General features: G+C 40.3%; 2 protein-coding genes and 1 non-coding gene across 3 annotated transcripts; 1 reads left to right on the plus strand and 2 right to left on the minus strand.

Moving 5' to 3' along the window:
• Positions 1 to 19277: 19277 nt before the first annotated feature.
• Positions 19278 to 19409, minus strand: LOC138074730 (small nucleolar RNA SNORA72). The gene has a single exon (XR_011144543.1). It is a non-coding gene; the product is annotated as a small nucleolar RNA SNORA72 (small nucleolar RNA).
• A 3322-nt stretch (positions 19410 to 22731) lies between these two features.
• On the plus strand, positions 22732 to 34368 carry DUT (deoxyuridine triphosphatase). The gene is made up of 7 exons (XM_068965784.1): positions 22732 to 22764; positions 23774 to 23910; positions 25966 to 26057; positions 27660 to 27704; positions 33074 to 33148; positions 33321 to 33391; positions 34295 to 34368. Exons 1-7 carry the CDS (start codon positions 22732 to 22734, stop codon positions 34349 to 34351), a joined length of 510 nt encoding a protein of 169 aa, XP_068821885.1. The 3' UTR covers positions 34352 to 34368.
• A 143060-nt stretch (positions 34369 to 177428) lies between these two features.
• On the minus strand, positions 177429 to 451349 carry FBN1 (fibrillin 1). Its single transcript, XM_068963729.1, has 65 exons — positions 451171 to 451349; positions 416983 to 417065; positions 414157 to 414255; positions 401988 to 402083; positions 398575 to 398670; positions 326032 to 326229; positions 322602 to 322727; positions 314894 to 315019; positions 309079 to 309237; positions 300432 to 300611; positions 299686 to 299826; positions 297546 to 297665; positions 294022 to 294147; positions 292131 to 292253; positions 288880 to 289002; positions 287669 to 287821; positions 284041 to 284094; positions 282359 to 282484; positions 279517 to 279642; positions 278834 to 278953; positions 278503 to 278640; positions 277625 to 277675; positions 275616 to 275741; positions 273641 to 273868; positions 271746 to 271871; positions 271497 to 271625; positions 270581 to 270706; positions 270353 to 270478; positions 267917 to 268039; positions 266657 to 266782; positions 264347 to 264472; positions 255786 to 255908; positions 255509 to 255631; positions 253959 to 254084; positions 251907 to 252029; positions 250065 to 250187; positions 249602 to 249766; positions 247236 to 247304; positions 247014 to 247139; positions 245432 to 245554; positions 244551 to 244709; positions 241226 to 241297; positions 237598 to 237723; positions 233984 to 234106; positions 229215 to 229340; positions 227149 to 227265; positions 226175 to 226303; positions 225479 to 225598; positions 222954 to 223079; positions 218357 to 218506; positions 217961 to 218026; positions 217575 to 217691; positions 215716 to 215835; positions 214103 to 214225; positions 212682 to 212813; positions 207878 to 208003; positions 207098 to 207304; positions 205730 to 205855; positions 205364 to 205486; positions 192742 to 192858; positions 192357 to 192485; positions 191292 to 191411; positions 182773 to 183004; positions 179900 to 180074; positions 177429 to 178722 (listed from the first exon to the last, which is right to left on the minus strand). Exons 1-65 carry the CDS (start codon positions 451332 to 451334, stop codon positions 178333 to 178335), a joined length of 8616 nt encoding a protein of 2871 aa, XP_068819830.1. The 5' UTR covers positions 451335 to 451349; the 3' UTR covers positions 177429 to 178332.
• Positions 451350 to 576716: the final 125367 nt, after the last annotated feature.

The raw sequence follows: 576716 nt of genomic DNA on the forward strand, positions 1-576716 counted from the left end.
ATAAGTATTGATTTTTTTTCATTTGTTAGTATTCATACAATACTTAATCACATTAAAAACTACCAAAATTTTTTTCTGATGGATGTGTTGATTATTTTTTCCTGACATATTGTTGCTGTTTATTGTAACTGATAAAAAATACGAGGGAGAAAAAGTCAACCTGAAATAAAAGCACTCAAATTTGTTTGCTCTGGTCTTGTTTTTTTCCTTTCAGTCACTAAAATCACACTGCAATGGTGTTATCAGATGTGAGCCTGAAAATTTCAATCAGTTGCCTCACTCATTTGCAGGTTGTTTAAAGCTAGGGTTCAAGATTAGGATTTCAAGTCAGACTCTGGCCTCAGAAGGATGACTAGGGAGGGAAAAGGGAAACGGCAAAGCGTAAGAAGCAGGATATCTGTATTCCGAAACTGACACCATTGGACTTAACTCAGGCCTGGGTTAACCCTCTCTCTTGAGTCCTCTGTACCTGAAATTCAAATGGTTAGATGCTATCCTGGTGACCAGGACAAGGAGCTTTTCATCTGGGGCCTGACACTTCTCAGAAACACTTGAGAGGGTCTCTGGAAACAGTGAGAAGTCATGTGACTCCTATAACAGGAAATTCTGGCTCTAGTTTCTTGGAGAAGCTGTTGCATGTTAGGTCCCCTAAGAAACAGAAAGTTTAGCATGGAGCGTGTTTATTAAGGAGTCCCGTTGGAAGGAGAAGGAGAAAGCAAGAAGGGTTAGGGAAAGGTGAGCTGAAATGCAGTCCCAAGGACAGCCTCAGTGACCCCACAGGGAGCTCTGGAGACAGAAGGTTCATTCATAGTAGTCCCAAGGAGGTCTGAGAGGGCCAGACCTTTATACTCCCACATACATCAGTCGCATACATCAGTCACTGAAGGTGGGTGGCCTAGGAAGGGGTAGGAACCTGGACGTGACAAGTCTCTGCAGCTGAGCCATTCCAAAGGGCTGAACAGCTGAAGTCTGTCTGCTGACAGTACTCCCAGATGCTGAGGCAATAAGGCCTTTATTAAACAGGGTCTGGGTGGGGCATCACCATGCCGACTGCAGGGGTCAAATAAAGTAGTGATTAAAAAAAAAACACTCAGATTGGCCTAAGTTCAAATCTCAGTCTAACCATTTATTAGTTTTATTACCTTAAATTAAATTAGTTATTTAATTTTTTGAAGGTTGTTGATAAGATGGTGATTGAAGGGATAACGAAGGAGAAATTAACCAAGGAGGAGTACATGGACTGAGAGAAAAAGGGATGGGTGATTCTGAAGTCAAGAGCAGGGAAACAGGTTAGGGCAGCAGAAAATTGAAAAGATGGGAGTATGGTCAGCTGCCAGCGGGTTTCTGTAGCCCTCAGTGTCCTGTCCTTGACCTTTGATTTATCCAGCTCTATCTGCCCAACCTCCTACCATCTCTAAGTTCACAACCGGGCTTCTGAGCAAGGAGAAGGTACACATTCATGTTCATTGATGTCCAACTTCCTCTGTCCCCTCATTTTGTGCATGCATCTCATCAGCTTCCCTGCACTTTCCTCACAACGCCTTTTCAAAATCTTCACCACTTTTTCAGTTGATGACCCTGCCGCTATCCTACAACACAGCCAGGTACCCATAGATATTAAACTTTCTTATTAAGGAGGAACATACTAGGAGCATTGTCTTACAATGTCTTCCCTTAATACTCAATTTTAGAACTCTTTCAATGGAAGGATTTTAAAAAGATTATAGATTCCTGAGGGCAATCATAAGCCCACTAAATTAGAATCTATAGGACAGGGACCAAGGAATCTGTATATTTTGATGATCCACGAGATTTTGGAACTACTGCTTTAGGCAGACTGCCTTATTACTGTGACGTGACTCCTACTATGGGCTGATGCCTCCAAATTTATATTTCTTTCTTTTCTAAAAAAGATTTTTTATATGGACCACTTTTAAAGTCTTTATTGAATTTGTTACAATATTGCTTCTGTTTCATGTTTTGGGTTTTTTGGCTATGAGGTGGGGATATTAGCTCCCTGACCAGGGATAGAATCCACACCTCCTGCATTGGAAGACGAACTCTACTGAACCACCAAGGAAGACCTCTAAATGTATATCTCTAACTCAGAGCTTCCCTAAGTCTCAGCTCCAAATATTCAATCACTAATTTGCATGGTATTTCTCTTTGTATTTGGGTGGGGCAAAAAGTTTGTTTGGGTTTTTCCATAATATGGAAAACCTCAAATGATCTTTTTGGCCATCCCAGTATATCCTGCACTCTAAATGCAAAATGACCAGATTTCTGTTAAACCCAACAAAACAAAACACACAACTAGAGCAAAAGGTGTCTATTTCTCTTTCTCCATCGGCTAGCAGATCCTCTCTGAAATGACCAAAGATACACACACATAGGAAAGTTCTGCATCATAGCAGGAAACCAAGAAAGGAAGCCATGTACATTATACATTTTTAGAAACACAATCAAGCTTGAGTTTATATGAGATGAGATCGATGGAAGCCTGAAAAGGTCAGTGTGCAACCAATGCTCCTGAGAAAAACTCAGGGTCACAGGAAATAATTGCAAGAGACCCTGGGAGGATTCCACTAACCCCTCCCTGCAGTTTGCATGTGAAGAGGTAAGAAGCTGAAGGTAGGAGACAGAAAGTGCAGCACTGGGATGGATACCAAGAAGGACTATTGGGAGAAGCCACAAGGTATATCCAGTGTGCACTCACAGCAGACATGGGTGTTGCCGGAGAGAATCTCATAGGTGTCCTTGAAAGGCACCAGACTGATATGTGCCAGCCATAGAGGCTGAGCCAGAGACAAAATCAGGCCTCAGTACACAACTTCTCGTAACACAGAGAAGAAAACTCAGATGGGTAATCCTGTCCTTGGGTCTCGCTGTTGTTAGGATGCTGGGCTGCTAAACTGGCACTGCAAGCTGCTAGCAATGAGACCCTTAGCTGAAGTTAAATAGGAGGAGTGTAACAATAACCAGGTGGTGAGGTGGAGGTCACTGTGTCCATCACAGTAGATCGGCACATCTGCTTATTGTCAGACTGAGCATCTACAGGTTCCTTGCTGCCTCCCACAGTTCACCTGGAGCCAGTCCACCGAGATATTTCCATTTTCTTCTGCAGAGATGCTAGGGACACACTGACATAAGGATGAAATCTGTCTGGATTCCCAAGTGGAGAACAGGAGAAATTCCTCTTTGGGTGTGACTCAGATGTCCCAGCTCCTGACAGATCAGGGCATCTCCATGAGTTGCAGTAAGAGCCAAGAGGTCAAACCAAGAGGGCTCAGGCCCATGCAACTGACCCAGGCATTCCCCTGGGGCCAGCAGCTGCCCCAGAGTGTGCTAGCTCTGATCTACAGGTAAAATCTCTCCAGGGAAGGTGTGGGCATCCCTGGTGGCTCAGACGATATAGAATCTGCCTGCAATGCAGGAGATCTGGGTTCAGTCCCTGGGTTGGAAAGATCCCCTGGAGAAGGGCATGGCAAATCACTCCAGTATTATTGCCTGGAGAATCCCATGGACAGAGGAGACTGGAGGGCTACAGTCTATGGTTTCACAAAGAGCTGGACACAACTGAGTGACTTTCACTCACTCAGGGAAGGTGTGCTGGTCATTCTTACCTCGTTAGGATTTCTGATGGTGCAAACCACCACCTTGGTCTCCCTTTTTTAATGCAGAAAAAAAATGTTTTCAAAAAGAACGTACAATATGTTACTTCATCTTATCTACCACACCATTCTAAACACACTATTTTAGGGCCCTGCTGCTGCTAAGTAGCTTCAGTCGTGTCCGACTCTGTGTGACCCCATAGACGGCAGCCCACCAGGTTCAGCCGTCCCTGGGATTCTCCAGGCAAGAACACTGGAGTAGGTTGCCATTTCCTTCTCCAATGCATGAAAGTAAAAAGTGAAAGGGAAGTCGCTCAGTTGTGTCTGACTCTTAGCGACCCCATGGACTGCAGCCCACCAGACTCCTCTGTCCATGGGATTTTCCAGGCAAGAGTACGGGAGTGGGTTGCCATCACCTTCTCTGATTTTAGGGCCCATTAAGGAATAAAATTCTCTGCTGTTTAAACTATGATATAATATTCTATCACTTAGCATTTTGTTATATTAATTGAGATATAATTTTTAGGCTTATGCAGGTATAGAATTTTAAGCCATATATTGTTCCTATGCATATTACAAAAAAGGGAAAGATAAGTGAAATAAATTTAGTTCCACTTCAGAGTCCCACTCTTCTCTTCACCTGTCCACTCAGTTTATGTCTGTTTCTCAGAACAGACAGGAGGAGCACTAATGACTCAGCATTTCTCACAGGGGAAGATCGATGGACACTATTTTCTCATTGGCATTAATAATTTTGATAATTCTGGGTTCTAGTACAGTTTTTTAACAGCTTAAATTTGTCTCCTAACAGAATTTAAAACATTGTGTGTAAATCCTGATGCATTAAAGAGCACAAAAAGAGGGAAAAAAATAATCCCAAAATGTCAGAAAAAAATTATCATTAAAAAAAGCGAAATCATATTATAGAAGACAAACATACAAGAAATAAACAAAACACAAATGTGTGCATCTTTTTAAACAGACTCTCAGAATTAAACACTATTCTATCTGCTAGCATAATCTAAACTATATATCGAAAAAGGTTAAAAACAAAAGAATAAATAAAGATATATAGACACATTCAAACAAAAAGAATAGAGTTGGTAATCTTAATTTCAAAGTTTAAGATTAAAAGAATTAGGGAGGATAAGAGAGCATCATTTTTTATTTTTAAAAAGATATACAGTCACAACATAGCTATGATAATAATGGAACTTTATGAAATAAATAATGTAGTATATTGACATAAACAATATAAGAATTGCTGAAAATGAGAGTCACTACAAAAGCCAATTTTCTTAGGAAACACCTCACCTATATCACTACCTTTGACAGATCAAGTATAGAAGAATTCAAACTACATTTTTTAAAAATGGATTTAATAGGCACATAATGCTCACCCACAAAGACTATACTGTCTTTTAGAAATCTATAGAATGTTTATAAAAACAAATTACATATTAGATAACTCAGTAAATTCTAAAATGTGGAAATAGGAAATATTGTACTTTTACCACAATAAGTAAAACTAATCATATCTACAAATATATAAACAACATCAAAAATCTTACTGCAAAAATAAAATTCTAATTATTCCAGGTCAAAAAAGAAAGAAATAGGGCTTTCCTCGCGGCTCAGTGGTAACGAATCCACTTGCCAATGCAGGAGACACAGGTTCAGTGTCTGGGAAAATCCCACATGCTGTGGAGCAGCTAAGCTTGTGCATCACAGCCACTGGGCCTGTGCTCTAGAGCCAGGAGCCACGGCGACTGAAGCCTGCGCGCCTAGAGCCTGGGCTTCACAAGAGAAGCCACGACAGGTAGAAGCCCAAGCACCACAGCTAGAAATTAGCCCCCACTTGCTGCAGCTGGAGAAAGCCCAAGCAGCAATGAAAACCCAGCAGAGCCAGAAATAAATAAATAAACAACATTTTAAAAAAGAAAGAAAGAACACATTTGACTATTTAGCAAAAATGACATTGAGAATTCCACATAACAAAATGTATTTTATGCTGATAAAGCAGGCTTGGAGGTAGATTTATATCCATAAATGGATTTGTCAATAAATAAGGAAAATGAAAATTAATGATCCACTCAAGAATTTAGGGACTGTATGAAGTAATTAAAGGAAAGCATGAAGAAGACATTAAGGAAGAAAAGCAGGGAAGTAACATTAAAAGCTGAGGTTCTGGAGTCAGAAAGAGAGGAGCTGAGTCTCAGTCTTCCCTCTTATAGTGGAAGGCTTATTACCTGACCTCCTGAAGAACCATTTTCTCCTATGTAACATGAGCATTATTAAAAGATCTTCCTTTGAGGGTTGTTACAAGAAAATGAGATCTTGTGTATTAAAAGCTGAGTACTTTGTGGTAAATACTTAACTGTTCGACATTATTTTTTTAGAACAGACAAAAACAACATTCGATAAACTCAAGTGCTGTTTGTTGCTATTGCTGAAAGAAAAAAAGAAGGAAAGTCAAAGGATAAAATTTAAATACACAAATTTTACAAATGAGCAAGGAACTATGGGTACAACTTGGAAGAATGTCCTTTAAAATTCTATCCTGGTAAATTATTAAATTCCAACAAAATATATCAATAGTTAGTAAAATACAAATTCCCAAAAGTAATGTATCATGTTTGAATATCTATTTGTAACTGCATAGAATACCTCTAGAAAAATGCACGAGAAACCAGTTAAGGGTTGAATCTGGAGAGGAAAACAAGATTAATGAAGGACAGCTGCAAAAGAGATTTGCTTTTTTACTATATATCAATAATAATTATGCAAAAACTATATTTTAAAAATCAAATATGTAAAAAAAATATTACTAGCTTGCTAGGCTGTGTTTGGTTATTAATTCATGTTTGAAGAGACATATTGTAAAGGTCATATGAAATAAACTTTTAAAAGTTTTATAAAGTACTCAAAAATATGAGATATCATACCATTATATTTTGTTGCACTTATTTATAACATAAGTAGCTAAAATATCACTGTAGAAAAAGTTGATCCCACCACACAGCCACTGATAAGTTTAATTGTGTTCCATTTGGACTTTTTTTTTAGATTTTGTTTTTCTAGCTTATGACTCTCCTGGGTAGAGAAAGTAGTAGAGAAGAGAAATGTTGAATTGAATTTACCACTACTGCCTTGCATATTTTATTTGCTGAGGCTCAGGAATGGACAAATATAATTTTAATAGGTTCTGGAGTTTTATTTCCTGAGCGGAATAAAACTCAAAATTGATATTATGCATAGTAGGATGGGGTAATTATAATAATGTGATTAAGTTTGTATGAACCCATGCATTGCAAGTGCAGTATGCTTTTACCCTTTCAAATACAAAATCCAAATAGGGCGCTGTATTAGTTTCTGTTGCTGCATAATAAATTATCCCAAATGTATCAGCATAAAACAATACCCATTTATTATCTCACAGTTTCTATGGTTGAGAGTACAGGCACAGCTTAACTGGGTTTTCTGCTCAGGGTTTCACAACTCTGCAGTCAAGGTGTTGGTCAGGGCTGTGGTTGTTTTTTTTTTTTTAATTAATTTCTGGTTGAGATGGGTCTTTGTTGCTGCATGCAGGCTTTCTCTAGTTATGCTGAGCGGGGGCAACGCTTCACTGCGGTGTGCAGGCTTCTTGCCACGGCTTTCCTTGTTGCAAAGCATAGGTTCTAGGCACTTGGGCTTCAGCAGTTGTGGCATATGGGCTCAGTAGTTTTGACTTGTGGGCTCTAAAGCAAGGGCTCAGTAGTTGTGGTGCACAGACTTTGTTGCTCCATGACATGGGGGATCTTCCTAGACCAAGGATTGAACCCACGTCTCCTGCATTGGCAGGTGGATTCTCATCCACTGTACCACCAGGCAATGGCACCCCACTCCAGTACTCTTGCCTGGAAATTCCCATGGACGGAGAAGCCTGGTAGGCTGCAATCCATGGGGTCGCTAAGAGTTGGACACAACTGAGCGACTTCCCTTTCACTTTTCACTTTCATGCATTGGAGAAGGAAATGGCAACCCACTCCAGTGTTCTTGCCTGGAGAATCCCAGGGACGGTGGAGCCTGGTGGGCTGCTGTCTATGGGGTCGCACAAAGTCGGACAAGACTGAAGCGACTTAGCAGTACCACCAGGCAAGTCCAGGGCTTTGTTCTTATCTGAGGCTCGGGGTCCTTTTCCAAGCTTATGCGTTTGCTGGTCAAATTCATTTTCTTGTTGCTATAGAACTCATGGTCATTTGCTTCTTGAAGGCCAACAGGAGAGGAAACCTCTTACCTCTAGGTCATCTTTCAAAGGGCTTGCCTCCTTAAGTCAGCCCTACCTGGGTCAATCTTCCTTCTAACTTGAAGTTAACTGATCACGAGACTCTTAATGACATAATCAAAGTCCCTTCACTTTGTCAAACACATAGGTAACCTAGTCATTGGAGTGGCAATCCCATCAAACTCATAAGTTGAGCTCAGATTCAAGGGGAGGAGATTTCATAGGATATGAGCATGGAAGGGGCCACCTTACAATTCTGATGACTGCAAATACTATCTCACATTTCTAAAGAACATATATCAGTTACTAAGACCCAAGCTTGGAGTCAGATAAGTTAAAAATGGTCTGTGAAGTATCCAAATAAACAAGCAGTAACTAGCAAAAAATGACAGCAAGGATGGTGCAGCAAAACATCAAAAATGTTTTTAAAAAGGAAATACAAGCCTCAAAAACACAGCGGCTTGAGGCTGTAAGTGTAGGAGGCACAGACTCCAGATACTTCACTAGAGCCTGAGGACATCATCACTTTGTGGGAAGATAGCCTAATGCCTGACAAGTTCAGTTTTGTTTTATGCACTCTGGTTAAGAAAGCAGGAATGTTTATAGTTCAGCCTTAGAAAAAATTCTCTTCAAGTAATTGACATTGAAGGATGGCTAAGCTTCAGATACCTGGAAAATTAATTTACATGGAACGACTCTGCAGTGAAGCAGGTGTACGGAGCTCTTGGGTGAGACTTAAAGAGTGTCTTTTCAAGTTGGGCAGTTCAAGATAAGGAGTGCGGAAGAACTCAGAAGCTGAGGCCAGGGTCCAGGTTATGAGTGCCATCACTTCAGAGAAAGTGACAAGCAGTGAAGCCTGGAGAAAAGAGCCGAGGCTATCCATCTCAGCCTAGAAGATCTCTCGGCATAGGGTTGCAGAGTCAAAGCTAGGCAGTTAACTTTTTAGAGAAAGACACAGTAACTGCCAAGCTGTGGACTTGGCTGCAGAGCCCTGGGGGCCAAAGCCAGGGTTCTGCTCTTAAGCAGCCATCTCCCCAAAGCTGGTGGCTTTCCTCAGCTTCCGAGTTCAGTTCAGCTGCTCTTTTGGAGGACCAAGAGATGATGAAAAGGAGAGATTTCACCTGCAGACTTTCCTGTTGTTATTTCCAAAGCAGTTACACACTTAAATTTTCTAATTTTCCTGTTGCACTTCTCCCAACAAAGAAGTGGTAGAAATTTCTCAGGGAAGGTGAGGAGCTCAGGGAAGTAAGCAATCACATGTCTTGAATGATATTAAACTAATGCATCCAGCACATTGGAGAGATATGATTACCAGTTCTATAATTTCCTAATATTCACAGGAACATTTTCAAAATGAGTTCTATTTTTTAAAGTATTACTTGTGCACCTTGGAGGTGATGTATTCCAAGCTGATCTTCCTTCCCAAAGATGCTCTTTTAATGCTTTTCCAAATATCAGTAAATGGCAACCCTATCCTTGCCATAAATCTTGTAGTCATCCTTGACTTCTCTCCCTTACTTCACATCTGACCCACCAGCAAATTCTACTGGCTTCAGAGTACATCCAGAATCAAACCATTTCTCATCATTCCCACTGCCACCACCTGCTCTGTGCTACTACCATCATCTCTTACCTGGGTCACGGAGTAGGGTGAAGGGTCTTCCTGGACCACGGAGTAGCCTCCTGTACAGTCTTCCTGCCTCAGGCCTTGATCCTCTTCTGTCTCATATCAAAATAGCAGCCCAGGCAATCCTGTTCAATGAAATAGGGCATGCCACTCCTCTTACGAAAATATTCCAGTGGTTTCCCATTTCACTCACTGGAAAAGCCACTGTCCTTACAAAAGTTTCTAAGGCCCTACAACTGCAACCCTCAGTCCCTGCCTCTGTAACCTCATTTTCTACAATGTCTAGCTTCCCATCACTCTATTTAGATCACACCAGCCTTTTTACAGATGAGTTTGTACCTCAGGACCTGAGTGCTTGCTGTGATCTCTGTCTAGAATGCCTTTCTCCCAAATGCCACTTCCTTCAAGGTTGGTTAAATGGCCTCCACCCTCAGTCCCACACCTGTGTGCGTGCTCAGTCGTGTCCGACTCTTTGCAACGCCATGTGCTGTAACCTACCAGGCTCCTCTGTCCATGGGATTATCCCAGGAAGAATACTGGAATGGGTTGCCATTTCCTCTTCCAGGGGATCTTCCCAACCCAGGGACTGAACCCACGTCTCCTGTGTCTCCGGCATTGGCAGGCGGGTTCTTTACCACTGAGCCACTGGGGAATCCTATATCTGGCAGATAGCATATTCTCACTGAGGCCTTCTTTGGGCACTTTCTCTAAACTGCAAGCCTACATTCCACATCTCCCTCTCGTGCTGTGCTATTCTCTTTAACATTCAGCACAGTTTATTTTAATTGCTTCTTCTATTTACTGTCAGACTAGTTTTTGTCTGGTCTGTTCTATGCTTTGTCCCCAAAGGCTAGACCAGTGCCTAACAAACTGAATACATTCAGAAAGATTTGTTGGAAGGGTGAATGGATGCAGGCACTGAGAGGAATAGGAAGTATTCCCCCGCCACTCCCTTGGAGGTCTGATTTTTGACTCACGGTGGAGCTAAGCCCAGCAGCCTCAGCCCTAACCCATGCCAGCCATGTACCACATTCCACACCCTCCACTGAGTGTCTCTGAATATGTGGGTCCTGCTGCCTAGAATGTCTCTCCTTGTTTATCTCACCATTATTTTTATCCTCATTTATTTCACTACCAATGAGTTTGCTGGCCATCTGGTGTTGTCTCTTTGGTCAATTCAACCAAAATGTGCCAGGCTCTAAAGATATGCAGACACACTGTTCTAAGCTCTTAAAATAACCATCTTCTCTGGTCTCAAAAAGTTTATGGTATAGAAAGACAAGCAAACAAGCATATAAAATAATTATGGATTATGAAAAATACTGTGAAGGAAATAAAGAGAAAAGCATGGCAGAGAATAACAGAAAGGGCAGTACTTACACAGAGTATTTGGAAGGGAGGGCATCTATAGATTTAAGGATGAGAAGATGATGACAGTGCTGAACTTTTATGTGACCCCCTTGGATCCTAGAAAACAATGATGATTAAGAAATCTCAATATTTTCTTCTCCAAATTCCCCATCCTTTTGTGTTCTAGAAAATTACTAACTGTAATGAGCCATCACTCCCCACAAAGCTTAGATAAGGCTTGCTGTCCACTCTTTCTCATGACTCCCATAAGATTTGTAAATGGCTCCCATTTTTGGTGATAAGACCAAACCCAGACCGTTCCCCTTTTGTCGACACAGTCAGAGATCTCTAACTTTCTTGTCTTATGAATAATTAGCCAAGATTAGAATTGTTTGTTCCCCTGAAACCAGCTGAACATTTTCTGTTTCACTGAAGCTTCTTTGATTGAAAAAAAATCCCAACTATAAATGACTCCACCTGTAACTTGTCTGCTCCTCCCTATAAAATCTAGTACAATCCCCCTGCTGAGACATGGTGCAGTAGGCTCAATAAGGGCCCTACAAGGTATTCATGTCCTAATCCCTGAAATCTATGTATATCTTACCTTTCATGGAGAAAGGGTTTTCACAGATGTTGTTAATGAGCTTGAGTGAGACAGTGATCCAGATTATCTGGTTGGACCCTAAGTAGAATCACATGTATCCTTGTAGGAGGGTTGCGGAAGCAGAAAATTGTGGATAAAAGAGAAGGCAGCCATATGATAGAAGCAGAGTCAGAGAAAAAATACTACATCACTGGCTTTGAAAGCAGAGGAAGAGACCATGAGACAAGGAAGTCAGCTCTAGATGTGGGAAAAAGGAAGGGATCAGTCTCGCATGGACCTTCCATAGGCAGCACAGTCCTGCCAACATCTTGATTTTAGCCACACTAAGATTCAATTCAGATTTCTGGCCTGCAGAACTATAATAGAATAGCTCTCTATTCTTTAAAGCCACCAGTTTTGCAATGGTCTGTTACAGCAACGACGGCAAACTTAATGCATACTCCAATCTTCAGATCTGAGGGTTTCCCCTATTGCCACAGCCTGAATAAAATCCATCTCCTCAGTGATTCATCATTTTGTCTTTGACAGCGCTAACCATAAGAAGAGCAGGAAGCAGAAGACTCCTGGCAGAGTGACCAACATGGACAAAGGTCCTTAGACAAAAGAGAATGAAGCGACTTAGCAGCAGCAGCAGCAGAGCCTAGGTGACGAATGTGACTCAAGTTGAAGCTGAATGTTAAGAGTCTGATTAGGGCTTCCCTGGTGCCTCAGTGGTAACGAATCTGCCTGCCCATGCAGGAGACACACGTTTGATCCCTGGTTCAGGAAGATCCCACATACTATGGAGCAACAAAGTTCATGCCCCACAGCTACTGAGCCTGTACTCTAGAGCCCAGCAGCCACAGCTACTGAAGACCACGTGCCCTAGAGCCCATGCTCTGCAAAACAGAAATCACCCAATGAGAAACCTGTCTACCACAACTAGAGACTAGCCCCCGATCTCTGTACCTAGAGAAAAGTCTGCACAGCAATGAAGACCCAGCACAGTCAAAAGTAAATAAATACATAATTTTTTTTTAAAGAGTCTGAATATAAAGGGCCCTGGGTCATGGTGGGGAATTTGGATTTTATTATATTTGTGATGAGAAGCTTTTAGATTTTGAGCATTAAAAAGTAGAGGCAGCAATATTACTTAGCAGTTCTGGTATGAGATGTTGGTGGCCCCCAGGATGTGAGAAGAATTTAGATACAGCGTTAGGTGGATCAGATTCTGTCTCTGTAAGGGTTGAAATATGAAACAGAGTTCAGTCAAGTTGGAAAAATTTGAGGAATGTTTACCAAAAGGGTATTTATAAAGGTTTCACAAGATATGGGAAACCAAAACCACACCGGGTAGTACAGCACCTTGAAGCTTGTAACAGCACTAGGCCTGAAGGGAAAGGGAGAGAAAACAGTTTCCAGAGCCTGGAGAAAGGGCGGCCACGACAAGAGCAGCTGTCTTTAGTAGAATGATACCGCTACCCAGAGGGATTCTGCCTTTCCCCTCCCCTCTACCTCTGACCTCCTGCTGGGGTTCTCTATTGCCAAACCCAAATGCAAGCCGCCGGAGAGCGAGAGAGCTCATTGACGAAGTCCCTACAGGTCAGCCTCCCCAGGCAGAAAGCAGGACAGGGAGGGATAAGACTGGATACAGAGGGAATAAAGAAAGATATGTAGTAGAGACCTGAAAATTTACCCAATTCATTAAAATAAAGGGCTCCCTGGTGGCTCAGTGGTAAAGAACCCACCTGCCAATGCAGGAGACATGGGCTCAATCCCTGGGTCAGGAAGATCCCCTGGAGGAGGAAATGGCAACCCACTCCAGTATTTTTGCCTGGAAAATTCCTTGGATAGACGAGCCTGGCAGGCGACAGTCTATGGAGTCTCAAAAAGAGTCGGATCTGACTCAGTGATTAAACATTAAAAGAAAATGTGGAGACCTGAATTTTCTACATTATTTCCTTAATACTCAGTTTCACCTACCCAATGCCAATAGGCACAAAAACAGTGAACTTTCACCCTTCTGTCTTCTCTTTGAACATGTACAACTGCTCTTTTGTCCTAAAGGCAATCAGGAAAGACAGCGATTAGAACACTTGTGTGTACTAACAGTCTTCAGTGAAAAACCTCTTTTGATAAAAGTGTAGAATTTGAGGAAATATTGCCACATCAAAACTAGGTAATATTCACTTCATATTGAAGAGAACTGAGTTTCTGCAGCCAGGTTAGAACAGGTTTCAGAGGGATAGAATATTAAATTACAATCAGCCAAACCACAGCAAGCCTAGTTCATACATCTCTCTGCATGGATGCCCATATTTTACCATTGTCTTGGTTTCTTTTTTTATTATTACTCTGGAAGATAATTCAATTTGCATCGCACATTTCCTCACAGAAATTTTGAATCTTATGAATATAAAAATCATGGACTTGGCCCAGTTTTATTTTAATCAGTTTTTCTGTTTCCTAATTCAGGATTAACTTCCCAGGATATATGCAGAGATTTAATAGCAAGAGCAACCGTGTGCACATTAAAACATGGAGAGTTTCAGCAGCAATTTGAGTTATGGTAATTACTGGGTTTGTTTACACAGACACAGATAAAAAGCATAACCTTTTTGTTCCTGTCTTTTTTTTTTAATTTGGAAAAATTGTGTGCTACCAACAGAAAAATCATACAGCAGTTGTTTAATGTCATGGAGGAAATCAGGTGCAACCAAGGAGACTGAGAAATAAAGAGATCAGAACTGTCTGAGGTAGTGTCTTAACTAGGCATCCTTTTTCCTGGAGCCACCCTCAGTGTTATAGAAAGACTGCAGCGCTCACATTCTACTCAGAATGATGGCCACACCATTCACCTCCACCCAAATCAAGTATCCCGTGGGTCTTCCACTCGCAGACCAATTCCAGTGTGGCCCCAGCATCGATTTCTGCATCTGCAGTCATTCTCCATACCCTGTGCCCTTCCGTTTGCTCCATCCAGGGAGTAAGCCTGACCAAGACCAGGCCCATGTGAGGGAAGAGGAGAAAAAAGAGGCAGATGCTTTCTGGCAACTGGGTGCCAATGGGAGAGGCATCAGTGCTTTCAGAGAAGGTGAGATATTAATCCTATTCCTGGGAACATTTGGGGGGAAAAAAGGTCTGCTTTCGTAAGGCTTATTGATCTCAGATCTGGAAGCTTCCACAAGACACCCATGCTTTCACAACAACCAGGTGCTTCCCTTAAAGGCAGCAGGCAGACAGACTTTCATATGTCTTAGACTGGTTGGACAGGGGTGTAGTTACCTGAACAACTAATACTTGATCTTCTCCTACCTCTTCTACCCTATTTCCATAACAAATTGACTCTGCTGCTACTATGCTCATTCATATTCCAGCTGTTTGTGACCCCATGGACACAAGGCTCCTCTATCCATGGAGTTTTCCAGGCAAGAATACATGGAGTGGGTTGCCCATTTTATGCTCCAAGAGATCTTCCTGACCCAGGGATTGAACCCACATCTCTTGTGTCTCTTGGATTGGCAGGTGGATTCTTTTACCACGATGCCACCTGGGAAGCCTACCAAATCGACTCTTTGGTCCATCAATCCAGCTGAACGGGAAGTCCTATTGATTGTCTAAAATATCCATTCTAGGTGTTTATGATAAACATAGTAATGGCCCCCAATGACATCTACGCTTTGACCCCTGGAAAATGCGTGTATTACCTTATATGGTAAAAGGGACTTGACAGAAGTCATTAAGATTACTAACTCTGAGATAAAGGAATTATCCCGGATTATCTGGGTGGGTCCAGTCTAACCACTTTCTCCTTGAAAGTGGAGAAACTTTCCCAACTACAATCAGAGAACTAGAGATACAGCAGCATGAGGAGTAAACCGCTGCTGCTGTTTTTAAAGATGGAGGGTGGAGGTCATAAGGCAGGGAATGTGCTCAGCTTCTGGACGCTGGGAAAGGCAAGGAAATGGGTTCCCTCTTCGACAAAGGATTGCATGCCAACACCTTGATTTTAGCCTTGTAAGACCCATGCAAGACTTCCAAAGTAAAGAACCGAAGATAATAAATTTGTATTGTTTAAGCCACTGAGGTAATTTGCTGTGGTTATTTTGTTACAGCAGCAATGTGAAAACATACACAGTCTTCATCACCTCAAGCTTGGATTAACACAATAGAAAATTTTCAATTTCTCCAGCTTCTCAAATATCTAGGTCATCACAGTAATTCTTACTCCCCAAACTCTTGTCAACTATCACTCTATTGTTCAAGGGTCTACAAATGGCAATGTTTTCAAACTCAGTTCAGTTCAGTCGCTCAGTCGTGTCCGAATCTTTGTGACCCCATGGACTGCAGCACACCAGGCCTCCCTGTCCATCACCAACTCCTGGAGTTTACTCAAACTCGTGTCCATTGAGTCCGTGATACCATCCAACCATCTTACCCTCTGTTGTCCCCTTCTCTTCCTGCCTTCAGGGTCTTTTCAAATGAGTCAGTTCTTTGCATCAGGTGGCCAAAGTATTGGAGTTTCAGCTTCAACATCAGTCCTTCCAATGAACATTCAGGACTGATTTCCTTTAGAATGGATTGGTTGGATCTCCTTGTGGTCCAAGGGACTCTGAAGAGTCTTCTCCAACACCACAGTTCAAAAGCATCAATTCTTCGGTGCTCAGCTTTCTTTATAGTCTAACTCTCACATCCATACGTGACTACTGGAAAAACCATAGCCTTGACTTGATGGACCTTTGCTGGCTAAGTAATTTCTCTGCTTTTTAATATGCTGTCTAGGTTGGTCATAACTTTTCTTCCAAGGAGTAAGCTTAGTTTTCAAACTAAGCTCCTATAAATATCAGAATGTCTAAAGTGCCTCTTCTGGACCTGCCAGAGTTCAAAGTGGAAGGTTAGTGAATACTGCTGAAAATGACCCAGAAAGATTCCTTGGAGAGACTGGTCAGCAGAATTTTCCTGGGGCTTCATCACCAAACATGTTGAACAACAGCAATATACTGGTTGGTTTATAAAGTCTTGCAATGTTGACCACTTACACTGCCCTGCTGATAAAACCAGTCGGTTTGCTGGGATGAAACTGGTTTTGTGCTCCAGCCAGAATGGACAATATAACTAATTTCTGAACCAGGGGTTAGTGAGCAGGGACAGTTACATGACAATATATTATATAGCTAATTTCCGAGAGCAATCAGGTGCTCTTCAAAGATGAAAGAGGGAGACATGATTTGAAAGAGATCACGTGAGTCAAGAGAGACAGACTTAGTTCTCTCTTAGAGCTGACTTAGTTCTCAGACAACTGTCCAGTTTAGTCCATATAATCCACCCTCCTCTAACCCTTTCCTCTTTGAGTAATCTTGCAATCAAAATTGTCAAATATATCAAGTTTCTTGTTGGTTAAACTTTCATTTTACACTCTACAGTAAGTTTCAGCCTTTTAGTCCTATCTAACTGTTGGTGGGGCACCTTTTGTGACCAGTTTTAATGGCCTCTATATGGCTTAACCAAGAAACAAGCAGATATTCTGAAAGATGCCTGGTCTGCAAATTTTCTTAGTAAAATTATACTACACATATATCATTAAGAACAAAGACCTAGGACCTGCTTCTATATGTAAGGTAATGGAATCTCGATTAAAATGATCTAGAGTACAGTGGGTTTGGTAAAATTTGTAATATTGGTTAAATGTGAAGATATTCTTTCCGGCAAGTCTTGACTACAACAGATTTTCTAGAAATAGATTCCCTAAAGCAGTGGTCCTAAGTGTGGGCAACGAGAATCACCCTGGAGATTCTTGGTCAGTGTGCAGTGGGATTTGGATGTGTGCGTTTGAGCAAGCTTTTTAACTGATTCTCATGTGTACCCTGCTCTTAAGCCATCTGTTTTATTTGCTTCCTGAAAAGTTGATGATGCTTTAAAATGAAGTAACAATAGTCCTTCTGTGTGACTACAATCACAGAAATTTCACCTTCTGGTACTCCTACACACAATGGCATAATTCAGAGTCAGCTTTTCATGATTATGTTAATTAACAGATCGTGTACTCAGTATATAGTGAGAACCCAGTGCATAGTTCTGAGTTTGTACGTTAACTATTCTGATTCCCTTGAACTTTTGTGGCAGTAATTTGTTAGTCCAAAGTAGTTTTGTAGCAATAAATGCTTTTGTTGACTATTGGCTAGTTTCTCATTGTTTCTTAACAGTCACTCAATTTAGTGTCAATCTTCTGAGCTACTTACGTACTTAAGATCCATGTGCTGATTTTATGAAATTGAAAGGCTACATATATTTTTCTGATCTTTGCATTCGTCCCAAGAGCCTTGAAGGAACAGTCTTGTGGGTTTCACAAGATATATGGTAGTTTAGTGTTTTCAAATAGATACTCTCAGAGGAACAAAAGACATTCCAGGAGTCCTCTTGATGGCATTAGGGACCAAACAATTTTAAAAGAATGAATTTCTAGATAGTTATACATATGTTGTCATTTAGTTGTTAAGTCATGTCCAATTTTTTTGCAACCCCATGTACTATAGCCTCCCAGGCTCCTCTGTCCATGGAATTTTTCAGGCAAAAATACTGGAGTAGATTGCCATTTCCTTCTCCAGTGGGTCTTCCTGAACTACGGATCAAACTGGTGTCTACTGCATTGCAGGCAGATTCTTTACCACTGAGCCACATATACTTTTTACTGAAACCGATCTGCCTGTATACTGGTTCTTTTCCATCTCTTTTATTCCAATTTCCCTTTTACAAAAGATAGGCTACAACTCACCATCTTCAGGCTAACTGGTTCTTGTCCTAAATGAAAAAAACTCTGGGCTTGAAATTAAGGGGAAGTTGTAAATTTTGGTACCATAACCCAAAGTATGGCTTCTGTTATTTTTTGGCTTGCACATATTTCTAGCCAAGGTTAAGTGTGGCATGATAAATGAGCTATTTTGGTCCACAATCAGATGTTCTAAATTCAGCTATAGAATTGTGCAGTTATGGGGCATTATGATACTTTCACATTAATATTCTCACCTCTTCCATGAAGAAGAGTTCAAGAGTTTCGTTTAAATTAACCCAAACTGAGAAAGTTCACCTACATGGAAAGTTTGAGCAAAAGGATGGTAATCTGAGAGATTTGAGAGGATGTTTGAGATGCAGAAAGAAAAGCAAAGAAAGTGATGAAAGTATGGACAAACATTTTAATGACTGTAAAAAGTAGTAATAATAATGCTTATTAGATTTCAAGAAAAGATGCATTTAAAATACTAGACAATAACAGTATGTATGCCAAAAAAAAATTAATGAAGTTAAAGCATTCTAAGTTCCCTATGTTATCCAGGAAAAAGATAATAATTTTGTTTTAGATCTTAAAAAATGATGGATTAAGCATGCATGTTTTAACTTATCTAAAACAACAGAATCAGAGAGTAAAACTGAAATAATTAATTAATTTAAACAAAATTAATAATAAAATTTAAAAGAAGACAAGAAGAGGTAAAAAGAAAACAGTATTTTAAAGGAACCCAAATTAAGATAAATTTAAACCCATTATGGAACTTACATGCTAGTACAAGAAACATACATGTGAAATAAGTATGTAAATAATTTCATATAATATTGTGCTCTGAAGAAAAATCAAATAGGGTAAAACATTAGGTAGTGCTTAGAAGACTATTTTTATTTATTTTTAAAAATTTTACAATTCACTTAATGGCAACTGGCAATCATCAAACTAGCAATGGTTATCTTCAAACATTGTCACACTAGCCGTGCTATCATTTCTCAAGATTGATCAGATACCTAGAGTCACAGACATTTCACACACAAGATGCATCATATAAATCAGACTTGGTTTATCACCAGCATTTATAAAACCAGACTTAGGAAAAGAAGTAGATCTGGGGACACATGCATGGTCTTAATATAGCAAATGTTTAGCCTGCCTTGACTATTAGGAAATCAGAACAGCGAGAATATTCGCAGACTATTTTTAGATAAGGAAAGATCTGAAAGAGGGAGGAAGAAAGACTCTACAAGGCTTTTTATCTTGAGCAAGAGAAAAGGTTGAAAAGAGAAGAGGCTACAAAAAAGAGATTGAAAAGACAGTAGGTGAGGTGGGAAGAAAACCAGAGTGTGGCTTGGTGAAGACATGTTTCAATAAGGTGGGCACAATCAACTGTGACACTAAGGACGCCTGGTTAATTTTTCACACACATCTTTCCCTGACCTGGAGAACACAGCCAGGCTCAGTATTAAGAAGAGTTTCATAGTCTCATTAGGCATACATAAACCCAGAGAGTGGCTAAGTGTAAGGTCTCTGAAGTCAAATTCAACCTGAAGTTGAATCCTAGCTCTGTCTCTGGTTGTGAGCTATGTGGTCTTAGGCAAATTATTTGACCTCTGTGTGCTTTGATTTCCCCATCCATAAAATGTGGATAGTAACAGCACTTGTTTTCTCTGGCTGTTGCGATTAAACAAGTTAATATTTATAAAACACTTAGAATATACGTGAAATATAAAGTAATCATCATGTATGTCCTTGTTAAAAAGTGAAAAATCTCTAAGATAGCAAAGACAGAAAGGACAACTTTGCTTATACAGTAGACTTGCATTCTCAGTAGGTTCACATTGGCACAAGACTGAAGTAAATTATCACCATGACTGATAAGATAATTATATTCTGATAAACATATGGCATGAAATAAACTATGGCTAGAATATATTTAGTTCTTCTTTACTGTAGTATCCTGAATTTAAGGTGTATGTAATTTTATATAAAATTATTTTTCAGTTGTCATAAGGAATATTCTTCAAATGTTTGGTGGTTCAGATCCCTAACCTGTTACTCTTTTTCAGTTGGATTATGCCCTTTTCTCTTTTCAATATAAAATAAACTCAGATGGAAAGTGATATTAATAAAACTTTCAGTCTCCACATTAACAGAAGAAATAGCTGAATACTTCCTTGGTGCTAGGTATTATAAGGAGCCAAACAAATCATTTTTGTGTAAAACACTGAGGTAGGTGCTTTGAAGGATTCATAAAAATTTATGACTCTAACTAATGTGAAAGATAAAATGCATGTACTTGAGATAATTGCACAATGGGAGTATATGGCTAATGAATGATACGGTAAGTGTTATAAAAGATAAGGCAGGGTTTATTACTGGCTCTAAGGAAGTTTCATGAATGAAGTGAGATTTTTGTGTGGGCCTGGGTAAAGGGAAACATTACAGTTACTATATTTTAGAATATGCGAAGACTCAAACTACCTTTAATGCAAACTTTCTTAGAAAATTCCTAGAGAAAGTATTTCAGCAAAATGAGGAAGTAAACTAAGAAAATACTAGATCCATAAGACCAGGACTCCAATATAAGACAGGCACAAAGTGAAGTCCCAGGATGTCAGCTATTCAGCAGGACTAGATCATCTGTGCAGATGAGAGCAAGAGAATAGGGTGAGGGAAGGAAAATTGGAACTGATTGGAGATTTACATCTCAGTGTTTCATCTGAAGTGATAGATGTTTGAGGTATAGAATCCTCTGAACATTTGGAATAAACAAGCAGTGGGTGAAGCAAAAACACCATCACCAATAAAAAGACAGAAAAACAAGGCAATTATTAACTTGAAGGTGACAGGTGTAAAAAAAAAGAAATAATCATATATTGTCCCCAGTCAATATTTACTAGTCACGATAATGTAAATACTAACTGCTGACTTATACAGAAGATCATTACAAAACTATGAACAGAAAGCAGTGGAGAGGAGGTTAAAAGACTTAATTCTCAACTACTCTAATCCACAAGGTAATTTCTAGGCCATTTAAATAGCAACGTATAATTTGGGCACAGGTGGGGAGGTAAATACCAATAGAAAAAGTCAAAAAAATAGTTGAAAGTATTGCCCCTGAGTGAGAGCTGAGAGACTGTATTCATGGAGGGACTGGAAAGGGATTGATGTTGTTCATTGTAGGTATGAAAAAGCATTATATGGAGAAAGAAACCTTTTGATTAAAAATTAAAAGAATGGAAAAAATAGAAAAATCGTAAGACTTTGATAAGTGATCATATACAGGGTCTGGATGGAACCTGAGATCTATCATTTATTCATATAATGAAGGAGCTCTCATCACTCATTCATTCATGCATATAATGAATGAGATCACTCATCACTCATTCATTCATTTATATATCAAATAGTTCTCAAGCAACACTTTGAGCCAGGCACTAAACCAGGCCCCAGGAATACAATGGTGAATGAAGACACATTTGGTCCCTGTCCTTATGCAGCTTATGTCCACTACAGCAAATAAACAATGAATGAGAAAATAAATACAAAGAAGAGACACAGCCTGTGGCAAGAAGTTGTGTGACTAGGGAAAAAAAAAGGTGTGCTAGAATGGTGGTGAAGGGAAAAAAGGGTAACTATTTTAGTTGTTTATCAGGGTGGGTCTTTCTCAGATGAGTGAGACTTGAAAAGGCATAAACCAAGGAAAGATGTGTACAGACTTGCAGGCAGGAAAGACTGGTGGGTCTAGAAACTGTGGCCCTGAGCAACAGAAGTGAGTCATAGGATGGCTCTAGAGGCGGTTGAAGAAGTCCTAGATCACGTTGCTATAGATATAAACTTGGTAAGTCCTCAGAGTATAGATATTTGAAGCCATGGGAGAAAACTATATAGAGCATAACCCATAATCTCTTCCAGAGGAATTCCAACATTTAAGAGGAAGAGCCAGTAAGAGACTGAAAAGGTGGGGGTTGTAAAGAAAGGCAAAGCAATGAAGTCCGAAAACTTCCCCAACAATACCCTAACATTTCTGTCATTTTCCTAACTGCCCTACAGGTTTGTATTTCTTTTGACAAAATGCATTACAATTTGAGACTTTACCGTCAGTTCCAGACATAAGTGAAGATACCTGAACCCTAGAAAAATCAATTTTAAATTACCTGAAAAGTTATTTACTCATCCCCACTGTAAATTACACCAGCGTGGCCCAGGACCTTTGTTCGAATACAGCCACAGCGTTTCTCCTCTGTGCTCCTGTGGGGTCATCCAAGAGTGCTAAGATTTCAACTGAGATGTCCCCGTGGTATCCTCAAGACTCTGGTATCCCCAGCCCCTCTGAGAATAAACAACAATCCCATCCTGCACTCTGTGTTGGAAGGAAACTGAACTCGCTGCCTTGCCCATCGCCTAGGGCGCAGCACTGAGCGCTGTGCCCGTCATGGGCATCGTGATGCGGTTCCGTTCCTTTTGCAGAGGGTGGGGGGAGTGGAGTGCCTCGAGACTGGAACCTGGCGAATCATGGCCGCGGGCGGCGCCGCCCCAGATAAACCGGCAGAGCGCAGGGCCGGGACCTCGGAAAACCGGCGCCAGATGAAAGGTGCGAGTCGAGAGAGGGAGAGGGCGAGGCAAAGGCGGCCGCGAGATTCGAGACGCCGAGAGCGCAGCTTCCCGGGAGGGCCTGCCGCCAGCCCGAGGGCTGTCAGGCGCCGCCTCCGTGCGCCCCTCGTCAGACGGCGGCAGTTACTGCTTCCGAGGTCATTGGGCTGGCGCGCGCCCGCACGAGCTGCGCCCAAACTCGGGCAGATGACTTCCCTCTGCCCTCGCCCAGTGCTCGGCCACCACTTCATTCCGTCTTTGCTCCGCTCGGTGTTTAACAGCGCGCGCCGCGCACGGCCCGGGGCGGAGGCCGCGGGGCTCTCCCGGCCAGGCCCGCCCCCGGACCCCACCCCGCGGGGATCCGTGCTGCTCCCGGCGCTCCGGCTGCTCTCCAGCGGCCGCAAGCTGAGCCGAGGTGGCCGCGGCTCCAGTAATGTCGGGACCCAGGCTGGAAGCACACGCTTTCCAAGGCGGGGGGAGGCAGGGAGCCCGGCTGGCGGCCCCCGCGCCCGGCACCGAGCGGGAATCTGCTGGCCCAGAGGAAGTTGTCGGGCTTCAGGCGGAGGGGCAAATGGGAGGGCGCGCGGCCTTAGCGGCGCGGGAGCCAGTCCATTCGAATTCCCTCACAGGGAAGGAGGGTGGTTTTCTATTTGGGGATGAGGGGAAGGCCACAGAAGCTGCCACTGGTTTTGGATCTAGGCACTGAGTATACAAAGTTTGGAGAGGCTCCGTATTTTCCGTTCCCAAATCTGTCTTCTGAGAAAGATTTCCAGCCCCAAATTTGAGTCCTATCTCCCTTCTCAGCACTGACTGTGGGTTGGTCCGGGGGGGATAGGGGACGGGGGCGGGGCGAGGTTGGCGGGAAGTTTAGAATTCATCCGCGCGCTCTCTTTCTCTCTCTCTCTTGTTCCCCCTGCTCCCGCTTGTGCCCACGTTCTACGCTGCCATGCCCTGCTCTCAAGAGGCACAAGTCGTCTCCCCCAGCAAGCGGGCCCGGGCCACGGAGGCGGGAGATATGCGTCTCCGCTTTGCCCGGCTCTCAGAGCACGCCACAGCCCCCACCAAGGGGTCCGCACGCGCCGCGGGCTACGACCTATACAGGTGAGTGGGCACCCTGTCCGCCCGCGCCCCGGAGGAAGGCCGGCCCGGGCCCGGAGGCTCGCCTTCTATCCCATGGTCCGGACTTCGCGCAGAGAAGTCCCAATTTCCGAGTGATAGAGCTCTCAGGTTAGCTTACATGCCGGCTTGCTGCTGCAATTTGAAATAGTCATTGAAAAGTGCAGAAACAAACGCATTTTGCATTATATAGGGTTTTTGCCTTTTGGGGAAGTGGGGGCCCACGGCGTGGCACGTGAGATCCTGTTTCACTAGCCCGGGATGGCACCTGCACCCCCCTGCAGTGGAAGACTGGAGTCTTAACCACTGGACCACCACGGAAGTCCTGCTTTTTTTTTAATGTTGAAAATTTTAGCTTTCCTCTTTAGCATAAATTCAGTACGGATTTGGGCAGATGTGTGGAATGGTAAATAGCAATAAACGACCGCCCCGGTGTTATTTTATTTTGCAACATTTTTTGCGTCCTTTCCAAGTGGAAGGTAGAGATGAAGAAGGCCTACTTTGGCCTTCAAGTAGTGGCCTGAGAGTGGTACTGTGGTCAGTAGAAAGAAAAGCTATGCTGGGAGCCGAGGTTCTTAGGTAATAAAATACCCAGGAAAGATGAGTGGAAGTTGCTTCTGCTTTAAGGGTTAGTAAGTTAAGTTCCCCCCAAGGACTTGCCCAAAGTCTGAATATGAAAAGTAGGAATGTTAGTTAATACTACCACCTCTTTTGTACAGCATTTTTTACCTGTCCTAAAAGCTGTCCCATGTGCTATTTTATTTAATACAGCAATCCTGAAGTAGATGAGTGTTACTCTTCACAGATGTGGGAGTTTGTGAAGAGATGAATTGATTGCCCAAGGGCTTGAACAGAATAGAGTTTTTGACCCAGAATTCAATGTTTGTTTGTTTGTATTTTAACCCCTTGAGTACTGTCCCCACTTCTTCAAACCATTAAGGTAGGGGAAAAGTGATACTGGAGGGGAGACAGTGTTTATTACATGACTAACTCCCAAGCCTAGGATTTATTTTAAAGCATCCCAGGTAATTCTAATGTGAGAACCACTGGTATAAGTTGTAAGTACAGGAAAAGAGGAGAGAGGCGTATGTGATGATAGTGGGAGGAAAGAAGGAAAAAGTGAGGTAAGACTGATGCAGCTGAATGGGATACAATTCAGTCCCTTATTTCATGAATAAAAATAGTGATGTAGATTAACTGCTCCACAGCTGGGCACTGTTGTGAGTCTACGAAGAGACCTTAATTTAGGGTACTTTATAAACATCCTATTAAACATAAGACTTTGTATGTTGACGTGGACATAATTCATCTCTTCAATAAATTAGCGTTTTCACTGTTTCAAGAGAGGAAATTCCAGTGAAAGAAGTAAAGACACAGCAGCATTTTACCAGTCTTACTCAAGGGCTCCAAAGTAACTTCCAGTTCTGCTTATTGTAAAATCTCTTAAATTTTAGCAAAGAGGGCGCTACAGTGATAGCAAAGTAGCAGCGTTTGGTGGGTGGACCTTAGAGGATCAGTTCCTGGGCAGTGCCCATCTCTAGGACCTGTTCACGGTGGTCACCTCTCTGCCTCAGCCAGTGAAGTTCACAGCCACCGCTTGGTGAGCCTGGTCAACTACAAGTGCAGAACAGATGCAGCGCAGCTGGACACACCCCTCCCCCCATTCATGCTGCTCCCCACCCCTTTTTCTCCCTTCTTCTGTACATTTTCCCTAATGCCTAGAGGATTGTTGTGAGAATAAAATGAGTTGTACAATGGACTTAGAACTGTACCTGGGACAGAGTAATGGCCTAATAAATATTAGCTATTATTTGCTATTATCTGCCTTTCTTCGTTCTTTATCTTTTTTTGTACCATGTTAGTGAATCATATACAATCTAAAGTCTGCCTTTCAGCCCCCTCCTGCTAAAAAATTATCTCATTTTGCCAACACAATTTTGTTCAAAGGAAATTACGTTTACAGGTGGTCACCTCTTTTACCAAAGAATGCTCAGAGAATTACTATATCTAAATACCTGTTATCTTTCACTATTTTCCTAGTGCCTATGATTACACAGTACCACCGATGGAGAAAGTGCTTGTGAAAACTGACATTCAGATAGCCCTTCCTTCTGGGTGCTATGGAAGAGTGGGTAAGTGACTTGAGACACATAACCATTTGTCATGCTCTTCCTTTGTGATCGGTTCTTTCTTCTTACGTTCATTCGGGGTGTATAAATGAGGGAAGGGATATTGCTTGGCCTGTGTCCTAAAATAAAGACATGCCACCTGCAATGGCAGTTGCAGTCACTTGAAAACTTTCCTTTTTGTAGCTACATTAGCCTCTCTTTGCTTTTTTTTCTCCCCCGGATTCCTTACTTAAGGTTTTAGGACACTCACATTAGCCTAGGAGGTTGTTCTCACAACTGTTCACTGAGAAAAACTGAAAATATAGGTGATGTTTCCAGTCTTACCACCGATCCTCCCTTCAGGCATTAGATGGCGTATGGAGTCAGATTTCTTTGTGAAGATGTTTATTTGTTTTATAAGAATAAAGATGCAGGGTTAAGATAATGGCACATGGCCTCTTATATCACTGATATAAGTAAAGTTTCTAACCCCTGAGGATATCGGGCCCTTAGCCTTTCCCCCTTGGGTTTCCTCCCATGAGGTGTGCTAGGAAAGGGATGCTCTTCAGTGCACTAGAGGACAAGGCCTCATCATGGGAGGAGAGAGGATAAAATGCAGGGCAAGCCAACAGGTTTGATTTTTTTCTGCAGCAAGTCAGTTGTCACTGTAGAAAGAGTTTAAAACTTCTTTTCAAGAGTCTAATTACTTGCTGACTGACTTCAGGGTGAACATAAAGGAGAAAATGGAACTGTGATCCCAGGGGGATCTTGTTAGCTGGAGTCTGAGAACTGCTGATACTTGAGCCTTTAAAAGAAAACTGAAATGAGCTCTCTCTCCATCTTTTTGGCTGCACTGACGACATTTTTAGTGTACTGGGGGGTGGGGGGGGGAGGGTGGTGGATTAGGAGATGGGGTGAAATAACAGTGAAGGCGGGAAGGGGTAGCATTTACCGACAAAGTGCCTGATTTAAGTTATTCTGGAATAAAATACTAGAAGTTAGGATAATTAATGGTAGGCCTGTTGCTCAAGTCAGCAAGAGTAAGGTATAAACTTACCTTCTTACTCTGGTTCATTTGTTTCATTCAGATTTGTCTTTTGGCATCTGAATTCTGCGTAGGAGTCCCAAGTTCAAGGTTAACCTCTGCTACTCTGGTTGGGTTTATGCCCCTCCCCTTCTTATCCATACTGCAACATGCTCGGATCTCCTATCTTTTTGAAGTCCCTTCCTCTGCCCCATGTCCGTGTCAGCTATCGTCCTCCCTTTGTGACCAAACGTCTGGACAGCATCGTCCATGGTTTTTGCTCTGGACAGCATCATCTATGGTTTTTGCCACTTGTTCACTTTCCATTTCTTTCCTGCAGACCACAGCTTCAGCACTTATCCTCAGTTGCCTAAAGACATACTGGAGTGGTTTAAGTTGGTTTTGAATTAAACCTTGTCAACATTTTTCTAAACTTTTCTACTTTGATCATACAGTGTGATAAATACATTTTAAATTCAGAACTGTCTGCTAAGGATAAGATACAGATGTTATAGGGATGAGAGTGACATGCTTAGATTATGTCAATTTTGTTCAGTATTGCCCTTCTTAAGATAGTCGATTTCTTTTTGTTTGTTTTATAGCTCCTCGTTCTGGCTTGGCAGCAAAACACTTCATAGATGTAGGAGGTAATATATTTACATTTTTATTCTGTAAATATTTGCAAGTGTTTACTTTGTTTTTGCAGTAATCAAATGACAGATTTTATTTTTATCAAGAAAAGAAAATGGTTTCTGTTGTATCTTGCCTTTTAGAAATTTCTGTCCCTAAGTAAAAGATGATTCTGATACAGTTTTGAATGCTATTTGAGTATGTCTACTTTTTTAATGATCATTATGTGAAATGTTGTTATTTCACTAACAAGCTAGACACTATCTGACAGATAGGATTTTGCCTTGGTTTGGTGATAATCTGCATTTAGTCCAAAAATGACTGTTCACAGAAGGAAGTTTGTTATTACAAGGAAAGGAAATGCTTTTATATCATTATTTAAGCAATTGTAGTTAGTGCTTCTCTAACAAGGCCTCTTAGCCCTCAGATGCGTGAATATGTTAAATTCTCCACCTTCTGCCGTTTTTATGAAGCTGCTTTTTAATAGAAAAGGAAACTGACTGAGAAATGGGCCCAAGTTGCCTCTTTAGAAACTGAAATCCATCCATATGATTCCAATCCCCTTGTTCTTTCCACTGCAGTTAAAAGCCGTGGATCACCCTGCCCTGTCCGTCTACCAACCTAGCTCTGCGCTGAATTAACTTACTGTTCCCTCTCTGGCTGAGGCCTGCCCCTGGGCCATCTCCCTGTAGTGTCACTAGGTGGTGCTGTGGGGTAAAACAGGAGCCCAAAAATAGCTCTTGAGAGGGAAGAGGAGCTGAATATAACTCAACAGAGATGGATAGCCCTCTGGGGTAGAGAATTCCCTGGGCTAATTTATGCTTGACTTTCAAGAATATTTTTACAAGGTCTAGTATGGTCACTCGGAGAAGGCAGTGGCACCCTACTCCAGTACTCTTGCCTGGAAAATCCCATGGATGGAGGAGCCTGGTGGGCTGCAGTCCATGGGGTCGCTAAGAGTCGGACACGACTGAGCGACTTCACTTTCATGCATTGGAGAAGGAGATGGCAACCCACTCCAGTGTTCTTGCCTGGAGAATCCCAGGGACGGGGGTGCTTGGTGGGCTACCATCTATGGGGTCACACAGATTCGGACACGACTGAAGCAACTTAGCAGCAGCAGCAGCAGCAGTAGTAAGGTCACTTAAAACGATAACTTAAGGATATAAAATATGGTATTTTTAAATAAGTTTCAAAGGGTTATGAAAGGAACATGGGCTTTGGAATAACAACTGGATTTGGGCTCTAACTTTGTCACTAACTTGCTAGTTATTGCTTAACTTTTCTGAGCCTCAGTTTCCTTATCTGTAAAATGAAAATTAGTGTGCTTGCCCTGAAAGATGGGAGGATTGAATTATAATGTATCTAAACCGCTAACACTGCTTGCTACATATTTTCTGTCCTCTATGATTTTTTTTTTTAACATGGAAACTTTTTCTGACTTTGTTACTAACTTTTGCTCTATTTAAAACAATCCTCTGAAAAAAATTCATGTCAAAGCAATGGAAAGTTAGTTTGCCTGGTGGTTCCTGTGGTATTATGCACACAGTCACATTGTGGTGTGTTCTTGGATGCAGAGTATCTTAAAAATGTCTCCTAGGCACACATTTATCATAGTTGGCCACAGTTTTTATTTCAAAGAGGGATATTGTTAGAAATCCCAGGCTGTAAATAAGGGTCAAAGGGAAAAGTTGAGTATGCAGGATTCCGTTCAGAATTCACATCTGGTAGGTGTGGATAGTTTTCAGTAAAGAAGGTTTCCAACAAATGACGTGCCAAAGTCTTGACACAGTAAAACTTTTGCCTGAAGTCAGTTAATCACTCTGCCAGTTCCAATGCATGATTTTTCCAGTGATTACTTCAAAATACTTTCTGCTTTCTCATGAAGAGAAATACCCTTGATGTTTTTGTCCCTTATGTACGAAAGGAATGTCTTGTATTTTTTTTGACGGTCAGTTGCCTTTGATTAACAAGTAATAAATGAACTTGGAACTATTAGATTTTTTAATACTGTTGGCATTCATGCTTTTTTAAAAAGGAGTAATTAAGGACCATTTTTTCTGTCATACATTCTAATTGACTTGAAAGGACTTAATTTCTTTCAGTCTAGGTAGATCACCTGGCTTTGAGGAATTCAAGACATCTAACCATATGTGTGATAGGACTCCTTTAGAAATGTATGGTGTTTTGGTATTGTAGAAGACACCATAAAGTAAACAAACAAATACTTGCAAGTCATATGAAGAAGAGTTAAATATCCAAACAGATAAGGGGGGAAAAAACCGATTATAAAATATAGAAGAGGACATACAAATGTGGAACAAACATATTGAGGTAAAAAAGCCCAGCCTCTCACTAGTCATCAGGGAAGTGTAAATAAATCCATGAAATACCATCTTTTACTCATCATATTGGCCAGAATTAAAAAGATTGCTTCAATTTGGCGTTAAAAGAGAGCTTGGAAATGGGCATTCTTAAATATCATGGATAGAAATTTGAATTGCTATACCTTCTTTGCAAAGTTATCTAGCAATATCCATTAAAATTTTAAATATACACACCTTTCAGCCCAGAAAAGTGCTTTTTTTTGGGGGGGGGGAAACTATTTGGTGAGAATACAATACAGTAATACACAAGGACATATTTAAAGGACTGTTTTGATTATTATAGGAAAAATGTAAAAACGACCGAATGTCTGATGATAGATAAGAAAATAGTTACATAGGAATCATGGTGCTGTATTTCCATATCTTGGATCTAAAAGAATGACTAAGATTCAGATATGTTACTCTCAAAGGATAGCTATGCTATTTTAGGTGAAAAAAAAAGTGTAAAATATGTGGCTGCCTGAGGGGGAGAGTTGGGAAGCATTACTAGCTTTTACTTTATATGTATTTGTACTGTTTGGGTACTCTAAAAATTTTCTAGTAGAGAAGTGAATTCAGAAGTCAGCACACATGGTCTTTATCTAAGGCACCCTAGGTGAATGAGTGCTAGTCTGAGCACTCCCACTTGGAGATGCCAAAGCCTCCTGTGGTCATTTGTTCCAGCATGGGAAGCAGGGAATGACCTGCTGCTGAGGGGTTCCTTCCTTAACTCTGATCTGAGCCATTCCTGCAGCTGAAACTTTCTGCATCTAGATAATATAGAAAACAGCTGGTCCTATCTTTATATCCATTCTTTCAGTAAATACCAAGGACTAAGTTAATGATCAACTGTCAGTGGGGGAAAGAGGCCAGGCTTCAGTATTCTTTGAGTTGGTCAAAGTTTTATTGATGTAGAACCAGAAAAGAATAGACTGTTTCCTTCAGTCTAGACATGATATGAACCACTTTCAGCCACTTTTGTTTTATCTTTAATTCAGACTCTTAAGTCTTATGTCAGGAACCTTGTAAGAAGTATTTTAAGTTCAGTTTCACTTAGCCCTACTAATTCATTCATAAAGCACAGGGGTTCATCTAAACTTCTACAGTAATCCACTGGAAAAATCTAAAATGTTAGTTTTTCTGAGTATATTTCCCTGTGATAGAACTTTTTATTTTTTTTTAATTTTGCCCTTTTTTTCCCTATATGAGAAAATTGAAAGTGAATGCTTACTCTTGTTCTAAAAAAGAAAAAAATAAAACCAACTTTTTTTTCAATTGACCTTCAAATAACTATGAGTCTAGCCAACCAGCATTGGTACCCATTGAACTAAATTCCTGATTCTTTTTTTTTCTTCTTTGATAAGAGTTTTTTGTTGCCCCAGAGAAGGGGGGTATTAAGAAGATGTAAGATATGACATAGAGCTGCATTTAATTAGATTCACATGAATCCTGTCTAGCATTTTACAAACTGAAGGGGAAGAATTAACATGTATAAAAGGAAATAGGCATTGAGGGGAAAGATAGGGATAGGAAAGTGACTGCTAATAGCTAAGGGGTTTCTTTTTGGGGGTAATGAAAATGTTCAAAAATTGATTGTGGTCATGTTTTCACAGCACTGAATACACTAAAAAAATGTTGACTTGTGAATTATGTCTTAATTTTTAAAAAGGAAATGAGAAGACTTGGTGCACCTACATTATCTGTGCTTGTGTTTGTGGGACGGTTTTGGATTCTTGGCCCAAAGATAAATGCTAGCAAGTTGGGTAGATGTACTTCTCTGGGCTGTGGCAGGGCCCTGGCTCAAGATCCTCCTGCAAAAATTTGCTGCCTTTGTGTTTATAATCTCAAACAGGTTCTAATTACACCCAGTTGTGTATAAAATTATACTCATTATTAAGCTTATGTGCTAATGTCTTCTGAGAGATCATGCTCTTAACAAAGGATGGTAGCTCAAATGGAAAGGAGAAGAAGAATGTGAAGTGAACAGTTCAGCTCCATTTTCATTATAAAAATGGAATGTTCTGATATTTGCTAGACTGCTGCTTAACAGTGTCAGCATCGACTTATTCCACCACAGATCTTCTGGCTTTTTGACATTTTTATTTATGACTCAGTCATATTTCAGTCTGGATATTAGTGGGAAGCTGCTACCAGGAAAAGCCTTTAAAACCCAAATCGTAATTTTCTCCTAGTCCTTTTGGCAGGTATGCAGCAGATAGACAGTAGGATTGGAAGAGAGCAATTAAGGATATCTTGGCTGAGACGCTAAGCACCTACTCCCAATTTAGAGTAGGTTAATGGTCACCATTTGTAAGGATGACAGGTTGTAAAATTAGGACCACTTTCAAAATTCTTATTTGAATTTTGGGCTTCCCTGGTGGCTCAGATGGTAAGGAATCTACCTGCAATGCAGGAGACCTGGGTTCAGTCTCTGGGTTGGGAAGATCCCCTGGAAGAGGACATGTCAACCCACTATAGTAGTCTTGCCTGGAGAATCCCCACAGACAGAGGAGCTTGGCAGGCTATAGTCCATGGGGTCGCAGAGTAAGACACGACTGAGCGACTAAGTATATTTGCATTTTAGTAATATTTCTTAGCTTTGAGGCTTTACATAGTAGCAGAGCAAGATTCACATATTCATTGCAAGGATAAAACTTTCAGAGCTACATAGGAATGATTTGGAGGTAATTATATACCCTTAGTCCTCGGAGAAGGCAATGGCACCCCACTCCAGTACTCTTGCCTGGAAAATCCCATGGACGGAGGAGCCTGGTAGGCTGCATTCCATGGGGTCGCTAAGAGTCAGACACAACTGAGCGACTTCAGTTTCACTTTTCACTTTCATGCATTGGAAAAGGAAATGGCAACCCACTCCAGTATTCTTGCCTGGAGAACTCCCAGGGACGGGGGAGCCTGGTGGGCTTCCGTCTATGGGGTCGCAGAGTCGGACACTACTGAAGCGACTTAGCAGCAGTCCTCGGTACCACACACTAAGCTAAGATCATGTTTCTTTTCTCCAGCTGGTGTCATAGATGAAGATTATAGAGGGAATGTTGGTGTTGTCCTGTTTAATTTTGGCAAAGAGAAGTTTGAAGGTATGTTAAATATATCTAATCACATCAATGTAATGAGTTTTCCGGGTTATGTATTAAATATGTCTAAATAGCACATATTAACTCCTCTGATTCTCATTGTATTGTGTAAGGCAGGATACAGAGAATGCATCAATAAAGTATCAGTAATAAATTGTTTTTTTTTCCTTTGAAGTCAAAAAGGGTGATCGAATTGCACAGCTCATTTGTGAACGGATATTTTACCCAGAAATAGAGGAAGTTCAAGTAAGTATTATAAAAGCTGACTAGGGAATACACGATAACATCTTCAGTGAAGGAAAAATAAAAATTTGAGGATCTAATATGCTATCGGTAACTAAATACAGATCTGTCTCAATTTAACAATGGGATTACATCCTGATACAGCCATTGTAAATTGAAAATACCTTAAGTTGAAAATACACTTCATGCACCTAACCTACTGAACATCATAGCTTAGTCTAGCCTGCCTTAAACATGCTCAGAGCACTTATTAACCTAGTTGGACAGAGTCGTCTAATGCAAAGCCTGTTTTATAATGAAGTGTTGAATATCTCATGTAATTTATTGACTACTGTCCTGAAGGTGAAAAATAGAATGGTTGTATGAGCACAGAAACTATCAGCATTTCACCTGTGATGGCATGGCTGACTGGCGGCTGCAGTCGCTGCCATCGCCCAGCATCACGAGAGGATCACATCGCATATCACTAGCCCAGGGAAGGGTCAAAATTCATTATTTGAAGCACGGTTTTTACCAGATGCATATCACTTTCACACCATCAAGTTGAAAAATCGTTGGTCAAACCATTCTAAGTTGGAGACCACCTGTAGTAGAATATTTGACTAGTCCTATTTTAAGCAAAATTAAAATCCTAGTTGTAGAACTTCTTAAAATGTTTGCCATGGCTATTATATCGCATTACTTTGAATAGTAAACCATTTAAATAGACTGAAATTTACTATTCCCTTAGCTTTTTTGGTATTATTCAGTATTTTATGGAACATTTAAAAAAATTTTAATTTTCTGTAATCTCCTTTTCGAAGGAATGATATAGCAAGAATAAAACTTTTACAGACTGAGAGCTGGAGAGACTTGAAAGAGGATCTAAAATTAACTATACGGCTCACTATCTTTATGTCTTTTCAGATTTTAGATGACACTGAAAGGGGTTCAGGAGGCTTTGGTTCCACTGGAAATAATTAAAACTTATGCCGAGAACAGGAAATGAGAATGTACTTTTTTCTTGAAAATAAAGACTTTGCTTCAATGTGTTTTGGTGTTTTGCATTTCTGTAAACTTAACACTTCAGCTTCTAAAAGTATTTGGTTTTCTTATGCTTAAGGAAAGGGTACCTCTGTTGGGATCCTATAGAAACCTACTTCCTTTTGTTTTTCTGCGTTTAGTGAACTGTTTGTGAACTCATGCCGTTTCTTTTTTAAATTAAATGCACATCAATTATCCCCAAATCTGTATTGTTTAATTCATTATATACTACCCTTTCAGTAACTTATTTTTAAAATGCTTTGAATATCATAAGCAATGTATTTCATTCAATAAATTTGAATTCTCACAGATAGAAATTATTGCATAAACTGAATTAAACAGCAATAAAAAGAAGTTTTTGCTAATTCTTCCCTTCTCTTCAGTGATGTAAAAAGTGTTTTTCTAAACTTAAGATTCTTTATGAGGTTGGAAAGAAGAGAATCCTCTTTTTTTTTTCTTAAGTTTTCCCTGTTTTTTTTTTTTTTTTTTAATCTTCCTTTTTGGTAGACCCCAGGTTAACTGGGTACAGGTTATTTCTGAAAGAAAATGTGAGTTGGGAATCTCCATTTGGTTTATTGCTCTGAATTTCATTCTATTGGGGTTTCCCTGGTAGCCCAGATGGTAAAGAATCTGCCTGCAATGCCGGAGACCTGGGTTTGATCCCTGTGTTGGGAAGATCCCCTGGAGTAGGGCATGGCAAGCCCCTCCAGGATTCTTGCCTGGAGAATTCCATGGACAGAGAAGGATGGCAGGCTACAGTCCATGGGGTCACAGGGTCGGACGCGACTAAGCACACAAGTAAATTTTAGTAATGTGAATTTGCCTCACTGAAGTAGCAGTAATAGGCTGTCCAAGAAAATATACAATTTAGTACAGATAAATAGATGTAAGGAGGTATGCCTAGACCACTGGGTTTATCCAAACCAAGTATCTGAGTAAGTATGTCTCAGCCATACAAGTTGGTTTAACATCATCTATTGCGGTTTCTGGTGTGCTTTCCGTTACTGCATTTCCCAAACCCCTCTGCACCAGGACTTTGGGTGTCAGCTAGGCTTTGTCAATCAGATGCCCTAGTGCGAGGCTCAGGAGGCGCCATTTTTTAGGGGGGGTGTCACACAGATAGAATGTCTGGAGCTGGCAACTCTTCGCTGCCCAGTTTTGGAAGCATGGATTAGAGTTTATTTCTTCTGTTCCAGTGGTTCCCTAGGCCATGTTATACCTGCAGTGTATTAATAGTATTTTCCATTACTTTGGAAATATAACTATGGGTTATCGTTCATCAGTGAGTCATGAAATTAACTCAGTGGGTCATAACGTGTTAAAAAATACTGAACAGAAATACAGCAGAGGACAACAGGTCAGATGGGTAAATTCTGTGAAGATTATTTGAATTACATACTTACGTGTGCACGTGTTTACTGGGTCATGGTATAAATTATTTCTGAATTCAGTAAAGTTTAAATACTGCTAAACTAGCTAGAGTCTGGTTCTGTGAACTCTGACCAATATGTAGTAACAGTTGAAGACTGATGTGACTGCTAAGAGATTCCGTCAGCTTAACGTTAAGTCCACGGTTAAGCACTTACAAACTGCTCTTTTCTTTCTCATAATGTGCTTGTGGAGAATAGAACACTTTTTTATAGGTGACACAAACAGGCTCAGAGACATTTCAGCTAACAATGACTACTATTAAAACGGGTCCTGTGGCTTCAAAGCCCATGTTCTCTGCAGTATCTTCAGTCTTACAAGTGGGGGAGAGGGTACACAACGGAAGACATGGTTAATGAGCTTCCTCTAGGTTTTTTGTACTTGGAATATGTTTCCATCTGGGTACCATACTTAAAGGAAGATGCTCACATTTGAAGCTACCCTAGAGACCTGGAATGATATCCATGGGTGCTACGTTTTCACCTGGGAAAGTATATTTGTTGGGATGGGAGAAATGAGGGGCAGTTGCCTAGAGAAAGTCCCTGGAATATAATAGGTGTTTTTAGAATCCAAAGACTCAGATTAGGCTTGTCATATGTGACCTGAGGGACTGAAGTTAGTATCAGTGGGTTTCACCTATAGAAGATGGTGGCTGTGAGATAATAGAATATATATATTAGCCTCTGTCACCCTGGTGGTAAGAACATCTTTTGTTCTGTTATTGGTCTTTGACCTCTGTTCTTGACACACAGCTCCTGAAACCCTTCCTTGTAGTTTTGTGGATGACAGAAGTGTCTTGTTCTAATAGGGTGACTCAGACCCTATGTGGCTCCTGAATGAGGTCTGGTCACCAGAAAGGCCAGGCCATTATTAGAGGTTTAGAACTCTCAATTCCTCCCATTCTCTTGTGAAGGGAGAAGGGCAAAATTGGAATTAATGATGGATCATTCCCATGTGATGAAGGCTTCATAAAATCCCCTAAAGAACAGCCCAGAGAGCTCACAGGTAATGCTAGGATAATATCTGAGCCTATCTCCAAGTACACAGTGTCAGAACTGAGAAATTGTAGGACACCCCAGCTGGTGTCACAGAGAATTGCCTGGTGTAGGGAAAAGCCTGCACACATTGGGTGCCCAGAAGTGAAGTGTTTTCTGTGAGTAGTAGAGGAGACTCACAGGGAAGAAAGACATGGTAGGAGAGAACTAGGCTTTTGTCTACACAGGAAGGGAAAAGTCTGTTTCTCCTTTACAATGGCATAGAGCAGACTTGTGGAACTTCCCCAAAAAAGTGAAAAAAAAGCAAATACTGCATGGGAAAAGCAAAAGCCATATGGGAAAGTACAATACAGTCTGTTCGGTTGAGATTTTTGGAGACATTTTCTATGTAATATATGTAAAGTTCAAATATTTTAGGATAATTTTACTTTGTTTTATTATGAAATACAATGTTTAGGCAAGTGTATGAAACAAATGTGGATGGTATAGTGAGTAACTACAGTATGAAGTGAAGTGAAGTTGCTCAGTCGTGTCTGACTCTTTGCAACCCCATGGACTGTAGCCCACCAGGCTCCTCCATCCATGGGATTCTTCAGGCAAGAATCCTAGAGTGGGTTGCCATTTCCTTCTCCAGGGGATCTTCCCGACCCAGGGATTGAACCCAGGTCTCCTGCATTAGAGGCAGATGCTTTAACCTCTGAGCGTTAGGGAAGCACCTAAATAGTGGTCTCGACTGGTTTGCTAGAAGTGAGAGCCTATGTTAACAAGGCTTGGTTCCTGAGCTCATTTGAGCTTTGCCTTCTTTCAGTATGCTAGATTCAGTTGGTGAAAGTGAAAGATGCTTAGTCGTATCCAACTATTTGCGACCCCATGGACAGTTCTCCAGGCCAAAATCCTAGGGTGGCTAGCTGTTTTCTTCTCCAGGGGATCTTCCCAACCCAGGGATCGAACCCAGGTTTCCTGCATTGCAGCAGATTCTTTACCAGCTGAGCCACAGGGAAGCAGATTCAGTTGGTAGCAAAGGAAAACCAGGGTATGTCATTTTATTTGGGAAAGTCTTCCTTTCCACTAGAAACGGCACCAGTTTTTTACTGATGGCCAAAGAGAAGCATCATTTTCAGAGGCAGGGCTGCACTTTGGTTATCAACTGTATATTGAATAGCAGTCACCGTTCTATCGATTTTTTTCCAGGCAGAAACCAGGCAGTTTTCCTCTCCCTTGACAGTTCTGCCTCACTCACTAATGATGTCCACTCTCCACTCCTGTCCTTGGTGCTGTATATGTCAGGAGAGAAATAGGGAGACTCCTACAAACTAATCTGATGCTCCATCAGTTAACTCCCTTGATGGCTATCCGTAGAAGTCATTTAAACAGCTGGCCTAGGTGGATGGTGAATAGAGGTGGGGGGAGACCCAAGGTTTGGGTCTCAGAGCACCTTCCCCGCACGGCATTTCTTGCCACATGACCATCTCCATCCCACCTGGCTAGAAATATGTAGGTACCTGGAGTTTTCTGTTTGGGGTTAATGGATCTTGGACATATTGACATGATTACATGAGTGCTGAGTCCAAGTTGTCACATAAAGTGTTCTCAGCAGAGTTTCTACCTACCCCAATCCCCTGGCTTTGACCACCCCCAAATCACACTTAATCCTATTTTTCATTTGCTCCTTTCCCCACTGCATCTTCAACTCCAGCATTGGTCCCTGTTAGAAGAGTACCAAACCCCCCACCCAACTTCATTTTCTTACTGCTAGCCTCTACCACATACTCTTAAGGTAATGGGGATAGAGGACCAGTCACAAGAATGCCAATTACAGAGGACAGAAATCATCCAGGCCAAAATTCAATGACAGTTTTAGTAGTGATATTTATAGATTTCAGAGAGCACCCCTGGATACAGAGAAAGCTGTACAATGCAAAATCCACTCTAAGAGGCATGTAATCACTCAAGATAATAGTGTGACCCATATGTAATTAGGCATTTGAAGCCATTTTATTTTCTGCTCCTTAGTGTAAAATATACCATTTTATGTAACTGACCTGATAGTTTTAGCTGAAAAATACTCTTTAGTGTTATATCATCATCCTAAGACGAGAGGTGAGTAGGGAGGAACAACTTAAAAGTGAAAAAAAAAAAATGCCTTTTACTGATAAAACACATCGCCACTGGAGATGGACTGTGGGCACAGTGTTTTGACATTGCTCTTTTTCTTACTGAAAAGAGAATGAGAAAGGGAAAAATACAAGCAAAACTGTTTTCATGAAGGGAATCTTCTCCAGAAATACATGAAGGAAAAAAGGATATTGAAAATGGTCTCCCTTTATTTAGCAACTAATCTCGGTTAAGTTGGGAGACTTTTTAAAGGTCTGTGAAGTTTCCTAAAGAAAATGTCTAATAACTATTTACAAAAGTAAGATTACAGGGATAATTTTAGGTTAACAAATTACTAAATTATGTCTTGGTTTGATCCTAATTTTTTTTTTTTAGTTTTAAAGTCTTTATTGAATTTGTTACAATTTGGTTTTGGTTTTCTGGTGGCCAGGCATGTGGGATCTTAGCTTCCCAACCAGGGATCTAATCTGCATCCCCTGCATTGGAAGGCAAAGTCTTAACCACTGGACTACTAAGGAAGTCCCCTGATCCTAATTTCTAAAAATGGGTTTTGTTTTTGTCGTTCAATTGCTCAGTTGTGTCCGACTCTGCGACCCCATGGACTGCAGCATACCAGGCTTCCCTGTCCTTCACTGTCTTCTGGAATTTGCTCAAACTCATGTTTTACAGATCAGTAAAGCAATGTCTGGGAGAACATATTCCAAAATAATGATTATCTCTGGCTGTTGGAATTGCCGTTATTTTCCCTCTATATTTTAATATTTTTAACATGAAAACTATATTATTTGATACTTGGTTAAGAAAAACACTTAAAACTTTATAATGAAATAACTTTGTTTAATTTTTATTACTTTCAATACTTTACTGAATATTTTAATATTCAGTGGGAAAATTATGACTAAATTGTAAGCTTTGAATAAAAAACATACAAGTTGGTGTAATGGTAAAACACTGGCTTTGGGAATTTTAGACCTAAGTTTAAGTTCCACTCTTTTACTAACTAAAAGATCTTGGGTAACTCTTTTACTAGCTAAAAGATCTTGGGTAAGTAAAATAACTTTCTGGATTCTTAATTTTCTTAGCATAAAATAGGAAAGAGTGCTTGATCATTTCCAGGGTCCCTTTCTTGCTTTGCAATTCCATGTAGTGAATCTTGAGCCTGCACTGTATGGCTGTGGGTAACTACTGCCACCTGGTGGCAATTATCTAAAGTTAGGCTATATTTAAGGTATAAAATCACCACTTATTCACATAATTGCCTCGCATTTATGTGCTGGACAAGTGCTAGCATCATCATTCCTTCAATTTAGTGTTTTTCTAGATGATATAGGTGAAACAACTAGACATAAGCTGTCACAGACTAGCAACATGACCTTGAGGACATCATTTAACCACTCGAGTCTCTATCATCCTATCTGAAAAATACAGTAATATCTGCCTTACAGTATAAGAAATCTAGAGTTGATGATGTGAAGTATCTCACACAGTCCATAGCAAAGAATATTTTGTCAATAAATGATCACAATTATCTTCAGGAAGGTTACTGTCTAGCAGGGGAAGTAAGATAAACACAGAAATCTCCACAACAGGCAATATGCCTTGAAAATACAAAGGAGACCCAAGGCATACTCATAAAATGCCAAAACTGAAATTCAAATAGACTGGAGTGTAAGGGACATGTAGAAAATCGTTGGTAAGTATTCTGGAGTTGTAGGTTGCACATTCACTCTGGAGGGTTCTAAACACCAGGGAAGCAATAGCCAACCATGGAAATATTTGGGGCAAAGAGTAACATCACCAGAGCTGAGCTTCAAGAGATGATGTTAATCTAATATCTGTGACACTGCGGTTAAGAAGCCATTGCTGAAATAGCCAGCTAATAAACACAGAAGTTGGCAAAGGAAAAATGGACGGAAATGACACTGAGAAACCACAAAAACAAAATTGAGGCTGAATCTTTAAAGCTGACCTAAGACATGGTTAGATAACAAATGAACTGCCTGAGCCTAAAGGAGGCTGAAATGTGTTGGGGTTATGAAACCAACCATCCACAGTAGTTACAGGGCTAAGCTCTAGCTTCCTGATTAAAGGTCTCACACCACTTCTCTGGGACTTCCCTTGTGGCTCAGCTAGTAAAGAATCCACCTGCAATGCGGGAGACCTGTGTTCCATCCCTTGGTTGGGAAAATCCCCTGGAGATGGGAAAGGCTACCCACTCCAGTATTCTGGCCAGGAGAATTCCATGGACTGTATAGTCCATGGGATTGCAGAGAATCGGACATGACTAAGTGACTTTCACTCACTCACCCCTTCTCCACTCAGGAATGATGTTGACTTTCTACTCAGGTATAAATACTGAACCAAATACAAGCTTAGCTTTCTCACCACACATTGTATGAGTAGATAAGAAAGAAACACTTTGTGGCTATTTTCTAGTTTGCAAAGGCCTACAGGGGAAATGTTTTGACAAAATACTCTTCGTCAAGTCCAGTCTACTCTTATTAGAAAGGGCATTATACTTGCGGGAAAAAAATTCTAAGTGTGTCCCCATTTAAAAACCTCTGTGGGATTTATAATGACTTTAATTTTAGTGAACATGAAATATTTTTTTCCTGACATCTTAGAGAAGCAGGCAATTTCAGAGATGATATTTTGACAAATAGTAGCATAGATCAGGACAAATAACAGGAAGCTCTCATAAAAGAGACTTGACGAGCAAAGGCAAATAATGATATAATCCCCTGTAGATGTATGTTTGGAATATAAGCATTATATTGTTGAGCATGATAGGGAAAATATTAGAAAGAGGCTAATGCTGTGTGGGAGTCCTGTCAGGTGGGAATTGTAGGATGATTCCTTATTTTGTGCAATAATACCGTTCAGGAAAAAAAAGGGTGCCCATTGACTGAGACTGTGTTTGATTATCATAGGAGAAATGAAACAGGTTTTCATAGTCAGAAAAATCAATGTACCGCCAAAGAGAGGCTGTTTGATGATAAGGCAATACAAAACTTAAAGGGTAACTTACAAATGTTCCCTAATTCATTTCAGCCTAAACTTATCCCCGTGCTGTCTCACGCTGTCCGCCAGTTCTTTCACTGGAATATGTTACCCAGTTGCCTTGGAATCATTACTGGGTCTCCTTGGAATGGAAACTGTGTCAGACTGCAGGGGTGAGTAGGAGGGAAAATGGTGCTGGCAGAAGCAGAGGAAGTGTTTTTTCAATTTAGAGCCAGAAGTGAGTGCTGACATTGTCTCGCATGTGTCTGGGGACAATGGCACATGCCAACGGTAACACGTCCCCTTTTCCATGTCCCTTGCTCAGGGGCCTTTGGCAAGAGGCTGCAGAAGCCACAGCTACTTTCCCCCCCTCCATCTGCCAAATCTCTGGCTCCTCTTCTCCCTTTGGGGATGTTAAAAGAGGACAAAAGGCACAGTTTCCACCTTTGTATTATTAGCATAATCATCCAGAGTGAATTCTCTCATTCTTCCTGCACATGTATTTTGATGTGAATAGTCTTTTTTTTTCTTGCGTGACTTCACTTCGTCTCTTTGTAAGCACACCTTTTAGGGAATTTGAACATTAATTGCAGCTGACTTCAGAGCTGCACTAAGCAAAGCTTTCATTTTCTAGGCCAAAGTAGGCACAGTGAAAGGAGCCATTGCCAGCTGATGCTAAGATAAGAGAGAGACTGGGTTAATCACCATCAGGAGCTGGGGGTGCCCCTCTTTCTCCCCCTCACCAAGTTCATAATTGGGAGGAGGGTTCAGACTCTGGGTCTCGCATGCCCCTCCAATAGGTCTAGCATGATGGTTGTCTAGCTCTTGGATATTGCAATATAGTTGAGTAGCAATCAAAAAATTGTTTTTAAGGATAGTTTTATTTATTTATGACACAATGCCTACATTGAACATCTTTTGTCAAAAGGCAAGAATAATTACTCTTTTGCCATATTTTACCTATTATTTCTCCCCAAGAGTTCTTTGTAAGTATAGAAACTGCTTTGTCCTGATGTACTTATCTGTAATTTTTTTTAATGTCAATGACTTCCCTGGTGGCTCAGACGGTAAAGCATCTGCCTGCAATGTGGGAGACTTGGGTTTGATCCCTGGGTCAGGAAGATCCCCTGGAGAAGGAAATGGCAACCCACTCCAGTATTCTTGCCTGGAAAATTCCATAGACTGAGGAGACTGGTATGCTACAGTCCATGAGGTCGCAAAGAGTTGGACACAACTGAGCGATTTCACTTTCACTTTTGTTTACTTTAAAAAAGTACAGATAAGTTTCGGCTCACCCCACAGCCTGTGAGATCTTAGTCTTCTGACCAGGGATCAAACCCGTGCTCTCAGCATTGAAAGCTCGGAGTCCTAACCACTGGACCACCAGGGAATTCCCTGTACTAACTTTTATTAGAATCTATTGTCAGGACTTCAATTAGAATACAAATTGTAAGTGGAGCAGAATTAACTTTTATTAAAATATTGGAGAAGGAAGTGGCAACCCACTCCAGTATTCTTGCCTAGAGAATCCCAGGGATGGGGGAGCCCAGTAGGCTGCCGTCTATGGGGTTGAACACGACTGAAGCGACTTAGCAGCAGCAGCAGGAAATCTTTCGGAGAAGCCAATGGCACCCCACTCCAGTACTCTTGCCTGGAGAATCCTATGGACGGAGGAGCCTGGTAGGCTGTGGTCCATGGGGTCGCTAAAAGTCGGACACTGAGCAACTTCACTTTCACTTTTCACTTTCATGCATTGGAGAAGGAAATGGCAACCCACTCCACTATGCTTGCCTGGAGAATCCCAGGGACAGAGGAGCCTGTTGGGCTGCCATCTGTGGGGTCGCACAGAGTCGGACACGACTGATGCGACTTAGCAGGAGCAGCAGCAAAATGCTATATACTCCAGGTGTTATGCCAGTTTTATGTGATGATATTTTGTAAACCTGGAACAGAATTCCTTTTAGGAATTTCTTGAATTTTTAGGGAAGCTACACACCATTCTGCTGGGCTCCCCCCAGTATTAAAGTGGGGTCCCAGAGCTCAAGGCTTGCTTGGGCAACCTGAGAAGGAGGAAGAGGCAGTGAGACTCAGAAGTTGTGGGAAGGGATCCCAAAATGTGATAGGAGGTTAATCGGAGAAGGAAGTGGAAGCCAGAGAAATTTCCTGCATCAGAGATGACAAAGGAGCTTGTTCTTTCAAATATTTTTATGCAAATTTCAATCATGAACAAAAGTAGAACATAGAGTATGATGAACCCCACGTATTCGTCACTCAACTTCAACAATTATCAGCTCTTAGCTGATTTTGTTTCTTCAAGATTCCCACCTATTCCCTCATCCCCAACCCCAGTGAATTATTTTGAAACAAAGTCCAGAGATAGTTATCACTGCACAGATTACATTTTAATCTGTTTGATGAGCCATCTGTGCTGTAGCTTCCCTCCTATTGCCCAAACATCAAAGTTTCCAACATGTACAGCTTAAGTGTCGCTGGAGGGAGGTAAAGAGCAAAACAAATGTGCATTTGGGCCAAAGTGGATAAAGAATACGACAGTAGTATTAAACTTGATACAGAGCTGAGATTAAGCAGAGCTCCCAAGAATTCTTGAAATTATTGGGGGGTGACGAGGGGAAGAAAGTGATTCTAGATTTTCTACAGGAGGTCAGAGTTCATGCAGGGCTCTGTGTGTGTGTGTTTTAGTATTAAAATTGGTAACTCTAAAAGATGGGAAGACTTGGGGACAGCCAGACAGCTGGCATTTGGGTTATAGTTAAATATTCCAAGTTTCCTTTCCTTGAAAGGAAAGAAAATACTAAATTTAAACGCCATCTTTCAGTTTCTCAGTCAATAATTTTCCTTTCTGTCTCTTGTACAATTTCTAGACAGCAATGCAAGGGATTTATTCTCCATGAAGCCTTTCGGACACATGAAATATCTGGAGAATTGTTCGGCAACCCTAATCCCAATTCAGTTTTCAACTGCTTTGTATGTATCTCTGATTAAGTCACTGTTTCCAATAACTTGTGGTGAACCAGTGAAAATTACCAATGTAATAAAAAGGGGACCTAAATACTTGCATAATTCTGCCACAGCATTCTCAAGGAAAATAGGGATGATATTTGGACTAAATATAGATTTGCTAGATTAATAGTGCTCTTTAAGTTTATAGGGGACTGGAATGCAAAAGTAGGAAGTCAAGAAACACCTGGAGTGACAGGCAAATTTAGCCTTGGAGTACAGAATCAAGCAGGGAAAAGGCTAATAGAGTTTTGCCAAGAGAATGCACTGGTCATAGCAAACGCCCTCTTCCAACAACATAAGAGAAGACTCTACACATGGACATCACCAGATGTCAGTACCAAATTCAGATTGATTATATTCTTTGCAGCCAAAGATGGAGAAGCTCTATACAGTCAGCAAAAACAAGACTGGGAGCTGACTGTGGCTCAGATCATGAATTCCTTATTGTCAAATTCAGACTTAAATTGAAGAAAGTAGGGAAAAACACTAGACGATTCAGGTATGATCTAAATCAAATCCCTTATGATTATACAGTGGAAGTGAGAAATAGGTTTAAGGGACTAGATCTGATAGAGTGCCTAATGAACTATGGATGGAGGTTCATGACATTGTACAGAAGACAGGGATCAAGACCATCCCCAAGAAAAAGAAACTCAGAAAAGCAAAATGGCTATCTGAGGAGGCCTTACAAATAGCTGTGAAAAGAAGAGAAGCAAAGATAAGGAAAGATATACCCATTTGAATGCAGAGTTCCAAAGACTAGCAAGGAGAGATAAGAAAGCCTTCCTCAGTGATCAGTGCAAAGAAATAGAGGCAAACAATAGAATGGGAAAGACTAGAGATCTCTTCAAGAAGATTAGAGATACCAAGGGGACATTTCATGCAAAGATGGGCTCAATAAAAGACAGAAATGGTATAGACCTAACAGAAGCAGAGATATTAAGAAGAGGTGGCAAGAATACACAGAAGAAATATAAAAAATGATCTTCATGACCTAGATAATCACAATGGTGTGATCACTCACCTAGAGCCAGACATCCTGGAATGTAAAGTCAAGTGGGCCTTAAGAAGCATCACTACGAACAAAGCTAGTGGAGGTGATGGAATTCCAGTTGAGCTATTTCAAATCCTAAAAGATGATCCTGTGAAAGTGCTGCACTCAATATGCCAGCAAATTTGGAAAAATCAGCAATGGCCATGGGACTGGAAAAGGTCAGTTTTCATTCCAATCCCAAAGAAAGGCAATGCCAAAAAATGCTCAAACTACTGCACAATCACACTCATCTCACATGCTAGCAAAGTAATGCTCCAAATTCTCCAAGCCAGGCTTCAACAGTCAGTGAACCATGAACTTCCAGATGTTCAAGCTGGTTTTAGAAAAGGCAGAGGAACCAGAGATCAAAATGCCAATATCTGTTGGATCATCGAAAAAGCAAGAGAGTTCCAGAAAAACATCTATTTCTGCTTCATTGACTATGCCAAAGCCTTTGACTGTGTGGATCACAATAAACTGTAGAAAATTCTTCAGGAAATGGGAATACCAGACCACCTGATCTGCCTCTTGAGAAATCTGTTTGCAGGTCAGGAAGCAACGGTTAGAACTGGACATGGAACAACAGACTGGTTCCAAATAGGAAAAGGAATTCATCAAGGCTGTATAATGTCACCCTGCTTATTTAACTTCTATGCAGAGTACATCATGAGAAACGTGGGGCTGGATGAAGCAGATGCTGGAATCAAGATTGCTAGGAGAAATATCAATAACCTCAGATATGCAGATGACACCACCCTTATGGCAGAAAGTGAAGGAGAACTAAAGAGCCTCTTGAGGAAAGTGAAAAAATTGGCTTAAAACTCAACATTCAGAAAACTAAGATCATGGCATCTGGTCCCATCACTTCATGGCAAACAGATGGGGAAGCAGTGGCAGGCTTTATTTTGTGGGGCTCCAAAATGACTGCAGATAGTGATTGCAGCCATGAAATTAAAAGACGCTTGCTCCTTGGAAGGAAAGTTATGACCATCTTAGCATATTAAAAAGCAGAGTCATTACTTTGCTAATGAAGGTCCATCTAGTCAAGGCTGGTTTTCCAGTAATCATGTATGGATGTGAGAGTTGAAATATAAAGAAATCTGAATGCCAAAGAATTGATGCTTTTGAACTATGGTGTTGGAGAAGACTCTTGAGAGTCCCTTGGACTCAAAGGAGATCCAATCAGTCCATCCTAAAGGAGATCAGTTCTGAGTGTTCATTGGAAGGACTGATGTTGAAGCTGAAACTCCAATACTTTGGCCACCTGATGCAAAGAGCTGACTCATTTGAAAAGACCCTGATGCTGGGAGAGTGAAGGCGGGAGCAGAAGGGGATGACAGAGGATGAGATGGTTGGATGACATCACCAACTCAATGGACATGAGTTTGAGTAGATCCCGGGAGTTGGTGATGGACAGGGAGGCCTGGTGTGCCATGGTTCATGGGGTCGCAAAGAGTTGGACATGACTGAGCAACTGAACTGAAGTGAACTGAAGATTATAGATAATAAAAAGAGGAATTTGAGATTGCAGGTGACATCTTAAGAACCATTACACGGTTGATAATTGCTCAAATATGTCTACTGATGCATATACTGTGACCTTTTTTGCATACTTACAGCATGAGTTATGGGGGCTTCCCAGATGGCTCAGTGGTTAAAGAATCTGCCTGCTAATATGGGAGATGCAGGAGATGCCAATTTAATCCCTGGGTTGGGAAGATCCCCTGGAGGAGGACATGGAAACCCACTCCCATATTCTTGCATGGAGACTGCCATGGACAGAGGAACCTGGTTGGCTACAGTCCACAGGGCTGCAAAGAGTCGGACATGACCAAGCACACACATACACAGCATGAGTGACAAATGAGTTATTTCCAAAGTGCTTTATCCTGAGAATTGCTATCCATATACTAGTAGAAAGAGAAATTTTTCTTTGAGAGAAGAAAATGACAACTTTTCTAACATCTTTCTGTCTTAGGAAAAGACAGAGGCTCTATCTGAAGAAACACAAATTATAAGTAATATTAAGATAAAATATTGTTGAGAATATTACTATTCAGAGGCCTTAGAAAATGATATTCAAACATCCACTAGATGTCACTTGATGTTTGCTTTTTGTAAAGGTAGCATATTTCTTTTTTGGTTTATCTGCAATTATGAATCAATGACTCCCAGTGGGTCCAAGCTGGCAGAAAACAAGATGCAGCAATGTTTGAGTGAACACAGGCAAAAGTCATTAAATGAGAACAATGAAGATAATTTTCAATAAGATTTGGGTGGTTGTGGGGTTTGCATAATCCCTCCTGGCATTTGCAAGGGTGAGGAGAAGCCAGCAGCTTTGCCCTCCTGCTGGGTTTAAACAAAAAATGGAAAATTGTAATGAACAACTAGATTTTTCCTATCTTCCATTTTCTTTTTTCTTTTTCTTCCTTCCTCATTTTTAGAATGCAGTTTTAAAATGATGGCCCTTTAGTGAAGGTATTTCGCAGCATTTTAAGATCAATTTTTCTTTGTTCAAATATCTACTCACCAATTAAAACTCCTTTAAATCCACATTATCTCATTGAAGGGCATGTGACCAAAGTAAATGGAGAAGATGTCTAGAAATTTTGCGAGGGTTCTCTGGGGTTATCCACTTCCTGTATTTGCTAAAAATCTAATAATCAGTTCCAGTAGAGACCATGTATCCTGGGGTTTTGTTTTGTGTAACAGCTATTTGTTTATTTTTTTAAACTGTCATTGTATTTTGGCTTCACGATGGTTAAATAAAACTTGGTATTAAGTAAACTTCTCTGACCCTGCCTATTTCCTGTCTTGTCAAACCTTTCCTTGTAAGAATAACAGTGTTCTTTTATTTGGTAGTGTGCAGCATGATATTTTTGGCATGCTCCACATTTTTGACTTGCAAAAATTTGTGACCTTAAGTGTGAGAGAAGTGAATGCTTGCTTTAGTACCTCATGGGGTCCTAATCTTACAAACAGTCCTGCTGCATACATGTGAGAGTTGCAAAAGGATTATCAGCATATTTATTCCCCAAATATAAAAAATAATAAGGAAGAATAGATTTTTTGGCTATATTACTAAAACTGTCAAACAAGTGAATACTTGGTGAACATTTTGCTACTATTAAACTTACAATATTCCTCCAGTTAACCTAGCTATACAAAGATATTGTGCTTTTATTTACTGTATTCAATTACTGTGTTTAATTCATACTTTTAAAAATATATTTTCAAACCAACATATAGGAGATGGCAGAGGAGGTAGCATTATTCCAAGTAAAGGAAGAGCATGAATATCCTAGTTGCCTAAACTTTACATGGTGAAGGTGAAGGTGAAGTTGCTCAGTCATGTCCGACTCTTTGTGACCCCGTGGACTGTTGCCTACCAGGCTTCTACGTCCATGGGATTCACCAGGCAAGAGTACTGGAGTGGGTTACCATTTCCTTCTCCAGGGGATCTTCCCAACCCAGGGATCGAACCCAGGTCTCCTGCATTGGAGGCAGATGCTTTAACCTCTGAGCCATCAGGGAAACCTTTACATATTCAGATCTAAATGTCTGTCAAATGGATTCTATAACATAAGAACCACCAAAACAAAAGTCTCAACCACCCTGCACTTTTTTAAATGGGTGGCTATTTGATAGCATTTTCTCTCATTTTTCTCTCAATAATGCACATATTATGAGAATCAAAACCATCTCTTACTTTTAAAGATTAACAACTGCTAAATATTTGTCTTGAAATTTTGAGAAGTAATTGGAACATGAAGATGGTAGATTGAGTTGATTTGAAAATGTCATAGAATAAATTTTTATAATCATATGGCAGTAATTCTGGTTATTTTCTGAAAGTCTCAGCTAAAAAAATTTTCCTAAATATCTGAAGTAGATGGAATTTGATAAAAAATACTGTCATTGAGCAATTCTGGTTTTCATCTTTAGAAATATTATTCTAATAAAGAGCCTGAGATAGGCAGTAACAAAGAAAAAATTGAGTACTAAAAAGACACGTATCAAACTGATCTGGAATATTTTTTTTCTCTAAAAGTCTGAAACACAGAGCTATAAATTCAGTTTAAGATCATCTTATACTTGTCCTCAAACTCCCCTCTGTTGCTCATTGTCATTAAGCATTTCTTTTTTTTCCAGAGCTGAATCTAAAGAGATTTATATAGTATTATCAAGATGTATTGCATTTATACCACACACATATGCTTTCCTATACTGTAATCCAAACACTATTTTATTGTCTTCCTTTTATAGAAATAAAAAAGTAGAGTACTAGAAATTGATTTATCATCTTTTCTACTTTTTAATATAAAGTTTTAATATGACATAATAAAATGAAAAGTATTTAAAACAAAAGCCAGCCTGATTTAAGAAACATTCTTCAAGTAAAAAAGATGAAAATCCAGAATGAAACCTGAAAGTTTTGGGCAGTCTTAGCTGTACTATAAAGTAGGTAGTGTAGGTATGGGCTTTGAATTTAGACTGCCTGGATTCAAACCTTAGCTCCATCACTTACTAGTTGTGGATTTGGGCCAGTTAATCTGTACTTAAGTATCCTCTTCTGGTAAAATGGGGGAAATCATATTGTCTATGCTACCTTTTTTGGAAGAGTAAATAATTTGCAGAACATATTTGCAAAATGCTTAGATGAAGCCTAGTCCCTGGTAAGTGTTCAATAGGATTTACTATCATAAGAATTATTATGAAGCCAGACAATTATGTCCTTACAAACTTTGGCCATTTTTATATCATTGGTCATATTTGTCTGATGAGAACTTTGCAAAAAATTGAGTGTTCAGGGTCAAATTTGTTATGCCACTAAAATACCTGAGAATACATCTTGAATTTGGTTTCTGATTAGTTCTATCACCTTAAATACAAGCACAGAAATCAATGAACTTGCTTTCTATAAATTCTTTGTATCTCTAATAGATTAAAAATATATATTTAAAACTTGTTTTAGAACATCTTTTAATTTAAAGGCTATTTTGCAAAACAATTGTGGAATATTTGCTCATTTAAGAGAAAACGCAATGAGATATTCAGTTCATTTCAGTTGCTCAGTCGTGTCCGACTATTTGCGACCCCATGGACTGCAGCACACCAGGCCTTCTGGTCCATCACCAACTCCCAGAGTTTACTAAAACTCATGTCCATTGGGTCAGTGATGCCATCCAATCATCTCATCCTCTGTTGGTCTCTTCTCCTCCCACCTTCAATCTTTCCCAGCATCAGGGTCTTTTCAAATGAGTCAGTTCTGCAGATCAGGTGGCCAAAGTATTAGAGTTTCAGCTTCAACATCAGTCCTTCCAATGAATATTCAGGACTGATTTCCTTTAGGATGGACTGGCTGGATCTCCTTGCAGTCCAAGGGACTCTCAAGAGTCTTCACCAACACCACAGTTCAAAAGCATCAGTTCTTTGGCACTCAACTTTCTTTATAGTCCTAATGAGCTATTAGGGAAAATTAAATACCATTTATTGCCATTTATTGTCATTTTAAAAATTAGTCTAAAATATCCCCAATATTTTGTAAACATTTACTACAGTTAAATATTACCTAATATTAAATACAATCTATACTCATAGACCAGTCTTGTTGTTTGCTACCATGTTGAGATTGTTTAGCAATGTTAATTCTAATAGGTTAAAAGATCACATGATTAATATAAATAATCTTCATAAGAGTGGAGAAAATTAAGTACTATGGTTCTACTGTGGCAGCAGTCCAACCTAAACAATGAGTTCTGGTCAAATATTCAGTTATAGAATTTATAACAAACATACTGACCAAAGTAATACAAACAGTAAAAATGATGAAATTCAGATATCTTAAAATGATCACTCAATCTCTTGAAGACATATGCACACCAGAATTGTGTTTTCTCATGTTTGTTAAAATTATGGAATCTTTCTGTGTTTTTCTTCCATTGTGTGACATTTTCCATCACCTCGTTGATTTGAGATTGCGAAGACAGCATAATACGAGTGATTTTATTCCCTCCTGGGACTAGGTTGCCTCACAAGTGGTAAAAGGAGTCAAAGGTAGTGTAATTTTCCACTCAACTCTATAATTTTCTATTTTAAGTGCCTTACACTTACATCTAAGTGTAACATTTATCAGACTTTCTCTGGCCCGAGCCATGACACTCCAGTCTATTGTACAGCTGCCATCCTTGGACCCGCCATCTGGTTGGGAATTCCCTTCATCTCTTGTTCTCTGGGGGGTTTCCTATTACCTGGATCCCATGCTTTCCTGCTTTTGGCTATGTCCTCATTTGAATGAGTCATAGTTGCCAGTAGTTTCTTTAAAAAAAGTTTTTTTTAGTTAAAGTACAACAAACATATAGTAAAGTGTATTAAACTTAAATGTTCAGGCCTATATATTTTCATACATGTACACGTTCATATAACCACCACCCAGGTCAAAATATTGAATACCTCCATTGCTTTCAGGGTTCTCTCATGCCTCTTCCTGGTGTCTCCACCGTCACTCCATCCCCATCGAGGTAATCTCTATTCTGACTTCTACCACCATCACTTAGTTTTACCTGGTTTTGAACGTCATGTGAAAGGATCAAGTATATACTCTTTTATATCTGGCTTTCTTTGACTCTTCATTATACTTGGGAGAGTTACCCATGTGGTTGCATGTATCAGTAGTTTATTTTGGTTTTTTGTTATGGAATGTAGTATGTATGCACTCATTTCTTTTTTTTCCCCGTTATATTATCTAGGAGTGGAATTGCTGGGTCATAGGGCAGCCATTAACTTCTTGAGAAATGTAGCATTTAGAAATAGAGAAAGATCTTAAATTATGAACTGAGGCTGCTTTTTCAACCTCTTACAGTTGTTTATATCCTCTCCAAACTGCCTCATGCTTATTCCTCACACACACTTAAAACAAATAATATCTGTTTTAATCCTCATGATTAATACATAGGGTGAACACTGTTGTCCCTTTTTTAATATAAATAATTCAACCTATGAATCTCAGGAAAATCCAATCGTATATCTTTTTACCTTTTGGACAAACCCTTTTGATGGTACCCAAACTACTTTTAAGTTACAGCTTGATATGCTATAGTTTTCCCCCATGCTGGAGTCAATTTAGGGACCTTCTTCGGGCTTGCCTATTATTCTGAGATCACTTGATTTAGTCAGAAATCTATAGCCTTTGCTTTACCATAGTGTTATGTTTGCTATCCTAGTCTTTATTCTATCAGGAGAGACATGCTTTTCCCCACATATAACATATAAAAAAGTCTCTATTTGTCCTTCCAAATATCCTATTCTTACTGACTTTCTCAACATTTCAACAGGAATTAAAGAAATAAGTATTTTGAGGTACAATATATTTACTATGTGACAATGTTAAGATAGTCCACTTGCAACTGCCAACACATTCTGAGCTTCAGTCAGTTCAGTTGCTCAGTCGTATCCAACTCTTTGAGATCCCATGGACTGCAGCATGCCAGGCTTCCCTGTCCATCACCAACCCCTGGAACTTACTCAAAGTCATGTGCATCAAGTCAGTGATGCCATCCAGCCATCTTAACCTCTGTTGTCCCCTTCTCCTCCTGCTTTCAATCTTTCCCAGCATCAGGGTCTTTTCAAATGAGTCAGCTCTTCGCATCAGGTGGCCAAAGTATTGGAGTTTCAGCTTCAGCATCAGTCCTTCCAATGAATATTCAGGATTGATTTCCTTTAGGATTGACTGGTTGGACCTCCTTTGAGTCCAAGGGACTCTCAAGAATCTTCTCCAACACCACAGTTCAAAAGCATCAATTCTTTCACACTCTGCTTTCTTTATAGTCCAACTCTCACATCCATACATGACTACTGAAAAAACTATAGCTTTGACTAGACAGAACTTTGTTGGTAAAGTAACATCTCTGCTTTTTAATATGCTGTCTAGGTTTTTCATAGTTTTTCTTCCAAAGAGCAACTGTCTTTTAATTTCATTACTGCAGTCACCATCTGCAGTGATTTTGGAGCTGAAAAAATAAAGTCTATCACTGTATCCACTATTTCCCTATCTGTTTGCCTTGAAGTGATAGACCAGATGCCATGATCTTAGTTTTCTGAATGTTGAGTTTTAAGCCAACTTTTTAACGCTCCTCTTTCACTTTCTTTAAGAGGCTCTTTAGTGCTTTGCTTTCTGCCGTAAGGGTAGTGTCATCTGCATATCTGAGGTTATTGATATTTCTCCTGGCAATCTTGATTCCAGCATCTGCTTCATCCAGCCTGGCATTTTGCATGATGTACTCTGCATATAAGTTAAATATGCAAGGTGACAATATGAAGGCTTGACATACTCCCTTCCCAATTTGGAACCAGTCTGTTGTTCCATGTCCAGTTCTCCTGTTGCTTCTTGACCTGCAGATTGGTCAGGAGGCAGGTCGGGGGGTCTGGTATTCCCATCTCTTGAATTTTCCACAGTTTGTTATGATCCACCCAGTCAAAGACTTTGCCATACTCAATTAAGCAGAAGTAGATGTTTTTCTGGAATTTTCTTGCTTTCTCGATGATCCAGCAGATGTTGGCAACTTGATCTCTGGTTCTGCCTTTACTAATCCAGATAGAACTTCTGGAAGTTCACAGTTCACATACTGTTGAAGTCTGGCTTGGAGAATTTTGAGCATTACTTTGCTAGCGTGTGAGATGAGTGCAATTGTGTGGTAGTTCCAGCATTCTTTGGCATTGCCTTTCTTTGGGATTGGAATGAAAACTGACTTTTTCCAGTCCCATGGCCATTGCTGAGTTTTCCAAATTTGCTGGCATATTGAATGCAGCACTTTCACAGCATCATCTTTTAGGATTTGAAATAGCTCAACTAGAATTCCATCACCTCCACTAGCTTTGTTCGTAGTGATGTTTCCTAAGTCCCACTTGATTTTGCATTCCAGGATGTCTGGCTCTAGATGAGTGATCACACCATCATGGTTATCTGGGTCATGAAGATCTTTTTTTATAGTTCTTCTGTGTTCTTGCCACGTCTTCTTAACATCTTCTGCTTCTGTTAGGTCCATATCATTTCTGTCCTTTATTGAGCCCATCTTTGCATGAATTGTTCCCTTGATATCTCTAATTTTCTTGAAGAGATCTCTAGTCTTTCCCATTCTATTGTTTTCCTCTGTTTTTTTTTTTTTTTTCCACACTGATCCCTGAGGAAGGCTTTCTTATCTCTCCTTGCTATCCTTTGGAACTCTGCATTCAAATGCTTATATCTTTCCTTTTCTCCTTTGCCTTTCACTTCTCTTCTTTTCATAGCTATTTGTAAGGCCTCCTCAGAGAACCATTTTGCTTTTTCGCATTTCTTTTTCTTGGGAATGATCTTGATCACTGCCTCCTGTACAATGTCATTCTGAGCTTCCTTCTTTTTTAAAAATTAATTATTGGTTTATTTTGGCTGTACTGGGTCTTCCTCACTGCACATGGGTTTTCTCCAGTTGTGACTAGCAGGGGCTACTCTTTGTTGCAGTGCATGGGCTTCTCATTGTGGTAGTTTCTCTTGTTGAGAGCAGGGGCCCTAGAGCCCATAGAGTCCAGTAATTGTTTTGCACAGGCTTAGTTGCTCCATGGTATAAGGAATCTTCCCAGACTAGGGATCAAACCCGTGTTCTCTGCATTGGCAAGAGGATTCTTATCTACTGAGCCACCAGGGAAGTCCTGAGCTTCCTTCTTTTAAAGTGCCTTTGGGATATATTTTTTAATTGTTGTTGTATTTATTTTTATTTTTTATCATTTGACCATGCCACATGGCATGTGGGATCATAGTTCCCCAACCAGGGATCCAACCTGCATAATCTGCATTGGCAGTATGGAGCATTAACCACTGGAGCACCAGGGAAGTCTCCCTTTGGGGACATGAGATGGCTGGATGGCATCACTGACTCGGTGGGCATGAGTTTGAGTGAACTCCAGGAGTTGGTGATGGACAGGGAGGCCTGGCATGCTGCAGTTCATGGGGTCACAAAGAGTCGGACACGACTGAGTGACTGAACTGAACTGAACTGATGGTTATTTCTCCATCTGTCTCAACTCCTCCTCTCCCAATAGCTTTTTCCTTTCCATTTAAGCATTAGTGTTGTTAGAGGGAGTCTGTACTCACTCAAAATGCTCCGGTACTTTTCATCTCTTGGCCAACAACTAGTTCAACGGTTGGCATGTGACATAAGCCTGTCCATTGCAAGCAAATTTGAGAATTTTTCTGGGAGTTATCTGTCAAAGATGCCCACACTTCCCAATGTAGTTGAACAAGAAAGCATTAGCCCCAGAAGAGAGTAGCAGCAATCTTAAACCAAGAGAGGTGCCAGCGTTAGGACAGAGCTGACACCATGGTGTGTGAAGCAGAAAGCAATCGCAGGAAACTGGGTATTTCGTGACATCCTTTATGCAGCTCTACACCTGGGCATTTTCAGATAAGTAAATTCCCCCTTTTTAAAAGTTGTTTAAGTCACTTTGAGTTGTTTTTTTTGTTATTTGTTACTCTTAGCATCTTAGCCAACAATGTTCAATTATTTTTGCCCACATTGGTGACTCTAAAGGTCTACGTAAGTTGCAAGACTAGGTCCTTCTAGGTACAAATTACCTTGTTTTAATGGGCCCACACTCCTTTAACACAGAACCTAACTTTTTAAGAGCATATTTAAATTGCACAAGCAGGATTTATAACAGTGACCACAAATGATTACATCTAAAAATTGTAGTATAATATTATCATGCTGTTCGCGATGATAGAGTTGATAACTGATAGAACTTTTTCTCCCTCATGATCCTGTTTTCTTTGAAGTAAACATCTGAAGTTGACAGGGTTTGATATCCCAGCTTTTTGGATCCCTGAAAGGATTACAGCATGATTTTACAATGTCTCCTCCACCAATGAATATTACTAGGTACCATAAATGTGTCTTTAAAAAAAATTAATTGGATCAAAATATACTTTGAAATGAGTTACTTTCTTTTATTTTAGATTTCTTAGAGTTTTGTGAGATGTCTTTTAATTGCTTCAGCATGGTGCTGAGATACTTTATGTATGTAGCTTTAAAAGTCAATGATATAACAAGGTGTGCAATGAAAAATAGCAGTCCTCTGTCTACCCTTCTCCATCTTGAGTTGAAACATTTTCAACTGTTATTTTCTTTGCTTTCATGTTGCTAAATAATATGCATTGGCAGCTATTTCCTTATTTTTTTTTAAATTTAGGCAGTCTCTTCTGGTTTTCCTCTGCAGCTGATGAAAATTCAGCTTTTACACCATACCCTTTCCCTGCACACTCCTCCCACCCTGCTATCCTTCTTCCCATCCTCCCAATGTAATTGTACAACAATATTTTGGCTGAATTTATAGCTCAGCCATAGTTACTGTGACGTGTTTATGCAACTTTTTAATATTAATAATAGCCTTTTTGTGTGTTGTTGCTTCATTTTTCATGTGTTTATCATTAATTCCTCCCCAAATTCTTTGAAAGAACAGTAACATTCCCTTGAATAGAGTTGAACACTAAGATAATCTAGTTTCCTTTTCTTTTTCCTTTTTTCTAGATGCTTCTCTTTGATCCCTCTGCCTCTGGCTCCAGCCATGACTTTCCAGCCTGTTGTACAGCTGCCATCCTCAGACCCACCATCTGCTCAGAAATTCCCTTCATCTCTGTCCTCTGGGGGATTTCTTATTGCCTGGATCCCATACTTTCCTACTTTGGGCTTCTGTCCTCATTTGGGTGAGTCACAGTCTCCAGTAGTTTCTTTTAAAGCATTCTTTTTAGTTGAAGTACAACAAACATATAGTAAAGTATCGTTATTTTTGTTCAGTGGCTCAGTCATGTCTGACTCCTTGCAACCCCATGGACTGCAGCACTCCCCTGGAGGCTTCCTTGTCCTTCATCATCCCCCAGAGTTTGGTCAAACTCATGTCTGTTGAGTCAATGATGCCATCCAATCATTCATCCTCTGTCACCCCCTTCTCCTTCTGCCCTCAGTCTTTCCCAGCATCAGGATCTTTTCCAGTGAGTCAGCTCTTTGCATCAGGTGGCCAAAGTATTGGAGCTTCAGCATCAGTTCTTCCAATGAGTATTCAGGGTTGGTTTTCTTTAGGATTGACTGGTTTGATCTCCTTGCTGTCAATGGGACTCTCAAGAGTCTTTTCCAGTGCCACAGTTTGAAAGCATCAGTTCTTTGGCACTGGGTCTTCTTTATGGCCCAACTCACACATCAGTACTAAACATAAATGTCCTACCCAATAATTTTTGTGTGTATATATATATATATATACACACACACATACACATATATGTATATTCATGTAACCACCACCCAGATCAAGATATTGAATATCTCTAGTACTTTCAGGGCTCCCTCAGGCCTCTTCCCAATGCCTCCACCATTACTCCATCCCCAACAAGGTTACTGCTATTCTGACTTCTATCATTGTCAGTTAGTTTTACCTGCTCTTGAACGTCATCTAAAAGAATCATCAAGTATGTATTCTTTTATATCTGGCTTTTTGAGTCTTCATTATACTTGCAAGGGTCATCTATGTTGTTGCCTGTACCCAGTGGTTTATTCTTTTTTTTTTTTTTTCTGCTGTGGTATATTGTATGTGTGCACTCATTTCTTTTTAGAATATTGCCTAGGAGTGGAATTGCTCGATTACAGCATAGCCATTAGCTTCTTGAAAATGGTGCATTTAGATATAGTTTTGGTTGGTTGTGTATTAGGTTAGGGTAGACTGTGCTATAGTAACAAATAAGACTCGAATCTTAATGGTTTAATGTATTATGTCTCTTCTGGCTCACAAATGTCTGCTGAAGGTCTGGTAACTCTCCAGGGCAGCTGTTTTTCACGTGGTGATTCAATGACCCAAACCACTTCAAACATGTGGCTCCACCATCTCAACATGAGGCTCTCAGAAAACATGGAGCCCATACTCTCTCTTCAGTGCTTTGTCCAGGAAGCAGCACATGTCACTTCTGCTCACAGCCACCTGATCAGAGCACATGACCCAGCCTAAGCTGGAGAGATCTGGGAAGTATAGTCTTCTGTGCACCAGGAAAGAAAGGAGAAACAAATATTGGTGACTGTAAATGTGCCTCACACTTCACATATCTGACAATACCTGTAGTTTAATGTTATACTGTAGTGAAAGTTTAGCGAAGTGTTTAATTCTAGGTAGAAAGTAATTATTTTCCTTGTAATCTTGAAGTCATTTTTCCATTATCTTTTAGCTTCTGGTATTGCTTTTATGAAATCCAATGCCATTGTGATTATGTGGGAACTGTTTTTCTCTTTGGAAGTCTTTAGGGTTTTCTCTTTATCCCTAGTATTCAGACATTTCACAATGATATGCCTTGGTGTGGGTATTTCACTTTCTTATATTTCATCATTATGTTTTTCTATTACTTTCTAGAATATTTTCTAAACTTTACCTTCCAATTCTTTTATTGATTTTAAAAAATAGTTCTACTTTTACATTTTCAAGAGGTTTTTCCTGTTCACTTACCGTTTCCTTTTTATTGCATCGTGTTGTTTTATAGATCCAATAACTATTAATTAATGAAAGTTTTTTCTCTTGCATTGTCTCTCTCTTCTCCATGGTTTATTTTTCCCATTTATTTATACTTTCCTTTGATTTTTAAGTCTATCTTTCATATTAGAGAATTTCCTTGTATATCTTGAGGTCTTTGGCTGCCTGCTTACATTTAGAGGTCAAGGAATAAAAAGCTAACTGAAACCCCTTTGTACTCAGGTATCAGTTACTGACTGGTGAGCTTCCCTGTAGAGTCATGAGGTGAAACGCAGGCATTTTGTTAGGTAACTCCCCTGTCAGTACTGGTAGTGTTTTGGAGGGGAAGACTGGTCACTTTCTCCAAAGAAAGGTGACTCCCCAGTCACCTCAATAGGGAGTATAAGCTTGGATGTCAACATTCTTGGAGCTAAGGGAAAGTTTCCAAGTCTCATCCTTCAAAACGTGGACTTCCACTTCAACCTATTTCTGTCTAGTCCCCTGGTATCATTGAGACCAGAACCCTGCTGGCTCAGCATCTTCAGAGGGCAAATGTCTTGCTTTCTCCCAGGGCAGGGAGACTTGACTACTCACTTGACTTTGGGGCATAGAGAAGGGTCTATAATTTATGCAGATTCTCAATTCATAAATTGTTTGGTTTTGCTCCACACGTTTCCTTCATCTTCACAAGCAACAGGGACCATCAATTCCTGACCTTTCCAAAATTCCTTAGAGCAGCTCCTCTTGCTTCTTCTTGGCTTCCTCTTCTTAGTTTTTATTAGGCTTTTAGCTTTTATTAGCTTTCTCTCCTCTACTCAGTCAGCTACTCCTCTTCTTTTGGCTTACCATCATCCAAAATGTAGTTGACAGTTCTTGTCTGATGTTGCCTCTACAGCTTTTTGGAATTTATACCTTTATTAACGTCTGCTTTATTAATTTATACCTTTATTAATTACTGTCAGGTTGAGAGTTTATATAAATACTTATTTTTATTTTTAATGTTTAATTTGAATTATGGTTATTTTCTAAAGCCAAAATGTAATCATAGCACTCCCCTTTCTAAAATCTGTTTATAGAATTGCAATAGCCACAGCATTAATTCTAATATTATCACACAAAATCTTTCATGATTTGACTCTTGGTAACTTTTCTAATCTTAACCCACCAGTCTAGCATAAAAAGTTATTTGCTATTTTTCAAACAGGCTTGCTCTTTCTTGCTTTCAAAGCCATGAATAGACTGCTTCTGTTACTTGAGGACTGTTTTTCTTCTTCCCATGCAACATCTACTTATTACTTGCCTCTCCTATGAAGAATGACTCCTCCAGACCAAAGTATAATGTATAATAGTTCTCTTCCTAAGTGCTCACATAACACTTAATATACTTGTATAGAATCATTTCTATTTTCCCAATCCTACAATGGAGAATTTAGATATAGTATTTCCTAGCCCCACAATAGAGGGCTGCTATATATATCAGGCCTCAAGGACTAAGATTTTGTCTTCTTTGAATTTTTTAGCTCTCGGCAAAGTTACTTTCATCTCTCTCTCTCTCTCTCTCTCTCTCTCTCTATATATATATATATATATATATATATATGCGTCCTCAGTCATGTCTAACTCTTTACAACCCCATGGACTGTAGCCTGCCAGGCTCCTCTGTCCATGGGATTTTTGCCATTTCTTCCTCCAGGGGATCATCCCGACCCAGGGATCGAACCCACGTCTCTTGCATATCCTGCACTGTGGGTGGATCCTTTACTCCTGAGCCAGCAGGGAAACTCAAATATCATACATCTCTCTATATATATTTATATAATATCATCTCTCTATATATATATATATCAATATATATGTGACCAACGAATAAATAAAGAAGGTATAATGCAAGACCCCTTGGGTGCTGTAAAACAAGTGTACCGAAGTGCAGACCCTACACCTGTGAGTCAGGATTTCTGGGTTCTGCTTTTTGACTGATTTAGCTTGCAGTATATAATCTAGCATAATCCACTCCTGTCTTTCTGCTCTTAAATGTGCTTCCTTATAGAACAGGGAGATCTCACAGAATGTCATATTTTGGAGAGGCTCTGGCAGTTATAATAAAGTCAGGGCACCTCTGTTTCACATGCTGCAGCTGAGTTGTTTTAATTGTTTTAGATAAGGTCTTTCCTTCTAATGCCTGGTAAGCAAGGATACCCTCATTGGTGAATGCCCTACATCTAGACAAGATAAATTGTCCTTCGTTGAGGCTGTGCTGTTCCCACTGGCAGTTTCCTCCTTCCATAAATATCACCAAGGCTTTTTCACAAGATGCACCCTTTTTGCCTAATCTTGTTTGCTCAATGCTGACCTCAGATGAAGCTTCATGCAAGTCCCACCCTACAGCTGTCTCTCCCAGTAATCATGGCTCGGGCCAGGATTTGTTTTGTAAAAGATCCAGCTGTATGGAAATTCCCAACAATTGCAAACACTTGCTAGAACAGACACCTCAATGCTTTGCTGCTGAGACTTTCAGGTGGGAAAACCTACTGAAGTTTAGTCCCTCTCTCAACACTTCATCTCAGCCCCAGCCTTTTCTGACAGCCGCCTGATTAGAGATTCTGGGACAAACATGTTTTTCCTTCAGAATGTTCCTTTAGAGCATCAGCTCTGGAGCCAGCCAGACATGGAATTTTTCTCTTTTCTGCTTTCTAACTTAGGCAGGTTAACTTAACTATTTTGAATTGTTTGTGCTTCTGTAAAATAGGGCTGGTTGTGAAAATCCAACAAGATAATGTACTAAGCTGCTAGCACGTAGTAGGTATCCTGTTTTGGCATTTCTCCTTTCAGAAAGAATGTCAGAGGTCTCTCTAGTTTTCTGTTTTTTTTTTTTTTTTCTTTTACTGTTTGCACTTTTTAAAAGTTTCAGTCTTTTCCTGTTCTACTCAGAGTGTTGTCTTCTTTCTTACTGTTTATCACGGAGGACATTTTTTAGCTTCAGTGTAACTTTAAAAGTTTAAATTGAGGAAAATTTAGTTAAATTTTGGTCGTGTCTCATATCTAGCTTTGATTATTTCCTTTTTTTTTTTTTATACTTCCTTTCTTCTTTGTTGGCACTTTTGTATTTCTCTTGGTTTCATGGCTTTAAGGGAAATCCCAGATAGAGTTTGAGGGAATTTTTTCAGGCAGTCATTGTTATGATTGGAAGGAATAAAGAGCCAGACAAGCCCACTTGTGAAAGTGGTGGTGGTTTGGAAGGGGAAGTAGTGGAGAGTGGTGGTAGGGAGTGTGAAGGTTAGGAAACCGAGGAGAGTCACAGGGATGTGAAAACAAGCGAAGCACCACAAGAGCTCATGGGACCTGGAATGTCACAAGGAACCAAAACCGCTGTTTTCAGAGGCATCCTCTCCTCCTCTCTCCTTTCCCCTTCCCTTTCCTGCCTCTGTTCTCTTCTCTTCTCATTTAGCCTGTCCCATGATGACTATTGTAGCCCTCGGGTCTATATGACCTTTTTACAGCTAAGTCAATATCTCAGTTTCCCAAATCCAAACATTTCAAGAAAGGAATCCAATTGGTTCAGTTCTTTTCTCACCAGACCATAGGTCACTGGCCTTCCAATGGTTGAGCTGTTCCCTCTCAGAGTGCACTCTGGCCAAACTGGACGTTGTCAGAGAGTATAGCAGCTCTTGAAACTTCCGTGACTTCCTGGGCGTCCCCCTTCCTGCTAAAACAAGTCTCTTAGGACACAGTGGGGCCGGGGTTTATGACTCCAAGCATAGCAGTACACTGAATTTGGTTAAAAAAATATATAAATATTCAAATGCTGATTTTAAATGAGAAAAAATTTTAAATCCAATTAGCATGTCATAAAAAGACAACATGCTATGATATAAAGTGTTTGAGGGTATTTCAGATACCCGAGTGATCCTTCTCTTTCCTTTGGAAATTTTCCTATATGTGAAAGCTGTTGGCAAATCATTCTGAAGTGCCATCATCCCAAACTTTAAAATCTTACCTCTGGAAGCTCCTAAGATGTGGCGTCACTTATCACACGTCGAATGGTTGTTTCCCTAGCTCATTTAAGAGGCAGTGCCAAGGGGCACGTGCCACAACTGAGTTAGCTTATCTATCTATAGTTTGATGGGAAACAAGCCCTCAGGTATGTCACCAGCAATTGTCTCCCTCATAGGTGCTATCATGGTTGATGAGGGAGCTCCTAAGGGAAGTAGACCCAAAAGAACCCTGCCTGCTATGCCAGGGATCTGGCACTTAACTCCAGGTCCAAGCCAAACTGTTGACACAAAGTTAAACATATCGTCCAAAATTCTCTTTCCTCAGATTGCCGGTCTCCTATTTCAAATCATGCCTAAAGTTCTTCATATATCAGAGGGGTATGGTAAAATCTCATAAGCTTTTGTGAGTTCTTCTCGTCCTCTCTCCATCCTCTCAGCAACCCTCTCTCTCCATCTCTCTGCCCTCCCTTCCTCCTCTTCCCAGAGCTCCCGCTTCCACCTGGTCATGGTCGATCCATGTTCTCTAGTTCCTCCAACAAGGCTCCAGAAGGGACCTTGAAGGATATCTGACTAGTGAAGCCAAATCCCCACAGATCATCTGAATTCCCCTCTCTGAGACCTGGGAGCACAGCTTGCATGGTTCAAGTTGACTGTGTTGCTGCCCCTGGGATGTGACATCCAACTTCCTGTGTTTCTTCTCTTTCTGAGTATGTAACTCAAGTCCCTCAGCTTGAACAATGAAGATGCTCCTCTCTGCTTCTTTTCCTCTCTTTCTTATTTTCTTGAAGTCAGCTTTTCTAAGGGGTGGATGCCCAGGCACAGGGAGTTTGGTTCTTATCACAATGATTGAGAACTGGGACTTAAATCTTCATTACTGTTCCCCACCCATTTTCATTTATTAAATCTGAAATGTTACATGGACTTACCCAAAAGGACAGTATTTAAACAAGCTTTGTAATAAATGTCAGGTGGAGAAGGCAGTTATTTATTGTTTTTAACAACTTTTTTTCTTTTTGTCAAGAAATCTTATGAAAGAGGTGGATTAACTTCAGGCTGTGATTGAAAAATATCTTAAAGATGGTGTTAGTGTTTTAGTCTGTTTTCTACATAAAGAGTGTTTCATGCAAGACACGCCCAAACAGCACAAGACCCGAGCTTGGGAACCTCAATCTGTTCCAGAAACCAGAGTTCCCGCATAACGACATAATGTGCTGCTATCAGGTTACCAGTTTGCCACAATTGCCTAATGTAACAGTGCTTTGGGGGCACTGCCTTGGGGAGGTGTAATTACCAGGGGGGTATCGTGGGCTGAGCGGTTGCAGTGCACAGGAATTAATATGCACAACTCATGGGCAGGCCAGTGCTCCACCTTGATATTCAACCCCAGGCCAAGGATATCCAGGATTAAACTTTCCAAGGTCTTTTCTTTCTCTCCATAGTAATACTGTATATCAGCTGTTGTTTCTATCATACAAGGGGTCAGGGAAAGGATAGCATCTCATTGCACTGCTAGTCTTGTTTTCATGCCTCTGAAATGTCTCTATTTCAGACTCCCCAAAATGATTTCTGACAAGATCCCTGATTTTTCCTTTGCGGTTAAAAAAAAAAAGTGTTGACTTTCTATAACAGGTTCAGGATTCTGATGCCTTGTGATTAAATTCAGTCATTTCTATATCAAGTTTCATTCAACCTGTATTCATTCTGGCTCCTAATTCTTTGCATGCATGCTAAATCACTTTAGTCATGTCTGACTCTGTGATGCTGTGGACTGTAGCCTGCCAGGCTCCTCTTTCCATGGGATTCTCCAGGCAAGAATATTGAAGTGGGTTGCTATGCCCTCCACCAGGGGATCTTCCCGACCCAGGGATCAAACCCACATCTCTTATATGTCCTGCATTGGCAGGCAGATTCTTGACCACTAGCACCACCTGGGAAGCCCCAGACCCAAATCCTAACCCGAAATGAGCCAGACCTGCTAGTAGAATTTATGGAGTTCAGCAAGTCTAGTCAGATGACAGGGCTGAATAATGATTTCACACATTTATGAAAGTATCAGGTGAAAACAGAAGACAAGATCCAATTCTATTTAATGCGGTTGGCGGTGTTTCTAGTCGAACTTAATATATGGAGGCTCTTAGGAATGAAGCTCAACCTGGATCATTAGAAGTTACTAGACCTCTGGAGAATTCTGGTGTAGGTTTGGAAGAAAACTGGAATGTGATCCCCTACATCCATCTTTCAGTTCCTATTCATACCACACACATTTCTGATGAGGTCCTGCTCAACTCAGAGTTTTCATTATCACAGCCTTGGTGAACCACCTCCTCTGACCCTGGACAACCATGTTCCTGTGACTTCTAAATCCTATGTCTTAATCCTGATCTTTACTCCAGATCCTAGGTCCTTCTGTGTCAGTATAGGTCATAGTTTTACCTCTTTTAATGGCAAATTCCTTGGCTGAAAATTTTCAGGTGTCTGGAGAAACTAAGTAGGCAACAGGTTAAATATTCATGATTATTTTCGAAGAAGCTTTCCTAAGTAGAGGGATGATTTCTCTCCTTAAACTGAATCTTATGCAGATGCCCAGTATCTGAAGGAGATGAAAGTGGCCCTGCAGAGGGGTTCCACCATGCTCTTATGCTAACCCTGAGGAAACTTCACCAACTCCAAAGCTTCTCAGGACATGGATTGGAAACCACTCACATACAGGTTTCTGCGAGGGAAGGGGAAGCCGAGATGTCTGTGGCTCATTTCAACAGCTGTTTCACTTAGTTATTATAGCTTTATTCCCATGACCTGCCTCTGAACCCAAGCTTCCTGGATCCTCTTCAGAGCTAGGGATGGGGTGACCTATAGTGAAGCTAGCTGCCCATCCCCTCGCTTAATTTATTCTTCAAGTTTTTCACCAGCTTCCTGCTCATGTAAATTCTGTGAGCTTCTAGTCAAAGGATCTAGATTCCAATTCAGTTCTGCTTCTCTCCAGCTGCGTATGAGGACTCCCTGAGACTTGATTTCTTTCTGGGTTGGTAGAGATACTTATACATATTTTAACTGTTGTAAAGATTAAAATAAAAATAAACTAATTTTATAAAAGAATTGAGTAAACTATACACTTTATATACTTGCAAAGTTATCATTAATATATACATTAGAGTGCTAGAAACAAGAAGAAATAATCATTCTTAAAACCTTGATGGCCCTGAAGGCACATTAAAAGATTTTAAAAAAAAAATTAGGAGGAAAATGACCTGCCTTTTTTCAGCATCCTCGCAGTGCTATGGATACTGAGTTGACCTATAACCTATGGTCATGAATCTCAGTATGTTCCAGAAGGAACTTTAAGGAAGTAGACATCTCCATCAGTAATGTGCCACAGAGCCAGAGGTTGGTTGCCAAACTTGGGTCTTGGGCAGCACTGGGAAAATAGTGAATTTCTGAATAACCAATACAGTGTGTTTAACTAAGCACCTATATGAGGCCACAGAAAGACTAAGGCAAGTTTCAGCATCTGTGTGGGTCTGCAGTGTGAAAGTTTCCATGGAGCCCGTGATTGCTACAGTGAATTAAAGCAGAAGCTCTTAGGATCCTGGAAAGAAGGGTGATGAGGACAGGCAGTGACAAAAAGTGACACCTGTTAGGACAGTAATCTAAGACAGAGCACTGCTGGAATCAGTCATACAGTATTAGATCATTCGAAGAAAAAAAGAAAGAAAGAATTTAGAGATTATTGAGCGCCCAAGTAGAAAACTCATAGCACTCACCCTGTCTCTTACCTTTTTCAAGATCATGGGACACACTACTGATCAAGATTCTCTAACTTATTCCTATCTGTAAAATGGACAGTGAGTGAGTGAGTGAAGTCACTCAGTCGTGTCCGACTCTTTGCGATCCTGTGGACTGTAGCCCACCAGGCTCCTCTGTCCATGGGATTCTCCAGGCAAGAATACTGGAGTGGGTTGCCATTTCCTTCTCCAGGGGATCTTCCCAACCCAGGGATCGAACCCAGGTCTCCCGCATTGCAGGCAGACGCTTTAACTTCTGAGCCTGCAATGAGATAATTCGTGTAAATCAATCACTTAGAAAAGTGACTTTCACAGAATACTCAAAAAGTGCTATTATTACTGCTGACCCTTATTAGCCCTTTCACACTTAGCCATGATACAGTCTCAGAATCCCTTTACTTCCCAGATGCTAGAGGAAACTTATGAGCCATTTCTGATCTAGTTCTACCCTGACTCCTATCCTTACCCCACCACCAGTCAGTGATTAATGACACTGAAACCGAGAGCGAGGGAGACACTGCCTGTCTGCTGAACTGTGGTGCCTTGTCACAGCTGCAAACAGTGATCACAACATCTCCTTTCCTGAGTGTTGCTGTACAGCATCTCCCCTCCCTCACAGATAGTCCTTTAAAGGCAAAGATACCGTCTTCTAAGATTTTGGTATATTCCTACAGCATGCTAACATCACTGACCACTCAGTCAAATTACTATGAGATGAGGTGAAGGGAGACTCCAGTCCCAGCAAGAGCAACGTTAAGGGAAGGAAACCATGGGGCGTTAAAAGGGAAGAATGGCCTAAGGGACCGTGAGTTGTCAACCACAAGCTGAATTCCACAGGGCTCAAGAGTGACTGTTACAACAATAGCTGGCTCTCCTCTATGTTTTCTGATAACTTCTCAATGTGCTAAGCTTCTTAATGATTACAAGTAATTGTATACCCCAGGGGTTGGGCAGCCCGTCTCCTGCACGAAAACCGTGAGTCACTGCTCTGAGTCCACCCTGTGTGGCTCTCTGGACCTGAGCCATCCTTCCTCCTCTCCTCAACCTCTCTCCTCCCAGCCTCTCCCCAGATGGACTGTTAAGTCCCTTGGCTTGGTCCACTCCCACCCGGCCTGTCTCCACTCCTGTGGTTGCTTCTGCTTCCCTGGGCTGCCATTATCTCTTTGGGCATTCCCCTCCTCCGCACCCACACTTCCCTGCAGGGCCTCTCCACTCTCACTCCCACCTCCCTTTTCCGTAGTAATCCTTTTCTTCCCATTCTCCTCACTCTTTCTTTCCTGAGTTCCACGCCTCCATGTTCATCACAGTTCTCATTCCATTTATTTCTCTAACCACTTTTCTCTTTTTTAAATATCGTAATGCTGAGATTTCAACAAAATAAGTTGTCTTTTTTTTTTTTCCTATATTGTCCCTCAAAACAAATTTTCTCAAGGGGTTGGCATGTCTCATCACGTTCCACATTCTAACACTCAATCTCTCTTGTCCATTGTCATACTTTATTCAAAATCATGTAATATATGGATCTAGAAAGTGCTTCACTGGCCAATCTCTGTCATCCTTATGAGCTCTACATGTCTGGAGCTGCAATTTAATTCATCATTTGAATTCTTGTTTCTTGACATTATTTCTCAGAGTGTACTTACTCCTTTATGCATAGAAAACCTGGTTTGGAGTAGGGATAGAGTGGTTTCCCTGACAAAAATCTTGGGTAAGTTGCTGTTTGTTACATAAGGGGAAGTAAACGGATGGGGTGAAAAGGAAAAGAAAAAGAAATGGCATTCTCTCTCTCTTTCTTTTTCTCTCTCCTTCCCACCCTCCCTTTTCTGCCAGTCTGCAAAATGAGGAGTTGGAAGCTGAAATGTGAAGGTTGAGCCAGCTTAATCTGGTTTTCAAAGACTGAATTGGATTGGGTTTCTTAGTGGCATACAACTTGTTACTGGAGGAGGGCCCTTTAAACACGGTAAACAGGCAGTTTATTTTCTCTGCCTTACCAGCTTGACTACAGATTTATAGCTGTCCCCAAGAAGCCGGTACAGAGTCAAGCTAACAGTCATGGTTTGTATTTCCAGGGTCTGAGTGCCACCCCTGTCCCCACTTCCCATGCAGGAAGCAAGACCTCAGCCTTCCCTAGGTTTTTCCAGGCATCTCCAGGGGGCCCTCACCTGTGCTCACACCTAGTTCTGGTGGTAGCTAACCATTCCAGCCTCCTCACCCACTGAGAGTGGTACCTTGCCACAGCCCTGGCCCCAGTGCAAAACCCTCTGGAAGGTGTCTGTTCCCTTCCCTCTGCGCTATATCCTGGTGCTCCCAAAGCAGGAAGCCTGAGGGCACTCATGTGACAACAGGGTCCTCTGGATCTGCTGCACTGGAGCCTATTCTGTTCCCTGTAGGTAGGCAGAAGGTTTGGTACCTGTTATGTCTGTCATCTCAGCCTGGAAGCTTCTCTGTGCAGCAGAGAGGAAACTGAAGCCCCTCAAGATCTCAATTCCCTTGCCAGCTCCTAAGCACCCTCACTCAGAGGGTGGGGGTGCTCTTTAGAGAATTCCTTTCGTCTCTCACCCATACCCTCCTTCTGAAAATCAGAACTTTTATGGTCCTGATGATGGGTCACAGTTTCATGGGTATATATTTATCCCCAAACACATCCTGTTGTCTACATTAAATATGGATAGCTTTTTACATGTCAATCATATGTCAATAAAGTGATTTTTAAAATATGAGCCCAATCAACTCACAGATAGGCCAAACCCTCTGCTTTTCTTTCTGAATACTGATGTGATTCTTTCTGAAGGGTGATGTCAATGTGTTATTGAAGTCACAAGAGTAGCCAGGGGAAGAGCCAAGAGTAGTAATATAGCTATTAAAGACCTAAGAAAGCATTCCTTCTGAGTTACTGCCCTTCCTCCTCCCCTCACTTCTTCCCCTTCTGCTCTCACACTCCCAATGCTACTGTTTCTCTGACCCTCACTCAGCTGCCTTTCTCTTGCTCTCCCTCGCCTCTCCTGTGTCAGTGAGAATCCTCAATTCCCAAATGCTTACAGGTCCTGCCTATCAAAATGACCTATGCATTCCAAGTCAAGGAGCAGATCAGTCAAGAAGGACGGTCTTCATCACTAGGCAGGTGGAAACTAGCGTGTTCCATGGGGCAGTTACCTGTGATCTCTGAGCCATCTGTTTCCAGGTATGGTCAAGGGCAGAGTCAGAAGCACAAGGAGATTTTTACAAAATTGCTTTTTTTTCCTCTTTCCTTTTTTTGGGCTGTGCTGCATGGCATGTGAGATCCTAGTACCGGACTAGGGATTCAGATCCAGGCCCCCTGCAGTGGAACTGCAGTATCCTAATCACCAGTCACCAGGAAATTCCCTGCATGTTGTCATTTTGATGAAAATTTGGGAAAATATGTTTATGGATGTGTACTCAGCCTATGAAAATTGTTTTGAGGCTGAGTATGAGGCTGAGAGGGCTTCCCATGTGGTGCCAGTGGTAAACGATCTGCCTGATGATGGCGGAAATGCAGGTTCGATCCCCAGGTCGGAAAGATACCGTGGAGAAGGAAATGGCAACCCATTCCAGTATTCTTGCGTGGAGAATTCCAAGGACAGACGAGCTGGGCAGGCTATAGTCGATGGGGTCTCAAAGATTCTGACACAACTTAGCAACTAAATAACAACAACATGAGGCTGAGGATTCTGAATCTCAAATTCAGACAAACTATTCAGTAAGTGTGAGGTCAAAGTGAGGTCAAAATAAAGATCAATTCCAGAGATGCACAGAAAGTGAAATCAACTAGACTTGTTATCAGGGTAGCAGATGGGAAGACAGGGAAATGGGGGTTTTACCATAAATCCTTTCTTAGGAGTACTTTTTTAAATGACAAGTTGTAATAACTATAAGCATTCTATACTTGCTTTTCTTTGAACAGGTTGCCCTTACACATGTATCCCTAAACAATACATAGTTTTAATTTGCCAGCTTCTGAACTTTAAGTGAAATATTCTTGTCTGGCTTGCTCTCTTCTCTCAGGATTTTATGTCTGATATTCATCTGGGTGCTTGTGTTTAACTCTTATGATGATATGATCATATGTTGAATGAGTATACCAATATTAATTGACCATTTTTATTCACTTATGTTAGTTTTAGGAAAAATAGCATAAGTATTTCCTCATGTTATTAAAAATACAAATGAACATAAAAAAATAAAATAAAGATATTTCCAGACAAGCAAGAGCATCCTCACTTGAAGTTACTCGAGGATGCATGTTGGAAAAAAATGAGAAAGAAAACTAAGAAAGCTAAAACATGGGGTTCAGAAAACTGGTGCTTCAACCTCAGGTGCTTTCAGCCTGAGTGCAGGAAAAGAGAGAACTCGGATGTCAGTCACGAATCCACAAAGTACTCTTCCTGCTTGGAGAGGCCACATTGCATGCATGACTGTGGGAAGAAAAAACTTGAGCAAGGTGTAAAAGCACATTATTCTTTTTCTTTTATCAATAAAAAAAGAGGCAAATGCCATTGGAAATTCCAGGGAAGACAAAAACCTAGAGAAGAAGTCTTGTCCAGACACGACAAAAATAATAAAGAGGTATGATTTTAAGCAACAGACAATGTGTAAGAAAGAATTTGGACTAAATACCAAAACTATTTTCCTCTACCCAGCCTAGGAGATCTGTTGGAAATGAAATACAATATTAGTATGCTACTTGGTTCAGCAGTGAGCAATATTTACTCATTCACAAAATAAATGCTGTGTATTCACTCTTATGTTTTTCTTTCCCACTTTTATCTTTGAAAATTAATCAATGGACAGAGCACACATGCCTGGCACTGGGACATAAAGAAACATTAACAGTTTTGGTAACACAAATATTATGTCTATAGTTGTAGTTTTTTCTATGAAAAAAAAAGGGACTGAAACGTTGACTGAGATTGATGGAGGATGAAATAGTGATATAAATGTGTTATTTAAAGGCACAAAGGTAGCCAATGGAAAAACTTAAAGATCAGGAGTTTCAGGGGGAGAAAAAGGTGAAGGATAATATAACACAGCTAAATCACCACTTAAAGGGTAAGTTGGTATCATTTGGAGTTAACAGATCAAGAAATAGATTTATATGATTATTACCCAGGATTATGGATGTCAGAGTGCTTGGGCAGGATAGGGAGGGTAAGATGGGAAAGCTCTTCTCTCTCTTTTTTTTTAAAAAAATTCAAATTTATTCTTATTTAATTAAGTATAAAATTAAAAGTAAGTCAGGCCCCACTTTATGTATTTGTGCCTATTTAAGACAGAAAATACTGAGCAACCAACAGGTATTAATTTTTTCGCTTATGTTGACCACACAGTACATGTTCATTTTCCTTTTCCTTCCCCCCGTTTCCCTCAGAATAAGATGGCTGAGGTGGTGACTTCTGGCACTAGAATGTCATTTCTTAGAAAACAAACATGACCATTTCCAAGCTGGGATTTTATGACTAATTAGAAGAGCAATTTATTTACCAGGTCTAGCACAGCTGGAATTGGACGAGAGGGCCAGGAAGCATTGTCCCAAATGCCCACATGCCTTTGTTTTCTTTTCATGGGTGATGACACTGAGAATATTCTGTTTTTACAGATGGTCTCCTTGCTGAAATGTGGGAGGAAAACTGTAAACAGCAATTTGCATCCCATGTTTTTCTGTACCATATCTCCCTGGCAGCTCTGTCTGTCTGGAGGGGAATACAGGAAGCTGTGGAGATGGGTTCCCTCTTCCTACTTCCAGGGACCGTCTTGGAAAGACATGAGTTAAGGTGTTCACTTTGGCCAGAAATCATTAAGGCCGTTAAGAACCGTATTGCTGGTGTACCACATCTTTCTCCATGGAGCACCGAAAGTGGAAGATCCCAGTGTGGTGACAACCCAATGGCAGCATCAGTGGAATGCAGAAAGGACAGCATTGTACCTTCTCTGTGAATAGACTGAGACCACTGCTGAGTTGCACCGTGGTGACTACCTACAACCCAGTGTCCTGGTTTCTTTGAATGTTAGGGTCCAGGTATAAAAGAGCACGTGAGACAAAGTGGAGTAAGACAGTGAATTCAGAATGGATGAAATATAGTCTTGAATTAGAAAAGTAAAGGTAAAAACCTACCTAAAATAATTCTTATGGTGTCTCATACAAAGTAGGTCCTGACAACATTAAGAGAGTATATCATTTCTACTATTACTACCACTACTACTGCTACTTTCCTCTTCCTATTATGATTCTGTAAAGCAGCCTCAGTTCAGTTCAGCTGCTCAGTCGTGTCCGACTCTTTGCGACCCCATGAATCGCAGCACGCCAGGCCTCCCCATCCATCACCAACTCCCAGAGTTCACTCAGACTCACGTCCATTGAGTCGGTGATGCCATCCAGCCATCTTATCCTTGGTCGTCCCCTTCTCCTCCTGCCCCCAATCCCTCCCAGCATCAGAGTCTTTTTCCAATGAGTCAAGTCTTCGCATGAGGTGGCCAAAGTACTGGAGCTTCAGCTTTAGCATCATTCCTTCCAAAGAACACCCAGGGCTGATCTCCTTTAGAATGGACTGGTTGGATCTCCTTGCAGTCCAAGGGACTCTCAAGAGTCTTCTCCAACACCACAGTTTAAAAGCATCAATTCTTCGGCGCTCAGCTTTCTTCACAGTCCAACTCTCACATCCATACAAAACAGCATAATGATGTTTTAATAAAATACCAATACATCTTAATGATAATATCAATCAGGATGCTTTTGACAGCAAGTAACAAAACAATTACCCACCTCAAAATGGCTTAACTAATAATGATGTATTATCTCACATAAGAGGTCCACTGTGTGAGGCAGTTCTTGAACTGGTTAATTCAACACCTCGGCTATGTAGTAAAGAACCTAGTTCTTTCCACCTTTTCTGATTTGCTTGGCTAACAGTATTAGTTTTTACACTCATGATAATCCTCTAATGATGAGAGATGCCTGAGGCAGCTCTAAGCACCATGTTCTCACACAATTGTATTTAAGGCTGGAAGAGAGAAACCTATTTCCCTGTGTCTGTTTTTAAGGAAAAAAAAAAAATTCTCAAAAACTTCTATGCAGATTTCATCTTCATCCCAGTGGTCAAAATTTTATTATGTGACTATTCCAATCAATAACTTGCAGAAGAAAATATAATTCCTGTAACTGTACTACAGGGAAGGGGCCTATACTTCCTAGATCCTGTGTGCTCCTGATATTTGAACAAAGTCAAAGTTTGGTTAATGTGGAGGAAAGAATTGGGGTGATGGTCTTTGTGTGCAAAACCAGCAGTGTCAACCATAGTGATATTGCAGGAGCTGTTTCTCAGTGTAAGCAATCTGATTTCAGTCTACATTTTTCCCAAGTCAATGCTTTAGACTTCTTGAGAATACTAAGAGTCTTATTTATCATTAGATTCCCTCCAAAATACACAGAATGATTTTGTAGTTAAATAAGGTGAATCTATTATATAAATATATATATTTTTTCCATAGTTATATCTTGTGTTCATTACTGAGATCTTATAAAGTTAACAAAACAAGATTCCAGGAGACTTCCTTGGTGATACAGTGGAAAGAATCTGCCTACCAATGCAGGAAACATGGGTTCTATCCCTGGTCCGGGAAGATTCTGCACGCTGTGGAACAATTAAGTCCATGCTTCACAACTAACGAGCCTGCACACTGCAGCTACTGAAGCCTGTGTGCCTAGACAGAGCCTGTGCTCTGCAACAAGAGAAGCCTCCACAATTAGAGGCCTGTGCACCACAACGAAGAGCAGCCCCCACTGCCGCAACTAGAGAGAGCCCACGTGCAGCAACGAAGACCCAGTACTACCAGACATAATTTATAAAAAAAGAGACTCCAGTGATTACTGGTCCCCTATGGACTTTTGCTTTTTTTTGGTCTCTATGCTGAGTTAAGAAAGCCTGAAACAGGCTTATTAGGGCTGAATATTGTTGAGAATAGAGTGTAGACAGCTAAAATTAAGTCATCATAAATATTCTCTTTCCGGTCCTCAACTATTTATTATCAGAGTTTCAAATAAAAGGGAGGCAGTAGGAAGAGTGAACACTTTTGATGGAATCGAAATACAAAAATAAAATTTTTAATAGAAGTCTATTGGACCAAAGTGATTAAAACTAATTTTCATGAAAAAAAAACAACATATAAGTCCCAGAATCAGATTGTTAATATATTTATATTAAAATATATATTAAATATATAATTTAAAATATAAAAAGGTGGTTTAGGGAGATGTGCAGGGTGGGAAATCTAAATCTACTTGTGAAAATTAAAAAGAAAAATTGTACATTGAGTCAGGGAAAGTTTAGTTTATACTGCAATAACAAATAACCCCCAAACCTTCCACATAATGCAACAAGAGTTTCTTTTTCACTCAAGAAAGTGTACTGCATGTCCAGGCAGTGTGCCAGCGCACCTGTCCTCCATGTGTTGGCTCAACATTCCAGCTTGATTCAATCCATGACACTTCCTAATCAACATATGCGTTGACAATTGCTGTGATGGGAAAAAGTGGGCTGCAAAGTTGAGAGTGAGTATTTAAATACCTCAACACTGAATTGACAGATGAGACCTTTGCTCATTTTTCATTGGCCAAAGCTGGTCACATGACCACAGAGGGTGGGGACACGTGTTCTTCCTATGTGCCTGGAGAAGAGAATGGAATTGGTGGTTAACGATCAGAAGTACTGTTCATTTGCCTATAACATACAGTGGAAGTGAGAAATAATAGACTTACGAGACTAGATCTGATGAACTATGGATGGAGGTTCATGACATTGAACAGAGGACAGGGAGCAAGACCAAACCCAAGAAAAAGAAACTCAAAAAAGCAAAATGGCTGTCTGAGGAGGCCTTACAAATAGCTGTGAAAAGAAGAGAAGTGAAAAGCAAAGACAAAAAGGAAAGATATACCCATTTGAATGCAGAGTTCCAAAGAATAGCAAGGAGAGATAAGAAAGCCTTCTTCAGTGATCAGTGCAAAGAAATAGAGGAAAACAATAGAATGAGAAAGACTAGAGATCTCATCAGAAAATTAGAGATACTAAGGGAACACGTCATGCAAGATGGGCTCAATATAGGACAGAAATGGTATGGACCTAACAGAAGCAGAAGATATTAAGAAGAGGTGGCACGAATACACAGAAGAACTGTACAAAAAAGATCTTCATGACCCAGATAATCACGATAGTGGGATCACTCACCTAGAGTCAAACATCCTGGAATGTGAAGTCAAGTGGGCCTTAGGAAGCATCACTCTGAACAATGCTAGTGGAGGTGATGGAACTGTAGTTGAACTGTTTCAAATCCTAAAAGATGATGCTATGAAATTGCAGCACTCAGTAGGCTAGCAAATTTGGAAAACTCAGCAGTGGCCACAGGACTGGAAAAGTTCAGTTTTCATTCCAGTTCCAAAGAAAAGCAATGCCAAAGAATGCTCAAACTACCGCACAATTGCCCTCATCTCACACACTAGTAAAGTAATGCTTAAAATTCTCTGCACCAGGCTTCAACAGTAGGTGAACCGTGAACTTCCTGATGTTCAGGCTGGTTTTAGAAAAGGCAGAGCAACCAGCAATCAAATTGCCAACATTTGCTGGCTCATCAAAAAAGCATGAGAGTTCCAGAAAAACATCTATTTCTGCTTTATTGACTATGCCAAAGCCTTTGACTGTGTAGATCACAATAGACTGTGGAAAATTCTTCAGGAAATGGGAATACCAGACCACCTGATCTGCCTCTTGAGCAATCTATGCAGGTCGGGAAGCAACAGTTAGAACTGAACAAGGAACAACAGATTGGTTCCAAATAGGAAAAGGAGTACATCAAGGCTGTATAATGTCACCCTGCTTATTCAACTTACATGCAGAGTACATCATGAGAAACGTGGGGCTGGATGAAGCACAAGCTGGAATCAAGACTGCTGGGAGAAATATCAATAACCTCAGATATGCAGATGACACCACCCTTATGGCAGAAAGTGAAGAAGAACTAAAGAGCCTCTTGACGAAAGTGAAAGAGCAGAGTGAAAAAGTTGGCTTAAAACTCAACATTCAGAAAACTAAGATCATGGCATCTAGTCCCATCACTCATGGCAAACAGATGGGGAAAGAGTGGCAGACTTCATTTTTTTGGTTTCCAAAATCACTGCAGATGGTGACTACAGCCATGAAATTAAAAGACACTTGCTCCTTGGAAGGAAAGTTATGATCAACCTAGACAGCATATTACAAAGCAGAGATGTTATTTTGCCAACAAAGTTCCGTCTAGTCGAGGCTATGGTTTTTCCAGTAGTCATGTATGGATGTGAGAGTTGGACTGTAAAGAAAGCTGAGCACCGAAGAATTAATGCTTTTGAACTGTGGTGTTGGAGAAGATTCTTGAGAGTCCCTTGCACTGCAAGGAGATCCAATCAGTCCATCCTAAAGGAAATCAGTCCTGAATATTCATTGGAAGGACTGATGTTGAAGCTGTAACTCCAATACTTTGGGCACCTGATGCGAAGAGTTGACTCATTTGAAAAGACCCTGATGCTGGGAAAGATTGAAGGTGGGAGGAGAAGGGGACAATAGAGGATGAGATGGTTGGATGGCACCACTGACTCAATGGACATGTGTTTGAGTAAACTCCGGGAGTTGGTGATGGACAGGGAGGCCTGACACGCTGCTGTCCATGGGGTCACAAAGAGTCAGACATGACTGAGCAACTGAACTGAAGTGAAAATTCATTTTGCATCCAAAATACCATAAGGCTGTTAGAAACATTTAAATATGAGGGTACATAAATAGAAGTAAATGATAAAGCTCATAATGGTGTTATTTCCTTTTCCTGGACAGACTATTCTTTGAGTACTGTGCTCATTTGAGGAACTATACTTTGGAAGGTCCTCTGGAGGTATTCAGAAGAGCTAAATGCAGAATGATAAAGAACTCTTTCTGGTTAGACTGGAGAAGTCCTCTGAGGAAAAAAAATCCATTCATCCTCAAATGTGTGAATATTTGACTTCCTTTAAGGGACCGTGAGTAGTAATTTACAGGAAGAAAGATTTCTACTAAATTTAAGTCTTCTGTAGTCAAAACTATATGGATTGTCTCAGAGTGAGTAGGTCCTTCTCAAGGCTAGGGCCTGAGCATGGCACAAAGTTTGTGGGAAAAGGAGGATTCAAGCGTCATATGATTCACTGGACTAGATGACCCTTAAAGATGCTTCCAGCCTCAAATTTGATAATTGGATGGTTCCTCAATTGCCCACAACTCCCATCTGGGTGATTGCTCCCAGACCTCCAAAACCACTAGCACTTGCTTGAACTTCCTTCCAGGGTCCTGGAGCAATACATTACTGGCATCTGGCTACACAAATAAGAAACGGATGACATATCCCAAAGGTGAAGAGGATGGGGTGTGGTTCTGAACCCTGGGATGCTGTACTTCACCCACAGTTGTATTTACAAGGCAGCTCCAAGTCATTCCAGAGCTAGTTGTGGAAAAACACGAAAAGCCACATACCCTATTGTCTTCCTGTAGTGAAGCTGGGCTGAACTAATGCAAGCCAAATTTGATTTAAACCAAAAAATTCTTGTTAGGCAGAACGTTTTTATGTCGTTTTATCCTTGAGTGAATTTTTACAGCTGAGTTGGAAAGTCTATCAAATAGGAATTAGAACTTCTCTGCCAACTCCTGATGTCTATCTCAGCCGCTGCATGGCTGCCCTCTTCACCACCAGGGGTTAACTAGTTTCTTCACTCAGTAACCATTTTCTGACATCCTCCCGATGACACACTCTCACACATGCTTGTTTTTTTTTTTTTTCCTTTTTTCTATTCATGAGTTGCACTTTCTTTGTTACTATGGCTGCAAATTGTTGATACTGGATTCCTAGTCAGGTTTTTATTCCTTTTTGTCATTTTTTCCCATGAACTAATAAACCACAGTGGAGTTAACAGAGCGAGTCGATGTGAACTTTACACAAAGAATTTTTATATTCTACGGCCATTCTCTCCTTATGCTTAATCATTTAGAGTTGTTAACATAAGAAAATGAAAATGTTCGGCCTCCTTCCTTCCCCCACTCTTTTTCCCTCTCATTTCCCAAGCTTCAGAGGGGAAGGACTATCAGCCATTTCCCATCAGTACTGTTTGCAAAGTAACACATGTCCTCAATTACTGGGACCAGAAACTGCAGGCACCTTTCGGGTTGGTGATGGATGGATGGCTGGCTGGCCCTGCTCTCTGTTGAATATGAACCATGGTTGCCACAGTGAGAATGGTTTCGTAGAGTAACATTTTCTTTCCTGTGATCCAGGCAGTTTTTGTCCTGGGCAATGGACCCTGTTCTCAATGGGCATGAGCCCAGTCTCAGCTTGTGTGTGAACCAGTCCACAGGAGAATCTGAGCTCAGAGCTCATCTCAGGGAAAAGATCTCAGACTGAAACAAAAGGAGAAATGCGTGCAGAGTAACCTTTTATGTGGCAAACGAGCAGGTTGCAGAGTTGGAGCATCTGGGTTTGAAACTTACATCTACCGCTTACCAACTGCCATGATTTTTTGCCAAAGCACGTGATTTCTCTGTCTCCTTTTATCAACTTGGATAAGAAGATTAGAAATCAGTTCAGTTCAGTCAGTTCAGTCGCTCAGTCTTGTCCGACTCTTTGCGACCCCATGAATTGCAGCGCGTACTCCCTATTTGTCATGGTGATTGTTACATAATGTATTTGATTGTCAGAAAACGATGTTGTTCACTCAAATTCACACTAGTACTCACATAATATTATCTGTCAAATATTCCTCAATAAAATAATAATAACAATAGTTGCTAAAGTTTCATGGAGTTGTCATGAGTGCTCTCCTTGGAAAGGCACTGCATGTCATTGAGAACATAATCAATAAAAGTTAGCAATTGTACTAGTCAAGAAGCTTTTGGTAGCAAAGAACCAAAAAACAGCCCAGAACTTAAGTGTAGAAAGGCATTTATTGATTCGTACAAAGCATGGATGTTCTAGGGGCTCAAGCAGTATCAGTAAAACTCAGTCTCCCCTACCTCTACTGATTCTGTTACTGTGGTAGCTAGTGACTCAGGAGGCCCTCAGTGAGCTCTGCCTTCTGGTACTACCCTTGCATGTCCCCTCTCCATTGCGCCAGAGTTGGTCTGTGTGACCAATATGGCAGAAGAGATAACAGGTTGCTTCCAAATTTATAAAAAGACACTGTGGCTTCCCTCTCAGTGTGTTTGTCCCTCTGTCTGTCTTCCCCTTTCTCCAATTATTCACTGTGGGGGAAGCCAGCTGCCATGCTGTGGACAGCTCTATGGAGAGCCCACCTTGTAACGAACTGAAGTCTCCTGACAACAGCCATATGAGGGTACCTCTTGGAAGTGCATCCTCTAGCCTCAGTCAAGCCTTTGGTGACAATTTAACTGCAATCACATGAGACATCCTGAGTCAGAGTTATCCAGGTAAGTGACTCCTGGATACCTGACCCTCAAAAATTATGCGGGATAATATATGTTGTGTTAAGCTACTAAGTTTTGAGGTAATTTTCATGCAGCAACAGATACCTAATGCAACTGATGTGAGATACCAAATACACTGATACCTTCACTTGTAGGTAGTTCTCTCTAATGCAGCTCTTAGCAATCTGTCTTATACCATCCTCCCAGCTAGCAATTCTAGTAGAGATCATCCTTTCCCCAAAAATTACAACAAACTCACTGGGGTGAATCTTCTTGGATGGACTTAGCTAAGTGTCCTTCCCTTAACTAACATTTCTCACAAAAGAAAAAAAAAAGTTATTACCAGAATAAGGAGGATTTGGGCGGGGGGAGGATAGCAAAAACAACGATGTTTGTGTTTGCTATTATCACCAATCACAATACAACTATTTATCTTCTGTTTGCAAATATGTTTGATAGTAATAATACTAGCTAAACTTTGTTGAGTGTTTGCTATATGTCAGGAACTTTGCGCTCAGTTGCTTTAGTTGTGTCCGACTCTTTGCAACCCTATAGACTGTAGTCCACCAGGCTCCTCTATCCATGGGATTTTCCAGGTGAGAATACTGGAGTGGGTTGCTGTGCCCTCCTCCAGAAGATCTTCCTAAGCCAGGGATAGAACCCAAGTTTCTTACATCTCCTGCATTGACAAACAGGTTCTTTACCACTAGTGCCACTTGGGAAACCCCAATTTTATGTTTCACTTAATTTTTGCTACATGCCTATGAAATGGATACTATTATCTTTATTTTATGAATAAGAGAGGCACAGTTTAAGTAATTATTCCAAAGTCAAACAGCTAGTTAGTAGTCAGGCTTGGATTTGAACCAAGACAGTTTAGTTTTGGGATTCATGCTCGTAAACCATTCTGCTAAAACACCAATACCATGCATGAAGTGTTAAGTTTTGGTTTCAGGTGTTTGTCCTCTGAGGTCTCGGGTTTTCTTGTCTAGAATGTGTTTCCCCTGACACAGAGATGAAGATGACTCAGTCTTAACCCTGAAGTGATAGACACACTTCAATACCTGGTCATATGGTGGTGGAGGGGGCATGTATAAACACTTTTAAGCTATGTGCATTCATTGCTCTGCCTCAAGTACCTCCTACTGATAATACACCATTGACAGAGTGAGTTTGTTTCTTTTTAAGGCTCTTTGAGTGAATATTTAAGTATAGAGGTGACTGTGAAAAATGTCACTAGCACGACTCATTTAACTCGTTTAGGTGCCTATCTGCCCTGTATTAGGAACATTTTTATTTGTTCTAATTAACTGTTGGACACCTTTTCCACCTGCCCATATCAGCAGGAAATTTGTTGTTTCCTCTTCAAGCCTTTGCCCACAACTTGAATTGTACAGAAATTTGAGGGTCTTATTTAGTCTAAATGGTTGGTCTAGATTTTAAGCTCCAGGATGTTTGTGTTGCTAATGCCCTGATGTGGATGGTAGAATCCATTATGTTCTTGTCTATTGATGTGAGACCTGTCCATCCTTGTGAGTCCTGCGCTGGCTCTGAACACACCTCATCACTGGGCTCCAGGATTTAGACTGTATTTGGTTGTATGCCAAGGATCAGCTATTGCTTTTCAAACACAGCAGTCTCACCAGTGCAGCCAGTCTGAGATGAACAAGTGATTGTGGCATCTGCTGTGCTCCTGGAAATAGCTCTTCCCACAAAACAGCAGCCCTGTCCATTGATCCAGGCTTTCCTTTCTGCCTAGGGAGGTCCTCTTTCGGTCTCTTCATGTCCCAGTAAACCTCTGTCTGGGCCATCTTGTTCATTGGAAGGGCTTTTTAATTCTGCTGAACTCCACAAGCATCCCAGTGCTACTGATACTGGAGCGTGTAACACATCTTTCTCCCTGGAGATTATCCAAGTCTACTTAACTGAGACCACTCAAGTATTACAGGCCAACATCGAAGCTAATCTGTCCCAGGGCAGTTTTCTGCATCAACCTAGGCACAAAAGCTGCATGCTAACAAATGCATTAAAATGTATCCAACTTAGATCAGATTTTAAATACACAAAAATGTTTTCAAGTTATGCTTCACTAGACATCCTCCTAGGGAAATATGACAATGTTTCAGGGTATCATAACCTTGGGCAGACTCTTGGGTGGAGACAGCTTTTCAGCCCCAACAAGATCTACCTGATTAGAGAGGCGGTTTCCCAGAGAGAGGGCATTGCTATTCCCAGAAAAAGAGAGGACAGATGAAAGGTGACCAATACATTTAAAAGTGTGTCTGCGGCTGGTTAACCTTGGGTTCGTGAGAGGAGAAAACAATCATCTATTCAACTCCAGCTGGTCCCTTTTCTCACTATAGAAAACTAGGTATCATACCCCATTTATGTCATTTTTACAGGAAAATGTAATATTGAGCTTTGAATGATTCAGAGTTAGGAGGAACATAAGGACCTACTACACAGATTGGTGTCATTGCCTGAGGACAAAGAAACTCTCAAGTATTTAGTCTCATAGGTAAATTTCATTCGGGATAGAAGGCATCAATTTCATCATTTAAGAAGAGATGGGCATTTTTTTGATACATAGGCGGTATCATCTCAGAAGTAAGAAGGTGCCAAATACAGCACCAGGAAATGGCAATATTAATTTGGATGACCAGAGCTGAAAGGAGAGAACTCATGATCCCTTTTCTCTTCCTTTTTGCCTTCTCCACCTCCCTTTGAGTAAACATGTCACTAAGTATTAAGAATTTTTGGCAAAAGCATTTCCCTTTAGAGCAAGGGGGAAATTAATATTTTTTCTGGGGGTGGGATTGGGGAGGTATAAGCATGAAGCCAGGTGCTGATGACTTCTCTGCAAATATGATAATTTCTAATTAAAAGTTGGCAGCCACACCAAATAACTTGCACCCTGTGGGAAAGCAAGGACTGAAAGTTTGGGTGGAATGAAGAGGCCTGATGTAATCACATTCCACTAACTAAAAACCCTTTCCTGTGGGTAAATATTGTCCTGGGGATATCATGCTCTGTTCCTAATAAGTTTCAGCAGGCAAAGACACAGATAGATCACCTAAAAAGGTCTTCAAATGACAATAGTTCCTGCAAATCAGGAAATAGAGTGGATTTCCCACTAAAGTAGGTCTGTCTGTTCAGTAGAGTTGCCAGGTTGCTGTCATGGAGAAGTTATTTGCTGACTCATCTTGATATTGGGGAATTTTCAAGTTTCCATTGTATAGAGTTCTGTCTCTTTCCAGAGGTAATCTCTTTAAAATAATAATTTTATGTAACATATGTGAACTGTGTTTTACTATTTTATATTCTAATAAGAAATGTCAGTTGTCCCTAATTCCAACAAAGGGGGAAAACACAGTCTTTTTAAATCTTCTCAACTCATAGTATAAAAAGTAAAATATGAGCCGTGGACAGTTAGTGGCCTAGTTTTTTGAGACAAATGATTTTAAAAAATGCATCTTTTAAGTGTTGCCAAATTTTAGTAATACTATTGTTTTTGTACCTAAGACATTAAGATTCTACTTTTTGTTATTCCTTTGAAGCTTATTTACTTGTGAAATTAGGTTCAAAACATTACTTTTTTTTTCAGTAAGAAAATGGCTTCCAGTAACTCATCAGTTACTTTTAAACAAAGTCTTTCTGGTCAGATACCAAGCTCTACTCTACATATCTTGAGTCCTGGCTCTGACCAGGTGACGGATCCAGGATTTGGGAAAGGACCTTAGAGACTTCTATTCCTAATCACAAACAGTGAAAGGATTCTGTCCACACTTTTGCCCCTCCCAATTGATCATGTGGTCTCTGCTGGACACCCAGTAGTATCTGTATTTTGTGAGGCTATTATCTGAAGGAAATGGACTCATTTTCAAAGACGGGCAGCTCAGATGGTCTGGATACAAACTAATTTGGTCATTCATGTGTTCACTCATTCTTTTGACCGATGTTTACTGAACCTCTCTGCGTCAGGCAGGTTCTGAGTTGCCTCTAAGGACAGAGGTCAAGAGAGGAGATGTGGTCTCTGCCCTCGTGGAGCTCCCAGTCAGGGAGAGAGACATTAAAGACCAAGTAAACAGGTAACTAATTACACTATTTATAATAATGGAAAATGGCGTGAAGGACAAGTGGAAAGTGTGGTAAGGGCTAATCATAGGGAGACAGACCCAGACTGGGGGTCAGTTGGAGTTTTAATTAAGACACTTTTCTTTTTTCTCCCATCATTTAAATGAAGCCTAGGTATGAAAGTCTGGGTTAGAATTTCTTAAAATAGCTACTCATTAAAAGAGGTAAGGTGTGTCATAAATGAGAGTACTGATACAATGTAGATGCTCTCCATAAATAATGGTTAGGTATTTATAATATATACTGCTGCTAAGTCACATCAGTCGTGTCCGACTCTGTGCGACCCCATAGACGGCAGCCTACCAGGCTCCCCCATCCCTGGGATTCTCCAGGCAAGAACACTGGAGTGGGTTGCCATTTCCTTCTCCAATGGATGAAAGTGAAAAGTGAAAGTGGAGTCGCTCAGTTGTGTCTGACTCTTCACGACCCTGTGGACTGCAGCCTCCCAGGCTCCTCCATCCATGGGATTTTCCAGGCAAGAGTGCTGGAGTGGGGTGCCATTTTGGCAATATCATATAGCCTTAAAATTAACTTGGAAAAGTTTTTATGCATTTCATAAAAACTTTATCGTCTATTTTTATAAATTACATAAAGTTGCAAATGCAGAAACATTAAATATGTTATACATATATATATATATACATGTACATGTATGCATATGCCTAGAAAATATGTGAAAATTGTACCAAAATGTTTTTCTTTGTGTTATTAACTGAATTATAAATATGCATATAAAATATATTTTAGTGAATATATATCAAGCAAACATCTGTGTGACCACAGCCAGATCAAAGACTGGAATTCTGACAGCACCCAAAGGACCTCCTCTCCCTCATACAGCATTCACCATAAATAATCCTCTTTGTTACCTAGAAATAAACACTATCCTGACTTTTATGATCATTACATATATCCTGTTTGTATTTCTAAGTAATGTAAATTACTTTTGTCAGTTTTGAACTTTATATACATGGAATTATGCTTTTCTCATTTATTTGGCTCCACGCCACGTGTGTGGAGTCCAGCACTTCATTGCTGCACTGTTCCTTTGTGTGAATGAACACAGTACTAGTCACTCGTCCCTTCTAGCATGGATGGGCATCCGAGCTGTCTCCACACACAATGGTACAACCACCATTCTTGTACATGCAGGTTGCACACAGTGTATTGAGCTTCTTTACCGTTTAAAGCCTCTAAGTGTGCTTGCTGGTCCCGGGAGGTGTTGGTTATTTTCTTTCAACCCTCCCATCCTGATCCATTTATCCCTGCTCTTTGCCTTTTTAAGAACCTTATCACCAGACTGCCTGGCCTCCAGCTTTTAGTTACCTTTGGCCAAAGGAAGGCAACAGCATGAGCTTGGAGCGTGGGAGGTACAACTCTTGGAGTCTGAATTCCCCTGGCTACCTCTCTGCCTCCCCACAGTTCTGGGAGCAGCTGCACTGCATTTCTTCTTCAGTTCTAGCTCTCATCAGGCTCTGGAAACTCTACCTTCCTCCTGCCACTTGGGGCCCAGCAGCGGTAAAGACCTCCGGTTAAGTCTCCTGTGCACTGCCATCCTTGTGGTTCCTTTAACCCTGCTCACACCTTCGTAAACCATCCTTTATAAAACTCTCTTCACTCAAACCATTCTGAAGATGCCATGTCCTTCCTCCTAGTTAAGGTGTACGATTCAATGGCTTATAATATATTTACTTCACTATGTATCCATTACCACAATCAGTTTTAGAACAATTTCCTAAAAGAAATGCTGTAGCACTTAGCTGTCACTTCCAATTCCCCCATATTCCTCCAGCCCAAGTCAACTACTATGAATATATAATCTACTTTCTATCTCTATAGACTTTTCTATTCTGGATATTTCACGAAAATTTCATGTGTATGTGTATGTATATACATATATGTATAAATTTCTTACATGTATTTATTTTTTCTTTCTATATGTAGCTTAGATTTAGATCTTTAGGCCACCCAGAAATTTTTTGATAATGATGATGATGATGGTGAAAGATAGAGATCTTTCAAAAGAAAAGATTCCATTTCTCTTGCCAAATGGACATCAAATTATCCCATCACCACTTATGGAAACATATCATTTTCTCTGTTAATCTACATTGTCTTCTTTTACTATAAAATTAATTCCCATGGAGATGATTCTCAGAGAAAAGACAACTGTCTTCTTTATACATTTTTTCAAATGTCCCACAGTGAGGATATATCATTTATACAACCGGAAAAAAGTTTTAGAGAATAAAATTAAATTTTTTCAATTAAAAAAATTAGAAGTTGAAGGTCAATAGCAAAGGATGCTTAGAGATTTTCAGACTCCAGAGGAAGACTTCTCTTTTGCCGCTTTTCCTATTTTCCAACATTCTCATTTTCTGTAGCAAATAGCCAAGAAGCTTCTTGTATCTGCAGCACAGAACAGAGACAGAGCTGCCTGCACAGCCTCCAGGAAACCTGAGTTCTCAGCTTAGTTCTCATGCCCAGTTTCTCCTGGTTCAGGCTAAGGGTACCTCCTCTGTACCCCCAACCCTCAGGTGATTACAGGTCCATGGCCCATTAGGAACCCAGCCCCTCACAGGGGGCAGCTGGCAAGCCATTCCCCATCACTCCCCATCCCTCTCATTACCACCTGAGCCATCCCCCAGCCATTGTGGAAAAATTGTCCTCCACAAAACCAGTCTCTGGCACCAAAAAGGTCAGGACCACTACACTAGAGCTTTTCTTTTCTGAACTTTGTTCTGATCCGGGTCCAGAGCCTATGACTCTAAGAGAAAATCGGCCTCTTCGTGAAATAGATTATCCTCTCTCAGTTGTTGTTGATATTTAGTTGCTAAGTCGTTTCCAACTCTTTCACCACCCCATGGACTGTAACCCACCAGGCTTCTCTGTCCATAAGGTTTTCCCAGCAAGAATACTGGAGTGGGTAGCCATTCCCTTCTCCAGGGGATCTTCCAGACCCAGGGTTTGAACCCACGTCTCCTGCATTGGCAGGCAGATTCTTGACCACTGAGCCACCAGGGAAGCCCTCTCTCTCTCAGAACCAAGATTCTATTGACCATTTAATAATCTCTCAGGCTCTCTCATCTATTCCCCACTTCCTCCACCTTCTGCTTCTCACACAGATAGTCTAGGTATTAGTGTAACTCTTCTTCACTCTCTCTTGTGATGTTTGGGCTCCAAATAGGGGATCTAGACAGGCAATAGTGGTAAATGAAGATCTGGCATCAAGCTGTGTGTGTGCTAAGTCACCTGAGTCATGTCCGACTCTTTGCAACCCTTCAGGCTCCTCTGTCCATGGGATTCTCCAGGCAAGAATCCTGGAGTGGGTTGCCATTTATTTCTGCAGTGGATATTCCTGACCTAGGGATCAAAAGGCAGGCCGGTTCTTTACCACTAGTGCCACCTGGGAAGCCCGGGTGTCAAGGTGTCTGGGCTTAAATTCCACTCCAGTTATTTATTAGCTGTGTACCCTTGGAGAAGCTACTTTATCACTCAGTCTCTTAATTGACTGTTTCCTAGCCTCTAAAGTGATGATGGCTGTTAGAATAAAATGAATTGTTACTTAGAAGTTTCTTAATATTGCCTGGAGCATGGTCCATTCTCAATAAATGTAAGTTGCACTTACGGTTATTATCTGATCCTTACACTAAAAAACCTATTCACCCACTGTCATGAAAGAGATATTATATTTTGGTACATGTAAGTAATAAAATGTTCACTCCTTGAAAAGGTCCAAAACAAGCCAGAAACACTGGCATCTATAACAATTGCTTTATATCACCATGATGAATCCACTCCTCCATTTCCCTTCAAAGTCTACTTTGGAAGTGGGGGAGGGGGCAGAAGCGTGTGGAAGTTGGAGGGAGGTCAGGGTGTTTGACATCTGGTTCAGTACAATGAACAACAGACACAACACTCTGGAAAGTAGAGGCTTAAGTGGCAAAGGAGACAGTCATAAGTCAGTCCTCAGGAATTCATAGCAAGAGTGGGAGAGTGTTGAATTTCCACATTTAAAGGAATCCAGTTCATAGGATTCATTCCAATTCATAGGCATTTGAGGGAGAGGGTTGAATTTCCACAAGGTAGAGGTGGGGATAAAATTTAAGTCTCTTACGCCCAGATCTAAGGGACAGAAACACTTGGAGTTACTCAAGAGGTAGAGTCCAGAATGTCTTGCTGCGCCACTTACCCCCAGTTGTTGGCTGCTAAGCAAGGTGCTGATAAATGTTCAACTCTTCTTCTCTCTGCTGTGCTCCTTCTTGGCAACATTCATTATGAATAGGCCTTATGGGCAGCTTTGGATCCTGCATTTGCTCTCACTCGCTGGTTTGCCTCTTACTTCCTTTTAACATTCCTCCACCCTCACCTTGGAATACAGGTCTCTCCCAGAGCCACCTGCTCCTTCTCTTCTCAGTACCCATGCCTTGCTCTCTGATTTCTCCATCAGCCATTTGGCTCTTGTCTGGGCCTCAAATGCAACTTCTGTTCAAATATTTTCCATGTGAACTTCTTGTTTGGAGCACGTTGTGTTTCACTGGTGTGGACCTTTATTGGGATAGAAGAGGGTGATCGGGGCTGATACTTGAAAAGTCAAGTTTATATATCCAAATAAAGAGACCAAATAAAGCCCTTCTTCCCATGGGTTTCTGTCCAAAAAGCCTCAGGCTCCATGCAGAGGCAGTCATGACCAAGGAGGCTAGTGCTGAATTGAGGCCAAAAACCAGCCTAGGAATGGACTGAGGCTCATAGTTGGCACACATGCCTTTAGATTCTCTCACATATACCCTCCTGGGTCTTCTTAACCTAGGTCATTGGCCTAAAGAAAGTGCCAGGCCAGGCCACAGTTCAACATCAACATGTGTACTAAACCACACCACACCCCACATGCAGCATGACAAGCCCTGGCTACTCACAAACCACTGGAGTATCCATCTCCTCCAGCGGAGTTCAGATAAGGGCTTTCAGCCTGGCTGTCTCCTCATGATTTCTGCCAGGTCGAGCATTCCAAAGAGAAACACATTTACCTACTTAAGGAGCCTCTTCTCTTGACTCTGAACTGGATGAATGTCTCAACCAAGGACATGTTAGCGAGATGGAAGAGTGCTGTGTTGTGAATCAAGTGTGAGTTTAAATCCCAGTTTTATAATAGCTGTGTAGCCTTGAACTGATTCCTTCACATCACTCTACCTACTTCCTCATTTGTGAAATGGAGCTAATAAAGCAAATGGGGTGTGAGAATCCATAGAAAGATAACTCACAAATAATAAGGTGGGCGATTGCCTGAGAAATATGCTAGTCCTACTGAGACAGGAAATAAGGTTGATGTTACATATGGAAAGGTGGTCCCTTCTTCAATATTTAAGGGATGAGAGATCCACAGCCTAATAGGAAGTATGATCAGAAGCTGAGTTGGGAAAAATAACTTTGTGAACTCAGAGTGTGGTATGTAAAATTTGGAGCCATGTACTGGCACTTGATGTTTAGTGTCTAAAGGTTCCTGAGTTGAGACGATGATGTAGACAAAGGACAATGGAACATGGCAGGTGCATGTTCTAACATGCACTATGCTTTTGGACTTGTTACCATTGTTCAAAATGTCTGCTTGAAGGGTTCTGGCCACTGAAATGAGCAGTGGCCACCTCAGATGCCAGCTTATTGATTTGAGGAGATTTTGTGGCATTTCACTAGTGACAGCTAGCAGTGGCAACCACAGCCAAAAAAAATGAGGTTACTTGGCAGACTTGGGTTCGGGTTTGATGCCTTAAGGCAATACTAATCTGGACAGAAGTGTCTTCCCAGGGCCTTGGAGCCTGGATATAACACAGATATAACACGGATGTAGAGGCATTCAATGTTTGAGGTTGAGAAAATGTGGTCTCATTTCATGTCCCAAGCTGGCAAACTGGTCCTACGTGTAAAGTGGTTAACATGCTGCCTGGCACATTTTAAGGGCCCCATAAATGATGCTCATTATGATTAAACACGCGTGCCGCAGCAGCCAGAGGGCAAGGCAGTGCTCCTTGGCAGCTGGAGCTCTCTAAGGGGAGGGCGGCAGCTTAGGAGCTGAGAGAAGAGAGTGGAATCATTTAGTGGCTGACACATACCCGGTCACTACAAGGAATCTCCCATCCCAGCACAGAAGTCTGACCCAATTTGCCTGGCCTCCAGAGACTTTCTGGTTCCAGCCACAGACCCGAGCGGGGAGCATCCATCCTGTTAGCTGGCTGTGGTTGGGAGACAGAGGGGGTGAACCAGAACTCACCCGGATTTGGGAGCCTTGAGCAATAGCTCATCTCCTTCAGCACTCTCTGGGGGTTGAAAGGCTGTGGGAAAGGGAGGAGAGAGGGCGTGGTGCACCTCATGTGGTCAGGAAGGCCTCCCTTCCCTTGAAACACATGACAGCCAGATCATGGGTTCATAGGGTTGTTTATCATCCTTAGTCTTGGAGAGACCATGCCTACATGTCAGGGCTTTAAAACTTGGAAAGTACTTTCCAAATGTACAAAATCTCCACCTGGGATTCAGCTGTAGGGCTTTCCAACCCTTGGAGCATAGGATCCTGTGTCAATGTTCTCAAAAGGGGATTCACATCATTTAAGTCTCATTGGGGTGGAGGTACCACATTAGCCACGGCAGTTAGTAAGCCCTGGGACCCATGTTCTTGCCAGGACCCTTTCTGTATCTCTTAAGAAACAAGGCAACTAGACAGTGACTTGGGCTGGGCCATCCCAGGCGTGGCTTCTCATAGCACCTATGAGCTGGAAGCACAGAGCTCTGAGGAGGGAGAGAAGGAGGTAGGTGGACATGGGAGGTCATCAAGGACAGCATTCAGGAAGAGCCATATCATGTCCTTTTATAGATGTGCCAGCTGGAGCATAGGAAGACTCACCTACTTACCCAGATCCATCTCTTGCTGCACTAGGTTGTTGACCTCCTTTGGCCCTGGTAGCCTTCTATAAGCTTTAAGCAGTTTTACTTCTTATATGTAACTGTTTTTTTCCAGCCACCAAAGCAAAGCTATTTAAATTGCTATCCTCAAATACACATGATGAACTTGGATATTTGTTTTCAGATCTCCCTTTGACCACAGGGTTCTCCTCATTCCACAGCTACAAAGGCACCCAACACCTGAGATGTTACTCATTCCCGAAACTTCTGAGACCCTGGTTCATCTTGCTTCACTTTTCTTATGTGAAGCTTTTGAGCCCTTTTACTTCTAGTCATCCATAACCTCTTCTGTAATCCTGCATGCATGCTACATCGCTTCACTCGTGTCCGACTCTTTGCAACCCTATGGACTGTAGCCTGCTAGGCTCCTCTGTCCATGGGATTCTCCAGGCAAGAATACTGGAGTGGGCTGCCATGCCCTCTTCCAGGGGATCTTCCCGACCCAGGGATCGAACCTGCATCTCTTATGTCTCCTGCACTGACAGGTGAGTTCTTTACCAATAGTGCTATCTGGGAAGCCCCTTCTATAATCCTGTCTCCTCCGTATTCACATGTAGGGGACCAGGTAAAGATGAAAAAATGGAGACCAGCATGGATGGACTCTCCCTAGGTCATTCAACGGTACAGCCAAGAGAGACTTCCCTAGCGGTGCAATGGGTAAGACTCATGCTCCCAAAACAGGAGGACCAGCTTTGATCCCTGGGTCGCGGATCTAAGATCTCACATACCGTAACTAAGCCTGAGGGCTGCAATTACTGAGCCCACATGCTCTAGAGCCCCTGTGCCACAGCTAGAGAAGTCAACACACAGGAATGAAGGTCTGCACACCACACTGAAGACCTGCACACCACACCGAAGACCTGCACACCACACTGAAGACCTGCACACCACACCGAAGACCTGCACACCACACTGAAGATCTGCACACCACACTGAAGACCTGCACACCACACCGAAGACCTGCACACCACACTGAAGATCTGCACACCACACTGAAGATCTGCACACCACACTGAAGACCTGCACACCACACTGAAGATCTGCACACTACACTGAAGATCTGCACACCACACTGAAGACCTGCATACCACACCGAAGACCTGCACACCACACCGAAGACCTAGTGCAGTCAAAAGAAACACAAATTTTTTTGAAAAAAGATTTTAAATTCCACCTCAACTTAATTGTCAATACTACTCAAAATTCCCATTAAAAACAAACCAAAAAACAAACAAACAAACAAACAAACAAACAGGACAGCAGAGCAAGGGGAAGGAGCTGTCACCTCACCTCTGCCCTTAAATCTATCCCCTCCCTTCCATTCCCCCAACCATTACCTTGCCAAGGCCTCCTGCCTGGACCCCCATAGAATTTCATTCTTTCAACAAATGATTGAGACAAAAGCCCTTGCCTCATACCTAAGTGACCAGTGATGCGGGGAGGTGTTGTGGGAGGGGGGTATGCAGTGGCATCAAATCATTTACAAACGATTGCAAATGAGCAAAGAAAAAAGGAAAGTCAGAGGCTTCCTGATTTGTTCCACTGCTTTAGCCTTTCAGCTTCTCAGAGAGTCCTATACACTCCTGCTGGAGTGTCATAATACTCCCCCAAACAGTACACTGTATTCCAGATTACTCTAGATGGGCATTCTAGCCCCTCCATGACACACACTGCCCCTGCCATCGGGCACTACTGCCCACTGTCCTTGCCCACTTCAGTGTCTGTATGCAGGGTGTTATTCCTATGCAAAAGCCCAGCTTTGCTGTCACATCGCCAAGAAGCTTTCACCAACACCTCTGATGAAAAAGATTTTTCTCCACCTCTGCTATATACTCCCTAATCAATTTTTAGGACTAATTTTATGGAAAAGATACATGTTACAAGGTTCTAGGACTTCCTAATTTCTTTTAGGTAATGAAAAACCCAGTGGTGGACAATGAAAATGGAAGCCCTTGGATTATCCACTTCTGGGCACATTTTTGAAAGCCAACCCTTGTCCAAGGAACATCCACAATTCACCTTTTCTGAACCACAGCCAAGTTCTAGGCACTGAAGAGCAAAATACAACATGTAAAAAACAACAACAGAAAACCATGGTCCCTGGCCTGAGTTTACATTTTGAGCAGTCCCTGGGAAGGCTGCAGTCTGCATCAGCTGAAAAGCACTTACTAAGCCCTGTTTTTTCAGAGTTTCCCTCCCCTGGTAACTGAGCTTTTGATTACATATCACTGCATGTGACACACATCATAAGTATATTCCATAACATGACTGTGAGCATCATTATCTTTCCTACTTTACATGCTGACTCTGGTTCTTCTCAGCCCACAGTGTCTTTCTCATACCCTCTTTTCAGCACCAGGTTTGGTGCTTTTCAGAACTCAGGTTCCTTTCTTTCTGCTCCAACCCTATGATCTCCCACTGCTTTGAACTTCTTTCAGGAACTTGTAAATTTAGCACACACACATTAGTTCTTCCTGACATGGTTCAGAAGTGTGACACTCAGTGGCTTTGGAGTTTGTAGCAGGGAGAGCTAGCTGACCACCAAAGCTATGTGCTCTTCTTCCATCTGGTTGAGTTGTTGTGGGACGCAGCTCCTCAGTTACTCCATTTCCCAACACTTTTGCCTCTTCTTGGGGCTATGAAACTAACTGTGGTCAATGAACTAAAAGGGGTTTGTACTGGTTTGGGGCAGAGGTTGTTACAGCATCTTCCATGCCATCATCACTCACTCTTCCTCTCCACTGATAAGTTTGGATGCCAGAAGTGGGAAACAGCAGGGCTTTGGGATGGAAAGGACTAGATTTCTGAGTCATCAGTTGAGTTCAGTTCAGTTGCTCAGTCATGTCTGACTCTTTGAGACCCCATGAACCACAGCTTGCCAGGCCTCCCTGTCCATCACCAACTCCTGGAGTCCACCCAAACCAATGTCCATAGAGTTGGTGGTGCCGTCCAACCATCTCATCCTCTGTCGTCCCCTTCTCCTCTTGCCCTCAATCTTCCCCAGCACCAGGGTCTTTTTAAATGAGTCAGCTCTTCACATCAGTGGCCAAAGTATCGCAGTTTCAGCTTCAACATCAGTCCTTCCAATGAACACCCAGGATTGATCTCCTTTAGGATGGACTGGTTGGATCTCTTTGCAGTGCAAGGGACTCTCAAGAGTCTTTTCCAACACCACAGTTCAAAAGCATCAATTCTTTGGTGCTCAGCTTTCTTCACAGTCCAACTCTCACATCCATACATGACTACTGGAAAAACCATAGCCTTGACTAGACGGACCTTTGTTGGCAAAGTAATGGCCCTGCTTTTTTAATATGCTGTCTAGGTTGGTCATAACTTTCCTTCCAAGGAGTACATGTCTTTTAATTTCATGGCTGCAATCACCATCTGCAGTGATTTTGGAGCCCCCCAAAAATAAAGTCTGAGACTGTTTCCACTGTTTCCCCATCTATTTCCCATGAAGTGATGGGACCGGATGCCATGATCTTCATTTTCTGAATGTTGAGTTTTAAGCCAACTTTTTTGCTCTCCTCTTTCACTTTCATCAAGAGGCTCTTTAGTTCTTCACTTTCTGCCATAAGGGTGATGTCATCTGCATATCTGAGGTTATTGATATTTCTCCTGGCAACTTTGATTCCAGCTTGTGCTTCATCCAGCCCAGCGTTTCTCATGATGTACTCTGCATATAAGTTAAATAAGCAGAGTGACAATATACAGCCTTGACATACTCCTTTTCCTATTTGGAACCAGTCTGTTGTTCCATGTCCAGTTCTAACTGTTGCTTCCTGACCTGCATACAGGTTTCTCAAGAGGCAGATCAGGTGGTCTGATATTCCTATCTCTTTCAGAATTTTCCACAGTTTATTGTGATCCACACAGTCAAAAGCTTTGGCATAGTCAATGAAGCAGAAGTAGATGTTTTTCTGGAACTCTTGCTTTTTTGATGATCCAGCAGATGTTGGCAATTTGATCTCTGGTTCCTGTGCCTTTTCTAAAATCAGCTTGAACATCTGGAAGCTCACAGTTCACGCATTGCTGAAGCCTGGCTTGGAGAATTTTGAGCATTACTTTACTAGCGTGTGAGATGAGTGCAATTGTGCGGTAGTTTGAGCATTCTTTGGCATTGCCAAAGAATTGGAATTGGTAATTGGAATGAAAATTGACCTTTTCCAGTCCTGTGGCCACTGCTGAGTTTTCCAAATTTGCTGGCATACTGAATGCAGCACTTTCACAGCATTATCTTTCAGGATTTGAAATAGCTCTACTGGAATTCCATCACCTCCACTAGCTTTGTTTGTAGTGATGCTTCCTAAGGCCCACTTGACTTCACATTCCAAGATGTCTGGCTCTAGGTGAGTGATCACTCCATTGTGATTATTTGGGTCGTGAAGATCTTTTTTGTACAGTTCTACTGTGTGTTCTTGTCACCTCTTCTTAATATTTTCTGCTTCTGTTATGTCCATACCATTTCTGTCCTTTATTGAGCCCATCTTTCCATAAAATGTTCCCTTGATATCTCTAATTTTCTTGAAGAGATCTCTAGTCTTTCCCATTCTATTGTTTTCCTCTATTTCTTTGCATTGATAGCTGAGGAATAACCTTCTAGGAAAGCACAACTGACTACGAATATCTTCAGACTTTGAACAAAAAATAAGCTTTTATTAAGTTAAACCACTGAGACTAAAACAAAGTTAGGTAAATCTAAAACTGAATCCTATCTCTGCCACTTGATAGCTGTGTGATGTTGGGAAGATTATTTACCCTTCCAGACCTCAGATTCTCCATAGAAAAGAGGGGATTTTCAGTACCTAACTTTGCAGAATGGTTATGAGGCATAAATAAGGTATTTAGGAAGTACTCGAGACATTGAAGAAACCGAATATATTCTGTATCTTTGTGTGTGTGCACTGGGCTCTCAATGCAGTTGCCTCATGTGTGTTAAATCTTGCTTGTAGATTGTAAACCCCTGGAGAAGTAGTTCAATGATATAGATTACTTCTGTGTTTGCCATTAAAATCTAGCACAGTGCAAAGCCCATAGAAGATCTCAATAAATAGTTGTTATTGTTGTTAGTCACAAAGTTGTGTCCAACTCTTTTGGGACCCCATGGACTGTAGCCCAGGAAGCGCCTCTATCCATGAGATTTCCCAGGCAAGAATACTGGAGTGGGTTGCCATTTCCTTTTCCAATAAATATTTACTAAGACGCAAAAATCAACCTGGTTAAAAGCTTAGGCAAAGCTATCTTCCTGCGCTACCTTTTAGGTCATCTCCCCTCCTTGGCCACGCACAACCCACTCCATCACATAGCTCCCTTTATTCTCTTCCACCTTTGACCCTCTCCCACTACCAGTTCCTTTGGCTTCCCACCAATCCACAACCTTTAAAGTCTATTTTCGTGTAAACTTGTTTGCTCAGTATGTGAGTTAATGGGTGTATCTATTTGGATAAAATATTTTTGTGGTTTGTTTACAATGCAGCAGAAGCAAGACTGCAAGGGAGGGACCGATTACTGAGCTTTTTGGAAACAGATAGTGAGGAAACCATGTTGGAGGTGACCTTGTTTCATATTTTTATAAATGAGCTGTAGACACGAGTTTCATGATGAAATCTCTTATGATGAAGTTGGAAGATATTGCTAAACACTTCTGCCCAGTATAAAATATCAAGTTGATGAAGAACAACCATCTCATCAGATCGGTATGTTGAGACTTTGGGAATTGTGTCGATGTGTTTTCAAACAGAGGACACATATTTAAAGAGTAAGAGCAATGAAAAAGTGGTGGGTTATCTGAAGTCATTTTAAGCCACTCGAGTTTAGCTTATCTTTAAAAAATTCAGTCTCTGCCCCCTCACTATTGAAGAGACAGTTGAAGCTTCTTTTAAGTCTTATCATGTTTGATATGCTTTTTACATGTGAACATATTTCCTAACCTCTTCCAATGAAAGCGCTATAAGAAAAGCAGGGTAACACCAGAGTATCCCGATAATAGTAGATAGAGAACAAATGCCCAACCAGTGGAGGCAAAGTTTTCTCATGAGGCTTATTTATGAAAAATTTTTAAATGTTTGGACTTCACTTTAAAAAGAGTGCACACACACACATACAGTTGCACATATACCATCAGGAAATGTAACATCTACAACTATAGTAAAGCATTTAAAAAATTATTTCCCTGAAATAGGAATTTCATCTAGTGAAAGGTAAAATTTAAGAAACAATATATATATAAAATTATATATTATATAAATATTATATGCTATTAATTATAAATACATATATATTATTAATTTATATAATACTATATATACAATTTTATATATTATAGAAAATTTGGACTTTTGATCATATTTTATGTGAGATGAGCACTAGTGGTGTGGAGTGGAGGCAGGCTGGGTGGTGTAACTGAGGGATTTGAAAGTGAAGTGCATGGGAATCAGTCTCAGGCAAGGAACAGTAAACAAAGAGGGAGTCCACCAGGGCGTCACTGCCTTAAGCGTGGTCTGCAGGCTGCACCAAGCACAGGACCAGGGCAAGGGAAGTGAGGCACCCTACTTGAGTGCACCAAAAACACTCAGTAACCAAAATAAGTAATATTTTAAAAGTTCAAATTCAAACTGTCACCAGCAAAGCCCATTAACAATTCCTGGGAAATAAAAATAGAATCTGGGTAATAAAATGGTGTGCTATGCTCAGTAACTCAGTCCTGTCTGACTTTTTGCAACCCCTTGGACTGTAGCCCTCCAGGCTCCTCTGTTCGTGGGATTTGCCAAACAAGAATACTGGAGTGGGTTGCCATTTCCTATGTCAGGGCATCTTCCTGTCCCAAGGACAGGTCTCTTGCACTGGCTGGTGGACTCTTCACCACTGAGCCACCTGGGAAGCCCCGGTAAGAAAATGATGGTGTTATAATTTAGAGATTCATTGCTGGATCAGCTTTCTCCATCTGCCAGCCGGTACTGGGGCCAAGATGTATTAAATAGGAAGATTAAATGTTTTTGTACTGGGGCTGATACCCAAAAAACTTCCAGTTCTACAGGATGTACCCTAATGGGCTATCCCCAAACAAGAGGGTTGCAGAAAGCCAGAATACCTCACAGTTCCCAAAGGGGGATGAAAAGATCTTGGCCATTACTTTCAAAGGCACATGGTCCGAAAACATGAAGAATTATGGGGCCTAAAGACAGATGGGGAGAAGCTCCGCTCTTCTACCCATGGTTATGACGGTGACCCAAACCAGCAAGAGATAGTTATAGAAGATGGACCTTTACCCCTAATTGCCCCTCAAGAAGGAAGAGTAAGACACAGGGCCAAGGAAGGATTAAAACTCATTAACAGGTCCTGGGAAATAGAATCTGATAATAAAATAAAATCTAATTTTTTTTCCCTTTGTGCTTAGTTTCGCTTGATCGAAGGGTCCTGCGAGCAGCGGCCTTCTACCCAGCAATTCAGATGAGGGTTCCTAGTGTGAAGCGGCTGCACCTGATACTTGAGCTTGGCGTAGGTCTTGCAGAAGCTCTGCGCGTGACACCAGGGATCAGCAGACCGGGTGCAGAGAGGATGCGCGCCCGGCACGGTGATCTGAGGCTTGAGCAGGGACACAGACGCTCACGCACAGGCACAGGCACACCCACTCAGACGCACAAGAGCTCCGCCCCTTTCCGCTGACAGAAACGTAAAACCTCCTTGCGTTTGGCTATTACCTGTGTTCTTTCCTGAGGAGCCTGGGCCCTCGCACCTCTCCATTCTTTGATGAAGAACGAAACTTTCCTTCGCTTCCGAACCGAACTCGGCCTGGTTCTATGGGCGTAAGTGACTTGGACAGAAGGATTTTTGTTGTGGTCTGATGCAGGAGGCTTGGTAACAAAACTGTGAACTGTGGGGTCGCTGCCTAATTTTGTAAATAAGGTTTTATTGGAGCATTATTGGCGTCCTGTGGGTGTTTGATAGAAGTGCATAATATCAGATCCCACCCCAGAACTTGAATTCATAATCTGCGTTTTAATAAGATTTGTGACTAATATGTGGGTTCATTAAAGTCTGAACTGCTCTAGAGAAGGACTGTGTTAGAGATTCCAAGAAAGGTAAACTGGCATTTGGCTGCCCCAGGCAGGCTAATAATTTAGTGGCTTCAACTAGATATCGTTAAGTATTATTTAAAATTTACTTAGTAGAGGCAGGCAGGAAGCATTTGATTTTTTTTTTTTTCAAGTAAAATGGATCTCTTCATATTCAACTTTGGGAGTTTATTACGTGCATTGAATGTAACATAACATTTAAACCTATTTGGAATGATTTATTTCACATCTTTTCTGTCATCAGTAATTGGATTGTCCTTCACAGTGAAGTACATGGGAATGTAATTGAGCATTCTTATTAAAACGTATTTTAAAACTTTTTATGCCTTTCATACTGGCAACCATGTCCCACTTTTCTGTAGTTCTTTTACCTTTAGTTTTTCCTTTGTGGTTTTCTGAACCAGAACACATCTTGAGAGGCATATTAGAGGCTTTTATTTTAGGTAACAGAATGGATTACCTGTTCCTGATAAGGGGAACAATGTTGTCATTTCAACATTTCTGGGTTCAGTGATGTGAGGCTGGAGGCAGATCAGCGGGCTTGGTGGTAGCTGGTCCCATATCTCACCATGTAGTTTGCATACTCTTAGTAGAAACTGTTTCTCGAAATGAGTTTTCATTTTCACTCCAGATAACTGTCTGCTTCAAAAGAACTAAATTATCTTTTCCAGTTTGGTAAAGATGATATGAGGAAACTTGAGCTAATTGGACTATGTTTCTGATTTAGATATTTTTAGGGAGTTTCACTAACATTTTGTTATGAACACACTTCACATTGAGGATGTTGACTCCTTGACAACTACCCAGGCAACAGCTGCAGTCTTCCCCTTGCTTAGAGTGACAATCGTAGGATAGGTTAATGAGTCCAGGCAAGCACCGGGCTACATCCACACCTCACTGCCACTTGATTGTTCCTTTCTGATGCTGCACCCCAAACTCTAGGGAGAAGATGCAGCTTGCAGAGTCAGGTAATGTTAAAGTGAACATTGTTATGACAACATCTTGTAGACCAGCATTGTTAACAGTGGATTGAATGCATATCAGAATTACCTGGTAAATTTTCCTAAGAAGACAATTACCTGTTGAATTTTCCTGAGCTGCCAGACTTTCCCAATAAGCCTAATGATTTAGAGTACTGGTTTTCAGACTTGGCAGCAAATTGGAATCACATGGAGTCTTAAAATTGATAATGGCTAGGTCTCAGCTGGAGGGACTCTGAATTGATGGACTGGATTCCGAATTGTGGCTAGGACACCAAGTTTTTGAAAAAATTACTAGAGTCATTCTAACGTGTGGCTGATGTTAAAAACCACTGATGTAGATTCTTTGTGATTAAAAAAAGTGGAGATATATATTAATATGGTCTTCCAGGTGGTGCTAGTGGTAAAAAACCCACCTGCCAATGTGGAAGACATAAGAGACACAGATTTGATCCCTAGGTCAGGAAGATTCCCTGGAGGAGGGTACGGCACCCCACTCCAGTACTCTTGCCTGGAAAATCCCATGGACGGAGGAGCCTGGAAGGGTGCAGTCCATGGGGTCGCTAAGAGTCGGATACGACTGAGCGACTTCACTTTCACTTTTCACTTTCATGCATTGGAGAAGGAAATGGCAACCCACTCCAGTGTTCTTGCCTGGAGAATCCCAGGGATGGGGGAGCCTGGTGGGCTGCCATCTATGGGGTCGCAGATAGCCGGACACAACTGAAGTGATTTAGCAGTTAGCAGTAATGCAGTTACATGTATATATACACATATGAGTCTAGACAACCTAGACAAAGATACATATGTACAAATCTAGATATGTTTAGAAATAAACATAACAAATAATCCCCATATATCAGTAGTTCAGTGCAATAAAATTTCTTTTGAGTGTGGGGGACTATGCATGTGTTTTTTTGGCTTGACCTGGAACTGGCATATAGCAGTTCTCCTGACATCTCAGTGGTTAGAAACCATCATCTGACCTCAACCTAACTGCAGAGGAAGTTAGGACAGGCAGTGTTACTGTGGGCCCAGGAGGGAAAATCAGGGTTGGTAAGCCTCTAGTCAGTTTCTGCCATATGTCAATATTATGAAAATGTTTACAGTGCCCTGGGCTCACAGTTTGTGTCAACATTTTAAATAAATTTTTATGAATTATATTTGTCTTACATTGGTAGATCAATAAGACTCTAAAGGACCTTTCAGTTATAATTTTCAGTAAGAATTACCTTGGAGGCAGTGAGTAGAGAGACCCCAGGCTTTCTAGCTCTGCTTTAACCCAAGCAGCTCTGCCTATATTTTATATGTAGATTTTTATATTTAGATTTCAGCATAATATTTATTTAAACTTAAGATTCTAAATGTGAAGTCTTTACTGAAAACCACTACTTGTCAGTATTAGGTGGGGAAGATAATGTTAGAATGGCGTTTCTAATTTCTAATGGTGTTTCTTTATGATTTAGCCAGATCATAAAGATCTTGACAAGGCGCCTCGTGGATGTCAAAGATGAATTTACTGTAGACTCATATTTTGTCCTCTCATTCCTAGGACTGTGAGAAGTGGGGACCCCTACACCATGTTTCTTCCTTCAGGAGTCTACAAATTCTAACCATGTCCTCACTGAAGATACAACTGGGAAAGAGCTGCTCTGTCTAGAAACATATCTTCGTTCATCTTTGTTGGTACTGCTTCATGCAGGTGGCATAAGGTAAGTCCTCACAAAACATTTGCTGATAAACACAAAAGGAAGGAGAAGAGGAGAGACAGAAGAAGTGGGTTAATCTGCATGGGTTTTTCCTGTTCTCATTTGTATTTTTATTTCTTCTACTCTGTCATTGATCCATTGAATACATATTAAGTGCCTACTGAATGCCAGGTCAGGCCACTGAAGATGGTTGCTCTCTTGCCCTCTGAACATCCCCTGCTCCACCTATATCCTACTCACATGGACATGCTTGCTCCTTGCCACAGCTAGTGATTCTTTGAGTCCTTAGCCTGAAATGGCTCTACCTGCTCGTTTATCAAAGGGAAACATCTGCCCTCATGATGGTTGTTAACCTGAGGGGCTATGAGCAATATGCCCCAGTCCTGATTTCCCTAGTAACTGATAAGCCAGCCTGACATCAATTCACCCATAAATGATAGCCTCCTTTTCCCCTGAGCATCTAAGATTGCTGCCATGGCCTGCCTAACAGCCAGCCATCTATCAAGACATCAGCCATACATGGTGGGTAGTCACTCTGGGATATTTTGCTGTGGACCTACCTGTAAGATCCCCTATCCAGTAAATTGTTGATGTTGTTACTGAACACAAGTTCCTATGCCCAGTGTACAGTGAGGCCAAACAGTACCAAAACAATGGAGTTTGCGGCAGAGAAAGGTTCATTGCAGGTCCATGCAAGGGAATGGGTGACTCATGGCCCACAAATCCTGAACTCCCCGAAGGGTTTCAGCAAAGCATTTTTAAAGGACAGGTGAGGGAGTGGGGTGTGGCGGGGTATATGATCAGCTTGTGGACAATTATGATTGGTTGATGTTGAAGTAATAGGGTGGTTAACTGTTAATCCTTAGGCCTGTAGGTCTGGGGGTGCTACATGCTCATGATCATCAAGTGGTTCATTTGTTCCATTAGCTGGTGGATGTTCGAATCTGAGGGGGTTATAAGGGCTTTCCAGGTGGTGCAGTGGTCAAGAATCCATCTGCCAATGCAGGAGACACAAGAGATCCCTGGGTCTGGAAGATCCCCTGATGTTGAAAATGACAACCCACTCCAGTATTCTTGCCTAGAAAATCCCATGGACAGAGGAGCCTGGTGAGCTACAGTCCATAGGGTCACAGAAGAAATCTGACTGAGCACACGTGCATATACTTTAACATCTGAAAAACTCAGGAAATATGGGGTACTATTATCTGGGTACTTCAGAGAGGAGATAAAGCAGAGGATAGGGGGCAGAGTCTTCCTGGACTGTCCCCAGAGGGTTCAGCTCAGTTATAACGTCTCTGTCTCTGGGCTCTTTCTTTAGTCTTGAGACTGGGCAATTGCAAGACTTGCAGGCCTGTGGGTGCAGTCCAAAAATTGACAAGCCAGCTAGGAGGCTGAGGAAACTCCCATGAGTGTTGATGTTGGGAAATGGAAAGCTGAGGGAGTAATCCTGAGGTGGCTGTCCACTAGCATGTGGGGCCCCATGGCAGCTGACTGGTGTGAGAAGTGTCTTTCTCATCCATTATATCGATGCTATTCTGCTAACCTCAGAATCTGTTTCCAGTGTAAAAGTAGCAGTCTCATGCTCATTTGACAGTACAGGGATGGCTGGTAAATACAGACACAATGAAAGAACTCAGATTTGTACAAAATACAAGCATACCCCAACCTAGCACTCCTAAACAATCACAGAAACAGACTTAAGGGATATTTGCTCAGGTACAGGATTGTGAATTGGACATGGCTGGTTACCTGGAAGGTTTTGGTTGGGGCTTGTGGCAGGGGGGCAAAATAATAGGAGTACCCTAGGGCTTCTGGCCTCAGCTATGGAAGAAGGCAGAGTAATGATACACTGTGATGGACCCACATCAATATATAGTCTCTAATGTGTGTTAATGGGCTTCCCTGGTGGTTCAGATGGTAAAGAATGCAGGAGACCTGGGTTCAATCCCTGAGTTGAGAAGATCCCCTGGTTCTGATTCCCTGGTAGTAGAAGGCTACCCACTCCAGTATTCTTGCCTGGAGAATTCCATGGACAGAGAAGCCTGTAGGCTACAGTCCATGAAGTTGAAAAGAGTCGGACACAACTGAGTAACTTTCACTTTCAATGTGTTACAACAGGTGGAAGATATTACAAAAGGTCTACTCGAGTCATTGAGCAATGCAAAAAACCACTATTTAGGGTCTAAAAAAAAATGTATGTGATTTACAGGACCCCCATGGACATCAGTAGTGACCAAGGAATCTACTTTATTGGCCATAAAGTTCAGGCATGAGCTGATAAAAATGATATATGCTAGCACTTCACCTGCCCTATAACCCCACTGCTGCTGAGCTAATGGAAAGGTCGAATGGACTACTTAAACAGCAGTTGAGTCAGAAACCCACTCTCTCCTCTGTGGACCAGAGGCTGACTCAAGCCCTCTGCACTATAACCAGACACCCCGTGAGCAGTCATCCCAATGCCTACACCGTCTTCACCCATGGTCAACATCATCTGATTTCAGCTACTGACCATGGTAGAACCATTGCCAAATATTGGTCAGGACAGTAATTCACTTTTGCCCTTGCCACAGGATCTACAACCAGGAAAACACTTTGTAAAATGACTCTAGGGCTGGCAGGTGAATCCTTGGGGATTTGGGTTTGTGGCCCCATGTGGAACAGAGTCAGAAAGGGGCTTCTCAGGTGGCACAAGTAGTAAAGAATCTGCCTGCCAGTGCAGGAGATGCAAGAGATGTGGGTTTGATCCCTGGGTTGGGAAGATCCCCTGGACTAGAAAATGGCAACCCACCCCCATATTCTTGCCTGGGAAATCCCATGGACAGAGGAGCCTGGTGGGGTGCAGTCCCTGGGGTCACAAAAGACTCAGACATGACTGAGCATGCACATGCAACAGATTTTACCTGTCTCCCACCCAGCCTCACTTAAGACCCCAAGGTCATTAGTCCAGGCTCCCCACTGGAGAAAGGCACCATTACCCTGTGGCCTGTTGTGATACTGCCTCTCCAGATTTCGGCATGGCCAGGTGGACTGAGGCTGGACTGGCAGGATGCAGGCCCCAAAACCACAGGCAAGGGTGGTGGTAACTCAGAGTGCTGTTACTGCTTGTATTTTGCTTAGTGGTCATGATCTCCACTGTATTGTGCCTATTAAACATCTTATGCTTTATCCAGAGTCTTAGTGGTGGGAATTTGTTCTTAGACTGGGCAATAATGGTGGTCTCACTGAAAAATGGGCCTGATGGCTGGGTCTACAGTGAAATGCCATTGTTGTCCTCCATGGGGCTTCCCTGAAAAATTGACCCAGTAAGTACCCGGCTTACTTTTTGTACGCTTGAGCTGTCACTGGGTTTCCTATGTGGCCCTAGTGTAAAGAACCCACCTGCCAATGCAGAAGACATAAGAGATATAGGTTTGATCCCTGGGTCAGAAAGATCTTCTGGAGAAGGTCATGGCAACTGACTCCAGTATTCTTCCTGGGAGAGTCCCATGGACAGAGGAGTCTGGTGGGCTATGGTCCATAGGGTCACAGAGTCGGACACTACTGAAGTGATTTAGCGTGCACACACGCCTGAGTTAGTGTTATCTGTATTGCATTTGTGGTGTCTGGTTGCAGTGTACCTTTACATACTTGAACGCCGGGATATCTTGGAAGAGGGGTGGACCAGAATTGTAAGAATTGTGCAGGGAATGTAGTGGTGGAGTGTATGGTCAGGCCACTCAAGATATTGTTCTCTTGCTCTCTCTATATGCCCTGCTCCACCAGTCCCTGCTTCACCTATACCGTCTCACATGAACGTGCTTGCCCTCTGCCCCAGCTTGTGATTGCTTGAATCCTTTGGGCAGAATGGCTCCATCTGCTAGTTTATTAGAGGGAATTATCAGCCTTTGTGATGGTCATTAATCTGAGGGGCTTTGAGGGTTGTGCCCCAGTCCTGGTTTCCCTGGTAATTGGTAAGCCAACCTGACATCAATTCCCCCTATAACGGTAGCCTCTTTCTTCCCCCATTAGCGAGGATTGCTATGTCCCACTTGCCATCATCCTTACACAGTGGGCTGCTGATCTAGGATCTTTGTTTCAGACTTCTATGGGAAATGTGACAATAAACCATTATTGTCTCTGTTGCTGTTTCTGGGCTCTTTGGTTTTGAGCTGGGCAACCACAAGGCTTGCAGGCCTGTGTGGTGCAGCCCAGTAGGCAAGTACTGAACTGGGGAATGGACCTCCAAAGACAAGGCAGACTCTTTGCCATCAGAGGTCTTATATGACACAGGGGAGGCAGCAGTGGGCTACGAGGTCATGATGAACATTTACTGAGGGTGGAGGGAGGTGGAGATGGGGAAGGGAAAGGAGAAGCAGGAGGCCTGAGCAAGGAGTGGCTCATTCTCTCAGTCTTCAGTGAGTTGCTAGGAGAGCCAAGAGGCTAGATCTTGACTCACAAACATAATTTGTAGCTTTACGCAGTCCTGTTTTGCTTTCATATATTGTATTCCATTTGTTCTTCTTTTGGCACATACAGTGAGTTGAGTACATGCTGTGTTGCCAGAACATCTGGAGTTTTGCTAGATCTGCCTCTCCAAGATGAGAGACATCTGGCAAGACACCTGAAAGTGGAAAGTGAAAGTGACTCAGTTGTGTCTGACTCTTTGCTACCCCATGGACCCCAGGGATACGATCTGGTAGACAGAGTGCATGAAGAACTATGGACGGAGGTTCAGGACATTGTATAGGAGGCAGTGATCGAGACCATCCCCAAGGAAAAGTAATGCAAAAAGGCAAAATGGTTGTCTGAGGAGGCCTTACAAATAGCTATGAAATGAAGTGAAAGGCAAAGGAGAAAAGGAAAGATATACCCATTTGAATGCCAAGTTCCAAAGAATAGCAAGGAGAGAGAAGAAAGACTTCCTCAGTGATCAATGCAAAGAAATAGAGGAAAACAATAGAATGGGAAAGACTAGAGAGCTCTTCAAGAAAATTAAAGATACCAAGGGAAATTTTTATGCAAAGATGGGCACAATAAAGGACAGAAATGGTATGGACCTAACAGAAGCAGAAGATATTAAGAAGAGGTGGCAAGAATACAGAGAAGAACTATACAAGAAAGATCTTCACGACCCAGATAATCATGATGGTGTGATCACTCATCTAGAGCCAGACATCCTGGAATGCAGTCAAGTGGGACTTAGGAAACATCACTAGGAACAAAGCTAGTGGAGGTGATGGAATTCCAGTTGAGCTATTTCAAATCCTGAAAGATGATGCCGTGAAAGTGCTGCACTCAATATGCCAGCAAATTTGGAAAACTCAGCAGTGGCCACAGGACTGGAAAAGGTCAGTTTTCATTCCAATCCCAAAGAAAGGCAATGCCAAAGAATGCTCAAACTACCGCACAATTGCGCTCATCTCGCACGCTAACAAAGTAGTGCTCAAAATTCTCCAAGCCAGGCTTCAGCAGTATGTGAACTGTGAACTTCCTGATGTTCAAGCTGGTTTTAGAAAAGGGAGAGGAACCAGAGATCAAGTTGCCAACATCTGCTGGATCATCAAAAAAGCAAGAGTGCAAGAAAATCATCTATTTCTGCTTTATTGACTATGCCAAAGCCTTTGACTGTGTGGATCACAATAAACTGTGGAAAATTCTGAAAGAGATGGGAATACCAGACCACCTGACCTGCCTCCTGAGAAATCTGTATGCAGGTCAAGAAGCAACATTTAGAACTGGACATTGAACAACAGACTGGTTCCAGATTGGGAAAGGAGTACATCAAGGCTGTATATTGTCACCCTGCTTATTTAACTTCTATGCAGAGTACATCATGAGAAACGCTGGGCTGGATGAAACACAAGCTGGAATCAAGATTGCTGGGAGAAATATCAATAACCTCAGGTATGCAGATGACACCACACTTATGGCAGAAAGCAAAGAAGAACTAAAGAGCCTCTTGATGAAAGTGAAAGGAGAGTGAAAAAATGGCTTAAAGCTCAACTTTGAAAAAACTAAGATCATGACATCTGGTCCCATTACTTCATGGCAAATAGATGGGGAAACAATGGAAACAGTGTCAGACTTTATTTTGGGGGGCTCCAAAATCACTGCAGATGGTGACTGCAGCCATGAAATTAAAAGATGTTTGTTCTTTGGAAGGAAAGTCATGGCCAACCTAGACAGCGTATTAAAAAGCAAAGACATTACTTTGCCAACAATGTCTGTTTAGACAAGGCTATGGTTTTTCCAATAGTCGTGTATGGACATGAGAGTTGGACTACACAGAAAGCTGAGCGCAGAAGAATTGATGCTTTTGAACTGTGGTGTTGGAGAAGACTCTTGAGAGTCCCTTGGACTGCAAGGAGATCCAGCCAGTCCATCCTAAAGGAAATCAGTCCTGAGTATTCATTGGAAAGACTGATGTTGAAGCTGAAACTCCAATACTTTGGCCACCTGATGCAAAAAGCTGACTCATTTGAAAAGACCCTGATGCTGGGAAAGATTGAAGGCAGGAGGAGAAGGGGACGACAGAGGATGAGGTGGTTAGATGGCATCACCGACTCTATGGACGTGAGTTTGAGTAAACTCCGGGAGTTGGTGATGGACAGGGAGGACTGGTGTGCTGCAGTCCATGGAGTTGCAGAGTCGGACATGACTGAGCGAGTCAACTGAACTGAACTGGACTATACAGTCCTTGGAATTCTCCAGCCTTTCCCTTCTCCAGGGGCTCTTCCTAACTCAGGAATCCAACCCAAGTCTCCTGCATTGCAGGCAGATTCTTTAGAAGCTAAGCTCCAGGGAAGCCCCAAAACACTGGAGTTGGTATCCTATCCCTTTTCCAGTGGATCTTCCTGACCCAGCAATCAAACCGGGGTTTCCTGCATTGCAGGTGGATTCCGGCCTACAATGAGGATAATTACTGAGGATTGTGAGTGGTTGAAGTGCACTGTTCAAAAATGCTTCTTCAACTAAGAATGTTAGATTTAAAATATACATATATATTGGGCAATACTGATACTGTGAGGGTATGGAGAAGGTATTGTTTCTAACCCCCAAATGCTGATGAGAATAAACAACAAGAAGTTGCACTGACCAAATAACTTATAAAGGGAACTAAGACTTGAATTCAGTGGTTAAAAAAAATTTTTTTTTCTTGTAACATAGTTGTAAATATTATGTTACAGGTATACAACATACTGATTCACAATTTAAGAGCTGCACATTTATGACTATTATAAGATGTCGGCTACATCCCCTGTGCTGTACAATATATCCTTATTGCTTGCTTATCTTATATGTAATAGCCTGTACCTCTTAATTCTCTACCCTTTTATTGCCCCCTTCCCTCTTCCCACTAGTAATCACTATTTGTTCTCTCTATCTATGGGTAAGTTTCTGTTTCATTATTCTCATTTCATTTTTTACATTCCACATATAAGTGATAACAGACTATTTGTCTTTCCCTAATTATATTTCCCTCAGCATAATTTACTCCAGGTCCATCCATGTTGTTGCAAATGGCAAAATTTCTATTCTTTTCTGTGGCTTAGTAATATTCTGTTATATACATCATCTTTATCCATACATCTGTGGATGGAAAATTAGGTTGCTTCCATACCTTGGCAACTGCACACAGTGCTGCTGTGAGCATTGATGTTCATGTGTCTCTTCAAATTAGTGGAGGTTTTTTTGTGTGTGTGCGTGTGTATATATACACAGGAGTGGAACTGCTAGGTCATATGGTGGTTCTGTTTTTAGTTTATTTTCCACAGGGGATACACCAATTTACATTCCCACTAACAGTGTACCAGGGTTCCCTTTTCTCAACATTCTCATAAACATTTGTTATATATGTTCTTTTTGATGTTTGCCATTCTGACAGGTGTGAGGTGCTGTCTCATTGTGGTTTTAATTTCCTTTTCTCTGATTGGCAGTGTTGAGCAACTTTGCATGTACCTGTTAGCCATATGTATGTCTTCTCTGGGAAACAAGTCTTTTAGTCTTAAGGTCTTCTGCCCATTTAAAAAATCAGGCTGTTGTATTTTTTTAATATTGGTCTCTATGAACTGTTTATATATGTTGCATATTAACCCCTTACTGGTCGTATCATTAGCAAATGTTCTCCCATTCAGTAGGTTGTCTTTTCATTTTTCATTTGTTTCCTTTGCTGTGCAAAAACTTTCAAGTTGAATTAGGTCTCATTTATTTATTTTTTTATTTCCTTTGATTTAGGAGACAAACCTAAAAGAATATTACTACAATTATGTCAACGAATTTGTGCCCACATTTTCATCTAAAAGTTTTATGGTTTATATTTAGGCCTTTAATCCATTTTGGGTTTATTTTTGCATATAGATAATGTTCTAATTTCATTCTTTCACTTGTAGCTGTCTAGTTTCCCCAACATCTCTTACTGAAGAGACTGTCTTTTCTCCATTGTATACTCTTGCCTTCTATGTCAGAGATTCAGTTCAGTTCATTGAACATAAATGTGTGCGCTTGTATCTGGACTCTCTGTTCCATTGATCTGTGTGTCTGATTTTGTGCCAGTACCATATTCTTTAATGACTATAGCTTTATTGTATAGTCTGAAGTTAGGGAGTATGATTCCTACAGCTCTGTTAAGACTGTTTTGGCTGTTTAGGGTCTTTTGTGTCTCTGTATAAACTTGAAAATTGTTCTCTGAAAAATGCCATTGGTATTTTGATAAGAGATTACATTGAATCTATAGATTGCCTTTTGTTGTAGTATGGTCATTTTAACAATATTAAATCTAGCAATCCAAGAACACAGTATATTTTTCCATCCGTGTTGTCTTCAGTTTCTTTCCTCAGTGCCTTAGTTTTCCAAGTATGATATCTTTTACCTCCTTAGGCAGAATTATTCCTATGCATCTTACTCTTTTTGATGCAATGGTGAATGTGATGATTTCCTTAACTTTTCTTTATGAGAGTTGTTGTTAGTGTTTAGAAACGCAACTGATTTCTGTGTATTAGTTTTGTATCCTGAAGTGAAGTGAAAGTTCCTCAGTCATGTCCACCTCTTTGAGATCCCATGGACTATACAGTCCATGGAATTCTCCAGGCCACGATACTGGAGTGGGTAGCTTCTCCCTTCTTCAGGGGATCTTTCTGACCCAGGAATCGAACTGGGGTCTCCTGTATTGCAGGCAGATACTTTACCAACTGATCTCTCAGGGAAGCTTTGCCAAATTCATTAAGCTCTAATAGTTTTCTGTTAAATTGGTCTCTTTATATTTTCTATTGCTTCCTTTTTCAGTTTTGAGAGATAGTGCATTTCTAAGAAGGCTTCTCTGATGGCTCAGTGGCAAAGAATCCAACTACCAATGCAAGAAACTCAGGTTCAATCCCTGGGTCGGAAAGATCCACTGCAGAAGGATATGGCAACTCACTCCAGTATTTGTGCCTGGGAAATCCTATAGACAGAGGAGCCTGGTAGGCTACAGTCCATAGGGTCACAAAGGGCCAGACATGACTGAGCATGCACACATGCCATCCTGCTCCCTTAGGGTTTTTCTTCCGAAAACATACTTAGTTTACTTTGACCTATCCTGTCTTCATGGTCAATATTTCTTCTGACGTGGTACCTGAAAGTTCCCATCCTCTGAGGCCTGGGTTTTCATTTCTGCTTTTACTCATTTGGGCCCTCTTTAGGACTTCCCTCATAGCTCAGTTGGTAAAGAATCCGCCTGAGATGCAGGAGACCCTGGTTCAATTCCTGGGTTGGGAAGATCCTCTAGAAAAGGGATAGGCTACCCACTCCAGTATTCTTGGGCTTCTCTTGTGCTTCAGCTGGTAAAGAATCTGCCTGCAATGTGGGAGACCTGAGTTCAATCCCTGGGCTGAGAAGAACCCCTGGAGAAGGGAAAGGCTACCTACTCTAGTATTCTGGCCTGGAGAATTCCGGGGACTTGTTCATGGGGTGGCAGAGTTAGACACGACTGAGAGACTTTCACTTTCACGTTCTCGTAATGAGTCTGGCTAAAGGTTTATCAATTTTGTTTATCTTTTCAAAGAACAAACCCTTAGAGACCAAAAAAAAAAAAGAGAGAAAAGATCAAGGAAACTTATTTCATTTGCTGTGACCTTTATGGTTTCTTTCCTTTAGGTGTTCCATTACTAGTACCTTTTAGGTGTAAAGTTGGATTGTTTGAGATTTTTCTCGCTTTCCTAAGATAAGCACGTAGCAATAGCTGTAAACTTTCCTCTTAGAACTGCTGTTCCTGAGTCTCCAAGATTTTGGGTCACAGTGTTTTCATTTTCATTTCACTCCAGGTATTTTTTAATTTCCTCTTTGATTTCTACACTGATCCATTGATTGATTTAGTAGCATACTGTTTAGTCTTCATATGTCTGTATTTTTTGAAGTTTTTTCCTTATAGTTGATTTCTAGTATTAAACCACTTGGTCGGAAAAGATGCTTGGTATGATTTCATTTTTCTTAAATTTACTGAGGCTTGGTTTTTGACCTAGAATGTGATCTGTCCTGGAGAATATTCTATGTGCAGTTGGAAAGAATGTGTATTCTGTTACTTTCAGATGGAAAGTTTTATATATATATATACACACACACACACACATATATATATTTGATTAATTGATCAAATGTGAGTCCATTGGTCTAATGTGACATTTAAGGCCATATTTCCTTATTGATTATATCTGGGTGATCAGTCAATTGATGTAAATAGGATTTTAAAATCCCTTACTATCATGTTACTGTCGATTTTTCCTTTTGTGTCCACTAATACTTGCTTTATGTATTTAGATGCTCCTGCACTGGATGCATATGTATTTTAAGTTATTATAGTTTCTTGGATTGATCCATTGATCATCCTTTGTTGTTTAAAGTCTATTTTGTTTAAGTATTGCTACCTTGAATTTCTCATTTGCATGGAATAATTTTTACATCCCCTCACTTTCAGTCTCTGTGTGTTTTTAGATCTGAAGTGGTTCTCTAGTAGGCACTATATATGTAGGTCTTATTTTTGAATCCATTCAGACACTCTGTCTTTTGATTGGCTCATTTAGGCCATTTATATCCATATCTATGGTAGTTACTGATATTTATTCTTATTGCCACTTTGTTAATTGTTTTGGGTTTGTTTTTTCATAGGTATCTTTTGTTCCTTTCTTTGGTTCTCTTGTGATTTCATTGTCTTTGGACTCCTGTTTCTTTCCTTTTTCAAAAATTGTATTTAAATGTAGGATAATTACAATATTGTGAAGGTTTTGCAATGAATCAACATGAAACAGCCATAGGTATACATGTGTCCCCCCTTCCTAAACCCCCTTCCCACCACCCTCCCCACTCTATCCCTCTAGGTTGTTCCAGAGCACCATCTTTGGGTGCCCTGCTTCATGCATCAAACTCACCTGGTTTTCTATTCTACATATGGTATGTATGTGTTTTAATGCTATTCTCTCAAATCATCCTACTCTTGCCTTCTCCCACTGAATCCAAAAGTCAGTTCTTTATGTCCGTGTCTCCTTTGCTTCCCTGCATGTAGGATCATCAGTACTGTCTTTCTAAATTCCATGTAAATGCATTAGTATACAGTATTTGTCTTTCTCTTTCTGACTTACTTCACTCTGTATAATAGGCTCTAGGTTCATCCACCTCGTTAGAACTGAATCAAATGCTTTCCTTTCTAGGGCTGAGTAATACTGCATTGTGTCTGTGTACCTCAAGTTCTTTATCCATTCATCTGCTGACGGACACTGAGGTTGCTTCCATGTCCTAGCTATTGTAAACAGTGCTGCAGTGAACATTGGGATACATGTGTCTCTTTCAATTCTGGTTTCCTCAGGGTGTATGCTCAGTAGTGGGATTGCTGGGTCATATGGAAGTTTTAGGGCTTCCCTGGTAGCCCAGCCGGCAGAGTCTGCCTGCAATGCAGGAGACCCTGGTTCGAGGGGATAGGCTACCCACTCCAGTATTCATGGGCTTCCCTGGTGGCTCAGGTGGTAAAAAATCTGCCTGCATTGAGGGAGACCTGGGTTCAATCCCTGGGTTGGGAAGATCCCCTGGAGGAGGGCATGGCAACCCAGTCCAGTATTCTTGCCTAGAGAATCCCCATGGACAGAGGAGCCTGTCGGGCTACAGTTCATGGGGTCACAAAGAGTTGGACATGACTGAGTGACTAGGAACATGGTAGTTTTATTCTTAGTTTTTAAAGGAGTCTCCATACTGTTCTCCATAGTGGCTGTATCAATTTATGTTCCCACTAACAGTGCAAGAATGTTCTGTTTTCTTCATACCCTTTCCAGAATTTATTGTTTGTAGATTTTTTGATGGTGGCCATTCTGACCCATATAAGGTAAAACCTCATTGTAGTTTTGATTTCCATTTCTCTAATAACGAGTGATATTGATTGGTCTTCTTTTTCTAGTTCCCTTAAGTGTTGGTTAGATTGTTTATCTGAGGTGGTTCTTGTTTTCTGAAGTAGGCTACATTGTTATAAACTTCCCTCTTAGAATGGCTTTTGCTTCATTGCATGGATTTTGGAATGTTGTGTTTTCATTTTCATTCATCTCAAGGTATTTTCTGCTATACTCTTTATTTGTTGACTCATTGGTTTGTTTAGTAGCATGTTTTTAGACTCCACTCCATGTGCTTTTTCCAGGTTTCTTATATTTGATTTCTAGTTGTTTTATACAGTTGTGGTAGGAAAAGTTACTTGAAATAATTTCAGTCTTAAGTTTATTGAAACTTGTGGATTATCATGTGATAATATGCCAGAGAATGTTCTCTCTGCACTTGAGGAGAATGTGTAATCTGCTTCTTTTGGATGGAGAGTCTTTATTTATTAAGTCAGTCCTACCTAAAGTGTCATTTAAAACCAATGCTTTGTTACTGATTTTCCAATCTGGACGATATATCAATTTTTGTAACCGAAGTGTTAAAGTCCCCTACTATTATTGTATTACTGTTAATATCTCCTTTTATATCTATTAGTATTTGCTTTACATATTTGGGTGCTTCTGTGTTGGGTGCATAGATATTTATATGTATTATATCCTCTTGTTGGATTATTGTTATGTAATATCCTTCTTAGTCTGTTGTTAGAGTTTTGTTATAAAGTCAGCTTTGTCTGATATAAGTATTGCTACCCCAGCTTTCTTTTCAGATCTATTTGCATGATATATCTTTTCTTTCCTTACACTGTCTATGTGTATCTTTAGATCTGAAGTGAATCTCTTGTAGGCACTACTTCAAAAAAACAAGAAAAATCTCAAATACACAATCTAACCTTACACTTAAAGGAAGTAGAAAAATGACAATATTTATGAGTCTTTTTTTTTTCATTCATTTGGCTACTTTGTGTTTTTATTGGAGCATTTAGTCTATTTACATTTAAATTGATTATTGATAGGTATGTCCTTATTGCCATTTTGTTAATTGTTTTCTGGTTGTTTTGTAGTTCTTATCTGTTCCTTTCGTCTTTTGTTCTCTCCTTTTGTGCTTTGATGACTTCCTTTAGTGTTATGTTTGTATTCCTTAGTTTTGTGTTGCAGGTTGTGTGTGTGTGTGTGTTAGCATGAAGTTCATTTATAACAACTTATGAATACAGAAGTTTAACTTGATGGTCACGTAAGACTGAGCACATTCTAAAAGTATTACATTTTTATGACCCCCCCCGTGTTATGTTTTTGATGTCATACTTTACATCTTTTATTTTGTGTATCACTAAACTAATTATTTTAGATATTGTTGATTTTATTACCTTTTTTTTAGCCTTTGTATTAGCTTTATCAGTGGTTGATCCACTAACTTTACTATTTGTTTGCCTTTACCAGTGATATTATTTCCCCCATAATTTTTTTGTTTTTGCTGTGTGTTGTGCGCAATCGCTCAGTCATGTCCAACTCTTTGTGACCCCATGGACTGTAGCCTGCCAAGCTCCTCTGTCCATGGAATTTTCCAGGCAAGAATACTGGAGCGGGTTGCCATTTCATACTCCAGGGTATATCCCCTGCCCAGGAATCAAACCCACATCTCTTGTGTCTCCTGCATTGGCAGATGGCTTCTTTACCACTGTGCCACCTAAGAAGCTGTTCTTGTTTCTACTTATGGCCTTTTCTATTTAATGAAGTCCCTTTAAGATTTCTTGTATGACCAGTTTAGTGGTGATGAACTCATTTAGCTTTTGCTTGTCTGGGAAACTCTCTGTCCTTCTATTCTGAGTGATAACGTTGTAGATACAGCACTCTTGGATGTGATTTTTTTTTCCCTTTAATTTCTCTGAACATAAAACTTTAGAATCCCTGTTGGCCTATAAAGTTTTTGCAAAAATATCATCTTACAGTCTTATGAAACTTGCTTTTCGCTAAAAAATCAGCTTAAAGTCTTATAGGAGTTGCTTTGTACGTACCAGTTGTTTTCATTTTGCTGCTTTAAGATGATCTCTTTAATTTTTGACAATGTAATTATAATGTGTCTTGGTGTGGATACCTTTGGGTTCATTTTATTTGGGACTTTCTGTACTTTCTGGACTTGAATGTCTGTTTCCTTCACTAAGGGAAGTTTTCAGCCATTATTTTTTCAAGTACGTTTTCTGTTCCTTTCTCTATCTTGTCTCCTTTGGAACCCCAGTAATGTAAATGTTAATATGATTGATGTTGCCCCACAGTTTCCTTAACTATCATTTTAAAATATTTTAGTTTTTTCTTTGCTGTTTTGATTGGATGATTTCTATTACCTTGTCCTTCTAATTGCTGATCTGTTCTACTGCATCCGTTAATCCATTGTGTTTTCACTTCAGTTATTCTATTGTTAAGTTCTGATTGATTGTTTTTTATATTTTCTGTCTCTCTGTCAAAGTTCTCAGTGAGTTTGTCCATTTTCCTCCTGAGTGTAGTGAGCTTCTTTTTATTACTTGGAACTCTTATCTGGTAAACTGCTTATTTCCATCTCATTTAATTTTTTTTTCCTGAGGTTTTGTCTTGTTCTTTAGTTTAGAAAGTATTCTTTGTCTCCTTATTATGCCTGTCTCTCTGTGTTAGTAATATCAGCTACATCTCCCAGTCTTGAAAGCATTGCCTTATGTAGAATGCGTCCTGTGTGGCCTGGTGGGGCAGTTCCCTAGATCCCCAGAGCTAGGTGCTCCAAGGGTATCCCCTGTGTGGGCTGCATGTGTCTTCCTGTTGCAGTCAGGCCACAGTTGCTGTGGATACACTAGTAGGTGTGGTTGGCCACCAGGCCAGCTAGCTGGGAGTCCTGGCAACAACTGCTGCAGTTGTCTGGGGTTGGCCCCCAGCCTGACTGGCTGAGATGTTTGGCTACAACTGCTATGCGTGTCCTGATGGGCAGGGCTGGCTCCCTGGAGGGGGAGTTGCTTTGGAGGAGTTCTGATACCAGGTAGGGGTGCCCATCAGGTGGGGCAGGGTGGGAACTGCCTTGGAGGAGATCAGTTCTGGCCCAGGTGTGTAGGTTGGGTGAGGCTGGTTCTCAGGGGAAGCCCTGGTGCAGGAAGCATGGTGTGAGCTATTCTGATTCATAGTGACAGAAAATGATACCCTCCAGGACTGGGCCAGCAAGATGGCAGGAGAGTAAAAGGGAAATGGTGCCTGCCAGTGCTTTCATCCCCAAAGAAAGTCCCACCAGATCCCTGCCCTTTTGGCACACACCCTAAAATTAATCGATGAATCTCTCTCTTGTATGACCTAGGTACTTTTCAAGCTCCTGCCTCTGCCTTGAGACTTGATGCAAGTGAGTCTGTGAATGAGCCCTTCAAGGGCAGTCTTGATTTCCCACAGCCCTTCAGCTAGCTCTCCTGGAATTAAGCCCTGTTGGTTTTCAAAGCCAGCGGATGCGAGCATGTGAGCCACTTCTTGGCTGGTAATTGCTGTTTGGGATGATTTCTGTGAATTTTTTCGGTTTTGATGCCCTCTGAGATTCCAAAACTCCCCACTGATCCTCCCTGTGAGAAGGTTTCCTATTGTGTGGAAATTTCTCCTTCATGACTCCCTCCCCAGGATGAGTCTCAGTTCCAAAATCCTTTGTCTTCCTTTCCATTTTTATTTTTTGTCCTACTTCATTCCAGAGAGATTGGTTTGCCTTTCTGGGTATCTGGGGTCATCCACCAGCATTCGGAAGATGTTCTGTGGAAGTTGCTCCACATGCAGACGATCTTCTGATGTATTTGTAGGGGAGAAAGTGATCTCCCCATCCTGTTCCTCTGCCATGTTGGGACTGCCCCTCCTTTTTCTCTTTTGCATATTATCTATTATAGATTTTTTAAATTTAATTTTTATTTAATATTATAGTTGACTTGGGCTTCTCTGGTGGCTCAATGGTAAAGAATTTGCCTGTCAAGCAAGAGACTTGAATTCAATCCCTGGGTCAGGAATATCCCCTGGAGAAGAAAATGGCAACTCACTCCAGTATTCTTGCCTAGAAAATTCCATGGACAGAGGAGTCTGGCAGGCTGTAGTCCATGGGGTCACAAAGAGTCAGACATGACTTAGCAACTGAGCATCCACAAGCATAGTTGACTTACCAGGTTGTTAGTTTCAGGTGTACAGCAAAGTGATTCAGTTATAATATACATATATCCATTATTTTTCAGGTTTTCCCATATAGATTATGACAAAATATTGAATAGAGTTCCCTGTGATATACAGTAGGTCCTTGTTGATTATGTATTTTATATATAGTAGTGTATATACATTAATGCCAAATTCCTAATTTATGCCTCTTCCACCTTTCCTCTTTAATAACCATAGACATGTTTTTGAAATCTGTGAATCTGCTTCTGTTTTGTAAATAAGTTCACTTATATCATTGGTTTTTTAGAATCCACATAAGTGGTATCATATAATATTTGTATTATTTGTCTGGCTTACTTAACTTAGTATGATAATCTCTAGGTCCATCCATGCTTCTGCAGATGGCATTATTTCTACCTTTTTTATGGCTGAGTAATATTCCAGTGTGTGTGTGTGTGTGTGTGTGTGTGTGTGTGTGTGTGTGTGTATCACAGATTCTTGATCTATTCATTTGTCTGTATACATTTAAATTTCTTCAGTGTTTTGCCTATTGTAAATATTGCTGCATTGAACATTGGGGTACATGTGTCTTTTTGAATATGGTTTTCTCCAAACATGATCAAGAGTGGGATTGCTGGATTTTATGATAGTTCTATTACTGGTTTTTTTTAAAGGACATCCATATTGTTCTCCACAATGATTGCACCACTTTTTATTTCTACCAACAGTGTAAAAAGAAGCTTCCCTTTTCTCCACACACTCTCCAGCATTTATTATTTGTAGATGTTTTAATGATGGCCATTCTGACTGCTGTGAGGTGACATCTCATTGTAGTTTTGATTTGCATTTTTCTAATAATTAGTGATCTTGACCATCTTTTCTTATGCCTGTTGGCTATTTGTATGTCTTCTTTGGAGAAATAGCTATTTAGTTCTGCTTACTTTTGTATTGGGTGGATTGTTTGTTTTGACATTGAGCTGTATGAACTGTATACATTTTGGAGATTAATCCCTTGCTGGGTGCATCATTTTCAAGTATCAATATTTTCTCCCATTCTCTAGGTTGTCTTTTTGTTTCCTTGCTATGTGAAAGATTTTCAGTTTAATTGAGTCCCATTTGTTTTGTTTTTTAATTTCCATTATTCTAGGAAACAAATCCAAAAAGATACTGCTGCCATTTATGTCAAAGTGTTTGGAGTATATTTTCCCCCAGAAGTTTTATAGAATCCAGTCTTATATTTTGGAGAAGGCAATGGCAACCCACTCCAGTACTCTTGCCTGGAAAATCCCATGGACGGAGGAGCCTGGTGGGCTCCAGTCCATGGGGTCGCTAAGAGTCAGACACAACTGAGCGACTTCACTTTCACTTTTCACTTTCATGCATTGGAGAGGGAAATGGCAACCCACTCCAGTATTCTTGCCTGGAGAATCCCAGGGACAGGGGAGCCTGTTGGGCTGCCATCCATGGGGTCACACAGAGTTGGACACCACTGAAGCGACAGCAGTGGTAGCAGCAGCAGTCTTATATTTAGGGCTTTAATCTGTTTTGAGTTTAGTTTTGTGTATGGTGTTAGAGAATGTTCTAGTTTCTCTTTCTCTTTTTTTAACATGTACCTGTCCAGTTTTCCCAGCACCATGTATTGAAGAGATTATCTTTTCTCCATTGTACAGTCTTGCCTCCTTTGTCATCAGTTGACCATAGGTGCATGGGTTTATTTCTGGGATTTCTATCCTGTTACTCTGACCTTTTTTGTGTCACTGTCAAACTTGTGATGGCTGTAGCTTTGTATGATAGTCTGAATTCATGGGGCCTGATTCTTCCACCTCCATTTTTCTTTCTCAAGATTACCTTAGCTATTTTGGGTTTTTTATATTTCCACACAAGTTTAAAAAAATTTTATTCTAGTTATGTGAAAAATGCCATTGGTACGTTGGTAGGGATTGCATTGAATCTGTAGATTGCCCTGGGTAGTGTAGTCATTTTGACAGTATTGATTATTTCAGTTCAAGAACATGGTATATTTTTCCATCTGTGTCGTCTTTGATTTCTTTCATCAGCATCTTACAGTTTTCAGAGTACAAGTCTTTTGTCTCCTTAGGTAGGTTTATTTCTAGGTATCTTATTCTTCTTGATGCAGTAGTAAATGCAATGTTTCTTTAATTTCTCCTTCTGATGTTTCATAGTTAGTGTATAAAAGTACAACAGATTTCTGTGTGTTAACTTTGTATCCAGCAACATAAATGAATTTATTGATGTGCTCTAGTAGTTTTCTGGTAGCATTGATAGAATTTTTTTTACGTATAGTATCATATCATCTGGGAACAGTGACCATTTACTACTTCTTTAACAATTTGGATTCCTTTTATTGCTTTTTCTTCCCTGATTGTTGTGGTGAGGACTTCTACAACTATGTTGAATAGCAGTTGCAAGAGTGGCTATTCCTAATCTTAGATGAAATGGTTTCACCTTTTCACCATTGAGTATGATGTTATCTATAGGATTGTCACAGGGGCTTCCCAGATGACACCAGTGGTAAAGAACCAGCCTGAGAATGCATGAGACTTAAGAGATGTGGGTTTGATCCCTGGTCAGGAAAATCCCCTGGAGTTGGAAATAACAATTCAGTCCAATTTTCTTGCCTGGAGAATCCCATGGACAGAGAAGCTTGGTGGGCTGCAGTCCATAGGGTCACAAAGAGTCAGAAACAACTGAAGTACACAGCATGCATGCTGAGGGATGAGTTTGCCTTTCTACCCACTTTCTGGAAAGCTTTTTAGTATAAATGGGTGTTGAATTTTGTCTAAAGCTTTTACTGCATCTATTGAGAGGATCATATGATTTTTATTCAATTTGTTAATGTGATGTGTCACATTGATTTGCAGATATTAAAAACTCCTTATATCCCTGGGATAAATCCCACTTGATCATGGAGTATGATCTTTTAATGGGTTTGGGTTTGCTACTACTTTGTTGAGGATTTTTGCATCTAAGTTCATCAGTGATCAGTTCAGTCGCTCTGTGGTGTCCGACTCTTTGCAGCCCCATGGACTGTGGGATGCCAGGCTTCTCTGTCCATCACCAACTCCTGGAACTTGCTCAGATTCATGTCCATTGAGTTGGTGACGCCATCCAGCCATCTCATTTTCTGTCGTCGCCTTCTCCTCCTGCCCTCAATCTTTCCCAGCATCACAGTCTTTTCCAATGAGTCAGTTCTTCACATCAGGTGGCCAAATTATTGGAGTTTCAGCTTTGGCATCAGTCCTTCTGATGAATATTCAGGACTGATTTCCTTTAGGATAGACTGGTTGGATCTCCTTGCAGTCCAAGGGCTCTCAAGAGTCTTTTCCAACAACACAGTTCAAAAGTGTCAATTCTTCAGTTATGGTCCAACTCTCACATTCATACATGACTACTGGAAAAACCATAGCTTTGACTAGAGGGACCTTTGCTGGCAAAATAATTTTGCTAACAAGTAATGTCTCTGCTTTTTAATATACTGTCTAGGTTGGTCATAGCTTTCCTTCCAAGGAGCAAGCTTCTTTAAATTTCATGGCTGCAATCACCATCTGCAGTGATTTTGGAGCCCCCCCAAAGATAAACTCTGTCACTATTTCCATTTTGTTCCCCTCTATTTACCATGCAGTGATGGGACCAGATGCTATGATCTTAGTTTTTTGAATGTTGCGTTTTAAGCCAACTTTTTCACTCTCCTCTTACACTTTTAAGAGGCTGTTCAGTTTCTCTTCACATTTGGCCATAAGAGTGGTGTCATCTGCGTATCTGAAATTATTGATATTTTTCCTGGAAATCTTGAATCCAGCTTCTGCTTCATCCAGCCTGGCATTTTGCATGATGTACTCTGCATATAAGTTAAATAAGTGGGGTGACAATATACAGCCTTGACATAACTCCTTTCCCTATTTGTAACCAGTCTGTTATTACATGTCCAGTTCTAACTGTTACTTCTTGACCTGCATACAGATTTCTCAGAAGGCAGGTAAGGCTGTCTGGTATTCCCATCTCTTGAAGAATTTTCCACAGTTTAATGTGATCTGCACAGTCAAAGGCTTTGGCATAAACAATGAAGCAGAAATAGATGGTTTTCTGGAACTCTCTTGCTTTTTTGATGATCCAACAGGTGTTGGCAATTTGATCTCTGGTTCCTCTTCCTTTTCTAAATCCGGCTTGAACATCTGGAAGTTCATACTTCATGTATTGCTGAAGCCTGGCTTGGAGAATTTTGAGCATTACTTTGCTAGCGTGTGAGATGAGTGCAACTGTGCAGTAGTTTGAGCATTCTTTGGTATTGCCTTTCTTTGGGATTGGAATGAAAACTGACCTTTTCCAGTCCTGTGGCCATGGCTGAGTTTTCCAAATTTGTTGGCATATTGAGTGCAGCACTTTCACAGCATCATCTTTCAGGATTTGAAATAGCTCAACTGGAATTCCATCACCTCCTGTAGCTTTGTTTGTAGTGATGTTTCCTAAGGCCTGCTTGACTTTGCATTCTAGGATGTCTGTCTCTAGGTGAGTGATCACACCATCATGATTATCTGGATCATGAAGATCTTTCTTGTATAGTTCTTCTGTGTATTCTTGCCACCTCTTCTTAATATCTTCTGCTTCTGTTAGGTCCATACCATTTCTGTCTTTTATTGTGCCCATCTCTGCACAAAAATTTCCCTTGATATTTCCAGTTTTCTTGAAGAGATCTCTAGTCTTTCCCATGCTGTTCTTTTCCTATTTCTTTGCATTGATCACTGAAGAAGTCTTTCTTGTCTCTCCTTGCTCTTCTTTGGAACCCTGCATTCAAATGGGTATTTTTCCTTTTCTCCTTTGCCTTTCACTTCTCTTCTTTTCATAGCTATTTGTAAGGCCTCCTCAGACAAGCATTTTGCCTTTTTGCATTTCTTTTTCTTGGGGATGGTCATGATCACTGTCTCCTGCATAATGTCATGAACCTCTGTCCATAGTTCTTCAGGCACTCTGTCTATCACATTTAATCCCTTGACTGTATTTCTCACTTCTGCTGTATAATTGTAAGGGATTTGATTTAGGCCATATCTGAATGGTCTAGTGGTTTTCCCTACTTTTTCAATTTAAGTCTGGTGTATTGTTCCATGTCTGGTTCTAACTATTGCTTGTTGACTTGCATACAGATTTCTCAGGAGGCAGGACATGGAACTGATGAGCCCTTTCCTTCTGGAAAGCAGAAAATGAGAAAATCAAGATGGTAAAGAATCTGCCTGCAATGTTAAGGATCCAGGTCTGATCCCTGGGTCAGGAATATCCCTTGGAGAAAGGGATGACTACCTACTCCAGTAATCTTGCCTGGAGAATTCCACAGACAGGGGAGCCTGGCTAGCTACAGTCCATGGGGTCGCAAAGAGTTGGGCAGGACTGAGTAACTAACATTTGTTTCTTTTTGTGATGTTGAGACCAACCACAAACAGTAGAACAATTATACCAAAGAAATTCTTGCACTGTTAAGAAAGTTCTAAGATCCACAATGGATTTCCCAACCTGGGGATCTGGCAAAGGGACCTAGAACTCCCAGAGAATTTGACTTTGGAGGCCAGTGGGATTTTATTACAGAATTTACACAGGACTGGGGAAACAGACTCTTGGAGGGCACAAACAAAACCTTGTGTGCACAAGGACCCAGAAGAAAGAAACAGTGATCCTATAAGAGACTGACCCAGAGTTGCTTAAGAGTGTCCAGGAGTCTCTGGCGGAGGCATGGGTGGGCGGTGGCCTGCTGCAGGGTAAGAGGCACTGAGTGTGGCAGTGCATGCATGGGACCTTTTGAAGGAAGTCACTATTATCTTCATTACCTCCACCATAGTTTGGTCTCAGATCAAACAACAAGGAGGGAATACAGCCCCTCCCATCAACAGAAAATTGGATTAAAGGTTTACTGAGAATGGCCCCGCCCATTAGAACAAGACCCAGTCTCTCCCATCAGGAAGCGTCCATAAACCTCTTATCCTTATCTGTTATCAGTGATACTGGCCTAAAATTTCTTTTTATGTGTGGAATTATTGTCTGGTTTTGTTATGAGGGTAATGGTGGCCTCGTAGAATGAGTTTGGGTGTGTTCCATCCTCCACAATTTTTTTTGTAACAGTTTCAAAAGGATAGATATTAACTCTACTCTATATGTTTGATAGAACCTGCCTGTGAAGCTATTTGTTCCTGGACTTTTCCTTGTAGTTGTTCAGTAACTCACTCGCATCTGACTCTGCAACACTTGGACTGAAGCATGCCAGGCTTCTCTGTCTTTCACTGTCTCTTGTGTTTGCTCAAACTCATGTCCAAACATCTCATCCTCTATTGTTCCCTTCTGCTCCTACCTTCAAACTTTCCCAGCATCAGGGCCTTTTCCAGTAAGTCGATGCTTCCCATCAAGTGGCAAGAGTATTGGCGCATTAGCTTCAGCATCAGTCCTTCCAATGAATATTCAGGGTTGATTTCCTTTAGGATTGACTGGTTCGATCTCCTTGCTGTCCAAGAGAATCTCAACAGTCTTCTCCAGCACCCACAGTTGGATAGCATCAGTTCTTTGGCACTCAGCCTTCTTTATGACAGAATGTGGTCTACTGGAGAAGGGAATGGCAAACCACCTCAGTATTCTTGCCTTGAGAACCCCATGAACCATATGAAAAGGCAAAATGATAGGATACTGAAAGAGGAACTCCCCAGGTCAGTAGGTGCCCAACATGCTACTGAAGATCAGTGGAGAAATAACTCCAGAAAGAATGAAGGGATGGAACCAAAGCAAAAACAATACCCAGCTCTGGATATGACTGATGATAGAAGCAAGGTCTGATGCTGTAAAGAGCAATATTACATAGGAACCTGGAATGTCAGGTCCATGAATCAAGGCAAATTGGAAGTGGTCAAACGAGATGGCAAGAGTGAACATCGACATTCTAGGAATCAGTGAACTAAAATGGACTGGAATGGGTGAATTTAATTCAGATGACCATTATATCTACTACTGCAGGCAGGAATCCCTTAGAAGAAATGGAGTAGCCATCATGGTCAACAAGAGAGTCCGAAATGCAGTACTTGGATGCAATCTCAAAAACGACAGAATGATCTCTGTTCATCTCCAAGGCAAACCATTCAATATCACGGTAATCCAAGTCTAGCCCCAACCAGTAATGCTGAAGAAGCTGAAGCTGAACGGTTCTGTGAAGACCTACAAGACCTTTTAGGTCTAACACCCAAAAAAGATGTCCTTTTCATTATTGGGAATGGAATGCAAAAGTAGGAAGTCAAGAAACACCTGGAGTAACAGGCAAATTTGGCCTTGGAATGCAGAATGAAGCAGGGCAAAGACTAATAGAGTTTTGCCAAGAAAATGCACTGGTCATAGCAAACACCCTCTTCCAACAACACAAGAGAAGACTCTACACATGGACATCACCAGATGGTCAACACCGAAATCAGATTGATTATATTCTTTGCAGCTAAAGATGGAGAAGCTGTATACAGTCAATAAAAACAAGACCAGGAGCTGACTGTGGCTCAGATCATGAACTCCTTATAACCAAATTCAGACTCAAATTGAAGAAAGTAGGGAAAACCGCTAGACCATTCAGGTATGACCTAAATCAAATCCCTTATGATTATACAGTGGAAGTGAGAAATAGATTTAAGGGCCTAGATCTGATAGATAGAGTGCCTGATGAACTATGGAATGAGGTTCGTGACATTGTACAGGAGACAGGGATCAAGACCATCCCCATGGAAAAGAAATGCAAAAAAGCAAAATGGCTGTCTGGGGAGGCCTTACAAATAGCTGTGAAAAGAAGAGAAGTGAAAAGCAAAGGAGAAAAGGAAAGATATAAGCAAGCATCTGAATGCAGAGTTCCAAAGAATAGCAAGAAGAGATAAGAAAGCCTTCTTCAGTGATCAATGCAAAGAAATAGAGGAAATGAACAAAATGGGAAAGACTAGAGTTCTCTTCAAGAAAACTAGAGATACCAAGGGAACATTTCATGCAAAGATGGGCTCGATAAAGGACAGAAATAGTATGGACCGAACAGAAGCAGAAGATATTAAGAAGAGGTGGCAAGAATACACAGAAGAACTGTACAGAAAAGATCTTCACGACCCGGATAATCACAATGGTGTGATCACTCATCTAGAGCCAGACATCCTGGAATGTGAAGTCAAGTGGGCCTTAGAAAGCATCACTGCCAACAAAGCTAGTGGAGGTGATGGAATTCCAGTTGAGCTATTTCAAATCCTGAAAGATGATGCTGTGAAAGTGCTGCACTCAAATATGCCAGCCAATCTGGAAAACTCAGCAGTGGCCACAGGACTGGAAAAGGTCAGTTTTCATTCCAATCCCAAAGAAAGACAATACCAAAGAATGCTCAAACTACTGCACAATTGCACTCATCTCACATGCTAGTAAAGTCATGCTCAAAATTCTCCAAGCCAGGCTTCAGCAATACGTGAACCGTGAACTTCCTGATGTTCAAGTTGGTTTTAGAAAAGGCAGAGGAACCAGAGATCAAATTGCCAACATCTGCTGGATCATGGAAAAAGCAAGAGAGTTCCAGATAAACATCTATTTCTGCTTTATTGACTATGCCAAAGCCTTTGACTGTGTGGATCACAATAAACTGTGGAAAATTCTGAGAGAGATGGGAATACCAGACCACCTGACCTGCCTCTTGAGAAATCTGTATGCAGGCCAGGAAGCAACAGTTAGAACTGGACATGGAACAACAGACTTGTTACAAATAGGAAAAGGTGTACGTCAAGGCTATATATTGTCACCCTGCTTATTTAACTTTTATGCAGAGTACATCATGAGAAATGCTGGACTGGAAGAAACACAAGCTGGAATCAAGATTGCCGGGACAAATATCAATAACCTCAGATATGCAGATGACACCACCCTTATGGCAGAAAGTGAAGAGGAATTAAAAAGTCTCTTGATGAAAGTGAAAGAGGAGAGCGAAAAAGTTGTCTTAAAGCTCAACATTCAGAAAACTAAGATCATGGCATCCGGTCCCATCACTGCGTGGGAAATAGATGGGGAAACAGTGTCAGACTTTATTTTGGGGGGCTCCAAAATCACTGTAGATGGTGACTGCAGCCATGAAATTAAAAGATGCTTACTCCTTGGAAGAAAAGTTATGACCAACCTAGATAGCATATTCAAAAGCAGAGACATACTTTGCCGATTAAGGTCCATCTAGTCAAGGCTATGGTTTTTCCAATAGTCATGTATGGATGTGAGAGTTGGACTGTGAAGAGGGCTGAGCACTGAAGAATTGATGCTTTTGAACTGTGGTGTTGGAGAAGACTCTTGAGAGTCCCTTGGACTGCAAGGAGATCCAACCAGTCCATTCTGAAGGAGATCAGTCCTGGGATTTCTTTGGAAGGAATGATGCTAAAGCTGAAACTCCAGTACTTTGGCCACCTCATGAGAAGAGTTGACTCATTGGAAAAGACTTTGATGCTGAGAGGGATTGGGGGCAGGAGAAGAAGGGGACAACAGAGGATGAGATGGCTGGATGACATCACCGACTCTATGGGCTTGAGTCTATGTGAACTCCGGGAGGGAAGGCCTGGCATGCTGCGATTCTTGGGGTCGCAAAGAGTCGGACACGACTGAGCAACTGAACTGAACTTCTTTACGATCCAACTCTCACATCCATACATGACTACTTGAAAAACCATAGCTTGGACTCTATGGACCTTTGTCGGCAAAGCAATGTCTCTGCTTTTTAATACACTGTACACTGTCTAGGTTTGTCATAGTTTTCTTTCAAAGGAACAAACATCTTTTGATTTCATGACTGCCATCACCATTCACAGTGACTTTGGAGCCCAATAAAGTAAAGTCTGTCACTGTTTCCATTGCTTCCCCATCTATTTGTGAAGTGATGGAACCAGATGCCATAATCTTAGTTTTTAGAATGTTGAGTTTTATGCCAGTTTTTTCATTCTCCTCTTTCACCTTCATCAAGAGGCTCTTTAGTTTCTCTTTGCTTTCTGCCATAAGGGTGGTGTCATATGCATATCTGAGGTTGTTGATATTTCTCCTGGCAGTCTTGATTCCAACTTGTGATTTATCCAGTCTCACATTTCACATTATGTACTCTGCATATAGCTTAAATAAACAAGGTGAAAATATAGTCATGATACACTCCTTTCTCAATTTTTAAACCAGTCTGTTCTTCCATGTCCCATTTTAACTGTTGTTTCTTGACCTGAATACAGGTTTCTTAGAGGGCAGGTAAGGTGGTCTGGTATTCCCATCTCTTTAACAATTTCTCATAGTTTGTTCTGATCCATATAGTCAGAGGTTTTAGTGTAGTCAATGAAGCAGAAATGGATGTTTTTCTGGAATTTCCTTGCTTTTCCTGTGATCAAACAGATGTCGTCAGTCTGGTTCCTTTGCCTTTTCTAAATCCGGCTTGAACGTCTGGGAGTTCTCAGTTCATGTACTAGTGAAGCTTAGCTTGAAGGATTTTGAGCATTACCTTGCTAGCATGTGAAATGAGTGCAAGTGTACAGTAGTTAGAACATTTTTTGGCATGCCCTTCTCTGGGATTGTAATGAAAATTGACCTTTTCCAGTCTTGTGGCCACTGCTGAGTTTTCCAAATTTGCTGCCATATTGAGTGAAGCACTTTAACAGCATCACCCTTTAGGATTTTAAATAGCTCAGCTGAAATTCTATGACCTCCTCTAGCTTTGTTTATAGGAATGCTTCCTAAGGAATTCCAGCTGTGCTTTTTGGAAGAAAAGCTATGACAAACCTAGACAGCATATTAAAAATCAGAGATATCACTTTGCCAAGAAAGATCCATATAGTCAAAACTATGGATTTTCCAGTAGTCATATACGGATGTGAGAGTTGGACCATGAAGGCTATGCTGCAGGTGTTACCTTCAAAGAGCTTCATAGTTTCTAGTCTTACATTTAAGTCTTTAATCCATTTTGAATTTTTTCTATTTTGCAGCGGTGTTTTCCACCTTCTGTCTTCCAACTTACACTTTTCAATCTTCTGTCTTCCAATTTATATATTCGTTCTTCTGCCTCATTTATTCTTTTATGGATTCCTTTTTTCATTTCAGTTAGTGTTGTTTTTTTTTTTTTAACATCTTTGAGCTCTTCACTAAACATTTCTTTTATCCTCATAGTCTCCCCATTCTTTTGCCAAGATACTTATTTTTCAGGTAGATTGTCTGTCTCCATTTCACTTAGCTGTTCTGTGTTTCTTTGTTTTTCCTTCATCTGGAACGTATTTCCTTGCTGCCTCATTTTGCCTAACTTTCTCTGCGGTCCTTGTTCCTCTGGCTGCAGGTTTGCAGTTCCTCTTGGTTCTGGTGTCTAACCCCTTGTGGGTGAAGTTGCTCCAGTGACTTGTGCAGGCTCCCTGTTTGGAGGGTTTGGGTGCCTGCCCGCTGGTAGGTCAACCTAAGTCTTGTCCCTTTGGAGGGCAAGGTCAACTCAAGGGGTGTATTTAATAGGTGGCTCTTGTCTCAGGTAGCTTGTCTGCTTATGACTGGGGCCATGTTCCCACTTTGTTGGTTGTTTGGCCTGAGGCATCCTAGCAATGGAGCCTGTAGGCTTTTGGGTGGGGACACATCTCAGTGCAAATATGATGACTCCAAGAGAGCTGATGCCAATGGGTATTTCCTGGGGCACCTGTCACCAGTGTCTTTGCCCCCACAGTGAGCCAAAGTCAACACCACCCCCATCCCAGAAGATTCTCTAAGCACTGCAGTTAGGTCTGCTCCAGGCTCCTATGGAGTCACTGCTTTACCCTAGATCCTAGTGCACATGAAACCTTGTGTGTGCTCTCCAAGAGGAGTCTCTTTTTTTTTCCCAGTCCTGTGGAGTTCCTGCGCTGAAGTCCTGCTGGCCTTCAAAGCCAGATGCTCTGGGGGCTCCTCCTCCTGGCTTTGGAGCCTGATGTGGGGCTCAGAACTCTCATTCCTGTGGGAGAACCTCTGCAACAAATTATTTTTGAGTTTGAGTTGAGGGTCACCCACCCAATGGACATGTGAGTTGATATAACAGAAGCACCTCTCCTACCATCTCATTGTGATATCTTCATTTTGGGTGCAGATTCTTTTTTGGTAGGTTTGAGCCTTGTTTGCTAATGGTTATTCAGAAGTTAGTTGTGATTTTGGTTTTTGTGAAAGAAGGTGGCCTCTGATCCTTCTGTTCCACCATCTTGTCTCTCACTCCTGGTATCCACATTTGAAATGTCTATTATAAATTTTTGGTTTGTGGTTACCATGAGATATATATGCATCTTTGTTGTTATTCAGCTGCTAAGTCATGTGCAACTCTTTGTGACCCTATGGACTGCAGCACACTAGGCTTCCCTGTCCTTTATCATCTCCCAGAGTTTGCTCAAAGTCACATCCATTAGAGCTTCCCTTGTGGCTCAGATGGTGAAGAATTTGCCTGAATTGCAGGAGACTTGGATTTGATACCTGGGTTCTCCCAGGTGGGTATGTCCATTGAGTCAGTGGGTATGTCCCACCATGGATATGTCCATTGAGTGGGTGGGTATGTCCATGGAGTCAGTGATGTTATCCAACCTTCTTATCCTCTGTCATCCCCTTCTCTTCCTGTCTTCAGTCTTTCTCAGCATTAGGGTCTTTTCCAGTGAGTTGGCTGTTTGCATCAGATGGCTAATGTATCAGAGCCTCAGTTCAGCATCAGTCTTTCCAATGAATATTCAGGGTTGGTTTCCTTTAGGATTGACTGGTTTGATCTACTTGCAGTCCAATGAACTCTCAAAAGTCTTCTCCAGCACCATAGTTTGAAAAATGAATTATTCAGTGCTCAGCCGTTTTTATGGTTCAATTCTCACATCTGTACATGACTATGTAAAAAACATAGCTTTGACTATATGGACCCTTGTTGACAAAGTAACATCTCTGCCTTTTAATATGTTATCTAGGCTTGTCATTGCTTTTCTTCTAAAAAGCAACTGTCTTCATCCACAGTGATTTTGGAGCCAAAGAAAATAAAGCCTGTCACTATTTTCATTTTATTCCCCTCTATTTGCCATGAAGTGATAAGATCAGATGCCATGATCTTCATTTTTTGAATGTTGAGTTTTAAGCCATCTTTTTCATTCTTCTCATTCACCTTCATCAAGAAGCTCTTTAGTTCCTCTTGCTTTCTGCCGTTAGGGTTGTATCTGCATATCTGAGGTTGTTGATATTCTTCTGGCAATCTTGATTCCAGCTTGTGCTTCATCCAGCCTAACATTTCAAATTATGTACTCTGCATAGAAGTTAAATAAGCAGGTGACAGCAAACAGCCTTATTGTACTCCTTTCGCAATTCTGAACCAGTCTTTTGTTCCATGTGCAGTTCTAACTGTTGCTTCTTGATCTGCAAATAGGATTCTCAGGAGATAGATAAGGTGGTCTGTTATTTCCATCTCTTTAAAAAATTTCCATAGATTGTTGTGATCTGCACAACCACAGGATTTAGTGCAGTCAATGACGCTGAGATAGATATTTTTCTGGAATTCTTTAGTTTTTTTTGTGATCCAACAGATGTTGGTCATTTGATCTCTGCTTCCTTGCCTTTTCTAAATCCAGCGTGAACATCCAGAAGTTCTCAGTTCATGTACTAGTGAAGCCTTGCTTGATGGATTTTGAACATTACCTTGCTAGCATGTGAAATGAGTGCAATTGTACAGTAGTTGAACATTTTTTGGCATTTCCCTTCTTTGGGACTGGAATGAAAACTGACCTTTTCCAGTTCTGTGGTCACTGCTGAGTATTCCAAATTTGTTGGCATATTGAGTGGAGCACTTTAACAGCATCATCTTTTAGGATTTGAAATAGCTCAGTTGGAATTCCGTCACCTTCACTAGCCTTGCTGCTTTGTTTGTAGTAATGCTTCCTAAGTCTCTCTTGACTTCACAGTCCAGAATGTCTGGCTCTAGGTTAGTGACCACACAGTGGTGGTTATCCAGGTCATTAAGACACTTTTTGTACCATTCTTCTGTGCATTCTTACCACCTCTTATTAACCTCTTCTGCTTCTCTTGGGTCCTTATGGTTTTTGTCTTTTATTGTGTCCATCTTTGCATGAAATGTTCTTGGTATCTCTAATTTTCTTGAAGAGATCTTTAGTCTTTCCCATTCTATTGTTTTCCTCTGTTTCTTTGTATTGTTCACTTAAGAAGGCTGTCTTGTGTCTCCTTGCTATTCTTTGGACCTCTGCATTCAGTTATGTATATCTTTTTATTTCTCCTTTGCCTTTTGCTTCTCTTCTTTTCTCTGCTATTTTTAAGGCCTCCTCAGACAACCATTTTGCCTTCTTGCATTTTTTTTTCTTTTTAGGATGGTTTGTGCACCCCCTCCCATACAGTGTTATGAGCCTCCATCCATAGTTCTTCAGGAACTCTGTCTGTCAGGTCATAAGGGATTTGATTTAGGTCATACCTGAATGGCCTAGTGGCTATCCCTACTTTCTTCAATTTAAGTTTGAATTTTGCAATAAGGAGCTCATGATCTAAGTCACAGTCAGCTCCAGGTCTTGTTTTTGCTGACTATTTAGAGCTTGTCCACCTTTGGCTGCAGAGAATATAACCAGTCTCATTTCATTATTGACTATCTGATGATGTTTATCTGTACAGTCGACTCTTGTTTTGTTGGAAGAGGGTGTTTGCTATGACCAGTGTGTTTAATTTAATTTTCTAATCTTACTGTCAAATGCAATTTAATAATCTTTTGTGCTCTCTTCCTCTCAGGATAACTGTTTTTGATGATAGATTTTTACAGCTAATTGATTTGTGCATCCCTTAACTTCTTATGTGGCTCAGAGGTTAAAGTGTCTGCCTGCAATGCAGGAGACCTGGGTTCGATCCCTGGGTCAGGAAGATCCCCTGGAGAAGGAAATGGCAAACCACTCCAGTATTCTTGCCTGGAGAATCCCATGGACGGAGGAGCCTGATGGGCTACAGTCCACAGGGTCACAAAGAGTCGGACATGACTGAGCGACTTCACTTTCTTTCTTTCACTTTAACTTCTTATGTGGATAGAGATTATTTTACTATTTCTTGTTTTTAATCTTCCTACTAGCTATGTGTGGGCTTCCCAGATGGTCCTAGTGGTAAAGAACCCACCTGCCAATGCAGGAGACATAAGAGTTGTCAGTTTAATCCCTAGGTCGGAAAGATCCCCTGGAGGAGTCCATGGCAACCCATTCCAGTATTCTTGTCTAGAGAAAACCCATGGACATAGGAGCCTGGTGGGCTATATTCTGTGGGATCACAAAGAGTCAAGCACGACTAAAGAGACTGAGCAGCACGCACTAGCTATATGTGTGGATGATTTTTTCCATTTATTGTATCTTTTTCTTACTGATGAGCTTTTTCATTTCATAATTTTCATGCAAAGCTGGTTTAATGGTGCTTAGTTTTGCTTGTCTGTAAAGTTTTTGATCTCTTCATCAAGCATAAGTTATTAACGAGTCAAAGCTGCCTCTACTCGCCTTACAACAAGCCAATGAATTGGACATTGTGCCAAGGAATACGACTTTATTTGGAAAGCCAACAGACTGATAATATGGCAGACTAATGTCTCAAAATAACCATCTTATTGAGGTTTGCATATCAAATTCTTTTATAGAATAAGCAGGGAAGTTGAAGAGGTAAAGTAAAAATGGCTCTGATTCTTACAAACCTCTCCTGGAATGACGGATGTTGGTGGGGGGATGTATTAATTTCCTTCTTCCCGTAGCCATCCACAGGTGAACAGAGTCCTGATCAAAGGCATTTTGGTGTAACATTCAGGCAGAGGGGTAAGTTTTCCTGAGGCAGGCCATATGTATGGACAGTATCCTTTAAGTGAACAAAAGCAATAGGAAGCAAACATTAAAGTAAAAGAGATCCAACATGGAGTCAGTTCTTCTCTATAACAATTTCCCATGTCAATATCCATTCCATAATCTTCTGGAAAAGAGGGCAGTGACCATTTTAATTGCTCCCTGTTGTGTCTTGTTGGATTAATCTCTCTGGGAATGTCCAATACTGGTGGTAGTGTTCCAAATGCTGCTTCTTTTGTTCCTGTATGAAAATTGCCTACTTTATACCTGTAGACTTAAAAAAAATTCATAACCAAAAAGTTAAGAGTTATGTTTTATTAGGTGGGAATTTTGAGGACTTCAAGCCTGGGAGGCAGGACCTCAAGTTAAGGAATTTAGTGCTTTTTTATGTATGGGAAGATGCAAAAATCTGGGCTCACTGAAATTATTATGCACCTCAGCTATCTGTGAGCCTGTATCCTGAGTTTCCTTGGGGCTCACCATAGGGAGTGGCTGTAGTCTGATGGCTGCTAGATGGCAGGTATTTGTCTCCTTCCTGAGTTTCTTAAGGGATCACTGGCTCACATTGGAGGGGTGCTTCAGATCCTTTCTTCTTGAACAGGAATTTGACCAATATTTGGGAGACATTTCATGATCAAATTTGGTCCCATGTTGCTGAGAGGCTCATCCCAGATCAGGTGAAAATCCTTGATACGCCAACTCAGGTGTTAAATTTTGGATTAGACCCATTGATAATTAAAGACTGTCTGGATCTTGTCTGATTGTGATCCAGGAGCTATTTTCCCTTGTTGCATCTTCCCATACCTAGACTCACACTACTACAATTATTTTATGTTATCAATGTGATTTATTTCCTCAAGATGTTTAGTCTTAGAAATTTTGTTGGAGGTCTAGTTACACACTGGGCACTGTAAGAGATAACAATCTTATAAATAAGACAGCATAAAAGTAATACAGCTATTAACATTGACAAAGGCAGAGTGCAGCAGGGAGACAAATCACAAACAATTAAAAAAAATTCAAACAATGATTAATCCAGTTGTAATTCAGTTGCAATAATCAAGTGACCAAAGGAGCCATAGCTAATATAACGAGCTATCCACAGTTTCACTGTGTTGGCCATGCATACCTAGACATACACTGCTCACACTTGGAGGCAAGCATATGTTACTGGCCAGATCAACCAGGTTGAGAGAAGAAGATAAATGTTACAATTCAGCTTATTAAAGTATAATGTACCAAATTACAGTAAGTCACAATTAGTTCAAGGGGAAGGTTTTCTTTATACCTGGAAAACACAAAATTTATAACCAAGTTTACCAGTTCACTTGGCTTCCGAGAGTTGCTCCATAAAGAAGGATGAATGTTGAAGAATAGATGCTTTCAAACTGTGGTGCTGGAGAATACTCTTGAGAGTCCCTTGGACTTCAAGGAGATGAAACCAGTCAATTTTGAAGGAAATGAACCCGAATATTCATTAGAAGGACTAATGCTGAAGCAGAAGCTCCAGTATTTTGGCCACCTGATGCAAAGAGCCGAATCATTGAAAAAGACCCTGGTGCTGGGAAAGATTGAAGGCAGGAAGAGAAGGGGATGACAGAGGATGAGATGGTTGGATAGCATCATTGATTCAATGGACATGATTTTGAGCAAACTCTGGGAATTAATAAAGGACAGAGAAGCCTGGTGTACCCCAGTCCATTGGGTCGCAAAGAGTAGGACATGACTTAGACACTTAACAAGAGCAAAAATAACCTAAGAAGATTTATTACTCATTAGAAAGCTCTTTCCATATAATTCAGCATACCAAGTCAACCTAATTAGTTTAATATCTCCCTTTGGGGTGTTTAAGGGGCCATTTGAAATATCCCAAAGTTACGTAGGTAGAACATTTCATGCAAAGATGGGCACAATAAAGGACAGAAATGGTATGGACCTAAAAAAGGCAGAAGATATTAAGAGGTGGCAAGAATACACAGAAGAACTGTATAAAAAAAGATCTTAATGACCTATAAACCATGTTAGTGTGATCACTCACCTAGAGCCAGTCATCCTGGAGTGTGAAGTCAAATTGGCCTTAAGCTTCACTACAAGCAAAACTATTGGATGTATTCCAGCTGAGGTATTTCAAATCCTAAAAGATGATGCTGGGAAGGTGCCGCACTCAATATGCCAGCAAATTTGGAAAGCTCAGCAGTGGTCACAGGACTGGAAAAGGTCAGTTTTCATTCCAATCCCAAAGAGGGGCAATGCCAACGAATGCTCGAACTACTGCACAATCGCACTCGTGTCACATGCTAGCAAAGTAATGCTCAAAATTCTCTACACTAGGCTTCAACAGTACATGAACTGTGAACTTTCAGATGTTCAAGCTGGACTTAGAAAAGACAGAGGAACCAGAGATCAAATGGCCAACATCCATTGGATCATAGAAAAAGCAAGAGAATTCCAGAAAAACATCTGCTTTATTGACCACGCTAAAGCCTTTGACTGTGTGGATCACAATAAACTGTGTAAAATTCTTCAAGAAATGGGAATACCAGACCACCTTACATGCCTCTTGAGAAACCTGTATTCTGGTCAAGAAGCAACAGTTAGAACCACCCTTACAGCAGAAAGCAAAGAGAAACTGAAGAGCCTCTTGATGAAAGTGAAAGAGGAGAGTGAAAAAGCTGGCTTGAAACTCAACATTCAAAAAACAAAGATTATGGCATATGGTCTCATCACATCATGGCAGATGCGGAGACAGTGGAAACAGTGAAAAGCTTTACCTTCTTGGGCTCAAAAATCACTGCAGATGGTGGCTTCAGCCATGAAATTAGAAGATGCTTGCTCTTTGGAAGAAAAGCTATGACAAACCCAAAGAGCACATTAAAAAGCAAAGACATTATTTTACCAATGAAGGTCTGTATTTTCTATTAGTTTTTCCATTAGTTAAGTATGGATGTGAGCATTGGACTATAAAGAAGGCTGAGCACCAAAGATATGATGCTTTTGAACTGTGGCATTGGAGAAGACTCTTGAGAGTCCCTTGGACCACAAGGAGATCAAACCAGTCAATCCTAAAGGAAATCAATTGTGACTATTCATTGGAAGGACTGATGCTGAAGCCCCAATAGTTTGGCCACCTGATGCAAAGAGCTGACTCATTAGAAAAAAACCTGATGCTAGGAAAGATTGAAGGCAGGAGATGATGATGACAGAGGATAAGATGGGTGGATGGCATCAGTGACTCAATGAACATGAGTTTGAGCAAGCTCCGGGAGATGATGAAGTACAGGGACCCTGGTGTGCTGAAGTCCATGGGGTCACAAAGGGTCGGACATGACTGAGTGACTTAACAGCAACAACAAAAGTTAGGTAGAGGTGAAAGGAACTTTACTATAATTTGATTGGGGATGTTTTGTTGAAAGAATATCATAAAAAGTTTTAAAACACAACAGAATCATAGGTCACTGTGAAATAGTAGTTACTCACTTAGCCAAACTAACAATAAAATATTTTAAAGGCAAATACAGAACAGATCACTTAAGAGGTAAAGAAACAATATCTGTAATCAAAGGCAATGCAGTATCTTAAGAACTTTAATTTGTCATTTTAATAGTAAAGCCAAGTTCAGTTTTGGACCAGCATATTTTAAAAGTTTATTTACTCAAACTTACTTTAAACTTAATCCTGGCTGATTATGTACAAAAGCCTTTTTTTTGAGGCCCACTTTCCACAAACTTTCCATCACTTATTTTAGGACAATTCTAACTTTCAATTATGGAATATCTGAAGGGATTCTAAAATATAATTATTTCTAAAAGTTCACCCAAAGCTGTTATCTCATTTTCTCTCTGGCTGATGAATTTATAATAGATAAAACAAGATTTTATTTAGCTTATATTAAAACTGGCCTTCCTTGGTAGCACTACTGGTAAAGAACCTGCCTGCCAATGCAGGAAAAGACATAAGAGACATGGGTTCAGTCCCTGGGTGAGGAAGGTCCGCTGGAGGAAGACATGGCAACCCACCCCAGTATTCTTGCCTGGAGAATCCCATGGACAGAGGAGCCAGACGTGCTTCAGTCTATAGGGTTTCAAAGAGTTGGACACCATTGAAGTGACTTAGCAGGCACACACAAACCTAGGCACGATAAAATATTATACTTAATGTTGATGATTCCTAAGACATGTCTATGTTAATTAGATCAATGAATAGACATTAATACCAGTGTTAATTTAATATTCCTGGTTCACATGAACCTGAACCTCATTTAGCTTAATTTCTCTTGTACTGAGAATTGTTTGTAAGTGCTTATTTTTCTTTAAGCCAGTTAAGTAGACCTCTTTTACAGATCAACCATGGCAATGTTATCCAAAGATACACACAAACACACAGAGATTCCATTTCTCATTTCAAGATTTCAGCCCTGAGTCTGGTTAAGACCCATCAGATCACAAAAGAGGTTGGATTAAAATTGGGTTTTGGCAGATGGAATAAGTCAAGCTCACTTGGCTAGATGGCTAAATATTTGCAGAAAAGACATTTAGGATTTGTATTTATTCTGGAAAAGCCAAATTCTAAATTACTTTTTCCTCTTTAAAATTAGTACTTTATTTTTTTTTATATTTACCAATTTATTTTATTTTATTAAAAAAATTTTTTTTTATTTAATTTTAAAATCTTTAATTCTTACATGTACTTTAAAAGGATGGCAGAGATAGGTTCCTGAGAAGACCAGGTAGGACATTTTCATCTCAAAGTTACAGGTAACTTCTTCCTAGGATGAGTTTGTTTCCCCCTTAGTTTAATACTTCCATGCTTCTTAAGCTGAATAGGGAAGTTTTGGGGAGTGGTAAAAAAAAAAAAAATTGATGGTTTTTAAATTATTTCTGGACCACACTTGTGTTTATGTAAAGACTACATTTCTAAAACAAGGACAGTTTTGTTTTTCTTTCTTTGAAGTATTGGGTGGCTACATCAATGATATTGAAGGGTTGACATACCCATTTATTTTGTTGAAAGTTTTACATATTCTTAATTAGCTGAGGGGAGGTTGTCTCTTCCCAAATTTTTATCAGGCTCTGAGTATAAGCTATGGTTAGCTTAGTCAGACCCACGGTCTCCCATTTTGGTAGTCTATTTGCAAATACCTTTGAGGAATTCCTTAGGTTTCAATCAGTGGCAGTCTAGAAGCAGTGAGAATGAATGAAACTCTAGTGGCAGGGATAGACTGAGATGTCTTCTGTGCTGCTGTGGTGTTTCCAAGGATATGCGGCACCCATATTAGAAAGTCAGTCAATTTGTTCCCCACTGTCAAAGTTACCCAGGGCTCCTGTGGGGAAATTAGAGTCAGATTCCCCAGGTCTAGTGGAGCCTCCTGGCTTCTCACAGGACATTGGCACAAGGAAAATATTCCTGCTGTGGAAGTGGCTCCTGGTCCAAAGTGGGTGCCCTCTGACTTCTTTTCCTCCTGACGTAATAGCATAAATGCTTCTAAATATGTAATCTTATCTCTTTTCCCAGCTCTTTTGTAAAACACTTTTAACCACAAGTTATTTAACCCAGTTAACCGTGATAATTCAGTGAGGCATTCTGAGCCATCACTCTTCTTAACAGATCTAATACACTCCCCAAAGAGCTTTCTTTGGGCTACATGAAATATTTCCCATTTTTATAAAAAGCACAAACAAATTCCAACATTGATGGACACAAAACCAAAACAAAGCCATGACAAAAATCATCAAACTGGTTCCCAACTTGGGTCGACTTACCACACAAGAACAGTGAATTAAAAAAAAAAGAATGAATTAGTTCTGAACAAGCTGGTTCTAACTCATGTTACACTCCAATGACAACTCCCTTCCCTAGCAAAGTGCCCCAAACAGACTGACTTGTCCCAAAAAGGAAAAACTGAAATTTAGGGGAGAATATGCTCCTAGCTCCACATAAGAGGAGCTACACACAAGAGCGACTTAACCTGCAAAATCAAGTCTGTAACTTGCAACACAAAAGGACATACAAAACCAAGACATAACACCAACAAACTGGTTACCAATCAGATGGACTTACCTACAAACAGATATCTGTTAACTCCTAGAAGTTTGTCGGTTCCTTGCTTCAACTGGGGCAGTTGGTGCTGCGTTAGGGAATTTTGAAGGAAGGATCCTCAGGACAGACAGTCCCGGCAGCTGCTAGGGCCTTGCCCCAATGTTCCCTGACTGGGGCTGGCTAGCCACGAGCAGCAAGGCTCCTGGCTGGCTAAGCCAAATTTGTTACCGAGTCCAACTTTGCTCTGCTCACCACATAGAGGTCAATGAGTCAGAGATGAGGTGTTGAGGCAAGGACTACAATTTTATCAGACAGAAGACAAGACGATGGCAGATGAATGTCTCAAAATAATCATCTAATCAGGGTCTGGATGGTAGGTTCTTTTTTAGAACAGAGAGAGGGGGAGGGAAGGAGGCAAAATGAAAAAGGCAGTTACTCCTACAAATCTCTCCTGGAATAGCTAGCCTCAGGAAAGACATGTGTTAATTTCTTCCTTCCTGTTGCCATCCACAGGTGGACAAGGTCCGGAACGAAGGCATCATTTTGGTTTAACTTTCAGGCAGAGGGGCAAGGTTCCCTGGGGAAGGCCATTATGTATAGACGGTATCCTTTTAGTGAACAAAAGCAATGAGAAGCAAAGGTTAAAATAAAAGAAACAAATCCAACATGGAGTCCATTCTTCCCTGTAAGAAAGTGAGAGTCTTGCTGAGTATTCTCGGTTGTATGTATTTCCCTTTCGTTATATGTCATGCCACTCCCTTCTGGCCTGCAGTTCTTCTAATAAGTCATCAGATAGCCTTTGTATATAACTTATTTGTTTTTCCTGGTGCTTTTAATATTCTCTCTATATTTAATCTTTGACATTTTAATGGTCATGTGTCTTGGTAAGTTCCTCCTTGTGTTGAGACTCTCTGAGCTTCCAGGACTTATATATCTGTTCTCTTTCTAGGTTAGGGAAGTATTTAGCTACTGTGTCTTCACACATGTTCTCAGCCCCTTTCATTCTCTCTCCTTCTTCTGGGACTTCTATAACACAAATGTTAGTATTGTTATGTTCTCCAGAAGTCTCTTAAATGGTCCTTATTTCTTTTCATTCTTTTTCTTGTTCATCATCAATGATTCCCATTACTCTTTCATTTTGCTGATCCATTCTTTTGTATCATTTAGTGTATTTTTCATTTCAGTTATCATTTTCTTCATCAAGTTTGTTTTTATATTTTCTAGCTCTGTTAAAAATGTCTAACTTCTTGTTCTGTGTTTCCATTCTGCTCTCAAGTTCTTTGAACTTTTCCTCAGGTAGATTGCCTATCTCCACTTCACTTAGTTCTTCTGGGGGTTTTGCTTGTTTGTTCATCTGGAATATGTTTCTCTGATGCCTCATTTTTGTATAAGTTGCTGTTTTAATTTTTATGTGTCTGGTAGGTTGTTTAGGTTTCCTGAGCTTAGAGAAATGGTCTTTTGTGGGAGATAACATGTGTCTCAGCAGCAAACATATATGACTTGTTTCTGGTCTATATCCTTAAGAGGCTTTCGCATGAGGGCTGTGTGGTCCTTTTATCATGGTAGGCTATTTGGGATCTCTGGTAGGCTTGACTGGACCTCAGTCTGGTTAGTTGCCAGATCCTGCCTTCTGTAGAGGGTACTCTCTTATTTGGTGCATCTGGCTCATTAGGTGGCTGACTGCAGAATCCCAGGGGCCCCTGGGGCTTATACTAGCTCACAGTTGGGTAGAGTCATGGTTCAGAAGACTCTGGGGCCATTGCCTGCCCACTAGCAGGTGAAGCCAGGGCCTGGGATTAGTGCCGTCCTCCTGGTAGGTATAGGTCTTGGGGATAGCAGTTCAATTCAATCATGGAGTTTTGCCTGACTCTGTGCAACCCCATGGACAGCGTCACATCAGGATTCTCTATCCTACACCATCTCCTGGAATTTGCTCAGACTCATGTCCATTGAGTTGGTGATGCTATCCAGTCATCTCATTCTCTGTTGTCCCTTTCTGCTTTTGCCTTCAGTTTTTCTTGGCAGCAGGGTCTTTTCCAATGAGTCAGCTCTTTGCATCAGGTGGCCAAATTATTGGAACTTCAGCATCAGTCCTTCTAATGACTATTCTAACGTCATTCCCTTTGGGATTGACTGATTTGATCTCCTTGCAGTCCAAGGGACTTTCAAGAGTTTTCTCCAGCACCACAATTTAAAAGCACCAAGCACTCAGCCTTCTTTATGGTCCAACAGTTACCTCTCTTACATGACTACTTGAAAAACCATAGCTTTGACTATATGGACATTTATTGGCAAGCGGTGTTTATTCTTTTTAATACACTGTCCAGGTTTGTCATAATTTTCTTAGAAGGAGCAAGCGTCTTTTAATTTCACGGTGGCAGTCTCAATCTGCAGTGATTTTGGAGGCCAAGAAAATGAAGTTTGTCCTGTTTCCATTTTTGCCCCATCTATTTGCCATAAAGTGGTGGGATCAGATACCATGGTCTTAGCTTTCTGAATATTGAGTTTTAAGCCAGCTTTTCACTCTCCTCTTTCACCCTCATCAACAGGCTCTTTAGTTTCTCTTCTCTTTCTGCCATTAGAGTAGTATCGTCTGTGTATCTGTGGTTGTTGATATTTTTCCTGGCAGTATTGATTCCAGCATTTCCTATGATGTTCTCTGCATTTACGTTAAATAAACAGGGTGATCATGTACACCCTTATTGTTCTCCTGTTTCAATTTTGAACCAGTCTGTTGTTCCATGTCCAGTTCTAACTATTGCATCTCCTGTATGGAGAAACCTCCATATAGGTTGCTCAGGAGATAGGTAAGGTTCATCTCTTTAAGAATTTTCCCTAGTTTGTTATGATCCACACAGTCAAAGGCTTTAGCATAGTCAATGAAGCTGAAACTGATGCTCTTCTCGATTTCTCTTGTTTCTCTTATGATCCTGGGGATGTTGGTAATTTGATTTCTGGTTCCTCCCCTTTTCTAAATCCAGCTTGTACATCTGGAAGTTCTCGGTTTATGTACTATTAAAGCCTTGCTTGAAGGATTTTGAAAATTACCTTTCTAGCATGTGAAATGAGCTCAGTTGTATGGTAATTTGAACATTCTTGGTCTTCCTTGGTGGCTCACTTGGTAAAGAAGCTGCCTGCAATACAGGAGACCTGGGTTCAGTCCTTGGGTTGGGAAGGTCCCCTGGAGAATGGAATGGCTACCCACACAAGTATTCTGGCCTGGAGAATTCCATGGACTTTATAGTCCATGGGGGTCACAAAGAGTTGGACACAACTGAGCGACTTTCACTTTGAACATTCTTTGGCATTGCCCTTTGGGATTGGAATGAAAACTGATCTTTTCTAATCCTGTGGCCACTGCTGCGTTTTCCACATTTGTTGACATATTGAATACAGCACTTTAACAGCATCATCTTTTAGGATTTAAAATAACTCAGCTGCAATTCCAATACCTCCACTAGATTTGATGCTTTGTTTGTAGTAATGCTTCCTAAAATCCCTCTTGACTTCACACTCCAGTATGTGTGGCTCTAGTTTAGTGACCACACCATCATGGTTATCTGGGTCATTAAGGCCTTTTTTATACAGTTCTTCTGTGTATTCTTGCCACTTCTTAATCTCTTATGCTTCTCTTGGGTCTTTAGTGTTTCTATCCTTTATTGTGCCTATCTTTGCATAAAATGTTCCCTTGGTATCTGATTGTCATGAAGAGGTCTTTCATTTTTCCCATTGTATTGTTTTCTTTTATTTCTTTGCATTGTTCATTTAAGAAGACTGTCTTATCTCTCCCAGCTATTCTTTGAAAGTCTGCATTCAGTTGGGTATATCCTTCCCTTTCTGCTTTGAATTTCATTTCTCTTCTTTCTCAGCCTCTTGTAAGGCCTCCTGAGAACTATTTTGCCTTCTCACATTTCTTTTTCCTTGGGGATGGTTTTGGTCACCACCTGCTGTACAATGTTATGAACCTCCAACTGTAGTTCTTCAGGCACTTTGTCTATGAGATCTAATCCCTCGAATCTATTTGTCACTTCCACTGTATAATAATAAGGGAGTCGATTTAGGTCATACCTGAATGGCCTAGTGGTTTTCCCTTCTTTCTTCAATTTAAGTCTGCATTAAGCAGCTCATGATCAGAGACACAGTGAGCTTCAGGTCGGTGTTTTTTGTTTTTTGTTTTTTTTTTTTGCTGACTGTATAGAGCCTCTCTATCTTCAGCTGCAAAGAATATAGTCAATTTGATTTTGCTATGGACCAACTGATGGTGTCAGTGTGTAAGAGTCAACTCTTGTTTTGTTGGAAGAGGGTGTTTGCTATGACCAGTGTGTTTAATTTTCTGATCTTACTCTCAAACGCAATTTAACAATCTGTTGAACTCTCTTTCCCTCATGATAATTGTTTTTGATGACATTTTTTACAGCTCATTGTTTTGTGCATCTTTAACTTCTTGCATGGATATAAATGATGTTGCTATTTCCTGTCTTTCAACCTTCCTACTAGCTCTGTGTGTGGATGGTTTTCTCCATTTACTGTATGTATGTCTTAATGTTGAACTTTTTCATTTTGTAATTTTCATGTTTCTAGTTTTTGGCTTTTCTTTTTTTACCTAGAAAAGTTCCTGTAATATTTCTTGCAAAGCTGATTTCATGGTGCTGAACTCTTAGTTTTTGCTTGTCTGTAAACCTTTTGATCTGTTTATCAAACTTAAGTTATTATTCAGTCAAGCTCCCTCTGATCCCATCACAACAGGCCAGTGAATCAGAGACTGGATGTTGAGGTAAGGAATACAACTTTATTTGGAAAGCCATCAGACTGAGAATATGGCAACTAATGTATCAAAATAACCATCTTGTTGGGGTCTGGATGCCAGGTTTTTTTTTTATAGAATAAGGAAGGGAGGTGAGGAAAGTGAAAGTGAAGTCACTCAGTAGTGTCCAACTCTTTGCAACCCCATGAACTGTAGCCTACCAGGATCCTCAGTCCATGGGATTTTCCAGGCAAGAATACTGGAGTGGGTTGCCATTTCCTTCTCCAAGTGAAAAAGGGCGTGCCCCTTACAAATCTCTCCTGTAATGACTGGCCTTGGTAGGGGCATGTATTTCTTTCTTTCTTCCTGTAGCCATCCACAGGTGGTTAGGCTCCTGATCAAAGGCATTTCTGTTTAACATTCAGGCAGAGAGTTAAGGTTCCCCAAGGCAGGCCATTATGTATGGACAGTATCCATTTAGTGAACAAAAGCAACAGGAAGAAAACGTTAAAGAAAGAGAGACAGATCCAATATGGAGTCAGTTCTTCCCTGTAACAGTTCCCCACTATAAATGTCCATTTGATAATCTTGTGGGAAAAGGGGTAATGACCATTTAATTGCTTCATGTTGTGTCTTGTCAGATGAATCTCTCTGGGAATGTCCACTATTGGTGGTAGTGTTCAAATGCTTCTTCTTTTGTTCCTGTATAGAAAGTGTCTACTTTATACCTGTAGACTTAAAAAATATTTACAAACTATAAGTTAAGAATTATGTTTTATTAGATGGGAATTTTGAGGACCTCAAGCCTGGGAGGCAACATGTCAAGGTAAGGAATTTAGTGATTTTTTTAATGTATGGGAAGATGCAAAAATCTGGGCTCACTGAAATTATTTCCTTGATATACACCTCATATATCTGGGGGCATGTATCTCATATCCTGAGTTTCTTCAGGGCTCACCATAGGGAGTGGCTGTAGTCTGATGGCTGCTAGATGGCAGGTATTTGTCTCCTTCCTGAGTTTCTTAAGGGATCACTGGCTCACACTGGAGGGCTGCCTCAGATGCTTTCCTCTTGGACAGGAATTCGACCAATATTTGGGAGACATTTCATGATCAAATTTGGTCCCATGTTGCTGAGAGGCTCATCCCAGATCAGGTGAAAATCCTTGATATGCCACTACAGGTGTAAAATTTGGGATTAGACCACATTGATAATTAAAGATTGTCTGGATCTTGTCTGATTGTGATCCAGGAGCTATTTTCCCTTGTTGCATCTTCCCAAACCTAGAATCACACTATTGCATTTATTTTATGTTGTAAATGTGATTTATTTCCTCAGGATGTTTAGTCATAGAAGTTTTTTGGAGGTCTGGTTATACACTGGGTACTATAAGAGACAATAATCTTATAAATAAGACAGCATGTAAGTAATGCAGCTAGCAACATTGACAAAAGCACAGTGCCACAGGGAAACACAAAGCACAAACAATTTGAAAACAAAGAACAAATTAAAACAATGGTTAATCCAGTTGTAATTTAGTTGCTGTAATCCAGCAAGGAAAGGAGCCATAATGGATTTAAGTAGCTATCCAGTTTCGCTGTACTGGCTATGGGTGCCTGGACATGCACGGCTTACTCTTGGAGACAAGCATATGTTACTGGCAGGATCAACCGGGTTGAGAGGAGAAGATAAATGCTGTAATTCTGCTTATAATAGTACATTGTACCAAATTACAATAAGTCACAATTAATTTAAGGGGAAGGTTTTATTTATGCCTGGAAATACAGATTTAAACGGGTAATTGTTTTAGATTGAAACCATAAAAATTATAACTAAATGTACCTGTTCACTTTGCCTCTGAGAGTTTGTCCATAAAGACAGCTGAATGTTAATGAATATATGCTTTCAAATTGTGGTGCTGGAGAAGACTCTTGAGAATCCTTTGGACCGCAAGAAAATAAAACCAGTCAATCTTAAAGGGAATGAGCCCTGAATATTCATTAGAAGGACTGATGCTGAAGTCGAAGCTCCAATACTTTGGCCAACTGATGTGAGCAGCCGACTCATTGGAAAAGACTCTGATGCTGAGAAAGATTGAGGAGAGGAAGAGATGAGGGTGACAGGGTGAGATGGTTGGATAGTATCATTGACTCAATGGACATGTTTTTGAGCAAAATCTGGGAGACAATAAAGGACAGATGCATTCCATGGGATTACAAAGAATCAGACATGATTTAGTGACTTAACAAGAACAAAAATAACCTAAGAACATTTATTATTCATTTGACACCTTGTTCAATTAGAATACCCAGTGAATCTAATTAGTTTAATATCTCCCTTTGGGGTATGTGAAGCATCTCAATGTTAAGTAGAGGTCAAAGAAACTTCATTATAATTTGACTTGAGAAGTTTTGTGAAAAGAATATCAAAGTTTTGAAACACAACAGGATCTTAGGTCAGTGTGAAACAGATATTCAATTAGCCAAATATCAATTAGATATTCAATTAGCCAAAGTAACAATAAAATATTTTTAAGACAAATACAGAACAGATCACTTAAGAGGTAAAGAAACTTAAAATCTGTAATCAAAGGCCATGTAATAGCTTAAGAAAAGTTGTCTTTTTAGTAGTGAGAAAAGCCAAATCCAAGTTTTGTACCAGCATATTTTTAAAGTTTATTTACTCAGACTTATTTAAACTTAATCCTCACTGATTATGTACAAAAGTCTTTGTTCGGGGCCTACTTTCCACAAACTTTCCATTGCTTATATTAGCACAATTCTAACTTTCAATTATGGAATATCTGAAGAGATCCTAAAATATAATTACTTCTAAAAGTTCTTATCTCATTTTCTTTCCTTGCTGATGAATTTATAACAGAATGATTTTATTTAGATTATATTAAACCAAGGCACAATCAAAGTATTATATTTAATGTTGATTCCTAACATATGTCTATATGAATTAGATCATTGGAAAAACATTAATACCAGTGTTGAATAAAAATGATGCACAACTTCAGGGTTGTGAGTTAAGCTTTATTTGGGGCAAAATGAGAACTACAGCCCGAGAAGCAGCACCTCAGATAGTTCTGAGAGACTGCTCTAAAGAGGTGGTGGGGTTGCTAATCATACATAGGGAGGAAACCAGAATTGAAAGAGACACATGTATCCCAATGTTAATTGCAGCACTGTTTACAATAGCTAGGACATGAAAGCAACCTAGATGTCCATCAGCAGATGAATGGATAAGGAAGCTGTGGTACATATACACAATGGAATATTACTCAGCTGTAAAAAAGAATGCATTTGAGTCACTTCTAATGAGGTGGACAAAACTGGAGCCTATTATATAGAATGAAGTAAGTCAGAAAGTGAAGCACCAATTCAGTATAATAATGCATATATAAGGAATTTAGAAAAATGGTAAATACAATCCTATATGCAAGGCAGCAAAAGAGACACAGATGTAAAGAACAGACTTTTACACTATGTGGGAGGAGGGGAGGGTGGGATGACTTGAGAGAATAGCATTGAAAGATGTATATTGCCATATGTAAAATAGATAACAAGTGCAAGTTTGATGCATGAAGAAGGGCACACAAAGCCAGTGCTCTGGGACAACTCAGAGGGATGAGGTAGGGAAGGAGTTGGGAAGGGGGTTCAGGATGGGGAGATGCATGTGCACCCATGGGTGATTTACGTCAATGTATGGCAAAAACCACCACAATATTGTACAGAAATTATCCTCCAATTAAATTAATTAAAAAAGAAGAGGTAGTGGGGGAAGGTCAATATATAAGGTTTGGTAAAGGTGGAGTTCAGTACAATCAAGCGCTTAGTTTACAAGATGTTTTCTCCTAGTCACAAAGCTCTGATGTCACCGGGAATGAATTTAGTACTTTTCTAGATATGAAGAGATGCGGGGGTTGGAATCATAAAACCTGTTCCTAAAAATATCCAACTATCTAAAGACCTGTCCTAACAGGTTCCCTGGAGCACAGAGAACCTCAGTTCAGTTCAGTCGCTCAGTAATGTCTGACTCTTTGAGACCCCATCGACTGCAGCAGTTGTCCATCACCAACTTCCAGAGCTTGCTCAAACTCATGTTCATTGAGCTGGTGATATCATCCAACCATCTCATCCTCTGTCGTCCCCTTCTCCTCCTGCCTTCAGTCTTTCTAAGCATCAGGGTCTTTTCCAATGAGTCAGTTCTTCACTTTGGTGGCCAAAGTATTGGAGTTTCAGCTTCAGCATCAGTCCTTCCAATGAATATTCAGGACTGATTTCCTTTAGGATTGACTGGTTTGATCTGCAGTCCAAGGGACTCTGAAGAGTCTTCTCCAACACCACAGTTCAAAAGCATCAGTTCTTCAGTGCTTAGCTTTCTTTATGGTCCAAATCTCACATCCACACATGACTACTGGAAGAACCATAGCTTTGACTAGATGGACCTTTGTCGGCAAAGTAATGTCTCTGCTTTTTATATGCTGTCTATATTGGTCATAGCTTTTCTTCCAAGGAGCAAGTGTCTTAATTTCATGGCTGCAGTCACCATCTGCAGTAATTTTGGAGCCCAAGAAAGTAAAGTCTCTCACTGTTTCCATTGTTTCCCCATCTATTTGCTATGAAGTGATGGGACTGATTGCCATGATCTTCGGTTTTTTGAATGTTGAGATTTAAGCCAGCTTTTTCACTCTCTTTCACTTTCATCAAGTGATTCTTTAGTTACTCTTCACTATCTGCATTACTCAACCCTGAATTCCTTCAGGGAGTGTTGAAGTTCAACAGCTGTTGCAGCATAGGGTTCAATCTCTGCAGATGGCAAATACCATTGTTATTGTTATTTAGTCGTTGGCAAATGCTAATTTGTAGTTGACCCCAGTATTAATTTAATATTAATTCCTGGTTCACATGAACCTGAAACTCATTTATGTCATGGTCTGGGCATGGGTTGGAAAAGAATTTCCAGATATGAGACAGAATGAGAGGGAAATAAAGTTTATTAGAGTGAGAGATGCTGTTAGAACAGTGGGCCAGCTCAAGGGAGAACCAGCAGTGTTGAACAGGGATCCTTAGTCCACTATTATACCCAGGGTACAAGAGTGGGATAGGGGTCTTGCAGGTTATTTGACAATTGGATGAAGTACATATACTGGTGAGGGGTGGTGGGGGAGAGTAAGACAAATATCTTTTCCCTCTGGGATAGGAGGGGAGACAGGTTATACTGCTCAGGAGGATCTGAAATCCATTAATAGTTACAACGTGGGGGAGGAAAGGATGATAAGAGTCTGGTTTTTCCATTCCTGCATTCCAAGACCCTCCTTGGTTTTATCTACTCTTTCGTCCTTGGGTCACCACATTCCTCCCTCTCTTTATTTTTAGGGCCAATTCTTTGGCCCCTTTAGATACCCTATTCATGTCTAACTATCTACCTATTTCCTTTTTCAGGCATTTGGGAACATGGTCTCAAAGGAAAAGGGGCAATGACTGCTCTGGCTTCTTCAGGCTGTACAGGGTGTCATGGGGCTCTGGGTTCCCTTTGCCTGCTCTCTGTCAGGGTGCATTTACAGAGGGAAATGAGAGTTCATGGAATGCTAAGGTTACTTGTTTCAGTATCATCTGGGTGTTGGTCAGGGAATATTCTTGTTGTACTACCACTTGGAGATTTGTTGTATTCAAGAAGAAACAAATTTAACAAGAAAGTTAAAGGTACATGGCCCAAAGATTAATAGAAGTAGAAAAGCTGCTGAGGAGGTAGCCAGGAGAATCAGGACAAGACATTGGTTTGTGATGTTAGTGTTTCTCTAGGTATGAGAAGATGCAAGAATTTGGGTTCATAAAATCTTTACCTGAAGACATCTGACTATCTGAAGGCCAGTTCTTGTGGGTTTTTCCCAGAGCATAGAGTGCCTTATTTCTGATCTCCACCCTGAACTCCTTTCAGGGGATGTTGAAGGTCAGCAGCTTGCAGTGGTCACTATGTAATCCTTGTAGAGGCAGCTGGCAAGCGCCAGCTTCCAGTCTATAGCATCCTTTCATAGCCACATATTTGACCATGCTTTGGGGGCATTTCATGGGCATTGTGTCCTACGGTGCTGGGACGGTGCATTCCCAGGTCTAACGAAGATTCATTGACAGGCCACTCAGTGTGCTGTTACTGGACCCAGGCCTTGCGTGTAGTCAAAGTCTCTGGACCATACCTGTCTTACTAGCCTCTTGGTCCAGGAAAATATTCCTTCTTGGTGCTTCTTATCACAATCATTGATCTCATATGGAACTGCATATCAGCATTTTATCATATGCTCAGTTACACATTTAGTAACATAAGAAACAATCTTCTGAAACAAGCAACATAGAAAATAATACAGCTAGCAGTTATTAGTAAGTAAGGTCACAAGCAAGAATTTAAGTCAAGAACTTTTGTTAGGTATAGCCCAGTATACTGCAGGTCATCTGACTTCATTTGTTAAATGACTGTTCAGTTCAGTTCAGTCGCTCAGTCGTGTCCAACTCTTTGCAATCCCATGAATTGCAGCACGCCAGGCTTCCCTGTCCATCACCAACTCCCGGAGTTTACTCAAACTCACATCCATTGAGTCGGTGATGCCATCCAGCCATCTCATCCTCTGTCATCCCCTTTTCCTCCTGCCTCCAATCCCTCCCAGCATCAGAGTCTTTTTCCAATGAGTCAGCTCTTTGCATGAGGTGGCCAAAGTACTGGAGTTTCAGCTTTAGCATCATTCCTTCCAAAGAAGACCCAGGGCTGATTTCCTTTAGAATGGACTGGTTGGATCTCCTTGCAGTCCAAGGGACTCTCAAGAGTCTTCTCCAACACCACAGTTCAAAAGCATTAATTCTTCGGCCTTCAGCTTTCTTCACAGTCCAACTCTCACATCCATACATGACTCCTGGAAAAACCATAGCCTTGACTAGACGGACCTTTGTTGGCAAAGTAATGTCTCTGCTTTTCAGTATGCTGTCTAGGTTGGTCATAGCTTTTCTTCCAAGGAGTACTGGTGTTAATCTCTTGATTGTACATCATGGAGTATCTGATCTTTATCTGAAGATTGCTAACTGAGATAAACTTTAGAAACAAACTTAGAGTGTCCTTTTTAATAATGTAAATCTTTTAGCAATATAATATAACAACAAGGAACCATCTCAGAAGTGAGTCTTAGTAAACACTAGACCTTAATTAACAAAACTAGAAGTTTAGCTTGACAATTATCAAAACTTAATATTCAGTGAAACATAATTTTTTCATTATGAGGGCATTAACCCTGTAGCTAGGGAAGGTGTTAACCCATCAAAAAAAAAAAAAAAAAAAAGAGGTTTTTCAGGCAGCTGGGAAGTCCAAGCAGCCATCTTGGATTTCCCACAGCCCTGACTCTGATTTACAGCTATTGTTCACCCATTTTTAATTCCCTGATTTAGGAGTAGACTGTTGCCATGTTTAAAGGACATCAGGATAGCGAAAATGTAACCATAAGGGCTTATTTTTTGTAGAAGCAGAATGAGTTTTGTCTATATGTACCATAGTCTTAAATAATGCTTCTTTACTTGACCAAAGTAACAAAAGATTTTAGAAATAAATATATGTCACTTAAAGGGAAAGAAATATATAATCTGTTATCAAAAGCTGCATTCTAAGAAAACTTTGTTCTCTTAACATAGAGAGTAGACTAAATTCCAATCTGTTACCAGTTTACCAAATAACAAACAAACAAAATTTGTTTATTGCTTAATCTTAGAAAAGTCTTCTCCATAAATCTTGAAGTAGCAGTATTCTTGCAAGGGCATCAGAGTGAAACAATAGAAGGCATGTTTAAAATCTGATTAAATTGCAATTGACAAGTAGCCTGGTCATTGTTATGATATATAACACTTTAATATGATAACTCAAATTATAATTGACCACATTTTATCAGAGCATATCAGATCTATGTGAATTCCACATAATTTTAGGATATCTATATTAGTAACATCAACTATACAGTATAACCTGAGAAGATTTATCACTCCTCTAGCAATACTTCCCATGTAATTTAACATGTAATTTAATTTAATTTGACTCAGTAGTTTAATGTCAGTACTCAGTAGTTTAATATCTCTCTTTGGGATGTTTCAAGGGCCCTCTGAAGCATCCCAAAGTTAGCTAGAAGTCAAATTATTTAGGAAGCTTTGTCGATAAATATCAAAAGAGTTTATAACAGTCAGATACAGTCATATAGATCACTATGAAGCAATATATTCACTTAGCCAAAGTAATAAGATTTCAAAGGTAAACATAAATCACTTCAGAGGTAAAGAAACTTAAAATCCATTAGCAAAGGCAGTTCAGCATCTCAATAAAACTTGTATCTATACACAAAACCCCCCTCTTCCTTTGGGGTCCACTTTCCATAAAACCTTCTTATCACTTTCTGTACCCATTACTTTGTTCCCCCATCCTGAAACAGCCAACTGTAAGTCAGACCTACTTCCTTTCTCCTTCATAAAATGTAATTTCATTCCTCATACCTTCTCTACTGAAAACACACATCCTACTTTCCTTAAGCAGCCAAGAACTGACCTTTATATTAGCATTCTATAGATTGGTGAGACTTCCCTGGTGGCTCAGACGGTAAAGCGTCTGTCTACAATGCTGGAGACCCGGGTTTGATCCCTGGGTTGGGAAGATCCCCTGGAGAAGGAAATGGCAATCCACTCCAGGACTATTGCCTGGAAAATCCCATGGACAGAGGAGTCTGGTAGTCTACAGCCCATGGGGTCGAAAAGAGTTGGACACGACTGAGCGACTTCACTTCACTTTTAGATTGGTGAACATAAATAGCGGTGATAATTTCTAAAAAAATTCTAAAATGCCATCTCAGGATGGCATCAAACATTATTCATTAATAGTCCAAAATCTCTAGTTTCTCTGTAAGAGGAAGTTAGCGTTCAGTAATGGATGTTTCAGAATCTTATTTTATTTGGAAATGACCTAGCTATTCAACAAACTTCTGTCATTTAGTTTAGTACCACCCTAGGAATTCAAGTTACCCCAGTCGGGAGAGACTATTTTAGACAGACATTTTTAAAGTATAATCATTCTTAATAGTTTATCTAAAAGCTCTTGTCTCATTTATATTTTTCTTTTTTTTTAAAGTTTCTTCACTTGAATTACGTTCCTTTCTGACAAACTTGTAACAGATATAACAATATAACAATATTTAACTTATAATAAACCTAGGCACAATGAAAAGATTATGCTTAATGTTAATGACTCTTAGACATGTCTATGTTAGATTAGCAAACAAATATTAATACTAGATATTTAATATTGAATATTTCCCAGTCACATGAATCTGAAATTCATTTAGGTTAATGTCTCTTGTATTTAGAATTGTCTGATTTGTAAGCGCTTACTTTTCTTTAGGCCAATTAAATTAGAATTCATTTACAGCTTCAGCAATATTATCAAAAAGACCAAATGACACATACTGAGACATACATAAATCCAACAGACAGACAGACAGAGATCTGATAGTTTGCTGCTCGCGATTTAAAATATCTCTTTGACCCCTTTTTTTTTTTTGCTTGAAGTTCTAATTTGCCCAAGGCTGAGGTCTCAGATAAAGTGGGCTGTGAATTTCAAGGACATGGAAAGGGTTAACTTCAGGCTTTTCCCTAGGCAGGTCTTTAAACAAGCTAGTTGTTTTTAGTTGCATGTGCAAAAAGAACCAGCTTGCAGTTTCCAAGGAAAAAAAATTCACTTTAACCAGTTTTCTCCAGTCTAAAGAATATCATGGCCATCCTGTGTCAAAAAGTCATCTTTCCTTTCTGTAGTCATGGTTTTATAGCTAAAATATAGACCGAATAGTGCCCAAATTGACTTTGATATCAGGGGCAGATCTGTTGATAAAAATCTTGGATTGTCCCTGTGGTAGGAAGTGAGGTCTTCGTCCCATCAGAGGAATCTGAATGGTTAAGGGAATTTGCTCGAGTGAGGAAAACTTGGTCCTTCCCCACCGTGAGAAACAGAAGTAGTTAGAAGGGAATTTTTTAGAATGTTTAGGAACCAAGTGGGAGAAGCTTGGTTCCCTCTCCACCTGAGAGAGAAGTGTAGTTAGAAGGGGATTCTTTAGAATGTTAGTCGAGTTTTTGATCCTTCAGGCTTTTGAATACAGGAGAAAGACCTGGACCAAGGGGAAGCTTAGAATTCTTTCCTAGAGGTCATGTGGATATGAAAGGTCAAGTAGGGGTCATCTAGGAAATCTGAGAGAGACAGGGGGAACAGGAGATAGGGAAGCAACAAAAAGACACATGCGGCAGGGGTCCGTCAATCTGAATTCTGAGAGCCATGAAGAACTGAATGTAAGGAAATGCTGAGTCTTTTCCCTGCTTTTGGCAAAAGCTAGTGTGCCATTCAGAGGCTTTCTTTTTTTAGGGGGGTCCCCCAGTTTATATTGGGGCCAAGCCTTCTGCAGGGTCAAAATTTTTTCCAGTTTCTGAGAATGTATCCAAGGGGTGAGTCTGAGAGAGGCTCCTGAGACGTACCAAAACCCATCCTTAGCCTATATGCCATAGGATGGGGGTACTGAGAGTCACTGACTGGCAAAAAGGTGTCCCTTTTTGTCTCAGTGATGTCTCCGTGCAACTAACAGCATAAAAATGGCCAACCGTCCCAACAGTCACATCCAACAGTGAGAGGTGACCTCTGAGAACCGTGCAGTTAAGGCACCATGTGACCCGGGCAGAGAAAGACAGAGATTCCTGGGAGCAACCAGGTGATTCACTATTTTGGGGATTCCCTGAAATGTGGAAGGCACTCTTGGGATGGCTCAGAGGCAACATCTAGGCTAATTAAATCAATCCAGACTGAAAGGGAAAGAAGTGAAAGCAACAGGGAAGAAGGCTGAGGAATCCACCTTACAATCCAATTGGGGAGGCCACCGCCAGGGGACAATGGTCTCTGCTTTGCTTCAACCACTATGTGCCTGACCTGGTGCATGGAAGTTGTCTTGCTGGAGGCAGATGCCCTTGTGGCCTGATCTGTTCCATGTCCCCCTTATACTGACACAGGAATCTTCAGGTGACAGGCGGCCTAATGGCTTTTAAGTGCCTGACCTGTGCCCACACGATATTGGTTGGCCTAGTCCTCAGTAGGAAAGAAGACAAAGGAGAGACCCTCACCTGTTCAGGCGGCAGCTACTGGGGCGCAGTGAGCAGTGGGGCCTTTGGAACACACCAGAGGGTAACCCTGGCTAGAGTTCCTAGTTGCTTCCACAGCACTTGCCGTGTGCAGAGGGTCCATATGAGAAAGGAGAAGCAAGGAGGTGGGGGAAGAAACCCCAAGGTCCCTGTACGGGCCACCAAAAATGTGGTCCAGGCGTGGGTTGGAAAAGAATTTCCAGACATGAGACAGAATGAGAGGGAAATAAAGTTTATTAGAGTGAGAGATGCTGTTCGAACAGTGCGCCAGCTCAAGGGAGAACTGACATTGAACAGGGGTCCTTAGTCCACTTTATACCCAGGGTACAAGGAGTGGGATACGGGTCTTGAGGGTCATTTGCTGATTGGATTTCCTGATTGGATGAGGCACATATAGTGGTTGGAGGCAGGGGGAGAGTAAGGCAAATATCTTCTCCCTCTGGGCTAGGTGGGGAGACAGCTTACACTGCTCAGGAGGACCTGAAATCCATTAATAATTACAACATGGGGGAGGGAAGGATGATAAGGGTCTGGTTTTTCTGTTCCTGCATTCCAAGACCCTCCTTGGTTTTACCTGCTCTTTCATCCTTGGGTCACCACAATTTAGTTTAATTTCTCTTGTTTTTAGAATTATTTAGTTTGTAATTGCTTACTTTTCTTTAAGTCATTTAAATAGAGCTCCTTTACAGATCAACCACAAGTATGTTATTCAAAGACAAACATACATACAAACACACAGAGACTTTATTTCTCATTTCAAGAATCAGCCCTGAGTCAGATAAGACAATATAAAACCCACCAGTTTACAAAAGAGAATGGATTAAAATTGAGTATCTGATAGATGGAATAAGTCAAATTCACTTGGCTAGATGGCTAAATATTTGCAGAAAAGACGTTAGGATTTGTTTTTGCCTAGGACAAGCCAACTTCTAAATTACACTCAGTACAGTTCAGCCACACAGTTGTGTCTGACTCTTTGTAACTCCATGTAATGCAGCACACCAGGCTTCCCTGTCCATCACCAACTCCCGGAGCTTGCTCAAATTCATGTGCATTGAGTCAGTGAAGCCATCCAACCATCTCATCCTGTGTCATCCCCTTCTCCTCCTGCCTTCAGTCTTTCCCAGCATAACGGTCTTTTCTAAAGAGTCAGTTCTTCACATCAGGTGGCCAATGTATTGGAACTTCAGCTTCAGCATCAGTCCTTCCAATGAATATTCATGGTTGATTTCCTTTAGAATTGACTGGTTTGATCTCCTTGCAGTCCAAAGGGACTCTCAAGAGCCTTCTCCAACATCACAGTTCAAAAGCATCAATTACTTTACTTTCTTTAAAATTAGTTTATCTTCTTTAAAATTTGCACTTTAAAAGGATGGAAGAGATAGGATTCCTGAGAAGACCAGGTAGGACATTTGCAACTCAAAGATACAGGCAACTTTGTCCTAGGTTGACTTTGTTTCCCCCTTAGTTTAATACTTCCATGCTTTTTAAGCTAAATGGGAAGGTTTCAGTTCAGTTCAGTCACTCAGTTGTGTCCAGCTCTTTGAGACCCCATGAACTGCAGCATGCCAGGCCTCCCTGTCCATCACCAACTCCTGGAGCTTACTCAAGCTCATGTCCATCAAGTCAGTGAGGCCATCCAACCATCTCATCCTCTGTCATCCCCTTCTCCTCCTGCCCTCAATCTTTCCCAGCATCAGGGTCTTTTCCAGTGAATCAGTTCTTTGCATCAGGTGGCCAAAGTATTAGAGTTTCAGTTTCAGCATCAGTCCTTTCAATGAATATTCAGGACTGATTTCCTTTAGGATTGACTGGTTTGATCTCCTTGCAGTCCAAGGGGCTCTCAAGAGTCTTCTCCAGCACAACAGTTCAGAAGCATCAATTCTTCAGCACTCAGCTTTCTTTATGGTCCAAGTCTCACATTCATACATGGCTATTGGAAAAACCATAGGCTTGACTAGATGGACCTTTGTCGGCAAAGTAATATCTCTGCTTTTTATATGCTGTCTAGGTTGGTCATAGCTTTTCTTCCAAGGAGCAAGCGTCTTTTAATTTCATGGCTGCAGTCACCATCTGCAGTGATTTTGGAGTCCAAGAAAATAAAGTCTCTCACTGTTTCCATTGTTTCCCCATCTATTTGCCATGAAGTGATGGACCATACTTGTATTTATGCAGACTACATTTCTAAAACAAGGACAGTTTTTGTTTTTCTTTCTTTCTTTTTTGAAGTATTCAGTATCCCTCAATGATATTGAAGGATAGACATACCCATTTACATTTGTTGCAAAGTTTTCATTTTCGTAATTAGCTTAGAAGGAAAGGCCTCTTCCAAAATTTTTTATCAGACTCTGAGTATAAGCTATGGTTAGCTTAGACCCATGGGCCTCCCATTTTGGCACTCTATTTACAAAAACTTATGAGGATCTTCCCTGTGTTTCAATCAGCAGCATTTTAGAGGTTGTAAGGTTAAAAAGCTTTGTGCTTCTCCAGAAACACCAATAACAGGGATAGAGTGAGATATTTTCTATACCACCTTGGTGTTTACCTCAGTATATTTGGCACCCATATTAGAAAGTCAGTCAATTTGTTCCCCACCATCAAATTTACCTGAGCTTCCTGTGGGGAAATTAGTATCAGATGCCAGTAATGGAGCCTCCTGGCTTTTTATAGGACATTGGCACAAGGGAAATATTCCTGCCATGGAAGTGGCTCTGGGTCCAAGCTGGGTGCCCTTCTGACATTTTTCTCCTTATGTAATTGCACAAATGCTTCTAAATATGTAATCTTACCTCTTTTCCTAGCTCTTTTGGAAAACACTTTTAAAATGTGAGATTGTGTAACAGTTGAGTGAGCCATTCAGGGCCCTCACTCTTGTGATCCTAATATATCTAATATACACCCCAGAGAGCTTTCTTTGGGGATAGATGAAATATTTTTTATTTTCATACGTTTGATTATCAGTTCAGTTCAGTCGCTCAGTCGTGTCCGACTCTTTGCGACCCCAAGAATTGCAGCACGCCAGGTCTCCCTGTCCATCCCCCAACTCCCGGAGTTCACTCAGACTCACATCCATCGAGTCAGTGATGCCATCCAGCCATCTCATCCTCGGTCATCCCCTTCTCCTCCTGCCCCCAATCCCTCCCAGCATCAGAGTCTTCTCCAATGAGTCAACTCTTCTCATGAGGTGGCCAAAGTACTGGAGTTTCAGCTTCAGCATCATTCCTTCCAAAGAAATCCCAGGGCTGATCTCCTTCAGAATGGACTGGTTGGATCTCCTTGCAGTCCAAGGCACTCTCAAAGAGTCTTCTCCTACCAAAGCACAAAAAGCACAAATTCCAACATTGATGGATGCAAAACCATGACAAAACCGAGCAAACGGGTTCCCAACTTGGTAGACTTACCATACAAAAAACAATGAATTAGCTCCCAACAAGCTGGTTCTAAATCAGGTAGAGTCCAACCGTTCCCCTCTCTAGTAAGATGCTGCAACCAATTTGACTTGTTCCATAAAGGAAACACCCAAATTAAGAGGAGAATATGTTCCTAGCATGCAAACCAGAGCAACTTACCCTATAAAATCAAGTCTGTAGACTTACATCACAAAAGGACGTACAAAACCATGATATAACACCAACAAAGTGATTATCGAATCAGATGGACTTACCTATGAAATAGTATCCATCAGCTCATAGAAATTTGCCAGGTCCAGGCTTCAGCTGCAAAGCGCTGGGGCAATGGGTGCTGCATCAGGGAATTTGGAAGGGAAAATCCTCAGGACAGATGGTCCTGGCAGCTGCTAGGGCCTTACCACAGTATTCCCTGACTGGGGCTGGCTAGCCACGAGCAGCAAGGCTCCTGGCTGGCCAAACCAAATTTATCACTGAGTTCAACCTTGCTGTGCTCACCACATAGAGGTCAGAGATTCGGAGATGAGATGTTGAGGCAAGGAATACATTTTTACTTAGAAAGTCAGCTGAGAGGATGGCAGATGAATGTCTCAAAATAACCATCTAATCAGGGTCTGGATGCTAGGTTCCTTTTTAGAACAGAGGGATAGGTGAGAAGGTAAAATAAGGAAGCTTATTACTCTTAAAATCCCTCGTGGAATGGCCAGCCTAAGGAAGGGCATGTGTCAGTTTCTTCCTGTTGTCATGCACAGGTGGACAAGGGCCTGAACAAGGCATTATTTTGGTTTAACATTTAGGTAGAGGGGCAAGCTTCTCCCAAGGCAGGCAGTTATGCATAGCCAGTATACTTTTTGAACAGAAGCAATGAGAAGCAAAGGTTAAAGTAAACAGATCTAATACGGAGTCATTCTTCCCTGAAACGAAATGAGAACCTTGCTGAGTATTCTCAGCAGTACGTATTTCCTTTTCATCATTGTAAATATCATGCCACTCCTTTCTGTCCTACAGAGTTTCTGCTGAAAAGTCATCAGATAGCCTTTGTATATAACTTTTTTTTTTCCCCTGGCTGCTTTTAATAGTTTCTCTGTATTTAATCTTTGCCATTTTAATGGTCATATCTTAGTGTCTTCCTCCTTGTGTTTAGCAACTCTCTGTGCTTCCTGGACTTTGATACCTGTCTCCTTTTCAGGTTAGGGAACTGTTCAGCTACCATTTTTTTAAACATGTTCTCAGCCCCTTTCTCTCTCCTCCTTCTAGGACTTCTATAATGCAAGTATTAGTAAGCTTATGTTGTCCTAGAACTCTCTTAAATGGGCCTCATGTTTTTTCATTCTTTTTCCTGTTCATCGTCAGTGATTCGCACTACTCTTTCAGCTTGCTGATCCATTCCTTTGTATCATTTAGTGTATTTTTCATTTCAGTTATTATCTTCTTCATCAAGTTTGTATTGTCTAGCTCTATTAAAAACTTTTAACTTCTTGTTCTATGCATCCATTCTTCTCTCAAGGTCTTTGAACTTTCTCAGGTAGATTGCCTATCTCCACTTCACTTAGTTCTTCTGGGGTTTTTGCTTGTTTGTTCATCTGGAATATGTTCCTTTGTTGCATCATTTTTTATATAAGTTGCTGTTTTTATTTTATGTGACTGGTAGCTTGCTTAGGTTTCCTGACCTTAGAGAAATGTTCTTTTGTAGGAGATACATGTGTCTCAGTACCAAACATACGTGTTTCTAGTCTATATACTTTGTAGGCTCTCCCATGAAGGCTGTGTGGGTCCTTTTAGTGTGGTAAGCTATGTGGGATATCTGGTAGGCTTGGTTGAACCCCAGTCTGGTTGGTTGCTAGGTCCTGCCTTCTGAAGAGGCTGCTGACTTGGTGCTTCTAGTTCATTACGTGGCTGACTGCAGAACTCCAGGCTTATACTAGCTCACTTTTGGGTAGGGTAATGGTCCAGAAAACTTTGGGGCTATTGCCTGCCCCCTGGTGGTTGAAGCCAGGTCCTGGGATTGATGCCAGCCTCCTCGTGATAAAGTTGGTACTTTGAGTTTGATTGTAGGACATGGGGGGGTCACAGTTCAGTTCAGTCTAAAATTTTGTCTGATGCTTTGTGACCCCATGGACTGCACAAGCCAGGCTTCCCTGTCCTTCACCATCTCCTAGAGTTTGCTCAAACTCATGTCCATTAAGTCTGTGATGCCATCCAACCATCTTATCCTCTGTCATCCCCTTCTCCTTTTGCCTTCAATCTTTCCCAGCTTCAGAGTCTTTTCCAATGAGTTATCTCTTCACAACAGGTGGTCAGGGTATTGGAATTTCAGCAGCTGTCCTTTCAATGAATATTTAGGTTGACTTCCTTTAGGAATAACTGGTTTGGTCTCCTTGCAGTCCAAGGGACTCTCAAGAGTCTTCTCTAGCACCACAGTTCAAAAGCATCAATTCTTTGGTGCTTAGCCTTCTTTATGGTCTAACCTTAACATCCATGTGTGACTACTGGAAAAATGATATATTTGATTATATGGATCTTTTTTGGCAAAGTACCATCTCTGCTTTTTAATACACTGTCTAGGTTGGTCATAACTTTTCTTCAAAGGAGTGAGCAAATTTAATTTCATTGCTGTAGTCACCATCTGAAGTGATTTTGGAGTCCAAGAAAATAAAATCTGGCATTGTTTCCACTTTTCCTCATGTATTTGCCATGAAGTTTTGGGTCCTGATGCCATGATCTCTGTTTTCTGAATATTGAGTTTTAAGCCAGCTTTTTCACTCTCCTCTTTCATCCTCATCAAGAGGCTGCTTAGTTGTTGACTGATTTCTGCCATTAGAAGAGTATTATCTGCATATCTGAGGTTGTTGATATTTCTCCCAGAAGGTTTGATTCTAGCTTGTGATTCATCCAGTCCAGCATTTCAAATGATGTGCTCTGCATATAAATTAAGCAGTGACAATATACACCCTTATTGTACTCCTTCTCCAATTTTGAACCAGTCCATTGTCCCATGTCTGGTTCTAACTGTTGCATGTTACCCTGCATATAGGTTTCTCAGGAGACAGGTAATATGGTCTGGTATTTTCATTTCTTTAAGAATTTTCAGCAATTTTCCTTGTAGTGATGCACAGAGTCAAAGGCTTTAGCATAGTCAATGAAGCTGAAAGAGATGTTTTTCTCAAATTCTCTTGTTTCTTCTATGATCCAATGGATGTTGGCAGTTTATTTTCTGGTTCCTCTTTTCTAAATCCAGCTTGTACATCTAGAAGTTCTCAGTTTATGTTCTGGAAGTTCTCAATTTTACTTTTGAAGCCTTGCTTAAAGGATTTTGAGCATTACCTTGCAAGCATATGAAATGAGTGCAGTTGTACAGCAGTTTGAACTTTGTTTGGCATTGCCCTTCTTTGGGATTGGAATGAAAACTGACCTTTTCTAGTCCTGTGGCCACTGCTGAGTTTTCCAAATTTGTTGGCATATTGAGTGCAGCACTTTAACAGCATCATCTTTTAGGATTTGAAATAGGTGACCTGGAGTTCTAACACCTCCACTAGCTTTGTTACTTTGTTTGTAGGAGTGCTTCCTAAATCCCTTTGACCTCATACTCCAGGATTTCTGACTCTATGTTAGTGATCATATCATTGTGGTTATCCAGGTCATTAAGAACTTTTTTGTGCAATTCTTCTGTGTATTCTTGCCACCTCTTCTCAATGTCTTCTGCTTCTCTTGACTGGTTCCTATCTTTGCATGAAATATTCTTGGTATCTCTGATTGTCTTGAAGAGGTCTGTCGTTTTTCCCATTCTAATGTTTTCCTCTATTTTTTGCATTGTTCACTTAAGAAGAATGTCTTATCTCTCCCAGCTATTCTTTGAAACTCTACATTCAGCTGGATATATCCTTCCCTTTCTGCTTTGGAATTCACTTATCTTCTTTCTCAGCCTCTTGTAAGGCCTCCTGAGAACTATTTTGCCGTCTTATATTTCTTTTTCTTAGGGATGGTTTTGGTTACTGCCTCCTGTATAGTGTTATGAACCTGCACTTGTCTATGTGATCTAATCCCTTGAATCTATTTGTCACTTCCACTGTATAATCATAAGGGAGTTGATTTAGGTCATACCTGAATGGCCTAGTGATTTTTCCCTACTTTCTTCATTTTAAGTCTGAATTTTGCATTAAGGAGCTCATCATCTGAGCCACAGTCAGCTCCGGGTCTTGTTTTTGCTGATTGCTTCTCCATCTTCAGCTGCAAAGAATATAGTCAATCTGATTTCGCTGTAGACCAACTGGCGATGTCATGTGTAGAGTCAACTCTTGTTTTGTTGGAAGAGGGTGTTTGCTATGACCAGTGTGTTTAAGTTTCTAATCTTACTCTCAAATGCAATTTAACAATCTTTTGTACTCTCTTCGCCTCAGGATAACTGTTTTTGATGACATATTTTATAGCTTATTGTTTTGTGTATCCCTTAACTTCTTACATGGATATAGGTGATGTTACTATTTCTTGTCTTTTAACCTTCCTACTAGCTATGTGTATGGATGCTTTTTCCATTTACTGGATGTTTGTCTTTCTGTTGAGTGTTTTCATTTTGTAATTTTCATGTTTCCAGTTTTCAGCATTTCTTTTTTCACCTTGAGAAGTTCTTGCAATATTTCTTGCAAAGCTGGTTTCATGGTGCTGAACTGTTTTAGTTTTTGCTTGTCTGTAAAGCTTTTGATCTCTTTATCAAACTTAAATTATTGTCAAGATGAAGCTCTTGTTACTCGCCTCACACCTGGCTGATGAATCGGAGACTGGATGCTGAGGCAAGAAATACGACTTCATTTGGAAAGCCTGCAGACCCAGAATATGGCAGACTAATGTCTCCTAATAACCAACTTATTGGGGTCTGGATGCCAGGTTCTTTTATAGAATAAGGAAGGGAGGTGAGCAGGTGAAGTAAAAAGGCCGTGCCTCTTACAAATCTCTCCTGGAATGACTGATCTTGGTGGGGAGGAATGTGTTAATTTCTTTCTTCCTGTAGCCATCCACAGGTGGATAGAGTCCTCTTCAAAGGCATTTTGGTTTAACATTCAGGCAGGAGTAAGCTTCCTTGAGGCAGGCCATTATATATGGACATTATCCTTTTAGTGAATTAAAGCAATAGGAAGCATAGGTTAAAGAAACAGATTTAACATGGAGTCAGTTCTTCCCTGTAACAAACAGTTCCCCACTATCAGTGTCCGTTCCATAATCTTATGGAAAATGGGGTAATGACCATTTAATTGCTTCATGTTGTGTCTTGTCAGATGGATCTCTCTGGGAATGCCCACTGTTGGTGCCAGTGTTCCAAATGTTCCTTCTTTTGTTCCTATATTGCAAGTGCATACTTTATACCTGTAGACTTAAAAAATATTTACACACTGTAAGTTAAGGGTTATGTTTTAAGAGGTGGGAATTTTGAGGACTTCAAGCCTGGGAGGCAACATGTCAAGTTAAGGAATTTAGTGCTTTTTTATGTATGGGAAGATGCAAAAATCTGGGCTCAGTGAAATTATTTCTTTGATATGCACCTCAGCTGTCTGGGGGCCTGTATCCTGAGTTTCCTCAGGGCTCACCACAGGGGGTAACTATAGTCTAATGGCTGCTGGGTGGCAGGTATTTGTCTCCTTCCTGAGTTTCTTCAGGGATCACTGGCTCACGTTGGAGGGCTACCTCAGATCCTTTCCTACTGGACAGTAATTTGACCATATTTTATGATCAAATTTGGTCCCATGTTTCTGGGAGGTTCATTCCAGCGCAGGTGAAAATTCTTAATATGCCACTTCAGGTGTTAGATTTTGTGTTCAACAACATTGATAATGGGCCTCCCTGGTGGCTTAGATGATAAAGAATCTACCTGCAATGCCGGAGACCTGGGTTCGTACCCTTGGTTGGGTAAGTCCCCAACCGAGAAGAGAGCGGCTACCCACGCCAGTATTCTGGCCTGGAGAATTCCATGGACAGAAGAGGCTGGTAGGCTACAGTCCATGGGGTCACAAAGAGCTGGACACGACTGAGCAACTTTCCCTTTCAGTTTCCATTGATAATTAAAGATTGTCTGGATCTTGTCTGATTGTGAACCAGTAGCTGCTTTCCCTTGTTGCATCTTCCCATACCTAGAATCATACTATTAGAATTATTTTATGTTATACATGTGACTTATTTCCTCAAGATGTTTAGTCATAGAAGTTTTGTTGGAGGTCTGGTTACACACTGGGTACTGTATGAGATAACAGTCTTATTAATAAGACAGCATATAAGTAATGGAGCTAGTAACATTGACAAAGTCATAGCGCAGCAGGGAGACAGAAATCACAAACATTTGAAAACAAAGAACAAGTTAAAACAATGATTAATCCAGTTGTAATTCAGTTGCTATAATCCAGCAATCAAATGAGCCATAACAGATTCAGTTAGCTATCAGAAGCTTCACTGTACCAGCCATGGGTTCCTAGACAGGCACAGCTTACTCTTGGAGACAAGCATGTTTTTGGCAGGATCAATCAGGTCGAGAGAAGAAGATAAATGTTTCAGTTCTGCTTACGAAAGTGTAATGTACCAAATTACAGTAAGTCATAGTTAAAGGGGAAGGTTTTCTGTATACCTGGCACACATAGATTTAAAACAGTAATTTTTTTAGATAGAAATCATAAAAATTATAACCAAATTTACCAGTTCACTTGGCCTCTGAGAGTTTGTCCATAAAGAAGGATGAATGCTGATGAATAGATGCTTTCAAATTGTGATGCTGCAGAAGACTCCTGAGAGTCCTTTGTTCTGCAAGGAAATCAAAGCAGTCAATTTTAAAGGGAATGAGCCCTGAATATTCATTAGAAGGACTGATGCTGAAGTTGTAGCTCCAATACTTTGACCAACTGATGCAATCAGCTCACTCACTGGAAAAGATTCTGATGCTGAGAAATATTGAGGAGAGGAAGAGATGGGGGTGACAGGGTGAGATGGTTGGATAGCATCACTGACTCAATGGCATGAGTTTGAGCAAACTCTGGGAGATAGTAAATGACAGAGAAGCCTTTCGGGCTGCAGTCCATGGGATTACAAAGAATCAGACATGATTTAGCAACTTAACAAGAACAAAAATAACCTAAGAACATTTGTTACTCATTTGACAGCTTTTTCCATTAGCATACCAAGTGAACCTAATTAGTTTAATATCTCCCTTTGGGGTAGTTTAGGGGCCCTTTGAAGCATTTCAAAGTTAGGTAGAGGTCAAAGGAACTTCATTTTATTTTGATTTGGGAAGTTTTGTGAAAAGAATATCAAAGTTTTGAAACACAACAGGATCTTAGGTCAGTGTGAAGCAGTAGATATTCACTTAGCCAAAGTAACAATAAAATATTTTTAAGACAAATACAGAACAGATCACTTAAGAGGTAAAGAAACTTAAAATCTGTAATCAAAGGCAATGCAATATCTTAAGAAAATTTGTCTTTTTAATAGTGAGAAAAGCCAAATTCAAGTTTTGCATCAGTGTATTTTTTAAGGTTTATTTATTCAAACTTATTTAAATGTAATCCTCACTGATTATGTACAAAAGTCTTTTTTGGGGGCCCAATTTCCACAAACTTTCCATCACTTAACGTATTTTAGCACAATTCTAACTTTCAATTATGGAATATCTGAAGAGATCCTAAAATATAATTATTTCTAAAAGTTCACCCAAAGCTCTTATCTCATTTTCATTTTCTTTCCTTGCTGATGAATTTATAACAGAACAAGATTTTATTTCACTTATATTAAACCAAGGCACAATAAAAGTATTATAATTAATGGTGATGATTCCCAACATTGTCTGTATTATATTAATTAGATCAGTGAACAAACATCAATACCAGTATTAATTTAATATTAACTCCCAGTTCACATGAACCTGACACTTATTTAGTTTCTGTTGTATTTAGAATTGTTTGGTTTGTAATTTCTTACTTTTCTTTAGTCAATTAAATAGAGCTCTTTTACAGATCAACCACAGAAATGTTATCCAAAGACAAAGATATATACAGACAGACAGAGACCTCGTTTCTTATTTCAAGATTTCAGCCCTAAATCAGGTACAGAAATGTAAAACCCCATCAGATTACAAAGGAGGTTGGATTAAAAGTGGGTTTTGGCAGATGGAATTAGTCAAACTCACTGGGTTAGATGGCTGAATATTTGCAGAAAAGATACTTAGGATTTGTATTTACCTAGAACAAGCCATGGCATCCTACTCCAGTACCCTTGCCTGCAAAATCCCATGGACAGAGGAGGCTGGTAGGCTGCAGTCCATGGGGTCGCTAAGAGTCGGACATGACTGAGCGACTTCACTTTCACTTTTCACTTTCATGCATTGGAGAAGGAAATGGCAACCCACTCCAGTATTCTTGCCTGGAGAATCCCAGGGACTGGGGAGCCTGGTGGGATGCCATCTATGAGGTTGCACAGAGTCGGACACGACTGAAGCGACTTAGCAGCAGCAGCAGAACAAGCCAACTTCTAAATTACTTTCTCTCCTTTAAAATTTGCACTTTAAAAGAATGGCAGAGATAGGGTTCCTGAGAAGACCAGGTAGGATATTTGCATCTCAAAGACACAGGCAACTTTGTTCTAGGGTGACTTTGTTTCCCCCTTAGTTTAATACTTCCATGCCTCTTAAGCTAAAAAGAAAAGGTTTGGGGAGTGGGAGCAGCAGCTGCTGCTAACTCAGTGAAACTAAGCTATGACGTGTGGGGCCACCCGAGACGGCTGGGTCATGGTGGAGAGGTCTGACAGAATGTGGTCCACAGGAGAAGGGAATGGCAAACCACCTCAGTGTTCTTGCCTTAGACAAGTTAGACAAGGCTGTGGTCCATGTGATCAGATTGGCTAGTTGTCTGTGATTGTGGTTTCAGTCTATCTGCCCTCTGATGCCCTCTCTCAGCGCCTACCATCTTACTTGGGTTTCTCTTACCTTGGATGTGGGGTATTTCTTCATGGCTGCTCCAGCAAAGCGCAGGCACTGCTCCTTACCTTGGACGTAGGGTAGCTCCTCTCTGACCTTGGACGCAGGGTATCTTCTCTCAGTGGCTCCTGCACAGCGCAGCCACTGCTCCCCAAACCTTTCATTTTTAGCTTAAGAGGCATGGAAGTATTAAACTAAGGGGGAAACAAAGTCACCCTAGGACAAAGTTGCCTCTATCTTTGAGATGTAAATATCCTACCAGGTCTTCTCAGGAACCCTATCTCTGGGATTGGAATGCTCAAACTACCACGCAAAAGCACTCATCTCACATGCTGGTAAAGTAATGCTCAAAATTCTCCAAGCCAGGCTTCAACAGTGCGTGAACTACCGGATGTTCAAGCTGGTTTTAGAAAAGGCAGAAGAACCAGAGATCAAATGGCCAGCATCCGCTGGATCATCAAAAAAGTGAGAGAGTTCTAGAAAAACATCTATTTCTGCTTTATTGACTATGCCAAAGCCTTTGACTGTGTGGATCATGGCATGGCTCATAGTTTCATTGAGTTAGATTAGGCTGTGGTCCATGTGATCATTGTGGTCTTCAGTCTGTCTACCCTCTGATGGAGAATGATAAGAGGCTTATGGAAGATTCCTGATGGGAGAAACTGACTGAAGGGAAAACTTGATCTTGTTCTGATGGGCGGGGCCATGCTCAGTTCAGTTCAGTCGCTCAGTCGTGTCCGACTATTGGCAACCCCATGAATCGCAGCACACCAGGGCTCCCTGTCCATCACCATCTCCCGGAGTTCACTCAGACTCACATCCATCGAGTCCGTGATGCCATCCAGCCATCTCATCCTCGGTCATCCCCTTCTCCTCCTGCCCCCAATTCCTCCCAGCATCAGAGTCTTTTCCAATGAGTCAACTCTTCACATGAGGTGGCCAAAGTACTGGAGTTTCAGCTTTAGCATCATTCCTTCCAAAGAAATCCCAGGACTGATCTCCTTCAGAATGGACTTCAGTGCTCAGCCTTCTTCACAGTCCAACTCTCACATCCATACATGACCACAGGAAAAACCATAGCCTTGACTAGGTAGACCTTAGTCGGCAAAGTATGTCTCTGCTTTTGAATATGCTATCTAGGTTGGTCATAACTTTTCTTCCAAGGAGTAAGCATCTTTTAATTTCATGGCTGCAGTCACCATCTGCAGTGATTTTGGAGCCCCCCAAAATAAAGTCTGACACTTTCCACTGTTTCCCCATCTATTTCCCATGGAGTGACGGGACTGGATGCCATGATCTTCGTTTTCTGAATGTTGAGCTTTAAGCCAACTTTTTCGCTCTCCTCTTTCACTTTCATCAAGAGGCTTTTTAGCTCCTCTTCACTTTCTGCCATAAGGGTGGTGTCATCTGCATATCTGAGGTTATTGATATTTCTCCCGGCAATCATGACTCCAGCTTGTGTTTCTTCCAGTCCAGTGTTTCTAATGATGTACTCTGCATAGAAGTTAAATAAGCAGGGTGACAATATACAGCCTTGACATAATCCTTTTCCTATTTGGAACCAGTCTGTTGTTCCATGTCCAGTTCTAATTATTGCTTCCTGACCTGCATACAGATTTCTCAAGAGGCAGATTAGGTGGTCTGGTATTTCCATGTCTTTCAGAATTTTCCACAGTTTATTGTGATCCACACAGTCAAAGGCTTTGGCATAGTCAATAAATCAGAAAGAGATGTTTTTCTGGAACTCTCTTGCTTTTTCCATGATCCAGCGGATGTTGGCAATTTGATCTCTGGTTCCTCTGCCTTTTCTAAAATCAGCTTGAACATCAGGGAGTTCACGGTTCACATATTGCTGAAGCCTGGCTTGGAGAATTTTGAGCATTACTTTACTAGCATGTGAGATGAGTGCAATTGTGTGGTAGTTTGAGCATTCTTTGGCATTGCCTTTCTTTGGAATTGGAATGAAAACTGAAGTCAAGAAACACCTGGAGTAACAGGCAAATTTGGCCTTGGAATGCAGAATGAAGCAGGGCAAAGACTAATAGAGTTTTGCCAAGAAAATGCACTGGTCATAGCAAACACCCTCTTCCAACAACACAAGAGAAGACTACACATGGACATCACCAGATGGTCAACACCAAAATCAGATTTATTATATTCTTTGCAGCTAAAGATGGAGAAGCTCTATACAGTCAACAAAAACAAGACCAGGAGCTGACTGTGGCTCAGCTCATGAACTCCTTATTGCCAAATTCAGACTCAAATTGAAGAAAGTAGTGAAAAGCGCTAGACCATTCAGGTATGAGCTAAATCAAATCCCTTATGATTATACAGTGGAAGTGAGAAATAGATTTAAGGGCCTAGATCTGATAGATCGAGTGCCTGAGGAACTATGGGATTAGGTTCGTGACATTGTATAGGAGACAGGGATCAAGACCATCCCCATGGAAAAGAAATGCAAAAAAGCAAAATGGCTGTCTGGGGAGGCCTTACAAATAGCTGTGAAAAGAAGAGAGGCGAAAAGCAATGGAGAAAAGGAAAGATATAAGCGTCTGAATGCAGAGTTCCAAAGAATAGCAAGAAGAGATAAGAAAGCCTTCTTCAGTGATCAGTGCAAAGAAATAGAGGAAAAGAACAGAATGGGAAAGACTAGAGATCTCTTCAAGAAAATTAGAGATACCAAGGGAACATTTCATGCAAAGATGGGATTGATAAAGGGCAGAAATGGTATGGACCTAACAGAAGCAAAAGATATTAAGAAGAGGTGGCAAGAATACACAGAAGAACTGTACAAAAAAGATCTTCATGACCCAGATAGTCATGATGATGTGATAACTAATCTAGAGCCAGACATCTTGGAATGTGAAGTCAAGTGGGCCTTAGAAAGCATCACTACGAACAAAGCTAGTGGAGGTGATGGAATTCTAGGTGAGCTATTTCAAATCCTGAAAGATGATGCCGTGAAAGTGCTGCACTCAATATGCCAGCAAATTTGGAAAACTCAGCAGTGGCCACAGGACTGGAAATGTCAGTTTTCATTCTAATCCCAAAGAAAGGCAATGCCAAAGAATGCTCAAACTACCGCACAATTCAGATGCTTATATCTTTCCTTCTCTCCTTTGCTTTTTGCTTCTCTTCTTTTCACAGCTATTTGTAAGGCCTCCCCAGACAGCCATTTTGCTTTTTTGCATTTCTTTTTCATGGGGATGGTCTTGATCCCTGTCTCCTGTACAATGTCACGAACCTAATCCCATAGTTCCTCAGGCACTCTATCTATCAGATCTAGGCCCTTAAATCTATTTCTCACTTCCACTGTATAATCATAAGGGATTTGATTTAGGTCCTACCTGAATGGTCTAGTGGTTTTCCCTACTTTCTTCAAATCGAGTCTGAATTTGGCAATAAGGAGTTCATGAGCTGAGCCACAGTCAGCTCCTGGTCTTGTTTTTGTTGACTGTATAGAGCTTCTCCATCTTTGGCCATGCTCAGTAAATCTTTAATCCAATTTTTCTGTTGATATGTGGAGCTATGTTCCCTCCCAGCTATTTACCTGAGGACAAACTATGGTGGAGATAATGGTGACCTCCTTCAAAAGATCCCGTGCATGTACTGCCACACTCAGTGCCCCCAGTCCTGCTGCAGGCCACCAGGGACCCATGCCTCCACTGGAGACTCCCTCCTGGGAAGGGCTGGTGGTGGGAAAAACAGGCCCACTCTCAGTAAATCTTTAATCTAATTATCTGCTCAAGGATGGGGTTTCACTCCCTCCCTGGTAATTTTTTGGCCTGAGGCGACCCCACCCTCCAAGAGGGGACCTTCTAGACTGCAGCTACCAATGCCTCCCTACCTGTGGCAATCCCCTGCTGACCCGCTCCTCCGCAGGAGGCCCTCCAACACTAGCAGTTAGTTTTGCTTCGGTCGCCTATGGAGTCACTGCTCCTTTCCTCTGAGCCTTGGTGTGCGCAGGGTTTTGTTTGTGCCCTCCAAGACTGGAGTCTCTGTTTCCCCCGGTCCTGTGGAAGTTGTAATCAAATCCTGCTGGCCTTCAAAGTCAGATTCCCTGGGAATTCTCAGGCCCTTTATTGAACCCCCAGGCTGGGAAGCCTGATGTGGGCTTCAGAACCTTCACAACAGTGGGAGAACTTCTTTGGTATTATTGGTCTCCAGTTTGTGGGTCACCCACCCAGAGAGTAGCACAAGTCACTCAGTTGTGTCCGACTCTTTGCCACGCCATGGACTGTAGCCCACCAGGGTCCTCTGTCCATGGAATTCTCCAGGCCAGAATACTGGAGTGAGTAGCCATTCTCTTCTCCAGGGGATCTTTCCAACCCAGGGATCAAACCCAGGTCTCCCACATTGCTGGTGGATTCTTTACCATCTGAGCCACCAGGGAAGCCCACCTGGTGGGTATGGGATTTGATTTTATCGTGATTGTGCCCCTCCTACCATCTTGCTGTGGATTCTCCTTTGTCTTTGGATGTAGGGTTACTTTTTTTGGTAGGTTCCAGCTTCCTCCTTTGATGATTATTCAATGGCTAGTTGTGATTTTGGTCAGATTTTATTTTTCTTGAGTCTGGTGTCTGCCTCCTGGTGGGTGAGGCTAGTCCCAAGGCTAGAACAGGCTCGGTGGGGGGCAGGGTTAGGGCCCAGGGCATTCGGGCCTCGTGCCTGCCCAGTGGTGAGTAGAGTTGGCTTCTGGGCCCTCTGGTGGGCAGATCCACATTCTGCTATACGATCAAGGGGGTTTTAGGACAGCCTGTCTGTTGATGATTGGGGCTGTGTCCCCCACAGTTAGTTGCTTAGCTAGAGGCATCTCAGCACTGGCTCCTACAGGCTTTGGGTGATCCCAGGTCTTAGCACTAATGAGCTAGAGGGAGGATTCCACAATGGCACTGGAAGTAGTAATGTCCACATGGTAGAAGCTCCCCAGAATGGCTGCTACCAGTGTCTGTGTTCCTAGGGTGAACTGTGATTACCTCCTGCCTCTCTTGGGCAGTCTCCAATATCAGCAGATATACCTGACCTGGGCTTCTCTCAAATCAGTTTCTGCCCTGAATCCTGGAGCATGTGAGATTTTGTGTACATCATTTAATGGTGAAATCTCTATTTCTGTTAGCCCTCTGTGACTCCCCAAAGTAAGCCCCACCAGCCTTTAAACCATGTTGTGCTCTGGGGTGTGCTTTCCTGGTGCAGATACAACTATACAGGCCTGTGAACTCTTTATGTAAATGACTGGTGGGATTGATGAGATGTGTATTTATCACTGAGATTTTTTCAGGTGTCTCCATTTCCAGCAAAAGCTAAATCATACAGGTTTGATTTAATTATCTACCAGAGAGAATTTTACCTTAGAAAGGTAACAGACCTTTTCTGATTTCTGCAACTCTGAGTACAACTGCAAAGAACACATCAAGGAGGGGGTTGAAAGTTACCCAGAAACTGCTGAATGGAGCAGCTGCTTTCTGCTAAATGTCTCTACCTCAGTGTTGCTTAATTTTGAACTCAAGGATTCTGGAAATATACTTGATGCCTTCTAGCTGACACTATAACCAACCCTTGAGGGGCAAAAGTAACATAGGGTAATGCTGCTTTGATTCATGAAATAGGAATAGTTGTAAAGACCAAAAATGACAGTGAATATTTGTGTAGAACAAAAATGATAGAGTTGAGCTTGTGGAAAATCACAGCCACTTACCTGCTGTGACTTCATTCAGTTAAAAGGGATGCACCTTCTGCTGTCCAATAGTAAAAATGAAACTGACTTCTATTTGTAGAGGTCATAATTCAGGCATCCATCAAGGATGCAAAACAGCCTGTGTCCTGAAAAGATTGTTTATGACTTTGCCAAAAAACCATTTTGGATTCATTAGCAGTTAGTTGGAATAACAGATTCTGTGACATTGCCAGGTCCTGCCAAATGTATGTCAGGTGTCAAGTGTACAAGACCCTTATGTCTACACAGACATTTGTGAGAATGTTAGACCCTTTCATTGAGACCCAATCTTGTATGTGAACCTAGTCTTAGATACATATGGAATCTGCAAAATAAAATTCATAGTTGCCTTGTTTCTCTTTAATCCTAAACTTGTACTACTGAGAATCCTTTCCTAACAATACATAATGTGAGGCTCATATTGGGTTTCAAAATGTTTAAAAAATTAAATTGGTTTGCTTTTTTTTTTTTTAAACAAAGTGTTTAAAATTGGCAAGGGGCAAATAACTCTGTCTTCAGCTATGTATGTGAGAAGTACTCTTTCTCCCAGTAATCTTCTAGCACTTAAAAACAATGTCTTTAAACCATTTTATATTTAGCTTTGTAACCTATCTTTAGCAACTAAAGTTAAAGTCAGAATATAGTACATTCCATGGACAAAGCTGACTGCTTAAAAAAATTTAACAGTTTAGAGATATATAACTTTAAAGTATGCTTATATCAACCTAATTGTCCTTTATTTTGGCTCATCTAATTTACAAACATGATTTCTGAAGTCGAACAGTATTTGTAATGGCAATGTCCAAAGCAGTTTTGGCTGAGTGAAATGCTATTTGTTGAACAAAAATGTAGTTGTTTGTGCAAGTTTAAACATTTCATAAGGCCAGCTGAGTTCCTTTCAACCTACTTACAAAATAATTATTGGCAAGTGAAATGGACTGAGGGGTAGAGACAAGACATTTTCAAGCTTCTGAGATTTATAAAACCAAATTCTTCAGCCATCGAAAGTAAAATCAAAAGGTCACAGACAATTAAAAGGTACAGGTTTAAATCTCAGGATTAAAAAAAGTTCCAACAAGAAGAATATTTACAATGGAACAATGAGGAAAATGTTTCGTTACAGTCAGAAACACGGAAAATATGCTGTTGAAAATTGTTGGCTCTGAAATAAATAAAATCCAGACTGAGACTATTAAAAATATCAAAGTGATCTACTATGTGCCAACTCTATCTTGTTCTGTTGTTATAAAGATAATCCATTATTGAATATAATACTGTTCTGGTTAACTTATCAAAGACATTTTCCACTTGCAAGCTGTTGTTTACCATATGCTATACTTCTCAACAATTTTAGTACACTTCCATCAGAGAACCATAGGCACAGAGAGAGAAGGAAATTGAAACATATTTTAACTTCCTAACCAGGGTACAAATCCCTTCCAACCTAGTCATTCCACTCGCTCATAATTGATGCTCAGTAGAACTGAGATTTTTTTGGATGGCAAAATAATAGATTAAAAAATACTTTGAGATGTTTGTAGCCTGTCAGGTGAAAGAAAGCATTCTTGTACACTGGCTGCCTAGTCTGAAACCCTCTAGTGATGGAGCTCACCACCTTGCAAGGAAACCCATTCTCTCAATGGGTAGCTTGACGATTAGGAAGGTATGTGCTAAACTGAGCTTTATACCAACAGACCCTGGATTTGTCTTTTAGAATATTCCTACTCCATCTTCATTAGCTTAGTTTTCTGAAGCTTACTTTTCTGTGTCCTGTATGGTTTCTTCTCCATGTGGCAATCTCATTTCACCTCTGTTTCCACTATCCTTTAATGCCTTAAGGGGTTTTAAAAATTCATATCGATTGAATGAGCTTAACTATTAAATATTCAATTTTGCCCTTAAAATAAAACAGCATTTTCAAACTATGACATTCAGAAAACAAGAGTTATAGCATTCAGTTGGATTCAATTTGGGATTACCCCTTTGTGATTAGACTAGCATTAACTAACAACAGATATTTAGGGGAGAAAATAGGATAGAACATCTAATCTTGCCAACACTGTGTATATTTGAGGGGAGGGGGCATGATAAATTTTTATAATGAAATGCATGTGCTCTAAGACAATGAATTTGGTGTTTTAAAGCACTGAGGTCTAGTAGTTTAAAAGCCATGGGATTAATTTTAGGTCATGTTTTAGAAATAATGTTACAATCCAAGTATCTTGTCGGTAAGAAATAACTCTGCTGTCCTGAATGAATAAAACAAAGGACTGACTCAAATATGTTAAATTTTTTTCAGGTGGTTATATATTTGGCACCTTTAGGAGGTCTAACTAACACATTGAGGATAATTTAATTTCAGGGGACTTTATGAAATCTCCAGAATGGCGCCTCCACTCCCACATCCATGCAAGAACACAAAGCCGAGGGGTACACTAAAAAAAGAGACTGTTTTATTGTGACATTTATGACATGGACCCCTTGTTGACAGGAATGGCCGAGGGTAGTCTTGGCATATTGCACAGGTGTGATGAAGGATGCACTGGTGATCCTCTGGCTGCTGAGGCTGCTTCCTGGTCCTCCCAGACCTCCATGCATGCGTGGGCCAGTCACAGAAATTTCATTACCACTTGGTGTATACATTTAAGAAGTCTTTGGTCTTAATAAGCACCATTACAAACCCTCACATTAAGGGCATTATTATTCTAGTTTATAAATGTTTCAATGATAAAAAATAGCACGATTACAGTATACACACACTTAATTTACATGTAAGGTATTATACTCATAACTGAGATAAGCTACTGCACTAACTTTGGTTGATTGAAAAAAATTAATGAAGTATTTGAACTGAATACTTGTAATTTGGTTTCTAAGTTGTGTAAATATTACAGTGCATTTATAAATCTAGTTTGAGAATTTACTAGCACCAAATAGATATTATAAATGGCCAACCTAATACTTGCATTTGGAGAAGCAAAGTTTTACAATTTGAAAAAACAGAACAGTCCATCGATTGAAAGCACGTTCCTGTACGTCTGCTAGAAGGATGGCATGTCAGCATGAATGGCCAACCCCCAGTGGAAATACATGTCCCAGTTTTCAAGAATCAACACATATGACAAGGTAGCTTAGCTACATACATGAGAAGCCTGAGAAAGTGGTTGTTTTGAACTAGGGTAGTCACCTGTACCTTGCTTTTGTAATACAAGAATAGTGCTTATTTATAGAAATTTACGTGGTGAAAGACTGTACCTATAATATGAAGATTCTGATTGGGGGAAAAATTCAGTTCTACCTATCTATCTTGGTTTTTTAATTATTTGGTCTCTGGATGGTGAATTAATGAAGCAAAATCTGAATTTTCATCTTCAGATTATCACCCAGTTCACCACTGAGGTAGTCTTTGTCATATTTATCTTCTAGCTGATTAAGTTCTTTCTTTTTATAAAGTGGAGTACTACTGATTTGTAATGAATAGGTTCCAGCCACTGGCTTCTTCTTTGTGAAGTGGAGGTAGCTGATCCCTTCCTTTTGGTTGATTTTAAAGAAGCCGTTTTCATTTCCAGATTCAATCAAGTATCTGTTGTGATTCGTCAGAGTCGTGAGGGCTGGAAGGAGTTCTAGGATTCGGACCTTGTTACTGATGTGGGAAATATTGAAAGCAAACACGGCTGTCTTCTCAACATCCCAACTTGCAAGACTCACATTGGCTTCTATCTCAGGTTGATCCTGGAAAGACATATGGCAACGTGTGAATATAAAAGGTAAATATGCCACTTACTAAAGAAAAAGTGACCCTCACTCAAATACAACTTTCTTCTCATGTTGCATATACTCTATTGAAAATGAATATTCATAAAATACTGTTTAAGCCACAAGTGTTACATTAGCACATATTTATAATACTAAACATGTCAAGAAAGAAGTTGAAACCACTTGTATTTGGTCTTGTATTGCAGTGGGTCTCAAAGTGTCCCTCAACCGACAGCATCAGCATCATCTGGGCATCTGTTAGAGATGGAAGTTCTTGGTGCCACCTGAGACCTACTGAATCTGAAACCCTGGGGACATTTCCCAGAAATCCATTTTAGCAGGCCTTCCAGATGATTCAGATGCATACTCAAGTTTGAGAATGACTGTTTTAATATGTTATTTTCTTTTCAAAGACTTATCTCATTTCCCAAACCACAACAGATGGGTTGCAGCACCGATGCTAAGAAAGAACCAGTTTATTTCCATTTTGTTCACTGACGCAAAACCATCTCACCAAAGGCCACACCTATGAACCTACTTCCTGGCTCTGATGATCTGCTAATATTCAATGCTTTTCACCTGGCTTCTTGCTTGCCTCTCTGGGACCACATGTGCTGGCTCTCCGGGCCCGCAGCCAGAGGTCTGAGTATCTGCATTTCTGAGTTGACTGAAAGGCTGCAGCAGCCGTAGGCAAAGAAAACCAGGCGGCTGGAGCTCCATGTTGTTTTTGTCTGGAATCCAAGTTCCCTCACACTCCACATGGCTCTTTCGGTAGAGAAGTCTCTAGCTTTCAGAACTTGGCATCCCTATGTACGGAGCACTATGTCACTTCACTGCTCTGCCCACTTGCTCTCCTGGATCTTAGACCTTGTCCTTTCATCAGACTTTGGGCGGGTGTTTAACTTTCTTTTTGGCGAGACAGAGGAAATGAGCAAGTATGTGAAAACCTTTGAATGGCCACTCCCTAAAGGCAGCAAGAAACTCCAGAGAGCCCCACAGACTCGTGTAAAATGCAGCCTAGAGCTCAGGGAATGTCTGGATTTTCTCCCCAGGGAGCTTTTTCACACTTTGGAGGATCCTTGGAGGAAACCACAGGAATCTGGAGGGCCTTTCTGCATTAGGAGGCATCAGGAGAAACCACCTTCTCACCCACCTCAATGTTGGAGGCATCTGTTTCATTTGCGCTTCTCCGCTTCCTGCCGCGTTTGGGGTAGCCGTTGATCTTACACTCATAACAAGCCTCTGGGGAGAGTGAGTTGTCATCCATTTCACTGCTGGCAGGTGGCTCTGGGTTTCCCCGGCCCATGCCCATTCCAGAAACACAGTGCCTATGGTGGAAGGGGAGCGTAGGTAGTTTTCATTAGAATTGGGAGATGGAGGAGGAGCAAAAGTTCTGGTGAAGCCCAGATCCTGCCTGGTGACATTCAGCCTTTGATTATGTGTCCACTGGATGATGGGCTGGTGCTAGAACCACACTGAAGCCCTCTGTGTTTGGTCTTGAATTCTCAGTTCCCTGAGTTGATTGATTTCTTTTTACTATCTCTCAAGGCCCTATTTTGCATATTTACTTGCCCCTTTATTTCCCAAACGTAACGTGGCAGGTGTTTTGCTATATTGGTGGAGAGGAGACAGGGAGTGGGAACAAGGGAAGAGTGGAAGATGAGGGGGAGATCATGTGACTCAGGAGGCTGAATAAAAATTGCCTTCTTATAAAATAGGCTCCACAGGAGTGAGAAAGGTATGTGACATCAGTGTTCAGTTCCTTGCCCTCTCCCTGTTTAACGGATACCATTACAGCCACCTCCAGTTCCACCAGCACCACCTTTCACCACTCCAGCTTCTGAGCAATCTCTCCTATTATCAGACCTCTCACTTTGGCTCCTGAAGATAGAAAGAAAGCTCTAGGTAATAACGTAGGTTGATTTAGAAATATATTGTGAAGATATGCAGTGTATTAAATACATGTATCAGAGCTTGCCCAACTGTGGGAAATTGTTTCAAGTCATTCAAAACCACTAGGTCCACTGGCTCTGACTCATGTGAGGCTGGATAAATAAACCCATGCCCAAGAGAGAACTAGTTCAGCTGTTTTTCTTTGCCTTTCAGTTTTTAACACCAAGCTATGGAGAGAGGCTTGCATGTCTCAGAAGTACCTTGTTTTGTTATTCTGCTTACTATTTCATAGGTCACTTGGAATATATTTATCAGGCTCCTCTTTCAAAATGTTTTGAAATATCTGAATGATCTTAAGAGAATCTTTATATTAGGATAGGCTTGTCCACTCTAGTGATTCACACAGGAGCCCAAACTGTTATAAATGGGTGAATTTCTATTAATGGGTCTACTAATAGGTCATAATGTAGACTAAATACCATTTATTTCTCTCTGTATTAGTTGATCTACTTTTTATAACTCATTTTCCTTTATGCCCTTAATATTCAAAATGTAATGCCATTAACATATTTTTTTTTTTTGGTATTTTGCAGCAATTTACAGCTTTCTAGTATTTTCTGTAATCCTGCTGAGCACAACACATTTCCTTTCCTAATCCTTTACTTTTCTACCATGAAATGTATAGAAACAGTAATATGGATGAAATGATAAGTGCTCATTCTTTGTGTGTGTGCATTCACATAATTATGAAATTGTTGGAAGCAAACCCCAAATTCACAGGCTTTGGTTCCTTTCTCAGAACTCCCAGTATTTTTATATGCCTGGAACACCACTTACAAGAAGTGTGACTATAAAGTCCCACTGGCCAGAAGCCAGTTTGGAGTGTCACAATTTTTGCTGGGAAAATGATTCTGGCATTAAATTTATAAAGAATGAGTCTATTGAGAGCCAGACACAAACATCTGGGAATTTGAGTCCTATTGCTGGCATTCTGTACGCTTCCCATGAAGCATTCTTTTACCTTCTACACACCCCAAAATGAATCACTTGATGTTTCTGTGTCAAGAAACCAAAGACCACAAAATTAACAATTTGATATATACACGTATGTGTGTGTTGTGGACTATGTGACTTTTTCTTGGGAGGAGTATATATGTGTGTGCACTGATATATGTGTGTGTGTGTATTTAATGTCTCTGTGTTCCTAACTAAAAAGTTAAACTGTGAGCTCCTTCACAGGATAGCCAAAACTAAGACAGTCAAGTCCAGACTAATTCAACTGGGAAGAAGACCTAAACGCTGAAAATGAAAACAGTAACTTTTATATTACTAAATGGAACAACAATATATCTTCCGTGCCCCAACTCTCACAATACAATGTGGTATGCTACCTGGAAAATATAACAACTGTTTTAACTCTTATATTTAAAGTTCTTTTGCAACTTTTAATGTAAATTTAAATCTAAAATGTAAAATATATTTTGAAACTCTGAATGAGTGAAGTCGCTCAGTCATGTCCGACTCTGCGACCCCGTGGACTGTAGCCCACCAGGCTCCTTCCCCATGGGATTCTCCAAGCAAGAGTACTGGAGTGGGCTGCCATTTCCTTCTCCAGGGGATCTTCCCGACTCAGGGATCGAACTCGGGTCTCCTGCATTCCAGGCAGACGCTTTAACCTCTGAGCCTGACTCCCCAAAAGATATCTTTATGATTTATCCTAACAGGAGCTACATGAAGGCATTTTAAGTCAAGACAGAATCCTGCTTGCCCCAGGAGAAGGTTGCATCAGCAATATGCAGTCTGAGTCCAGCTCTGTCATGGATCACAGTCCCTGTATTCCCTGAGAAACGACTCGCCTTCCAACAAGATGTGAGGATCAAGAGGAGATATAAGCCATATCTTGAGGTATTTACAATGTCATTTCATTATTTTGTTCCATGTTCTATAAATTTCCAGAAATCTAGATGGCCCCCTTCAAATAAAATAACCTAAAACCTTTGCAGAGCTAACTGGATTTAATTCAAGGATTATAAAAAGCATGGTTCAGTGCTACTAGGACAGGTCATTTTGAATTCAATATTCTTAATTACACTATGAATGAGAAAGCCTCCAACCATGACCAGCATTGCTTACCCTTGGCCTATTCGGAAGTAGCCAGGTGGACAGGCACACAGGTAGCCGCCCTCAGTATTGGAACAGCCGTAACTGCAGGGGGCCTGAGCAGAGCCGCATTCGTTGATGTCTTGGCAACCTCCACTGAACTGTTCGTATTGGAAGCCGGCAGGGCACATGCACTTGTAGCTCCCCAGGGTGTTGTGACAGGAGGCTCCTCCGCAGATGTGAGCACTGAGGCATTCATTTTCATCTGCAGGGAAAACCAGAAGATGCCGCATATGTGATACTGGGCAGAGGTTTCTATGGAGGAGTTTGGGTCAGGCCACTCTGACCCAGTGCTGGCCAGCTGGCCCTCACCTTGGCTCTTGGGAAGGGAAGGTAGGTGGAAGTGGCCGAGGTGGGAAAGGGAACAAGAGAGAAAGGTGTGGAGACAGATGTGGCTTCTAGCCATATGGTGAGCAAACGTGGTCTCTGAGGTCAAGTGCATCAGGCAGTGTGTTAGAGGATGGCATTCTGAGGACCAATAGACTCCAGTCCTCATCTGAAGCCAGTGGCAGTGTGTCCTGCTCTACAGGAGCATCTGGTGAAGAATGCAGGGGTGGTTCATGGCCAAGGTTCTGGGATCGGGGTGGGAGGGCAGGGAGCAGTTCTCAGTGCCTTTGCTTTAGAAGTACCCAGCAATGGGATGACTCTCTACAGCCAAGATGAGCCATATTCCTGGAGGCTGTTTCCTACTCCTTTTTCAGCATGAATAGGGTTGACAAGGGCTGACATCCTGCAGGAAGTGTCCTGCTCACCTGGATTTCCTTTTCAAAAGTCTATAAAAGCCCCCAGGTGCTTGCTCAGGGGATGAATGGTGCCTTCTGGTATGTCTGCTCCCATCTCTGAATGGACCTCCTTATCTAAACCATCCTCCTGCCCAGAGCATCTGGGCTGTGTCTAAAGCTAAGTACGGTTGGAAGAGATTCAGTGCAGACTTCGTGGGCACTAATTGGGGAAAACCCACAAGAGACACAGATGCTGTGGAATGGGCTACTCACAGGGACCAGCCAAGTCTGATGGTAATACAAAGGAAAAAGAAATCTAACTTTCACAAATTAATTCAAAGGGAAAAAACCCTCAAGTTTCTTATTATCTCTGATTTATTCTTTTTTGAAACTTCCAATATATTTTTATAGATCTGCCTTTGTAGGACAGCACAGAAGTTTGCTGGTAAGACATTTCTTAACTGCTATAGCCCATTTTCAGGCTTATGCCCACTTGAATGCATGTAGATTGACCTTCTCCTCACTTAGCAAATATCTACTTCCAATGGAAAAGAGGAGGAAGGCAATTTAGTAACACTTAACACTTATTGGATGCCTACTGTGTGACAGATAGGATACTAAGTTGTTCAGGCACTAAATCGTGTCCAGCTCTTTGTGACCCCATGAACTGCAGCATTCCAGGGTTCCCTATCCTTCACTATCTCCTGTAGTTTGCTCAATCTCATGTCTATTAAGTCGGTGATGCCATCCAACCATCTCATCATCTGTCACCCTCTTCTCCTCCTGCCTTCAATCTTTCCCAGTGTCAGAGTCTTTTCCAGCAAGTCGGCTCTTTGCATCAGGTGGCCAAAATATTGGAGCTTCAGCTTCAACCTCAGACCTTCCAATGAATATTCAGGGTTGATTTCCTTTAGGATTGACTGGCTTGATCTCCTTGCAGTCCAAAGGACTCCCAAGAGTCTTCTCCAGCACCATGGTTCAAAAGCATCAATTCTTCAGAGCTCAACCTGCTTTATGGTACAGCTCTCACATCATATACATGACTACTGGAAAAACTGTAGCTTTGACTATGGGGACCTTTGTTGGCAAAGTGATGTCTCTGTTTTTTAATATGCTATCTAAATTTGTCATAGCTTTTCTTCCAAGGAGCAACTGTCTTTTAACTAGGTACTTCATTTGCTTAATGTGCTTCAAAATAATGGAGGTAGGTATTAAAAATCCCTGTTTCCCAGATGAAGAAAGTGAGACTCAGAAAGCCCCTCCAAGATCTCCCAGCAGCAGGGCAGACATGCACACCTAGGTCTGTCTGACTTTAAGTCTCATGGTTTCCTTTATATCAAAGTGTCTCTCAAGAGATTTGACCTCATTTACATTGTTCCTTTCTCTTTTAGTTTTTCCTTATTTGCTAAGGTAGTTTCATTTTTCAAGAAAAAATTGTTTCTAAAAAAAAAAAACTTTTTTTTAATATTAGAAAAACAGGTGGGTAAAATGGTAAGAGTGGGGTACTTGCATACATATACACACTTCATATGCCTTCCACCCTTTCTTTTTCACTTCCTTCTCTTCATCTCCCTTCCTTCCTCGAACTCCCCCTGCTTATCTGTATGTGGTTACAGAGAGGAGGAGTAGATATACAGTAAGAAAGCCATTGGTTGAGATGCCTGTTATGGCACAGTGCCTAGCCATGCATCTGTTTGTGACCCTTTCTATCAAAGGACTCTCAAGTGACCCAATCAAGGTCACTTAGGTTCCAGGGTTCCTAAAACAAAATGATTTAATATGCCATCATCTGTGTTCCCCTCCCTTTCTTTTAAATTAGAGATGAGCTATGTGATAGAAACCAGTGGAGACCATGGGCATCAAAGGATGAACGAAGAACCAAGGGTGGTTCCTTTGGTGAAGGAAGTATCTCTGGGCTGGATGTCTTCTCTGTGCCCTGCATACCCACCTCTAGACTTCTCAGCTGTGCTCAGCTCTACAAGGCTGATCAGAATGGAACACCAATAGGCTCTTCTTCCGTATCCTATGCTTTTTGATCGGGCGCAGCCATCTGTTTACCTGCTGGGACTCTGACTGATAAATCCTCTAAGGTACAGGTATGTGTGGGAAAGACCTGTTAATATAGAGCTTAAGATTTACTCTCTTTTGTTCCAAAGGACAGAAACGGGACCAATGGTTAGGAGTCAGAGGCAGAAAAGGTTCATTCTTTATGAAAAAGAAGGTGAGTACCTTTCTTGGTTGGAGAGGGATTGACATGTTAGGAAACAGATCAGATGAGATCACTGTCAAGGTTCATCTGTTTTGGTCAAGAACTCTCCCTATCCCCTTTTCAAATTCTTTTCTACTTTATTTTACTTTTATTTTTTCCCTCCTTGAAAATCTAATAAGCTTAAACTTGCTTTTCTGGGTTGGAGAAGTGGGGTGGAGTGGACCACGGATTAAGATAAGAAATTGGCAAATGTTCAATGTTTGAAGCTTGAAAACAATCTGTTTGTGCACTCACCCCTTCTATCAATATACAAATACCATGATTGTTTAACATGTTTTGCACTTTTCCTGACCTTTTTCATCCTGTGTGTGTACCCTGGAGCAAATGGCTCCACAAGGAATTTTTCTACACTACAAAATCTTTGTTTTATTCTTTCAGTTGTTACTTAAATTGGTAAGAGCTTTGCTTTTTTTATAAAAAGAGATGATTCTAATTTGAATGAAATAGGATTAGAATCTCTGAAAGACACTCCTTAAAAATCAGATGGAAACCTACCCCCTGTAAACTCAAAGGTTCCAGCATCAGGCTTGCACAGTGTGTCTTAGCTGTGGTGTTAAGAGAGAATTCCAAAATGTAGAATGGGCTTTCCTTTACTAATTTTCTCTAGGTCAAAATGGATCAGCTCCAACTTTAAGCTACAAGTTTGATATTTTCTAGAAAGTAGTGATATCAGTGGCCCCATACCCTAAACCTATCCATCTTCTAAAAGTGAGCTTCTGGCTGCTTAGAAGCAAGGATCCAGAGAGGGCTGGTCCAAGAGATTTGCTCTGCAAGGCTCTGAGGAGGTCATTCTGGTCCAAGGCAATGCTCATTCTGGATAACTACAATCCCAAGAATTATGAGAATAGTTTGAAATCGGTATCTTCTGGGCATCAAAACCCCCAAACCTCTTCCCACTTTTTTAAACTAAAGTTTAGTTGATTTATAATATTGTGTTAGTTTCATATGTACAGCAAAGTGACTCACTTACATAGGTCCATCCTTCTTGTTGCAAATGGCAGTATTTTATTTGTTTTTATGGCTAATATTCCATTGTGTTTGCATATGCACACATCTTTTTAGACCAATTATCTGTTTGTTTGTAAACAGTGCTGCTATGAACATTGAGGTGTATAAATCTTTTCAAATTAGAGTTTTCATCCTTTTAGGATATACCCCCAGGAGTGGGATTGCTGGATCATGTGGTAGCTCTATTTTTAGTTTTTTTAAAAATAGCCTTCATACTGCTCTCCATAATGACTATACTGATTTACATTCCCACCAACAGTGTAGGAGGGTTCCCTTTTCTCCACACCCTCTTCATATATAAACCTTTTGATGATAACAGACATATTTGAAGATAGTAGACTTTTTGATGGTGGTCATTCTGACCATGTGAGGTGATATCTCATTGTGGTTTTGATTTGTATTTATTTAATAATTAGCAATAGTGAGCATCTCTTCATGTGCTGGTTGGCCATGTCAGAGAAGACTATCTAGGTCTTCTGCCCACGTTTTCATTAGATTGTTTATTTCTTTGGTACTGAACTGTAGGAGCTGTTTATATATTTGTATATTAACCCTCTGTCAGTTGCATCATTTGCCAATATTTTCTCCCATTCCATAGACTGTCTTTTGTATTGTTGATGGTTTTCGTTGCTGTAAAAAAGCTTTTAAGTTTTATTTGGTCTCATTTGTTTATTTTTGCTTTTATTTCTTTTGACTTGGGAGACTGATCTAAGAAAATATTGCTACAATTTACGTGCAAGAATGTTCTGCCTATGTTCTCTTCTATGAGTTTTATGGTATCGTGTCTTATATTTAGGTCTTTAAAGCAACTGCAGTTTACTTTTGTATATGGTGTGAGGGAGTATTCTAACTTTACTGATTTACATGCAGCTGTCCAGGTTTCCCAACACTGCTTGCTAAAGAGATTGTCTTTTCTCCATTGTATATTCTTGCCTCCCTTAGATTAATTGACTGTAGGTGCATGGGTTTATTTCTGGGCTCTCTACCTGTTCCATTGATGTATATATCTGTTTTTGTGCCAATACCACACTGTTTTATTATTGCAGCTTTATATCATAGTCTGAATTCTGAAAGGGTTATGCCTGTAGCTTTGTTCTTTTTCCTTGGGATTGCTTTGAAAATTCTGGGTCGTCTGTGGTTCCAAAAATTTTGGAATTATTATTTTTTTAGTTCTGTAAAAAATGTTATGGGTATTTTGATAGGGATTGAATTAAATCTGTAGATCGCTTTGGGTAGTATGGCCCTTTTAGCAATATTAATTCTTCCAGTCCAAAAGCATGGCTATCTTTCCATTTCCTTGATTCATCTTCAGTTTCCTTTATCAATGTTTTATAGTTTTCAGCATATAGGTCTTTCCCTTTCTTGGTAAACTTTGTTTTTAGATATTTTATTTCATCTTTTCATGTGATTTTAAACAGGATTTTTTTTTTTTAATCTTCTCTTTCGGATATTTCATTGTTGGTGTAAAAAAAAGGAACAGATTTCTGTATATTAATCTTGTACCTTGTTACCTTCTGAACTCATTTAACAGTTCCAGTAGTTTTTGTGTGCAGTCTTTAGGGTTCTCTATAAAGATTATCATGACATCTGTACACAGTGACAATTTTACCTCTTCCCTTCCAGTACAATTTGAATAGGAACAGTGAGAGTCGGTATCCTGTCTTGTTCTAGATTTTAGTGGGAAGTCTTTCAGCTTTTCACCATTTAATATTATATTGGCTGTTGGTTCGTTGTAAATGACTTTTATTATGTTGATAAATGCTCCCTTTAAAACCACTTTAGAGAGAGTTTTTAATCATGAATGGATGTTGAATTTTATCAAATAGTTTTTCTGATTCTATTGAGATGATCATGTGTTTTTTTGTCTTTCCTTTTGTTGATGTGGTATAACATACTGATTTTTCATGTGAACTATGTTTGAGACCTGGAAATGAATCCAACTTGGTCATGGTGTCTGACCCATTTTATGTATTGTTGAATTTGGTTTGCTAATATCTTGTTGAGTATTTTGAACCTATGTTCATCAATGATACTGGCCTGTAATTCTTTTTATGTAATGTCTTGTCTGGTTTTCGCATCAGGGTGATGGTGGCTTCATAAAATGACTCTGGGAGCATTACCTCCTCTTTAATTTTTTGAAATAGTTTGGGAAGGATGGGTATAAGCTCTTCTTTGAATGTCTGGTAGAATTCCCCAGTGAAGCCATCTAGTTCTGGACTTTAGCTTACAGGGAATTTTTTTCATTAAGATTATATTTTACTTCTGGTGATGGGCCTATTCAAATGATCTGTTCTTCTTGATTCATTTTTGACAGCCTTTATGTTTCTAAAACTTGTCTACTTCTTCTAGGTTGTCTAAGCTCACTTCTAGGTGAGCTCCACAATTTTTTGGCGTATAACTCTTATATGATTCTCTTAGGATGTTTTTAATTTCTATAGTATCAGTTGTTATTTATCATCTTTCAATTTATTATTTTATTAATTTGGGTTTTCTCTTTTCTTCTTGGTGTGTCTGTCAAGCAGTTTCTCAATTTTGTTTATCTTTTCAAAAAAATGGCTCTTGGTTTTATCAATCTTTTCTATTTTTTAAATCTCTATTCATTCCTGCTCTGATCTTTATTTCCTTCTGTTGTCTTGGGCTTTCTTTGTTTCTTTTTCTAATTCTTTTAGGTGGCAGATTAAATTATTTGAGTTTTTTTTTTTTTCCAAGAAGGCCTATATTATTGTGAACTTCCCTCTTAAAGCTGCTTTTGTTGCACCCTATAGCTTCTGTAAGGTTGTGTTTTCATTGTTGTTTGTCTCAAGGTATTTTCCGATTTCTTCTTTGATTTCACTGTTGACCCGCTGGTTTCTTAATAATATGTTTAGTCTCCACATGTCCATTTTTTCTTTCTGTGATTTCTCATTTCATGGAGATCTTTCTTGCAGATTTGGCTGAATAAGAGGTGTTCTGCCAGTTTCCAGCTGGTTTTCTGTGAGAACTGCTCCCCATGTAGATGTATTTTTGATGTGTTTGTAGGGGTAGGAGAACTCCACATCCTCCTATGCTGCCATCTTGATCCTCCCCCTCTTCCAACTTCTTAATAGACTCTTGGTTCTGCAAGTCCCAAGCAGAACACAGTCTTCATGGGGCCAGCAAAGAATCTTCAGGCAACAAGGGCATGACCTGGCCATCTCTATCATCTCTGAACTAAGCAGAGGAGGAGGAGGATAATGCCCAGCAGTGGTAGATCTCACCTCTTTTATACTCTTCCCCATAGCTTCAGTTTCATCCAAGGGAGATATGTAATAAGGGCAAATAGACTCACATGCTGGGTATTGAATCAACAAAGCTTATGCTGGAAATTTTGTGAACAATGTCAGAAACTGGTGATTAAAATCCAGGACCTCCCTGAGCTGGTAATAAACAAAGGCATTTTTTATTAAAACCAGATCACTAACCAGCAAACTGTGCAGCGTAAGCTCTAGCACTGTGGTTATTTCAGCCAGTCCTACTCACCTCTGCAAAACTGTGTTTTGTAAAGAATCAAACCAGATGAGAAAGACGTATATTTGATAAATGAACACATACCAAATGTGTCTTCATTTGGAGTAAAATCAAGCATTGCAACATGGAGCAGTCATCCAGAGGCAGTCACTCTGTTTTAGAGAAGGAGGGCCCTGTTCCCAAGAGAGTGGCAGCCAAACAGGTCACCAGAGCACCAAGCTTGCAGTGCTACTAGGTGAATTAAAAAAAGAAAAAACAAGTAGAGGTGACACTAGAAAGGCAGCCCTGAAACATTAAGTGAAGAAAGAGCTTTGGATTCTAGCTCTGGTGCTGCCACAAAAGAATGGGTAAGGACAGACTGTCTTTCCTTCCTAGCTTCTAAGCCTTCATTAGTAAAATAATGGCATGGGCTAGATGGATTGGGGTCCTTCTAAACTTGCAATGTTGGGATTCTCTGATGTTCATTAAAAGTTATTTTCCTATGACACTGTGGGACCAAAAAGTGACAATTTCAATTTAACGACAGAGTCTGGGACTCCCTCGATTTTCGAAAGAGTTTAGCAATCCTGAAAAAAACTTGTACCCTGCCCCAAAGGTGTATAGCATTCAATGAACCACTTCTGCATCTTCTGACCAAAAGCTGCTCAAAGTAGCCTTTGGCTGATGGATAGTTTTCAGTCAGACGGAGGATTTTGTTGGCCTAAAGAGAACTCCAGTGTGGGCTGATGACTAGCAGTGAAGCAGAAGAGCAAGGAGATATTAGGAATTAAGGAATTCTGTCAGCATTTCATTTCAAATGCCTTCAAAGTACCCTTTATCATAATTTTTTTTTCTTAGTTTGCTACTTTGCAAAGGTTATGACTTCCCTCTGGTTTCAACCAGGTATGGACAATTTGAAATGAGTATTTGTTGCTTCAGTGATAAGCTTAAAGTTTTCAGAAAGAAAGCAGTATTCTGACTCAGGAGCTGACAGCAGTTCATCTTGTGAACAAGGGAAAACTACTTGCCGACACACTGGTTCCATTGGTAGTGCTGGAGATAGCCCTGGGGGCAGCTGCACCTGTAGCCGCCGATGATGTTCTGGCAGCCGTGCTGGCAGCGATGGTTTCCCTCACACTCGTCCACATCTGAAAAAGAAGGCAGAGCTGCGTTTGAGTCACATCAGTGCATATCTCAGAGGTATTTTCTGAAGCAACATTTATCAGCATATGAACGTGAAAGGCAATTTTAGTAAGACATCTGACACATAAAAAATTGTTGATGTTCAGTTGCTAAGTTATGTGGGATTCTTTGCAATCCCATGGATTGCAGCAGGCCAGGCTTCCCTGTCCTTCACTATCTCCCAGAGTTTGCTCATATTCATGTTGATTGAGTCAGTGATGCTCTCAAACCATCTCATCCACTGCTGCCCCCTTCTTTTGCCTTCAGTCTTTCTAAGCATCACCAATATTCCACCACCAATTTCAAGAATGTCTACTCTGGAGCTTTTGATAAGTCCAAGGGAAAAAACATCCCTGGTAAAATCCACAAATAAAAATAATGAAGACACTAATGCAAGGCACATGAATGCAGTATAGGATAGCTGTGTAAACTATTTATATTTCCTTATTTCTGCCAGAATTGGAAACCAAAAGGCTAATACAAAAACAAAATCCTAAAAATTAAGAGTAAAATGTTTAATCATATGTTGGCAGAAGAGTTATTCCTTATATACTTAATCTACATTGAGGGAATCCTTTCAAGATTTTGGATCCAGTGACTAGAAAATTAAGTGATCAAATTCAGGAATCTAGCTGTTTTTCTTGATTGGGTCATTTCCAATTAGACTAACAACTGAGCAGAAAGTCTTGTTACATTCAGGAAAAGCATATGTTGAGGACATGGTCAAGCATGAAACAAAAGGTGTATCTCTAAGATATGGGACTTGTACAAACCAGAGAGAACATTTCCATCTGCAGCTGGCTGCCTCCCCTGTGCTCAGTTCTGATGTCTCATAGAGGATGACAATGCAGGTGTTTATAGGCCATCTCATGAGCAGCAACCAGCTGGATCAAGCTGAGGGCTCTACCTACCTTCACAGCTTGCGCCGCTTGGATCAAGTGAGAATCCCCGCTGGCATTCACAAGTGAAGCTTCCAGGAGTGTTCTGGCAAATGCCCTTTGACCCACACAGGTTGATGTCAGAGGTGCATTCATTGTTATCTGTAAGAGGCAGAGGGAGAAAGGAGAGGGTGGGACTTCCCCGAAGCTCTCTTTGTGTTGTTTAAAAGGAAGAAAGAAGAGTGATTTGCTCAGAAAAGGCCAATAGCTTTTCACAACATGCATGCATGTACACACAGACACATATACATATATTCACATATTTTCTTGAGTTTTATCTTCTTATTCCAACAGCAGAAGCCCTTGAAAACAAACCCTTCAAAAAATAACTACAGAGGACTTTCCCTCTCCCACTTACCAATGCAGGCAGTATGGTGTTGGGTAAATCCAGGAGGACATTTACATGCGAAGCTGCCAATGGTGTTAACACACAAGAACTGGCAGTTGTGCTGCTTAGTTGCACACTCATCAAGATCTATAAGAAAATGCAAGATGGGCATTGGAATTGAGCTGAAGCCCAGGAACCTAGAAGCCACCCTAGGGAGTAGCTCTGAGTTTTCATTTCTACGTCTCAAATGACCTTGTCAGAATGGGACCACAGCATATGGTTAGGAGAAACCCAAGAGATATGAGTTTTAAAGATAAAATGTGGTTTCAATTCAGACCAAAAATGCATTTCTTTGGTGATCCAAGAAAAACCCATTCCCTTTAGTTATAGGAAAGCAGAATTTTCTCAACAAAGAAATGTCCAATACATCATAAAATTTAAATAAATTACAAAATGAAATAAAAGATTAAGGATTCTCAAAAACTTCCAAAGCACTGAAAAAAATCTCAAGTTGAAATATAAAAATAATAATTGAGGGTAAAAATGAATTTTCTCTGCTTGGTTCTTTCCTGTTTGCTGTTTTTTAATCTTCTCAAATGAAATGGTCAACCAGACCAAACCAAACCAAACTAACTGCTTTGTTTAGAGTTCCTCCTTTGGATAAAATAAAATTGAGCAATCAGGAAGGGGGAAAAAAAAACACCTCATTCTGATAAGCCAACAGCAATTTAAAAAAAGACTATCTACAATATTTATCCAAGATTATTTTCCACTTCTCAGTAAAATCCTCTGTTTTGACCAGGCCTCTTTCCTCACTGCCTGGAACCTGTAGGTTCTCTCTCCACACCATTGCTATTTAAAATGTCAAGAGATACAAAGTGTGTTCCAGTTTTTAGTTGAATTTTAATTAAAAAAAAAATTGCTGTGAATTTAGGAATCTACCTACCTTCCCCTTCCTGCCTGGCTCTCTGCCTGCCCACCCCCGCGCCCGCCCCCCTGCTTCCTTGCGAGCTTCTTTTATCACTGCAGACAGAGTTGTGCTTGGAACTGCAGATCTGTGCCAGCTCCTGGCTAGACTAATATCTGGAGTGGGCTTGAACTGAAAGAACCGCCCATATTTCTCCTAGTGCTGACATCTCGTAGAAATGAGCCAATCCTGTGCTCTTTCTGTTGCTGGGGAGTTGCTGTTTCTGCTCTTCTGGCTTCTGCATTATTGACAGCTGTCTGTCTCCTGCTAGCAGGCGTCCTGCCTGCTCTGTGACCCGAGGGGCTTTGCTAGAGCACCATCACATGTTTGCTGCAGCTCACTACCTGCAGATAGGTGAGGGGGCCAACTCAGTGATTTTTTTTTTTTTTTTACTTTATTTTACTTTACAATACTGTATTGGTTTTGCCATACATTGACATGAATCCACCACGGGTGTATACAAGCTCCCAATCCTGAATCCCCCTCCCACCTCATATCATCTCTCTGGATCATCCCCATGCACCAGCCCCAAGCATCCTGTATCCTGTATCGAACATAGACTGGCACTTCATTTCTTACATGATAGTATACATGTTTCAATGTCATTCTCCCAAATCATCCCACCCTCTCCCTCTCCCTCTGAGTCTAAAAGTCCTTTCTATACATCTGTGTCTCTTTTGCTGTCTCGCATACAGGGTCATCATTACCATCTTTCCAAATTCCGTATATATGTGTCAGTACACTGTATTGGTGTTTTTCTTGCTGGCTTACTTCACTCTGTATAATCGGCTCCAGTTTCATCCATCTCATTAGAACTGATTCAAACGTATTCTTTTTAATGGCTGAGTAATACTCCATTTTGTATATGTACCACCTCTTTCTTATCCATTCATCTGCTGATGGACATCTAGGTTGTTTCCATATCCTGGCTATTATAAACAGTGCTGCAATGAACATTGGGGTACATGTGTCTCTTTCAATTCTGGTTTCCTTGGTGTGTATGCCCAGCAGTGGGATTGCTGAGTCATATGGCAGTTCTATTTCCAGTTTTTTAAGGAATCTCCACATTGTTCTCCACAGTGGCTGTACTAGTTTGCATTCCCACCAACAGTGTAAGAGGGTTCCCTTTTCTCCACATCCTCTCCAGCATTTATTGCTTGTAGACTTTTGGATCGCAGCCATTCTGACTGGTGTGAAATGGTACCTCATTGTGGTTTTGATTTGCATTTCTCTGATAATGAGTGATGTTGAGCATCTTTTCATGTGTTTGTTAGCCATCCGTATGTCTTCTTTGGAGAAATGCCTATTTAGTTCTTTGGCCCATTTTTTAAAAACGTTCATTGTATATTGGGGTATAGCTGATTAACAGTGCTGTGTTTCAGGTGTACAGCAAAGTGATTCAGTATACATATACACAGATTTATTCTTTTTCAAATTGTTTCCCCATGTAGATTATTGCAGAATATTGAGCCAAGTTCCCTGTGCTATCTGGTCAGCCCTTGTTGGTTATCTCTTTTATATATAGTAGGGTATATAAATAAATTCTAAACTCTCAATTTATCCCTCCTCTGCCCCCAGCTTTCCCTTCTGGTAACCAAAAGTTAGTTTTCTATGTTTGTAAGTCTGTTTTTGTTTTGTAAATATGTTCACTTGTATCTCTCTCTCTTTTTTTTTTTTTTAGATTCTGCATATAAGCAATATCATATGACATTTGTCTTTGATTTACTACACTTAGTCTCCACGTCCAACCATTTTGCTGCAAATGCTATTGCATCATTGACCAAGTGCTCAGTCGCGTCAGTCGTGTCCGACTCTGTGTGACCCCATAGATGGAAGCCCACCAGGCTCATCTGTCACTGGGATTCTCCAGGCAAGTACACTGGAGTGGGTTGCCGTTTCCACTGTATACATGTACCACATCTACTTCATCCATTCATCTGTTATTGGACATTTAGGTTGCTCCCATGTCTTGGCTATTGTAAACAGTGCTGCAATGAACACTGGGGTGCATGTAAACTTTTGAACCATGGTTTTCTCCAGATACATGCTTGGGAGTAGGACTGCTAGACCATACAGTTGTTCTATTTTTCATTTTTAAAGGAACTTCTAAACTGTTCTGCAGAGTGGCTGTACCAATTTACATTCCCATCAACAGTGTAGCAGGGTTTCCTCTTCTCCACACCCTTTTCAGCATTTACTATTGTAGACTTTTTGATGATGGTCATTCTGACTAGTGTGAGATGAAATCTCATTGTAATTTTGATTTGCATTTCTCCAACAATTTAGTGATGCTGAGCATCTTTTCATGTGGCCATTTTTGGAGAAATGTCTATTTAGATTTTTCATCCATTTTTTGATTGGGTTGTTTGCTTGTTTTGATATTGAGCTGCATGAGCTGTTTGTAGATTTTGGAGATTTTGTCAGTTCCATCACTTGCAAAAATTTTCTCCCATACCGTGAACTTTTTTTTCATTTTGTTTATGGTTTCCTTTGCTGTACAAAAGCTTTTGAATTTAATTAGGTCCCATTCATTTACTTTTATTTCCGTTACTCAAACAGATAGCTTGAAAAATGTATTGCTGCAACTTAAAGGGTGTGCTGCCTGTTTTCCTCCAAAAGTTTTAAAGTATCATGTTTGATATTTAAGAGTTTAATCTATTTTGAGTTTATTTTTGTGTATGGTGTTAAAGACTACATTCTTTTATGTGTAGCTGTCCAGTTTTCTGGACTGTCTTTCCTCCATTGAATAGTCTTGCCTACTTTGTCATAGATTAATTGACCATAGGTGCATGGGTTTATATCTGGGCTTTCTATCTTGTTCCAATGATTCATATTTCTGTTTTTGTACCAATAATATTACTCTTTTGATGACTGTAGCTTTGTAGGATAGACTGAAGTGAGTGCTCAATTTTTCTTTCTCAAGATTGCTTTGACTATTTAGGGTTTTTTGGGTCTCCATACAAATGTTAAATTTTTTTGTCCTAATTTTGCAAAAAGTACCATTGGTAATTTGATAGGGATAGTCCTGAATTTGTAGATTGCCTTGATATTTTTCCATCTGTTTGTGTCATCTGCAATTTCTTTCATTAGTGTCTTTCAGATAGAGGTCTTTTGCCTTTTCAGGTAGGTTTATTCCAAGGTATGTTATTCTTTCTGATGAAAGGCTGTTTATTTAATTTCTCTTTCTGCTCTTTCATTGTTAGTGTATACAAATGCAACAGATTTTTGTGTATAAAATTTGTATCCTGCAACTAAATTACCAAATTCATAGACGGGTTCTCAGCTCAGTTCAGTCGCTCAGTTGTGTCTGATTCTTTGTGACCCCATGGACTGCAGCACGTCAGGCTTCCCTGTCCATCACCAACTCCCGGAGTCTACTCAAACTCATGTCCATCGAGTCAGTGATGCCATCCAACCAGCTCATCATCTGTCATTCCCTTCTCCTCCCACCTTCAATCTTTCCTAGCATCAGGGTGTTTTCCAATGAGACAGTTCTTTGGATCAGGCAGAGAAAGTTATGGAGTTTCAGTTTCAGTAGCAGTCCTTCCAATGAATATTCAGGACTGATTTCATTTAGGATTGACTGGTTGGATCTCCTTGCAGTCCAAGGGACTCTCAAGGAGTGTTCTCCAACACCATAATTCAAAAGCACCAATTCTTTGGTGCTCAGCTTTCTTCATAGTCCAACTCTCACACCATACTTGACTACTGGAAAAGCCATAGCTTTGACTAGACAGACCTTTGTTGGCAAAGTAATGTCTCTGCTTTTTAATATTCTGTCTAGGTTGGTCATAGCTTTTCTTCCAAGGAGAAAGCGTCTTTTAATTTCATGGCTGCATTCACAATCTGCAGTGATTTTGGAGCCCTAAAAATAAAGTCTCCCACTATTTCAATTGTTTCCCCATCTATTTGCCATGAAGTGATGGGACTAGATGCCATGAACTTAGTTTTCTGAATGTTGAGTTTTAAACCAACTTTTTCACTCTCCTCTTTCACTTTCAAGAGGCTCTTTAGTTCTTCACTTTCTGCCATAAGGGTGGTGTCATCTACATATCTGAGGTTATTGATATTTCTCCTGGCATTCTTGATTCCAGCTTCTGATTCATTCAGCCTGGCCTTTTGCATGATGTACTCTGCATATAAGCTAAATAAGCAGGGTAACAACATACAGCTTTGACCTACTCCTTTCCTGATTTAGAACCTGTCTTTTGTTCCATGTCCAGTTCTAACAGTTGCTTCTTGACCTGCATACAGATTTCTCAGGAGACAGGTCAGGTGGTCTGGTATTCCCATCTCTTTCAGAATTTTCCAGTTTGTTGTGATCCACACAGTCAAAGGCTTTCGCATAGTCAATAAAGCAGAAGTAGAGGGTTTTTTGGAACTCTCTTGCTTTTTCGAGGACCCAGCAGATGTTGGCAATTTGATCTCTGCTTCCTCTGCCTTTTCTAAATCTAGCTTGAACATCAGGAAGTTCACGGTTCACATACTGTTGAAGCCTGGCTTGAAGAATTTTGAGCATTACTTTACTAGCGTGAGATGAGTGCAATTGTGCAGTTGTTTGAGCATTCTTTGGCATTGCCTTTCTTTGGGATTGGAATGAAAACTGACCTTTTCCAGTCCTGTGGCCACTGCTGAGTTTTCCAAGTTTGCTGGCATATTGAGTGCAGCACTTTCACAGCATCATCTTTTAGGATTTGAAATAGCTCAGCTGGAATACCAACGCCTCTACTAGCCTTGTTCATAGTGATGCTTCCTGAGGCCCATTTGATTTCACATTCCAGGATGTCTGGCTCTAGATGAGTGGTCACACCATCGTGGTTATCTGGGTCATGAAGATCTTTTTTGTATAGTTCTTCTGTCAATTGTTGCCGACTCTTCTTAATATCTTCTGCTTCTGTTAGGTCCATACCATTTCTGTCCTTTATCGAGCCCATCTTTGCATGAAACGTTCCCTTGGTATCTCTAATTTTCTTGAAGAGCTCTCTAGTCATTCTCCTTCTATTGTTTTTCTCTATGTCTTTGCATTGATCACTGAGGAAGGCTTTCTTATCTCTCCTTGATGTGGTCTAGTAGTTTCCTAATAGCATCTTTAGGGTTTTATATGTATTGTATCATATCATCTGGGCCTTGCTGATGGGTTAGATGGTAAAGAATCTGCCTGCAAACAGTGACAGTTTTACGTCTTCTTTTCCAATTTGGATTTCTTTTCTTTCTTTTTCTTCTCTGATTGTTGTGGCTAGGACTTCTACAACTATGCTGAATAGAAGTGGTGAAAGTGGACATTCTTTTCTTGTTTCTGAACATAGAGAAAATGCTTTTGCTTTTCACTGTTGAGTATGATGTTAGCTGTAGGTTTGTCTTATATGGCTTTTATAATGTATGTTCCCTCTATGCCCACATTCTGGAGAACTTTTATCATAAATGCCTGGTGAATTTTGTCAAAAGCTTTCTCTGCATCTATTGAGATGATCATATGTTTTTTTTTCTTCAATTTGTTAATGTGGTTTATCACACTGATTTGCAGATATTGAAAAATCCTTGCATTCCTGGTGTAAATCCCCTTGATCATGGTGTATGATCCACTTAATGTATTGTTGGATTCGGTTTGCTAGTATTTTGTTGAGGATACTTGCATCTAAGCTCACCAGTGATATTTGCTGCTGTTGTTCAGTCACTAAGTCATATCTGACTCTTTGTGACCCCATGAGCTGCAGCATGTAAGGCTGCCCTGTCCTTCACTATCTCCCTGAGTTTACTCAAACTCTTGTCCATTGTGTCAATGATGTCATCCAACCATCTCATCCTCTGTCACCCCCTTCTCCTCTTGCCCTCAATCTTTCCCAGCATCAGGCAGGGTCTTTTCCAATGAGTCAGCTCTTTGCATCAGGTGGCCAAAGTATTAGAGCTTCAGCATAAGTCCTTCCAATGAGTTTTCAGGGTTGATTTGCTTTAGGATTGTCTGGTTTGATTTCCTTGGTGTCCAATGGACTCTCAGGTCTTCTCCAGCACCACAGTTAGAAAGCATCAGCTATTCAGTGCTCAGCCTTCTTTTTATGGTCCAACTCTAACATCCATACATGACTACTGGAAAAACCATAGCTCTGACTATACAGACATTTGTTGGCAAAGTTATGTCTCTGCTCTTTAAAATTCTGTCTAGGTTTGTCATAGCTTTTCTTCCTAGGAGCAACTGTCTTTTAATTTCAAGAGGCTCTTTAGTTTCTCTTTGCTTTCTGCCATTGTGTGCATGCTAAGTCACTTCAGTTGTGTCCAATTATTTGCAAAATTATGGACTGTAGCCCCCCAGGTTCCTCTCTCCATGGGATTCTCCAGGCAAGAACAGTGTAGTGGGTTGCCATGGCCTACTCCAGGGGATCTTTGAAACTCAGGGATCAAAGCTGAATCTCTTGTGTCTCCTGTACTGGCAGGCTGGTTCTCTAGTGCCAGCTTGGGAAGCCCCAAAGTGAAAGTGTTAGTTGCACGGTCTTATCTGACTCTGTGACCCCAAGGACTGTAGTCTGCCAGGCTCCTCTGCCCATGGAATTCTCCAGGCAAGTATACTGGAGTGGGGAGCCATTCCCTTCTCCAAGGGATCTTTCCGACCCAGGAATCGAACCTGGGTCTCCAGCATTGCAGGCAGATTCTTTGCTGTTTGAATCACCAGAGAAGCCACTTGTATGGTATCATCTGCATATCTGAGGTTGTTGCCATTTCTCCTGACAATCTTGATTCTAGCTTGTGCTTCATCCAGCCCCACATTTTACATGATGTATTCTGCATATAAGTTAAATAAGCAGGGTGACAATATACAGCCTTGATGTACTCCTTTCCCAATTTTGAACCAGTCCATTTTTCCAAGTCCAGTTCTAACTGTTGCTTCTTGACCTGCACACAGGTTTTCCAGGAGGCAGTTAAGGTGCTTCTTGGTCTCTTCAAGAATTCTCCACAGTTTGTTGTGATCCACACAGTCAAAGGTGTAGTCAATGAAGCAAAAGTTTTTTTTGCAATTGTCTTGCTTTGTCTATGATACAGCAGATGTTGGGAGTTTGATTTCTGGTTCCTCTGCCCTTTCTAAACCCAGCTTGTGTGTCTGAAGTTCTGTGTTCATGTATTGTTGAAGCCTAGCTTGAAGGATTTTCTGTCTTCCTTGCTAGCATGTGAAGTGAGTACAATTGTGCAGAAGTTTGAACATTCTTTGGCATTGCCCTTCTTTCAAATTAGAATGAAAACTTTTCCAGTCCTGTGGCTACTGCTGAATTTTCCAAATTTGCTGGCATACTGAGTGCAGAACTTTAACATCATCATCCTTTAGGATTAGAAATAGCTCAGTTGGTATTCCATTACCTCCACTAGCTTTGATTATAGTTAAGTGCTTCCTAAGGCCCTTTGATTGAATGCTTCCTAAGGCCCACTTGAATTCACATTCCGGGATATCTGGCTGTAGGTGAGTAACCAAACCATCATGGTTATTTGGTTCATTAAGACTTTTTTTGTACAGTTCTTCTGTGTATTCTTGCTACCTCTTCTTAATCTCTTCTGCTTCTGAAAGGTTCTTGCTGTTTCTGTCCTTTATTGAGCCATCTTTGCATGTGCCCTCGATATTTCTAATATTCTTGGTGATCTCTAGTCTTTCTCATTCTATTGTTTTCCCCTACTTCTTTGTATTGTTCATTTAAGAAGGCCTTCTTATCTCTCCTTGCTATTCTCTGGAACTTTGCATTCACTTTCCCTTTCTCCTCTGCCTTTGGATTCTCTCTCTCTCTTTTTTTTTTTTTTTTGCTATTTGTAAGGCTTCCTCAGACAAGCACTTTCCCTTCTTGAATTTCTTTTTCTCTGGGATGGTTTTCATCACTGCCTCCTGTACGTTGTTACAAACTGTCCATATTTCTTCAGGCATTCTACCAGAGCTAGTCCCCTGAATCTATTTGTCACCTTTACTCTATAAGGGATTTGATTTAAGTCATTCATGAATGGCCTAGTGGCTTTTCCCACTTTCTTTAGTTTAAGCCTGAATTTTGCTTTAAGGAGCTGATGATCTGAGCCACAGTCAGCTCCAGGTCTTGTTTTTCCTGACCGTATAGAGCTACTCCATCCTCGGCTGCAAAGAATATAATCAATCCGATTTCAGTATTGACTATTTGGTGATGTCCATGTGTAAACTCATCTCTCGTGTTGTTGGCAAAATGTGTTTGCTATGACCAGTGTATTCTCTTGGCAAAACTCTGTTGGCCTTTGCCCGCTTCATTTTGTATTCAAGGCCAAATTTGCCTGTTAGTTCAGGTATCTCTTGACTTTCTACTTTTGCACTCCAACCCCCTATGATGAAAAGGACATCTTTTTTGGTGTTAGTTCTAGAAGGTCTTGTAAGACTTCATAGAATTGGTCAACTTCAGCTTCTTCGGCATCAGTGGCTGGTAAATAGACTTGGATTACTGTGATGTTGAATGGTTAGATTTGGAAATAAACTGAGACTATTCTATCGGTTTTGGGATTGCACCCAAGTACTGCATTTGACTCTTTTGTTGTTTATGAGGGTTCATCCATTTCTTCCATGGGATTCTTGCCCATAGTAGTAGATATAATGGCTATCTGAACTAAATCCACCCATTCCCATCCATTTTAGTTCACTGATTCCTAAGATGTTGATGTTTACTCTTGCCATCTCCTGTTTGACTGTGTTCAATTTACTTTGATTCATGGACCTAACATTCCAGGTTCCTATGCAATATAGTTCTTTATAGCATCGGATTTTACTTTCACCACCAGACACACCCACAACTGAGCAATGTTTCCACTTTGGCCCAGCTACTTTATTCTTTCTGGAGCTATTAGTAATTGCCGTCTACTCTTCCCCAGTAGCATGCTGGACATCTTCCAACCTGAGAGGGCTCATCTTTCAGTGTCATATATTTTTGCCTTTTTATTCTGTTCATAGGGTTCTCACTGCAAGAATACTGGAGTGGCTTGTCATTCCCTCCTCCAGTGGACAACGTTTTGTCAGAACTCTCCACTATTAACCATCCGTCTTGGGTGGCCCTGCAGGGCATGGCTCATAGCTTCATTGAGTTACACAATCCCCTTAGCCATGATAAGGCAGTGATTCATGAAGGGATGTAAGTTCTTACTGTCATTAAAAAAATTTTGGCTTTTTTAAAAAAGGTCTTTTTTCTTCCCTTCCTCTTTTGTTCTCTTTTTTTGTCATTTGATGACTGACTTTACCATTGTGTATGGATTTTTCTCTTATTGTATGTGTATACCTATTATAGATTTTCAGTTTGCAGTTACCGTGAGGTTTTGACATAGCAGTCTACATATAGAAAGATTGTTTTAAGTTGCTAGTCTGTTAACATCAAATCCTTTTCCAATATCCTGCATTTATGCTCTCCTCTTCTCACCATTTCTGGGTTTGATAGCATATTTGTGTGTGGATGATTTCCTACCTTTTCAGTATGTTTGCCTTTATTAGTGAGGTTTTCCATTTGTAATTTTCTTATTTCTAGTTGGGGTGTTTTCTCTTCTGCCTAGAGAAGTTCCTTTCACATTTGTTGCAAAGCTGGTTTGGTGGTGCTGAATTCTCTTTGCTTTTGCTTATCTGTAAAGCTTTTGATTTCTTTGTTGAATCTGAGTAAGAGCCTTGCTCAGTAGATTATTCTTGTAGGTTTTTCCCTTTCATCACTTTAAATACATTGGTCCACTCCCTTTTGGCCTGAAGAGTTTCTGCTGAGAAATCAGCTGCAACTTACCTTCTATGTTAATACTTTTCCTTTGTCGTTAATTTTTGTTAGTTTGATTACTTTGTGTCTCAGTGTGTTCCTCATTGGATTTATGTTGGCTGGGACGCTCTGTGCTTCCTAGATCTGGGTGACTATTTCCCTTCCCATATTTGGGAAAATTTCAGCTATTATTTCTTCAAATATTTTATCAGGTCTTTTTCTTACTTCTCTTTCTGAGATCCCTATAGTGTGAACATTGCATTTAATGTTGTCCCAGAGGTCTTCCTCTGCTGCTCCTGCTAAGTCGCTTCAGTCGTGTCCAACTCTGTGCGACCCCATAGACGGCAGCCCGCCAGGCTCCGCCGTCCCTGGGATTCTCCAGGCAAGAACACTGGAGTGGGTTGCCATTTCCTTCTCCAGTACAGGAAAGTGAAAAGGGAAAGTGAAGTCGCTCAGTCGTGTCCGACTCTTCGTGACCCTATATTTCTTTTCATTCTTTTATTGTGTTCCTCAACAGTGATTTCCGGCATGTATCTCCCATCTCACTTATCCAGTCTTCTGCCTCACGTTTTCTGCTGTTGATTCCTTCTAGGACTTCCCTGGTGGCTCAGATGGTAAACCGTCTGTCTACAATGAGGGAGACCTGGGTTCAATCCCTGGGTTGGGAAGATCCCTGGTGGGAGAAAGAAACGGCAATCCACTCCAGTACTATTGCCTGGAAAATCCCATGGACAGAGGAGCAAAGAGTCAGACACGACTGAGCAACTTCACTTTTCAGTGTGTTTTTTTATTTCAGTTATTGTTCATCTGTTTTTATTTTTTCTAGGTCTTTATTAAACTTTTCTTATATCTTCTAGATCGGTGCCTCTATTCTTTTTCTGAGATCTTGAAACATTTTTACTATTGTTACTCCGAATTCCTTTTTTTGGGGTAGAATGCATATCTCTACTTCACTTAGTTGTTCTTCTGGGTTTTTAATTTTGTTCCTTCATCTGGAACATATTTCTGTGCTCTCTCATTTTATCTAACTTTCTGTGATTTGCAGTATCCATGCTTCAGGTTGCAACATTGTAGTTCTTGCTTCTGCTGTCCTCTTCTGGTGGATGAGGTTTGTGCTGGCTTCCTGGTGGGAGGGACTTTTTTTTCCTGCCTGCCCCTGGGTGGAGCCTTTCTTGTCCCTCTGGGGGGCAGGGCTTTGTCAGGGAATATGTTTAGCAGGAAAGACTTTATTCAGAAAGACTTTCTGATGGGCGAGGCTGTGTTTCTACCTTGTTGGTTGTATGGCCTGAGGCATCAGAGCCTACATGCTGTTTGGAGCCAAGTCTTGGTGAAAAAATGGCAGTCTCCACCAGGGCTCATGCCAGTGAGTACTCTCCAGAATCACTGCCTCTGGTGTCTTTGTTCCCACAGTGAGCCATAACCACCCCCCACCTCTGCAAGAGACCATCCAATACCAACAGGTAGGTCCAGCCCAGGTTCTTATGATGTCACCACTTTTTTTCTCTGGCTTCTGGTGTACATGAGAACTTGTATGTGCCCTACAAACATAGAGTTTCTATTTCCCCCAGTCCTGTAGAATTCTTGTGATCAAACCTCACTGGCCTTCAAAGTTAGATTCTCTGGGGGCTCCTCCTGTTCCCAGACCCCTGGGCTGGGGAGCGTGACCTGGGGCTCAGAACCTTCACTCCTGGGGAAGAATTTCTGTGGTTATTTTCCACTTTGTGGGGCATCCACCAGCAGGTGTGGGATTTATCATGATTGTGCCCCCTCCTACCATTTCATTTTGGCTACTTCTTTGTCTTTAGATATAGGATCCTTTTTAGGAGGTTCTAGTGTTGGTGTAAGAAAAATGTCGCCAAGGAGGCACTAACCCCAGAGGGAGGTCTTTCAGCTTTGGATCCCTCAAAGGCACAAGGAATGAAACCATGTTCCCATAAGGCGGATAAGTGGGTGGAAGCACTTTCCACTTTACCTTTGCAGCTCCTTCCGTCCTCCTGCAGGATGTAGCCTTTCGGGCATGAACACTGGTAACTCCCTTCTGTGTTCTTACAGATGAAATTGCAAGGTTTGGGAGCCTGATTGCACTCATTCAGATCTATGATTAAAGAGACACAGTGTGACTGCCCATCTCAAAAGATGTTTCAATGCTCAATACCCACTTGAGTCTAACAAAGAATCTTAGTTTTAAAGAAAGAAAAGGTAAACTGTATGGTCCTTGATCACTGTCTTACGTTTCCTTATGAAATTACACAGGCTTTTTAGAGTTTTAGTTTGAGGGTTTCTTCCTCATAATGTACAATTTCCACCCGAGAATAAACCTGAGTATCAGAGCACTTACCTACACAGGCAGTTCCAGTTATATCTGGAGTGTAGCCAGTTTTACAAATGCAGTGATATGATCCTCTGTCATTGACACATTCCCCATTTCGGCAAACATCATGAATAACCTTGCACTCATCAATATCTATAATTTAATAAATAGCAATTAAAATGAGAAAGGCATTATAAAAGGGTCAGTATGTACTATTGGGCATTAAAGCCACTGACACTCACATCTTGACCCTTCTATCTCATTACTACTTAGTAGGATGCCAATAGCAAGTGAGTTCTTAGCCTTGGATTGTTAAATAACAATTTTATACCCATAGCTCTTATTTTTCCTGATCTTTTCAAGATTACTCTGAAATGCAATATAGCATACTTTCATTGGTCTGAAGAAATGCATCTACCATCTCATTTTCACATCTGCCAAAGAATGATAAATCACTTTGGTTATTCCATCTATTCTGTCTTTACCACATCCAATTCTGTTATTAACCTTTAGTCACAACTTTATAACATGAACATAAATCCTATTTAATCTCTTTATTCTCCTCTCACTTCTGATTTCCTCCCAAGGAGCTCAAAGTCTCTCTTTATGAGACTGCAAACAATTGCAGTCATTGTTAATAAACATAGGCCTGGAAGTCTTTTTCAGAGCAGCCTCAGACACCTTGACAGCCTCCTCATCCCTCTCAAGTTGACATGGCTTGTACTTTTCCAGAGGCAGCTGTCTTAATTCCCAGTACAATCATCCCTCCATATCCAGAGCACTGGTTCCAGAACTACCTTGTTGATATTAAAATTCATGGACACTCAAGCCCCATATACAAAATGGCATAGTACAGCTGGCACTGCAGGTTCAATCAACATTCGGCAGAAACCAATCCAAGGTTGGTTGGATCTACAGATATGGAATCTGTGGATATGGAAGGCTGACTGTATCAGCATTGTTTTATACTTCTTTCATGTGATATATTTCAGCCAGTTTTACAAGATAAAATACATATTGGTGGGCTACTTTAGGAATTTAGTGATCATTTATTCCAAAATGTATCTAAAAGATTATATTCTGAGTAAAAGGTTATATTCTTATAACAAACCAGCTTAAAAAGTTGAGGACTCCTTGTAATGCAAAGACACGAACTGAAGCACACACATTAATCAGACCAAGGACACTCTGGCAACATGGCTTTGAATATCTAAAGTACCATAATGATTTTTTTTTTTTTTTTTGGTCAACCTAAACTGTACAACTCAACCTAGGCCCACATTATAGATTCTATATTCTCATCTGTTCCTCATAAAACAAATTCCCTGAAAGTATTTTTGGACCGTAAATGAAGTACCTGCTCCGTTAGTCAAAAATCAGAACAAAATGAAGTACCTGCTCCATTGGTCATAAACCCTCGGCCATGGGGGCAGAGTTTTTTGAAAGCCACAGTGCCCTGGAAAGGGCAGATCTCACAGTGGGGCCCCCAGCCTCTCCCTCCATCGCAGCAGCATTCAGACTTGGTGACGGGGTTCCTGTTGCTCGAGCCTATCTGACACATGTTCTGGAGCACCTCCGTGAAGCAGTACCCTTCCCGGTTGTCTGGAAAGGACGTTATGAATGCAAAGAAGATTTTAGGGAGCTTTAGAAGCATAGCATGGTATTCCGAATTTGCTCAGATAGTAAAACCCAAGAAGGATGTAACACTTTACCCTGGCTGAGAAGGAGCAAGAAGGGAAAGCTGGAAGCAGCAGTAAGAGAAAAAGGATGACATCTGGGGAAAACAAGACAAGATATTCAGTAAGTGGGCAGAAAGGCATTGGTATCAACAAGATTATCACTCTATCTGTTCCCAGATATATGGAGAACCAGGCTATAGCAAGGGTCAGAGAAACACATGGAAACTGATCCTGAGCATCAAGAGCTTAAATAGGCAGCTGAGAAAGAAATTCCAAACAAGTGATTCAATGATACAATTAGCAAAGAAAGAATTTAGCGGCAGGGTGGTGCTAAGCCCAGTGGACAATCATGGTCATAGAATCATCTCCAAAATATGAACATTGTTAACCTTTCCTCAAATTTCAACATTTTCTATTATTTCAAATAAGTGATCTGGTTTCAAGCATCCCAGTGTGGAGGCTGGGGTTACAAAAGCATCCTGTAGTCTGTACTCACCAAGGCACTCATCCTGGTTGGGGCTGGCTGTGAAGCCGTCATTGCACTCGCAGGTATAGCTCCCCCTGGTGTTGAGGCAGCGCCCGTTCTCACAGATCCCAGGCTTGGTCTGACATTCATTTTCATCTATGTGGTGTAATTGAAGGACCAAAGAGAAGAGGCGTCATCTGTCCACTTTGTACAAAGATAGATTTTTTTTTTTTCAAAAAAGAAAAGTTTAGTTTGTGACTAGATAACCAGTTATGGGCTCAGGAGGGCCTAGAGGAGCTACTCCACATTCAAGGTTAGGAGGGGCGGTAGTGAGGAGATACCCCTTGTCCAAGGTAAGGAGCAACAGCTGTGCTTTGCTGGAGCAGCCGTGAAGAGATACCCCATGTACAAGGTAAGAGAAACCCAAGTAAGACGGTAAGTGTTGCAAGACGGCATCAGAGAGCAGACACACTGAAACCATAATCACAGAAAACTAGTCAATCTAATCACACGAGGACCACAGCCTTGTCTAACTCAATGAAATTAAGCCAAGCCCTGTGGGGCCAACCAATATGGATGGGTCATGGTGGAGAGGTCTGACAGAATGTGGTCCACTGGAGAAGAGAATGGCAAACCACTTCAGTATTCTTGACTTGAGAATGCAATGAACAGTATCAAAAGGCAAAATGATAGGATACTGAAAGAGGCACTCCCCAGGTCATTAGGTGCCCAATATGCTACTGGAGATCAGTGGAAAAATAACTCCAGAAAGAATGAAGGGATGGAGCTAAAGCAAAAACAATACCCAGCTGGAATGCGGAATGAAGCAGGGCAAAGGCTAATAGAGTTTTGCCAAGAGAACACACTGGTTATAGCAAACACCCTCTTCCAACAACACAAGAGAAGACTCTACACATGGATGTCACCAGATGGTCAACACCAAAATCAGATTGATTATATTCTTTGCAGCCAAAGATGGAGAAGCTCTATATAGTAAGCAAAAACAAGACCGGGAGCTGACTGTGGCTCAGATCATGAACTCCTTATAACCAAATTCAGACTCAAATTGAAGAAAGTAGGGAAAACCGCTAGACCATTCAGGTATGACCTAAATCAAATCCCTTATGATTATACAGTGGAAGTGAGAAATAGATTTAAGGGCCTAGATCTGATAGATAATAGATAGAGTGCCTGATGAACTATGGAATGAGGTTCGTGACACTGTACAGGAGATAGGGATCAAGACCATCCCCATGGAAAAGAAATGCAAAAAAGCAAAATGGCTGTCTGGGGAGGCCTTACAAATAGCTGTGAAAAGAAGAGAGGTGAAAAGCAAAGGAGAAAAGGAAAGATATAAGCATCTGAATGCAGAGTTCCAAAGAATAGCAAGAAGAGATAAGAAAGCCTTCTTCAGTGATCAGTGCAAAGAAATAGAGGAAAACAACAGAATGGGAAAGACTAGAGATCTCTTCAAGAAAATTAGAGATACCAAGGGAACATTTCATGCAAAGATGGGATCGATAAAGGGCAGAAATGGTATGGACCTAACAGAAGCAGAAGATATTAAGAAGAGGTGGCAAGAATACACAGAAGAACTGTACAGTCACTCACCTAGAGCCAGACATCCTGGAATGTGAAGTCAAGTGGGCCTTAGAAAGCATCACTGCCAACAAAGCTAGTGGAGGTGATGGAATTCCAGTAGAACTATTTCAAATCCTGAAAGATGATGCTGTGAAAGTGCTGCACTCAGTGTGCCAGCAAATTTGGAAAACTCAGCAGTGGCCACAGGACTGGAAATGTCAGTTTTCATTCCAATCCCAAAGAAAGGCAATGCCAAAGAATGCTCAAACTACCGCACAATTGCACTCATCTCACACGCTAGTAAAGCAATGCTCAAAATTCTCCAAGTCAGACTTCAGCAATACGTGAACTGTGAACTTCCTGATGTTCAAGCTGATTTTAGAAAAGGCAGAGGAACCAGACTTCAAATTGCCAATATCTCCTGGATCATCGAAAAAGCAAGAGAGTTCCACAAAAACATCTACTACTGCGTATTGACTATGCCAAAGCCTTTGACTGTGTGGATCATAAAAAACTGTGGAAAATTCTGAAAGAGATGGGAATACCAGACCACCTGACCTGCCTCTTGAGAAACCTATATGCAGGTCAGGAAGCAACAGTTAGAACTGGACATGGAACAACAGATTGGTTCCAAATAGGAAAGGAGTATGTCAAGGTATATTGTCACCCTGCTTATTTAACTTATATGCAGAGTACATCATGAGAAATGCTGGACTGGAAGAAGCACCAGCTGGAATCAAGATTGCCAGGAGAAATATCAATAACCTCAGATATGCAGATGACACCTCACTTATGGCAGAAAGCAAAGAGGAACTCAAAAGCCTCTTGATGAAAGTGAAAGAGGAGAGTGAAAAAGTTGGCTTAAAGCTCAACATTCAGAAAACGAAGATCATGGCATCTGGCCCCATCACTTCGTGGGAAATAGATAGGAAAACAGTGGAAACAATGCCAGACTTTATTTTTTGGGGCTCCAAAATCACTGCAGATGATGACTGCAGCCATGAAATTAAAAGATGCTTACTCCTTGGAAAAAAAGTTATGACCAACCTAGACAGCATATTGAAAAGCAGAGACATTACTTTGCCAACAAAGTTTCGTCTAGTCAAGGCTATGGTTTTTCCAGTGGTCATGTATGGATGTGAGAGTTGGACTGTGAAGAAAGCTGAGCAACGAAGAATTGATGCTTTTGAACTGTGGTGTTGGAGAATACTCTTGAGAGTCCCTTGGACTGCAAGGAGATCCAACCAGTCCATTCTGAAGGAGATCAGCTTTTGGTGTTTGGAGGGAATGATGCTAAAGCTGAAGCTCCAGTACTTTGGCCACCTCCTGCGAAGAGTTGACTCATTGCAAAAGACACTGATGTTGGGAGAGATTAGGGGCAGGAGGAAAAGGGGAAAACAGAGGATGAGATGGCTGGATTTCATCACCAACTCGATGGATGTGAGTCTGAGTGAACTCCAGGAGTTGGTGATGAACAGGGAGGCCTGGCGTGCCGCGATTCATGGGGTCATAAAGAGTCAGACATGACTGAGCAACTGAACTGAACTGAACCTATTCACATGGTTCCAAATTCAAAGGGTACAAAAGAATATACAGCCCAAAGTGCCCCTCTCCTCTTCCCCAGCCACCAAACTTCCTTCCTAGGAAGCAACCAGTGCTACTGCTCATGTCTGGAGTATCCTCCTAGAGATGAATTATACCCATTACAAACAAATACAGCCATATCTGTGATACACCTCCACCCTTTTAAGAACATAATTGATAGCATGTTTATATACTTAAACATAGATGATAGCACTTTAGGTACACTTACGTTTTTCACTTAAATTTAAAACTTGCCATATCTGTATGTGTAGAGAATTCTCAGAGTGTTATTTTAAATGAAGGTGGAAAAATCCTTAAGATCAATATGTTAAAGAAATATTACTATACTCACTAGAATAATGTCTGTAATGGTGAGTTTTAACCTGAGGGAGTTTGTCTACACTAATCTTTTGATGCAATGTAGATTATGCCTATAATAATACTTCAACAGTATTAAGGAATAATAAATCATAATTCGGTCTCCCCAGTTTAAAAAAAAGTATTGATAATAGCTGGAGAGTTGAAAGATCATAAATTAATTTGCCTAGGTACTCCCATTGAGAATAATTCCAAGCCCCTGAGGTAGAGATCTTATGAGAGCCAGAGAGTTGGAACAGGTTAAAACTTGGCAATGCCAAGGCCACCTTGATACCAATTAAACCAATATCTGAGAGTGGGACCTGAGCTCTCCAAGTGATTCCAATGTGCAGCTGAGGCTGAGAAGCACTGTTCCCAGAAGATCCAGTGAGTGATCATAAGTCCACATGCTTTTTCTATGCTTTTAAAGTCTGCTCTTCAACTTCCGTTTAAATCTGTATCTTACAGAGGAAGGGGACAATATGGTTCTTAAGCTTCTTGACTGACAACATAAGAAAGGGCATACGTAGAAATTTTCTAGTATTTTTTCTTCATTAACTAAAGCAGAAGTCAGGAAACTTCTGTAATAACAGTAATAATATAGGCTTTGCAGGCCATTTGATCTCTGTTGCAGCTATTCTGCTCTGTTACTGTGGCACGAAGGCAGCCATGGAAAATTATGAATGGTTACAGCTCTGTTCCAAAATGAGTCTATTTACAAAAACAGGTGGTAGGTTGGCGAGCTGAATTTGGCCCTAGGACTGTGGTCTGCCAATCCCCAGTCTACTATGCTTTTCAAGGCTGAATCCACATTAGAATCACCTGGGGAGCTTTTAAAACTACCAGGACCTGGGCCTCAATCTCGATAAGACCAGATTCTCTGGATGTAGATCCCATTGGTTTAGTGAAATTTACTGAACAACTGTACTCAATGTTAGGGTGGCAGCAGCGAAGTTAAGCCAGTCGGGAGGCATTCCAATGTGATGGGAAGAACCGAACCCACAACGGCAAAGCAGTGTAAACAGTAAAGGAAGGGACGAGAGGAAATACCTGGTCTTCTACTCCTGGCAGCAAAATGGACCTGGAAAAGCACTCAAAGGCCAGCTCAGAGGGAGAGAAATGATGTTGCTGGTGGAATTCATAGATGATCAAGAGGCAGGGAGGCCTCCACGGAAAGTCGTGATAGGAGGTAAGAGAGGCAAGATGGCTCTGGCCAAGGAGAAGACAGCATCCACGAGGACCCAGCCCATGTCCTTTCCGTCCTTTGTCGCTTCCCACTCACTCAAAGCCCCTTTGCTGGGGCTGCCCTTACCTACGCAGCCTTCTCCGTCAGGTCTTCGCTGATACCCAGGTCCACAGATGCACAGGTATGTGCCAATGAGGTTCTTGCACTCCATTTGTTTCTCAGCACAGTCGTGTTTTCCCTCTTCACACTCATCCTCATCTGGAAAGAATGTACAAATTCATAAAAGGAGCTGCCTTAATTCCTTGCCCTTTAAACATAAGACAGCATCAAGTAGCCAATTTTTACTGACACTATTTCAACATTAACCTACTTCCTTTTGCATTTTTGGGAGCTGGTCTCTTAAGATGGGAAGGCATCTTCTAACCCTCTTTGAACTTAAGAAATTTCTCTCTAGCTGATAAATTTGTCAAAGGCAGGAAGTGTGATTTCTAATTAGTTTTGACATACTGAACTAAAAAAGCCTTATATAAAGCTTTCATAATATGATCATTATAATAGCATTATCAAACTAATAAACCAATGCTTCCATTATATAATACTTAAATAATATAGCTTATGATATCTTAATATCATAGTATTAATATGACATATTAGAATCATTGTGAAATATAATAAAGATTTGGTTTTTACACTTTGAGGAAAAGACAGGCATCTACAAATATCCTCTCTACTAGGTCTTCCCTCTGTTTTCTTTTTTCTGGCACAGTGTGGCTCTTCTTCAACCTTTACTTTCTGTCCTATTGCATTTCCTTCTTTTTATCTCTCCCCTTTATGTTATCTGAATTGAGAAATTTGGACTTTAGCCTGCATGTGACATGGAGCTCTTGCTTTGGAAATCTTCCTACCTTTAAGAAAAATTCTATGTAAATCATTTGAAAAGAGCAGATATCTGCTCATTTAAGAGCTTGGGAGAAGCAAATCAGAGCTCTTCAAGGATCCCCAGGATTTACCCAACTTTGTATAACAGAGCTTAGTCCAGTACTTTGGCAATCGCAGGTGTTCAGTAAGCACTTTTAAAGGAAATTGTTCCAAGTCAGTTCCATGTGCTACCCAATTCTTGGAATATAATATTCCATAGTGATGGTGACTATTTATTATTCACATTCCTTCCTTGTGTTCTCATGTTCTCAATTATCATACTATGATTATTCATAGCTCTCTCTCAGCCTCTTCATATTGAGCTTCTTATATGTGGGGAAGTTTTTTTTTCCCCCCTTATATCTCCACATCTCGTAGAATGGCTGGCATGTCACAGGCATGCAATGTGTGGTGAACTAAAAAGGGTCTGCAGTGCCACCCTCAACCCAGCTTTAAGCTACAATTTAGGAGAAAATGTAGCAGTGACAACCTTCATATTGTCCATGGACTACAGCAGTGTTCCCCAATTTCCAGTCTTTCTCTGCTAGTGGATGCTTTGGAAGGACATTTCCCATCATAGACAGAGTTAGAACGCCCTGGCTTAGATGACTTTGACGTGAATGTCTCACCTTTGCACATCCTTCTGTCTTCTCTCAGAACATATCCAGCAGGACACTTGCATTCATATGACCCGTAAGTATTTACACATCGGAAGGCACAGAGCAGAGGATTCTGGGCACACTCATTTATATCTGCAGGAGAAGGCAGTAAGAGAATAATGGACCATAAGCATCAACTGAAAAAGGAATATACTTTTACCAAAAGTTGCCATAAACATGCATAGACCAAGCAGTCTCTGCATTTCCAGGATTATAAAATGAGTTGGTTATTTTATAATTATCCCAAGTAGGGTGATCATACATCTTGGTTCTTCCAGCACAATCTCAGTTTATACTTATGGTGCTGGTATAATTATTGTTATTTAGGCAGATGAGAAATTATAGGTCATCCTACATATAGGGAGCTTTTCAGAAATGCTGGCTTTGAAATCTCAAGTTGACCAGTTACCACTCCCTAAAGTCACAGTGAAATGGGGATCAGTTTTACCCCATTTAGCCAGAATAACTGCTAAGTCAACTGTGGTGAGGACAGAACCCCCAGTATCCTTCTCCAGATAAAAGAGGATCCTGTGAAGTAACAGTGATTCTCATGCCCAAGAAAGTATTCTGAATAATTTTACACTTATAGAAATATTGTACTTAGTTCACACTGAGGCTTAAGTTATAGCCTTAAATAGGAATAATAGTAATAGATTAATAGATAAAAGTGGTTTCTATAGATTGCATAGTTTGGAACCATCAGAATATGGTTCAGAAAAGCAGGGTTAAAACAGATCTTGATTAGCACATTTCTCCCTATGAGATCCCACATTGTGATCTAGTAACAGCCTTTAAAGAAAGATTCACCAACATCTTATGACTAGGAGTATTGATGGATAATATCTCTAATGAAAAGCTCACCTTAATACCCACTGTACCATCGTGTCACCTTCATTCTTTTTTTAAACCAGTGGCTCTCACTTAAGAGTGCATCAGAACTACCTGGAGGGCTGCTGGGTCCCACCCTTAGAGTCTGATTCAGGAGGTCTGGGACAAGGCCTGAAAATCTGTATTTCTAACAAATCCCCAGGTGACACTGATGTGGCTGATCCAGGGACCACCCTCTGAGAGCTGCTATTCTAGACACACCCTCCCTTGCCTTTCTTTCCTTGCATCCTTCCAGACATACTGGCAGTTGCTTAGAGAGTACTGACAGCCTCTTTTGCAGTGATTGCCCCCAGAGAGAGAAAGGATATTGGTGTTAGTCTTAGTGTGTAGTTGTTTCTAGGAAGAGAAAAGAAAAAGAAAGGGTGTATAGGATAAAGTGGGAAAAAGGGGAGGCAAAGAAAATAAGAAAGAGGGTAGGAGACAGGACAGGTGTTATATTCAAATATTAGTGGTAGTAGAGACCCCAAGAAGAACTCTGCATGAGATGTGGCATCACCTGGGTCATGAACCACCTACATCTTTTTCAGATACTTTCTGCTGAGAGGAGGCCACATAGAGAAGAAATGATGACATGGCCCAGATTTTCTTTATTTTATATACCCTGGGTGGTATTTAATACTAAGAATTATAATCAACCAACTACTATCCCTATGATCAGAACATGCAACCAACTATCCTAGGTTTAAGAGGCTTACCTTCACAAGTCATCATTGGCCCAGGCTCAAATCCCTCCTCACAGGTGCATTCGAAACCTCCAATCACATTCTTGCAGGTTCCATTTCCACAAGGATTGCCTACTGAACATTCATCAGTGTCTGCAAGTGATCAGAAGTGTAGTCAAAATATGAATTGAGAGAAAATGGACTTGGACTCAGACAGTACCTTTCAAATTCCATCAGAGTACTTTGATCTCTAACATTTTGGTTCATTCTCATTCTATCCTTGCAAGAGAGGAGTGCACATCTTATTACCACAGATTTATAGCTGTAAAATTTGACTTGCTAAGTGGCAGTAACAGTACCCAGGCTTCTTAGCCCTTACTGTGCTCTTTGCCATGGGTGCCTCCAGCCTCCTGTTATGAAATACATCTACTGGGAAGAGATGCTCAAAGGGTTAAAACAAGGCTTCTCTTATAAGTCAAAAGTTTTTGCTTATTTAATGTTAGAAATACACCTCCAGTTTGGCCTTACATTACATCATTCTCCAAGAAGCCTTAAACATGATGGAGTTTTGCCAGATATAAAATAGAAGACTAAACTTACGCAAAATAAGAGACCAGAGGTTAAGCAAAATTAAGACACTGGATAAAGTCAAGAGTCAAGTAGATTTTGTTGAATTTGTGGAAACCAGATGGCTTCCATTAGGCAGAAGAAAGGCTAGAAAGAAATATGTTTAGGGTATGATCTCTCTAAACAACTGTGGAGAAAGTCTTACCAAGGAAGTCTAAAAAATATATGTCTCCTAATCTATCCACCTAGAATATTGACTGTTCTTATTCTGACATATTTCTTGGGGAGAACACCTTCCTCTGGGAAAGGAACATTCCAGAGAAATAACATTGCTATCTCAGCTGTCTAGAGCACAGAAAAGTGATGGATTATTATTGAGGGCTGTGTCTCAGGTTAGGTTCTGAAGTCAGAAAGTGAGGGCAAGAGGGCAGGGCTGAGAGACCCTGGTGAGGAGGTGTATTTCTCACATATATCATAGCACTAACTGAAGATATTGAACAGAAAACACAACTTTGCTTTTCTTTTGCTATGAAATTGCATTTCACTATCAGGATTATTACATCTCTTTCAAGTTAATAAAAATCACAGTATCATTGATTTTTAGAGCTGTAAGGTAATTAGAAATATTTTAATCCATCTGCATGATATTTATTATATTCTGAGGCTTAGAGGGCTGAAAAACTTGCTTAAGTTCCCACAGCCATGGTTGTGGATAAAAACCACATACCTTGAATCCCTGTATGGAAAGAACATTTTCTAATGCACAGACAAACCTTCACCATTTATGCCATTATTAATTTAGGTTACATTGAATGGCTTTGAATTTCTTAGATAAAAGAGGTCAAAGGTCAGTCACAGGAGCCATTCTTCGAAATTTTAATAGGGGGGCTAAAACAAGAGGATACCCTGGGTACGCAGCCTCTCATAGTACTAAGCGTAACAAAATCTGGGTAAATTTTGTTTTCCATACTGAGAGAATAAGATTATGACAATTAACATTTTTTTTCAAATTTCTTAAAGGCTTTCACTATAATGCTGTCCATTTTACCATCTCTTCAAATGTGTTCAGTGTCCTTGTCATCAGACTGTAAGGCCCATTCAAGGAAGGACCCTGTGGCTCAGTTCACTAGTGTAGCCAAAGAACCAAGCACCGTGCCTGGTACCTGGCAGGGAGCCAGCCAGTATTGCTAGATGAATGATACATGAATGAGTATATAAAACTTATTTCTGTCCCATCTTGGTGTTTATATAGCCTTGTGTGAATGCTGAATTGCTTAATTTCTGATTTGTAAAATCTCTGTAGAAGAAGCCACTTTATTACTCACCCACACATTCATTCCCTTGCAGAATGTAGCCAAAGGGACATTCGCAGCGATAGGACCCATCGGTATTGATGCACTGCCCGTGTTTACAGATATCGGGTTCTTTGCATTCATCCATGTCTTAAGCATAGGAGGAGAAAACAGTGAACAACAAAGTAACATTTTAGAAACACAAAGGGAAATTATGATTGTTTCAGTGTCTAGTCAATGAAATGCACTATAATATTAACATACAATATAATAATATAATTGGTATCTAAATGAAAATACCAAAAAATAGGGCTTCATTTACCAAGATAAATGTGGAGAAATAACAGCGAGAGAAAGGACAAGGAAGAGACTGGTTGAGAATATTATAAAATGCTGAGAGTCCAGTGCAAGCCACTCACCAACTGCTGAATCATCAAGTCCCACGATGATGCCACTTCCATAGGGACAGATCTGGCGGAAGGCCTCTGTGGTGGAGATGAACCCTCGTTAATGGGTGGGCCAATGGCATTGAGCAAATATCGTGTGGAGGCTGCACATACTGGAACATGATGAACAATCCAAGCCCAGCAGCCAGGGAAAGTTAACAAAGCTCTCAGAGCTGTGGTACCTACTACTTGGGCAGCTTCGAGTCATAACATACTTCAGAAAAAAATAACTACCTTGCTCCTAAGATAAAATAATCTTAGTGAACATTTCAACTGGACTTAACAATTAAATTGTCTCATTTTCTGAAAGCCTGCAGTCTTACAGCCTGGCCTATGAATGCCCCAAAGAGATGCAGACGAGAGACATACCATCAGGTTCAGTGGGGCACAGCTCACAGGGATCTCCCCAACCTTCTCCCTTCAAGGCACAGCAGCATTCCTGTTTGGAGTGATTTCTGGATCTGGGTGATGAACACTTTCCTCCTTCAAACTTCGCGTAACAGTAGCTCATTCGTAAATCTGCAGCAAAAATTCAAGAGACCCCTCAGTGGCTTTCCTGCTAAGTCATTATTGTATAACATTGAGTAAGAAACAGTCCACCCTGTTAAATGTGATCTCTTCTTATGACTGAAGTCATACTTTTTAAGTGATTATAAAAGTAACTGAGCTGAGATTGTTAAGTGAAAGAGTTCGTTGCTCAGTTGTGTCCGACTCTTTGCAACCCCATAGCCCATGAGGCTCCTCTGTCCGTGGGATTCTCCAGGCAAGAATACTGGAGTGAGTTGCCATGCCCTCCTTCAGGGGATTTTCCTGGCCCAGGGATTGAACCTGGGTCTAATGCATTGCAGGCAGATTCTTTACCATCTGAGCCACCAGAGAAGCCTGAGACCTTTAAAGTGATAAATAACTTGTAGTATGATCTGAAGAACAAATCTGTGTGACTTTTACCTTATTACTTTACATTTTATCCAAGTTTCCAAAGCAATCTGATGTGAATAATTAAAACCAGCACTGTCACATTCCAGGGCTGTCATCATCAGTGACTTTATTCAGAGATGGACTAACATTTAGTGAGCACACTCTGTTAAGTTAGATCTCCCAGTTCTAGGTCTCACTGTGATACTATACACTGCACTGTGTATTCTGTGTCGCCTAAGCCCTGGAGACAAAACCCCAGATGCCAGGCATAGAGCAAATACAGATGTGGCAGTTTTGTGGACTGGCAAAAATACGACGAACTCAATGATATTTCACTGAAGCAGCTATTCGGTTTCTGTCTACAAAATATATGTGAGGTTTTCTGCAGATTTTATGCACATATTTGTACACACTTGCACACACACAGAAGCTTGTCTGGCTCAACAGAGACAGGGAAGGTAAAGAGGACAGGAAGATAGGTGGATGTGAAGGAGAATAATCATCCTTTCAAAGGGTATACGTCTTTCCTTTCTGACTTTATTACAATTTTAATATATTACCATACCAGTAATGTTACAGTATAAAAAAGGAAACTAAAGAATTGGTTCTTTCTAATTAATGTATTTTTAAGTGAGAAAAAAATGTAAACCTATATATTACTCTGTCACAGTAATGAATAATAACATTTTTGTTTGGTAAACATAAATTTTAGCTTATACATGACAGATTCTACTGACTTTGGGTAATCTTTGAAACCGAAATTTATGCTTCTTTTTAGGTTATTTTGTGCTTTAAAACTAAAGAATGAAGCAGAAAATATCAGTATTTTGAGGTACATAAATTGTATCTCTAATATACTTTGATTTTATTAAAATTTACTTATTTGTTACTATAAAGAATATATTTCTTTAACATCAGTTCTTTCTTGGCGACTCCAACATGGAGCATGGGACTGGGATCTAGGTCCTACAAAATTCTCCAGTATTGCTTGATGCAGCTTTGGAAACTGACTTTTCCATTTCTTATGGAGCAAATTGGGTGCCTCTGAAAAGTGAGCTCATCCAAGAGCCTGGAGTGTGTTTGCCCTCAAATTTGACTTCCAAAGTTTTGCATACTCCTCTGAGTTACACAGATGCTAAAATCTGCAGGTTTTAAGGAAATGTTTTCAGCTCCATTTTGCACAATACTCCTTTCTTTATGAATGACCAGGTCTGTTCTCTCCTGTCAATGTTTTCAAGTCCAGGTAGCAAATTATTAGAGTCATTTATGATTTCAGTTAAGACACTTTAACCATCTTAATGAGACAATGTGAGAATAACTGAGTTGCAAAAGATCACAGCAGGAAAATTTTCATGAATTAAAGTAAAAGTATCAGCCAACCATATTTACCAGGCTCCAATAAGTCAAATTCAGTTGGCTTTTGCAATGAACTTGAGAACTCATCATGGCTACCAACTCTTCAGATAAATGATCTCTCTGGGGTCTACTGCGTTTTCACATTTGTTATGGGTGGGGACCTAACAGTCACCTTTTCGCAAACTACTCCTCTGAAGGTGAAGAGCAATAAAAGCTGATCCTTGTCCTGCAACATCTCCTCTATTCAAATGTTGTCTCTGTTGAGAAGCTTCAGGATTTTACAAACTGTAGTTTTTTAAAGGACACCTTTTAATTGCTTTTTTTTTTTTTTTTCAGAAATCAAAATATTAGGTTTATTACTGCTGACACCCGGCATGGAAAGTATGTCTCTGAATTGCAGGCATGTCTCATGGCTTCCTCACATTCCTCCCAGAATTTGCTTTACTCAAGTCCATTGTCACATACAGCATTTTGTGTTTACTGGTCCTATTTTTATCATTTATGCCTATCACTATTTTAAGATATAATTTAATGACTACTCAAAAGAAATCTCAACCAGCATATCAAAACTCAATTCTTTCCTCTGTCTTCCAGCTTGAAATGTATCTTTTAAACCTGGACACATGCATGTACTAGTATTGCTCTGTTATGTTCTCATCCTCATTTCCTTTTATTACTGACCCTGTTCCATACCCCAGCCCACCTCCCCAGCACCACTGTATCACCTCACCCCAGAAAAAAATCTAGGTATGAAGTTTACAGTGAGCCAAAGTGACACGTGCCTTCACTGAACTTCATGGTAGGAGTGGCTCACTGACCTCTGTGGCCTTCAGGGGCCAGAGGCTGTTCACCTGAGCCCTAGATCCCATTTGTTCCTTCAAAAACATTATCCATGGTTCTCTTCTATGGGATTTTCTAATTTTATGGGCACTAGAAGCTTGACTCCTAATTTGCCATCTTATAATAAAAACACAGCTCTTAATTCCCTGGCTCTAGCAAAATCTGTGTGCTGTGGGAGATTTACATTGGCTTTGTGGTCACTGTCTGGAATTGGTGTTTTAATCAAAGGTGCCATGCACTGGGACAGAGTTTGTGTGCGCCCGCATCCTTTTAACGAGGGCTTGCTAGGATGCCTGTTTACCAGTCCATCTGTGAAGCACCCTTAATGACCTTTGAAATTTCATCAGAGCTACAAAAGTCACTTTCCCCGCTCGCATTCCTCAATCCTGGCTCTGCCTCTTGGAGCTGAGCTTGTGGCAGGGCTGCTCACAGCTGGGCTGAGTCTTCCTGCAGCGTTAGCTTGCTCAGTGACAGGCCAGTGCAAATTGAATTAATAGCCTCTGAATTTCCTCTGGCCTGCCACATCGGCAGATTCACACCTGGTTTCTCACTACTTTCCTTCCAAACTCCAGCCAAGCCAAAGGCACACAAAAACAAAGGAGCAAGAGCTAGAATTTATCTGGCTGGTCTGCACCAAACAGACTGATCATCTGCTTGCATCAAGCACTGCCCCACCCACAACCCAGAAATCCACATGGGGCTCTGATAGCTACCTGCAAGATCAAACCAACAGAGAATTCTCAATGGTCCCCCTTCACATCCCTAAATATCACATGACAAGATGACCAGTTGAAAAGTAAAAGGTTGATCAATTCGAATAACAATCATAAGAGTCTGTGAAAGACTCAGAAATGAACAAAGCTTTGTCATGTATTCAATAAGACTGTTTGGGTAGGTATTCTTATTTGTTTAAAAAGAAGAAAATTGAGCTTCCAAAAGATTAAATGACTTGCCCTAGGCTATAAATGACAAGGCTGAGATCCCTAAAGCCCAATTTTTGGAATCTTAAATAACATCCATTGCCTTTTACTTGGTAATATGGAAGTAAAAAAAAAAAAAAAAAAATACTAAGAAAAAATCCTGAACAATAAAACAAACAAAAACCCCACTGGAATGGGGTAGGGGTTGTGGGGGAGATAGGTGTGTTTGCATGTGGTTTTTTTTTTTGTCCTGAATTCATTAAACTAGTGTGTATAAGTAGACAGACATATACAATTGCCTTCTTTAGTAAAGTCTAAGTAGTTTTCTGAGACATAATAAACTCTGTCATGCGTAAGTTCAGGCTCCCCTTTTGACTTTTTTTGAAGTTCACAAGTGTTATTCCTGAAAACAGACTATGGGCCAGCAAGAATCCTGGTCAGTTCACATTTATTTTTCTGTTTTCTTAGAAAACTTGTGATGTAAGAGATGGGCACTATATCCTGGGAGCACATGAGTTAATCTGCATTTTCTGTCTGAAAGTCTAGGTTTTGCCCCACATTTACACAGGTTACCTCTTCTGAGGCAGAGAACTTGTAACTGAACTTCCCCTAGGCTTTTCCGTGTTCAGGGGCTCATGGCTGATGCCCTGCTGACTGACCTGTCAGCATCTGTGTTCTCAGGGGGAGAGGCAGGTTTAAAGTGCCAGGACAGTTGTTGTACAAGCAACCATAACATGATGGATGAGTTTTTAACCTCAAAAGTAAAAATGAACTTTCTGACATATGGTAATCATTAGACCTCTGGGTGAATGAAAACACTCCATCTTCTCTTTTACAGAGAATCAAAGCTTTGCCATGTTTTAAAAAAATAAAACCACAACAAATAAACACAGAGTAATGAAAGTGTAAAGCCAAAAGTCAAAAGCACTTACCTTGGCACCTTCTTCCAGTGGAGGACAAGGAGAACCCGTCTGGACACAGACATTTGAAGCTGCCTTCAGTGTTACTGCACGTGCCCAAGGCACAGATTTCTGGCTCTTCAACACATTCATCAATATCTAAAAAAAAGTACACATGTCAAACAAAGTCAAAACACAATGGAGACACTGTCAGATACTAAATGCACAATGTAAAAGTACAAAGCCTAACTGAGTTTCAAAAATTCTTCCAATAATGAAAATTTTTCCTGTATCATAATGCTGGAGTGGACTTTAGGCTGTGATGACTTTTAAAAAACTAGTTTTGCTGGTTCTTATTATAAAAATGGACTCTGCAAGTGCCTTCTTTGGGATGAAGTGAGAAACATTTTTTACCCAGATTGAGTTTATTAGATAATTTAGAAAAGTTGCAGTAATTTCGTACTACCCTCAACTGGGAAGGAGCAAGAAACTCTAGAGTCTGACTTCACTAAAAAGTAAGCAGATGCTCTGAAATTCTAATTATTTTAACAATGAGTTACTCAGCAAGAGATCTAGGCCTTTGAACCAAATTTGTTCCTCTCTACCCATCCACAGTGTTTTCCCCAGTATCTTATGCAATCAACCTAAAACTGTGACTTTTACAAGGACACTAATACTTGTGAAAATAATCCTAATGCAATACAAACTAAAGACATCACAGGAAATGAGGCTCCTGTCTCTGATTTGCAGTTTAATTTTTCTGAAGACACAAAGATATCTTCCATGTAAAGACTATAGTTTTTGTTTTATCATCTAGATAATATGAATTTGACACACATAATTGTGGCATGTTTCCTTGAGCATATTAGTATACCTTATCTACTGTAAAGGGGTAATTAAGGATGGTCTGCATCCTGAATGGCTTGAGTATGTCTTAGTTTGCCTGGGAGAGTCCTAGTTTATGCATGTTGACCTGCACTCATGAATAGTGAGTGTAGGTCAAAATTGTCTTCATTTGGTGAGCCAAGTATATGATGACCCTACTTATGGAAAAAATATGACCACTCTTTCCAAGAGGCTTACCCATCTTTTCCCCTGACTTTCAGCAGGAATTTGTAGTGAAAAAGAGGTAAGTCTTGAGTCTCAGCCACGCTATTTTAATGGAAATATTTTTTTCCAATAAAAGAGATTATCTCTTATATCTTGGGACTCTTTATCTTCAGGTTTGTACAAGTTCTACCCACACCAAAATGTATTTGTATTACACAGCTTTATTCCCATGAGGTCCAAGTAAAGGGAAGTTATGAAATTAACTTTGTTATCTTGACTTAGTTTTGTAAATACCACACAACAGATACTCTAGAAATGTGCAATGCAAAGTGATTATCTTTCTGTACAATGTAAAACCAGCCTCCTCCTCATTTCATGTTATATCACATTTATAACTGCATCATGCTTCCTGTGGTTTATTAACTAACAAATCTGAACAAATGTGAGCTAACAAAGCTGATGATGACAAATTACTCCATCCCGACACTCCCTCCACCCCCACATCCAATCTTTTCTTAAAAGTCAATTTTTGTAAAAATGCTCAGATGCTTCCCTTTTTTCTTGTTTTTGTTGTTATGATTCTCCTATGGTAGAAATCAAACTATAGGTACCAGTTTCTTAAGGGTAGGGACAAAGATTTAGAATGAACACATTTATTGACTATTCTGAAAATCATTTTTTCTATATATTTTCATTCTGTTCATTTAGGAGTAACTTTGCATTAATCATGGAGGGAATAATGCTGACCTCCAATAGAAGTAAAATGACACAGTAATTTGTATTTAGGTCTAATTTTGATGTTTTCACTTAGAATATTATCCCTTGACTGAGATTTAAATTAGATATATAATAAACATTTCTCATTGATGATATTAAAAGTGGACAATTCTTACTCATTAGGGACTAGACACAGACTTGTTTAAAGGTGGGAGCATGGACTAGGTGACTTCTTAAAAGTCCTTTTCATTCTATTTATTTATGAATTTCTGACAATTAATGACTTTCATTTAATGCAATGATACATGTATTGAGGAATGCAGTACTATAAAATTTGCTGAGAATTTATTTGTAGTTACATCTTTCTACCACTCTACAAGTGGAAACAACAATGACAAATTACATAGCCACATCCATCCAACCTTGAATGTGATCACTTAAAGATTTTAACTGGAATCAGGAAGCCATTTTTAGTTGCAACCCACTGGCACTTAAAAACAGGTAATTCAGGAGTTTTTATAAGCTGCATAAAAACACATTGGAAAAGGGTCAGGGTCATGCAACCACCCAAGTACACAGAGCAAAACAGCTTCATCAGAGATTAGCCTGAGAACTAGATGTTCTTGTCTCACCATCTAATTATGAGCCCATAAGTCACACCCTACCCTTGGATTTGTCTGATAAAGTATTGCAAAATGAAGACATCATTACACCATCTCAAAAATTTGACTCTGATATTGTCAATGAGGTAGCCAATACTGCTCATTTCCAACTACTGATAGCCCTCTTACCTTCACACTTGTCATTCTGGAGACTGTATCCAGGTGGACAGATACATCTGTAGGACCCATCCAAGTTTTGACAGGTGCCCGGGGCACATTTTCTGGGATCTAGGAGACATTCATTGATATCTGCAAAGAAAAGGGAAAAAGAAGAAAGAATTTCCCACTGGCATGATTTTCATCAAGCAATTAAAATCCAAAGACACTGGAATCAAATCTAATACATAAATCTAAAGCCCCAAAACTCCACCATGAATAAAAATTAACACCTCAATAAAAATCAGCTGTATCAGCTTTTGGAAGTGTGCAAAGTAACAGCCATACTTTATTTGATCTACAGAAAATTAAATATTTCCAGAAAAGTACAGCATTTAAAAAGTGAATGGCTATGAAGATTTTTGAGGGCACCTAGCAGCTTAAAGAAGAGCTTACTACAAAGCTATGTGGAAGAAAAAAAGAAAGGGAATTACAATTGTTTATAGGATAATTCCACTGTCACACTGAATGTTGTAACATTGTAATTGTTTTCTGTTTAAGTAGAGAAACTTAAAAGGTAAAGGGGAAGAGTGCTACATATACCATATACACCTACAGGCAGGATTATTCTATTCTGATCTTTTCCCTCCAGGCTTCTGAAGGAAGAATTGTGATACAGATTGTGTGATTCCTGGCATGGTCTCAGGGTCCTTCTGAAGCAGCACTCACCCACACAGGTTCTCCCATCTGGAGCCACCTCATAGCCTTCATTGCACTGACACTGGAAGGACCCCACTGTATTGATACATTGGCCATTTCTGCAAAGGTTCCCATTTCCAGTTGCACATTCATCAACATCTGCCAAGAAAAACATCCTTTGATATATTCCAAAGAAAAATGTCATAATCCCATCAATGACCAAAACCTTTTAATGGGAAAAATGCTTATTCTGAATTTCAGTGGCGCTGCTGGCTCAGACAAACTTAAGAAATTCCTTTCTGGTTAGTTTATAACAACAAACCTAGCTTTATTTACCTATCAAAACTTTAAAGGTGAAATAATTCTACTAATTCGATTGATAATTTATGTTAGGATTTTATCTGAGTTTCACTTTGATCATACTTTAGGTTTCATTTTTAAAGGTTAAAACTGAATTACTAATACACAATACAGCTGAGAGTATTATTAACAATTCTTGTAATCAGAAGTATATAAAAGTGGCCTCTTACACAATACAGAATTTGGTTCCTCACCCTTGCTTGTGAATACTATAGCATATTTTATAGGAAGAATTTTATAGCTTCAATAATTTACTTCTTTGAAGAGAGGCTACAGTGAAACACCTACACAAGTAGGTCCACACTGCTCCCGAATTTTGTAATTTCTTTACAAGGGATCGTTTTTATATGTTTTAAAACATTGAATTTACTTTGAAATGAATTTAATTAATTTGTAGCATAGCAGACATAAAAATTATAGTTGCTAATGGGTATTTTAATAAAAGTCATAGATGTCCTCACTGTATTTGACACTTAATTAGCACATTACTGATTGTTAGTTAATTAGCATATAACTCTTAACCAACTGTCACAACTAAATTGGTATATATTAAAAATGATAGCCGGCATGCTGGAGATGATGCTAATTACAAAGACACACATGAAATTGCCTTCCTCTGGTAGCTGGCTGTTTTGCACACATACCTATGCAGTCATTGTTGTGGGAAAGGATGAAACCGTGATTGCAGCGGCAGTTGAAGGAACCAATCGTGTTGCGGCAAGTGCCATTCCCACAGGCGTCTCTTTCACACTCATTTATGTCTAGCAGGAACAAAGGAAAAGGAAAAAGGAAAGGAACAAAGGAAAAACATGATTGTGAACAGAAGAAGGGGGAATATGGTCACCTGGGGTTAAAAGGCATTTTAGAGTTCACAGAGTGGTGTGCATCGGCTGAGAACTTCTAGATTTGATGTCAGCGTGAGCTCCCACAGTGGCAGCTCCCTGTGAGAAACTAGCAAAAGGCGAGGTTCTAAGCCTTGGGAGAAAATCCTTTCCTTGGTTGGCATGTGAAAGGAGGCAAGCTAAGGACATGAGAACTGGACAAGAACTATTTTATTCTATTTACTTCTAGAATTCTCCACCCTTGCCACTTTTCTCAAATATTTTCACTTGGAAATGGAAACTTCTGTGCGCATCTGGGTCTTGATTCGCTGCCACCTCTGGCAAACTTCAGCCTTTAAGATTCTCACTCCAGTTTACCAAAAAGCAGTGAGTCACCTGATATTACCCCAAAATCAGCAACAAAATAAATTAGCTTTCTAACTCACCTGGAAGACGTCTGTTTCTTTTTCCCAGTCTGCCCCTAAAAACCCATGACCACTCCCAGGAAATGGTGACTTATCTCTCTTCTAAATTATCTCAATGTGATGGCACTCAATTTGGCTCTTCTCTAGCAGTATGAGTTGTCTTTTGGTTGGTCTACAACTTTTCACTTTGACTATCCTGTAAAGCTATTTTGGCGTCTTATGATGTCTTTGCATCTTGTGACAGCAGTTATCATCTTTCTAGCAGGTGTATATTTTACTAAGGAGGACATAAGAAATTAAAATGAAAACCATTGATATTCCCGGTTTGCGATATCGACAGGCAGAATGTGGAGGGCCAGGGATGGGGAAGGAGTGGAAGGTAACACCTCAGGTTAGTAAAATGTGGTGTTTAGAGTTAGAATTTCCTTTGCCTTCAAACTTTGGATGTAAAGATGAATTATCTGTGATCTTAAATCAGGATGCTATAGCTAAGCAGAATGTGACTCCAACGTGTGTGTCTGAAGACTGTATCCAAATGAGTCACCCTTCCAGCAATCAAGAACTTCTGCCTTGATTCATTGTTAGCCAAGTGAAGTTCTTTGGTTGGGCAGGTTCTCTGGTGGGGATTACAGATAACTCTGATGGGAGAGGGAGAATGAAAGTTGGACAGGGCTTCATGAATACACTGGGTTATCTCTCCAGTGATTAGTGGGACTGATTATAATCTTTAACTTAAAACTTGTTATCTGCTCTGAAGATGACAAAACTTTATGAGAATGTTCCCTAAAGGGTGAATCTAATTACATCCAAAGGCAAGCACTTTAAACGTTATTGACTGTTCTTTTTCCTGATTCATGTTCATATAGTCCCCAAAAGACTTAATGGATGTTGCTTTAGAATAGAAAAAGAAAGGAGGAAAGGAGAGAAATTGATTACATATTTGAAGTTTAGTCTAAATCAACATTCCAATTCAGTACTAAAACTAAGGAAAAGATTTAAAATCTTGAGCTCTTTTCCCCTAGGAAAATGATCTGAAAATTTGCCTTTAAGGACCTGCTATATCCTTATATATATGTAACAGTTATATATATACAGACACTTCTCAAAAAATGCTCATACTCAACCACTCAAAAGCTGCACTCTGTTCCAATAAGGCAAATTCACATAAATATTATAAAGGAACAGTAGACTATTACCATTAATAAAAGTATTTTTTGTCTTAATATCTTTCTCAATTTATCCCTTTGTTATAAGTTTTTCTGAACTGACAGCCAAATGAATATCAAGAAAGGGGTTTATGATGTTCAGATTCCCAAAGATTAAATATCAAAGGATATTAATGCTACACACCTGCTTCTGTATTTTATAAATAACAAAACAATTAGTGTTAGCTTTTTCATATATTCAGATACACATTAATTTTTCAATAGGATATGAAAAATGAAATGATAGCCACATACTCACCCAAACACATGGTTTGATCAGCGTTTGTTTTAAAACCAGTGTGGCAAAGGCAATAAAAGCTTCCAACTGTGTCAATACACTGTCCATGGCTGCATATATTGGGGATTTCTTGACATTCATTGCGATCTGTAAATAAAAAGCATCTTAAGTGGAAACTTGGAAGGCTAAATCAAATCATTTTTTCTTTTTCAAATCAGATAACTTACTTCTAGGTATTGGCCTCAAGATTAATCCTAGTTCTAAACTAAGCCAGTAAAACTGATGCTGACATTATATTCAATATTTATTTTTGACTCAAAATTGGTTAAAACTTACTCTCATTTACTAGGCACATTCAGAGCATATTAACAATACACAAGCAATGAAAAACAGGGTCAGTATCCAAAAAATCTGAAAGATGAGAAAACGGATATAAAACAGAGAATAGACATGCAAGCTGGGAGATAATCCATTTGATTATCTGCCTACACAGTACCCTAGACTATGGAATTAATTGAAGTATTTTGTCTAGTCAAGATTTGGTGTCTCAAATCACGGAAGTGTCATGGCTTCCTCTGGAAATTTAAACAAATCCCATTGCTAAGCTAGGTTTTCATGATGGGCAGCCTACATGGTCCCTTGCTCCAGTTTCACCCCATTATTTTGTCTTACTCCTATAACCTTTTGTTCCATCTTAACCAAGCCTTCCTGTCTACATAGGACTCCTTTCAGCACCTGACAATCCTAATGATGTTTCTTTCTTTCTTTTAAAAATCCATATTCTTTCAAAAGGAAGCCCTCTCATCTTGCTTCTGCCACTCGCTGGGCTCTAAGTTACATTTATTATTAATACTTCTTGCTCTCCTGAAATCTAAGTATCTCAGGGGCCAAACTTGTTGCATGAATTCACAAATGACATAATTGCATGCCTACTCACATCTCTATAATTTTTTAAAGCTCTCAAGATTCCATGTTTAGGGAAAATGTAACTCGAGGAGCACTGATTTTCCTATTGTCACAAAAGAAAGCAAAAGGCAGAATGCTGCCGTGGGTGCAGATGCCGGAGAGCAGCTTGGTACCCGGCTCTCAGCTGAATAATTCAAGCTTGCTGTTTGCCCACCCTGGCTACTGAGAAGACAAAAACAGGCAATGGGTACCTTTTGCTGCCCAGGACACTTGTGCCCACGCCAGGACAGAATATACTTCCTCCATTTCATGTGCTCAGGCTGCCATTTATACAACTACTTCGTTCCAAGTACACAAAACATCTAGAGTCGATGAATCACCATGTCCTTTAGAAATCTCAGGTCGGGGGTGGGTGTATCATGAAAAGGGGAAACTAAGGTAGAGCATCTTAGGAGCTACAGCTAGTCTGCAGAAATGCTAGTGAATAGATGATGTGTGTGTTAAGTTGCTTCAGTCGTGTCCAGTCCTTCAGTCTTTACAATCCTATGGACTGTAGCCCACCAGGCTCCTCTGTCCATGGAATTCTCCAGGCACTGGAGTGGGTAGCCATTTCCTTCTCCAAGGGATCTTCCTGACCCAGGGATCAAGCCCAGGTCTCCTGCATTATAGGCAGAGTCTTAACCATCTGAGCTTCCAGAGAAGCCCAAGAACAGATGACAATTATTCACATTTGGATAAAAATGAATTTCAAATGAGCAAACTGCTCCCTGGGATAGGCAGAGGACACTGATTTCCACTACCAAGCTCAGTGAAGAGAGTTGATTTTGAGGAATGGTGTCTTGGGGGCTTATTGTAGTCAGCCTAGACCGTGGGCACCCTCAGGTAATACTGAGTCTGGGCTAGTCAGCCTAGACCGTGGGCACCCTCAGGTAATACTGAGTCTGGGCGAATGCAAGGATCAGGTCTGTCTCATTTCTGCGACCCACAGGGAATGGAGAGCATTAAGAATCTTACTAGAAAGGGATCCTCAATTAGGAATTTTCTTTCCTACACTGCCTATTTCATGATGATTTTTTAAAAATGAAACATGGATTACTTTGCAGTTCTGTTGGCGAAATAGAAAGTTACAATTGTAGAGAACTTGATTATGAAGTTCACTTTGTCTTGAGGTTTCTACAAGCATCAGGATTTAAATTCCCAGGAGAGTATGTCTGAGGTTGAGATAGGAGATTTAAACAGAGTATTGGGGGAAAACACCCACACAGTCAGCAGAGAGAGAGGAAACCATAAGGAAATAGCTGGGAAGAGTATGTTTTTAGTTGGACAAGGCATTTCAGGAGTGGCTGCCTGTGCTCCAACTACTCAGCTCCTGAGGTCAGACTAGCATCCTTGGCTCAGAAACATGGGTATTACAGCCAGCTGGTGAAATGATGTACTTACAAGTTCAAATAAAAATCTTACTATGATAAGGAAATTTTAGTTCTTTTCATCTTAAGCACAGGAAGAAAGCAATATTTTACAATACATCTGAAAATGCCATGTATAGGATAGTATTTAAAGACATTTTACGAGATTTTATAAGATGTGGGCCCTCCTTGGAGGTCCAGTGGTTAAGACTCTGTGTTTCCACTGCAGAGGCCAGGGGTTTGATCCCTGGTTGGGAAACAGATTCCACACGTCGCATGGTGTGGTCAAAAAGATTAAAAAGTGATAGTTATAAAAAATAAAAGTAGGACTAAGTGAAGACATTTCCAGAGTGAAGTCTTCAGCCCGAGAGGCTGAAAAACTGCAAAACTCAAACTCAAGTACATTCCCTTTCTTGTAAGAATTTCATTGAATCAGGGGAACAAAACTTGGGCTACAAACAGCACTCCCTCATGGTGCTTACTGCTGATTAACGCTGGATGAGCTTTATCCAGCGTATTTATGTAAGTACTCTACAAAAAAAATTGACAGGATGTAAGCCCCAGCCGGGCCCTGGTTGGCTATCTCGTCTTGATGTTTACAATACTTCTTCCCACATCTCGCCTAACGTGAAATGGTGTGAAACTACACGTTCCATATTATCAGCAATTTCTTATTTTGATTGGAATTATTTCACCCTGTTCCAAATAAATATAAATTAAGAGCAAAATGCAGGGAAGTGGTATGAATGCCAAATTTCATGAGGGTATTGTGACTCCTATCAGAGACATCCTCACTTTCCCTGTCCTGTTTTTTGTTGTTGTTGTTGTTGTTGTTAATACGTGGATTACAAGTGCTCTGTTGACAAAAAGCTAAACACTTGCACATGTTCCTTTAAAGCCAAAAAACAAGTCTTGATTCTCAAAGTGAGTTTTTGTTCTGGTATTACACCCTCTTTCCACCAAAGTCTCATAAAACAATGCAAAATGCCCTGCGGAGAGCAGTGTACTTCCTACTACTTAATCACTGGTGCGCAAGGAAATCCAAGGAAAATCTGACCATGTTCCTTGGTGGTGTTTCATTCACAAATGCATAAACTATCCAGGAAACTCCCTGTGAAATGGACTAGAGGCAAAACAACAGATTCTTCCTGACCTCTTTGCTAAATATATAATGGTTTATAATTACTGAAAAACTCACATAAAAATCATTTTGAGGTGTTACTTTGCTGCTGGGTTGAAACACCAGTGGTTTCATTTTGCTACCACTGGCTACAAAATACCATCAGATGTTTAATAACTTTTGCTGTTGTTTAATCAATAAGTTGTGTCCCATTCCTTGTGACCCCAGAATTGTAGCCCACCAGGGTCCTCTGTCCATGGGATTTCCCAGGCAAGAATGCTGGAGTGAGTTGCCATTTCCTCCTCCAGGGGATCTTCCTGACACTCAGGGATCAAACCCATATCTCCTGCCCTGGCAGGCGGGTTCTTTACTGCTGAGCCACCAGGGATAACTTCACTGTCAAAGTAAGTTGGTGACATACTCATCCTTCTCATTTCTACCATGTCCCTGACAAAGGTGAATACCGAAAAAATTTAACATCTAATAGTCTCTCATTTTGCTGTAGGTGACATCGCAAATAAAAGGCTGTTACAGTTTGCTGCCCTCAGTTCTATAAGATGCTAAGGAAAAAAGATAATACTGTTGGTTCTTTTTGCTTGGTTTGTGAAGGTTAACCCAGCCCAGCTCAGGAGAGCTTTGCTGTCTAGAGTTGGTATATGTGGCTAGGATGGTGAAAACCTCACCCACTCAAGGGGGAGTAGGTAAAAGGAAAAAAAAAGTATTTGGTCCTAAATACCAGGTAGGGAGGGCTTCCCTGGTAGCTCAGTTGATAAAGAATCTGCCTGCAATGCAGGAGACCCTGGTTCAATTCCTGGGTCGGGAAGTTCCCCTGGAGAAGGGATAGGCTACCCACCTCAGTGTTCTTGGGCTTCCCTGGTGGCTCAGATGGTAAAGAATCTGCCTGCAATGCAGGAGACCTGGGTTCAACGCCTGGGTTGGGAAGATCCCCTGGAGGAGGGCAGGGCATGTCAACCCAGTCCATTATTCTTGCCTGGAGAATCCCCATGGACAGAGGAGTCTAGTGGGCTACAGTCCATGGGGTGGCAAAGAGTTGAACATGACTGAGTGACTAACCATAGCACATAGCACCAGTTAGGGAGTGTGTGTATGTGTGTATACGTCTGTGTGCATTTGTGGGAGTGGGTATTTCCAGCAGGGCAGCAGGGAGGAAAATTTGGAAAAATCACCTCTCTAAAGAGGAAAAAAGCCAAGTGTTAAAGCATTTCAACAATTTTCCTGTTTCCCAGTTTAGTTACTAGAACACAGAAGTCTGAATCTTAACCATCCCAAAGAAATGCGGGGATCTGCAGCTAGTTGGGGCTGGCTCGTCGGGTAGGTGCCTGCAGGTGGGGACTTACCATTGCACTGCCCCGTGGAGGTGAATCGGTAGCCAGGCTTGCAATCACAGCGGTAGCTGCCCGCAGTGTTGATGCACTCCGCGTTTCGCTGGCACACTGGGCCGTTCTGACACTCGTCAATGTCTATGAGCAGGAGAGAACTGAATTACAAGGAGAGCAGAATCCAGTGTCAACAGGCAGGAGGCAAGAACAAAATCTGACTTTACATTGGATCTGTTTTGTGAACCTTTGCTTTCTTTGCTCTTGTTACTATAATCAGTCCATAGCTACAAGCAGACACAGTGGTCTGCCTCGGGGAATCCTGCCCTTCTGCCTGAATGTTAAACTAAAGTGCCTTTGTTCAGTGCACAGAGAAATACCCTGATCTTGCCCACCTGCAGGAAAAGAGAAATTGACACATCCTCTCCCCAGTGCTGGCCAAACCAGGAGGTATTTTGCAAGACGTATGGCCTTTTTACTTTATTTCCTCACCTCCTTCCTCCCTCTGTTCTATAAAAGAAACTGGCATCCAGACCCTGATGAGATAGTACTCTAAACTCTAGTCTGCCATCTTCTCTGATGCCAGGCTTTCCAAACAAAGTTGCTATTTCTTGCCTCAACACCTCATCTGATTATTGGCCTATTGTGTGGCAAGCAGGTTGAGTTTGGACTTGGTAACAAAGGCAAATGAAGGCTCTCACACAACACAGATTTATATTTTCTTATTTTGATTGGTTCTATTGAACGAACATTGGAAGATGGAAAGCTTTTCTAATTTACCTGCTTTACAAATATTTTTCTTAAATGCAAATACTGGATTTATTACCATCTGCAGGTTCTAATTATGTTAATCTCTAGAAAAAGTTGTGAATCTCAGCCTCAAGGGCAGATTTGATAAGGGTATAGACTAATATCCTAGGAAGTCTTGTATTTGCTCAAAGTGCAGGAGGTTTGGGAAATCAGTCAGGTTGCTTTTGTTGCAGGGCCTGCAGAGCAGAGCATCTCAAACTTTGATGTTCCTTTAAATCGCTTAAGATTTTATTGAAAGACAGATTCCAACTCAGCATGTCAGGGGAGTGGCTTGAGAGTCTATACGTCCAATAAGCTCCCAAGTGATGTTGGTCCACTGGTCCACAGACAGTGCTCTGAGCTGCAGGGCTGCAGAAGCTCCTGCTTAAATTCCTGCCACATGGCAGTCAAATCTAGGAAACTTAACATAAAGATTACACATAAAACCACTGAAAATAACCAAATGCTCACTATCAAAGAGCGAATAAAGTGGCTATTGTGTGCTCCAGAGCCTTGCCTATGCTCAGGGAGTTGCTTGCCTATCTTTTAAAAATGTTACCAGCCATCTAATTCTGTTTAGCTTTAGGGCACCGCAGAATATACTTCACAGTCCAGGCGGTACCAATGGGGCAAAAACGCATATTGTCTTCCCCTGCTTCTATGAAGCATTCTGCTGCTGCTGCTGCTGCTAAGTCGCTTTAGTCGTGTCCGACTCTGTGCGACCCCAGAGACGGCAGCCCACCAGGCTCCCTCGTCCCTGGGATTCTCCAGGCAAGAACACTGGAGTGGGTTGCCATTTCCTTCTCCAAGCTTTCTAATTCAGTCTAAATCCAGTATAGGGAGCGGCCAGTAACACAGGTCAAATTCAGCTCTCAGCACCAGTGCTGGGGTTTCATGTGGAAGTTGGCTCAGCCAAAGTTCCCACTAGGGGGCGGCAAATACGCCAATCTAGGCCTCCGAGGTGTGTGCTCCGTGGTGGGAAAACCTCAGGATTGTGGGCAGTCAGTGGTCCTCTCTGTCTAATATGGGGTGTGTGTCTCATACAGGAGCAGAGTATGCCCACCATAGGTTACTATGGGCCCAGGATCCAGCACCACCTTACCCACCAGGGCTGCCCTGCTCTTCATAGAGACTGTACAGAAACACAGAGGGTAGCTTCTGTAGCTGGAAAAGCCAAACGGTGTCATCGACAAGCGTTTCCCTGATGCCTCAGATGCCTAACATCTGATCCTATGCATGCTGGGGGAGAGCAGACACAAAGATCCTCCCTGACTCACTTCTGGAACCCATTCCAACTGCAGTCTGGCTGAGGCGTGTGCTACATCAACCTTCCTTTTCTGAGTCTGAGAGCTAAGGGTGTGCTGGGAAGCAGCTGACCCTGGATTAAACGTTCACCCTGAAGATGGATATCCTATGAAATGGAAACCAAAAGTTGGAGCACTTTGTAATCTCTGTATCAGCCGACCGCTACCCTGACAGCGAGCCACCTTCCATGGGCACAGCTGTAGGTTTTCAGTCTCAAGGGTGTAACAAGGTCTAGGTTGACATGGTGGTGGTCATGGGTGGCCGTGCCTCTGGCTTCTGGTCAAGGGCTGCAGCTTCAGCAGAGATACGTATCAAAGAGGCACTTGGGTAGAGTAACCAGTTCTGAATGGAAGAGAAGAGGAGATGCCACAGAAGCAGACAGGCATCCTTAGGCATGCATGACAGGTGGGAGACAGTGGCGATGAGCAGGCAGCTACCCCTAGCACCACAGGTCATTTGCTATGGGCTCTCTTCTCTTTTTCCACATCCTGCCTCCTCGCCACACCTGATCCTTGACGGCCTCCAGAAGCCCAGGGTCTGAACCAAAGCCCCCAAATGACTGTCTCTTTAGGAAGGCTAGGAATAGCTGTCACCCCATTTCCAGTTCCCCACACAGCAGGCAGAATAAGGGATGCTTGCCAGCTTGGCCACAGGAACAGAAAGCCTGGTGAGGAGAATTTAACAAGCTTGTGTTCGGGGTTATAACTTTACTCGTGGTCTCTAAGTTGTCCCTAGTTTAGGAGAAAAATATTTTTTAACATTAAAATGTTGACCTATGTGGTATAATACATGCTCTAAGGAGCAATAAGCCTTTCTAACATGAACAAGAACTCTGTTAGAGGCTTTGAGTTTAAGTATGAAATAAGAAAATTACTCTAGCTGTCCTAGGGCCCATGGTATATTTAATAACCAGCAACGTCCCTTTTACTAAAATGTAAAAGAACACTATCTTCCCCAGATGTCGGAAAAATATGAAGTGCGGGGAGGAATGCGCAGAATCACAGTACATACACGTGGCGAGGGGAGGTAATTTGAAAATGAAAAAAGTACCATTTGCACGCATGCCAACATTCTTCGTATAAAATCGAATTTGCTGTTCTTGCCATTTGGAATTCTCTCATGCATCTGAAATATTTGCATTAACCGTGTTTTCACTGGGGAGGAGCAAAGGCTCCGCTTGGAAGAGAACACTGATTTTGAGATTCAACTCAAGGTCACTGCCCACCGCTCGTGCTCACTTTCAAGCTGTGTAAAACAATAGCCATCCATTGGACACACCTAGGACCTCAAGGCTTTTTCATATCAGCTGGGAAATCTAATACACTCTGTGTTGAGGGAGGGGGCAGTGGAGAGGGCTGGGGAATGGACATCCTGCTTTGCCCACTGGGAGTAGAGTTAGGGAATTTTTTTTTTTTTGGCAGTGAAATGTCTGTTGATCCACAGGGTGCCCTTCACGATAGCTAGAGTTTGATGAATTTCTGAAATTCCAATGTTGTAAAATTGGCTCATTTCTGGATGTGATACAGAGCAACATCTCTTACCTTCACAAACCAACAACTTGTCATTATAGAAGAAGCCCACTGGACATTCACACCGGAAGCTGCCGACCATGTTGATACACACACCGTTTTCACAGACCCCTGGGATCTCCCGACACTCGTCGATATCTGGAAACAGAGCAGGCACATGTGAGTGATGGCCTGGCATGTGGTCCCTGGGCAGGGTAAACTGGAATTGAAAGTTGGCTACTTCTAACTAGTTCCGTGTAAGGTCTAAAGCCAAGGAAGAGACAGTGCATGTATATGTGTGTGTGTGTGTGTGTGTGTGTGTGTGTGTGTGTGTGTGTGTGCAGGCATGTACATGGATGTGCTGGGGTGGTGATGGAAGTGGGGGAAGTCAATGAAGAGCAAACTGAGATCACTAAGCCACTTGTCAGACACTCCTGTATCTATCTCACTGATTATCTATCCTTCTGGTTTTGTTACAAAACATTAGCTCTGTCCAGGTAGGAGATTTTGCACCCACTGGGCCCTGTGTGCCAGTGGAGCAGAATGAAAGTGACTGCTGAGAGTAAGTGGTCCCTCTACCCCAAGTGTATGGTGGTGGCTGGTGGGAATGGGAGCAGAGAGCTGCTGAAGAACAGAAGACGATCCCATGGTCAGAGCCAACTCTGATCTTCCAAATTTCAGCTCAACGCCTTGCTCCTCCTTTGCATGGCTTTGCTAAGGAAGTTAAGGAAGTAAGTCAGGTCTGAGGAGGTAAGCTGGGCCCAGGCTGACCATGTAGACAGAGCCAGAACTGAGGAAGGACAGTCACAATAGACTGTGGCTTCCCCAGGCCCGGCGCCAGGGGAGCTGCTGCACCACGGTGTTACTGGCCCCTGGAATGCTGTGGGACATTTGATTAAGAACCAATACCTGGAAGTGGGGTTGATGAGGATTAAAGCAGGACCAAAGTAGAAGTGAGAGCACAACCAGGACCCAGGCTGCTAAAGCAAGCTGGCGAGGGAGCTGTGTGGGCAAGTCAGGTCTCCTCACCAGCCTGGTGGGTCCACTCTCTGCCTGACCTGGTCTGAACTTTCAACCATTCAGTGTCCTCTAGGATAATAACAGTAACAGTGGCAGCAATGGTATAGTGCCTTACTTGTTATACACATGGTGCATTTCTCAAGCATTTAACCTGGATGTAGTTACCAAATCATCACAGCCACCCTGTGAGATGGTCTCTAGGCACTCGGACCATCCTCCTGATGCAAGTGATGGAACTGAGGACAGGTCGGAGGCTGGAACTCACCAAAGACCATACAGCCACCAGGAAGTAGATTTGATGCCAGGAATCCACTACCAGGCTACCCTTCCTCCCTTATGCTTTTCCACAAACAATCCTCACAAAACCATTATTGAAGGACTTGTTATCCCAGAGGGCCCTTCTACCAGTCCTGTGCAGAGTTTCACAAAACAGTTCATAAGCCAGGAGGGGATACAAAGTTTGGGTCTTTCCAATCCATTAGGTTTCTGATGCCATTGTTGAGATACTTTTCTTTACATGTCAGAGTCAGGCGCCTCTGCCAGGTACTTTGCCCAAGTTGTAACATGGCCACTGACTTTCATGGAACCCACAAGAGCTGCTGCACTTTCAGAAGAATCATACCCTAAAGCCAATCTGCTTTGAAGGGGAAAGTTTACAGGCCACAGATTTATGTTAGACCTTTTTCTAAAGGGCTTGATTTTGTTTGAGGACAAATTGATCTCTTTAACAACAACAACAAAAAAGCTTAGAATATCAAAGGGTATATTTCTATTTTGAATATAAGTAATTATGCTTTAGATTTTGCACACATTTGTCATGTATGTTGTTAAAAAGTGAGGCAAAGAAATATCACAACTATGTATCATCAGCAAGAAGCAAAAAAAAAAAATTTCAGACATTCTTGAACTATGTACGGGTTAAAACATGAAGTGTTATGTTCACATTCATTTGTTTTAAATATAAGTGATGTATTATCAAGTTTAACAATAACAGGCTGGGTCAAATTTCTAGCCATTGTTAGGCAAAACATAGCAAAAGCACATATTAAAAATTATATTTTCTTTTCCTGTCTGGATTCCATTTGAACTTCAAGTTGGAAAAGTTTATACTTAAAGACAAGATTAATAAACTTGCTATAGTTTTAACCCCACACGAATGAGTTCTATATGCCAACAATCTTCAGACCTTTCAGAAGGAGAGTAGAAAGCTTAAATAAAACAAAGTTTCTCAGTCATCTAAATATTTTGTCATGCTGGAATTTGCTAACAATAAGTATACTGCTAACTATCACATTTCCAGTTTTCAAGAGCTAGAGGCAAAGCAAGCTGTGAGTCAGGACTGGGTTCTGATCCCAGTTCTGTTATTAATTAGCCAAGTGACCTCGGCTGAGTCCCCTTCCCTGTCTGGGCCTCTGTCCCCTCAACTGTAAGGCAAGGCATTTGGCCTAAGGATGCCTGAGGCCTTTCCAGCTTTATTAGTGGATGCTCTTAATGCTGTTTTGAGTCTTTGCCTGCTGCCAACATTGGAGGGCAGGCCTTGCTGGGGTACATGCCTGGTTCGTCCATGGAGAACCACTACTATTAAAGACCACTTATCTTCGGATCAGAGAGTCTAGGGAGATGAAAAGATCTGTTTTGGGAAGGGGAAAAACAAAGCAGCTGGGGCCAGGTGTTTCATGCCAATGTCATTTAGCAGGTTTTCCTTCCAAACCATGAAGTTTCTTTGGATGTTGACTAGGCTGCGGAGCCATATGGATTTGGCACAAAGAGAGCCAGGCTGATTGCTGGACCAGACCCTTGTTTTCTTAAACAAGGTCACTGGAAAGGCTGATGTGGATTTCAGTTTACTTATTAGCAATAAGGTGGAACAGACCAAGTGGTGATGTTTGCTACTAGACACAATTGCTCAGAATTCAGAGGGGCATCTGAGGATCCATATAAATCACATTGGGGAAAAACTCGGAGAATGCAATGGCTTTCCATCTATTTTTATGTTATTTGGTTTTAAACCACAAAGGCCTTGCTTCTACTGGCTGAACGCTGTGCAGTATTTCTGAATCTCACATAAGCATCTTGAGCACTGCAGTGGTCTCTGCTCCAGTTACCAGACAGGGCCTCAGATTGGAAAGACTTTTATATTTCACATCTAAAAATCCCAAAGCAGATGACCTGTGGAGATTCCCTGTGAGATAAAACTGATCCACCAAAAGGGCTTTATATGAACAACCCACACATAAGGATTGGTATGAACAGTCATATTAAACTCTTGTCTTAGTCAGACGGAAGGATTGGGAATTACAGTCAAATCAAACGTCAACTGGCTTTCCTCCCAGAATCTCTCTCTTTGTTGATGCCTAGGGTTGGTTTAACGAAGCTTGATTGTGATTTTGTGAAAAGCTTTCCAGTCCCCTTAATCATGACCAACAAATGCTGCTGCCAATTAGGTGGAGCTACACAGGGTGTCTGCACAGTTTGTTTCAAACTAAGAATCAGAATTTCAATAAAGGTAAATGGCACTGTCTAATGCTTTTTCCTTCTAAGAAACAAAAAAAAAGCACATTTGAGAAAATAACAGTGTGTACTTCCTTTTCTTAACACAAAGGCAGAGACAAAAAGTTGCAGCAATGGCATTGTAACTCACCGACAGGTAAACCGGTATAGATGTCGATGACAAAGCCTGGCCGTTGACTTCCACAGAGTGTAGCAAATTCATCTACAGTGATTGAACAAAGGTGGGGTAAGCGGAGTGGGAACAGGGTAGGCAAAGAGCAATAATGAGCTGAACAAAATTACTTCAAAAACATTCTTAAAAGATATTTACCTGTATTTGGAAGAATTTAAAATAAATTGACCTTTGTAAAAAAAAAAAAAAAATTGAGAATTTCTACAGATGGTGTAACTTTGTCCCTAAGAAAAGTGATGAAGGAAAAGTGACCTCATGTTGATGTAATAATGAGGCTGAAGCAGAGGTCTCTATATCAAATGCACTCATTTGTATGAGCTTGCCTGAGGGAATTTAGGTTTCTATGGGAATGTTGTTCAGCTCTGAAACCTGGGACTGGTCTGAGTGCCTCTTTCCACTCTGTGTTAAGGAATCTAGGATTTAACGAATGTGTACAAAAGCCATTTCCTTGGCAGACTGGGGATAACAATAGCAAATGTAGCTAAGTTCTTGATTTCAGGTCTGTTAATGACTCATTCATGTCAAACAACCAACTTACCCTCATTACTCTCATTTTCGGAGCTGAATTATTATTTTTGCTGCAGTTCTTTTGTTTGCTCCCTCTCCCTCCCCCGACCCTTTGTCTTTCTCCCCCTGACATGAATTTTCATCAAACTTGCTAATTAAGGATGCACTAAATGTCATCTGTGGTTCCCTTTAACTCTAAGACTCTGTAATTCCTGATCATGAGTATAACTGATATGGCATGGTATCAATTTAAGCTCAAGATGGCCACTCCCTTATGGGTAAACCTACTGAAAATCAGTAAAAGGTTTCTGGAAGTATTTTACACAAAACATAGCATGTTCTTTTCCTAGTGCTTTCTTTCTTTAATCTATGAGTGTTCACGTCCAACAAGTGTTACACCAGCTCCACTGACCATCCAAACTTCAGGGACTCCTAAAATGTGTGCAGACTGCATAGCTAATGAAAAGCCATGATTGGATTTGGCCAATATTCAACGTGAAGATGAACTCTTGCATTTTATATTAAGAGTATGCAGATACCTAGAACTCAGACAGATATTTCTGAAAGTAAATGACAGTTATTATCAGAGATCTCTGAAAGGGAACGTACAACGGTGCATCAAGATAAAAAATAAAAATACTAGGATATCTATCTTTGTAAAATCCAATTTAAAAACTAATTTTGTGTACATTTTATAATAAAACCGTTTATGAAAATAAAAATACATTTCTTAATATAATCAAAAACAAACATACAGAGACACATGTACATATACTTTTACTTGTAAATACACACACATCAAGTGTGGGTAACTGCCAGGTTTTTTAATGATAGCTATGTATATATAATCTTGGGAAAGACTGAAGGCAGGAGGAGATGGGGACAACAGAGGACAAGAGGGTTGAATGGCATCACCAATTCAATGGACACGAGTTTGAGCAAGCTCTGGGAGATGGTGAAGGACAGGGAAGCCTGGCATGCTGTAGTCTCTAGGGTCTCAAAAGAGTCGGACGTGACTGAGTGACTGAACAATAACAATGTATAATAAAAGATTTGAAAGCCAACGGTCAGGATCAGGGGTCAGCAAATATTTTCTTAAAAGGCTAAAAAGTAAATATTTTAGGTTTTGCAAACTGTGCAGTCTTTGTTAAAATTACTCAACTATTTCATGAAAGCAACCATAGATAATATGCAAATAAATTAGTGGGACCATATTCTCATAAAATTTTATTTACTAAAACTTGAAGTTCATAAAATTTTCAGATGTCAAAATTACTTTTAGCTTGTGGGCCATACAGAAATAGGAGGCAGGCTGGATTTGGCCCACAGGTTCTTGTTTGCCAAACCCAGGTCTAACAACATCTTGCAGAGTGGAGACAACTTGTAATTCTAAGTGATAGCTATTAACATTATTTCTGGAGGAAACAGTGGATGAAATGGTACATTTCACTACAAAAGAATCATCTGTTTTTTTTGCATTGTCAGTTAGCACCAGACAATAGACTGGGTATTTTACATATCGCTGTGGGGAATGGAGTAGATACTACACAATTCTCAGATCAGTACTTTGCACAGTAGTTCGTTGACTCTAAATCATAAAGATGGTGGCCCAGTGGCTAAGACTCTGCACTCCCAATGCAGGGGGCCTGGGTTCGATCTCTGGTCATGGAACTAGATTCCATATGCCACAACTAAGACTTGGCACAGGCAAATTAATTAATTTTTAAAAATCATAAAGATGATCTAGATCATCAGTAAATGACACCATCATGATATGAACCATCTCCCATATAAGAACACTGCACCAAAGTTTTTGCTTCATTTACTCTTAGAATATGAATTTGGCTCTTTCCTTTTTCAAATAGATAATATTACATAGGTTTTTCTGTATGAGGATATAAGAAGAAATTTCTCTATATCAAGGAGTTATGCCTTTCTTTTTTTAATTTGGCTGCGCTGGGTCTTAGCTGCAGTACACAGGATCTTCCATCTTTGTTGGGCATCCAGGATCTTTAGTTATAGCATGCACTCTTAGTTGTGGCATGTGGGATCTATTAATAGGCCCCTGGCCAGGGATGGAACCTGGGCCCCCTGTGTTTGGAGTGTAGAGTCTTAGCCACTGGACCACCAGGGAAGTCCCTGAGTCATGCTTTTCTTTAGTTCTGAGTTTGCTTTGTGGTCATTGAGACTGTTAGACTCGATCATATCTCTCTTTATATGAGCTACTAGAAGGTGTAGAGCCCAGGCTGTTGCTCATCACTGGCAAGTGTGTAGGACCTCCCAGCTTGGATCTTGTGTAATTACCCTTGCTTTGAGTTTCTTACCCATGCTTTCCATTTGCATTAGGCCTTCTTATTTCACATATGCATCTTTGTGGGCCATCTTGAATTCTTTTTGGAACAAGATTAGTTATGAATAAATAAAATTGATGGTAATAAGTAAGTAAACAATATAGGAATATGGTTTACTTGTCCAACTGCTTTGCGCACTGTTTCCAGACTTTAAGTTATATGGCAAACTCCCTAACAATAACAACTTCTATATTTTTGTGATATGCTGAGTTTATAGGCTGGTAAATGAACTTGTGTAATAAACTGGAAAATATATTTTCGGCTGAAAGGACCAGATCAACGGTGAATTTGCCTTTGTGAGCTAATCTTTTTTTATGAAGATGGACAACGCACCCTTTTCCTCCCCTGGCTGAGAGTCATTTCTCCAACAATTCATGGGGAAGGTATCAAGTTATCTTTCTGGTAATGGCGAAACTAAAACCCACCTGTGCTTGGAATGGGGCACTGTTCACAGGGCTTGTTCCAGGCCCGGCCAATGTTGTAGGAACAACAGCACATCTTCTTGGTCATGTTGAACAACAGTTCTCCATCACAGGTCTGGTTGTCAGCATAATAGTTCCTGTAGCACAGACTCCTCCTCATATCTAGAGGAGAGGAGGAAGGCAGGGACTGGTGATGCTGTGGGGAAATCCTGATAGGGAGATTCTAACAGGGATGCTCAAGGAAGGAGTCTCCTTTGAACTGTATTGTAACTTGGCTTCGATAAGAGCAGTAAAAGCTGGCTCTCAACCTTCCATCTACCTCTGCTGCCCCAAGGAAAAGGACTTTAAGAAATATCGGGTTTGCCCAAAAGTTTGTTCGGGTTTTTCTAAAACATCTTACTAAAAACCTGAACGAACTTTTGGGCCAACCTAATATATTCCCTGGTGTTTTGTGCCATGGAACTGAGTCATTATGTAGCTGTGGCCTTAATAAACTTTACATGACTCTCCACCCAGTCTCCTAGTAACAATTCTCCACTGCTCTTGGCAGTGACTTTCTCATTTCCGACTCATGATGTTTTAATACTGTAGGTCAGTGCTGTAAATATCATTGTATAAAGATACACCCAGAGTCAAACAAAAGAAGTACTATTAAACCTTTGTTTGGGATTTTCCAACATTACATTTTAAAGAAAACTCCCAACCACCCACACGAGGTGCTGAGAAAAGACCAAACTTATGGTTTACAGGGGAGGAGGCAAAGGGGGGCAGCACTCGCTCTGATGAGTAACATAACACTGAGGATGAATTGCTGGGGTTGGAGGCTCTTTTTCTCTTTGCAGATGAGGACCGAACATGCTTTATTAAGAAAAGCTGGGACTTACCCATGCAATTATTCCCCCCATTCACTTGCATGTAGTCTGGAGGGCAGATACAGGTGTAGTTGCCAACAGTGTTGTAACATGTCCCTGGACCACAGATTCCGGGAGTTTCACATTCATTCACATCTATAATCCAAAAAGAAAGTGGTATGTGAGTATAGAAATTTCACTCTTTGGAATGGTCTGGGACTCAGGGGTCAATCTACATGTTGATAATGGAAGAGAACATCCACAGGGCACTTTGCAATCCGGATAAGAATGTGGATGTTTCGTTCATCAGTGTCCTTAGCCTGTGCCGATGTGTGTGCATTTTCAGGAAAAGGCTTTTAGAAAAGGAAAATGTACCTTCTGATGTGAGTTCTTAATAAATGAGTCTAAAACATCCTCAAACACATGCAGCTATGGGAATGTGGAGGAATGATAATTCTCAAATATCTTTTAGAAAGACAACTATGTCCTTCATACGTTCACAAAATCTCAGGAAGAATTTGATATAACCTGAAGCCATCATGTGAAGAGTTGACTCATTGGAAAAGACTCTGATGCTGGGAGGGATTGGGGGCAGGAGAAAAAGGGGACGACAGAGGATGAGATGGCTGCATGGCATCACCGACTCGATGGATGTGAGTTTGAGTGAACTCCGGGAGTTGGTGATGGACAGGGAGGCCTGGCATGCTGCAATTCATGGGGTCGCAAAGAGTCAGACACGACTGAGCAACTGAACTGAACTGAACTGAACTAAAGCCATCAAACACTGGCTTCATGAATCTGCAGTGGTAAGACAGCACAGAAGATAAGCCCACAGAAATACGTATATCATGCGTCCTTCCCCATTTCAAACACAGGTGTTGATTCTAATTTCTGTTAACTCTATGGGTCTTAAGCTGTGTTGTATACATTGTGATGTTTGACTGCTACTCAACAAGGTTGTCACTGCTGAAGTCACCTATTAAGCCTTTTGGAAAATCAGAGGACTATTTCTCCTCCAGGACACAAGAAGGTCTCTTCCCTAATCAGTGTGTAACTCCTATATACGGATGAAAACCATTTCCCCACACTAGTCAGTGGTCCACATGCTCTGAAAGCTAACAATAGTCAATAATCTCCATCTTTTCAGTAACACAGGATGAACAGGAGTCATCACTTATACCATACAACCAAAGGAGCTGCCTCAGAAGAGAAGCTCATTTAAATGCTGCGTACAAATAATGAGTGGTAAAGGACAAGACGAGGAGCCCAGAATTGCCCAGAATATAGAAGCCACTGAAATGAGACCTGGGCTACTCCAATAAAAATGGCTTTTCTGAAGAGAATGGAAAATTCACTGTAGGCGTAAATGGGACTATGGCTCAAGATAACAAAAATGCCAATTTTCTCATGAAAAGAGGGAGATTTAGGGTATGCTGAACATATTACATCACTGATATGAGTGCAAGCTGCCACATCTGTGGCATAGTTACCTGGCCATATTGGCATTTAGACATTTTGCTAGAGTCTCAGTTTTCCTGGTGCCTAACTGTACGCTGGTTTTTGAGGTCAGTTCTCAATATCTGAAAGAACTTATCATTCTAAAAGGGCCATTTACCATCACACACTCGGGTGTCTTCATTCAGGTAGTAGCCTGTGGGACAGCGGCACTGGAAGCTGCCAAAGGTGTTGATACATTTCCCGCCTTGGCACAACCCTGGGAGCTCCTGGCACTCATCAATATCTATCAAGATGAAAACAACAGCATGTCTTTAGCATTGTAAATCAACTCAAGGAAGTTCCAAAGGGGCACGCTTTAAGATAAAGGAAACAGAATTACCTTCCAATATAACGGTGATAGGGTTGGGTCGAAAACCTTCTCCTCCAGGACAAAGAATTTTGTACTCAGCTACAGAAGCAAACAAAACAAAAACCAGATTGAGTTCTCTGAAATCTAAAATTTCTTTAGAAATAGTATCCTCAAGAGAAATATAGACATCACCTGAAAATATTCATTTACAGGAATTTTGGGCAGTTACCCCACCCACCTGAAGCAAGCTGACATCTTTGTATATACTTGTGCTTTCTAATGGCTTTCTCTACATGTGCCAAACATAAGGCTCCTGTCCTCAGTCTGTGAACCTTCCACCTACTCTCTGGTCTTTTGTTCTTACGAACTATTTTATTCTTTATTGCTACTGTTCTTTCTTTTAAAGATTTTTCTTTCCATTTTTATTTTATAACAAACTCCTCCATTTTTATGTTTTGTTCAGTCTTACTTCCTGGGAATCACAGCTTCCCTTAAATACTGCTCACCAGCTTATCTCCAAAACCTTTTCCAAACAGAGCCTTAGGAAAAGCTGTTCTTTCTTGAATGAGATGTTACCTCTCCTCTCCTTAATGACTAGAGGGCTTTCTTGCCCCGCCATTTCTGCTGATGGCAACACTGATTCCTCTGGTTTCCAAAACCAGCTTTTTACAGGGTCCTTTGGTTTCCTGCAATAATTCTGTCATCCAAGTATTTCACTCAAAAACATTTCTTTCAGCACCACATACCAGTGTGATCCATACAAGAACACATGGATAAGAATGACCCTCATCTGCTATAGCATTCTGATAAGCATCTATACGAATCAGTTCTTTCATAATCATCATGGTCTTTCCAAATCTGATAATCCCCCTTGTGGTTTTCTGAAATTATATGAATATATGCATAAATGTATACATGCACAGATCTCAGTTCTAGCTCTGATCCAGTTTGAGGTAGGGTGGACTTCTAATGCTTGGCTTATCATTCTTACTCAGTAGAACTGATCCCCGCCCACCCCCCTCCCCCCGACCCTCCTTCCCCGCCACACACACCTAAACATCTTGGTTTGATTCTTTCAGCATCAGTGAAATTATTAATAACTATCCTCCTCTTTTATTTTTCTCTCCTCCTCTTTCTGTGACTGTCCATTCTTCTGAAGTCTCCTATTTCATGTCATTCCCTTCCTTCAAGCCCCAATTGAAAAATGTACCAAGTTATCACCACGCACTGCCACTCAGAACTGACTTCTGTTTCTAAAGAAAGGAAAGAAAGGGGTGCCTGCCAAGCATTCATTTCTGTGCTGAGTGCTTTACAGGAATGACTTCATTTAATCCTATGAGGCACCTTATGAATGAAGACATAGGCTTGATTACTCCAAGGTTACATGTGTGGCAAGTGACAGAGTGCTAACTGGAAACAGGAACACTCTTTCTTCCACTCATGGCACTCAGTCTGCTCTTGTTTCTTCTCTTATTGAGGTCTACATTGAATAACAGCTTTCATGTTTAGGTAGTATTTTGCTACACTGGACGGGGGAGCCTGGTGGGCTGCCGTCTATGGGGTCACACAGAGTCGGACACGACTGAAGTGACTTAGCAGCAGCAGCATGCTCCCGGAAAGCAAGAACTAGCAATTAGACTAGAATTATCCATCCAATTATCCATGAATTATTACCTTTGCACACACAGAGTATATCTTCTAGGTACTCAACAAATTACCTTAGAGAAACTGAGCAAGTGACCCTTCAACAAAGAAAGAATCAATACCTATCTCAATATACCTGATAAGGAGCAGGCACTGACTTTTGCTCTGGAAGCTATATCTGACTCTGAGTCATAATACAGCATCCACTTAGAAAAATGGAAAGCTGTTTGTTTTTCAAAGACTAATTATTTCTGTCCTTAAAACACATTCTAAACCTTTAAGTCATACCATAAGACTGGAACAATCTTCCATTTCATATTTGCTTAACTAATGGCTTCTTTTTTACCCAGGGAAACTCCACTCTGTCCTAGAGCTTCTAAAACCAGCCAACAGATGACAAGAGGAGAGATCAACGTGTCCAAATATGACATAAGTAACCTAGTCTGGAAAACCTTATTTAAAATAATGCTTTCTTCTTTATACTCAGACAGAAATGAGATGTTACCTGTGCCACCTGACCTTTGAGTGCAAGCCAACTGGAGAGGCATTCAGACTCCCACATTGGGAGTGGGAGTCCCCAGCAGGGCTGAAATGAATGATCTCGACCCCTCAACCCCCACTCCCTTCACCAACTTAAGAATACAGACCAGTAGCAGCTCCCTCTCTCTGTGGCTTCTATCCTCTGGAGCTACACAGGAGAACTGGGTGGAGCTGGACTAATAATAATAATGAATAGGAGGATGTCCACTTACATGTGTTCACAGGCGGGCACAGCTCACAAGGAGTGCCCCAGGCTTTACCCAGAGAACAGCAGCAGGAAGCCTTGGAAACACCAACTCCAATTTCATTGCTGCAGGCTGTATCTCCATTGTCTCCCCGAGGACGGATATCCAAATAGCAGTTTCCAGAGCGGGTATCTATTTACCACATGCAAACAAAAGAAGTGTCAGGCAAATTCTTTCTACGTCAGGGTTGAAAATTCAAACCTACTTCTAAAACTGTTTAAAAACCATAATTTAAACTAAAAAGTGCCGCAACACAGACACTGGGAACTGACCTAGAGAAAAGGACCTGAAAATACAAACCAGATCCAGGAAATGTTTACATTTCATTGTATTATTTTATTACTTTTTTCAGAAGTTGAGAATGCAATGTTCCATGTTGCCTTAGAAATAACCAACAGTGTGTTTCTCTGAAAAGTGTTTAAGATCTTACCGACACAGCCAACTCGAGTTGGATTCAGCTCAAAATCGGGTGGACAGTCACAGGTATAGCTGCCTGGAGTATTGACACAGTTCCCACTGATGCACGTGGTTGGATCCAGGCATTCATTAACGTCTAGAACCGAACAGCAAGGGCCAGAGTTATTACCTGAGCCAATGTGGGGCAGGCGTCACTGTAAAACAGTAGCACCAAAATCTCGGGCTCCCAACTCAAATTTTTAAAGAGTTTCCAGTTATAATTGCCCCTAGAAATATAGTCTTCCACTTCTGAAACAAAATCCCTCAGGAAGGAAATATGTCATAGCCTTTGGTCTCTTTCCCCTGGAACACATTTAACATTCAAATTTGTCATCAGGAGAAAATATAACTTTGGAACAAGGAAAAATATTCCAGTGAAGGTAACTGAAAACAAAACACTACTGTGACCTCAGGTCAACCAAAAATTCAGACACAGGTTTTAAGAAAATCTATTTAATATGTGCAGCTTGTTATTTTATCAAATGAGAGCAAGATGTCTCAGGGAAGCGGCCGGAGCAGGCGACTTCTGCTGCTTCCCCCGCTGGGCGGACTGGCCTTGCTGTAGCTGAGCGCAAGCACAGACCACATGCACGAAGCTTAGCATGTTCCTTCAGGCCTACTAAGAGTCTCTCTCCCGTTACTAATGCTGGGCTGAATATTTCCCTTTCAGTTTCTATTCCAAAAACGGAGTTCCAGATATTTAGGACATGGGTTTTGGCAAATGCCATCCCTGTGTAATCCTTTTGTCTATTTTGAACACTTGTGAAATATTCAAAACCAGACAAGCTGATTCAGAGAGAGGAGATGGGGGACTGAGGATGATCCCTTCCCCTCTGCTCCTCCTGCTCGGACCTGGTAACCCTTCTGGAGGTTCTGTTGTGAAAAACGCTTTCGCTCAAATCTCATGGGATCTTAGAGCGGGCAGGGCAGACTAAGAGCAATCAGGGTGGGGAGGAAGGAATGATGCTGGTGGTGATGTGAGACATGGGGGAGAAGCATGGCCAGGGAGAGCTGACTCGCTGCAGTATGCTAGAAACTGACTTGGTGTCATAATTGTTTTTAGGAAAACCAAGAGAAGAAGGGGTGCCTGGGGAAGAATGCTGTGATCCAGAGCAATTTCAGGGAGGTGGTGATGGTGGTCATAATTGAGCCACTGAGTCACGGCTTGTTTAGGTAGCTGGAAAAACTGGGGTTTTCTTGAAATCCTGATCCCATACAGAATGGAATCTGTTTCCTTAGGATCATTGAACGGAAGGAGGATGAAGACCTGAAAATGGCTCTCAAAGTTTTAACTCAGTGCCGAAGTGAACCGAGGGACAGTCGTCTACAGAATGCCTCCTACAGCTTTTCTAGCTTCTTCCTTACGTTCCTGGAAGGTTCTTTGCTCCACAAGAAAATGATCTACACACTAGAAATGGGTGGCTGACTGTTATGGACCATGTTCTCTGGTTAACACTCTGAAGTGAGTGTCTCAGCAGAGAAGTTCAAGATGAAATCCACGATCCCAGGGCACAGCTTGCAAAAGGAAACTCTCCAAAATGTGTGCAAGAAAAGGAACTATGGGAACATGCCTCTGTAGCCACAAACTTGTATCTAAGGCTACTGACTGCACTTTGAGCTCTCCTCAACTTTTTCCTCTGCACCCTCACATCTAATTGGTGCCAGGTCTGAAGAAATTTATTCTGTGGTTCCTAATGCTTCTCCCTGCTTTTCTTTTGCAACTCCATGAAAAACCTTGTGTGGTCCCCGCAAGACACCAGCAGCTGGGTCCCCTGGGACGCCTGAGAGCAGATCTTGGTGTGAATGGAAGCCTTACCTGTGCAGTTCCCACCACTTCTGTCCAGTTCATAGCCGACCTCACATTCACAGCGGAACAGGCCAGGGAGGTTGTGGCAAGTTCCAAAAACACAGATGTTCGGAAGAGAGCACTCATCGATATCTTAGGGAACAATGGAAAGGGGGAGCAATTAAACTATTGTTCTTGCCAAAGAAGCTACCTAATGTAATAAGGCAAGTGATGTTATTATTAAGAAAATGAAGACTATGTGACATCAATCTAGGTCCTTTTCCTATAGGCTTTCAGATGATCTGTCATCTGTTAGGAAGTCTCCTAGGTGAGAACTTCCCTTTTCTTTTTTTTTTTTTTTTTAATCTTTAATTCTTACATGTGTTCCTAAACATGAACCCCCCCTCCCACCTCCCTCCCCATAACATCTCTGTGGGTCATCCCCATGCAGAACTTCCCTTTTCTCAGCCCCTACTACATGCCAAGCAGAGGGCTAGGCATTTCACATATACGTTAGCCCATTTAGGGTGTTTTATGTGGGTCCACATCACTTTTGTAAAGGAAGAACCAAATGAGCCCACTTAAGACTAAATTCTTTGGTTGCTCTCATCTATATATTCTTGTTTTTATAGTGAGTTAAAATTTTAAGAACCCCAAAGTCTTTGTGGTAACTTTTATCATCAGTTTATACAGTCCTCTGTGTCCCTAGTACTGTGGTGTGTGTTTGCAACTGCTGATGGAGATCTAAAAACTGCAGACGCATTTTCCAGGCTTGTCCTTGCCTCACGTTAACATTCTGCTTGTGCACACAGGCACATTTTCAGCCTTGAGACTGGCTTTTAATAGCCATGAGCATTCTGCCAGTGATGATTTATATTAAGAACAAACAAACAAACAAAACCTTGCCTTATAGCATTAAGGGAAGCAAAACTTTCACTGTGCCTATTTCTGTTCCCAGAGGTGGCACAGTACCTGTTTTCCTTGGATGTTTGCAGTAAGAAAAGTAAACAAGGCATTAGGCACATGGTCAAGAGCATTATTAGTTTTTTGCCTCAGAGGAATTTTTTTTATCAAACTCTGCCTACTTCATATAAACTGTGTGAAGAACACCCAATGGTTTCATAACAAAGAAAAGTATTTACGTAGAACTATATGAGAGAATCAGTATACAGCTCATAGCTAAAGATTAATTTTGGAGTTAATGTCCTAGTAACAGGCAACAACTATTAGTTGAGACATTAATCAAGGTCTTGTTTAAACTTCTACTGTCAATCGTTATCATGTGTTAATTTCTACTGAAATCTTCTCAGTTTACTGTGGTCGCTAATTCTTCTCAATGAGGGATGATAATGTGCTTAGATTTGACAAGCGTGGGTAAAAGAGAAGAATCTTGTGTTTCCTGGTGGGATCCATCCTTAGGCAACAGGTTCTCAGGACTCTTCCTGTCTGACCAGCACTTCTCAGAAAGACAGGGCCTTATGCTAAGAGACGTTGTGACATACGGTATTATCCCTAGGGACCCCTTACTGAATGGATTTGCAAAAGACTGTTCCATGTTATATGTATTAGATATTTAGAGACCATCTGAGACATACCCAGGACATTATTCTATGGACAAGACCATTCAGTCTGCTGGTATTTTAAAACCTTTATTTCTAGAAACCAAACCATAGCTGATATTAAAAACTGTGTTCCCGTATTTAAAAAGAATCCTTCTCTATTAGGGCACCAGCACTTTGAGCTCTTTCCCCCAGCAATGAGGATGAATATGCTGCATTGAGTTGGTTATCCTCATTCTCCCTATGACTAAATGGGTGTGCTCTTGCAAACCACCTGGCCAAAGTTGGATGTGAAGAAGCTTAGGGCCAAGAAGCTGAGATTTTTCTCTGCACAAAAAGAAGTGGTCTGGCTGGACACCCAATCTCTACACAAACTGAACCAACACATTAGATGGGAAGCCAAAACACACCTTGGTGTAAAAAACAACAACAACAAAAAAAACAGACAAAAACCACCAGGAACATTTAAATAATCTAATCTCATCCGGCCCGCAAAGCCCAGGGCAGCATCCCCGTCAGTTACCTTCACAGGCTTTCCCATCAGCACTGGGCACAAAGCCCATGTCACATTCACAGCGGTATCCTCCTGGGGCATTAAGGCACTGGCCGTTGCCACACAGATTTAGATTCTCAGAGCACTCATCAAGATCTACAGCCAGAAAGAAACACAAGTTACTCTTTTTAGGAGCTTTCTGTTGCTCAGGTCTGAGAACTTTTACACTTGTGAACTTCCAGAAGGTACTAGTCACCATAATTTCTACTTGAAACATTGAAACTCACTTTTCTCTTTTGAATGTCAGTATTAAATATGTAGTAAACATGGGGTTCAGAGACAGAATCCTGAATGCTAAGTTATCTCTAATGATGTAACGTGGGTAATAAGTTAAAGGGATCATTCACATTCAGGCTTCTGCAAGCAGGATAGTCAACGTGAGGATATATCCATGGCAGGAAATAACATATCATGGTTTGTGCCTGATTCTCAAAATCTAGGCTCAGATCAGATGGGCAGCAAAAGACCTAGAATAGCAGCTATTGAAGAGACCAAAAAGTCCTATCTACTTAATATCTTCTGAGTTTTGCTAATAATCACAGTCATTAAACATCAAACACACGAACCATACATGCCTGGTACATGAAACTTGGAGTATTTTCTAGAAAGTGATGGGAGGTTTGTGATGACAAAACTTTACTGGGTTAAGCAAAAACAATTTCAAATATGATGAAACTTTTAGTGAGTTAAAACAAAATCCAGGCAAATCACTTACTGGGCCTCAGCCTTTTTTATGTTTAAATGACTTCTTGTGAGCAGAGTGCTCAGGGTAAATTAATGCTTCAGGTCATATAAGCAGCTATGCTACCTAATGGCCAATGAGAAATACTCCTCAGTATCTTATTTAATGTCAGTGCCCTGACTTTAAAAAATGCTGTCTGTATACATATGGTCATAAGTGTATCATCTCTTTATACAATGGTTCCAATCATATATATTTAAATATATGTGACAGTCCACATCAATTCTATGATGATGCATTAGCACTGACAAGAAGATGGCATTAATATGTTGTAAAACTGGAAGTGAATGAATTCCTTTCAAAGCAGTTATGAAATTCTTACTTATAGCAATGTGGAATGATCACAATGATGGCTAGAGGGGAAAAAAATATATGCTGATAATCTGCTCCAGAACATCTCATTTCTCTTCTTCACGTAGGTTCTTGCATCAAGTTCACTCTTGGGTTCAGTATTGAAAACAAGTCAGCAGTGAGACACAGGCACAAAATATCAAGGCTAAGGTTTACAAAAGGTAGCATGATTTGTTTTAAACTCATGACATCATCACATACAGTGACACATACATCAACTATCTAACTATATATATCTATGTAAATATATATTTAGTTTCTGAGATCTCCCTGATTGATTCAGCTACAAATTTCTATTCCACAGGAATGTCATTTCAAATAACTGTTTTCTGTTCCAAATTGTCTATAAATGACCCAGCCTTTAAGGACATGGAGCACCTGGCTTTTCTGACTGCCCTTTACATAGCTGTTTCCAACATGAGCATACCTGTACAGGTGAAGCCATCGCCCGTGTACCCCTCCTTGCAGAGGCAGCGGTAGGAGCCCATGGTGTTCTTGCAGTCTGCATGTTGGCTGCACATGTGGGTTCCATTGGAGCATTCGTCCAGGTCTTAAGGAAAGAGGTGACATGTCATTATGAACAGAAACTGTGCCATTTAAAATCAATAATACACATGTTAAATTTTTCTTTACAGGACTGAGATTTTCATATTTATAATCCATGCAGTTCATAAGAAGCAATTTCTTTTTTTTTTCCAACCCACCAGTGCACTTAATGCCATCTCCAATCCACCCGGGGCTACAGCTACATTTGAAGCTTCCTGCTGTGTTGGTACATACAGCGTGTCTGTCGCAGTTGTGCGCTCCAATTTCACATTCATTGATGTCTGGGAAAATAACCAGTGGGTTAAAAAGAAAAAAAAAGTTTAGCACAGATGCTAAATAACTCAGCAATATTCAAAAGTTGACTTGCTTTTACACTTCTGACAGTGTAACAGAGATCAATTCAGCACTGACGTTCACACTTTACTTAAAACAAATGATTTTAAACTTCAAGATACAAAGAACAATATGATGCTACTTCTTATTGTTAACATTAACTATTTTCCGTTATTTTAAGTGTTCAGTTACCGCAAAACAAAATGAAACCTCATTCCAGTTGAAGATCTCAAAAAAAAGAGTGAGCTGCCTAACATTCTATTAATGCTCATGGTCATATGTTTCTATTCCCAACATTTTCACTAAATTAACTATAGAGAAATGATGCACATTGCTTTCGTATCTTATATAGAAAAAGGAATACAATGTTGGCATGTTAGAAAACGTTTTCAATCCTATTCTATTAACTAAATATATTTAATGTTTAAAATGTAAAACATTGTACAATAGTGTAATCACACTTTACTTCTATAAATGTTTCACTTTAGGTATTGCTAATTCAAGCATTTATAGAGAATATCCCTTAAGGTAGTGTGTGAACCATCTTTTTTGAGTCCTAGCACTTTGGGACCCAAGTCTTCTTGAATATTTCTTGTAAAACTCAAATCAATTTAAAAGATATTTTTCAGTAAAACAAGAACCAGTCTAAGGTCACATTGTTAAAAGACTCTAAATTCTCAAAAATTCTCCATTCTTAAAAATTCCATTTCCAAAGGTAATCAAGATAGATTCTGTAATACAGAAGTGTTATAGAAGAGAATATAAAGCATGAAGTGAAATATTTTTAGCTTCCTGTGATATTGTGATTTATAAGAAGAAATACATATTAGGTCTTTATCCTGTTTCTGGCACAGAACTCCTAAAACCCTTGGAATTTCCTAAGTGCTAAGAGTGATAAAGGTGTCTTTGTTATGTTAATGAGGCAACTTTTGGAAAGCACTTCAGGATGGGGCTGGTTGCCAAGAGAGCCAATCTCTGATTCAGTTCAGTCGCTCAGTTACGTATGTCCGACTCTTTGAGACCCTATGGACTGCAGCTCGCCAAGCTTCCCTGTCTATCACCAACTGCTAGAGCTTACTCAAACTCATGTCCATCGAGTTGGTGATGCCATCCAACCATCTCATCCTCTGTCATCCCCTTCTCCTCCCGCTTTCAGTCTTTCCCAGCATCAGGGTGTTTTCCAGTGAGTCAGCTCTTCACATCAGGTGACCGAAGTATTGGAGTTTCAGCTTCAGCATCAGTCCTTCCAATGAATATTCAGCGTTTCCTTTAGGATTGACTGGTTTGATCTCCTTGCTGTCCAAGAGACTCTCAAGAGTCTTCTCCAGCACCACAGTTTGAAAACATCAATCCTTGGCACTCAGCCTTCTTTATGGTCCAGCTCTCCATGAACAGTATGGAAAGCCTCCTCCTGAGTTACACACTTTTAACGTGCTGTGCTCATGCTCAGTCACGTCCGACTCTTTGCAACCCCATGGACTGCAGCCTGCCACGGTCCTCTGTCCATGGAAGTTTCCAGGCAGGAACACTGGAGTGGGATGCCATTTTCTACTCCAGGGGATCTTCCCCACCCAAGGACTGAACCTGCATCTCCTGCATTGGCGGGTGGATTCTTTACCACTAGTGCCATCTGGGAAACCCCTATACACTGTTATACTAAATTGATAGATCAAATGAATAAACTGGTTTCCTGAGTTCTGTGAGGTACTCTAGCAAGTTAATCAAACCTAAGGAAGGAGTAATAGGAGCTTCTGATTTATAGCCAGTTGGTCAGAAGCTCACGCAACAAACAACCTAGACTTGTAATTGGCATCTGAAGTGGGCATAATCGTATGGGACTGATCCCTTAACCTGTGGAATCTGACACTATCTCCAGGTAGATGGTTGTCAGAACTGGAGCTGAAAAGTAAGACAAGGAGTTGGTGATCGTAATTGGAACTGGTACCAGAATCTTATTTCCCAAAATTAATCCATTATATAATGAAAAACATTATAACCTCATAATCAACTTTTTCATTAACTAAGAACAAGAGCTCTTAGGTATGGATGGATACTATGACTCTATATGGAAACCAACATTTAACACAAAACTTAGATCAAGAAGGCAAATCTTGGCATATGAAATGTTGCAAGAATTTTCAGCAATCACTTGAATAGTGGCATAAAAAAAACTGGGCAAGCAACTAATGTTTATCCTTTTGTTTACTTAAGAAGCCCAATTAGATGGTTTGAAAGTGTTTGGAAGCATGCTATTTGCCAAAGGCTCCATCTGCAGTTCTGAAATGGTCCTGAGATCGTTTGGCTTCTTTATAGCTTCTAGAGCAAACACAAAATACAATAATGCCATTTTTTCCTACAAAAATACTTTGCAGTATCACTAATAAGTGAAATGAAAACATACCTGGAAGAATGTCCTGATAGTGACAATGTATTGTGTAGGTGAATTTTAAAGTAACCTTGGCAGCCACATGAACCTACTGAGTTATTAAGGCAGGTCAAGGGAGGCACATACCAGGCAGCTTTAAACTTATGACTGGGAGCTTTAACCAACTGACTAATTGAGCATGGCACATTCCAAGGAAATGAGGAGGAGGGCCAGCCGAAGGATAATAGTGGTAAATAAGCAGGGAATTCAAAAAAGTTACCCTGAACTCCAGGCTCCCAGGCAGGGCCACCGACACGTCCTTCTTCCTCAGATAATCACTCCCTGCAGTGTCCTGCCTTAATGGCCCATCTTTATGTGTCCTGATCTCTGAGTTAGGCAGAAACAATGAATTTCCATTGCCTAAGAATTGAAACCTCCAGATGTTTAAGAATCAAGGAATTTTCTAAGTGCAAAGAACTTAGGATATGACTTTCCTAATCCCCAATTTCTCAGAGGAGGAAACAGAGGTCCCCAAAGGCATGGGAACTTGCCCGAAGCACCTGGGACTCAGTGTCCCATCCCCTGTTTGATGCTCTCTGTCTTCAGCCACGGCTGCCTTATATCAGGCTGACTTCTTCAGTCACATCAGTACTTTGTTCTAAGTCCTGATGAGAAGTCTGCTTTCAGATGTCTTGGTTGAGGATTAATAGACTTACAGAAATATTCACTCATCTTTTCTACTAAGTACAATTTTCAGAGATGATCCATAGCCTGTCAATATAATAATCCTGTTATCTTTTCCTTTTTAATTTTCTAATGACCAAAGATAATCTTTTCATGTGGGTTTTTTTTTACCTTCCATATTTTATCTCTATTAAGAAAATAATTACTTTTTTTTTTTAAAAAGGAGAGTCTCCCTTCTTTTTTTTTGTTTTTTACCATTAACAATATACAAACATAAATTTCTAATGCAAGAAAATATTTGCAGTTTCACCACAATGTTTTCAAGGCAAAAAGAAATTATGTTTGTAAGAGGAGGCCATGTATCGTGGGCTTTGGAATAGAAGGAGAGAGAGTAAATCAGGAGGCCATATTCAATTTTCTATTTTGTGAATCTTAGCATAAGTCATTATCTCAATAGCTTACACTACCGGTTTACAACAAATGAATTAAAAAGACTTGGTCATAAAGTCTAAAGACATCACTGAATAAAAGTTTTCTGCATGTGTGTGTGTATGTGCATGTACACACCAACTATTATTCATTAATTGCTCCCATGGAAGACTTGGGCCTAAGACTGTACTTCATTGTAAAAGCAAACAGAAGGGGAAACTGAGCCATAAGGGAAAGAAGCAAACAAAAACACCGTATTCAAACACTCTACTCTTCAATAATACGAAGGAAACAAAGCACACGCTTGCCAAGAACATCTCTTTCTGCACAAGTGTTCTCTTTCCCCCACAAGTTTGCTCCAGACAGAAAATTCCTTTTTAAGATTAAGCACAAGCCAAGAAAAGCAAAGAAATTCAAATTTAGGGCTGACACTGCAACCTCCTTCCCCCCACCAAAGCTCCCTCTCAGAGACTCCAAGGTCCCGCTGGCGTGGCTCTTGTGAAGAGCAAGGGTGTAGTGTGGGCAGACCCCATGCCCAGGCTCGGGGTGGGCTCCACTTGGATCTGACACTAGAGAAAGAGCTTGTGCTCTGAGCTGCTCTGGCCCCCTTGGACAGCCATGTTGGGAGAGGCTGTGTCATCCACTCCAATGCTTGCCTTCCTGCCAGGTGGGGTCAGTCTCTGGGCATCGAGTCCAGCAGGGCTGGCATGCTGTGGAATCTCTGTGGGGAGGCGGTGGGGAAGGGGACCTGAGAGTGAATGGAGAGGCCAAACGTGAAGGCTACTTGCATTTTTCAATTTGGACCCACATTTGAGCCAAGATTATTTAACTGAACACCCATGGAGTTTTCACAGGCTACCAGCCAGTGGAGGACAATTAGCAGTGATAAGGAGCTGGAAGGAAATGAGGGCAAATTTTCACTGAGGGCTGGTGGTTTTGAAGTATATGATTCTCTTTCATGGACTACACCCACGGCAACATGTCTCCTATGTAAAGCAGAAAGACTGAAATGGAATTGCCCAGCAATCCTGCTATTAAAAAATTTTTTTATTGGAGTATAGTTGATTTACAATATTGTATTAGTTTCAGGTGGATAGCAAAGTGAATCAATTACACATACACATATATCCACTCTTTTTTAAGATTCTTTTCTCCTATGGACCATTACAGAATATTGAATTACTCATGCTATTTCAACTGAAAACAATCCTGATTTTAATCACATGTCTGTAAAGCAACTATACTCCAATAAATAAAATAAAATAACTGATATTCCAAAAAAAAAAAAATCGTATGCTTTACTCACTGACTGAGTAAGCACGTGATAGGAGGTGGTTCGAACAGATTAGCATGAGAAAGCTAGGAGCCACCAAGAAACTCAGAAACTCAGTTTTCCTTCTTCCAAACTGTTGTCTGATCACAACTGTGTAGAATGAGAACCAGAAGAATCAGAATGAGAATCAGAATACACATTCCTTGTATGTGTGGACCACAGGAAAACCTGTAATCCAGCCCCCATAAAACAAGGATTGAAGAGCCACATTCTAGGTTATAAGAAAATGTCTCTTCTCCTTTCATTAAATCGAATGTTCCCCTCAGCCTTATCCACAATTTGAACAAAGCTTAAGGAGCAAGAAGAAACCCTTAACATCTGTGTGGGCTGGGAATGTAAGTCAGTGGGTGGATTCTGAACACTGCTAAAGTGATTGGGGGGAAAAACATGTTTATTTGTTAAAATGGAAACAATCAGTAATGACAGGGGAGCTGAAATATTTAGACAAAGCTGTAATGGAACCCAGAGGACATTTTTAAAGTTCTCATGAAACAAAATTCCTCTCTATGAAATAGCATACATATTTTTATGACTCCTTTATAAGGTAATTCATTTAAAATATACATATACTTTGTACAGAAATATAAGTAGATATATTTCTTTTATCTATCATCAAAATATATTTCCAGGTTTGTTCTTCACTGGGCTTCTTATCCCATTAGGCAAGATACATATCTCTATTTACATTAGTTGCCTGGGACATTATAAACACTTTTCTTTAACGTACTATCACCAAGGTAACCTGATGGTATTCTAAGTTGTAAGTGATACTAATTTTAAACTAATAGCAGGCTAAAAGAGTCCCAGTTAGATGGGATTAAAAAAAAAACAAAACATTTTGGCTCAGATTTTTAAAAACTTGTTTTTAAGTATACCAAACTTGCTGCCAATTCCTGTTTGTGTAAGTCATTTCCAATCCAATGTGATACCCTTGGTTGTTAATAGCAGGATTTACAGAGAACCTCTTTTTCTTCCTGCCCTAAGGCACCCTCTCCTCCATCCTCCACTGCAGGGCTTCTAACCCAAGGGGAACACTTGCATAGCTATGGGGCACCCTGGTGATTTTCCCAAAGCTCCTGAACCAGTAAAAGAACTAGGAATAAAATTCAGAATTCTACTCCATTACATGAGAATATCATATGCCACACTACTGTGATATCAAAAGGGCCATGAAATTCAATTATTCTCCCTACAGTACTAGCTGAATTTTATGCAATTGAAAAATCATTATAGGTTATAATTTGAAGTGGGAAGGGGGATGCTGGCCCTTGGGGGAAGATACAGAATATTTCTTGGACTTCAAATCCATGTTTCTGTTTATGCGATTTACTAAAAGACTGCTGTTCTGAATGTAAAACTGGGGTCATCTCATTTAATGAGGAGTACACAGCTCTTGTAACTATAGCCTAGTGTCTGTATAAACTCAGTTACAAAAAACAAGCCTTTTAATATAGAGAGTAAGATTTTCCTTCTTTAAACTGATTTCAAGCATCTTAGTAAATAGTATCACAGAATTCTGCTAGCCTAGAAGTTATGTTTTTAATTAAAATGGCCTCTAGACACTGCATCTATGTGACTCATTTTATAATGACAACAATAACTACTATTTACTAACCAGATATTATATGCCAAGCACTGTGCCAAGGACATTATATACATTATACCTTATTTACCTAAAATGGTATTAATGTTGCATGAAAATTTAAGCTTTCTTCATGGTAAGAGATCTAAAACAGTCAGCCTCTGCACGTGCCTCTTTAGCTGAAATTTAGAGTATGAAATTCTAGAGATCTTTTTCGTACAGAGAATGAAGACTGTCCCATTGGATTAACGTCTCCCTTCATAAGTATCATGGTTCTCTGGGTTGAATTTCAGTGAGTTCAACTTGGCCAAGCAACAGTATTAGCCTCTACTAGGTAAAATGAAATACACAACCGTCCTACCTTCCCTTGTGTTACTACCAGACCAACACCCCTTACCCTAGGTCTTAAATTGTTACTGAAAGCTAAAAATAAATCTTGAACCACACACAGGCTGATTTAAGCATCATTTGTACCCCAGGGAACACATGAGGACTAGGGATTTTAAACTCTGTGCCATGTAACAGAATGGAACCCTAGTCATGCTTCATATGAAGACTAATATAGTGACATGAAAGCATTCTAACTACATGCTTCTTTTTATAACTTGGCTAAAACCTGTCATTTTTTGAATGAACAGCAATTTATTGGTGACATCTGTATATCTATATTTTTGAAATCGCATTATTGAACAGTTTAAAATGATAGCACATATATTGGAAACTTTCTTGAAAAAGATTGATATAACTAACATCAGTTAACATCACCAGTCAGCAAGTATTTTAATGTTTAAGTCACAATGGCTTACCAAACTGGTTTTTGAAATTAAAGTCTATTATTTGTAAAGAAATTATGCAGTTAACTAATTCAAGCCCACCATGGTCTCCATGATGTGTGGTTTTTCTATTTTATTTTAAAATGTATTTATTTGTGGCTGTGCTGGGTCTTCATTGGTGCACACCGGCTTTCTCCAGTTGCAAAGAGCAGGGACTCTAATTGAGGTGAGCAGGCTTCTCATTGCGGTGGCTTCTCTTGTTGCAGAGCACGGGTTCCAGGGCGCATGGGCTTCAGTAGTTGTGGTGCATGGGCTGAGTTGCCCCAAGGCGTGTGGGATCTTCCTGGATCAGGGATTGAACCGGTGTTCCCTGCATTGCCAGGTGGATTCTTAACCACTGGACCACCAGGGAAGTTCCTTCATTGTGTCTTAAATTATGCTAAATCCCATAATCTGTTTTATTACTATAGGTGACTACAGTAAAACTTTATTATTCCATGTACTACTCCATCATTGCCTCAAGTTTGAAAATCGATTAACACTTAGAAGCAACATTATTAACTCAGAGTGACTTCCTCCATTTGATGTTTAATTGAATAATCTCCTACAAATATTGTGAAAAGACTTTCTTTTGTGCTATTAAACAAGCAACAGTTATGGTTTAATTACCACTTCATGAGATCTACAGGAATCTATAGGGCAAAAGCAATTTAATGCATCAAAAGCACACTAATTTAAAAATAATTGAAGACTGATGAGAACTGATGAAATATATGAGTTGTAGGATGTGTTTCTTCAAAAAGTAATTTCACTTATAAAACATTAAAGAAAGAGTTGACAGTGGAGGCTATTGGGAAAAGTTGGCTTTAATAAAGAGAAATGAATGTTTAGTAATTATCATGTTAACTACTTTGACATAAAATGCTATTTTTAACCTCATAAAATGTTGATATTTATAAAATTATTTATGGTGGCAATTTTTCTCATATGCCTTTTTTCTTAGGTAAAGGGGGAAAAAAAAACCCTCAGCTTAGAACCAATCTAAAATGTGACAAGTTTCAAAGAAGTGCAGGCTAAGTTAATGAAAAATGCAGTATAATGAAAAATGCTTTATAGTGCAATTAAAATATTAATAGTTTTTAAAACATATATTAATCTATAATTTTGGTAGCAATCTCTTAACCACTAAAGGTTTTATTGTTCAGTTGGAAGAAACATACCTGTACAGCCTGTTTTTCCTTTTTTGCCTGAATAGCCCATATCACAGTGGCAGATGAATGAGCCTTTGGTGTTTTCACAGGTTCCACTTAGGCAGATATTTGGATTCAGATCACATTCATTGACATCTGTAAAGTACAGATATTATTAATACATGTAACCATTTGTTTGATATCACTGACAGATTCTCCCTGAGATAAAGCAACTATGACAAATAAATAGAAAAGATGAAATGTTTTTGTGCAAATAAAAGTATATTTACATAGCTCAACTACATAACAATTACATAGCTCAATGCTTTCTAACTGAAAGCATTTTCTAACTCAATGCTTCTAATTGAAGGCTAACCTTGCAGACTGGCTTCTTATCTGGACCACAAGAAGGAGGTCAAATAATCAAATAAACTGATTCACTCTAGGTCTGGTCCTCAATCAGAGCCTGTTTCTCTGACCGTCTGGAAAACTTTTTAAAACAGCACTTTCTGTTGCAAGATGAAAATTTTAATGCTGACTGCATGATGCTAACATTTTAGTTCCATATTTTGAAAAAAAAGATAGATGAACTAATAGTCTAAAGGCAGATGGTTACAAACTCTACAACTTTCTCAATTAAAAATTATCTTTTTTTATGACATTCATTTCTTTACTTTGAATGACATGACTTTAATTTTGAGGACTTCACAAATATTTGGTAAGTATTTTCAAAAGATACAAATGTGATATAATTTAAATATTTATAATTCTAGGCTCTTGTTTCTGACCATGATGGAGTAATAGGAACCAAATTTACTTCTCATTTAAAATAAAAACAACAAAAAAGGACAATATAGACAACAAAGACAATGATCAATCAGAGAAAGAAACTAGGTGGATTCTACAAATGCCCCAGATTACTGTGCAGGAGTTTTAAAGCAATAGCACAGGGGAGGGTATGGCAGATGGAACCAGGAAATGTCCATGAGTTGGAGAGATGAAAGCGGAAGGCCAGGGTAGCCAGAGTTCATAGTGCCAAGTAAAGGACAGAAAAGAGATGTACACACATACACACACACAGAACTACAGTGATCTGTGGAGGGACCCAAACAATACCCAGATGAGTAGTGACCAGTATATTCATGTAAGGAAACTCTTAAATTTGGAGGAAGCATCATCCAAAAGAATTAGAGGGAATAATCATCAGAGTTCCCAGAAGGTACAGAATTGTACTTGTTCTTACTGGCCAGACTGGAAAACCTCATCATCTAGAGGGAAGTGAATAGAGTATCCAGGAGGATCTTGCCTTGGCAATAGAGAAAATGAGCCCAACCCAACTGCTGCTTCAAAGCAAGACTTTGAAAGGACCTATCTGTTTCCAAATAATTTAACTATGTTCCAAAACAAAGCTCAGAAATTTTTCTAAGAATTCAAATACATTCAGGACCTAGTGAGGCAAAATTTACAATGTCTAGCATCCAATCCCCGGAGAAGGAAATGGAAACCCACTCCAGTATTCTTGCCTGGGAAATCCCATGGACAGAGGAGCCTGGGGGGCTACAGCTGCAGGCAATCTCAAAGAGCTGGACATGACTTAGGGACTAAACCACCACCAGCATCCAATCAAAAGTTAACAGGCATTCAATGACAGAGGAAAATATGGCCCATAATAAAAAGGAAAGTTGATTTATTGAAATGGACTAGAATTGTCATAGGTAACAGAATTAGTTGACAAGGACCTGAAAACTGTTATTGTAACTGTATTCCCTGCATTTAAAAAGCTAGAGAAATGATTGGGCATATTAAGTAGAGACATTGAAGATACCAGAAAAAGACCCAATCAAACTTTTAGAGGTAAAAACTACAATGTCCGAGATTAAAAATATAATGAATGGAATTAAAGGCAGATTAGATACTGCATTAAAAGGTCTGACAGATTTGAAGACAGTAATAGAAACCCTCCAAAACAATCAATTCTAGAATGTATTACATTTTTGTTAGAAGTCAGTTTTGCTGCCTTGCAAACATTTGAAAAGCCAAACTCTAGGTAGAGCAAAAGGAGGGTTAAATGGCCAAAAATAATGCACAGACATAAAAGAAATGTCCCTCTGGAGTTGACCAAGTCTTAGCTCGGTCCATATAACATACTGACTAGAGCATCACAGCACAGTCACAAGAAAGATGCTTCTTGGAATGCTAACTTTGGAATACTATTAGTACTATGCTCTTAAATATTTTTACTTTTCCCATCGGATATATTCACTACTGAAACAAGTCTATGTAATACAATAGCACTTGTGAATAACCAGCAAATTGGAAAATCCTGTCTTCTTTGCTTACCTACACAAGTCTTCATGTCTTCAGATGCCATGAATCCATCATAACACAAGCACCTGTACTCTCCAGGTATGTTTGTACACTGACCGCCATCACAGATATTGGGGTTATCTTCACACTCATCAATGTCTGTGGAGAATAAAGCCAACGATGACATGTTGTTGATAAGGGTTCCATTCATCAGTGATGAAAAAGTTAACTGCCCCAAGTCAAGTAAACTCAGCCTGCTTGCATAGGACTATTTGCTCTGAAATCCAAATAACGCTTTGCATAAATTATCCCATCAGGTTATCTTGGGTAAAACAAGAGAGAATCATTTTCAAGATCTACAACATACAGTTCAGGATGGAGGTCCACATGCTCTTAAAAGACCATCATTTAATTAGCACTTTTATCTCTGATATAAACTTATCATTTGAAAGACCATCAATCTTATTTTTTTAACTTTCAAATTTAAAAGCCTAAGTCTCTTATTTGCTGTTTTATAGATATTTTAAGATAAAAACTAATGCTGAAAATAAGCCTATCTGCTTAGATGTACTTTTAGCATAATACCTATTTTCAAATTTTAATTTCTATAGCCAAATTTATACCTAGTGACTTTAAGGGAGATTTTACTAGGTCCAATAACATAATTGTGGTTCCTAAACCTAAGTTTTCTTCTTAACCTGAGCCCAAATGAAAACTTACATTACCCACTTCATTTCCCATCTCTGACTGCATGACTCTTCTAGCCCAGGTGATACAGCAGGAAGTATAAATTATATCAGCAGTTCTCAAATTTTAGCATGCATCCAAAATCACTTGGAAGGCTTGAGAGAACAGATTACTGAGATCTACCCGCAGGGGTTTCTGATTCAGTAGGCATGGGTGCAGAGGGAGGGCTGAGACTTTGCATTTCTAATGTATTCTTGGTGATGCTGATGTTGGTTCAGGGAACATACCCTGAGTAGCACTGAAATAGGCCATAAGATCAGATTCTTAAAATTCTAATCAATGAAGAAAATCTATTTTATATTGCACTTACTGAGCATGTGCCAGGGACTATGCTAAATGCTGTACATATTCTTCCATACAGGCAATCTGAACCCCATTTTGTAGATGAGGAATCAGATGTCAAGGATCTTCATCAAGGACAGACAGCTAAACCATGTGACAAAGCAAAGACTGGAACTCAGGACTGTCTGACTCCAACGCCCAGGCCCTGAACCACTCCACGCAGGGACCTGTTATTGAGTTTCCAGGAAGCTAAAACCTACTTACCTGTGCAGGACCTCTGGTCAGGCATCAGTGCAAATCCTGGCTGACAGCTACATTCGTAGCTACCTTCAGAGTTTGTGCAGAAGGTCTCACAGCCACCGTTCATTATGCTGCATTCATCAATGTCTAAGAAAAAGGAAAATAATATTACCTTCCTCTATGTGATGATGGCCCATGTTTGAATTTCTCAGGTATGTATGAGTCAAGTAAAACAAAACAAAATACAAAATTATAAGAGCCTTCCAGGGCAACTGCAAGTCTCTGCATCATTTGGTTCCTTCAACAAATATTAACTGCACACTTACTGTGTGCTAAAGAGTTCTAGAAAAACATCTACTTCTGCTTCATTGACTATGCCAAAGCCTTTGACTGTGTGGATCACAACAAACTGTGGGGAATTCTTAAAGAGATAGGAATACCAGACCACCTGACCTGCCTCCTGAGAAATCTGGATGCAGGTGAAGAAGTAACAGTTAGAACTGGACATGGAACAACAGACTGGTTCCAAATTGGGAAAGGAGTATGTCAAGGCTGTATACTGTCACCATGCTTATTTAACTTCTATGCATCATGTAAAATGCTGGGCTGGATGAAGCATAAACTGGAATCAAGATTGCTGGGAGAAATATCAATAACCTCGGATAAGCAGATGACACCACCCTTATGGCAGAAAGTGAAGAACTACAGAGCCTCTTGATGAAAGTGAAAGAGGAGAGTGAAAAAGTTGGCTTAAAACTCAACATTCAGAAAATTGAGGTCATGGCATCCGGTCCCATCACTTCATGGCAAACAGATGGGGAAACAATGAAAACAGTGAGAGACTTTATTTTCTTGGGCTCCAAAATCACTGCAGTTGGTGACTGCAGCCATGAAATTAAAAGACGCTTGCTCCTTGGAAGAAAAGCTATGACCAACCTAGATAGCATATTAAAAAGAAGAGACATTACTTTGCCAACAACGGAAAGCTACGGCTTTTCCAATAGTCATGTATGGATGTGAGAATTGAACTATAAAGAAAGCAGAGCACTGAAGAATTGATGCTTTTGAACTGTGGTGTTGGAGAAGACTCTTGAGAGTCCCTTGGACTGCAAGGAGATCCAACCAGTCCATCCTAAAGGAAATCGGTCCTGAATATTTGTTGGAAAGACTGACGCTGAAGCTGAAACTCCAATACTTTAGCCACCAGATTTGAAGAACTGACTCATTGGAAAAGACCCTGATGCTGGGAAAGACTGAAAGTGGGAGGAGAAGGGGATGATAGAGGATGAGATGGTTGGATGGCATCACTGACTTGATGGACATGAATTTGAGTAAGCTCCGGGAGTTGGTGATGGATGGGGAAGCCTGGTGTGCTGCAGTCTATGGGGTTGAAAAGAGTCAGACATGACTGAGCAACTGAACTGAAATGAACTGAACCACGTGCTAGAGATGAGACCCTGACAGTGAATGAGATGGACATGCTTACTGCCTTTATAACCCCTACACTGTAGTTGGGGAGTTAGATGAATGATTAATGATACAATATATGGTGTGCCACAGGCACTGCAGAAGTACTGGGTGCTAGAACACAGCTCAGTGACAACAATGGGCATGTGGGTGAAATTCTCTGGGTCACAGATTCTGTTACAAACTTGACGCTCAGTTTGGCTGAAGTTCCAATACCCATCAAAGGCCTGAGTTGGAGTTCTGAGTTGCTTAGGGCCATTTGTCAGAAGAATCTGGACTGATTTATGATTGTGGGTGGAAACCATGCGAGACTTGGCAGTTCCACAAGGGGTATACCCCTAAGCAGGCAGAAACTGGCGGTCTTCTACAAGGTTTCACTTTGACTCTGAGCACAATAAAGCCACAGGGCTTTCTGCGCCACTCTTCCCAGTGCAACTAAACCTCCCCAGGGCCAGCCACAAAGCAAAATGCCTGTCCCACAAAGCTCCATCTTTAAGGAGTGCCAGACCTGGCTTCTATTGCTCTGTGAGTTATAAACATACTATGGTCTTCTTCCCAATAATTATTCTTTGGAATCTGAGCTGCTCCAAACCACCTAAGGGCGGAGATCACACCCTGTGCCTTTTGTCTTTCTCCCAGCACTCATCAGACTGCACTTATTTCAGGCAGTCGGTAATCACTTGCTGATGTGCCTGGGTGTGCACATGCAGAAACAAAGCATATGCTACCGTTCACTAGTTAGATCAGCGTGGATCAAACGGTACTTGCTGGAGCTAAAACATTCTACAGTCTTCACTGAATTGGTTCTTTAAACAGATGAGGGAGGCCAGATCCAAAGATCGCAAGCCACCGTGAGAAGACTTTTACTTCCAGGAAAACTGGAAACATTAAGTAAAAGCAACTAGTGATGGAGATGGAACTCAGAGAACATGGCTTGAGTGCTTTAGAGAGATACTAAAGAAAATAAGAAATAGCATAAGCTACGGAACTTACCAACACAAAACAGCCTGTCAGGGGTTGAGTGGTAGCCAGGGTTGCAGGCACACTGGTACTTTCCTATGAGGTTCACGCAGCGGCCATGGGGGCAGAGGTGTGCGCTCAGTTCACACTCGTTGATGTCTGTTTAAAAATAAGAATAGCAAACATGCAGCCATCAGCCTCTGACTCTGACTAGGATGTGGGCCGAATGACCAGCCCCAGGCCAGTGGTCTTCCTCCTCACCTATACACGCTGAGATGTTGGGGGCCAGCTGATGGCCAGGGGGACATTCGCAGCGGTAACTTCCCTCAGTGTTCAGGCACACGCCTCCTCGGCACAACAGTGGATCTCTCTGACACTCGTCGATATCTGCAACACAGAAATGACCCCTGTTGATGATGTGGGAGGTGTCCGGCCCCAGACTCCCATGACCTGGGCAGTGCATTCAGCACCCAGGTGCTGGAAGTCCTGGCTGCTAGTGGCTCACAGGCTCCCTTCTTGGAGAACTGATACCCACCTCACTCAGAAATGGCTGGGAGGTGAGAAACTGTACCCCTCCCATGCTGGGGGCTGCTCCTAGCTGAACTGACATGGGAGTATAAAATCTCAGCTTCCTGCCCTTGAGTTGGGACTACTCTTGGGTGCTGTTCACACTCCAAGGCCCTTGTGGGATCAGGTTAAAGCTAAAATCCAGCCTAACACTTAGCTTCTATTCCTCCCCTGCCCTAAGTGGCTTCCCTCCCTTTCTTACAGGTTTCTCCCAAGAACACTAAAAAAAAAAAAAAATCCCCATCTCAGGCCTATTGCTAGGGAACCTGATCTAATGCAACTATCTTAATCAATCTCCTTTTAGAGAAATGATGAATAGAAACTCTAGAATGTGACTCCTAAAACATAGCTTGTGTTTGAATTGTTCTTTCTCCCCCAGGGTGTCTATTCCAGGTCACTTCTCAGGGACCCACAGACCACCTACCAGCCCACGGCATGAATTCCCTCATTCCTTCTGTATGTTAGTCTTCCTTTGCCACAGACCAACGCCTGACTCACTGGTCAGGAGACCAGCGCACTGGGGGAGCCGGGAGAACCCACACAGGCGATGAGTCACCCAAGCGTCTTGGCTTGTTTCTTCCCTGGGCTGATCCAATGGTCACACACTCACCCATGCAGTTCTTCATCATCATGAATCCACTTTCATAGCCTTCATCGCACTTGCACTCAAAGTCCCCGGGGGTGTTCACACACTGGCCTCGGCCACAGAGGTCAGGGGATATGCGGCATTCGTCGATGTCTGCGCAAAAGTGGGAAGTAGGCAGCAGGTGAGCATCAGAACAGCTTTACTCCTTGAGGCCACATGTTAAAGACCAAGAGGGCCCACGGGTGTCCCTCCAGGGTGAGCCCCTTCACTGACCTGTGCAGTTTCTTTCTTCAGAATCCAGAGCAAAGCCGCTATCACACCTGCACTTGAAGCTGCCAATGGTGTTCCTGCACTTGCCGTGGGTGCACAGGTTGGGAATCATCTTACACTCGTTGATGTCTTCAAGAAAAATTAAGTGTGGGACAAATACATAAGTGACCCATCAGGAGGAATCCATACCCCATGTGAAACCCAGGGAGACACAAGGGCTTGATTTAAGGTCTTGGTCATACGCTTTTAAAAAATGTGATGACTATCAGAAATAGGACTTTGTAAACAGTTTTAGACTTCTAAACGTCTCCATTTCAGAAAGTATTATTAAAGAAGTAAAGAGCGGGTTTATTTGGCCTTCTAAAGCCCAGAACACTATCTGATACATACCAAACACTGAACTATTTGCTGAATGGATGAATAAAAATTCTAAAGTCTATAGTCTAGTGGCTATATGTAAAGTAAATTCTAGTGTCTATATGTAAAGCATGTAAAAGATTTTCAAATAGACTGTCCTACAGCAACCAAATTGAGTATGTAGTGGAATGAGACATTCATTTATGCTTCCTGACACTTTTATACCTAAAAATAAGTTCAAAAGAGATGTCATTTATAATTTAAATTATTTATAAATGCTGTATACTATTTAAAACACATTCTAAATAAGGAGTACTGATTTAAAATATTTTCTAAATTAACATGAAGGTTTCATTAATGCAATTAAAGTGTATAAGCATTTCTTATGTATGTGGGGACTGCACTTGTAACATGTGATTTGAGTTTCCCTTTATAGGGGTCTTTCTTAAGCAAGACCTAGAGCTTAAGATATGAAGTTCATTTCTACCAAATGTTATGAGACACAGAACTGGCAGATTAAATCTCAGGAACATCTAGTCCTTCTCTGGCAATGGACCACCACAACCTTTGAATTCAAATCACCTAAGCTTCTCTGAATTTTCTCGAGAGACATGTAAGAAGGCCACCTAGAAACTGTCTCTCTAGATGGTACAACTTTATCTCTAGGACTTCTTGAACCAAATGCTCAGTAGGAAAAAAGTCTACACTTTTTAATTATGGATGATAATACTTATATACTCACTTCCCATTTTTGTAAGTTCATTTAATTGTGAAGCATAACAAGTAGGCTCAGACACAATGGGAAAGTGACTTAAAATTCTACACTGGGAGCTAAAGTTGGGCATCCCTGAATAACTGAAATATTGAGTAACCAATTATGCTTTTTCCACATGCTGAAGTAACCATGTTCTTGTATCATGGTTTATAAAATGGTAACTCAACTTTGGAATCAGATTAAATCTGTGACTTCTTTTTTTTTTTAACATGAGTTTTATGTTTAGCAAAAGAAGATAAAATTTGAAATATCTTAAGTCACTTGAGTGTGTTTGCTACAGGAATGAATTTCAGTGCATTTGGACAAGGAGGACCTGCCATTGGGTTTCTCACACCATTATCTATACTCAGGTGGACCACAGTGACATGAATACCTCAAATGAATACTGCAAATACATGAACCACAGATGACAAGATAAAGGTCATCTCTAGGGCCTCAGCAGATGGCATAAACATTTCCCAAGATTTTTCTTTCATTTATGCTTAGCTTTAGGATAATATCAAAATCTACTATAATACTTAATAGTGACTAGATGGGAGAGGAAAGTGACCATAGGAAGCCCTGAGATGTAGAAAAAGAAATTTCGTAATGGAGTGAATATTTTGCCATATAAAATTCAGAAAGCAAAGAAGGCATCCTAAGATGATGATCCAGGGATGACCACATTGATGATATTTACTGTAATTCTGCTGGCAGAACTCTGCACTCCTGAAAAGGCATCCTATTGACCTAAAAGAAGAGCAATCAACCACTGAAACCACTGTACCTTTGAAAAACCGTTTGCCATTTGTAATTTCTTTTGTGGCGAATCCGGGTCCTCTGGGACAGAGCTCCTCGTACTCAGGTGTGTTTCTCATGGGACACTCCTCGCACTCCTCGGTGCCCCAGGCTGCCCCGACCGAGCAGCAGCAGGCGTCCATGCGGTGGCGCCCAGCCACGGGCAGGGTGCACTCCTCGTCCTCGTACCTCAGGAAGCAGGTCTCCAGGCGGATATCTGCCCGAGGGAGCAAACAGAGGCAGGCTGAGGAGAGCTACTCTGTTTTCATTGCCTCAAATAGCCAGCGTTGTGTTAGGCCAAGTGGAATACACACAGTAATTTACTATAAAATGATTGACTAAAACTCATTTTTTTTTCCTCAAAGGCTTTGTGGTGGGTTTTCCTGCTTCATAAAGGCTTGCTGGCAGCTCATATTTTTTTGCATCTCCTCTTGTGGCAAGAATCCTTTCAATGTTAGGCATTTTCTGATAATTCCCCAGAAGCAGCAGTGTTCACAGAAATCCTGCAATGCTCTTTTGGGAAATGTATTCCTCATTATCCAACCAGGCTGATTACCAATGCATGTACTCTATGATGTCTTGACATCCCTCTAGCTGAAAGCCAACTGCAGTCTTCATTGTTGGAAAACATCTCAGCTGGCTCCAGCACCCTTTCCTCAGATCCACTTCATTTTTGGAGAGGTAGAATGGTGAACTCTGAAATGAGGACTGCCTTCCTTGTGATTAGAGAGGGAAAACAGCAAAGAAGAGCCATTGACTCCTCTTTTCAAGTGTTTCTTTCACCTCAACATGTGGTTATGTGCACATTCTGTGTACATGTGGGAATGTGGGCTTCCTTTAATGCTAGAAAGCTATGGAAGCCTTCTGTGAAATTCCACATTTGGGTTGTATCTATTAAAATGGTTAATTTCAAAATGAATCCTGGACTAAACACTGAAGCATCTTTCAACTTAAGAACCTGGAAAAAGGTTCTCATTAAACGCCAAATCCTCCTAAACAAAGAAGCAAAGGCTCAAAATGGGATTAACTGACATCCATAGTTATAAATTCCAGCTTTTATATTCTGCATTGCTTACATTATAAACCATAAAGTTTCACATTTAAAGGGTGATTAATCCTAATTCATAAAGGAGCTATATCTTTTAAATGCATGCCACTCTTTCAACCACCTACAGTGGCCTTTCACTAAAGATGCTCTTCAGGGTCACACAGTTTCAGATCCACAATGTGGCTGAGCATCATTTCCAGAGTCATGGACTCCAAACCCAGTGATCCAAAGGATGTTATTCCTGGGAGTCAGAAGCCGTAACAGTAACACCAGAAAAAGCCCAAGACTCCACATGCATGACTGCAGGATCTCAAATCTGCCGCCACTGAGTCCACAGGGCAGGTTTCTAAAAATCAAAGTTTTGTGTCCAGTCTCTTCCACATCATTGTCACTTGGGTTCTAGCAGTTGTCATGGAGAGTCACACCATGGCTGATGGAGACAACAGCCCTCATTCCCTCAGGTTCACTACTCAGGCTGTTACAGTCTTTACTGCTGATACCCACAGGAGTTTCCTGAAAACCCCTGTCTTTCTGGCTAATGGCAGGCCTGCCTAGCAGGCTGAGGCTACAGTTTCCGATTAAGCAAAAATGTTCTCCTTACTGATCACCTAGAATTCTACATCCATGGCATATGGAGGACAGATTTAAGAGCTCTAGAATAATATTTGTGATGGTAGCAGTTTAATAAATAATTACATATCTTTAAAGAACCGCCAGGTTCCCTACTCTTTATAAGGAATAAAGAGCTGAGTCAGGAAGGCTATTTGTCAAGGAAACCACTATGAATGCTAATAGAAATGCTGAATTTGGGATGTGTGTGTGTCTGTACTTGGAACTGAATATTCAGCTCTCTCTTCTGAGTTCTGAATAATTGTTAAGAAATGTTCATTAGAAAAGTAATGAGCTCAGTATTTACCTAGGCAAATCCTCCCTGTGGCATCTAAAGTCATCCCACTGGGACACTGACACTTAAATGATCCCTTGGAGTTAACACACAAGCCATTCTTGCAGACTCCTGGGAACACTTCACATTCATCTATATCTATGAAGAAAAAAAGAGAGCATGAAGTTAATACATCTGCGTAGCACAATTCTACTTTATTCCATTCAGGGAGTCATATTCCCACAACTGAAAAGGCCATTTTGAACTTAGTAAGTAGAAAACTAGTTTGCTTCTAAATAATTCATACAGAATTTCTAGGATGTTTAAAAAGCAACCAGATAGAGCTCATCCACTAACAAAGATATTATTGCTTCTCTATCAGTCCCAGAGGGTAATTTTTGAGTTGTAAAGACAGGGAGTTTGTGGGAGTTCTTAGAGACAAGTTTGGGTACTACAGACATCTCAGGTAAGGCTCCCAAGTGCAAGAAAGTGAAAGTGTTAGTCACCCAGTCATGTCTGATTCTTTGTGATCCCATGGCTATAGGCTGCTGGGTCCCCTTGTCCATGGGATTTCCCAGGAAAGAATACAGAACTGGGTAGCCATTCCCTTCTCAAGGGGATCTTCCCAACCCAGGCACTGAACCCAGGCCTCCTGCATTGCAGGCAGATTCTTTACCATCTGAACTACCAGGGAAGTGCTAAGGCTCCCAGGAGCCATTTAATTAGCTTTACTAGACCAGATGGCTGGAATTAAGAAAAGAAACAGAAGTCTGATCTTTCAAATTAGCAAAGAAGAACTAGCTTGAAGATAAGCACAGAAAAAAATCCACCACTGGGGAATATGTGCGGCCAATCAAGAGTCTCCTTTGAGAGGTGCTGAGATGTCCCAAGAAAGTGTGTATCTAGTTCTAACTCAGCAATGGTCTCGAGCTATCCTGTCAAAGCCTTGGTGGTTCCAGCTTGGGTTGGAGAGAGCTGGAAGATGCTCATGTTCATTCGTTTATCATTCACTGCATCTGTCTCAAACATATTAGCCCTTCCCAGTTTGCTTAAGGGAGAGCATTGTGTTCTCTGCACTGTTTTTGGAAAAATACTCACCATCAAGTTAACCCAAAGAAAGGCACTTACTTGCTAATGCCAAAAAGGGGGAGCACTAGTCAAGAAACTCACACACACTGTGTCTCTATTGAGAAGAAATAACTTTCCAAGCCAGGGATGTTGAAAAAAAAAAATTCTAAATCTTTCCTTATAAGAGAAATAAATGGGGAGGGGGAAATTTACCTTTTTGGGGCTGTTTTGCTCTGGGGCCACTTGTATACAAAAATATGCTGCTGAGGTCAGATAAGTTATTAACAGTGGGTCTGGACCAGAGAGAGGCCAAAGGATTCAGTCATCATTTGGAAAGCAAGCTCTTGGGTGGGGGTTGTAGTGTTCCTCTTTATTTTAGCAGGGAAAAAAAGTTCATTTCATTCCACATATGGGACTAATTGCTGTTTTTAAAATTTTTCAGCTGCTGTGTCATGTCAGGTTGTGTTAGTCACCCTGACCTATGTCTGTCTACCCGGGACTCCATGAGAAAAGAAAAATCACAGGAAAGTAGAAAGAATCCATGTAGACTCTCAAAAATGAGGCAATAGAGGTGTGTCTTTCTCATCATACATAACCATGAAACAAACAACAATAACAACAAAAGAATCCAGGACAAAATCAAGAGAAATGCAAGTTTTACAGCCTCATCACAAACTTCCTTTTTTTTCTTCCCTATAGATAACATTTTGAAATTGTAGTCACTCGAAACCATGGTCAGCCTAAATCATTTTCAAGACACTCTGCCCTTTGGCCATAGAGCTCTGACACTGGCAAGAGCACCCGTGCTTGTGAAATTCATGTCTGTTACAGGTTCGGCAGTTCTCATTATTTTTTTTCCCTTGCTACATATTTCTCACTGGGAAGTTACATGACAGCTTTATGCAGTCCAAGTTAATTCAAGCATTCCTCTTCATGCATGCAGACATTTATGATTTATAAATAATCATAAATACCTTCACACTGTGTTCCTTTAATTCTTGAATAGCCTTTCCCACATATGGGATCTGTATCAAAAAAACAAACAAAAAGCAAAAAACAAATCTGAGATAACAATATCCAGACTTTATGAGACAATATTAGAAACATGACAGAGGCCCTTTAACATGGAATTGATTTTATTGCTATGAATAATTCTGAGGCAACAAAGTGTCACTGAGATTGTATAGGTGAGGGAGAAGAATGAAATGTCTCCTTGAATAAAGCTCAGTCCATCTGTGAGATTCTGACTCAAAGATACCCTAAAGATCACACTATGGTGATGACTAAGAAGGAAACTGACTCGATTTCCCTCTTGCTGTGACCCCCTAAAACATGAATCATACTATAGGATTACTGTAACATAAATGCGGAAAACAAAGTCTAGAACTGGCAGGTCTCACGCCCTGCAGCAGTCACACTGTTATCAGTTCACACATTTATATATCCAAACACTGAATCAACAGAATCATTAGCAAGGATCTCAAACCTCAGTTTTGCAATAACTTTAGTCGTGAACTCTGGTTCCTTTACATCAATATTTTTTTGGGGAAGAAAACCTGTGCCTGTAAAAAGCTCAGGACCCTTAATCATGAAGTTCCGAAGAGAGCCAATAAGAACTGCTGATCTGGGAAAGCCACACCAGATAACTACACTACAGTGCGGTGATAGAAAAGAATAACCAAATCACATACAATCATTGCCCGTGACACGTCTCTTAATTTCCTACACAGCAACATGTTTCACTGAGGTCATCAGAACGAAATCTTCTATAATTCCCACGTGAACGTAAATGAACAAAGTTCCAAGTAAAATGCCCAGTGAGCAGAGGAGCCACGGCAGCCGCTTCTCTTACCGACTTGGCAGGGGGTGCACGGGCTCCCCCAGGCAGCACCGAGGGATGAACAGCACTGGGACTTTAATGTGGCTCCGTTGATGTTGATCTCACACCGCCCATCGATGACAGTCTGCCAGCAAGTGCCCTTGATGGTTTCTGTAGGGGCAGGGGAGTGATGATATTTAATAGACAATTAACAGAATCTATCTCAAAAATTCAAACATGTACATTGGGATAATGATAGTTTAAAATTTTGTTTTTCCATACCGAAACCCTTTCGCAATAAAAGTGGACATTAAATACAGCGGCATTGATAACACAGGAAAATCATTCTTGGAAAGATAAATACCTATGCAGATGGTTTTTGTTGGATCCAAAGTACTTTCAGAAGAACATTCACAAATGAAAGAGCCTGGACTGTTCTTGCAGACTCCATTGATGCAAGGACTGGATTCACATTCATCGATGTCTGAAACAAAAATAGGTCTACATTACTGCCAAAAACTAGTCTTGGGCACGAACGAATCTTTAAACTTTGGTCTCAACTGCTACCACATATTCTTCATTAGATAATAAAGCTGGTCTAGATAGATTTTTTTCCCTAGACTAGATGGAATGCCAAAAATAATAATTGAGCACGTCTCTATGTTCAGCACATGGCTGAATCTTTTTAATTCAGAAAATCTGGAGCAAATGTAAGCGTGATTTCTGAATTAACTCAAATAGCATATATCTAACATTTTCTTAATCTAGTAAATGTTGGCAAATAAAATACCAAATGCAGGAAAATATAAAATGGATACTCTTAAATAGCATTTGAATGTGAAATAAATGGTGACTAAAAGGCCAATTGCAGATAAGTATTATCAGCAGCTTATAAAGTGTATACAAGTGTCATTCAGGATTACAGAATTTCAACTACGTGACACAACTGTCTAGAATAAGAAGTGGCTTTAATTTATCTTTGTGCTTCTCCAGTGGAGCTCCAAAAGGCAACAAAGTACATGGTATAAGAACAAACACTATTCCTACCTTCACAGGTTTTCAGTTCAGGTTTGTATATAAATCCCTTGGGGCAGGTACAGACAAAACTTCCAGGAGTATTTCTACACTGTCCATTGTCACAAAGCAGACTATTCAATACACATTCATTAATATCTGGAAAATAAAGAAAACATAAACTTTTAAAAGATCTTATCCTTCACATGCAATTTCTTTGCTTTTTTTATGTTTTTAAGGTCATAATGATATGATTAATTCAAGGAAGAAGCAAAACTCCTATACCATTGGTTTTTGCCAAAATTACCTAGTTTTAGCAAATAGGTGACTGATCTGATTATTTTTACTAGGCATCTACAAAGTCTAAAATCACCAGACCATTTAATTCACTTCTTTGGCAGGAAAAAAAAAAATTAGATTTGCTGAAAACTATTATTTATCGGGTTGGACAAAATGTGTGTTTTTTTTCTATTTCTTTGCCATAAGATTGTACAGGAAAACCTGAACGAACTTTTTGGCCAACCCAATATATAATTGTTTCATTGTGCCAAAGTTAAAAGGACTAATCCCACTGTTTTAAGGAACTGACTAAACATTTAGAAAGTATGGTCCATCTTTAATAAGTATGAGTTCCAGGATGGGTGTTTCTTCTTCAGAATAATTTAAGTGGTCTCCAGTTATGTTTATAAAGTATGAAGCAAGCTGTAGAGTTTAAAATTGCCATGAAGAATGCAGACTAGAGATTCCGAGAGCCGAGTAATAGGCCTGTCTGATACAAAATGAAGCTTTTGCTATGTATTACTTAGATAATTGAGGAAGTGTGGAACTTAAACAGTCTGCTATACCACACTGAGCTAAACTACATCATGCAGCCCACAAAGCAGGCTACACATTCACAAGGAATTTTTACACACCGAGTGATTCTGCTTAGATTATCATCTGACAAGCTAGTGGTCCTTACATAAAGTATACACAAATTCAGTACTAGAGAACTGCATGGGTTCACATCAGTAAATATACTTCAATCAGCAACTTACAGTGATCCCTTGGTATCTGCAGGGGATTGGTTCCAGGAACCCCATCCCTGCCATCCAGGTTACCAAAATCTGTGGATGTTCAAGTCCCTTATATAAAATGGTATAGCACTGGTGTATAATCTATGCACATCCACCTGTGTACTTTAAACCATCTCTGCTGCTGCTGCTGCGAAGTCACTTCAGTTGTGTTCAACTCTGTGTCTCTAGATTACTTATAATACCTAATACAACATACATGCTATGTAAATAGTTGCTGGTATATGGAAAATTCAAGTTTTGCTTTTGGGAACTTTCAGGAATTTATTTTCAAATATCTTTGATCTGAGATTGGTTAGATATGCAAATGCAAACCTCACAGATGTGGAGGGCTGTGTTTATAAGGTACTTAAAATATGGGAAAATCAAATATAAAGTGATGCTATTGTCTGAGCAAATAGCATGCTGAGAATTCTGTCAACATTGTATAACAAATGCTAACACTTCCCCAAAGGGTCAATATTGCAATTCTCAACAGATGATGTCAGAAGAATATGGAACTTTAAATTAAGGACTTGAGGATTAAGAAATAAAATAGCCAATCCCTGGAATTCTCTGGAAAGTGGCTGGAGTGGATCTTTGATTTCTAACTTCACACTTCTGAACACAACCTGAAATATGAACATGCATGCTCAATCAAGTCCAACTCCTTGTGACCCCATGGATTGTAGTTCGCCAGGCTCCTCTGTCCATGGAATTTTTTAGGCAAGAATCCTGGAGTGGGTTGTCATTTCCTCTTCCAGGGGGGTCTTCCTGATCCAGGTATCAAACCCATGTCTCCTGCACTGCAGGAGAATTCTTTACCACTGAGCCACCAGGGAGCCCTGAAATATGAACATCCTTCAGATGATAATGGGTCCGACTCTGGAATAGACACTAGAACTCTGAAAGAAGAATCCCTTCTGCCTCCCAAACTCTCTGTTTGCTTCGCATGGGGTGATTTCAGGATAAAGCTAACATCTCTGTGTCTTTCTGGCATGTCCAAATAAACAATGATTTTTCAAGTCTGCCAGTGTAGAGAGGCTCTTATAGAAAAATGAAATTGTAAAACCTTTGAGGTGTGTCTAGTTTGAAAGTACTATGTGTACTCAAATAATAACCATACTCTCCCAAAAAAGGGGGCCCTAAAATTAAGGGTATGAGAGAGAAAGAAATCATTTCTCAAAATTCAGTATATATCATAAATGTAGACTTTTCCTTCTGAAACGTCAGGTTGGGGCCAGCAATAAAATTTAGGGAGACAAAAAGAAACCCACTAGTCAAAATAAGAGGGTGTTGTGCTAAGTCTGTGTCTCCCCTGATCTGCTTCTATCTTCCATTTTCTTAGGTACATATTTAGCCTGAAACATGGGGGGGAAAGCTGATTTGAATGGGGGCAGAGAAGATGCTCTGATTTGTTGTTAGTTTTTCTTATGTGAGTGCAAATGCCACATATTAAGAAGGAAAGCAGGTAAAAATACTGAAAGTAAGATTTCTGCTTCTTTGAAAATAAGTGCTATGTCTAGTTTGCCCACAATGACAATTGGTAGCAGCCTTAACAACAAAGGCATCCAGTAGGGTAGCACTCAGTTCCAACCTGCACAGTTAGAGAACTGTACACTGTATGAGAGGGACGGTTGCCATGGTCCACCCTTGACGTAGTTAAACAAAAGATATAAGCCGTCAGGATGCAGCTATGCTGATACCCGCAGTATAGAGCATCTATCTGTCAAGTCCTTAAGGTACTCAAGCAGTTTGCTCAAGCAACAAAAGAAAGAATGCATGATGCATGAAATGTCTTAGAAAACAGTGAAGCTTCTTACCAACACAGTTTTTCCCAGTTGAATCCACTTCATATCCTGAGTTGCATATACATTTGTAGGTCCCACGGAGGTTTTCGCAAATTCCGTTTGGGCAAATATCAGGATCTAATGCACATTCATTTATATCTGGACCACAAAAAACGCTCATAAGCATTAACATGCTAAAGTAAATGTCAAACAGACTGTCAAAAAATTACAATAAATGTAAAGACATCAGGACCTTGTGAAAATAAAAAGGCTTCTCCTTGATAAGCAACTTGATCCCTTTTTTCTTACTGAAAGATACTCTGAATCAAGTCTTCCCTCCATCAGTCCCTGAGAGGAAACTGGCGTATGAGCTAGAACTACAAGGTTACCAACCCTTAATCAAAAGGAGAACCCCTGGACTTTCTCTTGTCCAAACACCAAGATGGGAAAGTAGATCAAATACAGAGTCCAAGTGCCTACAACTGGTCTCCTTGCCATCAGCTTGTCCCTCTTCAATCTACCTTCTATATTGCCACCAGACTTAGCCTAAAAACAAAGTGATTGTGTCATTTTCAAGGTTCAGACTTTCGTAGGTTTGATAATATCCTCAATATTAAATTAAAATGTGAATGTTATTTATTCAGTTTAAATAATTTACTCTGCCATGAACAATACATAATGCCCTCTTCACTCTGTGTTGGGAATGCCTGGAGCAAGCCTAATCATTGGTTCAAAATGTGCACAATCATCCCCTGCTCTGGAGAAACCTCTGCTACTCTGGCCGGTAAGGATGAGCACCCTCTTTTGGGTGCTTCCAGACCAAGGAGAGCTCTCATAGTTAAGGGTGATGCAAAGTGACCATCAGTGAGTGGCTAGTCTCAAATCTTGTTCCCTGACTCTTCTATAAATCAAGATTGACCTTTTTTCTTTCTCAGATTCCTATCACAACTTATTTATTCCCCGCTAATTCTTTCATTATACAGTTCCTTACTTCTCTTTTCGCCTCCAAATATCCACCCCCAGCCCTTCCTCATCCATACACACTGATGAAACCAATCAAGAGAATGAACTGACAATCAATTCAGCCATAATTCTCTTGAATCAAATCATTTAGTTTAATATTATACATTAATCTCTTCCTCTTTCTTATCTGTGTTTACACTTGTTTCAATTCTCCCTTTTAATTCCTTTCATGGGACCAGTATTTCTCTAGTTCTAACTCCTACACTTAAACATTTCATTTTCTTTCAGCTAACTGCTATCACTGCCTGCTACAAAATACAAGATGGCTCCCTATTGCCATATGTTAATGACCACTTGCTAGTTAAGAAAATGTTCAAAATGTGCAGGGGTTCACCTGAACTTGTAACCCTGAATTGTGCTCGACCGCAGTAGGCCCAAAGGAGGGCCTGGCTGCCCTTTCTCATCAATGAGCCACCACAGCCAATGTATCTCGCGCACATCGACCACCCTGGGAGAGGATCCGATACTTCAGTATGAAGCCCCACACCCACACCCAGAAGCCCCAGGACCCACTGTGCCACTGTTCTGTTCTGCCACTGGGGGCTTCCAAGTGTCCCAGGTAGATCACACAGTGAGAGTCAGAGGGGGGTTCAGATGAGACTGGTGTAAAGGGACCAACTGGAAACCCACAGGGAGGCCCAGGGCTGCCTCTGCACATGCTTAAGGTAGTAAATTTCAAAACAAGTCCTTACCGCTGCCTGCTGACGTTATTCCTGGCCCACTGCTGCAGAGCGCCTGATACTCCGCTGCAATAAATTAACAGATAGTAAATGATTCCCTTGTTTGCAGAACAGGTCGATTCTGCCCTTGGCTTTGCACACATCATTTCCTCCAAAGTAAGTGGAACTGAAATAAAGTGGTAACGGAAAAGGAGGCATCCCCCCAGGGGGAGTCACACCAGGCTCCCATGTAAAGGCTCCGCAATCACCGTGGAAAACGATTTGTAAGGATATACGCAAGTTCCAGCAATTCCTTGTGCAAAGCGCTTTAGGAAAAGGTGTTTTTCCTATGACTTGATTTTGTTCACCAGGGAACACTTTACACTTACAGTGAAATGTGCCTGTTAAAATGTGGTTTCTTAACTCTTAATAAAACTCTCTCCCACCATCTTGGGAATACATTTTTTCTTCGTTCAAGCTATTTTTTTTTTCAGAACAAGTTCTTAACATTTTCTCATTTCTCTGCAAATTATCTAGCCTTCCCTCACAAGAATACGAGGGTGTATACACCTGCATGTATGTGTATTTTTAGTTAATATTCATCAGGATGCCAGACTAATTCTATACATTAAATCCATAGGGAAAATATTGCATAACGTTAAAACAGGATCTTATTGAGGAAATGGCAGTATATAGAATATGTTCCCAAATTTGTGACGGAATCAGATTTCTATTTCTTAAAATTCATACAGTGTTTTAGACACAATTCCAACAATAGTTAGATGAACCTAAGAGTGAATGATGGAAATGGAGAACTAATAGGAAATCACACTTAATCCCAAGAAAAGAAACTAATTTTCCTATAGATGCCTATGGATTTAGGCAACTACAGAGTTTCATAGTCAAATGCAGATCCTTTGTGCTTAAGCAATAGGAGAATTAAAAATTAGGGATGGGCCTTTTTAACAGAAGCCACTTGCACCTTGGTGCTGAAGCAAACACACCTATAATTCCGTGTGCCAGAAAATTGCATTCCTGATGATAGGGGATGCAAAGAAGTTATACATATCCAAAAAAAAAATGACTGTTAACCCTTCAGAGCCTCTGTCTTCCAGCAAACATGAATTTGAGAAAAGTGGTAAAACCCCTTACTTTTTAAAATCATCTTAAAAGGGGCCAAAAAGGGAACCGATGGGAAGGTGGCTGCCACTGTGTTTGAAAGCCAGGGACTGGTAGCAAAAATAAATACCTCCTCTTTATTTTCTCACTTCAGCAATTAATTAAAGCACTGGTGAAATAGAGTAAGTAGTAAAACAGGGAAAAACAACATCATGCTAGTTTTGCTAAAAGCAGTTTTATAATTAGCACTAAATTAGTTGATGCTTGGCCTAAGTGGAAGCAAATTGTGGTTGTTATTCTTTTCCATTTGGGCAGGATCTGGTACTAGACTGCAGTGAATTCAGATCAGCATGGGTTTGAACACTGACGACAATGCTTATTGCTGAGGGTCTCGGGAACAGGCCCTTTGCCTCTTCTAGTTTCCTCTTCTATAAAGTGTAGAAAAGGATACCCAATTTCTGTAGATTTACTGAGAGAACATGTAAAGTGCTCAGCACAACTCAAGCACTTAATACATGGTAGGGGACCTGAGCTAACTTAGTGTCGTGCCCCAGACACAGTAGAATAAGGGCAGAAGAGAAATTCCTAATCATCATTCTCCTGACTGATTGCTACAAGGAGTAAATGCTCAGCAGTCAGGGAGATGTATCTTCATATATAGTTTATTTGACTTCCAGAGCACAGAGATGAGCTTTGCATGTTAAATGGTTAGTGTTTCTCATTAAAGTGTCTAAAGACATTTTTCGGATACTTTCAGTACCTTCTAAAACTCCCCCTCTCTCCTGAAATAAGGGACATCCTACGTTTTGATCCTTCATTATTTGGCATTTTCATTTATCAAAGAGGTGGAGAAACCAAACTCAATGGAACCATTTCCACAAGTGGACCACTTCTGTGTAAATTCATTCAAATATACAACAGAAGCTAGTGGAACTAAGCTTCAAATGTGACTATCTTTAAGCTTTAATGCTTACAGATATCTGCTCTCTTTGGGTCATCTTATTATAAGTCTACCTCTTTCCTATGTATCACAAGAATTCTTTGGAGATGTACTTGGTCCAGAGGAAAATGTAAAAGCAAAGAATGGTATGCATCAAGGGTCCTGGATTCTAAGTTTTGGCTATTCTATTCATTCAAGACATGATCACCTATATTCTTGTGTACTAGGTTTCAGGATACTCATCTACCTTGTAAATTCAAAATATGCAAGGAAACTACTTTGAAAAGTTAAAGCAACAGGCAAACAAATAATATTAATAATACACTACTATAAAGTTACATGGAAGTATATTTTTAGATTACATTTGTATATTATATAACTGAAGTATTATTGCAAACATGCATTTCATTGATTAGTGATCATATAGTTAATGATAATTTGTATATTATTCACCAGGTGAAGCAGTCATCTGAAATAAAGCTTGCTTTCTTTAACTGGCATTCCCCCAATTTAAAGACTTTAAAAGTCTTCCACTTCACTTTCTCTAACTTCTTATAACAGATTTTAATTTCTAATTTCAAATAATAACATTCTCAAAATGGCGAATGCTTAAAAATTGTGAGTTCATCTTTAATTGATAGTATCTAGGCCAGAAATAAACTAACTGTATCTTACATGTAAATCAACCAATCAGAGCTATGTGTTTTCAATATTAGGACTTACTCTATTTTAGGACATTAGAAGCCAACAGCCAAAGTACGTTAAAATTATGTTCAAATGTTGACAGTCTATTGCTTTCATTTCAATAAACTATTTTTGTCTTACAAATAGAAATAATTTACAACTGGAGAGGATCTTCCGGATTATCTAGGACAATTCATTTTCAGATTAAAAGGCCAAGGATCCCTTTTCCATATTATCCAATTTTATAATTGTTTACTAATGTAAACCATCTCAAATCCTTTTGAAATTAGGTAAGAAATATTCCTAAATAAACAAAAATTCACAAAAACACCTGAACCCTCCAATTATGTAATTTGCCTGCCTGTGGCTGGAGAGCAGAATTCTGACTCACTGACCAGTTTTCTTTTCGCTAAGCTATGTCACTTTGAATTGAGAAAAATACTTTTTCCCTAGAGTGGAATAAAATCATTTAGGGAACGCACACCTAAGTCAACATGAAGGATTTGAACAAAATTCACAAATGGACTTTTGGAAAAAAGTTGGAAACAGTCAAGTAATCTGAAAATTATTTATTTTTACACTCTGTAAAATTCTGCTTTTGTAACAGCTCCTGCAAAATGTAACACTGTGAAACAACTTTAGAAAACAAGGTAAGTTGCATGTACTCTAAAGAACAGGAGTATTACTGAGCTGGAGAAATTCAGATGGGAAGCATAAATGTGCAGCTATCCAGATGATAGCTGAGTTGGTGGGTAATGTGTGATCAAAGCCTGACCAGCCCTTTTCAAGACCCCTGCAAGGTATGTGAGGCACCTGTAGAGGATCATGTAATCTTTCCCCGAGACTTCCATAAATACAAAGACTGAAGATGGGGGCAGAAGGCTGGCAGTACCAGGGCATCCCCATGACACAACATACCTGAATTCTGTGAAGGACATGGTTGGCAAGGCTCCCCGAAAGCATACTCAGTGCTGGCACAACAGCATTCGGACTTGGTAACAGCACCAAACAAGGGTTTGACACACTGGCCTCTTTTGTATCCACCATAGCATGTGCTCCGCATGTGTGTGTCTGAACAGGAAGAGGCATCTGTCATCACACTGTCATTTCCAACAGATGGGAACCCCCTAGGTTAAAGTTGAAGCTGGCTTTATTTAGCCATGTCACTGTTCTTACTCACAGAGAATGCCTCTGGTATTAAGCCTCAATAGAAAACAAAACAAATTCTTCAGCTTCCAAGCACTGGAAACCAATTACTAGACTCTTCCAGTTTTCTAGAGACTATCATGGTTTAGCCACTGTGAGATCCTTAAGGGCTAGGATTATACCTCACTCATTGTTTTCTTCCCCAGGCTTGTACAGAGAAGGCAGTTAATAAAAGATGAATGAATGATGGATGATCATTCAATCTCACCATATGATAAATAAGATTTTTATTAGAAATACAGCCCACTCCAACATAATCATACAATTATTGAGTATCTGAATTAGACGTACTTTCAAAAAGGAGGATATCTGATCTGTAAAATTATATAAATCTTAGATATTGGTCTAACTAAGCAGTATCATCTTTACCACCAGGAGGGGATTTCCAGCTATGACCAATCTTTTCCCAGTTCAAAGGGGATTGGGAAAAATTCCCTTTTCTAAGAATAATTTGGATAAAATTTGTATCCATTTATTAACAAATCAGAAACTTCTTATAAAGCCACAAAAAACTATTATCATATAAGTTTCTTGATCATCTATATCCTCCTTTGAATTCTCTACCTCCCTTTGGACATTCAGTTCCTTAGATGAAAATGAAATGTTCATCGTGAGACAATTAGGGACATATAGGTCAATCCAAAGACCATTATCAACAAAGGAGGGCTGGAGAAAACTGAGGACAACTAGGACAAGGAAGAAGGAGAGGTGTGGAGTCCTTTGGTTTTCATTTATCTCAGCTCATCTTTCTATCCCTTGAATTAATATTCACTTTATACAAGAAAAAAACTGACCCTGTTGGTCTGTTGCCCACAGATATTAATTGTATCATACCTGCTGCAGTAGAGTACATTTGCTATTGGTTGATTTTACTGACAGAAGGTGGATCTCTATAGTCCATCTAGTTATGGCCGTAATCTTACCAACACACACACGTCCATCCAGACCCACGGCCAGTCCAGGAAAGCATTCACATCGGTAGGAACCATCAGTGTTGACACAACGCCCATTCATGCAGATTCCAGGTGTTTCACACTCATTAATATCTGTGGTGGGGAGAAGCACTTATTAAAAATGAAGTCACTTCATCTAAAACCATAATGTGCTTACAAGTCTAAGACTTAAAAATAGAGAAGACTTACAATAATGTGCAGCATCAACAATAAAAGCTCAACGAGATGCCTTTCATTTTCCTTTGAGGAAAGAGGAACGAAAACTGAGAGATAAACTGTCTGAGTTTATTTCTTTTCCATATAAAGCTATTTCAATAACATTCTCCGGAGATTTTTTTTTAATCCAAAGTAAGAAGCATAAAGCAAAAACAGAATTGGAAGAAGAAGGAAAGTGACAGCTAAAAGACAAAGGGTCTTGTGTAATGTTTCACATGGCAGTTCTTCCAGGACTGTCAGAAATCTAGCTTGATAATAAACTGCATCTTTGACCTGGGCAGGAAGCTTCTCCTTTTGGCATCCAACACTCAGACTGGTGTCCATTCCAGTTATCACTCATGCCTTAACTCACACTTTAAATCTCTGGGACAATTAGAATGGCATAAGGAGACACAGAACTAAAGCCTAGATGGAACACCAAAAAAAAGGAACAGAAAATGAATATAGATGATTTTGATGACTGTTCCAAGCCAACAACAGCAGTGTAAGCAAATGGAACCCAGCAAAGAAAAATCTCTCTTACACATTACAAATATTTTACAGTATCATATGTGTATATTAGGGAGGTCTGGTAAAAGACTTTATTGGGCACATACTAATAATAGCAGATATTTTCCCCCTCAATATGGGGAAATAGAAATGATACCAAAATTCTGTTTTGGAAAACATATAACACTTAGAAACAAGTCATTTCATAAGAACTCTGTTTATAATATACAACAAGTATATGTGAATATTTCCTTTCTTCTGACCTTAAAAAGGCAAATTGAGACTGAAACACCTCTGCGTTTTACTCAGCTTGTGTTATTTGGCACAAAATACATTCAGAAGGTCCAAGATTCCGTGTACAGATTGTATTTTAAAACAGCAGTTATATTTTAATACATGAACTCAAATTGGTTCAGTTATTCAGGTCACTTTTTTGTTCAAATTGAGATCTACAGTAAAGCAGTGGTGACTACCGCCTGAAAAGTAACACAAAGTTTTTTTACCGCGGACAGAGATGGAATGGGGATCCAGAGAGCATTGCTCAAAGTGAGCGGCCTCAGCCTTCAGAGAGTGATCAAGGGAGGCCAGGCTGGTCATCAGATTAGTCAACTGTAGAGATTAAATTAGCATTGTTCATTCAGCTTTGAACAGTCACAGCTTTGGGGGATCAGAACCAAGTCCTTAGCACTCAGAGAAAATCTTATTTCATGATATCGAGAGAAAAATTATGGAAAACAAATACAGCATATAAGAAATGTCTTTCCTTTTTCTTCCTTTATTCTTATTACAGTATATGCATTCCATTTACTCTATATATCAAAAGAAGGAAGACATAGGGAAGAATAGGAAGCATTCTTCCCTTCTCTTTCTAGCTCTGTTTCTTAAGCTAGAATGGTAAAGTCAGAGCAGAACTTTTAATCATCAGGCACTTCCAAATGAATGGAACACTCGGTTTATCAATCAGACACTAGATCACTAATTGCAAACAGTTGCAAAACCTAGTTTCACCTATGAGGTCATAATGTGCTCTGAAACAGTTACATCAGCATCATCTATTGGCCTCCCTGAAGAGGCTGTGGCCTGGGTCACTGGCAGCCTGTAGGCATCGAAAGGGAATCTTAGCAAGCTCCAAGGTAAGAGGAGTGTGTGTTCTCAAAAAAGGTCTGTTCACAAAGGGGCTTTCACATTTCCTTGTGTTATTTTGTTTGGAAGCCTAGCTCCAAATATTCCAGCAATCATTCCCTTCCTCTTTCTTTCTCACTTGTACAGCACTTAATCTAACAATCTGGTGCTTTGTTGTATGCTGTCTTAATATTTCCATGTGTTAATCTTGTCTTCCTGACTATAAGCTCCTCCCGACACATAGCTCAAAAGTACAGAAACCAATTTCCTACTTCTAATTTTTGAAAAAAGAAAAAAGTTTCTCTTGCTGTGAAGGCAGATTTGCACAATATTAAGAGCCACTGATGTGAAGGTCATAGAGAATGTAAGTAAACAACCAAGGGCTAGAAGCTCTTTTAAGTCTAGAGAAATTACACATCATGCAGAAGACTTAATAAACACAAGGCTTTCTACCATAACATCTTTACCAAAGCTGCCCACCAGGGGCACTCAGAGAAGCACCATACAACTTGCTCCTGCCTTCTCAATCTTGAATCGCTTGACACTCTACACTTATACATCTGAAGCTACAAGCAGACAAGCAGAAGGCTTTGAATGCATGCCGTATTTTAGCAGATTTCCTGGACCTGTTTTCAGTATGGTGTTCCTTGAGGGTCTGGTTCCAACTCAGATCTTGGACACACATGCAATAGTTACTCATCCTTGACTACATTAGGCAAGAGACACTAAGCTCAAACTTATCTCTGATGACTTTGCTCAGGACCTCAGTGTTCAACAGCACAAATAAAAATTTTCATTTTGCTTCACTACTTGGAGCAAAAAGATTATTCCCAAAGTTACAGAACTAAACAATGGTTCCTGGTTCCTTTATTTCTTCTGTTTAATCTTATTTTCCCTTTTTGCTTAATGTGACTTGATAAAGTTTAAATAAATTGTGTTTCTTAAGGTATTTTGAGGTAATTACTAAGAGATCATTGTAGTAACTGTCTACAATATTTTGTTCAGTGAAGATATAAGAGGTGGCAAATGACAGCCATCAAGAAGCCAATTGCAATTATTCCTCAACTACAAGAGATGTAACTCAGCTTGTGCAATAAGATGCTCATGGCTGTTGGTAGTCCAAATGAAAGTTCAACTTCTCATTCATTTTCTACGGAGCCTTGGGCTCTTTTGAGAAGACACCAAAACACCCTTTCTGAAATAAGAACAGCCTTCTGAGTATAAACCATAGCTCTCTGGATGGCTTAATTTAAGAAGTTCCAGTCAGGTTTACTAATCCAGAACTAAGGGTACTATAAATGGGGAGAATTAATAGGGAAGTGCGGTAGCTTTAAGCAATGTAGAGAGGAGGAAAAACAGGTGAAGAATATGACTGAGAGTTTCATAGCACAAACCTTTACAATAACGCCCATCTGATGCCAGCTGAAATCCAGGTTTGCAAATACATTTAAAACTGCCATCTTCATTGATACACATTCCATTAAGGCACATATTCCTTATGCTGCATTCATCCATATCTGAAAAATATAGAAGGTGTATTTTCTTAATGACCAGATAAGTAAGCTTGCAAAGGAAGCCAATCTGGATCAATATACTTTTATTTCTTCACATTTCTCTACTTCTTGTTATTATTGTCTAAGGTTAATTTTCATCCAAATTACAGCATACAAAGAGAAGAGTGACATATGAAATATGTATTTAAAGTTCTCAATTTTTGACCTGTGCTATAGGGCTAAACTATAGGACGTGAATATATATACACACATATGGGCTTCCTGGGTGGTGCTAGTGGTAAAGACACAAAAGATGCAGGTTCTGTCCCTGGGTTGGGAAGATCTCCTGGAGGAGAGCATGGCAACCCATGCCAGTATTCTTGCCTAGAGAATCCCATGGACAGACAAGCCTTGTGGACTACAGTCCATAAAGTTGCAAAAAGTCAGACATGACTGAAGTGACTTAGAAAGAATGCATATATACATATATATGTATACACAAACATGTACAGATTATGAAATGTATATGTATATGTATATATGTATATCATTTGTACATATAGTACATTCATATAGAATTATATAAATATGAAATTTCATATAAATATTAGGTTGGCCAAAAAATTCACCTTACAAAAAAACCTGAACAAACTCTTTGGCCAACCCAATATATATATTTAGAGATTCATATAACTTCTAATATACTGAAAATAAAAACAAAATCAAAATTAAGAATGATGAAATTTGAAATGTATTTAGGCTACTTCCTGATTCTTTGAAAAGGAGAAACCAGAGAACTGCTTGTAGTTTGAATTTTAATAGGGGTAGCAAAAAAGTATTTTTAAAATGCAAGACAACTATAGAGCATAGCCATGACAGTTAACCCTTAGGATCCCTTGATCATAGGGATATTTCTTGAAATTCATCAATATGCTGTTTTATTTAACCTTGCAGCTCTTAGGAGGCACTTGCTCTTCTAGACACAGTGTGTTTTCACTTACAGGCTTTAGTCAGACCAAAGTAATTTATGATTTTTTCTTTTTTAAACAAGATTCTATCCCAACTGAGAATTTTGGCATTAAGTCTTTGAATTGAATCACTGAGATAATATTCTGCCAAAAATGTTTCTAAGAACAATTTTGAAATTCTTTTAACGTATGAATAGATTCTTGGGGTCTTTCCCAAAGACGTTGGGAAAGATGATAAGGAGCATTCTTCATTTTTTGCTAAAGGTCTAAGAAGTAGAAACTCATCAGTAATTGTCATATTCTCAATTTCAGAAAAAATAGGCAGAGGAAAAGACAGAATGAAAAAGCCCAATTCAAAGTGAGGTGATTAATTCAACAGGCAATATGAAGGCTGACTCTCAATTGTCAATATTTCTCTCAAATTTTACATTTTCAGATACTCATTAGTAATATTTCATTACTGCACAGATGCTTTAAACAAAAGACTTTTAAGTGACTGAAGAATGCATGATATTATGTGTGTTCTATTTTTTTTATGTACAAATTCTGACTGTTTAAAATTCATAAGTAATAATTTATGTTATAGAAGTTTCATCATTAGGAATCTTTGAAAAGCAAGCTTGGCTCCTATATTTAAAATGTTACTTGACTCACACAAAAATGAATTAAAGGAATTAATACTATTGAAAAGTTAGGTTTCCTCCCAGATAACGACAGGTGAATATATACATTTTACTAAGTATTTGACCTTGTCTTGTTAAAGATTTTTGGTACTGAAACTGCAACGGAAAAAGCCAAATAACATTATTATTACATTATATTACCTTCACAGTTCTTCCCATCTCGTGTGACGTGAAATCCTGCATTACACACACAATGGAAACTGCCATCTGTGTTGATGCAACGTCCATTATTACAGATACGGCCATTCTGTAAACATTCATCAATGTCTAAAAAGCAAGAGTTAAAAAGAAAGAAATAGATTTATTTAGGGGATTTAAAATTATTTTACTGCTCCTTCTCACCATCTCCAAACTCATGATCTTAGTCTTGGGTTTCAGTTACTAAATAATACCCTTCAACATAAATTCAGAATTAAACAATATGAAATGTAATTAGGATGACTAATAAAAGTTTGAAAGACATACGAAAGAAAAGATGCTGACATAACAGCATTCAATCTAACCCTAATTTCTAATAAGACTCCCTAAATCTCAATTCTGTAAACAAAATAGGTTCTTCTGTATCATTTCCTAGCTAATTTAATGAGCCAGAATATATCATTATTTACAGTGAGCTTTGGCCGATTTCTGTTAAGACATGATCAAAAAGGCAAATCTGATGATAGCTGTATCAGAATAATTAAACAGAAATGTCATTTAAAAAAAACCACAGCTAAAAAACTTAATTCCATCTGAAAACTATCAATCATTTGGCTCTTAAATGCCTATCTTCCTTATGGCAATTCTGGTCCAAATACAGTTTTGTTTATAAATTCCTAGTCTCTTTTATAACTTTATGAGTATTCTGTCTACCAAACAAAATATTGGTACTTTGGGGATATTTTCCCTTTTTTTTCTTTTGTGTTTAAAAATTATGCCAAATTATATAACAGAGCAGGATACAAAAGTGTTAAAAATGACAATAATTCAAACAACCTGTATCTGATCTTGCATTTAAAGATTAATAAATGTAAAGTGGACAGCAAGGTACCCTGGATTATCTATTCCCCTCAGTTTCCAGGCTACATGCCTGGATGAACATCAAAGGGGATGAACGCAAACCATCCTGTCTACCGAGCACATAACCTATGCCAGGGCTTATTCCCCAGGAGACAGAGGCCAGGGCGCTGAGCAGAGCTGGATGGGAGCAGACCTCTCCACGCTGAGTGGAGGCCACGTGTCCCTGGGTGTAAGTGCTCTAAAAGTCCTCTGGGCGACAAGAATGTGCACTCATGGCATACTGGTTATTCTGACTGTCTATCCTGTGTCTGCACGGTGTCTTGTGGTTGACCCTCAGACGCACTTTCTTTCTGGGCAGATCCAGCAGTGGTTTCCACACGAGTCATTGGACTAGCTGAGGCAGTCTGGGCTTTCCTTCTGTCTGATCTTTGTGCCAACAACCTACAATCGTTTTCTCTCTCATTTATTTCTTAATCCTTACTAAAATCTGACTCGTTCCATACTCTAAAAAAAAAAAATAGTAAAAAGCCACATATTCTTCAGCAGACTTTTTTTTTTTCAAGATTTTTTAATCTACTTTTTTTTTTTCTTTAAGGATTCTATAATCTGTGGAGGCCCAGGGATAAAATAAACGGGATAAAGAGTTCAGCTCTTTCTCTCCTCGCTAATTTGAAAATGCCATCGGGGCTCCGCTGCCTTACAAAAATAAATGAAAAGCTTGCCATTCAAAGTCTTGTCTGTGTTTCTGTGCTTCTACTGTCCCCTTCTGTTCAGTTCCACCTGTCCTCCTTCTCAGCTGAGTATACAGCCTTTCTGACCATTCTGTGACCCACTGTCATCTATCTCCAAATGTGAGCATGTTATCAACTTCTCGTGTTTGAGATAAACTTAGCACTAGCTCTTAAAGACGGAGAAGGCAATGGCACCCCACTCGAGCACTCTTGCCTGGAGAATCCCAGGGACGGGGGAGCCTGGTGGGCTGCCGTCTATGGGGTTGCACAGAGTCGGACACGACTGCAGTGACTTAGCAGCAGCAGCCATTAAAGAACACAGTACTTGAGGCTTTTAGGTAATCCTCAGTCTCTAATAAATGAAGTCTCAGATTGATGACAGTAACATGCACCTACACTGGCTGGTTCCCACCCTAGAAGAGTGCTTTCAATGATGTCTTCTATTTGCTTATTTAATAGTGCTGTCTTCTGAAACATTGGTTTCAGTTTATTTTCCACTATTGAAAAATGCCTAATATACTGTGTGTATGCACTGATTATTTTAAACAAAAGTCATAAAGAAGGACCTAAGCTCAGTTAAAAATTCAAACTATACTTGTAATTCAGTAAGTAGACCATTAATAGAAATATTAACAGATTCACGTGTTGTTCTCCAGGTTTTTCTGCTCAAAATTGCCATTTATAAGTAGTGTACTAAGACACACTGATGGCAAGAAATCTCGAAGTCAGAACCAAATTCAAAGATTTTGAAAACAGTCACTAATAAAAATAAATAAAAACAACACTTGTATGTCTTCAACTCATATAAAGAACTTTTGCTAAAAGAGGCAAATAAAATTAACTCATTAATGGCTGACAAATTTTTAAAGCATACAAATGTCCCTATATTTCCCCGTATTTCATTTCAACAGAGAATTTTCTTGCTTTTATCTGCCTTTACTTGATCCATGATAACAGATCATTCTGCACCAAATTTATAGAGATATAGATATTTGAGTCCCCTGAAGTGGGAAGCACATCTTAATTATTTCTATCTCAGAAATTCAGTATAACATTGCTATATTTTAAGTGGATAACCAACAAGGACCTACTGTATAGCATAGGGAACTCTGCTCAGTGTTATGTGGCAGCCTGGATGGGAGAGGAGTTTGGGGGAGAATGGATACATGTATATGTATGGCTGAGTCCCTGCTCTGTCCACATGAAACTGTCACATTGTTACTTCGCTATACTACAATACAAAATAAAACATTAAAAAAAATAAAGAAACTCAGTACATTAAAGTCATCTAAGATGACTTTTGGGTGGACTAATAGGTCAACTACTAAACAAAATTGAAGGCAAATTTTTATGAGGAAACTTTATAGCAGGGCTTCTCCAACTTTAACACACATAAGGATCCCTGGAAGACCGTGTTCAAATGCTGATTTGGATTCAGCAGGTCTCAAGTGGGGCTTTAGTTGCTGTATGTCCAACCTGCCCCTAGCTGATGCTACTGCTGACCACGTGAATCAACAGCAAGAATTTACAGGCACTTCTTATCCTTCAGGCCTTTCCATTCAGCAACTAATTGCAGAAAATTTCACCTGAAAGTTTCCTCTGCTTTTCTGTCAACAAAGGACAATCCTATTCCCTAGCTTTCTGATTACAATTTAAGAGACAATAGTGACAAGGCAAAAACAAAGGGGGCGGGGGAGGTTGGTAAAAAGAAGATATTCCCATAGGCACAGAAGCATCTTTTAAAATAACTGGAACGTTTGCCAGATTTTATGATGTAACATAATTCGGAGTAACAATATGTGGAATTAAGTGCAAAAGGCAATGGGAGTATCTTAGTCTCTCCAAGCAAGGGTTACTTAAGCTCCATGGAATTCCTCAAAGCAAACTCCTTACTTAGCATACATGTCCCCCATGCCAAGCTCAGACTGAACATACCTCGGCATTCTGTCCGCGTGAGTGTGCTCTGATAACCAGGTCGGCACTGACAGGTGTAAGAGCCCTGCGTGTTAATACACTCGCCACCAGCACAAGGGTTCTTCTCACATTCATCAACATCTGCAAAGCACGGTATATTTTAGGAAGAAGTTTGATGGCCATAACTCTAAGACCATTTTGTTGGTTTCCTTTACATGTTAAAACACTTTCAAGAAATAAATAGCTTGATGAAAGGTTCCTTTTTCTTTCCACTACAATAACGGTGCTGCCAGCCACTTGAAGACTGGTCGGGTTGAGCAGTTAAAGTGTATTATTTTCCTGTGTCATTCTTCAGAGTAAAATGCCAAAGGGTAGCAACTCAACACTCCACGCTAATAAACATTTTCTCTTCCCTGGGTCTGGTCTTAACGGAATCAAACAGACTAACATTTCAGAAGTGGCTTCTGGGTAGGATTCCGAGTGTCTCTTGAAACTCGTTACTTCAATAAAAAGAAGGCCCAACCATATCTAATCATTCCTTTCTGAGTTGCGTTAAGAATATTACAACAAACCATGAAGCTATTGCAGTTTGAAGGACACGTTTCACCCACCACTGAGGATGCCACCACCACCACCGTGCCCCCAGACAGGCTCTCACTAGTTTTATAGTCATTTAGAGCTACCGGTATACTTACAGGTAAATTGGGTTTTATTCCTCTGTAAAGACGAGGAAGCTAAGGCTTATGGAAGATAACCCACTTGTTTGAAGTCACCAGCTTCTTGTGGCAGATGCAGGTCTGATCTCAACCCTGAGCTAGATTTCCCTCTCCCACCTAGCTCTGGAGGACCTCTAAGGATTGAAGCACTCTCTCCTGGTGGGCTACTCGAAGGGGCTTTCGAAAACATTTTATTCTTGCGTTATATTTCCTTCTTCACTAACTTGACTGCCTTGTCAACACTTAAACTTCCTTGCTTCATTCTTTAATGACTAACTAGACATAGTTGGTGAGTTATTCATTCAAATTAGTAACACATGCAAAGTTTCACAATTTGGGGGTATTTTTAACGCTTTGTTTTAATGGTCAGGCTTTAATACGATGTCTTAAGTAAGAGTTACCAGCAATGCCTTGAATTTATTTTACAATGAAAGTTAAAAGCCACTATAGTAGGCATAGGATTTTCCTGGTGGCTCAGTGGTAAAGAATCTGCTGGTCAATGCAGAAGGTTGGCTTTGATCTGTGAGTCAGGAAGATCAGCTGAAGAAGAAAATGGCAACCCACTCCAGTATTCTTGCCTGGGGAATCCCATGGACAGAGGAGCCTGGTGGGCTACAGTCCCTGATGTCACTAGAGTCAGACTCGACTTAGCAACTAAACAACAACAAACAACAGTAGGCATAAGAACGTCCCCGCAAACATGTTCTTGCCCTAATCCCCAGAACATATGAATATGCTACATGGCACGGGGAGTCAAGTTAAGCTACTAGCTGGTAGAATATCCATTCCTCCTGAAATACACAGCTGTGCTGTGCTGGGCTGTGCTTAGTCACTCAGTCGTGTCCAACTCTTTGTGACCCCATGGACTATAGCCTACCAGGTTTCTCTATCCATAAGGATTCTCCAGGAAATAATCCTGGAGTGGGTTGCCATGCCCATCTCCAGGGGATCTTTCCAACCCAGCAATCGAACCCAGGTCTCCCACATGGCAGGTGGATTCTTTACCAATTAAGTCCCCAGGGAAGCCCAATATATAGCTGGTCCAGTGTAATCACAAAGATACTTAAATGTGAAGGAGAGTGTTAGAAGAGAGAACCAGAGAGTTAGAGAGAAATTTGAAGAAGCTACACTGCTGGCTTTGAAGATGAAGAAACAGCCCTTTAGCCAAGGAAACAGACAGCCTCTAGATGCTGGAAAAGGCAGAGACATGGATTCTTTCCAAGAGCCTCCATAAGGAACTCAGCCCTGCTGACACCTTGATTTTAGCCTGGTAAGAAATATGTCGGACTTCTAATCTATAGAAATATAAGATAATAAATCTGTGCTGCTTTAAAGCCACTAAGTTTGAGGCAATCTGTTACAGCAGTCATAGAAAACCTATCCAGTCATGGAGCAGAGCTGCATGCGGCAGCCTCTCGGTGCCAGTGCAGTGGTTCATCACGTACCAATGCACTCCCCACGGAGGTCCAGCTGGAACCCTTTGTTGCACTCACACCGGTAGCTCCCGGGGGTTGGGATGCAGCGTCCATTTTGACAGAGATAGCGAAAGAGCTGGCAGTAATCAGTGACGTTGACTGGTAGCACCCCTAAAAGAACAGCATGAGACTCCATTAAAATTATTTAAAATTAGAGCATCCTTCATCAGCACTGAATTCCGTAATAACAGGGAAGATGCTGAACCTTAAAGGAAGGAGGACACTCATTGGGCAAAGGTTATCTGGTACCAACAGAGAGTGTTTCCATTCCTGCCTACAGAGAGTACCTGTGCATCCCGGTGCACGCAGCCAGGTACTGCAGCCCAGCAGTAGCCTGCTCCTCTGCCCACTTCTCCCTCCCCCTCTCTTTGCCTCAGGTTCAAGCCACCAGTTGGCAGGAAAAGCTTAATATTTAACTACTTGCAAAATTGTTTTGCATGATACATAACCCAAAGTGTAATTTTACACCTCCCCTCTATGAATCAGATTTAAATCTCTCCCACAATATCAATAACAAAAGGATGCTAATTTCTGGAGAATATGAAATTGTCCATTTTCCTCTATGTAATAGGCTAGTTGAGAACTTCATACATGAGACTGTGTAAATGCAATACTTAAGAATTCTAAATTTAATGACTTAAACAGCATAAACAATGACAACAAAATTAACCTAATTAATGCAAGAAAAGTAATTGGATGACTTTTTGAATTCTTACTTGGTGGTTCCCGCGATGGATATGGATATTCCACTGGTGGTCGAGGGATCATGATTTGAGGCCCAGGAGGAAAGCCAGGAGGGACAGGGGGAACGGGAGGAACGGGGCCAAGGGGTGGAGGAGGATATCCTGGCCTCTCAGGAATTACCATAGGGACGGAGCACAGCTTGTTGAAATCCTCTGGAAAAAATAGAACACAATAGCTGAGCTACAGCATATGTCACAGGCCCATGGGAATCACCCTTACTGTTTAAAGGAATTCTGAATAAAATTGATCCACAAATGACATAGGTCAACTGAAGAAAAGGCAAAAAGCCAACAGACTTCATTCCCATCCCTAATACCGAGAGCAGCAACCACGCAGAAACAATAATTCAAAACCCCCCAAAAAGAAAAACTTTCCATGGTAGTACCACATACCCCTCCTAAAACCTAAGAAGTCTTTACCTATGTCAAAATTGACCTCGAGGTAGAATAGAATAAGATGCCACGATCTCCACCCAGTCTTCCCACCCATGGCTCCCACAGGGCTCTAAAGAACACATGATTTATTTGATGTACATTGGAAAGCTGCTGGTGGTCTTTAGTGGGGATGAGACATGATCAGATGAACATTTTCAGAAGATCATTCTCATTGGATCTGGAGAATGTACCAGAGAGAGACAAGGCTGCTGCAGAAACCCAAGGGCAAGACAAGGATGGCTGGACCAGGGAGCTAATGATAGAACTGGATAGAAGTAAACACATCTGAAGCATATTTACAGATAAGATAAATGGATTGTGCTCAGGGAAGGAGTAAATGTCAGTAAATAAGGGAATAGGAAATCACAGGAAAGTCGTAGCTGAGGAGAACAGGAAATCAGGAGTGAGCTGTAGTTCTCCACTTGAGAAACAAGGCTGACATGGGTGCCGTCTGCTGAGATGGGAAACACTGTGACGGGGGCAGGTTTGGTAACAGAAGCCAAAAGCTGAACAGGTGAATTCTGAGATATCAGACATCCACACGGAGATGTCACATAGCAGTTTTATAAGAGAGTTTGGAGCCTAGAGAAGAAGTCAGGGCTGCTGCTAAGTTTGGGGGTTTTCAGTGGACAGGTGGTGTTTAAAGTCATGGGGATGGGTGAGCTCCCATGAGGAAGGTGTGGAAAGTGAAGAGAAGGGAGTAAGGAGACAGAGCCCTGATGGATACCTATTTGTAAAAGACAAGAAAGTGACAGAGAAGAAACAGCCCACGGGGCAGAAGAAGCACCAAGGGTGATGATCAGCTGTTTCCCCTGTGACTGCACGTGCAGACCGATTCCTACTTCCCACAATGCCAGTTCCTTATGAGAATAAATCATGTTTAGACTTGTGGCACATTTCAGGGAGTGGGGGGCACAGCGAGGGAGACTTCCAAACTGGTATTTTTAGCAGGATTCAAGTTTTGAGAAGGCTATTTACTTAACTATCCATTTTCATGTTTCCTATAAATAGCCGTATTTTGTCATAGTTCACTTCAAAAAGTAAACTGTATGACTTTTAAATTTTCTTTTTTCTCCTCTTTCCAGAATGTTGATGATTTTATTATCTCTGTCACACAGGAATTCTCCCATAGAAACTTTTCATGCTACCTTCATCCATTAATAGAAATTAGGCTAGCATTTTTATTTTCCTTGTGGACTAAAATCTGACTTATTCAATTACATAGTAATATGTCTTACTGAAACGTATGCATATTTCAACCTCATTGGACATATTGTCCATTAACAGTTGGCTAAACTTTTCACTTTCATGCATTGAAGAAGGAAATGGCAACCCACTCCAGTGTTCTTGCCTGGAGAATCCCAGGGATGGGGGAGCCTGGTGGGCTGCCATCTATGGGGATGCACAGAGTCGGACACGACTGAAGCGACTTAGCACAGCACAGAACAAATATACCTAGCTACCATGTACTTTGTTGTTATTTTCTGATCCATTACTGAAACGTTTTCAATCATATCTGACATTTCCAACTCAGATTAAGTTTATGTTTTCAGAGAATTCTATTACTGCATTATTGATCTGGAATTTTAATCCACAGAGATTCAGTAATGCCTGACTGAATTTGGAAAGGATTTATATGTTGTTTATGCTTCCCTGAATCAGAATGCTGCAATCCCTATTTTCAAATCACAGTGATCTTTCTTATAGAATTATTACCTGGATGTGCCATATCATTTTCTGGCTACCTGCTTTCTTACAACTTTCTACCACTAAGACTGTGAAGCAGCATTTTAACCAAGGATCATATCTAACTCACAATTAATTCCTACTCTCAGCCTCACCTGGAAAATTGGACATAAGAGGAATTTATTAACTATGATAGATTTAGTTGAATTGCAATTGTACTTAGTTTCCAAGCACCAATCAATCTTCTCTTTTAAAGGTCTTTTAGGATTCCTATAAAAGAAGTTGGGTAGCTTATCAACATTTCTGCTAATTTGGTTATATTATTTTAGAGTGTGTCAGTCGCTCAGTCATGTCCGACTCTTCGTGACTCCATGGACTATAGCCTGCCAGGTTCTTCTGACCATGGGAATTCTCCAGGCAAAAATACTGGAGTGGATTACCATTCCATTCTCCAGGGGAATCTTCCCTATCCAGGGATTAAACCTGGGTCTCCACCATTGTAGGCAGATTTACCACTGAGGCACCAGGGAAGCCCAAGCATGCCATTAAATTTATCTTAACCTCTCCATGAAAGTATACCAGTCTGGTTCTGTACTTTTTCCTACGTTAGTTTAGGAACTTTCCATTGAGCCCCTTTACATTCAGAATCAGCAACATGGGGCTAATTTTGTTCAACTGATGTCCATCTTTTCTATCTCTATTTAACTTGGAGATGAAACTGATTTTTTCTTAAAGTGAAAAGCTGACCAATCTGAAATAATCCTTCCTATGTTATCATTCTTCATTCATTAAGAACCTAGAGCTCTGTGATATTGGTATGAAACATTTGAACAAACAACGAGCAAACACACACATCTACCTGAAAACTAGTTTGTTCTATCCATTTGCTCTACTCTGAGCCTATCTTGGGGTTGTACATCTTTCAGTGGTACCCCTGCGAGAGCAGCTGCCTGGAAAGTCATAGAGGGGAACCAGGCCTTCTGCTCCACGTGCCCTAAAGTAAGTCCTTAGGCACATATGCCTACTCTAGTCCTCTTTCTTCTATTCAAGGCCTGATCGAGACAGGAAAGAATTCACATCAATGCTGCTGATTCCTAAGTTAATATATATATTTAAAAAGCAATTCTCCTGATATCCATGCTGTATTTTTAGTGGAAAGTCATGTGCTTCTAAATAGTGATCTACTATATGGTTCCGCTAATGAACTAAGGAGGCAGCATTATATTTTTAGGCTGTAGACAGTCAAAATATATGGCAATATATAGCTTGTTATATGTTAAAATATTGAAAAGACTTTCTTGCTTTTTAATCCATATATATAATTCTCAATAATAAACAGAAATTTTAAAATAACATCTGTGAGCAGGTCTATAATCCATGATCTTGGGGCATTCATAGTCTGTGAATAGCACACTCTGAAGTATTTCATTAACTCTGCATTCATCCATCCTCATATTGACTTTTTCTCCTAAAATTTCCTGATTAAAACACACTTTCAGGAATCAGATTGAGAAGTAACTATAACCCCAGTTTTTACTTACAACTGGTGAGAAAGATGTCACCTAATAAGTTGTACACTAACTGAATGCCTCCCATCAGCAAGTTTTTGCCAAGTACTGGTGAAGTGTTAAAAAAGCAGAAGGAATGTGGCACTGTAATGATGACTGAGACGCCCTAATGAAATTTATCAGCTAGCAAAAAAGCAATACAGGAACACATAGAGGCCCAAAGCTGAGCAGATGGTGTCTGTCATAGCAACAGTACACACCTAGAGCACTGAGCTAGAAGGTAGCACTTCCCGCTGTGGCTATCTTGGGATGTGCATGGATTAGGTCATATCTGAGTGGGAACTTAACCAACAAGAGGGCATATAACAGGTAGAGGTGGTAGGGGTGAGGAGTGGGGAGTAAGGACCTGAACTGAGGAGAAGTTTGAGAAGAAAGGATGCCTTCTTTTCTGACCATAACGCATTAAGATTAGATCTCAATTACAGGAGAAAAACTATTAAAAATTCCAACATATGGAGGCTGAACAACATGCTTCTGAATAACCAACAAATCACAGAATAAATCAAAAAAGAAATCAAAATATGCATAGAAACTAATGAAAATGAAAACACAACCCAAAACCTGTGGGACACTATAAAATCAGTGCTAAGAGGAAAGTTCATAGCAATACAGGCATACCTCAAGAAACAAGAAAAAAAGTCAAATAAATAACCTAACTCTACACCTAAAGCACTAGAAAAGGAAGAAATGGAGAACCCCAGAGTTAGTAGAAGGAAAGAAATCTTAACAATTAGGGCAGAAATAAATGCAAAAAAACCCAAAAGAGACCATAGCAAAAATCAACAAAGCCAAAAGCTGGTTCTTTGAAAGGATAAATAAAATTGACAAACCATTAGCCAGACTCATCAAGAAACAAAGAGAGAAAAACCAAATCAATAAAATTAGAAATGAAAATGGAGAGATCACAACAGACAACACAGAAATACAAAGGATCATAAGAGACTACTATCAGCAATTATATGCCAATAAAATGGACAACGTGGTAGAAATGGACAAATTCTTAGAAAAGTACAACTTTCCAAAACTGAACCAGGAAGAAATAGAAAATCTTAACAGACCCATCACAAGCACAGAAATTGAAACTGTAATCAGAAATCTAGCAAACAAAAGCCCAGGTCCAGATGGCTTCACAGCTGAATTCTACCAAAAATTTCGAGAAGAGCTAACATCTATCCTACTCAAACTCTTCCAGAAAATTGCAGAGGAAGGTAAACTTCCAAACTCATTCTATGAGGCCACCATCACCCTAATACCAAAACCTGACAAAGATACTACAAAAAAAGAAAACTACAGGCCAATATCACTGATGAACATAGATGCAAAAATCCTCAACAAAATTCTAGCAATCAGAATCCAACAACACATTAAAAAGATCATACACCATGACCAAGTGGGCTTTATCCCAGGGATGCAAGGATTCTTCAATATCCGCAAATCAATCAATGTAATTCACCACATCAACAAATTGAAAAATAAAAGCCATATGATTATCTCAATAGATGCAGAGAAGGCCTTTGACAAAATTCAACATCCATTTATGATAAAAACTCTCCAGAAAGCAGGAATAGAAGGAACATACCTCAACATAATAAAAGCTATATATGACAAACCCACAGCAAACATTATCCTCAATGGTGAAAAATTGAAAGCATTTCCCCTAGAGTCAGGAACAAGACAAGGGTGCCCACTTTCACCGCTACTATTCAACATAGTTCTGGAAGTTTTGGCCACAGCAATCAGAGCAGAAAAAGAAATAAAAGGAATCCAAATTGGAAAAGAAGAAGTAAAACTCTCACTGTTTGCAGATGACATGATCCTCTACATAGAAAACCCTAAAGACTCCACCAGAAAATTACTAGAGCTAATCAATGACTATAGTAAAGTTGCAGGATATAAAGTCAACACACAGAAATCCTTTGCATTCCTATACACTAATAATGAGAAAGTTGAAAAAGAAATTAAGGAAACAATTCCATTCACCATTGCAACGAAAAGAATAAAGTATTTAGGAATATATCTACCTAAAGAAACTAAAGACCTATATATAGAAAACTATAAAACACTGATGAAAGAAATCAAAGAGGACACTAATAGATGGAGAAATATACCATGTTCATGGATCAGAAGAATCAATATAGTGAAAATGAGTATACTACCCAAAGCAATCTACAAATTCAATGCAATCCCTATCAAGCTACCAGCGATATTTTTCACAGAACTAGAACAAATAATTTCAAGATTTGTATGGAAATACGAAAAACCTCGAATAGTCAAAGCAATCTTGAGAAAGAAGAATGGAACTAGAGGAATCAACTTGCCTGACTTCGGCTCTACTACAAAGCCACAGTCATCAAGACAGTATGGTACTGGCACAAAGACAGAAATATAGATCAATGGAACAAAATAGAAAGCCCAGAGATAAATCCACACACATATTGACACCTTATCTTTGAAAAAGGAGGCAAGAATATACCATAGAGTAAAGACAATCTCTTTAACAAGTAGTGCTAGGAAAACTGGTCAACCACTTGTAAAAGAATGAAACTAGATCACTTTCTAACACCACACACAAAAATAAACTGAAAATGGATTAAAGATCTAAATGTAAGACCAGAAACTATAAAACTCCTAGAGGAGAACATAGGCAAAACACTCTCAGACATAAATCACAGCAGGATCCTCTATGATCCACCCCCCAGAATTCTGGAAATAAAAGCAAAAATAAACAAATGGGATCTAATTAAAATTAAAAGCTTCTGCACAACAAAGGAAAATATAAGCAAGGTGAAAAGACAGCCTTCTGAATGGGAGAAAATAATAGCAAATGAAGCAATGGACAAACAACTAATCTCAAAAATATACAAGCAACTTATGCAGCTCAATTCCAGAAAAATAAACGACCCAATCAAAAAATGGGTCAAAGAACTAAATAGACATTTCTCCAAAGAAGACATACAGATGGCTAACAAACACATGAAAAGATGCTCAACATCACTCATTATTAGAGAAATGCAAATCAAAACCACAATGAGGTATCACTTCACACCAGTCAGAATGTCTACGATCCAAAAGTCTGCAAGCAATAAATGCTGGAGAGGATGTAGAGAAAAGGGAACCTCCTACACTGTTGGTGGGAATGCAAACTAGTACAGCCACTATGGAAAACAGTGTGGAGATTCCTTAAAAAACTGCAAATAGAACTGCTTTATGACCCAGCAATCCCACTGCTGGGCATACACACCAAGGAAACCAGAATTGAATGAGACACATGTACCCCAATGTTCATTGCAGCACTGTTTATAATAGCCAGGACATGGAAACAACCTAGATGTCCATCAGCAGATGAATGGATAAGAAAGAGGTGGTACATATACACAATGGAGTATTACTCAGCCATTAAAAAGAATACATTTGAATCAGTTCTAATGAGATGGATGAAACTGGAGCCAATTATACAGAGTGAAGTAAGCCAGAAAGAAAAACACCAATACAGTATACTAACACATATATATGGAATTTAGAAAGATGGCAATGATGACCCTGTATGCAAGACAGCAAAAGAGACACAGATGTGTAGAGCGGACTTTTGGACTCAGAGGGAGAGGGAGAGGGTGGGATGATTTGGGAGAATGGCATTGAAACATGTATACTATCATGTAAGAAACGAATCGCCAGTCTATGTCTGATGCAGGATACAGCATGCTTGGAGCTGGTACACGGGGATGACCCAGAGAGATGTTATGGGGAGGGAGATGGGAGGAGGGTTCATGTTTGGGAACGCATGTACACCCATGGTGGATTCATGTCAATGTATGGCAAAACCAGTACAGTATTGTAAAATATAAATTAAAAAAAAAAAAAAAGAAAGAAAGGATGCTTGAGTTTAGAAATGCACAGGCTGGGTTCAAGGAAAGCTGAATTATATAATTTAATTAGAAAATAAAGCTACTACAAAGAACAAGAATTAAAAGACGAACTGGGATAAGATTTGGAGACTTTTCTGCTAAAAAGTAAAATTTTATTTTCAGGGATGGCTGAGATGGTAAAGCATCTGTCTGCAATGCGGGAGACCCAGGTTTGGGTTGGGAAGATCCCCTGGAGAAGGAAATGGCAATCCACTCCAGCACTCTTGCCTGGAAAATCCCATGGACGGAGGAACCTGATAGGCTATAGTACATGGGGTCGCAAAGATTCGGACATGACTGAGCGACTTCATTTCACTTTATTTTCAAGAAATGGAGTGACTTGGACCACTAGATAAGCCTGAGTTCATCCTGAGAAAAATTTTCTGGACATCTTTCTCTACATTTTCCCAGACACAATTTTTAAAAACTGAATTTCAGTTGAGTTAGGCTTTGGAAAAAGTTCTGTGGCAGCTGTGGACTTCAGGGAGAGCAGGTAGGAGGCCACTTAAATAGTCCACATGAGAGAAAGTGAGCTTTACATGGAAATGAATCAGACATGGAAGAGAAGTCAAAACAAATCAAAAAAATCAACAGGACTACGTGGCAAGGAAGAAGAGGGGAGTGTCAAATATTAGGGCAGGAAGAATTTATATCCACAATAACTCACCTGAAAGGCTCTAAATGAGTTGACTCTGAAACTAGTGAGCTTTTGAGCCCTACGTGAGAGCCGAAAGAAATACCTGAGGATAAGGAAGAGCCAGTTCTTCCAGGCTGGTCAGGCTGCTAGCCAGCGGTAATTCGCAAGCTAAGTACGATTCTAAGTGCCTGAGAACAGAGTCATGTGTACAGACCTGTGTGTTTCCCCTGTTCACTACCTGGGGAAACTTCTCTGAAGGTCCTCTGTCTTATTTTCTGGAATCTTATTCACTTACCCCAGTTCCCACTAGAACTGCAGCATGCACATCATCACTAGGGCTTGCAGGGGTTGAGATGGGAGGCTCTGTGGATAAATGGAAGGGCTCTCACCAGTTGCTCTGATGGGACACATCTCGGGGGCGACTGTGACCCCGGGAGACCAGCACCGGCCGACGTCGCAGCAGCACTGCACCTTGGTGACGGACTGCGGCAGCTGGTTAGAACAGCGCCCATTCGCCAGAGCCGTGTAACAGTATCCTGGGCGGACATCTGAGAAGACAAAGAAACCCCCACACATGCGTCACTGAGACCAAACTTAGGGAAGACTCTCTCCTGCCCCCACACCTCCACCTTTCCCTCTGGGGCTGGAGCCGGGTGAACAGGCTGACGGAAGCAGAGGTGCCCTGGAAGGGAAGCTGTGCGCCCTGCACCGGGAACAATGCTCCCGTTCCTCTGCTCCTCTGTCTCACACCTTCTGCCCCTAGGGCTGGGGCACTTGGCCCAAGTCCCGCATTCTAGCCCCAAGGTGGGGACGAATGATTATAACCATAGGAGACCAGCGGAAAAGAGATGCAGAAAATCCCTGCAGTGACAGAGTCGTGTCTCTATACTGAAGGGAGGCTGTGTTGTCCTTCCTTTCAAACAACTTAATTTGAGTCACTTTAGGCAAATGTTGATACAAATCTATTCTAAAACAATATGAAGTCTGCATGATAGTCTACATTTCTAAAAGATCTTATTTCTCAGTCTGAAACTGTCAGACCTGTGAGATTGTTTTTTTGAAAAGGAATGAGCCACTTTGCAGTCAGATCCAACGCTTGTTAGTCAAGATTACCTTTGGTCCTGAGGCCCTAACAGATTTGATAAGGCACTAATGATATACAAGTTCAAAAGGTACACAGTTGCAAGTTCTTAGTGCTAAAGGATACAGTAATTCTTAAAGAAATTAAAAGTTTATTTTGGCAGAAAGGTATCTTCTCAAAGCAACAGAGGAAGATGTTTCTATCACTTTTAAAAAAGATTTATTTATGGCTGTGCCGGGTTTTCTCTAGCTGTGCACAGTGGGGGTTAATCTTGGTTGTGGCACGTGCGCTTCTCATTGCAGTTGCTCTCTTACTGTGGAACACAGGATCTAGGTACACGGGCTTCAGTAGTGGCAGCTCATGGGCTCTGGAGCACAGACTCAGCACACAGGCTTACTCACTCTGCAGCATGACTGATCATCCCGGACCAGGGATCAAACCCATGTTCCCTGAATTGGCAGGCAGATTCTTTACCACTGAGCCACCAGGAAAGCCTATATATGTGTGTGTGTATAACCCACTTTTACTGGGTTACATCATGTCTGACTGTTGTGACAACACTGACACACTGAACTACAACTCTGAGCTACCAGAAAAGAGCCGAAGACAAAGGAAAACCCTAACTGTTCCACGACGCTTTGAGGTCATGCCACGGAGTAGCAGAGGCAGGGAGCCAACTGCAGAGCACCTCGATCTGTCATGTGTTAGGGGTATACCTCTCCAAGTAAAATGTATCTCTGTACAGTTCTATAAAATAAACTTTTGAAATGTAACCAATATTTTAAATGTAACCAGTATTTTGTCATATGAAGGAACACAACTGGGAAATCCTTTTGTAAGGTGAGGAATTTGTTTATAGTCAAAAACCTGTCCCTATGTTTCCTGTAAGTCTGCATATTAACCATCATTTGATCAGAGAGGATCAGACCCATAATTGCTTTCATCTACATCATTCTTGAAAACACAAAGCCTTAAAATCTTACAGGTTGCAATAAATTAATGAAAGACAAGGAAAAAACCAAGGCTAACTTGGAAACACTTAAATTATTAACGTCAAGTGAAGATGGCTACAACAAACCTAGAGAAATCATTAAGAGAAAATTGTGGGTCAGCTTTAAAGGATATGAGATTATTTCTAAAAAGTACTTAAAACCACTAGCATGTATGAGTATGCTTTCCAGAAATGTTTTGTGGTCCCAGCTCCTGCACCTTTGGTCAGACAAACAGTCTCAGCAAAGAGGCAGAACAAGTTTGATCCAGGGTAAATGAATGGAGAGGGGAGTGAAGACAAAGAATGCTCTGTGGAGATATGGGTGGCATCTCCCCTAGGAAGAAGGGGGAGAAACAGAACTTCCTGCTTCCTAATTTGCATTGCCTTAAAGCCACTAATACATCATATACTCCAGGATTAATATTTTGGGCATGAAAACCAAAGACTGTTAAGAATGGGAAGAGATGTTCAAAAACTGGCTTATATCCCAGCTTCAAGTGAATTTGGTGGTCAAAACCCAGTATAAACATTTGACCAAAATTTGTATATACAATTTTCAGTGTGGGCTATCTTGCAGAGCAAAACTGAGACCTACAGCTGCCAACTGCAAACTCCTAATGAGCTAATGTCTATTATTTTGCAAATTATCTATGATATTATTTTACTGCCCAGCTGGCTGACTTATATGATAAATCAGTTGGTCAGAGACTTTTGAACAAAATGGTGAATGCTGAGGCTGGAACAATTACCAACCACATTTGGGTTGCTGGCAGGTCCTGATTTATAAATGGCACCTGCATCTACAATAATCATTTTACTAGTTTTTCTTTTTTTTTTTGAAGGAGGGGTTCTGTTAAGAGAATACACATTCACATAACATAACTATAAATAAAACCAATGGGAATATTTGTGAAAAGCAGAAACCATTCAGAGAAACTGACCCTTGGACACACCAGCCTGAAGTTTTGTCATCAGATGGCAGTGCCAAAGGAAATCGTCTGGTGCTAGATCACTTTGCCCAGAGGATATGGGGTGGATTTAAAGTAATCTAAAGATCTATAGGAATTGGAACAGAGGGGGGAAAATGGTAAGATTTGGAGGAGGTAAAGGGAGGTTGACTTCCCTGATGGCTCAGAAGGCAAAGAACCTGCCTGCAATGCAGGAGACTGGGGTTCAGTTGCTGGGGGTTGGGAAGATCCCCTGCAGAAAAGGGAGGCTGGAGGAACTGTAGGAACTGTAGACCTGGCCAAGACACTTGGCAGAAGAGGAGAAGGAAACTTTCTTCTTTTCCCCACTTCTGAATCACCTGGCCTTACTCTCTGGACCCAGAAATCACATTATATCAAAACAAATATATGATGGATTAAACGTGTGTTTGCAGGTCATCTTAGCCTGTCAACAGGTTTCCCCTAACCAATCATTAACACTAGTGTGGCCAACTGGGAGCTAGGAGCTGTGAGGCCCATGCTAGGTACACAGCATCTTAAGACTCCTAGGAATTGATGAGATGGAACACAGTAATATGAAAAGACAACCCTATGAAAAGTACTATAAAGTGCCAAAGGAAGATCACAGAGTGAAAAATAAAATGCAGTAAGGCTGTAATATCTTTCAGGATAAAGGGAGAGTTGGGACTGGTGAGACCTGTGAGTTGCTGAACATGATAACAGAAGGTAACAGGTGGAATATCATGGTTCAAAGAGATGTCTAAGGAAGATACCACACTCCATGATCTACACATGGGCTTTCCTACTGGTTAGATTCACTAATTTCAAGCAACCAGCTTGCCAACAAACCTTGGATTTGTTTACAAGTTGGAGACAATACATATTTTCTTGTCACTGGGGGTAATTTTAGGGGTCTCTGTGGTTTACCAAGGCAGGAAATATCAGCAGTAGAGAAGGCAGAAATGTCATTGGGATCATTCTATATAGCAAGTTGCTAATTATGGGTACCATGGAGTTCCAAGGAGGCAGAAACAGTGCTTGCCTAGGGGTATGGCAAGCAAAGGTTTACTGCATCCAGTGTTCATTTGGGAGGGGTCAGAAGCAGTGGGCGGGGTCTGGACTGTGAACTCAGCCTAAGTCGGATATGAGCTCCCTCATTTATTAACTGCTTAAACAACTGGACCAAATTATTTATCTAAATTTCTTAAACCTTGGCTTTTCCCCTTCTACAGTACTGTTCTGAACATGAAGTCATATAACTTCCATATAATACCTCACACCTAGGAGGTGACCCAGGAATCCTAGTTCCCTCCTTTCATAAAAAAAAAGTTAGTGTCGATATATCAGGCAGAAAGGAAAGAACTTTAAAAATGCAAACTCTCTGATATATAAATGTGTTAAAATGATTAAAGCGAATTATTTTAATGCCATTTGCGCTCTTTGAAGGTTAACAACAACAACAAAAGTCTACCTATTATCTGGCCAGGAAAGAACTTCTGCTAAGCATAAGCACTGGAGGTCATGTGCTCATTGGGTTAGTATGGAGAGAAAAAGGAGCTACATGAGCTGTACATGCCATCCTTTTATGCAATTCCAAGATCTATAGATAGATTCTGGAAAACTAGGCCATCTAGGCACCACGACCATCGTTTCTAAGAAAAACCCAGATATGCTTCCCTCATGAGTTGATCTTATTCAAATGTCAGCTGGGAGACTGCCCTCAGCTTTTATTATGTGTGACTAACTAAAAAGGAATTTAGAATTTTGGTGCAATTCTGTTTTGGTCTGAAATTCGTGGCCTGTGGTGAGGATATGAAGTTGTCTTTGAAAATTTGAGCCAGAAACAAACATCAAACGATAGCATTCATTTTTCTCCAGGGCCTTTCACCACAGGCTTCCTAACTTTGCCCTTATAATAAGAAATTACTTAGGTCGATATTCAAATACTTACTGAGTGCCTACTATATGTCAGGACTTGTGCTGAGAATCACCACTGGGAACTTAAGGATAGCAATTAGTGTTTCTTAAGGAGAACTATCTTCTTCATTAAGAGATAAAAACACATAGAAACACAGAATTTCCCTATAAAACCATGTATAATGAGTGTATCCTTAGGTTTGGGATGGGGGGAGAAATCACTTTCAGGTAAGCTGATCTGCAACACCTTCAAAGACAAAGAATCTGAGGAGAAGTTGAAAGGTGGCTGGAGTTGAAGGGTGTATCCTAAGTGCCGCAACATGAATGAAGGAATTGCTATGAATGGCCCATTTTGGGGCTGAGAAGGGGAGGCTATGATGACAAGTCTGCAAGGTTGGAAGGGGTCAGAGAGTGCAGCTCCTTCACTATTGGGCTGTGCATTCTTGAACTCCAACTTTATTCTAGAATACTGGACCTTGAAGGAAGTCTCAGCAACTATTAAATCCAGCAATTGTCAAATCTCTCTCTCTCTCTCTCTTTTTTTTTTTTTTTTACAACAGAACCTCTTGTTTAATTGATGTTTTACATGGAAGCCTAACACCCATCCAGATAAAAGGAAAATTGCCTAGCATGTGTTTATGGGGGTGAGGGTGGCAGGAAACTTTTGCACTCAGCCTACCCCTTTTTTTCCTGCCCTCTATCCCATCCTAGCAATCCTAGAGGGCTAGGCAGTCCCATGAGGATTCCGTGGGACATAAATTGAAAACCACTAATTACCAAATCCGAGTGGAAAACTACCAGAGGTTCTTGAGCAAGAGAGTTATTTAATCAAAGCATCATTTTAGGGAGATAAATCTAAGAAGGTGGATTGTAGGGAAACCACAAAGCATGGATAGCAATGAAGAGATTACTGCAAAACTTCTGACCTGCATTAACATGGGTCCCAGGAAATGACTGAAGGCGAGGGTAAAGAGAGAGAGGTGTCGAGGATGGCTTCCAGGTCTGATAGTCACATCGCTGCAAAGTTAATTCACATTGAGTATACCTGTAGGGTCTCCAGGACCATCTCCTTATGGGAGGTAGAAATGTCAAAGCAAGACTGCAGGCACCTCTGTTCTTTAAGAGAATGGTCAACTATTTAATAGATCTTCATGAAAGTACGTTTTACTTCAAGTAAGAATATGTATCTTCCTTGACAAGCTGTTTAGAACGATGTTTCTTACGGAACTGATTCAAAGAAACTGCACGCTGTTTATAATCACACCTACCTATGCATCTGGTACCGTCTGGAGAGGTGTAAAAACCAGGGGGACATTTACAAAAGTAGCTGCTGACTGTGTTCGTACATTCACCCCCATCACAGATTCCAGGAATAGTGCTGCATTCGTCAATATCTGGAATGAAAAGAAGAGCTTCAGTATTCTTAGGACACAGTATAAAACCGTCTGTCATTCCAAGAACTCAAGAGTCTAAGTCTTGTCAAATAGTGTCCCCAGAAATAGTGATCTTTATAGAATAAAAGCTGCCTGTACTTGTTCAATCACCCAGTCGTGTCCAGCTCTTTGCGACCCCATGGACTGCAGCACGCCAGACCTCTCTGTCCTTCACCATCTCCCACAGTTTGCCCAAGTTCATGTGCATTGCATCAGTGATGCTGTCAAACCATCTCATCTTCTGACACCCTCTTCTCCTGCCCTCAATCTTTCCCAGCAACACGAGGGGGGAAAAAAAAAACCTGCCCATGGAATTGTTAATTCAAAGTCAGAGTACTTCTTATTTCCACATAGGTTTACCCAAGAAATTTACCAGATTTGCAAGATTAGAGCAAAATGAAAGAAATTTTGCCTTTAAAATCTAAAATTGAACAGTTGTTTCAAGTCCTTTACAGCATGCTAATGTTTCAAATATTTTGTTTAAAATTTTCTTTTCCCTTTTCATGTTTTGCATTGAGTTAAGCTCCCTTTCTATTCACTCTATGTTCTGCATTGCTTCCTGAATTTTAGATCTGATTTTCCACAGATACTGAAACCCTACAGAGAAGACCATGTGGTCTGACTACTGGCCAAGACATGGCCAACTTGGTTCTCAGGGGCTCCTAGACTGGCACTATGATGATCTTCTGTGGGGTCAGGGAGCGAATTGTGGCAGACACTGAGACGCTTCACCAGATACCCTTTCAGGGAATGACTTGTCCCAGAGCTGGGAGTGCCGTCCGGAGATGGCCTGCAGCTCCCAGCTCCTCTTGGGAGTGCCTGAGCTCCGAGGGCTGTCTCATCTGAGCTTACATCCTTCCCAGGTGCCCACATCCACTGGCTGACTGTAGAGGAGGGATAATGGTCTGGTCATCTCACTCCAAAGGGTACAACTATAAAAACCACTCAAATCCCCCAAGCCCCTGTGGGGTCGGCTGAGGTCAGAGCTGTGGTTAGTCCTCAGGGCCTGAGGCCAGAAGGCCACTTCCTTCTCCTTAAGGAAGCAGTGGGAGTTGCTTAGGACAAATCTGATCATTTCCTTCAAGGAGAGCTTTGCAAGAGCCACAATCAGACACTGACTGTTGTCAATAGATGCACACCAGTGAGGGGAGAGAAGAAATTGAGGGCTTCCTGCTTAGGCTAAAAGTGAACTCAAAGCCCCAGGTATCTGCATGGCCTCTTCTCTAAGACAAGCGGGGCTTTCTGCACTGACCTAGGGAGAGGGACAGTCTGAACCAAGCTTCCTGGAACACTGCAATGGCTAGACTGCCACTGTAAGGAGTTTAAAAATAAGAACCTTTCTTCTCTAGGTTCAGGACTGCTCTTCACTGGCAAAACAAAATAAGAGTTCTGAGTGTGTCTTCTGACTCAAGTTCACCAGGTTAGTCAAAAAGACAGCAGTGACACTGTTTCCATGCAGTTTAACCTTCTTAAAAGCAAAACCCCCTTTCTTCTAGGCTAGGTTAGAGGCTAAACCAACCAATATGTCACTGCTTACGTTAGAGTCAGTGCTAACCCAGACAGATCGTCCTTGTGAAGCTGTGTAAGGGAAAAGGTGCATATTCTACTCTGACAGATATAAACATCACTGGGGAGTCAGTGAAAGTCAAGTAGAGAAACAGCCAAGGACAGAGCCTAAGAGTCCTGAACTGGCATAACCTTATTGTTATGCCAGTTATCTTGCGTCCAGCTCTCTGCGATCTCATGAATTGCAGCACGCCAGGCTTCCCTGCCCTTTACTATCTCCCTGAGTTTGCTCAAACTCATGTCCATTGAATTAGTGATGCCATCCAATTATCTCATCCTCTGTTGCCCCCTTCTCCTCTTGTCCTCAATCTTTCCCAGCATCAGTGTCTTTTCCAATGAGTTGGCTCTTCGCATCAGGTGGCCAAAGTATTAAAGCTTCAACTTCAACATCAGTCCTTCTCTAACCATAATCTCAAGGATCATTTTAAGGCAGTTCTTTAACATCAATTCTTCTGTATTTACCAGTCACATTCCTACTTAAAATCAACAAAAGGCCAAACAGCTATATCAAAGAGTTTAGAGGATCTGACAACCTCATCTAAAGGAGAGAGGAGGTTATAACACAAAGGTATTAAGACAAGTGCACCTTTCTCAAGGTATCCCTAAAAGTTAATGTCTAAGTCACATAACTAACACCTCCCAAAAATTATGTGAGCAGATAGTATCTATTAAAAGAAACATTTTTCTATGTGTTTGTAAAAAAGGCTGCTATCATCCTCATTAAGGTCACTTAACAGACATCGATATCCAAAGAGGTTATTCAAGTAGATAGGGTATATCAGAAAAAAGTTATTTAAAAACAAGAATTAATTTTGGCCAGGTGGAGGAAACATCTTCTTTCACATGCTGGCTACTTTAGACTTGGACCCTTAAGACAACACAGCAATAATCAGAGTTAATTTTTATTGAGTGTCAGGCATTGTCCAAATGCATTATATGTCAACTCATCGAACCCTCACACTATAGACATGATCATAGAACCTGATTTCTATAATTCTATAATTTTCTGAAGACCTAAGTGCATTCCACTTAGGTCTTTAGAAAACTGGTATGAATAAAACCCAAAACAAGAACAAAGAGGTTCATGTATAAAGTGATGTTAAACCCAAGTCTCCAACTGCCCAGGGCTGGACAGGGAGGAAGCAGGGTTTCCACCTAGATGCACACCTTCAAAGGTCAACAGGTCAGGAAACACACTGTAGGGCGTAACTCTTTACTGTGCACAAAAATAAAGCTAGAGTACCAGGTCAAATTGTTCAATTTGAAGGAGCTTCTTAAATGGTTCTGAATCCCCTTCAACATCCCCTCCTCGGTGACACACCCTTTCCCTTCCTGAGTCTAGGGCTTTTGCACTTTCCTGAACCACCCGCTTCTCAGTCTCATCACTTTCTGGCAGTGGAGTGAGTTGTGATTCCATGAGCAGGCTGTGGTGGGAATCCCTGACAGTGAAAGTCTGAAATAAAGCATCTGAATCAAAATCACTGATACTCTGAAACTCATTTGTACTATTATTTTTCCAGGCTCTTAGCACACTGAGTTTATCTTCTTTTAATAGAATAACAGGGATCCCACATAGGAAAGAACTTGAGATCAGTGGATTTCTCAGCATTTTTGTATCAATGATCAACTAATTGATCATTTGTATCAATTGATCAACTAAAATCAATCTGTATCAAATGCCAGCCACAAAAGTAAATCCATTTTGAGGGGTTTGGTGGGGAGTAGAACTTGGCTGAGGAGAGCTACTTCTGTGCTCTGAATAGCTCACCCTGTTTCCCTGGGGCAGGACAGAGCTGCTGGGAAGCAGCATACCCTTGGCCTCACTGGCTTCTTGCTGTGGACCTAGGAAGAGGCACAGATGGCTGGTCCCTTTCCTCCTGATTTACTGCCCCCGTCTTTATTGTTCTTCTTTGTTATCTCTCTGTTTCATCTGCTCTCTCCAGGCAGTCTTCCCATCCCTCAGCCTCTTGCCTATCCTGGGACTCCTTTAGCAGGACGGGAGGAAGGATGGTGGAGGGCAGGTAGATGGAGTTGGGTCCCAGTTCTGAGACAAGCATCTGGGAGCTTCACCCAGGATCACCGATGTCGAAATGACTGAAAGATGGGGGAAACCAGCTAACATGACTCTCTAGATCCTGACTGTCCAGATTACTAACAAAGTAAGAAAAAAAGGAACCAAAAAGTGTGGCAGTTGTTCAAAAGCATTATGTGACACTAATAATTTTAAGTGCCACCGAGCTTGTGAGATTTTTTATTATTGTTGCTTTATTAGACACCTGAAATCCAGTGTAAAATAGGTGACTACAAAGCTAACAGGCTAATTCTTCAAGCTGTGTCAAAAAATACCCACATCAGCCTTACTTGTAATTTATAGTCACACCATGCTTGCCAGTTTGCATGGTTCCTTATTCATGCAGCACCAGCTGTCTGATCCCAACTGAGAGAAACAGTGAGAAATGTGAAGATGGAGGCCTGACTGCAGAACTAGAAAGAACGCCCAGATACCTCCTTATTCAACCTCCTCATTTGAAAGCCGATGTAACTCAGAGCTGGTAACTGGCTTGTCCAAGATTACACACAGGAGGAGGGACACTGCCAGGGCTAGGATACCTTATTCCCAGGGCTCCTGTGCCTCTATCACAGAGTTTCTGTTTAGCAACTGGATGGGAACCGGGGAGCTTGAACAGTGAGTCAGGGCCTGTCCCAGCTGTGGAGGATGGAGCCCGATCAATAGCAAATGTATTAAGTGGCCCCAGGAATTCTCCTTGGTGCCTGAGAGGATGAGAGCCCCTGCATCAGATAAATACACCATTATTTTAGAAAGGGGAAGTCTTAAGGTTTTTGGCTCACATATTAGGGAATGCACAGACTTAAGAGCTGCATTTTGAAAAAAGTCCTTTGCATCACGCAGTGTTATAATTGCTAAAGGCTGGGCTGGCGATAATCTAAATCCCAAAATATTAGTGGTTAATTAGGAATCCAAGGGACTTCTTCCAGAAATAAAACGTAATCCTTTAATTACACTTTTTATTTCTTAATTTCCTCCCACAGTAACCTATGCAAATACGGACTTGGTTTCCAAAAAGAAAAGGCTCGTGTGTTCTTTCAGTGTGCACACTCTAGAGTCACTGGAAAAATCAACAACAAAGGTGGGCATGAACTCTGCTTCCCTTTTTCTTCTTAAATTTATGGAAATTTAATCATTTTTATTTAATTGCTCCAGTTTGTTAATTTATATTTCAAAGGTACCTAAATTGGACATGTTGCTATAAAACTTGGCCCATGATTTTCCAAAAAGTTTTGGGAAAAGGGGGATATTTTAAGAAGTAAGGTAGCATTCTGCAAAAGGAGGATGTCACACAAAGCTGCTTTTGCCATCACTGAGGGTGTGGAGGTTGACATCTTATAAATTGGGTAAAACCAATTTTTGATTGAATTGTAAAAAATGACTCTGGGCTTCCAAGTACCCAGTTCCCTCCTCTCCATAGCAAGAGGAAGATACATTTAAAAACCACTCAAAGTAATGGTAAAGGTTCTGGAACCATTTTGACAAGAGCACAGAACACTCCCTAGCCCACAGCCTGACCATCTTCCTAGGGGACATGTGGGCTCTTGATATTCTCTGTGATGGGTGCCAGATTTTCCAGAAATCCTTCTATTTACCACCCAGAGATGACCCCACTCCCAGAGCCAGGGAGTCGAAGGAGGGGACCCCTCACCAAGCATTCTCAGAGGATGTTCTGACTACTTTCCTACCAGAGTTAGACAGGGCAACAGTGCCCAAACCAGTCCCCAGGTCACAGTCCGTATGGTACTAATGGGATCGTCTCTTCTCATGTCAGTTTTGCATAGAAAAACTTAAAAGGAAGTGGAAAAACCATCATCTAAATTTAATGTAACAGGAGATGGCAAAGAAAAAAAAAAAGGTTTAGCCAAAAGTATTCTGTTTTTATCTGGCTACTGACTTCAATATGTAGCCAGAAAAAAACATATTTGTGGAAAAGGATTAAGTAATTTTCAGACTGAATTTTTGGTTCATTGGACACACTACTCTAATAGGTTTCTTAGCATTAATGAAAGTGTTTTGAATCACTTTTCTTTCAGTCTGAGCATTAAATCTGTGCATCTTCTGTCTAGTTCACAATGAAAGGAAACGAGCAATCCTGACTGATGCAGATTCACTGGGCTGAATGAAAGCAAGGGTCACAGGAAAACATTTCTAGTTGAAACTGGAAGCTATTATAATCCCAGAAAACAAAACACAGACTGGACAAGTGATACGTAGCATATTGCCCTAAAGCTAACTACATGTCGAAGCTGAATGTAATAAGCTGAGAAAGCCTAAAAATGACACGTTGTTGATGTGGATTTTTCATACGATAAACCATAAAGCTTATGAATGTCATAAAAAATATGTATGATACTACCTGGAAATCTATACCATAATATTTTTAATGTTCCAAAATATTAGGAAATATTGTTATTAAAGTAGGAGCCATGACTTGCATCCAGGAAAAAAAGACAATATGATACCACAAGGACCAGAGTGTGAATCAAAAGAAGTTAAATTTTAGCACTATCTGATGACTTAGTCAGGGCACTTAACACACCAAAGACAATTTCTTAATTTATAACGTAAAAGGGTAAAACCAAGTAAATTCTTTGCCCTTTTAGTATCAACATTCTCTACTTCTAACTTAATCCACAATATAACTTCTAAAATACATTAGCCTATGGAGTCAACTTTGTTGGCTTGAAACAATGTTTTTAAGAAGCCCTGCTTCCTTAGAAAGAACCTAAGTATTTTCACAGCTACCTCACCTGTTTATATCATGTTCAAGAACATATCATTACAAATTATAGGATGATTAATAACTTAAAAACAAGTCTAACCCATAAAGATAATTTTATCACAGATTATTCAGTTTCAGGGCAAGTAGATGTTAAACTTCTTAAATGTAATTCATATTTAAAGCTGCCTTTTGCACATATGATATACCCTGGCCATCAACAAGGAAAGATTAATGATCCAATTCCTGACAAATGACTTAGTATGTTTTCCTCATTGCTAGGTTTTAGGAGTATAGATACAACAGCAACTGCTTTCAACAAAAGTGCTTGCCTCAAAATGAAACCTTCTCTCACCCCAAAGACAGTGAGTGGAGAATGAAGGGAAAGGTCTTTTGTGCTCAGCCTGATGAAAGATGTTGCCTTGAGAATGCTATTACACTGTCAAACATTACATATATACAATACATGAACTCACTAAAGAAAAGAATTCAGTGCTGCCTACTTTTATTTCCTGGATGCTTCCCTCTCATGAAAAAAAAATATATTTATTACACTTGGAAGCCAGGCCTCATTTTGGCAAAGAGCAGAAATGGTGAATATGAACACATTCTCCGTACACACATTTTTAAAAGTTCAATCTATAAATTCAAATATATAAAGTTACCTCAAGTTATTTTTCTGTTTGATTAACATTAAAAGGTTTCCATTTGATAGGAAGAAAAGAAAATCCTAAACTTGTACCAGGAGCATAAATAGATGAGTTAGTAGCTCTCTTCACAGGGAGGAAAAAAAATCAAACATACATTTTAACTAGAAAAACAACACAAGATATGTCATTCTGAATGATATGTAATGATCAAATTCAAATTCATGTCTCTAGAACTATGCAAAAACATGTGTCTTGAACATTTTAACCCAGATATTGGTTCAAGAACATTTCATGTTTTAATATTTAATTTGATTCAGATGGATCTCTTACTTTAGGTCTATAAAAATGGAAAAAGCTGCAGGCTTTTTCTGGTTCAATAGCAGAAAGGCATATTATTCCTGGTAAGAATATTATATTTACACATTCACAGGAATAACCAAGACAGAAGGATTTAGGAACAATTTGAAAATAGCTTATCACTGATGTGGGTTTTGTCCGCTCCTCCACCCGTTAACTGCAAAGCATGATATTTCTTACCTTCACATTTTTGTGACACTTCATTAAATTTGTGTCCAGCAGGGCATTTGCACTCAAAAGACCCAACAGTATTAATGCAATTTCCTCCTTGACAGAGCCCAGGGATGGCCTGGCATTCGTCCACATCTGTCAGATTTTAGAAGTGAGCAAGACAGAAAGAAAGAAATTCATATCAAATTCACTGCAGAAGAAAATATGATAGTTTGTCCACAGTTATCACATTTATATCAATGCATTATCTGTCCATAACCGCAGGTGGAACATGATGAGAGAAACCATTTCTCCCAATTACATTATGCAAAATGAATAATTTGAGTAACATAACTTTGTCAGTAATGCTCTATTAGAAGTCATAGGTATTCTTTTATTTCCCCATCTTCCATCTTTCCTCATACACAGAAGCATGCTGGTACTACCTTTTGTGAGCTTTATCATGCACATGGCAAAGTATAAAGATACGATAATGAAAAGATTGACAGCGGTAACTAGAGGTATTCGAGAAATCCTTAGAGTCAAAATGCAACACATTTCTATAGTAACACTGTCTTTAAGAGTTATATTGAGTGATTCAGTTCAAACAGAATTTACTTGAATGAGATCACTCAGACTACACGAGACAGCTCATGTTTTTACACAAATGAAATGGAAAATGTTGACCATAAATTCTGGAGAATTGTCTTGCACAATAAAAATTAAACAACCCAGGCAATTAAGCCAAGAAGAGACAGCAGAGCAGCCATCAGAGGGAACCTTTTTAAAGGTAAGTCGGCTCCTGTCCCAGCTTCATGCTAAGTCCTGCAAGAGTCTAACTGACCCCTCTGCTCTCTGACCTCATCTCCTAACCTTCTCCCTTTTCTCACTCTTCTCCATCAACACTGGCTTCCCCGTCATTCTTCAAACACAGCAAAGTTGCTCCTGCCTCAGGGCTTGGCAGTAGGGCCCCTGGCTGGGCTATCGTTCCTCCACAGAGCTGCACGGCTCATGCTGTCCCCGACCCCCGTCAGATCTCTGTTCTACTGCAGCAGGGAACCCTCTCCATGCCACCCACCTTGCTCCCCATCACTCACCACTTTTCCTAACTCTTTCATGTTTTCCCATAAGACCAATCACCAGCTGACCTAATAAATATCTGTTTGCTTTGTTTTGATGTTTTCAATACAAGATTCCAGAGTGCAGTTTCTTTGTCTGTTTTGTTCACTGCTAAAACCTCAGCACTCAAGAAATAACTGTGATCCTACATGGAACCCCAAATATTAACTTTCCAGGAACAAAAGTTATCATTCCAGGCTCATTAGAAAGATGCTGGTAAATGTACATGTATATCCTCTCAATCTCTTCATCCATACACACAAAACTGTGGTTTAATAAAAAACCCTAGGAAGGCAGTCTAACTTTTCTTCCTCTGGGTATTTTTTTGGAAACATGGAAGCCTATTTGCCTTTTAGTTTTACTCTTCATTGTGTGAAGTGAGAGAGCAATTGCCAATTGTAAAATCTCTAGTAATCTGTGTTTTTGAAACAAGTTGCCATGTTGGAGGAGGGTTGCTGCCTGAACAACAATTTATTTTGGTATAAATTGTCATTTGCTGTTTTAAATGAAATGTCCTGGCCTCACAAATCAATGACAATATGGGAGTATAATTAGATTATGTTTTAATAGCTGATCTCAATTTTGTCTTACACCAGAATTTTCCATTCTTGATATGCTGAATGTGTTCATTAAAATGTTATTTGAAATTAAAATTGGACATGGAAGCAAAACTAGATAGTCTTGTCAATCACGATTTCCAGCCAAGAGGAAATATGTATGAGGACACTCCACTGGTCATATATTCCAAGATTGAAGATGGAATAAACTCTTCTCTGAGCCCATTGCCCACAGTCCCGCATCTAGACTAAGGACTAAAAACACCAGCAGGGAAACAGTGTCCCAAGCTGATAACAAATGCTTTCAAAAAAAAGCATGAAGAATTTCATTCTCAAAGTGGTACTATACGTGCCATTTTGATTCCATGGGCTTTCATGAATTTTCTTCTTATTAAAAAACTATTTTTCCCCTTGGATGTTGAACAGCAGAGTCAGAAAGGAACAGAAAGAAAACGGTGGAAAAGTCTGGATTGTACAAAATGAAAATCAAAGCTATGGAGAAGCAGCATTTCCCTCCTTCTCTACTCTCTTCCCCCAGATTCTCTCAGCACCTCCACCTCTGTCTATGGGTCATGGACAGGCAGTGGGGCCCTCAAATCTGGGCTTTCTGGTCATTGTTGGTGAGTTCAGGGATATTAGCCCTCTTCAGAACACCAAGGCCAACACTTTTTTTCAAAACTCCCTAAGACTTCTCAAGGATGAGAAAAATAAGAAGGCACCAGAGGAAAAGCAGAATGAAACTTACTCTTTGTTACATAAAATTGTACAGTCTACCCTTTGGTGATTCTAGGGTTTCAAAGTGACTTCCTGCTACTCCTAACATTCAGAAGGATACATTCAAAGGGCTAGGATTGGCAGTGTTCATGTGAAATAGAATTTACTGAAGTGTAATTTAAAGGAGTTCCACAGAACTGTGTGATTAAGCTCAAGCTCTGTTTCATTGCACATTATCCTTAGAATTGACATACAGAACAAAACGAAACTAGGATCTATGTGCCTCTGAAAAGCATACCTTGAATTTTCTGAAAATACTGCAACTTTCTAAAAAAGCACTGAAGATGTCTAAAGGAAACAGATACAGGCTGGAAGCTTTCAGGCCCATCAGTTTAGTGGAGAGCTGCCTCTGTTCACTTCCTCCTATTTCCTGCCAGACATCCAGACAATAAAAGAATTTGTACAGCTGGAAGAACAGGAGTAAAAGCCAAAACCAGAGTAAGGGCTTCTATGGGAGGCAGGAGAAGAAGCGAGCGGGCGACATCTGGGGATATTTAAAACTGTGAAACAAATCCTAATTTATTTCTGACTTGTTTTATAAAAAAGAAAAAGCATAATGTAGCATGTAAAATGGAGAGAGGAACAGTTTTTTTCAGGTCAACTAAGTACAACCCATGAGACAGAGGAACTCCAACAATTTCAAACGAAGGGGGGGAAAAAAAAACTAAGAAAAACAAACTACCTTGTCACAAATTTTGTTTCATGTTTATACACAGCATTACTATAATGTACAACATTGCTGTAAACAGAATCATATCACTCCTGGGAAACACTTTGGGGGTCAGAGCGGGCGGGGGTAGGGGGACTGCTGGCAAGGAAAAAATCCAGAGGGGCCAGCTGCTCTCTCCTGAGCCACGCTCCTAATGCCTAAGCTGGAGATCATGCCGTCAGCGAAATCGTGAAGTTATGCCTCTGACACTGCTTTTCCATTCTCTCCAACTTCACTGGAGAATGGCTCTCCAGAGCAAATAAGATGGATCCATTAATAACTCCACTGGCCCGGGCTTTACCTTGACAAGCTCCTGTGCGGATATTTGGAATGAAGCCGCGGCGACAGGGGTGGGGCTGGGCAGGACACATCTCACAGGGGTGGCCCCAGGCGCGGCCGACCGTGGCACAGCAGAGCGTTTTCGTGCAGACAATCCCGCTGAGCTGTCCCTGGCACATCTGGTTGCTGATCACAGTAAAACATGGACCTGTCCTGTAATCTGAAAATAAAGAAGGAGAATTCCATGAAGGTCTAGAAAAGCAGAAACTATCACACAGAACAGCTGGACCCATCTTGCCGGATTCCGAATTGCGAAATGGTCTTCAGGAATAGAAAGAACCACACATCCCCAACTTCCATGTGAGCCTGGGGTACACCATTCCACTTCTGAGCTGCATTTACCTCATCTACACAATGAGGATAAAAATATCAGCTTCTATCCACTTTGAAGATGCTGTTGTGAGGGTCACATGAGCTAATGGAAAATACTTTACAACTGGAACATGCTATCCAAAAATGACACAATAATGTTATTTACACATTCATTCACCTAAGAAAATGTATCAGGAACTATTACAAATCAGTTCCCATGCTTTATATAGATGCTTTGGTGATTAAAAGAGATCAAACCCCTGCCCTCATTAAGCTTACAGTCTATTGGCGAAAACAAAGAATTTCAAACTTGCAACAAGGCAAGTCAGCACACCTTTTTCTCTGGAGTTTCTTGAAAAAAGGAAATAGTTATTTGTTTCTTTTGATTGGGTCTATCTTACTTCAAATAAAAAAAAAAACCCACAAGCAAACCAAAAAAAAAAAAAAAACAACTCATTCAAAATAAGAACAACCACCAAAACAGTTAGCTCTGCAAAAGACATCAGATATTTAAGAGAGAGGGCACTGATCTGAAATCACCATACCCCACAGGCAAAAGGATCATCTTAAAGCAAACAGGGATAAGCTGAGACCCCAGGAGAAGTTCCATTTTCAAGTATTCTTGCCCAATATAAAATCTCCTTTTTTTTTTTCCCTAAAGGGAGAAAGTCAATCTGGATTCAGCAGCCAGCAAACAAGAAAGATTATGATATAGCGAGCACAGTGGACCAAAGCCAGGCCATCGCCAGCCTCCCTGTAGTGGAAATCTGGGCCATAATGGCCCCTTCTCTTCTACAGTGGTCTTGGCAGATAAGGGAGGCTGGGCTTTGGCGAGACTCATGGGCTCCTATCCACAAGCCAACACTGCATGCTTCCTCATGTCATTTTCGGAAGTGCACAGATAGAGCATTTCCTATGAGTCTAGGGGTGGACTAAGTGACCCCATTTAAGTTCTTTTCACCACTGAATTCTATAGGTTTATGAAAATCACTGGGTGTGACTGGGCTATATTTTCATCCTTGATGTTCTTTTTTCTTTCTCCAAGTAGTTCAGGGGACAGGAGATGAAATTTACTCAGGACAACTCTATCACAGTACCCACAAGAGTGAACAGGCTGAACCATGACAATATTTGGGCAATAGCTGACTCTTACCAGTTGACGGACCTCCATCCTGTGTATTTCTCCCTCCTTCCTCTCTGTTGCAATTGTGACCCCATCTGCTCCCCATCACTAAATGTTCTTCCTCACTCTCCCTTCTATCTTGCTAGAATGGATCACCTGTGGTCAATGGCACTGCCCTAATGCCTGTGCTGGAAGATGAGCCTTCTAGGAAATTCCAAACACAAAGCTTCATCCAGTCAAGTATAGCAAGGAAATCAGCCCAAATTATGGCAGCACTTGAGAGAGAGCAGAATGGTCCAAAAGTCAAGCCCTTATCTCCACATCTCTGTCTCTGTACTCCAGTGCTTACCAAAGTGTGCTATAATGGAATGCAAGGCAGCTTTATATCATATGGTTTTAATAGTTAGATATTAATTTTAATTCATATTATTAACAAATACAAACACACCAGACTCATAATTTCATAGGTGTGTTTGCTATGACAAGAATGAATAAAAGAACCTTAAATATAAAGAAAAATATTACGTAAACACTAGTAAGGAATATGCAAACAGGCCAAAAGTTGTGTAATTGGTACATAAACAGCACTAGCGTTATCTTTTCAGAAAACTAACCTTAGACCTTTGCTGCCCCTGCCCATCTTTCCAGCCCTATTTCCTGATACTTCCTCAGCTTACTATTGTCTTTTTCTGTTCCACATTTTTTTGCCTGATTAGCCTTTTATATTGTAAAATTATATTTTAATATCCTTCATAATACGCCAGATCTATTAAAAATCTACTACTGTCTTCCGTAGACACTGTATTCAAACAAGAATATAAAAGTGCTTGAGCTATTGAATAAAATCTCTGCCCTCATTTCATTCTGTCAATAAAGAAGTCACTCAGCGCCATGGTGGTGTACAATCAAATTGCTCCTAAACACAGTAAGTGCCTGGACAAAGTCAAATGCTTGAAGCCATCATTCTTTCTTTGGCTAAATTTCTGAAGAATATTTAGTTCTTCCAAATAGTACTTGTGTGGGTTAGTCACTCAGTCATGTTAAATTTTTTGCATTTCAATGGACTCTAGCCTACCCGTCCCCTCTGTCCGTAGCATTCTCCAGGCAAGAATACTGGAGTGGGTAGCCATTGCCTTCTCCAGGGGATCTTCCTAACCCAGAGATCAAATCCAGGTCACCTGCACTGCAGGCAGATTCTTTACTGCCTGAGCCACCAGGGAACCCCCAACTACTACTAAGGGCATTTAATAAATACTTCTCTGATAGATGTTGTTTATTTTATATTATAATCTTTTATATATTTTTCTGATTCAAAAATAATTATTTCAGTTACTTAGAACAAGGTACAGAGAAGGCAATGGCAACCCACTCCAGTACTCTTGCCTGGAAAATCCCATGGATGGAGGAGCCTGGTAGGCTGCAGTCCATGGGGTCGCAAAGAGTCAGACACAACTGAGCGACTTCACTTTCACTTTTCACTTTCATGCACTGGAGAAGGAAATGGCAACCCACTCCAGTGTTCTTGCCTGGAGAATCCCAGGGGCGGTGGAGCCTGGTGGGCTGCCGTCTATGGGGCCGCACAGAGTTGGACACGGCTGAAGCAACTTAGCAGCAGCAGCAGCAGCACAACAAGGCAATAACATATAAATAAGAAAATAAAAATCACATATAATGGCACCTAAAGAAACCTGATTTCTTATATTATCCTACATAATTTTATATGTAAGCTTTATCTTTTTTATCACAAAATTGGAATTATACCCAACAGTCAAATTTGAATCCTGTGAGTTTTTACTTAATATTGCCAAAATCATTTCCCCATGTAAATGCTATTCCAAAATATGACCTTAATTGCTGCATAATTTACCATCAAGTTATAATAGCAAACACCCTCTTTCAAAAACACAAGAGAAGACTCTACACATGGACATCACCAGATGGTCAACACTGAAATCAGGTTGATTGTATTATTTGCAGCCAAAGATGAGGAAGCTCTATACAGTAAACAAAAACAAGACCAGGAGCTGACTGTGGCTCAGATCATGAACTCCTTATTGCCAAATTCAGACTCAAATTGAATTGAAAACAGTAGGGAAAACCGCTAGACCATTCTGGTATGACCTAAATCAAATCCCTTACAATTATACAGCGGAAGTGAGAAATAGATTTAAGGGACTAGATCTGATAGATAGAGTGCCTGATGAACTATGGACTGAGGTTCGTGACATTGTATAGGAGACAGGGATCAAGACCATCCCCATGGAAAAGAAATGCAAAAAAGCAAAATGGCTGTCTGGGGAGGCCATACAAATAGCTGTGAAAAGAAGAGAGGTGAAAAGCAAAGGAGAAAAAGAAAGATATAAGCATCTGAATGCAGAGTTCCAAAGAATAGCAAGAAGAGATAAAAGCCTTCTTCAGCGATCAATGCAAAGAAATAGAGGAAAAGAACAGAATGGAAAAGACTAGAGATCTCTTTAAGAATATTAGAGATGCCAAGGGAACATTTCATGCAAAGATGGGCTCGATAAAGGACAGAAATGGTATGGACCTAACAGAAGCAGAAGATATTAAGAAGAGGTGGCAAGAATACACAGAAGAACTATACAAAAAAGATCTTCATGACCCAGATAATCACGATGGTGTAATCACTCACACCTGGAATGTGAAGTCAAGTGGGCCTTAGAAAGCATCACTACGAACAAAGCTAGTGGAGGTGATGGAATTCCAGTTGAGCTATTTCAAATCCTGAAAGATGATGCTGCGAAAGCACTGCACTCAATATGCCAGCAAATTTAGAAAACTCACCAGTTTTCTGGAAAAGGACTGGAAAAGGTCAGTTTTCATTCCAATCCCAAAGAAAGGCAATGCCAAAGAATGTTCAAACTACCACACAATTGCACTCATCTCACACGCTAGTAAAGTAACACTCAAAATTCTCCAAGTCATACTTCAGCAATATGTGAACCGTGAACTTCCTGATGTTCAAGCTGGTCTTAGAAAAGGCAGAGGAACCAGAGATCAAATTGCCAACATCTGCTGGATCATCAAAAAAGCAAGAGAGTTCCAGAAAAACATCGATTTCTGCTTTATTGACTATGCCAAAGCCTTTGACTGTGTGGATCACAGTAAACTGTGGAAAATTCTGAAAGAGATGGGAATACCAGACCACCTGACCTGCCTCTTGAGAAACCTATATGCAGGTCAGGAAGCAACAGTTAGAACTGGACATGGAACAACAGACTGGTTCCATATAGGAAAAGGAGTACATCAAGGCTGTATATTGTCACTCTGCTTATTTAACTTATATGCAGAGTACATCATGAGAAACGCAGGGGTGGAAGAAGCACAAAGCTGGAATCAAGATTGCCAGAAGAAATATCAATAACCTCAGATATGCAGATGACACCACCCTTATGGCAGAAAGTAAAGAGGAGCTAAAAAGCCTCTTGATGAAAGTGAAAGAGGAGAGTGAAAAAGTTGGCTTAAAGCTCAACATTCAGAAAACGAAGATCATGGCATCCGGTCCCATCACTTCATGGGAAATAGATGGGGAAACAGTGGAAACAGTGTCAGACTTCATTTGGGGGGGCTCCAAAATCACTGCAGATGGTGACTGCAGCCATGAAATTAAAAGACGCTTACTCCTTGGAAGGAAGTTATGACCAACCTAGAGAGCATACTGAAAAGCAGAGACATTACTTTGCCAGCAAAGGTCCATCTAGTTAAGGCTACGGTTTTTCCAGTGGTCATGTATGGATGTGAGAGTTGGACTGTGAAGAAAGCTGAGCGCTGAAGAATTGACACTTTTGAACTGTGGTGTTGGAGAAGACTCTTGAGAGTCCCTTGGACTGCAAGGAGATCCAACCACTCTATTCTGAAGGAGATCAACCCTGGGATTTCTTTGGAAGGAATGATGCTAAAGCTGAAACTCCAGTACTTTGGCCACCTCATGAGAAGAGTTGACTCACTGGAAAAGACTCTGATGCTGGGAGGAATTGGGGGCAGGAGGAGAAGGGGATGACCGAGGATGAGATGGCTGGATGGCATCACGGACTCGATGGATGTGAGTCTGAGTGAACTCCGGGAGTTGGTGATAGACAGGGAGGCCTGGAGTGCTGCGATTCATGGGGTCGCAAAGAGTTGGACACGACTGAGCGACTGAACTGAATTGAACTGAACTGATTCGATAATTTAATTTAATCTTATGCAATATACATCAAGACTTTTATGACTATATACATCTTACAGTTGAGACTAAAGGTCACAGCAACATAATCTTTTACTTATAAAATTAAATCTTACATGTTAGGTAACAAAGAAAGAAATTTAGGTTTATTTCCTATTTTCTTTCTAACTTATTGAGACAAATGTAAATATTTTAATCCAACAGACTCACATTGGTATGCCATTTTTCAATCTTTATAAAACATAACGGAACATGAATTTTAATTTATAGTTTTCAACACTGTTTGGGTTTGTTTTTCCTCTTTGTTTTGCCAAGATACTCTATGGAATTCTTACATATGAGGAATGCAAAGATTCAGGGTATATGCAAATACAGTGTTTTCTGAGTGACACCAGCAAAATCAAGGCACACTAGAAAATGCTAGGAAAATCTGAGTCAGTCCTATCTAACACTGGTTCAAGACTTTAGACATGAATTCCTACTGGAAGGTTTTCATCAAAAGAAAAATAACCCTTAAGACTTTTCCATGGTCAATAATTTTTGCCCTCATTTCAATATGAAACTCATGGAATAGAAACAATACTTGTCAATTCTGACAATATTCATTAGGCATCTCTAGAGCCCACAGGGATCCATCTTTATTAAATACACTAAATATTTGGCAAATAGTTGGAATATGTACAACAGAAATCTTCTGACTTGACACATTTCCTCACTAGATCCTTATCACTATAGACAAAGAGGAAAACCAGCTCATGTGACAATGCAGCTTAGTAAGTGGATGTAAGGGTCCTTGAAGAGTCAAGCTTTCAATAAAAATGGCTGATCAAAGAGGGAGAGGCATAATCTGTATGAAACAGAATTGGATCTAAAAATCTCTTGGAAGGTAATTGCTGTATTAACATGGTTTTCAAATGTCATTCTTATTTGGCAGCATGTGCCTTTTGTCCTGTGCTTCACTTAGACTGCCAAAGTTATGTTGTTTTTTGTCCAATACTCCAACCACAGAAAAAAATCTGCCCATACTCCCAATTCCTTACTAATAATCCAATTATTTACAATTATTCCCATAGCACTTTTGCGATACTAGGCTAAATTTACATACTCTTTTTCAGACAGTCCCAGCTTTAGACAGGGAATGTGCCTAATTCAATGCTTGGATAATATCTGACTCATTCTTGCAATGTAAATCATTATTCCTAGTGCAAATAAAATATAGCATTAAAAACATTTTGTGTTCACAGATTGCTCTACAATCACTTCCTTATAAGACCTCCATGAACTAGGGCAATGGGCCAAGCCTTTCTAAAATAAAAATGCAATTTTAATTGTTTTTAACTGGCTTACTCTAGTGTGGCTAGTTCATGGGAAATTCTGCATCTACATGTTCCCATTATGAGTGGTTAGGCTCAAGGATTGTTCCCCAGTCCCAACAGATTTGGCCTCAAGGCTTGGGATTGAACCAATGTATATCTGCAGCCTCCCATCCTCAGCTCCTTCCCAGATCTACAGCTCAGAACGCTGTGACCTGTGGTATTATTTCACTTTCATTTGCAATCAGACTTCACCCTGAAGCAAATGCATCATTCATAGAAAAATAATATTCTGTGGTACAACGATTTCTTGTCACTCCTGCCCAGTCACTAAACCACAAACTGCAGGGAAGACACAAGGATATAATTTTGGGTACCAGGCTCCAATTATTTTAAACATATCTTTTCATAAAAATTATAAACAAAACAATAAGATATCAATTTATCTACAACACAGAGGGTCACAGCATGCTTCTTCCTTCCAGGTAGGTTGGCCTAGGACACGGTAAGCTCCTGACATGTAGAATTTCAATACAGCCTTTTGAGGAAGGAGTTCAGAGAACTTTCAGTCTGAGCAAAATGAAGGCAAAGAATTTCCATGATCATAATCAGTCTCATAATTGCTACTACTTCTTCTCATTCCAATCATTCTTAGCCTTAGAACCTAACCAAATCACCTGGGGATGTTTTCAAAATACTGATGCTTGGACTGCAAGGAGATCCAACCAGTCCATCCTAAAAGAGATCAGTCCTGGGTGTTCACTAGAAGGACTGATGTTGAAGCTGAAACTCCAATACTGTGGCAACCTGATGCGAAGAGCTGATTCATTTGAAAAGACTCTGATGCTGGGAAAGATTGAGGGCAGAAGGAGAAGAGAAGGTTGGATAGCATCACCGACTCAGTGGACATCAGTTTGGGTGAACTGCGGGAGTTGGTGATGGACAGGGAGGCCTGGCATGCTGCGGTTCATGGGGTCACAAAGAGTCGGACATGATTGAGCGACTGGACTGAACTGAACTGAACTGAAGCCTGAGCCTCAGCCCTGCCCTGCCATACACCTCCCTCATGGAAGATGATTCAGTAGATGTGGTGCCTGGGCATCCATAAGTGAGTTTGCAAAGTGCTTACAACACAGCTGACTGCTCACCTGAATGTCTAACCTTAGAAATGTGAGACAGGCCATAAACTGGGATCACTGCCATGCAACATAACTGTGTCTCTCAATCAGGATGGGCATTCTAATCACAACAAAGTAGTATTCATTTCCATAGGGTTAACTGATTATGAGGCACTTTATTATATCCGTTAGTAATTATATTGACTACAAGCTCACTAAGCCAAACAACAAATCAAAATTTAAGAGGGAAAACCAGCAACTATTCCACTGTTCTAATAGTCTATGAATTCACATTGCCAAGCTCTCTCTTTCCAGTGTGACAAAGCACATTTATATACACGATATCACTGCACTACCATAAACTCCCATTTCCAGCTTCCTTGTCTAGTATGGGTGCTGGTGAGTGAAGTGAAGTAGCTCAGTCATGTCCAACTCCTTGCAACCCCATGGACACCAGGCTCCTCCGTCCATGGGATTTTCTAGGCAAGAGTACTGGAGTGGGTTGCCGTTTCCGTCTCCAGGGAACTTCCCGACCCAGGGATCAAACACCAGGTCTCCCACATTGTAGACAGACGCTTTCTGTCTGAACCACCACTTGATCTTAGCTGGTAGTTGAGTAAAATTCCAGGGGGATCCAAAGACATTGATCAACCTTCACGTCAGTAACACCAAAAGTTAACTTTTCATTTCCTCCAGAACTGCCCTACCGTGGAACACTTTGAAATCTTTCCACACACCTGTTGATATGATGAAATATGAAATACTAAACATTATCTAAGAAGTTGATGCCAAAAACAGTCAAACCTTAAATCAAGCTTCCAGACCTACCTAGCTTCTAGTCAAGAGGATATACAGGGATAGAAGAGCAAGATAAATAACACCATGAAGAAGGAATCAGAAAACCAAGCATGCATGATTTTCAAAGACAACTGGCCTGAACTTTTCCAAAAGTAAATGACCCCTCATACACAAAAAAAGAAGGTAGAGTTATTATTTTAGATTAAAAAGATACTAATAACCAAAACTTTACTGGATACTGTTTCAAAAAGAGACAACTAGAGAAATTTTATATGAGCTGCTGGACACTAGAAGATATTGTGGAACTGTTCTCTTAGATGCGATCATGGGATTGTGGTTATATATGAGATGGCCTTATTTTTTAGAGGTAAAGTGCTATGATATATGCAATTTAATTTTCAAGCGATTTAGCAAAACAGACCACAAATGTATTGTTATTGTTCTTCAGTTGCTCAGTTGTGTCCGATTCTTTGTGACCCTATGGACTGCAACATACTAGGCTTTCCTGTCCTTCACTATCTCCTGGAGTTTGCTCAAATTCATGTCCAATGAGTCACTGATGCCATCTAACCATCTCATTCCCTGTCACCCCTTTCTCCTCCTGCCCTAAATCTTTCCAAGCATCAGGGTCTTTTCCAATGAGTCAGACATAATATATAATTATACATAGATAATAATACATACATTTATATTATGCATTATAAATCACACTGATATCATATATTATATAATTAAATATATAATTTGCATTAAATATATACAAATTAAATATACACAAAATTATATATGGGCTTCTCTGGTGGCCCAGACAGCCCAATCCCTGGGCTGTCCAGCGGGAGAATGACAAACCTTGATGGTGTATTAAAAAGCAGAGACATCACTTTGCTGACAAAGGTCCACATAGTCAAAGCTATGGTTTTTCCAGTAGTCATGTATGGATATGAGAGTTGGACCATAAAGAAGGCTGAGAGCCAAAGAATTGATGCTTTTGAACTGTGGTGCTGAGAAGACTCTTGACAGTCCCTTGAACAGCAAGGAGTTATCAAACCAGTCAATCCTAAAGGAAATCAACCCTAAATATTCATTGGAAGGACTGACACTGAAGTGCCAATACTTTGGCCCCCTAATGCGAAGAGCTGACTTGCTGGAAAAGACCCTGATGCTGGGAAAGACTGAGGGCAGGAGGAGAAGGGAACAACAGAGGATGAGATGGTTGGATGACATCACTGACTCAATGGACATGAGTTTGAGCAAACTCTGGGAGACAGTGAAGGATAAGGAAGCCTGGTGTGCTCCAGTCCATGGGGTTGGAAAAAGTTGGACACGACTTAGTACTGAACAATAACAACAACAAAATTATATATAATATGGAACATACATACATACATACATATATATACACATATATATAATACATATATTAATATATATTATATACATATATATATATTATATATACACACACATATATACTGATGCTGGGAAAGATTGAAGGCAGGAGGAGAAGGGGACAACAGAGTATGAGACAGCTGTATGGTATCACCGACTCGATGGACAGGAGTTTGAGCAAGCTCTGGGAGCTGGTGATGGAAGCCTGGAAAGCCTGGCATGCCGTAGTCCATGAAGTCACAAACAGTTGGAAACGACTGAGCAATTGAACTGAACTGATATACATAGAGAGCATATGTATAGAAGTGGGAAAATGTTAACAAATATTTAGTGTAGGTAGAAGATATATGGGTATCCTTCTATTATTATTTCAACTTTAATGGAGGTTTGAAATACTTGGTAATAAAAATTCTTAGGGAGGGGTGGAAATCCTTTCAGAGCTAATTTTCCTATGCAGTAGTGCCTCTCCTATTTCATTCAAGCTGTTTTTTTTTTAATGACCCAAAACATTTTTAATCTACTTTCTAATCCTACATTTCTATAAAATACTACATGCAAGATTGCCTACGAAACATGGTCTACACAATGTTATTTAAAGAATATGACCTTTTGGCAAATTTTACTAAACTACACTACAGAAAATGTTTACTTTCAGAAACTGCTTCTGCTAGTGTTTAGCAGCTCAGTCATGTCCAATTCTTTACGACCCCATGGACTATAGCCCATCAGGCTCCTCTGTCCATGCAATCTTACAGGCAAGAGTGCTAGAGAGGGTTGCCATTTCCTACTCCATGGGATCGTCCCAATCCAGGGATTGAACCCACATCTTGGAGTGCATTGACATTTCCTACTCCAGGGGATCCCAGGGGATCTTCCCAATCCAGGGATCAAACTCGAGTCTCTTGTGCCTCCTGCATTGGCCTGTGGATTCTTGACTACTGTGCCACCTGGGAAGCCCCAACTGTATCTGAGATATAGCTTAATTTTAACTAATTTTTTAAAAACCATTTTAGAAACAAAGCATAGGAATAAGAACAACACTATTCTGTATGAATATTTTCTGTGACTTTCAACTTCTTTCACCTGTAAGTTAAAAGTACTGACATATAAATTTTAAACAAATATCATTCAAAACTGCAATAGCAAGGTGATGTGCTGTACAGCATTTAATCTAACATGCAGACTAAGCAATTCAAAATCCAGGCCATAGTTCTGTGGACCCAATTTTGTGTGTCAGCAATTTGACTACAGAAAATTATTACCACATTTTACTCTACTCCATGATGAAGAAAACAGTAAGCAATCTTGTTCAGGGAAGAGAAGATCTCATTTCCAAATAATCACTTACCTGACATTATTCATTCCCTCACAGCACGTCCTACAAGTCTGTACTGATTTCCATTTTCCCCCAAAGTTATCTCTAAACTACTTTATTAGAAAAAAATAAAAATGGTTGGGGTGGTGGCTAAAAGTCAAATTCTGGTTTAGGTGATATATTTACCATCAAGATGATCAAATCACAGAGTGTCTTCAGTTTTAATGGTCTGCAAATTCAACTTGAAAGAACAGCTGGCTCTGATATTATTCACTGTTAAAATGGCTTGTATGAGTGCCACATTAAACCAAACTGCAGTTTCACCACAGAGCATCAGCTATTGAACAGCAAGACAAAAACAATAGTATTATGTAACAATATGATTTATTTGTTCTTTTGTATTTTCTTCAAAGCCAGGAAGTAGAAAACATTCTCTACCATCCAAAAGCAGGATTAACGACATAAGAGTAAAAGGCCTGATGATCAATGCTATTCAATATAAAAATTTCCAGGACCAACATATTCTTAGATCAACTCTTATATCTCAAAAGTGCCCTGTAACACTGCTGAAGTCCCAAATACAAGTTCTAGGAAAAGTAAATTAAATTTCCAGAGGAGTCCAATGGAATATTTTATCATTAAAATTTGAAAATTATTACTACTTTTTAGACTATTATTATTATAAATGAGATTTTCACATGTGGAGGGTAAAATCCTATGTTAGTAAAGGGGTAATAAAAACAAATTGATTACAAATATTCCACTACAAGTTCCATTTATATAAAGTACCTAAAATAGTCAAATTCACAGAGCGAAAGTAGAATAGTGGTTGCCAGGGGCTGGAGGAGGTAAGAATGGGGAGTTACTGCTTAATGGGTATAGCATTTCACTTTGGGAAAATGAAAAAGTTCTAGAGATGGATGGAGGTGATGGCTACCCACAATGCGAATGTACTTAATGCCACCAAACCATACACATAAAATGGCTAAAACAGCAAACTTTATGTATTTTACTACTATTTTAAAAAATCCCACTGCAAAAAATAAAATAATATAAAATAATAAATACTAAATAAATATAAATATAAAATAATCAGACATTCTGACTTCAGTGATCAGGTTCAGTGAGTAAACTTGACAACTATAACATGCAGTCGGGATCCCTTTATTCACTCAACAAATATTAATTGTGCTGTATCAGTGGGCAGTGTGGGATAAAGTCCTTAACCACATGTAGTTTACCACCTGGTTGGGGGAGGCAGTCAATAAATATAGGTAAATATATTAAAAGGAATGACAGATTTGAGCTTTTGATTTAGCCTACAAATTAAATAAATATGCTGGTGTGACTAAAAAAGAAAAGTAGTTGGGGATGCTTGCCTTGATACGAGTTATTAGGAAAGACTTCTTGGAGGAGGCAACATTCAAACTGAGGCCTAAAAGCTGACAGCAGGCCAGCTGTGAAAATGAGAGTAACTGCTTCCCAGGTTTAGGAGAGAGCTGGGAGATAGCCTAGCTTCTCTAGTAACAAAAGGCGGCCACGCTGACCAGTGAGAGAGGAAGGGGAACAGGGCACACAATGAGGGTGGAACGTTAGGCAGGGACTGAATTACACAGCACATTCCAGGCCAAGATGAGGAGCTTGGGTTTGGCTTTAGATGCAAAAGGAAGCCACTGAAAACACACCGTGTTATTTTCAAAGAGTTCTGCTTAGAAGGTTCAAGAGTGGAAATGAGGTAAAGCATGGTGGTGACTAAAGGAGGCGATGATGTGGAAATGGAGAGCAGTCGACAGGTGGGGGATGTCCTTGGCAGGTGTCAGGACCAACAGAATGTAAAGACGGACTGGGTGTGAAGCATAAGGGAAACTGAAAGGACAAGGATGTCTCCTGGGTGTCTGACTTCAGTAGCTGAATATATGGCCAGTCACTCACTGAAGTGGAGAATCTGATAGAAGACTAGGCTCTAACTACCAATAACCAATATAAAGGTTCTTTACACTTTCACAGGGCTTCCCAGGTGGCAGACTGGTGAAGAATCCTCCTGCCAATGCAGGAAGTGTGAGTTTAACCCCTGGGTCAGAAGATCCCCTGGAGAAGGAAACGGCAACCCACTCCAGTGTTCTTGCCTGGGAAATCCCATGGACAGAGGAGCCCGGGCGGACTATAGTCCATGCGGTCGCAAAAGAGTCAGACACAACTTAGCAACTAAAACAACAACACTTTCACAATCAAGTTCCCAGTGGGGACAGGTGATTTGAATTGATGAGGCAGGCCCTGCATAAAACTGTATTCTCTGCCAGTCTTGATCGACTAAAACAAAACCTACGCATTATGAAATGATATCTTATGCTATGTATTTCAGTTTTTTCATGAAATTTCTCTTCCTTTCCTTCCTCTGTGGGCAAGCCTTTCATCATATCACATTCAGATATTTATATATAAATTTTATGGTTGGAATTCTTACTTCAGATACATTTGGCCAAGTCTCCCAGAAACCTGAGTGTTAAGTACACACGGCTCAGACCAATGATATGTGACGGAATCCTGGCGTGGTGGGTGGGATTTCCTCCAGGGGAACTTCACTGCTGCTTCTATGAAATGACAGGGCAAGGGAATCCAAGACCACTAGCATTCTAGCTGCCAGCCCTAAGTTCATTCTACAGGAAACAGATACATACCACATTCCAGTGATATTATCAATTCTCAGAGATCTGGGGAAAAACTTAAAGCAAGGACAAAAGTTCAGCTATTTAACCACATCTGAGAGGTGCCTCATATAAATATGGGCTTTCTGTAATATCAAGAGAGATAAATGACAGTGAGATAGTTTCGATATGCTGGTTGGGAAGTGTTATTTCTAGAATTGGCTTCCTACCAAATATTCAATTGCTTATGGGTATGTGATACATATGTTGCTTCTCTCTCTCTCTCTCTCTCTCTCTCATCTTTCACACACATACACATACACACACGATACACAAAATTGAACTACATTAATATACTCTCAAGGTGACCCTCCTATTCTCAGAATTTTTCTTTGGAAGAAAATGTCTGATGAATGAAAAATTCCTGAGACTGTTTCCAGCACGGGGTCTGGCGCTGAACTCAACTGAAGACAGACAAGTTGGAAGAAAGAACAAGCATTACTCAGAACACGTGAGTGAACTGTGTAGAAGGCAGGCACCAAAGATGAGGGGAAGAGCGAGGCCACAGAAGCAAAACCCATCACTAGGTTTAATTAGTCAACAAAAGAAGATTCCTGACAAAAATCTGTGCTTGACTGGTATCAAAATATGGCAGAGACCGAAGACTTAAAAGCACTTAGAACCTCAGAACTGAGTTTCTGCTGTTATTTTACAGTCATCCATTTTCAAGATCTACTCCATGGACTGAAAATGTTTCACTAACTGGACAACCATGGTGGCCTCTTGGCAACTTTACTGGTAACACACAGGTTTTGATGATCGGGGACATTTATACACTTGCACGTGATCACTGTTTTATAGCACAGGATAGCAATTCCACAAATACACACCAAGCTCTTTGGAAACAACAATTATGTCCCAGTCATCCCAGGTTAATGATCTGAAGAGCAAAATATTAATACTACACAATACAGGCAGATAGGAAAAGCCAGTTGTAGCTAAGTTCTGCCTAGTGCAGCCAGTGGGAGAATGCTGTATGGTTCAGAAATTTCCACTCTATGGAACTGGTAAAAATATCTAAAGTTGTGCCCGAGACTATGAAGTCTACAACTGTTAAATTGTGTCCTGTCTGAACCCTAAAGAGGCACTGTGTTACCCTGTTCTTTCTTACCACTTACTAAAGATTTACATCAGCTTGGCCAGACATTGGGGTTTCATCTAAAGCAGCTAGTTAGATACGTGTGGAAAGTGCATATGGTTAGAAAATAATAAGAGACAGCATTAAAAGTGGTTTAACATGCCCCAAGAGGCAAGCTGAACACCACAATTTTCTCCAACTGTGGAAGAAAAAACAACGTGAGCCAGATTTTGGCTCTCTGAATGTATGAACAGGTCTATATTGTATTCCCTTGGATACTTACGAAGCATGTTAACAATAATTAAAATTGAATTTCCAAACCTTTAAGGGTAAAAGTTAGGAATATAATATCCACAACCTTGGAGAGTGTTATAATTCAATCTATGTCGTATTCACCATCCTGGGATTTAACCACTGATATTCAAAATTCACAACTCCTGCACAGAGCAAGTGCTCTCAAGCTCTATGCCTGTGCAAATACCTTCTATTCAAATGCATGTTCCATTCCCGACATAAGTTTTACAGCTAAAAGGTAGTGCTGATGGGCTACTGGCATTCAAATTTCCCTAGTCTGAGGTTCTTAACTTGAAGATCACATTTGGGTCTCAGGAGATGCAAAGGTGCCCTGAAATTGTATGTAAATTTAATGTAGCAGCATAGTAGACCTGAAGACAGAGTAGAGCTGACCTTGTATCTGAGTGCTAGGTCTGAGCAGGCCAATCATATGTTCTCCTCCAGGAATTTGGAAATGGGATTGGAGAGAACTGGTCTTAATCTTTATTAAAATTAATCTTTATTAATCTTAATCTTCCCATGGGGCTTCCCTGGTGGCTCAGATGGTAAAGCATCTGCCTCCAATGCGGGAGACCTGGGTTCAATCCCTGGGTCAGGAAGATCTCCTGGATAAGGAAATGGCAACCCACTCCAGTGTTTTTGCCTAGAAAATCCCATGGACAGAGGAACCTGGTAGGTTACAGTCCATGGGGTCACAAAGAGCCGGACACAACTGAATGACTTCACTCCCATGTGGCTGGAACCTCAGATGTTGTTACTTGGGAGCTGAGGGCTCAGTTCAGTTCAGTCGCTCAGTCGTGTCCAACTCTTTGTAACTCCATGAATCACAGCACGCCAGGCCTCCCTGTCCATCACCAACTCCCGGAGTTCACTCAGAGTCGCGTCCATCGAGTCGGTGATGCCATCCAGCCATCTCATTCTCTGTCGTCCCCTTCTCCTCCTGCCCCCAATTCCTCCCAGCATCAGAGTCTTTTCCAATGAGTCAACTCTTCTCATGAGGTGGCCAAAGTACTGGAGTTTCAGCTTTAGCATCATTCCTTCCAAAGAAATCCCAGGGTTGATCTCCTTCAGAATGGACTGGTTGGATCTCCTTGCAGTCCAAGGGACTCTCAAGAGTCTTCTCCAACACCACAGTTCAAAAGCATCAATTCTTTGGCGCTCAGCCTTCTTCACAGTCCAACTCTCACATCCATACATGAGTACTGGAAAAACCATAGCCTTGACTAGATGGACCTTAGTTGGCAAAGTAATGTCTCTGCTTTTGAATATGCTATCTAGGTTGCTCATAACTTCTCTTCCAAGGAGTAAGTGTCTTTTAAGGGCTAGATGTACTGAAAGCAGCACAGAGAAGGCTATTTGCATGGAGTAGGGACTAGGTCTGCAGGGAGGAGCAGACAGAAACCACAAGGCACCAGGGGAACCTGCAAGAGCGTTTGGCCCCTGCTCCCAGCCCTCAAGAAAGCCTGCTGCACCACTGCCCTTGAGCTCCTGGGCAGCCAGGATTCCTCATAACAAATCTCCCCTTCTGCATCGTAAGCTAGTTTTATTACTTAAAACCAGCCAAGTTCATCCAATACAGTGTGCAGATCTGTGCCTTTTTCATCAGGTTCTTAAAGGTATCCCTTCCTTGAAAAAGGCAATAAACCTCTGTACTATTTAATTAAAAGTCTTTCATAAGACTGTGGCACTACTTTGATAATTAGTTCAGATTTATCTGAGTTTTATGGAATACATAACTTTACACTCTCTAAAAAAAAAAAAGAAAATATAAAACCCTTCCTAACACAAGCTCACACCAAAACCACTTCAGCAAGCTTTATTCTCAGGTCAATTGTAACTCAAGTGGGGGCCACATAGAAACAGATAAATTTTCAATAAAATTATCACAGACATACATAAGTTGGTAGCTAACTCCTAGCTAGCTAGCTAGCTAAGTCACTTCAGTTGTGTCCGGCTCTTTATGACCCCACAGACTGTAGCCCACCAGGCTCCCCCATCCTTGGGATTCTCCAGGCAAGAACACTGGAGTGGGTTGCCATGCCCTCCTCCAGGGGATCTTCCTAATGCAGGGATCGAACCTGCATCTCTTAAGTTTCCTGCATTGGCAGGTGGGTTCTTTACCACTAGTGCCACCTGGGAAACCCAAGCTAACTCCTGCTGCTGCTGCTGCTGCTAAGTCGCATCAGTCGTGTCCGACTCTGTGCAACCCCATAGACAGCAGCACACCAAGCTCCCCCGTCCCTGGGATTCTCCAGGCAAGAACACTGGAGTGGGCTGCCATTTCTTTCTCCAATGCATGAAAGTGAAAAGTGAAAGTGAAGTCGCTCAGCTGTGTCCAATTCTGTAAGACCCCATAGACGGCAGTCCACCAGGCTCCTCCATCCATGGGATTTTCCAGGCAAGAGTACTGGAGTGGGGTGCCATTGCCTTCTCCAGCTAACTCCTAGTAACACACAAAGTTCTAGCTGATTATATCCAAACAGCAGCAAGCACCTGTTGATGATTTTATCCCACCTGTTTAGGCAGAATATATCCTGGGGGTAGAACTGAAAGATGGTAAGCTTCGAAAGTCAAGACACCTGCTTTCCAGTATCAGCTCAGCAACTAATGTGCTATGGATCCTGAATCAGACACTCCAACTGTCCGATGGACTTCAAGTGGCTGAGTCATGGGCCGTTCAGATACCCTAGTGGCCTTTCAGCTGGTCTGAGTCAGGACAGCAGCAGTCAGGTTAGGGAGGGGAGGTCACTTCCCTCACCCTAGAAGGGTAGAGTGTTGAGGAGAAAGATGTGTCTGACAGGAGCTCATGCATCCACCAGACTTGCTCTTCACTTTTTGGTCATCTTTGAAGGTTGCCATCGTAGCCCACATCACCCAGTCCACAAACCTGGATGAGGGTGTCATGGAAGCCCTCATACCCCATGCTCAATCACCCCCACAAACCCTGTAGAACTTATCACCCCCAAAGCTGCTGAATTATCTCCTTCTCTGTAACCTGTCATCACCTTGCTGAAGATTCCCTTCTCCTCTAACCCACAGGAGGAACCTGAATTGAAGTTGGAACCTAACATGTTTCGCAAAACAGTCTCTACCCAGCTTTGTCCCTTGCCACTCCCAAATATGCAGTCCCTGTTTAGTGAATGTTCCTCAACTCATGGCACTGTTTCCAATCCACATGTCTTTGCAAACGCTGTTCCCTCTGTGTTGAATGCCCTTCCTCCCCTATTTTTCCAGTTAATGGCTCTTCTGGAAGTCTTCCCTGATCACCTTCCTCTTCCTCCCTCTGTGGTACTAATTAAACTTCATAGTAATCACTAGCTTATATAACTCTCTTATCAGACTGTGAAGCTTAAGGATAAATATTTCATCTCATTAAACTATGTATTCTCAGGGCCTAGAATAGTCTGTGCATCTATAACAAGCATTCAAGTACTTCTAAATGGATGAATATGGAAAATTCCATATCTTTTGAGTTAGTCAAAATCATAATCACTTACACTATTCGATCCCTTTGCCCAACCTGTAATTAATTACATATGATTCCCTGAATCAATCACATTTGTATCCTAAATCTCAAACTATCAATGTGGCAGTGAGCAGTTACCCTTTAAACCAGTTTCTTCTATCTCCAGGGGTTGCATGAGTAATAAACTATGCATATAAAGGTGGTTTATATCTCATGCATAAAAGAGGTCTGAGTTCTACTCCTTTTCTCCCACGCATATCATGGTTACAGAGTGCTGATCTATTCTTAAAAACATATAATGCTACTGATGCACAGACAGCAGGATGTGCGTGCTCGTGTGTGCTCATTCAGTTAGTTGTGTCTGACTCTTTGCAACCCTTTGGACTGCAGCCTGCCAGGCTCCTCTGTCCATGGGATTTCCTGGGCAAGAATACTGGAGTGGGTTGCCATTTCCTCCTCCAGGGGATCTTCTTGACCCAGGGATGGAATTCATGTCTTCTTCATCTGCTATATTGCAGGTGGATTCTTTACTGCTGAGCCACTGGGGAAGCCAGGACATATATATTTTAATCTGTGTTGAAGGGCTGAGAGATTTGTTCTAAGTCATCTCTACTCTCTCGTGAACAATAGCTGGGATTTGCAAAACAGATCAAAAGTGAAGGCTGATGTATAGATCAGGTCCAAGCTTGGATTCATGAAGCCTTTACCCGGGGTGTGTTGAAAGGCACAGGTAGACAACAATCCGCCTCCTTCACAATCCCTTTCTCCTTAGCTACCTTCCAACTAGTAGTGGACATGTGCCCAGGTCTGGTTAATAAGAAGCAAGAGGGGATATATAGGATACAGTGTCAAGGAAAGCTTTTCCTTCTCTGATAAAATGAAACCCACTCATCTGAACTAACCCTGGTCCTTTATCCTTTTCATTTCACCCTTTTAGATGATACCTATAAGTCCATCAGTCAACTTGCCATTACGAGGACAAAAGTCCATGCACCAGGGGTGGTAAAACAGAAAGAAAAAAGAGCCTTGGTCTTTGGTGACATTTTTATAACTCCAAATTCATCTGTGACATTAAAAAAATCAACCCCTATTTGTTAAAGCCAGTGTGGTTGGGTTTTCTATTACTTCACCCAAACTCATTTCTGAGACACCAAATACATAGATTCTGTTGTCATTCAACATATATTGAGGGAATGATCCAAGAATAAGAGACTACATTTCTGGAATTTTTATGTAGCACGTATTTTAAAGATTGAGGGGGAAAAAAATGATTGAGCAAAGCAGGTCAAGTGCATAAATAAATTTCACCCAAATTCAAAAGTGAATTCCAGATATTATTCCTTCATGAACTCATATTCTAAAAATCAACTTGATTTTCCTTCCCAGCAAATGGATAAAGTGTCTAGCATTGGGATATGAGTAGCCTCTGCTAAATATTCTGCTCTCTGATGTCCACACGTTTTAAATTAATCAACAGCGAAATGGCCATATGCATCATCACCATCACAAGAGTTATTGCCAGCTCTCATTTGTAAAATACATTCCATTTTTAAAATAAGCTCACTGATGCCTCTGTTTGAAAAGACCATTATTCCCTTTGCAATTTTCTTAACAGTTGAGGTATTTTTAACGGGGTGTGCCCCATACACATCCCTTCACTGAAAATAAAGACCACTATCCCTTCCCCCAGGTTCCCAATTGTTATATGTATTTGATTTGTTACCATAACAATCATAAAAGCATAAACAAATACAGTGGACATCTGGAACTAATGGAATTCTGGAGCTCTTCCCAAACAGTGGCAATTTCAAACTATATGTCAATAAGAATGTACTGAACAGAAAGAGAAGAACTACATAAATGCCAAAGCGGTTGGGTGGGTCCAGAGAGACTGGAAGGTAGTTACTGCCTTTGTGTTAACATGGGGAGTTAGTCGGCCTCGAAATGGGGTAATAGTGCTGATACTTCATGCAGATGCAGATGGTCTACCTAACCAATAAAACAGTTCTTAGCTTCATAATCTGTTGTGTCTCAGAGAAGGCAAAGGGGAAGGTGGGGACACGAACTTTCATCGCACTTTCCTTTCCACTCTCTTCTCTTCACTCCTGTGTGAGTGGAACTGGCTTTTGTTTGTCTGTCTGTTTGTTTGTTTTCATCCCAGTTGTTGTTAATTTGCAAAGCTTTATTGAGCCCTTGGAAAATTTCCCAATGACAAGTCTAGTTTGAAGGAAATGCTTAGTGCTTTAAACAGGAAATTCCATAATTATGAGCTGGTATGCTTCAAAAATTTACATATAAGATGAGAATTGGAACTTCTCATTTCAGAACTGGAAGAAATCTTATAGAAGGAAAACAAACATTTACACGTTATTGTTCTGGCTGCTTTTACAAGCTGTCTCACCTAATTCTCACAACAGTTCTCTGAGACTTCACCTGCCCCCCACACACCGTTTTATAAAAGAGGAAGCTAAAACTCAGAGTAAAGAAAGTTGCCAAAGGCTACCCAAAGGTGAAGTGGCAGGATGAAAATTCTAATTTTGGTGTTTCTGATTCTAAAATCTGTGCTCTCCCATATACTACTTTGCTTTTCTCAAAAGACATCATGTAATTTATATAAGGGTAAATTAAAACTGAGAGAGGTGAAGTAATTTCTCAATGTCATAAAGTAAATTGATGGCAGATGGAATTAGAACTTAAATCTCTCAAATTCTGGATCAGGCCCTGTCTGTTACTTCATACCTCCCTTTAGGTCTCATTTATTTTTATCTTCCTATACCCCAGGATTGAACCGCAACCCTTGAGAATAAAGCAATGTTTGTATCAGTGTCTGTCCCACTTTCCATACTTTTAAATCTTGAGTTATTTAAACTCTCAGTGTGGTGTTCAGGTGTTAGCACGAAATACACATTGCTGCAATTTTGTTTCTATTAACATATTCACCCTAAACCATGAAAGTACAGAAGCAATTCTGGTGTCATTTAAAATATATATACATTAAAATTGACAACAGAGGTAGTTACCTCTGTGGAAAAAAGATGGGGATGGGATGTGCATGTGTGTATGCTTAATCACAGTCGTGTCCAGCTCTTTGTAATCCCATGTACTGTAGCCCCCCAGACTCCTCTGTCCATGGGGATTCTCTAGGCAAGAATACTGGAGTGGGTTGCCATGGCCTGCTCCAGGGGATCTTCCCAACCCATGGATTGAACCCAGGTCTCTTGCATTGCAGGTAGATTCTTTACCAGCTGAGCAACCAGGGAAGCCCATGAATACTGGACTGGGTAGCCTATTCCTTCTCCAGGTTATTTTCCCAACCCCAGGAACTGAACCCACATCTCCTGCATTGCAGGTAGATTCTTTACCAGCTGAGCAACCAGGGAAGCCTGAGATAGGATGGGGAACCCCAAGTAGGTTTTGGCATTGTTTCACTGCTTATGTTGGGTGATATATATTCTTTTATTAGCTTTGAAACTAATATATGCATGACATACTCTTTAAATGTGTCATATATTGCATTGAAAATTATTAGCAAGAGAAAAGGCTAAGCCATGTACACATATACACATCATATCTATAAACAGAGATGTAAGTCTCTGTTTTTTTTTTTTTTACTAACGAGGATGGCTGATGTAAGTCTCTTATACAACTATGTGACCATGATAGAAAGTTAAAGTGTTAGTCATTCAGTCTGATTCTTTGCGACCCCATGGACTATAGCCTTTCTCTGTCCATGGAATTCTCCAGGCAAGAATACTGGAGTGGGTAGTCATCTCCAGGGGATCTTCCTGACCCAGGGATCAAACTCGGGTCTCCAGCATTGCCAGGAGATTCTTTACCAGCTGAGCCACCAAGGAAGTCCCTAATATGACCGTGGGCAAATTATTTACTCTCTTATCTTCACTTTTCTTAATTATAAATAGGGATGATAATAATACAAGGTAAAGTATGCAAACTAATTCATCTCTTATCTAATAATAGTTCTTCTTATTCTATGACAATGATACTGTGATGCGTTACTGGATTTGTATTTTCTGCATCAGACAGAACTGATCCTCATTTTTACACTATTCAAACATGACAGCATATATACTGCATGTTCATTTCATCTATATGTGGCACAGATGTCCATTTTTATGTAAATTTCACACACTTTTCCTTCATGTCTTATTCACCCTTTGCCATGTTCTCCCCTTGATTCAAGACTAGAGGTTTCCAGCACTAAAAATCTGTGCCCAGTTAAAGGCTGTCATGCTGACCCCAGCTGCTCGTTACTGAGGAACGCACACAATCCCTTTTAACTCAGCTTGAGCTTCAGAGCTCTGATCCACCTCTGCAGACTCACCCCACCCCACGTCTACACATAGGGCAGAGATCTGGGAAAACTATTTGGCGCAGCCTGTATTCTCCAAGAACATGTCTGGTTGTCTCATCCCAGAATGCCCCTCCCCCTTCAAAAACCTTCTCATCCTCCAAGCCTAAACTTAAACATTTCATTCTGGGGGAAGCCCAAGGAACACACACAATCCCTGTTTCAGTCAAAATGAACATCTTCACCTTCCAAGCTCCCCGGCTGCACTGCGTTTCCATTGTCTATCTGGCACTCACACATACAGGTATAGCCTATTGAACGGTACATCCCCTAGGAGAAGGGATAGTCTCTTGTGTGTCTCTGAACTTTCACCCTCTATCCCCAGACGCCAGGAACAGAAGACAATATGTATGTTTGCTGAACTATTTAACCAGATACAAAAATTGTTCTTGTTTCCCTTTGAGTCAAGCACAACTCCTAGCAATTATACACATTCCTTAGATGAGCTCATGTGAAGTTAATTAATTCTCCAACTCAGCAGGTTATCAGAACTGAATGTACCCAACTCATCTACATGCTAAGATAATAAATAAGGTTTTTGCCTGCTACATTTCTAATGGTGATCTCTGAAAGAAACTCCTCACTGGCTGGACACCCCAAAGTCTTTCCCAAATAGAGGATTCTAAGCTAAAGGGCTTTTTAAAGGTAGTAATATACCTAACCACCACAAGTGTTGTTCAGTTGCCAAGACATGTCCAACTCTTCACAACTCCATGGACTGCAACATGCCAGGCTTCCCTGTCCCTCATCATTTCCCAGAGTTTGCCCGAGTTCATTTCTACTGAATCAGTGATGCCATTCAACCATCTCATCCTCTGTCACCCTCTTCTCCTTCTGCCTTCAATCTTTCCTAGCATCAGGGTCTTTTCCAATGAGCCAGCTGATATTTTATCTCTTAAAGACAATTTTACATCTACATCATTTCAGGAGAAAATGCAGTATCTATAAATTTAATTTTTACTCTTACAGATTATATCCATGCATAGGTCAACAGCTTAATGTGGGAAGGTTTTAGGTGAGTACAGCCAACTTCAAAGTTTAGTGGCTCTCACTTTTCTATCAGTGGAATCTTGGTACAGTTTTAGAAGAGTCTTTATGACTCACCTTCAATTTCCATCCACTCAAAGAATAAAACCACCATGAAATAGTGGTTGGAAAGAAGGATTTAAAATCAAGCTTCAACCATGGCAGATTCGAAATCCAGTCAATGCCAGCCAAATATGAGCTTGAAAGTGCTCATAAGAAGAGGCTAACGTTTACAAAACAATCCTCTTTGATGAGTTAAGTACAAGGGAATCAGAAACATATGGGTTAAATTCCCCTTGAAATACCCATGGATTTAAAATTAAGTGGAAAAGTGCTTGGCACAGCATAAATTCCAAGCATCTGAAATGTAGTTAAAGATCATTTTCTTTGAGACCTTTAACAAGAGAGTCTCCCTGCAATTTCTTGCACAAAACACCAGGTACTTCTTACGTCAATGGCAGGTACTTCTCATGGCGAATATAGTGGCACACAGTGGTCACAGAGGAGTATAATCCAAATTCCAGCCCCATCCACTGCGCCACTCAATTCCTTCATGAGACAAGTGGATACAGGAACAGCTCCTTATATGGTTGTTAAGGTTTAGGTGAAATATTATTGTCAAATAGCTAGAAGGGTCCCAAGTACACAGTTTATACTAGTGATATTTTTGAAGTCGTCATCCAAAAAGGTACTGAAAACACAATGATTTAACTGAAGAAAAAGCTTCTTAATGTAAGATAAATTAATAAGCAGAATCATCTGCCCCAAGACAGTGGGGGTTGAATGCATACTATAAAACTACAACAGAGAGGGTCCACACTTTGTGCAATGAAGCGGTTTGGCAGGTGGAAAGATGAGTACTTATAACCAAAACTTCCATTCCTACAAGTTGGTTAACATTATGTCATCTCTGGCTTTTAGGATCAGAAAGGTCCTAACTCTTCCTGAGAGATGAAAAAACTGATGAAGGCAGAGAAATGATTTGCCCAAGGTCACACGGCTACTGAAAAGCAGCGCCAGCACTAGAACTGGTTTCCCGCCTCGTAGGCCACTATTATTCTCCCTAAATCATGTTACTACTCTGGATGGGAGCCTCATAAGCTCTGGTTCCAAGTGGCAACTGGTTTCCCCTCCCGGGGAGTGATGGAAGGGGCAGCAGAGTCCTTTTTAACTGCAGAACATGCCAGAAATGGCGTCAAGAAAGCCCGGTTTAAACCAGGTCAGCCAGAAGGGTTTGTCTAAAGCACAGCTGAGCAAGCTCCATTTAAGCCAGGATTCCGTCAGTACGACGGGTGTGTCAGCGACAAAGTTGAGTGGACTAAGTTCCAGCCAAGTATTCATTGAAAAGGCTAGGCAAGATGGGTCTAGGTTGGGAAAGTGAAGAGAAAGGGATCAGGTGAAGGTTGAGGGAAAGGTACTAGGCTACTAATAGATCTTTTTCTACAGCATCCTTCCTCCACTGGGGCTGCTCTGAGCACACTTAGCTGTTTGTGGAGGGTCCCTATGACATTGGCCATCGTTTGATATGCTTGCATTTACAAGGTGCTCACTTAACATTGCAAATCAGCTACACTTCAGTTAAATGAATGAATGAATGAATCGACACCTTAAATGCTATGCCTAAAATACAATCACGGCACCACCAGGAGATGAATTTGCTAGGGTTAAGGCTTTGAGGTCTGAATAACTAGGCTTCCATTTGGTGGCTAAGTCACAAATTAGAGTGGCTTTATTCTCCAGATAAATATGTTTTCCTGTCAAAGAACAACCCACACAGGCTGGTTCACACCCCAAGTCCTCCTGGCCAGGTCAAGTGGCCACCCAATTTCATTTTCCACTTCCCTACTTGAATTATCTTTATTCCATCTGAACTGCTCAATCTCTGATCCTACAACAAATTTCTTCTACTTCTATGCATGCACATTTGCTTCCTTCAACTATTCCCCAACTCAGAATACCTTCCCGCAGTTTATCCAAGTATAATAATATAGTTCAGGATATAAATAATACTATAAATTTGGGGGTATCATTTGGAACACCATTTTAACATTATTACCAGGAGGTATAGTTTTGTGGTATCTTGGTAATTTCAAGAGAGAGGGTTTAAATTCTTAGAGCTATTCCAAGCCAGGATATAAAATCCTTTCTAAGCAGGTACTCCCTAAAGTGTGGTAAAGAGAAGCACAACTTATCTAAGTCATCTTATAGCCCAGTCAAGCAAAGCATAAAGTTATTTTGCTAAAGGAAAGGCTATTTTGGCACATTGACAACTAGCATTGGGAATTCTATACCTAGGAAGTTGGGCAAAATTATGAAAAGTCTCCCCCAAATCACATAAAATATCTGGCTACAGTATACACTAATATAAAAACAGAGATAAATGAACAACAGAGCTGAGATTCAGAGAGAAGATTAGGTGGGAATGGACATCAAATGTGTTTTCAAAAAAGCAAAGCCTCTTTGGGGTGATATGGTTGGGTCTGTTTTCCTGATAGCTAATTTTTATAAAGCCATGTGATCTCTGCAATGATGTAAGAGTAGCTTTTGGTGCTACATAGCTCTGACTTACTTCTCAGAGCTTCCTCAGGGAGCTACAGAGCACTGCATATACAGTATAGATGCATTCTTAGAGAGAAGCCCTGCTTACCTGATTTTCCATAAAGAAAGCTGTTTCAAGAGCTCTTGGAATTCACAGGAGGAACAAAAAGTGCTATTATTCAGGCCAGGAAGCAGGTGAATAAAAAGGCCTGCCCTCACTCAACATATGCCCCAAGGGTTTTGGTAAATGCAAAGAGCAGAAACCAAGGGTCTGCTTAGAAATAAGCTTTACTTAAAGTTACTGGAAATATTGAATGCAGAGCACCAGAGAAGGGAGTCATAGGATTGTGCACTGCAAACCATTTTCTCTATCTTAGGTATGTGTTCCTTTGACAATTTATTGGCTGGAACACCCTGGTTCCTTTCTTAACAAATTGTAGCCACAAATATATTATGTCTAAGGAATTTTGAGACCCCTTCGAAAGGCAGCGCGATCCAATCCTCAAGGCTCCAGGCACTTTCAGCATCGGCAGAGAGCTCTCCAGGAAGTCTGGCGGGTGGAGGCTGGGTTCCCCCAGACTGAAACCCAAGAACTCTCTCATTAGAGGAGTCTGACTCAAGCAAAAGGCCTGCCGAGGACACAGACCAAGGACAGGCAGGCAGACCTCTATGAGGAGCCAGGGACCCGAGCAAAGCACAGTTTTTACAATCCTCAAAAACTGTCTGCCAGCCCAGGCAAGCTATGAACTTGCCTGTGTCCATGTGAACTAAGGAAACAATGTAAACTGTCCTCAATTCCCAGGACAACTGGGTAAATGCTAAGACTCTGAACTGTCAAGAGGTTTCTGCAGCATTCAAGTGCAGAATGGATTCACTCTGGCCGTGGGGAAAAGATGGAAAGTGATGGTGGCATATAAAGAGATGAGGACGATAGAGGAAAGTCTTCATATATGGTAGCAGAAAAGTAACAGATGAATTATGCAGAAGAGAAAGACTAAAAGTACTTTATCCATGAAACTCTTTTTTCATGGAGACAAAGCCTGTCAAATTGTTGAGTATGCCATCCTTTGCTTTCAGTCATCACTTATCTGCAAGGGGGAGTATGTCTATTTTGAGTCCATATATGTGGGAAACAAAATGAGGTAATGGATTATAAAGTGAGGTAATGCAAGAGAAGCCAGGCTGACAGAACAGACAGTTTTGAGGCATGAATGCAGAATTCCCAGGCCCATCTTTTACCGACAAACACACTAAAGGTGACTTAAATTGCCTTCATGTACAGCCAAGCTTGCCCTTGGTGTTGGTAGGGGCTGGTTGGTTAAGTTTTCTCTACAACACATCCTTACCCAAAACCATCCTATGCATTCTCCAACATGAAGATGAAACAGGCATGAAGTGAAGCTTACACATCAAAAACCAGTATAGGATCCTGGTTAGTGACCTGGATCACCTACAAAACACTACCTACAATACACTACCACCTACAATACAATGATTCAAATCACTTGATCTCTAAGCTTCAATTTCCTTATCTATAAAAGCAGGATAATATTTTCCTCAGAGGGGTGTGGTGATGTATAAATGAGATAATAAGTAACAAATGGTTACCCCAGTGGATGCTCAAAGAGTGTTCCTATTTTTATTTATGGAGGGGAATGTCATTTGCTGGGAAGTGGAACTCCCCACCCTCTTGGTCAGTTAGTCAGTCAGTTCAGTCGCTCAGTCGTGTCTGACTCTTTGCGACCCCATGAATCGCAGCATGCCAGGCCTCCCTTTCCATCACCAACTCCCTGTCCATCACCAACTCAAACTCATGTCCATCGAGTCAGTGATGCCATCCAGCCATCTCATCCTCTGTCGTCCCCTTCTCCTCCTGCCCCCAATCCCTCCCAGCATCACAGTCTTTTCCAATGAGTCAACTCTTCGCATGAGGTGGCCAAAGTATTGGAGTTTCAGCTTTAGCATCAGTCCTTCCAATGAACACCCAGGACTGATTTCCTTTAGGAGGGACTGGATGGATCTCCTTGCAGGAGATCCAAGGGACTCTCAAGAGTCTTCTCCAACACCACAGTTCAAAAGCATCAGTTCTTCGGTGCTCAGCTTTCTTCACAGTCCAACTCTCACATCCATGCGTGACCACTTGGTAGCTAGGTGCAGTTTGTGCTATGTGATATGAGAGCGTCTAGTGTATTATACTTTGCATTTGGTATGTACTGAATGTGTCATTTCTCCTTGGTCTTCTTCATATAAGAATGTTCTGATACTATAATTGAAATGCGAGCTCCTAAAATTGAGGAACTGTGCCTTCAATTTCTTTTGGATTTCTCCAAAGACTAACAAAACTTGATTGAACTCTTGAATAGCTCATATGTTCAATGACTTTAATTCTGGAAGGAGCTTTGGAAAGTATCCAAGTCATGCCACTTTGTGTCACAGTGAAAAGAATTCAATACTGGAAGTTAGACGCCCCACCCCTATGTGACCCTTCCTAAACCAACTAACCTCTCTGGGCCATAACTTCCTCATCTGAACAATGGAGATGGTACCATACTACCCACCCCCATGAGGTTGTTGTCAAGGCTGAATGAAATAATGGCAAATTGAAGAGGCGTGAGCTCTCATCATTATTATTACAGACTAGAAAACTAAATCCCAAGAGGATTGAGTGATCTGCCCAAGGTCACCTGAATTCCCAGTGATGAGTGTTCTGTCAGGGAGGGCTTTAAGATTATGGGCATATGTACACAGTCATAACAACTTATCTTTTCAAGCCAATTAGTGATTTCCTTAAAACTAGCTGAATCTGCAATCTTTCCCTTCCTGGCCTTGACCTTTGGAAATGTTCACTGCCTTCTGCTACAGAGAGATCTAGATTCCAGTGTTCTACATTCATGGAGCCTAGGCAGAGTCAGAGCAATCACCCACTAAGGTCCCAAAGAATGTCAACACTTTAAACCTTTCTATGACTTTAAAATTCAGCACGAGCAATGGACTCACAGGGTTCAAAACTCAAGAAGCATTAGAAAGTATTCACTGAAAAATCTCATTCATCACTCATTACCCTCTGCCCAGTTCCTCCCACCAAACATATAACCACCTTATTAATGTCCTCAACATTCATCCATAAAGGTGTTTATGAAAACACAAGCAGATGAGAATATATTAAATGTCAACTCAAGCTTCATTAGACTCTTCAAAATTTTAAAGTATTCACATTTATCTTTTCAGACTTTTATCAACAATTTCCAGTTGAGCCACCGAATCAACAACCTTCAAAAGAAAACTTTCCTACTGTTAGACTATGGAAAAATAATCTCTCTCTTAAGTAGGGGCTTCACCTCTCAGACTAGAATATTATGTACATAAGAATAACTGAGGGTCTTATTAAAGTGCAAATTTCTAGGCTGGACTCCCAACAATCCTGATTCTTGTGAGGAACAGGAATTACTTTCTTACTGAGCAACCCTGGAAATGAGGATGCAAGCAGCTGATGGACCACATTTTAGGAGACATTACAATGGAAATGACGAGACTAGATTCAAGTCTGGACTCCCCTCAGTTAGTTTTGTGACTTCTGGTTAGTAACTTAGGTTCACAGGATCTTCATAGCATCTTCTACAAAAGGCAGAGACTGGGCCAGATGGTCATGAAGGTTCCTTTGCAAAGGTCCATGCTGTGATCCTGTCACATCTTAGGCAATCCTGATGCACAGTAGGCTCCAAAGAAACCATGGGCTAGTGTGCTGTGTCTCTTTTAGAGAAACTTTACAGATTTTGACACAACATAGTAACCTATGGTTTTTCTTCACTTTCTTCCTTTTTTTTTTTTTCCCCCAAATTGTGGCCAGGTTGTGTATTACAAATGGGTAATTGAGTCAATGTCAGGAGATTCTAAATGGAACAACTCTTCATGCATGGGCATGAAAGTTCTGTTTTCTGCCATCAGCAAAGGGAAATGTGCATGCCTTTAAACAAATCCAAACCTTGGATTCATTAGAAAAAGAAACATAATTTTAAAACCAAAGCATTTGCATTTTCAAGGATAAAGCTCTGCTATTTTTAGAGATGGCACTTCATGGGTGATGGCCCACTGGTGGACCACTACTCAAACATTGACATGCCAACGTGCAAACAGGCAGAAAAAAGTTCTGTGAGTGGTGTGGGAAAAGTACCTTCCCTACAAGTGTGGGACCCCAGTCCAAACCAGGCAAAGACAGCAGCCCACACATGCTCTGTGCTCACAACCTCTGCCCACAGCTTTTAAGTTAGAGGGGAAAATCTGACTGACTGTTTTAAGAAATATTTTGAAAGACTAAAAATTTTAATGAAACATTTTCAACACCATGTTCATTACTGTGTTCTTTCTTTAATGAGGAGGTTGTATTATAGTTGGATGTGTTTTTATCTATTTGTAAGTTTTTTCAGAGCAAGATTTACCTATAAACCAGCACTAGTCTCTGACAAATACTAGGCCCTCAATAAACACTTGGGGGATGAATGAATGAGCAAGTGAACAAATGAACCAAGAAGACGTTGTCCTCACGATCTGGTCCAGAGTTCCTTGATGGGCCAAATTTTATCACTGATACTTACTGGGAACCTACTGGGTACCAGGCACCATTTTAGGCACTGAAGGCAGAAAATAGGCTGAAGGCTCCTGTTTTACCATTACTGACTTTCTAGAGCAAGAGAGATAATTTTAGGTTAAAAAAAAAAACACAAAAACCTTTTAAATATAGTAACATGATAAAGAGGCACTGGGGATATTAAGATGATGAGAAAAAATGCAGGGGGCTGAAAGTGAAAGTTAAAGTGCTCAGTTGTATCCAACTCTTTGTGACCCCATGGACTTTAGCCTGCCAGGCTCCTCTGTCCATGGAATTCTCCAGGGCTAGAATACTAGACTGGGTTGCCATTCCCTTCTCCAGGGATCTTCCTAACCCAGGGATCGAACCCTGGTCTCCTACATTGCAGGCAGATTCTTTACCGTCATAGCCACCAAGAAAAATCAAAGGGTGGTAGTATACTAAATTAATGAGTTTCATATGAAAAAATTCCTTCTTATAAATAACTTGTCCTGAATGGGGTATTTGGGAAGGGGTCGCATCCACTAAATGTATTTCAAACAAACTATCTCAAAGCCATGCATGGACCACAAGTTGAACCACCGCAAAATGGCCAAATGGCCTAAATTCCAAGTATACACTCATTTCCAAAATGTGTATAAAATGAAGCATTTTTAAAACTTGCAAGAAATTAGGCATTAAGCTATAATAACTTCTCTGTGTTTAGCCAGTTCTCTTCTCCCATTTTGCAAATGGATACTTCACCCATATCTGGTATTCTTTTCTCTTGGTTATCATTCTCTTATGTGATACTCTCCCCACTCTACTCTGTGTGTCCAATCTGTCTTTAGAGCTCAATGTGTGTGCACATCCCATAATTTGTTCCTCTCCTATTCTCTAGGGAATGGTGAAGAGAGGTGCAAAGTTGGGAAGACACATAGCACCCTGAATCAAGTACAATCTTAAAATGCATATTTCGGGGTGGTGACTTTAATTCTCGTATACATTTTTAAATGCTCTGGAAAGGAGACTTGGAGATGAAGTTTGATCTCTCTAGTGAGCCAGCTATGTAAAAACCGTGCTCAGAATTGAGAAGGACAAACGAGAAGGTATCACGCGTGCTCTGCACTTCACCCGTTCTCTTTCTGAGCATCTGGATCCTTTTATATACTATATTGTTACAGTGGGTGGTCTGGAAATTCTAGGGGAAGACTGTAATGCTTGGTATGGGAGGCAGGCATTTGGAAAGCTCGAGAGTGACGCTGTGGCAGCTTAACTGTAGAACAATAAACCTGTGATTAGCTGAACTCTGCTTGCCCATTGTCCTTGTCATCATACAGACACCAGCATTACCCTAACCATTACACGATCCTCTGAAAAGGCTTCTGAGTATATACCATTATTTGTCAGACAGTGCCCCCTGCAACCAGATCAATAAAGCATACATCTTAGAATTATCTGCTGGGACAAGGAAGCCTTTCTGTGATACAAAGCCAGTGGGTTTTATGTGTGCTTTGCCGTGAGGTCAAAGAAAAGATATTTTGGAGGGAGCTGAAGTTCCTGGACTCAATGTCTCCATCTGAATTGCTTTAGATGATTTGGTACATATTTTGTTTCCCTAGTTATATCTTTGTCTTCTCAAATGTTTATTTTCTATTAATAAGATAAAATTAACTTAATTAATTAAAAGGCAAAAAGCCACGTGGCCCTCACCAATCTACAAAATAACTGTCTACAGTGGCAACTACAAAATAAATCCTAGTTTCTCACTACTGTTCATAATGCAAATTAAGGTGGATTCTTAGAAAACTTCCAAGTGAAATCTGGCTTCAGAGGAACTAAGGTAATAGCCCAAAGAGCTAACGGTATTTAAAGGGATGTCATGTGTAACAGTGACTGCAGGAATGAGGGAGGTGCCTCGGAGACTGATACTGCCTAGGAAGTATGGTCTCACTTTCTCCCAGAGGGGCCAGGCATAGACTGGGCTGCCTCTGGAGGTGATAACTTCCCCATCATCATGAATGTTCAAATAATAATGAACAAAGTTTCCTATGTGCCAATGGCTAGACCAAGCACTTTACATATACAATCACAATTAACCCTCTTTAAAACCCCATGGGAGAGGCATGGAATGATTATCAGTTCACAGATAATAATAGTTCATTGGGGAGGGGGTACCATTTATTGGTGAGACAATGACTAGAGTCTGAGCTCAACCAGGATAACAGCTCAGTCTAACTTACCTTATCACCCCAAACTCACCAAAATGCCTGCCATATAAGTAGGTATATCATATATATTAAATACATGCATGGAAAGTTCTCCTTCTAGAGAAATAACTAGAAATTCCTATATTTTGTTAATTTTTATGGCTGTGATTGTTTTAATTTTAAAAAATGGCCTTTGCATAATATTCAAAAAGTACCAAAAAAAAAAATCAGAAAGCAGAAAACAAAATTTAACTATAACCACCCAGAAAGAATCATTGTAACATGTTTTGATCCGTGTCCTTCCTAACACTAATGGATATGTCTTAGCGCATAACATAATAAAGGGTTAGTCAATAAAAAATAAAAAGGTCTACCGAGCTGACCCCATTATTACAAAATGAATAAAAGGAAATCCACCAAATAAAATATCTTGCAGACCATCCAAGAATAACAGAAATACAGTAAGTGTATTATTCAAGTGATGTTCAATATGTTAAATGAAAAAAGAGAAGTCCTAACTTTCCACTAATCTCCTCAGCAAGTAAAAACTCATATATTTTGGAGACTTCAAATCTCTTTGTCAAGGGAAACAATTGTTTAACAGTACATAAACTAAAATTGTTTTACTGTGTGAGGCCACTGACTTACAGGTAACAAAATTATTTCTCTTCAAAATTCTAAACAACTTGTTTAAGAAAATGCTGGGGGCAGGAGTCTGGTCTTGAATTGCACAGTGGCACCCAGTGCATGATCTGAACTTGAGACTTAAAAATTTAATAAAGCAACTATCTTAAATCTTTTGGAAGAAGTGAAAACAGGGATATGAAGTCTCACACACCCTGTACCCAAAGAATATGTTATTCATGTGCTCTGTACATTAGGTCAATTATTAGTCACTTTCTTTGGAGGCTAACCAAAGGCCTCCACCCTGCATTGCAGGGTGTGCTGTAATCATCTTGTAGAAAGAAGAGCAGGTCACATTAATATGTGCTGAAGATAAGAGGATATGGCCCCTGGAGGTTTTGACAACACATTTCTACCACTGATTTACCACCCTTTTCACTTGCTTTTAAGCAATGGGAGAAAATGTTTCAAGTATCTCAGTAAATAAAGTGAAATAGAAAGGAAAATGAGATCATTTCAACTTGGCTGAAATTAAAGCCTTTCAGCTATTTTGTGTCAACTTGAATTTCATAGTGTAAACACCTATTTCACTTGTCTCTCCACAGCAAGTCAATTATTTTTTAATTTGATTCCCAACTATAAGTTTAAACAGGACTCCTACCCGCTTTTATTAAGACTTCAAACATGGAGAAATCTTTGAATGTTGATATTAATCTTTCTGTATCATCCAAAATTTAGTAAAGCATGTTTGCTATTAATTTTTAACATCTTGTTAAGAACTATTGTAACACAGACTTTGGGTTCATGTTTTATTAAGTTTATATAAAAAGAAAATGCAAATTCAGCCATAACGCTCCCTTGACACGGATGCTTAAAATCACAGACTGTGAGATCTGGAAGAGACTTCAGAGATCTCCTAGTCCAACACGCTGGATTCACGGATGAGCAGTTGGAAGCCAGGGAAGATCAGACGCCAAGAAAAACAACTGGTATCTAGACAATCGTGACTGTTGATAAACAACCCAAAAATCTTTGAAAAATCAAAGTACGTCTCAAAGCAATTTACAACAGGGCTATAAAAAATATCACATTTATTTTATTATCTGTATTATATTTCATAGCTTTCGTACTCAGAGTCTGGTCCGTGGACCTGCGTTGTAGGCATTACCTGGGAGCTTGAAAGAAATGGAAAACCTCAGGCTCTGTCCCAGACTAGTAAATGAAAACCCATTTTAACAGAATTCCCAGGTGATTCCTATGCACATTAAAGGTTGAGAAGCATGAGCCTACACCAGCGCTACTCAAAGCTGGTTCTCACAAAAATTTGTGAGAACTGTTTGTGTCCAGTCTGTGAGGAGGTAAGTACAGAGACTGAGTGATAAACCTCTTGAATGTTGCTAAGAGAGCAAATTTTAAAAGTTCCCATCACAAGAAAAAAAAAATTATATGCTTAGTGATGTGTGTTAATTAAACTTATTATGGTGATCATTTCACAATATATATAAGTATCAATCATGTTATACAACTGAAACTAATATAATGTTATATCAATTGTATCACAAATTTTTAAAAAGTAGTAAGCAGTCTGTAGAAACTTTTGTATAAGTTTCACAGAATAATTTTATATAAGCTAAATCCATTTTAGAAATGAAACTTCAGTTCAGTTCAGTCGCTCAGTTGTGTCCGACTCTTTGTGACCCCATGAACTGCAGCACGCCAGGCCTCCCTGTCCATCACCAACTCCCGGAGTTCACTCAGACTCAAGTCCATCGAGTCAGTGATGCCATCCAGCCATCTCATCTTTGGTCGTCCCCTTCTCCTCCTGCCCCCAATCCTGCCCAGCATCAGAGTCTTTTCCAATGAGTCAACTCTTCGCATGAGGTGGCCAAAGTACTGGAGTTTCAGCTTCAGCATCATTCCTTCCAAAGAAATCCCAGGGCTGATCTCCTTCAGAATGCTCAAACTACCGCACAGTTGCACTCATCTCACATGCTAGTAAAGTAACGCTCAAAATTCTCCAAGCTAGGCTTCAACAATATGTGAACCGTGAACTTCCTGATGTTCAAGCTGGTTTTAGAAAACTGAGAGGAACCAGAGATCAAATTGCCAACATCTGCTGGATCATCAAAAAAACAAGAGAGTTCCAGAAAAACATCGATTTCTGCTTTATTGACTATGCCAAAGCCTTTGACTGTGTGGATCACAATAAACTGTGGAAAATTCTGAGAGAGATGGGAATACCAGACCACCTGACCTGCCTCTTGAGAAATCTGTATGCCGGTCAGGAAGCAACAGTTAGAACTGGACATGGAACAACAGACTGGTTCCAAATAGGAAAAGGAGTGCGTCAAGGCTGTATATTGTCACCCTGCTTATTTAACTTATATGCAGAGTACATCATGAGAAACGCTGGCCTGGAAGAAACACAAGCTGGAATCCAGAAATGAAACTAGTATTTGTATATTTTTGTGGCATTTTCTACTGATTTATTATTTACAGTAGATTAAAAATTATTTTTAAGTGGAATTTCACCATAGATAAATCCTTCTATACTGTCCTTCCCTGCTCTCTCCTGAGACTAACTGAAAAAAAAAAATAAAAACATCAATTGGCTCTCTTCTCAACTTATTCCATGAGCCAGTGCTAACCAAATACTAAAGTTAGACCAAAAAAATCATAAGAAAAGGACACTATAAACCAACATCCTTTATGAACAGAGACACAAAAACCTTCAACACAATACTAACAAACTGAATCCAACATCATATAAAGAAGATTATACACCATGACCAAGTAGGATTTATCCCAGGAATGCAAAGTTGGCTTAACATCTGAAAATCAACAAATACACCATATTAGTAAAATGAAGAACAAAAACCACATGATCATCTCAATAAGTTCAGGAAAAGCATGTGACAAAATTCTATGTACGTTCATGATAAAACTCTCAAAAGAATATAAATATAAGTAAACTTACTCAACCTATAGCTAACATCAAAAATATTAGTAAAATAATAAATATTTTCTTTCTAAGATTAGAAACAAAGCAAGGATATCTGCTCTTGCCATTTCTCTTGAACTTGAATCTGGGGGTCTAGCCACTGCAATAATGCAAAGATATTAAAAACACACTTTAGAAAAAGTAAAACTATTTCTATTCACAGACAACACAATCTTGTATGTAGCAAATCCTAAGGAATCTACCAAAAAATTACTGTAACTAATAAACAAGTTCAAGAAGGTCATAAAATACCTATATACAAAAAGCAATCATATTTCTATATACAAATGAACAATCTGAAAATGAAATTTAAAAAACAATTTAATTCACAATTACATCAAAAAGAGTAAAATTTATTAAAAAAACTTTAAAAACATAAGTGCAAAATTTGCACAGTGAAAACTACAAACCATTTCTGAGAGAACTGAAGAAATTTTAAATGAGAGAAATGGAAAACTCAATATTGTTAATGTAACATTCCCCCCTCAGACTGATCCATAGATTCAATGCAACTGCTACTAAAATCCCAGGGGGAGTTTCTGAAGATATTGACAGGCTGAAGCTAAAATGCATATGAAAATAGCAATGACCCAGGATAACCAAGACAATTTGGAAAAGAGGAATAAAGTTGGAGTACTTCAGAACTTTCTATAAAGCTATAGTAATCAACAGACTATGGTACTAGAGCAGGGGTAGAGATATAGATATATGGAACAGACTAAACAGACCAGAATTAACCCTTCCAAAATTAATTTTCAACAACACTGTCTAGGAAATTCAACAAGATAGAGAGGTTTTTTTTGTTTGTTTTTTGTTTTTTTTACAAACAAATTGTACTAAAAAATGTGGATATCTACATGCAAAAAAAAAATGACCTTTACTTCAACCTATCACAAAAATTAATTTGAAATGGATCACAGACTCATATAAAATCTGATAGCCACTCAGTTGTGTCCAACTCTTTGTGACCCATGGACAGTAGCCTGCCAGGCTCCTCTGTCCATGGCATTCTCCAGGCAAGAATACTGGAGTGGTTTGCCATTCTCTTCTCCAGGGATCTTCCCCTTCCAGGGATTGAACCCGGGTCTCCTGCAGATAGCTCAGTTGGTAAAGAATCTGCCTGCAATGCAAGAGACCCCAGTTTGATTCCTGGGTCAGGACGATCTGCTGGAGATGGGATAGGCTACCCACTCTACTATTCTTGGGCATCCCTTGTGGCTCAGATGGTAAAGAATTTGCCTGCAATGAAGAAGACCTGGGTTCAATCCCTGTATTGGGAAGATCCCTGGAGAAGTGAACAGCTACCCACTCCAGTATTCTGGCCTAGAGAATGCTATAGACTATATAGTCCATGGGGTGGCAAAGAGTTGGATATGACTGGGTGACTTTCACTTCCACTTTCTCCTGCATTGCAGGCAGATTCTTTACCATCTGAGCCACCAGGAAGGCCCTATAAAATCTAAAACTACACAATTGCTAGAAGAAAACTTAAAAGAGAAATGTCTAAGGTCTTAGGCAAGGGGTTCTTAGGTACAATTCCAAAAGCATAATTCATTTTGAAAAAAAGACTGATAAACTGGACATAATCAAAATCAAAAGCCTTTATACTTCAAAGGACACCATTAAAAATAAAAACAGGTAAAACTAGGAGAAAATATTTGCAATACCTGATAAAGAATGTGCATCAAAAACCATAAGGAACTCTTAAAACTCAAAAAGAAGAAAAACTACCTTATTTTCAAAGTGGTAAAAGATCTGAATAGTCATTTAACCAAATAAGATGCATTAAAAAGCAAATGAAAAAATGCTCAACATCATTAGTCATGAGAAAAATATAAATTAGAAGCCACAATGAGACACCATTGCATACCCACTAGAATGGCTACAATGTAGCAGACAAACAAGTGATGGTGAGGATATTATGAGAAACTGGAACCAACCCTCAGACTGCTAACAGGAGTGTGAAATGGTACAACCACTTTGGAAAACAATTTGGCAGTTTCTTAAAAAGTGAAACATGAACTTAGCATGTAATCCAGAAATTCCATACTGAGGTATCTACCAAAGAAAAATTAAACACATATGGCCAAAGACTTGCTCGTGAATGTTCATAGTAGGGTTATTAGCCTCAAACTGGAAACAATTCAAATGTCCATCAACTAGTGAATGAATGAACAAAATGTGATATATTCACACAATGGAATGTTACTCAGCGAAAAAAGGAACAAACTACTAATACACAATAAACATAACACAGTGTTATGCAAAATAGACAGATACCAGACTATACATTATAGAAGTCCATTTAAATGAAAGGTACTGAAAAGGCAAATCTACAGAGACATAAGATAAGAAAGCCTTCCTCAGTGATCAACACAAAGAAATAGAAGAAAACAACAGAATGGGAACAATTAGAAATCTCATCAAGAAAATCAGAGATACCAAAGGAATATTTCATGTAAAGATGGGCACAATAAAGGACAGAAATGATATGGAAGATATTAAGAGGAGGTGGCAAGAATACACAGAAGAACTATACAGAAAAGATGTTAATGACCCAGATAACCATGATAGTGTGATCACTCACCTAGAGCCAGACGTCCTGGAGTCCAAAGTCAAGTAGGCCTTAGGAAGCATCACTACAAAGCTAGTGGAGGTGATGGAATTCCAGTTGAGCTATTTCAAATCCTAAAAGATGATGCTGTGAAAGTGCTGCACTCAATATGCCAGCAAATCTGGAAAACTCAGCAGTGGAGTTTTTCCAGTAGACTGGAAAAGGTCAATTTACATTCCAATCCCAAAGAAAGGCAATGCCAAAGAATGTTCAAACTACCACACAATTGCACTCATCTCACATGGTGGCAAAATAATGCTCAAAATTCTCAAAGCCAGGCTTGAACAGTACATGAACTGAGAACTTCCAGATGTTCAAGCTGGATTTAGAAAAGACAGAGGAACCAGAGATCAAATTGCCAGCAACTGATGGATCCTCGAAAAAGCAAGAGAGTTCCAGAAAAACATCTACTTCTGCTTTCTTGACTACACCAAAGCTTTTGACTGTGTGGATCACAACAAACTGTGGAAAATTCTTAAAGATATGGGAATACAAGACCACCTGACCTGCCTCCTGAGAAATTTATATGCAGGTCAAGAAGCAACAGTTAGAACTGGGCATAGAACAACAGACTGTTTCCAAATTGGGAAAGGAGTACGTCAAGGCTGTATATTGTCACCCTGTTTACTTATATGCAGAGTACAGCATGCGTAATGTCAGGCTGGATGAAGCACAAGGTAGAATCAAGGTTGCCGGGAGAAATATCAATAACCTCAGATATGCAGATGACACCACCCTATGGCAGAAAGCAAAGAGAAACCAAAGAGCCTCTTAATGAAAGTGAAAGAAGAGAGTAAAAAAGCTGGCTTAAAACTCAACATTAGATCATGGCATCCAGTCCCATCACTTCATGGCAAATAGATGGGGAAACAGTGGAAACAGTGACAGACTATTTCCTTGGGCTCTAAGATCACTATAGATGGTAACGGAAGCCATGAAATTAAAAGATGCTTGCTCCTTGGAAGAAAAGCTATGCCCAACCTAGACAGCGCATTAAAAAGCAGAGATGTTAGTTTGCTGACAAAGGTCGAACTAGTCAAAGCTATGGTTTTTCCAGTAGTCATGTATGGATATGAGAGTCTGACCATAAAGAAAGCTGAGCACCAAAGAACTGATGCTCCTGAACTGTGGTGTTGGAGAAGACTCTTAAGAGTCTCTTGGACTGCATGGATATCAAACCAGTACATCCTAAAGGAAATCAGTCCTGAATATTCATTGGAAGGACTAATGCTGAAGATGAAGCTCCAATACTGTGGCCACCTGATGTGAAGAACTGACTCACTGGAAAAGACACTGATACTGGGAAAGAATGAAGGCAGGAGGAGAAGGGGACAACAGAGGACGAGATGGTTGGATGGCATCACTGACTCAATGGACATGTGTTTGAGCAAGGTCCGGGACCTGGTGATGGACAGGGAAGCCTGGCCTGCTGCAGTCCATGGGGTTGCAAAGAGATGGACATGACTGAGCAATTGAACTGACTGAATTGAAATAGAGACATAAAGCAGCTTAGTGGTTGCTGGGCTGGGGCTGGAATTGTTTGCAAACAGGCACAAGGGATCTTTTGAGAGGTAATGTGAATGCTTTAAAACTGGATGATTGCAATGGTATATAACTCTAAACTTACTAAAAAGTATTGAATTGTACACTTAGAATTAGTGAAATTTTTGGTATATAAACTAACCTTCCATAAAGCTGTCTTTTAAAAAATCAATTGGCTTACATTTACCTTAAGCATGCACATATTATCAACTGTTACAGTCATACACTAAACCCTAGAAAGGCTTCCCAGGCAGTGCTAGTGATAAAGAATCGGCCGACCAGTACAGGAGACCTAAGAGACAAGGGTTCAATCCCTGGGTCAGGAAGACCCCCTGGAAAAGGAAATGGCAACCCACTCCAGTATTCTTACCTGGAAAATCCCATGGACAGAGGAGCCTGGTGAACTATGATCCATAGGGTCGCAAAGAGTCGGACATGACTGAAATGACTTAGGAGAGAAACCCTAGAAGTCTGAAGTTAGATGTCATAGTTCTATTTTAGCTAAATGAACTTACTACTCTTTATGTTTGCCCATTTTACTTACTGGATAAGTTTTGTATTTCTAACCACATGGGGCAGATAACATATTTTCCAATCGTATTTTTCCTATATTTTTTAGAATTCATTCTGTTCAAACTGACCCTAGAACTTCAAATGTTGTTTGGGGGCCTCTGCAACTATAAACTTTGGGAAAACTGAGAAAAGAAAAAGGAAGTGGGAAGTGAGATGTTCATACAACTTTAGAACCTTACAGTGAAAAGGTTATCCTCATGAAACACTTGACTCCCCAGCACACCATTACTTAAAATGCTTTCCCACTTCAAAAACAAAACAAAACAAAAAGTGCTTCCCATCTCTGTTGAATGCTTTGGTTAAAAGGGAGCTCACTACATTTAAACTCAGTAGTTTCAAAAGCCGTTCCACCCACAAAGTCTTGCTTAAAGTCAGTTCTTGATCAGTTATTGAATCACTTGCCCCATACTCATTCCTTTAAAACACAAAAACAATGTTGTTGCTATAAACAGAATTTTTGTTTATTCTGGAGCAGAGGAGCTAGAAAAAAAAAGGCTTCCAGCCAACTAAGGAGGGAAAGCTGGCCTAGATGTGCTGGCCAAGCCAGGCAAACTGGCCTCTGCTGGCCAGGCCGCAGGAGATGGGTGAGCAGGTCCCAGAGGGACAGTGACTGGAAGGCATCCTGCCTGCAGATGAATGACCCTGTGTTTACACCTTCCAGAGCCTAGCGAAAATGGATTTGTTGACTAATGCTGAATGTGAATTGTCTGTTGGAAGGCAGAGATCACAATTCCAACAGACCAGAGATTCAATTCCAAGGCCAAAGACCAGCGTGAATTAGCTGGAAGACTAACAGAAAACAAACGGCAATACACCCTTCAAATGTCAGACTCCTGAGCCACAGCGGGGTGTCACGAGTGTGGAAAGTCCTAGGTTAGCCCAACATCTTACTAACATCCATCAGTCTGAGTGTTGGCTTCCCAGGTGGTGCAGTGGTAAAGAATCTGCCTGCCAGTGCAGGAGACGCAAGAGACATGGGTTCAATCCCTGGGTCAGGAAGATCCCCTGGAGTAGGAAATGGCAACCTGCTCCACTATTCTTGCCTGGAAAATTCCATGAACAACTAGCGGGCTACAGTCCATGGGACTGCAAAGAGTCAGACACGACTGAGCGACTAAGCACAGCACAGCATTAGTACGATTTAAATAATACTTCTTATAGGAGTCAGATACAAAGAAATGCAAAATAAATCCTGGGATTTATCTTCCCACCACCGTCTACATCACTAGTTTAAACTAGGTACTTTAGTGATACAGCCAGTCTACAACAAATCCAAATTGGACTAAAGCATCAAATATATTTAAAAATCAAAAGACAAAAACCTCTGAAGAAAATAAATCAAAATATTTGTCAAATCTTTAGAAACAGGAGAACTTTTTAATCTCAAAGGCCATAGATGAAACCATAAGGAAAAGATTCATATGTCACATTAAATAAAAATATCTGTATACCAATAAAAACAAAAATATTGGGGGAAATATTTAAAGTTAATAAGATAAAGATTTAAGAATTTAATTCTTGAAAGAGTTGATGGCTCTTACTAGAAATGAGCAGGGATTTATTTTCTTTTGCTTACTTAAAAAATGTATATGTTGCTAAGAAAGAGAAGAAACCAGGACTCCAGACAGTCAAAAGCACACATGAGCACACTGACAGTACGTATCAAGAACTTAAAGGTGCCAATAGTCATGCTTTAATAACTTCATTTTACTCTAAAAATAGAAAAAGCTCTATGTACAAAGATGTTACACATGGTAATATAATGGAAAAATAAAAACTAAAGGTAGAGTCCAGATGTGCAAAAAGATGGGAACACAGGGTTATATAATACTTTTAAATGTGTACGTGTGGATGAACATATAATACAAACTACATTTATGCCCTGATTGCAAAGTAAATAACTTTGTAAAGAAAAATAAAAACTAAAAGTTAGTAAATTCAAGGAAGTAGTAACTGTGATTATATTAGTATGTTAGGGCTTCCCCAGTAGCTCAGTGGTAAAGAATTTGCCTGCAATGTAGGAGACTTGTCAGAGACACAGGTTTGATCCCTGGGTTGGGAAGATCCCCTGGAGCAGGAAATGACAACCTGCTCCAGTATTCCTGCCTGGACAATCCTATGGACAGAGGAGCTGAGTGGCCTGCAGTTCATGGGGTCACAAAGTGTCAGACGCAACCGAGTGACTGAGCATGCACACGTATTAGTAGGTTAGGTAGTTTTTTCCTCTTTTTCAGATTGTATCAAATAAGCATATTAAATATTAGTTGTCCAGGAGCCTGTGAATATCTCTTCCAACTGCTTCACACTTTTCTGACTTTTAAAAAATACTTTTCACACTATTATAAACATGTATTATTTTGATATCAGGATATTTTTAAAGAACCAGAATTTTTAAAGGGCTTGAAGTAAAAATTCTGAACATTATTAATGAAAGTTTCTCACTGCTACAACTATCAAGTTCATGAAAAGATAATATGATTTCTGTAAAAAGAAGTTATTTATAATTAAGATCTGTATTTGTGTGGGGAGGGGGATTGGAAGAGGGAAAGTCAACCAACTTTCCCAGTAAAATTTAAAATCTAAAAACTTTCACAAAATCTCTGAAGAGGCACCAGACCAGAAATTTTAGAAAACTTTCTTAAAAAGAAGCAGCAATTGAATTTGTTTGTTAAAAACAAAACAAAGAACCCACAAACCACAGGAAGCAAAGAGTTCCCAGATAGGAGGGCAGCGATGGGATTGTCTAAGTTGGTCTGCTCTTAAAATTCTGGAGAGAAAGTATACAGGAAAATCTACACATTTACAAATGGCCATGAGCTCTTCTGTCTAGGAAAGCGTGACGACAGTTGTTTCTGGAAAGAAAAAGGCAAAGGAACTAGGAAGAAAAAGAGAAAGACACCAGCTTTTTTGGATATGTAATGGTTTGTTCATTTTACAAAGAGGCAAAATCATGAAGTGCTACCATCTATTAACACTAGGTGGAAATTTTACATATTGTTGTCCTATTATTCTCTGTAATTTGCTACATTTCAAAAAAAATTTTAAACAAGAGGCAAAGAGCACTGAAAGTAGACAAAGCCAACCAGTGTTTGGAAAAACCTTTAAGTGTGAAACAGCAGGACAAAAAGAGGAAATGGGTGTGGTTCCCCTGACAAATGAAGGGTACCTGCTGGCAGGCAGCCCCAGAGAGGAAGAAGATGGGGAGGAAGGCAAGGACCAGATCCTGAGAGGTCTTGTTTCCCAAGCTTAGGAGTTTGAACATCATCCGAAAACAGGAAGTTAAAAAGGCATTTCAATTAGGAAAGAGATCTTTCTCTGAGATCTATCTTTTGAGACTCTCAAGTTTTGAATGGATAAGGCAATGGCACCCCACTCCAGCACTCTTGCCTGGAAAATCCCATGGATGGAGGAGCCTGGTGGGCTGCAGTCCATGGGGTCGCTAAGAGTCAGGCACGACTGAGCGACTTCACTTTCACTTTTCACTTTCATGCATTGGAGAAGGAAATGGCAACCCACTCCAGTGTTCTTGCCTGGAGAATCCCGGGGACGGAGGAGCCTGGTGGGCTGCCATCTATGGGGTTGCAGAGAGTTGGACATGACTGAAGCGACTTAGCAGCAGCAGCAGCAAGTTTAGAAAGTTTGTATTTCTGCATCTATATCTATATCTGTTGTTTAGTTGCTGAGCCGTGTCCAACTCTTTTGCGACCTCATGGACTGTGGCCCACCAGGTTCCTCTGCCCATGGGATTTCCCAGGCAAGAACACTGGAGTGGGTTGCCATTTCCTTCTCCAGGGGATCTTCCCGACCCAGGGATTGAACCCACATCTCTTGCATTGACAGTCTGATTCTTTACTGCTGAGCCACCAGGGAATCACTTATTTATATCTACACAGTCTGAGTTATGTGACAATTATGGTCCAGAATACACAACACAATCCAAATCAGATGTTGGAATAACTGTATCTCACATGGTACAATGAACGATATTCTATCACATCACTGTACTAAACACCACTACTCATTATATTTCAACAGAATCTAATAAATCATGAATTAAAGAATGTGGCTTATTATGTAATAAAAATAAAAAGCCCAATGCCTATTATTGTAAGACAATAAGCTTTTACAAACTGAAATGGATGGGCAGTTGGGTATTAAATAAGCTTCAGCAAACATAAAATCACAGTTTTAAGGAAACTAATCTCTATTATGCTCCTAAAACGTGGCTCTCAATTACCATTTGTGACCCAGCAAACAGATCTCGGATTCTCATCAGTCCCTTGAAGTCTGTCATACTTCCTTTAACCTGGCAAACAACTAAAGAAAACCTGCAAATGAGACTTCAGGTTTCCAACTGAGCCTGCTCTCTTGGGAAAGACTTTGTTGGCAAGAAACCAAGGTCAGCCCCATTCAGAGACTCTTCTCCAAAGAGCCAGCTGGGCAGACAGGCCAGCATCCCATGGATTTCTAGAAGCTGGCAATGATCACCCTTCCCTGCAGATCCCTGGTATCTTCAGCCTGTTCATCCTGCCTGTTCATCCTGAGTTTAGGGCTCCTGTCCTCATGGTGGGGAGCAGGGATCATAAGAATGGGTGATCCTTGGGGCCTGGCACTGGCCTAGTCACCTCATTTATTCATTTACAACACTGCTGAGTCCTCACTAGGGTCAGAAGCACAATATCAGACCCTAACACACAAAGATAAGTAAGACAGGGCCTCTGTCTTGGAGATAAGAACATAAAGGGGAATGACAATATGGATGTTATCACAGAAGGGTGTACAAGTTGTTTTGGAAATGGTAAAGAACTCCTTCTTCTGCAGTAGGGCTAAGGGTAAGAAGCTTTCCTATCTGGCAGGCCAGTAAGAAAGGCAAGGGCATGGAGGTATGGACAAGTATTGCAAAATGTGAACTGTTAGATGTGAAAACAAGACACAAGCACAGAAAGGTATATAAGTTCCAGATTGCAAATGGTCTGGAGGCTCTTGCAAAGGAGTCTGGACTTTTTCCTAAAGACAGTCAAAGTTGCTAATGCAGGCGTATGTTTTAAAAATATCTCACATCTTCCCATTCAACAAATATGCACTAAGCATCTATTTTGTGTAGGCACCATGTACAGACACACCCATAACCTAAACACTTTCTACTCCTCTTATTATTATAAAGAATATATAAACACAATGAGTTAGAAATATTCCAAGAACTGGTAAAATGATCAAGAACACGGGAAAGGTCAAGAGTGTGCAGTGGCTTCCAGATGACATGTGATCAGGCCAACTAGGAGTCTCCCATTTGGAAACTAAAGTAAGGCATAAAATAGCACCTGATTTTTATGAAAATCACTGTGGCTTTGTTCATTTAATTTTTTTGGTTGGAGATGGGATACTATTTTTAAAATTTTTAATTTATATTGGAATATAGCTGATTCTATATTTTTTTATTATATTGGAGTATAGGGCTTCCCTGGTGGCTCAGAGGTTAAAGTGTCTGCCTCCAATGCGGGAGACCCAGGTTCGATCCCTGGGTCGGGAAGATCCCCTGGAGAAGGAAATGGCAACCCACTCCAGTATTCTTGCCTGGAGAATCCCATGGACGGAGAAGCCTAGTAGGTTACAGTCCACGGGGTCGCAAAGAGTCGGACACGACTGAGCGACTTCACCTCACCTTAAAGCTGATTAACGATGTTGTGTTAGTTTCAAGTGTATAGCAAAGTGATTCAGTTATATGTATATCTTTCTCCAAACTCTTCTTGTTTAAAATGCCGATTTAAATTAACAAATACGGACGGTAAACCCATCATATAAAAAGATAACAGTACTGAAGGTTTGGGGATTATATTAAATCAAATTAACACAAGAACTACCACTTATACTACCCAAGAGCTGGGCATTCCTAGAGGCTAAACAGAAAAACAGGTTCCAGAAGAGAACGTCTGAAGATTAGAGACTGGAAACGGTTCATGTGTAAATAACATGGAAGGCAAGAGTATCCCCTCAGACATAACCATTGTTCACACTCACAGATGACAAAATTAGGCTGAAAGGACTGTCATCCTAACATAGCCTCTATAACCTGGCAACCAGTCATTATAAGCTAACATGAATCTCTCCAGACTCCAAAAAATGTCCTGGCAGGGAAACAGCAACCCTCCTTTAGAGCTCTTCCTATTCCTTAGCCTAAGATACCAAGCTGGGAATCAGCAAATGGGAGCTGGGAAATGACAAGGTAAGATGGTCATAGGGAGCGGTCTTGCCTATTTGTCTAAAGTATTATGAAGTCTCAGTACATTTGACTCACCAATGGAAACACTGAAACCCCTTGTCAAGTCAATGCTTTTCAAACTGCACTCCAGTTTGCTTACCTCCAAGCTCCATTTGCTCTGGCATCATCTCTCCATTCACAATGAGCTACCCACAGTTTCCCTGATAATGCTGTTTTGTTCTTCCAGACCAGGTCTTTCTCTTCATCAGCTCATACAAACCCTTCCAGGTTCCACAAATCCTTAATTTTCCATTCCTCAAGAAAAATCTTCCTTGACCTCTCAGTCTGACTTAAATACTTCTTTGTTTCTAGATTCTCCTTGTTCAAATGTCCATCCAGTGCTATAACCCTACCCTGGACTGTCCTATTTGAAAAATTAGATTTGAACCAATAGAATGTAAGTTCTGTGAGTACAGGAATCTTGTTTTATTGGTCTTTGCGGCCTGGTATATCCTAGTAAGTGGGCTTCCCAGGTGGCTCGGTGGTAGAGAATCCATTGCCAACCAGGAGACTCAGTTTTGATCCCTGGGTCGAGAAGAACTCCTGGGGAAGGAAATGGCAACCCACTCCAGTATTCTTGCCTGGGAAAACCCATGGACAGGGGAGCCTGGTGGGCTACATAGTCCATGGGCTCGCAAAGAGTCAGGCAATACTTAGCGACTACACAACAACAAACATCATTAGTAAGTACTTGCCAGAAGGAAAAAGGAGTGACGTGGGAAGGAAAAAAAGGAACGTCTGACCAAGATAAAATTTTGGTTCGTTCATTCAACAAGCTTTCATTGAGAGCCTACTCTGTGTCAAACACCACTCTGACAGTGAAGAAATAGAAAAGTAGCTGAAAGTGGAGGTCATGAAAGTAACTCCTCTGACTCTTTATGAGGACCCCTATCCTCATAAAATTTAATTACGTAGTGGAAGATCTAGACCATTGACATGCTACATAGTGTGTTGGGTGGAAGAAGAGGCAGGGAGTGCTACGAAGCATAGAAGGTGGACTGGGGGGTCTTGGAGGAGAGGGATGCTGTGAAAAACAAACTACTATGCTTTCCATTCAATGCCTCACCATCAATCTTTATTATTTTTATTTCCCTTCATATAAGGAATTCATGCTTTCCTCCTTCAGCCTCCCTTTCAATGGCAATTCTTTTAAAGCTCATAATTCTCAAGTCATTTTTTTTTAACCTCAGCCTTTTTTTCTGATGCCCAACATCAATTGGGCTATAAATCTGTCATATACTACTACTAGTTTAGGCCTCTCCAAGTTATAACCCATGTGGTCCAGCCAAGATACAGAGATTCCCAAAAATGCTTTCATCATATCCCAGCTGGAATCTCTTAATTCATTATTTGCAGGTCTAGCCAGTACCTCCAATGAGCACTTGCAGTACAGGAATAACTAGGTCACAATCATGTTCTCAGGGTTCTCAATCCCTAATTACAGTTCTCCCATGATAAAGGGATCTGTGTACAAATTGATGTGAACTAAGGTTTTTCCTTTCTCAAGCCAACTAATACTTTCTCCTGTGTAACTTGAGTCAGAAACTCAGTTCTCGAGATAAAGTATTTCAGGTTTATGAACCACTGATTAACTCCAAGGGAACATTCAAACATCTACCACCACTCTTTCCTGGCCCACTTAAATTATACTTTATTTTTTCCCCATTTTATCCATTGTAATACACTCTGGCATTTGCACAATAAGAATGCAATCAGGAAACAGACGAATGAGTCTCTTAAATAAACAGAGCCTGTTCTTTCCCGAATTAAAAGGTCCAAAGAACGCTCACTGCCCCTCCTTCCCAGAAGACTGCATAGTCAACAGCTTGTGATTACTCAACAGTGTCATTTTTACTTTTCTATTTTGTGCGTTGGTGATTCTCCATAATGCATGAATTAATTAATGAAAGTTAGGAAGTGACCTACCTAACACAACATGATCATCCTATTTGCAACCCCTTCCCATAAGATCTGAGATGGCATACAAGGTAAGATTAGCATATTTATGATATATACTTTGTTGTAAAAGCAATCTTCAGTTGGCACAAAAAATGATGGATTTGTGCAGCTTAACAATTCAATTCAAAAAGAAACTAAGCTGCTATTACATGGTTGTTGCTAGAATGATACTTTTCATACCAAAAAACGATCTTGGAAGAGGCTGTCCACAAGAAGAACTCAAAGATTTGAATATGTATTTTTGGCCAGGCATGGGAGAAGGGAATTAAAAGTGATTCTATTAGCTCAAAAATATAAGAAGAAAAAAAACTTTTTTAATCAAAATTTCAAAAGTTGGCAAGTGGTTCAAATTCATTTTTAGCTCATTTGTTAAAAAAGAAAAATAAGGAAAAGGATTCACACATCTCCAAGGTAAAGAGGACAGGATACCTCTCTCTCCATGAGTGCTCAAAAAGTATGTTCAGGGGATGAACTGAATATTATAGACAAGACAATACTTTTGCTGGTAATAATGTTATTTTTTCAGGCTGTATGGCAACATTGTGAACCAAACGGACCAGACATGTTTGTGGTTTGACTATCCTCTGTTAATGTTCCATTTCTAGACCTGCGCTCTCCAAAGTGCATCCTGTGATTAATTTTAAGTAAAAAATGTCAGCCGCAAAAACACATCTCCAACTTGGTGAAGCTTGTAGACACTTTCAGTGACTGTATACCCAAGTGGCGAACACAGCTTAGAAAGGAGGACAAGCCATGCAAATGCAATGTAAGGATCAGAGATGCCACCAGGAGCAATGAAAAGTCTTATGGGGTGTCATGATAAATGTCTGAATGTAGCAATTATAGTGACAAATGCTAAGCTGTTCTTTATGTGTGTGTGATGGATAATTTCCTGGCAAAAATCAAATCTTGAAAATATATTAATTGAATTTAGGACTAATTTCATGTATGAAATAAAATATTTACATGAGACCTGTATGTCTGTGGCTTAGTTTTAATAATGGCCCTTCTTTTTTCTTTTTACAGTATGGTTTCATATATTGTTGAACATATATTTCTAACACCCTCTCAAAAAAAGCAAGGAAGGGAGTTGGTACTTCCATTTTTTATTTTCTGTAACGTCTCAGCTTCCCAGAAGTTAGGCTTCTGTAGCCTATGGATGTTTGGACTAGCTCGGGACTTTGAAGAGCAATGAGGAGAAAACTTGAGGCAATCTTCTAACGCAGAGGTGGACTTTGTTGAACTAAAGTCTCACTTCAGTCTACATGGATCCAGAGAATTATGTAAGACAAGAGCACTCTATGTCCTATCCCTTTACAAAGTATTAAGGAAAGAAAAATTAAGTTATAAATCAGGGCTTTTCAGGCACCATGTCCTAGGAAGTGTGAATTCCATATTTAATCAAATCTATACACACTTTGACTTAATTAATCCAAATTACCCTAAATGTGGTACGGTTCATATCCTTTTTAGCAACCATTAGGACTAAGAGAGTTATCATTAATATTAACTTCCTGATGTTAAAGAGGGAGTCCATTAAATAATTTATTTATTCTAAAATCAGTTAATCCTACATTTATACAAATGTTGTTTTAACCTGGAACAAATTAATGAAAAATAACATGGGAAAAGAGCCCAAACAAAAAGAGTCTAAGGATAAATTTGTGATGGATAAAGGAACAAGTTTTTCCTTGTTTCTCAAGACAGTAATTGGCCTTCCCTGTAGTTTCTTTGAAACATTTTGGATGTGAATACTTGCTGTGATAGCATAACCTCATGTTAACATTTTTTACTTATTTAGTGAAGAAGAAGTTTCTGAAATATGTTTAATACTGTATAATTTGAGTTTTAAAAAGAAATAGGAGTCACTGGGTAGCTACAAAATGTAAATTTTGAAAGTGAAAACATAGATTATGACATTTGTGTTTCTTCTTCTTTTTTTTTGCAATTACCAAAGTAAAAAAGAAAGCCTGAAATAATTCACCCTTCATGTTATTTCTCAATCCAACATCTTATTTTAATTTTCTTTTTTTTTCCCCTCTCCAGTTTTCCCAGTTGCTTTTCAGCCAACAGATCTTCATACCTACCCAGACCGTGACACTGTCAAAGAAGAACATACAACCACTATGCATGCACCATAGCTAAAAGAAAACACAGAGTCTTCTGGACCATTAGTTCCTAAAAATCTACCAAACATGACATTTGCATTTCTTGGGGCAACTAAACAGCATCTGTCAAAAATCTTCAGTTTCCTAGCACTACAAAATATATTCGCTGCCCTTTGGAGATCAGTCAATCAATTGGTTTCTTTCTCTCTCAGCTTCTCCTCGAAAATTCCACATTATAACCCCTCTCATATTAACTTTTTAGGCTTTCTGAGATGCTTCACATACTATTATATACTGCCCCAAGTGCATTCCAGAAATTGGCTTTTCAATGGAACTTGGCAAGATAATACTTAGCTTATAGATGACAGATAACTCTACAGTCAAGAGATTAGATTGGGTCTTTTTGAGGAACGATGGTAAGGGCATGGGAAAAAAGAAAAAAACCTAATTAGACCATTCCAGTGGTGCTAGACTATGCCAAAAGCCACACACTCAAATCTGAATGTCTTCTGAAAGCCAGATCTCCTTGTGACCAAATGTTTCCCAGGAGAAGAAAATTGATAGCATATTAATCCATGTCACTTCAGGCTACTCAAAGCAATCCATTTCAATTCTTTTCATTCTTATCCCCCTATTTTCAGCCACAGATTAGCTATAGTTACTATTCTGTCCTACAGGGTTAAGCTAAAACTAATTATAACTTTATAATCAAGTACAGTAAGTCAGAAGAATAGGAAGCTACCCATTGAAACAGTGAATAAGAACTGCATACACTGGTACAGGGGGGTAGACAAGAGCCAAACATCAACTCCAGCTCGGCTTGAGCCGACTGGCATTGAATAAGTGAAGCAGAGTTAGCTCGTACATTATCACAGTCACAAACCAGTAAATTATTTGGCCCACTCTGAATTCAGTTCTGTTGCTAAAAGTGACAGGCTGGGTATATGCCAGGTCTAGTCTTCTATTCAATACTTATCAAGCATTTCCTATGCATCAGGCATTATTCAAGGTGCAGTGACAAAATAGGCAAAAATTCCTGTTCTCATGGAACTCATGCTCTCGATAAAACTATTTCACAACTCTAAATTCCCAGTTGTTTTTATAAGAACAAAACTGCAAACCTCCTGACATGTGCATCAAGTAAACAAACTCATCATAAAAAGAAACCAAGACTTTCGCTAAACACAGACTCCAATATAGCTGGCCTAACGTCATGCGATGGGAGTCCCAGCAGAGCAGAATGACACAGCAGCAGTACATTCATTCATACAGCTAGATTCTCCACGCCTGTGTATACTCAGGCTCCACTGGGACTACATTCCCTTTTTATTCTATTCACTGTTCAGTTTCAGCTAAATTCCCACATCCATCACTATATTGATCTTTAGCCCAGGAAAAAGTGTTTTCATCATATAACATTTACTTACAATTAAAATCAAGTTCTCCCCAGCCAATTCAATCTGAGAGATTTGCTTAGTCACCTAAAATTATTTTAAAACTTTGTCTAGAGACTGAGAGATACAGAGAATGGAAAGTATTAGCAGCCCAAATGACAATCAAAGAGGTATGGGACAAAAGATCTCAAATAGCAAAAATAATCTTGAGAATAAAGAACAAAGCTGGAGATATCATGCTCCCTGACTTCAGACTCTATTACAAAGCTACAGTAATCAAAACATCATAGTACCTTCACAAAAACAGACAAATAGATCAATGGAACAGTATAAAGAGCCCAGAAATGAACCCACACTTTAATGGGAAATTAAATCTGTAACGATCCATGAACTTAGAGTCAATTAATCTACAACAAAAGAGATAAGAATGTACAATGGAAAAACAGCTGTCTCTCAACAAGTGGTGCTAGGAAAACTGGACAGCTACAAGTAAAAAAATGAAATCCGAATATTTTCTCATATCATATATAAAAATAAACTCAAAATGGATTAAAGACCTTAATGTAAGACCATAAACCAAAAAAACTAGAAGAAAATGTAGGCAGAACATTTTTTGACATAAATCATAGCAATTTTTTTGGCTCTATTAAGACCAAGGAAACAAAAGCAAAAATAAACAAATGAGACCTAATTAAACTTAAAAGCTTTTACAAAGCAAAGGAAACCATTGACACAATTTAAAAAAACAAAAAACAACCAAATGGGAGAAAATATTTGCAAATGATATGACCAATAACTGCTATTATCCAAACTATATGAACTGCTCATATATAAGTAACATCCAGAAAACAATCACCCCGATTTAAAAATGGGCAGAAGATGTAATGGACATTTTCCAAAGTAGACATACAGAAAGCCAATAGGCACATGAAAAGATGCTCAACATTGTTAATCAACAGAGAAATGCAAATCAAAACTAAAATGAGATATGAACTAACACCTATCAGAAAGGTTATCATCAAAAAGACTACAAACACCAAATGTTGGTGACAATGTGGAGGAAAGGGAACCCTTGTACATTGTTGGTAGGAACGTAAATTAGTATAGCCACTGTGGAAAACAGTACGGAGGTTGCTCAAAAAACTGAAAATAGAACTACCACGCTTCAGCAATTCCATTCCTGGGTGCATGCGTGCTAAGTTGCTTCAGTCGTGTCTGACCCTTTGTGACCCTATGGACTGTGGCCCACCAGCCTCCTCTGTCCAAGGAATTCTCCAGGCAAGAATACTGCAGTGGGTTGCCATTTCCCTCTCCACCATTCCTGGGTATGTATCCAAAGAAATAAAAACACTAATTCAAAAAGATACATACACCCCAGTGTTCATAGTAGCAATTTTTTGTAATAGGCAATATATGGAAGCAATTTAAGTGTCCATCAATAGATGAACGGATAAAGAAGATGCCCCCCCCACACACACCCCCACACACACACACACAGTGGAATACTACTCAGCATAAAAAAGAATGAAATTTTGCCATATGCAACAATATGGATGGATTTGGAGGGGATTATGCTTAGTAAAGTATGTCAGACAGGAAAAGACTAATACTCTATATTATCACTTACATGTGGAATCTAAAAAATAAAACAAACTAGAGAATATAACAAAGCAGAAACAGACTCAGGAATGGGCAAGGCAGGGGTGGGGAATAAGAGGCACAAACTACTATGTATAAAATAAATATGCTACAAGGATATACTGTATAGCACAGGGAATATAGACAGAGGAGCCTGGAAAGCTACAGTCCATGGAGTTGCAGAATCAGACATAACTGAGCAACCAATACTTTCACTTTTCACAGGGAATATAGCCAGTGTTTTACAATAACTCTGACTCTTTGTGACCCCATGGACTGTAGCCTTCCAGGTTCCTCTGTCCAAAGGATTCTCCAGGCAAGAACACTGGAGAGGGTATCCATTCCCTTCTCCAGGGGATCGTCCTGACCCAAGGATTGAACCTGGGTCTCCTGCAATACAGGCAGATTTTTCACCATGTGAGCCAAGGAAGCTCTCTATAAATGAAAAATAGTCTATAAAATTTCATACCACCATGCTGTGCACCTGAAACTAATATAATATTGTAAGTCAACTATAACTCAATAAAAATAATAAACTAAAAAAGAAAGAGGTACATGAGATGGAGAGGAAAGAAGAAAGAGTTCAGAAGAAAAGATAACTACTAACAGCTAAAATCAATCCTAGAAATGATTGCAGATCTAAGAGCCAGGCAAATATTTGTTAGAGAAAAAGGATGCACACAGTATAGGCTGAGTTAAAATAACAGAGATCTCATTCCTACACCCCTGCCTTAGATGAGATACAATGCATTTCCTTTACTGTACAATATGAACAGTCTTTCAAGATTGCTCCAAGGACCAAATGAGGTCATGTGTATGTCTGTAAAGCACAGAGTAGATGGAAGGGATCATTCATTTAATTTTGGCTTCTCTAAAATAATAAGTTTTTGCAGAATTCACTTGGCTATATTTGCTACTCCTCATGGCTTAAAAATGGCAAAGAGAAAATAATCCATTAAACACAGAGATGATAAGTCACCTATTTCTTATTTGAGTTCTAAGGAATGCAATAAACTTCCCCTAAAAACTATTCACTTATCCATTCATCTATTCAACAAATACTTAGCAAGCTACTAGGTGCCCCAAATTAGAGATTAAATGGTAAACAAGAGAGATACTGACCTACCCTCATGGAACAGAAAAGGACTGAAAAGCTAGCAAAAACATTCTCATGTCATTCTTATATAAACCCACACACCATGCAGCATGATTTCATGTACTGTGTACAACGCGCCTCCACCAATATTTGCTGTTTAATTTTCAAGATATATTAGACACAGTTTATCCATCCAAAGCCCACAAAACCACATGTGGTATTATAAAAATGACATGACCAAACAGTATGTTGCTAGGTGGTTGTTGTTGTTGTTCACAGAAACCATTACAAATGTATCTAGTGACTGAGGTGGTGGCCATGACTTGTCCAAGCAGTGAATGATTTATTGATACCAGAAATGCTATTATGACATCCAAAGGCATTCCCCAGGGGACAAGTTTGCATGCGTCCACTCAAAAGCATGCATTATCTCAAAATACTTGATGCCTGAACAAACCATTTTCATGATGTACTTGTTTTATGTATTTGAAGGGCATCTAAGTTCCAGTTTAATTACTCTCCTGGGGGAAAGCTAAGGGTCAGAGTCCCCCTAGCTTTTCCTGTAACCTTATAAAAGCACAAGGATTATAGGAAAAGCAATATATGTAACATAAAACTCAAGATCCCTCTGCCTTGAAGGGCAAAGGAAATCTACAAGATTCCCTACCCTGAGCCAGTGCTTGAGGGTTCTTCAGGGCAGATTCTCATAGACAACATGAGCTACCAGGCTTCTACCATCTGTAGAAAATTTGACAGTGCTCTTATTCCCTGATGTCATGGTGCCACTGCACACATCTAAATGTGCTCTGTGCCATACTTCCCCACAACATTCTCCTGACCAGTGCTCCTGTCTCGGCTCCCATCACTCACTCTGTCTGAACTCTGTCCATAAAGCTTTCTTTCATCCCCTCAAATACACAGATGTTTGCCAATACAGATGCTTGCCATCTTAGGACCTTTATACACACTCTTCCTTCTATTTAGATAGCTCCCATCATTCTAGAAATGGCTGGCAACTTATTCTTTAGAGAGCCCCACCTCTCTAAACAGTCCAATATGACCAAAAGTCTATACACGTCACTATTGTCTACTCTCATCTCCTCTATTCTCCCGCATGGCCTTTGCCTCACTGGTACTTAGGTGTTTCTGCATTTATTTCTTTAATCTCCGCTTCCTCCACTAGAATGTAACTCCAGAGGGTAGGGCTAAGTGTCTTTCATGTATGATCATACATCTCCAGTCATGAGCACAGTGTGTGGGATATAACTGATGCATGATGGATCAGCTCACATCTCTTCTTCTTAGAACATTTTCCTTTCAGCTTACCATCATATCTTTTTACGGATACATTTGACAAAACTGAATTCTAATAAGTGAGGTTAGAAATGTACGGGCTTAAAATGTTTGGCTTTTCTGGCTTTAGTCCTCTTGGACTAATACTTTTAGTCCTTTGCAACTAAAGAAGAATGGCATGTAGACCCTATAGTAAAAGCACCTCACCACACAAACGACTATGCTACATTTATAGACTTGTGTTCTCATATCCACCTAGAAGGTTGGATATATACTTTAGATAGGTGTTCAGTTTCTTCACTGATGGATAATTTTCCATTACCTCTCATCGACTTTAGAATGCTGCATTTCTAAAATAGCCAGATACCTCTTAATTTCACGGCTGGCCTTGAATGAAGAAACAAGTTCATTCCCTTTATGTACCTGTGCATGTAAGTAAGCAAATTATTTAGTAACCGTTGGTCGGTTGTTGTGAAAACAGATGTTTTTCAGTGCTAGAGTCACCATTACATTTCATGGAAATGGTTCACTCACCTCTTCACTTTCTCCTCCCTTTATTACTATTTGCACTGCTGGGGTCCTAGCTTTTGCTACAATACAACAATTGGGCGTATATTAAAGGAAAGCATATGGTTGATATGATATTGATAGGATATCCAAATAAGAATGTTGGGCTTCATCCGTGTAGAAGATACAAAAAAATATGCTAGTCCAGTAAGAGAACAAAACCTCTAAGTGGAAAGCATAGTACCAATGGGGCCTCTACATTGAGGTTAACTCTGGAGGTAGCTGGAAGTTTCATAATGTTGTTTATGAACCAATTTTCAGACAAGATTACTCTCATTTTTATAAGAATGAGATCATTTAATAGCAAATACCTATTAAACATGTATTGAGTATGTGCCAGGCCCTATGCTAAGTACTGTATGAATTATTTCACTTAATCTTCCTTACAATCTCACTAGATAGGTACTATTATTATCCCCATCAGACAGATTATGATCCCTAAGAACTAATATATATTTTGAAGAACATTTTCAATGTAGGTAAAATTTGCCCCCAAACTTCAGGTCTTATCTTTTTGCCTGGTTGAGTGTCCAACAGTGAAGGTCAACAATGTCTCCTAAAAGAAGGCAGGCAAGAAGATGAGGGCTCTCTGGGGAAAGAGAGAGAAATGGTCCTACTTTATGAGTTTTGCCATTAGAAGATTCTTTATTTCTGGAGAAAATAAATATTCCAAGCTCTTGTTCACTTAAAAATCTCTTCTGAAAACTTTCCGAGGAAAGGGATTGCTGCAAAGGGAATGTGGTAGGAAAGCTGGAGATCATTTCATGTGTCACAGAACTCACTTGCCACACACTTCACTTATCAGTAACCACACTCACATTGTACCTACGATAAGACATACTTGTAGGTACTGTTTTCAGAGCAGTTTTCAGAGCATTTTTTTTAATGTTGTATTCAACAGATATAAAATTATATTAAAATATATTTCACATTTAAATATGTTCTCTCATCAATCTTGATATCCCACAGTTAAATTAAGTAAATCAACACCTAACCTTTTCATAGCAGTGAGCTTGGTACTCAGTGAGGCAGGAAGAAGAATCAGATATAGTTTTTCCTCTTTGGTCTATGGGAGGGATCATATCTGGCTGGAAAATTATATATAAATTAGCATATTATTAGCCCCAAACTCGAACTAGATTAGCAAATTTTGTAATTCCCGAATTCTGGAGTCTGTAGGCTGAATTTACTTTTTATAGAAAATACTGAATATATATTTACATATATTCATATTTCTGCATATACATGTATTTTAGGTTAAAGTCATTTGTGTTTCATTTAGTGAAGAAAATATTTTGTTGTTGTTATTTAGTCGCTAAGTCGTGTCTGACTCTTTCGCAACTCATGGATGTAGCCCACTAGGCTCCTCTATCCATGGGGTTTCCCAGGCAAGAGTACTGGCGTGGGTTGCCATTGCCTTCTTTAGGAGATCTTCCTGACCCAGGATTGAACCTGCACGTCCTACATCAGCAGGCAGATTCTTTACCACTGAGCCACCAGGGAAGCCTGAAATTATTTTTAAGAAAGCTTAAGATATTATAACTTGCTTATGAGGCTTCTTAAAAGCCATGAAATAGGATTATAGATATTTTTATGCTGATGTAAGTATTTCAACATAAGAATCAATAAATGACATGGAAAAAATTTTTTTGACAAGATGAATATTCATCCCTTGACTCAGTAAACAGCATTAAAATCCATCAGTATATATTCCCAAAGACAAGGACTAGGTCACTCAATTATTCAAAAATGTAGTAAAATACAAGAAAAATAAGAATTAATTAGGAGTAAAAATATTAAAATGGCTTATTTGGCTTAAAGTGCATGACACACACCACAAGTTTAACACATGCATTAACCATCAAAGGGAAATGGGACTAGGGTCCAGGGAGACAGAGGTGGTGATGTCAGCAAAGTTGCAATGAAACTGATGGGGGTTGGTAGTGGAGGTCCCTATGGTCAGGAAAGAACTGGGGAGGCAATATATCTTAATCCTGGCTTTGAAAGAAAAGAATTTAACCAACCTACAAAAGGAAGTTCTAGCTCCAAGAATATCTGATACTGCTAATTCTGGTATGCAGTACCCCCAAAGATTGAAGAGAACCAGATGACATGAAAGACAACCACATCAAATTTTCAGAACAAGGAATTTATCACTATTTAATGGGAGAGTTCACTTTGCCTAAGTCATACTGTATTTTTTTTAACTGAAGCATAGCTGACTTACAACATCATATTAGTTTCAGGTGTTCAACGTAGTGATTCAATATTTCTACAGATTATATTCCATTTAAAGTTACTGTAAAAGAAAGGCTACATTTCCCTGTGCTGTACAATATATATCTGTTTTATACATAGTGGTATGTATCTCTTAATCCTCTATTCTATCTTGTCCCTCCCCACTTCCCTCTCCCACTTGTAACCTCTCTTTTGTTCTCTATATCTGAGCATCTGCTTCTGTTTTGTTATAGTCATTCATTTGTTTTTTTTAGATTTCACATATAAGTGATAACATACAGTATTTGTCTTTCTCTGAATTACATCACTTAATATGATAATCTTGAGGTCCAGCCATGTTGTTGCAAATGGCAGAATTTCATTCTTTTATGGCTGAGTAATATTCTATTTTATTTATATACCACATCTTCTTTCTCCATTCATCATCATACTTTAGAACATTTCAGAACCAAACCCCATGTGTTACATTTAATTTATAAATTAAATTAATTCTAAAATTAATCAATTTGAAAGTGCTGGGTTAAACTAAGTGAAAATAGTTCCCTTCTCGCAGGACTTCCAAGAGCTAATATGCTAACACATCCAGTGCCTCTTCAAGATGAGGACATAGTATATGAATTTCCAATAGCCTACTGACCGTGAAAACTTCATTTCATGGAACCTCCATAGGACTAATGTTCTATGAAAAGTACTTTGGCACATCATCTGGACCACAAAGTCCCATATATTTGTTCAATATACACTTATAAACCAAAACAGCACAGACTCTCTAGAGGCCATCACTACCAGGGAACATAAACACTAAGTATTTTCAAGGACTCTCAATTGAGCATGTAAAAGTAGTAGGGTCTCCAGACTGCTATTCATAGGATTAAGCTAAAACAGTTTCAGAAATAGACCAGTCCACCCACTAGTTGATATATACAAAGGAGAATATTTTAAAACCCCAATACCATGCCTCATATAGAAATTGTGCAGAAAGCACAGTTCAGCAGAATAGAAAGGTACCACAGAGAGATTTGAAGTAGACCTTTCCTTCTTTGGAGTTAAGCAAATTGACATCATACCCCCTCTTCTTCTCTCCTAGGTGGTCTCCAAACACTGAAAATCTGGCATAGCAGGGATCTCCTAAGGGTGATGGTTTCTCCTCTTTTCCCCTGGTCATTTCCAGCCTCTGCATCTTTGTACTATCTCTTCCCTTCATCTGTAGCACTTTCCCTCATCTACTCTGCCTAATTACATCATTGCTCTGCTTGGTTTTTTAACTCTTTCTGCATTTCTATCTTTCCAAAAAAATATTTTAAGTACCTGATGATAAGAGCCATATACTTCCCTTCTGATTTCATTGCAGTACCTAGCTAAGGGCTGAGCATTTATGAAATATTTCTTATCACTGTTATATCTAATTGACACGACTACAAGACATTTCATTTATCACTTATATTTGAACAAAACTCCACTGAAAAATTGGACTCTGATCTGAGGTCTCTAACTCTTTTTTTTTTAATTGGTTTACTTTTATACATCAACCCAGGCTGTGATTCTCTAAGATGCTGCTTTCTTAAAAGTTGAAAAACAGCAGCAGGAAGAAAGAAAACTGGAGACAGAGATGGAAGTGAAGTGATGCTATGTATTACCAGAAACAAAGCTCTAGAACTGTGCTATCCAATGTGGTACCCACATCCAGTCACATCACTTTATGGCAAACTGATGGGGAAACGGGCTGACTTTATTTTTCTGGGCTCCAAAATCACTGCAGATGGTGACTGCAGCCATGAAATTAAAAGACACTTACTTCTTGGAAGGAAAATTATGACCAACCTAGACAGCATATTAAAAAGCAGAGACATTATTTTGCCAACAAAGGTCCGTCTAATCAAGGCTATGGTTTTTCCAGTAGTCATGTATGGATGTGAGAGTTGGACTGTGAAGAAAGCTGAGCACTGAAGAATTGATGCTTTTGAACTGTAGTGCTGAGAAGACTCTTGAGAGTCCCTTGGACTGCAAGGAGGTCCAACCAGTCCATCCTAAAGGAGATCAGTCCTGGGTGTTCATTGGAAGGACTGATGTTGAAGCTGAGACTCCAATACTTTGGCCACCTGATGTGAAGAGCTGACTCATTTGAAAAGACCCTGATGCTGGGAAAGATTGAGGGCAGGAGGAGAAGGGGACAACAGAGGATGAAATGGTTGGATGGCATCACCAACTAAATGGACATGGGTTTGGGTGAACTCTGGGAGTTGGTGATGGATAGGGAGGCCTGGCATGCTGTGGTTCATGGGGTTGCAAAGAGTCGGACACGACTGAGCGACTGAACTGAACTGAGTCACATGTGGCTATTAGCTGCCCTCAACTGAGATGTGGCATAATATTTACATTAGAGGTCAAAGATTTGGTATGAAAAAAAGAATGCTAGATATTTCATAATTTTTAATACTGAGTACCTATTTTAATAAAATGTTTAGATATATTGGGCTAATTAAAATATTTAAATTCATTTTACCCATTGCTCTTTACTTTTTCAGGTGGCTACTAGAAAAGTTAAAATTATACATGTGGCTTGCATTATATTTCTATTAGTCAGTGCTGCTCTAGTATTTTGAGCATCCAAAAGCAGAAAAGTGGTCCAAATATTAAATGTGGCTATTAACTGATAAAAACTCGCTTCACAGGCGACTTCACAGACTGCATGATGTATGATATGCATCCAGAACAAGTTGGAGGACACTGTGGACCATGAACTGTCTAATGCCTGGAAACTGGCTGGCCAGATACTCGGACATGGTTCACAGGAGAGGCTGTAACCATGCCAAAGTTAGTTTGACTCTGGCAATTTATTGTGGAAAAAAAAAAAGTGCATGAGTGTTTCCTAATGACTAGCTGTGGGCCAGTGCAGGAGAAAGCTGATGTGGAGTGAGCTTCGATCTTTCTCAAATGGCTTGTCTGGAGCAGCAAAGAGGCCTCAAATGGCTGGAGGTATCAATGGATGCTCTAGGTTCAGAACAGAGAGGCCATATGTGGAATCTAAAATGCAAAATACATCAACATAGCTATGAACGAAAACCAGACTCAGACTGGTGGTTGCCAAGGGGAAGGGGATAAGGGAGGGAAGGAACAGGAGTTTGGGATTAACAGAAGCAAACTATTATACACAGTATGGATAAACAAGGTCCTACCTAGCACAGGGAACTATATTCAAACATCCTGTGACAAACCATAATGGAAAAGAATATGAAAAAGTGTATATATATATATATACACACACACACATATATACACACACACTTTCACTCTGTGTGTGTGTAACTGAGTCACACTGCTGTGCAGATGAAATTAACACGTTGTAAATCAAATATACTTTAACATTTAAAAAAAAAAAAAGAATAACATAGATGCCCTTGCTCATGTGAGAGACCCACCAGGGAGAAAGTCTGAAAAGGACCAGAAGATTTCAACCCTCAGCAAGGAGAAAACTAGTCACTAAGTGGACTGAAAGGGATGGTGCATGGGAAACAAAAACTAAACTGCTTTATGACTGCACTCCACCAGTCCTGTTGGCCATACCAAGTGTGCGCATGGTACGGTAGCATGTGTTTCCTATGTGCACACAGTTCCTAAACCATGGAAACTGAATATCTATGTCAACAGATGTATTTCCTGAGACTATTCTAGGAAAATCAAGTTTATTCAATGAGCCATCAACTGCCAAATATTGCAATACCACTTCAGATGCATAGTAACATTAAACCATTCTGCCTCTGCTATCTACACATTAGTATTTACTTTCCATTAAGACTAAATACCAAAAGCTAGGCTTGCAGAGGTCTTCCCGTTACCTTTACAGAGAAAAGAACACAAGCAGAGTTCACAGAGCTCTGATCTCCAAAGACACTTTGAGAATAGGAATCAGCCTATGGTATATACTCTGGGAACTTTAATAATAGCCACCTAAAGAGTAAAATTCAGCGGACTAGTTCCAAATGGGGAAAGGAGTACGTCAAGGGTGTATATTGTCACTGTGCTGATTTAACTTATATGCACAGGACATTATGCGAAATGCCAGGCTGGATGAAGCATAAGCTGGAATCAAGACTGCCAGGAGAAATATCAATAACCTCAAATAGGCAGATGACACCACCCTTACAACAGAAAGTGAAGAGGTACTGAAGAGTCTCTTGATGAAAGTGAAAGAAGAGAGTGAAAAAGCTGGCTTGAAACTCAACATTCAAAAAACTAAGATCATGGCATCCAGTCCCATCACTTCATGGCAAATAAACGGGGAAGCGATGGAAACCATGACAGACTTTATTTTTGGGGGCTCCAAAATCACTGCAGGTGGTGACTGCAGCCATGAAACTAAAAGACGCTTGCTCCTTGGAAGAAAAGTTATGACCAACCTAGACAGCATATTAAAAAGCAGAGACATTACTTTGCCAACAAAGGTCTGTCTAGTCAAGGCTATGGTTTTTCCAGTAGTCATGTATGGATGTGAGAGTTGGACCATAAAGCTGAGCGCTGAAGAATTTGATGCTTCTGAACTGTGATGTTGGAGAAGACTCTTGAGAGTCCCTTGGACTGCAAGGAGATCAAACCAGTCCATCCTAAAGGAAATCAGCCCTGAATTTTCATTGGAAGCACTGACGCTGAAGCTGAAGCTCCAATACTTCGGCCACCTGATGTGAAGAACTGACTTATTGGAAAAGACCCTGATGCTGCGCAAGATTGAAAGCAGGGAGAAGGGGTGACAGAGGATAAGATGTTTGGAGGGCATCACCAAGTCGATGGACATGCTCTGGGAGTTGGTGATGGACAGGGAAGCCTGGCATGCTGCAGTTCATGGTATCACAAAGAGTTGGACACGACTGAGCAACTGAACTGACTCAAAGTGTAAAATTATGTAAAATTAGTATCATAAATGCAGCTCTGTAAAACTTACTTCCAAATGAGGTTGGGGGTGGGGTGGGAGTGGAAAAGAAGTAACATTTCATCAATACCTTCTAGAAAAACTTTGGTGATAAAAAGGACAAGAAAATCAGGTCTTGATTCCATGATGCTATCTAGACAACCCTCTGAGGTCATGATTCTACTTTCTTTTAAAGAGGCAAATGCCTTTGAAATGCACCACTTGGTTATTATGTATTTGGATCACTATATGTTAGTCTTTCCCATTCATTAGACATATTGAAGACCCTGCTTTTCTGGCTTAACAAATAAAGGCTAATCAACTACTGTCAGGATAGTTTTTTGAATTTTGTTCAGTGAAGCATTAAAAAAGATCCCCATGCAAAATCATCACTTGTGAATCATCAGAGAAACTAAGTTACGAAAATAGTTTCTCATATATCAACCGTGCATAAGAGAATGAAGGAGAATTACCACCAACCTACCTATCTTCCATTCTGTTCTTCAACTGCTGGAGAAAAACAAAAACTAAATGCCTTTTCTGGCTCCACTAAATCTAGAATACCTTAAAAGAGCAAGGATGATGCCCAGACTTAGTTCACCTTCCATTGCCACGCTTCTCTAATGGACTATGAAGTATTGCCATTCTTTCATTCTTATTCTACTCTATATTTGACCTCCACTGTTCCTTTCTTAAGGCTAATGGCTCAGTAAAATGGGTATACATTTCCTACTATTAGTCAGCAGAACAGCCAACAGACCTTCTTGATTTGGCAAAAATCCAAGTACTGTCTTCACAGTTTGGACTTGGGTAGGCAATTAGCACTGAACAAATGATTCAGGATTTTGAAGAATTCTTGTCCATGCTTACATTCAGACAGTACATAATGAAGACCTCTAGATGGAGTAATGAAAGAAAACTTCTTCTTATTAGAATTTATGCTTCCAAAAGGCTTCACACTCTGGCTCACATAAAGTCTGACATTAAAATATTGATCTAATTCCATATGCTTTAAGAATCATGCAAGGTAATTCTTTTCACTGCTTTTTAATCAGTCAATTTTTGACACCAAATATCTAATGTGTTTATCGACTGTCTTCACTAGAGCTGACACTATTTTAGGCTAAAAACTAACATGAGTCTCATAAAGGAGAAAAAAAAAATGGTCACATACTCATTTGAATGAACTGCTGACTCTGTAAAGGTAATTCCAAAAAAGAGTTTCCGAATATGGCTTAAACATTTGTAATACTGTAGAAAAACTATACAACCTTCCATGGTAACTGCACTAAATGACAATATTCATTTTCTATGTCTATATTTAAGAATGTTGGTTCAGTCATTTGGAGTCAGTTTATATGTACTGCAAACAGACAGGAATCATCTCTCCAAGAATGGATTATTATATTTAAAACATCAAAATCAATCAAACAGAGAAATAGCCCCAAACCCTGCATTACACACACCCAAGCAATACTCAAGATTCCTTTCTCTTGGCTTTTAAAATGATTTAAAAGCAACTTAGCTCAACTCTCCCTCCAGAGAGGAAAACTACCTACCTAGCCAAATTTCTTGAAGGGCTTTTTCCTCCACCTAATCTATAACTTTCACTCTAAAACTTTTAATTCTAGATTTCTACTTATAATTTCTCAGAAAATTTTCTATGCTTACTAACGACCTCTTCCCAAGTTAAACCCACACATGGCACAGTGGTTATGTACATAGGCTTATGAGCCAGACTTAACTGGGTTTAGCTTTTGACTGTATCACTTACAAGCTATCAGACCCTGGGCAAGCTCTTTGACCTCCCTTTGCCTCTGTTTGCTCCTCTAGAAAATGGGACTCATCTTAGGACTTTTCTCATACGGTTGTTGCCAATCACCAGAGTCAAGTGTTAGATTTGGAAAGTCTGTTCTATTTCCTGAAGTCCTCCTCGTGTGCTCAGTGCTGTTGTTTCTCCTGGTTCTCTTCGGGTTTTCTCAGTGTCTATGTTTTGCTCTCTTCTTCCTTGGGCTTGCTCATCATTAACCCCTCCCTATCTCCAAGTTCAGGTCTATCTCCAATATTCTTCTCTCTTTTTTCATTACCTTGAGAAGTCTCATCCACTTACTTGATTTACTGGATTTACTAGAAGAGCATTTAACAAGATTTTAAATAGCCTGCATTCTGAGACAAGAGGGAAGAGAAAGTGTGATTCCAACAGTCTTGTTGGCAGTAACTATGGCAATACACAACCAGCTTATGCTGTCATTGCCAAAACAGGCACTGACCTCATTTCAGTATTCTAATAACAAACGTGAACATATCGTACCACTGAGCTTAGGCAATGATAAGTTGTACTGGTTCCTCAAGACCCAAGCAGAGAGAGGGCAAGAATGAGGCAGAGGGGCAATCAGGAAAATCATAAATGTGAATTTACAGAAAAAAATATATAAGAGGAAGAATAATGAAAGAAACTCGGGGTATGAAAGAAAACACAAAGAGATGCAACCTTTGATACAGAATGTAGTAGAAGGTGGCAAACTCAAATGCCCACAGGGGCTAAAAGGTAAGCTAAATGAACAAAGGTGAGCAGGATGTATGGCATCCTGGGAGTGGTAGGGACTGCGGCAGACTGGAGACTATAAATAAAGCTACTCTAATTCAGTTTTTAAAATTTCAACATTACAGGCCAAACAAGTCACAGGCCTCTACTTTTTTTTCTCTGAATGTAAACAGGCAAGAGTATCATTGTCATCTGCCCAGTCAGACTGATTGGCAAAAAAATTTCTTATAAAAAATATTCACTTTACTGGCTTAAAAAGTGAGACAAATTTTGCTTCATAGTCTGACTGCATTGGTTGAATGAATGTTATGATTTGCAATCCAAGCATGGATCCACTGCTTGTCTCCATTACAAACCAAAACAGTATGTTCATGGATTCTTAAGAGTCACTTACTGGCTTAAAGTGACCTAAACCCTGCCAGTATCACCCCTCAAAAACATTCTACATCTAGATAGCGAATATATCTTCAATATAAGTTGAAGAGTTATCGTCACTCTCTGAAGTAGTTGCCGAAAAAGTTCCAAGCTCTCCCAGAACGAAGATGCTTATCCTGAGACGTGCTTGTAACTGACATTAGAAATGCCGCCTTCCCTGTGTGTTACATCATGATAAGACATTATTTGTTTATTGCCACCTGGCTTAGGTCAAAACATATCTTCTTTTATGTATCTTTCCCAACTTAAAAATGACAGTCATTTGACCCCGAAAGACCAAACTTCTGAAAGATGGGGCCAAATTCAATTAGGCATCAGCACTGTTAGCTCTGCTTAAAATGAAACCAATGAAAAATACTAGGATTGATCACAAGTAGGCAAGAAGCAATTCCTTTCAGGGGATACTTGTTCACTATCTCATAATCATATCTCCAGGTGGTTTTCTGGTGCTTCAAAATAATTTCAGTTCAACATTTACTGGCCATACACTATGCATCAGGCATTGAGTTTGGTTTGGAAATCTGAGAGATGATGAAACCACAGTTGCTGCTGAAGAGCTTATAATCTAGTGGGGGAGCAGGACGTGGAAATGAGCTATTTCAATACAATGTGGTGCTGCTGCTGCTGCTAAGTCGCTTCAGTCATGTCCGACTCTGTGCGACCCCATAGACGGCAGCCCACCAGGCTCCCCCATCCCTGGGATTCTCCAGGCAAGAACACTGGACTGGGATGCCATTTCCTTCTCCAATGCATGAATGAAAAGTGAAAATGAAGACACTCAGTTGTGTAACTGCTATTAAAAGAGGTGTGGAGAGTGTGCTCAGGGAGAATGCAGAAGCAGACCTGGGCTCAGTCTCTAGGAAGAAGGAAAGGAAATCAGTAAAGACTTTCCAGAAGTTCATTTTTAAAAGTAAAGAGCCATATTCCAATGAAAACATAATGGAACTAGCCTGAGTAGTTATACAACTTAACAAGTATACTGACCCACCATCAGAAGTAACACTGAATACTTTTCTAGGCTTCAGGATGGATTTGTGCTGACTCAGTTTGACATTTTTATTAATCACTCTTGAAATCACAGCACTCATTTGAATAAAAGGATATATTGCCTCTAATTCTTTAGAGAGGTAAGTAGATGACTTCCATAACAACAGAAAGCAGAGAAAATTATAAATGGAAATATAATCCTGGAATAAAAGAAACCCCCCTCTCCCATGTGGTGAGGGAAATTACACTCATATTTCCCTTCTCCCTCTGAAGGTTTGAGACTATCCTCAGGTGAAACAGGCAAAGGGTAATGAGCATCTTGATGAAGATGAAAGAGGAGAGTGAAAAAGTTGGCTTCAAACTCAACATTCAGAAAACTAAGATCATGACATCTGATACCATCATTTCATGGCAAATAGATGGGGAAACAATGGAAACAGTGAGAGACTTTATTTTCTTGGGCTCCAAAATCACTGCAGATGGTAACTGCAGCCATGAAATTAAAAAACACTTGCTCCTTGGAAGAATAGCTATGACCAACCTAGACAGCATATTAAAAAGCAGAGACATTACTTTGCTAACAAAGGTCTGTCTAGTCAAAGCTATGGTTTTTCCAGTGGTCATGTATGGATGTGAGATTTGGACCATAAAGAAGGCTGAGCACCAATGAATTGGTGCTTTTGAACTGCGGTGTTGGAGAAGACTCTTGAAAGTCCCTTGGACTGCAAGGAGATCAAACAAGTCAACCCTAAAGGAAATCAGTCCTGAATATTCATTGGAAGGATTGATGCTGAAACTGAAGCTCTAATACTTTGGCCACCTGATGCGAAGAATTGACTCATTAGAAAAGACCCTGATTCCAGGCAAGATTGAAGGCAGGAGGAGAAGAAGACAACAGAGGATGAGATGATTAGATGGCATCATCAACTCAATGGACATGAGTCTGAGCAGGCTCCAGGAAATGGTGAAGGACAGGAAGGCCTGGCATGCTACAGTCCATGGGGTCACCAAGTGTCAGACATGACTGAGCTACTCAACAACAACAACAGCAATGATTAAAGAGAGCCTTTTCCTCCCCGTTCTCCACAACCACAAATGCCTGAAAACCTGCCATTCAATGGTCAATTTGATTTAGGTGACCACAGTGAAGATTCTTTGGGGCCAACATGTATTTATACCTAAGTGCAAATTTTAGGATACCTTTATCATAGAGGAGAGCAGTTAAAGACATGCCAAAATTTGGAGATATCCCTAAGTAAATATGCCAGTTTTCATGACTAGTTTAGCAACTTAATCCATTCACATCATTTCTTAATCTTGGTCAAAGAGATAACTGTAGTTGGTCAAATAGTTCTAGACTGTGTAATCAATAACTATAACTATGGGTATCAGTATTCTTTACCGTAAATTCCTAGAGGTAAAATGCCCTGTAACTTCTTCCTATCAGTGATTTTTCTAAAACAAATTAAGTCCACCTTTATCACTTGTCGAATTATTTTCACACATTGCTCGTTACATGTTATAAAGTTTTAATCTCAACAATTCAAATCCTATATCATTGTCACTGAGTAAAATAATAAGGCCACAGAATGATACTATCTAATCAAAACAGTTGTCTTTGTTACTCTTGAGACTATTAGCTATACATTAGCTCCAAGTCAATAAAAATACATCAAATTGTAAAAAAGAAGCAGTTTTAAAAAGGGACTCCAAAATGATGCCAAGTACAATGGAAAGGCCAAGAGTTCACAGTGCCTCACATATCTGTACCATGCGGTGGCCTTGTGAACAGAAATTCAATATAATTTATCCAGTAATAGTAGAGTTACTTGCTAAAACAGGAATTGCTACTTCATCAGCAAAGAACTGAATTTAGACAAACTCATAAAAATGGAAATAGAAAACAATTTCTCACATACCACCCTCTACTCTTTGTTTTTAAATAACATATAGTCAACATTTGCAACTGAATCTTCACTTTCCATCTTAGAATAAAATGATCTTTATACAACTTTGGAGAAAAGTGATGATTGTAGTTTAAAATGTTCATGAATATTTTTCATATGGTATTTTTCAAGAGTATTTTTGCCATTTGATATGAAATGAATCACCTCAACCTTCACTATAAAACTAGGAATGATGAGAACACGCCTATCAAGGTAGAGAAAGATGATCAACAAAGCCACCGTTAGGGGATTGCACATCTACATATATCTCAATGTCATGTTTGCATGGATAGGTAGGCAAAGCAGGTAGAAATCTTTTTCAATTAAGAGCAGCAGTATACTTGAAAACAGAAAAGCCACATTCAAATTAAAGCTGCCTATTATGTGTGTCTGTCCTTAGGCAGCTTCCTTGACCACCCAGAGCCTCAATCATCTCACATGGCAAAGCAGGGATGAATATACACGTCGATGAGCCACAATGAGTACTGAATAAATCACAGCTGTGAAAGCAGTTTCTTGGCAATTAATATTTCTAGTGAACTTTGAATGCTAAGCTTGTATGCCACTATAGCCAATAGGTCCTAAGAGATCTTTAGGTGTAATTTTTGTTTCATTCTGAATGTTTCCCATTTCCACACAGTTGTTTTGTTTGGAGCCACTTCCCTAACTTACTAGGATAATAATGAGCTCAATCCTTACTCTATGGAAAATTTTCTTCTTTTTATCTTGATGCCAACTGGTACTTATGCATAGGCTCACTATTGAGTCCTGCAGCCCACTGACAAGAATTACTGAATAACATGCAGAGGCTTGGGGCCACTGTCGTATCATCCTAGGAACCTTCCCAATGACAATTCAGAAACCTCATCAAAACTCAACAAAATTCACAGAGCAGCTGCAAGAAGCCAAATGCTTGTTGAAATCAATCATAGCTTTAGCCACCAGAACATCTTTACACCGATACATTTTTTAAAATTACCTCTTTCACACTGGGGTCCAGTAAAGCCATAAGTACATGCACATCGATTCGGGGCCACACACCTGCCTCCGTTAAGACAGCCACTTTCACAGACAGCTGTAAAATAAGGAGAGAGAAGCTGAGAAACTTCACTTGAGTAGATGCTAATAAAGGAACACTGACTGTTCCCTGAAAGGATGACAATAAAAAAAAAATCTAAATAGTCACTGTGGTATTTGTTTTAAACATTTATTGTACAGTTCCAGTTTCCTGGACATCCCTCAGACAACTCAGGTAAAACTACTTGGAATAGGTGAGGATATACCTGCCTTGGCAGTTTCATTCTGGAAAACATCTGAGCAATGCTTTTCAGTTCTGTATCTACAATGGTGGTTTAAAACAGACAACCCTGATGAGAACTGCATTTTACAAGCTGATTCTTTTGCTTATGATTTATGTTTCATTTCCAGACAGTTTTCATGAGGGAAAACACTGGCCTTCTTTACAAAAATGCAGCATGTTAAATCACACTATTAACTGCCAGAGACAAAACACAAATACTGACACTCAGTAATTTATGTACCATAATGAAGATCCAATTGAGTGTTACAAGAGAATCTCTGGAAAATACTGGTAAGATAAGTCCAGAGATCCTTGAGGGAGGGACATTTTACTTGTCAAGAAAGACATTAAAATAAGACTTGAAAGCTCATTCCCTGAATAACTCTTCTCTGTACAACTTCCTGCGACTCACTCAAGCATAGCCTCTTCCTAGGCATTTTTATCCACAGGTGGTAGGCTGTCCCTGCCAAATTTGCCAGTCCCACCCACCCTTCAAAGCCCAGCTCAAACCTCACTCCTCCAAGAGGCTTCCCTAACACCTCCATTTACATTAATTCCCCCTTCATATATCCCCCATACACTTTTCCTGTACCCTGTGGCAGTCATGCAGTTGAGCTACTCAGATCTCCTTCCAAGAAAACCTACTGTGAGGAGCTTAGCTGGCTGATCTGCTACTATGTTCATGCCAACAACCTGGTGGGGACCACTCAGCAACTAAGCATTGTGGAGACTGGACATTTCTGCCCATCATGAAGCTATTGTGATGGGCAGTCTTGAGTCTGGACTCCCTAACAGCCTGACCAAAGCTTTCTTGGAGGTTGCACTACAGTCTGAGGCTTCTTTCACACAACTGTCATAGTCTTTCCTTCCCTCTCTCCTCGCACAGGGGTGTGACATGCATCATAGTCTGAAGGTGAGGGTTTTCCCTAGTAAATCTCTCGTGCATCTAATTCTATCTTGACATCCATTGGGATCAGTGTACTTGGACCGAGACAACCCCTTATAGCCACAAGTCAGGGCAGTAGTCCATTTATCATCACAAAATTAGAGAGGTTTATGTATGTCCACTGTTCTAATTTGCTTCTTAATTTATAGTCAGGTAATAATTAAGAGATTTTAAGCAGAAAAGAAAGTTTGAGATTGCCTAAATTTGCAGATTAGGCTCCCAGTTTGAGATTGCCTCCTAGTTTACAGATTAGGAAACTTAAGTCTAGGAAAGATTTTCAAAATCTACAGGTTTAACCTGAGTGCCTGTTGTACACTGGGCTCTGCTCCCTCCAGGTGCATGAAAGGGAACAGGAGGATGACAGTGGCTCCTTCTGATCCGCTTTCTGAAAATGACTTTAAATCCACCCCATCCCACCATCTCTGGAGCCACAGCCTTAGTACTAGTCTTCCTGCTTCCTGTTCCTTCTCCCTCAAGTTCAACCCCTGCAGTGTGGCCACAGAGATCTTCCTCATTGTAAACTGTTGTGAGTGAAGTATATTAGGCCAGTATTTCACAGCATTAAAAGCCTGGGCTGTGAAGTTAGACTGCATGTGTTCAAATCCCAGCTCTGCTGATTACTCCCTGTATAGCTTTAGGCAAGTCACTGAAATGCCTGTACCCCAGGATCTTCATTTCATGTAGGTATTAATAATAAAGGCCTCTTTCTGTAAGTGCTGTTGCTATATCAAATGAGTCAATACATGTAAAGAGTCTGAATGTGTGCCGAGCACATGGTAAACAGAGTAAATAACTCAGTAGATGAATGTTGTTGGTTATTGTTTTCTCACTTCCCTCCCTTGCATGACTGCATGGTTCTATTTTGGATGAGAACATGTTTGGAGAAGCATAAAGGCTCTCCAAACCTGGCCCATGACTTCTATTCCAACCTTAGCTCCCTTCCCATCACTCCCCTCGGCACATAAGTCCTAGCAATACCAAAGCCTGGCATCACATGCTAGTCATGTTCTAGGCTTTGGCTTATGCTTAGCCAGCTGCCTAAAAGGCCCACCTCCCAAAATCTGACAAAAGAACTCCTACCCACCCCTTAACACTCAGCTAAAGGGTCTCCCAGGTAGGGAGGCTGTCCTACCTCCATACTATTGCTGGGGGCTGTCAAAGATTTAATCCCCATTCTTACTTATATCATAGTGTACAGTCAGGAGGGCATTAAATAAACTTTGGTTTACTTATCATAGCATTATTCATCATAGCAAATACATACACACGGGCAAAAGTTGGAAACAGCATGAATAAATGTTCATCATTAAGGATGCAATAAATAAACAGTAAGACCTCTATACAATGGACTAGTATGCAACCATTAAAATATATTTTTAAAACATTCAATAAATGGAATTAACTTCTAATAAAATATTAAGTAAAAAAGTTATATGAAAAATTATGCATTCAGTGAGAGCTCATGTACCAAATATGCATTAAAAGACTGGAAGATAACATCTGGAAAGGTGGGATTGTGGAAATTTTTACTTTTTATATATTTAAGCTTTTCAAATTTTCTTCAGGGTATTCTTGATATAGTAAAAAATAAGTTCTTTAGGGGAATTTTCATCTCTGCAAAGCAGTGGGACTGATACACAGTAGACACACAACAAACAGTGTTTACGTGTAAACCAATACACTGACCAGAAGTGTTATAACAGCAGAATCCAGACTAGGAAACTAGAGAGATGCAGACACCATTAATCAAGAAAAAGAACATGTCTGGGGAGAAAGACGAGGTTGAGTTTTGAAATACCTTATTGAGGATGCTTCTCGAAAATCCAGGGGGAGATGTTGGCAATCAAATGCAAGGCATACATGTGGAATGAACAACAATTCTGCACCTTGGGTGGTGACTGCAGATCAGAAATGAGGTTAGCAGGGTGATGAAGGTAAATGAAAGAAAAATGAATCAAATAACCCAGTTCTGAGGTTCTAATCAGAAATTTGATGTTCTGTGTGCCAGGGAAGTGATCTGTTCACCTGCAAGAGTTAGTGGGCACCTGTAAAAATGCCATATCCTAGGCAGTCAAAGAAAAGCCACCATCACTTATCTCTGTATTCTTTTTGTTAATGTAGGTTAACATCTACACAGTTTACTTACGTTGTCCACAGTGAGTCCCTACGTATCCTTTCTGGCACAGACAATGATCATCACTGCAGCTACCTCCATTCATACAGCGAATGTTACAGTGTTGGACTTGAAAAGAAAGAAAAAAAGGACTGATTTATTTCTGCAATTTAAGTACATAGATCTCAACAGTTCACAGAAGTTGATTTGTAGTGATCTGAAGAGAAAATAAAATGGTTTATCAATAATCATATATTTATGCAGAAATAACCTAATTGACAATGCTAAAATGTCATATTTTGTGTGCATAAAATCATTTACAGTTCAATGTAACTGTATCTTTCATACTGACTTTAAGTACTGCTCAATGACTTCCTTAATTTAGCAGACCTTGCCATTCAATGGTCATTTCTGTAATTTACACCAAGAAAATAGCGCCTTGAGGAACCAGACGAGGCAAGATTACAATAGCAATATTTTTCTTGTTAAAAGTTGCGGAGTCCCAGGTGGGTGGGCAGAAGACATTCAGAGTGACAAATTCCAAGAAATGGTGTTAAAAGAAATTTAGGAGGCAGCAGAAAGAAGGGAAAGAAGACCTACAAGGGCACTTAATAACAAGACTGCATGATAATGAAGACAGCTGGACTTGGCTCAGAAAGAGCACCTTGTTTAAACTGTCACCTTGAACCATCTAAGACCTGCAGTGTTGTAAATCTACTCTTCATCACATTGTCACTTATAGAAGTGTGAGAGCTTCAACACCCAAGGAAGGAAGACCCCAGGCAGCAGGCTGACTTAGACTGAGACGATGAGATGCTAGAGCTGGCCAGAGGGAAAGACACTCGGGAAAGACACTGATGACAGCACAGCACATGCCCCTGATTCCTCCAGTGCCGAGGCTGTCTCTATTTCAGTAATTCAGACACTTTCCAAATCCCAGGCTGTTCCTTAGTCCTCTAGAAACAATCAACCACCTTACTTGGAGAAGACTAAAGGCTTGATTGAATTAATCATTCATCATTGTTGACACATCCCTGTACAAGGAGGCCAGGCTTGGGCATGGAAATTTGGCTTACTCTGTCCTGTGGGAGTAAATTCCTAGAGAAAAAGCCTCAATAACGTCACATAAAGAGAAAAGAACCCCTTTTTCTGTGCAAGAGCAGAAATCAGCTGCTTAGGCTTGCTCGTATGCTTAGCCTTTATGGAGCACTGGGCCTCCATCTTCTGCCAGGAGCAGAGAGGAGGCTCCTCCCAGCAGCCTGCCTCTTCAGTACACTCTGCTAGGAGGCTCAGTTCAGTATCACAAAGAGGCTGCTGATTCCAGGAGAAAGGGCTGTTTTTATCAAGAGCTACACAGCTCTCAGCACCACAACAGGAAGAAGAAGGTGCCAGAACCCAATCCCTATGCCCTCACGGAGTACCAAAGAGGTAAGTTTAGAGTGATGCACCTTTTCAACAACATGTCATGTACATCCTAAAACACCATCAAAGGCGCCCATCTCTACTGTACCAAGAACCCCCTCCATCTCAGCATTTAAGGCCCTCTTCTGGATGGTCGTATGGGTCTTTCAGGGCTCCTTTGCCTACCCCTAATATGTTCCAGTTAAACACAGAGTTTAAAAAAAAAACAGCTAGAAGAGACAAGAAGGCCTTCTTCAATGAAAAATGCCTTAATAATAGAAGAAAACGGCTAAAAGGGAAAGACTAGAGATCTCGTCAGGAAAATTGGAAACATCAAGGGACCATCCCACCCAAAGATGGGCGTAATAAAGCATAAAAATGGTAGAGACCTAGAAGATGCTGAAGAGATCAAGAAGAGATGGAAACAATACAAGGAAGAACTATATTTAAAAAGATATTAATGAACCAGATTACTACGATGGTGAGGTTAGTCATCCAGAGTCAGATCCTCTGGAATGCAAAGTCAAGTGGACCTTAAGAAGCACTGCTGTTAATAAAGCTCATGGATGTGATGAAATTCCAGCAGAACTATTCAAATCTCTAAACGATGATGTCATCAAGATTTTGCATTTATTATGTCAGCAAATCTGGAAGACGCAGCAGTGGCCACAGGACTGGAAAAGGTCAACCCTCATCCCAATCCCCAAGTAGGGTACTACCAAAGAACGTGCTAACCACCAGACAGTTGTACTCATCTCCCATGCTAGAAAGGTCATGCTTAAAATCTTGCATGCTAGGCTTCAGCATGATGCAGACCAAGAACTTCCAAAAATCCAAGCTGGGTTTAGGAAAGGAAGAGGAACTAGAGATCAAATTGCCAACATTCACTGGATTATAGAGAAAGCAAGGGGATTTCAGAAAAACATCTATCTCTGTTTCATTGACTATGCTAAAGCCTTTGATTGTGTGGATCATGACAAACTGTGGAAAGCTCTTAGAGAGATGGGAATACCAGATCACCGACCTGTCTCCTATGAAACCTGTATGTGGGTCAAGAAGCAACAGTTAGAACCCTGTATAGAACAACTGACTGGTTCAAGATCAAGAAAGAAGTGTGACAGAGCTGTCTGTTGTCACCCTGTTTGTTTAACCTATATGCTGAGCACATCATAAGAAATGCAAGACCTGGATGAGTACAAGATGGAATCAAGATAGGCGGGAGAAATATCAATAACCTCAAATATGAGGATGATGCCACTCTAATGGCAGAAAGTGAATAGGAACTAAAGAGCCTCTTGATCAGGGTGAAGGAGGAGAGTGAAAGAGTCAGCTTAAGAGTAAATATTAAAAAAAACTAAGATCATGGCATCTGGTCCCCTTCAGTTCAGTTCAGTTAAGTCGCTCAGTCATGTCGGACTCTTTGCGACCCCATGAATTGCAGCATGCCAGGCCTCCCTGTCCATCACCAACTCCCAGAGTTCACTCAAACTCATGTCCATCAAGTCAGTGATGCCATCCAGCCATCTCATCTTCTGTCATCCCCTTCTCCTCCTGCCCCCAATCCCTCCCAGCATCAGAGTCTTTTCCAATGAGTCAATTCTTCACATGAGGTGGCCAAAGTACTGAAGTTTCAGCTTTAGCATCAAGTCCTTCCAAAGAACACCCAGGACTGATCTCCTTTAGAATGGACTGGTTGGATCTCCTTGCAGTCCAAGGGACTCTCACGAGTCTTCTCCAACACCACAGTTCAAAAGCATCAATTCTTCGGCCCCCTTACTGCATGACAAATAGAAGGGGAAAGGTGGAAGTAGTGACAGATTTCCTCTTCTTGGCCTCCAAAATCACTGCGGACGGTGACTGCAGCGGTGAAATCAGGATGATTGCTTTTTGGCAGGAAAACGATGACAAACCTAGACAGTGTGCTGAAAAGCAGAGACATTACTCTGCCAACAAAGGTCCGTATAGTCAAGGCTATGGTCTTCCCAGTGGTCATGTACTGTTATGAGAGCTGGACCATAAAGAAGGCAGAACACCGAAGAATTGATGCCTTCGAACTGCAATGCTGGAGAAGACTCCTGAAAAGTCCCATGGACAGCAAGGATATCAAACCAGTCAATCTTAATAGAGATCAACCCTGAATATTCACTGGAAGGACTAATGTTGAAGCTGAAGCTCCAGTATTTTGGTCATCTGATGTGAACAGATGACTCACTGGAAACATCCCTGATGCTGGGAATGATTGAGGAGAGAAAGAAAAGAGGGCATCAGATGATGAGATGGCTGAATGCAAAGAACATGAACTTGGGCAAACTCCAAGAAACGGTGAGGGACAGGGAGGCCTGGCAAGCTGCATTCCATGATGTTGCAAAGAGTCAGACATGATTGGGCAACCGAACAATAACAACAACAATTTGTTCCCAGGCTTCCTTATCAGTCATTCATTCACTCAACAAATATTTCTGAGTACCTACAAAGTGCTGTACCCAATACCTGGTACTATGTGCTAGTGTCTTCATGGAATCTCCTCTTTCACCCGTCTCTTTGTCTTTGCCCTGAACTCTCAACCTCCAACATACAACTTACACAATGTTCTTACCAAATCCTGAAATCCTGTCTCCAAGATCCACGGCAAATGTCTCTTCTTTCCTTTGATCTTTTCTGACTTCTATTCTCTCTTCCCTTCCCCACTAAATATGAACTCTCTTTCTTCTGACTCCAGAGTACTTTATACTTCTCTTCAGAAAAGTATGTTCTATAACCAAAACTATTTTTAAGATATTTCTCCTATCTGTAGCCCATTTGTTTAAAAACATCAAGCATCACAGGGTGGGGAGTGGGAAGCATCATGATTATTAATTATATCTCCATAAGTGCTCAGAGCATTCCCTGCCTGCTTGTAGGTGCTGTATAAAACTCTGCCAAATTAATTTCTGTTTATTTAACTTGTGCTCCATGATAACGACACCACAAGCTATACTCAAACACAGAGACTGTGAAGTTGCCCATCGTGTCCTAAGCACTTACATAGCTCTGAGTGGGTTGCTATTAAAAATATTTTTATCTTTGTTTCCCCATATATAAAAGCAGAAATAACTTCTCTGTCAGAACATTGTTATAGAAATCAATCAACCCAGGAAACTGATTAAAACAGTTATTTTAAGCTCCTACAGTTCTATTAAAATGTCTTGGCCAAAATGTGTTTTCAAACTAAAAAACTATTTACAAGTATACAAAAGAAATGATTTGGTGAAAAACTTGGATAATATTCTAAGTAGGTCAGGAAAAGGTGTAAGTTGCTTTAAAATCTGAAGTTAAACTTAGCTTCATCCTATCTTAGCAAAACAGTGAGGGCTGGGAAAAGCACAGGAAATGATGTCATCTGTCAAGCAGCAAAGGAACTCAACCCACAAACTGATTTCAATTAAAGTGGTTCATGCCAAGAGCTAATTTCCATTCCCACATGAGCAACAAAGCCATTTAGCTACTTTGAGATAAAAAAGCGAACAGTAGTTTAAACAGTGACTTTACATGACTTGTTTAAATTAAAAAACAGAATGAGTTCTTCTTTCTGAAAAGAATGATAAGTTTATATTTAAATGGAATATAATAAAAACCTCCCTGATACGTTCTTATACTTTTTTTCTACCCCATCTTTCAGGTAAACTTTTTCCAGCATAAAATATTCTTTCTCCTTTAAAAAATAAAAGCCCTTGATCAGACTTGTGAAACAATAAGGCACGGTTAGTCCAACGGTCCAAATAAATCGGTGAACCATGTATCCTTAGGCCAGAGGAGCAAGCTCATCAACAGATTGCTGTTGTTGCTCAGTTGCATCGTATTCTTGGCGACCCCCTGGTCTGTAGTAAGCACATCAGGCTCCCCTGCCCTCCCCTATCTCTTGGAGTTTGCTCAAATTCATGTCCATTGATAATAGGATTTTAATCACCTGCTTTGCCACAAACATGTTTACCAAATTTGCATTCTTTGTGAGTCTTAGACCTTTAAGAGAAAAAGTATTTCCTTAATGGCAGGAGCACTCATTCAGGATTTCTGTGGGAAATAAAGGAACTGGATACGAAGTTTCACTATAGTTTAGAGAGTGTACAAACTGGTTTTATTTGTGTTTGAGTCCTGCCATTGATGCAAATTCTAAATTTACTCTAATGCGACAAAAAATTCCAGATATGTGGCAAATTAGGAGACCAACTTCTATTTCTCTAGAAAAAGCCAAATGAAAAATAAGGGCTCCAATTGAACTCATAGGATGCTCTAAACACCTCAAGTTAGAATATATTCCTAAACTCAATCAGCGTTAAGACTTTACCAGAAACTGAAAATACTAGGGGAGTTCCAATGCCTGCACACAGGTCTGTGGCTGCCACATGCATTTAGCTCCAAGGACAACTTCCCCTCCAAGATGGGTGGAAAGCCTCAAAGGGTTTCAAGTAAGGTTCAACATCCTAGAACTAACGAAAATGTTGCCATTAACCCTTATCCATATGGAGTCCCAAACAAATTTTATGTATGTTCCAGTAGAGGTCAGTCATCTCAGTCATTCAACAAATATTTACGGAATGCTCTCCATTTGCCAGGCATCAGAAAGAGCAGAAGAAACTTTCTTTCGATTATAGCCCAGCACAAGTTAATTCTTAAGAACAATCAGCCCAAAGAGAGCAAAGTGAACACACTACTGGAACAGCAGAGACGCAGGGCTGGTGCTTAGGTCTACATACCTCAGGTAATGATTTTCTTTGGGATGCATTAGGTTGGGAATGATCCTAAAATTCTTCCATTATCTTGGCAGGCACAAGGGGCAGAAAGAACACTGGGAGCCATTTGCAAATAAGCATCTGTATGGTAACATATGATTTTAATTTAAGCCCTTGGAAAAGGACAAGACAAACAGCTAGACTAACTTCTGGACTCGAAACCTGAGAAAACAGTCCATAGGGGCAGCCAGGACCACTGCAGGACAAAAATGATTTTCACTGGGAGAGGCAATGACATTCTAAGTGCATAGTCTGTGGTGCCTAAAGACACACCAACTAGTAGAGCAACTTCACTAAGGTATCTCAGAACAAAACAAAAAACCTAGCGGAGCTGAAAAAGATACAAAGAAAGACAAGTTATATGATAGCAGTGATAAAGGCACTTCCATAGCGGGTTAACTAGAAAGCAAAGAGTTCAATTGTTTCTATGGACAAATCTGAGCAGATTCCACCCAAGCCTCTTCTCTCTGTTCATATAAAACCCATACTTTCCTGAAAAACCTTTCCAAGGTCACTTCTTCCAGACCAGCTACAGTGCTACCTTCCCATCCTCTGAGTAGTCTCATACTTAACACTTACAGCAATGGTTGCACCATACTTGCTCAAACTTGCTAGCTCACTGCTCTACAATTGTTCCCCTGGGCTTCTTACATCCTTAAAGCTTGGATTTGGGTTGGGGGTACAAGTACCCCAAATTCTAACTAAACTGAAATGAATTAAAAATGATAAAAATCTTATCCAAACTAAAAGTGGTTCCAAACAGTAAAGATGTCAATACTCTCCAAACTGACATACAGATTTAAAGCAGTTTTATCAAAATCCTAGAGAATAATTTTCTGTATATACAGACAAGATGAATCTAAAATTCATATGGAAAAGCAAAGGAACTATTTTTGAAAGAGAATAATTAAGTAGGAGGAATTAGTCTACTCAATTTTGAAAACTTACCATAAGCTGCAGTAATCAAGACTGTACAATACTCGAGAAAGGACAGACAAATAAATCAATCGAATAAAATAGAGAAACAGAAGTATATGTATACAAATATGCCCAACTGATTTTTTGACAAAACTTTAAAAGTAATTCTACTGATGAAGGACAGCCTTTCTGGAAATATTAGGTTGGCTGAAAACATCCTATGGAAAAACCCAAATGAACTTTTTGGCCAAACCAATAAGTGGGTTGGAGGAATCAGACATCCACAGGTATCAACACCACCTAGACCTCAATGTAAATGTAACATTTAGGAAAAAAAAAAAAAAACTGGAGAAAATCTTCAGGATCTATGGCTCAACAAAGAGTTCCTAGACTTGAGATCAAAAGCACAATTATTTTCCATTAAAGAAAAAATTGATAAATTGGACTCAAACATATTTTAAAACTTTTGCTCTATTAGAAGAGGAAAAGGCAAGCTATAGAGTGAGAGAAAACGTATGCAAATTACATAGCTGACGAAGAGCTAGGATTTAAAGTACACAAAGAACTCTCAAAACACTAAATTAGTAAAGAATCCAATTAGAATCTAGGCAAAAGATGTGAAGAGACAACAGTCCACTCAAGAAGATATATGCAGGTGACAAATAAGCACAGGAAAAAAATGGTAAATATTATAAGCCAGTAGAAAAAAACACAAATTAAAATTACAGTGACGTAATTACCATATACCCATTAGAACAGCTAGAATTGAAAACAGCAGCAACCCTGATAGCTGGTGATAATGCAAAGAAACTGGGTCATTCATACATTGCTGGTGAGAATGTAAAATGGTACAGCCACTCCAAAAACAGCTGGCTGTTTCTAGAAAAGCTAAATATGTAACTACTATACAACCCAGCAATTGCATTTCTGGGCATTTATCCCAAAGAAATAGACTTACGTTCACACAAAAACCTGTACATAAATGTTCATAGCAGCTTTGTTTGAATAACCAAAAACTAGAAGTAACCCAGATATCTTTCGATGGGTGAATGGCTAAACAAACCTGACATTCATAGCATGTAAATTCAGCAATAAAAGGGAACAAAGTACTGATACAGAGAATAACCACAAAAGGATGAATTCCCAGAGAATTAAGACAATTCCCAAAGGTTATATACTATGTGATTCCATCTATATAACATTCTTGAAATGACAAAATTATAGCAATGGAGAATAGATTAGTGGTTGCCAGGGTTAAGGAGGATGTAGCAGGAAGCGGACATGAGAGAAACATGAAGAATCCTGGTGGTGATGGCAACATTCTGTAGCTTGACTGTATCTATGTCAATAGCCTGGTTGTGAGATTGTATTATAGTATCACAAGCCATTAACATGAGGAAAACTGGGTAAATGACACCCAGGATCGCTACGAAGTATGTTTTACAATTGGATGTAAATCTACCATTAACTCAAACTAGTAAGTTTAATTTTTTTTAATCCTTTTAAGAAGCATGAAGAATAAAATAGAATGAGCCTAAATTCAACTCAAAATTCTAAAATATGAAATTTAGGGAACACCTTTTATAATAATATACTGTATACTATTTAAAAAGACAATCTATTTTATTTATATTATTTATTTTATATACTTTATCTATTTTACTTATCTATTGTACTTATATATATTTAAGGAGAGTGTGAGAAAATTCATGGATCGCGCATGACAGGTCTTTATGAGAATTAGAATTGCTCAGGATCCATCTCTGGCCTCAGAGACTGAGAGAGTAGAGAGCAGTCCTAATATACCTAGAATTAAAGTCCAGAAAACCCACTGTTCTGAGCCTGTCTAGCCAATCCTCTTTTTGCCCTGGTGCCTCAACAACTGATGGCAAGACTCCCAATAGGTTAACGGAAGCCACGACTTCCTGGTGTCCAAAGGAATTGCTGGCTGGCAGTTTGGACTTTCTGGAAATGCAATCTCTTATTCAGGTCACTAAGAGATCATTTCCTATTTTAAAAGTCACAGGACACAAGTTGGAAACAACCTGAAAGAAAAACCTTCCTTTCATTCTTTATATTTTCAAATAAGAAGGCTAAAGCCTCCCAGGTCCTACAACTCACTTGGACCTCCTTGACTCCATCAAATAATAAGCATACAGTTTCTCACAGGAAATATTGGTAAAATGACCTAAATTTACTCCTTCTTACCAGAACCACAAGTTGTGAATGCAAACATTTCACTGAGTTAGATTAGCCTTCTATTACCAGGGGCATTAGCAAAGTGACCTACCCACATGTGTTTACCACACCATGGGCAAGAAGTTTTTCTATAGGATGGCAGAGCTGTTTCCTAGAACATCATTTAAAAAGAACAGAAATGAATTCTGATCATTCCTCAGCTACCCTTAACTTATTAATAAAACATTCTGCCAGCTTTAGTTGTGTAAGCTGTCTGGACGTTATTAGTTCAGGTAGAGTCCAAGCCAATGATTTTAAAGGCTCCAAATGCCTCAAAAACCCTCATGAATCCGTGTCCTCCCCCTCACTTCACTCTCATCCACAAAGTACTTGGGGATTTTGTCCAGTGAACAAGCACCACAAACAGACCCAAGCCTCCTCAAAGATTACCACGCACAAGTCTTGGACTTCAGCCTCTACCCTAATCTGGCCCACAGGACCTTACCACTGCACTCCTCACACCTCGCTACTAGCTTGAAAGCTATTAGAACCACGGCTTTTCCCTCTGATCTTATTAACCTCGTTTCTCCACATCTCGTGATTTCTACTTGACTAAATCATTAGCAGCTCACACTATCATTGAAGACCTTTCCAGCTGGATATCCAGTTTGCCACCTGACTGTACTTTCTCCCCCTTATGGAGTGGTGTGTTAGTGGCTGGTCAAAGGACCAATCTGAGGGATGGTTCTACTCCCAACTTGCTATGTAGTCTCCTTTCCCACCCGAGGCTCTCACTCCTCAGAGGCAGCCTGGAGATTGTTCCCCAAAGTGCTGCCAACTGAGCACTCTGCCTCCTCCTACTCCTCCAGCTCAAGAGCTCCTGATACATGGAATTAACCTCTTGTTGCTTGGAGAACACGCATTCAAAACCAAGCTGAGATCAAGAAAGAACATTCTACCCTTTGTTGTTCAACTGAAACTCTCACAACACTGTTAATCAGCTATACCTCAATACAAAATAAAAAGTTAAAAAAACAGCAAAAAACAAACAAACAAAAAAAAGAACATGCTATACTCATTGCAATAAGCAAATGAGCCCCAGCCCACAGGAGAATTTCTATCCCAACCTACAACTGTCTGTATTTACTCCTGGGTTGGGAAGATCTCCTGGAGAAGGAAACGGCAACCCACTCCAGTACTCTTGCCTGGAGAATACCATGGACAGAGGAGCCTGGTAGGCTACAGTGCATGGGGATGCAAAGAGTCGGACACGACTGAGCGACTTCACTTTCACTTTGTCTCCAGTTGGTTTCCACCAGAAGCAAATTCTGAGACAATAGCTCAAATGTCAGTGGCTTCTTTTAGAAGTAATTTCAGGAAACACTGGGAAAGTGAGACAGGTAATGGAAGGAAACTAATGAAGTACATTCTCAAGCCTGTTCCTACATGGGCAGCTTGGGCTCCATCCCACTAGGGAACTTTAGAAGACAGTGCATAACACACCTCACAGTTAACCAAAATGAGAGGCAAGGAAGTATGGGCATTAATCCCACACTTTCCATCTGTCACTGGTTAAAAGGTGCTTCTAATTAATCCCCTCAGCCTTTCCAGCTTGCCATTCATGCTCCCTGGCCAGAAAAATGTTACAGAGCTCTAAAGGCAGAGTTGTTTGTGTAACCCATGAATGCCAAGGTATGCAAGTGGGCACCAAGAAGGTCTGCTGCCCTGCACTGTTGGCCCCATTCTGTTAGTTGGTTCATGAGAACCACAGTTAAATGTTAGGACCCTTAATAGGTAACAGGATCTTGATCATGCTCAAGTCTCTACTTGCAATCGACAAAAGAGAATGCACTTATTCCACAATGCATGCATGCATGCTACATTGCTTCAGTTGTGTCTGACTCTGCGACCCTATGGACTATAGCCCATCAAGCTCCTCTGTCCATGAGATTCTCCAGGCAAGAATACTGGAGTGGGTTGCCATGCCCTTCTCCAGGGGATCTTCCCGACCCAAGGATCGAACCTGTGTCTCTTACATCTCCTGCATTGGCAGGTGGGTTCTTTATCACTAGCACCACCTGGGAAGCTCACAATATTCCATAATACTCTCAAAACCATGCCAAAACCAGAACATACTGTAAGGGAAGTATATTTTCTCACCAGAAACTGGAAGTGGAAAAGGAACCTAAGATTTTTGCCTTGGTAATGGTCAAGATGTTGAGGGGCTGTTTATATAGATATGAACTTTATTTTTTAACAACTAATGACTCACCTCCTTCCCAACCCCCACATTTCCCCTAATTCACTGCTGAGCACCCACATTTAAAAACAAAAACAACAGAATATGCCAGCAAAGTCTCTGAATAATGAACTGTGGATATTTCCTTGGCATCATGGAATGAACAAAGTGGTAAAATTCTAAAAGGCAAAATATGTTTGTGCTTCATGATAAATCATCCCCAATAAACTGCCATGATGACTCCTAACACTGTCCTCTTGCAAAAGGCAGGGGTCTCAAGTTGTCAAAAGTGTTTAATCAGATTCCTACTTCAGTGCCACAAGGAAGAATGCCTAGTTTCCTTGAGTCAAAAATGTTCATTAAACGATCATGTCATTGAGTATCTCTTATGGTATTTACATTGGAGAGACAAAGATAAATAAGATGACACCTACACAGAAGGAGGCCACAATCTTTATATTATTCATAGTAACTATGTCCCACAGGTAATTTCCCTATAAAGAGTGAAGAAGGGAAATGGGAGGCCAGACTGAGGAGAGCCATTCCAAGTATTTTGGGCAGAGCAGAGAAGGCAGATGTTCTAGTGAAAAAAAAAAAAAATGTATTGCAGGCAAGAGAAAAGCCAAAAGCAAATTTAGGAGAAAATAGGGCATAACCACATAAAATAATATTATATATAATGACATGTTATACTCACTGGATCTGGAGCCACAGGAAGGAGCTATCTGACCAGATGGGCAAGTGCACATATTTGGCCTCGAACAAAATCCATCCCCACAGGAATGCCGGCAAATGGCTATGAATAAAACCAGAGGTCTGTTAGCACATGGCTTCAGAGCACGGTGATTCACAGGGCCCCAGTCCTCAGGTGAGGAAACTTGGACTATCAAGTTCCTTGATAACTTTGCTATCATGACCTGTGTGACCTTAGGCTTCAGGTCTATTCATTTATAAAACAAACCTGTTGGACTAAATAGAATCTAAGACTGGGAAGCTCTCTTATCCGTACCAGCAGTTCTCTAGCCTCTCTTTACTTACTCCACAGCTCACGACCTGTCAATAAGCCCAGGACAGTCTATAAAAGGAAAACAAAACAAGGAAAAAAATCCTGCATTGTTGTTGTTTAGTTGCTCAGTCGTGGTCCAACTTTTTGTGACCCCATGGACTGTAGTCCGCCAGGTTCCTCAGCCCATGCGATTTCCCAGGCAAGAATACTGGAGTGCGTTGCCATTTCCTCCTCTCTCTCTCTCTCTCTCTCTCTCTCTCTCTCATATATGTAATGTATATACACACACACAAAAACACATATATATTTGTGTGTTTGTGTATATATTCCTGCATATACATACACACACATATATATGTTGTTCAATAGCTAAGTAGTGTCCAACTCTTTGTGAACCCATGAACTGTAGCCTGCCAGCCTTCTCTGTCCATGGGATTTCCCAAACAAGAATACTGGAGTGGGTTCGTTTCCTCCTCCAGGGGATCTTCCCAACCCAGGGATCAAACCTGCTTCTCCTGTGTCTCTTGCGTTGGCAGGAGGATTATTTGCCACTGAGCCACCAGAGAAGCCCATATAGGTACGTATGTATGTATGTATATATGTGTGCATGTATATATATGTGCACGTATATATGTGTGTATGTATGGGGCTTTCTGTAGCTCAGTGGGTAAAGAATCTGCCTGCCATGCAGGAATCCGCCCATGATGCAGGAGACCTGGGTTCGATTCCTGGGTCCGGAAGATTTCCCTGGAGAAGGAAATGGCAACCTACTACAGTACTCTTGCCTGGAAAATCCCATGGACAGAGGAGCCTGGTGGGCTACAGTCCATGGGGTCGCAAGAGTCAAACATGACTTAGTGACTAAGACACATACACATTGTTTTTACACTAACTTAGAGTTAGTGATATAAAACTTGTAGCAGTATTCTTGGTAGCCTATTTTATTGTAAATGCTTAAAATTTCATAATCTTTATAAAAAATGTCATGCCTGGCTCAGACTCCTTCCTGGTTCAGATCCTGCCAGCTGAGAACATCTGATCTACAGAGCAACTTGTATCCTACACATTTAGTCCTGTTGTGAACCACATCAACAGTCTGAGAAGAGAAGTGCGAATCCACTTAATAGTACTGATTCTACACTCAGGAAGCCATTAACATCTTCAAGCCACCCAGAGACTAATACCATCCTGGTACCAAATGCTCTGCTAACTGGACTGAAGAGTAAGTTCAAACGGCAAATGGTTTACGCTTATCAAAAGACCAAGATTTGGTCACTACTCTTTTATACTCGTAGACTTGATTCTTCCCATCAAACTCCTGCACAAACTTGCAAGAAGTAAATGAAATATGCAAGGCCAAAAATAATGCCCTTGATAGAAAGTGCATCAAAACGTCAGAAGAGCCCTAGGATGGAGATCGAAAACTATTGAGAAATAAGCTTTCAAAAGGCTCTACACACATTTGTTTAAATACCTGAAGGTGGCATTTCTCAGGGATTCCACAAAACACTAGTGAAAGGGTGTTGTTGTCAAGTTCATTTAGAAAACTCCAAAACCCATTACATCCCTCTCTCAGTCAGTTTTGGTTTTGACATAAACCACAAGGTGCCAAAGGAATAAGTTTCTTTAGTCAAAATCAAGAACTGGGAAGGAAATTAAGTTTTTCAGGTCACCAAGAGAATGCAGATTGTAATAATCTCTTCTTCTCCATGGACCATTTTTGGCCAAATGAGAAGGGGAATGACATGATTCCTTAATGGCTTCTCAGCTCTAAATTTCCCTATTATACTAATGGATTTTTCCAAAAACTGAAAATTATTTCACAGGTGTGATGACTGTAGAAGTTCATGGAGGACCAATGCCATAACTAATCTGACTTAGTATCTCCATTAAACATCACCTTGTCTGGCATGAGGCTTGTCACACAATATTTGTGGGATATGAGAATCTGAGCTTTGCCACAGAAGCAGAATCAATACAGGCATCTCTGGTACCATCAGAGTTCCTCCTCCAGTCTTTTCACTCATTTTCATATGATGCTCTATCTGCTTCCTCTCCTCTTTGTCTAACAGTTAGGTTTCCTTTTAGCCTCCATCACCCAAATTCAACATGCAAGGTTTGATAGGCTTGTAGGTGGCCAACACAGAAATTACAATAAGGAAGGCAGCAATGATAAACTTAAAAAAAAGAAAAACCATCAAAGTGATGACATAATCTACGCAGCCAGGAATAATGGATGCAATGACCTGAAACCTTAATCAAAGAATCCCTGTGGCTCTATTCCCTCTATCTCAGAAACATTCTAAAGGAAGTCACTGAATTAAAGTATTAACAGTGGCTTGCCTGAGTTAATATATTCCCAAGCTGGATTCAGAGGAAGTAGGAAAATCTTAGAGCTGGAAGGCTCTGCTATAAACATATTAATGGTATGTAGTTACATAGGACAGAATACTAAGAATCACCATGCAACCAAAACAAAAGAAAATGATGAAAAATAATAGATTGCCTATTACTTACGGACAATACACTGATTTCCCCCAGGTAAAGTCTTCCATCCAGGGCAGCAGTAAGCATTATAACGTGATCCACAGACATTGGGTCTGAAATCAAAACAAACAAAAAAATTCAATCATGACAACTCCATTTTTTTTTTTTCAAAAAAAAATATGTGACTAAATTAAAGGAAAAAATTCCCGAGTTATTAGAACAGTATGAATCTTTGCAGACAAGAACAGTAAGCTCATGGGATTCAATGCTGGTTTAGTAGTTTGGTACATTTTAACATAATGATACCAATAAAGATATGCTTAATTTCACCAATGTACACAGAGCATCAGGAAAATAAAAACCATAGAAACAAAACACAGTTCTATCACAATGCACAGATATAAAAATTTATGGTGTTACACGAGTCTAGTTTGAACAATACATTTACCAATCTAGTTAAGAAAAGTCATCATAAAGTCTACTGAATGTGAGGTCTTATACTTTTACTCATTGAAGTTGTGTGTAACTTTTTTCTATGGCCAATCTACCCTCTAAAATATGACCAAATTCTTCCTTTCACCAGAATTACAGGAATGCAAACTCTGACATTAGTCAGAAAAAAAAAATAAAAGCCAAAACATGTAAATATTTCTTTAGCCAAAGTCTGGAAGCATAGTTGATACCAACAGTTACAGGAAAATAAAGTCCATGTCACTCTGGATTTCTTGTTTACAGACAGTTCATCACATGTTTTGGAACAAAGCCACACATTCAGGATCCCGAAGATCCATATTTAACACTTTCAGGGAACAACTGGGTAAAGATTTAGCAAATTTTACACTGGAAACTAAGGCAGAGGATATAATACAGACACCCAGAAGAAACCATTCGTTTCACTCTGCCACATCTGCGAGCCTAAACATTGACGCCAGTTCTTCAAGGTGAGGGGCTGATAAGGCAGACCAAAGGTTTTACAATCGATTTCACAAAATAGCAGCTATCCCAAGCCTTGCTGGTATAAATACTATAGTCCCATAAGTAAAAGCCTTTAAAAACGATTGCAGAGCTAAAATACTTTTTCTGTTGGGGGGGTACTCACATATTTTCACTATATTTGCACAGAACCCTCCTGTATTCTCCCTAAACTCACCACTTTAACAAAATGCAGGATTGGAAAATGAGCTCAAGTCTTTGCCCTGTCCTGAACTCCTTTTATAGCCCCAGAGAACCTGGAACATGCTATAGGAAAAAATGCATACTTCAGACCAACTGATGCTGACATCAGAAAGAGAAAGAAGAAGGATGGAGGAGCCAAGGAGAGGGCCCCATATACATACTGAGCCAGGTAGGATTAGCCAGGGTAAAATAGCCAGGGCTATTCCAACGCTAGACAGATAATTATTGGATAGAGGCTTAACATGTGCCTGGTATTGGGAACTCTCTGAGCCTTAGTTTATTTCTCTACAATTGGGATAATGGAATGTGTCCACATCAAATGTGTGTGTATCAGATGAAATAATGAACATGCTGCTGCTGCTAAGTCACTTCAGTCGCGTCCGACTCTGTGCAACTCCATAAGCGGCAGCCCACTAGGTTCCCCCATCCCTGGGATTCTCCAGGCAAGAACACTGGAGTGGGTTGCCATTTCCTTCTCCAATGCGTGAAAGTGAAAAGTGAAAGGGAAGCTGCTCAGTTGTGTCTGACTCGTAGCGACCCCATGGACTGCAGCCTACTAGGCTCCTCCATCCATGGGATTTTCTAGGCAAGAGTACTGGAGTGGGGTGCCATTGCCTTCTCCTAATGAACATGAAAAGCTTATAAATGAAAAGGACAATGAAAACACATAGCAGCAGCAGCATGGTGGTGGAATTATCTTCTGATCTAAATTAGCTATTCAGCCAAAGGAACCGTAAGAGATTAAGGAAGAGAGAAACTTTGCTGGGAATTCCAAGCCAAATGCTGTCCAAGCTCTGTCCCTCCTGTGACAAAGTAGTGTCCTACTTCAGTTCGGAGTGCCCAGAACTTCCCAGAGCAACTCATAATCTTGGAAAAGGGAGTGAGAGGAAGAGATAGGACAGACAGCTGGGGCAAGAGAACACCAAAACTTCATAAAAGTTCTCTCAATCTAAAATGATAATCCAGGCCAAAGTCAACCACCTCAAACCTTCCCCACCAACAGCTCCATTGGATCCAATGCAACTCCAAACCAAACCCTGGAAATGCTTCAGAGAATCCCTGAGCCTTGTGTAGGGTATCCTGTACTCAGAGTAACTGTGTTTTTCAAACAAAAACCAGGACACATTGTCTGACAAGAATGAGTGTATTTATGGAGTAAACACATACAACAGGGTTTTAAAAAAAAAAAAAGGTAGGTAAAAAAGAGTACAAAATCAGCCCTACAAAGCAAGATATTCAAAAGATTTTCCAAGGTATTTGAAAAATCACAGTAATAGACATTCTTTATTGTTCCTTCAATGTTTAGAATCAACCTACAGACAAAACATGGAAGACATTGCAATTTACAATGGTTACAAAACAAAAGGTAAATGTCTTAAACCATCATGTGTCATAAATCAACAAACAAGTTGGAAAGAAAAGTGTGGAGAGAAATAAAGCAATTGATTCAGGAAATAGAGGTTTAAGAACCTAATTTTTTAAAATACCGATAACTAAAAGTCATTCAATAATATTTTAAAAATGGGAAAGAGAAGAGAGAGTAAAAGTATAGACCCAAGTGAGCTATGTCCCCATCTTTCACGGCAAGAAGCCAATATGTACTGTTTAAATGTAGACACAGAAGTACAAACACAGCACATGGTGTCAAGAGGATGAATATGAGAAGAAATAAAAACAGAAATGGTTAAAACTGGTTGCCTCGGGAGATGGAGATCTGGGGAAATAGAAAGTTCTTTTGCTTTCTCAATGAATACCCATCTATAACTATTCATTTGAAAAATATGTCCTGTTATACTTTGATCATCATCTTTTATTTAAAACAACAATTTTTACTTTAAAAGCATGAACTTCTTATCTCATAAACAGACTACTTCCTGCTTCATTAGAATGAAGCATTCATAGCTCCCTTTCATTAATTATCACATTTTCATTTCACTGCATTTCTTAAAATTCTATATAGTGTTGATTTATGATTTGTTTTCATGCTCTGACTTTTTGGAGTTTAATAACTTTGTCCTTTTAATAGGTAATATATTATTTAACTTCAACCAATATCACCAAATGACAATTGCTTTGTCTTATTGCCATTTGTTCTTCAACAACACTGAACACTACTATGTCTTGTGGCTTAACACAAAGTATTAGAAAGATATAAGTTTTCTCCTCTGCTGACTTTGGTCTTGAGAACTGCAAACTAACTGGATGGCACTTATTCTACTTACACACAGGAAAAAAAAAAAGAAAAACAGGTTTAATTCTAGAAATGAATGTCTTATTTAAGTTGGAAAGCACTAAGATATTTGAAGTCTAAAGTAGACATGTTGGATTATTTCCATTCTAAAAGATTTTACTCTCAGGTTTAAGCACAAAAAATCATTAATAAAAAAGACAAATCATTAATGAAGTTACTTTTTTGTGTAAATAAAAGTGTAGCATTCATACTTTTTCCTTTGTGCTTCATCAGATATACCGACCAACCCATCATTTAAAAAAGAGTCAGAGTTAGAGCTCCATGCAAGTGGCAGTAGCATTCAGCAAATTAAAGGTAAAATTCAAAAAGAAAAGATATACCGTGCTAAAGATACATTATTTCATCTTCCTAGAAACTCTCTGAGCTAAATTCTATTATTACTATTTTAACAGTAAGGAAACTATGTCTTAGGAAGGGTAAACAAGCTACCTAGCTAAAGTCCCATAGCTTAGAAGTAAAGAATGGGGATTTGAACCCAGGAAATCTTATTTTAGAGCACACTGTCTTAAGGCAAAGATGTATTTAGGTAATAAGATGATATCCACTCAGCAGCATTGATGGTGGCATAGATTAAAAATATCACAAAATGTCCATCAACTGACCAAAGACAAACATAAACTGTTTTATCTGATTCTTAATAGTTTATGGTGGGAAGGATATGCTTCTATTCCACTTTACTGCTATACAGTACATTTTTTCAATTACTCTTTGTAACTTTTCTTACCAGTTGCTCTGAATGTTAGCCCTGCAACAACCCAACTCCAGTCACTCTAGGGGAGGGGTGAGCCTCGGCAGGCTGGATATTTGGATCCAGTTCAGACACAGCTCTCAGAGATTGTGTGGGCTAGCTAAAGGCCCTCTCAATGGAGCAAACAGCTGGGCTCTACCACGTTTGACCACGTCATTGCCAGAATTGGCCTCTGTGTGAGATGTCTGCAGTGTGTCCACATTCCTAAGCCAGAGCCCACTTCTGTGAGTCTGGCCTCTTACAGCCAGGATAGCCTTTCTGTTTCCTATCCCAAATGCAAAGTCTTTTTCAGACAAGACCGGGGTAATAAAAACAAATTCAAGGGACTCTTATTTTATATGCATGAGTTTCTCAGTTGTGAAGTGATAAAACTTTGGACAAACAGAATAATAAGCATTAAGTAAAGGTTAATGATAAGGACCCTGCTGGCTTCTTTGACCTTCAGGGGGAAAAGTTATCATTTAGTCCTCTTGAGCATAAGTATGGAGAGGTATCAAAAAGCATATGCCACCACATGACAAAAGGTGCCCCTGTAACACACCTCAAGGTAGACATCCTAATAGTCCAGTTTCAGAGTTTAAAAATATTACAATTTTATAAAAAATGAGATGAAAAAATTATAATATGCAAATGAGCTATATATACTGTGGAACCACACATCATTATTTTATGAGTATTTTGACAAATTTTAGCCAGGTAAAAAGAAAAACTATCTGTGCTATCTCATAAATGACTCCACTCCTTCAGTAAACTTTGCAACTGCTCCGCCCTTATTTGATTTATTTTATTATGGCTCTCTTCTTAGCCGAAGCCAGAGGTCACAGCAGTGATCTGAATACTACATGTGACCATTCCAACCCGTCTGCCAGTCACAACAAATCGAGTAATGAAACTTCAAACCCCAGCACTGAAATTGGCTTCCATGGCCTCCTCAGGCATCAGCCAGGCTCTCCAGACCCAGGGACGTATTTCTGGATTGTCTGGATCAACACTGGCTGGGACACAGACAATCTTGGCTTTCTCGTTGGAAGACTTAAGCCAGTCAGCCAACCTCTCTAACCTACCACACACAATTTTTCTGAATGAAAATGATTTCAAAAGGAACAGGAAGATGAACCATTGTTATTCTGGCTTCCAGGAGCTTTATCCTCTTCTTGCTTTCTTCCATCTCTGTTAGATTAGTAACTCCATTATCCTCACCTCCAAAGCCAGTGTCTGTTTCTCAAGGCTTCCCTCTCTTTGCTTCTTTTCCCTCCTTCCTTCCTGTTCTCTCTCTCTCTCTCTCTCTCAGTTTCTACTCTCAGGGCCTCTAGAATGAAATGGTCTGTTATTACCTCCAACAGTCAGAGGATGAGATGGTTGGATGGCATCACTGACTCAACAGACATGAGTTTGAGCAAATTCCAAGAGACAGGAGAAAATGAAGGACAGGGAAGCCTGGTGTGCTGCAGTCCACGGGGTCACAAAGACTTAGCAACTGAACAACAACAGCAACAAGGTATCCAAGATCACATAACTCATCGTCTGGTATAGCCAGTAAATTCACTACTGAGCACACAGTAAGGCATGTGACTAACCGCCTTGTCTACAAGACAATTGCAGATAAGCACAAAGCAATTCAACCATATTCAGTGAGACTCTATGGCCCTGTGTTAGATAAGAAATAAAAGTGGCTTCCCTGGTGGCTCAGACGGTAAAGCGTCTGCCTACAATGCAGGAGGCCCAGGTTCGATTTCTGGGTCGGAAAGATCCCCTGGAGAAGGAAATGGCAATCCACTCCAGCACTCTCGCCTGCAAAATCCCATGGACAGAGGAGCCTGATAGGGTACAGTCCATGCGGTTGCAAAGAGTCAGACATGACTGAGCGACGTCACTTTCACTTTCACTTTCAAGAGAAGCATACTTAACACCAAGATCACGGTTTCTAATACCATTCTCCAATAAAAGGAGAATGACTGACTTCTCCTGACATGGCTGACTCAAGGACTAGGCAAGAAGTGCACAAGGTGAGTCTGGAGTATCACGTGGCGATAGAAAGTACAAGGTAACTGCCAAACAAAGAAACAGAACTCACAACGATGAACATATGTTAGGGATACAGGAGCCAAATGAAGAGCTCCCAGTGGCCAAAGCTAGAAACATTTAAGTAGCAGAATAACAAAAGTAGCATCGGATTATAATCCAAAGTACAAAATAAATGTCTATGAGTCAAGATTGATAAACAAATGATTGAATAAATAAAGGCAAGAAAAGAGCAAAGTCTCTTGTGCTAATAAATTCCAAATAATTTATGTAGATACTCTGCCTTCAAAAAGGTGAAGCATAACTCACTACTCCTTAAGCATTTCCCAAGAAATCCTAATTGACAGATAATCTACAAAATTCCTGACCAATAGTCCTCAAAACTATCACGGTCATCACAAACAAGGAAATTCTGAGAAACTGTCACATCCTAAGAAGACATTAAAACTAAATGTAACGTGGCATCCTGGATGGGATTTTGAACATTAAAAAGGACATTCAGTTAAAAAATTAATTAATCTGAATAAAAAATGGACGTTAACAAAAATGTATCGATATTGGTTTGGTTAATTGTCATAAATGTATCAAACTAGTATAGGAGGCTAACAGCAGAGAAATTTGTGTCCAGGGTTTATAGGAGCTCTTGATATTATCCTCTTGTTTTTTTTCTTGTAAATCTAAAACTGTTCTAAAATTTATTAGAACTTTTGAAGTTTATTTAAAAGTAAAATAACAATAATATTGTTACCATGCAATTATAAATAAACTGTTACATTCCCTCAAAGGTGACTAAGAAAAGAGTCTTTGCTCTTGAAAGAAGACAGACAAGTATGCAAAGCAAGCCAATATGACAGGTAAAACACAGACATCTGGGTCTGCCTGAGGAGCTAAGGAAGCTCAGAACAAGAGCACTCAGCCTCATCACCCGAGCTGAGCTTGGAAGGGGACTGTCTGAGTTATGACTTGATGTTTCCCAGTTGCTAAGAGGGGTCACTAGTTTCATTTCATCCCACTGTTGAAATTGCTCTCAAATCCTCTAACCCCATTAGTGAATCCCTTGTCCAAATCCTAGTGTTTCACTGTTGGACTAATATCACATTCCTTTCTCCTGGCTTCCCGGTTCCTCTCTGCTCCATCAGGACAATGTAGCTAAGCTGCTTCTTTTTTAAATTAATTTTTATTGGAGCACAGTTGCTTTACCATATTGTGTTAGTTTCTACTGTACAGCAGTTGGACTTCCTTCCCATTTAGGCCACCACACAGCATTGTCTAGAGTTTCCTGAGCTATACAGTAGGTTCTCGTTAGTTGCTAAGCATCTTTTCATATTCACCATGCCTAATTCTATTCTCCTGGGATTCAGAGATAGACCTTTAATCACCATAAAATGTTGTATATCTCACTATTAGCTTCAGATACCTTTCAGCGCCATCAACTTCTACACTCCTGCTCTGCTCCTCCTCTTCAGGGACTCAGCTGTCACTCATGTACAAGTCCCCTCCCCCAACACACACACACACACACACACACAACCTTAAAGCGTCTGCCTGCACTGCAATGCGGGACACCTGGGTTCGATCCCTGGGTTTTATATTTATTTATATTTATATTTATTTAAAGTAAAATAAAATTCAATCAAGCCCTGGTGCCTCAGATGGTAAAGAATTGGCCTGTAATGCAGGAGACCCAAGTTTAATCCCTGGGTCGGGAAGATCCCCTGGAGAAGGAAATGGCAACCCACTCCCATACTCTTGCCTGGAGAATCCCATGGACGGAGGAGCCTGGTAGGCTACAGTCCATGGGGTCGCTAAGAGTTGAACACAACTGAGCGACTTCACTTTCACTTTCTTCTATATCTTTGTGTTTAGTGTATAATTCCATCTCCTCTCATAACACTAATCTCTTTTCCTTGATTAATCCCATCATGTTTCAACCTACCAACACAATTCCAAACATACTTCTCAAAAACCCACGTATGTTATACTGCAATTATATACTTTAAATAATTTTATGTACAGATTCTCATCTGTGAAACCCACCCGTAGGCCCTCTGATCCCAGTCTAACAGTTCCTCAAACAGAGAAACAATGCTTGTTATGCCAGGAATATCTTGGAGTCTGTTCAGAAGCACACAAGATAACACTGACTAAATGCCTTGGTAAGTACAAATCATAATTAACAAAGATTAATATCATCTCTTTGGTGTCATAAACAGGCTAGCTGTAAATGAGGCCAACATAGAATACTGTCTCATAGTGAGAACTATTTCTTATAAATTAATCTATTTAAGAGAAGAATATTCCATGCCTATTTAAATGGTTGTGTGTGTGTGTTAGTCGCTCAGTCGTGCCCGACTCTTTGCGACCCCATGGACTGCAATCCACCAGGTTCCTCTGTCCATGAGATTTTCCAGGCAAGGATACTGGAGTGGGTTGCCATTTCCTTCTCCAGGGGATCTTCCCCACCCAGGGATCGAACTCGGGTCTCCTGCACTGCAGGCAGATTCTTTACTGACTGAGCTACAAGGGAAGCCCCATTTAAATGGTTATAGACAGTTAAATGGGCTTCCCTAGTGGTTCAGATAATAAAGAATCTTCCTGGAATGTGGGAGACCTGAGTTTGATCGCTGGGTTGGGAAGATCCCCTGGAGAAGGAAATGACAACCCAGTCCAGTATTCTTGCCTGGAGAATTCCATGGACAGAGGAGCCTGGCAGGCTACAGTCTGTGCGGTTTCAAAGAGTCGAACAAAACTGAGTGACTAACACTTCAGTTTAGTTCAGTTTGATTCAGTCGCTCAGTCGTGTCTGACTCTTTGCGACCCCATGAAGCACAGCACGCCAGGCCTCCCTGTCCATCACCAACTCCCGGAGTCCACTCAGACTCATGTCCATCGAGTCTGTGATGCCATCCAGCCATCTCATCCTCGGTCGTCCCCTTCTCCTCCTGTCCCCAATCCCTCCCAGCATCACAGTCTTTTCCAGTGAGTCACCTCTTCACATGAGGTGGCCAAAGTACTGGAGCTTCAGCTTTAGCGTCATTCCTTCCAAAGAAATCCCAGGACTGATCTCCTTCAGAATGGACCGGTTGGATCTCCTTGCAGTCCAAGAGACTCTCAAGAGTCTTTTCCAACACCACAGTTCAAAAGCATCAATTCTTCAGTGCTCAGCTTTCTTCACAGTCCAACTCTCACATCCATACATGACTACTGGAAAAACCATAGCCTTGACTAGACGGACCTTTGTTGGCAAAGTAATGTCTCTGCTTTTGAATACGCTATCTAGGTTGGTCATAACTTTTCTTCCAAGGAGTAAGCGTCTTTTAATTTCATGGCTGCAATCACCATCTACAGTGATTTTGGAGCCCCAAAAAATAAAGTCTGGCACTGTTTCCACTGTTTCCCCATCTATTTCCCATGAAGTGATGGGACCAGATGCCATGATCTTCATTTTCTGAATGTTGAGCTTTAAGCCAACTTTTTCACTCTCCTCTTTCACTTTCATCAAGAGGCTTTTGAGTTCCTCTTCACTTTCTGCCATAATAGTGACGTCATCTGCATATCTGAGGTTACTGATATTTCTCCTGGCAATCTTGATTCCATCTTGTGCTTCTTCCAGCCCAGCGTTTCTCATGACGTACTCTGCATATAAGTTACTAACACTTGTAGACAGTTAAATAGTAATGCATAATGGTTTCACGGCTTGGCCATCTTGCTGGTGTTCTGATCATTAATTTATTCTAATCAGTGAAGTTATCAATGCTTATAACTCAAGGATCAATATATTTCCTTTGAGAAAATATAATATAAATGTAGAGAAAACACTCATATATAAATATCTGATTCTACTTATTTCTTCAGCAAAAGAAAACCATAAATCCGAAAAGTGACTCGTCTCAGCAAAAGTTTGAAGTGTACTTTCTCATGGCAGATTGTTGTGTCTGATCAAAGTCACTGATGGGGCCAGCATTTGTGGTCAATTCCTAAAGATGAGCATCACAGAACTCAGCAGGCAGCCTGGAGAGCTTCCTCTGGATGCACTGCTAGAACAGAGGCTTTTCCCTCCCTAATCTGTTTGCATCAGCAGCACAGAGAGGATGAGGCTTCCACAGTTTCATTTTATGTACGCCCTAAGTTGTGTTTTGTGGAAATCTTGTGTTGATCCAAAGCAATAGCCCAAGAACCTGAAAGCCAAAGAATTTAGGTTGCCATATCAAGGACACACATACAGACACACACACACACACACACCCCTTCAGCATTTCTCAGCTAAGGAAACCAAGTTGCTAAGGCAGTTCTCCAAATCTGGGAGATCATTTTGGAGTGGCAGCCAATTTAAATCCTTTTGCAATCTTTTATAGGTGACTGAAATGGGAAAACCACTAGACCATTCAGGTATGACCTAAATCAAATCCCTTACAATTATGCAGTGGAAGTGACAAATAGGTTCAAGGGATTAGATCTCATAGACTGCCTGAAAAACTATGGACAGAGGTTCCAGACATTGTACAGGGGCCAGTGATCAAGACCATCCCTAAGGAAAAAAAAAAATGCAAAAAGGCACAGTGGTTGTCTGAGGGGGCCTTACAAATAGCTGAGAAAAGAAGAGAAGCTAGAGGCAAAGGAGAAAAGGAAAGATATAAACACCTGAATGCAGAGTTCCAAAGAACAGTAAGGAGAGATAAGAAAGCCTTCCTCAGTGATCAATGCAAAGAGATAGAGGAAAACAACAGAATGGGAAAGACTAGAGATCTCTTCAAGAAAATTAGCGATACCAAAGGAATATTTCATGAAAAGATGGACACAATAAGGACAGAAATGGTATGGACCTAATGGTATGGAAGCAGAAGATATGAAGAAGAGGTGGTAAGAATACACAGAAAAACTATACAAAAAAGATCTTAATGACCCAGATAACCATGATGGTGTGATCACTGACCTAGAGCCAGACATCCTGGAATGAGAAGTCAAGTGGGCCTTAGGAAGCATCACCACGAACAAAGCTAGCGGAGGTGATGGAATTCCAGTTGAGCTATTTCAAATCCTAAAAGATGACGCTGTGAAAGTGCTACACTCAATATGCCAACAAATTTGGAAAACTCAGCAGTGGCCACAGGACTGGAAAAGGTCAATTTTCATTCAAAACCCAAAGAAAGGCAATGCCAAAGAATGTTCAAACTGCCACACAATTGCACTCATCTCACACAGTGGCAAAGTAACCCCCAAAATTCTAAGCCAGGCTTGAACAGTATGTGAACTGAGAACCTGCAGATGTTTAAGCTGAATTTTGAAAAGGCAGAGGAATGAGAGATCAAATTGCCAACACCCATTGGATCATCAAAAAAGCAAGAGAATTTCAGAAAAACATCTACTTCTGCTTCATAGACTACACTAAAGCTTTTGACTGTGTGGATCACAACAAACTGTGGAAAATTCTTAAAGAGATGGGAATACCAGACCACCTGACCTGCCTCCTGGAAAATCTGTATGCAGGTCAAGAAAAAACAGATACAACTGCATATGGAAAAACAGACTGGTTCCAAATCGGGAAAGGAGTACGTCAAGGCTGTATATTATCACCCTGCTTATTTAACTTATATGCAGAGTACATCATGTGAAATACCAGGCTGGATGAAGCACAAGCTGGAATCAAGATTGCTGGGAGAAATATCAATAACCTCAGATATGCAGATGACACCACTAAAGTGGCAGAAAGTGAAGAGAAACTAAACAGCCTCTTGATGAAAGTGAAAGGGAAGAGTGAAAAAGTTAGCTTAAAACTTGACATTCAGAAAACTAAGATCATGGCATCTGGTTCCATCACTTCATAGCAAATAGATGAGGAAACAATGGAAACAGTGAGAGATTTAATTTTGGGGGGCTCCAAAATCACTGCAGATGATGACTACAGCCATGAAATTAAAAGTTGCTCCTTGGAAGAAAAGCTATGACAAACCTAGACAGCATACTAAAAAGCAGAGACCTTACTTTGCCGACAAAGGTCCATCTAGTCAAAGCTTGGTTTTTCCAGTAGTCATACCTGGATGTGAGACTTGGACTATAAAGAAAGCTGAGCACTAAAGAATTGATGCTTTTGAACTGTGGTGTTGGAGAAGACTCTGGAAAGTCCCTTGGATTGCAAGGAGATCCAACCAGTCAGCCCTAAAGGAAATCAGTTTTGAGTGTTCATTGGAAGGACTGATATTGATGCTGAAACTCCAATATTTCGACCACCTGACACGGAGAGCTGACTCATTGGAAAAGACCCTGATGCTGGGAAAGACTGAGGGCAGGAGGAGGAAGGGATGACAGAGGATGAGATGTTTGGATGGCATCACCGACTCAATGGACATGAGTTTGAGTGAGCTCCAGGAGTTGGTGATGCACAGGGAACCCTGGCATGCTGCAGTCTATGGAGTTGCAAAGAGTTTGACATGAGTGAGCAACTACACTGAGACCTGAACTGGAACATGTGCAAGTCTGTGCTTTACTTTGGGGAAAAAAAAAAAAGTTTTCAAAGAGGGAGAATTTAAAGCCACAGGGTGCACTGGAATAGGAAACCAGACATTGACCCATGAAAACCAGAAGCACACGGATGTGTGCGGCAAGTCCTGATCCTACTGACCACACAGGGCACTTTCTACGTCTAGAACTGTGGATTACACAATACTGGGAACACACAAGTCTGCACATTTCACTAAACCACCCGTGTGACCCCCCTCAAACTTCTAAAGGTAATGGTTTGACTAGCTTTCTGTTATGGTAAACTTGCACTAAACCTACTTCTCTCCATGGCAAGGCATCTGTATCTTGCCCGCTGGCATCACACTACTGGTTGTGAGTATAAAAGGAACTCCCATCTACACATGGGGAGAGGTGTATTTGTTTATGAAGTTGAAATTACTATTCAACCTATAAGGATGAGGAGGGGTTTCTTCAAAAGAGGAAAAAAATAAAAAACAAACAACAACAAAAATGTGCCTCATAATTGCATCTCTCCGGCCTTTACAAGGATTTAACCAATGGTATCACATAAACTCATCGTGCTTCTGAAGAACTGTTTCCCAGAACCCAGCAATCCCTTGGATTTACCCATGAGTTCAAGACGAGCGTGGTTATTTTCTTAGACTGGGATATTTGCTCCATTTACCCAAGCCAAAGCCACACGGTACTTTTCTAAAGGGTGGGCAAAATTCTAGAAATGACTGAAATGCAAACAAGTAAAGTAAGCAGGTGACCCAGAACAGGCAGGCCCAGGATGGTCCTGCGGAGTTCACCACTCCCAAGGGCCCACTGGTCCCTTCCCACCTCTTTACCACCCACAGAAGAAATAAGGGATCGAAACCACGATTCTCACCACTTCCCAGAAGTTCTCAAACAGACAGCTCTGTCCAAGGAGATAATATCTTCTGAATGTCCTGGCAGCCCCAGGAAAAGACAGGAAAGCCAGCCAATGGGATCAGGCTGAGGGGAAAGAATGGCGTCCTTCAGCAGCCGGGAGGGCAGAGTGATTCAACTCTCCAGTTCTGAGGACTGGCAGCTCCCAGCTGACAAACAGGTAGGGTTCCAAAATGTCATTTCTATATTGGTATTTAGAACTTGGACAGGCTTTTCCAATAGAAACAATGTTAATAGGTGGTGGTTTGGTCCCCGGGCTAGTCAAATAGCAGTCTCTCGGCCACATTATCAGCTAAATGGGCTATTGTAGGCTGGCCTGGGAACCTGACCACAGACTTAAAATGTTGTTTCTATGGGAAAACACATTCCACGGCAGGCAACCAGAGGGAAACTTGGCCACTCAAACCCATGGTCCCTGCAGCTCCAGCCAGCTGCCCAGTGAGCTGTGAGCACCAACCACCTTAAACTCAGGCTACTCCACGCAACCCTGAGAGGGCAGCCAGGCTGGAAGGCTGCCCAGCCCCAGCCCCAGGCCCACCCCCAACCCCCAGCAGGAGCCCATTAGGGCCAGTATGGGATATCCCTAAGCCCATAAATCAGTGACTTAAAAACTGAGGAGTGATTGGATATTCTAATTCTCAATGTACCTGCATTATTTTACGAAGCAGAAGATCCCAGCAACTATGATGTAAAATCAGGACCCAGTGCTAGTTCACAAAGGTTAGAAAGAGTGGTTTCCAAATGAAGCAAGGAAACAGGTCATTTTTGAATGCTATTTGGTGGCTTTGCTCTTATACTCAGGTTATTTGAGCATTTCAGACTTCCTGGAACTGAGTAATTACCCTCTCTTTTATATAGAATGTGAGCCCTTTAAAGACAGAAAGTGCAGATTTATCTATACAGCCCTAGCACCTAGCACAATATCTGCATCTTAAATGGTAAATGAAGGCTTAGGATTTCACATGTACTTTCAACTAAGAAATCTAAGTTAGAATTTTGTCAGAGTGGTAAGAATGTAATTTGACAAAAAGATAAACGTGTTTCTAAGAAACCAAATAATAAAATAAAGGAATGAAAAACACAATTTCTAATAAGAAATCAATGTTTCCATCCACTTTTTAATTTTAAAAAATTAAAATGAAAAATCAAATAACAAAAGACCCACATAAATGGAATTCATGGAGTATGACAGTAAAATTTTTCCTTCTTTCAGATGGATCATTTGAAAATATTTTACAGCTTCAAAAGCTTTGAAGGGCTTGTATCTCAAACTCTATTTCATAAGAGTCAACAGGCAATGGATCTTTTAAAATCATTTTTATACCGACTCTTATCATCAGAACAGACACAAGAGTGTTGCTAAGGAACCAAAAAAAAAAAAAAAGGGAAAATATATCATTGACAGAGTTTGTTTCTAAAAGAAGTCAGTTAATAGCATGCTGTGGTTGAGATTATTTCATAGAAATTAACAATTCATAAGTTAGGAATCAAGAACTTGACAATTTGTTTTTTTAACTTTGTAATTTAAGCAAGTTGTAAGCATTTACTTCTAAAAAATTAGTTATCTGGAAATTTTTTGAATAAAAATAGCCTAATTAAAATTTAAGGGAATTTGACTGAATCTTGAATTTATCTAGTCCATATGAAGTCGCAATGTAGAATAAAAATAATAATGAACAACTTATAGAGAGATTTGTAATTTACAAAATGATTGTGTGACTCTTCCCTTAAATTCTATCATGAATATGATTTGCTGTGCTCATTTCCAGATGAGGAAACTGAAATTCAGAGAAGTGAAGTAATAGTTCAAAGGCTACCCAATGGAAACATGTCATAAATCACTAATTAAAAACCAAAAGAATTTATTAATAAAACATTTCAAGGCTAGTACTAAAGATTTTAGAGATTAGAAAGATGTTTCCATAAATACCCCAGAGAGAATGTGTTCCTTTAAATAATCTCATTTGTGTATAACTTTTTTGTGTGCTCTTTTCTTTTCTGAGGTCTGCAGAACCAAAAATTTTAAGACACACCTCACAAAGTATACCAGAAAAGAAAAGCAATGATAAAAGGAACACATCTTGGGAATATTCACTCCTACAGACCAGTACTTTTGTTTCTGAAAGTTTCTACATGGTGAATATCCTGCCCTGGTCACCCTGGTTAAAAAAAAACACAAAATCTCTCAGCTCTTAACATGTTCAGTGTTTAGGGGAGTGGGTAGGTGGGGAGCAATGTAGAGACTCAAAATACAGATAATTTAACACCTACTCCTAGCTGCCACTGGAATGTGCTTTGTGTATATGCTGAACATGGGTACGTCCTGTCTTTTGAAAAGCAGCTTCAAGCAAAATTATCAGGTCATGCAGGCAACTATCTGACCTATCTTAGGAAGACAATAAGCTGCACAAAGGCCAGGGTGATATTCCAAATGATATTCTAAAAAACCCTCCAGATTCACGTCTCTATGACCTAATTCAGAGGCTGCCGGCACACTGTCCATCACACAGAGAAAGTGGCAACTCCCATCCCAAACACCAGCACAGCTCTGCCCTGAAATCCAATCTAAAAGATCTCCTGCTCAGCCAGAGTGATGCCAGCACTGTGCTCTCAATACTTTGTGAGCTCTGAGGAAGGTGACGGTCTTCGTATTTCATCACTGAGAAGAATGGGCATTAAATACTGGGCAATGCTTCCACATAGTGACAACCTCTGAGAAGGAACTGATGCTGGCACGCCACCCATTCTACCTCCTTACCTAGTAAAAGTAAGAATCAGTTGCTCAGATGTGTCCAGCTCTTCACAACCCCATGGACTGTAGCCTGCTAGGCTCCTCTTCCAGGGAATTCTCCAGCAAGAATACTAGAGTGGGTGGCCATTTCCTTCTCCAGGGGATCTTCCCGACCCAGGGATCGAACCCAGGGTTTCCTGCACTGCAAGCAGATTCTTTACACTCTGAGCCACCAGGGAAGTGGTTTCCAAATCCCCTCTGTAGCAGCTCCCAACGACAAAGCTTCTGTTCCTAAAAAGTCTACCAGTTTCCCAGGGAGTTTGATACCAGGCAGTAGAAATATGTCAGACCTCAAAGAACGGCATGCATCTTTCACTGACACGAAACACAGGAAGTACAATTTGTATGTTAGCACGGGCACACGTGCATACACACAGTCCCCCACAAACACTCAGAATGAAGCCACTGGGGCAGTTCTTATCCCTGCATACCTTTCCCAAGGGGATTTGGATAGATCAGTGTTTTACAGAATGTTTCATTTGAATCACTAAAGCTATATTAGTTCCTATTTCTTTTTGATTGTTTTTCCAAGTTTTACTGAGATGTAATTGACATATGTCCCAGACAGCACTAGTGGTAAAGAACGCTCCTGCCAATGCAAGACATAAGAGATTCGGGTTCAGTCCCTGGGTCAGGAAGATCCTCTGGAGGAGGGCATGGCTACCCACTCCAGTATTCTTGCCTGGGAAATCCCATGGACAGAAGAGCCTGGTGGGCTACAGTCCATGGGGTCACAAAGAGCTAGGCATGACTGAAGCGACTAAGTTTACTAATTGACACACAGCACTGTATAAGCTTAAGGTGCTTAATTATATGACTTAAATGGTAAAATGATTACTACAATATGTATAATTAAAAGTGCCTATTTCTTAAATAAAAAGAGTGTTCCTGGAAAAGCAATAAAAGAAATGAGGGTAAAAAAATTCACTTGTGAATGTTAAAATATCTGTAAACGTCTTCTTCTATCCACTCATAGTTCAAAATCTCACCAACCTTTTATAACCCCTTGCCTGAAATTCCTACTGTAAACAAAAATGACACATCGAGAGTCTCGTCTTCACTTGCACAAAAAATCATGGGCCGAGGGGAAAGGAATGGACCCCTGCAGAATTATATCTTTCCTTGTTTGCCCTCTCAAATGCTTGGTTCCTTCTCTGTAAATTTGCCACAGTGTTAGACCTCATCACTGCTATGCCTCAGCACTAGATATTAAATAATTCTTCCACAACCCTCGAAGTCATGGGTCAGTTTAGACAAGTGCAGAAAAAGCATGTCTGGCAGCATTGCAGACGTCACTGGGTGTGAGGCATTGAGTGCAAGTTCAAAATGAGACATAAAACTCTCCAGTGCTAATAAACAAAGAAGAAATGACAGAATTCAAATATTCCCATTCTTCTAGCCTAATAAATTAATGGACCTAGACAATGATCATCAATGGCAGCTAACATTACAAAAAGAGAGGCTGGCAGACAAAAAGATACCTTTGAATGGAAGTACAAACATCACTTACAAAGTCTTGCCAAAAAGTTGATTCTGAATTGAATCTAGCTCCCAGCTCTAACTAGCAAGTCACAACAACAACAGGGGACAGAACACAGTGACCACCACCACCCCTGGGATGCAGTCATCAACAGACTGTGAGAAACCCTGCAGCTCTGTGCGCCAAGGATGGCCCAAGGGCTGATCGGTGCTAGTCCACACACTATATATTACTAATCTATAATGAGGTAAGGAACTTAAGCTGGAATGTAAGTCATCTCCCTGCTTCCTTCTTCTAGAAAGCCTTGCTATGAAAAGAAATAACAGCTCAGCTAAATGGTGTGCTTAGTGACACACTGCATTTACTGGCACATGATTTTCGTATCATCACAGATTGAAAACAAGCAGCTAATGGTCTGGCATTTTAAGTGCCACGGCTCTACAGGACGTGAACCAATTTCTTGTTCTCCCCCAGCTTTATTAAATAGGATTGACAGATAATATTGTAGAGTATAGTACATGACAATTTGATACATTTATACACTACAAAATGATCACCACCAAAGTATTAGCTCCACTTGGTTACATAATTACTATTTTGTGTATATGTGTTTGTGTGCATGTCTCTGTGTGTGGTGAGAACATTTCAGATCTTTCTTAACAACTTGCAAGCATATAATACAACATTATTAGTGATACTCATCATGTTGTACCTCTGATCCTCAAAACTTATTCACCTTATAACTAGAACTGTAAACCCTCTGACCAGTATTTCCCCATTTCCCCTACCCACCAGCCCCTAGAAACCACCATTCTTCTCTTTGTTTCTGAGTTCAGATTTTTAGAAGTGATATATAATATGAATCAATTTCTTCAATAAATAAATTATAAGTAAAAATGACAAGAGGGCCAATCTATATATTTAAAAATATTTAAGAGATTTATCTGGAGAAGGCAATGGCAACCCACTCCAGTACTCTTGCCTGGAAAATCCCATGGATGGAGGAGCCTGGTAGGCTGCGGTCCATGGGGTCCCGAAGAGTCAGACATGACTGAGCGACTCCACTTTCACTTTTCACTTTCATGCGCTGGAGAAGGAAATGGCAACCCACTCCAGTGTTCTTGCCTGGAGAATCCCAGGGATGGCGCAGCCTGGTAGGCTCCCGTCTATGGGGTCGCACAGAGTCGGACATGACTGAAGCGACTTAGCAGCAGTAGCAGCAGCAAGAGATTTATCAACCAATTACTCTTAAAAGATGGACTTAATTTAGATCCTGATTTGAATGAACTATAAAAAATAAAGTATAGTATAAACTAATCAAATTTATACAATATTATCAAATATAAAAATAACATCAAGTACTGGGTATTTGATAATATTTTTCAATTAACAATACTTTGAAAAATGATAGTAATATCGTGTTTGTTTCTTAAAGAGTCCTTATCATTTACAGATGCATATTGAAATGGTGACTAATTATTTTTCAGGGATTTACTTGAAAATAATCTGTGGCAGGGAAGAGAAGGAGACACAGTAAGACTGGGCATTCATTGATAACTACTGAAATTGGAGCTTCACTGGAATATTCTCTCTAGTTTTGTTTATATTTGAAATTTTCCACATTAAATGTTGGAAAACAACAACTTTGCAGCAGCGTCTGGCCTAGATCTTCTTGTAGCCCTACTCTTCTATACATCACAACCCCACATTTCTGCTTTATTTTTTCCCCTTCATACAAGAACCGTTTCTACCTGTTATGGAACTCCGCATTTTTTAGTGGGATGTGGACTACCAATAAAAGCCAACAACAGTCCAATTCCAACCTGTGTACTATCTTAAGCAAGAGGCAAGAATGAACCAAAATGCTTCTGTGAATCTCACATATGCAGCTATTCAATAAGGCTAATGTTCAGAACAAATGACTTCCTCACCCTTGTGAAAACAGCAGTCCAGGGCGTGGGTTTTCTCGGGCACTAAACTACTTTCTGACACGATTCATTTTCATAAGGACACCATATCTTTCTTTATGGCAAAAACATAAATCCATCAGTTAACAGGAGTTTGAAGGAAAGGGGACTGATTTGCATCAGGCCCATAAGAAGGCTGCATTTTGCCTTTTCACGAATGGAAGAATTCTTACAGTCATGGGAAATAGAAAATGAGAGGAGGAAATAATTTAGTGAGGAAGCCTGATATGTTTCCTGATTCTTCAATGGTGACAATGTTTCAAGGAGGGGCCCAAATGCAAGTAAACACCTGGGTCAATCTAAGATTAAATTAGATCCTCTTGTCTAGAATTCTGCCAAATATTCACCAACATAATGTCAGAACTGCTGACCAAAAAAAAAGAAGGAAAACCTGACTTGCATATTCTTATAAGATTCTTGAAAGGTTTTCAAAAGTTAAAAAATAAAAGATTATTTTTTATTTGAGGTTTATTTATTTCCTGGGAAATTAGCAGAACAGACAAAGTACTTGGTATTTGTTTGCTTCTGCATTTTTGCTTTTTTATTAACTTTGGTTGTGTGATTTATCCCATGGGAATAAGAGATATTAGGTAATTTGAACATTTTTAATGACAAGCAGAAAAATAACTATTATCTGTTTAAACTATTCCTTATTTAAAGAAGTTTTTATTTTTATAGGCTGTGAGTGAATATAAAGCAACCACAATTTCTTAGAGTTTATTGCCAACCAGTTAACTAGAGGTTAATGTGTAAGGGTGCAAGGGTATAGAAATTCTACCAAAGCTTTGCCTAAATTAAGATAAAATATGTTTTGGCCCACTTTCCCAGATGTTCAATAGTTTAAGATCTCTTGAAAGCCAACTCTCATTAAAATCAAAATGGGGATCATTAAAGGAAAATGAAAAAACTACAAATATTTTCAATTTCTCAAAAGAAATAGGGCACAGAAGAAAAACGACAAATGAGAATCCCTTTGTACTGACTGAGTATTATGTTGCTGCAAGGCATGAAGCCAAAGGATGGGAACACTCAGCTGGAAAGTGAAGGCAACGGCTCTTTTCAAGGGTGGACAATCTGAGTCAGTCCAGCCCCAGACCATGCAAGCAAGTCCTGTCCACAGGCGTCCAGAGAGAAGAGCAAGGACTGATGAAATGAGTCCTGGGATGTGCGAATAATGTGGGAAGGAGAGGTTTCTTGGTCCAGAGCAGATGTGTTGTGTTTCTCATTCAGCATCTCTTCCTCCTTTTGCTACCCTAACTCCTCTTGGGAAAGAGGAAGCCATTCCACACCCCTCAGTCCTGGCCAGCCCACTTGCCCCATTTCTTTGGCCACAGTGAGGGGCACGTGACAGGAGCAGGGCCAGAGCTCTCTCTGAGATCTGATGTGTGGAAGCTGGGAAAGTTTCTCTCTTTACCTGTGAGATCATGAGATGAACGGCAGTATGACTTGGAATTACCAGTGGTCATCCTGTCTACCTGATCATAACCAAACTCTTCCTCTGACAAGGCAATTAAAGCCCATTTCCAAAATACCCAACAACCTCACCACAAACAGTCCCAACTCTCAGGGCATCTCTTTGCAATACTTCCAATGAAAGTGGTTTTCAGACTAGTGCTTCCATTTCCTGAAATATAAATTCTTTCCACAAAGGTTCTTGGGGGGTGGCGGGGGGAAGGTTCATCAGGAAGGAGACAAAGCCATTTGCCAGATCTGCCAGTAAAAAAATGCAAACTTTTTTGGAGGAATTGGCAGGGGGTAAGGGGCCATATTAATTATAAATAATCTGGGGGAAGGGGAAATTGAAAAATAAAAATCTTATCTGCATGTTGCCTTTAGGTATATATAACCAGACCTTCCCTGGTGGCTCAGATGGTAAAGCGTCTGTCCACAATGTGGGAGTCCTGGGTTTAATCCCTGGGTCGGGAAGATCCGCTGGAGAAGGAAATGGCAATCCACTCCAGTACTATTGCCTGGAAAATTCCATGGACAGAGGAGCCTGGTAGGCTACAGTCCATGGGGTCGCAAAGAGTCAGACACGACTGAGTGACTTCACTTTAACCAGACCTTCACAAAGTAAATTTCCATTAAGATTATAATTAAAAAAACTTTGAAGTTCAAGTTTGCTTCCTATGTTTCTGGAAATAATTATTTCCAAGATGAGAAAGTGGAGATTTTGATAGCCAGATACCAATGATATTGTATTGTATATATACAGTTATATATATTGTATACTGTAGATAAATCCATCAGGCACTGTACTAGGAACTTGAAATGTATCCTCTCATTCAATCTTAGGAAACTCAGAGAGGTGAATATTACAACCTCATTTTATAAGTGAGGAAACTGAGGCTCAGCCAGGTCAAGCCAGAGATTTCTGCCTAGCAGGTGATGGAGCCAGAATCTGACCCCAGGCATGTCTGTAACCACACTTCCAAGCCTCCCTGAAAACACAGCCAACGGTCATTAGAGTTCATTGAAAATGACTCCTTGGTCCTTCAAATATAATTCCACAAGCAATACCACTCTACCCAGCTACCCACAACCAGGCTCAAACAGGAAACGGTGTGAAGTAATTATAACGTATACCCCAGCCACTAGCTCTGGGTTTTTATGACTGAACTGCCAAATCGCTCCTAGCCAACTCTTCAGGAAATGTGCAGACACTTTCTCAGATTCCAGCTAAAACATCAGCTATGTGGCCCTGGGGAGGACAGAGCTCACAGGGTGGTAATGGGATATAAAATTTGCAAACTTGAGGTCAGTGGCCTCAACTCTGGGGAGGGAGGCAGCAGTAGTCCACAAAAGATTAAAAACTAGCTGTCGACTTGACGGTTGCATCTCAAGTCCTTCCCGGAAAGGTACTTGCTCATGTCGCCTTGGACATTAACCCCAACAGTAAAGGGGGAAATACAGTTCACACGTAGTTCTGCCTAGAGTCACTGGAAGAAGATAATAGTATCAACAGGCTTGAGACAGGGTGTTCATTCTGAGAATTCAGCATTAGGTCCAATTCAAACACAGCTGATGCTCAATAAATCGTTGTCACTTGGAGTAGGCAAGTGTTCTACAAAATTGGTGGGATAGATGATAGAAGAATTTAAGATTGTTTTTTTCTTCACAGGCACACTTATTTCATGGAATCTAAATGTATAAATTGGTAGTGTCGGTAGTTGAATCAAGATAAGTTGCAAGATACACGTTACAAGATAAGAGTCTGAACTTATAGACCTAGAATTGCCAGGGTTCATCCCAGGACTAATTGCTAATTATCAGTGTGAGTGTGGAGATGGGAGGATTACACCCATGAGACTCCCAGAGGAGCCTCCCATTTCTTTTTCTCCCACCCCCTTACTAGCAACCACCTCCCTTAAAAAGCCCCACCCCACTCAACCCCACCTAATCTGGAGGCTTCCACTGACAGCAGGGTAGGACTGGGGAGCTAAAACCCCAGTGTCCAGCCTGCCATTAAGGCTGCCCACAGACTGATTGCACTGTCTGAGGCCAAATAAACAACAACAGGAAAAATGTCCATGCCCACGCAATGCAGGAATTTTGCTTATTTGCAGTACAGTTGAGGACTTACAGATAACAGTCACCCTCTCCAGGGTATGAAGACAAACAAGCATAATCTCCTACCCAACAACATCAATTTTCATTTGTGTGTACTCAGTCGTGTCTGATTCTCTGAAACCCCATGGGCTGTAGCCTGTCAGGCTCCTCTGTCCATGGGATTTTACAGGCAAGAATATTGACGTGGGTTGTCATTCCCTTCTTCAAGGGATCTTCCCAACCCAGAAATCAAACCCAAGTCTCTTGCATCTCCTGCACTGGCAGGAGGATTCTTTACCACTAGCACCATCTGGGAAGCCCAACAACATACTTCTACTTAAATCCCCTTTTCCTATGGTGTGACTCAGCTTCCATACCTATGAAGTTAAGAAGAAAAAATGAGTACCCTGAACACTTTTAATGAACCTTCTCTGGGCCTCAGTTTAAGCATCGATAAATTTCAAAAGTTGGTCCCACTATAAATATTTTGTAATGTTTTTGTTTTGTTAATGTAATGGATGGACTGACAATGGAATAAAATCTGAATCATGAAAAAAAAATCAACAAATAAAAGAGTCTTTAAAAGCTACTCAGCGAAGGTACCAACCTATTAGGGTCCGATTATATGATATTATAAATTAGCAGTGAATGGGCAGCAGAAATGGCAGACAATGAACCATTATCCATGAGGCAAGGGAGACGCGCCGAGCAACATGGCACCATATATATAGGTTCACAATAAATGATAGATTAACCTGCTTTTCCACTACATTCCTTTGAATGTTTTTACAGGAATGTTTTCTGACATCCAAGTGTCTTTCTTTAGTGTCCTGACTCCCCTCCAAAAGCCCTCAGTCTCCTGAAGAGCCTGGTACCAGTGTCGCCAGGAGTCGTCATCAGGATCTGTTAGACGCCGGCACCTGCTCTGTCTAGCCCAGATCCACTGGCTGATGGAACTCCGCTATAGCACTTTCTTTGAACTCTCTCCTCTGGCCTCCCTCAATCCTTCTCCTTCCCTCTCCTAACAAAAACATTATCCCTGGTTTTCTTTTTGAACACCCCAAGACCCTCAAGTTAAAAATGAACATTTTATTAAGAATTTCTTTTTCTTAATGTTTTAACCCTTATTTGATCTTTATCATCCCTATTTTATTGGTAGGTAGTTCAGCTTACAAAGTTACAAGAAGAAAAAGAAGATGAGGTGACAACGGAAAGGAAAGGAGGGGGAAATTATGATGAGAAAGAAGGCAAAGAGGAAGAGCATGGAGGCAAAGGAGAAGAAACAGAAAAACAAAACAAAAACCTGTCTGTCTCTGGAATACATTTATTAACAGAGATACTACTATGCTTCAGTTCAAAACCGCGAACTTGACAGCAGACATAATGAGTCCATAGGGCCAACATAAATCCTATGTCCCAACACCAACATCACAGAATGGTTGTACTATATTTGGACTTAGATGTGTTTGGATACTTATATTTGAATGTAAGTATGACTGATGGTCTAGGAATTCACAACCCTTCAAAACACTGAACCAAATCACTTGTCTAATGGAGCAGTTCCCCCACTCTGGGCCTGCTTGCCGTCTGGAATACATCTTTGGCTGGGAATGGCAGAGATAGTGAATTTTCCTCTCTCCCTTCCCCTCAGAGGGGACTGAATAAACAGACTCAGTGATAACTTCAGCAACAACAACAAAAAAAAAGCCACTTGAGAAAGTGGTAAAGTCACAGGAACTTAAGACCAAGATTTGACATAATAGAGTTTTGGATCCATAATCCAAACTTCACTGTATTCCTAATCCAATTTTATTCTATGAACAATGTAGCTTCTTCATTAATGCAAAAAAAAAAAAAAAAAAAAGAGTTCAGCTCACTATCATATCAGTTCTATTGACAACTGTACATCTATTTTTTTTATTATAATCCCAGATTCCAGAAAAAAGTGTTTCTGAGGTAAATAACACCAACAGATATATAAAAGGGAGCTATTAACAGAAATTTAAAGTAAAATTCCATATAGAAGGAAGATAAAACATATTAGATACCTAAATTAACAAAATTAAGTGATTGTGCATTAAATTTGTCCTTGAGCTTCTTAGAGGCTAAATTCCCCCTCCCCTTCTGTGGGGAGGGAGAATTAGGAGTTTCATAACTTGCCAGATTTTTAGGAACTATAGTCTTATTCCTGGAATTTGCAAATTCTTTAAATGCAGAACTCCCGCCAAAGTAAGATCAAAGCGCTTAACATTAACCTAAAAGATCACAGAGATACTAATGTAGCATTCTGAGGTGGCAGGAAACAAAATACAATGAAGCAGCCAGGATGGGAAACAAAGTCAATCAGACTAGATCAAGTTAGAATTGAAACATCTGATTAGACTTCTCACAAACCCACTGCCTCACTGTGGTAGCTGCTCTCCAAAGATTTTGCCCCTTAATTCCTCCTCGCCTTGTAGACACAGGCTGCCCCTCGCCTCCATCAAGAGGCAGAGCTTCTTAGCCCACGCCCTTGAATCTGAGCAAGGTCTGTGACTTGCATAGAATTTCAGACAAGACTGTCTGAAGAAAGTCTGGTAGCTTCCACTTTTGTTTTCTTGGTATCCTCAGCTGCCTTGTACAAAGTCTGGCGATGCTGCTGGATGGTCCACGGGGAAAGGGAGACAATCTGAGACTATATGGAAGAGAACCAAGAAACCCAGCCAACCCTGATAACATATGAACTCATTCAGGCCCTTCCAGCCAGCTTTTAGCCATTCATCTCTGTCTGTGGTCAACTGGTGGGGTTAAAACATGTGACCAGAGATGAAGAGGCTATTGTTCACCATCCAGCCCCAACAGACACTTAACCTGAACAAAATCTGGTAGCTGCACCTGGGGCTCAGTTTCCCCATTTGCAAAAACACACTCAGTGGCCTATCCCCAGGGGCCGGCCCAGGCAAAAGATCACATAGGAGAGAGCTTTGAAATCTGGAAGGCTCCCAGCAGAGTCAGACAAGTGGCTCTTTGCTTCTTTTATCCCTTCCTCTGTCCATCCATTTAGCTCAACCACACCAAAGTAAACAGGACTACAGGCACCAGTCCACGATCACAGAACCAGAAACACACGTGGAGAAGTCATCTTGCTCATTTCAGACCCGACAGACATTGTGGGAAGCAGAGACAAGACTCCCCACTGCGTCCTGTCCAAATTCCTGGCCTGCAGGATCATAAGAAATAATAAAATTGTTGTTGTTTTAAGCCACTAAGTTTGGGTAATTGGTTACATAGCAATAAGATAACCAAAACACAAATAAAATAGCTTATGTCCTTATAGTAAGGAGACTAGTAATAACTCTCTCTTTAGTTTCTCATTAATAATGTTACAATGTTTTTACATGCAATAAGTTTCAATGTACATGGAGGTACATGTACACTGGAAGCTTCCACGCTTTTGCCTCTCATAACCAAATGGTCAAGTACTGCTCATGTTGCCACTTGAGCCTCCTCATCACCACCACCACATCTCCCCGGCCACTGTTGCTCTGACCATCATGCACTCTCACCAGGACTCCTGTACTAGCCTTCCAAGTCTCCCTGCCTCTAGTCTCCTTACTCGCTTTATCATATACCTTTTACACCTCGGCCAGAGTGGCTAAGATCTGATCATCTTCCCATCTTAGAATCCTGTATTACGTCGCCATCCTCAGCTTTCACAATCAGACAGTATAACATCATGCGACCTTTAGACCCGCTCCCACCCTGGCCTACAGACAGGCATATATGGTTGCACACTGCACACTTCCAGGGGGCTCTACTTTCATAGGCTACACTTTGAACCATGCCCGCAAAGACATGTAGCACAAACCCTGAGTCATGAGTGCAAACTCTGCCCATTGTATTCAGTGTCCCTCAATCACCAGAATATTATATACTTTCTGTTTCTTGCCTTTTTCACTCAAATTTTTCCTTATTTCTCTCCTGTACTTCCTCCAAGCTCTAATATATATATATATATATAATGTACCTTACCCAGTTAGTCAATTAAAATTGGTCAACCATTCAAAAATTACCTATTGCATACTTAGTATGTGCCCGGTTTCTAGATATCCCTAGTGATAAAACAAACAAAAACTCAGCCTTCAGTAAGTTTTCTGTCCTACTAAGGACTCATTTATTACACGGACCAGAGGTTAGCAAACTTCTTCGGTAAAGGGCGAAACGGCAGATAATTCCGTTTTGCCGAGCCCTGCCATCTTTGCCACGACTGCTCTCACTCTGCCAGTAAGTGAGAAAGCATAGGTAACACACAAGCAAGTGGGTGTGGCTGTACTCAATACAGTTTATTTCAAAACAGGCAGCACGTTCCATCGTTTGCTGGTTCCTGACAGTCATCCACTGCCGAGTCATTTCTGAATAAACCCATTCCCACCACGATACTTCGCTTGTCATGGGAGTGCGTCTGCCTTCGATAAACGCTGAGCCTTTCTCCACAGCAATGGCAGAAGATTCTTGGGAAATGAAGGTGTCACGAATGTGGAAGAAAGGAAGAAACTTATCAGGTATAGGCTTTATTGTAATTGAGAATCATCAAAATACAATGGTTAAGGAGCACTGACCAGGAAGCCAGATTTCCCAGCTCCATCTCTTACTAGTTTATGTCCCTGAAGGAATAACTAAAATCACTGAAAAACTGTATCCCTCAGTTTCCTCATCTGTTAAATGGACATGTACGTATAATTGTGTATTAAATGAGTAATACATGAACAATGCAATAGTGAACAATATACCAGAGCTTGCTATTCTTTACCATTATTGCTGCAATTTAATGTAAAAAATTACAGTATATTAATGACTCTGAGCTTACAGGCAACCAAGGTGAAAAATGACATGAAAGAATTAAATAACTCATCATACTGATGAAAACTTAAGAGACATACCAGTTTCCCCTGGAAAGAGAAACACCTCGTGCACGTTTATCCTGAGAGAAGTTTCTCACATGGGACATGAGAGCAAGAGATTCTGAATGACATAATGAGGAATGTCTCCAGTTCAGAACCATGGGCAATGCAGATGAAGGATGCCTGTGATGGTTACCTGACATCCTCAATAAAAGTTCCAGATATAATACTAAAATGCATGTGCTATCCAGAGAATCCACCATTCAGACATGCTATAAGCCCCTCTGTGTTTTATTAGTCTTTGCAGAAATATCAAAGCTTCCTGTTTGACAAAATATTATATTACTACATTATTAATTATACCTGGGATTTGTGAACTAGCATGAAGGAATATTAGGAATTTTAAGTGGAATTTTACCAGTGTCTTAGTTCTGCATTTTTGTCCAGAGGAATGAAAACCAAAACCATAACTAAAATTAATGGAGAAAGAAAATTTAATATTAAGAATTTGTCTTTAAAACTTAACCTCTGCATACCTCAGCTCTCACAGCTGTAGAGGGAAGGTGATGAAAGGACTGGCCCTATACAGATGGGCTGAGCACTGAATGTGCTGTCATATGCAGAACACTGAGAACCATGCCTGGCACATAAAAGTCATCTTAACGTCACTACCACTGCTACAGATGTTATTGTTATTTACTTTTACTTCCTCCTAGACCCCATGCCTTTTCCTACTTTTCTGCTGCCTCCCAATTTTTTTTTAATGCATCTTATTCTCCTAGGAAATATTCAACTCCTCCAGGCTGTGGGCAGTATGTCTCCAGCATACCACAAAGCTAAATTCAAGGTAGCGATCGATCAAGACTTTTTGAATTAATGAACTCTTTCAATCCCAGCTTCAACAAGTTAGTGTTAGAATGCTCATTTCTTGCCACTGATGGTTTTACAATCTAATGGGAAAGTCAAGCTTAACAAACTTAAAATATTAAACTCCCATGTGTCTGCCACATAACTCAGCCCTCATAAGATTTTTCATTTCAGCTTTCTTTAAAAATTTCATGAAACAAAATCCTGTTTCTAGAATAGGCCTATTTGTTGGGTTTCTAGACACAAAGAAACTGTTAATACAGTTTATTTCTATTTTAAGAAAACATCATATTTTCACCTTGGAAATTAAGGCTAAAATTCACAAATTGGTTAGGCTTATTGTTTGGTTTATTGTAGGAAAAAGCAAACAAACTATATCCGAGTATCCTAATACCAAGTTTTATGTCTCAAATGTTACAAAATGAATCCCAGAAATAAATACTTTGTCTCCTGTCTTGTTTAAAATGTGGAATTGCCGAAACCTTTTATTTAAAAATATCTCTCTTTTTTCATGGTGTTGCAATACTTTAGCTTAATCTATTCAATAAATGAAAGGATAAACCATACCACTGCAGGATTTTTGCCTCATATTTAGTTATTAGCCTATCTGACTTTGGATGAAGTCTTAAAATCCTCTTTATAAAGTAAAATGGATTTTATGAAGTCTGCAGAATTTTTCTGTGTGCCCTGTTAAAGTTCTTTATTTTAATAACAGATTTCTGTGTAATTAATCCCTCAGAGTTTGCCGTCACATAATCTGTCCTGTGTACGAATGGTTCCGCATGTATTTTTTTGGTAATAAAACCCCTGGAAAAAAAATAAACAAATAAACAAAGACCAAAGGAATCAGGCACAAGGGATTGTGTGAAATACAACCAGTCTTATATACTTATAAACCGGGCAATACGGCAAAAGTGCAACAATCCATCTTATCAGAGATTTGGGAAAAGAGGGTTTCACTCTCAAAAATTTTTCCCTTTGATGGGAGGCTGTAATATTTCCTTATCTGGGAGCTAAAGCAATAAAGCAAACATAAATGGTGCATCAGTTCAGTTCAGTCATTCAGTCGTGTCTGACTCTTTGTGACCCCATGAATTGCAGCACGCCAGGCCTTCCTGTCCATCACCAACTGCCAGAGATCACTCAAACTCATGTCCATCGAGTCGGTGATGCCATCCAGCCATCTCATCCTCTGTCGTCCCCTTCTCCTCCTGCCCTCAATCCCTCCCAGCATCAGAGTCTTTTCCAATGAGTCAACTCTTCGCATGAGGTAGCCAAAGTACTGGAGTTTCAGCTTTAGCATCAGTCCTTCCAAAGAACACCCAGGGCTGATCTCCTTTAGGACAGACTGGTTAGACTATTGCTATTCAAGTAGAGCTATGTTTTTTTTTTAATTAGATTGTCTTGCACACTTTTTGCCTAATCACAGAAGTTAAGAATTTAGCTGAGAAAATTCTTGTGACCTGAAATTCAAACGATAAAGCTAGGATTTTATTATGTCTCATAAAGTCATTTCACACATGTTAAGCTGTGCCCAGGCAAACAAAAATTATTATACATTTATTACTTGAAAACATTTTTAAAACTTGCAAAACCCTCATTTCAAAATAGAGAGAAATGCAGTTTTTGCAGAGTGAATAGGGACCACACTCATTCCATTAAAAAAAAAAAAAGGATTTCCTGTAAAAACAGAAATTGGCGATTTACTCTAAGAAAACACAGTGAAAGCTGGGAAGAAACTTGAGGATCCTTAAATTTCCACTGTGGAACAACTTCTGCTGCCCAGTGGGAAGAGAGAGAGAGAGAAAAAAAAAAAAAAAACACCTGCAACAGGATGGAAGGAGAGAAGGACAAGCTAGGACTATATACCCAAAGAGGGGAAACCATGCAGGTCCCTAGACAGGGACTCGAGGAAGCTGACAGGAAAGTACTACATATCCCAAGAAGAATACCCAGGCAAATTCTGCGGTCACCTGTCACATCAGAGAAAGACAAGAAGACAGTAACTCGTAGGAGAGCCCAGACCAATGGGCGGCAGACACTGATGAGCTTAAAGCACCTTTTAAACAGAGGAAATATTAGTGAGGTGCTGAAAGTTGCTGCCACCAACTGGGCATCAAGCAGACTTGGGGATTTCAGATCACTTTCATTTCATAAACTGTACGTCAAAATGGCAAACAGGTTTCGCTATAGTCAAAGAGGTTGATTTTGAAGCTGCTAATATTTTAACTAGCCAAAATAGGAGTTTTAAGCAATAACTGGAAAAATGGAACACACCACTGCTCTTCCTGATGATGTATACAGCATGGTGTGGTTAAAGATTTATTCATCTGAGATTGTAATCCAATAAGCAGAGAGAATACATTTTAAAAGCTATTCAAATTTAAGAACAGAGTTGGCATTCATTTCAAACCTATGGGAAGACTTTTGATAAACAGCAATTATATTTTCCTTCATCAGTTTACACTACACATAAATGTTCACATGGGCACCAACATGCAGGTAGAAGAATGTTGGTAAGAGCGAAAACTTTAATATAATCTAAAGAGCCATCATTAGGAAACTGTTCCAGCACATTATGGGATTCTGTATGCCAAGAGAACACATGAGGTAGATTCCTATGAGTTGATAGAAGGATGCAGTAAAGATATACAAAAGTAAGACAGGTTGGGAACAGTATTTATAGTACATTCCAGACATTAAAAAGGATATACACACATATCTAAGTGAGTTTATATATATATGTGCATATATTATATTTGTACATGTATTATACTATTTCTAGAAAAATACATAAGAAAATAGTCTTTGAGAGGTAGGCGAGAAATATTTTTAATTGTATATCCTTTTAAAGTTTAATTTTTTACTTCAAATATGTATATATATATAATGCATATATTATATGCATATAACATTATAAATAACATAAGATTTATAAAAATAAAAACCTTTATATTATAAAGGTTCATTATTATAGTATGTTAATATATAGTTATGCTACAAAGGTTAATTATAATTATTTGCTAAATTTTTCATATATATGCAAAATCTCAGCAACTACATACTAACTAAACACAGAGAAGTGTTTCTTTATAAACTTAAAAAAAAATGTAAAACCGAAAAAAACTAAGTGTTGATGTGAGTAAAAGCATGGACATCCTGTGAAGCAACAAAGCAAGGCTTAGTTTCTGTTTTCACATTGAGTCAGTGCCTCCCGAGGAAACAGGCTGGTTGGTGATAGCCCAGAGAGATGAGACAAATGTCTGGCCAGGCCTAATGTCTCCCTGCAGACCTTCATCCACAGAATTAAACCCCCTACTTCCTATCTCTGCCTAGGAGCAACGCTGTCAAGCTTAGCTTCTAAGATTTTATATATATATATATGTATATATATATATATACATATATATATGTATATATATATAGCAGAAAAATATTTTTTAAAGGAAAAATGCTAGACTAAATCAGGTCCTTTCGAGAATGGATGAAAATCAGAGTTTCAGTTCATTTACCGAACTTGCCATGGGCCATGCACACAGGGCAAAACATATCTGCTGTCTGATCAGTATCAGGCTTAATATAATAAGCAAATTTCCTTTCCAACACTTGTTGGAATCCTTGATTTATTTTCCACAAAGACCAGGATGGGACTAAGTTAATCATAACTGTTTCCTGGGGTCAGAAAATCCTGCATATTTCACCAAGGTCTAAGTGCTTAGCTCTGATCATTGTGTTGCCCCAGATCTAGACCAGCACTCAAAAACACATCTGTTCAGTTTACTGGACTTTTTTCTTTCTGTACCTGAGCCATACAGACACAAATTTCACTGCATACATATAATTAAAACAACCCATAACAAAAAAGAATATGTGAAAGGTTCAGCCACATATCCAAGTGGACACCATCATTTGATCACTCAGGGCCATGTGGTCAAACTACACAACTACTCAAAAAAGAACAACAATGGTCCGTAGTGACTTAAATGGGAAGGAAATCTAAAAGAGAGTGGATATATGTATACGTATAACTGATTCACCTTACTGTACGACAGAACTGACACGACATTGTAAAGCGACTATATCCCAATTAAACAAAAAAATTTTTAAATATTTAAAAGAGCAACAAATTAACAGAAACCTCTGTGTATTTACTCTCTGGTTTCATTACAGAATCCTCCAAAGAGACAAAATGGGTCATTTAGAATCCATCCTGCTGCTTCTATAGAGTCTTGAATTTAAACACTCTCAGAGATACTGCTCTTTCAATCTGAACAATTTTAAGGGAAGGGCACTCCCACCCTTCTTTGATTCAGGAAACTGACAATATTTATGCAGTCAACCCGCCTAATTTAAATACTTTCTGCTGAAACATTTTCTGTAATAGGGGCATAGGAGACTGGCGAAATGTTCAACTACATGTGTGTAACACACACACACACGACTGGTTAAAAACGCTCATTCAAAGCCTGCCACAGCAGCATTACTGCCCCGATGAAATAAGGAGCTTCTTAAAACCACAAAACAAGTTCTCAGAAACACTTGCCCTGCTCTGCTTCCAGTGTAGACATCTAAAGGAAAAAGTCCCTAATTTTAACAAGCGCACCTTCAAGGAGAACCAACTATTAGCTATGTGTCTCCTCTGAATGGCTGTCCTTGGAATCCCTTTCTTTCCTTGCTCCCCTACAAACAGAGCATCTACTAAGATGCCCACCATGCAATTGCTTTCCCTACACACAACCGGAATTGGTATGAAGGGAAAGGATGGGCTGCCCCTCTTTTCAGTCGCAGCTCCTCCCCTTCTTCCTCAAAGAACCTCCTCGCCTCCCCCAAATCAGCCTCGACAATGGCCCAGGATTCCTTTTAGCCTTGACCTCTAACTCTGGGGCAGAAATCCGTAAAGAGTAAGAAGCAAGGTGGTTTGGCCAGGAACTGCAGCGAGGACTGGGTAACCCTTGCATCTCTGAGGTGCTCCCAGGAAGTCTTATCAAGGATCCTTCTACTGTCGAGAATCGACCCTGTCAGTTCCTCTGGATCTTGATACTCGGGAAAAGAGGAAGGGGACACCCACACCAAAGCAGCTGGCCCGATCCATTACCCTTTAAGCGCGTCGTGTCCTCCGCCGCCTCTTCTCTTGGCCCGGTTGGCTCTGGTTTCCTTCACGTTCCCAGCCTCCAAATTGGTATCCGCCCCATGGCTCGTGTAGGACGCTAAGAGCACAGTAAATCCCAGGGCGACCTCCAGCAGCCCCCCTCGCCGCATGATGCCGAGCGGCCGCCGGCTCCCGCCGCCTCTCGCCGCGCCCCGGGCTGTGTCCGCGGCCGCCGCTGCGCCCTGGAGCGCGCCGCGCCGCCGGGGTCCCGCTCTCCCGCCGCCCGTCCCCCGGGCCGGGCTCCTCCCGCCTTCTCCAGGCGCTGCTCCCACTTCAGGCGGCCCCTGCCAGCTGCAACAGACAAATCGCCGAGGCGGGGGGAGAAATTCAGGGCATCAGGATGCTGAAGCCTCAGGGTCCCCATTCCCGAGCCCAACCCGCGCACCGCCTGCGCGTGGCGCACTTTGGGTAAGTGAAGACCGTTTGCTCCACAGCTGGCTGAAAAGCCCCAGGCCCCCGGCAGCATCGGTTCCAGCCAACCCCTTGGCCTCCCGGGCGCCGCCTGAAAAAAGCGCTGCAAAAGTCCCTGTGTCCTGAGCAGATCTAAACCCCCGGACGAGCTCGCTGGGTGTATTTTTTACTAGCACGAATTGTGCGCAATGCGCGCTCTGACGCCCCAGCTTCCCAGTCTGTCCTCTCCGCCAAGCCGCCGGGCTGGAAGCCCGCCGCGCCATCCCCGGCCGGCTCTGGGCACTGCCACCACCCCTCAACATCTGACGCCGAGCCCGGCACCAGGAGCCCCGGGCCAGGAAGCTGTCAGGCAGGGGAGGGCCAGCGCCAGCTCTGGACGTTCCGGGACAGCCCCTCACCCCAGTCCCTGTCTCTGCCCTCGGCGCGGCGCAAACGCAAAAGCCTCCGTGGCTGGAGCCCCAGCCGCGGCGGCCGCCCGATCCCTTTGGGGACCCTGGCTGCACCCACTGGAGAAGCGGCGGATCCGGCTCCCAAGGCGGCGGCGGCGGCTGTTCCTCGGTCTTGGCCGCGGCAGCCGCTGCCCCGCTCCGCCCGCAGCTGTCCCAGCTGTGGCCGCCTGTCTGCCTGCGGCACCCACAGTCTCTGCCGCCGCTCCTGCGGCCCCCTCCTTTCCCCACCTCTTCAAGTATCGTCTGCGCAGCGGTTTCTCGCGAGAGAAATACTTCTAAAAAAAAAGAAAGAAAAAGAAAATGACACCCCCTCCTACATCCCCCTCATCACCACCCCACCCCTCGGCCCCATCCATCCTCCCTTTCCACTCCCCTTTGCCAGCCACCGCCTCGGCGCGGGGGCCTCTCTCGCTCGCAGGACTGGCGCAATGGGAGGAGGCAGAGGTGATCCGGTCCTGCCCAGCCTGGGATTTTGCGTTTTGGGGTGAGGAGTTAAGGGAACGGGAAAAAGTCGAGTAGCGGTTTCACCCGCTGCACGGCTGGGAGATCTAGACCCGAGATTAGCCTCTCCCGTGATCTGGGAAGCCCGGCCGGCGCGTGAAGCTGTGCCACCTGTACCAAGAATGCGCGCTGGAGAGGGCAGCTCGGAGGCCCCAGCGCGAAAGGAGACCCATCTCGGTCTCCCCGGTGGCCGCCTCACTGCGCCTCTGGGGCCGGGCACCGAGCAGAGGCCGGACACCGGGGCAGGGCAAGTCAGGGGGGCCCCCCGCTGAGGACTCAGGGGCTGATGTGCAGGCGAGGGAGGAGGCATGGTTCTGAGCTTCAGTTCAAGTCACCCAGGCTGAACCCAAGATGCCTCAAGAGTCTGAGTGGGATTCCCACCCAGAGGCCTGTGGATGTTGGAACCTGGGATTTGGGGTGGAGGCAGTGAAGGGACGGATCTCGGGCCCAGCCCACAACTAATCCTAGGCTTCTCGTGGAGGACCCTCTTGCGCCTCCCCAGACATTCCTATTCTCTCTCTCTTATATACACGCAAACACACACACACCTGCCTCTCCAGGATAAACACGACACGGTGACTTTGAAGAATACAGCATTTATGATATCCTTCTATAGGCAAGGCCCCATGTTGCCTGCACCCTGTAAGGGTATAGTAGGGCAGGAAATCGCAATCGATTTCCCTAGGGGAAAGGGGCCCTAGGCACTGAAACTGGAGACCCCCAGAAAATCCCCCATGTAGTAGCCACCAGCTGTCAAGACAGAAATAAGAGTTCAGCACAAACTAACAGAAATCCTGTGAAAGGGGTTTTTCTTACCAGCAATTATTTGTGCCCAGGCAATAGAGTATAGGGACCTGGGCAAGTTATTTAACTTCTTTTCACTTGCAAGATGGCAAGAGTAATGTTGGCTGCACAGGGTTATAATGGTGATGATGAGTCTGCTGAAGTGTCATAACACCATGGTCTCAAAGATGAAAACATGAAGCCTATTTAAAGTCATAGCCCTATAAAAATCCTCTTAGCAGATTCATGACTTGAAGCCTTGATCACACACCCAAGACTGAGTAAAGGCAAGCCTCTGTTCAGGATGCATTTACTGGACACCAACTGTGTACCAGTTGGTGCATGGTTGAACCAAGTTCCTGGGTAAGCAAGGCAGAAATGTTTCTCCCCTCACAGAGAAGTCTACAGGGAAAGGCAGATGCGAAACAAATGATGACTCAACTTTTAAATGCCAAGAGGAAGAAGTCCTGGTTATTCGGACATATAATAGGAGTACTTGACCTAGGCTGTGGCTGATCTGCGAAGGTTTTCTTAAGGAAGTGATGTTTAACTTAAATCCAAGCACATGACTAAACTTCAATTAGGGTAGTAGTTCTCAACCCAGGCTATACAGTAGAATGACCTGGCAACCTGCAAAAAATCAGACACCAGGACTCAACCCCTGGAGATTCTGATTTAAATAGTTTGGAATAGAGCCATAACATAGGCATTTTTAAAAGCTCCCCCAGGTAGGAAGAGGTAAGGGTGGTATTCAGAGTGGGAAAAAAAGTCTAGGCAGAGGGACCATGGCTCAAGAGAAACAGTTAGACTGGAGATCTACAGAGGCCCTGTCCTGCCCACCAGTTTTCTGGACTGTTCTGCACCCTCTGGGGAATCCAGAAACGGCCTGTTTTCTCTATACTCCAGCAGCATGTGAGACACTCTACTCTCAGAGTACTCTGCTCAGTGATGTGTTGAACAGCAGCAGCTGAACATAGGGCTTTTCTAAGGTTTGTGCTCACGGAGCAAAGAGCAAACCCTGGTGCCCTGCAAGTCTGAACATTCCAGCATTTCTGAACATTTGTATTACCTCCTACCCTATCCCTAAATTGCTTTCCAGGGTTTCACCTCTAAAGCAGAGATTTAGATTAAATGCTTTCTTTAGGCCTTCAGTCAGTTCAGTTCAGTCACTCAGTCGTGTCCGACTCTTTGCGACCCCATGAATTGCAGCAGGCCAGGCTTCCCTGTCCATCATCAACTCCCAGAGTTCACTCAGACTCACGTCCATCGAGTCCGTGATGCCATCCAGCCATCTCATCCTCTGTCGTCCCCTTCTCCTCCTGCCCCCAATCCTTCCCAGCATCAGAGTCTTTTCCAATGAGTCAACCCTTCACATGAGGTGGCCAAAGTACTGGAGTTTCATTTTTAGCATCATTCCTTCCAAAGAAATCCCAGGGCTGCTCTCCGTCATTAGGCCTTAGCCCTCTTTTTTTCTCCTTGGTCCCTTCCTCCAGTAAAAACTCTCTAATTCCTCTTCATGTTAGATGGGAGCCCTAGGTCGTATAGTCCCCTTTTTGAGTGATAAGTGTCATGGTTTAACTAAAAAGTTGGAGGGAAAGGGGGGAAAAGGAGATTTCTAATAAAAGAGAGATTGGTAAAAGAGATTCACCAATCCAGGCAATCAACACACATTAGAGCAGTGTGCTACCAGTCACAAAATTCAGTCACAAAGAAAATTATGTATTTGCAATAAGATTTTCTTGATGCCAGATGATTCAGGAGCCACCTCTCTTGAAAACTTATCATACTCTTTGGTCTATGGGACTAGAATTCCCTTATTTCCCCTCTTCATTTCAAAAAACTTCATCAATCCTAAAAGAATCTGCTCAGGTTCCTCCTGACTTCCAAAGCCAAGCCTTAACAGACCTATCAGATTCCTCCTTCAAATTCTTAGCTGCTGCCCTGAAATGGCCATGGCTTTAAGAAGTTCAGGATGAAAAAGTATGTCCCAGCTAATCTGAGGCCCTCATCAATTAAATGCAGCTACATATGGGATCAAATTTGGCTTTGAGTACAAAATGAAGTAGGGCAAACACTAACAGAATTCTGCCAAGAGAAAGAACTGGTCAGAGCAAATACACTTTTCCAACAACACAAGAGATGACTTGGACATCACCAAATGGTCAATAACAAAATCAGATTGATTACATTCTTTGCAGCAAAAGATGGAGAAATTCTACACAGACAGCAAAAACAAGACCAGGAGCTGACTGTGGTTCAGATTATCACCTCCTTATACCAAACTCAGGCTTAAACTAAAAAAAGTGGGGAAAGCCACTCAGCCATTCAGATATGACCTAAATCAAAGCCCTCATGATTATACATAGGTGATGAATAGATTCAAGGCCATCAGATCTGGTCGACAGAGTACCTGAAAACTATGGACAGAGGTTCATAACATTGTACAGGAGGCAGTGACCAAACCATCCCAAAGGAAAGAAATGCAGGAATGCAAAGCGGTTGTCTGAGGAGGCCTTACAAATTGCTGAGGAAAGAAGAGAAGCAAAAAGCAAGGGAGAAAGGGAAAGGTATGCCCAACTAAAGGCAGAGCTCCAGAGAATAGCAAGGAGAGACAAGAAGGCCTTCTTCAAAGAACACTGCAAAGAACAGAGGAAAGCAGTGGAAGGGGAATGACTAGATATCTCTTCAAGAAAACTGGAGATATCAAGGGAACATTTCACACAAAGATGGGCACAATAAAGGGGAAAAAGAGTAAACACCTAATAGAAGCAGAAGAGATCAAGAGGAGATGGCAAGAATACACAGAAAAACTGTACAAAAAAGATCTTAATGACCCAGATAACCACAACGGTGTGGTCACTCACCTAGCGTCAGACATCCTTGAGTGTGAAGTCAAGTGGGCCTCAGGAAGCACTGCTGCCAGTAAAGCTAGTGGAGGTAATGGAATTCCAGCAGAGTTATTTAAAGTCCTAAAAGATGATGCTATTAAAGTGCTGCATTCAATATGTCAACAAATTTGGAAAAACCATCAGTGGTAACAGGACTGGGAAAGGTCCATCTTCATCCCAGTTTCCAAGAAGGGCAGTACTAAAGAATGTTCAAACTATCAGAAAATGGCATTCGCTTCTCATGCTAGTAAGATTATGCTCAAAATCCTTTGAGATAGGCTACAGCAGTACTTGAATTGAGAACTTCCAGATGTACAAGTTAGGTATAGAAAAGACAGAGGAACCAGAGATCAAATGGACAACATTCATTGAATCATAGAGAAAGCAAGGGAATTCCAGAAAACATCTACTTCTGTTTCATTGACTAAGCTAGAGCATTTGGCTGTGTGGATCATAACAAACTGTGGAAAACTCTTAAAGAAATGGGAATATCAGACCATAATACCTGTCTGAGAAAACTATATGCAGGTCAAGAAGCAAAAGTTAGAACCTTATACGGAACAACTGACTGGTTCAAAATTGAGAAAGAAGTACAATAAGGCTCTTTACTGTCACCCTGTTGATTTAACTGATGCTGAGCACATCATGCAAAATGCTGGGCTGGATGAGTTACAAGCTGGAATCAAGATTGTGGGGAGAAATATCAACAACCTCAGATATACAGATGATACCACTCTAATGGCAGAAAGCAAAGAGGAACTAAATAGTCTTGATGAGGGTGAAAGAGGAAAGTGACAAAGCCAGTTTAAAACTCAATTTTAGAAAAAACTAAGATCGTGGCATCTGGTCCCATCAGTTCATGGCAAATAGAAGGGGAAAAGGTAGAAGCAGTGACAGATTTGCTCTTCTTGGGCTCAAATCACTGCGGATGGTGGCTGCAGCCATGAAATTAAAAGACGATTGCTTCTTGGAAAGTTATGACAAACCTAGCCAGTGTATTAAAAAGCAAAGGCATCACTTTGCTGACAAAGGTCCATATAGTCAAGGCTATGGTCTTTCCAGTAGTCATGTATGGATGTGAGAGTTGGACCATAAAGAAGGCTGAAAGCCGAAGAATTGATGCATTTGAACAGTGGTGCTGGAGAAGACTCTTGAGAGACCCTTGGTCAGCAAGGAGATCAAACCAGTCAATCCTAAAGGTACCCTGAATATTCATGGGGAGGACTGAAGGCAGTCCTTCAGTACTTTGGCCACCTCATGCAAAGAGCCAACTCACTGGAAAAGACTCTGATGCTGGGAAAGATTGAAGGCAGAAGGAGAAAAGGGTGACAGAGAGTCAGATGGCTGGATGGCATCAATGGACATAAACCTGGGCCAACTCCAGGAGATGGTGATGGACAGGGAGGCCTGGCATGCTGCAGTCCATGGGATTGCAAAGAGTTGGACATGACTTGGTGACTGAACAACAACAACAACATGTGATCCTAACAGATCAGCAGAAAAGTTGCCCAGTGAATTTACAGAATAAATATATGACTCAGCAGGTAAAGAATCTGCCTGCAATGCAGAAGACACAGGAGACAGACACAGGTTCGATCCCTGGGTCAGGAAGACCCCCTGGAGAAAGAAATGGCAACCCACTCTGGTATTCTTGCCTGGAAAGAGCCATGGACAGAGGAGCCTGGTGGGCTACAGTCCAAAGGGTCACAAAGAGTCGGACACAAAGGAGCAACTAAGCATACACACACACACACACTTTTCATGACAGTGTTATGCCACTTAATTATTAGGACAGTCTAGTACACAGGGATAGATCACTAATACAAACTTGTGGGGAAATAGCTCTGTCTCAGTTTTATAGATGAACACAATCACATTCAGAAATATGATAAATTTGCTTATTTTCATAGAACTAGAAATAGAGTCAGGGCTGGATTCAAAACAATGTCTTTTACAACAAGTTAAGGGTACTTTTCATTTCATCACTTCATCCATCTGTCACAAAATCTCAGTTAAATCTTTGTGGTAGACTGGAGCCACTCCCTGCATCCATTCAAACTTCCCTGATGTCTTCTGGGAAGCCAAGGTTTTCACCCATGGAGCTTCATTGCAATCTGAACCTATTGCATTCCTATTTGAGAGCTCCATTTATTCCATGCAGCAATCACTGAGATCTCCTAGGAAGTGAAAGGATACTAAGAGATACTATAGTCAACTTCCCTGCCTCGCTGCTTCCATTGTTAGCTCCTACATCCCCATCACATAGAACAATTCCGTGTGCATGACAGGGACTCAAAGACCATTTGTTGAATGAACAAAGAGATGCACTAACTTACTTTCAAGAGGGTGATATGATGGCTACTTCAAAACCTCACCTCAGGCTTCTTTATCACTCTGTGTGTTAAGGAAAGGCCTAAACCCTCCAGCCTCAGACAGAGTAACATTGCCTGGTTGTGCTTCTGTGTCCATCACTCCCTCTTGGGACATGATATGAATGAATGGGGCTTGGCTTGAAAAAGAACTAAAGGCAGAATTAAGTTGCCTTCTCCTATCTATGAAACAGAAGCAGAATCACCAATGTAGAGAGCAGACGGGTGCTTGCCAACGGGGACAGAAGTGGGAACGGGATGGATCGGGAGTTTGGGATTAGCAGATGCAAACTAGTCCTTCTTACTAGCACAGTACCTCCATGTTATATCCCCCCACTTTTTAAAATTATTGTTTATTTACTCACTTAACCATTTTAATTGAAAGCCAGGCACTGTGTGCCAGACATTATGTCAGACAATAAGGATTCAACCATGACGGAGATGCCCTTTCTGTCTAGAGGAATCACAAGATCTAGGGCACAGAAATAGGGCTTTATAGTGACAACTACCGTTGATTAAGCCTTGGTTGTGCAGGTCCTGTGTTAAGTGGAAGGTTAGTAATGTTCTTCTCACTTAGTGTTTTAGATAGTTTAGAGTTTAATTGAGAACAGTCTAAAATTATATAAATCAATGTCTCTTTTATTTGTACATGTTTGTGTCTGTATTTATATTCAGGATCCTAAGACATTCCCACTTCACTGTAAAATTATGTTTTAGAGAGGGGGAAGGTAAAAAAGAGCAAAAAAAAAAAAGAAACAGGTGAAAATTTTGCATGCTAGAGAAGGAAATGGCAACCCATTCCAGTACTCTTGCCTAGAAAATTCCATGGATGGAGGAGCCTGGTGGGCTAGTCCATGGGGTCACAAAGAGTCAGACACGACTGAGTGACTTCACAACTTCACAACAGAGAAAGAATAGAATTTTTCATTTTAATTGTTGTATACATAAAACTGCCATAATCTGTAAACCAACTATGCTTCATAAAAAAAATAAATTAAAAAAATTTTTTTCATTTTAATCATTTTCAGAAGTTTTGTTTGTTGTAGAAATACTTTAGCCACTAAAGAAAAGGGTTCTTTTAAAAATTATTTTCCCATAATCCTATCACCCTAACACAACAATCTGTATTTCTTCAGTTCCCCTCCAGTCTTTGACCATATGGTGTATTTTAACATAGTAGAACCAAGGTGTGTATTATAGTTTTGTGCTCTGCTTAGCACTCAGAGTTTACCCTTTTCATTTTGCAGATGGGGTCCCTGGGTGAGGTTTGCCTAGCTGTACTTCTGGCAGAAAGCGTGTACAACTGTTAAATTATGTTATTGAAATAACTTTCATTACCTCAATCCCCCAAAGCAAACAGTTCTTCTCCACCCAAAACAAAACCTCTGGTTCCCAGACTTCATTTCATTTGTGTTTTCCATGAGTTCTGTGACCCACCCTGGTATTCCCTGTCATTTTTTCTACCAGACATAACAGATACCAGCCCAACAGCAGAGGGGAATAAAGAAAAGGCCTGGACAGCAAGAAAGGACATAACATTGTATCCATCTCAAATTAAAAACACATTCCCTCTCAGCTCCATTCAACAGTATTTACTAAACACCAGCTCTGTGCTCCAGACCATGATAGACTCTGCAGAAGCCACCAGGAAGTATCAGAACTGTGTCCTCCCGGAAGGGCTACACCCTCTCTCAGGAGGCAGGAATTGAGTGCCTGTAGCAGGGGTCAGCGAACTTCCCACAAAGTGACAGATACTAAATATTTTAAGCTTTTGTGGGCCGAGAGGCAGAAGAGAGCAAATTTCCGCAAGCATTTTATTGACCAACATAAAACTTTATGGACTTTGAATTTGAATTTCATATCATTCTTGCATGAAACAAAATACTATTCTTCAAGCTTTCTCAACAATTTAAGAATGCAGTAACAACTCTGCAAGTGCAAGTCATATAAAAACAGACACTGGGGACATATTTGCTGCACAAGCCATTGTTTGCCAACCCCTGATGAGTAAGATAAAAGCAAGCAGAGAAAGTGGCTCCAGCCATTAGTCTTCAAAAATGAGTGGCACCAAAGCAGGAGTCCAGAGAGGAGGGAGGTGGGGTGGGGTGGTCCAGTCAGAAAGCCTTAGTAGAAGAGACAAAATTTGAGCAGAGCCTTGAAGGGAGGGTAGGATTTGGCTGCATAGAACTGCCTGGGTAGAACATTCCAGAAGGAAGAAATGAGCATGAGGCAAAGGCACAGAGGGAGAAAAGATCATGGGCCAAAGGGGACATAGGAGGTGTTTCCTCATCCTTCACTGTGACATACTCTTAGCTCTCCAAGGCTTCTGTGACACGCCCTGGGCTGGGTGTTTACCAAGGGGAGGTGTATCGTGAGCCTGTGGGAATCAGCCTGTAAATGACTACCATTAATCAAATTATATGAATATTTATAATATTCACTACCCCAAACTTGGAAACACTGAGATCCATGAGATTTGTAGCTTTAAACTGATGGAAAATGAACTGGACTATTTTTCTTCATCAGGAGACCTTCCAATTTTCAATTAGTCACCTATTTTATGGGGTTTTTCGGGGGAATGAGCTTCTTCTCAGAATCTTAATAATATTCTAATCATAACAGGAAAAGCCACATGCCCCAGCCCAGATTTTTATGGCCTAGTCTGAAAGTTTTAATCACATTAGGAGTGACAAGTAGCTTTGGTTGGTGACATTCATCTTTTTCTACACATTCTAGTTTTTACTTTCAGTCTGAAGTTTCTCTAAGAAGTTAACAATTTGTAGATAGTACTAATTAGTGAATACCTTAAAAAAAATGTTCTTCTTGGCTGACTTTATCTATTCCCATGATTTCACCTCCTGCTCATAAAATGCTTCTAACTCCCAGATCTGTATCTGCAGCCCAGATATCTCCCTAGAGCTTCCAACTCAGATGTCCATGTTCCTGCTGGGTATCTCCACCTAGTCCTCCCAAAGGCATGGTCAGCAGCCTCCAAGATGGCCCCCAATGAGCCCCACCTCCTGGTACTCACACCCCCGGGGTAATCCCCTCCCCTTGCATGTGGGCTGGACCTGGTGAATGGCGGGGCTGATGGGAGGGACATTATTTCCAATATTAAACTGCAAAAAGACCCTGGATTCTGTCTTATTTGCCCTTTCTGGCTCTCCTGCCTGCTCAGACTGCTGGAAGCCAGCCACCATGTTCTGAACTGCCCTGTGAGAGGTCCATGGCAAGGACCCGAGGGAGGTCTCAGGCCAACAGCCATTAAGGACCTGAGGCCCTCAGTCTAATAGTCCTGGATGAACTAAATTCTGCTAACACCCACTTGAGTGAGCTTGGAAGTCTTCAGCTGAGACTGCAACCCCAGCCAACACCTTGATAGCAGCTGTGAGAGACACTGAGCCTGAGGCACTTAGCTAAGCAGTGCCCAACTGGTGACCCACAGAAACCATGAGATAATAAATGTGTGGTGTTAAAAGTCACTAAATTTTGAGGTAATTTGTTCCACGGAAAGAGATAACAAATCTATTGGCAAACTCTCTAAAGCTGTTCCTTCTTCTTAATTCTCTATTGTAATTGCCAGGGCTACTATGCATTGACTCCACCTATGCTGAAAATAGGTTTGCGAGAAGTCCTCCTCTTGTGTTTCTCACATCTTCAAAAGCTCACATGCTTTTGCATTGCTAATCACAATCAACATGACTTAGTGGTTTTAAAATTTTGCCCCCTGTGAGTTCCATCTGGAAATCAAGTCATTTGTGCAACATAACATGCTGCAGCTTGAACGTTCTCAGTTTCTGCATGACTCTGCTAGCAATGATATTAATGACATCATTCTGGATATCTTTCCACAGATAATAAACCCCTGGGAAGCATCCAGAGTGATAGAATGGGTGAAGAGAGAGTCTGGGAAATGCTAGGAAGCTATGCTTGGAGCTTGAAATTCAACCATGTTTTATGTGAGATGGAACAAGCACAGGGTTAGAAGACAGACGACATGGGTCTGGACTTTGCTACAAATCTGCTGTGTCCTTAGCAAGTCACTTTATTCCTTCAAGAGTCACTTTCCTCTTCAAGAAAAGGAGGGGTTAGATTTCAGTGAAAAACTGAACCATGAGGGGGTTGCTTCAGGATGAACTAGGGAGTTTATTAAATTTCACGTTCCTGCCCCTAACACGCTCCAGGCTGAGGTGGAAAGACTGAGACAGGCCCTCAGAATCAGTATTTCTAAAGTGACCAGCTCCCTGAAGCAAATTCTTCTTTGGGAATCCTTAACTACATTCTCTCAAAGGAGATTTTAATTTTAATACTGTAATTACCAAGAAGCATCCACTATATGCTTATTCTACTTGGCATGTACATTATAAAACATACAAAAAGCTAAAATCCTAAAGGATGATTTTGTGTGACTGTGTGCATGTGTCTTCATGTTCTCTTCTTCCCAAACCCTAATGTGTCTCCTTGCGTGGTCACTGGGACCCACACACCTCATTGGGAGAGGCCCCTGGAGACCATGATAGATCTCAGATCTATTGGAACTGGGTGAAGAGGGGCACAGAGGTCCAGGATTGCCAAAGACAAACAGCCAGGGTAGCAAGGGGATTCTTATATTTACACTACTCCACTGCATCGTATGAGATACTAAGAAGTCAAAGATAATGTTCCAAAATAATTTACAGACTAGATACGAATATGTGTGTGTGTGCCCGCGTGTGTGTGTATGCAAAGTTAGCCCTTCTGGTCCTCACCTGAAAGCCTATCACAACACAATGTCACATTGTATTAGTCGGTTCATGTTGTTGTAACAAAATACCACAGACTGGTTGGCTTACACAACAGACAGTTGTGTTTCTCACAGTTCTGGTGGCCAGAAGTCCAGGATCAGAGTGCTGGCTGATTCAGTTCCTATTAAGGACCACCTTCCTGGTTTACAGTCTTTTCTCTGAGCCCTCATGTGGCAGGGAATGAGCAATCTCTCTCTTTTCCTCTTCTTATAAAGACACTAACCCCAACATGGGTGCCCTACCCTCACGGCTTCATCTAATCCTAAGGACCTCCCAAGGACCCCATTTCTAAATAATCACAATAAGGATTATGGCTTCAATATGTGAATTTGAGGAGGACATATTCAGTCCTTAGCACACAAAAAATGAAGCAGAATCTGACTTCATGAGAAACATCAATCTTCAGTAAAAGTACTGTAAGTCTTTATTGAAGATCTCTTGAGGAGGTGTAAAGGAAATTTTGTCCCATGCTGCACATAACAAGACTTATTTCTGTACTGCTAAAACCCTCCCTCAAACTATTTCTCTCTTACCAAATCTCTCGGATCAACTACTCTACCCATCCTCACCCTGGTTCTCTTCCTCTCCTCCCCAGCCCTCTCTCCTAAAATTCTGCAGCCTACCCTCCCAACCCACAGACCTTGTGTAGAGGGAGTTCTTCCCTTTTTCAGCTTCTCCTGTTGTTCCACAAAAGAGAAGGATCAGCCTGAGATTCACCTTCAGTTGAAGGCCAACACGGGGTCACAGTTATATCTAACATAACATTTTTTAACTCTCTTCACTAAGAAAGTAGAACTAACAGAATAAGTAATGTACACTTAACTATTAAGCAGATAAATTCCAGAGAAACATCTATTTCTGCTTCATTGACTACACTAAAGCCTTTGATTGTGTGGATCACAACAAACTGTAGCACATTCTGAAAGAAATGGGAATACCAGATCACATTACCTGCCTCCTGAGAAACCTGTATGCAGGTCAAGAGGCAACAGTTAGAACTGGGAGCAGACATGGAATGATGGACTGGTTCAAAATTGGGAAAGGAGTACATCAAGGCTATATATTGTCACCCTGCTTATTTAACTTATATGCAGAGTACATCATATGAAATGTCAGGCTGAATGAACCACAAGCTGGAATCAAGGTTGCCAATAACCTCAGATTTGCAGATGATACCACCCTAATGGCAGAAAGCAAAGAGGAACTAAAGAGCCTCTTGATGAAGGAGAAAGAGGAGCGTGGACAAGCTGGCTTAAAACTCAACATTCAAAAAATGAAGATCATAGCATCTAGTCCCACCACTTCATGCAAGTATGGGGAAACAATGGAAAGAGTAGCAGAGTTTATTTTCTTGGGCTCCAAAACCATTGCAGATGGTGACTGCAGCCACAAAATTAAAATATGCTTGCTCCTTGGAAGAAAGCTAGACCAACTTAGCATATTAAAAAGCAGAGACATTACTTTGCCAGCAAAGGTCTATCTAGTCAAAGCTATGGTTTTTCCAGTAATAGTGTGTGGATGTGAGAGCTGGACCATAAAGGCTAAGAGCCAAAGAATTGATGCTTTCAAATTGTGGTGCTGGAGCAGACTCTTGAGAGTCCCTTGGACAGAAAGGAGATCAAAACCAGCCAATCATAAAGGAAATCAATCCTGAATATTCATTGGAAGGACTGATGCTGAAGTTTAAGCTCCAATACTTTGGGCACCTAATGCAAAGAGCCGACTCACTGCAAAAGACCCTGATGCTGGGAAAAGATTGAGGGTAGGAGGAGAACTGGGTGACAGAGAGTGAGACGGTTGGATGGCACCATCGACTCAAAGGACATGAGTGTAAGCAAACTCCAGGAGATAGTGAAGGACAGGGATGCCTGGAGTGCTGAAGTCCATGGGGTTGCAGAGAGTCAGACACAACTTAGCAACTGAACAACAAAAACAAGACAAAGAGAATCAGGATTCTAAATGTTCAGAGGAGAGACAAAGTGGAGCAAGAGAGGCCATGGGGACAAGAGGAAGTTAGCCAACAGTTGAAAATTAGAAAAATCATTTACAGATGAGCAGTGGAGCCCACCTCTCCTATGGGAGTGGAGACTCTTATACAAGGGAAGACCAAAGACAAAACATGGAAGTATATTAACATGTCTAGAAAGTGGACAAAACTAGGTGGGCAGCATAAAAGGGAAGGAGAGAAAGAGACAGGATCAGAAGGTTGGTTGGGGTCAGAAGATTGAGGACTATAGAGAAATACATCTCATTAAAGAACTTAGAGCATAGGCATGACATGATCCAGAAAATTAATGTTTTGTCACCATGCTAGAAAGACTGAAGAACAGAAATCTTTAAGAAAGGGGTCAGGAGGCTAATGTAGTCTCTGGGTCTTGGTGATGAGGGTATGCTCCAGGGATGTGAGAACACACATGAAACAGAATAGAAAAGTGACTGTGATTTCTTAGTAGAATCATCACGGCTGGCTGAGCAATTGGATGTGAAGAGCAACGGAGAGGGGAAGCCAGATGACACTGAAACTTGAAGCTGGTTGGATGAGGGTGGTGAACAAAACTGAGGAACAGAGGTGGCGAGAAATTGTGAACACAGAAGGGAAAAGATGGAGAGTTTGATTCTTATTTTATGTGGCAATTCTGAAGACACCTAAACCCAGGTGAGTAGCCAGGAGGCAAAAGAGATGCAGGGAGTTGCTTTGGAGAGATCTGGGGTTTAGATTTGTGAGCATCTGTAAGAAAGTACATTTACTAGCTAATTAAAATGTGCATTTTCCTAGAGTTTAGAGTTTTGATTGCTAATAAACCTGCAGATCGATCTGGAACAGATTACCCTCTCTTGTTAACCAGCATTTGTTCTTTTAGTTTCAGATATATTCTTAGGAAGAGATTCGGAAGGCAAGCAGCGTTAATAATTTTGAGTAATTAAGTCCAAAATCACTGCAGATGGTGACTGCAGCCATGAAATTAAAGGATGCTTACTCCTTGGAAAGAAAGTTATGACCAACCTAGATAGCATATTCAAAAGCAGAGACATTACTTTGCCAACAAAGGTCCATCTAGTCAAGGCTATGGTTTTTCCAATGGTCATGTATGGATGTGAGAGTTGGAATATAAAGAAAGCTGAGTGCCGAAGAATTGATGCTTTTGATACGTGGTGTTGGAGAAGACTCTTGAGAGTCCCTTGGACTGCAAGGAGATCCAACCAGTCCATTCTAAAGGAGATCAGTCCTGGGTGTTCTTTGGAAGGAATGATGCTGAAGCTGAAACTCCAGTACTTTGGCCATCTCATGCGAAGAGGTGACTCATTGGAAAAGACTCTGATGCTGGGAGGGATTGTGGGCAGGAGGAAAAGGGGACAACAGATGATCAGATGGCTGGATGGCATCACTGACTCGATGGACATGAGTTTGGGTGAACTCTAGGAGTTGGTGATGGACAGGGAGGCCTGGTGTGCTGCGATTCATGGGGTCGCAAAGAGTCGGACATGACTGAGCGACTTAACTGGACTGAACTGAAGGAGGAAAGGTGGGAGACCAGAAATGGACTCTGCTCCAAGCAGCATCAGGATGAAAAAGATCTACACATCTCCCTTTGGAAGAGTAATTGGAATCTGGGGAGAAAATTAAGAAACTACATCCATGTATCACACTCACTTCTGGATGATCTGTGAATGAAAATTATTTATCATGAGAATGATAAATATTATAATTGCATGGGGATACTCAAATGATATCAATAAAGAAAGGCTTACCGATGTGTTTTAAGAGAAGAGAATTCTTTATTTAAAACCTATCTATACTATGCAATGAGGCCTGGCGTGCTGCGATTCATGGGGTCGCAAAGAGTCGGGCACGACTGAGAGACTGAACTGAACTGATACTATGCAATAACAAATTTACATTTACTTAAGGTTTGATAGTACATTAGAATTACTCTCTTGGTCAGAAACCTAGAAGTATATTCTTGCTGCTGACTTTAAACCAAAATGCCTTCACCTGATGCACCAGGCCAGACCTCCAACTTTTTACCACCAAAGGCTTCCTTTATTAATTTGTCACTGGAGACCTATGCTTTGAAAGGTTTTATTCTGTAGTAAGTACAAATATGTATCCACTTCCATTAGCCTAGGTGCCCATCAGCACAAGATAACCATCAGCTTTAGAAAGTAGTTTAGGGACTTCCCTGGTGGTCCAGTGGCTAAGACTCCAAGCTCCCAATACAGGGTTCCCAGGTCTGATTCCTGGGAACTGGATCCTACATGCCACAATCAAAGATCCTTCATGCCACCACTAAGATGTGGCAAAGCCAAATAAATAAATTTTTAGATGGCAAAGATTAAAAACAAAAAAACTAAAGTTGATATCATTGGTTGGGCAGACATGTCATGGTTCCTAGGACAGACATTACTAGTTTCCTTGGCCCTTAGGGGCCCAGGGAACCCAAGTTGCTGGGCATAATTTGGGGCCCTTTCCACATTTACCTCTCTGCCTCTTGGCCCTCATCAAGCCCAATTTCATACTGTCTCTGCAAATCTCTTGCTACTTAACACCCTGCTTTTGCTCAAACTTATCTCACACTCGAAATGTGTTTTCTCTTCCAAAGTGGATAATGCTGTTCTCTGCCAAGATCTCTTCTTCTGGATCGATGGACCCATCCCCCAGTTGCTGGGAACATTAACTGCTAACAGCTCACAGCTGGGTCCCTAACTGGACATTGCCCTTGGCTACTTGGAACTGCCTAGCCCAAGGTGACACCCTCTCCCTGACTGCAATCCAGTATTTTCAACACTCTTAAAAGCCTGTTATGGATAGTGTAAGTTCAGCACTCTTCAAGATAAAGTGAGAGAAGACACAAATTACCATTATCAGGAATTTTAAAAAGGGATGTTATTAAAAATTCTACAGACATTAAAAGGTTAAGGAACAGTATGATGGTATGTTCCAAATTTAGAATGATGGTTGATATCACATCAAGAATCTACAGAATGCACTAAGAATCTATTAAAAAGTGACTGAAACTATAAATTCAGCAAGGATTCAGCACACAACTCTATAAAAATCTATTATAATTATATTTGCTAGCATTAAAAATTATGTTGAATGGATTTTTTAAAAAGTTTAAATACTATGATTTAAAAATTTTAAATACTATGATTAGGTTGACAGAATAAGCTCCTACTGGACTGAGTCTTCCAAAGATAATAATAATAAATCCTGGAAAAATATATAAAAACAAAAAAACAACAACAATAAAATTACCTAAAATACTGGACTGTGAACAAAAAGAATCAGATTATGGAGGAGAGTTGACACTTGAAGAAAGAATATGGCACTAAAGGCATATCCCATTCTTTTATGGCCTTACGTCTGATGAGAGGCTGCAACCAGCCTTGTGTAGGATGCCTACAACTTGAGAGACAATCTACAGACTTTAGGACCAAAGAAATAGAGTGCAAAGTTTGAGGCAACACAGCTGCTGGGAAGTGAGAGTATAAGCCCAAAAAGGAGAACACGTGAGAGGGGGAGCCACAAATTCTGTGTATATATCCATCCCCCATATCTGCTTAACCCTTAAATTTGTATAAGTGGACAGACTGCCTACAAATCCAGTTAAGGATATAAGAAGTGAATTGTAATGTGAACTAGGGCCAAAAAAACTGAGATCATAGTTTGAGTCCAATAAGGTAATTGCCTCCTAAAAAAACAAAACTACTGCTCTCTTTGGAGAAATATAACAAAATCAAAGTCTTCATAAATTAAAATTCACAATGTCTAGGATACAATCTAAAATACTAAACATACAAAGAAAAAGAAAAATGCAAGTAATTTCCAGGAGAAAAGACAAACAATGGAGACAAACCCTCAAGTGATTCAGATGTTGGAATTAGCAGACAAACATTTTTAAGGTATTATAATCCTGATCCATGAAGTAAAGGAAAATATGCCCATAATGAATGAAAAGGTAGACAAACAAATTATAAAAAAAGAGAAATTCTAGAATTGATAAATAGAATATCTGACATTAAAAATATACTGGATGAGCTTAACAGAATTGAGATGATAAAAGTCAGTGAACTTGAGTATCAATCAATAGATATCATCCAATATGGAAAATACAGGGATAAAAGAACACAGGAGAAAAAAATTAAAAGCATCTCAAGGACTTACGGCAATACATCAGGGTTTAACATGTATTTGACATTACAGAAGGAGAGAGGAGAGAGAGCAGACAGCATAAAAATTTCTTAATGATAGTGACCTAAAATTTTCTTATTTGGGGGAAAACCATATATACATATTAAAGATGTTCAGCAAACCCCAAAAAGAATAGACATGAAGAAAACTATGCTGACACTGCTGGAAATTAAAAAGAAACAGAAAATCCTGAAAAGGTACAATGAAATGACACACTACACACAGGGAAACAATGACACAGATCAATGTGAACTTCTCATCAGAAACTATGGAGGAAAGAAAAATATGGACTAATACCTTTAGAGAGGTGAAACAAACAAAAAAAATATTAGCCCCCAATTCTATATCCAGCAAAAATATCTGGAAGGCTCAAAAAGATATTCTCGTTTTAAAAAGATTTTATTTAATATGCAATCAAAAATAGAAAATAAACTTAATGTGCACAAGACCTATATACTAATCTGTAAAATGCTGCAAAAGTAATTTAAAGACTTGCATAAATGGACAGATATAACACTTTACAGATCGAAAGACTCAATATTACGAAGTCAGTTCTTCCTAAACTGATCTATATATCTGTAACCTATAGATAAATATAATTTCAACTAAAATCCCAGTAGGCTTTTATGCAGATTGAAAGACTGATTCAAAATTTATAGGTAAAGGACAAAGGACCTAGAATAGCTGGAGCAGTTTTAGGTTTAGTAATTCTGTCAATTGCTAAAAATAGGGTATTAATGTCCCCAACTATAACTGTGGATTCGTCTCTCTTGTTTCAACCTAGTGGTAACTAGCACTGCCCTGCGCTGTCTCCTTAATTCCTTTGCTGCTCAGTGGGCATGGGATCAGCTCACTGGACTCTACAGACATTACCCTGATGTGAAAATCAGAGCAGGGACTGGAAGATTACCTTCCTACTCAGCCTTGCTAACAGACTGGGGGATTGGAGCACACTGTCTATATTTTTGAGGGGTTGGAGAGGGTGCTGTGGTTTTTCCATTAGTGTTTGGATGGAGTAGGGAAGCTATGGCCCAAAATGCTTTTGTTGTTAGGCCACCTTTTTTCCCATTCTTTGACAAGGAGGAAGAGAGTTATTGGTTTTGGGAGATTTGGGGGAGCTTTTTGTCTGTGCCTGTTGGCGGTTCTGGGTTGGAGGTTTCTTCAACTCCCTATTCAAGATATATGAGAAGTTATAGGAAAGCTCAGAAACATATCATCTGTTCTTCCTTAAGTCCTGAAATCTCTAGACAGCGCATCCTCTTTTTTCTGCCTTTCAGAAACTTCCTCTGCTCAAAACTGTGTTTTGTGCAGAGATTTTTATTTGTAAAGGGAATGAGTTAAGAGGGATATGGTTATGCAATCTTGGGTGAACCAGAATTTCCCCCAAACAATTGTGAAACATAAGCCTCAAAGTTACAGGTCTTACACTATGACTAAGTAATCAAAAGAGTGATCAAGACAGTGTGGTACTGGTAAAAGGATATTCCATAGATCAATGGAATAAACAATAGAGTCCAGAAGTAGAAGCACATGTACATGAGCCATTGATTTTTATACAAGTGCCAAGGTGAATCAACAAGGAAAGGATAGTCTCGTCAGTAAATGATAATAGAAAACTGATAGTCACGTGTATAGAAATAAGCCTTGACCTTAATCTAACACCATACAAAAAACTCAGAAAAGACTTACATGAAAAATAAAAACTTTAAATTTTTAGATTAGAATGTAGGGTAATATCTTTCTGAACTTTGGGGTGCCTGAGATTGTTTAGATAGGAAAAACAAAAGCACTAATCACCAGTTCAGTTCAGTTGCTCAGTCATGTATGGCTCTGTGAACCCTGTGGACTGCCACACACCAGGCTTCCCTGTGCATCACCAACTCTCGGAGCTTGCTCAAACTCATATCCATAGAGTCGGTGATGCCATCCAACCATCTTGTCTTCTGTCGTCCCCTTCTCCTCCTGCCTTCAATCTTTTCCAGCATCAGGTTCTTTTCTAGTGAGTGAGCCCTTCATTTCAGGTGGCCAAAGTATTGGAACAGCTTCCACATCAGTCCTTCCAATGAATATTCAGGGTTGATTTTCTTTATAGTTGACTGGTTTGATCTCCTTGCAGAACAAGGGACTCATCAGAGTCTTCTTCAATACCACAGTTCAAAAGCACCAATTCTTCAGCACTCAGCCTTCTTTATGGTACAACTCTCACATCCATACATGACTACTGGAAAAACCACAGCTCTGACTAGAGGGACCTTTGACCACAAATTAATGTCTCTGCTTTTCTGTCTAGATGAATCATAGCTTTTCTTCCAAGGAGTGTCTTTTACTTTCATGGCTGCAGTCACCATATGCAGTGATTTTTTGGAGTCCAAGAAAATAGTCTGTCACTGTTCCCATTATTTCCCCATCTATTTGCCATGAAGTTATGGAACCAGATACCATGATCTTCATTTTTTGAATGTTGAGTTTTAAGTCAGCTTTTCATTCTCCTCTTTCACCTTCATCAAGAGGCTCTTTAGTCCCTCTTTGCTTTCTGCCATAAGGGTGGTGTCATCTGCATATGTAAGGTTATTGATGTTTCTCCCAGGAATCTTGATTCCATCCAGCCTGGTATTTATCATGATGTACTCTGCATATAAGTTAAATAAGCAGGGTGACAATATACAGCTTTATTATACTTCTTTCCCAATTTGGAACCAGTCTGTTGTTGCGTGTCTGGTTCTAAGTTTTGCTTCCTGACCTGCATACAGGTTTCTCAGGAGGCAGCTCAGGTGGTCTGGCATTCCCATCTCTTTCAGAATATTCCACAGTTTGTTGTGATCCACATAGTTAAAGGCTTTGGTGTAGTCAATAAAGAAAAGTAGATGTTTTTCTGGAATTCTCTTGCTTTTTCTATGATCCAGCAGATGTTGGCAATTTGATCTCTGGTTTTCCTGCCTTTTCTAACTGCAATGAAAACCGAACTTTTTCAATCCTGTGGCACTAATCATAAGAGGAAAAAAAATGATAAATTGAACTTTATCCAAATTAAAACCTTTTGCTTACCAAAGATACTGTTAAGCAAATGTAAAGATAAAAGGAGAAATGGTTGTTTTAGATCTATGTATCTATCTACATGTGTGCATATACACACACACACATATATATATCTCTGACATAGGACTTATATAAGAATACATAATAAACTCCTCCAACTCAATAATATGAAAACAACTCATTTTTAAATGTACAAAATATTTAAGTTTCACAACAGAAGATATGCAAATAGTACATAAAAAGTATTTGATATTAAAACCACAATGATATGAATACACACCGGAGAAATTAATTCATTTTATTGATAACTAGGTCTGTGAGACAAGGCTGATCCTGCAGTCAGTATGGCACAGAAACACAGATTTGTAATCTGAAAGTTCCAAAACAACAAAGTCCTAAACTTCCAAAACATACAGCAGAAATCCCTGGGAGCAAATTTGGTCCCAGAGACCACACACCCCATTCCTTGGCTTCTCTATATAAGCTGCTAGTGATGCGACACATATAATTCAGAAGCTAAAAGGTACAAGAAATAAACTGTACATTTTAGGATCTCCATACCCCATGGGTACCAGAACACAATGTCCTTTTCATTTCACCTCCACTTTTTTGGCTGCTTCTCAGGAACCAGGAAGTAAATGAACATGAAAAAGAAACTATTTTTTATATATAGAAATGTGAGTCTCAAGAGAATGAAAACACAAGCCGCAGTATGGGAGAAAATGTTTGCAAAAGACTTAGCTGATAAAGACTTGTTATTCTAAATATACAAAGAACTCGTTAAAACTTCACAGTAAGAAAATGTACACCACATTTAAAAATAGGCAAAAGTACTAAACATATATTCCACCAAAGAAGATACACAGATGGCTAATATGCATTTGAAAAGATGTTCCACGTCATATGTAACCATGGAATTACAAGGTAAAACAATGAGGTAATACTATACACTTATTAGAATGGCCAAAATCCAAAATACTGACACTACCAAAAGCTGACCAGAGTTTGGAGCAACTGGAACTCTCATTCATTGTTGGTGGGAATACAAAATGGTAAAACCACTTTGGAAGACAGGTTGGCAGTTTCTTATAAACATACTCTTACCATACAATCCAACAATCACACTTCATTTAAAACTTATTGCACATAAAAACCTGCACCTGGATGTTCACAGCAGCTTTATTCACAACTGCCAAAACTTGGAAGCAACCAGATATACTTAATTAGGTAAACTAGACATAAAAACTGATACACCCTGAAAATGGAATATTATTCATCACTAAAAAGAAATGGGCTATCAAGCATGAAAAGATATGGAAGAACCTTATTACTACCAAGTGAGGGTAGCCAATCTGAAAAGCTGCACACTGTATATCTCCAACTATGTTACATTCTAGACAGAAAACCATGGGAACAGTAGAAAGGCCAGTGACAGGGACTTCCCCAGTGGTTAAGACTTTGCCTTCCAATGCAGGAGTGCAGGTCTGATCCCTGACTGGGGAACTAACATTCCACATGGCTCGTGGCCAAAACACCAAAACATTAAAAAAAAAAAAAACAGAAACAATATTGGAACAAATTCAATAAAGACTTTAAAATGCTCCATATTAAAAAAAAAAAATCAGTGATTGCCAGGGGTTGGGGGAGGGAGAGATGAATAGGCAGAACACAGAGGATTTTAGGATAGGAGAACTATTTTGTATGAAGCCATAATGTCCTGTTATATTAGCCCAGATGTATAGAATGTATGACACCAAGAGTGAAGCCTAATGTAAACTATGAACTTCAGATGATGATGATAAGTCAGCGTAGGTTCATCAGTTGGAGTAAATGTCCCACCCTGATGCAGGATGTTGGTGGGCAGGCCAGAGTGGAGGACAGTTAAGGGATACTTGCAAACAATATGTATGTTCTCTTCATTTCTGCTGTGAATCTAAAACTGATCTAAAAATAGAGTCTATTTTTTTTTCTTAGTATGCAAGCCTGAACAAATAGGATAACTATTCTTGATGTAGTCTGCTTGGGGCATCCTGACAGTCACTGGAAGGCATATATCAACAACAGGAAAAGTAAGTGGGACTTCCATGGTGAGCGCCAAGAACCAAGAAAAGGAACTTTCTAAATTCCTTTCGTCAGTCTTCAGCTCTCCAACTCTCTACCCCAGCTTTTGTAATTTCCAAATTCCACAATTAGAGATTCATTTATTTGTAACTCTTAGGGAGAAGTAGTACTGTGTGTGCGTGTGTGCCTCAGTGGTGTCCAGCTCTTTTCAATCCCATGGACCATGGCCCTCCAGGCTCCTCAGTCAATAGAATTCTCTAGGCAAGAATACTGGAGTGGGTTGCCATTTCTTTCTGCAGGGGATCGTCCCAAACCAGAGATCAAACCCAGGTCTCCTGCATTGCAGGCAGATTCATTACCACCTGGGCCACGACGGAAGCCCAAGTAGTACCATAAACACAATAAATGATTCTCTTATATGAAGGTAGAGATTCACCTCTTCTACTGAGATCAGGTTTTGATAAGGGATCATTTGTTGAAACATCACAGATCAACATAAATGAGAAAAAGACAGAGGTGGAAAAAAAACCAGAAATGGAAAACTAGATATACTGAAGATAAATTTTGAGGACCACCAAAATTCATCCCCATTAAAAAAAACCAACTTTTAAATATACTTAATTTCAAAACAATGTAATTGAGAAAATGAATAATTTCTACACACTGGAGAATGTTATAAAATTATCGGCCATTCTGTTCTTGGATAAATTATTTAACTTCTCTATGAACCAGTTTTTCTCAGCTGTGAAATAAAGACACTCCTTGCTTATCGCCAAGGCCATTTCTAGGAGAGGGTGGAACCTGGAATAAACCACAGTGGTATGATCACACTGTAAATATTCTGACATAAATAAAACCTAATTCAAATGCATATCAAGGGTAGCTTTGAAGGAGATTTTAAAAAAATCACAGAAAGGCTACCTGCAGTCTTAGGGGAACATTAAGAGGATGATATTCTGCAGCTTGTACTTCTCATGGGAGATGTAGGCTAGTCATAATATAGTTGTGCTTATTATTAAAGCAAGCTAAGGGCCATATAGTCAAAGCTATGGTTTTTCCAGTAATCATGTACACATGTGAGAGCTGGACCATAAAGAAGGCTGAGCACTGAAGAATGGATGCTTTCAAACTGTGGTGTTGAGAAGATTCTTGAGATCCCTTGGACAGCAATGAGATCAAACCAGTCAATCCTAAAGGAAATCAGTCCTGAATGTTCATTGGAAGGACTGAGGCTAAAGCTGAAGCTACAGTACTTTGGCCACCTAATGCAAAGCTGACTCATGGAAAAGATTCTGATGCTGGGAAAGATTGAGGGCAGGAGAAGTGAGTGACAGAGAATGAGATGGTTGAATGGCATCATCCACTCAATGGACATGAGTTTGAGCAAACTCCAGGAGATACTAAGGACAAGAAAGTCTAGTGTGCTGTAGTCCATGGGGTAGCAAAGAGTCAGACAGGACTCAGTGACTGAACAACAAGAATAGCAACCCAGTCACTCTCTCTACATTGTCCTCAAGTCATTGCTACCGGGTCCTGCACTGATTTGCTCCTCTCCTGAGCTCCCCAGGGCTCTAGGCTTTTACCATCAACCAAGCAAAGGGCAATATAGAACTTAATTAGAAATATCTAAGGGTTTTTCATAAAAGGTATCTTTATCAATTATATAAGCCACTATCATTTTAAGCTGGTAGTGAAAGTAACTTAGCTGAAAACTGAATCAGAAATGTGAAAAACCAACATGAGAATATATGTCAGAAAGCAAAGGAAAAATGAAACAGAGTGAACGAAGGTAACAGGCAGGGAAGAGAGATGCATGGCAAAAACTTATAAGCATTCCCAAGGGAAAAATGAGAACACTTAGTACAGAAACAACAGCCAAAAACACCACTGTCCTGGGGAAAACCACCCTGAGCTAAGAAAAGAGAGTAGTGAGCAAATCAAAAGCGTTTACCTTATACTAGGGTAAATAAGTAAGTTTGCATGGCATGTGAAGAATAAGCTAATGAACAAATAAACACCAAAAAACATGAAGGTATGTCTTAGCCAAGGTTCCTCAGGAAGCACAGCATGAGACCAAATCCTATATGTGAGCACTTTATTGTGGAGTGTGATCTGAGGAACAGGAGTGAAGGAAAAGGGGGATGTAGGATGCAGGATGCATTCATTATCTATTGTTGTGTTACAAGTGCATACCCCCAGAACATAGCTTCAAACAGTGCATTTATTACCTCATGGTTTCTGTGCGTCAGAAATCCAGGAGCAGCTTACTTGCCTGCCTCTCACTCGGGATCTCTCAAGAGGCAGCAAACAAGCCAAATGCTGGGGCGGTGGTCACCTCAAGGCTGGACTCACTCAGGTGGATGTCGGCAGCCTTTACGTCCTCACTGGTTATTGGCTGATGACATCTGTTCTCTGCCATATGGGCCTCTACACAGGGCTCACGGCATGGCAGGCGGTCTTCCCCAAAAGCTAAGTTCCAGGAGGGAGAAAGAAAGAGAGAAAGCGAGCGAGACAGGGTAAACGAGGTAGAAGTCAGGGTGTTTTTATAGCCTAGTTTCAGAAGTGACATCCTACCACTGTCATTATATTCTGTTTTTAGAAGAATCACTAGGTCCAGCCCACAGTCAAGGAGAGGGGATTACCCAAGGGTATGAATACCATGAGGTAGTACATTGGGGGCCATTGTGAGACGGCCTACAGGGCCACAGTGTGGGGAAAGATGGAGAGTCAGGGACTTCCCTGGTGGTACAGTAGATAAGAATCCACCTGGGAGTGCAGGAGACACGGGTTTGATCCCTGGTCTGGGGAGATTCTACATGCCGTGAAGCAGCTAAGCCCATGCACCACAACTGCTGAGCCTGCACGCCATAAGTACTGGAGCCCACGTGCTCTAGGGCCCACGAGCCACAGCTGCTGAGCCAGTGTGCCACAATTACTGAAACCCATGTGGCCTAGCACCCACATGGCACAACCACTGAGCCTGAGCGTTGCAGCTACTGAAGCCCTTGCATCTGGAGCCTATTTTCTGCCACAAGAGAAGTCACCACAAGGAGAAGCCTGTGCACCACAATGAAGAGTAGCCTCTATTCATTGCAACTAGAGAAAGCCCGCATGCAGCAACAATGGCCCAGCACAACCAAAATTAAAGAAACAAAATTTTTTTTTAAAAAAGAAAGATGGAATCAGTACAAGATGTGTTAGCAAATGGATGAAGAACACTGCAAAATGCTTCTTAGAAGTGAATCCAGGAAAAGAAAGGAAATAACATTTATCCATTAATGTTTTGTCCCACAAAGCATCAACTCTTTCATTCTTCCAAGCATGAGTTTTCTTGGGAAGCAGATGTGTGCAGAAGGTCAGAGGCATGTGAAGGGCCATGGCGCCGTCTTGAGGGAGAGGCTATACCACAGTACTTGAATGAAACTGGAAGAAGTCTGCAGAGGGTGTGTTGCCAAACAGATCAGTGAGACAAAGGGATCAGAAGTATTTCATAAGAGCTGCCTGAGGGTCCTGATCAAGATGGGAAGTAGGAAGATCCCGAGTTCACCTTCTTTCTCCAACATACCCAAACTACAACTACATATAGAACAACTATCTCTGCTGCTGCTGCTGCTAAGTCACTTCAGTCGTGTTCAACTCTGTGTGACCCCAGAGATGGCAGCCCACCAGGCTCCCCCGTCCCTGGGATTCTCCAGGCAAGAACACTGGAGTGGGTTGCCATTTCCTTCTCCAATGCATGAAAGTAAAAAGTGAAAGTGAGGTCACTCAGTCATGTCCAACTCCTAGCGACCCCATGGACTGCAGCCTACCAGGCTCCTCCATCCATGGGATTTGCCAGGCAAGAGTACTGGAGTAGGTTGTCATTGCCTTCTCTGAGAATACCCTAAAGACTAACAGAACAGATTTCCTACCATTAAACATATGAAGAAGAAGACACAGCAAGATCAGGAAGAGGGGCAGAGAAACAGTCTAGTCAGAACCCACACCCTGAGTGCAGTGACCCACAACCAGGAAGGATACCATAGTCTCAGAGTTTTCCCCCCGAGGAGTAAGGGGTCTGAGTCCCACTTCAGGCTCCCCAGACCAGGAGACCTGCATCGGGAAGCCCCCACAAGGCATGGCTTTAAAAACCGACAAGGCTTATGTTCAAAAGGGCTGAAGGGCTGTGGGAAATCCAGCCTGCCCTTGAGGGGTTCACTCACAGACTTCCATCAGGTCTCAGGACAGAGGCAGGAGCTTGAAAAGTCCCTAGGTCATACAATAGAGAGATTCATTAACTAACTTCAGGGTGTGTGCCGGAAGGGCAAGGATCTGGTGGGACTTTCTTTGGCAGTGGAAGCACTAGCAGGCATCATTTCCCTTTTACTCTCCTGCCATCTCGCTGGCCCAGTGCTGAAGGGTGTCATATCTGTCACTATGAATCAGAGTAGCTAATATCATGCTCTCTGCCCCAGTTCTCCCCCTGAGGACCAGCCTCACCCAACCTACATGCCTGGGCCAGAACTGACCTCCTCCAAGGCAGTTCCCACCCTGCCCCACCTGGTGGGCAGCCCTATCTGGCACCAGAATTCCTCTAAAGCAGCTCCCCCTCCAGGAGGCCAGTCTTGCCCATCATGACACCCATAGCAGTTGCAGCCAAACATCTCAGCCAGTCAGGTTGGGGGCCAACCCCTGACAACTGCAGCAGTTGTTGCCAGGACTCCCAGCTAGCTGGCCTGGTGGCCAACCACACCTACTAGTGTATCCACAGCAACTGTGGCCTGACTGCAACAGGAGGAGACATGCAGCCCACACAGGGGATACCCCTGGAGCACCTAGCTCTGGGGATCCAGGGAACTGTCCCACCAGGCCACACAGGACGCATTCTACATAAGGCAATGCTTTCAAGACTGGGAGATGTAGCTGATATTCCTAACACATACAGACAAGCACAGAGAAACAGACATAATGAGACAGAGAATACTTTCTAAACTAAAGAACAAGACAAAACCTCAGGGAAAAAAAGTTAAATGAGATGGAGATAAGCAGTTTACCGAATAAAAAGTTTCAAGTAATACAAAGAAGCTCACTACACTCAGGAGGAGAATGGATGAACTCACTGAGAACTTTGACAGAGAAACAGAAAATATAAAAAAGAATCAATCAGAACTTAAAAATACAATAACTGAAATGAAAAATACACTAGAAGGAATCAACAATGGATTAAGGGATACAGTAGAACAGATCAGCAATCCGAAAGACAAGGTAATAGAAATCATCCAGTCAAAACAGCAAAGAAAAAAATACGATATTTTAGAATAATAGTTTAAGTAACTTCTGGGGCAACATCAATCATATTAACATTTACATTATAGGGGGATACCAAAGGAGCTAAGACAGAGAAAAGAACAGAAAACCTATCTGAAAAAATAATGGCTTAAAACTTCCCTTGGTGAAGGAAACAGACATCCAAGTGCAAGAAGCACAGAAAGCCCCAAACAAAATGAACCCAAGAGATCCACACCAAGACACATTATAATTATGATGTCAAAAGGTAAAGAGAGAATCTTAAAGCAGCAAAATAAAAACAACTGTTACTACAAAGCAACTCCCATAAGACTATAAGCTGATTTTTTTTGCCAAACACTTTATGGGCCAGTAGGGACTGCTACGTTTTTGTATTCAAAGAACTTAAAGGGAAAATATACTTACATCCAAGAGCACTGTATCTGCAAGGTTATCACTCAGAATAGAAAGATAGAGAGTTTCCCAGACAAGCAAATGCTAAATGAGTTCATCACCACTAAACTGGTCATACAAGAAATGTTAAAGGGACTTCATTAAATAGAAAAGAAAAGGGCTTAAGTCAGGAACAAGAAAGGCTTCTTAGATACTGCAGAGGTAAAGAAGCCACCTGACAATGCAGAGACGCAAGAGAGGTGGGTTTGATCTGGGTCAGGAAGATCCCGTGGAGTAGGAGACGGCAATCCACTCCAATATTCTTGCCTGGGAAATTCCAAGGACAGAAGAGCTTGGCGGCCTACAGCCTATAGCGGTCACAAAGAGGTGGCCATGACTGAGCTAGTGAGCACAGCACAGCACACAGCAGAAACAAGAAAATTATGGGGAAGAGAATAGCACTGGCAAAAGCAAACATACAGTAAAGGTAGTGGATCAGCAATGATAAAGCTAATATGAAGGTTAAGAAAGTAACAAAATCATCAATATCTAATTAGTCAAGTGATACACAAAATAAAAGATGTAAAGCGTGACATCAAAAGCATAACATTGGGGGGGTTATAAAAATGTAATAATTTTAGAATTATTACAGTCTTAAGGGACCATCAAGTTAAATAGACTGCTGTATTCATTAGTTGTTATAGATGACTTCGTGCAAACCACAAAAGAAAAACTTTCAACATAAACCTAAGGAATACAAATACCACACTAAAAGAAGTCATCAAATCACAAGAGGAGAGAACGAAAGAAGAGAGGAACAGACAAGAACTACAAAACAACCAGAAAACAATGAACAAAATGGCAATAACTATATTCCTATCAATAATCAATTTAAATGTAAATGGACTAAATGCTCCAATAAAAAGATAAGGTAGCTGGATGAATTAAAAAAAAAAAAGACTCATACCTATTGTTATTCTCTTTCTAGTTCCTTTAAGTATAAGGGTAGATTGCGTATTTGAGATTTTTCTTGTTTTTTGAAGTAGTGCCTACAAAGACTCACTTCAGATCTACAGATACACATAGATAGTGTAGGGATAGGAAAATAGATATTTCATGCGAGTAGATCTGAAATAAAAGCTGGAGTAGCAATAGTTACATCAGACAAAGCAGACTTTATAACAAAAACTGTAATAAGAGACTAAGAAGGACATTACATAACAATAAAGAGATCAATCAGACAAAAGGATACATATAAGTATTTACGTATCCAACATAGAAGCACCCAAATATAGAAAACAAATATTAACAGATATAAATGGAGATATCAACAGTAATATAATAATAGTAGGGGACTTTAACACTTCACTTACAAAAACTGATGTATCATCTCGATAGAAAATCTATAAGAATTGCATTTAAGAATTACATTGCATTTAAACGACACTTTAGATAGGATTGACTTAATAAATAAAGAATATCCCATCCAAAAGAAGCAGATTACAAATTCTTTTCAAGTGCACACAGGACATTCTCCAGCATATATCACATGATGATCCACAAAACAAGTCTCAATAAATTTAAGACTGAAATCATATCAAGTACCTTTTCCTACCACAACTTTAGAAAACTAGAAATCAATTACAAGAAAACTGAAAAAAATACATGGAGTGGAGTCTAAACAACATACTACTAAGCCAATGAGTCAGCAAATAAAGAGTATAGCAAAAAATACCTTGAGATGAATGAAAGTGAAAACACAACATTCCAAAATCACCTATGGGATGAAGCACAAGTCGTTCTATGAGGGAAGTTTATAGCAATATAGCCTACCAAAAACCAAGAAAAGCCTCAAATAAACAATCTAACCCTACACTTGAACGGACTGGAAAAAGAACAATCAAAACCCAAAGTTAATAGAAGAAAGGGTACAATAAAGATCAAAGAAGAAACAAAATAGAAACTTAAAAACCAAAAGAAAAGAGCAATGAAACTAAGAGCAGTTTCCTTGAAAAGATAACAAAGGTGATAAGTCTTTAGCTAGATTCATCAAGAAAAAGAGAGAGGGTCCAAGTACGGCTGGGAAAACTGGACAGATACACATGAAAGAATGAAAGAAGGACACCTCCTAACACCATACAGAAAAATAAATTCAAAATGTATTAAAGACTTAAATGTAAAGGACAGAAAATAAAACACTTCTAGAGGAAAACATAGGTGGCACACTCCTTGACATGAATCACAGCAAGATCCTCTATGACCCACCTCCTAGAATAACGGAAATAAAAACTAAAATAAACAAGTGGGACCTAATTACATTTAAACGCTTTTGCATAGCAAAAGAAACAAGAAATAAACTGAAAAGACAACCCTTAGAATGGGAGAAAATAATAGCAAATGAAACAAGTGACAAAGGATTAACCTCCAAATTGTACAAGCAGCTCAATACCATAAAAACCAACAAGCCAATCAAAAACTGGGTAGAAGACCTAAATCACACATCTCTCCAAAGAAGACATGAAAGTGAAAGTGTTAGCAGCTCAGACACACCTGACTCTTCTGTGACCCCATGGACCATAGCCCACCAGGCTCCTCTGTCCATGGGATTTACCAGGCAAGAATCCTGGAGTGGGGTGCCATTCCCTTCTCCAGGGGATCTTCCCAGCCCAGGGATCAAACCCAGATCTCCTGCATTGCCAACGAATTCTTTGCTGGTGAGTCACCAGGGAAGACAAAGAAGACATACAGATGACTAATAAGCATATGAAAAAGATGCGCAATACCCCTCATTATTAGAGAAATGGAAATCAAAACTACAATGAGGTATCACTTTACATGGCTCAGAATGACCATCATCAAAAAAATGTACAAACAAATGCTGGAGAGGGTGTGGAGTAAAGGGAACCCTCTTGCATTGTTGGTGGGAATGTAAATTGATACAGCCACTATGAAGAACATTATAGAGATTCCTTAAAAACTACGAATAAAACAACCATATGACTCTCCACTACTGAGCATATACCCTGAGGAAACCATAACTGAAAGAGACACAAGTACACCAGTGTTCACTGCAGCACTATTTACAACAGCTAGGACATGGGAGCAACTCCGATGTCCGTCGACAGATGAACAGATAAAGAAGTTCTAGTACAACGGGATATTACTCAGCCATAGAAAGAAGACATCTGAGTCAGTTTTAATGAGGTGGACAAACCTAGAGGCTATTATACAGAGTGAAGTAAGTCAGAAAGAGAGAAACAAATACCGTCCATTAATGCATATATATGGAATCTAGAAAGACAGTACTGATGAATATATATCTGCGGGGCAGTAAAGGAGATGCAGACATAAAGAGCAGACTTGCGGACATCGTGGGGGAAGCAGTGGGTGGGATGATCTGAGACATACACATTACCATATGTAAAACATTAACAGATAGCCAGCGGGAAATTTCTCTGACACACGGAGCTCAAACCCAGTGCTGACAACCCCGCGGGGTGAGATGGGGTGGGAGGGAGGGGACATATGGATGCCTATGACTGATTCATGTTGATGTATGGCAGAAACTAACACAATCTTATAAAGCAATAATCTTCCAATTAAAAATAAATTTAAAAAAAGAAAAATAGAGAGGGTCCAAATAAAGTCAGAAACAAAAGAGGGAGAAATTACCAAAAACACCACAGGAATACAAGGGAGCATATGAAATTAATAAGAACAATTATATGCCAATAAAACAGACAACCTGGAAGAACTGAGTAAATTCCTAGATAAATCTCCCAACACTGAATCAGAAACAAAGAATATGAACAGATCAATTATCAGTAATGAGATGAATCTGAAATTTTAAAAATCCCAAACAAAAGTCTAGGATCAGAGAGTTTCATAGGTATTTCTACCAAACATTTAAAGAAGAATTAACCCTTATTCTTCTGAAACTATTTCAAAAAATTGAGAAGGAAGGAACACTTCTGAACTCATTCTATAAAGATAGTAACACCCTGATACCAAAACCAAGACATCACAAAATAAGAAAATTAGTGGCAAATATCACTGATGAACATACATGTAAAAATTCTCAACAAAATAGTAGCAAACCCAATTCAATAATACAATAAAAGGCACACATAGTGTGATCAAGTGGAATTTACTCCAGGATACAAGGGGTTCAATATTTGTAAATCAATTAAGGTAATATATCACATTTAGAAAAAAAAGAATAATAATCATATGATTATCTCAACAGATGCAGAAAAATTATTCAACAAAACTCAACACCCTGCCTGTGGCTATTTAATGTTGATGTGGGGCAGAAACTGGCACAGTGTCGTGGAGCAGTTATCTTTCATTAAAAAATAAATAAACAGAAAAAAATAACACCTATTCATGATAAAAAATTCTCAGTATAATGGTATAGAAGGAACATACTTCAACATAATAAAAGTCATATATGACAAACTCACAGCTAATACAATACTCAACATGAGGAATTCTCTGGTAGTCCACTGGTTAGAACTCCATGCCCTCACTGCCAAGGGTCTGGGTTCAATCCCTGGTCTGAGAAGATCCCACAACCTGTGGGGCCAAAAAAAAAAAAAAAAAGTGAATATTTGGACCTAGAGACTGTCACACCGAGTGAAGTCAGTCAAACAGAGAAGGGCAAATATCATATGATATCACTTATATGTGGAATCTATAAAAAATGATACAAATGAACTTATTTATAAAACAGAAATTGAGTTACAGATGTAGAAAACATCTGTTACCAGTGGGGTGGGGGGGGGAGTAAGGATAAATTGGAAGGCTGTAATTGGCTTATACACACTACTACACGGCAACCCACTCCAGTATACTTGCCTGGACAATTCCATGGACAGAGGAGCTTGGGGGGCCCTAGTCCATGAGGTTGCAAAGAGCTGGACATGACTGAGAGACTGAGCATGCACATATAAAGTAGATAACTAATAAGAACCTACTGTATAGCACCGTGAACTCTGCTCAATGCTCTGCAATGACCTATATGGGGAAAGAATTTAAAAGAGTGGATATATGTGTAACAGATTCACTTTGCTGTACAGCAGAAAGTAATACAACATTGTGACTCGACTATACTCCAGTGAAAACTTTAAAAAATACTTTACAGTGAAAAGCTGAAAGCTCTTCCTCTAAGATCAGGATTAAGACAAGAATGCCTGCTCTCACCACTTTTATTCACCATAGTTTTGGAAGTCCTAGCCACAGCAATTGGAGAAGAAAAAGAGAAGAAAGACATCCAAATCTAAAAGGAAAAGTTAAAACTGTTACTGTTTACAGATGACATGATACTACACAGAGAAAGTCCTGAAGACACCACCAAAAAACTATTAGGACGAATAAATGAAATGGTTACAGAATACAAAATTAAAACACATAAATATATTGTTTTATATACACTAACAATGAACTATCAGAAGGAAAAAGGAGAAAAAATACAACTGAATCAAAAAGAATAAAAGGCTTGTAAATAAATCTAACCAAGGATGTCAAAGACCTGTATTCTGAAAACTCTAATACACCAATGAAAGAAGTTGAAGATAACACAGATAAGTGGAAAAATACACTGTGCTCATGAATTTGAACTGATATTATAGAAAAAAAATCCATACTACCCAAAGCAATCTACAAATTCAGTGCAATCCCTATCAAAATATCAAGGGAATTTTTCACAGAACTAGAACAAATAATCCTAAAATTTGTACTGAACCACAGAAGATCACAAATAGCTAAAGCAATCACAAGAAAGAACAAAGCTGGAGGAGGTGTCAGGCCCATTGATTTCAAACTACACTACAAATCCCACAGACAGAGGAACCTGGCAGACTACCGTCCAAAGGGTCACAAAGAACTGGACACAATTTGCGTGACTAAGCACAAAGCTCCAGTAATAAAAAACTATCTATCATCCTACCATAAAACCGAATACATCGATCAATGAAACGGACAAAAGACCTCAGAAATGAACCCATACTTACATGGTCAACTGATCTATGACAAGGGAGGCAAAAATATACAATAGGGGAAAGACAATCTCTTCAATAAATGCTGTTGGGATAACTGAATAGCTATATGCAGAAGAATCAAACTAGATCACTTTCTTACACTTTATATAAAAACAAACTCAAAATGGATGAAAAGTTAAATGTAAGACCTGAAACCATAAAACTCTACAAAAAAACATAGACAGTATGCTCACTGACATCTGTCTTTGTTATATTTTTCTTTGGATATGTCTCCACAGGCAAGGGCAACAAAAGCAAGAATAAACAAATGGGACTGTATCAGGTAAAATGCTTTTGTACAGCAAAGGAAACCATCAACAAAATGAAAAGGCAACCTACTGAATGGGAGAAGATGTTTGCAAATATTTGGGAGTATTAGCTCAGTATTAAAACAATAAGCAATCCAATTTAAAAATGGCAGAGGACCTGAATAAACATTTTTCAAGAAGAAGGCCAGAAGACACATGAAAAGATGGTTAACATCAGTAATCATCAGGGAAATGCAAATCAAAATCACAGTGAGATATCACCTCACACCTGTCAGAATGGTTATCATCAAATAGACATCAAAAATCAAGTGCGCCGAGTATATGGAGAAAAGGGAACCCTTAGATACTACTGGTGGGACTATGAATTGGTACACCCACTATAGAATACAGTGCGGACGTTCCTCAAAAGATTACCCAGGAACTACTACATGATCCAGCAAGCCTACTTTTGAATATTTTTCCAAAGAAAACAAAAATAATAACTTTAAAAGATACATGGTCCCCTATGTTCACTGTTGCATTATTTATTAATACAATAGCCAAAATATTGAAGCAACTGAAGTGTCCATCATTAGATGAGGATAAAGAGAATGTTTTATATCTGTGTCTCTGTGTGTGTGTGTATATATATACACACACACACACACACACAAGTCTCTGTTGTTAAAATGAGGCAATCAGTATTAGGATATTTTGCTCCATCATGCTTCTTTTTTTTTATTTACTCATGAAATAAAAATGAAACACTATATACACACACATACATACACAATGGAATATTATTCACTCATTAAAAAAGAATGAAATCTTGCCATTTGCAACAATGTGGATGGACCTAGAAGGTATTATCTGCTTCAAAACACCCCAGAATGTTGAGGGATGTGGTGGCATGGTGGGAGTGTGGGTAATGGTGCAGAAACAAGACTGTTCATAAGTTGAGCATTGTTGAAGCTGAGTGATGGGTACATGGGTTTCACTTTACACTTCTTTCATTACACTTTTTGTGTTAAATTGCATATAATAAAAATATCTTAAAATGTCAATACATATTTACCTAGTAATTTTGATTCCAGAAATCAACCCTAAGGAAACACTCAGAACTAAAAACAGACTTTTATATAAGATGGGTCACAGCACACTTATCTCGATATTTATAAGACTGAAATATTAGAAATAATCCTGTGGAGTAACAAAAGGGTAATAAAGATATTAATATATACATATGAATATGTTATATGATATTATATGATATTCCTATTAAAATCATCTCCTAATGATTTGGGAAAACTCTCACAATGTCATGGAAAGTTAAAAAATAGGAAATAAATCAAAAAGTTAAGAAATAAATAGGCAATCAAAAAGTTGGTGAGGATGTGGAGAAAGAGAACCCTCATACACTCTTGGTAGGAAAGTAAATTGGTGCAGCTACTACAGAAAACAGTATGGAGATTCCTCAAAAAATTAGGAATGTAACTAACATATGACCCAGACTTCTGGATATTTACACAAAGAAAACAAAAACATACAAATTCAAATAATTCAAAAATATACAGGTACACTTATCAGTTCAAATCAGTTTAGTCGCTCAGTCGTGCCCGACTCTTTGCGACCCCATGAATCGCAGTACGCCAGGCCTCCCTATCCATCACCAACTCCCGGAGTTCACTCAGACTCGCATCCATCGAGTCAGTGATGCCATTCGGGCATCTCATCCTCTGTCATCTATAGGCATCACACTATTTACAATTGCCAAGATTCAGAAACAAACTAAGAGCCATCTGATAAATACATCAAGAAGCCATATATAATATATATATATACACACACGCACGTATATATATGCATACACACACAGTGGGCTGCTACTCACACTAAAGAATGAAACCTTCCCATCTGAGACAAAACAAATGGAAATGAAGTGTATTCTGTTCAATGAAATAACTCAGAGAAAAACAAATACTGTATGCTTTTACTTCTATGCAGAATATAAACAAATAAACAAAAAAGAAGTAAATGAATAACCAAAATCAGACAAAAATAAACACGTAGATACAAAGAATAGAGTAGTGATCACCAGAGGAAAAGGAGTTGAGGAGAGTAAAATAAAGTGGATCTACAGTATGGTAATTCAGTTCAGTTCAGTCAGTCATGTCCAACTTTGTGACCCCATGAACCACAAGCACACCAGGCCTCCCTGTCCATCACCAACTGTCAGAATTCACCCAACCCACGTCCATTGAGTCAGTGACGCCATTCAACCATCTCATCCTCTGTTGTCCCCTTTTCCTCCTGCCCTCAATCTTTCCCAGCATCAGGGTCTTTTCAAATGAGTCAGGTGGCCAAAGTATTGGAGCTTCAGCTTCAACATCAGTCCCTACAATGAACACCCAGGACTGATCTCCTTTAGGATGGACTGAGTGGACATCCTTGCAGTCCAAGGGACTCTCAAGAGTCTTCTCCAACACCACAGTTCAAAACCATCAATTCTTTGGCGCTCAGCTTTCTTTATATTCCAACTCTCACATCCATACATGACCATTGTAAAAACCATAGCCTTGACTAGATGGACCTTTGTGGACAAAGTAATGTCTCTGCTTTTGAATATGCTGTCTAAATTGGTCATAACTTTCCTTCTAAGGAGTAAGCATCTTCTAATTTCATGGCTACAGTCACCATGTGCAGTGATTTTGGAGCCCAGAAAGATAGAAGTCTGACACTGTTTCCACTGTTTCCCCATCTGTTTGCCATGAAGTGATGGGACCAGATACCATGATCCTAGTTTTCTGAATGTTGAGCTTTAAGCCAACTTTTTCACTCTCCTCTTTCACTTTCATCAAGAGGCTTTTTAGTTCTTCACTTTCTGCCATAAGGGTAGTGTCATCTGCATATCTGAGGTTATTGATATTTCTCCTGGCAATCTTGATTCCAGCTTGTGCTTCCCCCAGCCCAGTGTTTCTCATGATGTACTCTGCACATAAGTTAACTAAGCAGGGTGACAATATAGAGCCTTGACGTAGTCCTTTATCTATTTGGAACCAGTCTGTTGTTCCATGTCCAGTTCTAACTGTTGCTTCCTGACCTGCATACAGATTTCTCAAGAGGGAGGTCAGGTGGTCTGGTATTCCCATCTCTTTCAGAATTTTCCACAGTTCATTGTGATTCACACAATCAAAGGCTTTGGCATAGTCAATAAAGCAGAAGTAGATGTTTTTCTGAAACTCTCTTGCTTTTTCATTGATCCAGCAGATGTTGGCAATTTGATCTCTTTTCTAAAACCAGCTTGAACATCAGGAAGTTCATGGTTCAGGTATTGCTGAAGGCTGGCTGGAGAATTTTGAGCATTACTTTACTAGCATGTGAGATGAGTGCAGTAATTTGAGCATTCTTTGACATTGCTTTTCTTTGGGATTGGAATGAAAACTGACCTTTTCCAATCCTGTGGCCACTACTGACTTTTCCAAATTTGCGGGCATATTGAGTGCAGCACTTTCACAGAATCATCTTTCAGGATTTGAAATGGCTCAACTGGAATTCCATCACCTCCACTAGCTTTGTTCATAGTGATGTTTCCTAAGGCCCACTTGATTCTCATTTCAGTATGTCTGGCTCTACGTGAGTGTGAGTGATCACACCATCGTGATTATCTGGGTCATGAAGATCTTTTTGTATAATTCTTCTGTGTATTCTTGCCATCTCTTCTTATTATCTTCTGCTTCTCTTAGGTCCATACCATTGCTGTCATTTATTGTGCCCATCTTTGTATGAAATGTTCCCTTGGTATCTCTGATTTTCTTGAAGAGATCTCTAGACTTTCCCATTCTATTGTTTTCCTCTATTTCTTTGCATTGATCACTGAGGAAGGCTTTCTAATCTCTCCTTGCTATTCTTTGGAACTCTGCATTCAAATGGTATATCTTTTCTTTTCTCCTTTGCCTTTCGCTTCTCTTCTTTTCAGCTATTTTTAAGACCTCCTCAGACAACCATTCTGCCTTTTTCTATTTCTTTTTCTTAGGGATGGTCTTGATCCCTGTCTCCTGTACAATGTCACAAACATCTCTCCAAAGTCCATAAGGCACTCTGTCTATCAGATCTAATCCTTTGAATCTATTTCTCACCTCCACTGTATAATTGTAAGGGATTTCATCTAGGTTGTATCTGAATGGTCTAATGGTTTTCTGTACTTTCTTCAACTCAAGTCTGAATTTGCCAATAAGGAGTTCATGGTCTGTGCCAGTCAGCTCCTCGTCTTGTTTTTCCTGACAGTATAGAACTTCTCCATCTTTGGCTGTAAGGAATACAATCAATCTGATTTTGGTGTTGACCATCCGGTGATGTCCATGTGTAGAGTCTTCTCTTGTGTTGTTGGAAGAGGGTATCTCCTGTGACTAGTGCATTCTCTTGAAAAACTCCATTAGCCTTTGCCCTGCTTCATTCTGTACTCCAAGGCCAAATTTGACTGTTACTCCAGGTATTTCTTGACTTCCTATCTTTGCATTCCAATCTCCTATAATGAAAAGGACATCTTTTCAGGGTGTTAGTTCTAAAAGGTCTTGTAGGTTTTCATAGAAACATTCAACTTCAGCTTCTTCAGCATTACTGGTCAGGTATAAACTTGGATTACTGTGATATTGAACGGTTTGCCTTGGAAATGAACAGGGGTCATTCTGTCATTTTTGAGATTGCATCCAAGTACTGCATTTCAGACTCTTTTGTTGACCATAATGGCTACTCCATTTCTTCTAAGGGATTCCTGCCCACAGTGGTAGATATAATGGTCATCTGAGTTAAATTCACTCATTCCAGTCCATTTTAGTTTGCTGATTCCTAAAATGTCAACATTCATTCTTGACATCTCCTGTTTGACCACTTCCAATTTGCCTTGATTCATGGACCTAACATTCAAGGTTCCTATGCAATATTCCTCTTTACAGCATCAGACTTTACTTCCATTACCAGTCACATCCACAACTGGGTATTGTTTTTACTTTAGCTCTGCCTCTTCATTCTTTCTGAAGTTATTTCTCCACTGATCTCCAGTAGCCTATTGGGCACCTACCGACCTGGGGAGTTCCTCTTTCAGTGTCCTATCCTTTTGCTTTTTCATACTGTTCATGGGGTGCTCAAGGCAAGAATACTGAACTGGTTTGCCATTCCCTTCTCCAGTGGACCACGTTTTATCAGAACTCTCCAGCATGACCCATCTGTCTTGGGTGGCCCTTACAGGGCATGGCTTATAGTTTCATTGAGTTAGACAAAGCTGTGGTCCATGATCAGAATGGTTAGTTTTCTGTGATTGTGGTTTTCAGTCTGTTTGCCATCAGATGAAGAAGGATAAGAGCCTTATGGAAGCTTCCTGATGGGAGAGACTGACTGAGGGGGAAACTGGGTCTTATTCTGATGGGTGGGCAGGGCCATGATCAGTAAATCTTTAATTCAATTTTCTGTTGATGGATGGGGCTGCACTCCCTCCCTGTTATTTCAATTCAGTTCAGTCACTCAGTCACGTCTGACTCTTTGTGACCCCATGAACCACAACATGCCAGGCCTCCGTGTCCATCACCAACACCCAGAGCTTACCCAAACTCATGTACATTGAGTCAGTGATGCCATCCAACCATCTCATCCTCTGTTGTCCCCTTCTCCTCCTGCCCTCAATCTTTCCCAGCATCAGGGCCTTTTCAAATGAGTCAGCTCTTCGCATCAGGTGGCCAAAGTATTGATGTTTCAGCTTCAGCATCAGTCCTTCCAATGAACACCCAGGACTGATCTCCTTCAGAATGGACTGGTTGGATCTCCTTGCAGTCCAAGGGACTCTCAAGAGTCTTCTCCAACACCACAGTTCAAAAGCATCAACTCTTCAGTGCTGTTATTTACCTGGGGCCAAACTATGGGGGATGTGATGAAGATAATGGTGACCTCCTTCAAAAGGTCCATGCATGTACTGCTATACTCACTGCCCCCCAACCCTGCAGCAGGCCACCACCAACCTATGCTTCCACCGAAGACTCCTGGACACTCACAGGAAAGTCTGGGTCAGGCTCTTATGGGGTCACTTTCTCCTGGGTCCTGGTGCACACAAGATTCTGTTTGTGCCTTCCAAGAGTCTGTTTCCCAGTCCTGTGTAAGTTCTGGTGGCTCTATGGTGGGTTAAGGGTGACCTCCTCCGTGAGAGCTTATGCCGTAACCAAGTCTGCTGCACCTAGAGCCCCGCTCCTGCAGCAGTCCACTGCTGACCTGTATCTCCACCGGAGACACTCAAACATAGCTCTGTCTCAGTTTCTGTGGGGTCTCTGGGTCTGGTGTGCACAAGGCTTGTTTGAGCCCTCTGAGCAACTATGACAGGGATGGGGTTTGATTCTAAATGCAATTTCACCCCTCCTACCATCTTGCTGGGGCTTCTCTCCTTTGTCCTTGGACGTGGGGTATCTCCTCAAAGTTGCTCCAGCATCATGTAGCTCCCATTCCAGCACCTATCGTCTTGCCAGGGCTTCTCTGCCCTTGGACGTGGGGTACCTACTCATAGCCGCTCCAGCACAGTGCAGCCACAGCTCTGTATTATCATGGTACTGAGGCAATTACAGATGATCTTTGATTATCTCATTTATACCATATATAATTTTCTGCAAACATGCAAGAAAGAAGTAAACATGTTAAAAAGAAGTACACATTATTTTAAAGGGCAAGAAAAGAATCATTTGTTGGAATTCATCTCCCCAAGCATGGACATACCTGAATGGTCTAGTGGTTTTCCCTACTTTCTTCAATTTGAGTCTGAATTTGGTAATAAGGAGTTCATGATCTGAGCCACAGTCAGCTCCCGGTCTTGTTTTTGCTGACTGTATAGAGCTTCTCCATCTTTGGCTGCAAAGAATATAATCAATCTGATTTTGTCATTGACCATCTGGTGATGTCCATGTGTAGAGTCTTCTCTTGTGTTGTTGGAAGAGGGTATTTGCTATGACCAGTGCATTTTCTTGGCAAAACTCTATTAGTCTTTGCCCTGCTTCATTCCACATTCCAAGGCCAAATTTGCCTGTTACTCCAGGTGTTTCTTGACTTCCTACTTTTGCATTCCAGTCCCCTATAATGAAAAGGACATCTTTTTGGGGTGTTAGTTCTAAAAGGTCTTGTAGGTCTTCATAGAACTGTTCAACTTCAGCTTCTTCAGCATTACTGGTTGGGGCATAGACTTGGATTACTGTGATATTGAATGGTTTGCCTTGGAAACAAATAGAGATCATTCTGTCATTTTTGAGATTGCATCCAAGTACTGCATTTCAGACTCTTTTGTTGACCATAATGGCTACTCCATTTCTTCTAAGGGATTCCTGCCCACAGTGGTAGATATAATGGTCATCTGAGTTAAATTCACCTATTCCAGTCCATTTTAGTTCGCTGATTGCTAGAATGTCAACGTTCACTCTTGCCATCTCCTGTTTGACCACTTCCAATTTGCCTTGATTCATGGACCTGACATTCCAGGTCCCTATGCAATATTGCTCTTTACAGCATTGGACCTTGCTTCTGTCATCAGTCACATCCACAACTGGGTATTGTTTTTGCTTTGGCTCCATCCCTTCATTCTTTCTGGAGTTATTTCTCCATTAATCTCCAGTAGCATATTGGGCACCTACTGACCTGGGGAGTTCCTCTTTCAGTATCCTATCATTTTGCCTTTTCATACTGTTCATGGGGTTCTCAAGGACTGCAGGGAGATCCAACCAGTCCATTCTAAAGGAGATCAGTCCTGGGTGTTCTTTGGAAGGAATGATGCTAAAGCTGAAACTCCAGTACTTTGGCCACCTCAGGCGAAGAGTTGACTCATTGGAAAAGACTCTGATGCTGGGAAGGACTGGGGGCAGGAGGAAAAGGGGACAACAGAGGAGGAGATGGCTGGATGGCATCACCAACTTGATGGATGTGAGTCTGAGTGAACTCCGGGAGTTGGTGATGGACATGGAGGACTGGCATGCTGCAATTCATGGGGTCGCAAAGAGTCGGACACGACTGAGCGACTGAACTGAACTGCTCTGAATCACGGACAGTTAAAACTACAATTGAACTTCTCTTATTCTGGAACTATTTATTGACTACTTACCATTTGCAAAGCCCTCTTCCATAGTTACTCTATGTCATTCACTAGGAAAAATAATTCACATTTCAGACCACTTAAAGAGAGAGGAGATAAAGTTGGAATGTGCAAAAGAAAGGAATCTGGTGTTTAGGGAGCTCAGAATAAATTTCTAGGAAGATAATGTGTTCAATTTGGGAGAACTCAAGTTCAATAGAGTCAGTAACAATTCTCCACCCATTTCCTTTATTGCTGCTGCCTCAAGATGGTCTCAAAACCACAGAGAAAAATACCTCATATGTCCCACATCAATGAATTCTAACTTTATGATGAAAACTAGGAGAAAAGTAAGTATTATTCAATGACAGCTGCTACAAAAATGTTTCAGCATTACTTGCAAAACCCTGGGAGGCAGAGATGTACCCTTTTCTGGGAAAAAATTGGAAAAATGTGTAAATGTTACAAGAATTCGTCATAAAAGTGCTGAAATTGCAATCCAAGTTGGCAAGATTTCTTAGAATTTTTCTTTCCTTTGTGGTCTTCTGGAAAGGCGCTTCCTCCACCCTGAGATTGGGGGTTCTTTCTAGCAGATTTACCAGGGTGAACGTAGAGACAGCCAGCTACCTTGCACTAGATGGTTGGTGAACCCTGACAATTAACCACTGGTTCCTGACTGGCAACGAGTACCTGAGTGAGCTTCTGAACTGCAGACGTTTCAAACCTTGGCCTGAGGGTTTTGTTTCAAGAGGCACAGGGTCCTGCTTTCTAAAACAGAAATGGGTGGGGGCTTCTAAAGAGTGAGGACTACTTTTTGTTTAAATGCAGCCAGTATTCTTGAAAGGAAGAATTTCTTTCTTCCAAGCCAAGGAGTACATAACTGTTCATTTTTTTTCTTGTTGTTTATTTACATTATCTTGTAATTAATTTTTAGTGGAAGTTGTATTAGTTTCTGCTGTATAGCAAAGTGAATCAGTTATATAAACACATATATACACTCATTTTTAGATTCTATTCCTAGATAGGTCATTATAGAGTACTGAGAAGAGGGACCTGTGCTATACAGTAGGTTCTTACTAGTTAGTTTATAATATAGCAATGTGTATATGTCAATCCCAATCTCCCAGTTTATCCCCATTCCACCTTTCCCCACTGGTAACCATAAATTTGTTTTCTACATCTGTGACTCTATTTCTGTTTTGTAAATATGTTCATTTGTAACAATTTTTTAGGTCCCACAATTGCTGTGCTGTGCTTAGTCACTCCAGCTGTGTCCTACTCTTTACTATCCCAGAAACTGTAGCCACGAGGCTCCTCTGTCCATGGGGATTCTCCAGGCAAGAATACTGGAGTCGGTTGCGATGCCCTCCCTCCAGGGGATCTAACCAACCCAGGAATTGAACCCAGGTCTCCTGCACTGCAGGCAGATTCTTTACTGTCTGAGCCACCAGGGAAGGGTCCACAATTAAGTGATACCATATGATATTTGTCTTTGTCTACTTAATTCACTTAGTGCCATCTCTACAATCATCCACCTTGCTGCAAATGGTATTATTTCATTCTTTTTTATGACAGAGTAATATTCTGAGATATATATGTGTGTGTGTGTGTGTGTGTGTGTGTGTCATGTATATATATATATACATGACATTGTCTTTATCCATTCCTTGGTCAGTGGACATTTAGGATGTTTCCATGTCCTGGCTATTGTATTAATAAATAGTGCTACAATGAACACTGGGGTGCATGTATATTTACAAATTATGGTTTTCCTCCAGACATATGCCCAGGAGTGGGATTACTATATCATATGGTAGCTCTGATTTTAGTTTTTTAAGTAGCCTCCATACTGTTCTCTATAGTGGCTGTACCGATTTACATTCCCACCAACAGTGTAGGAAGGTTCCCTTTTCTCCACACCCTCTCCAGCATTTACTGTTCATAGATTTTTTGATGATGACCATTCTGACTGGTATTAGATAAGGGGAGCACATAACTATTCTTAACATAGAGTTTCCCCAACCTGCCTGGCCTTCTTCATGCTGTCCCAGGCCCTGAAGCACATGGGAAGAGTAGAGGCTACATAAAGCATGTGTCAGAAGAAGAGGGGAATGGAGTAGGGAGGAGAAATGTGTTTACAAGGCTTGTGACTTTGGTGAGTAAGGGACACTCACAGTCATGGACCAGAGTTCATATTCTCTATGTCTGAGTTCACTGGACACAATCACTCTGCATTGAAAAGATAATGGAGGCCAAGCCACACCATGCATTTTCCTTGTCTGGCCTCCAAGTTCTGGGTATTATCTTCCACTGAGGCAGTACAGATCCCAAATAGCTAGAAACCTTAATATATCCATGAGATTTGTAAAGAAAATCAGCTCCATTATCTTCTATAGATTTTGCTATCCCCTATGGACTCTCCTGAATAAAAAAGAGTATGTTTTGCTCTGCAATGAAGCAAGACAGAGTTGTTTAACTCTGGAAAAACCTACAGTGCATTAAAATGGTGACTGACCCACATGCAATAATTCACAGTTCACAAGCCTATTCAATATGAAAAGGAGTTTCTGTTTATGTCATCTTTTAAATTGCTCCAAAGTGATATTAAAAAAGAAGTACTACACTTGGAAGAAATCCAGACTAAACATACAGATAACTGAAGAATAGCAAACTTAAGATATTATAATTTACTACAACAGGATATTCAAACATTTAGACTGACTTCTTATTTCTGATGTTTATATGTTCTGGGGCAAGAACTAGAAACAGTCTGTGAATAAGTTAATTAGAACTTGGTTGGCTTTGATATCTGGTGGGACATTCATGATGTATTTTATGTATCTTGCATGTGACACGTGATGATTACGGCATATGAGGTAATGTTATACAATACATGGTGCGCATGAATTAAGAGAGACATATGCAGCACATAATCATTTGGTACACAGATTCCGAACAGTTAATTTATATTCTGAAAAGAACAGATTTTTAACTCATTGAGTTTGAAGTTGCATATACTGCCAAAGGATAAACAACCATATCCCTGTTTCTTCTAAGCAAATTATTTTTCATGTTGACAGCCTTAAAGTGACTTTACTTCCATATAAATGATCATAAAACCATAGCTCTGTGATAAGAAAATACCTTTACTGAAGAGGAGTGAACTTCCATAATAATCTTTTAAAATTATTTTTCTCCTTTGAGATCAGATGACTAGAGGATTTTAAAAAGTGCAGGGTTTAGTTAATTCTTATTTGATTAATACTTTCAAGCAAATCTAAAAAGATAGGACCAAGAACACAAGAATAAACCAGGTACCTGAAAATCCATAATGTATCTATGTGCATAAATAAGGATTCTGAACGATGGGATAAACATGGCTAGTTATATATACTTTTTCCTTAACAAAAATAAACTTGTATTTATCTTTGACATGGTGGAGATGATTAAGTGCAATAGCATTCTATTTCATGGGGAAATGTAGGGTGGGACAGAGTCTACGTAACTAAAATCAGCCAAAGCACTTAGGCTCAAAAGCTTAGGTACAAAATTGAATAGTATGATGTAGCGCAGTGTAGTACACTGGACTATATGTGTCACAGTATAATCTATAGTTCCTGGCTGAAGAGCCTGGAATGCGATTAATATATGAAACAATACACAAACCAGTAAAGACTAATGTAAACAATCACTAGACACTGTGGTTAAACTGCAGACCTGCAGAAGCGCACAGGAAGGGGATTCTTAGCTGGTCAACAAAGCCTTCATGGAGGAGGTGACTCCAAGCAACAGATACATGATATATTTAGGCTAAAGGAAAAAGAGAAGGCTGCCCAGGCTAGGGAGAGGAAAAAAAAAAAAAAGAACAAAAATGGAATGAGCTTTGTGTGTTTGGAGGACATTAAGAGACCCACCCAACTCAGAGCAGAAAGTACGTGTGGAGGAAAATGGAAAAAGCTGTTGGATCAGTAGAGGGGAGTCTGACCGTGAAGGGCCTCAGAAACCTGGCAAGGGAGTTACATTTGATAGGGGTAGGGGGTGGTGAGATGAAAGCAGTGTTTAAGGAACAGTCGTCTGGTGTCCACGTGCAGGAGAGATTGGAGTAAGGCCGGGGAGGCTGAAGTCAGGGAGGTTCCCTGCAAGGCTGATGTTCTGATCCAAGAATGGGCTGGAGAGGAGCTGGGGGGAGGCAGTGACAGCAAAGAGACAGACACCAGGAACAACATGAAAGAAGGCAGTAGATTAGTTGACTGAGTATCAGAGATATCAGAAGTGACTGAAGACAAGGCTTCAAACCTGGAAAATGAGAAGGGGAAAAAACCAAAAACTGGTGTTGACGACAGAGATATCAAAACCAGGATGGATAGCTGGTTGTGGAGAGACCAGGTCATTTATGAGCAGCTTGAGTTTTCACGTGAACATCGAAGAAATGCCTTTAAACTCTAGGTATAAACCAAATGTGTTAAAAAGCCCCTTTGGGGCATTTGGAAGTCTAGGATGCAAGTTAAGGTTGATAATTAAGCCTTGAGGCTTTCTAGTGTTTATAAAATTGGAGGAAGAAAAAGAGGTGTAGAATCTGGGAAATCATATTTTTGCTCCGCACAATCACAGTGGGTGTAAGGAGAAAAGTGAGTGAAGAAAAAGCGTGTTAGACCCTTAGTATCCTTTAAAATGCCATCAAAGAGACTGTCAGGTGGCTAGGAAGATACTCATAAAAACTCTAGACCTTTTTAGGATTCATACAGAATTACCACCTATTGACCAGATAGAATGTAAGCACAAGAATTTTTTTTTTCTCGATTTGTTTGCTCATGTATCCCAAGAATTAGAGTAATGTCTGGTACATAGTAAGACACAGTAAGCACTTATAGCAGGCATCAAGGGCTGAATTAATGAGTATGTGAATGGATGAAGAGATCAGGAAGATGAGGCAAAATGGAACTGACATTTTGTCATCCGGGCTACACAGGTCTTTTGACAGAACAAGCCCTGTGGCAATGTACATTTCTACAGCGAAGAGACAGGAGCTAAAATCCAGCCCTGAATCTGAGGCCAGTGTTCTGTACGCAGGGGTACGGCAGGGGTGGAAAAGGAACTTCACTCTGTGGGGCAGAGAAAAGTCTCCCTGGGATACTTAAACTCATTGCCTTCTCTAACTCCATCGTTACAGATAACAGGCTGTGTGAAGAAAGCCCAGCACAGCCGGGGTGATCTCATACTGAGTAAAATTCCCTGAAGCATGCATAGTCATTGTTTCATTCAAGGCCAGTATATGCGGCCAACATTGCTCCTCCCAGCATTAAGCTTCAGATTGGATCCACTGGGACGCTGCCATCCCAGAAAACATGGTGTTCCAGCCTTGCATACTTTCTGCATGTGTGATGCAGGGGTCTCCCCGAAAGGGTGGAGTTTTAGCTATAAGGGGCCCTTTCTTCCGCAGCCCGAAGGAACTTGCCCCCTTGATCTTGCCGGGTGGTATTCTATGAGTTAAACTTAATAAGTTGAGGCTGTCTTTAGTCAGACTTTGGCCTCTCTGGGTTGAGATGACTAAACTTTTGTAATTCCTCACTCCTCTCTGATTTGATGTGTGGTATTTTTGCCAGAAAGGGACAAAGGCAGTCCAAAGTATTCTCTTTTCCCATCAGAAATCCCGACTGCTGTCTAAAATGAGAAGGGAGAAGAAAGATGGGGTCGATTATGTTCAAGGTTAGAAGGAATCGTAGCAATCCCCTGGTCCAGGGTCCTAAAGCTGTGCAAACAAGGGCTCGGTAGATGACAACAGTAAATGGAAATGACAGCCTCTGTGTCAAACTGGAGACTCAATGACCTATCTCAAAGACTCCCATTGAAGGACCTTACAACCTTGTGCTGGCTGGACAAAGCACATCTGTGCACTCTTCACGCCCACGAGGCAAGTCAGTCCCTTCCTTTTACAGAGGAGGTACCGGAGGCCCAGAGAAAGGGCAAGAATAATTTACGATAGAAAGAACTCTACCCTGAAACTCCGAGGGTCTAGGCCTGACTGCACTGAATGACCTTGAATGAAGGTCGACCTCTTAGAATCTCATTTCCTTTGTAAATAAAGAATTTCCTAAGATCTTCTTGTGCCCTAAAATTTTAGGAACCCCCAAGGTCAGTCAACTAGTTAGTGACAAATCTCTAACTGGAGTTTGGGTCTTTTGGTGTTCTTTTTACAAAAGGAAACCACTTGCCGAGAAAGGCAGAAGAAGGAAACAGCATAATTGTGCAGAAGCCAATGTTTCCAATGCTTCTTACATTTGTTCACAGCTTAGGCAGGCTCTGAGAACCAAGGAGGAGGAAGACCCAGAACACCTCAGAGCCACACACAGGACTTTCTTGTCCTTACCTGAGCACTTGTCCAGGGTCCCCAGGCAGGCCTTCTGAAGAGGGCATCTCAGAAGATCTGAGCGTGTCTGCTCCTTCCCACTGAGTATGGTCAGCCAACACCAAAAGAATGAATCCAACTAGAAGAGACATGGATCTCTGTTTTTCTGGAGAAGTTTCCATTCTGTTGGAAGGTGAAAAAGTTAAGAGGTATTCATGAGCCTCTGCTACAACCCAAGGTAAATCCTCATTCATGGGTTCTCACGTCCACCGTCTGATCTTGTTTTATGTTTTCAGTGTGTGTGGTGGTCCTTACTAGTAGAAATTACCTTGTTTATCTTAGGCTTCCCTGGTGGGTGAGATGGTAAAGAATCTGCCTGCAATGAAGGAGACCTAGGTTTGATCCCTGGGATCAGGAAGATCCCTGGAGAAGGGAATGGCTACCCACTCTAGTATTCTTGCCTGGAGAATTCCATGGACAGAGGAGCCTGGCAGGCTACAGCATGGGGTCACAAAGAATCAAATATGACTGAATGACTAGTGCTTTCACTTTTTACCTTGTTTATCTATCTACCTTTTATTCTATTACCTTTTAAATGTGAGCTTGATGAGAGTTGGGACCTCCCCTTGTTCACTATTATATTCCCAGTGAACCAAACAGTGCCTGATCCATAGCCAGGTAGAATAAATTTTTGATGAATAAATATATGACTGCTCAAGGTTCTGCAGCTAATTAGTGGAGGAGTCAGCTTTTGTTACCAAGGTCACTCAACTTTTAGTTCTTTTCCCTAAACTACTGGGCCTCAGCAGTAACTCTGTCAGTGAATTGTGTGAGGAAGTGGGTACTAGGTCTGGGCATCAGGATAGCATGGATTAGAAGAGTCAGTTGATTTGAATTCTAGTCCAAGCTCTGCCCACTCATGGGCATGAGACCTTGGCCAAATTTACAACATTAATTTTAGATAAGATCTTAGAGATCAATTGGTCTGAAGACTTTGAACATATATATAGTATCAGAAGTACTTATTCAAATGCAACCTTATACCAACTCAAATATACAAATCAGATAAAACAGTGCTACTCTGGTAAAAGAAAAAGGGGGTCCACAGCCTGCCCTTTAAGCCTATACTTCAGGCTCCATTCAGGTTACCACTGAGGCCGTGCTGAAAAGCACAGTTGGAAAACCACCAAGTTAGTCCAACTGTCCACCTAGTTCAAGAAACTATCGAGTCAGAGAACTCACTCCATCAGGGCAGCCTATTTTATTGTGACAGATATGAGGAAGCCTAGCCTCTTCTTGGTCCCACAGAACTGGAGAGCCACCCTCTCCACTTGTATAACAGCTCTCAAAATACAAAGACCAGTAAGACATGGCCCTTGTCTTGAACTTGACAGACTTGGGTTCGAAGATCAGCTCTAAGCTACTCATCTTCTCTAACCAGTAAATACCTCTTTTTTGATTAGGGATATGATAGTACTTATTTCATGGCAAAGATTGTGGTAATGATTAAGGGCAGTAATGTGAAGACTTAATACAAAGTCTGGCACAAGGTAAGTGATGAAAAAATTTTTACCTATTATTCAATCTCAGACTGACATGTATGTCATTACTTATTACCACTTCATCCCCTTAATCCAAACACCAACATCACTGCTATTATTTCTTTTCAAGGAACTACAGGCTGCTGGAGGAAGCAGTTCAGTGTTCAGTAAGATACAATTCATCATGGTAAGTTCTGCTATGGAGGTATGCACTAAATATTCTAACTATTTGCCAATAGCATTAGCATAAAACTCAGTCTTTCTGACCCAGGGATCAGACCTGGGTCTTTTGCATCGCAGGCAGGTTCTTTATCCTCTGAGTCGCCAGGGAAACCCAGACTTACTCAAGTAAACATATGATGACCATTGATTTTTTCCACCATGGCTTGACACTTTGATTTTTCCTGGTGAGACCAGCTGGAATCATTCACACCCTGTGAGAGCTCACTGCACATGGCAGCATTGGTAGCATCTAGAAACTTGTTAGAAACGTAACATTGTGAGCTCCCCTCTAGATCTACAGTACCAAAATCTGCGTTTTAGCAGAAGCTGCAGTTGCTTCATGTATGGAGTAAAATTTGAAAGGTATCACAGGTTCCATTTCTTCATCTGTGAGATGGGAAGACGACTATTTTCTCTGTCCACCTTACCAGGATTCATGAGAGAACTGAATGGGATGCGTAAAAGCACCTTAGAGCCAATCAAGTGTGAATTCCGCAGTGCCTTCCATGTTCCTTTACACACAGAACTTGTCCAACACTGACTGACAAATGGCAGGACTTCCCCAGCATGGACTGACACATCCCAGGACTATTGCACTTGACCTCTGCATCAATTATCGAATGTCTAGACCTTCACACTTTTCTTGTCTTATAAACTACATATGTTCTCTGCAGAAATTCCATTAAAATGATTTCTGCCTCAGAGTATATTCATGTTCTTGAACCTGCCTAGTCCCTGTGTGGTCATCTTTCAGAATGCAATTTGACCTACAGTTATTACTCCCACTCTATTTTATGGAACATTTTCAGCCAGTTACATGATTTAATGGGTTTAAACACATCATTATTGCCATTATTTCATAGTTCACACGCCTAAAATAATACATGACACATTTTTAAATCCATCTGAAGACTTATTTTTAAATTTTATTATCTAGGAATTAATAAAATCTACTCATTAAATCTTACCACCCAGGACATCTAAGTTGGTTCTAGCTGGCAGTTGGGTGGCCAAAACACATGTAAAGGGGATATACCCTGAGGTATCCCCCGAAGTCTGGAGCCAGACACCACAGGGGAGAGGGCAAACTTAGATGGCAGGAAAGCCAATGCCCTCTTAGGTGGCCCAACATAAAAACAAATGATCCAATGGTCCAAAACCCCGACTGATTTCACAGAGGGGACCAAAGCAGGCACTTAATATAAAATGTTCCTCAGACTCTCGAGAGGGCCAGTCATGAGTCAGATATCATTAGGGAAAGACATGAACTGGAAGGGATTAGGAGGTAGCTGAGGAAGACAAAAATGGCAAGGATCCAAGGCAAGGATTCAACAAAGTCAGAAGTGAGAGGTCACCCCCGTGGGCACTTAGATGGCACTCGCCACCCCATTCAGTCTTCAATTTATTATTCAGTGCTGCAGAAAAATTACCAGAAACACAAACACCCGAAACCCATGGGGAGGTGTCCTAGGTTAGACACACCAACATGACCATCTCCTCCACTGTTTCAGGATCCTCTGTTCTCTTTCACTTCCTAGTGTGACTCATTCCACATACAGTTTCCCAGCTGGTCCTGTCTAGGGGTCCTTTGGCCTCCCTATTTAAGGTAAGTCGGGGTTGATGTCAGCAGCAACTTCCCTCTATGGAGACACAGCAAATAACTCTGGCTCTATTTTGACCAGAAGTGGTTCTGAGCTCTTTGTGGCCTGCTACTCATGAGATGAAAACCAAGACTTGAACTGGGGGTCCTGCTGCCCTACTGACATCTCTCTTTGAGTTGCTCCCATCTATTATCTTATGACCCTATAGCTGCACAGGTTACAGTTTATTTACATATAGCCTACTCTCTGGTGGTGGGGGGTGGGAGGGGTGGGGGGGCTGCCTTCCCAGATGGCACAGACGGTAAAGAGTTTGCCTGCAGTATGGGAAACCTGGGTTCAATCCTGAATCAGGAAGATCCCCTGGAGAAGGAAATGGCAACCCACCCCAGTGTTCCTGCCTGGAAAATCCCATGGACTAAGGAGCCTGACAGGCTACAGGGCATAGGGTTGCAAAGAGTCAGACACGATGAAGCAACTTCACTTTCTTTTTCTTTACTCTCTGGGGACCACAAAAATGTCAAGTCTACCATCTTCAGTCTGAGTTACCTGCTGTATAACTATGCAGAAAGCTCTGAATTCTCCTCATACTCAGCCATTATGCAGACTCTGGACAGTCAAAACCATCCTACCTTAACCTAAAAGTTTCCTTTGCCTCTGGATTTGTTGATAACTCTATTTTAATCTGAATATTTTACATAATTTTTAATATTATGGAGCATTAAGAAATCAATGGTGGGGTGACTTCCCTGGTGGTCCAGTGGTTATGAATCTGCCTGCCAATGCAGAGAAGGTCAATTTGATCCCTGGTCAGACAACTAAGATCCCCCATTCTGTGAAGCAACTAAGCCCATGCACCGCAATTACAGAGAAGCCCACAACTAAGATTCAACACAGCCAAATAAATAAGAAAAAGAAACCAATGACAGAATGAGAGCGTAACACAAATTGCCCAGTCCAGGGTATAACAATGCTTTTGATGCCAATTATAAATCCCATCCCTGCAGAAAACACAGTGAAGCCTTTTGCCAACTGTTCTTCCCTTTTCCTCTGCCTTTCAAACATGCTGATGCTTCTCCATGTGCCCTCTATCCCCACCCTTGCCATGGTATCACTTACCCCCTCTCTTAAGAACTGCCATCTTTCCAATGGCAATTGCTTTGTTGGTCTTACTACATTCCAAAGTTTCTCTTAATCACTACATTTTAAAGCACTTATCAAATTTGAGCCCAAGTTTGATTTCCAATCAATGGACTTGCCTAAAGAAAGGAAGTAGTCCTGTCTATGGAGAAGGCAATGCCACCCCACTCCAGTACTCTTGCCTGGAAAATCCCATGGACGGAGGAGCCTGGTAGGCTGCAGTCCATGGGGTTGCTAAGAGTCAGACACGACTGAACGACCGCTTTCCCTTTTCACTTTCATGCACTGGAGAAGGAAATGGCAACCCACTCCAGTGTTCTTGCCTGGAGAATCCCAGGGACAGGGGAGCCTGGTGGGCTGCCGCCCATGGGGTTGCACAGAGTTGGACACAACTGAAGCGACTTAGCAGTAGCAGCAGCAGTCCTGTCTAAAGTTCCCCAGACCAGGTGCTGAGAAGGATGTGGACAGTGAGAACATCCATATGTCCACCAGGCCACCTGCTGGTGTGCTGCCATCTCACTCTGTACTGTGCCCAGGCTTCGGCATCAGGGCTTCTGCAACATGTGTTTCCTTCTGGGTGCAGGCTGATTCAAGTTCCTAAGTGAAATTGTGTGGCTTAAGGACCTGAGCTTTGTTGGCGTGGAACCCCTCAGAGCTGTAACTCACTCCTAAAAGAAAAGTAAGCCAGGGATGAGGGAGACAGGGAGGGCAAGTGAGCCCTCAGACTATGAACTCAGAGAATGAACCTCCATAGTATTTTTCAGAATGTCAAATTTTGATTTTTTAAAAATATGTTGCTTCTTGGTCTCTAACGTTTCTCACCTGAAATAACTTGTGGGCCTTTTAATTTTAATCAAAGCTTAATTAAAGATATCTGGAGCTTTTAAAAAAAAGCCAAAGATGCTATTAATACATGGGTGTCACATACTAATTATTGTAAAAATGCCCTTTGAATTTAACTCAGATTGACATAGAGGTGGCAAAAATACACAGAAGAAAAAAAAAATAAAATGTATTCATGTAAGTGGCTTCTATGTGCGAAATTCTATTCTAGACATCTCAGTACATTCTGAATAAGCAGACACCATACCTATTTTAGAAATGAAAATAAAAACCAAAAACACAGATTTAGGAAGGTTAAGTAACTTTTCCTAAATCACACTACTTGTGAGAGATAATCCATATTGGGGCCCAGATTATTTTTTACTCCAAAATTCATTATATTCTACATGCCCTTTGGCTTCATTTTCAGGAGTGTAACCACTAGGTAAGCAGCTCTTATCTCCCGAGGCAATGTAATTTATTTCACCATAACCTGCAGAAGTGCATAGCAACAACTTGGGTTGCACTGGCCATCTTGTCTTGGAAATGTAATCCAGGAGAAATGCATTCTTCCCTAGTCACCATGTATAAGCTCTCTCTGACTACCTCCATTCTTCTTAGCAAGAAGTCTGCACAGGATGCCATAAACTGCCAGCAACTAGGAAGGCTCCTTAATATTGTGGAGCAAGAAGAGGATGTTACTGCTTCATTTCTAGATGTTCTCTCTACAGATCTAGTTTCTCTACGGAACTGCTTTTGAAGTCATTTCTTTCCTTCCTCACACCAACCCTTGACCTATTTTCAACTCCCAAGTTCTTTATCAGGAATCTTCATCCCCCAAATCCCCACCTCCAGCTTCCTACTCTTAAGTATTTGATCTGTCCTAAGGATCTTTTCATCTCTTCTAATGAGCCATAACATTGGCTCTATCATCAATGTTATCATCTTATCTTCAAGCCCCATCCCTATGGGATTAGTGATTGCCTCATGCACAAAACCAAACAAGGTTACTAAGGTATTTACACTTTAGTGAGTTCAGACTCCTTGAATTTTAATATACCATCATAATTTCCCTTGAAAATGTCTACTAAAAATTCTAAAACTGCTTGTTTACTGCTAAACTCATCATGCAGGGACTTCTAAAAATTGTCCTATTAAACACTGTCCAAATATTTAACAATATACCATGTTCTAGAAATTTATATTAGTGTAGTATACTTTTAAAGTTATTTTGGTACAATTTCTCAAAAATATTTCAGCAAAAAACTTTTGTGGCAAGCAATTAACTTCGTGGAACACCAATTTAAGAAGTATTGGTCTAATTGTATGAAAGCATTTGAATGCACTAAAATATGGGAAACATTTTAAATGTCCTCTTGGGAACTTGAAGTTGTAGTACTCTACAGTGATAATCTACAATGATTACCACTCGATGGACTGTAGACGGCAAATGAACTGACCAGTGTTTGTTGAGTATGGAAAATAAAGACAGATCCTATTTTTTTTCTAACAGACATTCTTGGAATCCTTAGGAAAAACTGAAAAGTGAGAACTGGATCTTTTGTCACTTAGGAATGTTATAACCCTAGGCAATTACTTTTTAGTACTAGAAACCACATTTATCATGATCAAGTTAAATGTTAGTGTTATATAAGGCATGAAAGATAGACTCAATTCAGTGACAAATAAATATGACAGTGAATCACTTGCATACATTTTAATATGACAAAATGAGACTATGCTAGTTCTACAGTAAAAATAAAGATTAAAAATAGAATTTTAATACAGGAAAAAGAGATAGAAAACATCATGGGAAGGATAAGCTTGATGGGAAAAAACATGGGTATATTTCTGAAGACCCTACCTTGCCAAGAGCCCTTTTACTTACTCCATGCTGCTGCTGCTGCTAAGTCGCTTCAGTCGTGTCTGACTCTGTGTGACCCCATAGACAGCAGCCCATCAGGCTCCACCATCCCTGGGATTCTCCAGGCAAGAACACTGGAGTGGGTTGCCATTTCATTCTCCAATGCATGAAAATAAAAAGTGAAAGTGAAGTTGCTTAGTTGTGTCTGACTCCATTGGAATCCCAAATTTTAACATGTCTATTGACTATATTTATCCAATGATTACTTATTAGATCAACATCAAGTCTTGAAGCCTTTATGATACATGCCTTATAGCAAAACTAAGATTTCATTAAATGCACCTGGAAATTAGACTATTCCAGTGGGTGAAGCAGAGAGCCAGAACTTGCTTATTATTCTCAGGAGTTGATGGTGTCATGGAATTCCAGGATATAAATTGCATGATTATTTCCCCAAAGGTTTATTGTCATTTTTACCTACATGAGTTTATCAGAAAATTCTGAGTGAAACATCTTTCCTGAGGGCTCTGTGGGGCAGAGAAATGAGCAGAACAGTCAGCACAGGCTCCCTCTGGCAGAGACACCTCTTCCCCAACACTGGTTGACAGCATTCCCTCTGGTCTAAGATTCCCCGGGTTTCATTCCAGTCAATTGCACAAAGGAGGCAGCGGAGGCAAAAGAGGCCTAAGGACAGGCAAAGGAGCCCAGACTGAGGGCACTGTTGCTCCAGGTCCCACAAAGGCAGTGCGCACCCTCATACCTGATCTGTTTGGAACTGAGCCCTGAAAGGTAATGCAAAAGCCCCTTAAAGGGATGTGCAAGTCCTAAACATTGTATTTTAACCAAAGATATATAATGCAAACTTATTTACCATCTTTGTAACTGTTTTCTACTCACTGTATTTGTTCCTTGTTTTTCCCTTTTCCTTCTCTGATTTGAATTGAACATTTTATATAATTCCATTTTATCTCTTAGCAATGAGACTTTTAAAAGAAATTTGAATGGTTGACAGCTTTAATTAACTGAAGCCCACCTTCAAATAACACTGTTGCCCTTCGCATGTAGTACAGCCACCTCACAACAGAATATGTCCCTTCCTACTCTTCCTGTCCCTTACGACAGCAGTGCCCTTCACATCACTTATCCATACGATATAATCACCCAATACATGGCTATTATCCCTAATTAAAACAAACAGCTATCTATCAAAACAATTAAGAATAAGAAAAATAACCGATTTTAATATATGGTCATTTATTTCTTCTCTGATGCTTCTCCTCACTTTACACAGTCCAAGTTTCTAACAATACAAATTTCCTTCTCCCTAAAGATCTTCGTTTAATATTTTTTGCAGGACAGGTCTTTTGGCAATGAATTTTCTCCATTTTGTTTCCCTGAAAAAAGCCTTATTTTTCCTTCAATTTGAAGGACAATTTCATTGGACATAGAATCCAGGTTGGTTGGGTTTTTTTTTTCCTTCTTTCATCACTTCAAGTACTTTGCTTTCTTCTTACACGATGTCTATTGTAATAATATATTTATTTATTTAAGCCTCATCAGGTGGCATACAGTATTTTCCTGACCAGGGATCAAACCCACACCCCCTGCAGTGGCAGTACAAAATCTTAACCTCTGGACTACCAGGAAGCCTTATAATTCTCACCCCTGTTCCTCTATAGGGGGGCTTCTCTGGTGGCTCAGATGGTAAAGATTTTGCCTGCAATGCAAGAGATGCAGGTTCAATCCCTGGGTCAGGATGATCCCCTGGAGCAGGAAATGGCAACCCACACCAATATCCTTGCCTAGAAAATCCCACAGACAGAAAAGCCTGGTAGGCTACAGTGCATGGAGTTGCAAAAGAAGTTGGACATGACTTAAGTGACTAAACAACAGCAACTTCATTTATAGTTTTTATAAATATTGGCTATATTTCCTGTGCTGTATAATATATCCTTGCAGCTTCTTTTATACCAGTAGTTTATATTGTTTCATTCCCTACCACTATTTTCTCCTCCCTTAACCACCTTTTATATTATATACATCAAATTTAAATTTAATTGTCTATCTTCTCCAATAAGATAATCTCTATATGAGAATGTAAACTGTGTCAGAGCAGGCACTTGGTCAATATCTCCAATGTCTAGAATTCTGCCTGGAACATAGTAGGTATTTAACAAATTTTTTTTAAATAAATGAACAGGCAAAATCACTCGGAATGCTTACGCATTCCAACCATAAATACAAGCTGTGAGAGTAAAGGCAAGTGTTTTCAAATGATTGCAATCTGAAAGGGAAGTTTTTCTTGGCCATCCACATAAGCTTTTTGCGATTATAGTATACGAATGTGGAATCTTATGTCATGGGTCATCAACCACAGGAAAAATTAAAATAAATCTCGGGCCACAAAGAAGCAGAAAGCAATAATTAAGGGCTAGAGAAGGGATTCAACAATTAGTCACCACTTGCTTTGCCAGAGTGGTTGAGAGCATAAGTGCAGGGGTGAGACAGACAAGGGTTTGAGTCCTTACCACCAGGCCCTCACTCCACCACTTTGAGCAAGTTAGTTACTGTCTCTGAGTCTGAGTTTTTTGTTCTGTAAAATAGGGGTAAAACTTTCCTCAGTTGTAAGAACTACATGACATAACAGTCTTAGCACAGCCCCTGGCACATTAATAAGCCTTTAATATAGGCTGGCTTTATTCATGTATTATTTTTAATATATTGTTATAGCAGGACTCAACTCCCCATCATACTTTCCATTAAGTAACACAGCAGTTGCACACAGCCACCCTCCAGCAGAATTCTCCAAGGGCTAAGGAACTATTTAATGGCTATATTCATAAGAATCTTCACTTTGTGGTTAGGTAGGTACGCCTAACAGGAATCTACATATCATACCATTAATAGTTTGTTGATTCAGACTTCCTAGGGAGTACATGGGCTTTCCCAGTGGCTCAGTGGTAAAGAATCTACCTGCAATGCAAATCACTGGGTCAGGAAGATGCCCTGGAGGAGGGCACGGCAACCCACTCCAGTATTCTTGCCTGGAGAATCCCATGGACAGAGGAGCCTGGTGGACTACAGTCCATGGGGTCACAAAGAGTCAGAGTTGACCTGAGCAACTGAGCACACACACAGGGAGTACATAAACACTGAAAATAATGGAACCCATGCTCAGATGAAAACTCTAGTCAACAAATTACAGATACCCATTTGGAATGTGTTTTCCACATGCTTCCTACTCCCTTGCTCTGTGGAGCTGGTGACTAGCTTTTGCAGTGAGGCTAGACGGGGAGACCCTGTGCTGACCTGGGCAGAATTTCTCCTCTGTGGAGAGGAACCACAATGCTCTTGCTCTGTTTCACTGCTTGATCCGTGCTGGGATATCTTTTACTTAGCTTTAGCTCTCGTGTTACTAATCTTATTTCTAGCTCATGCACTTCTTCAAAGCTTTCTCTGAGTCTTGAGTTTTCTTACTAACCTGAAGACAAGCTAAATGATAAAAAAAAGTCCATAACAATCCTTTTTTCCTTTATTCATTCAACAGATTTAAACAACTACTATGTGACAGACTTCATGCAAAGGTAACAGAAAGCAAAGCAAACACAGTATCTGACCTTTCCTCTATGAGCAGCATAGATATTGAATATGTGTGTGTTTGTATTTGTGTGTGTACATAATTAAGTGAATCACAGTTTTCCGCAATACACAGGAGAAGTACCACACCCAGACTTAAAATACCACGGAATTGAGGGAGTTACACTTAAGGGTCTGTTTTTCAAGCCTTTTGACCATGACTTATACTAAGAAATATAATCTAGGCTGCAGCCCAACACATGCATATATTCATATAAAACTAAAACAGATATCTCATGAAACAATACAATTTTTCTGGCCAATTTCTTTCAAGTCTGTAATTTTTTTGCTAAAAAATAGCTACTACATTAATTTCATGATCCTTTAATTACTGATAAACTAAAGTTTGAAAAACTCTGATCTAAAACAAACACTAAACTAGCCAACTCTGGGCTACATACAGTAGGAAGTGAGAGTAACAGACACACGTCCCAGACAGAAAACATTACACACAGGGTCTCTGAAGTTAATGCATGTCAACTCATTTCCTGTCACCCCTAGTGCTGTGATTATGATCATTTAGCCACCAGTTTCTGCTTCTACTTACTTTTAGGGTGTCTTTCTGTACTGTCGACACTAGGAAGTAAACACTACAATTCCCAGACTCCCTTGCAGCTAGGTTCTACATTTAAAATAGGCAGATGCAGTATCATAAGTAGGAAGCTGGAATTGAGTCAGGCCCACATGCTCTAGATTTTAGATAGCTCCAACTGGAAGCAATGTCTTAAAGACATGGCAGCTACACAAGAGTAGCCAGGCACAGCATTCTGATGTCTAGTCTCCAGCTTTGGCCATTGAGTAGTTGTACCCATGGTGGCAGCAGTTTCCCCTGGATTATGACCATGGCAAGTATATTCTTAAACTTAAGGGTAGCCTCTGATTTCTGCTCTCTTTCAGTGACTTTGAAAACATCTACTTCCCTGTAATAAATTCCTTTCTTCTTAAAATACTTGAGCTTGCCTTAGGTCAGGTTTCCCAGAAGCAAGTCTGAGGTGAGGGTTTGTATACAAGTAATGTATTAATGAAGTGCTTCTAGGAGAAATTTTTAAGGGTGGAGGGGGAGTGGGACTGGGAAAGGGTAGAAGCCAAGTGAGGGTACAATTTTAGGTATATAGTTCCAGTCTCAGCCAGATCCCACAGAAGTGCTCTGGTGATAAATTGTACCTCAGAGGTTGGCCTAAGTTGAGCCAAGACAGCTAGCTGGGCTTTCATATCCTCACACCATCTGTCACTGGCCATGGGCCACACTGTGGGTGCAGGGCGGGGAGACGCCCTGTGCATGCAGATAAAGTGACTCCAGGATCATGAGATCAGTCCTCTGGAGAGGTCTGGGTGGTAAAAAGCAAAGGCCAATAGAATCTGGGAGAATGATACACAGAAATATTAAACTAAGGACTTAGGCGGTACATGGAGGACAGTGTCCTCTATAGGATGATTTCTATAACTTGCATCAACCACTGACAGATACAATCAGCAACAAAATTCACAAGTTACTGCTTACCCATAAATATTCACCCCCACTAACAATGCTATTGAAGTTGAACTTGCAACTAAAATAGACTTGTTTACAGAATTGTCCTCATATACAGAATAATTATTAAGCAAAGGCCTAGATTCAGTCTTTTGGACTTTAGATTTTCAACCTCAGATACAGAATTTCATTTAAATGTGTTGGGTTTTTTCTTTTTCACAAACATCAATCTAGAAAAAAGAAGACAAACAATCTGACATCTGAAGTTGCTAACAGCTCTTCGCAACTTAAGATACGGTAGAAAGATACAGTGATAACTTACATGCCTGTACACCACTAGGCCCCCTGGTGGTTTCCTTCCTGATGTGAGAAGTAGCATTTTTTTTCCCCTAAAAAAGAGACTGAGTGATTTCACTCTGTTTATCTACTTCAGAATCTAGTCAAGATTTACTACTATTCCTCCTTCAAATCATCCATTTGACAGGGGTGGTTTGCTCTGGCTCATTAACAAACCATAATCATTCCCCTTCTCCTATCCACTGAGATTAAAAACTAACAAAACTGGATAAAATTGTATTTTTAAAATGTCAGATAAAAAGAAGAAAGTAATTGTATTTTTAGTAGTGAAAAGAGCTGAAATTCTTTTTTATTTTCTGATAATTTATATCCATCTTTCATTGACAAAGATGTGAATAGCAGTAAAATTATTAACTGGGATCATATCAGTATATATTAAGAATATAACTTGAATAGAACTCAGTAGTTTGAATGTAGTCATGGATATCTTGTTTATTGCTGGCAAAAAAAAAATCATTTCCAAGGGTTGGCGTGTTACTTGTATTTAACCATTCTAGATCATTACTGCCTGGCTGTTCACATTATGAACTGTCTTCCCAGTTAGCTGCCCAGGTAGGGAACCCCATAGCTTTCTCCCCAGATCAGGCTAGGTGATAGAACTTACATGCAAATCCACACTATGAATGCTGCACCTATTGGAGCTATTGGCAAAATTGCTCTTTTCACCCAAGTGATAAAAATTACATTCCCATGGACTAGGATAGGGGTTTCCCAGGTGATATCAGTGGTAAAGAATTTGCCTTCCAAAGCAGGAGACATAAGAGATGTGGGTTTGATCCCTGTGATGGAAAGATCCTGGCAGAGGGCATGGCAACCCACTCCAGTACTCTTGCCTGGAGAATCCCATGGACAGAGAAGCCTGGCAGGCTACAATCCTTAGGGAGTCAAAGAGTCAGATACATCTGAAGCGACTTAGCATAGCACACAGGGACTAGGATGAGTGGAGGTAGGATGGGGGGTGGGGGCGGGATAACATTCAGGATGCTTTGATTTACACAATCTTGAGTCTTTACTCTCTACAGAAAGGTCCCAAAGAGAAAAAGCAACCTACTCTCACTTTCTTCTTTAAACTAAAACAATAAAGCAATATTATCAACAAAGACCAAGGCTAACCAGAACTCTTTTCCCTTTCTGCTTATCCTGGCAATTTCATCAACATTCCTTATGCAAATTTACTATTACCTCCTTCTTGTTTGTGTTATAATTCTCTTCTATAATATTACATTAACTACCCAATGTATTACTGAACACCCTAGCTATAAAGAGTCTCATATCTTACTAATAAGCCAAATGAAGAGGTTTACTTGGTTAAAAATTGAGTGGTTCCTTTTCAGAAAGTAATACTATCCCAAGCCATATACAAAAAATCTCAAGTTCTCAAAATTGTAATGAAATTGCATTTTCTGCTATTTTCTGATCAGAGTGCCATAAAATTAGGAGTTTGTAACTAAAGGATAAATAGAAAACTTCAAAGACTAAAACTAAAACTAAACATTTGTTTTATATATAATTTTCTAGAGGAAAAAAGAAACAAAAGTGACTTAGATATAACTAGACATAACTAGAACAACAATGTTGTATCTTAAAACATGATATTCTGCCAAAGCTGAATTGAGAGGAAAATTCATAGTCTTAATACATTTTCATTAAACAAGAAATAACAGAATTGAAGTCAGAATTTAACCCCTAAATCTAGAAAAAATAGCAACAAAATAAATTTTATGAAAGTACAAAAAAGGAAATATAAGAATGAGAATAATATACTAGAACATATTACAGTTAAGATATTTAGAAGCTTATTATTTGAAAAGACAAAATAAACAAAACTTTTGTAAAACTAAACAGTTACACATAAAAGTAAAGACATTAAGACTTAAAGAGAAGGTATTATTACCGAAAAGAGTACAACAAGGCTGTATACAGTCACCTTGTTTATTTAAGTTATATGCAGAGTACATCAGGCAAAATGCTGGGCTGGATGAGTTACAAGCTGGAATCAAGACTGCCAAGAGAAATAACAACAACCTCACATAGGCAGATAATACCACTCTAACGAGGGCTTCCCTGGTGGCTCAGTGGTAAAGAATCCGCCTGCAATGCAGGAGCCACAGGTTCGATCCCTGGGTAGGGAAAATCTCCTGGAGAAGGGCATAGCAACCCACTCTAGTATTCTTGCCTGGAGAATTCCCATTGACAGAGGAGCCTGGCAGGCTACCAACAGTACATAAGGTCACAAAGAGTTGGACACAACTGAAGCGACTTAGCACGCACCACTCTAAATGGCAGAAAGCGAAGACAATCTAAAGAGCCTCTTGATGAGGGTGAAAGAGTAGAGTGGAAAAGCCGGCTTAAAACTCAGTATTAAAAAGACTAAGATCATGGCATCCGGTCCCATTACTTCATGACAATAGAATGGGGAGCGGGGGAGATGGAAGTAGTGACAGATTTCTTCTTGGGCTCTAAAATCACTGCAGATGGTGACTGCAGCCATGAAATTAGAAGACAATTGCTTCTTGGAAGGAAAGCTATGACAAACCTAGACAGCATATTAAAAGGAAAGACATCACTTTGCCAACAAAGTCCATAGTCAAAGCTATGATCTTTCTAGTAGTCATGTACAGATGTGAGAGTTGAACCATAAAGAAGGCAGAGCACTGAAGAATTGAAGCCTTTGAAATGTGGTGCTGGAGAAGACTCTTGAGAGTCCCTTGGACAGCAAGGGGATCAAACCAGTCAATCCTAAAGGGAATAAACCCTAAATACTCATTGGAAAGACTGATGCCAAAGCTGAAGCTCTAATACTTTGGCCATCTGACAGTCAACACACTGGAAAAGACTTTGATGCTGGGAAAGCAAAAGGAGAAGGGAGCAACAGAGGATGAGATGGCATCACCGATTTAATGCACATGAACTTGGGCAAACTCTGGGAGATGGTTAGGGATAGAGAGGCCTGGTGTGCTGCAGTCCATGGGGTCACAAAGAGTTGGACATGACTGAACAACTGAATAACAATAAAAAATTACTATTGCTATGAAGGAAATACAGAAAATTCATAAAAGAATGCCATGTTAAACTACTGTAATAAATTCTAAAATATCCTCATAAAGGATAATTTTCTAAGGAAATATAAATATTAGTTAACTAAAGCTGCATACATCTGTGGGTCAACTGTATGGTTCTTCTGATTTTGTTGGGCTCTATTATTAGTTTGCAGTCAGCTGCAGACTGATAGGACAGCTCTGCTAATCCTACCTGGAATCTTGCACCATCTGTGCTCAGTGGATGACTGGCTACAGGCTGGTCTAGGATGGTCTTGGATGGGATCGACACCCATGCGGTTTCCTGCACGTGTTCTCCCATTATCCAGCAGGCTAGTTTGGGTTTATTCAAATAAAGATGGCAGGGTTGCAAGAGCAGAATTACACAAGTTAAATACATATGGTCCAAGCTTGGACATGACACATTGTCAATTCTATCAGACTTTAATGGCCAAAGCAAGTTACAAGGTCAGTCAAGATTTAAGGCACAGAGAAAGGGAATTCACATTTTCATGGGAAGAGCTACAAAGCCACACTGCAAAGAACACAAATACAAGTAGGGCATTAATTGTGTCCTTTGATTTATTCCACCGGCCATGAAAGCTGACTAAGGAGAAAAATCTGGATATACCATGAAAAGCCACTGAAAGGGTGGCTTTTCCACCCTATGGAGTGGCTACTTCCAAAATTTATATCAGATCCTATGTGTTTCAACAGCAAGTTCTTTGAAATACTCGAGGAACAGAGAATTTTTATGCTATAATACTGGCCTGCTATAGGGAAAGTAGGAAAGACTTTAATTCATTTTATAAAGCTGGCATAAAGCTGATAACAACATGTTAAAGAAAACTGGAAATCAGTATCATTTATGAAAATAAATCCAAAAATATGAAATAAAACATTAGCAAATAATACTACATACACATATGAAATACCATGGTCATGGAACAGTGCACTTCAGGAATTCAAAGGGAGATTAATATTTAAAAATCTATTAATATGAATTATCACATTGATCTAAGGAAAAATGCATTTAAATCATTTTAATTAAATACTAAAAGGTATTTTGTAAGAACTGTCATTCAATTACTAGTAAAAAAAGGAATCAAAGGGATTTATATAAAGTGAGTTTAAAATTGTTTAAAATCAAATCCAATAGCATGCTTAAACATTCAGAGCATGAGCTGGATAAGATTATAGTTATTGTGTTAAAAAAAAATAAGGGATGAGGGGGTTTATGATTCATCATTAAACTGTGGAAAATTCTGAAAGAGATGGGAATACCAGACCACTTGACCTGCCTCCTGAGAAACCTATATGCAGGTCAGGAAGCAACAGTTAGAACTGGACATGGAACAACAGACTGGTTCCAAATAGAAAAAGGAGTACATCAAGACTGTATATTGTCACCCTGCTTATTTAATTCCTATGCAGAGTATATCATGGGAAATGCTGGGCTGGAAGAAGGACAAGCTGGAGTCAAGATTGCCAAGAGAAATATCAATAATCTCAGATATGCAGATGACACCACCCTTATGGCAGAAAGTGAAGAGAAACTAAAGAGCCTCTTGATGAAAGTGAAAGAGGAGAGTGAAAAAGTTGGCTTAAAGCTCAACATTCAGAAAACGAAGATCATGGCATCTGGTCCCATCACTTCATGGGAAATAGATGGGGAAACAGTGGAAACAGTGTCAGACTTTATTTTGGGGGGCTCCAAAATCACCGCAGATGGTGACTGCAGCCATGAAATTAAAAGACCCTTACTCCTTGGAAGAAAAGTTATGACCAACCTAGATAGCATATTGAAAAGCAGAGACATTACTTTGCCAGCAAAGGTCCGTCTAGTCAAAGCTATGGTTTTTCCAGTGGTCATGTATGGATGTGAGAGTTGGACTGTGAAGAAAGCTGAACACCGAAGAATTGATGCTTTTGAAGTGTGGTGTTGGAGAACACTCTTGAGAGTCCCTTGAACTGCAAGGAGATCCAACCAGTCCATCCTAAAGGAGATCAGTCCTGGGTGTTCACTTGAAGGACTGATGGCTGAAACTGAAACTCCAGTACTTTGGCCACCTGATGTGAAGAGTTGACTCATTGGAAAATACCCTGATGCTGGGAAAGACTGAGGGCAGGAGGAGAAGGGGATGACAGAGGATGAGATGGCTGGATGGCATCATCTACTTGATGGACATAAGTTTGGGTAGGAGTTGGTGATGGACAGGGAGGCCTGGCATGCTGCAATTCATGGGGTCACAAAGAGTCGGACACGACTGAGTGGCCGAACTGAACTGAACTGATTAAGGACTTTTAGAAAACAACAAGCATATATTAAACAAATTTAAACAAATGCATTTACTATAGATACTTCAAAGCCTTCTGAGCCACCAGGGAAGCTCAAATGTATAAATGTGGGTCTCCAAACATATTTGACTCCTGAACTCTTCTTTTAAAGAATATCAGATGGACTGTGAGAATCAGTGCTACAAAAACATTCTCTTTTCAAGTAGATAAAAGGTAAGAATGGATCCTATTACCACGATGATTTAAAATTATTCTAGAAGTATTAACCAACACAATAAGAGAAGCTAACAAAACAAAGGATATATATTTTTTGAAAAGGAAAAAGCAAAATCATTGTTGTTTACTGATAATGACTGCCTTCCTAGCCAAACAAGAAAAGCAACTGGAAGACTATCAAAACTAGCAAGAAATCAGCTTTTTACAAAGGAACACATAAAATCATTTCCTTTTGTTCCAATATTAGTCCATTAGAAATTATAATACAGAACAAAAAATTTAAAATTTCTAGGAATAAACTTAAGGAATATGCCGGAGCAGCATACAAAGAAAGCAAAGCAATGCAACTAGAGAAATTTTCTGAAAAATATAAAAAATTAAAAACACAAATGTATTAAATTTAAAATAGATAACCAACAAGGACATACTGCATAGCATAAGGAACTCTACTCAATATTCGGTAATAACTTAAAAGGGAAAAAGTAGAAAAAGAATAGATACATGTATGTGTATAACTGAATCACTTTGCTATAAACCTGAAACACAACATTGCTAAGCAACTATGGTCCAGTATAAAATAAAAATTAATAAAAATAATAAATAAAAAGGAAGAGGTAATGTCTCAAACGGAAAAATCCAATATCACTAACATATTAACTTTACCTAAGTTCATCAAATTCACAGGATTTCAATGCCATTTTAAAACCTTAGAATGATTAAAAATTTCATCTAGAAAGCTATGAATAACAGCCAAGCACTAAAGATGAAATCATAAATATGTCTATGTATCAAAAAACAAAAGCCATCATAAACATTACAAAGGAACACAACAAACTGAGGAAAATATTCATCTATGAAACAAGGAAAACACTTGAGATGTAAAAAAGGAACAAATAAAATAAGTTAAACCTCCATCATAGGTAATTGTAAGAAATCTAGTCTCCTATTTGATATTTCTTGAAATATCAAGAGACTTATTCTTTTGCATGGTCGCTCACCAACTGCACTCCAAACTCCCACCTGTGTTTTCCCCTATATGGCCTCTCCCATTTCAGAACAACCATCTGATGTCCACATGTTCACTGAAAATTCCACTTCTTATATATAAATCTTCTCCCTCAGCACCACTCCACCCCAAGATAATAACCTCTAGGCTTCAGTAATTTTTAGAACTATTAATACTTTTCTTACAAGGAAGGACCTGGGAAAACAAGTACAACAGGCTCATTCCAAATCCCGTCTCCCTCAAGAGTGAACTCTCCACAGTGCTTCCTGCTCATTCTTCCTAAGGTCCTGCAGGCTCAACTCCCACACAGATACACTTCTCCCTAAAAGAAATAATTTTCATAGAATTCAGTCTAAAAATGTTGCCTGTCCATGTACATATAAACACATTCAATAAAATGCAAATTAAAACTACAGGAAGAGTAGTTTATACAATAGTAGTTTATAATAGTAGTTTGTACAATAGTAGTACAGTAGTTTATACATTCTTTATACAATGAGCAAAGATTAAATAGAAAACCCAGAATTAGGAGGGACATGGGTACTGGCTACTCTCTTACAATAACAAGAGGGAGCATGCATTAAATAGTTCTAGAAGACCAATAGGCGTTCAGCATCAGAACGCATAAAAATATGCACACTCTGACTCAGAAAATATATTTCTAGGCATTGATTTTAAGTAAATTATTGGATAAATGCCTATGGATCAGGAATATTTGTTACAATATTGTTTGTAATAGCAATAAAATATATACAATAGAATGGATATTATATAGCCATTAACTATTTTGATAGATATTGCTCTATATTAACTGGTTGAAGGGGAGCTTTCCAAAAAGACATATTCTTGGACTTACTCTTCTTAGGGTCTGATTAAGTAGGTGTAGAATGTGTTTGAGAATCAGAATTTGTTAGAACTTTCTAGAGACTTCTGATACAAAATAATTCTGATACAGAATTCCCTTATAAGACATAAAAGTTTATTTTGAAGTTACCTGAATTACAATATTGGTCCCAGAACTATGGACACTAATGAGACAGAATAAAAGGTCAGAAGCAATTATATTTAAGAAATCACTCTGGGAGACAAGTGGGGATTTTATACAATTGAAGAAAGGATAGATTACTCAATATAAAGCCTTGTGACAACTATCTGATTCCTTAGAAATATGTAATAGTGACCAAAAGGACTTCCAAGGACTACACGTTAAACATAAATGTGAACTCATAAGAATGCTACAAGGACACACACACACATTCATACAAACAGTTATATATGAAAATAGTTACATGGTTTTGGAGGAATATTCCTACTTAGAGCCTTTGTCCAGTGAAAAATTCTTTGTTTATATATCTGAATTCTCAAAGACAATACTCTATATTCAGAAATTTTTAAATTATGAAATAAAATAAATAAATTTCTTCACCTGCTCCATTTAAAACATCCAAACAACTCTCTAAATTTATTTTTTGAGTTAAAATGCAAATAATCAGACTTCTTTGAGTTACAGAGTTGGAAAAGACTCCTTTTTCCAACCTAAAATATTAAACCTGAACAATAAGCATGAAAGTGAAAGTGAAAGTGAAGTCGCCCAGTCATGTCCGACTCTTTGCGACCCCATGGACTGTAGCCTACCAGGCTCCTCCCTCCATGGGATTCTCCAGGCAAGAGTACTGGAGTGGGTTGCCATTTCCTTCTCCAGGGGATCTTCCCAATCCAGGGATCGAACCTGGGTCTCCCACATTCCAGGCAGATACTTTAACCTCTGAGCCACCAGGGAAGCCCCACGAACAATCAGCATAGTAGATAATAATTTATAGCAGAGGGATATAGTATTATACCCTATCAACTTATCTACTTTCCTTCTTCCTTCTGAGGGAAAGTAAGCTGGTTAACTCTAGACTAAGTCTATCAGTTCAATATCAGTTCAGTCGCTCAATTGTGTCCAACTCTTTGTGACCCCATGGAGTACAGCACCAGGCCTCCCTATCCATCAACAACTCCCAGAGCTTGTTCAAATTCATGTCCATTGAGTCAGTGATGGATCAAACTGTCTCATCCTCTGTCTGCCCTTCTCTTCCTGCCTTCAATCTTTCCCAGCATCAGGGTCTTTTCTAATGAGTCAGTTCTTCCCATTAGGTGGCCTAAGTATTGGAGTTTCATCTACAGCATCAGTCTTTCCAATGAATATTCAGGACTGATTTCCTTTAGGATTGATTGGTTGGATCTCCTTGCAGTCCAAGGGACTCTCAAGAGTCTACTCCAACACCATAGTTCAAAAGCATCAATTCTTCAGCACTCAACCTTCTTTATGGTCCAACTCTCACATCCATACATGACTACTGGAAAAACCATAGCTTTGACTAGATGGACCTTTGTCGGCAAAGTAATATCTCTGCTTTTTAATACGCTGTCTAGGTTGGTCATAGCTTTTCTTCTAAGGAGCAAGGGTTTTTTAATTTCATGGCTGCAGTCACCATCTGCAGTTATTTCAGAGCTCAAAAAGTAAAGTCTGTCACTGTTTCCATTGTTTCCCTAGCTATTTGCCATGAAGTGATGGAACTGGATGCCATGATTTTAGTTTTTGGAATGTTGAGTTTTAAGTCAGTTTTTTTCACTCCCCTCTTGCACTTTCATCAAGAGGCTCTTTAGTTCTTCTTCGTTTTCTGCCATGAGGGTGGTGTCATCTGCTTATCTGAGGTTATTGATATTTCTCCCAGCAATCTTGATTCCAGCTTGTGCTTCATCCAGTCTGGTATTTCGCATAATGTACTTATATTAAGTTAAAAGGGTGACAATATACAACCTCGATGTACTCCTTTCCCTATTTGGAACCAGTCTGTTGTTCCATGTCCGGTTCTAACTGTAGCTTCTTGACCTACATACAGATTTCTCAGGAGGCAGGTAAGGTGGTCTGGTATTCCCACCTCTTTAAGAATTTTCCACAGTTTGTTGTGATCCACACAGTTAAAGGCTTTGGTGTAGTTAATAAAACTGAAGTAGATGTTTTTCTGGAACTCTCTTGCTTTTTCTGTGATCCAATGGATGTTGGCCATTTGATCTCTGGTTCCTCTGCCTTTTCTAAATCCAGCTTGAACATCTGAAAGTTCTCAGTTCACGTATTGTTGAAGCCTGGCTTAGAGAATTTTGAGCATTACTTTGCTAATGTGCGAGATGAGTGCAGTTGTGCGGTAGTTTGAACATTCTTGGAATCCCTGGTGGCTCGGAGTGCATCTGCCTGCAATGCAGGACACCCAGGTTCGATCCCTGGGTTGGGAAGATCCCCTGGAGAAGGAAATGGCAACCCACTTCAGTATTCTTGCCTGGAGAATCCCATGGACAGAGGAGCCTGGCAGGCTACAGTCCACAGGGTCGCAAAGAGTCGGAGATGACTGAGCGACTTTACTTCACTTTGAACATTCTTTGGCATTGCCTTTCTTTGGGATTGGAATGAAAACTGACCTTTTCCAGTCCTGTGGCCACTGCTGAGTTTCCCAAATTTGCTGGCATATTGAGTGTAGCACTTTCACAGCATCATCTTTTAGGATTTGAAATAGCTTACCTGGAATCCCATCACCTCCACTAGCTTTGTTCATAGTGATGCTTCCTAAGGCCCACTTGACTTTGGACTTCAGGATGTCTGGTCTAGGTGAGTGATCACACCATCATGATTATCTGGGTCATGAAGATCTTTTTTGTATAGTTCTGTGTATTCTTGTCACCTCTTCTTAATATCTTCTGCTTCTGTTAGGTCCATACCATTTCTGTCCTTTATTGGTCCCATCTTTGTATGAAATGTTCCTTTGGTGTTTCTAATTTTCTTGAAGAGATCTCTATTCTTTCCATTTTATTGCTTTCCTCTATTTATTGGCACTGATCACTTAAGAAGGCTTTCTTATCTCTCCTTGATATTCCTTGGAAGTCTGCATTCAGATGGGTATATCTTTCCTTTTCTGTTATATTTTCCTGTTCAATATACCTTCTTCCATTTCTTCATGATCATGATAAAGAAGCAGAATCCATAGTTAGATAACACTGTTCAAGGCTAAAAAAAAAATGTAAAGATGCCATAGAGTATTAGTCTGATAAAGGAATACTTTTCAAGTTAAAACAATGAAGACAGAACTTTGTCTCTTGAATTAATGGTCTTTAATTCAGAGAAATAAATTTTTTACATATGGATAAAACACCAGTAATCACTAAAGTCAGTTCCATTCTTCTGAGGCTTAGAGAGAAAGAAAAAAGGATAAACCCTAATAGTGGCTACAGTTCTCAGCACTTTTTACAGAGTGGGACATGTGCCATGTCTAGGTGATGATAGAGTTCATTTGATATCCTATGGATTCCTAAGTAAGTCAACTTCCTCCAAGTTTGTCAAGGGTATTAAATAAGCTAACAAATGTAAAGCACTTAAAATGTTCTTGACACATACATAGAAATGACTACGCAAATGTTAGCATCAGCATGTAAGGAAGAAGTATTGTGGACCATATTCAGGTCTTGTGGCTTCCTCTATCTACCAGACCAGTTGGGTATAACTTTGACCTTTCTCAGGAATAGCCAGGATTTTATTTATAGATGAAATAAAACAATGTCAGGAATTTACTTTAAAATGCTACAGAAAATAAAGCTGTCTACATAGGAAGAAAAAAAAAAGATTAAAAAAAAAAACACCAGTATACAGTTAAACACTAATTATACTTCAATATTTCAAACATACCAAAAGTTAGACTAGTGTATTACTATCTAATCGGATCAGCCAGCTTTATATTCAAAAACCAGAGACCCCATTTAGTGGACTGGGTGATTACTAATTTCTCTTGGGAAAATCCCAAGCCCTAAAAGGAAACTGTCTGGGTCCCCTAACCAAAATGTATCTTAGAACCTGCGCTAAGGTTTTGTTCTGTGACATTATTCCAGTATTAACCTAGGACTTTTTGTATAGTGGGAGGTCTTCTAGTTATACAGTAAGCTAGTAATCCACAAAAATTTCAGTCTAATTTCCTTCAAACCCATCTAGATTATCTTTCAATTCCAGTGAATAAGCAATCTCTCTGAGGCTACTCTAAGAGGCAAAAATCAGTCACCACAGTCTGCCTTCTACCAGCTAAGACACTGATAAGAGTATTGTAAAATTTGGGACGTATCCCTGTTTTCTCCACTTAGTAAGTATATTTCCCAGTGTTGCTAAACAATAAGTCATGAACCCACCTAATGGGCTTTTTCAGATCATTAAGGCTAAGTCATTACTATTATGAGAATTCCGTAGTTTCATTTTCTAAGTCAGTGGCTATTAAGTGGAAAACATGCTAACAGCAAAAGTCTCCAAATTACTATCTTTATTTCCCTTTAACTCTAATTTTAACCAGAGGTCATTCTCATTAAAAAGCCTCTGGGGTCTTTGATAAATGTAAATTTTATACTCCCTGAGAGATCCTTGGCCCTTTGCTGTGGCTGCACTCATGCCAGTCATCCAGCTGCTATCAATTAACATTCCATCGATTTCTCTGTCAGTTTGGGTTAGGCTTGACTGAGTCACAGGTACAGTCTATTTGGCAACATTTTGATTCCACAATGTGCTCACCATAGTAGACATAGAACCTTTAGTGAAGTTTTATTCAAAAACAAACATTTACTGAGCACTTACTATGTGAAAGGCACTATATATCTGATCTAATTCCAGTGACAAAGAACCTATTTTTTCTAATCGATGGTTAAGCTAACTTTCTAAAAAAAAAAAAAAAGAGAGAGATTATTAAAGTATCACTCTGTGTTAAAGTAACAATTGTTTTTTGGCCTTTGTTGAAAAATTACATGAATGACAGAAAGAATAAAAGGAAAGGAATGAAAGGGCAAGAGGGATAACACAGTAATAAAAGAAACATAAGAACAAGCAGACAAGAAAGAGAAAAATAGCAAGGACAGATGAAAAGAAAAACACAATGACAAAAAAGAAAATGAAATAAGGAAAAAGGATTAAAGAAGAATGAAGGCAACAGAGAAGAAAAGAGGGGTGAATCAATAAAGAAATAAAGGAAGCAAAAGTATTTATAATTCCTTCAATATGCTAGTCATAGATTTTCTCCTAGTATAACGCATTTTAAAATACTGAATACAAGATATGTATATTTTTTTAAATGCACAAGTCATTAAATGAATAGTTGATGTGGAAAGAAAGTGAAAATCTTCCAAGGCCCCAAATCACAAAAAAAGCATGAGCTGAGAGGGTGAGTCAGCACTGAAGCCAAATGTTGCATCTGTCAATCTCTGGTGGCCAATGGGAAAAGGGATATAGAAGAAAGTGAGCCCCCTGGAAGATGAGCTCTTAGTGAGCAAAATGGAAAAACAAAAAACAAAAGCCCTGAAGAGGTAAAATATAAGAAAACTTCCTTACTTCATATTTGACTCAGGTAGAAGGAAAAAAAATTCTCTCCTGGAATTTCTTACCAAAGTCATAGTTTGCAGTTGAATTTCTACTGGGAGAAAAAAAAAAAATTTATGGAAAGGCCCCACAGTTATGTTGAGCTGCAAACCTAATTCTTTGCAGAGTAGCATACCTTAATTAAACCCAGATTTTCGTAAATTCCTAAGGATGAAGTTTCAAGGCACTTGAGCTCTCATTAAAAGACATTATCAAAACTCATAAAGAAACAGAACACTATGAGTCAGAAACAGAACAAACAACAGACTTCAGAATTATACCTGTAAAGACTAGATATGCTAGAATAATCAAAAATTAAAATAAAATAACTATTTAATATGCTTAATTGAAGAAAACAAGAAGACAATCAAAAATATGGCAAGGAGCAAGAGTTTATAAAAACTAGTGAGAAATCATTTTTTGAAAACCACATAAATGTTTAAACTGGAATTAGAAACAGCAGATTAGACACAGCTGAAAAAAGGCTTTACAAAGTGAATAATAGGGCTGAAAGAATTAAGCAGAATGTAACTCAAGAGATATACAAATAGAAAACATGAAAAAGAAGTTAAGAATCATAGATCATGGACTTAGCTTCCCTCTTGCAATGCAGGAGACACAAGCTTGATCCTTGCGTCAGAAAGATTCCCTGGAGAAGGAAATGCTAAGCCTTTCCAGTATTCAGTTCAGTTCAGTTCAGCCACTCAGTTGTGTCCGACTCTTTGGGACCCCATGAATCACAGCACACCAGGCCTCCCTGTCCATCACCAATTCCAGGAATTCACTCAAACTCATGTCCATCGAGTCGGTGATGCCATCCAGCCATCTCATCCTCTGTTGTCCCCTTTTCCTCCTGCCCCCAATCTCTCCCAGCATCAGAGTCTTTTCCAATGAGTCAACTTGCATGAGGTGGCCAAAGTACTGGAGTTTCAGCTTTAGCATTATTCCTTCCAAAGAACACCCAGGGCTGATCTCCTTCAGAATGGACTGGTTGGATCTCCTTGCAGTCCAAGGGACTCTCAGGAGTCTTCTCCAACATCACAGTTCAAAAGCATCTATTCTTCGGTGTTCAGGTTTCTTCACAGTCCAACTCTCACATCCATACATGACCACTGGAAAAACCATAGCCTTGACTAGGTGGACCTTTGTTGGCAAAGTAATGTCTCTGCTTTTGAATATGCTATCTAGGTTGCTCATAACTTTCCTTCCAAGGAGTAAGCGTCTTTTAATTTCATGGCTGCAGTCATCATCTGCAGTGATTTTGGAGCCAAAAAAAAATGAACTCTGATACTGTTTCCACTGTTTCCCCATCTATTTCCCATGACGTGATGGGATTAGATGCCATGATCTTTGTTTTCTGAATGTTGAGCTTTAAGCCAACTTTTTCACTCTCCTCTTTCACTTTCATCAAGAGGCTTTTTAGCTCCTCTTCACTTTCTGCCATAAGGGTGGTGTCATCTGCATATCTGAGGTTATTGATATTTCTCCCGGCAGTCTTGATTCCAGCTTGTGCTTCTTCCAGCCCAGCGTTTCTCATGATGCACTCTGCATATAAGTTAAATAAGCAGGGTGACAATATACAGCCTTGACATACTCCGTTTCCTATTTGGAACCAGTCTGTTGTTCCTGCCTGGGAAATCACATGAACAGAGGAGCCTAGTGGGCTATAGGCCCTGGGGTTGCAAGAATATGTCCACTGTTCACAGATTACATAATAATATGCACAGAAAATCCTAAGGACACCACCAGAAAAAAACTACTAGACTTCATTAATGAATTCTATAAATTTGCAGGTTACAAATTACACAGAAATGTGTTGCATGTCTATATACTAAATATAAACTATCAGAAAGAGAAATTAAGAAAACAATCCATTTACAAGTGCATCAAAAAAAAAAAATACCTAGGAATAAATCTAACAAAAGAGGTAAAAGAACTATATTAAGAAAACTGTAAGACAATGATGAAAGAAACTGAAGAAGACACAAAAAGATGGAATGATATCTCTGACCATGGACTGAAAGAACTGGTACTGTTAAAAGGACCATAATCCCTGAGGAAATCTATAGATTCAATGCAATCCCTATCAAAATATCAAAGCTTTTTTTTTTTAACAGACTAGAACAAACAAGTTTTAAAACGTCATAAAAAAACACAAAGTTCCTGAATAGCCAAAATAATTTTGAGAAACAACAGCAAAGTTGGAGGTATCCCATGCCCTGGTTTCAAACTATACCACAAAGCTACAGTAATCAAAATAATATGATACAGGCACAAAAACAGATATATAGATCAATAGGACAGAATAAAGAGCCAAGAAATTAATCCATATTTTTATAAGCAATTAATCTATTGGAGAAGGAAATGGCAACCCACTCCAGTGTTCTTGCCTGGAGAATCCCAGGGATGGGGGAGCCTGGTGGGCTGCCGTCTATGGGGTTGCACAGAGTCGGACACAACTGAAGCGACTTAGCAGCAGCAGCAACCTATGACAAAAGAGGCAAAAATATACAATGGGGAAAAGATGAAAATTGGACAACAACATACAAGAGAATCAAACTGGACTACTTTCTCACACCAAATACAAAAATAAACTCAAAATGTAAGACCTGATACAACTTAAATGTAAGACCTGAAACCTTAACATTCCTGGAAGAAAACAGACAGTACATTCTTTGACATCAGTCTTAGCAATATTTTTAATATATTTTTGTTTTTATTTCTTCAGGCAATAGAAACAAAAGCAAAAATAAACAAATGGGCTCCACCAAACTGAAACACTTCTGTACAACAAAGGAAACCATCAACAAAAATGAAAAAGTTGTCTACTGAACTGGAAAAAATATTTGCAAATGATATATCTGGTAAGGTGTTAATATCCAAAATACACAAGAAATTCATACAACTTACAATCAAAAAAACAACCTGTTTGTTTAAAAACTGGGCAGACCTGAGTAGACACAGTTCCAACAAAGACATATAGATGGCCAAAAGACACATGAAAAGATGCTTAACATCAATAATCATCAGGGAAATGCAAATCAAACCACAATGAAATATCACTCCACACTTATCAGAATGGCTATTATCAGAAAGACAACAAATAACAAGTGTTGGCAGACTCCAGGAGGTAGTGAAGAACAGGGAAGCCTGGCGTACTACAGTCCACAGGATTGCAGAGTCAGACACGACTAAGTGGCTAAACAACATCAAACAAATGTTGGCAAGGATGTGGTGAAAAAGGAAGGCATGCCTTTATAGGTGGACACTACAGCAAACAATAAGGAGGTTCCACAGAAATTAAAAACAGAATTACCATATAATCCAACAATTCTAATTCTCAATATTTCCCCCTGAAAAACCAAAAACACTAATTCAAAAAGATATATGCACCCCTATGTTCCTTGCAGCATTATTCACAACAGCCAAAATGTGAAAGCAACCTGTCTCTCAATGAATAAATGGACAAGAATTGGTGTTGTGTATGTACATACACACACATATATACACACAATATTATATATGCATATAAATATATGGAATATTACTGTCATTAAAAAATGACATATTGCTCTTTTCCAATATTGGTGGACCTAGAGGGTATTATGCTAAGCAAAGTAAGTTAGAGAAAGCCAAATATTATGATTGATTTTTACATGGAATCTGAAAAACAAAGTACCAAACATAACAAAACAGAAACAGTGTCATACAGACACCAAGAATAAACTAGTGGTTGCCAGAGGACTGGAGGTCGGGGGCGGACGGGGGGAGATACCTGATATAGTGAGAGAAATCAAGAGGTGCAAACTTTCAGTAAAAAAATTAATGAGCTTGGGGATAAGAAGTACAGTGTGGGGAATATAGTCAAAAATAAAGTAATATCTTTATATGACAGTAACTAGACTTATTGTGGTGATCATTTTGTAATTTATAGAATATTGAATCTTGTGTGTCAAGAACATGGCATTATAGGTCAATTATACTTCAAAATGCAAACAAACTCATAGAAAAAAAGATTTTTTTCTATGAGATTTGTGGTTACCTGAAGCAGTGGAGGTGTGGGTGGGGATTCAATGAAGGCAGTTAAAAAGTACAAACTTCTAGTTATGAGACATATAAGTACTAGGAATATAACATACAACATGATTAATAAATTAACACTGCTGTATGTTATATATTAAAGTTGTTAAGAGAATAAGTCCTGAGGTCCATCACAAACAAAAAGCATATGTTTTCTTTTATTTGGTATCTATATAACATGATGGGTGTTCACTAAACTTATTGTGGTAATAATTTCATGATGTATGTAAGTCAAATCATTAAACTTACATAGTGCTGTATGTCACTTATATCTCAATAAAACTGGAAGAAAAAAAGGTTTTATAAACCAGGAAGGAATAAGAATCCTAAATGTGTATCAATATAACAAAATAGCTTTAAAACATATAAAGAAAAATTGACATGACTACAAGGAGAAATTTATTAGTTCACTGTCTGAGAGATTTCACATACCTATAAAGTTCACAGACTAAGTGAACAAAAAATTGTAAAGACACAGAAAATTTAAGCAAAATTTTAACATATTTGTCAAGTTTAATCCAATGATTACATATAGAACATGGACTTCTGAAATGGATAATATACATTTTTAAAAAACACACATGGAACATTTGACAGAAAATGGCAAGATAGAGAGTATAAATTAATGCTGACAGAAAAAGAAGTAGAGAGGTAATTAACACCTCTTCCCAAGTTCTAATCTCACCCTAAATACTAGCTGTAGCCATTCTTGGACTACAAGATCAAACCAGTCAATTCTAAAGGAAATAAACCCTGAATATTTACTGGAAGGACTGATGCTGAAGCTCCAATACTCTGGCCACCTGATGTGAAGAGCCAGCTCACTGGAAAACACCATGATGCTGGGAAAGACTGAGGGCAAAAGGAGAAGAGGGTGGGAAAGGATGAGATGGTTGGATAGCATCATCAACTCAGTGGGCATGAATTTGAGCAAACTCCAAGAGCCCGTGAGGGACAGGGAAGCCTGACATGCTTCAGTCCATGGGGTTGCAAAGAGCTGGATACAACTTAGTGATTGATGGAACAACAACAGCCATTCTTTTTAAGAATAAATCTTTACAGAATTTCTGGGTGGAGGGACTTCAGAGTTGTCCACTGCAACTCTATGCCTCACACAAAAGTCACTGCAACATTCCCCTAAAGCCTTAATCTAGCTTTTGTTTAAGTCTCTCCATGATGGAGAGCTGTAGTAGTCCTGGGTGGCCCTGTATTTCTAGCCCCTCCCAGCCTTTAACCAGCTGGCATGCCTGCAGGTGAGTCATTCTTTCACCGCAGCAATTCAACTGTATCTCTGAGATAACCAATCATTATCTTAGTTTGTGGACAATGGCACAGGATGGGTCTGGTGATGATGTAAGAAACTCTACCCAGACACCAGATGTTACATGTAGGTGACAGGGCCTACTAAAAGCAGTTGTATAACCATGCAATGCAATTATGTGGAGTTTCAGGATAATGTGGTTAGCCTTTGTAAACCCATCTCAGAGCTTCTTGCACCCTGGAATACAAGGAATTCAACTTTTGGACCAGCAGGATACATACCCATCTCCCATTAATAGTTTCTGAAATTTATAAAGAAAAACACATATAATGAAAAACAGCAAGAAAGTGCCCCATCCTTTCCTATGCCTAGGTACTATCCTCCACGGACAATTTTCAGTTCCTTTATCTGTGTTTTCAAATCTTTCCTCTAGTTCCTAAATAACATGTTTATACTGATGCTTTTTAATTTTTTTTTTAGTGTTACAGTTTATTTCTAACTATGGAAAATAAAGTTTTGGCTCACATATCCTGCCTGTCCCTACATATATATTCTTTTTCTCCCTGATTATCTCAATATAACTGTTTATTCTTCTTGCTTATATCAGTGTATTGTTTATTATAATCAAACAAATATTATTCAGGAATGAGCTTATAGTATACAACAGATCTCCTTCCACATGCAATCTTGTTTTCTCTAAAGGATATACTGTCTTTTACAATTCCTCAACTTTTTAAAAACATACCTCTCCTACTTCATCCACAATTCTTCAACAGAACTAAAAATACTGTCTCAAGTTCAACTGGGCAGATATTCTTTAAGTTTCCTTTTTCTTTAAGAAAGAAAGAAAAGCTAATGTCTTGGCTATTGCCATCCTTTCCCATTATTCCAGACTGATTCCACTCTAGGCTTGTTGTACCATTGGGACTTCCCTTCACAAGCATCCTGTGAATGTCCTTCCTTCTCCACTGCGTTGCATTAGATCCTTCTTCCGGAGTCTGTATTTTTCACTTTGCTTGCCAACTTGCTTTGGTGAAGCATATCTCATATAGTGGGTTTGTTTTTTACTTGAGATAAACTTGCATTATTCACTTTACTGACAGGCTAGGTATTGAATTATGAATTGAAAATCATTTTTCCAATTTTGAAGGCACTGTTCCACTGTCTTCCAATTTTACTCATTACAACTGAGAAGTCTCACTCTGTGATCTCTTTTTATAATATGTGGACATTTCTATGAAAATTCTGAAAGAATATGTCAAGTAGGAACATTTATCAATTTAATAGCTTCATGTAATTTACCCATTAAAATCACACTTTAGAGAAATATTTAAAGTCATGATAAAATTACCCGACAAAAGAGAGACTATATAATATGTTAAAATACTGAAAGTATTCATCAAAATATTAAAAGTGGCTCTGCTATATGATGACATCTGTGGAGCTTGCTTTTTCAGTAACTTCTTGTTCTGAACTGAATGACTGTGTTACCCCCAAATTAATATGGTGACACTCAAGCCTCCCGCCAATTCTATGATGGTTCCCAGGTGGTACAGTGGTAAAGAATCTGCCTGCCAACGCGGGAGATGCAGTTTCCATCCCTGGGTTGGGAAGATCCCTTGGAGGAGGGTATGGCAATCCTCTCCAGTACTCATGCCTGGATTATCCCCATGGACACAGGAGCCTGGCGGGCTACAGTCCATGGGACTGCACAGAGTCAGACACGACTGAACAACTGAGCACATAGCCCTTTGAGAAGTAATTAGGTTTAGGTGAGATCATGAAAGGAGGGCCCCCATAATGGGAGTAAGTCCTTATAAGAATAGGAAGGGAGACTAGAACTTTCTCTCAACTGACATGTGAGAACACAGAGAAGGCAGCTTTCTGGAACCAGGGTTTTTAACAGGAAACAAATCTGTCAGCACCTTAGTCTCGGACTTCCCAGTCTCCAGAACAATAAGGTAAATATTTGTTGTTTAAGCCAGCCAGTCTATGATATTTTGTTACAGCAGCTCAAGCTAAGATACTTCCATGTTAAATACATTTCTGGAAGCTGTGTTTATTTTCACAGTTGGGTTTGAAAGGTGTCCTTATGCCATCTTAAAAGTCATTTTTACAACAGTAATAAATGTTATTACTTATAAAATCAATAAAGGAGCATATTAATATAAATCTTTATAAATGTCATTTAAATCATACTTCCAATATTTTTAATAAACATTCTAGACATATAGCAAAGTTAAAGAAATTTATCAGTCAACAACTATATATCTACTACTTAGGTTATCAGTTCAGTTCAGTCGCTCAGTAGTGTCCGACTCTTTGCGACCCCATGAATCGCAGCACGCCAGGCCTCCCTGTCCATCATCATCTCCCGGGGTTCACTCACGTCCATCGAGTCCGTGATGCCATCCAGCCATCTCATTCTCGGTCACCCCCTTCTCCTCCTGTCCCCAATCCCTCCCAGCATCAGAGTCTTTTCCAATGAGTCAACTCTTCGCATGAGGTGGCCAAAGTACTGAAGCTTCAGCTTTAGCATCATTCCTTCCAAAGAAATCCCAGGACTGATCTCCTTCAGAATGGACTGGTTGGATCTTCTTGCAGTCCAAGGGACTCTCAAGAGTCTTCTCCAACACCACAGTTCAAAAGCATCAATTCTTTGGCGCTCAGCCTTCTTCACAGTCCAACTCTCACATCCATACATGACTACTGGAAAAACCATAGCCTTGACTAGACGGACCTTAGTTGGCAAAGTAATGTCTCTGCTTTTGAATATACTATCTAGGTTGGTCATAACTTTTCTTCCAAGGAGTAAGCATCTTTTAATTTCATGGCTGCAGTCACCATTTGCAATGATTTTGGAGCCCCAAAAAATAAAGTCTGACACTGTTTCCACTGTTTCACCATCTATTTCCCATGAAGTGATGGGACCAGATGCCATGATCTTCGTTTTCTGAATGTTGAGCTTTAAGCCAACTTTTTCGCTCTCCTCTTTCACTTTCATCAAGAGGCTTTTTAGCTCCTCTTCACTTTCTGCCATAAGGGTGGTGTCATCTGCATATCTGAGGTTATTGATATTTCTCCCGGCAATCTTGATTACAACTTGTGTTTCTTCCAGTCCAGCGTTTCTCATGATGTACTCTGCATATAAGTTAAATAAGCAGGTTGACAATATACAGCCTTGACACACTCCTTTTCCTATTTGGAACCAGTCTGTCGTTCCATGTCCAGTTCTAACTGTAGCTTCCTGACCTGCATACAGATATCTCAAGAGGCAGGTTAGGTGGTCTGGTATTCCCATCTCGTTCAGAATTTTCCACAGTTTATTGTGATCCACACAGTCAAAGGCTTTGGCATAGTCAATAAAGCAGAAATAGATGTTTTTCTGGAACTCTCTTGCTTTTTCCATGATCCAGCAGATGTTGGCAATTTGATCTCTGGTTCCTCTGCCTTTTCTAAAACCAGCTTGAACATCACTTACTATACCTGCTTTATTACATACCTATCCATTTATGCATTCCTCTAGCCATACTTTAGAGCCATACATTAGAGCCATACATTGGAGCTGATATGTAGAGCCATGTGATGTGAACAGCTAACCCATTGGAAAAAGACTCTGATGCTGGGAAAGATTGAAGGCAGAAAGAGAATGGGGTAACAGAGGATAAGATGGTTGGATGGTATCACCAACTCAATGGACATGAGTTTGAGCAAACTCCAGGAGATGGTGAAGGACAGGGAAGCCTAGGGTGCTGCAGTCCATGGGCTTGCAAAGAGTAGGACATGATTTAGTGACTAAACAACAACTAGCTATACATTAATCTCTCTTAATTTTACATGCATTTCAAACAAATATAAGACATTAATATAGTTAGAGAGGTGCCTCCAGGATCAGCAGCCCTCTTTCTCCACCCTGTAGTCATTGTTGTTTAGTTGCTAAGTCATGTCCAATTCTGCAACCTCATGGACTGTAGCCTGCCAGGTTCCTCTGTTCATGGCATTTTCCAGGCAAGAATACTGGAGTGGGAAGCTAGTTTCTACTCCAAGATATCTTCCCAACTCAGGGATCAAACACGTGTTTCCTCGTCTCCTGTATTGGCAGGCAGATTCTTAACATTGCATCACATTGTATACATCTCTTTAAAGGTTGTGGCTTGCATATTATCAACTAGAGTTTAATACTATTTATATTACTTTTCTTTCAAGATAAAATTCACATATACGGACATGTACAAATCTGTAATGTACTTTGAGTTTTGAAAAATGCATACATCTGTTCAATCGAAACTGCTATCAAAATATAATATCACTGTAATACTTTATGTAAAATGAACCACACTTATAACCATATAGTTCTACCTAACAGTCATTTCCATCCTTATGCTATAATTGTCATATGCATAATATTACACCTATATTCAGTTGACCCTTGAACAACATGACCCCTTGTGCAGCCAAAAATCTATACATTTCTTTGACCACTCCCCCAAAACTTAACTATTAATAGCCTGGTATTGACCACAAGCCTCAATGAAAATATAAGCAGCTGATGAACACATATTTTGTATATTATATGTGTTATATACTGTATTCTTTCCAAAAAGCTAAAAAAAAACCATTAAGAAAATATAAGGAAGAGAAAATACATTTATATATAGTGACTGCACTATATTCATCAACACTGTAAGTTTACATCAACTGTGTACCAAGATGAATTATCTGTCAGTATCTCTATCAATCCTGTCTTATATGATACAAAACAGTGTAAGTGTTATATGTATTTCTAATTAGACATAAAAAATAAAAAGATAACAGTGAAAAATAAGTTCATATTTATTTATAGGTATAACATGTCATGCACTGTTAACAAAAAAAGCGCAATAATATTTATAGAAGCTTTATAGTAGCTGAGTATAATTGAAACAATTGCTTCAGAAGGCAATGGCAACCCACTCCAGTACTCTTGCCTGGAAAATCCCATGGACAGAGGAGCATGGTAGGCTGCAGTCCATGGGGTCGCTGAGGGTCGGACACGACTGAATGACTTCACTTTCACTTTTCACTTTCATGCACTGGAGAAGGAAATGGCAACCCACTCCAGTGTTCTTGCCTGGAGAATCCCAGGGATGGGGGAGCCTGGTGGGCTGCCGTCTCTGGGGTTGCACGGAGTTGGACACGACTGAAGCGACTTAGCAGCAGCAGCAGCAGCCTAGTCTATACACTAATGAATACATCACTATAAAATTTTATGATATATACTATTAGTCATATTCATAATATAGTATCAGAAACATTGTCATACTTTTTATTAATGAAAAACCAATTACCTATGATGATAGGCTGATATACAGTTCCACCAATTACAGGAGCACAAAGCATCACTCACTTTATGTTTTTGTAAGGATAGGCTATTATCTACATATATTTTATGCATTTGTGACATATCTAACTTTTTTCTTTTTTTTTTTTTGCTATTTCTAGGCTGTGCAGTTCATCTGTGAGTTTTCTCAAAATGTCTCAAAATTCTTCTAAATTTTTCTAATGTATTTATTGAAAATAATCTGCATATAGGAGGAACTACACAGTACAAATCCATGTTGTCAAGGGTTGACTTTCCATTACAAGCCCATGAGACAATAAGTTTTGCTCAAAATCATAATGTATTTTAAACAAACTAAAAGAAAACTATTTTATATTTACCAGTTCTAGTGTTTTCCCTTCTTTCCTTCCTTCGTTTTTTTTTTTTTAAATCTTCTCTTCCTTTCTGAAGAACCAGGTTTCCATCTGAGCTTATTTCCCTACAACCCAAAGAACTTCTTTTAGCATTTCTTTGGTGGAGATATGATGACAAGTTTTCTGAATTTCCTTAGCTTTCTTTTATCTGAAATGTCTTTATTTGCCTTCATTTACTGAATAATATTTTTGTTGATATCCAATTTGGGGCTGACAGCTTTGGTTTTTTTTTTCCCTAGTATTTCTTTAAAGATGTTGTTTAACTGTCTTCTGTCCTTGTTTCTGAGATTTCAGTGCTATTCAAATCACTGTTCTCCTACATGTAATGTATTATTTTTCTCCAGTGGCTTTCAGGATTTTCTCTTTATTCTTAGTTTTCAGCTGTTTGATTGTGCTCTGACTTGGGGTTTGCTGAGCTTTTTTTAAAATATAAATTTATTATTTTAACTGGAGGCTAATTACTTTACAATATTGTATTGGTTTTGCCATACATCGACATGAATCTGCCAAGGGTGTACATGTGTTCCCCATCCTGAACTCCCCTCCCCCCTCCCTCCCCGTACCATCCCTCTGTGTCATCCCAGTGCACCAGCCCCAAGAGTCCTGTATCCTGCATCAAACCTGGACTGGCAATTCATTTCATATATGATAGTATACATGTTTCAATGCCATTCTCCTAAATTATCCCACCCTCACCCTCTCCCACAGAGTCCAAAAGACTGTTCTATACATTTGTGTCTCTTTCGCTGTTTCACATACAGGGTTATCGTTACCATCTTTCTATATTCCATATATATACACTCAGTTCAGTTCGGTTCAGTCGCTCAGTCGTGACCGACTCTTTGTGACCCCATGAATCACAGCACACCCAGGCCTCCCTGTCCATCACCAGCTCCCGGAGTTCACTCAGAGTCGTGTCCATCGAGTCGGTGATGCCATCCAGCCATCTCATCCTCTGTCGTCCCCTTCTCCTCCTGCCCCCAATCCCTCCCAGCATCAAAGTCTTCTCCAATGAGTCAACTCTTCACATGAGGTGGCCAAAGTACTGGAGCTTCAGCTTTAGCATCATTCCCTCCAAACACCAAGGGCTGATCTCCTTCAGAATGGACTGGTTGGATCTTCTTGCAGTCCAAGGGACTCTCAAGAGTCTTCTCCAACACCACACTTTAAAAGCATCAATTCTTCGGTGCTCAGCCTTCTTCACAGTCCAACTCTCGCATCCATACATTGACTACTGGAAAAACCATAGCCTTGACTAGATGGACCTTAGTCGGCAAAGTAATGTCTCTGCTTTTGAATATGCTATCTAGGTTGATCATAACTTTTCTTCCAAGGAGTAAGCATCTTTTAATTTCATGGCTGCAATCACCATCTGCAGTGATTTTGAAGCCCAGAAAGATAAAGTCTGCCACTGTTGCCACTGTTTCCCCATCCATTTCCCATGAAGTGATGGGACCGGATCCCATGATCTTCATTTTCTGAATGTTGAGCTTTAAGCCAACTTTTTCACTCTCCTCTTTCACTTTCATCAAGAGGCTTTTTAGTTCCTCTTCACTTTCTACCATAAGGGTGGTGTCATCTGCATATCTGAGGTTATTGATATTTCTCCCAGCAATCTTGATTACAACTTGTGTATCTTCCAGTCCAGTGTTTCTCATGATGTACTCTGCATATAAGTTAAATAAGCTGGGTGACAATACACAGCCTTGACGTACTCCTTTTCCTATTTGGAACCAGTCTGTTGTTACATGTTGAGTTATAACTGTTGCTTCCTGGCCTGCATACAGGTTTCTCAAGAGGCAAGTCAGGTGGTCTGATATCTCTTTCAGAATTTTCCACAGCTTATTGTGATCCACACAGTCAAAGGCTTTGGCATAGTCAATAAAGCAGAAATAGATGTTTTTCTGGAACTCTCTTGCTTTTTCCATGATCCAGCGAATGTTGGCAGTTTGATCTCTGGTTCCTCTGCCTTTTCTAAAACCAGCTTGAACATCAGGAAGTTCACAGTTCACGTACTGCTGAAGCCTGGCTTGGAGAATTTTGAGCATTACTTTACTAGCATGTGAGATGAGTGCAATTGTGCGGTAGTTTGAGCATTCTTTAGCATTGCCTTTCTTTGGGATTGGAATGAAAACTGACCTTCTCCAGTCCTGTGGCCACTGCTGAGTTTTCCAAATATGCTGGCATATTGAGTGCAGCACCTTCACAGCATCATCTTTCAGGATTTGAAATAGCTCAACTGGAATTCCATCACCTCCACTAGCTTCGTTGGCAGTGATGCTTTCGAAGGCACACTTGACTTCACATTCCAAGATGTCTGGCTCTAGATGAGTGATCACACCACTGTGATTATCCACGTCATGAAGATCCTTTTTGTACAGTTCTTCTGTGTATTCTTGCCACCTCTTCTTAATATCTTCTGCTTCTGTTAGGTCCATACCATTTCTGTCCTTTATCGAGCCCATCTTTGCATGAAATGTTCCCTTGGTATCTCTAATTTTCTTGAAGAGATCTCTAGTCTTTCCCATTCTGTTGTTTTCCTCTATTTCTTTGCACTGATCACTGAAGAAGGCTTTCTTATCTCTCCTTGCTATTCTCTGGAACTCTGCATTCAGATGCTTACAGCTTTCCTTTTCTCCATTGCTTTTCGCTTCTCTTCTTTTCACAGCTATTTGTAAGGCCTCCCCAGACAGCCATTTTGCTTTTTTGCATTTCTTTTCCATGGGGATGGTCTTGATCCCTGTCTCCTGTACAATGTCATGAACCTCCATCCATAGTTCATCAGGCACTCTATCTATCAGATCTAGGCCCTTAAATCCATTTCTCACTTCCACTGTATATTCATAAGTATTTGATTAAGGTCATACCTGAATGGTCTAGCAGTTTTCCCTGTTGTCTTCAATTTCAGTCTGAATTTGGCAATAAAGAATTCATGATCTGAGCCACAGTCAGCTCCCGGTCTTGTTTTTGCTGACTGTATAGAGCTTCTCCATCTTTGGCTGCAAAGAATATAATCAATCTGATTTCGGTGTTGACCATCTGGTGATGTCCATGTGTAGAGTCTTCTCTTGTGTTGTTGGAAGAGGGTGTTTGCTATGACCAGTGAATTTTCTTGGCAAAACTCTATTAGTCTTTGTCCTGCTTCATTCTGCATTCCAAGGCCAAATTTGCCTGTTACTCCAGGTGTTTCTTGACCTCCTACTTTTGCATTCCAGTCCCCTATAATGAAAAGGACATCTTTTTTGGGTGTTAGTTCTAAAAGGTCCTGTAGGTCTTCATAGAACCGTTCAACTTCAGCTTCTTCAGCATTACTGGTTGGGGCATAGACTTGGATTACTGTGATACTGAATGGTTTGCCTTGGAAACGAACAGAGATCATTCTGTCGTTTTTGAGATTGCATCCAAGTTCTGCATTTCGGACTCTTCTGTTGACCATGATGGCTACTCCATTTCTTCTGAGGGCTTCTTGCCCGCAGTAGTAGATATAATGGTCAACTGAGTTAAATTCACCAATTCCCGTCCATTTTAGTTCACTGATTCCTAGAATGTCAACGTTCACTCTTGCCATTTCCTGTTTGACCACTTCCAATTTGCCTTGATTCACAGACCTGACATTTCAGGTTCCTATGCAATATTGCTCTTTACAGCATCAGACCTTGCTTCTATCACCAGTCACATCCACAGCTGGGCATTATTTTTGCTTTGGCTCCAACCCTTCATTCTTTATGGAGTTATTTCTCCACTGACCTCCAGTAGCATATTGGGCACCTACTGACCTGGGGAGTACCTCTTACAGTACCCTATCATTTTGCCTTTTCATACTGTTCATGGGGTTCTCAAGGCAAGAATACTGAAGTGCTTTCCCATTCCCTTCTCCAGTGGACCACAATCTGTCAGACCTCTCCACCATGACCCACCCATCTTGGGTTGCCTTGCAGGCATGGCTTAGTTTCATTGAGTTAGACAAGGCTGTGGTCCTAGTGTTATTAGATTGACTAGATTTCTGTGAGTATGGTTTCAGTGTGTCTGCCCTCTGATGTCCTCTTGCAACACCTACCATCTTACTTGAATTACTCTTACCTTGGGCGTGGGGTATCTTTTCACGGCTGCTCCAGCAAAGCACAGCTGCTGTTCCTTACCTTGGATGAGGGGTATCTCCTTCCGCCACCACACTTCCTGACATACAACGTGGGATGGCTTCTCTAGGCCCTCCTGCGGCCGCACAGCCACCACTCCTTGGACGTGGGGCTTCCCCTCCCAGACACCGCCCCTAGCCTCGGGCGTGGGGTTGCTCCTTCCTGCTGCCGCCCTTGGCCTCGGGTGCCGCCCCTGGCCTCAGGATGTGGGGTGGCTCCTCCTGGCCGCCACCCCTGGCCTCAGACGCAGGGTATCTCCTCCCGGCCATCGCTCCCAACCTCGGATGTGGGGTAGCTCCTCTTGGCTGTTCCTACATTAGTATACTGTATTGGTGTTTTTCTCTCTAGCTTACTTCACTCTGTATAATAGGCTCCAGTTTCATCCACCTCATTAGAACTGATTCAAATGTATTCTTTTTAATGGCTGAGTAATACTCCATTGTGTATATGTACCACAGATTTCTTATCCATTCATCTACTGATGGACATCTAGGTTGCTTCCATGTCCTGGCTATTATAAATAGTGCTGTGATGAACATTGGGGTACACGGGTCTCTTTCAATTCTGGTTTCCTCAGTGTGTATGCCCAGCAGTGGGATTGCTGGGGCATAAGGCAGTTCTATTTCCAGTTTTTTAAGCAATCTCCACACTGTTCTCCATAGTGGCTATACTGGTTTGCATTCCCACCAACAGTGTAAGAAGGGTCCCTTTTCTCCACACCCTCTCCAGCATTTATTGCTTGTAGACTTTTGGATAGCAGCCATTCTGACTCGCGTGAAATGTAAATCTATAATTTACACAAAATTAGGGGCATTTTGGCCATTATTTCTTAAAATGTTTCTTTCCATCTCATTTGCCTTTTCTCCTCTCTTCTAGGTTGCAAAATATACACGTTAATCTTTTGATATTATACCAGAAATACCAGTGTTTTTGCTCACTGACATTCAGATTAGATATTTGTTGATCTGCCTTCAAGTTCAGTGACTCTTTCCTCTATCATCTCCTTTTACTATTAAGCCCATCAAGCAAATTTTACATATAAGGTAATTTTTTAATATGTTTTGTTCTTTCCATGGTTTATTTCTTTACTGAAATTTTCTATCTTTTCATTCACTGTAAGTATATTTTTATACTTTTTACATCTTTACATCATTATTTTAGTTATAATAGTTGCTTTGTCTGAAGGGATTAATCTTCAAAATATATAAACAGCTTATACAATTTTCCACAACAACAACAAAAAAACAAACAACCCAATTGGAAACTGGGCAGAAGACCTTAATAGACATTTCTTCAAAGAAGACATATGGATGGCCAACAGGCATATGAAAAGATGTTCAACACCGCTAATTATTAGAGAAATACAAATTAAAACTATAATGAGGTACCACCTCACACCAGCAAGAATGGCCATCATTTAAAAGTCTACAGATAACAAATGCTGGAGAGGGTGTGGAGAAAAGGGAACCCTCCCTTACTATTGAGAGTAAGTTGGTGCAGTCACTATGGAAAAGCAGTGCGCAGGTTCCTCAGAAAACTAAAACCAGAATTATCATATGATCCAGCAATCCCACTCCTGGGCATATACCTGGACAACACCATATTTAAAAGAGATATAATCACCTCTATATTCATAGCAGCACTATTCACAATAACCAAAACATGGAAACAACTTAAATGTTCATTAACGGATAACTGAGTAAAGAAGGTGTGGTACATATATATTAATACAATGGACAACTACTCAGATATAAACAAAGAATGAAATAATGCTATTTGCAGCAACATGATGCAACTGGATATTACCAAACTAAGTGGAGTAAGTCAGAAAGATAAATACCATGATATCACTTATATGTCGAATCTAAAATAAGGCACAAATGAACCTATCTAAAGAACAGAAACAGACTTACAGAAATAGAGAACACACTTGTGGTTGCCAAGGGGAAGGTGGGTGGGGGCAGGAAGGACTAGAGCTTGGGATTAGCAGATGTAAATTATTATATATAGGATGGATAAACAAGGTCCTACTGTATAGCACAGGGAATTATTCAATATCCTATGATAAAGCATAATGCATCAATATCCTATGATAAACCAAAATGGAAAAGAATGTAAAAAATAATGTCTATATGTAAATGAGTCACTGTGCTATACAGCAGAGATGGCACATTGTAAATCAACTATAATTCAATAAAATAATCCTTGTCTGCTGATTTCAACAACTAGATCATATTTGGTATTGCCTATGTTTACTGTTATTTTCCTCAGTAATAGATCTTATATTGTATTTCTATTATATTCAATAATTTAGGGTTATACCCTGGATATTTGTAAACATTATCTGGGGAAAATGTATCCTGCTATGTTCCTCAGAAGAGTATTAACTTTTTGTTTGTTTTCTGGTTGGTTGGTTTAGTAGATGGATTTAAACTATTAAAATCTAGTTTCTTGGGCACTAAACTCAAATTTCAGTTCAGATGTTTTTTTCTCATTTAAGCTACTTAGACTCTGGCCCATTCAGGCAGAATTTGAGATAACAGAAGTTACACAGAAGTTTAGGTTCCCCTCTTGGCTTTCTCACTGCTAAGATTCTTCTCTAACTTTCCAGAGGCTGTGCGTGCTAAGTCACTTTAGTTGTGTCTGACTCTCTGTGACCCTATGGACTGTAGCCCACCATACCCCATGGTATTTTCCAGGCAAGAATACTAGAATGGCTTGCCATACCCTCCTCTAGGGGATCTTCCAGACCTAGGGATCAAGCCTACGTCTCCTGAATTGGCAGGCAGATTCTTTACCACTCCACCACCTGGGAAGTCCTTTAATTGCCCCAAGTGGCCACCAAATGTAGTATGCCCTGAAGCGAAAAGCTTAAAAAAACAAAGAAAATTCACTCTTTGCTATTTCCTTCTTTCAAATGACAATTTGTCACCATAACCTGTTTAATTTTGTTCAGGTAGCTTTTGCTTGTACATTTATTTCATTTTACACAGAGTTTAGAGTTGTTATCTGTGGAAGACTAGTCTATTAGAATCTTAGACATTTTTGAAGTGAATCAGCACTGTGACAGATTTTTATGCTTTTATGAAAAAATATTTTAATATATTTCCCACAATGAATGAGAATTACTTTTATATAGCAAGTTTTAAAAACTATTAGTACTGTATCTCAAATAGAAACTTCCAATACCAAAAAAAAAAGAAACTTTACGTTTATCTGGAGAGCAGGGGGAGGCAGGAATTCTTTGGAGAATGATGGCGAAAGTTTTAGGAGAATAAGCAGAGCTGAATATTACAATCATAATCCAGACTATAAGACAGAAATATCTCTAAGCCAAAAGACACCCCTGAGCAGGCATTGCCCCATCAGCACTAGCAAAGAGAAAGCCAAACAGGTTTACCTGGTCAGTATTTCCATCTCTAGGTCCTTGTTAACACTTAACTTTACCTTCCCAGTGCAAGCCACTCCCCTCCAGAGTGCTCAGAACCCATAATACATTTACTGAATTTGATTTCCAATTTCCTCCAAGACATAATTCTTTCCCCAGTTAACAAGCATCTCAGTGGACATGTCGGCTACTTCAGTGGAAACCAGAGGTTTACATGTTCCATATTGCTATTAGTAATGAGAGGTTCAGCTAGAAACCAACTGTGTGATCTTGGGTGAATCATTTCCCCTTTCTGGGTCTTGGTTTCTTCACCTGCAAAATAGGAGTATGTACTAAAATAACTGCAAATTTAGTTTTTTAACTTTGAAATTCCAAAGAATTACATAGAAATTTGACAAGACTAACAGAACTCCAAGTTTAAGTTTTTTACCTTTGGAATTCTAAAGAGTTGCATAGAAATTCTGGGGAACATGAACATGCTTTAAATACATTTAAAATTATTTTTTCCTCTAAAATCTGCTATCCTATAGCATACTTATGGTATCGTGTGCTATATAAAAATCCACTAGAGGGGAGTAAAACATTAGATGACAGCATACCACAACTCAATTTGGATATCCTGTATAAATTATATTTGTAATTACTGCCTAATGTCTAGTGTCCCGGACCAATCTCACTTCATTGCTTTAAAATACAAAAATGTTAGGGAATCACAGTTTCCATGTGGAAATTTTCTATTCTGTGGAATAAAGCCCTAGGCCTGAGGCTAGGGATTGTCTGTACTCTTGCTAATGAAACAAGAGCAGTTCCTGAGAACCACAGTCCCTGTTTTATCTCTAGATTTCTTTTTATTTACAACTTACAGTGATCAAAAGATGCCCTGATTCTTAATTCAGAAAAGATAGTTCATCCGAACAACTTATTCTTAATGAAAGTGCAGGGCAACTCCTGCGTTCCCAACACTTGACTAGTAAGATGTAAAGAGACCTCATAACCTTAACTGTGTTCCTAGTTCTTTGTACCATGAAGGCTGAAGGAAAGACGTCTTACGTGGCGGGGGTGTCCCCTCACATTAAGATGATTAGAGACCCCTGACCCATAGGTTTAACATTTTTACTTTCAAGAACAATGATTTTAACATAATTAGTTCCTCTTTTCTTTCAGAGTAGTTTTAGGAGACCTGGGCTTCTGGTTTTTATTATTGGGGAGTCAGTTTCAAGGAACAGAGGAAGGAGAAGGAGGGTGGTACCTTGGTAGGACTCTCCTGGAGACTCAGCTCAGAGGACCAGATATTAGAAGAATCTAGTCACACACGTGTTCTCTATTTCTTCAGGGTTTCATGATTTTTTAAATTTCCTAGTAGTTGCAGAATGACAAAGTAGAGAAAGCCTTAACTCAGGGGTCAGACAAGCTCTAGATAGGTGAACTGACTTCTAATTCTGTGACCTGGAACTCTTCATGTAATCTTTCCAGAGTCACAAAATATGAAGCAAGACTCTTCAGTTACAAGAGATAGAAAGCCAACTCAAACTGTTATGTGGACAATGTCGCCAGGTCTGCCTCTTTCTGTCGTCATTTGATTCCAGAGTCACTGTATTGCATTTGATCAGCATATGCTTTCCTTCACTTGGCGAACTGAAGAGGATCTCAAAACTGACTTCATTTCAGAAAGACAATGTCTTTCTTTTTCTTTCAACAACCATACATAAAATCCTAGAAGGAGACCGACTGCCTAAGCTTGAGTCTTATGTGCATCCCTATCCAGGCCTAAGTCACATGCCTACCTTTATGACCAAGGAGAGAAGATTAATGACTAGGATTGCCAGTTAAAATACAAGATGCCCAAATGAATATGAATTTCAGATGAACAAGTAATTTTTAGTGTGAGTCCCATGTAATATTAGGGATATACCTACACTAAACAAGTATTTTAGTTTATCTGAAATTCAAATTTAAATTCTAATTGTGCCCATGCACTATTTGGGACATACTTATCTGATCTGCATGTGAGCAAACATAGGAAAGTTCAGAAACTCACATGTATGTCATGTAAGTTTCTATATAATGTTCTGATGCCTACTGTTTGTACTACCTCCACAGAACACTATACACACCCCTGACGCCACCACCTCTGCCAGCAAACTACTTGCTCCTTTGCTTTGCACATTGTCAGAGGGAGAAGTTAGGTGTGCTAACTTACAATGTCGATTTTTAAAAAGGGTTTCATGAACCAGCTTTCGGTGGTTAAATACAACTACACTGTCATCCAAGGGCCTCAGGCATTAGCCCACAGAGTAATCTGGGAGGCAAACACCAAGCCATGTTCAGAATTTCTCTTTCACTATGAGGACTCCTCTCCATCATGATCCGTCATCTCCTTGGAGGCACTTAGGTCCCTCTTGCAAACAGCTTTCTGAAAAGCCACTAATCCTTCAGGGAGGGCTCAGACTCAAATTAGTACACCATATGACTCACATCTTCTAGATTCAAAGCATGGTCTCAACATTCTAAGGTTTACAATCTAAATAATTCAATAACACATGCATAGGTTAAGAAAATTATATCAAAATTTTAATGAGCCATGCCAGTTAAATATTAAGTTGAAAAACACGTTGAATTGATAAATTAGTAAATGATGGTAAAAGTACTGGCCATGCTTTTAAAAATAGAGTAGTGCAAACTGTAACAGGAAACATAAAAATCAAAATGGGATGATTTGAGAATGGTTTATTTATAAAGGTGTAGATGTGGGGTAACCATAGAGCTAATGCGGGAACCCTAGGGCTAGTAACAACTGGACTGACTCTATCCCCAAGCGATGAGAGGAGGGAGAGATGACTCTGACCCAGGCAGTCATGGAAAGCAGTGCAACTCAAAGTGTGGCCTGTAAGTAGGGTCCAGTGTGCAAAATAAGTTCAGTTCAGTTCAGTTGCTCAGTTGTGTCCGACTCTTTGCGACCCTATGAATCGCAGCACGCCAGGCCTCCTTGTCCATCACCAACTCCCAGAGTTCACCCAAACTCATGTCCATCAAGTCGGTGATGCCATTCAGCCATCTCATCCTCTGTCCTCCCCTTCTCCTCCTGCCCCTAATCCCTCCCAGCATCAGAGTCTTTTCCAATGAGTCAACTCTTCGCATCAGGTGGCCAAAGTACTGGAGTTTCAGCTTTAGCATTAGCCCTTCCACAGAACACCCAGGACTGATCTCCTTTAAAATGGACTGGTTGAATCTCCTTGCAGTCCAAGGGACTCTCAAGAGTCTTCTCCAACACCACAGTTCAAAAGCATCAATTCTTCGGCGCTCAGCTTTCTTCACAGTCCAACTGTCACATCCATACATACTAGAAAAACCATACATACTGGAAAAACCATACATACTGGAAAAACCATAGCCTTGACTAGAAGGAACTTTGTTGGCAAAGTAATGTTTCTGCTTTTTAATATGCTATCCAGGTTGGTCTTAACTTTCCTTCCAAGGAGTAAGCATCTTTTAATTTCATGGCTGCAGTCACCATCTGCACTGATTTTGGAGCCCCAAAAAATAAAGTCCGACACTGTTTCAACTGTTTCTACATCTATTTCCCATGAAGTGATGGGACCAGATGCCATGATCTTAGTTTTCTGAATGTTGAGCTTTGCCAACTAAGGTCTGTCTAGTCAAGGCTATGGTTTTTCCTGTGGTCATGTATGGATGTGAGAGTTGGACTGTGAAGAAGGCTGAGCACTGAAGAATTGATGCTTTTGAACTATGGTGTTGGAGAAGACTCTTGAGAGTCCCTTGGACTGTAAGGAGATCCAACCAGTCCATTCTGAAGGAGATCAGTCCTGGGATTTCTTTGGAAGGAATGATGCTGAAGCTGAAACTCCAGTACTTTGGCCACCTCATGATAAGAGTTGACTCATTGGAAAAGACTCTGATGCTGGGGGGAATTGGGGGCAGGAGGAGAAGGGGACGACCGAGGATGAGATGGCTGGATGGCATTATGGACTCGATGGACGTGAGTCTGAGTGAACTCCAGGAGCTGGTGATGGACAGGGAGGCCTGGCATGCTGCGATTCATGGGGTCGCAAAGAGTTGGACACGACTGAGTGACTGAACTGAACTGAAGCCACCTTTTTCACTCTCCTCTTTCACTTTCATCAAGAAGCTCTTTAGTTCCTCTTTACTTTCTGCCATAAGGGTGGTGTCATCTGAATATATAAGGTTATTGATATTTCTCCCGGCAATCTTGATTCCAGCTTGTGCTTCTTCCAACCCAGCATTTCTCATGATGTACTCTGCATATAAGTTAAATAAGCAGGGTGACAATACACAGCCTTGACGTACTCCTTTTCCTATTTGGAACCAGTCTGTTGTTCCATGTCCAGTTCTAACTGTTGCTTCCTGATCTGCTACAGGTTTCTCAAGAGGCAGGTCAGGTGGTCTGGTATTCCCATCTCTTTCAGAATTTTCCACAGCATATTGTGATCCACACAGTCAAAGGCTTTGGCATAGTCAATAAAGCAGAAATAGATGTTTTTCTGGAACTCTCTTGCTTTTTCCATGATCCAGCAGATGTTGGCAATTTAATCTCTGGTTCTTCTGTCTTTTCTAAAACCAGCTTGAACACTGGAAGTTCACAGTTCATGTATTGCTGAAGCCTGGCTTGGAGAATTCTGAGCATTACTTTACTAGCATGTGAGATGAGTGCAATTGTGTGGTAGTTTGAGCATTCTTTGGCATTGCTTTTCTTTGGGATTGGAATGAAAACTGACCTTCTCCAGTCCTGTGGCCACTGCTGAGTTTTCCAAATTTGCTGGCATATTGAGTGCAGCACCTTCACAGCATCATCTTTCAGGATTTGAAACAGCTCAACTGGCATTCCATCACCTCCACTAGCTTTGTTCATAGTAATGCTTTCTAAGGCCCACTTGACTTCATATTCCAGGATGTCTGGCTCTAGGTGAGTGATCACCCCATCGTGATTATCTTGGTCATGAAGATCTTTTTTGTACAGTTCTTCTGTGTATTCTTGCCACCTCTTCTTAATATCTTCTGCTTCTGTTAGGTCCATACCATTTCTGTCTTTTATTGAGCCCATCTTTGCATGAAATGTTCCCTTGGTATCTCTAATTTTCTTGAAGAGATCTCTAGTCTTTCCTATTCTGTTGTTTTCCTCTATTTCTTTGCACTGATCACTGAGGAAGGCTTTCTTATCTCTCCTTGCTATTCTCTGGAACTCTGCATTCAGATGCTTATATCTTTCCTTTTCTCCTTTGCTTTTCACTTCTCTTCTTTTCACAGCTATTTGTACGGCCTCCCCAGACAGCCATTTTGCTTTTTTGCATTTCTTTTCCACGGGGATGGTCTTGATCCCTGTCTCCTGTACAATGTCACGAACCTCCATCCATAGTTCATCCAGCACTCTATCTATCAGATCTAGGCCCTTAAATCTATTTCTCACTTCCACTGTATAATCATAAGGAATTTGATTTAGGTCATACCTGAATGGTCTAGTCAGTGATCCACAATGAGATGAGAGTACAAAAATTGAGAGAATGTAACTTAAAACGTTTATAACTATTTGACTTTACTGAGACATACAAGCCTATAGTATCTTACTATAAAAGATCAACAAGATCAGTCAGTGATGAAATGAAAACAACAAAACCTGGTTCTTCAGCACATACGGCTTGAGAAGTGCCGGTGTAGAGAAGGACGCCTTGAGGGAAGTATTCCCTTTAGTTCAGGGACTCAGGCATCCTGAGATAATCCAAGGGCTGGAGCCAGGGAATTAAACACTTGGACTTCGCTATTCTTCTCTCCTATCTCCTGCCAGCACGACCCATTGGCCAAACCCAACTGGAAGCCAGAGACGGGGTAAGGAATGTCCTACTTCTGCCCATGCCATTTCTTAAGGACACCACAAAAGCAGCAGGAAAGCAAAAGAAAAAAAAGCAAAATAGCTCCAAGTCCTTCTAGGATACCTGGTGAGGACTGGGGCATTCATCTAGCAACTATTCGGTATGTTAACTATTTGGGATGATTTCATAGTATTTCAATTTTCTCGAGTTAAACTATATGATGCAGAATTCCCTTTCTCATATGTTTCTGGACAGCGTGGGCTAGAAATGATATTCTGTTGTAAGAGTTGGAGGATGGAAAGAAAATGACAGACATTCTGTTCCATTCACGTCCCTTCTTCCAGTTACTCAATCAAAAACTAATTTCAGTGTTGTTATGAAGGGAGTTTGCTGATCTGAGTGATTTTAAGTCACACAAAATCATCACTTTCAGTTAGTGATATTATCCTGGGAGGGCCAAACTTAATAGGCTGGAAGGCCTTATAAGAGAGACCCTGCCTCTAGACAATGGCTGAAGCTGCATTCCTCTCTTCTTGACTGCCTGTCCTACAGACTTTGGACCTGCTTATTTAGCCATCACAACCGCATAAGCAAATTCCTGGTAATAAGTCTCTTAATATCTATCCATCTATCTACCTACGTACTTCCCTCTGTCTCTCTGTCCTTCCTACTGGTTCTCCCTCCCTAGTTGAACCCTGGCAGAAAACGCTACTTCTTACAGTTGAGCAGGCAGGGAAGGCTATCTGATTCCAGACCCTGAAACCCCCTCTTTGACACCAGCTCAATGTCACCCTCTTCAGACGCAGCCTGGTGTGACCCTTAATGTCCTTCTCATGACCCTCACTACCACAGGCAACTCCTGTCCTCCAACTAAAGAGGAAAAACTTCAAAGGCAAGAAAGGGCACTAGTCAAAGAATCCAGAAGAATGGGCTGGTGGAAGAGATGGAGGTGGAAAAGAGTAGATTGAAAGAACTGAGTGAATAATCTGCAGAGGAAGGGAGGGGAAGAGGGGAGGTCTAGAGGAAGAGACCCAGAGCAGGACAGTAAGGCAGAAGAGAAGGCTAGCAGGGGATGCCTATGTTTAGCTTTGTCCTTTGCCAGGTTGCCTCCCTCCAACCTTGGGGTAATGATGGCTGTCCCCACTGGAAATTCACCCTACACTCCAGTCGTAACTTATCTGTGAAGGATCACCCCATACTTATGTGACTGATCTTTTTATATCCAGTTTTCATCATTTTTTAGCATTAAAAAAGCTTGCTTTAAATTTTTTGTTGTAAAAGGAAGGTACAGAACAGAATATAAGATGCTACCACTTACATAAAATAAGAGCTGTACATGCATATACACCTGTGTACATAGACTGAGAGTAGAAGATTCTGCTATAAGGTGGAAAACTAGGGAACTGGGGGTCAGAGCTGGAAAGGAGGCTTTTCACTTTACATCTTGAAAGGTTCAACTACCATTTGTATCTATGAGTATTTTAAAAACAATACAAACTCACTTATGAACAAATTCTCACCATATATATATAAATCATTCTATATACTACAACTGTAATGTATGTTTGGATACAAGTGAAATATGCACAACCAGCAGCTACTGCAATCCTTATCTCCTTCCTAAGGCTCTCCAAAGCTTAACCTGTTATGACAGAGACGCAATACTCCCCATGGAGGTATTTCCGCTCATAATACTATTCCTCCTCAGCAAACACAGGATTTGTGCCAGTCAACTTAATGAGCTGCTGTGATTATGCTCACCGTTGGCACGACCACCCATCCCACGTGTTTTGTTGGAAAAGGAGAAACTCCCATAGCCCATTGAGCCAAGTTTTCTGGACTAGCTTTAGTGAGCACTCCAGAACAAAGGGAACACATTTTGGAGCCATTTAAATAGAAACCAGGCATCTCTGTTCAGGATGTGCCTCTCAATTAAAGAAACAAAGAGGCAGTATAGATGAGACTCATGGGGAGGGGGCTCTCTTGCTCTGTTTTTTCTCCAATTGAAATGCACATCATAGGCTTGAGCTTAAATGATTATCTATGGTCTCTAGAATCATGGCAGCAAAACCAAACGAGAGCACATCAAGTTATTTTCTGTTTTAAAAAAGCCACAGAGAAGCTTTGTGTGATTATGAAGTAATGGATCCGAATGAGAGTGCGATTTGCCAGCTGGAAGCACTGGGAAAGGGCTCTTGGTGGTAAAGCAACTACGTGTCTTGAGAAAACGACTAGTACGTGTTGCAGGCCCCATGGAATTTGCTTAATAAGTTGCACATTTGTCATTGTAGGTCAGTTCTTTGGGTGCCAGGAGACATAACTTCTTCATTATATAATCAAATATTTGTCCTTGCTGGAAAATGAGCACAAAAGAATGAAGAATGTTAGCCACTCTGCTGTTTCCAAAACCCTTTCTCTGGCCAAGTGGGTGTTCTGAATTGAGCCTTCATCCCAGGGAACATTTTGAAAGCTAAGTTCTGGCACTGGGATTTGGTCCCTCTGCCACTTATCTCTGCCCCTTCTCTGGGAGTCTGACTCTAAGCAGGCTGATGGAAAGGGGGAGACAGCTGATGTTTGTTCATGCTCTTAGGCAGAGATGGGAAGTCAGAGAGAGCATTCCAGATTTTTCAACTTGCAGGCTTCTGTCTATCTGGCGACAGATTTTGTCAGCTACAATATGTTAATTACTCTGAGGAACTTAGAGACAAGACATTTTCATTTTTTGAGATCTTTTTAAAAATCATATGCTGCTCAAACCCAAGTGTGTTTGGATCTATAGTCTTTGAAGACTTCTTCCAAGAAAAATAGAACTTTTCATTTCTCCTAAGGGAGTCTCTGGTTAATCTCTGGTTAATGTTTTGATTTTAAGCAAGTTGGGAATTTCTACTGGTATTCACTTTTGCTTCAGACTGGGCAAATATATGTTAACAATTCGATTTGCTCCATGGAAAAGACCTTTAAAAGTGAACTTCCTACCACATTTATTCAGAAGGCAATTGGAAGACGATAATTTGCTTTCAGTAGGTAAGATATCTGGAAAGTGGCCCTTGCCAACTGGCCCACTATATTAATAGATACCCCAAAGGCATATGCTATTTTTTTGTGTGTTTATACATGAGCCAAGCCTTAAGAAACCCAGCAGGTAAGAATTCTGAAAAACTTCTGGCCAATTAAAACAGAAATTTGAATTCATTCATGGGAATACTTAGGCGTTCAAAAATCAAAGTAACTATTTGATGAATAATCAGTCTTGGAGTTTCTGCAGAGCAAATTGAGAAACTGTACATTTTTAAAAAAATCTCCAGAAAGACACATTGGCAGCCAATAAAACCATTAGTGTCTATAGGGCCATTGTGATAATGCAAGAACTGGGTTCACCCTATGTTCTTATAAATGAACTGCATTTCTATGGTTCATAAGATCAGAGAACAGGAAGCAAAATTTGGTCCAGTTCATAAAGTACACACATGATTAATAAAACTGTCAAATCAAATTTGTTGTGACAAAACAAAATCCTTCAGACAGGGACTATGTCTGAACCAAAACAAAACAATTTTTAAAACCACATATTTTGTTAGTTCTATTCAATTTACTCTTTAGACAACATTTTTAAGAGCACAAGATTTAATTTGATCACGAAATTTCCATATTATTCCCAAACTTTATGGAAAAAAGCCATTCCATTTATGTTACTTTTAAAAATAAAGAATTTTCTCTTTAATTGCACTTAACATTTTGATTTCTAATTAATTTCCTGTTCTGGTCCTTAAGAAAAAAATGTTATAATGATATCAAGAAGTTTTAGAATGGCATATTTACTGCTCGAAATTTCTGAATGTCTTTTCATTTTTAGATGAATCACTACTGGTTGGACTTTAAAATTACAAAAGACAGTTCTATTGTATTATGGGTTTTCCAGTTGTGTTGGTAAATTCAGAATCGCAACATAACCTCCATATAATGCCCTAATCCATAAACCTCCACTAAGGCCTATTTTTTTTTCCCATGTCCTACCAAGAAAGTAAGTTAAACAAATTTTACATGTAGAGAAGCCTGCTGAACTCATTTTCTTTCATGGGAACATGGGCGGAAAAGCAGAAGGAGAGGAAAGAGGGAAAAACTTCCCTTTAAAATGAATTCTAATTCACCCATGCGTGCTTTGTAGTCATTTAGTCATGTCTGATTTGTTGAAACTCTTTGGGCTATAGCCTGCCAGGCTCCTCTCTCTGTCCATGGGATTTTTCAGGCAAGAATACTGGAGTGGGTTGCCATTTCCTCCTCCAGGGGATCCTAACCAAGGGATCATCACATCTCCTGTGTCTCCTGCACTGCAGGCAGAGTCTTTTCCTGCTGAGCCATTGGGGAAGCCAGAAACCAAGTCAAATAAAGACAGTATAGGGATTAAGACCATGAACTCTGGAGTAAAACAATAAAGGGGGGAGATAAGCTAGATGAAATTGGTTCCTTAGTTGTGGCAAATACATCATTCTGAAGGCTGTTAACAATTGGAGAGGACTTCACTGGTGGCGCAGTGGATAAGAATCCTGCCAACACGGGGGACATGGGTTCCATCCCTGTTTCAGGAAGATTCCACATGCCTTGCGGCAACTAAGCCAGTGTGGCACAATTACTGAGCCCACACTCTAGAGCCTGTGAACTGCAACCACGGAGCCTATGAGCTGCACAAAGGGAAGACACCACAACGAGAAGCCCACGCACCGCAACAAAGAGTAGCCTCTGCTCACCACAACGAGAGGAAGCCCCCGCAAAGCAACAAAGACTCAGCACAGCCAAATAGATAAACAACTAAAAATTAAAAAGAAAAAAATAGAGGGATCTGGGTAGGAGGTATACCGATGCTGTACTATCTTTGCAAACTTTTTGTGAACCTAAAACTAATTTAAGTGAAAAGTTTGTTTTAAAAAAAGACAGAGGCCTGGGTGTGACTTCTGGCTCTGCCATGTGTTAACTGTGTTAACCCTGAGCAAATTATTTAACCTCTCTAAGCCTCAATTTCATTTACCCAAAGAGTTCATCCTCAATAGTGAAAAACTGAAAGGCTTCCTGCTAAATTCAGGAACAAGACAAGGATGCCCACTTTTACCACTCCTGTTTAACGTAGTATTGAAAGTCCTAGCAACAGAAATCAGACAAGAAAAAGAAATAAAATGTATCCAGACTGGAAGAGAGAGGTAAAATTGTCACTGTTTGCAGATACCATGATACTCTATACAGAGGACCCCAAAGTTGGAGATTAAAACTGATAAATGAATTCAGCATGGTAGTAGGACACAAGAATACACAGAAATCTGTTGTATTTTTATACACTAATAATGCAATATCAGAAAGAGGAAAGAAAAAACACATGTAAAACCACATGAAAAACCACCCAGGAATAACCTTGGCGGGCTGCAATTCATGGGGTCGCAAAGAGTCGGACACGACTGAGCCACTGAACTGAACTGAACTGAAGGAGGTGAAAGACCTATATCCTGAAAACTATGACATGTTAAAGAAACTGAAGATAATTCAAAGAAATGGAAAGATAACCCATATTCTTGAATTGGAAGAATATTGCTAAAATGGTCATATTACTCAAAGCAATCTACAGATTTAATGGAATCCCTATCAAAATACCAAGGACATTTTTTCACAGAACAAGAACAAATAATCCTAAAATTCAAATAAAGACACAAAAGTCCTAGAACTGCCAAAGCAAATATGAAGAAAAAGAACAAAGATGGAGGCATAGCCCTTCTACACCTTGGAATATGCTACAAAGCTAAAGTAATAAAAGAGTGTCATGTTGGCACAAGAACAGCTATAGGTCAATGAACAGAACAGAGAGCCCACAAATAAACCCATGTAACTATGGTCAATTACTCTATGACAAAAGAGGCAAGAATAAATAATGGAAAAAAGACAGTCTCTTCAAGTGGTGTTGGGAAAACTTGGACTCAGTTCAGTTCAGTTCAGTCTCTCAGTCGTGTCTGACTCTGCGATCCCATGAATCGCAGCACGCCAGGCCTCCCTGTCCATTACCAGCTCCCAGAGTTCACTCAAACTCATGTTCATTGAGTCGGTGATGCCATCCAGCCATCTCATCCTCTGTCGTCCCCTTCTCCTCCTGCCTCCAATCCCTCCCAGCATCAGAGTCTTTTCCAATGATAAGCGTCTTTTAATTTCATGGCTGCAATCACCATCAACAGTGATTTTGAAGCCCAAAAGAATAAAGTCTGCCACTGTTTCCACTGTTTCCCCATCTATTTCCCATGAAATGATGGGACTAGATGCCACGATCTTCATTTTCTGAATGTTAAGCTTTAAGCTAACTTTTTCACTCTCCTCTTTCACTTTCATCAAGAGGCTTTTTACTTTCTTCATTTTCTGCCATAAGGGTGGTATCATCTGCATATCTGAGGTTATTGATACTTCTCCCGGCAATCTTGATTTAAAATGGTTTAAAGACCTAAATTAAGTTATGATACCACAAAACTCCTAGAAGAGAACACAGGCAAAACACTTTGACATAAATCATAGCAATATTTTGTTAGATCAGTTTTCCAAGGCAAAAGAAATAAAAAGAAAAAGAAACAAATGAGACCTAATCAAACTTAGAAGCTTTTACAGTTATCAAGACAGTATAGTACTGGCACAAAGACAGAAGTATAGATCAATGGAACAAAATAGAAAGCCCAGAGATATATCTACGCACCTATGGATGCCTTATCTTTGACAAAGGAGGCAAGAATATACAATGGAGAAAAGACAATTTCTTTAACAAGTGGGGCTGGGAAAATTGGTCAACCACTTGTAAAAGAATGAAACTAGAACACTTTCTAACACTATACACAAAAATAAACTCAAAATGGATTAAAGATCTAAATGTATGACCAGAAAGTATAAAACTCCTAGAGGAAAACACAGGCAAAACACTCTCTGACATAAATCACAACAGGATCATCTATGACCCACCTCCCAGAGTAATGGAAATAAAAGCAAAAATAAACAAATGGGATCTAATTAAACTTAAAACCTTTTGCACAACAAAGGAAACTATAAGCAAGGTGAAAATATAGCCTTCTGAATGGGAGAAAATAATAGCAAATGAAGCAACTGACAAACAACTAATCTCAAAAATATACAAGCAACTTCTGCATCTCAATTCCAGAAAAATAAATGACCCAATCAAAAAATGGGCCAAAGAACTAGATATACATTTCTCCAAAGAAGACATACAGATGGCTAACAAACACATGAAAAGATGCTCAACATCACTCATTATCAGAGAAATGCAAATCAAAACCACAATGAGGTACCATTTCACGCCAGCCAGAATGGCTGTGATCCAAAAGTCTACAAGCAATAAATGCTGGAGAGGGTGTGGAGAAAAGGGAACCCTCTTACACTGTTGGTGGGAATGCAAACTAGTACAGCCACTATGGAGAACAGTGTGGAGATTCCTTAAAAAACTGGAAAGAGAAATGCCATATGACCCAGCAATCCCACTGTTGGGCATACACACCAAGGAAACCAGAATTGAAAGAGACATGTGTACCCCAATGTTCACTGCAGCACTGTTTACAATAGCTAGGACATGGAAGCAATCTAGATGTCCATAGGCAGACAAATGGGTAAGAAAGCTGTGGTACATATACACAATGGGATATTACTCAGCTATTAAAAATAATACATTTTAATCAATTCTAGTGAGGTGGATGAAACTGGAGCCTATTGTACAGAGTGAAGTAAGTCAGAAGAAAAACACCAATACAGTATATTAACACACATATATGGAATTTAGAAAGATGGTAATGATGACTGTATATGCGAGATAGCAAAAGAGACACACATGTAAAGAACAGACTTTTGGACTCTGTGGGAGAAGGCGAGGGTGAGATGATTTGAGAGAATAGCATTGAAACATGTATATTATCATATGTGAAATAGATTGCCAGTCCCAGTTTGATGCATGAGACAGGGTGCTCAGGGCTGGTGCACTGGGATGATCCTGAGGGATGGGATTGGGGAGGGAGGTGGGAGGGAGGGTTCAGGATGGGGACACATGTACACCCATGGCTGACTCATATCAATGTATGGCAAAAACCACTACAATACTGTAAAGTAATTAGCCTCCAATTAAAATAAATTAATTTTTAAAATTAAAATATTTGGAAGATTTTGCACAGTAAAAGAAAACAAACCAAAACAAGAAATCCCATAGAATTGGAAAAAATATTTGCAAATGATAGAACAAATGATACAAATAATATCCAAAACACATAAACAGCTCATACCATTCAATAGAAAAAACAATTGAGTTTAAAATGGACAGAAGACCTGAATAGACATTTTTCCAAAGAAAATATACAGAAGATATTTCTGTATATCCAAAGAAGATATACAGATGACCAAGAGGTACATGGAAAGATGCTTCAACATCACTAATTATTTAGAGAATTGGAACTCAAAACCACAGTAAGGCATCATCTCACACCTGTCAGAATGGCTGTTGTGAATAAGCCTACAAAAAAGAAATTGTTGGATACAATGTGGAGAAAAGAGAACCCTTGTACACTGTTGGTGAGAATGTAAATTGGTGCAGCTTCTATGGAAAAAAGTATGAGGTTTCCTTTAAAAACTAAAAATAAATCTACCTTATAATCCAGCAATTCCATTCCTAGGCATACATCAGGCAGAAAAAACAAAAACACTAATTCAAAAAGATACATGCACCCCAGTGTTCACAACAGCACTACTCACAATAGCCAAGACGTGGAAGGAACCCACATGCCCATGAAAAGACAACTGGCTTAAGGAAATGTGGTGTGTACATAAATGGAATATTACATAGCTATAAAAAAGAATGAAATGCTGTCATTTGCAACAATGTGGCTGGACCTAGAGATTATGCTGTGAAATAAATCAGAGAAAGACAAAGAATGTATGACACCACTTGTATGTGGAATCTAAAAAATAATAACAATGAATGTACATACAAAACAGAAATAGATCCACAGAAATAGAATAAATTTATGGTTATCAAAGCACGGGATGGGAAGGAAAATTAGGGGTATGAGATTGATGGATATAAACTACTACACATAAAACAGATAAGCAACAAAGATGTATAGCATAGGAAATAATACCCAGTATCTTGTAATAACCTATAATGGAATACAATCTGCAAAAAGAACCCAAAAAACCTGAAGCACTATACTGTACAGCTGAAACTAACATCCTATCGTAAATCAACTATACTTCAATTTTGAAAAAGTACCCTTATAAAGCCTACTTTAAAAGACTGTTGTGAGGATTAGATGAGCTAGCAAAGAGCTTGACACAATGCTCGGCATGAAGTTATTATCTGTAAATTACTTGTAATCATTACCCATCAAAGGGCCAAGCACTGCAGTATTCAATGGAGGGCACAGCCACTAAAACTCACCATGTCCTGATTCTCCAACACTTGTTGATAGCACAATATTCTTCACAATCACCCAGGCTCTTTTTTCTCTTTCCCTTGACCTTATACTCAATCAGGCAGCAGATCCTGTTAAACTTGTTGCTGCAATATTCTCAATCTTGTAACCTCTTTCTTCCAACCATTTCTACTCTGGCTTAATCCTTGTTCCTGCCTAATTATAACAGGACACTGTCCTCTTGTTATTCCCTATTTCCTTTGCACCTTGAAGGCCCCTCTATAGCATGGCCTCACTAATCTCTCTAAATCATGCTACCTAACCTTCCACAGAAGGAAGACCTGGAATGTTAGGTCCATGAATCAAGGCAAATTTGAAGTGGTCAAACAGGAGATGGCAAGAGTGAACATTGACATTTTAGGAATCAGTGAACTAAAATGGACTAGAATGGGTGAATTTAACTCAGATGACCATTATATCTACTACTGTGGGCAAGAATCCCTTAGAAGAAATAGAGTAGCCATCATAGTCAACAAAAGAGTCCAAATTCACTACTTGGGTGGAGTCTCTAAAATAACAGAATGATATCTGTTCGTTTCTGCGGTAAACCATTCAGTATCACAGTAATCCAAGTCTATGCCCAGACCAGTAGTGCTGAAGGAGCTGAGGTTGAATGGTTCTATGAGACCCACACGACCTTTTAGAACTAACACCCATATTGTAAAGTAAAATAAAGTAAAACAATAAGAAAAAAAATTTTAAAAAAAAGAAGCCATAGCAAGGAATTAAAAAAAAAAAAAAGAACTAACACCCAAAAAAGATGTCCTTTTCATTATACAGGACTGGAATGTAAAAGTAGGAGGTCAAGAAATACCTGGAGTAACAGGCAAATTTGGCCTTAGAGTACAGAATGAAGCAGGGCAAAGGCTAATAGAGTTTGGCTAAGAGAACTCACTGGTCATAGCAAACACCTTCTTCCAACAACACAAGAGAAGACTCTACACATGGACATCACCAGATGGTCAATACCAAAATCAGATTGTTATATTTTTTGCAGCCAAAGAGGAGACGGCAATGGCAACCCACTCCAGTACTCTTTCCTGGAAAACCCCATGGATGGAAGAGCCTGGTAGGCTGCAGTCCATGGGGTCGCTATGAGTTGGATACGACTGAGCAACTTCACTTTCACTTTTCACTTTTATGCATTGGAGAACACTCCAGTGTTCTTGCCTGGAGAATCCCAGGGAAGGTGGAGCCTGGTGGGCTGCCACCTATGGGGTCACATAGAGTCGGACATGACTGAAGCGACTTAGCAGCAGCAGCAGCAGCCAAAGATAGAGAAGTTCTATACTGTCAGCAAAAACAAGACCAGGAGCTGACTGTGGCAAAGACCATGAACTCTTTATTGCCAAATTGAGGCTTAAATTGAAGAAAGTAAGGCAAACAACTAGACCATTTAGCTATGACCTAGATCAAACCCCTTACTATCATACACTGGAAGTGACAGATAGATTCAAGGAATTAGATCTGATAGACAGAGTGTCTGAAGAACTATGGACACTGTACAGGAGGCAGTGATCAAGACCATCCCCAAGAAAAAGAAATGCAGACAGGCAAAACAAAATGGTTGTCTGAGGAGGCCTTACAAATAGTTGTGAAAGAAAGAGAAGCGAAAGGCAAAGGAGAAAAGGAAAGATATACCCATTTGAACGCAGAGTTCCAAAGAATAGTAAGGAGAGATAAGAAAGCCTTCCTCAGTGATCAGTGCATAGAAATAGAGGAAAACAATAGAATGGAAAAGTCTAGACATCTCTTCAAGAAAATTAGAGATACCAAGGGAACATTTCATGCAAAGTTGGGCTCAATAAAGGACAGAAATGGTATGGACCTAAAAGAAGCAGAAGATATTAAGAAGAGGTGGCAAGAATACACAGAAGAACTATACAAAATGATCTTCATGACCCAGATGATCATGATGGTGTGATCCCAACCTAGAGCCAGAATCCTGGAATGCAAAGGCAAGTGGGCCTTAGGACGCATCAATATGAACAAAGCTAGTGGAGGTAATGGTATTCCACTTGAGCTATTTCAAATTCTAAAAGATGACACTGCAAAAGTGCTGCACTCAATATGCCAACAAATTTGGAAAACTCAGCAGTGGCCACAGGACTAGAAAAGGTCAGTTTTCATTCCAATCCCAAGAAAGGCGATGCCAAAAATGCTCAAACTACTGCATAATTGCATTCATCTCACTCGCTAATGAATGCTCAAAATTCTCCAAGCCAGGAACTTCCAGATGTTCAAGCTGGATTTAGAAAAGGCAAAGGAACCAGAGAACAAATTGCCAACATCTGCTGGATCATCAAAAAAGCAAGAGAGTTCCAGAAAAACATCTACTTCTGCTTTATTGACTATTTGAAAGCCTTTGTGTGGATCACAACAAACTGTGGAGAATTCTTCAAGAGATGAGAATACCAGACTACCTGACCTGCCTCTTGAGAAATCTGTATGCAGGTCAGGAAGCAATAGTTGGAACTAGACATGGAACCACAGACTGGTTCCAAATAGGGAAAGGAGTACGTCAAGGCTGTATATTGTAACCCTGCTTATTTAACTTACATGCAGAGTACATCATGAGAAATGCTGGGCTTGATGAAGCACAAGCTAGAATCAAGATTGCCAGGAGAAATATCCATAACCTCAGATACGCAGATGACACCAACTCTTACGGCAGAAAGTGAGGAAAAACTAAAGAGCCTCTTGATGAAAGTGAAAGAGGAGAGTGAAAAAGTTGGTTTAAAGCTCAACATTCAGAAAACTAAGATCATGGCATCTGGTCCCATCACTTCATGGCAAATAGATGTGGAGACAGTGGAAACAGTGACAGACTTTAATTATTTGGGCTACAAAATCACTGCAGATGGTGACTGAAGCCATGAAATTAAAAGTCGCTTTCTCCTTGGAAGAAAAGTTATGACCAACCTAGACAGCATATTGAAAGGCAGAGACATTACTTTGTCAACAAAGGTCCATCTAGTCAAGGCTATGGTTTTCCCAGTAGTAGTGTGTGGATGTGAGAGTTGGACTATAAAGAAAGCTGAATGCTGAAAAATTGGTGCTTTTGAACTGTTATGTTGGAGAAAGCTCTGGAGAGTCCCTTGGATTGCAAGGAGATCCAACTAGTCCATCCTAAAGGAAATCAGTCCTGGGTGTTCATTGTAGAGACTGATGTTGAAGCTGAAACTCCAATATTTGGGCCACCTGATGTGAAGAGCTGACTCATTTGAAAAGACCGTGATGCTGGGAAAGGTTGAAGGCAGAAGGAGAAGGGGATGACAGAAGATGAGACGGTTGGATGGCATCACCAATTCAATGAACATGAGTTTGAGTAAACTCTGCGAGTTGGTGTTGGACAGGGAGTCCTGGCATGCTGCAGTCCATGGGGTCACAAAGAGTCAGACACAACTGAACAACTGTACTGAACTTAACTGAACATTCCACAACTCTCCACTTTTTTTTTATCAACTACATTGCTCATTCTTTGGCTTCTGAATTCATGACCATCTATTTTCTAGCTTCGATTTACTTTTCCAGCTGTATTTCCTACCACTCTTACTTCATATACTCTTAGATGTGGTTGACCTCAATTATTAGCTAGTTATGAGATATGTCTAAACCTCAATGAGAGCACACTCTGAGACACAGAGGTGCTAAGAAAATAGCCAAGGTCACAGAGTTCATGGCAAAGCAGACTTTAGGTCACAGATGGCACTGTAAGTCAATACTGTGGATATTTCCAGTAACTGGGCTTCCCAGGTGGCGCTAGTGGTAAAGAACCTGCCTGCCAATGCAGGACACATAAGAGATGTGGGTTTGATCCCTGGGTCAGGAAGATCCCCTGGAGGAGGGCATGGCAACGCATTCCAGTATTCTTTATAGAGAATCCCATGGACAGAGGAGCCTGGCGGGCTATGGTCCATAAGGTTGCATAGAGTTGGATGATGATGAAAGCAACTTACCACGCATGCACACCTCCTAAATGCCACAGCAATGTTGAAAAGAAAAAAATAAACAAGAAGAGACATTTTAAAAAACAAGATATCTCTGAAGACTTGAAAATAAAGTACGTGAAAAGCTACATAGGTGGCCAGGAGTTTCTCAGAATAGCAAGGACTAAAAGCATCCTACTGGAAGAGGACAAAGGACAAGATAACTGCTTAAACTAGTAACTCAAGTAAGGCTTCCCTTACCCTAGAAAGACTGAAAAACTAGTCTCTATCTGAGGTCATAGTTTACATAAAAGCTGTGCACCTAAAGAGTGTGGAGGGTACAGGCAGAGCCTCGCAGCCAGGACCTGGGCCAAGCTGCCTGCTAGGGCAGTGATTAAATTCAGAATACCCTAATGGATCAGCAACCACCCATATAAGATCTGATCTTGGACTGGGAACCCAAGGGTCCAGGTGGAGGCAACCACAAAAATCTAGACAGGGTGGGGAAACAGAACTCAGAAGGAAAAACGTCCTCTTCACTGTTAGATTGCTAGAATTCTAGACACAGGGGGAAACTAGTTCTACAAAGGGCAACAAAAGCAACAGTTTGGATATGTCCTCACTCCCAAGTGATATCAACAAGTATTCTAAAAGTAACTTTATTTTTAAGTCTTTAAAAATATAAGGAAGGGAGGTCCCTGGCAGTTCAGTGGTTAAGATTCCACACTTCCACTGAAGGGGGGTGCAGGTTCTTCCTCAGGTTGGGGAACTAAGATCTCCTATGCCATGTGGTACAACCAAAAATAAAAATATAAAAATTTAAGGAAATAGAATCTAAATATTTCTTCAAAGAAGACAGTATTACTACACAAAACATGAAAAAGTGTAGGTATAAACACACCAACTAGAAATCCAGTAAATAAAATAAAAACCCCAACAAATGTAATAAAGATTGAACAAGCAAACTAGAAGACAACACTGAGGATTCCACAAAGCGCCACAGGAAGAGATTTTTAAAAATACACAAAATGACAGTCAAGAGATACAGAGGATAAGACTGTGTGTAATAAGAGCTCCAGAGGGTAACAATCTAAAAATGATGAAGCTGTATTCATCTTTTTCAAGTCTTTATCCAAATGTTACCTGGTCAGTATAATCTAATTCCTCTATTTCATTTAAAATTGTGACAACCTCTAGCTCTCATTTCATCTTTCCCTTATTTGGCCTTACTTTTCTCCATAGCACTTATCAGCTTCTAAAGGACTATATTAATTAGGCATATATATTGCCACCTCCTTCTATAATGTGAGAGTTAATGAGGATATTAACACATACATTCACTTTGATAAATGTTGTATCCCTTAGAACATTAACCAGCAATTGTTATACTTCATAAATATATGATGACTGAAAAATTAATAGCTGAGGATTGTTTATAAAGCAAGAACAGCAATGAGTCCACAGTTTGAAGGCAAAGAGAAAAGATTTTTTTTAAAGTTATAACCCAGTATTGTGTTAATTGGTACAATCTGAATATAGACTGTGTATGTTTATCAATATTCAATTTCCTAAATATGATTGTATTTACCTTAAAAACTATCTTTGTTCTAAGGAGATGGATGCTGAAGTACTTAAGAATAAATTGCCATGGTGTCTGCAACTAACTTTCATGGCTAAGGAAAAAAATTACATATTATATACATGCATATTGATGTATATTCACAAATATAAAGCAAATTAGAAATTTAACAATTGGTAAATCTACACAGGTGTTTATTTTCTACAGATTGTGAAGTTTTTCAAGATAAAATACTGAAAAAAATACAGAAACAATAAGTAGTTGGACATTGAACACCCATACTTAATAAAAATAAGAGAACTACTGGTAGAGAGAAGAGGTCAGCAGCTCCTTTCCTCCCCACCAAAATAACCATAACACTGGAAAAAATACTCAAAAACAACCATTTCAGGGCTAGGGAAATAAAGTTAAGGGAAATAAATTAAGAAGCTACTGAGCTGTGGAAGATCGGTGGGCCCCTGAGCATCCTTACCTGAGCTACTCCCATTTTCCATGGAGCCTGATGGGTGAGGAAGAGCTAACAGGGCAGGGATGGCAGTGAAAACCAACAGCTTCTCTGGCAGAGTGAGAGGAACTGATCTGGAGTGAAAGGCAAAGCCCACAGCCAGGGGTAACTGTTAGTGAAAACAGCAAAGCTAAAGGGACAAAAGCAATCAAAGTCTGCAGTTCTACTTTTGGATAGCAGGTGAAACCTGTGTAGAGAAATCTAAAATAGCCAAAGATCTCCACATATTGCCTGAACCTTGAACACATGCTCCACACACCCAGAGATAATCAGCCAAGGGCGGAAGATCTACTGACTCAAAGTTTTTGAGCACAGTCTCTTACAACCTAAACTGCATAGATGCAGAGGTATCCCTTAAAAAAAAAAGGCTTAAAAACTCAAATTAAAACAAATTGAGCAGAAAAGTCAGCAGACACATAACAGAGGGGAGAGATTTTTCAGATTAAGTCCAGGCAAATCACAAAGCTAACAAAACACAGCAACAACAACCAAATGACAGCAACAACTCTCAAAGGAACAAATGTCAAACCCAGAGTTGATACAATATGTTACATAAAACCTTTATTTTACAGAAAATTTATGAAGTATGTAAGAAATAGAAGTGTGGCCCATACTCAAGACAAAAAGCTTTCAAAAGAAACTGTGTGTGTGCTCAGATGTTGAATTTAATAAAGACTAACAACTCACAGAAAGACAAATATTGCATGAATCTCCTTATATATCTAAAATAGTTTAACTCATAGAAACAGAATAGAAAGGTGGTTTCTAGGAGGAGGAGGAAATGGGAGCTGGGTTAAGAGGATATACAATTTTAGTTATGCAAGATGAATTCGTTCTAGAAATCTGCTGTACAATATTGTGCCTATAGTTGACAATATTGTATTCTGCAATTGAAATTCTGTTTAAAAAGTAAATCTTATTTAAATATTCATACCACAATAATAAAAGACTACAAGACAGCTACTGTAAATTTTTTTTTAATTAAAGGACATAATGATTAAAGAGTTAAAGGGAATCATGACCATGACTCAAAGGGGGAATCTCAAATAACAATTATAAAAAAGAACTGTGAAAATTCTAGAATCAAAAGGCACAATAACTGAAATGAAAATGCCTGGATAGGTTCAACAGGAAAATTGAGATGGCAGAAAAATCAACAAACTAGAAGACAGATGAATAAGAATTATCCAATTTGAAAAACAAGATATTAAGACAGAAAAAAAATTTACAGATCCTGAGAGACCTGTGGCAAAACAGCAAGTGTATCACTATACATAAGATCCTCAGAAGGAAGGGAGAACAAAAACAGGGCAGAAAAAAAATAATGGAAGGAATAATGGCCAAAAAAACTTCTAAGTATCCTAAAAATATTAATCTATTAATCTACAAATCCCAGAAGCTCAACAAATCTTAAACAGGATAAACACAAACAAATGCACATCCAAACAAACCATGCTCAGATGGATGAAAGCCAAAAGGAAAATCTTAAAAGGAATATGAAAAAAAATCAAATCACTGCATACAGAAGAACAATACGATTCACAGCTAACTTTTTATTAAAAATATGGCGGCCATAAGGCAGTAGAATGACATAATCAAATGGCCAGGGGTGGGGAGGTGGGGGAATGCCAACAGAGAATTCTCAATCCATCAAATGCTATCATTCAAAAATGAATTTGAATGTAGTACAAAATGAAACCTGAAGAGAATTTCTTGCTGGCATACTTGCTTTGCAGAAAACCCTTCAGATGGCAGGAAAGGAGAACAGACTTGGTAACTCAAACCCATGGTGAAAAATGAAGAGCAGCAGAAATGGTAAATATATGGGAAATATAAAGGAATACACACACACACACACACCCCTTCTTTTTCTCTTAAATTCTTCAGAAGACATCATACAAAGCAATAATTATAATAATAATGTTGCCACATATATAATATATACAGATGTAATATATAAAACAATTAATAGCACAAAGAAAGGGAAAGGAAATAAAGTCATACTAGAGGAAAACTACTATATTATACCAGAAGTCAGTCAATTTTAATCTGAACGAGTCTGTAATATTCTATTGTACTACCTAGAATAATCACTTAGAACATAACTTCAGTTCAGTTCAGTCGCTCAGTCACAACCAACCCTTTGCGGCTCCATGGACTGCAGCATGCCAGGCCTCCCTGTCCATCACCAACTCCCACAGTTTACTCAAACTCATGTCCATTGAGTTGGTGGTGCCATCCAACCATCTCATCCTCTCTCATCCCCTTCTCCTCCCACCTTCATCTTTCTCAGCATCAGGGTCTTTTCAAATGAGTCAGTTCTTCCCATCATGTGGCCAAGTATTGGAGTTTCAGCTTCAACATCAGTCCTTCCAATGAATATTCACGACTGATCTCCTTTAGGATGGACTGGTTGGATCTCCTTGCAGTCCAAGGGACTCTCAAGAGTCTTCTCCAACACCACGTATCAAAAGCATCAATTCTTTGGTGCTGAGCTTTATAGTCCAACTTTCACATTCAAACATGAACACTGGAAAAACAACAGCCTTGACTAGATGGACCTTTGTTGGAAAAGTAATGTCTCTGCTTTTTAATATGCTGTCTAGGTTGATCATAACTTTCCTTCCAAGGAGTAAGCATCTTTTAAATTCATGGCTTCAATCACCATCTGCAGTGATTTTGGAGCTCCCAAAAATGAAGTCTGCCACTATTTCCACAGTTTCCCCATCTATTTGCCATGAAGTGATGGGACTGGATGCCATGATCTTCGTTTTCTGAATGCTGAGCTTTAAGCCAACTTTTTCACTCTCCTCTTTCACTTTCATCAAGAGGCTCTTTAGTTCCTCTTCACTTTCTGCCATAAGGGTGGTGTCATCTGCATATCTGAAGTTATGGATATTTCTCCCAGCAATCTTGATTCCAGCTTGTGCTTCATCAAGTCCAGTGTTTCTCATGATGTACTCTGCATATAAGTTAAATAAGCAGGGTTACAATATACAGCCTTGACGTACTCTTTTCCCTATTTGGAACCAGTCTGTGGTTCCATGTCCAGTTCTAACTGTTGCTTCCTGAACTTCATGCATATTTTTCAAGAGGCAGATCAGGTGGTCTGGTATTCTCATCTCTTGAAGAATTTTCCAGTTTGTTGTGAGCCACACAGTCTAAGGCTTTCGCATAGTCAATAAAGCAGAAATAGATGTTTTTCAGGAATTCTCTTGCTTTATTGATGATCCAACAGATATTGGCAATTTGATCTCTGGTTCCTCTGCCATTTCTAAATCCAGCTTGAACTACTGGACATTAACGGTTCACGTACTGTTAAAGCCTGGCTTGGAGAATTTTGAACATTACTTTATACTGAGTGAGATGAGTGCAATTGTGCAGGAGTTTAGGCATTCTTTGGCATTGCCTTACTTTAGGATTGGAATGAAAACTGTCCTGTGGCCACTGCTGAGTTTTCCAAATTTTGCTGACATATTGAGTGTAGCACTTTCACAGCATCATCTTTTAGGATTTGAAATAGCTCAACTGGAATTTCATCACCTCCACTAGTTTTGTTCGAATGCTTCCTAAGGCCCACTTGACTTCACATTCCACAATGTCTGGCTCTAGAAAAGTGATCACACCATCATGATTATCTGGATTGTGAAGATATTTTTGGTATAGTTCTTTTGTATATTCTTGCCACCTCTTATCATCTTCTACTTCTGTTAGGTCCATACCATTTCTGTCCTTTATTGTGCCAATCTTTGAATGAAATGTTCCTTTGGTATCTCTAATCTTCTTGAAGAGATGTCTAGACTTTCCCATTCTATTGTTTTCCTCTATTCTTTGCACTGATCACCAAGGAAGGCTTTCTTATCTCTCCTTGCTATTCTTTGGAACTCTGCACTCAAATGGGTATCTCTTTCCTTTTCTCCTTTGCTTGTCAGTTCTCTTCCTTTCACAGCTTTTTTGTAAGGCCTCCTCAGACAGCATTTTTGCTTTTTTTGCATTTCTTTTTCTTGGGGATGGTCTTGATCCCTGTCTCCTTTACAATGTCATGAACCTCCGTCCATAGTTCTTCAGGCACTCTGTCTATCAGATCTAATCCCTTGAATCTATTTCTCACTTCCACTGTATAGTTGTAAGGGATTTGATTTAGGTCATACCTGAATGGTCTAGTGCTTTTCCCTACTTTCTTCAACTCAAGTCTGAATTTGGCAATAAGGAGTTCATGATCTGAGCCACAGTCACCTTCTGGTCTTGTTTTTGCTGACTATATAGAGCTTCTCCATCTTTAGCTGCAAAGAATATATAATCAATCTGTTTTCAGTGTTGACTGTCTGGTTTAGAGTCCATGTGTAGAGTCTTCTCTTGTGTTGTTGGAGGAAGGTGTTTGCTATGGCCAGTGCGTTCTCTTGGCCAAACTCTATTAGCTTTTGCCCTGCTTTATTCTGTATTCCAAGGCTGAATTTGACTGTTACTCCAGGTGTTTCTTGACCTAGTACTTTTGCATTCCAGTCCCCTATAATGAAAAGCATCCTTTTTGGGTGTTAGTTCTAGAAAGTCTTAAAGATCTTCATAGAACTGTTCAACTTCAGCTTCTTCAGCATTACTGGTCAGGGTATAGACTTGGATTATTGTGATATTGAATGCTTTGCCTTAGAAATGAACACAGGTCATTTTGTCGTTTTTGAGATTGCATCCAAGTACTGCATTTCGGACTCTTTTGTTGATTGTGAGGGCTATTTAATTTCTTCTAAGGGATTGCTGCCCACAGTAGTAGATATAATGCTCTACTAAGTTAAATTTACCCATTCCAGTCCATTCTAGTTCACTGATTCCTAAAATGTCAATGTTCACTTTTGCCATCTCCTGTTTGACCACTTCAAATTTGCCTCGATTCATGGACCTAACATTCCAGGTACCTGTGTAATATTGCTCTTTACTGCATCAGACCTTGCTTCCATAACAGTCACATCCACAACTGGGTATTGTTTTCGCTTTGGCTCCATCTTTTCATTCTTTCTGGAGTTATTCTCCACTGATCTCCAGTAGCATATTGGGCCCCTACCGACCTGGGGAGTTCATATTTCAGTGTCCTATCTTTTTGCCTTTGCATAGTGTTCATGGGATTCTCAAGGCAAGAATACTGAAGCGGTTTGCCATTTCCTTCTCTAGTCAACCACAATTCGTCAGAAAATAACTTTTTAAATAGTAAAAAAAAAAAAATTAAAAATCAATTAAAATGATACCATAAATAGGAAAAGGAGTACAGCAAGGCTGTATATTGTCACTCTGCTTATTTAACTTATATGCAGAGAACATCATGAGAAACGCTAGGCTTAAGGAAGCACAAGCTGGAATCAAGATTGCCAGGAGAAATATCAATAACCTCAGACATGCAGATGACACCAGCTTTACGGCAGAAAGTGGAGAAAAACTAAAGAGCCTCTTGATGAAAGTGAAAGAGGAGAGTGAAAAAGTTAGCTTAAAACTCAACATTCAGAAAACTAAGATCATGGCATCCGGTCCCATCACCTCATGGGAAATAGTTGGGGAAACAGTGGAAACAGTGGCTGACTTTTTTTTCTGGGCTCCAAAATCACTGCAGATGGTGACTGAAGCCATGAAATTAAAAGACGCTTACTCCTTGGAAGGAAAGTTATGACCAACCTAGAGAGCATATTAAAAAGAAGAGATATTACTTTGTCAACAAAGGTCCATCTAGTCAAGGCTATGGTTTTTCCAGTGGTCATGTATGGATTTGAGAGTTGGACTATAAAGAAATCTGAGAGCCGATGAATTGATGTTTTTGAACTTTGTTGTTGGAGAAGACTCCTGAGAGTCCCTTGGTCTGTGAGGAGATTCAACTCGTCCATCCTAAAGGAGATCAGTCCTGGGTATTCATTGGTAGGACTGATGTTGAAGCTACAATTCCAATACTTTGGCCACCTGATGGAAAGAGTTGACTCATTTGAAAAGACCCTGATGCTAGGAAAGATTGAGGGCAGAAGGAGAAGGGGATGACAGAGGATGAGACGGCTGGATGGCATCACCGACTCAATGGACATGGGTTTGGGTGGACTCCAGGAGTTGGTGTTGGACAGGGAGGCCTGGCATGCTGCAGTTCATGGGGTCACGAACAGTCAGACACGACTGAGTGACTAAAGTGAATAACTATCTGTATAACAGAAAAAAAGTTAACAAGCAACATGGCCTTTATTATGTCATTCCACTGCCTTATGGCCATGATATGTCTGATGAAAAGTTAGCTGGAAATCATATTGTTCTTCTATTTACAGTGCTTTGTTTTTTGTTTTTTTTGTTTTTCCTATTGCTTCTAAGATTTTCCCTTTGGCTTTGAACCACAATCACATAAAACTAATCAAATTGATCATATGGACCACAGCCTTGTCTAACTCAGTGAAACTATAAGCCATGCCATATAGGGCCACCCAAGACGGATGGGTCATGGTAGAGAATTCTGACAGAATGTGGTCCACTGGGGATAGGAATGGCAAGCCACTTCAGTATTTTTGCCTTGAGAACCCCATGAACAGTATGAAAAGGCAAAAGGATATGATACTTAAAGATGAACTCCCCAGGTCGGTAGGGGCCAAATATGCTACTGGAGATCAGTGGAAAAATAACTCCAGAAAGAAAGAAGAGATGGAGCCAAAGCAAAAAAAAAAACAAAAAACACCCAGTTGTGGATGGGAGTGGTGATGGAAGCAAAGTCTAATGCCATAAAGAGCAATATTACACAGGAACCTGGAATTTAGGTCCATGAATCAAGGTAAATTAGAAGTGGTCAAACAGGAGATGGCAAGAGTGAACACTGACATTTTAGGAATCAGTGAACCAAAATGGACTGGAATGGGTGAATTTAACTCAGATGACCATTATATCTACTACTGTGGGCAAGAATCCCTTAGAAGAAATGAAATAGCCCTCACAGTCAACAAAAGATTCCAAAATGCACTACTTGGGTGCAGTCTCAAAAATGACAGAATGATCTCTGTTCGCTTCCAAGGCAAAACATTCAATATCACAATAATCCAAGTCTATGCCCTGACCAGTAATGCTGAAGAAGCTGAAGTTGAATGGTTCTATGAAGACCTACCAGACCTTCTAGAATTAACACCTAAAAAAGATGTGCTTTTCATTATAGGGGACTGGAATGCAAAAGTTGGAAGTCAAGAAACATCTAGAGTAACAGGCAAAATCAGCCTTGGAGTACAGAATGAAGCAGAGCAAAAGCTAATAGAGTTTGGCCAAGAGAACGCACTGGCCATAGCAAACACCCTCCTCCAACAACACAAGAGAAGCCTCTACATATGGACATCACCAAATGGTGAATACTGAAACCAGATTGATCATATTCTTTGTGGCCAAAGATGGTCAGGAAAAACAAGACTGGGAGCTGACTGTGGCTCAGATCATGAACTCCTTATTGCCAAATTCAGAGTTAAACTGAAGAAAGTAGGGAAAACCACTGGACTATTCAGGTATGACCTAAATCAAATCCCTTATGATTATAATGTTCATGAGGTTCTCAAGGCAAGAATACTGAACTGGTTTGCCATTCTCTTCTCCAGTGGACCATGTTTTGTCAGAACTCTCCACCATGACGCATCCATTTTGGGTGGCCCTACCTGGCATGGCTCATAGTTTCACTGAGTTAGACAAGGCTATAGGCCATGTGATCAGATTGGTTAGTTTTCTGTGATTGTGGTTTTCAGTCAGTCTGCCCTCTGATGGAGAAGGATAAGAGGCTTATGGAAGCTTCCTGATGGGAGACACTGACCAAGGGGGAGCCTGGGTCTTGTTCTGATGGGTGGGGCTGTGTTCCCTCCCTGTTATTTGACCTGAGGCCAAACTATGGTGGAGGTAATGAAGATAATGGTCCCATGAACCTCCTTCAAAAGGTCCCATGAACACACTGCTACACTCAGTGCACCCAACCCTGCAGCAGGCCACAGCTGACCCACACCTCTGCCAGAGACTCCAGACACCAGAGACATTCCAATCCTAGAGTAAGGCAATGCCAAAGAACGCTCAAACTCCTGCACAAGTGCACTCATCTCACACGCTATAAAGTAATGCTCAAAGTTCTCCAAGCCAGGCTTTAACAGTACGTGAACCATGAACTTCCAGTTGTTCAAGCTGGATTTAGAAAAGGCAGAGGAACCAGAGATCAAATTGCCAACATCTGTTGGATCATCAAAAAACCAAGAGAGTTTCCGAAAAACATCTATTTCTGCTTTATTGTCTATGCCAAAGCCTTTGACTGTGTGGATCACAAAAAACTGTGGAAAAATCTTAGTGATGGGAATACCAGACCATCTGATCTGCCTGAGAAATCTGTATGCAGATCAAGAAGCAACAGTTAGAACCAGACATGAACAACAGACTGGTTCTAAATACGGAAAGGAGTATGTGAAGGCTGTATATTGTCACCCTGCTTATTTAACTTATATGCAGAGCTCATCATGCGAAATGCTGGGCTTGATGAAGCACAAGCTGGAATCAAGATGGCCGGGAGAAATATCAATAACCTCAGACACACAGATACCACCCTTAGGGCAGAAAGTGTTGAGGAACTGAAGAGCCTCTTGATGAAAGTTAAAGAGGAGAGTGAAAAAGCTCACTTAAAACTCAACATTCAAAAACCGAAGATCATGGCATCCAATCCCATCACTTCACGCAAACAGATGAGGAAACAATGGAAACAGTGAGACTATTTTCTTGGGCTCCAAAATCACTGCAGATGGTGACTCTAGCCATGAAATTAAAAGACCCTTGCTCCTTGGAAGAAAAGCTGTGACAAACTAGACAGCATATTAAAAAGCAGAGACATTACCTTGCTGACAAAGGTCCATCTACGCAAAGCTACGGTGTTTCCAGTAGTCATGTATGGATGTGAGAGTTGGACTACAAAGAAAGCTGAGAGCCGAAGAACTGATGCTTTTGAACTGTGGTGTTGGAGAAGACTCTTGAGGGTCCCTTGGACTGCAAGGAGATCCAACCAGTCCATCCTAAAGGGAATCAGTCCTGAACATTCATTGGAAGAACTGGTGCTAAAGCTCTAACTCCAATAACTTGGCCACCTGAAGTGATGAACTAACTCACTAAAAAAGACCCCAATGCTGGGAAAAATTGAGGGTAGGAAGAGAAGGGGATGACAGATAATGAGATGGTTGGATGGCATCACTGACTCAGTGAACACTAGTTTGACCATGCTTCGGGAGTTGTAGACAGACTGGGAAGCCTGGCGTGCAGCAGTCCATGGGGTCACAAAGGGTCGTACACAAGTGAGCAACTGAACTGAACTGAAACAAGCAACTTAGTAACAAAAAAGGCATAAGATATGGAAAAAACAGAGGTATCACAGGAGAGAAGCAGAGAAAGTGATTAATAGAGAAAGCCAAAAGTAAAATGGCAAATGTAGTTAAATCCAATCATAATTTTATTAAACAGACTAAAAATTTCCAATCCAAAAGCAAATAGTGACTGTGTAAAAAAGCAAGATCCAACAATGTGCTGTCTTTCAGAGACCCATTTGAAATCAAAAGACATAAATAGGTTAAAAAATAAAGGACAAAAAAAGATATGGCATGCAAACAATAATTATAAGAGAGCTGGAATGGCTGTAGTAATATCTCAAAAATGAACTCTAAGAAATATTACTAGATAAACAGTTTTTATAATGATAAAACATTAGTACCTTTTATGTAACAAATGTATTAAGATATATGTACCTAAAGCCAGTTCAGCATACATGAACAACATAATTCACAGCTAACTTTTCAGCAAACATATGGTGGCCTTTAAGGCAGTGGAATGACATAATCAAAGGGCCTGGCAGGGGTAGGGAAATGCCAACAGAGAATTCTAAATCCATTAAATGCTATCCTTCTAAAATGAATCTGAAGTACAGTACAAAATAAAAACTGGAGAGAGAATTGTTGTTGGCATACTTGTCTCACTGATAGAAGTATCAGAGAATCAAAAGGAGAAATAGACAAATTAACAATTATAGTTGAAAATGTCCCAGTATTAATAACTAACAGAACAAGCAGACCAA

This window comes from Capricornis sumatraensis, chromosome 2 (assembly GCF_032405125.1).
Source record: "Capricornis sumatraensis isolate serow.1 chromosome 2, serow.2, whole genome shotgun sequence".
NCBI classification, from domain to species: domain Eukaryota; kingdom Metazoa; phylum Chordata; class Mammalia; order Artiodactyla; family Bovidae; genus Capricornis; species Capricornis sumatraensis.

Bases quoted from the DNA above. Each gene is read 5' to 3' on its own strand.
- DUT (XM_068965784.1), top strand. From the start codon at position 22,732: ATGGCCGCGGGCGGCGCCGCCCCAGATAAACCG. The intron at 26,058-27,659 runs GTAAGTGACTTG...TTTGTTTTATAG, and splicing joins TGGGTGCTATGGAAGAGTGG to CTCCTCGTTCTGGCTTGGCA. The intron at 33,149-33,320 runs GTATGTTAAATA...TTTCCTTTGAAG, and splicing joins TGGCAAAGAGAAGTTTGAAG to TCAAAAAGGGTGATCGAATT.
- FBN1 (XM_068963729.1), bottom strand. From the start codon at position 451,334: ATGCGGCGAGGGGGGCTGCTGGAGGTCGCCCTGGGATTTACTGTGCTC. The intron at 292,254-294,021 runs GTAATATAATGT...TATATTTTTCAG, and splicing joins AGATGGGAAGAACTGTGAAG to ATATGGATGAATGCAGCATA. The intron at 278,954-279,516 runs GTAGGAATAGTG...TTTTTGTTTCAG, and splicing joins TGAACTGAAAACCTGTGAAG to ACATCGATGAATGTGAATCC.